The sequence below is a fragment of the Athalia rosae genome, chromosome 7, assembly GCF_917208135.1.
Source record: "Athalia rosae chromosome 7, iyAthRosa1.1, whole genome shotgun sequence".
Classification (NCBI taxonomy): domain Eukaryota; kingdom Metazoa; phylum Arthropoda; class Insecta; order Hymenoptera; family Athaliidae; genus Athalia; species Athalia rosae.
The window spans coordinates 7,452,537-7,983,455 of record NC_064032.1 but is presented as its reverse complement, the minus strand read 5'-3'; the positions used below and the strand labels follow the sequence as shown (position 1 = coordinate 7,983,455).

Below are 530,919 nucleotides of genomic sequence, written 5' to 3'. Positions count from 1 at the left end.
ATAGGAGGCACAGGAAGAAAAATATCCGTTTTTTTTTGGGCAACCCCAATCCATATATGATAGGCTTATCGATTGGTGATTGAAAAAAAATATGTCTGAAAATTTCAGCCTTTGAACCCAGAAATACGATATGAGTTGAAAAAGTACGTTTTCCAGTATTAATTTCATCACAGATATATTATTGATCTGAGTTTTTTTTTTTCTATCACGTTGTACTCGAATAATGTAAAAGAGTTAACTAGACCACAAGTACAAAAATGAAGAAAACATGTTGCAATCAATATATCTTGTAACCGGATTTTTATTATAGTCGGAATCTTCTAATCCGTTACCCTACGGCGTCCCCGTGATCCTTCTCCGACGAACGGATTGAATGCGTCGTTTCTAAGTAATCCTCACTTACTCAAAAAAAACTCAAGATATCGATTGAACTTTTTTTTCAATCGTGACAAACAAAATCAAACTAAATCGCAGATAATCGAATAACTCAGATATACGAGAACCGAGGGACGACGGACTCAAACTCGGCTAGCTCAATTGAACCGAGAAAATAGTAGAGGGGCTGGGTTGTGAGGTGCTCAATTTCGAGGTTCGTATGCGGGCGAAAATGATTAACTCCAGACAACAGAAAACTCCTTCGATGAGATTTCTCCCGTGTATTACAAAAGCGGCAGATAAAGTTGACAGTGGGATCAACAACAATTAGAGATCGAGCAGTACAATTATCAGCAAAGCATTACAGTCATGGATAGCGATAAGCGGTGAGCGGTAACAGATTTTAGGCGATAATTGAAGCGGTAATGCAACGATAGGCAGTATTCTCAGGAGAGGGCTGAGATGCGTAACTGATGGCGATATTCGTCGCAGAATTCACAGCGGTAATCAAATATTTTGCGGAAAGCCTGAAGATATCGTAATTCTAACTTATTCTAATGCAACTGCGTTCAGCCAAAACGATATTAACCCCTGGGAGTTCAAACGTGACACTTTCTAAGATATACTATTCTACCATGCACAGCGATACAGTTAATAAATTCGTCTGATAATCAGTGCATCATTCAATATGAGAACTACTATAACATGCAGTGAGGTTCTGGTCAAATCGGCGAAAAGGTACGAAGATGAGCAAAGATAATCAAATAATATTGGAAATAAATAGAATAGCGGAAATAGATCACAAATGAATATTTTGTCAGAAAATCACGAAGTCACTCCCCAGAGTAAAAGATAAATGAACCAAATCACGGGCCCTCAATCGGCCCGCTACACAGCAAAATACTCCTTTAGAGAGGCTTCGGATTTCGTAGCACCAGAGAAATAGACCTTATCTTAAATGCAGAGATAGACGAGTAGAACAAAGGAAAAAGTACGAAAGAAAAGCAGATAGATCACAGATATGTAACTTAAGCGATAGCGGTAACTCGGCGGTAAAGGAAAAACGTCCGACGTTAATGGTAGCTGAACACAGAAGAAGGAATCGATCTTGATCTTGATCCTAGCAGAAGGTGGTTCTTCTCTTCCTTGTCCTTCGGTATGGTGGGGGAGAACAATTAGGCAATACCATTGGTCATCCATCACACGTGATTTTGGCTGTAAGATTCGGGGCGAATCGTCAGCCGTCGGGAACTTAGGTGTTCACGGAGAGTAGCGAGACGTATGCACTATGCTGCTCTCTTTTTTTCTCGTGCAGCAAACGCGGAACTCAGTGCGGTAATCGTAATATTCGCAGGCGAGAACTTGCTGCGTATGTAATGCGGTATCGGTGCGTTATTTGGGATTCTCCCTGGCACGGTAGTTTTTCGACCTTCCGACCCTACCTAGAAGAACACCACAGGTAGAAGGTCCACCAGAAACCAACAATCAGCTGTAGCACAGGGAGGCCTGAGAATGTTGCGCTCATCCTGATCCTCCTCCGGACATCGTGGGGTGCTTTACTCACCCATCGACACGACGGTTACTTCCCTTTGGGCTGCAATACTATCGTAGGCCTTTCTGAGGGCCAATATGACTTTGGAACCGGAAACGAGAACACTAGGTGGTGTAGCTGATTTTTACCTCGAGAAAACTTCGTTTTTTCCTTCGGGATTTGACCGCAGCGGGACCCTGTTACCGTAGCGAGTGGCCCCATTTCTCACGCTGCTTTGGGAATCTGTCAGCTTGTGATATAGCGAGAACCAGTGGTAGTGGGTCGTATGCGGATCCTTTCACTTCATCTGATTTTGATTCAGAAATAATCAACAGCCCTCTCATATATGGGATGCTACTCTCGGATGCCTTCGCAACGTAGCAATCCGGAACTGCACATCCGCGAGGTTCGCCATAGCGGTAGATATCAGTGGCTTGAAACATAGAAGGAAGTCATGGTGCAGTACTGAGAGAATCACGGGTGTGGTAGAGATGCCTTCATGGTGCGGTGTAGATGTCTTCGGGATGCAGTAAGGATGTCTTCGTTCAGTCGTAGTTACCGAGTTATGCAAACATAAATTACAAAGCGTATTAAAACTACGTTAACCTGCCTAATGAGTGTCATTCTGATTTCTCCCAGGGTTTTGTCGGTATTTCGGACGTCTTTTCGCCGTAATTTCGCTACCTGCTTCAGTGAGGCAGCTACTGGGACGTTGAATCTCAAATGCAACGTCACAATCTATACTGCAATATTTTTCAAACTCCTTATAACACCGTACCTTGAAATTTTATCAAATACCATCGAAATTGAAATTATACATCTGCCTCCTCTCGAAGATACCTCATATTTCAAAGGTGTACAGTTTATTGTTAGTAGTAACATAGAGATATTGAACACATCTATAACGGTAGTGGAACATAATACACGGCCCATGAGAAGGTTCGGTTCAGTATATATATGTGCCCACATAGATAATATATCTATGGTTCTAACGTCCGGACAAGGTTTCTATTTCTATCATTCAATAGGTGATACAAATGAGTGCCCCTGAAGAGAAAAATCTGTGAATCAAGAGTGAACCCCCTTAACAATCGAAATCACCGCACTACATCTGTGACCTTACTGACAGTTGCTCAATGAAATCGCCGACCAAAATTACAAGTTTTTTCCTTCACAATTATGTTCTTCAAAAACTGACAATAAGGTGATCTTCCAAAAGCGCGAACTCACAAATTGCAACGGAATTATAAATAGCTCAAACTACTAACGTTCACTACTATTCACAACAAGACAACGATGGGAATTCATAATTCAGACATTAGATGCATTAGAACTACTGTCGCACTATCTTTGTGGTGGAAGGAAAATAACTAATACAAGCAGTATATTTTTTTAAAAGATATTCATTTTTTTGTTGATATTTTCATGTTGTTTGAGGGCAGCGTCGCCGGCCCGCCATCTACCAATATTGCTAATGGTAGTAATATTGGTAGATGGCGGGTGCCCGATTGCCCCCTCTGCGGCGGCGGTTATTCTGCCGCTTTCTCGGCTTCGCCCGTGCCGGTTCGAGCTGAGCCTCGGGCTGAGCCTCCGGCTAGACCCCCGTCTTTGCGTCGTCTGCAGCGACAGCGGCAGCGGGCTGCGGTGGCTGCTGCCGCTGCAGCTCTGCCACTGCAGCTCTCAGCGCCACCAGCTCTTGCATAACGTCTCCCGGGGTGATCTGTGAATCATAATGATTATAAGCTGAAATTTGATGTAGAGATAGCACTAAAATCAGAAACGTACGATCGGGCTCCGTAAGAAGATTTCTGAGAAATTGAAATTGAACATTTTGCCGAAAATTGTGAAAAATTCGGCCCAGGATCCGAATGGTCACAAAAATTCAGACTTGGTGGAAAGATTCATTGAGATTTTTTCTAAAGCACTCAAAAATGCCATACTTTACGAAAATTCAGTTTTTTGAATTCTTAAAACTGACTTCGCAAAATTCGTAGACAATCGATAAAATATACATCGACAAGTAGTGTTCAAAACAAACAAATCGACCTTGTATCAAAGTCCGATACCATTTACAGATCTAGATATAATAGGCCGGTGTACATATAGTTGCACGCTACAATTTTTTGTTTTCCAAAAACCGGTAAAGGAATTCGGGTGTTTGTTACGTCTAACGCCTCCTCTTTTTCTTTTTCTTTTTCTTCTCTTACGATTGAACTATCCCACGATCAACCCGACTCTCTACATCCTCTTCTCCTATTTCTTCACCGCATCACTCTGCAGACTGTTGCTAGCTGCAACGACATGCAAACTCAGCTAAAAACCCCACCTAATTCCGAACCTTTCTTCTTTCCGGTATTCCTCAAAAACTCAGACTCTCCACTATCATCCGGCTAAGCAACAATAATCCTCTTCATCAAATAGGGCTTCTTACGTATTAATAAATGAGTAATCACGAGAACACCAATCGTCGAACCTTTATCATTCCAAACCTTCCAGCAAGGGGCGAACCCTTCATAGTTGTTGACGCGCCCAAAGTCGCACGTTACAACTGGTGGCAGCGGTACTCTTGCTAGAAAGTGTTATCTAATAGTGAGTTTGAAAGGTTAATTGTGAAAAAAATAACTCTGCACAAACTTTCACCGGTCGCAATACTTGCCAACCGTCATAGATAGCACCTCGTACATACGAACAGCTAGTTTCGTGATAACGGAATCCCCGTTAGTGAAATTGTCGTGCAAAGTAAAAGTGACAAATAAGTGTGACAAAAATCATCAACAACAAAAGAATCTACGAAATCATTCTGGAAAAAAAAAATCCACAGAATAGCCCTACAACAAGTGTACGACTAATTTACGAAGTATCAAGCAACCAACCCACGAAACTCGATAAATTCTTGAGTAAGAATTTTCAACAATCAACAAACAAATCTGCTATCCTTGGGACAAACGCCAAGAAAGAACCAAATACAGAAGATACATCAACGATCCTCAAAGGTGCCTTGCCCCACAAAGACTCAGCTGAGTTCAACGATCAGCTTTCCTGCTGCGACGAGGCCCTCATTTGCCAGCCGAGACAACTCTACTACCCTACACGAACCACCGAATCAACCCAGCTAGAACTTCAACGGATCTACTCAAAGGAATGCGGCTCATCTCAGCGATAATTGTAACTTTCACCGCACATTCAGTCTTAAGATATTATATTGTATAAATTCAGAATTAGAACCGACAAAATGCAAGGCGAAGAAGACATCGCCACGGTAGTCAACCCCCATCCGTATCTGCCACTGCAAGCAGCAATAAATTGATTACCAACTTTCAACGGCACCAATATGCCAGTGAACTCATTTATTCGGAAAATAGAAAACAGAAAAAATTCCATTTACCTACACGAATTGCCACTTTTTTTAAACCTTGTATCAGTGAAAATCGAAGGTGATGCAGAGAAATATGTTCGACAAAGTCATTCTAACACATTAGAAAGCATATTAGGGGACTTCAAACGTGCGTATCAAGCCCAAAGAGCTTTTACCGGACATTCAAGCCTAAATTACGCGAGCAGTGCAGAAATGGGATGGAAGTGTTCTAGAATCCGGTTTAAGAATAGAAAAACTCGTCGAGATGGCATCGGAAACTACCGACAATCTGACCGATTCGGAACGAAGAAAAAAAATAACAAATACATTCATAAAAGATTTAGCTGGCCGATCGTTTATAAGAGGTCTGAGGGATGAAATTGAATTTAGAGTATTCACTGAGAAACGGAGAACCTTACGCGATGCAATAGATCCAGCGATTAAAGTCGAGAAATTCTTAAACGAAAGGAAGATTTTGAGGCCATCTCGTGAGGACACCTTGACGAGTCAGATACTAGCAAGGCATACCAATCATGATAACATAATGATACCATAACTGACAATAAAAATAGGAGCTATCCTAAAAATAATCATAGATCCGAGGCTGGAATCAGACTTCACTGTAACTATTGTAAGAAATCAGGCCATACCATTGATGTTTGCATGTCAAGAGAACGTGACAATAAGTACTGCACGTTCTGTGGAATGAACGGACACGCGTACAGCGAGTGCCGTGCGCGGAATTTTCAGAACCAGCAGGATCTTCGACACTATCCTTCCAATCGTAACTCCCGAGATACTCAATATTATCAACACGACGGGCGACGCGATCAACCTAACCACGCATCTGATGTCGCACGATCAAATGACCACCCGAGAGTCAGTGGTCAATCGAATCAACCCACTGGCAGAACCGATAATCGAATCTATAACCGGTCAAATGTCAGACATATTACACCGAATCGTCAGCAGTACAATAGTAACTTCCAAAATCAGCCGGGCCACAGCCAATCAAATCACCAACACGGTAAATACGCGCGCGTGAGCACCGCACTGTATAACGAAATAGAACAAAATTGCTATCCCGAAGATTTAAACGAATCACGGGATCGTCTCGTGACGGCCCCAACCGAGGAGGAGCGTCCGAACTCGACAGGAGAATATTTTTCGACTCACCAATAATTACCATAGAGTCCGAACAAGTTCGTGGAAAATTCGCGAAATTACTAATAGATAGAGGCGCGAATATAAATGTGATTGAAGTCGAATTAATCACCCCAGATACTCGTTTCACACCAACAGATACATGCCTCATCAGAGAAATAAGCGAAGGTTCCGTAGGAACACTAGGAAGCATAGACTCAGAATTTGCGGGAACTCGACACGAATTTCACCTAGTACATAATCAATTCCCAATTATGAAAGACGGAATCTCAAGCGCGGATTTCTTACGCTCCGAGAATGCAACTGTCTGTTTTAAAAGAATTCAAATCTTCTCACAAAACACGGGCACAATCCCACTCAACAACCGATTTTAGAATGCCAATATCAATACTTATCGCATTTCAACAACATCTTTGATATGTATTCCAAAGGTTCAGATAGCAGCACCACAGCTCAGAAACGATACCAATACACTCTTGCTTGATACCGAAGCCGACACAAACGTCATCAAGCTCGGTATGGCAAACACTGACGCATATATGCGACCAGATACGGTAACAATAACAGGTATAACACCCGAAACCATACATACGTTGGGAACTTTAGAAATCGAAGACGGTAAATCAACATATGAGTTCCATTTAGTAAATGACTCGTTTCCAATCAAAGAGGCCGGTATAGTGAGCACGAAATTACTACGGAACGCCAACACCGCAATTTCGTTCCTGATGAACAAAGTAACATTAGACAACAATCAGACACTAAAAATTCTAAACGAAGAAACTATATCGATTCCCCCGCGATCCGCGATTGTGATACCGTTAAAAGTGGCAAAATCGTCACCAAAAACGGGAATTATCAACAAATTAGACCTTAACCCTGATATTTTTTTAGGTAATGCAATCGTATCAAGTAGGCAAGGTTTTGCGTACGCTTGTGCGATGAACTCGAGCAAAACAGCTGTTGAGATAAGAAGGCCTACGGTAACTGTAGAAGAGGTACACGAACGCAACACAAGCAACTCACCGACACAAAATCGCGGTGGCATACACACTGACAAACCCCATATACTACAATTCGCACCTAACTATGATGCGAAGCGTCTCGACATCCTCAAGCAAAATGTTAGATTGGATCACCTGAATGAGGGAGAGAGGCAGTCTGTAATTGATCTCACTTCCAAATATAATCATTTGTTTTTTTTGCCGGGCGATAAGCTGGGCTCGACGAAGCTCGTTCAACACACCATACCAACAACCGACAACATACCCATAAACACGAACAATACCGTTACCCCAAACAACACAAAGCTGAAATCGATAAACAAATAACCAAACTCATAAAACAAGATATAATTAGGCACTCATCCTCGCCTTACAACTCGCCCGTGTGAGTCGTCCCTAAAAAGGTCGACGCAAGTGGCGAAAAGAAGTGGCGAATGGTAATAGATTTTCGTAAGCTTAACGAGAAAACAATCGGCAATGCGTACCCACTTCCAAACATCGTCGACATTTTAGATCAGTTAGGTTCGGCAAAATACTTCTCTACATTCGATCTGGCATCGGGCTTCCACCAAATCCCCATGCATCCTACTGACAGTGCGAAAACCGCCTTCTCTACACCCCATGGACATTATGAATACAACCGAATGCCATTTGGGCTAAAAAACGCGCCCTCCACCTTCCAAAGACTAATGGACCAAGTCCTTCTAGGATTACAAGGATATGAAATGTTCGTTTATTTGAACGATATCGTTATTTATGCTAGATCAATAGAGGAACATGAAATCGAATTCAAAAAACTGATGAGTCGACTAGAAAAAGCTGGACTTACTCTACAACCCGATAAGTGCGTGTGCTTGCGAAAAAAAGTCGCATATTTAGGGCACATAATAACACAAGACGATGTCAAACCCAATCCAGATAAGATAGTGACTGTGAAACATTACCCAACTCCTAAGAACCCGAAACAAATCAAGCAATTTTCAGGCCTGATCGGCTACTACCGTAAATTCATTCCTAATATATCCAAAATAGCAAGACCCATTACCAACCTTCTGAAGAAGAATATTCCATTTCTCTGGACCTCAGAGCATCAACGAGCCTTCCAAAAACTACGTGCTACCATAGATATATTTCTATGGTGATACATTATGCATCGAACCCATATTACAATACCCAAACTTTGATAAGCCTTTCGTATTGACAACTGATGCTTCAAACTATGCAATAGGCGCTTTGTTAGTCAAGAAAAAATCGGAGGAGATTTACCAATAGCTTACGCATGCAGAGCGTTACAACCCGCAGAAATCAATTACTCAACAACAGACAAGGAACTCCTACCAATTATTTTTGCAGTGAAACATTTCAGGCCGTACCTGTACGGACGGCAATTCACCTTAATTACCGATCATAGACCACTTGTCTGGCTAAATAACGTTAAAGACCCCACCGGGTCCGGTTATTGCGCTGGCGCTTGACACTCGATGAATACACTTACAATATGGTATACAAAAAGAGCACGGCAAACTCAAATGCGGATGCACTCTTCCGAAATCTTCCGCAAGACTTCACCCAAATTTTTCCTATGGACGGTAAACGTCTCCGGTCAGAAACAAGCACCGCGGCGGATGAAAGAAATAAGCAACAAAAAATATCACACCAATATCCGCGTCATCCTCGACAGACCTCTGACGACTCTACAAATCCAGCACCAACTAAACAGCCAAGACTCAAAAACACGTCCGCTAACTCTTTGCCATCAAATGTAATAAGCTTAGAATCTCCCGCATCAGGTGATTCAAATATCGAAATAACCGCGAAACACCCTAACGTCGATAAATACTATGGAACAATCAAGCGTTTTCCGAAACCTCGTACGGCACAACTCTCGAGCAATTCAAACCCGCGAAATGAATTTCCGACAATAACCAAACCTTCAAAACGCTCTCGAAACACAGAATCTTCAAATAGCCCAGTTCCGAAGAAGAAATTTACAAAGTGACTACACTCTTTGGACTCAACGGACGAGTCTGAAACGGTTTCGGCTCCGAAAACCACCAGAAATTACAAGCGCTTCCGAGGTACGGAATCATCGAATAATCCGACACCGCGAAAGAAAAATGTGAGACCACCAGATCTTGCCGACACTGCAAACGACTCCGACTCAGAAATGTTCCCAGTTAAAACAGCACCCCTTCATCGAAAACGATTTATAAAATCCTCGAATAATTCAAAACAAATGAAACCAATAAACAGCAACGACGAACCTAACCAAAGATTATTCTGGCAATACCTCATCAATTTCGATGTACACGCGAAAAATAACGTACAGAAAATTGTCCACCTCAAGCAGCGAACCTCAAACAGGCACATCTCGGAATAAGAATCCAGTATCCACACACCCGTACACTTAATTCCTCATAAATTTAGATTTCCTTCCACTAACTGAGAGTAAATACATCAAAGAACTACATGCGAACTTATTGAAACAAAAAGATGATATAGCCCATTGCATTTCAGCCAATTGCAAGGCATCACAAGGTGTCGCAGACCAAATGGTAAAACGCGGACTCATACAACGAAAAAGATTGCGGTCAATGAACCCCGAAGTAACGGATATCATCAAAGTCCAATACGTTCGACGTGCAATATATAACCTGAAAACTAAAAACCGGCATTTCGATAAACCAACAAACGAAGTTATGTATAACACCTTATCCAAATCAAAGACGGGGTAAAATCAATATCAATACCAAGGTCAGGCTGCGGACTGGACAAACTTAATTGGAACATGGTAAACCGTATGATCCATTATGTATTTAAAGATACAGACATCAAAATTATAATTTGCAAGCATACTCCTGAATTAAGCCAGGAGAAACCAGATACGAAAACCCAAACCCGCACACCTACCGTACCCCCTCCACAGGCAATGTCAGATAATCCCTCAGCCGTCCTTACGTCATCAGATGACGATTCCAACACGCCAATTCAAGAATTCAAGCGCCCTTCCGTCTCACACAAACAAAAAAATCTTCATCTACCAACACCAAAGCAGGCACATAGTACTACTGACTTGAAAACGACTTCAGAGCGTATGCGCGCAAGAATAGAGTTACAAGAACCTATGCAAGACACAATGTCTCCGTACGATACCGATAGCACTGCGACTACAGAGAATGAAGTCACACCCAGCACCAGCGAACGCGATAGGTATAGTGACGTACGTAAAATCACCAAAAACAAACAATGCCCCCAAAGAACCTCGGAAGCACTACCAGCGAACAACAATTATACTCCGACCTTCGATGCATTTATGGATAATTCAGACAACATAACACCAACAACTAACATTACAGAATCTAAAGATGGAATATTCACGAAAAACACAAACATCGTACACTGCGTACCAGCGGAAGAACCGTGGAATGACGATCTAGCCAGACAATTAATAAATGGAGAAATGTTGCGGAAAGAAACCTTTACAATTAATAAACCCGAAACGCGCGGAATAGCTCTGAAGAAGCTCGAAAATAAAAACATCATAACCCTCGTTATCAGAGACAAACGCTCCGATAAAATTGATCTGGAAGACCTCTTTCATACCTTGACAAGATCGAAACACTTAATAAATCTCCGTAAGATTGATAAATTTTCGTTCCCAAAAACAAACCCTGGATTAGAATATCTCCAGTGGACCATCGTCAAAAAATTGTTCTATTTGTTACGCGCAGACGTGGATCTCTAGCTACGTCTGCGGGACTGTCTTCTTTACTGGGCCCCTCCGAGCGGTAAGAGGGAACCAGCACTGGGGATTCGTTGCTTGAATAAAATGCTAATGCATACCAGTGATTATCACCGTGGATAGGAAGCCGTGTATTAAGGATGACTATTCATTAATACAGGGAAAACCCCAAACTAAGATAATTTACACAAATTCTATACAAAATTGCTATGTTTATACGTAAGACTAATACCAGATATAATTGAGAGAGATCAACTATCAGGAATACAAAATGACGGGGGGAAAAGGTAAGAATGGAAGGAAAAATGGAAAACTGATTAATTATGAGCCAGGGGACTATGACCGTAGGAAGAAGGACCGTGACTTTAAGAGCCTACCCCCAGGAGTTGCCAAGCTGCGAAGAGTCCGCCGTTGCCCCGTTCCGTTTCGGGAGATGGTGCCCGGTGTGCCACAAAAAACCAGGCTAGGTCAGTTTAAACCGTTGATTGTGCCTGCTGTGGTTTCTTTCCTTCTCCTCCAGCCCGTTGGGGTGTCGGTGCAGACGTCGTCAGTAGGATCTCTTCCTGGCTAGTAAGGCGCACTGCCGTCGTTCCCTCCTCGGTGTGTAGTCGCGATGGTGCACTTGTCCCCCTGAAGATTTTGACCTCCTACCGAGGGTTCCGTTGTTCGTAACGAAACCTCGGTTTGCTGTTGATGTGGGGGGTTGGTTGCCCAATTTTGGTGGATTTCTGCAACCCGCTGATGTTGTATTTTCCGCCTGGCTCGCGGTGGCCGCGCAAGGAATGCGCTGACTCTGACTTTGCCCTCATTGGGACCGCCGACTGCGAGCGTCAGCGGTCCACGGAAGGTCCGATCGTAACATATTACATTTTCGGGAAAACAAATGTGAAAATTACGCTTTGCACTGATGAAACGATCATACCTGACGTATCGCTACGCGAAGAAATAATTAAAGAATATCACTAATCATTGTTAGGTGGCCACCAAGGCGTCACAAAAATATACAACAGGATTAGAGAAAATTACTATTGGCCCAACATGGAAGCACACATTCAGAATTTCATTAAAACCTGCGACAGCTGCCAAAAAAAGAAATTAGTCCGAATTAAAACGAAACTACCGATGATAATCACAGACACTCCGGCAGACGCTTCCGATAAAGTCGCACTCGATATAATAGGTCCTCTTACCGTCACAGAATCTAATAATCAATATCTATTAACAATACAATGTAACCTAAGAAAATTTTTAGAAGCCATACCTCTTCCTAACGCGACTGCCCAAACAATAGGTACTGCATTTACGAAGGAATACATGTAAGTTTGAAGGAACCGCCAAACGAGGTGGTTAGGCTTGGTCAATAACACGACAGGTGACTTGACCAAGCAGAGGAGAAAAGCCATGTGGGAGAATTAGAGTGTGATGACTCAGCGAGTATTACTAAGCGTAAAATAAGGCTACCAACAATTGTATTGAATCAGGTAGGCTAATTATGATTAAAGCTTTGTATGTTAGAATGGTATTGTAAATCTAAGCTCATCTGTAAATATGTTTGTTTATTATAGTTGTATCTGACTGCATCAATGCTTGTTTGATTACCTAACCTCCAAAACCTCAAACTTGAAATAAGTCCCTGATTTCGAGACTTACATACATTACGCGGTACGGAGCGCCACGAGTAATACTGACGGATCAAGGGCAAAATTTCATGAGTACAACAATTAAACAAATTTTGCAAACTTTTCAAAATCAAACAAGTAAAAACCACAGCATATCGACGACAATCAAACGGGTCCTTAGAACGCAGCCATTCAGTCCTTATCGAACATATCAATCACTACATTAAAACCGGCAAGGATTGGGATAAATATTGCAACGTGGCTTTTTTTAAACAGATCACCCTTTTTAGTGGCCCCACATTGGGCACCACCTGCGACGTAGAAGGTTTTCTATTTTTCCCCCAGGCGGGTTGGACCCGGGAAAAACCCACGTGCCTTCGGCGCGATCTGTACGAAACCGAAAACGGAAAACGGAACGGAAAACGGAAAACGGAACGAAAAGAGTGTTGGGCGCCAGACGCGTGTCGCGTCACTTAACGAAATAACAAAAACTTACGGAAGAAACGAATACAGATCCGGCGGAGTGGCTGGCTAGGCACAGGCTGTTCAACAGCGAAATAAATGGTAGAGTGGCGTGGATCCACAACAACAATTCGGGCACAAATAAAAAACGATAACGTAACGTAATTTCGGGAGACTGTATTTTAACAAATTCGGTAGGCAATACAGAATCGGTAGATTTACAATAGGTCGGGAGTAACAAAATATAATTCGTTTAACGGTAGCGGGAGGTCATTTACGGGAGTACAGAATTATACTTTCGATATTCGAAAGGCCTACGGGAGTTTACTGATTCTTTTATAAATTATCCGAATGAGCGATAATTACGAACGGGAGAAAAGGCGCGGTTTTACACGGAGCGCTTTTCCGTGGCTACTCTACGGTAACAGACGATAGATTTCCAAATAGATCGGGACCGTAACGTAACGCAAGATTTACCGTAGGGGTAACAGATTACCCAAAAAATGACAAATTAGATACGGGAGAAAATATTACATAAATTATAACAAAATACCATACAGCATCACCAAATATCACCAAGGCTTTCCTTAACGTATTACTTAGAGTTACTTAATAACTCAACGTACTAAATGATACCCCGTGCAGCAAATGCACGGGAGAAACGGTAGAAGACCAAATAAATGCTCCGAGAGCGAAAATACAAAAACGTACGGTAACGGAATTCAGCCACGAGGCAAACCGGGAGGAATTACAAAATTGCCCAAAAACCGAAAAACGTAACGGACCGGACCGTACCAAATTGCGGTGGGGCGCGTTCCCACCGACTTATCAAATACTGGATGCAGTGGGTCTTTCACCACTGACTTACACTCTTAAATAAACTGGATGCAGTGGGTCTTTCACCACTGACTTACACTCTAAATAACGGATGCAGTGGGTCTTTCACCACTGACTTACACTCTAAATAACGGATGCAGTGGGTCTTTCACCACTGACTTACACTCTGACAATAAAACAAAATACGAAATATTCTAGGCAATTTGCAATTCCCCACGTGGCTACTTCGTGCCTCTCTCTGAAGGTGGAAAACCTTACCTTAACGGAAGGAGTTCGGCACCCACTGGCTCTAACTTAATACAATGGTTTTACTGACTCTAGTTTTAATTAGACTGTAGCTAAGGGGCGGATGGGAGTGAATCTAAATAACAACGGTAGCGGTAGTATTGGGTGAAAACGGTAGCGGTAGACGGTAGATTTGGGAAACGGCAAAGGAAGATCTGAATAGGTGGGGAAGGATCTAACCAAAACGTCCTGTCTGTTGGACGGTATCTCGCAGAGTAGGACGAGTTGAGCGCCGGTGTCCAGGATCTTCTTACTCGGAAATCGTCCGGATTGGCGATTCCCTCTCCTAATTAGGCCACAGGTGTAGGGCGCAATTCTTTGGGTGACAATTGAATTTGCCTATTCGGCGCCTCTCCTCTCCTCTGACGTCATCATCCATGCTTCCTCATCGGCCGCGCTCGCTTTTGAGTACTGACCGGCTGGCTGTCTGCGTTCAGAAGGCCATCCAAGGCTGCGTCGACTCAGGCACTTGGAGTCCTCATCCTAAGAGCAACATCTCTATCCTATGTCGTCTCGGGAGTCGGAATGTAGTCCTGGGCTCACTTGTGCCTCGGCCCCTACATGTCTTCCTAGGCAGAACGTCATCTCGGGAGGTTACCAAGTTTTACCCGGTGACGGGATCAGTTCCGGAACGGTAGATGTTATTTTGGTCTGGCTCCTGGCCAGTAAGTTACGGGACGGGAGGTGACACTACTCAGTTCATGCCACCCTATACGCCGCCTTCCGTAGCATCCATTCGTCGATAGCAGAGCGTCTTACGCACCTATCGTCTAGCGGGAGATCGTAGACGAGTCGTCTTGCGGTCCTATACGCCGGTAGCGATTCGGTAGATCGGGAGGCGGGAGATGTTTGCGATGCTGTCTTCAGCTGGTGGTCCGGTCCACCACGGGAGAGTGCACATCGGTAGTCTGATTGGCACGGATGACGTCAGAGTTGTACCCTTGGAGGAAAGGGCCCGGGAGGTCCTCGTAGGTCGTCCTGGCTCAACTCGTCGGTATTTTCCCAGATCACATAGGAGAATATTCGGAACAACAACGAAAATTAGCTTAACATACGGAATATCTCTTATTTCAATTTAGCCTTGGTGATTCGTTTCGGTGTGCTGCAGTTTTCTAGATTATTGACGTAAAACGGGAGGAAATTCCGGGAGATTTGGGTGCCGTAGTAACGGGGCTGAAAACGCCACGTTACAATATATACGCTTCGCGATATTTTGTTATAATACCGCAAAACACGAAGGAACAAATTTTACACCACACCAACTGATCTTCGGCAAAGAAGCTCAAATACCGTCGAATACGAGAGCCACAACCGCGATGACCAACACGTACGATGCCTTTATGCCCGACCTAATGGCAAACCTGACCGATATTTGGAAACAAGCGACACAAAACTTGAAGGACGCGAAACAAAGATCGGAAGGCTACTACGACAGGAAGATCAATACGCTCGTCTTCGAAGCCGGACAAAAAGTATTCCTAATGAATGAATCACGCTCTAAATTCGATGACCACTATAAAGGCCCGTACGTAATCAAACGTATAATCGACGGAATAAACGCCGAAATTTACATTACAAACAATAAAACTAAAATAGTACACTTGAATAAACTAAAATTAGCTCATATACGGACTGAATACCAATCACCCCCTTAGAAATATCGCAGGCAACCACAATAGTCAGATGTGGCACAAAAAAACATCGATTATAACATCTTCACCTCGACACAATCAGCTACAATATAACACGCGATACACGCCCGAAGGCACTCCCACCACCTCCGCCCACCGTAGAACCCGAAATAAGGAAACCTAAATACCCGAAAGTACAATCACCAACCTTTACTAGAGTCGGAAAACACCCTCTAGAACTCCGGGAAATCACGGCAGATTATTGAATGCATTCATGTAAAAATCAATGGTATCGCCTTAGAGATTAGGATAGTCATAAGCTCATAAATATCATGAATGTATTGTATTATATCTATGTGAATATCAACTATTATTACCCATATGGTTGCTAAAAAATCGATTAAAAATCTAATTCTTTTCTTTCATCTTCACAAGTCTCAAGATTAGTATATAAGTAATAGGATAACATGTTTACGTACGTTACCCAGAGAACACAGATTTGTAAAATTCATGTAGCAATTACGGATCTTCTGATCCGTCCAATGTAATAGTTGTGTCACTGGTTCAGTTGATGTACAGTTCTTGAACTGCGATATGTCCGGATCGCGGCTTCGTGCAAGTTATTGAGCTGTTACAAAACCTTTTGTCGTCACCGCTACAAAGCACTGTAGCATTATTGTGTGATCCAAATCAGAGGACAGCGTACATAACGTTGACGTCAGCATGACTGAACAATGTATATGATTGTGACATTTCTAGTAAAGAACAGGCATAGAAGTTAGTTATGCGACCGTTATGAAACGTATATGTATAGCAGTAATAGATGAATTACTACAGATCAGTTATATTGACGTGTTATGGAGGTGTGATGTCACTGGGATATAACTGATGTGACTTAAGCTACTATAGCAATGGGAAAATATTGGAAAATATTGAAAAAATGCGTGAATAATATAATAATTAAAAATTATACAACAACACTATTAGCATGAGATCAGTTGTATTTTTCATCTACTATAATATATCATCATTCAATACTATGTAATACGAGTATAATTGATGATTCTAATATTCGTTCATACAATATTATGATAGCCCAATTTATAACATTTCGAAAGTTTTACCACATAAATAAATTGAGGATGAGTAAGACTTTCATAGGACTATACTGAAAGTATACAGAGCGGACAACGTGAAATTGCGCACCCAGATTTTGTGCGCAAGCGTGAATCAAAACGACAGTCGAATTCATCATCTGCTAGCGTGTTGTACCAACAGCCTCAGATTTCAGCTGTAGCTGTCAAATTGTCGATCACCAATACAGCTGAGATCGCCGTATTCAAATATGACTGAAGTATGTTGTGTCAGGTGAATAATGCGACACAAAACCAAACACAGATAAGTAGGGTGGCATAGCATCAAATAAAATCGATCAATTGAATGAGAGATTAATTAAATGTCGACGGAAATACACTCATCGGAAAGTTCAGGTTAGGTCCTTGTATTTGACAGCTAAATCTGAAAGCGGAGTGTTGTTGGACATTCTGCGAAACAAATGCCGACGATCGCGCATGTGCAAATGGGGTGCGCAATTTCACGTTGTCCGCTCTGTATGATTACGTATGTACAGTAGAACCTCGATTATCCGGGTGCGGATCAACCGGGCTGCGGTTTAACCGTGCCGAGCTTTCGTCGGTATTTATTTCTTAGTTTTCAAGCGAATCATGGCGCATTGACGCGGTTCGTCTTGGCGATCTCAGAGAAATATATGCGCACAAACATATATGCAAAAATGATCGGTAATTGTTATAGCAAGAGCGCAATATTTTTTTACTGCTTTCAGGCTCCTATGGAAACGAGTATGCATTTATTTAATAACATTTCAGTAATCAAGCGTTGGGCAGTCTCGAGTTTGCGTGCGTGTTATATTGTAATTTGCATTGTAAATTGGTGTATTCACCTGTAACTATGAGTTCACCAGCTACTACTGAACGTGAACGCAATGTTTTTGCAATTGAATCCAAGTTGGACATTCTTAAACAGCATGACAAAGGTGCGTCAGTGTCAGTTTTGGCGAGACAAAATAATGTAGGAGAACAGACTGTGAGAGATCTGATAAAAAAATCGAGTCAAGATCGAAAATTTTGTCGCAGAAGCGGATAGTTCGTCGAATGTATTGGCTCGGAAAACGGTTGAAGGTTCGTCGTTTCAATCGCTTAATGACTCGATGGCCAAATGGTTTTTGCAAAAACGCGCGGAGGACATACCCATATTAGGGCCGATGTGTATGCTTCAAGCTCAACGGTTTCATGAATTGCTCAATCTCCCAAATAGATTCAACGCTTCAAGTGGTTGGTTACCCCGATTTAAAAACAGGCTTGAAATACGGAAGCTTGCTGATTAAGGGGAAAAATTAAGCGCCGACACGACTGCCGTAGTTGATTTCTGTGCAACATTTGAAGCTTTCATTGAGGAGCACAATTTACAACCTTGTCAAATATATAATGCAGATGAGACTTGGTTGTATTGGAAAGTTATGCCCTCAAGAACCCTTGCAGCTGCTAATGAGATCAGTGCTCCTGGTTATGAAGCAAACATCGACCGCATCACCGTCTTATGCTGTGCTAATACATCTGGAGAACATAAACTCAAGTTGGCTGTCGTCGGAAAATCAAAAAATCCTAGAGCTTTCAAACACCTGAACACTCTTTTACTGCCGGTCGATTATTACCACCAAAGGTCAGCTTGGATGTCGCGCTTGATTTTCGAAAATTGGTTCACCCAAAGATTTGTACCTTTAGTTCGAGATTTTGCTTACGGCGAAGAATATGCCTCAAAAAGCTCTTCTCTTTCTGGATAATGCTCCTTCGAATCCCGATGAGAAGGTGCTTGAATCTGAAGATAGTAATATTTGTGTAATGTTTTTTCCACCAAATGTGACCTCCATCGCCCAAAGTATGTATCAAGGGGTGATTGAAACTATGAAACGATTTCACAGAAGGAATCTAATGACCAATTTGATCGATGTCTCTGATTTGCTGTCATTCTGGGAATCGTTTGATATAAAAGAAGCAATTTATGCAGTCGCTCGCGCATGGAATGGAGTGAAAAGTCAAACCATCGAACGCGCGTTTCAAAAAATAATGCCAGCAACAGACGACATCGAGGTCCAGAATTATACGTCGGAAATATCTGAGAATACTCTTTCGCCTAAAGCTTTTGCAGCAGTTTTCCGAGAAGTTGACGGATAAGCAGATATCGAAAAAACCGAAATCCACTCGTGGTTACAATGCGATAAGAGTGTTTCGAAACATTAAGTTTCCACAGACGAAGAGCTGGCACGAGAAGCTCTGCAACAATTAGATTCAACCTCTACGGAATCAGCGGCAGAAGATGGATCCGAGCGTGGAGAAAGTTTGCCCACAATTACGCCAATCACTCACAGAGGAGCTGGAGAGACGAAGCGTATCGTTTTAGATTATTTTGAGCAGCAGACAAACGCGACAACTGTCGATGTCTTGAATCTCAGAAGAATGAGACAAGTTATAGCATCAAACCGGAGTAAGAGTCGGAAGCAGACGAAACTGACACAATTTCTCCAGAAGCAGGACTAGGGTGGGTGATAACTAGAATAGGTATAATGTATGTATGGTATTCACCAAAGTTTTGAACGAATAATGTAAATGCTCACATGGGTTGAGCGTATGTATCAAGTTTTCATTTTCTTCTACCCAATGAAATCTCGTTACGAATTGTTGATTCCGAATATCCGTAGTTTTCGATTATCCGTGAAGTCTTCGATCCCTTCAACCCCGGGTAATCGAGGTTTTACTGTATTGACTGGTACATATTATCTATATATTATAATTAACGTTTTTCTTTTCAATATCTACTGCGACAGTGGATATTTTTACCCCGTGCGGGTTGGACCGGGAAACACCCACGTGCCTTCGGCGCAATCTGTATGAAACGGAAAACGAAAAACGGAACGGAAAACGGAACGAAAAGATTGTTGGGCGCCAGACGAGTTGTCGCGTCACTTAACAAATCAACGAAACTTACAGAATAAACGAATGCAGATCCGGCGGAGTGGCTGGCTAGGCACAGGCTGCCCAACAGCGAAATAAATGGTAGAGTGGCGTGGATTCACAACAACAATTCGGGCACAAATAAAATAACGATAACGCAAAACCAAATTCGTAATTACGGGATACTGTATTTGAACAAATTCGGCAAGGAATACAGAATCGGTAGATTTACAACAGGTCGAGAGTAACAAAATATAATTCGTTTGACGGTAGCGGGAAATCATTTACGGTAGTACGGAATTTTAATTTCGATATTCGAAAGGAATACGAGAGTTTACTGATCCTTTTACGAATTATCCGAATGTGTGATAATTACGAACGGGAGAAAAGGCGCGGTTTTACACGGAGCGCTTTTCCGTAGCTACCCTACGGTAACAGACAAATAGATTTTCCAAAATGATCGGGAACGTAACGGAACGAAATATTTAACGTATGGCTAACAAATTACCCAAAGAAATTACAAATTCATACGAGAGAACATATTACATAAATCATAGCAAAATACCATACAGCATTACTAAATATCTCCAAGGCTTACTTAACGTATTACTTAAATTTTACCTAATTACGGAACGTACTAAATGATGCCACGTGCAGCAAATGCACGGAAGAAACGGTCGAAGACCAAACTAAAGACTCAGATGAATATAATTTCCAAAACGAACGGTAACTCAATTCGGCCACGAGGTGCGCCGGGAGGAATTGCAGAAGTGCTTAAAACCCAAATACGTAAATGGACCGGACCGTACCAAATTGCAGTGGAGCTCGTACCCACCGACTTACAAAATATAACGGGATGCAGTGGGGCTCGTACTCACCGACTTACACAAAATAAACTGCGGTGGGGCTAGAACCCACCGACTTACGAAACAATATAACAAAAATACGTAATACTTTAAGGCAATTCTCAATCCTCACGTGGCTACGTCGTGCCTCTTTCAGAAGGTGGAAAACCTTACTTTATTGAAGGAGTTCGGCACCCACTGATTTTACTGATTTTACTTACTCACGTTCAACTAATGACTCTAGATTTGAATAGACTTTTGAAGCTAAAGGGCGGATAGGAATGAATCTAAATTCAACGGTAGCGGTAGACCTGAGGTGAAAAACGGTAGAGATACGGTAGATAAAGGAAATCGGAAAAAGGAAGATCTTAACTGGTGCGGAAGGATCTAACTAAAAACGTCCTGTCGGTCCAATGGTGTGTCGTAGAGTAGGACGAGTCGAGCGCCGATGTCCAGGAATCTTCTTTCTTGGAACTCGTCCGGATTGTGCGATTCCCTCTCCTAATTGGGCCACATTGGTGTAGGGCGCAATTCTTCGGATGACAATGGAATTTGCCTATTCGGCGCCTCTCCTCTTCTCTGACGTCATCATCCATGCTTCCTCGTTGGCCGCGCTCGCTTTTGAATACTGACCGGCTGGCTGTCTGCGTTTGGAAGGCCATCCAAGGCTGCATCGACTCAGGCACTTGGAGTCCTCATCTTCAAGAGCTACATCTCTATCCTATGTCGTCTCGGGAGTTGGAATGTAGGCCTGGCCTCACCTGTGCCTCGGCTCCTACATGTCATCCTAGGCAGAACGTCACCTCGGGAGGTTACCAAGTCTTACCCGGTGACGGGATCGTTTCCGGAACGGTAGATGTTAGTTTGGTCTGGCTCCTAGCCAGTGAGTTACGGGACGGGAGGTGACACTACTCGATCCCTGCCACCCTATACGCCGTCTCCGTAGCATCCATTCGTCGGTAGCAGAGCGTCTTACGCACCCATCGTCTAGCGGGAGATCGGGAGGCGGGAGATGTTGGCGATGCTGTCATCAGCTGATGGTCCGGTCCACCGCGGGAGAGTGCACATCGATATTTTGATTGGCACGGATGACGTCAGAGTTGTATCCTTGGAGAAAAGGGCCCGGGAGGTCGTCGTAGGTCGTCCTTGGCTCAACTCGTCGGTATTTTCCCAGGTCACATAAGAGAATATTCGGAACAACAACGAAAATCAGCTTAATATACGGAATATCCCTCATTTCAATTCTGGCTTGGTGATTCGTTTCGGTGTGCTGCAGTTTCCTATATTATTAACGAAAAACGGGAGCAAATTCTGGGAGATTTGAGTGCCGTAGTAAAGGGGCTGAAAACGCCACGTTACACTCCCTAACAGTCTTTCGTAGGTTGCTATGAACTTATCGTTAGCTTTATCACATTTAAAATATTTATCATATAAAACTATATTTCGGAGTACGAGGAACTATCAACTTTCCATAAGGTAACTCCCAATACTCTGGTTCATAGTATTTGATTGGTTGACTAGTCCACATTCCATATATATTATTGCAGCCTTGTAATTTTTGATTTTATAATCATCCAGTATTCATATTTCATACCTGCATCTTCTTTTTTTCTCTTGCACATCGTTGCTTGGCGACACGGAACCACTGAGCCACTATATCATCGAATTCATGTTCAGTGTTTTTGAACGATGTGGAAACTGCCGCTGTAACATCAACTTTGGTAAATTGACCGGACAACACACTAGTTCACATTAGGCTTGATCAGGTTGGATTGGGGTTGCATATTATCTTATACGTTCGGTAACTTTATTATGGCATTAGTTAAAACAAATTTTGCACAATGAATCATACGTGGCACATATAACATTATATAACTTTTAATGTTCTCCCAAAGAAACAACTATTCATTTTTCAAATCGCATACTAAACAGTATTCCAAGAATGATGAATATCACATGAACCATAGAATAAAATGTGATGATCTACGAATTGAGTTTTTAATTATCGATTTATACATGTTGTTCGTTACCTCTGATTATCGGTATAAATTTCAAGTTACTGATCTTAGAATTGTCTCGTTTTCCGCACCAGGTACATGCTTTGGCAATGTTATTTGTAAACATTTTCTTCAATATTCGGGTGATGTTATCACGTAGTCCGTTGCCACCGATTCCGATTAAATACACATGTTGTAATTATGTATGCGACATCAAGTACTATGTATTCGAAAAAAGAGCCAGTTTTTGAGATCAACCATTTGGAACATGCGCCAAATTGACAATCTGTAGGTACCTTGGCGACCATATAGATCTGAGTAATCATTTTTGGTCACAACTTAAGAACTCTATTTATACAGGCTACTATAAGTTGTGCTCTTATTTCAAAAAGCAGCATGCACTGAGTGATTATGATTTGATGTTGAGGTACTCACAAGTTTAGTCGCCAATTTTTCATCTAATTCTAATCTCTCATTAAAAGCTTTGATGGATTGAATGTCACTAAGGGGCAAAACTTCAATAATTTCTTTCATTGAACTTTCGTTATTTCTCACAGATAGATTGTCAGCTCCACCGCATGTTCCTTCAATTCTTCTTGTGCTAGTCTTCCTTGATGTCTTTTCTAAATACCACAAAAATCTTTCCGCACTTTAGGCATCTTCAATATCAACAGTATTTGATTATATCTAATCTCAAAAATTCACTCCTATTACTAATGATTGTATTTACAACGTAAAAGAGTTCAATTATGTGTAACCTCGAAATCACAGAACAACGACAACAACGAATCAGAAACTGCAATAATTTATCCCGATGATTTGTATTACGTTCACTGTTACGAAATACTTATATTTGTGACATAAATTTCAAAGAATACCTCATAAATTCAGGTGACGCAACGCTGACAAATTCATGTAGTATCACAAATCGATCAATTAAATGAAACATGGAATAATAAAACTTTGTGACGTAAATTTCACACATTCCATATGCTTTATGGGTAACAGAACAAATTCATATCGTTGTTATGTCACAATGACGTTGCTTTTTAGTACAGCAAAAGAATGAAACTCGGCGACATGAATTTTACATGAGACTTGTTTCATATCTATGATGTATCACTTGCTATAGAACCATTACATCCCTGGAATAGGAAGTTGGTCCGTGATGTCGATGTTACGTAAATGTTACAGAATCCAATATATGTGATAGTGATTTGAGGCTGTGATCAAACTGTGACACGCATAATCCATATGTGTTCACTAGGTAGTTGAACAAATGTACTTCCGGACCTAATAAAGGATTATCTTATGCTTACTTGGTCCACCTATCAGACAACCTACCTAATGAATAAGAACACAGTATATCTAGTATTGAATATCATATATACATTCAGAACTTTACATTTACCATTTGTATCGATATCGATTAATTAGCACTAAGAATTTTGTGAAAACACATCCATACATATCAATACCTACGCCCTAACTACACCTCTGTATCAGGAACATACCCTTTGTCTCACAACCTATGTTCCCTCTAACGGGGGGCAGGGGGGAGGGGGGGGGGGGGAGGGTGTTACGTCTAGAGCCTCCTCTTCTTCTTTTTCTTCTCTTACGATTGAACTATCCCACGATCAACCCGACCCTCTACATCCTCTTCTCCTATTTCTTCACCGCATCACTCTGCAGACTGTTGCTAGCTGCAACGACATGCAAACTCAGCTAAAAACCCCACCTAATTCCGAACCTTCCTTCTTCTCGGTATTCCTCAAAAACTCAGACTCTCCACTATCATCCGGCTAACAATAAGCAACAATAATCTATTCCATCAAAAAGGGCTTCTTACGTATTAATAAATAAGTAATCACGAGAACAGCAATCGTCGAACCTTTATCATTCCAAACCTTCCAGCAAGGGGCGAACCCTTTATAATTGTTGACGCGCCCAAAGTCGCACGTTACAAGTTCGGAAAATTATGAACAATTTTTTTTTACCTATCCTGGGTTAGTTGAATGTCAGAAAAAAGGATAAATCGGAACAAAAATGGTAAGGGACGAAGGCTTGTCGATTTTGCGCGGAATTCCCCTCACGAATATATTTATGACGCTACCACGCCACCATAATGACGGAAGACAGTTCACAACATATTTCACACGATAATCTGTGTCATTATCGGTTGAATTTCGTACAGTATGTTTTCATCAATAGAGCAGAAAAATTATCCCTTCAAAGTAACCCATTACGAAATTTCAGAAAATGAATTGCAAATGTGAGCACCGATTTTACAATTTTTTAACTATCCCGGTTAGGGTTTACGTATGTGTTATTTCTGTATTTATATCCCAAACAAGACATGACATATGATTACACTGTATTTCTGACCGTCACATGTTACATACCTGGTGTAATAATGAAAATTTAAGTCGGATGTGTGGCAAACAAAATGTAAGTTAAATAAGCACTACTTACCGGCCATGATGATCGTTTTTGAAAAACTGATTAAATTGGTTGTTTGATGCATTGCGTCGGTGGCGTGATCCGATCAGCGTAGTGCTACCACTATGCAGCGCCAATCACGGCCGATTTCAATTCTGTGCATGCGCGAGCTTTACCGCGTTCCTGCTTTACGGAATCGCGACCTCATCTTTCTCACTTGGAAAAAAGGGATGAAGAATTCACATATTTGATATAGCTTTTCAAAAATTTATGTCGCAGTTTTTTTATATGCTACGCTGGACATTACACTGCGCTATTTTCAAATTCATGCATATTTACTGCAAATTTTGATTCCCCGTTATTGATGTGTGTAGTACGTATATCCGTCCTCACCACGGTGAGAATTCAATTTTGTTTGTGACTTACGTCTCTTCAATTGTAACGAATTAGCTACTGTTCAGTCTTCCATTGATATCGCGGAGCCTGTGGTTGTCCAGTGCAAAATAGACCGAACAAAAAATCCACGAGTGAGAAAGTGAAAACGTCATGACGACCCTCACCAGCGATGTGTGTTTTTATGAAAACTGCACATCGACCCGAGATAAAGAGGGCATAACGCTATTCTGCTTCCCGAATACCAAGGATCCGAGATACGTCAACTGAATCCGGAATGCAGGTAGGTACCTATAAATTTATTCTATTTTTGGTATACAATCCGCAAACGTACAAAACGGATTACATATCGTGATAATTAAACCACGACAGTTATCACTTCGAGTACCACTCGTGCAGCGGTAAATCGTCACTATTTTTTACATATTTCACGTTTTTATCAAAGATAAGCTAGCGTTGCAAGAAACAAGTGCGCCCTAACATTCATTTATCCCTTCGTCGATCGTTGTGAACAACGTTGTGAAAATCATAGGAGTTGGCTTGTGAGTGAGATCTCTTGGATTTGTATTTACTGTGCAAAAAATGTCAAAGCTGGTCAAGAATATGAAAGAAACATCAATACGTGAGGTCCAATGATTCTAAGATTCTGCCGTCGTAGTCGGCTCTTGGAATTCCGGAGAGAATATTTCTGCATTCCGCATCAAATTTTAAATATATTGACATGGTTTCTAAACATCACGAAGCGTTCGTAGACTCCATTTTTCTTAATCGCATAAGTCGCTCTGCGGCACTCGACGCGTTCTTCTTCTTGTAATCCTTCCTACGGGGCACCTCCACTCTACTTTTATGGACGAAGAGAGAGGCACGGCGGCACAAAACTCGAGCCGTGGTCGGGACGTCTCGCAGTAATAATAGTCCAGTCGAATTAAGCAGAAAATGACGTCTCTATTAATGTGGAAGAACATAGGCTGGTCGATTTATTTAACTTTCATTTAGACCAGTAGAAAGCTACTCTGAAAAGTCTGACATTTTTTTCAAACGAATTTGGCCTCAAAGAATTCTTAAAAAATGAAAAACCCATATTTTGCAATATAACTTTTTTTCGGTAAGTAAGTCGGTGAAAGTGTATGTGTAAAAGTTGTTCGTCGTGAAAAGACCTACATTATGAGCCTGATTTAGAAATTTTATGATAATTAGTTTACCTGTGAATTGCAAGCAGACACGGAAAAAAAATTTCCCGATTTTTTCGAATAACTTGATGAATGATCAACTTGTGGTATTGTAATTGATGGAGCAGTAACATCAATCCCTTTCCCAGAGAATAGTCGAGGATTCGCTCACCTAGTTTCATAGTTGAGCAACAATACGCGACGAGGCAGAATCCGCGGATTGCCCATACTTTCGCACGAACGATGGTCACATGGTGCCACAAAATCGTGAAGGTAGTCTTCCATGAGTACTTTCTAGATACAGAAAAAAAAAAACTTTCATTCACAAAAACCGACTTTATTCGCGATTTTATAATTTTTGCTCATAAACGAATAGGGATATCTCTGACAATATAATCCAAATTCGAAAGGATCTCAACAGATTTTTATTGCTCTTTTTTCACTGAGTATTAAAAAAAAAAAAAACCTGAGTTTGTAAATTAGAATCGCAGATAACAGTATCTTAGATTTTGGGTAATATTTATTGCTGTATTTGATATTAAAAAAAGAAAAAAAAAAAAATTTGTCAAATACTCCGAGGAATGACCATGATTTTTTTCAATATCGTGAAGGTAGTTAAAAATAATGAGAAAAATTATTGAACAGCGTTGAACGCTTCGAGCCGTGCTCGATCGGTGAAAATGCATGGTGGGGGGTGCCGAGTCGCGTGGTGGAAGGGCCAAGCGACGCGGGCTGACTGATTACTTTGACAAATAAATATATCCGTTAATAATTGTCGTGGATAAGACATTTTTTTTTAAATTTACTTGTTTTTTTCTAAACTTTTCGAAATTCCACTTGTATCTTCGATCCGACCTATATCAAGTCCTTTCCAAAAAAATTCATATGTATTCATTCGAAATATTGCTATAAATTATTCGAAAATCATATTCAATGTAGTTTGAAGAATAAATAAACATTTTCACTTTTTCACTACCAATTTACGTAGTCAAACAGTTGAAAACTCAAACCATTCATATGAAAGAAGTTTTTTTCCCGAATATTTTCATTGATCCATTTTTTATCATCGGAAGCTACGTGAGATCGATTGTTTTTAATTGTGATCTCGCGTTGTTTAAAAAATTGTTATAAACAAATGCGTTGTTAACGAGATAAATGAAAATTTTGTTTTGGAAACCAAATCTGTGATGCAAACGATGATTTGTGAAAGAAAACTCGTTCCTTGAAAAAATTTATTTACAATTCAAAAACGGATTTGGTGATTAACAATTTCTTCATACTATCCATGAATAATATTCAAGAACCGTTTTTTTTTAGGTCATGATTTGCCTTGATCTTCGATATTCGTCGAAAAAAAAGTTTGTTTCATTCAATTTATCATTGTTTATCGAACAAATAATTTGTTATAATTGAATAAATTTTGAATTTTCACTTTTCTCATTGTTTTACCAAACAGAAAAGAATCTGTATTTTTTGATATTTTTTTCCCAATTTTGTTATTAAATTACTTGGGTACTCTATCATTTATTTTTGGTGAGAAATTAGTCTTCAATGGCAATAACAATACTTTCGCGATAAAATTCATTTAGGTATGTAAAAAATATCTTTCCATATTGCATAGGACGTGAAAAAGAGGCTACGCAATATGTCAGCCTGAAACGCCACCGACTGTGCTCGCTCCATTTTTCGTTGGACGGCTTTCTGACACCAAAGCGAGACAAGTTGACTAGGCGAGCAATTCCAATCGACCATCGTGACGCAGAGATCCATAGCGAAATGGAGAGTTCCGATAATAGTCGAGTTGTGAGGACTTACGGTATCACCCCACAGATACCTCTAGCTGACCTGGTGCCGGATAATTATTATCCGTATGGGTCTTCCCGAGCTGCAAGTCCGACGGCTTCGAGCGCTCATTCTAACGGAGATGAAACTGAACGCCTACGATCCGAAAATGAGAGGTTGCGCAGCATCATTCGAAAAATGGAAGGACGAATGAGTCAACTTGCCACCAGCACTTCAAACCCCCACCAATCGCAACTAAAAGTTCCGGGTGATCCGGTGGATTCGAACGAGCCAAGGCCCTCCACTTCCATCGACATCAGCGGGGTGAAATCTGAAGTCAGTCGCACGATGATTGACAAGCAGTTGCGCCCCGAAAACACCACCAAGGCCTTCCCTGAGAATCAGCGAGATCTCGCCATGAAGATGAACTATTATTCCGCATCGGGGTACGAGTAGTTGCGTCAAATGGGACTGAAGTTGCCAGCGGAGAGGACGGTTTGCAGATGGATTGCAGAAACCGAAGTCAACGTGGGGTTCTGTGAGCACGTATTCACAGCGTTGAAGCAGGCCATGCTAGACATCCCTCCCGAACAGAGGTGTTGTGCGCTAAAGTGGGATGAAATGTCCCTGATGGAACGGGAGGAGTACGACGTGAAGACCAACGTCATCGAAAGCTTTGAAGACCTTTGACCTCTGGGTAGAACTGAGCGACGCGCTCATAACGCCTTCGTGCTCTGCTTGAACGGACTGCATGCGGGCAACCAATGGCGAACGATGTTGGCGTATTTTCTGCCATGCAACAACGTGTCGGGCTCAGACATTGTTCGTTTGGTGAGGCAATGCATCGGCAAAATCAATGACGCCGGAGCTGACCTCAAGATGACAGTCTGTGACCGAAGAACGAGTAACGGCAGAGCTTATTCCAGATTGGGAGTGAGCGAAGACCGGCCTTACTTCTTCCACGAAGGGAAAAAAATCATCGCGCTTTTCGACTCACCGCACGCGGTAAAGAACGTTCTAGGATTGGTTGGTGAGTGGGGTAAGATCACTGCAGCAGATAAGGTTGCTGTTCATTCCAATTTCACTAATACATTCCGTTGCGATTTTGGATGCGCAACGTCTTATCTTTGAGGTCATATTACGGAAGCTCACATGTGGCCTAACGCTTCCGAACGTATAGATGTCTTTCGAGCTTTTCAGGTTTTCAGCAAGCGGTTCGCTTCTGCGATGGAATTGGCGCATCATTCGGAAGCTGTGAGATTAAAAACAATTTCTGATTCCGCAAGATTTTGCCAAAGTATGGACGAAATCATAGATGCTTGCAACAGTCCGAGCATCTTCGATGAGACCCCGCAAAGAGACCTTTGAGCGAGGCGAACCCGCAGGTGTAGGATATACTCGTAGATTTTCTATCTTGGGCGCTGTACATGAAAGTGTGCATTGAGGGCAGATGAAAGCGACTTGTATCATCCGTAGAAATAGTGCAAACAGTTCGCGGTATTCTCATGCTTCATCGCCGGCTGCGAGAGCAGTTCCCAGGATACAAGTTACGTACAGCATTATGTAACCAAGATTCGGTGGAACAACTCTTCTCCAGATTCCGAGAACGTGGTGGCTTCAATCCAAACCCAACGTGCAGAATGTTCCGACCCACCGCACGTCACTTGATATCGGTCCGCAACATTATTTCCTCGAAGCGGGGTAATGTCATCTGCGCTGACCTGCCATACTTGGCTGTTGCAATTTCGACCCATGAACCGCAGCTCGCTGGTGATCTTACGGATCAGCAATACGAAGCCGGTGTAAGTGCCGTCGAATTCTCCGAAGATGGGGAATTTGCACCAGTTGTTGACGACGAAAACGACGAACCTCTCGATGCACGGAGCGAAAGCGACAGTGACAGCGACGTTGAGGACGATGACGACCTCGACTTGGCGACGCAGTTACGCATGTTCCAACCCACCGCAGCTCCTGTAAGACCAGGATCGTACAAGGCTAACGCTATAGCCTTCTTCGCCGGCTATACGGTAAACAAGTTGTCCAAGGTGCACCCCTGTGACCGCTGTCGAGATATGATGGCCAAAAAGGTATCCGATACGGTCAATTCTAATGAAAGGTATACGGTATGCCGAGAATACGTGAGTGACAACACGTATCTAGTTACGTCATTAAAAAGACCAACTGACAGGTATCATAATTGACCAAAATTGACCCGCAGTGGTTCGACGAATCTGATCCGTGCAACGGCCATAGGATCTTCGCTGTACGGTTTATGTTAAGGGTAAAACTTCAACATCATTGTCAGCTTGACAACCGGGCTGCTGAATTGAAAAGCCTAGAAAACCGTCGTGCAACTGTGGCGAAACAAAATGCCCACAAGCCAGCCAGAAAGATGCAAAATATCCTCTAGACCTAAGGTTGACACGATTTCTTATCACTGTTGTCAAGTACACGTAGTCGATGGCAGTACGTACTTGTGATACAGATACTTGTTACGTGATTCAAATAACTCTGTCGATTACGGCTTGTTCATCGTGATCAGCATTGTCGTTTTTGATGTTCACGTTGTAAATATTGTAATATTGACGGGCAGAGTAAATATATCCACACAACATTACCATAGCATCACTTGGAGAACCATAATGAGTACAAAGTGCCGATGGGTTTTCTGGGTATTGTGAGATAAACGTGTTCCAAAAAAGTACCGTGGAGTTGCCATTTTTTCGAAATTGATTACGTGATATCGGTATATCATTAATCTGCACTTATCCTAATATTATTATTATCACATAATTTCATATCAATACGAAGATATTAATAACTTACTACTATTACATAATTATATGTATGTGAAAAGGGAACGTTGAATTCATAGCCGTCCCGATGCTACCGAGAGTTCAGGGTGAGCTGCTCGTGCAGTTATATTGCAGGGATTAATATCCATGTGTAAAACAGAGCTGTGAATTCGGCAGAAGTTCTCGAGTGACTTCGCGGTATAAAAAAGTCGGTCGACTTACACTTTCCTAATAAGAAAGCATTTAGTGTGATAACGATCCATTCGGAGTTATTCAAATTCCGAACTTCTTGTGGTATGGCTATTTTGTTAGAAATAGTTCTTCTTGTTCTCTCAGGTAGGATTGGGACATTGTTGACCGACGCACGTTCATCTCATGTTATGTGATCGGTTTATTACACCGTTCACTGTAACAATGGTTCTCAGTATTTGGTTGGTCTGCCGTCATCTTGCAACTCGAAGACTTTTTGCACGTCGCAAGCGAAAAAACCAGGGAAGACCGGAAAAAGTGGACTCCATTTTACTCGAGTTTCACACATGAAATTCCTGGTACAATTTTTCATGTTTTTTACCTACGAATTAGTATACAGATTGTGCGTGCAATCGACTTGCGTTTGCCTTTGATCTGGGGATAATCATGAAGTGTCAGGCAATCGTAAATGTGTATCGAGTGTAGCGTACCGCTTACTATTCAATCTAGGATTTAATGGGATACAAAGTGTTCCGATGGATGCAAATTCCAGTCTTACGGCAGGACTTCGTTTTCTAATATCGATGCAATGATTATGAAACATGCGATTATTACTAATTCAAAGTTATGACTTCCAGATTCGGCAAACTGGCGTTTATCGTCCCTGCCGCATGAAATTGATGGACCCCATTGTATTATACCGACAAGTAGAATCTCTCATTAATCGAGATATCACTCATTGTCTGTATTCATACTTCAGGATCCGCTGCTTCAATAGAATAAGTTTGTATCTCAAAAGAGATTTGTGGCCTTTTTGTATTCAACCTCGACTGAATTTTATTTATTAAACGTACCCTGAATTCTACTTGGACCTTCCATCACTTTCGAACCTGTAGACTTATCAAAAAATGATGGATACCTTTCTTTTAAGGTCATGAAAGGCGTCAATTCCCCACAAAAATATGTCTGAGATCTATGCTGAAGAGCCATTTCTAGCAATATCATATATTTCTGCTTATAGGATCACTTCCATGTTCGTCTGTCCGTCACAGATGGAACATTTTTTTCGGTAGGCATGTATGTAGAGTTGGATGACCCATTTATAAACGTATAGCTCGAATAAGCGAATTCCGCTTCTGGGGAATCAAGTTAGAGAGGTCAGTTGCAAAATAGAAAATTTTGGTTTTTTCAGATGCATTATGTGGCACAACAGATAAACGTCACATAAATTTCCGCATCCGAATAATTCCAGTGGTTCGGAAATGTTGTTAATAATTTGGACTCAATCTTTCCTGCGAATGTGAATGCAACCTTTGCGACGCTTGGACTATTTGTTTGCTGGATTCAAAAGCGAGAGCAAATGCTCCGCGAGGTGCCAGCAGCTGCTTCAGGGGTCCTGGCAAGATCCCAATTTTCAGATTTTTCGCACGCTCCTAACTGCTGATACCAACGGAGGTTCACGCACGTGAAAAATTCGTGTGTTGGTAAGCGCAAGATAAGTTGTCGCTAGTCAGGCGTATGGAGTGGCCACTTTCGTATGGAACTCTTGGTATGTAAGGGAAATACATTCCTTTAATTTGATCTGATCGGTCGATAAATACTCGACCCGATAGATAAGTGGATACATAGCGACTCGAGAAATAAGTAGGGCACGAATAGAGAGCACGTGCAAAATTCATAGAAAGTAAATGTGATAGAAGGGAGATAGGATTAATTGAATACCTAGCAGGAATTGACTTTTATTGTCGTTTCTTTGTTTTTCAGATTAACACATAACCTCTAATTACCTGCATTCACATCCCCAGAATTAACTATTACAAAACGACAGTCTTGTCACACAAAAACAGGATAGATACTAAGTTGCAATTCGAGTTTGTCGCTAAACCGTCATCAGATGGAAAATCTAACACGCTATGTGTAAACTCGATCACTACAGAAAATAACCAAACTTTTAGCGTCCCAGGAGAACTACAAACTATAGCTTTACACAAATAGATAATGAAGACAGCAGTATTTGCAAAGATAAAGAATTCTTTCAAGAAAAGGCACCAAAAAAGAACAGCGTGGATAACGCTAAACGACGAAATAAGAAATGCATACATAGATGATGATGGAAATATGTACTTCACTGTCACCATCCTTGAAGAAGTAGAGAAGACCCCTCATGAACTCACTGCTGATGATGCTACACTGACTCAGATTCTGCAGAAACTGATTGAAAAAGATTCTAGTCAACAAAACTTGAAGAAGTTATCAGAAAAATTTTGTATTGAACAATACACAAGTAAGAATCCAAATGCTAGTCAGTGGATAGAGTCATTTGAAAAAGAATGTGAACAGTTCAAAATCACAGAGGACAAAAAAATTATAGAAATGCTCAGATACCTTCTCGATAAGAGTGGATTAGACTGGTACACCTCCATAACATTGAAAAACACAGTTGGAGATGACTGGAATTTATGGAAAAGAAAATTTTGTGAAACATTTGTCAATAGAGGATGGAATTCAGTCACATATGCATTCGCCTTTAAATATATAGACGGTAGTTTATTAGATTACGCTATAAAGAAGGAAAATCTTTTGTTAGAGATAAGAAATTCCATGGATACAGGAACGATTATTAATCTCATTGGAGTAGGCTTACCAAACCACATACTTAATAGGATTGGAAGAGAAAGTGTTTTGTATGTGTTAGCACGAGTAGGTTCTCCTGAATCGCTTGTATTTTCTCAGTGTGTGGATACAATCAAGAATTTGATTGACAAAGTAATTTATTTAAATCTGATCACATATGCTTACAAAGGTAAAAATGAAGCGAGTATACAACGATACAAGTGGATCGAGTGTATTGATTAAGAGGTACAAGTAGACCTATTAACCGAATGATATAAGAATTTGAATGATTTAAACCAAGCAAAGTAACTCAATCAAATATTATTGTATAAAAAAGTATAAGTGTACTTAGTGAATCGCGTCATTACCCGGGTGTACGTTTACCTCAGCGGATACTCGACGAAGACGACTGGTCAAAAGTGTCCTTTTTTGACCTATGCTAAGGTTATGTCTTGGACCGAACCCAGAGGGTGGGAGGCAATGCCAGACACCTCCATGCGCAGTTCCCTGAGGGGCAGAAGACCCGCCCTTGCGCGGCACACGTATGGAACCCTTAGCGATCAGCCAAGGGACCGATGCGTCTGGCCACCACTTGAAGTTCTTAACATTGGGACGTTAGAAAGTCCCAAATGCGTGAACAATCAAGTGACGCAGAACACATCCTAGCCTGGGGTTTTTCGCTAGCTTTTCCAGGCATGGTTATTGTCACTAACAACTAAAGTGGGTTTATGACCGCACTGGAAATTCCGAAGGGTCAGACTTGGCCTGGGATTGCCTCCCCTCAAGAAATGAAACATTCCATGAGTCAGTCCGACATTTAAAAAATAATTATATTTATGAGTATATACAGGGTGGGGCAATAACTATTATCACCTCAAATATCTTCGAAACTAAATGTTGAAACGGAAAATTCTTTCCATAAAAGTTATTCAGTATTGAGGGGGACGTTGTATAGAGACACCGATGTTTTTGTAAGTGGAGGCGCTCAGGAGATATCAAGGTCATCTCCACTTTTTTAAATGGACTCGTATGTTTTTGGTCCCATAGCGTGATAGCGGCTTCTGGGCCGAATTCAACGACCTATAACACAAGGTCGTTCAAGGTCGTACAAAATCATCCATTCATCATTCTCACCCTAGGAATGAAACAAATAATGCGTAGATACTTGGCAGCCATGGCGCTATTCGTACTACAATGTTTACCACCACAGTACATTGCGTTGTATGCGTACCATTATTGTGAAGTCATAAACATACCCGAAAAGTAGTTTGTAATTTCTATGAATACACAAAATAGACCAGTATCGTTGAAACAGTTGCTTATGCACAATGTATCCGTTTGAAGAGATGGTTGATATGATTCTCATTTATGGAGAATGTAATAAAAATTCCTTAAGAGCTAAAGCAGTGTACGCTGAACGATATCCGCATCGTTTACACCCTACGCGTAAGATATTCGATAATCTATGTAATAAGTTGAGGCAAACTGGAAGTTTACAAGCCTGTTGAACAGAACGCCGTAAGAGAGCAACGAACAAAGAACATGAAATCGGTGTACTTGCGGCTGTAGCTCGAAATCCTCACATCGGTTCTCGTCAAATTGAACGTGAATCTGGTATAAGTAGGAGAAGCGTACTTCGTATTCTTCATAGGCACAAGTTCCATCCGTACCATCTCAGTCTGCACCAAGAATTACATGGTGCAGACTTTGCAAATCGCGTTGAATTTTGTCAATGGGCTCAGCGTCAGATTGCGGATAACGATTTGTTTTTTCACTCCGTATTATTCACTGATGAAGCAACATTTACGAATCACGGGAATGTTATTTTGCACAACATGCATTACTGATCACCAGAGAATCCACATTGGTTACGGCAAATCGAACACCAGAGACAATGGTCTCTGAACGTATGGTGTGGCATTATAGGAAATAAAATAATTGGCCCTTACTTCATCGACGGAAATCTTAATGACAATGTCTACTCCGCTTTCATCAGAGATACATTAGGCCCTTTGCTGGAAGAGTTACCTTTACGTACACGACAATCAATGTGGTATCAACACGATGGATGTCCAGCGCATTATTCATTGATCGCCAGAAACGAGCTGCATAGAAGATTTACAAATCGTTGTATTGGACGTGGAGAACCTGTACAGTGGCCAGCTCGTTCCCCAGATCTGACATCTCTTGACTTTTTTTTGTGGGGGTACTTGAAAAATATTGTTTATAAAGAAGTACCAACTACGCGTGAAAATATGGAACAACAAATTATTGCAGCATGTGCCGCAATAAATGCAGACATTATAAGAAGTGCGACCGAGTCAGCAATTAGAAGGCTACAATATTGCATGGACGCTAATGGCCATCATTTTGAGCATATCTTGTAAGGTAAGACTGATGGACTAACGATCTCGTACGACCTTAAACGACCTTGTGTTATAGGTCGTTGAATTCGTCCCAAAAGCCGCTATCACGCTATGGGACCAAAAACATATGAGTCCATTTAAAAAAGTGGAGATGACCTTGATATCTCCTGAGCGCCTCCACTTACGAAAAAATCGGTGTCTCTATACAACGTCCCCCTCAATACTGAATAACTTTTATGGGAAGAATTTTCCGCTTCAACTTTTAGTTTCGAAGATATTTGAGGTGGTAATAGTTATTGCCCCACCCTGTATACTACAGCTATCCCATGTGGGACCGAACAGAAAGTCTAAAAGAAACCGAAGATTTGTTTAATGAATTGAGCAAATACGAATCGCTGACTAAGAAGACAAATTTCAAGAAAGTAAAAACTGTGATTTCTGACCAAAAAGGAAGAGAGAAGATAAAACAACCATGTAATATTTGTAAGACACTGCAGAAAGGAGAACGGTATCATCCTGTAGATGCGAGTTGGTTTGCAAAAAAAGAAGAGGTAACAGAAAAAACATACTTTAATAAAAGATTAAATAATTCAATAATAGAAACTGATCTAGTAGACGAAGATCCAAAAAACGAATACATCATTATACATCATTAATCAAAGTAAACCTACTTATAAATGATTCATTGAAAGTTTCCGGAATATATGATTCTGGTTCAAATGTTTCACTTATTAACTCAAAAGTAATAAAAATTAAAAACAATGATCTGAATGAAAAAAAGCGCATTGGATTGAAAACGATTAATGGTGTGAAAAAGATAAAAGGATTAATAAACATTAAAATGAAAATACTAGAAATGGAAGAAAATGTTGATATACACCTTATCGACGAAGAAAATTTAGAATATGATGTCCTAATAGGACTAGATTTAATAAAACAATTTGGTCTAACTCAAGAGGAAGACCTAACAATAACTCAGAAAAGAGTCAACCCAGAAAGAAAAAAAGGATCTTGTGCTATCAATCCTACACACACAAGTATGTCAGTTAACTTTAATGAACATATCGAAGAAAAAAACTTCCAAGCAAAGGTTGATCATTTACACGATCCACAGAGAGATGAAATAATGGCACTAATGGATGAATATAAAGAGATATTTGCGAAACATAAATATGTCGTGTGTAAGGTAAAAAAGTATGAAGCACGTATTGATTTATCAGTTGATAAGTACTGTAGCAAGAGACCTTATAAATGCAACATAGAAGATCGAAGAGAAATAGAAGAACAAGTAGCAAAACTACTACAAATGGAATTGATAGAAGAATCATACAGCCCGTTCGCAGCCCCAGTGACTCTGGCTTATAAAAAAGATGAAAATCGAAAATCACGTCTTTGTATAGATTTCCGGGACCTAAACAAGATAGTCATACCTCAAGCTCAACCCTTCCCGTTAATTGAAGACTTGGTAATGAAAACGCGAAATTGTAAGTATTTTTCTACATTAGATATAAACTCAGCTTTTTGGTCTATTCTATTGAGAATTGGAGACAGATTTAAGAACGGATTTGTAACACAGGAAGGACACTATCAATGGACGTGTCTCCCATTCGGACTAAAAACCTCCCCAGCAATTTTCCAAAGAATACTTAGTAATATAATTCGAAAATATAACTTGAAAAAATTTCGTGGTCAACTACATAGATGACATTCTAGTGTTTTCGAAAACTTTTTCCGAACACATTAAACATCTAACACTATTATTTGAAGCAATAAAGAAAGAAGGTTTCAGACGAAAGTTCACAAAATGCACATTCGCCGCAAATGAAGTAAAATACTGAGGTCACTCAATACGAAATGATAACACAGTCAGACCAGTTAATGATAATTTGATTGCAATAAACAAATTCCCGGTTCCAGTAACACAAAAGAATATCAGACAATTCTTGGGAAAAATAAATTTTTACAATGAATATATACCAAAACGTACAATCATACTTGAACCATTACATAATTTACTGAGGAAAAATCAAAATTTCACCTGGACCCGAGAATGCGAGGCATCATTTGAAGAAATAAAAAAGATACTATGCACTCAACCAGCTCTAGCAATATTCGACCCAAATCTGAAAATGAACATCTACACAGACGCATCGTTACAAGGTTATGCGGCTGTACTCAAACAAGTACAACCCGACGGAACGGAAAAAACGGCAGCCTACTTTTCAAAAAAATTGAGCGAAGCGGATCAGAAGAAAAAAGCAACATATATAGAATGTAAAGCAATAAAAGAGGCTGTTAAATACTGGCAATACTGGCTCACCGGAATACCGTTTACTGTGTACACTGACCATAAACCTCTAGAAAACTTAAATATCAAAGCAAGGACAGATGAAGAACTAGGAGATTTAAGTTACTATTTATCACTATATGATTTTCAGATTATATATGCACCAGGTAAAACAAACTTGGAAGCAGATTGTCTCAGCAGAAATCCAGTACTAGAAGCGACCGCAAATGAAGAGGGAATTCTAAAAACAGTGAATATGATAAAATTGGAGGATATAATACTAGATCGAGAGGAAAATGAAACATTACAACGGAAGAAAGACACTCTGGTAAAGAAAAACAATGTATTCTACAAAAGAATCAGAGATAGAGATAAAATTATTTTATCAGAAGAATTTAGCAAGAAATTTATCAGGAAAGTACATATGGAAATGCGACACATAGGAATAAATCAAACGCAGAAAAAAATTAACTCATTTTACACAGCAAAGAATCTATCAAAAAACATAGCAGAGATCTGTAAAAATTGCTCAATATGCATCAAAAACAAGTCTAAAGGACAGAATAAAATAGGACTACTATCACACCTAGGCCCGGCCACGGAGAGTTTTGAGATAATGTCCTTGGACACAATCGGAGAATTTGGTGGCTCACGTTCAACTGAAAAATATTTACACCTCCTGGTAGACCACTTCACTAGATACGCATATATCCTAACATCGAAAAGCCAGAATGCAAATGATTTTATAAAACTCGTGTCACAAGTGCCATCACTGCAAAAAATCGGTATGATCCTTGCAGATCAATACCCAGGAATCAATTCTAGAGAATTTAAGAATTTTTTGGACGAAAAAAATATACAAATGGTTTTTACAGCGGTAGATACACCATTTTTAAATGGTCTTAATGAAAGGTTGAACCAGACTCTGGTCAATACAATCCGGTGTAAATTGAATGAAACAAAAAACAAAAAAGCCTGGACCTCTAGAGCACAAGAATGTGTAAAAAGATATAACGAGACAGAACATACAGTTACAAGTTTTTCCCCAAAGTACCTACTAGATGGATCAGACGTCTCAGTATTACCTAGCGAATTAAAGTATACAAAGAAAAAAGAATCAGACTGGTTGAGAGATAAAGCTATCGCATTAGAAAACACTGTCAAATCACATAACTACAACAAACTTATGTTTGATAAAAACAGAAAACAATCAGAAATCAGCGTGGGAGATATGGTTTACGTACAAAATGGTAACAAGCTCAACGGAAGAAAACTGGACGAAATACGAATTGGACCCTACGAAGTCCTAGAGAGACTATCAAATACGATGTAAAGGAAATACATTCCTTTAATTTGAACTGATCGGTCGATAAATACTCGACCCGATAGATAAGTGGATACATAGCGACTCGAGAAATAAGTAGGGCACGAATAGAGAGCACGTGCAAAATTTATAGAAAGTAAATGTGATAGAAAGGAGATAGGATTAATTGAATACCTAGCAGGAATTGACTTTTATTGTCGTTTTTTTGTTTTTCAGAGCAACACATAACCTCTAATTACCTGCATTCACATCCCTAGAATTAACTATTACATATATTTCATCATGATCATGGAATATATATGGTTTGGAAGAAATCGAAAAAACTATAATTCCATGATTTCACGAAAAACGAAATAGATGCAGAATCCGTCCCACGCGAGTTTGGCTCGCATTTTTTTCTAATCTGCCGAACGAATACATCAATCTACAGCTATTTCTTTTCTTAGATTCTGGCGGTCAAATTTTCATGAAAAACGAAAATAACGCGAACACTACCTATATTTATGCAACGCGATCAAATATCATAGAAATATGATGGGAATACCCTAGGAATACCATAGATGAGTTACCATAAACTACTATTCTTCCAAAGACTGTCAGCTGACTAATTACATTAAATACTCAATGAACAATTTCGCCTACATATAATCACGCATGCAAATGTATCTGTGATGATATCTGATATCATATTCAATATATCCATAATATCGATATGATCGATTTGTGCTCAAATCATTCAAGTGGTACGAGCAGCTCGTCGGGTGATTGCACTTCATCTTAGATCGTCCGAGTGGATTACATTTTATATTGCGTCACCGTGTATATACGTAATTTGGCCACGTGATATTTTCGTCCGGTGAATGAATTTGATGATCATACCTACACATTGGTCATGCAGTTGGCCGCCAATTCTCACGTTACCGATCAAGACCCTGTTTTACTATAAAATGCAGATGGTGCCCTAGGCTGGCGCTTTTATTTTGTCACATACAACCGTATGACTCTGACTTTTCGCAACTTGTCCGATCTAGTTCAAGATATCTATGATGACAGCATCAGTGAAAATAGAAATTAGGATTTCAAACCGAAAAGAACGAACGTCAGCCGTCCACAAACTGGAAATGCTCAAAAAGTTCATTTCCACTCACAAAAAAACCCCGAGTTGCGTTGTAAGTTCAGCTTCGCTGTGGATAAATGTAATGACCTTGACCAAATCAAACATTCATTTGCTATTATGTTCTGATTTCATACTGAATGTTTACTCGACAGCAGTTTTCTCTGATCGGTTCCACGATAAAAATTCCTCTGCTACCCGTGGTATTGAAGATAGTTGGCTTGATGGCCTCAATGATTCATCATTCAGTGAAGAAGGGACCGTTCGACCAAAACCCAAAGGAAAGACGACACCTCAATTCAAGCGATGAAAAAAGTTGACGAAAAACTCGGTAAGTGGACGAGAAATGGAAGCATCAATTTTTTTATAGTTGGTTATATCGAATGATCTTGAATTTTACCGATGAATCACGATGCCGTTAGGAATTTCGAGGAGCATTTTGAGATACTTTAGTACAACATAAAGCGAAGGTAGTATCGCGAAGAAAGAGAAATCGCATTCAAACTGTTCAGAAACTTTGTGCAAACTGATATTTATCCATCGCTGTAAAATATTCAGAATATCTGCCATGATTATCCAAGCTTGGCGAAGCACTCACCATCAGTTATGAAAATATGAATGTTGGATTTCGAAAGTACGGGAAAATAGAAATATCGATAATTGAACTCATTATTCTCAAACATTACCAAAATATGATTTTGGGTCTTCAATGGTCAACATCATCATCGCTGATATACTATTGTTTCATAATTATATCATTTATTCTTTCCCTCCATAGATACGATCATTTCCGGTGTTCTGACATTTCAAATCAAAATGTGATATTGTCGGATTGTCCCACAGAATAATTTGTTGTCGGTGAGCTATTGCTTTGAGCAAATCATATACTGCGAAGAGCCCGGCTCGACCCGGACTAACCGCAACAAAACGAATGAAGACTTGCCAATAATTGAGTCGATAAATTTACAAACCAAATATTCTGGTGAAGCTAAATACTGACATACATGGAAAGCTTGTAAGTTTAATTCTTTCTCATATACTAACTTGTAACGAAGCCACGCTTTGTCTCAGCACCGGCCAGTACCACAAACGCCGCTAGAGGGCCAAGGTACCGGCCGGCTCCCACTATCGAAACATCGCGCGTAAGACTTGAGGTCGACACCCCGACTACACACAAATTGCTGTCTGGTTAGCCTTTGCTGCGACCACCGCGCCTTGTTCGGCGGTGCAATACACCAGTTCCGGCAGTTGCAACATTCAGCAGCGCTCCCGTATGAACATCGTGCCGTAAAAATATTGCTGTATGATTGACAGCTTGATTGTCTGTCTTCCTCTCACAAGCAGTCGAACGTTGTATTCGGCATCCTATTCTCACATCATGCCTACATAATGTCACGTATAATTTTCCTCGTTGACAAGTAACGGCAGAGCTCGACAGACTCGTCGCTACTACACGGTGCCGTCTCTCTTGGTATTCGACACGATAAACTAGATTATAACGAATTCGCTCGGTTTGAGCGCCAGACGCTGGTGAGTCACACTACAGTTAACAAGACGAAATTGAGACCAAGGACCGATTTTGAAGAGATCTTTTCGACGGGCGTCAACTAAATTAGCTCGGTACGATATGGTTGGGCAGAGGGGCTGAGTTTACCGTACATCATGGAACAATAATTCCTTTCACTGGGCGTTGGCCCGTATATTCAATTCACAAAATGGGTCGCGCGATAATACATGGAATTTTGATCAATCAGGTGATTGCAATAATCGAGAATGTGGTGTCGGAATCGGCACTCTGATAAATTTCACAAAACGGTACAGCTTTGTATTTCACCGGCACCGGGTGAAATACAATATTTTTTGATCAAGCGCTCTATTTCGGAGCGGTCGTGAACACTGACAATCAATTGTCGGGAATTGTGTCACTTGTGTTTGGTCCAGGCTAGACTTTAAATTCCCTGATTTCAAGACAAGATGTTGAAGTTGGCCCAAATTAGAAATGCAACATTGCTACACTACTGAAATGGAAGTGAGTTAAATATTATGAGTTGGTAATCTTGGTAGTTTCGACAACTAATAGCAGCAGCTAGCTCAAATATCTGACGGGATAAATGTTAAAAAACATAAGTGCACGCGATGAATCCATAACGCCGGTATTCTTCCATATCATACAAATATATGGTCATTGGTTGGCACGTAAAACTGAAAAAAAAACATTCTTCGACATAAAAGACTGATAATCGAGCAAGGGAGGATTGTAAACCGAAATATTCTCGCCATAATCTCACGGCGACGTTGACGTCGACGACGATTATTTCATCAATGTTGTTGGGTTGGGTAATCGATGATTGAAAAGACCAGGTCACAGACGATATTGGGAATTAGCGGTTCTTCCTTATACAGGTTAATTTTTCGGTGTATTGTGCAATCATATCTAACATCTCTGCAGCAATAGCTAACAAAGGTACGTACGTAACTACTGGACTGCGTTCCGAATAGATTCATTACGCCCGGGTGACGACGCACGGAGATAATGACGTCATGTTTTAGCGACTGGCGTCATTCCGAACGGTTCGGCGATCGTATGAGAATCGTATGAAAATTGTATGTTAATACAACTACACGTTAAGCTCAACCTAACCCTAATAAATTCTAGTGAGATACTGGTTTTTTCATTATCGGTCGTTGTTGATTTTTCATATTAGCAATTCATTATTGATAGACAAGCTTTGCTGAGTATGGCTGGGTGAAATTAATAAACGAAGTTGTTTTGGGTGCCAACTTTAGTGATAATGAAGATGAAAATGATCTCGTTCATGCATACATCAACCGTTTGAGAGTGAATGTGAACAATGTGCGCAACATTTCGACTAAAATTCGTGATTTCATAGAAATAACAATTGGAAATTCAAATGACAAAGAATTTCAAAGCCATTCTCGTCTAACACGAAGAGCTTCCGACTGACTACTCAGGCAAGTGGGTCCAAGTTTTCAAAGTGATTGTTTAGGTGGTCGACAACCTGTTGGTCCTAAAAGCAGTCGCTAGCAGTTCTATGGCTTCTCGCGACTCCTGACAGGTACAGGTAAGTTGGGTCACTGAAATGATATTTGATTATAACAGAAGACACAAAAGAAGAATCGTATTTTGTACACAATAGTCATAGCGAGATGATGAGCTAAACATCTTCAGAAAATTATATTCCGAGTATTTTTAGGTCTATTGCGAACCGTCTCAATATTGCGCTACCCTCCTACCGTTGAGCTTAGACTTTTTTATCTTATATGTTGGGCGCCAAATCGTTTTAACGATTGATAAAATTCAATGGAATAGAAACTCTGGATCTCAGGGCGTTTGGAAATACATCCTGGGTGAACTGAATAAATTAGGAACCAGAAACACGTAGGAAGAAAGGATTGAACAACGATATTTATTTTCATCAAGGAAAAATAATCAAGTTTTGAACAGTATAACTAAATTTGATGAGGACTATTCTTTGAAGGAACGAGAATATTTTGGATATAATATTTGGATTAATTTCCTAGGATTTATCAATCTAGGTGTGGGGGAAGAACTAGACAGGCAGAGAGGCCGAAGCTCTGTTCGCGATGCTGTTAATCACCCTTATTTGTGGCTATACCCCTTTTTACCGATTGAGGGATTTTTTATCAAACCTCTTGATCGCAACTATTAACTCGAAGTTAAGGACTTTATTTATGTGGATCTACTCAGAAATATGAATCGTGTAAGCTGGACAGGCAGAAAGACCGAGGTACGATCCGCGATGCCGGAGACAGACAAAATCCAGAAAATACAAACAAGTAAAATGGGAGGCCGAGACAGGCAGAAGGATCGAAGTATCAATCGCCCATTTGGTTCTGTCTGGTGTCACAATCTTCGCAGCTGTTTTCCAGTCCATCGTTCCGCGCCCGGCACGAGTTGGGCCCGCCCTTATGGGCAGTCCCCCGCCGGTCGGCAGCGACCCGGGTAAGTGGGTTTCCAGCATGTGGCTTAGGATTTCTGTCTGGTTTTCGGCTGTTCTGCCATTTGGCAGGGTTAGCCCGTCCAGCTTGATTGGCGGGCCGGAGGTGAATACCTTGCGAAGCCTAGCTACCAGTGACAGGTTCTCGGTCTCCCTGCAGAAATCCTTCTAGTCCTCCTCCTTTGACTTTTGATTCTTTTTCTTGTACGTCTTCTAAGTAGCTTTGTAAGCTTCCCAGTCCAAGTCTGTATCTGTCTTCAGGGCCCTGTTAAGTGGTTTTCGGGATCTGGTCCTTAGTTGACCCAGCTCCTTATTCCACCAGGTCACCTTTCTGCTGCATTTCTGCTGCATTTCCGCTGCCTTGTTGGGCACGCTGCTTCGTAAGCCTGGTTAATGGCGGTCTGTAGGGTACCTACTGCGCCCTCAACCATGCCTATCGTTCTTATTTTGCAGCAAGGGCCCCCGAGTCCCTTTGCTAGCTCCACCCTGTAGGAGGTCCAGTCGGTTGCCCTGGAGTTCCTGTACATTACCGTCGGTTCCCATGCCGCGTCCCCGTCTATGTAGAAGGAGATTCGTCTATGGTCGGAAAGAGTGTCTTCTTCCCTTACCCTCCAGTTTTTGGTCATGTGTACCACCTTACTGGTGCACAGAGTTAGGTCAATCACCTCCCTCCTAAGGGAGTTGATGAATGTGGGCTTCGATCCCCTGTTGAGAATTTCCAGCCGCTCCAGGGTGAGGTACTCCAATAGAACTACTCCCCTCCTGTTTGTATTAGAGCTGCCCCATACCGTGTGGTGCGAGTTTGCGTCGCACCCCACCAGCAGTTCGAGCCCTTCGCTTGTGCAGTACCTTACCAGCGCCTTGAGTTCCACCGTAGGTGGTGGATCCTTCAAGGCATAGGGCAGGTATGCTGATGCCACCACCATGTCGGTGGTCCCTTCCCGGGCAAGCTTTAGCTTGGTAATGCTATCACCAGGTCTCTGTTGCAGAACTGGTTCAATTTAAGTGCCTGGTGTCTACTATTAATATAAATAGCCGCCCTGGGGCCCGGATCGCCTGGCCCCCCTATTCTGCACAAAATTGCTCCGTTCCTTGATTCCAACCCCTTTACAAGCCCTTTGTATACCCATGGTTCTTGTATGAGTGATATGTCTGTGGTCCCTGCTATGTACAGCTGCAAGGTCCCTGCTATGTACAGCTGAGGCCACTTTGCAGTGTTGCGAGTTAATCTGCGCGACGTTAATCCTGCCTGCGGTCATAGGACTGCCTGCCATTCGGATGTACTTTCACTGTGGGTGGGGGAAAAAGTGAGTCCCTGTTTACAGAGCCTCGCCTGCCCCCCCGGTGCCCTGGGCCCCCGCGTCAGGTGTTACCCCGGGTGCTGTGTCTGCAGAACCTACTGCAGCGACAGCAAGAGTCTTTTGGACCCCCGCTGCCACGTCAGCCAGCTCTGCCTATCTCGCAGGCCCTAGTCGGGCGCCCCTTAGGCCTGCTCGATCCCCCTTCTACTTTTTTGTAGGGCGGTACCCCTCGGTTCGTGTGCCCTGGTCTGAGGACCTGAGTCCACGAGCTTTTGAGGTCCTTCCCTCCCCCGCTACTTGCTTTTGCGGCGGACGTGGCCTCGCTCCCGGGGTCTCTAGCCGCAGATATCGGCGGACTTGGTCCCCCGGTCTGCTTGGTCCCGGCCACCGCAACACCCTGGCCAGTGGGCGCTGAGACCCCCTGTCCCTCGCCGGTACTCGGTCGGGTTTCCTTGAAGGTCACCCTTCCGAGTCCATAGTGGGCCATGAGGCCAGCCCCCCTCAACCAGTCCCTGGACTTTGCGTCCACGCCCAGCATTAGAAGGACGGATTTTGGTCCGTCCTTCCTGTCCCAGACCCGCCGGAGGTCAGTCTAAAGACCGGCGTTGAGGCGCCTCAGCCTAGTCAGGATGACTTCAGTCTTATCCGGCAAGCCAAATATGACCGTCGTCATCTTGTTTAGCCTTGGGAGTTGGCCCCTCTCCAGAAACATAACAATTTTCAAGCTTTAGATGGCTTTCGCCATCCACCGCGTATGATGCATGGCACCAGGCCGCTTAAAAATGAATGTTTCTCCTGATCAGCTGTTGAGAAAAGCTAGTGATAATAGTAACAATTCTCGATAATCGTCTCGTGGTTGAGATATCTGAAATAAAATTCAATAAATTACTTATGTTGAATGAATAAGTTTCGTCAATAAGTTTTACCTGTAAGCAATTGTTAATGAATGTGACTGTTTCGGCACGTTCATTCGTTAAGATATCCGCGACAGCTTCATCTTCCATCCCATTTTTGTACTTTGACTGATCGAGTTTGTCCTAAGAATTTTTGAAACGACCAAATATCGGTACATTAGGACCAGATGTCGTACTCCAGTATATTTCGAAGACTCCTCGCAAAACAATTTCCATTACGTGATGGCGGCATGGGAGCCATACTAACTCCCTTTTCAACTCTTTTTCAATCAAAACACATGTGCCTTTGTGAAAACCTACAAGTGAAGAAAAAATTCAAATCAATAAATAAGATTAAATATAAAAATTTTAGAGTAATTTATTAATTGCATAAACTTTACCAGTATTGACAGCTGGCGTGTCAAAACACATTGCTTTTACGTATGGAGCTACATTCCAGTGATTTAAAGTTGAAATAACAGCTGAAGCTTGTTGATGAGCTGTTCCACCGTCAGCTTTTGGAACTCCAAGAAGCTGATTAACTCCATTAACCGATAGAAGAATCGCAATGCGATCTACAGATTTTTTTTCAGAAATATCGCACAGAACTTGACCATCCCAATGCACAACATAACGGTCGTCTGTGCGAAATTCTTTTTTCAAATCTTCAACGATGTTCGTACGAAACTTATTACGGCCACGATAAAGTGTACTATAACTAAGATTGAGGGTGGAAATATCAATCCCTACGCTCTTATACGCAGCAGCTAATATGAAAAGAGCGTTCCGATTACTAATTTTTCCTCAATAAAGTGCTCCAGCAAGTTCAGGCGTCATTATGTCAATCTTCGTAGGTTGGCTCGCCGGCATTTCAAAGTCACATACTGGAATTGATGTTTGACTAGACGTGGTCGCTGATAAATCAGATTGAATAATCCCAGATTTTTGTGCGGTTAATAGCATATTAATTTCAACCTCGCCTATATCTAAAAATATGAATATTAATTCAAATTAAACAAATAATCATTTCAATTTGAAATAGCTATCAAAAATGTTATAAACGTATCAGCACAATCAACAATCATATCTTCATCGATTTCTTCCGGTTTTGAAGCATTATCGATTAATCCGAATCGACTTTTTGATCTTTGGCCAGCCAAAAATAATTTTTAATCGTCATTGATAAATCTTTCGACATTGAATTGAGCAATGTCGAATAAATTTTGTAATTTATGACCAAAATTTGACTCTTTCTACTTGTGTGTCTTTGACCGTCTACGCTTGGAACTTTTTTGTAAGTTTTTCACTTGATCTGAGAGGCCAGAAAGTTTTTTTATTGCATATTCTGTTCCACAAGTTGGAATTCCTGCTTGTGACCACTTTTCTTTCACTTTATTAATAGTAATCAAAAGACATTCTCTCCGTTGTGCTTTCAAATTTTTCTGATGATAAAGATATAATGACATAACCTCGTGTACGGAAGGAAGTTTACGTTTATCAAAATCTTCAATTAGATTGTTACCAATAACACCACTTAAATAATCCATGGTTAATGGATTGCTCTTATTGAACAAAAATAAGATTAAAAGTCAAATTAACCAAATAACTATCAATATCTGATGGAACCAATACTTCAACAAAACAATACACGGAGAAAAACAAACATAAATTTTTACCAGTATCAACAAACTAAACTATTTTATCCACTACTCTATTTATAACAGAGAAATAAATATGTTACCGACGAAACGTCAAAATTTTTTTTTCTGATCGGTCAATCAATAATGAAATCATTTTTCACCCATAATTTTGGGAATTTAAATGAGCTACATCAATTTTTAAAACATTTACAGACTATTGGATGAACAGAAAAACAATTTAACATGATTTTTATTTTCATTAAAAAAATTTACAATAAATCTTTGAACTATTCGATTTTTCTTTGGATAACTACCGAGAATTATTAGCAATAATTGTCTAAGAAACTAAATTTAAGATAAACATGAATTTTTTGAGTAATTTGTTCCAATAAAACCATCAAATTCGCTGGAATTCATCAAAAACCTTAAAATTTTCGATAAATTTAACTTCGGCCTTAAAGAACTTGTAAACTATCAGGTTTCTCAAAAAATTATAGGAAACCTTTTTTGTAGAGCGTTCGATTCCCTACAAAAAAAAGTAAAAGTCTCTTTTTTATAATACATGACAGACTAGCAATAAAATTCAAAAAGTGCAGAGATTAATTTTTCCATGTTATTCCCACGGGAAATAGAAAAACGCGATGCGGACAGTCTTAATATTAATATTAAGGGCTCAACTTTTAACTGGCATCTTTTTACATTGAATTGAAACTTTTAAGCTTGTTTGCAAGCAAAAAAAAATTTTTTTTCTCTTAATCACCCTAGTGGACACCCATCGCATTCTTCTCACGTAAGTCGTCTAAAACAGCGAAAAGGTACAGCACGTACGATCGAGAACTATTAGCAGTTTTCGCGGGAATCAAGCACTTCCAACATCGCCTGGAATGTCGACAATTTTCGGTAAAAACCGATCACAAACCGCTGACCTATGCCTTCACACAACGATCTGAAAAAGCATCGCCTCGCCAATTACGACAACTCGGTTTCATCTTTCAATTCGCAACGGAGATAATTCACGTGCAAGGAGAAGAAAACAATGTAGTTGACGCTCTGTCCAGAATAAACACTATAAACATGCCAACAGTACTCTCGAGTCAAGAAATCGCCGACGCACAGGAGGGAGACGACGAATTGAGACAACTCATCGAGGGAACCTCATCGTTGAAACTACAGCGACTCAAAATCGACGAAAAAGAGATCTACTGCGACATTGCGAAAGGAACAGTCAGACCGTACATCCCAAAGGCCTTGAGAAAAACAGCGTTCAACTCGATACACGGACTCTCACACCCGAGTATCCGGAACACGGGGAAAAAGATCAGGGAAAAGTACATTTGGCCTGGAATCAAAAAAGACGCTTTGCAATGGGCCAAAGAGTGTTTGGAGTGCCAACGAGCGAAGATCCACGGACACAACAGAAGCATCCGGAACAAGATTGACGTGGCGGACGCCAGATTCAATCACATCAACATTGACATCATTATGATGCCCAACGTCGACGGATTTAAATACTGCCTAACGATCATAGATCGATTTTCACACTGGCCGATGGCAATTCCACTCAAAGACATAAACACGAAAACAATCATTACAGCACTCTTTGATAACTGGATCAGCCAGTACGGGACACCACTCAAGATCACGACCGACCAAGGATCACAATTCGAATCTGCGCTATTCCGCGGACTGACCCAATTCATCGGGGCAAATCGAACCAGGACGTCTCCGTACCATCCAGCGTCGAATGAAATGGTCGACAGGTGGCACCAGACGCTAAAGACTTCGCTAATGTGCAAGCCGGAAATCCCATGGACTCTTCTTCTACCATCGGTGCTGCTCAGCCTCAGGACTTCGTACAAAGACGATATCAAAGCGTCGCCGGCCGAAATGCTCTACGGAACGACCTTGAGAGTCCCGGGAGAATTTTTCACGTACCATGAAAAATCCGTGGATCCGGAATAGTTCCTAGAAAAGCATCGTGAGGTAATGAAAAAAAAATGAAAAAAGCTGGGGTGCACCTATTCGTGGACGTTGAGCACGTTTACGATCCTCAATTACGGCGAGCTTTAGGCGAAGATAGCGTTGAGAAGACATTATCTCTCGATGATGTGCCGGCTGCAATAAACATAGACGTAGATCTATACACGCTGCAAGGTATTGTGGTGTTCAAGCCGCCTAAAATTCAAAACGCTATCGATCACTACAGTGCTGTTTATCGAAGGGTGACAGGAGCTTGGAAAGAGCACGATAGCATAAAACAAAGGTTGAAAGTTCTTGAAGGCACCACCGCCAGACAAATCAGAGAGCAATTGAGTATGATGATTTTCATACAACAATAAAATATGATTTTGAAATACTCAGAATAAAGAGATGAGAAGAGGAAACAAAAAAAAAAATTTCAAATCAAAAATCAATAAAAAAGAAAGAAAAATTAGAAAAATACAAAAAAAGGGCAAAAAAGAAATGAAAGAAACGAAAAACAATGTCTCAGAGACTCTGAGTCCTCAATACAACTAACAATTTATTGGGTTCGTTGTCGAATTCCGAACTTGGGGGGCTGGTATCAAATGATAATTTGATCGATACCGGCGATTGTGTGCTTGTGCAAACGAAAATTCCGGTTGTGCCAACGATGTGCAAACAATTGCGAAAAAAAAAAAAAAAAATTCTAAACTTGGAAGGCTGCCGAGAAATTGGCCCCCCTAAATTCATTTTTGAAATTCCGATCATTTCGTGCTTGTGCAAACGAAAATTTTGGTTATGCAAACATGTGCAAACGATTCCAAAGAAAAAAATTTCCAATTTCCAAACTTGGGGGGCTGACTTCATATGGGTCGAATAAGTCCGCCCAACTAAACTACCCACCATCACGTGAGTCTGGGATACAGCTTTGTTCGGGTGGATAGCCAGGTGGCGACCATACTTTCATTGTTGTATCTTCATCTTGTTTTTAAACCTCCTGTTTATGACTATATGTATCAGTGAACAATTATACTTATATACTGTATTCAGATATTCATCATTATGCGTAAACATCTGGCGCACGCATGATGAGAGCTCTAAGAGCACCAACTTCATCGTGATCCGGTACTTGAAGCATATCCTCGTCATCAGCAATAGACCTTGTTCGGGCTCCTTCATAATCTGCCACCAATCTATCTACTACTGACTGATTCTGGGCCCTAGACGTCCATCTTCCGTATCGTCATAGGGACGCTTCTCCGTTGATCTTAATTTGGAGCTCCTTAGCAACGTAACTCAAGTTCTTATATTTGGTACTTACAACCGGTCCTAGATTCTCTCTAAATCCGTATCATACGTTATTTCCGATTGCAGCTACAGCCATGGAGAAGTTTGTCCACTCATCTGGATACAGCCTATATATTCTGGCCCAATTGAAATCGCTCTTCCTGTGACAGATAGGACTTTAAGACCACTCCCAACAGACTGAAATATATATAGTCAATCTTAACCGAAGTGCAGTCTCAGGCATCAGTCCTGTCCAATGACTGGTAACTTCTCTCATCGTAGTGTCATCTATGTTCCCTCCAATTATCGCGAAAAATATGCGACATGCCTCAGCGTTTATCCTCATGTTTGGGATTTGAAGATCCGTAGAGAGACCTTGTACGATCTTGTCCATAAAGCTCTCAGATATTGTACCTCTCTTTGGAACAGAGATACACATGGACTATCATGCCCACACCTTCAATCCTGAAGGCGGGACCAGCTTCAATTGCAAGATGTTTGAGGATTTTCATGGCTATATGTGCATTCTCAGCATTTGGAAAAGTTTCCTTGATAAGGGTTCAATGCTCTCCGGTATGCTCACCTCCAAGGGCAACGTACGACTGCATGGTAGCATTCCTTATAATTCCCACATTATTGTCTTGAATGAGAGCCTGAACACCCTGAACCAGTGCGAGCCTGGCCCGGTCTAGTCCTACAATCTTGGCCCGATCAACCATAGGCCCGGATGAGTCCGCCCAACTACCCACCATCACGTTAGTCTGGGACACAGCTTTGTTCGGGTGGATAGCCAGGTGGCGACCATACCACGCTAGATAGGACATAGTTGGTATCATCTCATCCGTTCGGGTATTGATAAACGGATAGACATCTACACCAAACATGAAAACATGGTCAAACATTACAACAGTCTTGAACAATTTTCTGTAGAAGTCAAGGTTGTCCCCTGGCTGAAAGTTTCGTCTGAAATGCATGATGTGAATTGTTGAAAGAACCCGAATCACAAATTGAAAACCGATCAATGGACGATTTTAATACAATAGATGGATTCCTCTTGTATCTCCATCGACTTCCGAAAATCAGATTAATATTCTGGCTCCCCAATGGAGAGCGTATCAGATATTAGGCTGATAAGAACAGATAAAGACGTTTCTTTCTTTCAAAAAATGTTCCCCTGAGCGTACACTGCATGCCCGGGGGTGTCAGTACAATTCATGTCGCCTTTTTGGCGAGGGCTATTTCTTAAATAATTTAGTATTTTCGGGGGCCAGATCCGGTTGGGTAAGTTTGCTTGTAAAGCGCGTTGGTTAAATTTGTCAAATAATAAAAAAAACCGGGTCTGGACCCTCGCCTAATTTGAAAAATCTCTAAAATAATAGTGTAGGGCCGCAATGGCCCTAGGTCAGAGATTTAAAATAGGTTTTCAAAATAAATAGATAAATAAAAAGATAAAAATATATATAAGCTTTGTACATGTACACGCATGTGTGTGTCTTGAATGATTAGACGTTTGAGAGGTGGCGCCACAAGATAGACAGGAAAAGGATTAGTGATAAAGGACAGAAGAATCGAGAATTAGAAAAAGATATCTTTATCGAGAGACGAATTGAGAGAAGAGCTGAAACTCAGGTGATTGATTAATCTCCACCTGTGGTGAAGATTTGGAGTGTGGGATCAAACCTCGAATTATAAATCGAGATTTGATCAACAAGCTGACAACAAATAGGAGCATGAACATTTAATTGTTGATTCTCTTATTTTAGGTTAGTAAGCCACGTGCAATTTGTAGTCTAATTCATTTCATAATTTAAATAAACTCTTATTTTAGACGAATCAAGGTGTGTTTATTGCTTCGATAGAACTCTCCACATATTATAAATCAACAATTATTACGTTTGTGGACAAAAATAAACGATATGGCTAAGCTACAATTTGAATGCGAAATGACCGCTGATGAAGACCCGAAGTCGAACACCATTATAATCAAATCCATAACCGATGAAACAGGAAAAAAATTCCACATTCCACAATGTTATCAGTCATATAAACAACATCCAGAACTTGTACAACTGCCGGAATTCAAGAAAATTGCAAATACATTGGAAAAACGTGGTCAATGCAGAAATGTATGGGTAAATCTAAGTGCTGAAATCCTATCACTCTATATGGATGAAAGTGGCAATATGGTATTCAAAAACTTTTTGCTAGCAGATATTTCTGCCACAGAACAAATTGAATCAAGCACTTCCACAAAGCAAATAGATGAAACCTTGACAAAACTTCTTGAAAAACTATGTGAAAGAGAAAAACTTGCAAAGGAGAGCAAAAATTTAAAAAAACTTTGCGAGAAATTTGTGCTCGATAAATTTGAGGGAAAAAAAGTGAGTGCAAATCAATGGTTACAGACATATGAAAGTGAATGCGATCGACTAAATATTGAAAGTGATATTGAGAAAATTGAGGCTCTGAGATTGTTCTTGGATGATACAGTAAAGGATTGGTTTAACTCAATGTTAATAAAATATACACTAAACTCTGAGTGGAATACGTGGAAAGAAAACTTTTTACAGACTTTTGCTGATAAAGGTTGGTCATCTGTCACGTATGCAATAAATTACAAATACTTCACCGGCTCAATTCTGGAATATGCACTAAAAAAAGAACATTTATTACTTGATTCCAACAAAAATATGGATAACAGAACTTTAGTAGATCTAATTGCTGATGGACTACCAACATTTGTTAGAAAAAAAATTGACAGGCAAGATACAACAACTCCAGTTAAATTATTCAGTGAGTTAAGGAAATACGAAAATATGGGAAAAAAATCAAACAAGATAATTGAAGACAAACCTAAAACCATGAAAACAGAAGCAAGATCGAATCTGAAACATCCATGTAAAATTTGTGAGAGCAAAGGAAATAAAAACCGATATCACCCCGAAGATTCGTGCTGGTTTAAAGAAGACAAATACAAAAGCATTGAAAAAAATAGAATAACTAATACTATATTAGAAATTGACAACACAAAAGATCCAAAAAACTAGATTTCCCCCCACTAATTGTTGTTAAGGTGATATTGAACGAAAACACTGAATGCAGGGGTATTTATGACCCCGGTTCGAATATCACACTAATAAACTCCAAACTGGTAAAAATAAAAAATTTAATGAAAGAAAACTTTAGTAGCACAATAAAAACAATTAGTGGTAGGGGTAAAACTAACGGCTTGATAACGCTAAATGCAAATATACTGAATATTAAGGATAAAATTAATGCATTTGTGTACAACAATGATGAATTTAGTTATGATATGATTTTAGGACTAGATACTATAAAAAGATTTGGGTTGACCCATGATGGGAATTTAAATATCCAACTACAAGAAGGGATGAAGTCCAAATCAGATAATGACAGTACATCAAAAGATAAATTATACATTGGAATCAAATTCAATAACAAAAATAAGATACATAATAAAGAAGAAATTGAAATGAAAAATACATTTAATCAATTTCAAGTAAATTTCAATGAAGGTATTAACATAAATGAATTCAATATAGATACTGAACATTTAGATACTAACCAAAGATGTAAGATAAATACCCTATTAGACAATTATAATAGTATTTTCGCAAAGAACAAATAAAATGTGGGTAAAGTAAATAATTATGGAGCTTTTATAGACCTACAAGTGGACAAATACTGCCACAAAAGACCATATAGATGTTCGTTAGATGATAAAGCGGAAATTGAAGAACAGATAGCTCAATTATTGAAACACAATCTAATTGAAGAATCTCATAGCCCATTCGCAGCACCAGTCACATTGGCTTATAAAAGAGATGAAGGAAAGAAAACCAGACTGTGCATTGATTTTAGGGATTTGAATAAGCTAATAGTTCCTCAATCGCAACCATTCCCTTTAATTGAGGATTTAATGGTTAAAACTATGGATTGCAAGTTTTTCACAACGCTTGACATAAATTCAGCTTTCTGGTCCATACCGTTGAGAATTAGCGATAGACAAAACTGGTTTTGTAACCCAAGAAGGTCATTATCAATGGACCTGTCTACCTTTTGAACTAAAAACATCCCCAGCAATATTTCAAAGGATTTTGGTAAATATAATTAGAAAATACAAATTATCAAATTTTGTTGTAAACTATATAGACGATATAATGATTTTCTCAAAAACGTTCAAAGAACATTTAGACCACTTAAAACAATTACTAGATGCAATTGTGAAAGAAGGATTCCGCCTAAAACTCACAAAATGTAGATTTGCGGCTAACTCAGTCAAATATTTGGGACACATTATTACAGAAAATACTATAACCCCTTTGAAAGATAATCTGAAATCTATAATGAACTTCCCGACACCGCAAAACAAGAAACAAATACGACAATTCCTAGGCAAAGTGAACTTCTATCGAAAATATATCCCCAACGTTTCAATACTGCTAGATCCTCTCCACAACCTCCTAAGAAAGGATGTTAGATTTGATTGGTCAAATAATTGTAAAATTGCCTTCGATAAAGTGAAAGAATATCTATGCTCGTAACCAATTCTGGCAATCTATAACCACAAGGCTCAAACTATTATTTATACAGATGCGAGCATCAAAGGTATCGGAGCTATCTTAAAACAAACACAAAAGGACGGTACGCTGAAACCCGTAGCCTATTTCTCAAAGAAATTGAGTGATTCACAAAAAAAGAAGAAGGCAATTTTCTTAGAATGTCTAGCTATAAAAGAAAGCTTGAAATTTGGGCAACATTGGTTAATAGGTAACGAATTCATTGTCTACACAGACCACAAACCTTTGGAAAATTTAAATATAAAAAACAGAACAGATGATGAATTAGGTGACATGACACTATATCTATCTCAATACAATTTCAAAATTACATACAATCCAGGAAAGAAAAACACTGAAGCCGATTGTCTTAGTAGAAATCCTGTTTACGAACACTACGAAAATGAGGAAGACAAATTAAAAACAGTGAATTTTATAAGCATAAAAGATATCGAAAATGACCAAAAACATAACACAAGTTTGAAAAATAAAAAATACCGTATTATGGAAAACAACATCTATTACAAACAAAATAAAAAGAAAAGGAAAAAAAATAGTCTTAAGTGAGAATTATAGTAAATTACTAATAAAGAAAATCCATGAAGAGTTCTGCCATATTGGGATTAATCAATTAGAAACAGAAACGAAATCATATTATACAGCTCCGAATTTGTCAGACAACATAAGAAGAATTTGCAAAAGTTGTGATATTTGTATAAAAAACAAGACAAGACTAAACAAAAAATTCGGATTGATGTCACATCTAGGCCCAGCAAAAAAACCATTCCAAATAATGTCCTTGGATACAATTGGTGGATTTGGAGGACAGAGATCGACTAAGAGATACCTACATTTACTAGTAGACCATTTTACTAGATTTGCTTACATCTTATGCTCGAAAAACCAATTGGCTCAGGACTTCATAAAGCTAATAGACAAAGTTCCGAAGGAAAATGCGATTGTAGTACTACTCGCTGATCAATATCCTGCTATCAATTCAATAGAATTTAAAAATCACCTTAAAGCAAGAAACATTGAACTAATTCTTACAGCAGTAGATGCCCCCTTTTCGAACGGACTGAACGAGAGACTAAACCAAACTTTAGTCAACAAAATAAGATGTATGCTCAATAACGATAGTAAAAAGAAAGCTTGGTCGAAGATCGCAGAAACATGTGCAAATGCATACAACAGAACAGTCCATACTGTTACAGGATTCTCACCTATATACTTGATGAATGGCGAATCCACGGACCTACTGCCACCGGAACTTAAAATTTTAAACGACTGCTCTAAAAATCTAGAACAAGACCGAAAGATAGCACTGTTTAGATCAAACAAATCACACGAATACAACAAAACCTTATTCGATAAAAACAGAATAAAGCATGACCTCCACATAGGTGATATGGTCTATATAATGAACGGCAATAGGCTCAATAGAAAAAAATTGGACGAAATGAGAATTGGCCCTTTTGCAATAGAAGATAAAATCTCAGACTCAATTTTCAAAATAAACACTGGGAATAGTAGAAAATCTATGGGCCTATACCATATCACAAAACTCATACCCATGGCTGAATAATACTCATATTTTCTACGCTTCAATTCATATTACAAATGAATTAAGCATCTTCGGGGGGGGGAGATATAAGCTTTGTACATGTACACGCATGTGTGTGTCTTAAATGATTAGACGTTTGAGAGGTGGCGCCACAAGATAGACAGGAAAAGGATTAGTGATAAAGGACAGAAGAATCGAGAATTAGAAAAAGATATCTTTATCGAGAGACGAATTGAGAGAAGAGCTGAAACTCAGGTGATTGATTAATCTCCACCTGTGGTGAAGATTTGGAGTGTGCGATCAAACCTCGAATTATAATTCGAGATTTGATCAACAAGCTGACAACAAATAGGAGCATGAACATTTAATTGTTGATTCTCTTATTTTAGGTTAGTAAGCCACGTGCAATTTGTAGTCTAATTCATTTCATAATTTAAATAAACTCTTATTTTAGACGAATCAAGGTGTGTTTATTGCTTCGATAGAACTCTCCACATATTATATATAGATAAAAAGAATGAATAAGTAAATATACAAACAACACGTTAAAATTATGCCGAGGGAGGCTGCTCAGGTGCGTTTGCAGGGGCTTCGTCATTAGTTCTATACTGTCGCACACCTGAAACGTGTTCTACGTATATATCGCGGCTCCACTTGATGGTTTCCGACACGATTAGCCGCCTCATTAATCCCGCATATTTCTTTCCAATTCTCAGCATATTCAGCACCGGCTCATTTTTGGGGTCCCACGAGCCGAGAGCGCCGACGACGATCGCAGAGACCGCCACCTTGTAGCCGTCACCGTGCAGGGCGTCGGCGAGGGGCTTATACTTTTCAATCTTTCTGCCCCTCGCCTCTTCAAATGCCGAATAGGTGTTTTCAAATGGCACGGTGACGTCTACGATGACGATGCTCTTTGAGGGCTCGTGCCTGACCACAATGTCAGGGCGGAGAGCCCCCAGATCGCCGTCGACCCCCTCGACTCTCTTGTTTACCCTTATAGTCCCTGGGAGACGGCAAGCCTTAGCTACTCGTTCGACAACGGCATCGTGTCTAAGTTGCCAAGCCGCCGAGTGCGGCTGGCAGTGGCAAAGGACATGAGAAAGGGATTCCAGGCCCCCCCCGCAGCGCCGGCTACGCTTATCACCGTCCCCCCAGCGTCTCGCCCCGTTAAGGGGGAGAACGTCCAGGCGGGCGCGGTGGATGAAGCGCCAATCGGCGAAGCGGGTAAAGTTGCCGCCGCGAAGAAAGTGGTTTGACACATTCGTCAGCGACGACACCCGGAATACCTTCCCCTGGTCAGGTTTACGTTTTAATTTCAATGTATAATATTCGACCGCTGCCAGCCGAAATCGGCGGATGACTTGGTCTCTAGAATCCGGAGATACTTTTGTCCCCCAGATCGGCAAGCGGGAGAAGCCCACATCCCCCCCGGCTGGAAGGGAGGAAGACAATCTCCGCGCTCGCCCTCTGGGGTAGGTGCATCCATTTTTCAGCTAGTTTTTTAATTAGCCTATCCGCCTCCTTGAGCGGTCCCTTCTCAACGTGCGCTCCCCTTAGCAGAAAGCCCAGTCGCAGCAACAAGAACGTCGCGACTGTTTCGGCCTTCTGCCAAGGGGTGAGAAGGGACTCGTCGACGGCCCGGAGATCCCAGACGAGCTCGTCGATCGTCAAGATTGAATTTGTTTTATTTGGAAGCCGGTGGGGACTGCAAGGTGCTTGCAGAGTTGAAAGTGGAGCCCCATGCCGTTCGCTGCTGATTCCACTCGTCTCAGTAATTCCTCCATTACTTCAGCAGCGTTGGCTATGAGAACGAGGTCGTCAGCATGGGCTATCATATTGTGCCGATGACCCTGCAGCGTGTAACCCGCATCACTGGACGCGGCCGCCCGAAGGACCGGTTCCTCTGCAAGGTTGAACTCTACAGGGCTCATCGGACACCCTTGCTTTACCTCCGCATTCATAATTATAGGGTCGGTGAGGCCATCGACGGTGCGCACCCGAGTGGAGCAGCCATCTTACATGCTCTCCACTATGTTGCGTATAATGAGCCGGGAGCCCGGCCTCCTCCAGAGCACGGTGGATGAATGCGTGGGGTACTAAACCAAACGCGTTGGTCAGGTCCAACCACGCCACCACCACCTGACGGCCCCTCCTGCGAGCGTCGTTCAGGACCTCCTGCAGCACGAAGTTGTGTTCAAAACACCCCTCACATGGCAGGAAGCCCTTCTGAGCCGTGCTAAGACGCTTGTTGCGGATTGTCCACTTGAGTAGACGGTCAGCAAGAACAGCGGCAAAGAGTTTCGGCGTCGTGTCACCTAGGGCCAGCGGACGCCAGTTCGAGAGATCGTCCCGATCGCCTTTCTTATGTATCAGGACCGTGTTGGACGACTTCCAGTTATCCGGGATCGCCTCTAGATGTCTACAAGCGTTAAATAGAGAGATGAGCAACCGACAGTCTGGGTCAGCCCCTCTCAGATCACGGTAGGTCAAACCGTCCGGCCCCGGCGCAGTGTTGGACATGCGCCTGAGCCGGAGGTCGACCTCCATCACCGAGAACAGCTGAAGCAGACTGCCGGTGCTACCCTCGTCTGGAGCCCCGTAACGGGGTGGCGGAGGTCGCACTCCCAGGTTCCCCGCCGGACTGTACATTACCACGAAGTGCTCCATGATCCGTCCCTTCGACACTTGACAGTGCTGGGACGGACCCCGAAGCACCTCCTGGACCGCAAGCCGGCGGTTCCCCCCGTAGAGTTTCTGCAATCTTGCCGCCTTCGCCACGCGATCCCGTATATCCAGAAGAGTCCTCTCCGGTCCCTCTTGTTGTAGCTGTTGTTGTTGCTCGTTTTGTTGCGGCTGGCGATCGGGGCGATCCCCTGAACCACGCCCGAGTCCGGCTCCACGACCCCTACGCCCTCCACCGCTATTCCCACCTCCCAATCTACCCCCCTCACCGCGCACCCGTTCTGCTCCAAGGCCTTGGAGGAAAGCTGCAGCTTGCACTGCAGCCTCCTCCAGTTCTTCGATGCAAACAACCGCCTCCGCCATCCCGATCAGTAGCTTCCGCTCGTCCGGCAGCATTTCCGTAGTTTGCCGAGTGACAGGCTGTCGGCGGCGGGACTGATCGGCAGGCGTCAGCGGTTGTTGCCTTGGGGTCGGTGAACGGCGAGAGAGAGCAGACGATCCGTGACTACGCGCAGGTCGGGTCGCCCGCTCCGTGGAGGCAAGACTTCCACCCCCCACAGCTTGTCCGGGTGCGCCCCGTCGATGCCCTCGACCTTCCCTAGTTCCCTTCCCCCGCAAGTTGAAAAACCCTCCCCTTGAATTGTTCCTGTTTCCCCCGGATAATGAATGACAACCTCGTTCTCCCATACCACGCTTCAGGCAGATCTGAAATTACATTATCTGAATTTAGCGTGTCGTCTAGAGTGAAAATGCTATATATATTGTTATTTTCAATTAAACTATTGTTATTATCATCATTATCTTTACTATTGTTACTATTTTGGCAGTTGTCATTGAATAAAAATCGGCTCCCTGCAAACCGCCCTGAGCTTCGCCGCGACGTCGTGGGAGACTCTCTACTTGTATTTTGGCTTCTCCGGAGCGCCCGGGCGGTGTCGGGAGACAGTCGAGGCCTCGCTGGTGCTTGAGGAGGTGGCGGCGGCGTCCCCTCGTCTTCCGAGTCCTCGGCCGGCGACGCGGGCCTGCTGGGATGTCGTCTGCGGACCCGCCCGTTGACTTCCTGCCACGGTGTGCTGCTGTTCTGCTGTTGTTGCTGCTGAGGAGGGACCGCCCTGGATGGCCCCGCTACGCCGACGACCGCCGGAGGGGGGAGGACTCGCGCCGCTGGTGGTGATGGTGGTGGTGACGCGGCGCTCCTCTCGTTGCCTCCCCCCTGGACCCTGGAGGTGGTAATGGGTCCCTTCGATGTTGTTGTCGTGACGGTCGTCGTTGTGAGGGTCACAGGCAAAGTTGGGGCATAGATATATTGAACTAGATCGGACAAGTTGCTGGCAAATCGTAGTGTCGCGACATGAATGTAGTCGGCGCGCTCGGCGAAAATATCTTTTTTGAGGATTTCGCTTCAGGACGCTGTTTTACCTACAGAACGACCTGATACGCTATAAGTCACATGATTTCGCAAATCATTTTCTAGACCGATCGATATAATAATTCGACGTAGATGTTCAACTTGACCGACAGATATGTGATCGAGAAAGATTAGCCATGTTATACACGGTATCCATAAATTTCTAACGTTAGATACAGGCTATGATGCAAATAACCTGTAAAACCTGAGGATTCTTTTGGAGAATGTGTGGAACAAAAGTTGCAGAATCATGAAAGGAAAATTCAATAACACATGATAATACATCTATGATAATACCATAGATATATCGAACCTAATTTAGTTGAAAAATTTTGGGAAATTTTTTAATGCTTGATCTTCACTTTCATCATAGATATTTATCTATCTTTCTATTCTTTTATATATCAACCTCAAGAGTTGAAAGTTCGTTAATATTTAGATTCAAAGGTCGCTCGAAAACATCTTAAGTACTTTACCTTGGAGGATAAAAAATTTTAAGTGACTTTTAAAAATCAAAGTATCTACTGGATATTTGTGGTATCTTTATCGTTTATAACATAGAATGCAATAGACGATTGAGAAAAGAAACCGAAAAAAATTTAATTCTGCACGATTTTGTAAATTGTGTTAAAATCTTGAGTGACCCCTAAAAATCATCTGTTTGAGCTGATCTTCGGAGGAGGCTCTCAAAACATGTGTGATACATTTCCATAGGAGACGCAGGAAGAGAAATATCAGTTTTTCTTCGGGGCAACCCTGATCCATTTATGATAGGCTTATCGATTCGTAATCGAGAAAAAATATGTCTGAAAATTTCAGCCATTAAACCCAGAAATACGATATAAGTTGAAAAAGCACATTTTCCAGTATTAATTTCATCACAGATATATTATTGATCTAAGTCAGGGTTGCCCAATCTTTTTTTGTCCGTGGGCCGGATTCATCATGACATACGATTTCGCGGGCCGGATTCTTTATAATTACATATCTTAGTAACATCTTTGAAAAAAATTCAACATTTTAAATGAATTCACGAATATGTTTGTGGTGAATCATTTTTTTTTAAATATTTATAAATTTTATGAAAATTTTGCGTTTTTTAATTTATTTTTAGAATTTAATGTAAATCATAAAAGGTTAAAATTTCAAAAGAACAAAATCTGTACTCACGATTTATTAATGTGAAGTCTGATGTTGTTTTTCAGAAACTAATTTTTTAATATTTGGTTCAAGTTGAGTGACGTTCATCCTTAATATGGAATGAAGGTGATCATCTGAAAGTCGAGCGCGAGACGCTGGTTTGGCTCTTTTTAAAGTTGAAAATGTTTGTTCACAAATGTACGTGCTTGCAAACGCCGTTGTCATTTTCATTCCAAGGTTTCTCAAATTCGGATAAGAATCTAACGCTGCATAAAAATCTATTAAGGACTTCTCGCGAAAAAGATCCTGTAATGGTGTTCGGCATTGCAATTCAATTAATTCTAATTGCAAATCACCTGGCGCTGTAGAAACATCCACTGTAAAAGGATTTTCAAACAAGTGTATTTCATTTTTAATCCGGTGAAAATCTGCAAATCTATCTTCGAAACTTTTGCTGAGTAATTGCAGCATCTTGGTAATTTTTTCACTTGGAAAATGATCATTTTTCCTTTCTTTACGTAAAGCAGTGCAAGTCGGAAAGTGCGTCAACTGTCCTTTTTCCGTTTGCTGTATGAAAAGCTTTAATTTTGTTTGAAACGCACATAAATCAGCATATACATGGGAAATAAGTTTGTCTTTGCATTGCAATTTGAGATTAAGTTCATTTACATACGCAGTTAAATCACAGAGTATAGCTAAATCCCACAGCCACACAGGGTTACTTAGTTCGTGGAGCTGAGTTGATTTTTCAATAAAGAATATATTAATTTCATGTCTCAAATCAAAAAATCTCTGTAGTACCCTACCGCGGCTCAGCCAGCGGATTTCGCTATGATAAACCACATCACCATATTCGGCTTCAATTTGTAAAAGAAATTCTTTGAATATTCTGTGATTCGTAGAATATGATCTTATTAAATTTACGCATTTAGTAACTACCTTCATAACATGATCTAAATTTAAAATTTTTCCACAAAGATTTTGTTGGTGAATGATACAATGTATATCCAACGGCGGTGATCCATTTGATTCCAGCACTTTTTTCCTTAATCTGGCTACTAGCCCATTGTGCCGACCAACCATAGATGGAGCGCCATCTGTAGTTATGGCCGTTAATTTATTCCAGTCAAGGTTAAGATCATCAAAAATTTCGGATACTTCCTTAAATAAATCTTCACCCGTAGTAGTTGTTTTAATGCTTTTCATTGCAGCAAGTTCCTCCGTAACTTCAAAACTATTGTTTATTCCACGAATGAATACAAGCAATTGCGCAATATCAGTTACGTCCGTAGATTCATCTGTAGCAATGGAAAACATTTTGAACTGACTTGCTTTTGATTTTAATTGTACCATAAGATCACTTCCTAAATCTTCTATTCTTCGTGTCATTGTCATACGTGATAAACTCACAGATTCGAATGCACTTTTTTTTTCCGGGCACACTTCTTCCACTACCGCCATTAAGCACCTTTTAACAAATTCCCCATCTGAAAATGGATGAACTTCTTTGCCTATTATTTGACCTACTCGATAGCTAGCTCGCACAATCGACTCATTAATATTTTTTGCGTTGTTAAATAGTTTGGTTAATCCGCCAATTTCACTTTGTAAATTTGTAATTTCATTTTCGCGGCACACACCGACGTATTTGTCATATGTCTGCTTATGTTTGGAATCGTAATGTCGTTTGATGTTATGTTCTTTAAATACAGATAAACTTTCCTTGCAAATAAGGCATAAGCATTTTTCCCCTTGCGCCACAAAAAAGTACATGTTTGTCCATTTCTTTTGAAAAACGCGGCACTCACTATCCACTTTACGCTTTTTCGTCGACATTATTTGGGGTAAAAATATTCAATATTACAAAATTTTTACAAAATTGAATTTATAACTATCGGCCACTCGCGGCAGCACTAGTCGACATCGGCATGATGTGTCATGCCGATGTCATGTACAAATACAAATTATTCAATCAAAATACATATAACAATATCAGAAATATTGTAATTAATAAAATTCACAGAAAATACTTTAATAAATTTAAAAAATACGCGGTATTTGGGCAATAATTTACGAATATACGACTAGGAGCTCGCGGGCCGGATTGAGCTTCTTCGCGGGCCGGATCCGGCCCGCGGGCCGTAGGTTGGGCACCGCTGATCTAAGTTTTCTCTCTTCTAAAACGTTGTACTCGAATAATGTAAAAGAGTTTACCAGACCCCCAGTATAAAAATTATAAAAATATCTGCATCCTCTCGAAGATACCTCATATTTCAAGGGTATACAGCTTATTGTTAGTAGTAACATAGATATATTGAACACATCTATGACGGTAGTGGAACATAATACACGGCCCATGAGAAGGTTCTGTTCAGTATATATATGTTTCTACATAGATACTATATCTATGGTTTTAACGTCCGGACAAGGTTTCTTTTTCTATCATTCAATAGGTGATACAAATGAGCGCCCCTGCGAGAGACAAATCTGTGAACCATCAAGAGTGAACCCCCTTATCAATCGAAATCACCGCACTACATCTGTGACCTTAATGACAGTTGCTCAATGAAATCGGTGACCAAAATTACAAGTTCTTTCCTCTACAATTATGTACTTGAAAAACTGACAATAAGATGATCTTTCGAAAGCGCGAACTCACAAATTGCAACGGAATTATAAATGGCTTAAACTACTAACGTTCACTACTATTCACAACGAGACAACGATGGGAATTCATAATTGAGACATCAGATGCATTAGAACTACTGTCGCACTATATTTGTGGTGGAAGGAAAAGAACCAATGCAAGCAGTATATTTTTTTAAATATATTTATTTATTAATAGGGGGCAGCGTCGCCGGCCCGCCATCTACCAATATTACTAACGGTAGTAATAGTGGTAGATGGCGGGCGCCCGATTTCCCCCCCGGCGGCGGCGGTTTCGACGGTTCTTCTGCGGCCGCGCCGGCTCGCCGGGGTCCGCTGCCTGCACCTGCGCCGGCTGGGCCGCCTCCGCCGCCTGGGCCGCCTGGGTCGCCTCCGCCGCCTGGGCCTCCTCCGCCGGGGCCGCGTTCGCGGCGGGCTGCGGCGACTGCGGCTGCTGCTGCCGTTGCAGCTGGGCCACCGCAGCCCTCAGCGCGACTAACTCCTGCATTACATCCTCCTGTCGTTGACTGATGATAACTAAAGACAGTCAGCCCTGGGCAAAAGTTTGACGCCATTAGGCGGGTTTGGCGGGTTTGGCGTCATATCAGTTCCCTGATTTACCAGCCGAATCTGCCAGATTTCGGCAAGGCGTATCCGAGATGGTCGGTAAATTCGGCCTAACCACTCATGACGCTAAACCCGCAGAAAAATTTTCTTCTTATCGATGGAAAGTTGTCAAAAGCACTTATCGACTTCTTTCAAATATTTGTAGAAAATCATTTAAAAATTCAAAATGTTTTTCTTCTATGAATAAATGAATGTATTTTTCCTCAAGAGATTTTTTTGTTATGATAAAGTTGGTGATTCTTGTGAATATAAAAAATATTCAGAATCCAAATCAGTTCTACAATACCAAGTTTAATTACCGCGGTACACAGTACTCTTAGTGGACAATAAAATTAGCTCTGAAAAATAATTCGAATAATTTTCTTGCGCTTCCCATCTCTTTCATCGCCAAATAATTATCGCGATGCGTATTATTCTTGTAAACAAATAACATCAGCTCCGAAAAACAATTTGATTGATTCTTTCGCGGTTCCTATATTTTTCAACGCCAAATAATTATCGCGGTGCGTTTTTTTCTTCGAAGAAATTAAGGATCTTTTTCGGTAGTTCGCAGACCGAAATGATGTGGTTTTTTTTCATGAATCTATGAAAATCGTTGAAATTTATTTTAATTATTCAGAAATAGGTTGGAGGAAAGTATTTACTGAGACATGAAAAAAAAAATTGAAAAGATATAAGTGAATTTGACAATGTTAAATAGTGAGTGTATTGAATTATCGAAAGAAAATAGCAATATTCGAAGTTTCATGCTTAGAAATATATACTTAATCAATCTTTTATAATTTAAAATCAAGATTTACTAAAAAAAACAAAGAAAATATTTTCGTTAATTAAATTGAAAATTATCTTCGTTTTATTTATATGTATGTTTACATATCTGAAAAATTCGTTATGTAAAGGTGTATAAACATGAAAATTCGGGTTCGCGAATATCCTTCCAGGAAGGAATTGTAATTAATAATAAAGCCTACGTGAAGACATCGGATATCAAACTAGGTGCGCCCGGCGAGATTCATCATGACCCTCCTTGTGGCCACGCTTTTTGGGCCAACTCGGAGAACGCTCAGAGCAGTTTCGGTCACCGGGGACGAAGCTGCCTTGGAGGCTGGCCGTGATAGTTAAAATCGTCTGCTAGCGTGGTCTCCTTGCTATGATTGGAGCAAAGCAAGGTAGCAGACGATTTAGCGATCACGAGGAGCGGACCAGAGAAGGCGAAGTAGCTTGTCACCGAAGATCGAGGGGACTCAGCAGCGACAGCAGAAGCTTGTCCAATTCAACTCGACGCGCGTGGCCACAAGGGGGGTCATAATCAATCTCGCCGGGCATATTTTCATTTCTATTCATTTGATAAATAGCATGTGCTGGGGTGATCTTCATCATAGAAACAGGGGAGGCAGTAATTGTGTTTGCATCTTACACACTTTATAAACGCTGCATTTTTACAGTCACATGGTGTTTTCAAAATATCTATATAAAAACAAACTCTGTTGACGTTCATAAAAGATTCTCTGTCATCGGAAAGTTTGGCTGCGAACAACGCGTAGCACGTGTTGAAAATTGGCGAAGATAGCTGATGATGTACGATGAAATACATTTTTATACATCCTTCTCGGGATGTGATTTCTCTTTCTCTTCCGATAAGATAAGAGCAGTACTGAATTTTTTAAATCAAGTTTTTCACTTGACGGTAAAAATCACCATCGCACGGTTGCACAAGCGGTGTACATTTTGGGGGGATCACCTTGATAGTGCATGCATATTAGACATCATTTTATTTTATTTGCGACGTAAATAACGTAAACATTGAAAAAAAAAAAAACTCCACGCCTGCAGAATCGAACGCACGATCCTTGTTCCATGAATAGGAACGCTTGCTGCTGCGCTAACCGCCACTGTGTCTTTACAAACATAAATATGACTGAGGTATGTTGTGTCAGGTGAATAATGCGACACAAGACCGGACACAGATAAGTAGGGTGGCATAGCATCAAATAAAATTGATCAATTGAATGAGAGATTAATTAAATGTCGACAGAAATACACTCATCGAAAAGTTCAGGTTAGGTCCTTGTATCTGACAGCTAAATCTGAAAGCGGAGTGTTGTTGGACATTCTGCGAAACAAATGCCGACGATCGCGCATGTGCAAATGGGGTGCGCAATTTCACGTTGTCCGCTCTGTATACTGTGAACTTGGTCGAAATCGGTGATGACGAGTTCCCAGCCTCCCTTGTAAACGAACGATACCGTGGAGCTCCACCCATTCTTACACGTGTGTGCGACAAAGAACCGCCTCTCACCATGCGAGTGTGGGACGGCAGCGTTGGCGCAGAGGGTACAAGGGAAAAAATTGAAACAACTGACTGGAATGAGAAATTCGCTTATCTTTCTGCAATTCTTTCTTCCCCCTCCAACTTCGTGTCGACCGTGTCCACGTGTTAACCACAAATCAGTCTTGGCTACATTTCAGAGGTTTTCGGAACCAGTGGAGAACGTGTTACCGTTGGTATTCGAACTAATTATATTTTATTATACTACGTTCTCTATTTCAGTGACTTAGAAACCTGTGCCATCATTTATTTTGGATATATATACTGTATCCATTCTACTGGTTGGTAAGCGATCCCAGATCTACTATTTTTCTTTGCCGTCAACCGCAATGGCCGGGCGCAATAACTTGGTAGCTAGTTGCGTTTGCGCGTATTTGGGTTGTGCTGCACGCAGCAGGGATAACATTCCGGGGGTGCGGTTTCATCGATTACCTTCGAGCGTAGATCCCGCGTTGGCGTTAGAATGGCTCGTTAACAGCGGCAATGCTGATCTGGCCGAAGCGTCTGCCGAGCAATTAGACCGCGTTAGAATTTGCAATCGGCATTTTCCCCGAGATGCGTTCTTTCCTAGTGGCCGCTTGCGTCGTGGAGCCGTTCCCAACCCTTGCGGACCGCGAGCGGTGCGAGCCGAATTACTTCCTGCACGTGCCGGTGATCGCGACGCGTGGCGAGGACAGAGGAGATATTTGAGACGCCAGATCGCGATTAGGGACGAACATATCGTCAAATTGAAGCATCGTAATGCTGCGCTGCGGAATAGTTTGCAAGTATGCCGAAGGTCGTTGATACGTCAATCCGCGAAGATGCTGGCGGGTGATACCTTGTCAGTTGCGAACCTAGCTCATGCACTCTACCGACGAGTGAAAGGTTTTGTGTTCACCTTCATGTGCATGCAACTCTTTCATAAGCAGAATGCACAATTCTCCCCCGACGAGAAAGATTTGGCGATGGCTATGCACTATGCATCGCCCAGCCTCTACAGCAAACTGCGAGATCGGTTCGGATTCGTACTACCTTCCATTTCTGTCTTGAAATTATGGTTCGGTCGTATCAAGCTCTGGCCAGGCGTTTGTCACTCGATTTTTGAATGCTTATCGAAAAAAGTCGCTTGTATGGAACCGGACGAACGGAAATGCGTGCTTCTCTTTGATGAAATAAAGATCAAGAAAGGATTCGAATATAACGAAGCACGTCAGAAGGTTGAGGGCTTCCAGGACTTAGGTAGCTTAGGAAATTCCGATGGAGTAGCCACGAGTGCTCTCGTTTTCATGGTCCGGGGCTTGCTGCACAATTGGAAGCAACCTATCGGATATTTCTTGACAGGGAGTTCGATTCCCAACGAGACTCTGTCGGTTGTCATTGATAGGATGCTGGACGAGGTCAAGGCAACCGGGTTGGATGTTCGAGCCATAGTCTGCGATCAGGGTCCCAATAATCAGAGCGTTATTGGCGGGCGGATATCATCTATAGATCAGCCGTACTTTACACGCAGTGGTAAAAAAGTATATGCCCTGTTCGATGTGCCCCACCTCTTTAAGAACTTCCGCAATCAGCTCTTGGTCCATGATATCGTATTCGACGAAGGCCGAAAAGCTTCTTGGGGGGACGTGCGGAAGTTGTGGGATCTTGAAAAAAATCAAGCGACCAGAGCGGCGGTGAAATTGTCCGAGAGACACGTCAATCCGTCAATCTTCCAGAGGATGAACTGTCGTCTCGCATTACAAATATTTAGCCACCGGGTATCCGCGGCTATGCAGACCGCCGCAGCGATGCGATGCATCGACACTCCCACCGTTATGAATACGGCGGCATTTCTAGGGATTCTTAACGATACCTTTGACCTCCTCAATAGTCGAGTTCCGAACGACGCTAATCCCAACCGCTGTGCGTTATCTGAGCGACGACCCGAAATTCAGGAACGTTTGGAAAACGTACTCGTTGAATCCGCGAAATGGCGAACGCTCACAAACAATGGCCCCAAAATCCCCCCATGCTTCAACGGCTTTAGGCAAACCGTAAAGGGGATACTTTTGCTCTGGGAAGACTTGAAAATTGAGAACGTCAAATTCTTGATGACGGTGAGACTCAATCAGGATCCGTTGGAGAACATGTTCTCGATGGTGCGTTGCCACGGAGGAACGTACAATCAAAATCCGACGGCGCAGCAGTTTCGACTTATCGTTCAGAAAAACATCGTTCTGAACTTGATGAAACCAGCGCAATCTGCGAATTGCTTGGACGACGAGGACGATACACTGCTGAATGTCGAGGAGCAAACAACTGTGTCTAACCGGACGAGGAAAGATACCGATTCTAACCTCGCATGCGGTGTTGTGGGAGAGATGAATGTCGAACCGGACGCAGACGAAAATACAGATGACGATGTCCACCGAATCGTCGCGCGTGCCAACGACATATTCAAGGCAGATCAAGCATCGCTCACCGAATGCGCAGTTGAGTTTTTTGCCGGGTACATCGCCAAAAAGTCTATCGATAAGACAAACTGCGAACGGTGTCGTGAAGAACTCATCAATCCCGACCCGACGCTTGCCGCTACCAGGCAAATATTGACGTACTTCAGGGCTTACGAAACCAAAGATGAGAAGGAATTTGGACATTTGTGCGTGGCAACACCCAGATTTTCCTTGATCTTTGATGTCATGACTGCGGTCTTCGACAACTGGTATCCACGCTACAGAGCCCAGTACGGAATCCAAGACAAGATCTTTGATTTGATTCAGCGCGCCGTGAATATCAGCGACCATGGTTGGTTCCAAGACGAAGTGTGCGGACAGCATCGGCGTGACTTGGCCTACAACTTCATGTGCGTGAAAATTAACAAAGATGTCAAATGGTTAGGAGACCAATGCCGAACACAAAATACCCGAAATACGGGTCAAAGGCCTCCGCAGAAACTGAGAAATCTGCATGGTACGTGAACCATCAACGTGAGGTGTGTTCGGGGCAATTCGGGGTTGTTACGTACACGTCGCGGCTCGCACCTCTTCAGGACCTAGAGGTGTTTGAGTCGTCCGACGCGGATACCCTGTTCGTGGCAATTCGGGGTTGTTACGTACACGTCGCGGCTCGCACCTCTTCAGGACCTAGAGGTGTTTGAGTCGTCCGACGCGGGAGACTTTGTCAATAGCCTCCTCGTGGCGTCTCCTGGAAATGCTCTTCATGAGTAGCTAATAATTGACAAATATAATTTTCGGTGGCGTCATTGATTCCCATTGTCATTTTTTGGCAAATTCCATACTTGAGATCATGCGAGAAATTCACATGCAGTGTGTTCGATGCAGGTAATGGCAAACGTTTCAATTCGCTTTTGGATGTCAATGTGCACAGTCATAAATTTGTAAATTGACCGCTTCTTCAATGCGCTAATTATTAAGGATCTATATAAGTATGGTATCATGTAGAAGGCTTGGAATTACACGGCGAAAACTTTTCACATCTAAGCGTATTTTATTTATAACACCATCAGCATACCGAATTATTGATGATTTACAGCTATTGTGTGAACTTACGTTGAGAAGCAGAGATAAAACCGATACGGATACGGTACATATTCCCCCATCCTACGTTCCCCCGCCACGACCGCCACGAGCTGCGACGGTCGCCGCCGCGCTCACCTCGATTCAATCGTTTTTGACGGCAAATAAGATGACCGTACGTACTTCAAAAAATTCACGTTTATCCCTCAAGATTTGTAGCATTCATAATTGTTTTCCCCATTGAAATACTAATTACAAGAGCGATTGTGTGGACATAAACAGTGCAAAAACCGAACTCGGCATCACCAGACTATTGCTGGGCCGGCAAGATGTTTGGTTTTACTTAGCGTTTGGCACCGGACAGGTAAAATCGGTTGCTGAAACGAGTGTACACGAAAATAAGAGAACAAGACATTTTAATAACGCCATCGACAGAATACAAAGACACGAGTGGACGACGTGTAACTCGTATGCGAACATAACGACGATACGTAATACGAATACCGGTGAACCTTGAACAACCGACCAAAACCTGCGAATTGATGAAAGACAATTCTAAATAACAATGTTTAACAATTTTTTGAAGCCCAACCCGGGCCTAGTCTCAAAAGACGACTTAGGGGTGTGTTCGTGGGGGTGAAATGAGCTTGTGAAAAAATCGCCCAACCTATCTCCCACCGAAGCAAAGCGGATTGCTAATATGACTGGACTATAACCATCCGGCGCTGCAAGAAAATAATTATAGGTGCAGGTTGTTGAATTAAGACGTACGCAGGGCTAATTTTTAATTTTTTTATTTTTTTGGGAGCACATAAAAAAAACCTGCGCCCCCCCCGCGCTCCAGCAACGCTATAAAATTGGGGTCGGGCTGACCCCCCCCGCCGCCGCTGCCTTTCGCGCCCTTGGCGCCTTTCGCGCCCTTGGCGCCTTTCGCGCCTTTGGGGTCTTTGGCGCCTTTCGCGCCATCCCTTTTCTTGTCTCCGCCGCGGCGGTTTTTGGACCATCGATATCTAGTAAACAATTAAACAACACCCTTGTTAAATCGCGTCATGCATGCATCCTCTCAATCATGTATTACACATAATATCTGCACCTAAAGAAAATGACTCATGCAATGAACTAGAAGAATCGGAACTCACGATCACGACAATCTCGACAATTATTACATCGGAGGTCAAGCGATAAGTGATATGCACTTATAGTTATAAAAAAACATACTCAGTGTATGCCATTGAAAAGAATACATTGCTGTAACGAGAACAACAATAATATATAATAATAATGATCGAGAGAATGTCCCTTTTTGGAAAAAGAATTTAATATAGGGGAAGGCGGGGCAAAACAGGATAGAAATCAGGATAGGACAGGAGCAAGATGAGTCATCACGAAACAAAATTTTGATTTGTTTAGAAATGATCGAAAAAGACTTGGAACATCGTTCTTGATCAAATTAGTTTTTCTCTCATGCTCTCCCGAAGTACCCAGTTTTGCCCGACCTACCCATAGTGCGACTAAAAAAAAAGAAGACAAGCATATTATTTAGTAGGTTCACTCTAATGTTGTAATCGAGTACATGTACTTTTCTGTAACTCCAGTCTTTTTCTTGTCATTTGTCGAATTCTTTTCGTTAGATCATTGATGACAAAACTGTTCAATTATTGCATTATTCAAAACTTACTTTTCACCTCTTTCTTCTCTCGCGTCTGCTCGCGACATTTTCTCCCTCTCTCCTTTTTTTTTTCTCTCCTCTTCCTGTTGTCTCTTCTCCATTTCATCTCGCTCCTTATGCCGGAGCTCACGCGCCACCCGCCTCCTCTCCACCTCCGCTTCCCTTTCTTTGGATGTCTCTCGCTTGTTCTCCATAGTTCTTTTCATAGAAAATTCATAAAACAAAGCTTTAACCTAGCTTGTACAGAGAGCGAGTTGGAATAATTTTTTTTTCATGAATCACGACTCGAGTTTTCGATAAAAATTAAAAATCGAAACGCAATCGAGTATATCCACTAGGGTGTCCGTTAATAAACGATTTTTTTTTAGCCTCCCCTAGATTTTTAGTTTATCGTCTAACGAAAAATATAAGACCATCCTACTATGCCCGTTCTGAATTTTATTACTTTTATTGCAAAATTATTATTATTCAGACGGAACTTTGTTGTTGATTTGTAGAACATTCAATCTTCTATGAGAATATGTAGGGGAACGCGGGGCAAAAGGGGGTACTGCAGCTACGCCCGAACATTGTGAGACTTGAATACGATGAAACTTCTGTATTTATTCGTATTTGAACTAAAAAACAAAGATTTTCAGTTGCCATGAAAAAAAAGTAATAATTCCATTGGATATGAAAAGTAAAATTATATTAACATTTGGAGTTATCGACATCAATAACTTTGTTCAACTTGGTTATAAAATAAAACAAATTTCTAAAACCAGGAATTATGTTAGAAGACCTTTTTGATCATTTCAAAAAAAGATTTTTACAAAATTTTTGAGGTACTCTATTTTGCCCTAGTACCTCGGTTTGCCCCGACTTTCCCTACATCTCATTGCTGTAATATTGAGTATAAAAAGTGGCAAAATCTCATGTAATTGAAAACGAAGATTTATCGTCTTTAGGGCAAGAGTTTATATAAATGTTGAGAATTTTTATTTTTATTACTTCATACGAACAAAAATAACGTGTTACTTACCGTATTAGCTCTTTGGCGTTTTCTGAAATGTTCTTGCGATGCAAGTTCAACAGAAACTGGCGTTTTTCATCTCATATACGCGAATGATTGTGTGGGTAACAATAGGAGCACCATTATTGCCTCGGCGGCGATCGCTCATTGGTAGCGATGCAGCGTTGTAACTACTTCCAGTCAAATTTAATATTTATATGATCGTGGCCAAACACAAAGTAGTCGATTTTTCTATGAGTTCATTAGACCTCCGGAAACATATCAATGAAAGTTTGACAAATTTTTGAACAGGTTTAGTGTCAAAACTTTGTTAGAAAATAAAAAACCGATATTTCGCAACGTGTCAACGTTCAGCGGAATAACTTTACTCCGGTAGGTTTTCCGGAACAAGTGTTGACATAAAAGTTGTTTATTATGATATTATGTAAAAGATTAGCTGCAGCACGAAATTTTATCAAAATTAGTTAACTTGAAAATTGCAGAAGACCCCGTAAATAGATTCTTTCTATAGCCAAAAATCGCGTGGACCCTGCTCAAAACTCGAAAATGTTTATTTCACCCATTACATTTTTGTCTAATCACTTCATTTGTTATATACTTTAAAATAATGAATATTTCGAAAACACGTGCATAACAACGGCCCTTTTTCTCGCATGTAGAGTGGATCGGAAATTGATTATTGATAGCGTGGACTTCACGCAGGGCGAAAATGGATATTACTTCGCTAGGGGGTCGATGAACTCTTTTTCAACATTTCCAACATTGTTCGAAATTTCAGTTTAAAAATTTCAGAAATGTTATAGATTTCGAAAATTTTAGAAATTCAAAATCACGGTTTTTAGGATTTCCAGACGCTTCCGACCAATTTTCAGAATATTAAAATACCTGCAATTGTTGTAAAAAGCACGGTGTGCATCAAGGGAGGAAGGCTATTTCTCCCCCTTGTAGCACTATGTACTATTTGCAACTTAAAAAAATGAGAACATGAAAATTTCTATTAAAAACATCTGAAATACGATTTTCTGGTATTCAAAACTTGCAAAAACTATTAGGAATGTCTAATAAAATTAAAGTAAAACAATAGTAAGTGGAAAAAATTCTGAATTTGGCGATTTCTTATAGCTAAACATAGGGTGGACCCCACTTTCAAACGATGACTAAATTAGTAATAATCACAAAATATGATATTAATTTCTCGCAAAATGAGTAATTTTTAGGAAAAGAAAACTTAATCTCACAAAGAATTCGTATTAGGTGCAAAATACGTTGATAATTTTCAAAACAAAGGACTATTCTTCGAAGATTTTCATTCTAGGCATTTAAAAAAAAAAAAAAAAATGACGATAATAAACTTAACGTAAGAGGAACGTTTTCCCGAGAATGAATAATTTTGCGTAAATAAAATGCTAATTTTCGAAAAAGTTATTAATTGCTACGTTTAATATACCAACAATTAAAAAATGTATTTCAGGAAGAAACCGACCTATTATTTAATTTTGGACAAATGACCACCTATCGCAACATTAAATAACAATTTTCGAAGGAGTGAGATAAAATACTCAGGTACCATCCATCAGGGACCGTTAACCGCCGTATGTATTCCTAGGCGATTTTCATGAAATATCCATTATTGTTTAACTTCGAATCATGAAAAATTTAGTAATTAGTTTTTGTGAAAGATAGAAATAGTTATTAAAAAATAAATAATCAATAATTTTATTCGAAGTCAACATTCCTTTTCAGGAACTTGAGAATTTTATTAAGAGCAATCGTTCTTTTTTATGACAATTGTTGATTCCATTAAATAAAATTATTTACCGTCGTTAAAATTGTTATTTTTATTCGAAAAAAATCATTGATTTTTTGAATAATCGTTAATTTCATTCAAGGATATTATAAAGAATATAACCTATAGTTTTTGAAAAGATTATTATTTATTCTTACAACCAGAGATAATTAATGTGTTTAGAAATCGTTAATTACTTAAATAAAAATCAGCGATGTTTGAAGAATTCTGAGGATTTTTTCATTTTTATGTTAATCTACAATTAACTAATACGAGAAAAATGAAAAATCACGGCAATATAAAACGTTGACATAATTGAAGATGAACGCAAAAACTAAATTCAACAGTTGTCGGTACACACGCCGGTGGTGCAGAGCGAGCGAGCAGATTCAATGCGTTTGGTAAACGCATTGCAACGTTGATTTTAATCTGAATAGTTTTCGCGACTCGCCGCCGCGTCTAGTGAGAGGGCGGGAGCTCGCGAGGATTAGTATCGACATTACAGCGCGGTCAAGCGTCCCATAAGCGTTGACTGTCTTTAGTAATCTTCAGTCAACGCTCCTGTGAATGATAATGATTATAAGCTATAATTTGATGTAGAGATAGCACTGAAATCAGACACTTTCATTCGCACTGTATCTTTACAATTTTGATAGTTCTATTGACTTGGACTAGTTTTTCTAATGGAATGCTTGTTGTGATATATGAGATATGTGAAATATGGGTCAGGACTCTTCGTACCACATTTAGTTTGTTGATACGCTTGATCATGTATATAGGGGAAGGCGGGGCAATACGGGGTACTTAACGAAAGCCCGAGCTTTCTGAAACTCAAGTATGACGAAAATTCTTTCGCTAATTTGTATTTGAAGTAAGCGAGGACAATCTTCATTTACCATTAGAAAGAGAAAATTAAGAATTATTCTATTGTACCATAATAATAAGAATTATACTAACATTTAAAGTAATCACCATTTATATTCCTTTAAAATCGGTTATGGAGAACAACTGATTTTGAAATCGACAGTGATGGTTAAAGTCTCGACCGATCATTTAACAAAAAAATGGCTCACCTTCTCATTTACATAAATTAGTGTCAAGTTCGAGTGATAAGAAATAGCAAAACTTTTCATGCAAAAAATCAGATTCAAGAAAGGATTCTATTGGTGTGGATATAACTGCTCCTCCGAAAATAGATAAATTTTATGTGTGGTCATAGATATATATTGTGTGGTGATCAAACCGACAAGTTGTCTGTGATAGAAATCATCATAGGGAGAATTGCAACAATATTTCAGAAAAAAAATGCAGCATCTTTTCAAAAACGAATTCATGATTGAAGTGTTGATTTGGATTCGGTATGAAACTATAATGTCTGTGTGAACATTGAAGATCTGTTACGTACGTTTTGCCGTGCCGGCTCCCGTGACGGGCCGCCACCCCGCCCGCCGCCTCCGCATAAGAACGGCGTGGCGACTCGTCTCTGTTTGTTTCGTTATCTTTGGAAACAATAAAATATCACATTAGTGCAAAAATTATTTATTTGGAAGGTATACAGTGCGTGTAGTATATGCAGAATATATGGGGAATTCCACGCAAACTCGACAAGCCTCCGTCCCTCACCATTTCTGTTCCGATCCATCCTTTTTTTTGACATTCAATTAACCCAGGATAGGTGGAAAAAAAAATTATTTATGATTTTTCGAACGCCCGAATTCCGTCACCGGCTTTTAAGAAACAAAAAAATGTTGCACGCGACTATATGTTCGAAAAATTATGAATAATTTTTTTTTCTCACCTATCCTGGGTTAATTGAATGTCAAAAAAAAGGATGGATCGGAACAGAAATGGTGAGGGACGGAGGCTTGTCGAGTTTGCGTGGAATTCCCGTCCTGAATATATTTATGACGCTACCAAGCCACCATAATGGCGGAAGACAGTTCACAACATATTTTACACGATAATCTGTGTCATTATCGGTTGAATTTCGTACAATATGTTTTCATCAATAGAGCAGAAAAATTATCCCATTAAAGTAACCCATTAGAAAATTTCAGAAAATGAATTGCAAATACGAGCACCGATTTTACAATCTTTCAACTATCCCGGTTAGGATTTACGTGTGTTTTATTTCTGTATTTATATCCCAAATAAGACTTTAAATATGATCACACTGTATTTCTGACCGTCACATGTTACATATCTGGTGTAATAACGAGAATTTAAGTCGGATGTGTGGCAAACAGAATGTAAGTTAAATAAGCACTACTTACCGGCCATGACGATCGTTTTTGAAAAACTGATGAAATTGGTTGTTTGATGCATTGCGTCGGCGGCGTGATCCGATCAGCGTAGTGCTACCACAATATATCTATGCTACCACTATGCAGCGCCGATCACGGCCGATTTCAATTCTGTGCATGCGCGAGCTTTACCGCGTTCCTGCTTCACGGAATCGCGACCTCATCTTTCTCATTTGGAAAGAAGGGATGAAGAATTCACATATTCAATATAGCTTTTCAAAAATTTATGTCGCAGTTTTTTCATATGCTACGCTGGACATTACACTGCGCCATTTTTAAATTTATGCATATTTACTGCAAATCTTGATTCCCCGTTATTGATGTGTGTAGTACGTACATCCGTCCTCACCATGGTGAGAATTCAATTTTGTTTGTGACTTACGTCTATTTAATTGTAACGAATTAGCTACTGTTCAGTCTTTCATTGATATCGCGGAGCCTGTGCTTGTCCAGTGCAAAATAGACCGAACAAAAAATCCACGAGTGAGAAAGTGAAAACGTCATGACGACCCTCACCAGCGATGTGTGTTTTTATAAAAACTGCACATCGACCCGAGATACAGAGGGCATAACGCTATTCTGCTTCCCGAATACCAAGGATCCGAGATACGTAAACTGGGTCCGGAATGCAGGTAGGTACCCATAAATTTATTCTATTTCTGGTATACAATCTGCAAACTTACAGAACGGATTGCATATCGTTATAATTGAACCACGACAGTTATCACTTCGAGTACCACTCGTGCAGCGGTAAATCGTCACTATTTTCTACATATTCCACGTTTTCATCAAAGATGAGCTAGCGTTGCAAAAAACAAGTGCCCCCTAACATTCATTTATCCCTTCGTCGATCGTTGTGAACAACGTTGTGAAAATCATAGGAGTCGGCTTGTGAGTGAGATCTCTTGGATTTGTATTTACTGTGCAAAAAATGTCGAAGCTGGTCAAGAATATGAAAGAAACATCAATACGTGAGGTCCAATGATTCTAAGATTCTGCCGTAGTAGTCGGCTCCTGGTAATAATAGTCCAGTCGAATTAAGCAGAAAATGACGTCTCTATTAATGTGGAAGAACATAGGCTGGTCGATTTATTTAAATCTCATTTGGACCAGTAGAAAGCTACTCTAAAAAATCTAACATTTTTTTCAAGCGGATTTGGCCGCAAAAAATTCTGAAAAAATGAAAAACCCATATTTTGCAATATAACTTTTTTTCGGTAAGTAAGTCGGTAAAAGTGTATGTGGAAGAGTTGTTCGTCGTGAAAAGATCTACATTATGAGCCCAATTTAGAAATTCTATGAAAATTAGTTTACTTGTGAATTGCAAGCAGACACGGAAGAAAAATTTCCCGATTTTTTCGAATAACTTGATGAATAATCAACTTGTGGTATTGTAATTGATGGAGCAGTAACTTCAATCCCTTTCCCAGAGAATAGTCGAAGATTCGCTCACCTAGTTTCATAGTTGAGCAACAATACGCGACGAGGCAGAATCCGCGGATTGCCCATACTTTCGCACGAACGATGGTCACATGGTGCCACAAAATCGTGAAGGTAGTCTTCCATGAGTACTTTCTAGATACAGAAAAAAAAAAAATTTCATTCACAAAAACCGACTTTATCCGCGATTTGATAATTTTTGCTCATAAACAAATAGGGATATCTCTGACAATTTAATCCAAATTCGAATGGATCTCAACAGATTCTTATTGCTCTTTCTTCACTGAGTATTAAAAAAAAAAAAACCTGAGTTTGTTAATTAGAACCGCAGATAACAGTATCTTAGAGTTTGGCTAATATTTATTGCTGTATTTGATATTAAGAAACGAAAAAAAAAAAAAAATTTGTCAAATACTCCGAGGAATGACCATGATTTTTTTCAACATCGTGAAGGTAGTTAAAAATAATGAAAAAAATTATTGAGCAGCGTTGAACGCTTCGAGCCGTGCTCGATCGGTGAAAATGCATAGTGGGGGGTGCTGAGTCGCGTGGTGGGAGGGCCGAGCGACGCGGGCTGACCGATCACTTTGACAAATAAATATCTCCGTTAATAATTGTGGATAAGAAATTTTTTTTTAAATCTGCTTGTCTTTTTTCTAAACTTTTCGAAATTCCACTTGTATCTTCGATCCGACCTATATTAAGTCCTTTCCAAAAAAATTCATATGTATTCATTCGAAATATTGCTATAAATTATTCGAAAATCATATTCAATGTAGTTTGAAGAATAAATAAACATTTTCACTTTTTCATTAACAATTTACGTAGTCAAAAAGTAAAAAACTCAAATTAATCATATAAAAAAAGTTTTTTTCCCGAATATTTTCATTGATCCATTTTTTATCATCGAAAGCTACGTGAGATCGATTGTTTTTAATTGTGATCTCGCGTTGTTTGAAAAATTGTTATAAACAAATGCGTTGTTAACGAGATAAATGAAAATTTTGTTTTGGAAACCAAATCTGTGATGCAAACGATGATTTGTGAAAGAAAAATCGTTCCTTGAAAAAATTTATTTACAATTTAAAAACGGATTTGGTGATTAACAATTTCTTCATACTATTTATAAATAATATTATAGAACCGTTTTTTTTTAAGTCATGATTCGCCTTGATCTTCGATATTTGGCAAAAAAAAGTTTGTTTCATTTAATTTATCATTGTTTATTCAACAAACAATTTGTTATAATTGAATAAATTTTGAATTTATACTTTTTTCATTGTTTTACTAAACAAAAAAAAAACTGTATTTTTTAATATTTATTTCTCAATTTTGTTATTAAATTACTTGGGTACTCTACCATTTATTTTTGGTGAGAAATTAGTCTTCAATGGCAATAACAATACTTTCGCGATAAAATTCATTTAGGTATGTAAAAAATATCTTTCCATATTGCATAGGACGTGAAAAAGAGGCTACGCAATATGTCAGCCTGAAACACCACCGAATGTGCTCGCTCCATTTTTCATCGGACGGCTTCCTGACACCAAAGCGAGACAAGTTGACTAGGCGAGCAATTCCAATCGACTATCGTGACGCAGAGATCCATAGCGAAATGGAGAGTTTCGATAATAGTCGAGTTGTGAGGACTTACGGTATCACCCCACAGATACCTCTAGCTGATCTGGTGCCGGATAATTATTATCCGTATGGGTCTTCCCGAGCTGCAAGTCCGACGGCTTCGAGCGCTCATTCTAACGAAGATGAAACTGAGCGCCTACGATCCGAAGATGAGAGGTTGCGCAGCATCATTCGAAAAATGGAAGGACGAATGAGTCAACTTGCCACCAGCACTTCAAACCCCCACCAATCGCAACTAAAAGTTCCGGGTGATCCGGTGGATTCGAACGAGCCAAGGCCCTCCACTTCCATCGACATCAGCGGGGTGAAGTCTGAAGTCAGTCGCACGATGATTGACATGCAGTTGCGCCCCGAAAACACCACCAAGGCCTTCCCTGAGAATCAGCGAGATCTCGCCATGAAGATGCACTATTATTCCGCATCGGGGTACGAGAAGTTGCGTCAAATGGGACTGAAGTTGCCAGCGGAGAGGACGGTTCGCAGATGGATTGCAGAAACCGAAATCAACGTGGGGTTCTGTGAGCACGTATTCACAGCGTTGAAGCAGGCCATGCTAGACATCCCTCCCGAACAGAGGTGTTGTGCGCTAAAGTGGGATGAAATGTCCCTGATGGAACGGGAGGAGTATGACGTGAAGACCGACGTCATCGAAGGCTTTGAAGACCTTGGACCTCTGGGTAGAACTGAGCGACGCGCTAATCACGCCTTCGTGCTCTGCTTGAACGGACTGCATGCGGGCAACCAATGGCGAACGATGTTGGCGTATTTTCTGCCATGCAACAACGTGTCGGGCTCAGACATTGTTCGTTTGGTGAGGCAATGCATCGGCAAAATCAATGACGCCGGAGCTGACCTCAAGATGACAGTCTGTGACCAGAGAACGAGTAACGGCAGAGCTTATTCCGAATTGGGAGTAAGCGAAGACCGGCCTTACTTCTTTCACGGAGGGAAAAAAATCATCGCGCTCTTCGACTTTCCGCACGCGGTAAAAAACGTTCTAGGATTGTTCCGTAAGTGGGGTAAGATCACTGCAGCAGATAAGGTTGCTGTTTATTCGGATTTCACTTATACATTCCGTAGCGATCTTGGATGCGCAACGTCTAATCTTTTAGGTCATATCACGGAAGCTCACATGTGGCCTAACGCTTTCGAACGGATGAATGTCTCCCGAGCTTTTCAGGTTTTCAGCAAGCAGTTCGCTTCTGCGATGGAATTGGCGCGTCATTCGGAAGCTGTGAAATCGGAAACGATTCCTGACTCCGCGAGATTTTGCCGAAGTATGGACAAAATCATAGATGCTTGCAACAGTTCGAGCATCTTCAATGAGAACCCCGCAAAGAGACCTCTAAGCGAAGAGAACCCACAGGTGAAGGAAGTCCTTGTAGATTTTCTATCTTGGGCGCCGCACATGAAAGTGTGCGCTAAGGGTAGATGGAAGCGACCGGTATCATTCGTAGGAATAGTGCAAACAGTTCGCGGTATCCTTATGCTCTATCGCCAGCTGCGAGAGCAGTTCCCAGGATACAAGTTATGTACAGCATTATGTAACCAAGATTCGGTGGAACAACTCTTTTCCAGATTCCGAGGACGTGGTGGCTTCAATCCAAACCCAACGTGAAGAATGTTCCGACTCACCGCACGTCACTTGATATCGGTCCGCAACATTATTTCCTCGAAGCGGGGTAATGTCATCTGCGCTGACCTGCCATACTTGGCTGTTGCAATTCCGACCGAAGAACCGCAGCTCGCCGGTGATCTTACGGATCGGCAATACGAAGCCGGTGTAAGTGCCGTCGAATTCTTCGAAGATGGGGAATTTGCACCAGTTGTTGACGACGAAAACGACGAACCTCTATATGCACGGAGCGAAAGCGACAGTGACAGCGACGTTGAGGACGATGACGACCTCGACTTGGCGACGCAGTTACGCATGTTCCAACCCACCGCAGCTCCTGTAAGACCAGGATCGTACGAGGCTAACGCTATAGCCTTCTTCGCCGGCTATACGGTAAACAAGTTGTCCACGGTGCACCCTTGTGACCGCTGTCGAGATATGATGGCCAAAAAGGTATCCGATACGGTCAATTCTAATGAAAGGTATACGGTATGCCGAGAATACGTAAGTGACGACACGTACCTAGTTACGTCGTTAAAAAGACCAACTGACAGGTATTATAAGATTGTGGAAGCTCAGCTTCAGTCTTTTCTTCCAGTGTTCATCCAGCACAAGCACGAGGGTGGCATACTGAGGAAGCTCGTTGTTCACGCAATTGATGCAACGACCAAAATTGACCCGCAGTGGTTCGACGAGTCTAATCCGTGCAACAGCCATAGGATCATCGCCGTGCGGTTCATGTTGAGGGTGAAACTTCAACGTTATTGCCAGCTCGACAACCGGGCTGCCAAATCGAAGAGCCAAGAGAAGCGTCGTGCAGCTGCGGCGAAACGAAATGCTCTCAAGCCAGCCAGGAAGATGCGAAACATCCTCCATACCTAAGGTTGACACGTACACTTGGCACTTTTGTCGAGTACACGTAGCCGATGGCAGTACGTACATGTGATACAGATACTTGTTACGTAATTCAAATAACTCTGTTGATTACAGCTTGTTCAGACGAACATGTCTCATCGTGATCAGCATTGACGTTTTTGATATTCCCGTTGCAAATGATAAAATATTGACGAGCGGAGTAAATATTTTCACACAATATTACCATAACATTACTTGGAGAACCATGATGAATAGAAAGTGCCTCCGGGTTTTCTAGATGTTTTGAGATGAATGTGTTCCAAAAAAGTATCGTGGAGTCGCCATTTTTTTGCAATTGATTATGTGATGTCGGTATATTATTAATATGAACGTATTGATATATTATTATTATTATGACATGATTATATATTAATACCAACATATTAATATCTTACTATTGTCACACAATTATATGTGAAAAGGAAACGTTGGATTCATAGCCGTCCCGATCCTACCGAGAGTTCAGGGTGAGCTGCTCGTGCGGTTATATTGCAGGGATTAATACCCATGTGTAAAACAGAGCTGTGAATTCGGCAGAAGTTCTTGAGCGACTCCGCGGTATGAAAAAGTCGGTCGACTTACACTTTCCTAATAAGAAAGCATTTAGTGTGATAATGATCCGTTTGGAGCAATCCAAATGTGAGCTCCCTGTAGTATGGCAATTCTGTTAGGAATAGTTCTCCCTGTTCTCTCAGGTAGGATTGGGACATTGTTGACCGACGCACGTTCATCTCATGTTCTTGTGATCGGTTTATTAGACCGTTCACTGTAACAATGGCTCTCGGTATTTTGTTGGTCTGCCGTCATCTTGCAACTCGAAGACTTTTTGCACGTCGAAAGCGAAAAGACGGGGGAAGACCGGGAAAAGTGGACTCCATTTTACTCCGGTCTCCTCCATGAAATTTGTGATACAATTGTTCATGTTTTTTTCCTTCGAATTAGTATACAGATTGTGCGTGCAATCGATTCGTGTTTGCCTTTGATCTGGCGATACTTATAAAGTGTCAGACAATCGTAAATGTGTATCGAGTGTAGCGTACCGCTTACTATCCAATCTAGGATTCAATGGGATACAGAGTGCTTCGATGGATGCAAATCCCAGTCTGACGGCAGAACTTCGTTCCCTAATATCGATACAATGATTATGAAACATGCGATTATTACTTATTCAAAATTGCGACTTTCAGATTCGGCAAACTGGCGTTCATCGTCCCTGCCGGACGAAATCGATGGACCCTATTGTATTATACCTACAAAAAGAATCTCTTATTAATCGAAATATCACTCATTGTCTGTATTTATATTTTAGGATTTGTGGCTTCAATAAAATAATTTTGGATTTTAAAATTGATTTGTGGCCTTTTTGTATCCAACTCCGACTTAATTTCTATCATTAAATGTGCCCTGAATTCTACTTTGACCTTCAATCGCTTTCAAACCTTTAGACTTCTCAAAGAATGATGGATACCTTTTGCTAGGGCCATATTCAATTCCCTACAAAAATATGTCTGGGATCTATGCGGATGCGGAATCCGTCCCACGCGAGTTCGGCTTGCATTTTTTTTTAATACGTCGAACAAATCCATTAATCCACAGCTATTTTTTTTATTAGATTCTGGCGGTTGAATTGTTATTAAAAACGAAAACAGCGCGAACACTACCTAGATTTATGCAACGCTAGGAAATATTATAGAAATATGATGGAAATACCATAGAAATACCATAAAAGAGATACCATAAAGTACTATTTTCCCAAAGACCGTCAGCCGGCCAATTACATTAAATATTTCGCCAACATATAATCACGCATGCAGTCATATCTGTGATTATATCTGATATCAATATATCTATGATATCATAGATATATTGAACTAGATCGGACAAGATCATGGCGGATTCTAGTGTATGGGTTTAAATGTAGGCGGCGCGCTCGGCGAAAAAACCCAAATTGAGGATTTAGCTTCAGGCCACTGTTTTACTCACAGAATTACCTAAAACCCCATGATTTGCTTAACAGGTCGATATGATAATTTTATGAAACTGTTCGACTTGACCGACAGATATGTGACCAAGCGACATGAGCCATGTTATACACGGTATCCATAAATTTTTAACGTGATATATTAGATACAGTTATACATGGCTGTTTTACCCGTGATAAATTATTGCAGTAATGTCTCAACAAGCAGAACACAAAATCCAAAAATGCACGAATGCACGACATAGTGGATTGTACCCTCCATATAAACAGGATATATTTTTCAAAGTGTTACAAGGTGTTTTCTCAAAAACTGAGGATTATTTTGGAAAATTTTTGAAACAAAAATTGCAGAATCATAGAAGGAAAATTCAATAATACCATAGATATTGAAATTTAGCTGGATTGTATGGGGGTTTTGAGGGTCACTTGGTTTTCCGAGCGGAAATCCATATTTTGTATTGCAGATTCGTAATTTACAAGAAAAGCTAAGCAGCATTCGTACAAAACATTTTTTTCATAATCATCATTTTGCAATTATAATATACAAAATTAATTTTACACGCAAAAACTAAAACTTCTGAAGAAAAATCGCAGAAGACAAAGAGAAGATATTAGAAAGTTTAGAATTCTATAAATTTCTGAACGAGAAATTTTGGCACTTGAAATGACCGAGAGGGTCATTTTAAAGGCCATGGAAAGTCAAAATCAATTTTTTCAAAAAGTACGGAAAATTTGGTAAAAAAAAAGGTGTATCGAGATTTTTTTTCATTGTTCCGAAATATGACATCCTTGGCTATCTTTTAACTGCTGAAATTAGAATCAATAATTTTCAAAAATCTAAAATTTTTACACAAATCTCAGATGAATATTCTCACAAGGTTCAGAGAAATTTTTTTTTGCCACATACGTACCCATATGTATTCTGTATTGCCTATGTATACAGCTTATGATGCATTGTACACCGAGGATGATTGTAAGATCTAATATCTGATCATAGTGTATCAATCTTAGAACACTGAAACAAAACCTGTGATTTGGCAATGTTGCACCGAGTATATATAATATATATTTATATAAAAATATAATTCCTACTTTTGATTCTACAATATACTCGAGATAACTTTATGCGCAGCGTTGCCGGATCACCATTGACCACGAAAATAACGTGTTGGAATTAAAAAGAGAATGATATTTCAAATTATCGTATCGCATCCACAAAAACGGTGAAGTGCTTTTTTTTTTTTTTTCTTCAAATTTGTTTAAAGAACTTTTTTTTTTACTCTCATAAATTTGTTCAAAAAATTATCTCAGAAAAATTATTTTTACATTTCACATCAGATTCTACCTGGTAAGAAATAATTTCATTCTGTATAGAGCTTTTGTGGAATCTATTTTGTTTCAATTGGTGATACGACTCTGTAACGAAGCGTTCCTCTTTATCAAGTTTTTATTAACCCGCTTTCTTGTCCATCTGTTTGTCTGTTCAGTAAAAATTTTGCAATCGATTTTAAACCAACTTCCCAATGAGCTAGATATTTGAAACTTCAAACACTCCTCATAACTGGATGACAATACAATATGAACTTCTTTTCGTAAAAAAAGAAATAAAAAAAAAAACGGATCGATAATCAATGAGATTTATAATAATGAAATTTAACAAAATATAGTTATTGACACGATTAAAAGCAAATAGCTTGTTCTTCGAATAAATTTTGTTCCAATATACCACGTTTGGTTTTTTGCAGATATCTCGGAAACTATTGCAGATATCCCAAATTTGAAAGAAGGTTCATGAAGAGCAGAAAACATACTAAAAAAAAGTCCAACCTTCCTGAACTGTACCGCGAATATTCATAACTTTAATTGAGCTATGAGAAAATGACCGATGACGCCTGATTCGGCTCCCGCGCGCGATGATTGTTTCAGAGGCATATGCGAAAAAAATGTATCCAACAGTCTATATATGAATATTAAGGAATGAAAAAATTCAAGTACGTACTGGATACTAGTGAACAATAATCAGTTGGAAAAAAAAATTTATTCATCATTTTTCAATGTACTATGCTTTTGTAAATTGAAAACTCTTTCTCAATAGGCAAATAACAAAAAAACTCGGATAATTAACAAACCGAAAGTTTCAAATTCCTTCCACTTCGTTGAAGCTATGGAGAAAAACTAAAAATATAAAAAAAGGAGTGACATTTTTTTTTTAAGAAAACATTTTCTTGTTTAAATCATAATTTCAATTGTTATTTGACATTCTAAAGGAAAAAAATTTCTCAATTATTTTCAAATTGTTTTTCGCATTACAATTTGTTATAAACAAATGAATTTTCGAGCGAGATTTTTTTTTATTACTAAATATGATACAATAACAACTGTGTGTGGGTTTTTGAACAAAAAAAATTCTAGTTTTTTTTTGATTTAAAAAATTTATGGATCTTGAATTTTTTCGTTCTCTTCGAGTTTCTTACCTTTGTTACCAAAATTACTACTATCGTATTATTACTTGCCGTATCAACAGTTAATGAGTAATTCTGGTTCTAATTTTTTTCCAACTGATTATTGTTTATTAAAGTTTCCAGCAAGTACCTAAATTTTTTTATCCCTCAATATTCATATATAAACTGTTGAATAAATTTTTTTTTTGCTCATGTCTCCCAAACGAGCATCGCGCGTGGGAGCCGAATCAGGCGTCATCGGTCATTTTTTCATAGCTCAATTAAAATCATAAATATTCGTGGTGCAGTTCAGGGAGGTTGGACTTTTTTTTAGTGTGTTTTCTTCCCCTTTTGAATTTTTTTCAGATCAAATTTCAGATAGCCGCAATAGTTTTCGAGATATCCGCAAAAAACCGAACCCTACTTTTTTTCCATTAAATTGTTTATTACTTTTGTAATTTTTTCAACCGCGTTGTCATGCGATTTCTGAAGTTTCTCGAGCTCATTCTGGATCCAAAAATCACCTTTACATTGAATTCGGCGAAGGCTAACTCAAATTTGACCAAAAGGCACTTGTTGACTAGACTATAGGACTAGAAGGACGAAAAAAGAGCGAGGTGCAAAAGTGATAATTTGCTGGGAAGCGAGTGTCGTCGCTTTGATGCGCGGCGAGCTAAAGCCTGGTTGCTGGTGCGAGTGAGGTTAGTTTGGACAGAAATCGTTTAGACAGAATCCGTTTCTACGGAGAAAATTTGCCCAGGGTTCGTTTGGACATAAGAAATTTCGACTTAGGTTCGTTTGGATACAAATGCAAACGACCCTAAGTCGGTCGGTAGAAAATAAACTAACTAAAGAAAATGAATCGAAGGAAATGACAACACGTTAATGATAGCATTAAGTTCCAGTGAAAATTAATTGAACAATCTAATTTCTTTGAAAAACTTGTTACAAGTTTTCTTCTCACTTAGAAATCATTATTTCCCAATTGATTTTCAATTAATTCTCCTTTCCTCGGCATCTTTGGATTTTGATTTTGGTTTTGTTTTTCTAAATTTTTTCTGTACTCGAAAATCTTTCCATCGTGACATATTAACAAGTTCACAAAAAGCTGAACAACGAACAAACTCCTACTCGCAAGCCCCAACAAGAATAACAGTTATATTCAGTTTTTTTTTTTTTTTTCGACCGATAGTTTGTGTTAGCGAACATGAAATACTACTTTCTTCCAAAGCCGTAATATTGCGAACTATACTGAAATTTTTTTCAACCGAACAAGAATAATTCTCCTTACAGAAAATATTGTATTTCAGATTTTTGTATTCAAATGTGAACAAATTATCATAATATCCATTTGCACTGAAATCATCCTAGTGATGAGAGAAGCTCATCTGCTGCACCGTAATACCGATAGTCCGGACGAGCGTGTTATATTTGTCGCGCGTCACCGTCTATAAGGATGAATTTGAAGATTGGATCTACAGATCGTTCGTGCGGTTGACCGATAATCTCTCAGAGGTCGATGAAGGGTCTGTTTTACCATGAAACGCAGAGGGCGCTCTGGGCTGGCACTCTTATTTTGCGACTTACTACCCTATGACTCTCACTTTTCGCAACTTGTCCGATCTAGTTCAATATATCTATGATGATATCATGTTCAATATATCTATGATATTGATATGATCAATTGGTGCTCAAGTCATTCGAGTGGTACGAGCATCTCGTCGGATTGCTGCGCTCCATTTTGGATCGTCCGAATGGATTATATTTTATATTGCGTCACCGCGTATATGCCACGTGATATTTTCAGTCGGCGAATGAATTTGTTGATCATACCTACGTATCGGTCATGCGGTTGGCCGCCAATTTTCACGTTATCGATCAAGACCCTGTTTTACCATAAAATGCAGATGGCGCCCTAGGCTGGAGCTCTTATTTTGTAACATACTACCGTATGACTCCGACTTTTCGCAACTTGTCCGATCTAGTTCAATATATCTATGGTTGGGAATCCGAGCAGTCCGCTCGCCGGGGCCCTCGGCTCTTCGCTGATGGTCAACAGGAGGGCTGGGCCCCGGCTCTCGTAGGAGGGCTGTGGGGGCCTCCCGCCATCCCCGGCGGAAGCGACGCTGCTCTCAATGCCGGCCACAGCCCTCTGCGTGCTGCTGCGGCATCCCCGTCGGCCTGCGACGGCCTCGTGGCACCCATCGTGACGGCGGCATAGGATGGTGGGGCCGCCGTCTCTTCTGACCCCGGCACTAGTCCCCTGGTGGTATTGGTGGGTGTTGTCGTCTTCGGTGCCGGGGTCTCCCTCGCTGATGCGGAGCCAGGCGTTGGCACCGCTGTCCCTCTGCTGCTCGCTGCCCGGCGGGTGGTCGGCCAGGCATCCACCGGCACGCTGCTGGCGCGTCTCGATCTCGTCATGGGGCCCTCGTAGGTGTCGTTTGGGCCCTTCGCCTGCGTGGGGGCGGCCCTCCTGGGCCGTGGCAGAAGTTCCTCCGTCGCTGGGGGTGATGGTTGCGACGAAGTTGTCGCCGGTGTCGTCGTTGGGGTCCTTGTTGTTGGCGCGGAGCTCGAAGTGGTGGTCGCCCGCGCCTGGCTGCTGCTGTAGATGGTAGTAGTGGGGCAGCAGCCCTTCTCCTGGTAACCGCCGCCCCTGATGCGCTGGTGGTCGGCTGCTCTCTCGACCTCGACTGTTCCTCGACCCCGCCCCTGCGTCGCGGCTTCATTACTTGTATTTCTAGAATTAATATAATTATCGAGCCTCCCTCGGCCTGAAGTATTAGAACCAGCTACAGTAGCCCCCGTTGTTCTCCTCGCACTCAGACCTGTTCCCGGGGCGCATGGAGGATTATTTTTATTATTTTCATGCGCGGCGGCGTGATGTGCCTTCACCGCCTTCAGAGGATATCTTCCATCGCCGGTGAAGCCACACACGCCGCACTGGTGTTCAACTGTATGCCCCAGGTGGTGTTTCTTTGCGTGTTTTAGCAGGTCCGAGTGCGATTTGAACACTCCACCCGTCCTTCTCCCTTTATTATTCTCGAAACATTCCGGGCACTTAAATTCCTGCGGGAATGGGAATTTTATTATAATTTCAATCGTCATTTTGTCTTGTTTGTTTTTGTCAGTGACTAACTGAGCTGGTTTTGATGACCTAGTCTAAATTATTGAATGAATTGATCAATAAATGTATGAATACCTAACACTAAAGGGTGTAAAAAGCCCTGCAATTATCAATAAATGAAAATAAGGGTGTAAAATGCCCAGTCAATTAATTACCTAAATCTACGCCTTATATACTCAAATAGATAGTGAAATAGGGTGTAGAAAGCTCAGTCAAATATCAATTGATAAGAAGAGAGGTGTATAAAGCCTACTAAATTATCAGTCAATAAAACTTACTAACTAAACAATGAAGGTACGTAACAGGATAATAAATAAACGAATAAATAAATAAATAAATAGAATCAATCGAATAAATATCACAATAAAGCTGTCGAGACTGGCATCGAATCAGCATATGGTGAGTAGCGCATTAGTAGAAGTAAGAAAATGAAAATTTGAAAAATAGCGGAGACAGATGTAGTGGGCATTTAAAGCGGGCATTTAAAAAAGAGAGAGAAAATAGAGAAGAGAGACAGCGATAGTAGGTGTCACCTCTGTCGCCTTCGGGCGACGACAGAGGGGGCGGAGGGCTCGCGGACTGCCGCACCTCGGCTCGCAACTCGCGCCACTTGCTTCGGCCGCAGCCCGCGAGGGGGCGCATCGAGTCCGCCGCTCCGGACGGCTGATTTGCACGCAGATGCTTTTCAACCGCCTTCGCGAGCGGACGCGCTGACGGAAGGATCCCGCGACATCAGGTATAATAAATTATCCTTCAGACCGCGGGACTTACGCTCCCCCAGTTCACGCGGCTTTACAAATCCTCAAGGTCACGCGTTCGGGATGGGAGAACGTGGCCATATTTTCAGACCACGCTGCGACGTCGGCGGCGTCGGGTGGCGGGGGGGGCGAGGGGGGGGGGGGGTGCATGCCTTTTCTTCGACAGGTAGCCACGTGACGCCTCCGAAAGAAGATGGCGACGACACGCTAGCGGCACCTGTCGCCGTGGGTGACAGCGCTAGGTGAAGAAAGAAAGATGGCGTTGACTCACCGCTTCATCTCCGCACAGTCTCCTATCCTGTTACCAGTCAGTAAGTCCCTCTGTCGGTAATTGTGGGGGTCTCATAAGTGTGGCTGGGCGTCGGTATCAGAATCGCTCCTCGGTCCGTAATTCTCGTTTTGTCGCGTCGGTCGGTCAAATTTCTGATCTTCGGAAGTTTCGGGTCGTCTCGACTGGAAAAATAAAAATAAATAAAAACAAATAAAAGAATTGTTCGTGTTTCATTTCGATAATTGAGCCGTACACGGCGGCACTGCAATGCCGAGACATTCCGTGACAGAGCCGGAGCAAGCCCCCGACACTCCGTCGACTTCCAAAAATCAGATTAATATTCTGGCTCCCCAATGGGGAGCGTATCAGATATTAGGCTGATAAGAACAAATAAAAGGCGTTGATTTTCTCAACAAATGTTCCCCCGGGCGTGCAGTGTACACTGCACGCCCGGGGGTATCAGTACAATACTTGTCGCCTTTTTGGCGAGGGCTAATATATATATAATAAATAATATATATAATATATAATAATATATTCTGAGGTATTTTCGGGGGCCAGATCCGGTTGGGTAATTTTTATCTTGAATCGTCTCGTTCAAAATTGTCAAATTATAAAAAAAACGGATCTGGACCCTCGCCTAGTTTGAATATTCGCTAAAATAATATTGTAGGGCCGTAATTGCCCTGAGTCGAGAGTTCAAAATAGGTTTCAAAGTAAATCAATAATAAATAGATAAAAATATGAATAATAAGATGAATAAATAAACAAATATACATAAAACACGTTAAAATATTGCCGAGGGAGGCTGCTCAGGTGCGTTTGCAGGGGCTTCGTCACGAGTTTTATATTGCCGCACACCTGAAACGTGTTCTACGTAGTGTTACTTTTTTCGAAGTGTCAGTGTCTCGAAAGTTAAGTAAGTGTGAGTTGTTTACTCAAATGATTTTATTTCGAGCTTCTTAGGAGTTTTGAGGCTAATTGTTAGGGTGTAGTTGCTATTTGAATTGTTATTACGGATTCGGGACAGGTTTTTACGCTGCCAGAGCCGTCTCCTGAGTCGAAAGTGAGGGATGCCTATGCTCCAGACGTGGGTTTTACTTGTCGCTCTGTCCTTGGACTCGGGTAGGAATCTCACTATCAGAGCCATACACTAGAGGGGTTTGTTCCGCCGAAGCTGTCTCTATCCTACCCTAGTCATATGGAGGAGAGAAATAGTGAAAAAATGTTTAACAGATTCTAATGTAACAATGGTGTGTAATTCAAAATAATACTTCTGGTCTCAAATGACAATATTGCTGACAAGGATAACGTAAAATTAAATACAAACTAAATTTGAGACGACCTAATAGCAGAGATTCTTTATTATATTTTACATTTTATTTTTAGGCATATTCTATTTGAAATTGACTCTAAGTTTACTGGTCTGGTAGATATGTAACTGTTTCTCTAGTCCTCGGTGATATAAGATCTCGTTTCTAACGGTGTATCGTGGATTATTCACTACTTTGTTTGATTCGAACAGCTCCCTGATCCTTTGATCCTCTTTCTGAATTTGTGTGAATGATTTGAGTTTCTCTTCTAAGTCCTCACTAATTTCTTTTGCTAACGGAGCAGCTATATTTACGTGGTTCATTAATCTGATCTGTATTTCTTTTTCTTCGGGAGGGTATCGGCTGAGTATATCCGCGACGATGTTATGACAACCTTTTATGTACTCGATGTCAAACTCATATGTCTGAATGAAGAGCACCCACCTTGCTAACCGGGAACTGACTAATTTACATGATAACATAAATCTCAATGCCTTGTGGTCCGTCCGGATGGTTAGTTTCGCGGCTACAATGGATGTCCTGAATTTTTCAAGCGCGAACACTATGGCTAAGAGTTCGTTCTCAGACGTGAAGTAGTTTAGTTCCGCCCCCCTCATGATTCGACTAGCAAACCCCACGATTAATTCTTCATTTTTTTCGTTAGGCTGGTAAAGTACCGCTCCTATTGCATGATTGCTTGCGTCGCATTGTAAGTAATATCTTTGACTGGGATCCGGGTGGTGGATTATCATGTAGTCACAGAAAAGTTCCTTTACTTTATTAGACTGTTTATTTACCTCGTCCGTCCATTCCCATTTGACCCCTTTACGAATTAGCCGTAATAATGGATATGTTACTTCTGAATACTTGTCGGTAAATTTGCTATAGTAATTTGTAAGCCCCAGAAATCCTTTCAGCTGCTTGACTTTTTTTGGTACCGGAAACCGGTTTATGGCCTCAACCTTCTCGGTTTGTGGTTTGATGCCGTTTTTTGTTATACAGTGTCCTAAGAAGTTAATTTTCTCTCGAAAGAACTCTGATTTCTTAAAGTTTATTGTCATGTTATGTCTCTTGAATACCTGAAATAGTCGTGTCTCTAAATTGTTAAGATGTGTCTCTATGTTGTCTGACAGACATAGTATATCGTCGACGGAATTGATGGTGAAGCTATCTGTTTCGCGTAATACCAGATCCAGTGCCCTGATCAGACTTGCAAAGCTAGTGCTTAACCCATATGGTGTGACTGTAAATTGATAGGTTCTTCCTTCATGCATGAAGGCTGTGTATTTTCTTGACTCTACTTGTAAGGGAATTTGCCAAAAACTTGCCGTTAGGTCTAAGCTGGACATGACATATGCCTTCCCGCACTTCTGGAACAAGACCTCAGTAGATTGAGCACAATCATGGTCAGGTACTATTAGCTTGTTCATGAACCTGGCGTCTAACACTAACCGTATCTCACCATTTTTCTTCGTGACGACCACTAATGGGTTGATGTACTCACTATATTATCGTTCAATTACTCCCATTTCTAACATTTTTTCTATTTCGGCTTCAACTTTGCCACGATGCATGATCAGGATTGGATATGATCTCTTGACAAAAGGTCTATCATTGTATATTTTGATCTGGTGTTCGTAAACTGTAATTCGACCCGGTCGTTTCTTGAATACGTCTCGATATTTTTTAATTACGTCTGTAAAGGATTTTACTTGCTGACTATTTAGTACCTGAAACTCTGAAAGTTTCTCTTTTATCTCATCATCGGTCGGTTCATACTGTGTGTTTGGACTAAGAGTGCCCCCGGTGGCTGACTGGATTTCAGAAATTTTAAGCCGGTCCTTGTCCAGAGGTTCTTGGTAATGATACCTTTCTAAGTTAATGCTCTCTTTTCTCGTATTGACTTGAATGTGCAAGGTGTTCGATTCAATGTCCACATCACTTTGCCACCGGCGTAGTGTGTCGATCCCTACTATGACGTCGTGCCTGATTTTGGGGATTATGAGACAAAGCTGATCAGTTATTTCCCCTATCCTAATTGACACAAATATCTGTTCTTTTATTTTTATTGCCTTACTGTCTGTCAAACGTGTTTCGATGTTTTAGAAAGAACTCTTCGGAAATTCCCGTGACCTGGCTCCCTGTGTCGACTAGTGCTAAGGTTACTGTTTCCTCTATTGTAATAAATACCCATGGGCAGTAATTGGTTTTTTCTTCTGGTTCCCCGGGTTCCTTAATTAGGTACTCCCTGGGATCCTCAAATATGTCTAAATCAGTCGCGGAAATTTGTAAGTTGCGCCCTGTGTTTGATTCTAGCGACTTGATCCGCAGGGCGCCATCTCGTTTTCCGGTATCGATTCTGTTTCATCGATCGCATTATCGACGGTTTCTTCTACAAGACTACCGACTCTAGTATTCGTCCAATTTCGTTTGTTTTGGTTTCCGTCATATGGCAATGTCCTACGTCTAATGTCTATTGGGTCGGGTGTGCTGTTTACAGGTTTGCCCGTGACTGGTTTGGGACCGCTCCCTGTAGTTTGGCTTAGTGCACCCGGGTTTCGCCAAGTCTGTTTTGGTCTGTCATCAGTTATACGTGGCGTGTTTTGAACCATGCGATTATATGACGGTATACCTGGAATCTTAGGTGCGTTCGATCTCCCTCCTGTTTGCATTTCATCCAGGAAAGCTAAAAACTGATCTATATCCCTGATGTTTCGGCATGTAGCTGCCCCGACAACGGTGTCTTCAAAATGGCGGATGAGGTTTCTGACGATTTCGTCTTCTGACATCGGCGGATCTAGTCCCGACGCGGACGCAATTTTTTTCCCGGCATATTCGGACCAAGTAAGTTTGGAATCCGTAGAGTAATACCCAAATTCTAATTCCGTCCGAATTTCTCGTTGGATTTCTTCTCCCCAGAACCGGTTCAAAAATCTGATTTTTAATGTTTCAATTGTTGTGATACTATCGCGTCGCGCTATCCACCAATACTTTGCTTCGTTATTTAAGCTAGAGTTAATGAGCGTGAAGCATATTTTGTCCTCGACATCTAACAATCTAAAGTATTCCTCCAGCTCCCTAATGTAATTCATTGGTTTTTCCCAGTGCTTTCCTGAATACGTAGGTAATTTGATCTGTTTAGCGATTAGCCTTTCTGTATGATTATCGCTCCCTTGTCCTACCGGTCTATTCTTAAGTCGCCTAACCTCTGCTTCTATTCCTATTTTGAAACTACTTTGCATATGTTCAACTCGGCTGATTTTGTCATGTGTGACTTTATCATTTTCGTGGATCTTACTTGTTCGATTTAAAAAATCATTTAGGCAATGTATCATTTTTTGTATTTTTGCGTTTGCTGTATGTTATCATTTTTTGTATTTTTGCGTTTTGTATTTCGTATTTTTTGTATGGTTTATTTGTTTTTTGTTTCTCTGTACGTTCCCACAATTGAGCGCTACGTGACAGTCTCACCAGGTGGCGTGCATGCAGCCGTAGCTAGTAGCGTTGACTGAAGATATTTAAAGACAGCCAGCGAAATAGGGTTTATTGAAGCTCGAGATTTTCACTGTCGCCGAACGCCCTCTTAGTGACCTCGAACAGTTCGGACTCAACTACAATGCTCGGCATCGGCAATACGGGAAACACAGGTCGCTAAACAGTAATTACCGGTCGCGCCACGAGTTCTGTTATATCGACAAAACAGGTCATTCCCGGGAATTTTAATCTCATTAGGATAATCTGGTCAGCGAGCCGACTTTTTGCGATTACCAGATAGCCCTAATTTTTGTGTTTATTGAGTAATTTGAATTTTCGCGTGTTTTCGATTTTATATTCCAAAAACATCTAAGAACTGCCGAATAGGACCGCTTCCAACATGAGAATATGTGAAATTGTATGAATACTATTTTTTAAAAAATTTCTCAAACAAAAAAAGGTTGTTTTTGTTTTTTCTTTTTTGCAGAATATAAAATATATAGTGCGATGGTACGGATGATATTTGTTTACAACGAATTGTTCATTTAGCTAACAATGATATTTGTTTACAACGAATTGTTCATTTAGCTAACAAATGAAGAATGAACATTTTTTTTTGGTCACATGTGAAAAAGTACCACATACCTATAATGATTTTTAAAATCAAAAGGGTACCTTAATGCGACCTTGATGTTTTTATTCAGCAGCAAAAAGAAATTGTACATTAAAAAATGCATTTTCCAATATTATAATTTTGTTTATAACAAACGATTTTTTTCTCAAAAATCATTGTTATATTTTTCTGGAAAAGAAATTTTTCATAACGTCATGAATAATTAATTTGCATTTGAAAATTTTTTCAACAACAGTAAAAAAAAATTGAAAAAAGTATTAATGAAAACATCTGGAAATAAATTGTTTTCTGATAAATATTTGATTTATCCCACAAAAGGCACCTACGGTGCAAAAAAGTTCGCCAAGTACATCAAATGTTCAACAGTAACTACCATCAAAATATATTTACTGATTATTCAGAAGAATTCATGAATAATAGGAAAAAAAGAATCCAAATCAATCACTGTGCCAAGTACATGGAACTTTGAATTGAAAGATGACGAAATTGGAAAGCAATTGATAAAAATCAATTCGATGAATCAAAAAACAATAAAGATTGAGAAAATAAATTAAATTAAAAAAAAAAAAAAAAAAAGAAAAATTGGAGTACGTAGTTCTTGGCGGGCTGATGTTATATTGCCCCGCAAGAATTCTGAATTTTTTCCCCTAAATAGCCCGCCAAGTCCTACTACCTCCAATTTTTTTTTTTTTTTTTTTTTTTTTAATTTAATTTATTTTCTCAATCTTTATTGTTTTTTGATTTATCGAATTGATTTTTATCAATTGCTTTCCAATTTCGTCATCTTTCAATTAATTATTAGGGTTGTTTTATTTTTATTCCAATCTTCTCTAGAATTTCTATTTGTGTAGCAAAGTTCCATGTACTTGGCACAGTAATTGATTTGGATTCTTTTTTTTCTATTATTCATGAATTCTTCTGAATAATCAGTAAATATATTTTGATGGTAGTGACTGTTGAACATTTGATGTACTTGGCGAACTTTTTTGCACCGTAGGTGCCTTTTGTGGGATTTCATAACTTTTTGTATTTTGTCAGGCTTGAATGAAAGCTCGCCCCCAGTAGCGATAAAATTCCGCATTTGCTGTCATATTGTTGATATGTGTGTTGTTCAATAAAACGCGAATCCTTATTGCGCTTTCGAGCACTCGGTAGAGCGCCCGCTCGTTTGAATGTACCTTGCGCTAAACTTTACCGAGTCTCTTAATTAAGTGATCATCACACTTGTGATTTACGGTTATCAAATGATTATGTAGCTCTACGAATTGCTGCGACAGTTAACAATTTCGTCAGTCGATTTTATATAACTCATGTAATAGGTCCTATGTCAGAAATGCATTGGCAACTGCTAAACTATAACAGAATCCATAGTTTTTCAGTTCGCTGTTCGTGTTTGTGGAATTATATTCTTGGCACTAGGTGCAGTGTTCTCCGATTATTATTTTACCCGTATGAATGTTAAACTCTTATCTGCGGCTCATTAGGGGTGCTCCATCATCATGGTTTCAAAAACTGCGTCTTTGATCGGAGAATCGCGTCTGAAAAGCATTAAAAACTCGAAGCTGTAGATCCTTATGAAATAGTCGAATAACTTCCGTTGATTCGTGGATTTACAAATTGATGATATAATTAAGGATGCATAACTTGTAAGTATCAGCTGCTCCATCCTTTATAGATACCCCCCCCCCACATCGTGTGCAACTATAACCCTGCATGCAGCCCTCCTCCTTTCTCATCCGGGCTTGGGACCGGCAATGGCGGAGTTACTGACATGCAGGCGTTATAGTTGCATTCATGTTATATCGTTTTTTCTATTACATAAACCTATTCTATTGCGAGTACTCTTCGCTTGTCTCATCTCTTATGCGATAGGTAGAAAACTTTGATTATATACGAAGAGTAATATTTGGATTGTTGGGCTATCAATCGGCTCATCTACTATTTGCTGGCAGTTTTGCATCTATTGATTTCCTTAGACGATTAAGGGTACCCTGCGTGTCTTTGAAGAGGACGAGTATTGCACTTCGGTCTGCCAGCTATATTTGTGCAACCATAAACCCTGCTTGCAGCTTACCTCCTTTCTCACCCGGGCCTGTGACCGGCGATGGTAGAGTTACTGATATGCAGGGATTGTAGTTGCGTTTCTATGGCATTTGCCTAATTCGTTTCTTATATTTATTTTTATATTTTATCGACATGTCTTACGCCGCATTTAAATTTGTCGCAAGAAGAATATGTATCCGTCCTTTGCATTTCTTGGCCAGGTTTGCTTCCTGATATTCTCGTTATTAGCGTTCACCCAGGCGAACGTCCCTTCTCGTAGCATGCTTGTATAATGTCCTTCCGTTATGTTGCGGCCATGGTGGAAAATTGCACTATCTACTTTATAACTTTTAGCGCAGATCATAATTTTCTCCGTGGGTACTGCTTTTATGCTGTAATTGTTCGATTTCATAACTTCTCCGTTTTTTATCGAAAATAGCATCAGCTGAATAATTAAACAGCTGTTTAATGATAATATTTCAGTTTTCGCGCACATTTCTTCCGATTTGCAAGTACCGCACGATCCTTTTACCGTTTTCCAGTGCGATAGATTATCGTTGAATATGTCCGATAACCTTGGTGTTTTTTTGCAAAGTTTAGGCAGTGCCAATGACAATATTGTACTGCGTTCGATTAAGGTATTAGTGTAACCGCAATTTTTGCAGAGTAGTTTTATCGTCAGCTGATGCTCAACAATCGTGCTAAGGTCATTGTGATTAGAAATTAGACCGGTTAAAAATTCGGACGCGTCTTGCCGCTTATTCGCAGTAAACTGTTCACCCGCAAGTCTTCTAGCGGTGTATACATTCACCGGGTCTTCTGAGTTAGCATAATCATTAATTAACGTTCTCAAGACATCATCTATTTCATTCTGACGCAATAAATGGTCTCTCAGTGTTTTGCAGTGTAAGATACACTGGATTGTTGCGTTAGCGTAACAAGAGACGTGATCAGCATTTTGTAAGCCTTTTATTCGCCACAAATTGGCTGCAGTTTCTTCGGCTGGTGCCTGACATGTGACGACATCTTTCGGTATCGACCATCTGCAGTCAGGTATCTTCTTTGCTCTCATCGACGTGAGAGTCATCGGCATCAGATCTGGACGATACATTTTCCTCATTCTATTATATTCTGAAATGGCTGATCCATTCGCTAATACAGAGTGAGGATCGTAATTGATCAGATGTAGACCTTCTAGTGTGGTTACTCGCGAAAGAGCAACGTAAACTTGTCCACGCGCAAATACGGTATTGCCTGCGTCAATTACGGCGTTCTTTAAACTCAGGCCCTGACTTTTATGAATTGTCATACCGTAACTGAGGCAAATAGGAAAATGTTTTCGGATAACGTAAGCGCCTTCCATCACCTCAAGTTTCACATCAACGCGCTCCAGAGCATGTACGACGCCTGTAGCTAAGACAATCTGCACTGTTTCTACGTCACCGGTATCAGCAGCTCGGGATATTGCTGTTATTGTACCAATAGTGCCGTTTACGAGGCCTAACGTAACATCAATGTTCCGTCTGATCATTATTTTCGAGCCAATTTTTACAATAATCATTCTTGATAGACCCGCAGTTCGTGAACTGTCTTCGTCATCCGTGTTCAACATTTTCTGAACGTTTTTTTTTAAGTACGGTGGACAATCAACCGTATCATGAGCCAATAATTGTATCTCGTCGGTCTGAATCTCGCTCAACATTGCTTCATTGAGAACATCACACATGCGACACGTGGGAAGTAAACAGACTGTGTCAATAGGTAAATTGTTTATATAATTGCAAAGTTCTCGTATTCTGTCTCTGAACTCATTTGCTTCGAATTTGATTTTCCTCGATGACAATATTCTCGTGTCCGAATCAGTAACGATCCCAAGGCGTATTCTTGCGAGTATCTCGCGATACGTCTGATCTTTCTTTTGTCTCATATTGATAGTGAGTTCATCGTATGTGAATAAATTACGCCACAGATCCACACTACCCATTGCGCCTATGAGTTTTTCTACATCGGTGTTCGATAATTTTGTGAACGAGGGTCCCTCGTGAACAGGTGGGAGTTGTAGCAAATCTCCGAAAAGGAGGATGTGCTTATTACCAAACCAGCCGTCTCTACAGTCTGCGGTATTGAAGATTTCGACTAATCTAAGATGTATGTACATGAACGTAACGTTAGAAATCATCGAAACTTCGTCTATCACTATCAGGGCAACGTTTCTCAGTTGGTCCCGTATGGTTTTGAGGACCACGTCTGACAACGGTTTGTATTTTGGAGTACGGCCGTGTTCAACTGGCAATTGAAATAGCCTATGAACAGTCAAGCCGTCAACATTGAATGCTGCTATTCCGGTTGGAGCTGTTATCGCAGTATCTTTACTAGCATGCTGCTTGATCCAACATCTGATAGTTTTTATGAGAAAGCTTTTACCAGTTCCACCTTCTCCACTGACGAAAAGTCGTAAGATTTGGTTCGAACTCACCGCTTTGATAACCTGATCAAAAACTCGTTTCTGATCCATATTCAGCCTGCTTATCATTTCTGAAACGTCTACGGTTTCGACTTTTTTAGCTGCGTCTTTGAATTCCTTCATCGCACCTTCAGCCTCGATAGGTACGCAGCCGAGTGGTACAGTATCGCTATTTTGTGAATTATCATTGTCGTTTGCATTATCTGCGATTTTTTTTTCAATCATTTCCTTTGCATATTCCATACCTTTTTGTATTTCGGTTATGCGTTCGTGATATTCCAATGCTTGTGCAAGTTCTGATTGCATTGATTGAAATGACTCAGCATAAGTGTCGTATCCGTTACGGAGTTCGTCTACTTCTCTCCATGGTTGGAAGAGTAGCAGCAAGGCGTAAAAATAACGTTCCGGTTGAATATTGACGTTATTTTTATAGTGATTTACAAGGCATGGACGCTTACGCTTCTTCAAGTATAGCGACTTGCCCATTGAATAATATTCTACATCTTTACTTGTTGGTTTTACCTTCGTTGTATCGTACCATTGTACGAAGTCGTATAAATTGGTAGATTCCAATTCCTGTGGTCGTGCGGGATAATGCGTATCGACTAACGAATCGCAAAATATTTCAGTGGAATCGGCCTCCAAGGCTTCGATTTCCTTGCGAGATTTTACTTTTCTATTTCTGATCATTTGCACGTCTATCCACCTGATGGTAGTTTCCGGATCTGTGCCGTACAATGGGATCCCCAGTAGAGTATCTGCGGCTTCAAGAGCTCCACATTCTCTATGATTCAACATGCGCGAGGCAAAATTCCATAAACGACTACACAAAGATTTCGTGGAATTTACGTCTGCGAAACTTGTGTCTGAGTTGCTTTTTTCGGGCTTAGCGACGTATTTAGTGACATACCGATTCAGGAGTGTGGTTTTTTCTCCGATGAACTGAATGTCCATATTCCCTTCCCAGGCCGTAAGAATTGCCGGGTTGTAGTCGTTAATATTGCCTTCCTTTTCGGTGCGGGGCAGGTCGTACAATCTGCTTTTAGACTTAAGCGTTCGCCTACCAGCGATCGAAATGGCCACATCTCGCATAACGAAATTATTCGTGATTGGTCAAGAAAACCCGAAACGACAGACTTTTCCAGATTTCCCATTTTTGTTCGCTTTACTTCGCAAACAATAGGAATTATGGGTATGCCGTTGATGCGTATTAACACGACGATAGAGGTTTGGTGAAACATCTTTAGATGGTATTCTGCAAGTAGCATATTTAAGAATAAAGTTTGCTATCTCTTGATTGAAAGATGTTCTAAGAATCGGACCATCTTTGATCCAGATCAATAAATAAAAATGCTGCGTTCCTCTACCTTGGTATTCTCGCCTCCAAAAGAAATGCGTTAATTTCCCAATGGGGTTATCTGGAGAAGATATGAAATCGAGCATTCACTCCACTTCACGGCGGAGGAACCTCCGACTTCGCGTGGATATTCTGTCATATCCGATCACAACCATTCGCTTGGACTCAATGTGAGGAACCATGTCACCGGTCCGTAATTATATATCATACAGGATACGTCATTTCTTGGCCGACTCCAATATTGCTCCGTATTACGGAGTCTTGCAAATATAGCATTTAAATTTCCCTCCAACTCTTCCTTGAAAAGTTTACTTAAATAACTTGCCGCAGTAAATCGCTCCCTTGGATTAATAATATTCAATTTGTAATAAATACCACCGTTTATTTGTCTGTTGTTAGCATCGTTTAATAGATAGAAGAGGTATTGTTGATCGGTTCTGAATTGTGGATGCTTTGACATAAGTCTCGATTTGATGAATTCGAAATGAGTTATGCTTTTGGGTCTATCTTCGTGCTGTCCGTTACAACCGTGAGGATACAAATGCGGAAAACATTGCAGATCTAGTGTTTTTTCACGGTTGTCTAATGGCACGTCGTGTATTTTCAACATTTGATAGAGGTTGGTCGCCGTTTCATTTTCTTTTTTTTCGTACATCGGATATATGGTATATTGTTCGTACAGCGCATCCGATGCCGCAGCCTGAGTAAGTAATGCTGCGCGCTCATCAGCTTTTTCATCATCGTGAATCTCGTTTTGTTCGACTAAAGGATCGTCTTCGTGATCATAAACTGATTCTGTATCTTGGTTGTCTTGTATTTGGAATTCTACGTCTTTTATGTGAGCCAGCAAAAGATCGGCTGATGCATTCAGCTCGATCTTTAAATATTGTGGATTATTTTTTTTGAGCCAGACTAACGCTTCCCACACTTTATTCATATCGACTAGTTGTTCCCACACCAATTTTGATTTTGTTGGGATACCACGAACTAGAATGTAGAATTCATGGTCTAGATTAATTGGATCCGTTTCACGGCAGACTTTTTTCAAAGTTTCTTCAAGGGGAAGGGGCAAATGAAATGTTCTGCCCTTGACTTTTTGCACCGTCTCTCTATGGGGTAGATGTTTTTTTGCAACGGTGCCCATTCTTTGAATAGTTTGGAATGCCTTTGCTCTTTGAATCAAGATTCGCTCGTAATCATTCAAGCGCGATATAACTTCGGGTACCGACTCGGTAGCAAGTTTATTCAGTACGCATTTTGGTGGCATAATGTCTTGACGAAGCTTCGGGAGACAGTAATTACAAACATAATCGCAATCGTTACCTCGAGCTGCGACGTGTTGCATCAGTTCTGCCCATAGTAGACTAGTCATAGGTTTCCTGAATTTCTGAACGTTCGTGACCTCTCTTTGGAAACAAAGTTTTTCACAGGATACACATACGTACCGTGGAGTATCCATAGATCGCTTTGTTAATGTTCTAAACGCGATCACGTGCTTAGATATTATATTTTCTTCGTTGAGATCTATTTCTTGCGTAACATTGCTAGCGAGAGTATTTGCTTTGTGTTGGGCAAGTTCTGATGTTTCTTTCAATTTCGTTATGTCGCCATCTTCTAGAGCTTTGTCTATAGTGAGTATTTTTTCAAAACAGTTCACTGTCTTGCATACTAACCGCTGTATGTATCGCACCGAAGGAAAATGTGGTGCTAATATCTGGACGGGTAAAAAAATTGATTTGCAGCTGGCATTATCCATGTAACACACTTGTGAATGACCTAGCTTGACGTCTATGTGTTTTACGTTACAATCCAATCGCTCAATGAATTTATTCATATTTTTCAATGAGCAATTCGATGTGATTTGTAGAAAACTGAGGTATTTATTCAGCTGATGTATGTCTTCGGTTTTACACATGTTACCGCAGAGCCAACTTTTATTCATGCCTTTTGATTTTTTCGTTGGCTCAGCCAATGGCAAGATGTTTACTGCTTGCCCCGTTCGGTTGATTATGATCGCGTCTGATAAGTGAACACTCTTGTATGCGGCTTCTGCAAAATAGGGTTCACCGGAAGCAATGTGTTTAGATGGACCACATAATGCACCTAGCTTATCCTCAATACTGTAATCGTGACATTCGGCAGCTTTTGTTGACAATATTTGTGCCTGCTTCTTAACGGCCATTAATTTTTTTTTTAACGCTATGATGTTACATTCTCTTTCATGGAGACACCATTTTACTATAGATTCTGCTTTTAATCTGCTCTCAGTTTTGCGTTTTTCACTGATTTTTGGTAATATCTTTGTCACATATTTCTCTTTACATTGCCTCACTGCCATGGAATTAGCCGCACGGATAAGTCGATATTTTGTAATGATTCTGCTGGCGGCACTTATTTTTTGTCGTACGTCATCATTCCTCTTGGTTCGTATGTCATTAAATTCATTGTACTGCATCTGCGGACGCTGTGGATCGCAACGTCGTGAATAATTGGCTCGCAATCGCGCGCGTTCTCTGTCTATTTGGGCAGCATACCGCTTACGATGCCGTTCACGTTCTTTTTCTATATAGGACAAATGTCGTTTACGTTTCAGAGTTCGCTGATTATCATTGTCAAGCAGATATCTATATGTTTTTCGGGCACGGCGTGTTTCTTTATTAAAGAGATAAAGTTCTCGTTGTCGAGCTCTTCGCTTCATGACATTGAGGGCATAACGTTCTCTCTGCCGAGCCCGCTGCGCTTCGATATTCGTATGATAACATTTTTTGTTTTGTTCTCTACGTTTTCCAACATCTGAGATACGCGCGGAAACGATGGTTTGTTCATTACGATCATGTAACCGATCATCCATGACCGACAATGTACGTCCGGATGTGTTGCTGTCACGTGGTTCCACTGGGGGCTTTTCTGAGGTTATATCTTTCTGAATCGATTCCCATGACTTGTCATCATCTTTTTTGATATTATTGTCATCATTATTATTATTCATATCCTTGTGCGGTGGATGCGACATTTTCGTTAACAGAGGGTTATTTCTGACTTGTGCTACCTTGTCCAACGTATTTCTCTTTTTATTTTGTTGTGTACGTTGTCCCGCGACAACTTCGCCAGGTGCCTGACGTTTTCTGGAAGAACCAGTATTTTTCGAAGCGGTGGTCTTTTGCTTGTTAACGCATGGAAAGTTTTCTATGACGTTGCTTTCTAATATTTTTATCAGATGTGTTCGCATCTGAGAGATATCGTAATTTTTTTGTGATGGGTTGTGACCGTTGATAAGCGATATTGCGAATGCAATAGCAAAGACTCCACAGTCGGACCCATTACTTTGCTGTTGAACTTGTGGGAATTTGATACGTTGGCTCTGGAACTGATAGAAAGGAAGCAGTTTTCTCAAGTATATCTCATGGTGCTCATGAAGAGTCTTCCTATTTAATGAGTCGTATATGCATAGCGATTTACCGTCGAAATAACTGCATACCCAGTGCCCGTCTAGTCCTGTATTACCGCTATGCAGTATTTGAACATGCTTTTCATTCGATGAAACCGGCTTAATTGTGTTTGGCATTTGAACTCGCCACGTTTCTTGAGGCGAAAATGTTGAATATTTTTCAATTAAGTGATTCAAGTGATCCATATGTACGTCAGTCAACCACCCACCAGATGTTATTATATCTTTGGACGTAGCATCCAACTTCGGTGTAAGACGAAACACGCTTTTTCGATTTTCAAGTGCTATCTTCTCTCTATTTTTATTAACAGATGAAACTTGAGTTGTGAGACAAATCTTATCACTAACTAGCTGATTGTCGTCACGATTAGACAAGGGAAGAACAGTTACCGATACCGATTCAGTGCGGTTGCTGACTTTTTTTGCTGCTTGTTTTGAAACTTCAGCACGTCCTTTTATTGTGCCGCTTCGCGAATTTGTCCGCAGGTTTGTGGTTTGGCTAACCTCATTCGTCAACCGTTTGATAGATGAGGTGTGATACATTCTTATTTGTGGAGTTGAATTTTTATCTGGTATTTTTTCAGATGGAATTTGAGGCTTAGGAGAAGAGATGCCTTTGACTGCTGAAACGCTATTCGTTCCGTCCGTACATGGAAACGGTTGGATTTCATTATTTTAGAATAATTTTAGCAAATGTGCCCGCATAAGGGTTGCATGATATGTTACCTGGTCAGGTTTTTCCCCATTTAGAATGGAAATAGCAAAAGCGATCGCAAATACTCCACAATCAGACCCATTGTGCTGCCGCTGAACTGTAGGAAATTGTACAGGATTCTGTGAGAAGTTGTAGAAGGGAAACAACGCCCTCAAGTATGTTTCATGATCCTTGTGGAGCACCTTTGAATTCAAAGAATCGTATATGAATATCGATTTTGTATCGTAGTAGCTACAAACCCAGTGTTCAGCTCCTTGCGTACCACTATGCAAAATTTGCACGTGCTTGACGCCTGGCGAAACAGGTTCTATTGTATCAGGCATCTGTACCCGCCATGTCTCCTGAGGTGCATATTCTGAACATTTTTTCAGAAGCAATGAGAAATGATCTATGTGATCATCATAAAGCCATTCGCCAGATTGGATTACGTTTAGTAACATGTCATTAACAATTGGTATCTGCAGACTGCTCATGATTGCGAGTTGACCAATAGTTGAATTAGTTTGAAGTCCTCTATCTCTTTGTTATGCGCGTAAAGCAGCAATGTGTTGTGCGAAAAGCAACAACTAATCTGATTACGTAAAGCAGCAGATTATGGCGCTTAGAGCAGCCTAATTTCGAAATCGTGAGATTTCTGGAGATAGATGACGTTCTGTCCTACCTAACCTATCTATCCTAACTCACCTAATTGCCTATATATCCACTGGACCTAGCCTAGCTATTCCCTCACTAATGCAGATGCACTTTTCACAATATAAAGCTTGTGGATTATTCTTTTACGACTCCGTCTTCGAAAGTTATTGAGATTTCACAAAGATCAACGTAACCTAAAAGTGCACGCTGCAACCTCAGCTACGAATTTAGATCTATCAGCGAGTGGACTATGATATATTGAATTACGATAGAGCGGATCTAATTCCTAGCTGGACCAGCAATCGACCTCTTGTCATTGGACGGTCTTATTTGGGGTTTTTAGGTGGCGCTAGGGTGTATCGGTTATGGCATTTGCTTAAGAGCAGGTCGAGCTCGACTTGACGAAGACCGTCTTATTTGACCACGGTCTTAAGACCGGACTATGAATACCGCCCTAAGGACCGAACTATGAATACCGCCCGTGGGCCGTGCGGCCAATTCCTCCTACGGTGTCTTCAGAGGTGAGTCAACGGGGGAGTTGCAATAAGTGAAGTCTCAGCATAACATTGTAGGACAGGCAGACTTTCGAATACAGTAATTCGTTTTCGCTTGATAAAGATAATGTCATGAAACTGATGATGGTGATGTACAGACCCTGATGAGCTTTGCTTCGTCTTTTTTTTTTTCTTCCTCCGTTTTTTAGGACTATTCCTTAGCTGTAATTGTTGTCGGTCATTACAGGACTTAGAAGAACTTAGATCAACTGTCGCTAGACTTCGCGTTTGCTTTACACTGACAAAATAAGCATCAGGTAATATTATATCAATTCGAACTGTGTAGCTTACTATGGCCCAGTAGGTTTTATTCTTTCGCTAGATTCGCGGCGGCCTGAAAGTGGTTGTCCTCGAAGAATTTTGAAGCAGCTATCTGTTGCTGATCATTAATCGTGTATAGATAGGCTTTAAATGCTCCCTAATCAGTGATGATTGATGGGTATGTAAGGCAAGTATTCTTGTAATGCTTGTATGCATTCACGTTTTTATCAATATTGAATTGCCGGCTCTTGTTTGTATCGAGTTGAGTTCGGTATGGAAATATGCTACAGAGGGTGAAAGCTGGTTATAAGCTGTTGAAGTGCGACATCAGAACTGAAACTAACATTGATGGTGTCTTTTGTTTCGAATACCCATTTATTACCATTCACTGCGACGTCGAATAGATCAGTCATTCTAATGCTTATCATGTACAGCAATTACTTTGGGACGCAGTACTCCGCTCACATGACACGCTTATATCGTGCGTTTCACGTGAAAGTGGCCGCGATCAGAGCATGCGTCGAAATATTCGAATTTCTCAGTCTCCGGGCGAGCCCGAGCCTTGTTATTGCTAGAGTCAGCGTAGCCACCGGCGTAGGCATAGTGTTGTGAGATGTCACCTATAAGGGCTGATCTACTGCCAAATCTGCTGCCGAATCAGCCCTCGCGGGTGACATCCCACAACAAGACGCCTACGCCGGTGACTACGGTATCTCCGGCGAGGCTCGTGCTCGCTCGTGGACTGCGAAATTCGAATATTTTGACGCAAGCGTAGATCGCGGCCACTTTCACGAGACGCGCACGGTGATCGTCGACATTGGCTAGTGGTGGATGTTGTTTTTTATTGTCGTTAACATGAATTACGTAAACAAACGCTTCCGCACGAATTTCACACTTTTCTTTCGATACCCTTCGTCACAACGTTAATCGATGCGCCGGTTGTTGCCTGAGGCATCGGCATGCATGCTCATTTGTTCAAGTGCGTCGGCATCTGTGTAAAATGCTCGCGAGTCGATAAAATAGGTTCCCTAGGTGACTACAAGACAGCGTCTAGCCATCGTTGATGTATCGTTAATTCAATGGATCTTCAACCATTTCGTTCAGCAACAGCTTTGATCAGCGCATACGTTTGCGGCAGAGCTGGTGTTGTTGGAAGGGCTAGGGAAAAGACCGTCTTTTTCCGGGTGGCGTGAGGTAGACTCTGTATTTTACGGCGGCCCTTTGTTTGAGTGTACAGTAACTTTTGATTTGCTGGTATCGGGACGGGAACCGATTTTTCCATCGTTATCGTTATGCTTGGAAGAGAGAGGATGGTGTTAGGCATTACGGATTCGTACAGGTAGGTATAGGCGATAGGTTTGGTAACGTAGAATGTAGGAAGGTGATACGTTATGGAAATTAATAAATAAATGTTGAGGTACGTATATATTTTTTTTTTTTTTTTATCTTTTATTCTATGATCTTAGTCTATATTAGCTTGCGTTCGCTTCACTCTGCCCCCCGCCGCCTTGTCCTCCGCGGCCACCGCGTCGCCCCTTCTTGTTGTGGCCCTGGCCACCCTTATATGGATGAGTCAGTTTTACGTAATTCATAATCATTCGGGTGGCCAGGCCCTCCCGTTTTCGGGACTGCGACCACTGCCCGCCCCGCTTGCCCCTTGGTGGTTTCTGGTTGTCTTCTACAAAATATTTGATGATATTAGCTCTATATATGTTGACGTTGATCAAACGAATCGAATAACACATGTGATGGAGTGACCCACCTGCTGCTCCCGGGGCGGGCACTGCGCCACCAACCGCTTGGGGAGCCGCCTCTTCTCCAGGGGGTGCCACCTCGTTTGCGGGGGGTGCCACCTCGTTTGCAGGGGGTGCCTCTGGCCTTTGCGCTGGCTGCGCTTGCTCTATTGAATTGAAAAATTATTTTACCGTAGTCATATAATTAACATTAGATATTAGCCGTCTTTATCAACGTATAAATAATTCAAAATTCGATCGCATCCGCAGCTACGTGAAAAGGTCACACCGAAGTGGGTGCTATTTTTCTGTAACGAATCCGATATGTCATGAGGTAATGCACGATGCGGAATGACATGTACTTGGCACAATAGTTGATTCACATCCTTTTTATCCGATTCTCAGTTAGTTTTTGTCTTCCTCGAAGATACTCAGAGAGTAGTTAACACTTGATGTACTTTGCAAACTTTTTTGCACCGTAGGTGCCTTTTGGGTGGCATCCATTATGCCATGAAGTAGTGCGCGAACACATGCGAATCGAGTGAATGACAATAATTGCCGACTGTTATACGTTTAGGACACTTAATTGAACGTAACAAATGAAATACATACCTTGGACTGGTTGAGCATCGCCTGGACATGGCCGACCCTCGTCGACTAAATGAAGGCCGGTCATATCCAGTAATTCCCCGTCATCCGGCCACTCTATCTCTTCTCTTTCTTCGTTCATCTTAAAATTAACAATACACGTTAGCTTTTCTTCAAATTATTGGAGACGAGGTGATGGATTGCTTTTTAGAAAATCGATAAATGAACTCACGCTCTCTACTACGTCTCTTTCCCTCGTTGCCATTTCGGTAAAATGGTTGCATGCTATGCGATTGATAACTTCCGCCTTCTTTGATTCCGCAGCCTTTTGTTTGCTACAAAAGCCTCGCACTTCCGGTTTGCTGAGACACTAACTGTATTAGTTTGGTCTTGATTTCGACGAAATAATAATATGATGCTCGTTGTAAAATATCTTTTGAAATAAAAAGAATTCTTCTCTAGCAAATAGACATCTCTGCGTTTGTTAGATATTTCTGCACGAGATGCAACTGAAATTATGTTGATCTTTGGTGCATTTTGTCTAATCCTGCCGTTGGAGCTCGCTTTCTCATAATTTTATTTTTCATGACTGATATTCTATCCAATCTCCATTCACTCTCTGGACAGATTGGTTAATCTAAATTCTCGGTAGCGGACCGATTGCTTTCGGAAATTCGGCATTGACTTTCTTCATGGTTGTCCATCCGATTCGATGGTCCATGGTGCGATTCAAAATAAACTTCTTCATTTGCATACTGGATGTACGAATTCGATTGCCCTCCACTAAACCCCAAATATCCATTTTTCACGTTATTTTATATCTAACGGTTCGGCCTGTTCTTGTTCGATGGTCCCTTGCAGCTAAATCTATCCAGCCGAAATTTACTTCGAACAGGTTCGAAAGTAGAGAACGTGTCACAGACTTTTGCGGTCTGTTTTATGTGTCGAGTCAATCGTAATTGTGCCGGTATTATTAATTTGATGCGTTAAAGATGTTGTTGTACTTATGGACAATGTTTGATTTTCACATTTGGCGCTGCGAGAATAAGATGAACGTCTTACATATGATCCTCCTCGTCAAAAATTTTGACATTGCCGGACGATGCTCGTTTTATTTATATCCGCCTACTGAACTTACCCCCGAATTATATTCGGTTATTGACTGAAGATCTTTGTTTCGTAAACAACGATAGTCAGTCTTAAGCCTGACTTTTGACTATGGACGGTGTTCGTGGAGGATATAAAGCGATATTTGCCCTTGTATTTTGTTTCGATGCGTTTATTTGATTAAGCCTGACATTTATTCGAACGACGATTTCGATTTCTGATTGCCAATTATTATAACATCGAAGTTGGCCTGTCAACGGTACGTTATTTTGCCCCGTCGCTATATGGAAGCCCGCTTCGATTTTCCTTTGACATTTGGATAGCGCTCCAACCGTCCTTGACCATCAGATGACTACAATACAGCAATTACAATGCAACGCCAGAACTGAAACTAACATTGATGGTGTCTTTTGTTTCGAATACCCATTTATTACCATTCACTGCGACGTCGAATAGATCAGTCATTCTAATGCTTATCATGTACAGCAATTACTTTGGGACGCAGTACTCCGCTCACATGACACGCTTATATCGTGCGTTTCACGTGAAAGTGGCCGCGATCAGAGCATGCGTCGAAATATTCGAATTTCTCAGTCTCCGGGCGAGCCCGAGCCTTGTTATTGCTAGAGTCAGCGTAGCCACCGGCGTAGGCACAGTGTTGTGAGATGTCACCTATAAGGGCTGATCTACTGCCAAATCTGCTGCCGAATCAGCCCTCGCGGGTGACATCCCACAACAAGACGCCTACGCCGGTGACTACGGTATCTCCGGCGAGGCTCGTGCTCGCTCGTGGACTGCGAAATTCGAATATTTTGACGCAAGCGTAGATCGCGGCCACTTTCACGAGACGCGCACGGTGATCGTCGACATTGGCTAGTGGTGGATGTTGTTTTTTATTGTCGTTAACATGAATTACGTAAACAAACGCTTCCGCACGAATTTCACACTTTTCTTTCGATACCCTTCGTCACAACGTTAATCGATGCGCCGGTTGTTGCCTGAGGCATCGGCATGCATGCTCATTTGTTCAAGTGCGTCGGCATCTGTGTAAAATGCTCGCGAGTCGATAAAATGGGTTCCCTAGGTGACTACAAGACAGCGTCTAGCCATCGTTGATGTATCGTTAATTCAATGGATCTTCAACCATTTCGTTCAGCAACAGCTTTGATCAGCGCATACGTTTGCGGCAGAGCTGGTGTTGTTGGAAGGGCTAGGGAAAAGACCGTCTTTTTCCGGGTGGCGTGAGGTAGACTCTGTATTTTACGGCGGCCCTTTGTTTGAGTGTACAGTAACTTTTGATTTGCTGGTATCGGGACGGGAACCGATTTTTCCATCGTTTTCGGTATGCTAGGAAGAGAGAGGATGGTGTTAGGCATTACGGATTCGTACGGCGAGTTTAAAGAGTGATAATGAATATCGTACTTGAATTACGAGAAATCGTTGGTCCGATGGCCTGGACTCGATTTCGCTAGATTTATCCGAAATAGATCTACGTTTAGAAGGTTCGTTCACCTTTTGATTGTCTACCGTTCTCGTTGCCGGGTAGAATCGCGCTGAGAAAGGTGTTTTTCGTGGGTGATGTGCCAGGAGAGAAATTGGTTTCCTTCAGGTGAGGTGAAAGTAAGCTCCGGATTTTTCAGCATCAGTTCGCTCGGAATTGGTCTTTGGGAAAAGGCTCTTGGTTTGTTGCAATGGATCAGGTTCTGACGAATCGTTCTACATCTGTACGCTATTGGGAAAAAGGAAGGTGTTGGTTATGATATGAACTATAAGGAAAAGTGTTAATAATACGACTGACTCGTGAACACTTGTTGGATTCTTTGACATTGATGTGCTGATAGGAAATGGTCACATTGTATTTGTGATGAATCGATGCAGTAAGTACTAATGAAAGACAAAGGTCGTAGTTGGCTTACCGACAACTCCCTAGTGCATGGTCGGGATTTTACCTTGCGGCGGACCTTGTTGAATGTAGACTTTCTTTGTTTTGCATAGTCTTCCGCCGTTCCGGGTTCTTGGATCTTTGTTGAGCGGGTGGGATTGAAGAGGAGCTTTGCGTTCGTTACGTTTTTGGAGAGGTACCTTCTTTCACGGATTTGCATAGGTAGTGTCGATGAATTTGTGGGTGTCGGTACATCTATGGAAGTAGGATCCTTTGGTATGCTTGGGGTTGGAAGGAGGTGTTAATCGTGTTGATACAGTACAGCAGGTACGTCATAGAAGCATCAATTATGGTTGACTTACGATGAACTCCAGGGGAGATAGGTTGAGTTTTGCAGACTGCGATGTGTAACGACGAGAAGCATCGGCGGAAGGCTTCCGTGTTGGCGAGTCTTTCTGCCTCTGATTCTGTTACAGCTTTCAGAACCGAGTAGGATTGGGAAGGAACACTCAAGTTTGTGGCGTGCCAGGAGGAAAAGCGTCCTTTTGTAATATCCAGGCGGTGGTGTTGGATCATTCGACGTTGGTTTTTGCCCGTGGGATTAGGAACCCTCGATTTGTAACACCGGAATGTGAGCTGCTGTATTTTTCGATATCGATGTGCTTGGGAATTGGGGGAAGATGTTAGTTGTTCTGATTCGATACAGTGGGTACGTTAGAAATGCAAAGTTTGTGATCGTCTCGCACCCGTGCTGTTTGTTACTCACGTGATTGCTTTGCGGATACGACGACCTTGAACGCCCTGCTTATTGAATTCAATACGTCTGCGTTGCGATGCATTGGAAACTTTATTACGCGTTCACTGCCGGTGACGATTACCGTTTACTTACGAGCTGTCGCCTCGTAACCTTACAAGTAGTCGACCGTCTGACGAGTGAACTCCCGACGTTTTAATTATCGATAAGGTGGATAAACGTGCTGCGCTTATTTAGGTTCATTTGCAAAACTGAAAGGTCTGTCACGGGGCCATGTGCCGTACAACCATACGTCCAACGTTCCAGCGATCACGAATCTATCACTGTCACGTTACGGCCGCCATGATAGCCTTGCCAACAGACGACGGACATCTGACCTCCGCTAGTTCTGTATATCCCTCACGCACCCAGCGCGGTGATCGGTATCCAATCAAAACGCTGTCTTTCTGGGGGTTAACGAATAGGATTCGCTGTGTAATTGCAAACTCGGTCCGCTGACACTACCTGCCGGACGGCAGAAAGTAGAACCTTTCTCAGCCGCGACAGTCACTACTTTACAGTTTCCCTTATAGATGACATTTATGTGAAATGGTTTCTTATTCGCAGAGATGTACGTGGATGTACGATGATGACGACGTTGGTGAATCTGATGAAATGAGTCTGCCGGTGATCGAAGATTATCAGATCTCAACTCTCCAACCACCAATTCCGTTGAATTCAGGCTCAAATGAAAGTTTCACTCCGAATTATATCGCGAAAGTGTATCCAAATTTGCCAGAAAGCTAATAATTTGGGAGATACCTAATAAAACAGTCGGCCCTACAGCGCTTTTCCTATCTCCTAGCGGTATAGATACTCGGTAGTCCGCCCGTTCTTTTGAATGTACTTGGCGCGAGACTCTACCGAGTCTCTTGATCAATTTGTGCATCTCTTAAAAAGTGATAAAAAAGTGAAAAATGAGAATTAAAACATATTATAGGCGGTATCTATTTCCTGTTGATTACAAATCTTTTTTCAAATTTGCAAGATCTACAGTAGTTTTGAAGATGTGCGCAAAAAACGAAATCCTCTCTCTTTTTTGTCACTGAATTGTTGATAACTTCCGCAAGTCTTGGCAACGCAACTTAAATTTCTCCAAAAAGTTTCCGGATGCCATTTCGAATCGAATGATACCTCAACCAGGCGATTTGGAATTCGTAGGACGTCGACTTGCTGACTAGACTACGAGAAAGACGAAATCGAGGGATTTTTCGCTTCCTGAAATTGCAAATTACTTCCGGAACTGGTAACAGTGATAACACCTGGAAGAAAATATTCATGATACCACACTACGAAAAGAAAGGTTAGTCACAAAAATTTTCCTCTTAAATTTTCGTGAAATACCCGACGTCGGATTATTCCTAGTTTTAACAAGAAACACACGTTTAAAAAAAAAGGAGATAATCATTTCTAATATTACGGGAAGTATTTCGTAAATTTTGAACACTTGGTCGTTGATTCTTTAGCCGAAGTTTTGGAGGACTTCGTTTTCAGGAAGCACCGCGAGAAGGTAAATCAACATGGCTTCCCATACTGTCGCTTGACCCGAAGACCCGTGCAGACAGAGAAGGACTGTCGCTTGACCCGAAGACCCGTGCAGACAGAGAAGGACTGTCGCTTGACCCGAAGACCCGTGCAGACAGAAGAGGACTGTCGCTTGATCCGAAGACCCGTGCAGACAGAGAAGGACTGTCGCTTGATCCGAAGACCCGTGCAGACAGAGAAGGACTGTCGCTTGATCCGAAGACCCGCGCAGACAGAAAGGTTAGGTTAGGTTAGGTTATCGTTACAACAGAAGATTCGTACAGACAATAAAATCGCAAGTTTTGTGCACAAATTCTATGCACTCTGTAGATTCTTCAATTTTTGCGATGGTTTTGTACGGTAGTTCTGGTTATTGCGAAGACGCTCGCCCAACCAGACAAGATCCTTACGTATCTTCACTTTCATCAGCCTAAATGCCATGGAAAATTCATCGCTGGGCACGCAAAGGTGACCGAGATCCAAATTGTCTCTAGTTTCGTACGCACGGAAAAACGTGAGAAGTTGCCGATCGTGCTGTAAGCTCTGACTAGGATTGATCATCAGCAAGGCGCACATCTGGCACTCGCTTATCGCGATGCACTTCTTCAATACGTACCCCGCAAAGTACTCAATCGCGCTCGACTCTAATGAGGGCTCGCGATCGGTGACGTCGATCACGAGCCTTTCTACGTCTAATGGCGGTTCTTCATCAGGGCAAGCGAGCACGTTGCTCGACGATACGCCGGGGGAAACTGCAAAATCGTGTTCTTCATCGCACGCGTTATACTTATCATTTCTGATGAGCGTGTCGTCTTCGTCATCCAGACAGTTCGCAGATTGCGCGGGTCGATTTAGATTCATCACGGCGTTTTTCTGCAAAATTAGTCGGAACATTTTCGCACTTGGGTTCTGATTATAAGTACCCCCATACATGCGACCTATAGAAAAAAGATTTTCTATCGCGTCTTGGTTCAAACGTTCCGTCATCAGGAACTTGATTCCTTCGAGCTTCAGATCACTCCAAAGTTGTAAAATCGCGGTCAACGTCAATACAAGCCCCTCGAAACAGGGTGGTATTTTAAGGCCCTGCCGAGTTATCGTACGCCACGAACGACACGCTTCTAATTGATTTCGCAGATTTGCTTCCACGTTGGGGTGGACGTCGGAAATCGCGCACCGGTTCGGATTCTTATCATTCGCGCAACGACTATTCAAGTTATCGAACAGATCGTTCAAGGTCAGGAAAAAATTTGCTGTAGCAGTAACCGTGTCTCTCTGTATACCACCGGTAGAGGAGGCGGTAAACAATGCGGCTGAAACGCGACGGCTAAAAACTTGCAGTGCAAGCCGACACTTCATCCGCTCGAAGTTGCTGGGATATACATGTTTTTCCGTAAGCTTACAGGCTGCTCTGGTACCCTTACCACTTTCGAGATTCCACAAAGACTTGACGTCAATGCAGGAAGCTCTCGCGTTATCATTAACCTGGATATCGTGCAGCAACAACTGGTTCCTGATACTTTTGAATAGATGAGGGACATCGAATAAGCAAAATACCTTGAAGCCCCTATGCGAAAAGTTTGGACGATCCGCCGTTACTCGACTGGATAAAGCGCTTCGATTGTTTGTGCCCTGATCACATACGATTGCACGAACGCACAAGCCGGCCTCGAAAAGAGCGTCAAGAACAGCATCGATCAGATTGTTCAACATTCCAGAAGTTACGGCACCAGCGCTCAAGAAATAGGCAACTGGTTGCTTCCAATTGAACAACAAACCTCGTACCATGAAGACCAACGCGTTGGTAGCAACCCCCGACGAGCAGCCGAAGGAACCGAAATCCTCGAAGCCTTCAATTTTCTGCTTCCCGTCGTGGAGATCGAACGCTTTCCTGATTTTCATCTCGTCGAACAGTAAAACGCAGTTACGTTCCTCGGAGCGCATACAAGAAACCTTAGTCTTCAACGCACGAAACACTTCGCAACTAATACCTGGCCAGAGTTTTATTCTACCGAACCACTCCTTAATCGAACTTTGCGACGGCAGCACGAAACCGAAATCTTCCCGCATTTTTGCGTACAAGCTCGGGGACGTGTAGTGCTTTTCAAGAGCTAATTGCTTCTCGTCTTCTGTAAACGTGCCGTAATTTTTGTGAAACAATTGCATCATTATAAAAGTTAACAAAAACCCCTGCACTTTTCGCGCAACCGCCTTCGCAAGCGCTGCGTTCGCAATTACACCCTGCTGCAACCGGTTAGTTAGGCGACAAATTGTTTGCGCCTTGGATTTCACGATACCGCGAAGATCGCTATTTTCTCGCTTGAGCTTCACTATTCTTGTTTTTTGACGAGCTATCCTAGCCAGAAGCGAGAGACGCTCGATTTCCCACTGCTTGGGCTCAGCATCATTTTCCTGCATGTCCTCGTCCGAATCAGGGATTGGATACAAAGTCGGAACAGCATGATTTTTTAACCTACCGCACGGAAGCAGATCAAGATGGGAGAAGTGTAGCCCACAGATTTTAATTTTTTTCAATTCCGAGTCAGATAGCTCGGCATGATCATCTAGACCACTATTCACTAGCCAGGTGATACAACGGTCCCTGTTACTCACTGGCAAGGAAAAGAACTTGAGACCCGGGACGCCGTCTCTGCTGCAGGAGCCACAACCCGTGTACGCACACCGGCTGTAGTGCGTCGATTTCGTTGATGCACCCTGGTCCATCATTTGGTCAACGAAAAAAAGTTGCACTAATTACCACTCAAAGTGATCGAAGGCCGTTGGATAGTGGGACCGATGATGAAACAAAAAACCAACCGTATCTTATCGACAGAGGACGAAGAAACAAACGCGATGGAATGCGAAGCTTTATAAGGGTGAAAGCTACGATAACCCTTGATGGAGGAAAGGCTACACGAGGAGAGAATTAATTAACAATATAAGCTATTGTTAATAGGCCGTGCAACCAGTGCTCTTATTCTAGCTCTCGAAAATTCCACGCGCCCGCAACGATTTTCTACTTACCGAATAAGCCGTTGCGATCCTCAAAAGTAAAGTCCTTCCGTTGACTTATAAAGGATCGTTAGTCAATGGTCTTTCTCGCCGAAACATTCACATATAAAATATGAGAGGAGAACACTCGGTGAATTGTACTTACACGCACCCTTACGTAGAAATTAATACACCAAACAAAGTACCTCCGGAGAAGCGAGAAATAGACTGTATGCGATTTCGTTAAAAATTCGCTACAATGAAAAGTCTCCGCCCGTCCCCACCATACATGCCGCTGGTGCGGACCACGCGGTGAGGGCAGTGCTACCATTCTGTTGACGTGATGTACTCAATCAGAAAAGGTTTACGTCTATTACTATTTTTTGCTGAAATGTTTTAAGATATCGTTGTATATGTATCGAACGCATTCTCAAAAAATATTTTCGTTCTGAGCGCAATTATTGATGTAATGATTGCCATAATAGACTAGTCAACAAGTGCCATTTGGACCAACTTTTTTCAGCAGTCTCCGAAAATTATGAATGAGGTGTCATTCGATTCGGAATGGCATCTAGATGATTTTGAAAAAAATGAAGTTCCGCTTTGCGTGCGATCGCACCGCGCGCGACTCGTAGCGTAGTGCCTCCACCACTTCGGAACCATTTGCTGAGGGAGAAATATGATGGGATCGGGCCTGATGCGACGCAGCAACCGATAAATAATTCAATAAAAAATAGACTCCATCAAACCTCCATGAAAAAAAAAAAAATTTCTCTATTCAGAATTAAATGAGGTATCTGGACATATTTTTTTCAGAATTTTGAAAATGGCTCTTTCCATAGGAAAAAATCATTGAACATCTCATTTGTTAATAACAATTATAATTTGCAATGATTTCCGGGTGAATAAAATTTTTTATGGAAGCTTATTCTTTCACCTTTAAAATGCGCTATCGATCATCTTCTTACGACAAATAGAACCGGAGATATTAATTCTTGAAGCTTACCGTGCGCTCATTTGGCATCAAAATTGGATATGTTGTAACTTTTGAAAAAAAAATATTTCGGACGAATGCTGAAACACGTATCGGCTCTTTTTGCGTATATGATACGCGAAAAAAGTTCCGTTCGATTCAAAAGATAGGCGGTCATATTTTGTCCGGTCTGACGTGGAATGTCCCATACTCACTTTAGAGGCAGTCCGCGCACGCCGTGCGGTCGCGCGGATCCGTAGTTTCAGCGTTAAACTATAATTATAAATAATGGGCATAGAGTTAAGGGAGTCGGGACTATTTAATTGGGAATTTCCTCCTCTTTAAGGATCTTTTCGAAAATTTCTCAACTATTAATGGTTTCTGAATTATTCGCAAAAAACTAAATGCCTTCTTTTTTCGTCTTACTGTTTACCAACGGGTTAGAAAGAGATGGGGAGAAACGATCTCTCGCTCTTTGTCGTTCTTGGTTGCTGCCTTGTCGGCTACTGTGCTCCGCCCTCGATACACCGGTGCTCCGTAAAATGTTTACAATGTATGCTCAACGCAGAAACGGCTTGTTAGAAATAAATAGTCTAACAATAAGCAACAAGTGCCTTTCGGGTCAACATTTTTGAGCAGTCTCCGAAAAACATGAATGAGGTGCTATTCTATTCGGGACAGCGGGTAGAATTTTTTTGAGAAAAATCAAGTCCCGCTCGTAGAAAATTACAAAAGTTATAACCAATTTTGGGAAAAAACGGGGGTTTGTTTTTTTGCAAATATCTCAAAAACTATTTTAGATTTTTTAAATTCTTATCGCGATTTTTGGATTAGTCATCCTTTAGTTAGGTAACAAGTTTCTGCTGCACGAACATGAACATTGCAAGTGCGATAATTATTAAGCAGTGAATCTCAATTATTTTTTCTTTCTTGGAGCTATTCTTGAAAGGCTTTAGAATAGATCCCCGTTCAAACAATTTAAAAATGTTCATTTTTCACTTTTTCATTAACAATTTACGTAGTTGAGAAATGACAAACTCGAATTAACCATACAAAAATTTTTTTTTTAAATTTTGATTGATCCAGGTTTTTATCATCAAAAGCTACATGATAGTGTTTTTCTTTCAATTTTCATCTGTTACTGTTTAATAAAATTGTTAGAAACAAATGCGTTGTTAACGAGATAGTTAAAATTTTTCTTTATCAACTGAATCTTTGATGCAAACGATGATTTGTAAAAGGAAAATCGTTTTTCTAACAAGTTTTTGTATTGCTTAAACACGGATTTGTTAATTCACACTTATTTTTATTCCACTTATAATTAATATTAAGGAACGGTTTTTTTTAAATCATTTGCAATACACGTACATTAATTTTTTTTCCAAATTTGTCATCTCTACACGATGAATCGAAGAAATAAAGAGCGACTACGACGAATGAATATTTCATTATTTTTCGTCATGAAAATTTGTATGACAAAATTTTTATTTACGCAAGCGCTGACTGAAGCATGAAAAAATTGGACACAATTTCTTTTTTGTAATAACCAACGTAATTTTCGTATGGGACCCAAGAAAAAGAAAACGTCTATTTGGCACACTCTAAATTATCTATAAATTTATGGATGTTGACCTCTATTTTTGACGATAATTTTTTCAATAGATACTTATTTCGGGTTGGGAAGGAAACAAAACATTCAAAATAATCAAGTCTGTTTGTCTTTACGTTAATTTTATCACTAATATTACCTTATTACTATTATTATAAATTTTGTTTGTCTAATATATATTAAAAATAAAATTGTGGCGGCTCTTCGCGAAGCCGCCGCCGCCGCCGCCGGTACCCCCGCCCCTTCCTCCTCGTCCGCCGCGGCCGCCTCCGTGCTTTCTGGCACCGGCGGCGGTGCCGCGTGTTTTTTTGCGTTTCTTGCTGTAATGAAAAAAAAAGTTGAGGCTTTTGTCAGACGACACGAAATTAAGATTAACAAGAAATTCCAAATTTGCATGTTTGTGTGATTTCAACGCGCTAGAAAGCTGCTGTTAAACTTCGCTAACATCATGCTACTTCATAATACTTCTTAATTTGTATTCTGAATATTCAATATGGTAAAAAGGTACACAGGGAAAAATTTTTATCCCAAGTGATACCAAACAAATCTGGTCAAAACTCACTTTTTCTCGTCGTTGCCTTTCTTTTCCGGTACACCTTGTACCGGAGGTTCGCTCCCCGTAGCTTCCTCCGGTACACCTTGTGTTTCCGTTATCTTCTTTTCCGTCGTCTTCTCCGGTACATCTTGTACCGGAGAGTTTGATTCGCCGGCCTCGCCGCTGGTCTCCGGTACAAGATGTACCGGAGATGGCAACGTCTGATTATTCTTTTCTGTAAAAATTGTAGAGTCAATTTATCATACAATGTTGCTAATGTGAGGGGATAGGGCATGTAATACACTTTACGACCGTTATATTTCACAAATTCATTTCGCATACGAGTTCGAAGATATCGATGAAGAATGAAATATTCGATCTAGATATATAGCTATCGTAATCATCAGATCGTATTCGAAAAAGTAATCGTAATTCATTATTAGAATGAGCCAGAAATTTGAATACTTACGTGCTTCCTCCTCCATGGCTGGTGTTTGAATGAGCTCGCGTGCAGTTTATAGCAAAAACCGAGGCACATTCCGCGGATAATACAGGACATTTTCTGTGCTACGGTAACAGCATACTATCGTTCCTTTTTTACCGATACAACCGATAATGCAGAACTACACGGTTAGCGCCGTGCCCCTCGTGCCCTTTTGCTTGCTTCACATCGTTACCCATGGCTGGCTGTCTTTAAATATCTTCAGTCAACGCTAGTAGTCAGTCGGCTTCGATGTGTCGAGTAGAATCGTCGACCGGTCGCAAAAATTGTTTTTCATAGTTTTGTTGTAAGTTAATAAAGAGATTATCAATCCTAAACATGGTCCTTCGAGCCGGATGGTAAAAACAAGTTGTGAACGATAGTGCCAGTATCAATACTGAGGGCTATAAGTTTACGTGACAAATTTCTCATGAAATTCAGCGAGATCGAAACATCGAGAACGCCAAGATGGAGGCTGCCTTAACCGCGATTCGCAAGGAACGCGGGCGCGTCAAGGGCAAGGTTAGCCGCATAGAGAACGTGTTAGTTCAGATTCAAGATGGTTCCAAGACAATAACAGTCGAAGAAATAGACGAGCGTCTAGTACAATTGCAAGAAGCCAAAAAGGCATTCAACAAGCGAGGCAGAAAACTTGTCCGAGCGAGATCAAGACGAAGACGACGAATTCGACGAGAGAATAGTTCGAGTTACGGCCGCATGGAGAGCGCTACAGTACAACATGGCGCCACTGCTGCCCTCACATATGGAGTAATACATATATGTGCCCTCAGGGACACCAGACCCAGTTCAAAACAACGACGTGAACAGTGGTTCGCAACGCAACCGCGGCGAGACCACACCCTCGACGAGCGGAGGACAAGAACAGCCGAGCGGCGTAAACGCGGAACTGGTACAAATTCTGCAACAACAGGCTGAATTACTCAGACATTTATCCGCTAATCGAAATGTAGGTGGACAACGAGAATCACAGCAGGTAAAACTCCCAGTTATACAATTGCCAACGTTCGACGGAAAAATCGAAGAATGGAAACGATATTTCGAGACTTTCAAAGCGTTAGTGCATAATCGAACCGAGTTGTCAAATATCCAGAAATATCAGTATCTAACTTCATCATTAACGGGCACCGCAGCCAAATTGATCGAATCGATTGACATTTCAAACGCAAATTACGAAGTAGCGTGGGGATTATTGAATAAACGATACGATGATCCTCGCTCTATAAAGAAAAAACATATTCATTGTTTATTCGAAATGCCGAGAGTCGAACGTGAGTCTGCGAGTGCGATACGCGAACTTGTTGACCACACACAAAAACATCTCCGAGTGTTAAAGGCGATGCAACTCCCTACTGACGCTTGGGACGAATTAATACTCTACATGATCGAAGTAAAACTCGACAACACGACACGACGAGAATGGGAACGTCAAGCCGAGGCGGACGATGCGCCGACTGTCGAAAAAATAATGGATTTTCTGCAAAAACACAGCAACGAAGTCTGACAAGGAGACTTCGAATGGTTCGAGCTCGACCAAGCCGGACAGCAACAAACGAAATAGACCGACAAGCAGCGACGTTACGTCACGCGCTACGGAACAAACGGAAAACAAATAAGGGAAATACTATCTGTGCAGTGGTTCGCACTTCATTTACTTTTGCCCGAAGTTTCTAGGCTTGACGATTGAAGAACGGATCAATGAGGCTCGCAGACTCAAACTTTGTCTCAACTGTTTGAGAAGTGACCATTTCGTCCAAACGTGCAAGGGGGGATCTTGCCGCGAGTGTTCTGGACGACACAACACTCTCTGTCACTTACCACGAGACAAGGCAGATTCGTCCGAAGCAGCAAATTCGAACACGCCAACGACGTCTGAAACCTCGAGCGCAGCAAACAAAGAAGAAACATCAAGCAATAACGTAACGACGATGCATCAATCGTTGAATCGACTCAAGCGCGTTCTCATGTCTACGGCGCTGGTAAATGCCAACCATGCGAACGGAACGCCGGTTTCGATACGAGTTGTACTAGATAGCGCGAGCGAAGCAAATTTTATAACTGTCGCGGCGTGCAATAGCCTCGGATTACGAACCGGAAAAATTAACGAGCCCATCGTGGGGCTGAACGAAATGAAAAGTAAGGTAACTCAAGATTGTAACGTTGTTGTCATGTCGAGACATTCGACTTTGAGAATCAATGTTCATTGCTTGGTCGTACCGCGAATTACAAACGAATTACCGTCTTTCAAGTTCGATTCCAGCGAATTGTCAATACCGAACACGATTAAACTCGCCGATCCGTTTTATCACGAGCCAAGCAAGGTCGAAATGCTGATAGGCGCCGAGTTTTTCCAAAGCCTTCTCGAGACGGGGAAAATCAAGTTGGGCGAAGACAAGCCCACGCTTCAAAACACAGCTCTTGGTTGGGTATTGGCCGGGCCAATGCCAACACAATCGCGTCGTTTTCCAGACATTTCAGTCTTAGTGTGCTCTCGCAATAGCATTTCGAGTCTCAACGAAAACGTCACGAGATTTTGGAACATTGAGGAAATTAAGTCAGAAAGATCAACGCAAAAGGTATCAGAAAACGAGAGTAAATGTGAGACAATGTTCGAGACCGCAACACGCGACGAGTCTGGACGTTTCATTGTGCGTTTACCGAGTCGCGAGTCAATAAACGAATTGGAGGAATCGCGACAAATCGCGGAAAAAAGATTGTTAGCGCTCGAGCGACGATTCAAAGGCAACGACATTTTGCGACAACGTTATACCGAATTCATGCGAGAATATGTCGAGTTAGGACACATGTCTGCGGTGTCTCCGACAAAAAATGCAAGCGAACTGCCTGTCGTGTATTTGCCGCACCACGAAGTAATTCGCGAAACGAGCACAACGACCAAATTACGAGTTGTATTCGATGCTTCGGCTAAGTCAAGTTCCGGAAAATCGTTAAACGATGTTTTGTTAGTCGGTCCAACGGTGCAGGACAATCTCCTAGACATTTTACTCACATTTCGATTGCACAAAATAGCTTTCACCGCAGACATACAAAAAATGTATCGCCAGATTTTGGTCGACCCTCGCGATCGATATTTTCAAAGAATACTTTGGCGTTTTTCGGTAGACGAGCCCATTCAAGAATACCGTTTAAACACGGTCACTTACGGTCAAGCGTGCGCTCCGTATTTAGCGATTAGAGCGATTCGAAAGCTAGCTCAAGACGAGAAGAAAGAATTTCCCATAGCCGCAAACATCGTGCTTCGAGATTTTTACGTTGACGACGTTTTATCAGGCGCGAACAGTATCGACGAAGCCAAGACCCTTTGCAAGCAACTACAACAATTATTGCTGCGAGGAGGATTTGAGTTACACAAATGGAGTTCAAACATCGACGAAATTGTCACAAATATGCGAGGATCGACTCAAGAAATTTCTCCGTCAACGAATATCGACGACGGTGACTCAGTGAAAACCTTAGGTCTGCAATGGTCGCCTGCTAACGAAAAATTCCAGTTTTCTATCAATATCGATATCGGAGCAAAGACAAAGCGAGAAATATTGTCTGCGATATCAAAACTCTTAGACCCTCTCGGTGTCATAGGGCCGATTATTGTACGAGCTAAATTAATCATGCAAGCATCTTGGTCGCACGATGTAGCGTGGGATGCAGATTTGCCACAGGAACTTTTGAACGAGTGGAACGACTACGTCGACGACATACAAAATGTAGGGACGATTCAAGTACCACGACGAGTTATCCAACACGAGGAGTCGTCACGGTTGAGCCTTCACGGATTTTGCGATGCTTCCGAAAGAGCCTACGGCGCGTGTTTGTATATCCAGTCGGAAGATGGAGATGGTCACAAAACGTCCTCACTACTATGCTCAAAATCCCGTGTCGCCCCGATGAAGAAGATAACGCTGCCGCGATTGGAACTGTATGGCGCGGTTCTTCTCACAAGATTGGTGCAAGCTGTAAACGAAACGCTAAGGATCGAGTTCGGCGATGTTCGATTATGGACGGATTCTACGATCGTTTTAGCATGGATTGCCAAGGAATCCTCTCACTGGCAAACTTTCGTCGCAAACCGCGTAAGCGAAATCCAAGCATCATCGTCGTACAGCCAGTGGGGTCACGTGAGTGGCAAAGAGAATCCAGCGGACTTGGTCTCTCGCGGAGTAAGTTGTGACAAACTCGAGAACAACGCGCTATGGTGGGCGGGACCATCATGGTTACAGAGTCGCGAAGATACTCATTCATCGCCTGAAGAATTGAATCACTCCGACGAAGTTCAAGGAATCATCAACGCAGAAGCAAAACGAAAAAGGGCGATAATTGTTAACGTGGCAAGATGTCAGATGAACCAATTCTTCGAAGACTTCACAAGGGTGTATTCATCGATATCGAAAATGGAGCGATTGCTAGCATACTGTCAACGCTTCATCAAAAATTGTCACAAAAAACCAGAAGAACGAGAAACGGGAAGCTTGAGTCCGGGAGAACTAAATAGCGCTACGGAGTTACTTCTCAAGCACGTCCAAGCAAGTGCATTCACAGACGAAATCGAAAAGCTTCGCAAGGGAGAAGTCATCAGGTCTTCAAGCAAGTTATTATCTCTCGATCCTTTTCTCGACAAAAACGGACTTATCAGGGTGGGCGGCAGACTACAAAGGGCAAAGGTCGGTTTCCAGCAACAACATCAGATTGTTTTACCCGATACCCATCGACTCACGAATTTATTGGTTGAACGAGAACATCTTCGACTTCTCCACGTCGGGCCTCAAGCATTATTAGCAGCAGTTCGCACTCGATATTGGCCTCTAAATGGACGCAATCTCGCTCGACGAATATTTCACAAATGCATCGTTTGCTACAAGGCAAATCCAACTCCAGTGTCGCAAATTATGGGTTCACTTCCGACAGCTCGAGTGCAGCCTAGCAGGCCATTCTTCGTAACGGGTGTCGATTTTGCCGGACCTATAGTGACGCTCGTTAACAAGGGACGAGGACGAAAAACAACCAAATCATACGTAGCATTATTCGTGTGCTTTGCAACTAAGGCAATACACCTTGAAGCAGTGAGCGAGCTCACAACTGCAGCATTTTTGGCCACTCTTCGAAGATTTGTCGCACGAAGAGGCTGTCCTCAACAAATTCACAGTGACAACGGGACAAATTTCGTCGGTGCGAATCGCGAACTCAAGGAGGTGTTTGGGTTCATTCGAAAGGAAGTCGAACATTCAAAATTTCAACAATTCGTTTCCGAAAACAACATTCAATGGAGTTTCATTCCACCGCGTTCCCTGCACATGGGAGGCTTATGGGAAGCCGGCATCAAGTCGTGCAAATTTCATTTGAAAAGGATTATTGGACAATTAATGTTTACCTTCGAAGAATTCACCACGGTGCTTGCTCAAGTCGAGGCAATTTTAAATTCAAGGCCATTAACACCCATGTCTTCGGATCCCGCTGATTATCAACCGCTTACACCAGGAAATTTTTCAGTTGGGGAACCACTCACAAGCGTCCCTGATCTCGACATCACCGACGTTAAATTAAATCGTCTCGATTGGCAATTAATTCAACGCAACGTTCAAGAATTTTGGAAAAGATGGTCGTCAGAATATCTGCCCAATCTTCAGGAAAAACCAAATGGAAGAGGAATCAAGAAAATTTGTCCATCGACGACTTGGTCATGATACATGATGACGCTTTGCCGCCCACGAAATGGATGGTCGGTAGAGTGATTGAGTTACATCCGAGTCACGATCAAAAGGTTCGGGTTGTAACAATAAAAACTCCGAACGGAATAACAAAACGAGCGATTTCAAAGTTGTGTAAACTAGCGGTCGAAACGTAAAGCGATTGCTGTCAGAAATTGATACTCAATTTGGTGGGCGGGATGTTCGATTTAAAAAATCATTTAGGCAATGTATCATTTTTTGTATTTTTGCGTTTGCTGTATGTTATCATTTTTTGTATTTCTGCGTTTTGTATTTCGTATTTTTTGTATGGTTTATTTGCTTTTTGTTTCTCTGTACGTTCCCACAATTGAGCGCTACGCGACAGTCTCACCAGGTGGCGTGCGTGCAGCCGTAGCTAGTAGTCAGTCGGCTTCGATGTGTCGAGTAGAACCGTCGACCGGTCGCAAAAATTGTTTTTCATAGTTTTGTTGTAAGTTAATAAAGAGATTATCAATCCTAAACATTACTTCTTAAGGCTTCATACATATTTGCCTGTTCCTGTCTCAGAGTACTCTCACTTGTTAAAAGTCTATCCTGACAATGCGTAATGTCTTCACCTAATTTCTCTACGGCGTTCTGGGTCTGAGCCCCTAAATGATCTATCTCCTGCCGGCTGCTGATGGCCAGTTCATGGATTTTGTGAGTAACTCTTTTTTCTAGCTTAGTTCTTTCCTCAATGTTATGGACTTGAAATTGACTGGTTGTATTTTCCATAGTGGCAACCCTGCTGTCAAGTTTCCGCTCAAGGCGGTCTAAAAATGGCAGTATTCGTGATATTGGATCATCTACTTTGTCCTGAGGACTATCAATTGTTCCTAGAAGGCTAGTTTCTAGTGGCTGTGAGATGGTTCTGTCGTGAAACTCAGTGTCCTGCTCTATGGTACACTCTTGCGGGTCGAATGATACGTTCTTATTTCTACCTATCTCCTTGTCGGCCATTTTGTCAACCAAAGGGATTTTACTAGTTTTATTTATCTAAATCTTTTTTTTTCTTTTGACTGTATAGAAATAGAGGCAGCTGCACGGGTTCTTGCCCTGACTTTGCGGCTGTTTATACCAAATGAACAAGTAATTTTAATTTGATTTTATGAAGTGACTGCTACCTATAACTGAATTCGATTTTAAATTTTACTACTCTCTCTTTCTAGAGAGCCCCACGTTGGGCGCCAAATGTTACTTTTTTCGAAGTGTGAGTGTCTCGAAAGTTAAGTAAGTTTGAGTCGTTTACTCAAATGATTTTATTTTGAGCTCTCTAGGAGTTTCGAGGCTAATTGTTAGGGTGTAGTTGCTATTTGAATTGTTATTACGGACTCGGGACAGGTTTTTACGCTGCCAGAGCCGTCTCCTGAGTCTAAAGTGAGGGATGCCTATGCTCCAGACGTGGGTTTCACTAGCCGCTCAGTCCTTGGACTCGGATAGATATTTCGCTATCAGAGCCATACACTAGAGGGGTTTGTTTCGCCGAAGCTGTCTCTATCCTACACTAGTCATATGGAGGAGAGAGATAGTGAAAAAATGTTTCACAGATTCTAATGTAACAATGGTGTGTAATTCAAAATAATACTTTTGGTCTCAAATGACAATATTGCTGACAAGGATAACGTAAAATTAAATACAAACTAAATATAAACTAAATTTGAGCTGACTTAATAGCAGAGATTCTCTATTATATTTTATATTTTATTTTTAGGCATATTCTATTTGAAATTGACTCTGAGTTCACTGGTCTACCCAAGACGGATAGCCAATGTTAATAATATACGGTATTGGCGCTCTGTCTGAGCTATATTGATTGCTTTGATTTATATGATTTTGTGGTTAGTAGGCCCCTATGGCACAACTACCTAGCTTTTGAGTATATGCTTCTAAATTCACTGGACTGCCCAAGACGGACAGCCAGCGTGCAATGAGTCAGTAGGCGCTCTGCCAAATACTGCTGTCAAACCGATCGTGTGCTGGTCTTATATACCGTATGTGATTCACCGCGCAGTCGCGTTGGCGTTACTGCTCGAGCATCTTTTGGCAGCCTGATGCCGAGTTGGCTGGATACGTCACATTGCTCCCTTCTTCCAGCAACCTTTCAGTTTTGGTGGATGTTTTTACCAAAAACTGGATGTCTGTCGGGAGACCACTGGCTCTCCCTGATTCTTCTTTTCGTTCTTACGTCTTGTGTTCCCTTCAGGGCTTGCCCAGTCCGAGCGGGTTAGTGGGATCGAACCGGGTGATGTGTGCCGATGGTGTCGGCGGATCTGGGATCGTTGTGATCAGATCCGGTAATGGTGGCCCCAGCATTTGTTCCAGCTCATCTTATTGTAGTTAATGAATAGTGTTGATTTATATTTAATAAAAGACTTTTTATTAAATTTCTCTTTGGTACAAAACTCTGTTGTTCGCCATCTTGTTACGAACTCTACTTATAACAACTTCATATTAACACTATGACGTCCGCACGTCTAATCTAGATTTTTTCGTGTCGTGCCGGTGGAACTGACTTACATCATTTCGCTTATCGCCGGCGTTTTTTTGAGGTTCTTGTTTACTAATCTTATTGTTAGTTTCTATGTTATAATTCTGTCCCTCGATTTTCTCGAAATTGTGATGGAATACATATGTAAATAAGTACTAGATTTTTTTGTATTACATGTTTATATATTTATTTATATTTTGTTGGGTACACTTAGTATTTATTTTTCAAATGAAATGAAGCAAAACAATCTCCGAGGTGGAGCGCAACTCCGCAAGTCTTACACATTAAGTTAGTTCTCTTAATTTTTTTATTCTTATAACAGACATGACATCTTCTGCGTTTTCGGTTGTTAGTTTCCGAAATACGTATCAGCTGGTGTTCCTTTACGTGGCCGGAAAGTCTGTTGATTGATCCACGACTGGAAGCACGCGATGTACTAGGAACCTCCAAGTTCTCTTCACCAACAGGTGAATGATCTTTTATCCAAGATTCGGATATTTTCAGTAAAAAATCATAAAAGTGGAGTTTCTTAGAATCTGTACTATAATATTGTTGCACTACGAACGCGTTATATAAAGCGCAATTGAAAAGATATAATGCCACTTTTTTTGACCATTTTATAGTTTTCCGGTATATAGGATAATAGCACAAGAATTGATCAGCTCGGTCTACTCCCTTCATATATTTATTATAATCCAAAATGGATGCGGGTTTTTTAATCGTGCTATTGGTTTTTCTGTATTTTTTTGTTGTGTCAACCAAACCGCCATTGTGTATGGTAGAAATTATTCTTATCATTTTCGCCTTCGTTGGTTTCCATATTTGCGCCAGTACTGCTCCTCTTCGTTGATATTTGGTTTCGAACAGATTTAGTTTGCAGTTTTTCAACTTTGCCGGTAATCCCCTATTCTGCCGAAGTGTTCCACAAACGCGAATTTTTTTTATAAGCAGATCTTCCGCAAGGTCCACGCTGTTATAATAATTGTCCATGTACAAGTGATGCCATTTTCCACTAACATTTTTCAATAATTTTGTCACTGTATCCTTTGAAGGTATTTTACTGCCAGAGTATATTTGAAAACGGGAAATATATCCCGTCATGGAATCACACAGCATCCGGATAAGTATACCGTACTTAGTAATTTTGGAGGGGTTATAAACTTTAAAACTTAGTCGCCCACGCCACGGTATCATGCCTTCATCTATTGAAATATTTTGACCAAGATTGAAATTTTCTTCAAACTTTTTTGTAAAATAATCAATTACTCCTTGTACTTTGAACAATCGATCGGCATTGTCAGGTATATTGCTATTATCGCAGAAATGTAAAAACGTTAACATTTGACGAAATCTGTTGCGGGACATAGTTTTGCCAAATATTGGTGTTTCCAAAAGCGGATTTGTTGACCAATAATCGTCAATCTTTGGTTTTTTAATGATTCCCATAAGAATTACTAGCCCAAACCATTTTTTTAATTCGACTGGCGTAACATTGAAGAATTTTCTACTTTCTTTATCGGGCTTCCTCTTGGTAGAATTTTGGTCGTAGTACCTGTTCGTTTCGGTGCAAATAAATTCAAATAAGTCGTTCCCAATAAATAGTTCCACGACATCCTCGATATTGGTTGCATCTCTGGAAAGTATGTTGGGGCCGAAAGATCCTTCGAAATCATTATTGTTCCGTGGTAAATCAAGATCTGACCAATCTATACCGTTATCTTCGTCTGATTCTTCTGTATCACTTGGTAACGGCATTGGTTGCCGAATTTTCCGTCTACATATTTCAGATTCATCCGAAGAAGTTGCCTCATTTTCCTTTTCTGAAGACGCAATGTCTTCTACCTCCTTAAAATCTTCAAATTCGGATGGAACATCAGACAAGATGTCCACACACTCGTCACGTATAACTGTGTCTTCCTTTTCGCTTGCCATTGTCGAAGCGAAGGGCAAGGTTTTTCAAAAAACACAAAGTTTCTATATTTGTAATTTATTGTTAATTAAACAAAACAAGCAACAATAACTATCGTTCTACAGATTTGAATACCACAATACAGCCTTCGGCGCATGCGCAATAATTTCCGAATGGCACCAAAGTGGAGCCACCGGCACTTACCCAATAGTTTTTGCATGGCACCAACGTGGAGCCACCGGCACTTACCCGATAGTTTTTGCATGGCACCAACGTGGAGCCACCGGACGTCATAGTGTTAACTATAAATTGGCATTCTGCTGTACCGACTTTAACACTTTCCTTCGAAAATTCAAAGTTAATATCTTTGGAATTTATAACAACTTTTATCTCTTACTGAAGTCCCATTTTATCACACAAAATCCTCAAGCGTGTCCTTGGCAATGGCTTTGTCATGATGTCTGCGGTCTGTGCTTCTGTAGGCACATACTGGACTCCTAGTTTTCCTGCTAATACTCGTTCTCTTATAGCAAAATGTTTCATAGCAATGTGCTTAGTCCGACGATGAAACTCAGGATTTTGAGCCAGTCTTATTGCTGCAGAATTATCTATCTGAAGTACTGGAACTTCTTTCAACTTTGAAATCCCTCTGAATAATCTGCTCAACCAGATAATCTCTTTACTTGCTTCATTAGCAGCCACAATTTCAGCTTCGGTTGTTGACCCGGCTACTATTGCTTGTCTTTGGCTTAGCCACGAAATCACACCACCTGCATGAATGACTACTACTCCTGATGTAGATCTACCAATCTTTGAGCAACCTCCATAGTCTGCATCACTGTAGCATTCGAGAATCCCTTTGTTTATATTGCACTTGTACAATATCCCTTGATCTATAGTACCTGCAATGTAACGAAAGACTCTAGTCACATCTTCTCTTGATGGGTTCTCAAGCGTCCTTGACAAAACTCCTACGCTGTAGGCTAAGTCTGGTCTTGTACCTAGCATTAAGTACATTAATGCCCCAACTGCCTGCCTGTACGGAAATTTCTCTTCCTCAAGATTATCTTCCCTTGATTCTGAAATTTCTGAACTTTTGAGCATTAGTCTAGAAATCGGTTTGCAGCTAGAAAAATTGAAGCGTTCAAGAATCCTCCTCGCATACGCCTCCTGATGAATTTTAACTCTGCCTTGTCCTTGCTCAATTTCTATACCCAAGAAATGCTCTGCTGGTTTGGAAACAATCTTGAATTCGGTCTCCAGTTCCCTGAGAAACTTTTCAAGTTCTTGAAAATCAGTTGCTGCAACTAACCCATCATCCAGATACAACACTAGTATGAATTTTGTATCATTCCTCTCTCGAATATACAAACACGGATCTGCTACATCGACCTTGAACCCCCTTTTTACCAGAAAGCCTCCAAAACGTTTGTTCCAACACCTTGGAGCCTGCTTCAGCCCATATAAACTTCTCTTGAGCTTACAGACGTTACCAGTGCCATCTTCATACCATTCAGGCTGTTTCATGTATATTGTTTCTTCAAGTTCACCATAGAGAAAAGCTGTAGATACATCAAACTGAGCAATTTGCATCTTCTCACTAGCCGCAATACTTAACACGGAGCGTATTGTCCCCATTCTCGCTACTGGACTGAATGTCTGACTATAATCGATTCCTTGACGTTGACTGAAACCTTTTGCCACTAACCTTGCTTTGAACTTGTCAACACTACCATCTGGATTTATCTTCAAGCGATAGACCCATTTGCAGGAGATCGCCTTGGCACCTTCTGGCAATACCTCATTTTCCCAAGTCTGATTTTCATCTAAAGAATCCATTTCCCTGTCCATGGATTTCTTCCATTCAGCCCTGTGTTTACTTTTTTTACTTTTTGAAGCTTCCTCATATGTCTCCGGCGTCTCTTCCTCAGTAACAAAAGCCTCTGCCGCTGTGACATAGTCTTCAAGGTATTGTGGTTTTCTCAGTGCTGAACGATCTCTGAGATGTTTTCCTTCTGGTGTTTTAAAAATTTCTTCTTCTTCCTCAGAATCTGAACCACCTTTACCTACTTGATCAAAAACTTTCTCTTTTTCTTCCTCAAGTTCTTGATCTGATTGTGGTTGTTTAGCTTCCTCCTCTTCTCGGTTCTCAGTCCTCACATTTCTGAGAGGTACGCTGACTCTCTCCACACAGTCTCTGGGATTTTCTTGAAATATCACATCTCTTGACAGAACTACTTTGTGCTGTTTAGCTAGATAAACTCTGTATCTCTCTTCTCCATCGTATCCTACGAGGAACCCTTTGGTAGCCTTTACATCCATTTTTCTCCTTCTCTGAACTGGAACATGTATGTAACAAGTAGAACCAACTATTCTCAGATGCTTTATTCTGGGCTTTCGACCCATCCAGAGTTCGTAGGGACCGACTCCTTCTACCGATGATTTCCCAGTTCTATTTAGGATGTAAATAGCAGTACTTACAAGCTCTGCCCAAATAGCTTCTGGAAATTTGACTTCTTCGTTCGAGTACTTAAACGTTCTAGCCATCAGCATTTTCACGTTCAGTACCACCATTTTGTTCTGGTGTGTATGGTGCTGTCAGTCTCTGCGTGATGCCGTAGTCTTGAAGAATCTCCTTAACATCTGCGTTGTCGAATTCTCCATCATTATCACTTAGAAACTCCTTGATTGAATGCCCTTGAGCTCTTGCATTCGCAATCATGTGTTTCAGTACCTTTTTAACTTCTGATCTCTCTTTGACGACGTATCCGTAGCGAAACTTCGTGTAGCTGTCTCTGAACACGACCAAGTAGCGCTTCCTCGTAAAGGATTCATCAAAGGGCCCACACACATCACCTGACATTAGTTCTCCAGGCTTTTCTGTCTGTATCCTGGTACCAAAAGGTAATCGGTGTGCCTTTCCATAGACGCATGGCTCGCAGATTTCTTTATCCAGTTTTACTCTAATGCCTTCCTGTGTCTCCAGCATTTTCTTCACATGTCGTTTATCTTGATGTCCCCATCTTTCATGGTACAATTGCAACATTGAAGTCTTCGCAGAAGCAAAATGTATTTCTGCATTTTGCTGTGGAGTAACTGGATTGATTAGTGCCTTGTACAGCGTGCCGTTTTCTTCACGCACTCCACACAGCACCTTGCTGCCATCCACTTCAAGCCAGCACCTCGTTACTGTAGACTCAAACCTACTGTTTGTTTTTGTATCTTGTGCAGCCAGAACAGAGAACAAATTCTTTGAAATTTGTGGTACATACCATACATTTGGTAAAGTCAACTTTTGTATTCTATTATCAACCTTTGACAAAAACTCTACTGTCCCTTGTCCAAGGGCCTCCAGTGTCTCTGTTCCAGCAGCTTTTATACCACCAGGAGTTTTGAATTCTCTGAACTCCACAAAAAATTCAGAACGATTCGTGACATGTCTCGTTGCTCCATTGTCAATCCACCAGTCTGCTCAATTTGTCTCGAGTTCACAGACATCATTGCCAATTGAAAAAAGAGCTACATTGGTATCAAGTGCATTGCTTTGAACATCATTATTTGACTTATTCCTCGGTGGACGTCCAGCTGCTATCCACTTAGGACACTTGCTTACCCAATGGCCTTTTTGTTTACAATAATTACACTGATCTTCCTTATCTGGACCTTTGTTTCTTGATTTATTTTTGCCCTTTCTTGATCTGTTCTCAGTACCAATGCTTCTGGCTTGCATTTTGCACTGTTGTCACCTTTTTTCAATTTTCTTTCGAACGTACATAACTGCGATGTCAACTCATCAAACGTCCTCTGCTCGTTTTTTGTAAGTAACATCCAGCTCGACTCGAATGATTCAAAAGCAGTTGGTAGAACGTTTCAACTTTTACACACCAAGAGCAACTCTGGCAGAGCACTTTCTCCTCTAGCTTTAAGTCCATTATTCAACTCATTCCACAGACTCTTTAACTTGGCGATGTGAGTGGAGACATCTTCCTCGTTATTCCACTCAAAAGAGAAGAAATCTGAACATATCTGGAATACTTGGTCTTTATCTGTGGCTTCGAACTCTCTCTTCAAAGCCGACCAGGCTTCACAGGCTGTTTCTGTGTCCATGATTTTTTGATAAAAATCCTCAGTGACTGTACTTGCTAGCATCGACTTGGCATAGCTGTTTGCCTTACGATATGAGTCACTGGTTTCTTTATGCTTTCTAACCTCTTCAGCAGTTGCTCCTCCGCTGAGAGCTTCTGGCTTGTGTAACTTATCATCAATGACGTCCAATGCACCCTCATGATAATCAAGAAGATCTCTAATCTTCCTTTTCCAAACAGGCCATTCGGCCCTACTCGACAACGGCTTTATGTGCTTCGCCAAATCCATCTTTCTTCTGGCATTTCAGCAATACTCCGGAGTAAACTCCCGTAATTAACACAATCCCAAAAAACTGAGAGCACACTTTTCAACGTGTCTGGGCCCATAACCTATTGTAGTTAATGAATAGTGTTGATTTATATTTGATAAAAGACTTTTTATTAAATTTCTCTTTGGTACAAAACTCTGTTGTTCGCCATCTTGTTACGAACTCTACTTATAACAATTTCATATTAACTATAAATTGGCATTCGGCTTTACCGACTTTAACATATCTGACCTGAACAAAATGAATCTCCGTAGCCTTCGCTGTTGGTCCGCGTATTTTTCGTTGCCCGTATTGATGATGGTGTCGTTTGATTTCCCATGGAATTTCCGGGTTGACGCATACTGTACCGGGTGGCTTTTCATTTTCGGCGATGGTCACTGGTTCGGCTCTTTCTTGGCACTTCTTTGTCTGGCATGCTCTTCCCGCCTGGTACCTTCCAACTCCTGGCTTGAATCCTCCGGTGGATTTGAGGATTCGTTCGGTGTTGCCGTTCACATCTCTCCCGATGGCTGTCTTTTCCGGCGTAGTTTGGGTTTCCTTATCTTAGACACTCGTGTAGGCCGCGAAGAAAGTGGTTTGACACATTCGTCAGCGACCACACCCTAAATACCTTTCCCTGGTCCGGCTTTCGTTTTAATTTTAATTAATAATATTCGACCGCTGCCAGCCTCAATCGGCGGATGACTTGGTCGCGTGAGTCCGGAGATACCGTTGTCTCCCTTTCGCGCGAGCCCCTCATCGTCACCACCAGCTCTTGTCGAGTTTCTAAAAATTTCCATTTCACGGCGAGCTTGTCCTCGGATCGCCGCGCCGCGTTTCTCGCTCTTGACCAGAGCGAGGCGATGTCCCCCCCGTCTCTGGCGAACTCTCCCTCCAGCGAACCGGAGAGATAGGTCGCCAGATCCGCGGCGGAAGGGTTTCGCCCGATCTTCCTGGCGACCGCCGCCTCCAGGGAAGACCAGGCTAGACCCCGCACCACCTCGTCCTCTACGGTCAGGAGGCGGAAGGCGTGCCCTATCGTTAGTATATCCCCCAGATCGGCGAGCGGGAGAAGCCCACATCCCCCCCGGCTGGGAGGGAGGAAGACAATCTCCGCGCTCGCCCTCTGGGGTAGGTGCATCCATTTTTTCGCGAGTTTCTTAATCAGCCTATCCGCCTCCTTGAGCGGTCCCTTCTCAACGTGTGCTCCCCTCAGCAGAAAGCCCAGTCGCGGCAACAAGAATGTCGCGACTGTTTCGGCTTTCTGCCAAGGGGTGAGAAGGGACTCGTCGACGGCCCGGAGATCCCGGACAAGCTCGTCGATCGTCAAAAGCGGTGTTTGTTTAATTTGGAAGCCGGTGGGGACTCCGAGGTGCTGATAAGACTCACCGGCTGCCAGGGCTCTTATTTCTGTATTCTGTATTCTAAATCGTGTCGGAACCACCTTGCGCGTTCCCCTGCAATCCTGGTGTAAACTGGCGCATTTTGCAGGGTTGAAGTGGAGCCCGATGCCGTTCGCTGCTGATTCCACTCGTCTCAAAAGCTCTTCCATTCCCTCAGCAGCGTCGGCTATGAGAACGAGGTCGTCGGCGTAAGCTAATATATTGTGCCGATGGCCCTGCAGTGTATAACCCGCATCACTGGAAGCGGCCGCCCGAAGGACCGGTTCCTCCGCAAGGTTAAACACTACAGGGCTCATCGGACACCCTTGCTTAACCCCCGCATTCATTGTTATAGGGTCGGTGAGGCCATCGACGGTGCGCACCCGGGTGGAGCAGCCATCGTACATGCTCTCCACTATGTTGCGTATGGCGAGCGGGAGCCCGGCCTCCTCCAGAGCACGGTGGATGGACGCGTGGGGGACCGAACCAAACGCGTTGGTCAGGTCCAACCACGCCACCACCACCTGACGGCCCCTCCTGCGAGCGTCGTTCAGGACTTCCTGCAGCACGAAGTTGTGTTCAAAACACCCCTCACATGGCAGGAAGCCCTTCTGAGCCGTGCTAAGACGCTTATTGCGGATCGTCCACTTGAGCAGACGGTCGGCAAGAACAGCGGCAAAGAGTTTCGGCGTCGTGTCACCTAGGGCCAACGGACGCCAGTTCGAGAGATCGTCCCGATCGCCTTTCTTATGAATCAGGACCGTGTTGGACGACTTCCAGATATCCGGGATCGCCTCCAGACGTCTACAGGCGTTGAATAGAGAGGTGAGCAACCGACAGTCTGGGTCAGCCCCTCTCAGATCGCGGTAGGTCAAACCGTCCGGCCCCGGCGCAGTGTTGGACATGCGCCTGAGCCGGAGGTCGACCTCCATCACCGAGAACGGCTGAAGCAGACTGCCGGTGCTACCTTCGTCTGGAGCCCCGTAACGGGGAGGCGGAGGTCGCACTCCCAGGTTTCCCCGCCGGACTGTACATTGCCACGAAGTGCTCCATGATCCGTCCCTTCGACACTTGGCAGTGCTGGGACGGACCCTGAAGCACCTCCTGGACTGCACGCCGGCGGTTCCCCCTGTAGAGTTTTTGAATTCTAGCGGCCTCCGCCACGCGATCCCGTATATCCGGAAGAGTCCTCTCCGGTCCCTCTTGTTGCGGTAGTTGTTGTTCCCTATTTTGTTGTTGCTGGCGATCGGGGCGATCCCTCGAACCACGCCCGGGTCCAGCTCCACGACCCCTACGCTCTCCACCGCCACTCCCACCTCCCGATCTACCCCCCTCACCGCGCACCCGTTCCGCCCCAAGGCCTTGGAGGAAAGCTGCAGCTTGCGCCGCAGCCTCCTCCAGCTCTTCAATACAAACAACCGCCTCCGCCATACCAATCAGTAACTCCCGCTCGTCCGGCAGCACTTCCGTAGTTTGCCGGGTGGCAGGCTGCCGGCGGCGGGACTGATCGGCAGGCGTCAGCGGTTGTTGCCTTGGGGTCGGTGAACGGCGAGAGACAGCAGACGATCCGTGACTACTCACAGGTTGGGTCGCCCGCTCCGTGGAGGCAAGACTCCCACCCCCCACAGCTTGTCCGGGTGCGCCCCGTCGATGCCCTCGACCTCCCCTAGTTCCCTTCCCTCGCAAGTTGAAAAACCCTCCCCTTGAGTTACTCTTGTTTCCCCCGGATGATGATCGACGACCTCGTTCTCCCGTAGAGCACGCTTCAGGCGGATCTGAAATTGCATTGTCTAAGTTAAGCGTGCCGTCAAGAGTTAAAATACTAAATCTATTATTATTTTCAATTAAACTACTATTATTATTGTTTATACTATCGTTACTCAGGCAGTTGTCATTAAATAAAAATCGGCTCCCTGCAAACCGCCCTGAGCTTCGCCGCGACGTCGTGGGAGACTCTCTGCTCGTGTTGTTACTCCTCCGGAGCGCCCGGGCGGTGTCGGGAGACAGTCGAGGCCTCGCTGGTGCTTGAGGAGGTGGCGGCGGCGTCCCCTCGTCTTCCGAGTCCTCGGCCGGCGACGCGGGCCCGCTGGGATGTCGTCTGCGGACCCGCCCGTTGACCTCCTGCCACGGCGTGCTGCTGTTGGTGTTGCTGCTGTTGTTGCCCTGTTGCTGTTGTTGAGGAGGGACCGCCCTGGATGGCCCCGCTACGCCGACGACCGCCGGTGGGGGGAGGACTCGCGCCGCTGGTGGTGATGGTGGTGGTGACGCGGCGCTCCTCTCGTTGCCTCCCCCCTGGACCCTGGAGGTGGTAATGGGTCCCCGTGATGTCGTAGTCGTGACGGTCGTCGTTGTGAGGGTCACAGGCAAAGTTGGGGATCCGAGCAGTCCGCTCGCCGGGGCCCTCAGCTCTTCGCTGATGGTTAACAGGATGGCTGGGCCCCGGCTTTCCCTCGTAGGAGGGCTGTGGGGGCCTCCCGCCATCCCCGGCGGGAGCGACGTAGCTCTTAATGCCGGCCACAGCCCTCTGCGTGCTGCTGCGGCATCCCCGTCGGCCTGCGACGGCCTCGTGGCACCCATCGTGACGGCGGCATAGGATGGTGGGGCCGCCGTCTCTTCTGACCCCGGCACTAGTCCCCTGGTGGTGTTGGTGGGTGTTGTCGTTTTCGGTGCCGGGGTCTCCCTCGCTGAAGTGGAGCCAGGCGTTGGCACCGCTGTCCCTCTGCTAATCGCTGCCCGGCGGGTGGTCGGCCGGGCATCCACCGGCACGCTGCTGGCGCGTCTGCTCCTCGTCATGGGGCCCTCGTAGATGTTGTTTGGGCCCCTCGCCGGTGGATCGGGGTTCCTCTCCGCGGTGCTCGTCGGCCCGGCTGCTGAGGTGGTGATGGTGGGTGCCACCGTAGCGGGTGCTGCTGATGTTGTTGCTGCTGTCTGCGTGGGGGCGGCCCTCCTGGGCCGTGGCAGAAGTTCCTCCGTCGCTGGGGGTGTTGGTTGCGACGGAGTTGTCGCCGGCGTCGTCGTCGGGGTCCTTGTTGGCGCGGAGCTTGAGGTGTTGGTCGCTCCGCGCCTGGCTGCTGCTGTCGGTGGTGGTGGTATTGTGGCAGCAGCCCTTCTCCTGGTAACCGCCGCCCCTGTTGCGCTGGTGGTCGGCTGCTCTCTCTGGGCCTCGACTGTTCCTCGACCCCGTCCCTGCGTCGCGGCTTCATTACTCGTTACTCTGGAATTAATAAAATTATCGAGCCTCCCTCGGCCCGAAGTATTAGCACCAGCCACACTTGCCCCCGTTCTCCTCGCACCCAGACCTGTTCCCGGGGCGCATGGAGGGTTATTATTATTATCATGCGCGGCGGCGTGATGTGCCTTCACCGCCTTCAGAGGATACCTCCCGTCGCCGGTGAAGCCACACACGCCGCACTGGTGTTCGACTGTGTGCCCCGGGTGATGTTTCTTCGCATGTTTTAGCAGGTCCGAGTGCGATTTGAACACTCCGCCCGTCCTTCTCCCTTGATTATTTTCAAAACATTCTGGGCACCTGAATTCCTGTGGAAATGGGAATTTAATTATTATTTGAATCGTCATTTTGTCTGTTTTCGTTTTTTGTCAGGGACTTACTGAGCTGGTCTAATTACCTAGTCTAAATTAATAAATAAAATAATAAATAAATAAATAAATACCTAACACTAAAGGGTGTAAAAAGCCCTGCAATTATCAATAAATAAAAATGAGGGTGTAAAATGCCCAGTCAGTTAAATACCTAAATCTACGCCTTATATACTAAAGTAAATAGTAAAATAGGGTGTAGAAAGCCCAGTCAACAATATAAATTAATTAAAATAAAAAAGAGAGGTGTAAAAAGCCTACTAAATTAAATTATCAGTCAATTAAAACTTACTAACTAAACAATGAAGGTAACGTAACAGGATTTTAAATAAACGAATAAATAAATAAATAAATAGAATCAGTCAAATAAATATCACAATAAAGCTGTCGAGACTGGCATCGAATCAGCATGTGGTGAGCAGCGCATTAGTAGAAGTAAGAAAATGAAAATTTGAAAAATAGCGGAGACAGCTGTAGTGGGCATTTAAAGCGGGCATTTAAAAAAGAGAGAGAAGATAGAGAAGAAAGACAGCGATAGTAGGTGTCACCTCTGCCGCCTTCGGGCGACGACAGAGGGGGCGGAGGGCTCGCGGACTGCCGCACCTCGGCTCGCAACTCGCGTCACTTGCTTCGGCCGCAGCCCGCGAGGGGGCGCATCGAGTCCGCCGCTCCGGACGGCTGATTTGCACGCAGATGCTTTTCAACCGCCTTCGCGAGCGGACGCGCTGACGGAGGGATCCCGCGACATCAGGTATAATAAATTATCCTTCAGACCGCGGGACTTACGCTCCCCCAGCTCATCGATCCACCGCGCTATGTAGAGCGGCTCCCCCCAATCAACGAATTGATTGGCGAGAGTCGCTCCGGTTCACGCGGTTTCACAAATCCTCAAGGTCACGCGTTCGGGATGGGAAAACGTGGCCATAATTTCAGACCACGCTGCTACGGGGGGGGGGTGCATGCTTTTCCTTTGACAGGTGACCACGTGACGCCTCCGAAAGAAGATGGCGACGACACGCTAACGGGCACCTGTCGCCGGGGGTGACAGCGCTAGGTGAAGAAAGAAAGATGGCGCTGACTCACCGCTTCATCTCCGCACAGTCTCCTATCCTGTTACCAGTCAGTAAGTCCCTCTGTCAGTAATTGTTGTGGGGGTCTCGTTAGTGTGGCTGGGCGTCGGTATTAAAATCGCTCCCCGGTCCGTAATTTTCTCGTTTTGCGTCGGTCGGTAAAATGTCTGATTTTTGGAAGTTTCGGGTCGTCCCGGCTGCAAAAATAAAAAAAAAGAAAATACAATAAAAGTGTTGCTTGTGTTTATTTAGAGCTTATTGGGCCGTACACGGCGGCACTGCAATGCCGAGACAACCCGTGACAGAGCCGGAGCAAGCCCCCGACACTCCGTCGACTTCCAAAAATCAGATTAATATTCTGGCTCCCCAATGGGGAGCGTATCAGATATTAAGCTGATAAGAACAGATAAAAGGCGTTTATTTTCTCCAACAAATGTTCCCCCGGGCGTACACTGCATGCCCGGGGGTATCGGTACAATACTTGTCGCCTTTTCGGCGAGGGCTAATTAGTCTATAAAAAAGATATTTTCGGGGGCCAGATCCGGTTGGGTACTTTTGCTTTCGAAGCGTCATTTTTTAAATTATCAAATAATAAAAAACCGGATCTGGACCCTCGCCTAAATTGAATAATTTCTAAAAATAATAGTGTAGGGCCGCAATGGCCCTAGGTCAAAGAATTTAAAATAAGTTTCAAAATAAATAAGTAAATATATAGATAAAAATATAGATAAAAATATAGATAAAAAGATGAATAAAAAGATGAATAAATGAACAAATATACATAAAACACGTTAAAATATTGCCGAGGGAGGCTGCTCAGGTGCGTTTGCAGGGGCTTCGTCACGGGTTTTATACTGCCGCACACCTGAAACGTGTTCTACGTATATATCGCGGCTCCACTTGATGGTTTCCGACACGATTAGCCTTCTCATCAATCCTGCATATCTCTTTCCTATCCTCAACATATTTAAAACCGACTCATTTTTAGGATCCCACGAGCCGAGAGCGCCGACGACGATCGCAGAGACCGCCACCTTGTAGCCGTCACCGTGCAGGGCGTCGGCGAGGGGCTTATATTTTTCAATTTTCCTGCCCCTCGCCTCTTCAAATGCCTGATAGGTGTTTTCAAATGGCACGGTGACGTCTACGATGACGATGCTCTTTGAGGGCTCGTGCCTGACCACTATGTCAGGGCGGAGAGCCCCCAGATCGCCGTCGACCCCCTCGACTCTCTTGTTTATCCTCATGGTCCCTGGGAGACGGCAAGCCTTAGCTACTCGTTCGACAACGGCATCGTGTCTCAGTTGCCAAGCCGCCGAGTGCGGCTGGCAGTGGCAAAGGACATGAGGAAGGGATTCCAGGCCCCCCCCGCAGCGCCGGCAACGCTTATCACCGTCCCCCCAGCGTCTCGCCCCGTTAAGGGGGAGAACGTCCAGGCGGGCGCGGTGGACGAAGCGCCAATCAGCGAAGCGGGTAAAGTTGCCGCCGCGAAGAAAGTGATTTGACACATTCGTCAGCGACGACACCCGGAATACCTTCCCCTGGTCCGGTTTACGTTTAAGTTTTAGTGTATAATATTCGACCGCTGCCAGCCGCAATCGGCGGATGACCTGATCTCTCGAGTCCGGAGATACCGTTGTCTCCCTTTCGCGCGAGCCCCTCATCGTCACCACCAGCTCTTGTCGAGTGTCTAAAAATTTCCATTTCACGGCGAGCTTGTCCTCGGACCGCCGCGCCGCGTTTCTCGCTCTTGACCAGAGCGAGGCGATGTCCCCCCCGTCTCTGGCGAACTCTCCCTCCAGCGAACCGGAGAGATAGGTCGCCAGATCCGCGGCGGAAGGGTTTCGCCCGATCTTCCTGGCGACCGCCGCCTCCAGGGAAGACCAGGCTAGACCCCGCACCACCTCGTCCTCTACGGTCAGGAGGCGGAAGGCGTGCCCTATCGTTAATATATCCCCCAGATCGGCGAGCGGGAGAAGCCCACATCCCCCCCGGCTGGGAGGGAGGAAGACAATCTCCGCGCTCGCCCCCTGGGGTAGGTGCATCCACTTTTTTGCTAGTTTTTTAATTAGCCTATCCGCCTCCTTGAGCGGTCCCTTCTCAACGTGTGCTCCCCTCAGCAGAAAGCCCAGTCGCGGCAACAAGAACGTTGCGACTGTTTCGGCTTTCTGCCAAGGGGTGAGAAGGGACTCGTCGACGGCCCGGAGATCTCGGACAAGCTCGCCGATCGTCAATATCGGTGTTTGTTTTACTTGGAAGCCGGTGGGGACTCCGAGGTGCTGATAAGACTCACCGGCTGCCAGGGCTCTTATTTCTGTATTCTGTATTCTAAATCGTGTCGGAACCACCTTGCGCGTTCCCCTGCAATCCTGGTGTAGTGTCGCGCATTTTGCAGGGTTGAAGTGGAGCCCGATGCCGTTCGCTGCTGATTCCACTCGTCTCAAAAGTTCTTCCATTCCCTCAGCAGCGTCGGCTATGAGAACGAGGTCGTCAGCATAGGCTAATATATTGTGCCGATGGCCCTGCAGTGTATAACCCGCATCACTGGAAGCGGCCGCCCGAAGGACCGGTTCCTCCGCAAGGTTAAACACTACAGGGCTCATCGGACACCCTTGCTTGACCCCCGCATTCATTGTTATAGGGTCGGTGAGGCCATCGGCGGTGCGCACCCGGGTGGAGCAGCCATCGTACATGCTCTCCACTATGTTGCGTATGGCGAGTGGGAGCCCGGCCTCCTCCAGAGCACGGTGGATGGATGCGTGGGGGACCGAACCAAACGCGTTGGTCAGGTCCAACCACGCCACCACCACCTGACGGCCCCTCCTGCGAGCGTCGTTCAGGACTTCCTGCAGCACGAAGTTGTGTTCAAAACACCCCTCACATGGCAGGAAGCCCTTCTGAGCCGTACTAAGACGCTTATTGCGGATCGTCCACTTGAGCAGACGGTCAGCAAGAACAGCGGCAAAGAGTTTCGGAGTCGTGTCACCTAGGGCCAGCGGACGCCAGTTCGAGAGATCGTCCCGATCGCCTTTCTTATGAATCAGGACCGTGTTGGACGACTTCCAGATATCCGGGATCGCCTCCAGACGTCTACAGGCGTTGAATAGAGAGGTGAGCAACCGACAGTCTGGGTCAGCCCCCCTCAGATCACGGTAGGTCAAACCGTCCGGCCCCGGCGCAGTGTTGGACATGCGCCTGAGCCGGAGGTCGACCTCCATCACCGAGAACGGCTGAAGCAGACTGCCGGTGCTACCCTCGTCTGGAGCCCCGTAACGGGGAGGCGGAGGTCGCACTCCCAGGTTCCCCGCCGGACTGTACATTGCCACGAAGTGCTCCATGATCCGTCCCTTCGACACTTGACAGTGCTGGGACGGACCCTGAAGCACCTCCTGGACTGCACGCCGGCGGTTCCCCCTGTAGAGTTTTTGAATTCTAGCGGCCTCCGCCACGCGATCCCGTATATCCGGAAGAGTCCTCTCCGGTCCCTCTTGTTGCGGTAGTTGTTGTTGCCTATTTTGTTGTTGCTGGCGATCGGGGCGATCCCTCGAACCACGCCCGGGTCCAGCTCCACGACCCCTACGCTCTCCACCGCCACTCCCACCTCCCGATCTACCCCCCTCACCGCGCACCCGTTCCGCCCCAAGGCCTTGGAGGAAAGCTGCAGCTTGCGCCGCAGCCTCCTCCAGCTCTTCGATACAAACAACCGCCTCCGCCATACCAATCAGTAACTCCCGCTCGTCCGGCAGCACTTCCGTAGTTTGCCGGGTGGCAGGCTGCCGGCGGCGGGACTGATCGGCAGGCGTCAGCGGTTGTTGCCTTGGGGTCGGTGAACGGCGAGAGACAGCAGACGATCCGTGACTACTCGCAGGCTGGGTCGCCCGCTCCGTGGAGGCAAGACTCCCACCCCCCACAGCTTGTCCGGGTGCGCCCCGTCGGTGCCCTCGACCTCCCCTAGTTCCCTTCCCTCGCAAGTTGAAAAACCCTCCCCTTGAATTACTCCTGTTTTCCCCGGATGATGATCGACGACCTCGTTCTCCCGTAGAGCACGCTTCAGGCGGATCTGAAATTGCGTTGTCTAAGTTAAGCGTGCCGTCAAGAGTTAAAATACTAAATCTATTGTTATTTTCAATCAAGCTACTATTATTATTATTGTTTATACTATCGTTACTCAGGCAGTTGTCATTGAATAAAAATCGGCTCCCTGCAAACCGCCCTGAGCTTCGCCGCGACGTCGTGGGAGACTCTCTGCTCGTGTTGTTGCTTCTCCGGAGCGCCCGGGCGGTGTCGGGAGACAGTCGAGGCCTCGCTGGTGCTTGAGGAGGTGGCGGCGGCGTCCCCTCGTCTTCCGAGTCCTCGGCCGGCGACGCGGGCCCGCTGGGATGTCGTCTGCGGACCCGCCCGTTAACTTCCTGCCACGGCGTGCTGCTGTTGGTGTTGCTGCTGTTGTTGTGCTGTTGTTGCTGTTGAGGAGGGGCCGCCCTGGATGGCCCCGCTACGCCGACGACCGCCGGAGGGGGGAGGACTCGCGCCGCTGGTGGTGGTGGTGGTGGTGACGCGGCGCTCCTCTCGTTGCCTCCCCCCTGGACCCTGGAGGTGGTGATGGGTCCCTTGGATGTTGTTGTCGTGACGGTCGTCGTTGTGAGGGTCACAGGCAAAGTTGGGGATCCGAGCAGTCCGCTCGCCGGGGCCCTCAGCTCTTCGCTGATGGTTAGCAGGATGGCTGGGCCCCGGCTTTCCCTCGTAGGAGGGCTGTGGGGGCCTCCCGCCATCCCCGGCGGGAGCGACGTCGCTCTTAATGCCGGCCACAGCCCTCTGCGTGCTGCTGCGGCATCCCCGTCGGCCTGCGACGGCCTCGTGGCACCCATCGTGACGGCGGCATAGGATGGTGGGGCCGCCGTCTCTTCTGACCCCGGCACTAGTCCCCTGGTGGTGTTGGTGGGTGTAGTCGTCTTCGGTGCCGGGGTCTCCCTCGCTGAAGTGGAGCCAGGCATTGGCACCGCTGCCCCTCTGCTGCTCGCTGCCCGGCGGGTGGTCGGCCGGGCATCCACCGGCACGCTGCTGGCGCGTCTACTCCTAGTCATGGGGCCCTCATAGATGTTGTTTGGGCCCCTCGCCGGTGGATCGGGGTTCCTCTCCGCGGTGCTCGTCGGCCCGGCTGCTGAGGTGGTGATGGTGGGTGCCACCGTAGCGGGCGCTGCTGATGTCGTTGCTGCTGCCTGCGTAGGGGCGGCCCTCCTGGGCCGTGGCAGAAGTTCCTCCGTCGCTGGGGGTGTTGGTTGCGACGGAGTTGTCGCCGGCGTCGTCGTCGGGGTTCTGGTTGTTGGCGCGGAGCTTGAGGTGGTGGTCGCTCCGCGCCTGGCTGCTGCTGTCGATGACGGTGGTATTGTGGCAGCAGCCCTTCTCCTGGTAGCCGCCGCCCCTGATGCGCTGGTGGTCGGCTGCTCTCTCTGGGCCTCGACTGTTCCTCGACCCCGTCCCTGCGTCGCGGCTTCGTTACTCGTAGTTCTAGAATTAATAAAATTATCGAGCCTCCCTCGGCCCGAAGTATTAGATCCAGCCACACTAGCCCCCGTTGTTCTCCTCGCACCCAGACCTGTTCCCGGGGCGCATGGAGGATTATTATTATTTTCATGCACGGCGGCGTGATGTGCCTTCACCGCCTTCAGAGGATATCTCCCATCGCCGGTGAAGCCACACACGCCGCACTGGTGTTCAACAGTATGCCCCGGGTGATGTTTCTTCGCATGTTTTAATAGGTCCGAGTGCGATTTGAATACACCGCCCGTCCTTCTACCTTGATTATTTGCGTAACACTCCGGGCACCTAAATTCTTGTGGAAACGGGAATTGAATTATAATTTGAATAGTCATTTTGTCTGTTATTTTTGTCAGGGACTTACTGAACTGGTCTAATTACCTAGTCTAAATCAATAAATAAAATAATAAATAAATAAATAAATACCTAACACTAAAGGGTGTAAAAAGCCCTGCAATTATCAATAAATAAAAAAGAGGGTGTAAAATGCCCAGTCAGTCAAATACCTAAATCTACGCCTTATATACTAAAGTAAATAGTAAAATAGGGTGTAGAAAGCCCAGTCAAAAATCAATTAATTAAAAAAGTGAGGTGTAAAAAGCCTACTAAATTATCAGTCAATTAAAACTTACTAACTAAACAATGAAGGTAACGTAACAGGATTTTAAATAAACGAATAAATAAATAAATAAATAGAATCAGTTAAATAAATATCACAATGAAAACTGTCGAGACTGGCATCGAATCAGCATGTGGTGAGCAGCGCATTAGTAGAAGTAAGAAAATGAAAATTTGAAAAATAGCGGAGACAGCTGTAGTGGGCATTTAAAGCGGGCATTTAAAAAAGAGAGAGAAGATAGAGAAGAAAGACAGCGATAGTAGGTGTCGCCTCTGCCGCCTTCGGGCGACGACAGAGGGGGCGGAGGGCTCGCGGACTGCCGCACCTCGGCTCGCAACTCGCGTCACTTGCTTCGGCCGCAGCCCGCGAGGGGGCGCATCGAGTCCGCCGCTCCGGACGGCTGATTTGCACGCAGATGCTTTTCAACCGCCTTCGCGAGCGGACGCGCTGACGGAAGGATCCCGCGACATCAGGTATAATAAATTATCCTTCAGACCGCGGGACTTACGCTCCCCCAGCTCATCGATCCACCGCGCTATGTAGAGCGGCTCCCCCCAATCAACGAATTGATTGGCGAGAGTCGCTCCGGTTCACGCGGCTTCACAAATCCTCAAGGTCACGCGTTCGGGATGGGAAAACGTGGCCATAATTTCAGACCACGCTGCTACGGGGGGGGGGGGGTGCATGCTTTTCCTTTGACAGGTGACCACGTGACGCCTCCGAAAGAAGATGGCGACGCCACGCTAACGGGCACCTGTCGCCGGGGGTGACAGCGCTAGGTGAAGAAAGAAAGATGGCGCTGACTCACCGCTTCATCTCCGCACAGTCTCCTATCCTGTTACCAGTCAGTAAGTCCCTCTGTCAGTAATTGTTGTGGGGGTCTCGTTAGTGTGGCTGGGCGTCGGTAATAAAATCACTCCTCGGTCCGTTTTCGTCGTTTTTTCGTCGGTCGGTAAAATGTCTGATTTTGGAAGATCGGGTCGTCTCGGCTAGAAAAATATTAAAAAAAGAAAATAAATAAATGTTGTATTGTGTTTAGTTAAAGATTATTGGGCCGTACACGGCGGCACTGCAATGCCGAGACAACCCGTGACAGAGCCGGAGCAAGCCCCCGACACTCCGTCGACTTCCAAAAATCAGATTAATATTCTGGCTCCCCAATGGGGAGCGTATCAGATATTAAGCTGATAAGAACAGATAAAAGGCGTTTATTTTCTACAACAAATGTTCCCCCGGGCGTACACTGCATGCCCGGGGGTATCAGTACAATACATGTCGCCTTTTTGGCGAGGGCTAATTAGTCTATAAAAAAGATATTTTCGGGGGCCAGGTCCGGTTGGGTACTTTTGCTTTCGAAGCGTCTTGTTTAGAATTGTCAAATAATAAAAAACCGGATCTGGACCCTCGCCTAAATTGAATAGTTTCTAAAATTAATAGTGTAGGGCCGCAATGGCCCTAGGTCAAAGAATTTAAAATAGGTTTCAAAATAAATAAGTAAATATATAGATAAAAATATAGATAAAAGTATAGATAAAAAGATGAATAAAAAGATGAATAAATAAACAAATATACATAAAACACGTTAAGATAATGCCGAGGGAGGCTGCTCAGGTGCGTTTGCAGGGGCTTCGTCTCTAGTTTTGTATTGCCGCACACCTGAAACGTGTTCTACGTATATATCGCGGCTCCACTTGATGGTTTCCGACACGATTAGCCTTCTCATCATCCCCGCGTATTTTTTCCCTATCCTCAACATATTTATCACTTGCTCGTTCTTTGGGTCCCACGAGCCGAGAGCGCCGACGACGATCGCAGAGACCGCCACCTTGTAGCCGTCACCGTGCAGGGCGTCGGCGAGGGGCTTATATTTTTCAATTTTCCTGCCCCTCGCCTCTTCGAATGCCTTATAGGTGTTTTCAAATGGCACGGTGACGTCTACGATGACGATACTCTTTGAGGGCTCGTGCCTGACCACAATGTCAGGGCGGAGAGCCCCCAGATCGCCGTCGACCCCCTCGACTCTCTTGTTAATCCTCATAGTCCCTGGGAGACGGCAAGCCTTAGCTACTCGTTCGACAACGGCATCGTGTCTCAGTTGCCAAGCCGCCGAGTGCGGCTGGCAGTGGCAAAGGACATGAGGAAGGGATTCCAGGCCCCCCCCGCAGCGCCGGCAACGCTTATCACCGTCCCCCCAGCGTCTCGCCCCGTTAAGGGGGAGAACGTCCAGGCGGGCGCGGTGGATGAAGCGCCAATCAGCGAAGCGGGTAAAGTTGCCGCCGCGAAGAAAGTGATTTGACACATTCGTCAGCGACGACACCCGGAATACCTTCCCCTGGTCCGGTTTTCGTTTTAGTTTTAATTGATAATATTCGACCGCTGCCAGCCGCAATCGGCGGATGACCTGGTCACGTGAGTCCGGAGATACCGTTGTCTCCCTTTCGCGCGAGCCCCTCATCGTCACCACCAGCTCTTGTCGGGTTTCTAAAAATTTCCATTTCACGGCGAGCTTGTCCTCGGACCGCCGCGCCGCGTTTCTCGCTCTTGACCAGAGCGAGGCGATGTCCCCCCCGTCTCTGGCGAACTCTCCCTCCAGCGAACCGGAGAGATAGGTCGCCAGATCCGCGGCGGAAGGGTTTCGCCCGATCTTCCTGGCGACAGCCGCCTCCAGGGAAGACCAGGCTAGACCCCGCACCACCCCGTCCTCTACGGTCAGGAGGCGGAAGGCGTGCCCTATCGTTAATATATCCCCCAGATCGGCGAGCGGGAGAAGCCCACATCCCCCCCGGCTGGGAGGGAGGAAGACAATCTCCGCGCTCGCCCTCTGGGGTAGGTGCATCCACTTTTTTGCTAGTTTTTTAATAAGCCTATCCGCCTCCTTGAGCGGTCCCTTCTCAACGTGTGCTCCCCTCAGCAGAAAGCCCAGTCGCGGCAACAGAAACGTTGCGACTGTTTCGGCTTTCTGCCAAGGGGTGAGAAGGGACTCGTCGACGGCCCGGAGATCTCGGACAAGCTCGCCGATCGTCAATATCGGTGTTTGTTTTACTTGGAAGCCGGTGGGGACTCCGAGGTGCTGATAAGACTCACCGGCTGCCAGGGCTCTTATCTCTGTGTCTTGTATTCTGAATCGTGTCGGAACCACCCTGCGCGTTCCCCTGCAATCTTGGTGTAATGTCGCGCATTTTGCAGGGTTGAAGTGGAGCCCGATGCCGTTCGCTGCTGATTCCACTCGTCTCAAAAGTTCTTCCATTCCCTCAGCAGCGTCGGCTATGAGAACGAGGTCGTCAGCATAGGCTAATATATTGTGCCGATGGCCCTGCAGTGTATAACCCGCATCACTGGAAGCGGCCGCCCGAAGGACCGGTTCCTCCGCAAGGTTAAACACTACAGGGCTCATCGGACACCCTTGCTTGACCCCCGCATTCATTATTATAGGGTCGGTGAGGCCATCGGCGGTGCGCACCCGGGTGGAGCAGCCATCGTACATGCTCTCCACTATGTTGCGTATGGCGAGTGGGAGCCCGGCCTCCTCCAGAGCACGGTGGATGGATGCGTGGGGGACCGAACCAAACGCGTTGGTCAGGTCCAACCACGCCACCACCACCTGACGGCCCCTCCTGCGAGCGTCGTTCAGGACTTCCTGCAGCACGAAGTTGTGTTCAAAACACCCCTCACATGGCAGGAAGCCCTTCTGAGCCGTGCTAAGACGCTTATTGCGGATCGTCCACTTGAGCAGACGGTCAGCAAGAACAGCGGCAAAGAGTTTCGGAGTCGTGTCACCTAGGGCCAACGGACGCCAGTTCGAGAGATCGTCCCGATCGCCTTTCTTATGAATCAGGACCGTGTTGGACGACTTCCAGATATCCGGGATCGCCTCCAGACGTCTACAGGCGTTGAATAGAGAGGTGAGCAACCGACAGTCTGGGTCAGCCCCTCTCAGATCGCGGTAGGTCAAACCGTCCGGCCCCGGCGCAGTGTTGGACATGCGCCTGAGCCGGAGGTCGACCTCCATCACCGAGAACGGCTGAAGCAGACTGCCGGTGCTACCTTCGTCTGGAGCCCCGTAACGGGGAGGCGGAGGTCGCACTCCCAAGTTCCCCGCCGGACTGTACATTGCCACGAAGTGCTCCATGATCCGTCCCTTCGACACTTGACAGTGCTGGGACGGACCCTGAAGCACCTCCTGGACTGCACGCCGGCGGTTCCCCCTGTAGAGTTTTTGCAGTCTTGCGGCCTCCGCCACGCGATCCCGTATATCCGGAAGAGCCCTCCCCGGTCCCTCTTGTTGCGGTAGTTGTTGTTCCCTATTTTGTTGTTGCTGGCGATCGGGGCGATCCCTCGAACCACGCCCGGGTCCAGCTCCACGACCCCTACGCTCTCCACCGCCACTCCCACCTCCCGATCTACCCCCCTCACCGCGCACCCGTTCTGCCCCAAGGCCTTGGAGGAAAGCTGCAGCTTGCGCTGCAGCCTCCTCCAGCTCTTCGATACAAACAACCGCCTCCGCCATACCAATCAGTAACTCCCGCTCGTCCGGCAGCACTTCCGTAGTTTGCCGGGTGGCAGGCTGCCGGCGGCGGGACTGATCGGCAGGCGTCAGCGGTTGTTGCCTTGGGGTCGGTGAACGGCGAGAGACAGCAGACGATCCGTGACTACTCACAGGTTGGGTCGCCCGCTCCGTGGAGGCAAGACTCCCACCCCCCACAGCTTGTCCGGGTGCGCCCCGTCGATGCCCTCGACCTCCCCTAATTCCCTTCCCTCGCAAGTTGAAAAACCCTCCCCTTGAATTACTCCTGTTTCCCCCGGATGATGATCGACGACCTCGTTCTCCCGTAGAACACGCTTCAGGCGGATCTGAAATTGCGTTGTCCGAATTTAGCGTGCCGTCTAATGTTAAAATACTAAATCTATTATTATTTTCAATTATACTACTATTATTATTGTTTATACTATCGTTACTCAGGCAGTTGTCATTAAATAAAAATCGGCTCCCTGCAAACCGCCCTGAGCTTCGCCGCGACGTCGTGGGAGACTCTCTGCTCGTGTTGTTACTTCTCCGGAGCGCCCGGGCGGTGTCGGGAGACAGTCGAGGCCTCGCTGGTGCTTGTGGAGGAGGCGGCGGCGTCCCCTCGTCTTCCGAGTCCTCGGCCGGCGACGCGGGCCCGCTGGGATGTCGTCTGCGGACCCGCCCGTTGACCTCCTGCCACGGCGTGCTGCTGTTGGTGTTGCTGCTGCTGTTGTGATGCTGTTGCTGAGGAGGGACCGCCCTGGATGGCCCCGCTACGCCGACGACCGCCGGAGGGGGGAGGACTCGCGCCGCTGGTGGTGATGGTGGTGGTGACGCGGCGCTCCTCTCGTTGCCTCCCCCCTGGACCCTGGAGGTGGTGATGGGTCCCTTCGATGTCGTTGTTGTGACGGTCGTCGTTGTGAGGGTCACAGGCAAAGTTGGGGATCCGAGCAGTCCGCTCGCCGGGGCCCTCAGCTCTTCGCTGATGGTTAACAGGATGGCTGGGCCCCGGCTTTCCCTCGTAGGAGGGCTGTGGGGGCCTCCCGCCATCCCCGGCGGGAGCGACGTAGCTCTTAATGCCGGCCACAGCCCTCTGCGTGCTGCTGCGGCATCCCCGTCGGCCTGCGACGGCCTCGTGGCACCCATCGTGACGGCGGCGTAGGATGGTGGGGCCGCCGTCTCTTCTGACCCCGGCACTAGTCCCCGGATGGTGTTGGTGGGTGATGTCGTCTTCGGTGCCGGGGTCTCCCTCGCTGATGTGGAGCCAGGCGTTGGCACCGCTGCCCCTCTGCTAATCGCTGCCCGGCGGGTGGTCGGCCGGGCATCCACCGGCACGCTGCTGGCGCGTCTACTCCTAGTCATGGGGCCCTCGTAGATGTTGTTTGGGCCCCTCGCCGGTGGATCGGGGTTCCTCTCCGCGGTGCTCGTCGGCCCGGCTGCTGAGGTGGTGATGGTGGGTGCCACCGTAGCGGGCGCTGCTGATGTTGTTGCTGCTGCTTGTGAAGGGGCGGCCCTCCTAGGCCGTGGCAGAAGTTCCTCCGTCGCTGGAGGTGTTGGTTGCGACGGAGTTGTCGCCGGCGTCGTCGTCGGGGTCCTGGTTGTTGGCGCGGAGCTTGAGGTGGTGGTCGCTCCGCGCCTGGCTGCTGCTGTCGGTGGTGGTGGTAATGTAGCAGCAGCCCTCCTCCTGGTAACCGCCGCCCCTGTTGCGCTGATGGTCGGCTGCTCTCTCTGGGCCTCGACTGTTCCTCGACCCCGTCCCTGCGTCGCGGCTTCGTCTCTTGTCTCTCTAGAATTAATAAAATTATCGAGCCTCCCTCGGCCCGAAGCATTAGACCCAGCCACACTTGCCCCCGTTCTCCTCGCACTCAGACCTGTTCCCGGGGCGCATGGAGGATTATTATTATTGTTTGCATGCGCGGCGGCGTGATGTGTCTTCACCGCCTTCAGAGGATACCTCCCGTCGCCGGTGAAGCCACACACGCCGCACTGGTGTTCGACTGTGTGCCCCGGGTGATGTTTCTTCGCGTGTTTTAATAGGTCCGAGTGCGATTTGAACACTCCGCCCGTCCTTCTACCTTGATTATTTGCGAAGCATTCCGGGCACTTAAAATCCTGCGGAAATGGGAATTGAATTATAATTTGAATAGTCATTTTGTCTGTTGTTTTTGTCAGGGACTCACTGAGCTGGTCTAATTACCTAGTCTAAATTAATAAATAAATAAATAAATAAATAAATACCTAACACTAAAGGGTGTAAAAAGCCCTGCAATTATCAATAAATAAAAATGAGGGTGTAAAATGCCCAGTCAGTCAATTACCTAAATCTACGCCTTATATACTAAAGTAAATAGTAAAATAGGGTGTAGAAAGCCCAGTCAACAATATAAATTAATTAAAATAAAAAAGAGAGGTGTAAAAAGCCTACTAAATTAAATTATCAGTCAATTAAAACTTACTAACTAAACAATGAAGGTAACGTAACAGGATTTTAAATAAACGAATAAATAAATAAATAAATAGAATCAGTTAAATAAATATCACAATAAAGCTGTCGAGACTGGCATCGAATCAGCATATGGTGAGCAGCGCATTAGTAGAAGTATGAAAATGAAAGTTTGAAAAATAGCGGAGACAGCTGTAGTGGGCATTTAAAGCGGGCATTTAGAAAAGAGAGAGAAGATAGAGAAGAGAGACAGCGATAGTAGGTGTCACCTCTGTCGCCTTCGGGCGACGACAGAGGGGGCGGAGGGCTCGCGGACTGCCGCACCTCGGCTCGCAACTCGCGTCACTTGCTTCGGCCGCAGCCCGCGAGGGGGCGCATCGAGTCCGCCGCTCCGGACGGCTGATTTGCACGCAGATGCTTTTCAACCGCCTTCGCGAACGGACGCGCTGACGGATGGATCCCGCGACATCAGGTATAATAAATTATCCTTCAGACCGCGGGACTTACGCTCCCCCAGCTCATCGATCCACCGCGCTATGTAGAGCGGCTCCCCCCAATCAACGAATTGATTGGCGAGAGTCGCTCCGGTTCACGCGGCTTCACAAATCCTCAAGGTCACGCGTTCGGGATGGGAAAACGTGGCCATAATTTCAGACCACGCTGCTACGGGGGGGGGGTGCATGCTTTTCCTTTGACAGGTGACCACGTGACGCCTCCGAAAGAAGATGGCGACGACACGCTAACGGGCACCTGTCGCCGGGGGTGACAGCGCTAGGTGAAGAAAGAAAGATGGCGCTGACTCACCGCTTCATCTCCGCACAGTCTCCTATCCTGTTACCAGTCAGTAAGTCCCTCTGTCAGTAATTGTTGTGGGGGTCTCGTAAGTGTGGCTGGGCGTCGGTAATAAAATCGCTCCTCGGTCCGTAATTTCTCGTTTTGCGTCGGTCGGTAAAAGTCTGATTTTTGGAAGATCGGGTCGTCTCGGCTGGAAAAATATAAAAAAAAGAAAAATAAATAAAAGTGTTTCTTGTGTTTAATTAGAGATTATTGGGCCGTACACGGCGGCACTGCAATGCCGAGACAACCCGTGACAGAGCCGGAGCAAGCCCCCGACACTCCGTCGACTTCCAAAAATCAGATTAATATTCTGGCTCCCCAATGGGGAGCGTATCAGATATTAAGCTGATAAGAACAGATACTACACTTTGATCTTAGCCAAAAGGCCGAGAAGCGATACTGGATGCCCGATCAGGCCCTGTACTTAAGGTTCTAAAAACGTCATTTCAACTGCGAGAAACATGTACCGCTTAGCGGTGAAAGTTGGAACTTTTTTTTAGTACGCGCGCGCCTCTGGCAGCATGTGGCGTATTTTTCACTACTGCAGCGTCCTCATCAGCTGTTGTGCAGTAGAGTAGTTCCTCCACTATCAGGTGTGTACCGAGTTCTACTCTCAAAATATGCCATCTTGTACTTATGGCATACGATGTGAAGTGAATATGATCAATATAGTGGTGCTTGAAATGGTGGTTTCCATTTGACAAAAACAATTACAATACTCTCACCTGATTCTCTCGGTCTGTAAATATCTACAACCAATCATTTATTGCCTGATTCAACCATTGGATACTTGCTTCCAATAAATTAAATTCCTCTCAAAATGTGCTCCGATAGATTAATCTCATTCGCTCAAATATTTGTGATAAATATGATGGTTTCACTGGAACAGTGAAAAATTAATCAAAGATGGTCAGATTCGACCTTGAAGGACTTTGGAACCATTAAGGATACAGTTATCAACATTCGAGATGATTTTGTGGAGTATTGGCCGTATCGCGATGACACAAAGAACTGAACACGCCACGATTGCGAAATCAAAAGTAACAAATGTAATTGACAATAAAAATGCAATTCTTCACTATTTGTCAACAAATATGTGCTCAAATACCGCAGTAATGCACGATTACTTTAAATTATTCCAATAAATCTGAATATTCCATGAACAAAATAAGAAAGAGATTGGAATTTTTTTTTTCCTACTCAATACCTACAAAATTAATTGTGATCATATTTGTCGTAACTTCATCAGTTCATAAGTTTCAAGCATTGTAAGAAGTCGATTACAAAAATTCTTATAAACAAACGCGAGAATGAACCGGAAACTATGATAAATACAGACATATCGTTCGTGAAAAGTTTTTTTCAAAATTCCAGCTAATGCTCTGCAAAATATGAACCAGAACAAACATTATTTGGGAAAAAATTTTATCTTAAAATTTCTCTTCGGAACAAAATGTCAAGAAAAAATTCACAAGGTCAATGCCATTACCACTCAACCAGTCCGTTTGTTCATTAGAAATTTATGAACTAATGACTAGAAAATTTTGAGTTCCTTCATTTTAAATTTCGGGTTCTCGTTAAAATGAATTCCGTGAGGGGTGAATCCTGTGCTATGATGTGTTGTTACGTTTAATATTTGTTCGATTATTTTAACATACTGAGCCCAATTCGAATTTTGGATTGAGCAGTATGTTCTAAAAAAGCCTGTGTTATCTGAGAGGATTACTTATGGTGTTCCCATCTTCGGAAAATAATCTTTTATCAGTTTTATTAAGGGGTTAGGGGTACTCAGACACACGAAAAAATGAGAATTTTCAGTATTTTTTTTTTGGTATTAAATCATGTTATTTCACATAAGTGACAATATGACATTTTTACACAATGTTTTGACTTCAAGTCACGAAAATTTGAAAAAAAAAATTCATAATTTCTAAAGTTATAGCTGTTTGTGTTGACCCAGTTCCAACAAACGATCCTTGCGGTGACCATCAGAAGTCCTTGGAGATTCATCTAAAATCAATCGGATGAGAAAAATTAGTTTTATAAATAGATAATCCTGGACCTGATCGAAGCTTTTTTTTTTCAAAAATTAACAGAATGGCGGTCTCAGGAAATTTTTTTCTAGATTTTTGGGAAAAAATCAACAGTTAATTGGTCTTAAAAAATCTAAATTTTTGAAAAAAAAAAGAATCCTCCGATCAGGCCCGAGTTTATTATGTATTCGAGAAGCTGTATAAATTTCATTAAAATCGACCGAGCGGTTTTCGAGTTAGAGTTGTCACCGATTCAAAAAACATAGTTTTGAGAAAAACGTGTTTAAAGTTTCATACTAGATTTACGTACAGAAATACGAGTTATTTAATTACTTACACCGAATCATCTATTCCTGGGCCATATAATAGTTCTTCAGCCATTGTGGAAGTTTCCAAAACATCAATTGGCTGTTGTCTACAGAGCATTCTGCTTTTCCGAGCGTTGTCATTGGCGCGCTGATCTACCACTTTTACACGTACAGCATCCTTTTTTTCGGCATACCGATGGGAATTAGACCCACATTTAATTTACAGGGTATCCATAATCATTAATAATGATTTTATACCTTCATTAAATATACAAGTAGCTATGTATGCAGCAATTTGTACAATAGTAGAACTCGTATTCAGGGTTTTTGGGCATATTTTCCACACTAGTTGGTTGAAACTCTCATTATAGTCCAGTAGATAAGGCCCTGAAAAGACAATTTCGTCGAACAGCCCACAAAGCTCACACAATACGTTTTTGGACCTTCTAAATCGATCTACGCATGAATTTTAACTATTAACCCCCGGCGTCAGGGTGTAATTAATTATTTAAGGGTTGAAACGCGCATATCACGCGAACGAATGAGAAATCGAGAAAAAGTTTCAAACAAATGTTAAAGTTCGCAAAATTTCACGTAAAAAACATTTGAACTTTTTTTTCCTATCATTCATAGATACTGAGCTAGATAAGTTCAAAGTTTCGCTACCTCTAAAAATGACAAAAACGCGCAGAGCACCACTGGAGCGCCGAGAGAGATAGCAGCTATGCTATCCTACTTCCACTCACAGCCGCGTTTCCATGGCTCTGCGCATGCTCCATCGACGGCGGTCAGTGAGTGTAAGTGAGAGCGAGCATGTTGCATTTTGTTCGCCTCGACGTTTGAGGAAGTATTTGTCTTTTCGACTCTTAATACAGTATTTTTGTCCAAATAAATTTTTTTCAATTATACATAGTATTTTTTTACAATTCTTCAAATTGCAAATGTGTTTCCGTATCATGAAAATCATTATTGTCATCGAGTGTTTCATAGTCTTCATTAATCGTATCAGCCTTTTGGTCCTGACTTATTTCATTCTGAGCAATAGGAAATTCGTTAGGAGCAGGGTCATCTACGTCATTTTCTTCCAAGGCAGGTCGCCTTATGATGGAAGGATTTGCACAACTGATACCATTGCAATTTTTGCATAATTCAGAACATCTCATTCCAGCTTTTGCGCACCCGCAGCGAGATGTGACACAGTGTGTTGTGCAGCCGCAGGAAATCTGTCGACAAAAGAATTAGAAATCAATGATATTAACCGTTAATTACATTGTCAATAAACATGTTATATTTTTTTTACATGGAATAATAATCTTACCATTTTCAAAAGCTCATGAGGAGCTGGACTTGCAGTTGACATGATTGGATACAGAAGAGATGAGTGCCTTTTCCACCCCCAATTGTCGAGCGGTAACGTGTTGCCCAGTCACGATTGAACTTGCAGGTACACACGCTTTGCATGTTCATGCAATGCGGCTGTAGTTGGCGGTAATTTAGCCAGGCGAATCGCACTTGTACCCGTAGCTGCCGACAACACGAATTTTTTATATCGTGCCTCACCAAGCGACATTTTCTTATGTTTGTCGTCTTTATTAATACAGCCATACAAATGGAGAACGAATGTTTCTGCTGCACTGCATGATGCATCAATTTTACTTTGACGGTCGTAGAAGATCTTGGCCAGATTTCGAAGCTCTTCGTTCTTCTGCAGGAGAATCAACAGGGTCTTCTTACCATTCATGTACATCGCACTCGTTGTATCGCATCCAACGAATGCGTGTGCAAATAGTATGAATTCCTTGAATTCATCCTGATCTGCTGCGGCGTACAAATCCTTTGCTTTGCCAGGAACAATTTTATATAGATAAATATCCTTTCTCCTGTTATCGTTCAAAGCGATGAGAAGCACTAATAAATCGGTATCATTCTCAACGACTGCAACAGGACCTTCGATTGAGTTGTTCACCTGGATCACTGTTTTCACTATTAAAGTATCCGCGTCTTCTGCTGCTATGTTAACTCGAACGTTATTGTCTCGTAAATACTTAGATAACAGTTTAAGAAATCTAGATTGGTTTCCGATGTTGGACAAAAACTTCTTCTGAGTGAGTGTGACGAGCCTGTCTTCAGTGAAATCAATATTTGCTGTTACATTCGTTTCGCCTCGTCGATATCTTTCATACGATTTCATGCCGATAGAGTCATTGTCGTAACCATCAAACACTACGTAGGCATTGCCACGATAATTATGTGTAATGTTAGTCCGGTATTTCCGGAAAATATCGCGATAAGTTACGCCGTGTGGCCAAGATACGCTCTGCAATAAAAAGCCCCCATCAAGTACAAAGACGAAGCTCTCTAGAAATATCTCTGTTGGAATGTTAGACTTGTGTTTTTCAAATATCTTGTATAAATTGGCCTTGGAAGTTTTCCGCATGTATCCTTTTTCGTCAAACAATGTGAGCGGATATGGCGCAAGTTCATAATCAAACGCGTTTCGCGTTTCTACTGGGTCACTTTTAAATACGACTGAAATGCGTTGGAATAACAATGTGGAGTCGCCTGCAAGGTGTGGAGTGTTAGCTAAGTGAATGCTTGCTTTCAGTGAATCTAAATTCTTCACTTTGTTTAACATTGACAGCGAGATATTTTTAGCATTCTGTCCTAACATGCTCAACATTGCTTTTCTCCCTTTAGCTATTGCCAAATGACAGTCGATTTCAGTAGAATACAATCCTGTCGATAAGGACATGCAAGTAGCTCGTGGTTGAAATGGTTGGTGGCTGTCGATCCAAGACAGAAACTTGTTTAAATCATCTTCGTCTCTCTTTTGGCGCGAAACACCCAGATCTTTGTGCTGTTCACTTGATACCGTGTGTATGTTGAAAAACTCCTCTACACATTCCATAACATTGAAGGTTGAAGGCATGGCTAGTAGATATCGTGAAATCACTCCTGCTGTTATTCCTCTTCCGTGTATAAGATCAGTTCCAAAGTATCGATTCAGCGTCTGTTCAATCGTCATATCACTCCACACGCCGGACCAAGGCTTGTCTGATCGCCTTATTGTGAAAAAGCCTTGTCTCGTAAATTTATCGAACTCGTCAGGATCCATCTTAGATTCCAACGCTGCCATATCCTGCAAATATATTTGTGCACTCTTTGCATATGGCAAGTGACCTACCGCATGAAATACCGGAAGCATTTGCTTCACACATTGCACATGTAAATTCCAGTCTCCTAATCGCTCAGCTTCAACGAATTGCAATGCAGTAGTGACCATCTCAAAGTATTGAAGCCAAAGCTGAGCAGTTGGGCCGTTGTTCTTCAGACGATTTACTCCCTATGTTGAAATATTTATAATAAATAATTGTAGGTTTTCCTCTTTCTTGACGAATATAAATAGATTTCCCATATTTCTTGTCTAACTTGGCATAGAGAGTCCTTCTGTCAAGGCAGTTTGATTTCATTACGTTTTGTAATTCTGTCAGGGTAAATTCAAATTTACCGCTTTTTTCAATGTATGTACAAACACTTTGAAATGACTTTTCGTTTAAAGCAGACGCAGGTGATGGAGTACGTGCGGTTTGGATCGTAAAAAAATTCCCGTAACATTTTCTGCAATATCTTGCTTTCACATCAACTAAGGAGGAAATTCCATCGAGCCTGTGTACGACTGTTGCCGCCAAATTATCCTCTCGATTAGTAGCTGCATCTAATACTTTATCCAGAAAAAAAGTTTGATTCACTGTGCTCCATTTGTTTCGACCTCGTTTTGTACTGCATTCGCCACCACAAAAAAAAAACAAAATTTGACGAAATCAAAATCACTGACATCTTCAAGTGTGACTGGTGGCTTAGTTGACAGATTTATATCGACATGCAAGCTAGAGGACTTCAGCACTGATGCTGGAATTTGTGTTGCAGTTGAGGAAGCCGTTTAAACGTCAGGTGTGTGAGATTTCCCCGGAGAGGATGTTGTGTAGTCATCTGTAGGGATTTTTGGTTTAGCTACAGATGAGGTCAAATACCGCAATCGACAAGAAGTATGACAGCCAATTCAACTAAGTCAGCCCACTGTCTCCATTTGTCATCACTCTTCGATTGACTTTTTTGAATTAGCGTTGCTAAACCTTTTTTTTAACGATTACTTTATCCCCTTTGTTACTGACAGGAGCATTGCAGAAAGGACACGATTGATGCGATTGAAGTGGATCCATATCTAGCAAAAAAAAAAAAAGATTACAAATTATATTTGAAAAAATAATTAAAAAAAAGAAAATTAAAAAAAAAAGACGTTTAAAAAAAAAAATAAAAAATACCGCCACTAGACGATCGAAAGCTGCAGGAGCAACCCTAGTAGAATTTTGCTCTCAGACGAATCGTTCCGGAGTTACGTGGTGCCAAAATTTTATTCAATGGAAAATCGGAGTTTGCGCGGGTCTAAAAAAAAAAACAAACAAAAAAACACCGCCACTAGATAATCGAAAGACGAAAAGAAAATCCTTGTAGAATTTTGCTCTCACAATCAGACGAATCGTTCCGGAGTTATGTAATGCCAAAGTACTAATCGATGAAAAATCGGGGTTTGCGTTGATCTTAAAAAAAACTAGAAAATACCGCCAGTAGATAATCGAACAAGGAAGAAAAAATCCTAGTAGAACTTTGCTCTCGGATGGATCGTTTGGAAGCTACAGCTTGCCAAAGTTCATTTTTGCAGATGCAGAAATCTTGAAGATCATTAAAATGATTGTCTTTGATCGAAGAATTTTTGAGAATTTTAAAAAAATTTTCAAAAATGTCGTTCTGTGTTGACTTTGAGGACTTATAACGGAAAAAAAGTTAGATATAAAACTTTTAAATAATTCGGAAGCTCTATTGAGAGTTAGGAGAATCGTATAACGAATCAAGAATCGAATCAAAAATGGTGAGGGAAAATTGTCGGTCAATTTTGCGTGGAATGATCCATATACTAAAACAACGATCACGTATTTCAAATTTATGTATTGCAATCGCAAACAAAGCATCAAACACTTACCTATACATGAATATAGCTCCAATTGAAATTAACAATCATTCCGAAAATCGGGTCTTGCACATTAATATATACAATTCGAACTTTGAACCGCTAAGAACGCACTGAAAAACCAAGAATAACGAACTTTAAACTTTGACGCTGTAACGCTCGAAAACCCGAATACCGAATCTAACACTGGCAGCTGCGCGCAGAGAGAGAAAATCGATGTTTGCTAGGCTCGCTCTCACTTGCACTCACTGACCGCCGTCGATGGAGCATGCGCAGAGCCATGGAAAAGCGGCTGTGAGTGGAAGTAGGATAGCATAGCTGCTATCTCTCTCGGCGCTCCAGTGGTGCTCTGCGCGTTTTTGTCATTTTTAGAGGTAGCGAAACTTTGAACTTATCTAGCTCAGTATCTATGAATGATAGAAAAAAAAAGTTCAAATGTTTTTTACGTGAAATTTTGCGAACTTTAACATTTGTTTGAAACTTTTTCTCGATTTCTCATTCGTTCGCGTGATATGCGCGTTTCAACCCTTAAATAATTAATTACACCCTGACGCCGGGGGTTAATAGTTAAAATTCATGCGTAGATCGATTCAGAATGGCCAAAAACGTATTGTGTGAGCTTTGTGGGCTGTTCGACGAAATTGTCTTTTTAGGGCCATATCTACTGGACTATTATTATTTTAATTGAATCCACCTACACATCTTGAAAGTGAATTATCATTACTGAGATCGTCGTAAATCGGTTTAATAGCTTCTAAAACATCAGGAGGTAAGGGAGAATAATCATAAGTATAAGTATCAAGCTCTCCACTTGCTTCAGCGCGCTGGTAAGAGCACCAAGAATCTTCGCCTTTTGGACACATATCATGATTCGGATTTTCATCAGCCGAAGCGTAGTGGTAAAAAGTTGCCATAATAGCAGATTTCATATCTTCCATAGAATCGCAATGACGACGTATTGATAAACCATAGTACACAGTTAATTTGTCTATTACTTTTCCTGTGAGCTTACCTCTACCACCAAGACCCTTTTGTTTAGTTTTCAGAGTACGCAGTCGAGTCCCCATCCGCTTTTGAACATGGCCTATACATTCCTTTTTATTTATAGTTGTATTTTTGTAAGGATCTGCTTTTATAATTCCAGAATAGGTTTTCGAATCACCATCGCCAATGTAGTTTGTATATTTAATTTAGCTGCCGCCAGCTACCTCCTCCCGAGCGTTTTGGAGTGCCCGCCCCCTCTTTGTTACTTGTCGAATAACTCGAAAAGTAATTATCGGATCAACTTCAAATTTTCAGAGAATATTTTTAAGATATTACACTTAACGAAAATGCAAAAAAAAAAAAATTGATTTTTTGAAAATCCTGAGTAGGTACCCCTAACCCCTTAAGCTAATTCTGGTAGTTGCAGACTGGATAGAGATAGAGAGAGACATGTTTTGAAAACGCGTCCATAATAACTAATAGGTATTGGACGCCGCCAATTGATGTTGGGAGTGGTCCATAAAAATCTAAAGTTACTAATTCTAGTGGTTAGGTTAGGTATAATATTTTGGTATTCGCCCTCCATGCATACGTTGTTGTATTTCACGCGTTGACATAGGTCACAATTTTTAATTATCTTTTTTCAACGAGTCGGTTACTAGTTTAAATTTTGATTCTGTGATTGATTGTAATAATGCGTGTTTACGTTCCGATATGGATGAAAGTTAGGTGGTGGTATTGACGTGTTTGGCGCTACGAAATTTGTGTTGTTGTTTTGATTCCTGCTACTATTATAGTTTGAGCTTGTTTGTTGGTTTGTATACTGATTCGAGTTATATTTCGCGTTTATTTGCTGTACATTATATAAATTTTAAGAGTTGTGTTGGCTGTTTTTTTTTCTAGTTCTTTTTCTTTCCGTATTGAATCTAAATTTGATAATATTTTTAATATATTTTCCGCTTCTTTAGTTCCCGCTAATTTTTGTCTTACGTGATTTGGTAACTGACTAACAATAATTGAGTTCATCTCCGACTCTCCTGCATGTTTCATGATTTCTTTTGCTTGGGTGGTTTTTTGTTTTTTTTTTTAATATATTCGTAGCGCACCATCCTGATAAGTATATTTACTATTGCTCCACTTTCACCTTATTTTTATTTGTCGGTCTATCGAATGAAATTGAGTTCTAAATTCGTTTTCAAAACTTTCGAAATTTGTGAACTAATATCTCGAATTTTCAAAGCATATTTTAGCACGACCCTTCAACGCAGTTCTGCTAATGGATAATTTTAACTCGTCCGGAACAAATTTGAGCCTAAAATATTCTCTAATGTCGCGTAAAAAATTAAATGGGTTATCATCTTTTTCTTCTTGAAAAATTGAAACCTTAACGTCAATAGCAAAGTTGTTACTCAAAATTTGTATTGGTCTATTCCCAAATGCATTACTTGTGTGATCCGTTGATAGTGTCCTCTCCATATGGGCTGTTAAGTCTGGTATTTTTCTATTCATGTCCAGTATTCATGTCAGTTGCTTTTTCAAATTTTGTACATCATCCTCCTTGTCTTGTGACATTTCTGTCTTTCTTTTAGCTACACCCGTGACGGTACGTTTTTTTGCAATCACGCTGGTTTGCTTATTGTTAGTCGTATCGGCTTTTGACCTGGTGAACATCAACTTACAATTAGTTTAAAATGCTATCTATTTGTCTATATAATATATGTACATCTATTTTGTGATATCGTCTCTTATTATTGTATAAAGGTTTCTAAATTTATTAAAGTAGAATATTATATGTATAAATACTTATTGTTAGTATTTACATTAATCAAATTTTTTATTCTATTTTCTTTTGTTCGGGCGCGATTTGTGATAATTTATTATTTATTTAGAACATATCGGTTACAATAAAATGGAAATGCTAAAATAAACTCAGCCTCCCCTGTTTTTTAACGTTTATTAGAATGTATTGCATATACCTATATATGTCGAGGCGACGGAGCCACTTCTTTTATTCAAACGATTACGCCTCATGGGCGACATAGGTATTGCCGGTTTGGTATTGTAATAATAGTAATTTTAATATCAATTAATTGATGTATTATTCACAAAAGGGTTTCCTCTAATAACAGAACAAATAATATTTGAATGCAAGGGATGATAAACGAATTCACGATTGCTGTCAATTCAAGCTTCTTCAAAAGTGTTCTGATTCCAAAATGCCAAACGTTGCTGTGCAAAACAAGTTCATAAGACACTGGAATTTTGAAGATCGTGACTACGTTCGAATGATGTAATCATCCATCGTCCCAGGCATGAAAGTATAAATCACCGACATATATATATCAGGTAACTTATCTTGTTAGACGTCTGCTCGTCACGAGGGCCTAGGGAGAAGAGAGAGCTTTTGGTCGTCCGTTGGATCCGCAATTATCGGTCTTACCCGATAATCCGTCGGTTACGGTGAACTATGATTGCGTAGTATCGTAATCCATAAAGGACTCCCTCTCGTTCGTTAATTTTGCTATATTTTACAACGAAAAACTGAGATCCTTTACGCAGTTGTATAGAAGTTGCAATCACTGCATGACGGTGGTCAACTCAACGGTAATTGTTATTGTCACTACCACAATAAGTTGTGAATGATTTCTATTACCATCGCATAACGTGTCAATTTCACCACATCGCCATTCCCACCATTCCAACGGAGTGTTAACCATCGGGACCAGTTCTCCCTATACTAACCGGCGATTGTGATTCAGGATACCCGAATTTTAGTTATTGCGACCATTTTTTTCTCTCTGTGTTATAAGAGGCGTGATTTTATCGTAGAAAGAAAAACAAGAACCAAATTGTAGGTATAATCGAAATGTTTCACCCATCGTAGTACACCAGTACCCTGCGTTCGCGAGGAAGCTTTTATTTCTAGGTATAAGAGAATCAATCGGTTGAAGTGAGAAAAGTTTTGGCTATTTGAACTATCCTTCTCTACTTTCGGTCCAGGTACCTGGGCCGAGCTGGCCGCAGGTGAGATGTCCTGAACCTATTGCGAGGGTTCGTATACCCGAGTGCATTGTTTTTTGGCTAAAATGCTGCGTGGACAAAATTTGAGTCATAAAAATTAGTAAAGAATTGCCGGATGCGTGATTTTTTAAATCATATTACCCAGTCGTATCGAAATGATATAAAGATGGTTCGTCGACTTTGAATAATTTCAATGCTTCAAAATTTGAAAATCGCATCAGTTGATTCAATAATGTGAGGAGGGAATAATATTTGTATTTCTACGCACTCAAGTGGCATCCAATGATAAGAACATCGTTTGAATGATAGATGTATGATTGTCACTGTTGTTCGATTGGTTATTTACATGGCGATTCGAACGCCTGATAATTGTGACTAGTATTCAAGACATTGACAACGTAACGATATTCATGTAGAGAGAGAGAGAGAGAGAGAGAGAGAGAGAAGTGAGAGAAAAAAAAGAAGAAAAGAGCGACAGAGAGAAAATTTTTATCTGATAATCGAGGTACTGGACGTGCTGATGCCAAAGCGAAGAAGAAAAAAGTAAGGATCGCTGGACAATTTTTACCGTAAATAAACCATTACGAAACAAACAGCCCACAAAGTAGCAGCCATTATTTCAACTGATTTCGAAAAGTTCAGTCGCGCAATCATCCTCTCTCTCTCATTTCATTGACGGCAACCTATACGTGTTACTTATATTATTCATCTTTTTCATCTGTTTACATAATCAGTAATTGTTATATGTTTAGTTTATTCTTTAAACGTCCATACGTGTCATCAAACATTGATTTTATTTATACAGTTTTACTTATACCATACTTATACTGACTTTTTAATTTTATGTCTGTATCGTTTATAATTTTTCAACTCTGGACTTATTGTTCGACTTAAATTTAACTTGTCTATGTATTGTGACGTTGCATTTTCGATGCAACGTCCCAGTAGGGTCAGTTCAATGAAAAAACTGTCAGCTAGCGAAAGAAATACGTCGGAAATACCGCGAAAACCCTGGGAGAAATCAAAGTGACACTAAATAGGCAGGTGAGCTTGGTTTTAATAAGCTTTTTTAATTATTATTTGCATAACTCTGTATCTACGACTGGACGAAGACATCTCTACCGCCTCGTGACGACATCTCTACCGCTCCCGGCGATATCTCTTTCTCTATCACACCATAAAGGCATCTCTATCGCACCACCGTGATTTCCTCAGTACCGCACCTGGGATTTCTGCTAATTGTAAGTTTTAATGCCGCTGTTAACAACCTCTATGTCAAACCTCCCGGATGTGCAGCCCAGATTGCTACGTTGCGAAGGCGTCCGAGGGTAGCATCCCATATACGAGAGGGCTGTTGTTATTTGTGGATCAAAGTCAGATGGAGTGGAAGGATTCGCATACGACCCACTACCGCTAATTCTCGCTATATCGCAAGTCGACTGATTCCCGAAGTAGCGTCGGAAATAGGGCTAAAAGCTACGGCATAAGAGTCCCGCTACAACTGAATCCCCGAGCGAAGGAACATACGCCTTCCCGATGTTACATCGGCTACACCGTCTAGTCGTTGACTGAAGATTGCTATCGTCATCCTAGTTATCATCAGTCAACGGTCTAGTGTTCTCGCTTCTGGTTTCGACGTGATATTGGCCCAGAAGGCCTATGATAGTATCGCAGCCCAGAGGGAAGTAACCGTCGTGATGATGGGTGAGTGTAGCACACCGCGACGTCTGGATGAGGAACAGGATGAGCGCACATCCTCAGGCCTCCCCGTGCCACAGCTGATCGTTAGTTTCAGGTGAACCTTCCACCTGTGGTGTTCTTCGAACTCAGGGCCAGAAGGCCGAGGGGCTGCCGCATCAGGGAGAGGTCCAAATAACGCACCTTAGCGCATCAGATCAGCAGGAAATTCCCGCCCGCGAACGAAATAATTACCGTACTGACAATGAGTCACAGATTTCCCGCATAGGAGGAAAGGACAGTACAATACCGCATACGTCCCGCTGCTCTCCGCCAACACCTAAGCTCCCGATGGCTGACGAGTCGTCCCGAATCTTACAATGACGCAAAAATCACGTGTGATGGATGACCAATGGTATTGCCTAATTGTTCGCCCCACCATAACGGAGGACGAGGTAGAGAAGAGCCACCGACTACGAGGACGAAGATCGTCTCCTTCTTCTGCGTTCAGCCGCCTACGAAGATCAACGTATTTCTCTGCCACCACTCTAATTACCGCTGTAGTCTATCGCTAAAGTTTATCGTTTGCATGGAATCCGAAGTCTCTCTGAAACAGTATTTTTTTGTGTAGCGGGCCGATAAAGGGCCCGTGATTTGGTTCATTCATCTTTGACTCTGAGGAGCGACTTTGTGATTGCTTGAGCTTATTTTTCTGCTTATTTTGTTGCATATCTTTGCAGTATCTTTTGATTATCTTTTATATTTCCGCTATTTTGGGATAGAGCCTTACCGTGTATCGAAAGTATGAAATGTATTTAAATAAGACGCGCGTTGTCACGTTGGTCAAATGTGAGCTATAGATTTAGATATGACTCTAGCGGTTTAAGGTAATCCTTGACCGGATGAGGACAAGTAAAGATACTCTGGGGAAGACAATTGATCGGTAAGGACGTAAGTGCGCTCGTTCTCCATTTTATTGAAATATCGTACAACACGAGGCAGTAAATCCAGTGTGATCCATTAAACGGGGCTGAAATATAAGAAAACAATATAAAAATGACCATCAGTGACGATCAGCTGTAATCAATCACATAATATTTTATAAATTAAACACGGACTTACAACAATTTTTGAAAAGAAAACTCACCACATCGCCAGTACTGAGAACGAGCATCGACGCCACAGCCTCCATCATGAATCACTTAACGTACCTGCAAATAAAGAATAAGCCAATCGAATAAATGGAAATTTCAAGATATCATAATCGTATCTGCCGAGGACGTGGTTTTTCCTCATTTCACGGCTAACTTTGGTCTCACCTGCAAAGAAGAAATCATTGATAAGATAAGTGAAATTTCACCAAAGAAACGACTAACTAAAATTGATCCTACCATGCTAGTCCAGTGAATCTCCCCAGAGAACAATTTTACTATAACTATTTTATTTATACAATTATACACCGATTTTGAGATTATTTATGTGGGATTCTCGCGATTAAATAAAACCGATTCACACTGTTGAGAAATAATTTTAATTGTTTTGGAAAATAATGGTAATACAGTATTTGGTTTTGGTACAGTGCACGATACGTGCCGGTCGCTTGGACGTCGTTTTACTTTCTAACCCTCTTTTTTTCTTTTTTTGCTCGCTCCGCGCTTCTCTCACGGCCCTCGCGCAAAACTTTTCAGTTGCCGGGCACCTACGCTACCTACCTACCTATCGACTAATTATTTGCCCTCGTCAGATGGCGGCCCTACATTTATATATAGATATAACTTGTTTTATACTTACCTACAACGATTTTACGTTATATATGTACATGTGTGAATGAGGCGTGAATGTTCAGGGTTGACTCAATATTGTCGCTTTCAAATATATCGCAATAAATTGGCGTTTTCTGCAGAATAAAATCATTACCGCTGTTATAATTATTATTTATCAAAATGATGCCTCTCGAACAATTATTATAATTTTACAACCACATGCTTCAGTAGAGTCCAGTAGGGACTGATGTATTGGTTGCTAGACGAATTATTACTTGTATCGCTTTACCTGATGGAGCATTATATGAGAGAATGTCACGATTAAACCTACCAGGGGTAATACCGATGCGGCTGAACGCAGTCGCATTAGAATAATTTAGAAATAATATACCGCTGTTCCTTCCGCTCCCGCCGGATTATCGCTATCACCTACGTTCATGGTCAGTTAGTTAATCCAGCCTTCCGCTGAGAAAACCCAAAGATCATTGCATTGTAACGAATCATCAAATGATCGATAGAATGTAGGAAGGGGAATTGAGGATCAGAGAGCGAAGAGTGGGAGTAATAAGAGGTACAAGGCAAGAAGGAACATAATTTAAAAGCACTTCCTCGAGATCGGTGATCACCTCAATATACATAATTCTGTACCTCATTCTTCGATACCCATCAAACATACACAGCATACATTCGTCATCTTTACATTTATTTCTAAAAATAAAAGCTGAATACTTCGAGCATGTTTGCTACCTGGAGCCTGCATTTTAATATCATGGACTAAACGAACCTATATAATACCTGAAGGCTTGGAAAAGGAGGAAGATCTTAGATGATGAATTAGCTGAGGATTGACAACGCCATTTTAAAACGGTCACGATATCATCACTTTTTCGAAATTCTACTAATCATTTTCATTTTCATTCTTTCATCTCATTCTTGTGTTGTCTTTTAGTTATTTTACATGTATTTATTATTCTTTTATAGGCTCATTATTTTGATCTTTGTTTTGTTATATAAATTCGTACGCATACTTATTCTTTTATTTTGATATTTTCATGTCACTCTTTATACGCCCTATTGGCATCGTCGAATTTCTAATTGTTTGACAATGAGTACAGTCATATTTATTATTTTTGTTAATTTTCATATTTTTATTTTATACACGTCATACAATTCATGTTGATTCATTCATTATTTTATATTTTTTTTATCACGATTTATTAATAAACTTTTAATTTATACATTTTCTCAAACAATTTTATCTATACACAATTTTTTGTTATTTATTCATATTATCAATGTTACAGCATGTAATTAATTATCGCATTTCCTGTATCGCTTGATTTGTTTCGTTCTAAGTTGGCACCGTATTATATTTTGTCAATACCGCTGTAATATACCGCCGCGTCGCGGCACGCTACGTCCCGCTGTCCCGCAAGGACGTCCATTGTTGTGATTCAGCCTGCCGCAAAAATAGCTCCGCCAACGAGTAAATTCGAACATCTGTAACGATCTAAACTGAGTCTAAATCCTGAGCTAAATGCTGTTATCAATTACCGCTTACCACTGCTAATCATTGTAATGCTCGACCACTAATCGTTGTTGATCCCGCTGTAAAACTAAACTACCGCTACTGTAATACACGGAAGAGATCTCACCGAAGGAATCCTCCGGTTTAAGTTATTTATTTGAATTCACATGTGGACCTGAGAACATTTAGCACCTCACCGCCCATCCCCTCTACCACTCTCTCGGTGCATCTGAGTTAGCCGAGTTAGTTCCGTCGTCCTCTGGTTCTCCCGTATTTCAGTAATTCGATTCATCTTTGATTTGGTATCTTTGATTTTGTTAGTTCGTGCAGTTTATTTGTTTGATCGAAGTATCTGTGAAACGACGCACCGCGTCTGGCGCCCAACACCGTTCGCACGTCCGGGGAGGACCGCGGGGAGGGCGTAGGGTAACGAGTATCCCACGATTCCACAAAATTACTCGTTGTATAGGTAGGTATGTACACCGACCGTGTTCATAAGTGAAATATGTAAACACGACGCTATCTGATTTAGGTTCTCGCAAACTCTCCCTACTAGTAGTCGAATTTACAGAAGCCCCACAGCAGAGGTCGGGGGATCCGGCGCCGCTCGACTCGCATCGACCGGCCACGATCTGTTATGATCCACGGCGTGTTAACCTCACGAAACCGACACAGCCATTCAACGATGATTTAACGATAAACGAGACGCGTTAGCAGCCTGAAGCAGTTAGCAGTTAGAAGTTAGCATGCAGTTATCCTTAATGCGTCTCGTTTATTGTCCTTTTCTTACAACACTCATTTCGAATGCAGCAATGGCAAGTGTTTACTCTGTCATCGACGGAGATCATCCTATCCTATTCAATTCACCATATCATTCCTCTGACCAAAATAACAACATCGGTCGTGGTTTCTACGATATTATCGACCGATAGATTCTAATATTTCCGGTAAACACGCCGTGGATCATAACAGATCGTGGCCGGTCGATGCGACCCCCCCACCTCTGCTGTGGCGCTGCTGTAAATTCGACTAGGGATATTTTGCGAGAACCTAAATCAGATAGCTTCGTGTTTACATATTTCACTTATGAACACGGTCGGTGTACATATGGTGCAACTAATCGTAGGTTCTGACTTAAATAGCGACATTTTCTTTCACAAGGAAAAAAAGTATGTAAAAACGACATTTGTATAATGAATCAGACCCCAAAAAACATTGCATCCAACTGATTTTAACATACATAAGTGTATAAATTGTGTGTGAATGTAACCTTCCTGTTTGATTTGTATGTACACATATTTGAACAAGATACTCTTCACACATGTGAATTTTAGTCAGCTTGTTCTATTTTAATTTCACGGTAAAAATTCTTGTTTCCTGTGAACGAGAATGAAACAAATACTAGAACAATGTTACAATACATAGCAAAAGAGGCACCAGCTCGGCCCAGTAACCTCGACGGAAAGTAGAGAAGGACAATCCGATACCAAAGATATATTAAACGTGGCCAAAATCCAGCTCATTAATTCTCCTATTACATGGAAACCGTCCTCGCGAACGCAGGTTAATTCACGAGAAAGAAAAAAAACCGCCAAAAATTAGTATGCCAACCTAATAATTATTGCCTTTGTCGTTTTATATCTGAAAGTGTCACGAAATACAGAACACAAAAAAAAGGAGCAAAAAGTCATGGAGCTACAAATTTGGTACCTGGACGGGGTACAGGGGGATCTCAATCTGAAGGTTGATCTTTTCTAAGCCTCTCCTACGCTGGAAGCGGACCTAATCCAGTTACGAGGGTTTATAACCGAGTGCATTGTTATTTTGATAGGCTCTCAGTTTCATTATGAAAAACAAATATTTACGATTTTTTCGGGAAATTTTGATATTGAATCTCATCGGCTCGAGGAGCTCATGAACAGAATTTGAATCGTGAAAACCTTATGAATAATAAGTATTACATAAGTATTGGGGTAATTTTTTTCGAATATTTTATTTTTTTCAGTCCTCACCTGAAATTTTGTTTGATACGCCAAGAAAAAAAATCCTTAAAAATTCCAGCCCTTATCATTAATTCGAAATACTTACCTAGAGGGTGGAAAAATTTTTCAGTCAAAATACACGAAATTAAAAGTTTCTTTTTTCAAAATTCTATAACCACGAAATTCATGATATATTGGCTTTGGTTGAAATTTATGCAGAATTAAACGATGTTCTCAGATGTCATGATAAGTGCAACTTACACCGGTGAGATAGTATGAATCATTAAAGTTGATTTTTACCCGAAATTCTCGGTTTTTCGCTGTTATCTCCGAAATGGTCAACTTTATCGAAGTTTTCGTAATAAACTAGGCCCGGATTTTTTTTTTTTTAAATCGTAACAATTTGCAAATCCCGCATTTTGAAACAAACTTTTTTCCTGTGGGTTTTTTGGAAAAAATGTTCCTGCCCAAATTGTTCGCCTCACTGTTTTGTGACTTTCAAGATCTTTTGCACTCCTCTTTCTTTATTAATTAACTTGCAAGTAACAAAAAACAAAAAGAAATCTTGTTTTTTACTTTTTCAAGTAATTCTTTGGCTAATTGACTCACGACTTCGACATTGATAGTACATGTAGTCCAAACGCTCTCTCATAGATCAGTGCAAAATCGCTTGCTCTTACAATTAGTTACATGGTTGAGCAACAATACGCGACACCGCAAAATCCGGGGATCGCTTCTCTAATTTGAGCGGCCAGGGTCATACCGGTCAAAAAAATCATGAGGGTGGTGCTCTATACGTAGATTCAGAAACAAGAAAAACAAATTTTTTTCATAAAAATATCGTATTTTTTGGCAAAATTAAATTTTTGCTCATAAACAAATGAACATATCTCATTCTCAATCGTTTCACCGGTTATGAACTACGTCGACATATATCTTTATTCGTCTATTCATGCCACGGATTTGAAGAAAAAAATTGCGAAAAACCCGATTAGAACCGAAGATATCCATATTTTACCTAATTACATATATCTATCATTGTAATTAATATTAAGGTAGTTGTTGCAAGATATCGACGTTCAAAAGTATAGCTCAGCGACTTACAAGCATAACGTAGTTGAAGCGTTAGCCGACTATCGCCTATTAAAAAAACTTTTGTCAAAGTACCGTCGTACTTTTCAGACACACATCTTAATAGTATTTATACGTGTATTTACACATACATCTATAACACTCGAGAAATGATCGTGGCAACAACGTTGAATGTTACTGCGCATCTTTCTCGCGTTTAGTATTTATTATTATTATTATTATAGTCGTAAGACATAACCAAACAAAAATTTCAAAGTATACAACACGTTATTAATTAATAAATAAATCAATTGAAATGTCAGACTGTTTACGTCATAAAGGTAAATTTGCAAAAAAAAAAGTATTAGATAATAATGCAAAGAAAGTGATAATTATGAAACGAGGAAAAAAAGAACGTAATAAAATAGCCAATCCTCATGTTACGTCCCCACAACCATGCAACAGCGCTCTCTTTCAGATCAATCAGACAACGACATGTAATTACTATCATGACTTTATAATTCTTTTATTCATATAATTTCATCTATATTACGAATATGTTAGAATATTTTAGCATATACAAAAATCCTCAGGTAGTTCGAAGTTCCCAAATCTCTATAACATATACAATTCCCATAGTCCAGCGCAGACCAGTCCCGATAATATAAACATTAAAATCGAAGGCGTGCAGACGAGACTGCACGTGCAACCACTTGAAATGATAGTTACGCCTAAAATACTAAGAAAAGCTATTAAAAAGCACACCCTAAATCCTGAAGAAACTCTGAACGAAAATTAGGTCCACAGAACGGAAAACAACGAACACCCGCATCCTAGACAACTCCCGCCAACGCTCGGACTTGATGGACCAACCCTCAGCCCTCGCGTTATCCCAATCACAGCATCCAAATCATAGAGCATCTTTTACAAAAACCTAGATCAACCAATAGTAGAAAACCGCGCCCACGCGGTTATCTAAAATCAACCCCTCCAGAAAACCTCTCTAAATACATTCGTATAAAACCCACCATCACGCTCAAATCACCCTCATTCTCATTCGATTCTCATCTTCACCAGATCCTTATTACTAGCTTATTACCAGCTCAGTAATGGATCCTCATTTCGAACCTTACTACAAAACCCATAATCGAACTCAGTTCTACTTAGAAATCTTTGAACGACGAAATCTTAGTTTCCACTTCGATATTATATCTCAACCAACGAGAAATTACATCATCAAAGAAAACTCGGTTTAAATCTGTTTGATATAAACCTGATTCATATTTTGTTGTAAAACGTTATCAATCATTTTCATGATTGATAAACCTCATCTTCCAATATTGAAGAATAGATACTGTTTTGTTTAACATTGATAACATCCTCTTTTATTTCAACTGTGCATAGCAGTGGCTGGTAAGAACCCTAACTTACTACGGTAACGTGGTAAATCGGTAGTGTGTTGACGTATCGACCAGGCAAATCGGCTATCCAAGACTCACAAGGTGAAAAGGGCAGAAATTCTGTCAACGTTTTCACGTCCGAACTCGGTCGATAACCCGGTTAACATAGAAATAACCTCAAGACGTAACACTCATTCCAAAGTTGATGAAATTTGTCCTGGTAGACGTATTGTTGAGTTGCCGATTCTTGCAAGAAATTTGAAATGCAACAATTGTCAAGAATTACTGTCATTAAACAATATTGTCAACGAAAAACGTGTTGGACTTAACTCCATCCTAACAATTCTTTGTGACAAATGCTCTATCAATACGTTAGTCCCAACAGGGAAAATGCGCTCTTCAAATTCTAGAAAAAATAAATCGGACGTAAATACTAATGCTATTTTGGGTAAGTAATTTAGATATTTACAATTAAAATAATTTCATCAATTCCATAATTGTTTCAAAATGTGATTATTTTGATTTTTTTTCTAGGTACTGTACATGCTGGAATGGGATGCACAGCATTAAATAAATTATTGGCTTGTTTAAATATTCCAACAATTTCATCAACATTATTCAAAAGATATGAGAGAGAAATTGGCCCAGCCCTGGAAGAAAGAGCTAAAGAAAGTTGTAAACAGGCTGCTGAAGAAGAACGTCAATTAGTTATAGATAATATTACAAATTTAAGTAAAGAACTGTAAGGAGTAATTTTTATTTTTTTTAATATTTTTTTTTATCGACTATTACTCATGATAATAACGAAAATCATTGCTATTTTTTTCATTAAGTATGCATACGAAGGTGAAATTTTCAGTTATTATTAGATAAGAGTAGCCCAGCACTTACAAATCTTGAATAACTTTAAAAATTCATTCATCTTATTGGTTGAATTGTAAATAAGGCAAAGTATATAAAAATTTTTTGTCAATTATTTGTTCCTTCTAAACTCATACTTTATTTTTCTTTTTTCTTTCAGCCCTCTAGAAAAAGTGCAAGAAATTTATCCTTTTATGACTGATCTTCAATCTTCAAACAATGAAAATATATCGTCATTAGACTCTAATAATAATACCACGAGTCATAATTCAGCGAAATTCGATTCAGCTGTAGGGCAAATAGTTAATATTATCCTCTCATATGATATGGGATGGAGCAAGCGTGGAACCGGTAGACGCTACGATAGCCTTAATGGTTATGCAAACTGTTATAGGGTTTTTGTCCAAAAAAATTGTAGACTTTTCGTCTCGCAATTGCAAGTGTTGACTATGTGATTTGGGTCATAAAAAAGATGACCATGACTGTTGGAAAAATTTTGAAGGTAGTGCAAAAGCAATGGAGCCAGATGTTGGTGCTCAATTACTCAATAATAGTACTATCCTTCAAAATGCTTATAGGGGATGAAGATAGCTCAACTATAGCAAATGTACGTAGAAATAGGAGAGAAAAAATTTTCACACTGGCAGATAAGAATCATTTAAACAAAAATTTTCTAAATGAATTGTATTGATTACAAAAACAATTTACGGAAATGAAACAAAAAAAAAACAATTCCGCATCTCAAAAAATGCTTTGGTTATGCTGTGAGTCAAAATAAAGGTAATGCTGCTCAACTAGCTGATGCCTTACGTCAAATTCCGGATCATGCGTTCGGTAATCACGAAAACTGCGGTCAATGGTGTAGTCGAAAGTCGAATGATGATAAAAAACAGACAATTTTATTAAAAGATGAAGGGTTGTACAATAAGTTGAAACAGATATTTATAAAATATGCAAACAATGCAGCTAAATTTTCGATTGCTGCTTCAAGCCAAGCAAACGAAAGTATCAATAATATAATAGCTCACAAAGCACCGAAAAACCGCTGTTACAGCCTCAGTGAGTCTGCTGATTTTCGGTTGGCTAGTACAGTTTGTACAAAAAATGATGGTGATCGTCATCTATTAGATGTAATGTTAAAGCTGAATGTTTCCCCAGGTAAATATACAGAATCATTTACAGTAAAAGCTGACAAAATTAAATCTCAAAGGGTAGAAAAATCAAAATTACCACAATTTAAAACTCGACGAAACATATCAAAACAAGAAAGAGAAAATTTGCGGAAAAAAAAGAAAATACCGAAGGGATAAATTATCAGTCCAATTGCGGTTTTGATATTGACTCAGAAAAAACGAATTTTGCTTTGGAACCTCAATTTTCGCCAACGTTGCAATCTACTCAGCAAAATCTCGTTAATCAAGAACACTTCAATATCGTTTATTTTGATTTAGAAACTTCAGGTTTTGAGAAAAATGCTGACAAATTACAGATTGCAGCCAAATTCAAAGATTATTCTTTCAGTGTTTACGCGATGCCGACAAAAAAAATTAATCCATCAGCATCTAAAGTAACGGGTCTTCATCAAGATTGTGGGACGCTTCATTTACGTGATAAAGAAGTTGAAGCGATAACCTTAAAAGATGCTCTGCTTTCCTTTCAAGAGCTCTTAAATATTTCTTGTAAGCCATGTTTATTAGTTGCTCATAACGCTGCATTTGATACTGGACATTTGATTCGGGCTATCATTCAAAATTGAATGGTTGAAACATTTAAGAACGTCGTTGGCTTCTCTGACACGTTATCAATATTGTGGTGTTTGTTAAATAAATAATTTGTCTATAAGGTTCCCAAGATTTATTTTATTTTAACATGGACAGGTATGGACGTCGTTCGGCAGTCAACTGACCATCGGGTCATACGCTGAGGATTAGCGATCCTCGACATACACTTACATTACACTTACATTACACTTACATTACACTTACGATAGGGATTAATTCTATATTTATCCTACAGTTCGGCCATCCTGGTCGGACATATGTCCTCAGATGTCATCATTGTCTGACCAATCATCGTCACTATAATTTATTAGCCAGGGTTTCATGTATTCGGCCATCGTCGTCGTCTTGCGCGGACCGTCTTGCTCTCCTACTTTTTCAACAATGTAGCGATCGCCTCTTAACATTTTAATTACACGATAAGGTCCAAAAAACTTAATTGCTAGTTTAATTCCGGCTTTCATCTGTGTCCGTTTGATTGCTACCAGTTCCCCAATGGAATAAACCCTTGCTGTTTTTCGTTTTTTATCAAAATTTTTCTTATTCTCCTGTTGCACTTTCTTTGTACATTCTTTTGCACGCATTCTCAGTTCATCGCGATTTTCACTAAACATTTTGACTATTTCTCGCTCGATTATTTCTCTGACTTCAGGGCGGCTTTTGAGTCTCATTTCTACCCCAAATAACAATTTAAATGGAGACGTATTTATACTTCGATTTATCGTTGCCATAGATATATTGAACTAGATCGGACAAGATCATGGCGGATTCTAGTGTATGGGTTTAAATGTAGGCGGCGCGCTCGGCGAAAAAACCCAAATTGAGGATTTAGCTTCAGGCCACTGTTTTACTCACAGAATTACCTAAAACCCCATGATTTGCTTAACAGGTCGATATGATAATTTTATGAAACTGTTCGACTTGACCGACAGATATGTGACCAAGCGACATGAGCCATGTTATACACGGTATCCATAAATTTTTAACGTGATATATTAGATACAGGTATACATGGCTGTTTTACCCGTGATAAATTATTGCAGTAATGTCTCAACAAGCAGAACACAAAATCCAAAAATGCACGAATGCACGGCATAGTGGATTGTACCCTCCATGTAAACAGGATATATTTTTCAAAGTGTTACAAGGTGTTTTCTCAAAAACTGAGGATTATTTTGGAAAATTTTTGAAACAATAATTGCAGAATCATAGAAGGAAAATTCAATAATACCATAGATATTGAAATTTAGCTGGATTGTATGGGGGTTTTGAGGGTCACTTGGTTTTCCGAGCGGAAATCCATATTTTGTATTGCAGATTCGTAATTTACAAGAAAAGCTAAGCAGCATTCGTACAAAACATTTTTTTCATAATCATCATTTTGCAATTATAATATACAAAATTAATTTTACACGCAAAAACTAAAACTTCTGAAGAAAAATCGCAGAAGACAAAGAGAAGATATTAGAAAGTTTAGAATTCTATAAATTTCTGAACGAGGAATTTTGGCACTTGAAATGACCGAGAGGGTCATTTTAAAGGCCATGGAAAGTCAAAATCAATTTTTTCAAAAAGTACGGAAAATTTGGTAAAAAAAAAGGTGTATCGAGATTTTTTTTCATTGTTCCGAAATATGACATCCTTGGCTATCTTTGAACTGCTGAAATTAGAATCAATAATTTTCAAAAATCTAAAATTTTTACACAAATCTCAGATGAATATTCTCACAAGGTTCAGAGAAATTTTTTTTTGCCACGTACGTACCCATATGTATTCTGTATTGCCTATGTATACAGCTTACGATGCATTGTACACCGAGGATGATTGTAAGATCTAATATCTGATCATAGTGTATCAATCTTAGAACACTGAAACAAAACCTGTGATTTGGCAATGTTGCACCGAGTATATATAATATATATTTATATATATATATAATTCCTACTTTTGATTCTACAATATACTCGAGATAACTTTATGCGCAGCGTTGCCGGATCACCATTGACCACGAAAATAACGTGTTGGAATTAAAAAGAGAATGATATTTCAAATTATCGTATCGCATCCACAAAAACGGTGAAGTGCTTTTTTTTTTTTTTTTCTTTAAATTTGTTTAAAGAACTTTTTTTTTTACTCTCATAAATTTGTTCAAAAAATTATCTCAGAAAAATTATTTTTACATTTCACATCAGATTCTACCTGGTAAGAAATAATTTCATTCTGTATAGAGCTTTTGTGGAATCTATTTTGTTTCAATTGGTGATACGACTCTGTAACGAAGCGTTCCTCTTTATCAAGTTTTTATTAACCCGCTTTCTTGTCCATCTGTTTGTCTGTTCAGTAAAAATTTTGCAATCGATTTTAAACCAACTTCCCAATGAGCTAGATATTTGAAACTTCAAACACTCCTCATAACTGGATGACAATACAATATGAACTTCTTTTCGTAAAAAAAGAAATAAAAAAAAAAACGGATCGATAATCAATGAGATTTATAATAATGAAATTTAACAAAATATAGTTATTGACACGATTAAAAGCAAATAGCTTGTTCTTCGAATAAATTTTGTTCCAATATACCACGTTTGGTTTTTTGCAGATATCTCGGAAACTATTGCAGATATCCCAAATTTGAAAGAAGGTTCATGAAGAGCAGAAAACATACTAAAAAAAAGTCCAACCTTCCTGAACTGTACCGCGAATATTCATAACTTTAATTGAGCTATGAGAAAATGACCGATGACGCCTGATTCGGCTCCCGCGCGCGATGATTGTTTCAGAGGCATATGCGAAAAAAATGTATCCAACAGTCTATATATGAATATTAAGGAATGAAAAAATTCAAGTACGTACTGGACACTCTAGTAAACAATAATCAGTTGGAAAAAAAATTTATTCATCATTTTTCAATGTACTATGCTTTTGTAAATTGAAAACTCTTTCTCAATAGGCAAATAACAAAAAAACTCGGATAATTAACAAACCGAAAGTTTCAAATTCCTTCCACTTCGTTGAAGCTATGGAGAAAAATTAAAAATATAAAAAAAGGAGTGACATTTTTTTTTTAGGAAAACATTTTCTTGTTTAAATCATAATTTCAATTGTTATTTGACATTCTAAAGGAAAAAAATTTCTCAATTATTTTCAAATTGTTTTTCGCATTACAATTTGTTATAAACAAATGAATTTTCGAGCGAGATTTTTTTTTATTACTAAATATGATACAATAACAACTGTGTGTGGGTTTTTGAACAAAAAAAATTCTAGTTTTTTTTTAATTTAAAAAATTTATGGATCTTGAATTTTTTCGTTCTCTTCGAGTTTCTTACCTTTGTTACCAAAATTACTACTATCGTATTATTACTTGCCGTATCAACAGTTAATGAGTAATTCTGGTTCTAATTTTTTTCCAACTGATTATTGTTTATTAAAGTGTCCAGCAAGTACCTAAATTTTTTTATCCCTCAATATTCATATATAAACTGTTGAATAAATTTTTTTTTTGCTCATGTCTCCCAAACGAGCATCGCGCGTGGGAGCCGAATCAGGCGTCATCGGTCATTTTTTCATAGCTCAATTAAAATCATAAATATTCGTGGTGCAGTTCAGGGAGGTTGGACTTTTTTTTAGTGTGTTTTCTTCCCCTTTTGAATTTTTTTCAGATCAAATTTCAGATAGCCGCAATAGTTTTCGAGATATCCGCAAAAAACCGAACCCTACTTTTTTTCCATTAAATTGTTTATTACTTTTGTAATTTTTTCAACCGCGTTGTCATGCGATTTCTGAAGTTTCTCGAGCTCATTCTGGATCCAAAAATCACCTTTACATTGAATTCGGCGAAGGCTAACTCAAATTTGACCAAAAGGCACTTGTTGACTAGACTATAGGACTAGAAGGACGAAAAAAGAGCGAGGTGCAAAAGTGATAATTTGCTGGGAAGCGAGTGTCGTCGCTTTGATGCGCGGCGAGCTAAAGCCTGGTTGCTGGTGCGAGTGAGGTTAGTTTGGACAGAAATCGTTTAGACAGAATCCGTTTCTACGGAGAAAGTTTGCCCAGGGTTCGTTTGGACATAAGAAATTTCGACTTAGGTTCGTTTGGATACAAATGCAAACGACCCTAAGTCGGTCGGTAGAAAATAAACTAACTAAAGAAAATGAATCGAAGAAAATGACAACACGTTAATGATAGAATTAAGTTCCAGTGAAAATTAATTGAACAATCTAATTTCTTTGAAAAACTTGTTACAAGTTTTCTTCTCACTTAGAAATCATTATTTCCCAATTGATTTTCAATTAATTCTCCTTTCCTCGGCATCTTTGGATTTTGATTTTGGTTTTGTTTTTCTAAATTTTTTCTGTACTCGAAAATCTTTCCATCGTGACATATTAACAAGTTCACAAAAAGCTGAACAACGAACAAACTCCTACTCGCAAGCCCCAACAAGAATAACAGTTATATTCAGTTTTTTTTTTTTTTTCGACCGATAGTTTGTGTTAGCGAACATGAAATACTACTTTTTTCCAAAGCCGTAATATTGCGAACTATACTGAAATTTTTTTCAACCGAACAAGAATAATTCTCCTTACAGAAAATATTGTATTTCAGATTTTTGTATTCAAATGTGAACAAATTATCATAATATCCATTTGCACTGAAATCATCCTAGTGATGAGAGAAGCTCATCTGCTGCACCGTAATACCGATAGTCCGGACGAGCGTGTTATATTTGTCGCGCGTCACCGTCTATAAGGATGAATTTGAAGATTGGATCTACAGATCGTTCGTGCGGTTGACCGATAATCTCTCAGAGGTCGATGAAGGGTCTGTTTTACCATGAAACGCAGAGGGCGCTCTGGGCTGGCACTCTTATTTTGCGACTTAATACCCTATGACTCTCACTTTTCGCAACTTGTCCGATCTAGTTCAATATATCTATGTCGTTGCATTAAGATACATTTGTGCAAGATCTAGATATTTATACCATTCACCAGGCTTTGGGCTAGACAGTTTTGTAAGTAGCGGTATCAGTGTACGATTGACTCGCTCGACTTGCCCGTTTGATCTTGGAACGCCTGTAGTGATTAAAACGTGTTCTATATTTTCATCTTTACAATAATCAGCGAATTCGTGAGAGGTGAAAGCCGACCCTCGATCTGAGATAATTCGCCGGGGATTACCAAATATAGCTGCTTGCTTCTTAAGTCTATTCAAAGCCTCTGTGGCGTTCGTCGTTTTCGTTGCATACAGCCATACAAATTTGCTAAATGCGTCAATAACTACAAAAATGTGCTGATAACTTTTTTTCGTCGATGACAATGGTCCTAAATGGTCTATATGGTATACGTCTAGAGGTATTTCCCCTTTGTCAATACGGTGTAAAAACCCTTCTGCCTTCCCACACTTCTTTCTGCTAAAATACAATTTATGCAATTTCGAATAACTTTTTCAATTTTTGGTCGCATCTCTCCAAACCAGTAATCACGCTTTAACAGCGACTCGGTCTTGCCAACACCGAAGTGCCCGATCTCGTGCACCTGTCTAATTATTTGAGACTGCATCGACTTAGGCACAACAATGCATACGTTATCGCCATCACACTCTTTGAATAGTAAGCCATTTTTTAGAACAAAGCCATCGACTCGATGTTGATCTTCGAAATCTATAAATTTTTTCAACTGGCTATCGTCATTTTGTGCCTGTTTTAATCGTGCTACGAGACTATCTTGCTCTTCGTGTGCAAGCAAGCACGAAGGAAGCGGGTTACGGCTTACAATTAGAGCGTCTACGTGTTGCATACGGCTACCTGCACGGTGCTCTATGGTATATGCAAATTCCTCAAGCAATAAGGCCCATCTGGCCACTCGACACACAAGTCTTTTTTATTCATAGTCATGACGAACGCTTGGCAGTCCGTTACAATCTTAAAAGGAATCCCTAGAAGGTAGACCCTAAACTTTTTTAATGCCTTAATGACTGCCAAAACTTCGAGCTCGTAGCTTGTGTATCGTTCCTCTGCACTCGAAGTCTTACCGCTCGCATAATATATCGCATGAAAACTACCTGTCTCACTGTCACGCTGCATTAAAATTGCTCCATACCCATACATACATGCATCGGTGTGCAGCTCGGTGTCAGCTTTTACGTTATATAACTTCAAGATCGGCTTACTACACAATATGTTTTTCAATTCTTCAAACGCCCGCTTTTGGTTCTCTCCGAACTCGAATTGTACGTTCGCACGCAGGAGGTTCGTCAATGGCCTTGCTATCAACGAGTATCTAGGTATGAATTTGCGAAAATAGCCCGTCAACCCCAAGAAACTTTGAGTTTGTTTTATATTGCTAGGTTGTGGAAATTTCATTACTGCTGTTGTTTTCGACTGGGAGGGTTGCACGCCTCCGGCTCCCACAATATGACCGAGGTATTCTACGCTTCCCTGCAGAAAACGACACTTTTCCCAATTGATTATCAACCCAAATTGACTGGCAACTACTAACACCGTCTCAAGATTCTTCAGCCCACTTGCATGATCGACAGCAGGGAGGATTAGATCATCCATGTACGTCATAACAACTTTTGCTGCAATTAGATCTTTAAAAATTGCATCTATGAATCTTTGAAATACTGAGGGTGAGTTACATAGCCCGAATGGCACTTTTAAAAATTCATATTGCCCGTCTGGCACTACAAGTGCAGTATATTTTCTGCTGTCTTCGTACAAGTCGACATGAAAAAATCCATTCTTTAAGTCCAGTGTACTAAAAACATTTGCTCCTCGCAATGAATCAAGTTGGTCCTCGATCAAGGGAAGCGGATAACGATCTTTAACTATTTTTTTATTCAGCTCCCGATAATCCACAAATAATCGCGTTAACCCATTCTTTTTTCTGACTAAAACAATTGGGCTGGCATACTCCGATAATGAAGGTCGTACGATACCATCACGTATCCACTCGTCGATTTGAGAATTTACCGACTCCCGTTCTATAGCCGATAAACGTCTTGGTCTTTGATACACAGGTATAGAATCTTTTAAAACTAAGCTCATCTTCACACCAACCTCCTGCGTCTTAACGGGTTTGTATTTACTAACAATATCCTCTATTTTCGCTTTATGCTCGTCATTTGAAATATACGATAAGTCAATTCTATTTATTTCTTGTACGTCGTCGATCAAAAATATTTCTGGCAGGCGATTATCCATCGAATTACAGTGTTCAACTTTCGCGATAGAAATTCGCCCTTCGCGCATATTAACCTCTACGGTACTTAGAAAATCTGCGCCAATTAACAAATCGTGTGACAAAAGCTTGTCGGACACTACATGAATTTCTATCGGATAGGAGTACCCGTCAATAGCAATATCCTCGCAAAATTTGCCTAACGTTTTGTTGTTATCGGAACCAAGTCCGCGAAATTGAATTTCTACGCCTTGCAAGGCAGGTGCACCAATCTTAACGTATCCTTCAGCACTCATCAAACATAAGTCACTTCCGGTATCAATCAAAGCGGCAACGTCCCGTCCGCAAATTCTAACGTCTTTTAAACACTTACCCCTTGGCGGTCGTGTATGTATACGAGTATCTTTAAGGGTATTCACTTCTTTCGATGCTCCATGACTTTTGGGACATTTGATTGATATGTGACCGAACTCACTACACCTAAAACACTTAGCACCCTTATTTTTTGATGGACAAGCTACGCTCAGGTGACCACTTTGACCACAGTTGTAGCTACGGATTTCGCTGCGCATCGTCTCCTTCTCTCCGTTCCGAGGAGGTTTCCAGCTCCTGTCATCGCGTCGTATGCTGGTTGCTGGTATCGGCTGCTGTACTTTATGTCGGACAGTAATCCTTTTGAAAGCCTCTAATAATGAAGCTGCTCCCTGAAATCTTTGCATTCGCGCCTGATCCTGTAGTGCTAGATCTGGGATTCCTTCAATCACATATTCGACCATTTCGTCCTCAGCAATGGGAACACGATTAGCTAGAATAGTCTTTTCATGAAAATATTCGCTGAACGTTTCACCTTTTTTCCATACTCGCTCTTCAAACTCCTTCCTGACAGCAACTTTGTCCGTTCGACACGAAAACATTGATTCGATTCGAACAAGAAGATCGTTGACAGGTAGCTCGATGTGCTCAGGCTTTGAATGGAACCAGTCCAGAGCACGTCCTTTCAAACGTGAGCCAATCAGCACCTTCGTTATATCGTCGTTTAGTCGGTATGTTGTTTGTAGCAGTTTGACCTGCCGTCCCCAATTTTCGTAAACGTTAGCGTTTCCATCGAAATGATTCAATAATTCTGCAATCGCGTTCACATTAACTTTAGATTGCAAATTTTGAGTCGTCTGTGTTCGTCGTCCTGAAATGCCGTCACTGTCATTCACATTTTGTCTCAACAGCTCTAGTTCGCGCCGCGTCAGTTCCAATTCCCTTTCGGCCAATTCTTTTTCTCTGCGGTATAATTCCATTTCGCGTCGTAGAGACGCCTCGTCACTGGACACACTAGATCCTTCCATCGTCGCCAAACCTACTTCCCTGTTGGCCATGTTTAATGTAGGGCCAGAAGCACGCTCAGCGTCGCCATATTGGTTTTCGTCGTTGGGTGTTACTTGCATCCAGTTACAGTCCGGATCAATTTCCATCAATCTTGCAATTAACTCACTTTTTGTGCCTACGTCGTTATGTCCCATGGACCTCAAAATCTCTTTAAGTTCAGGCACCTTCAACTCATTCGCCTTTTTCGTCGTATAACTCATCTTTACGTCTTACAATCGTCACTCGTCGTCGCTTCGTCTTCACGTCGTTTTCAAATTTTTCGTCGTTAACGTACACTTTCACGTCTTAATCATTAACTACCCATACACTGCACACATGTTTGGCTTATTGCACTCGGATCGCGGATTGAGCCCCCATATTTGTGGTGTTTGTTAAATAAATAATTTGTCTATAAGGTTCCCAAGATTTATTTTATTTTAACATGGACAGGTATGGACGTCGTTCGGCAGTCAACTGACCATCGGGTCATACGCTGAGGATTAGCGATCCTCGACATACACTTACATTACACTTACATTACACTTACATTGCACTTACATTACACTTACGATAGGGATTAATTCTATATTTATCCTACAATATTGAAAAGGATATATCCTGAAAGACGAGGTCCTGGACTTTTTAAGCTAAGCAAGCTTGCTGAAGATTTATTACAGCAGAATGGAGATTTCCATGAAGCCTTGTATGATGTACAAGTACTGCAACAGCTGTCTTCAAAATTTATTGGGTCGGAGAAATTGATTAATTCTCGAAAATCATACGTAGAATGCTTAGCAAATGAAGCTTAAAGTCAAAAAGCTGAAACGTTAATGCCATCTTTGAAAATTTTGAAAGGAATCGTGTCCGATAATATGCTGAAAAAAATTGCAAACGCAGGAATAGATTTTAATATGATGTTAGCAGCAAGTAAGGACAAAGAAAACCAAAGATTAGTGCAATTACTCTCTGAGCTTAATGATTTGAATGAACCAAGGGTTACCAGAGATAAAAAAATCCTGAAAAAAATTAATGATTTTCTTGAAAACTATCAAGAATGCAATACTAAAATAAGTATTAATTGATATTTAAAATATTGTTCCATGATTAAATATATAAAATTCTATTATTTATCTACCTAATTTGCGATAATTCGTAAAAAATGAAAACTCAACTTTCATACTTTTTATTTTCAGTTAAAGTTAAAAATTAAAGTTTTATTATTAAATTTTATTGTGAAACTAAAATTATTATAAATTTCAATTAAATTGTTATGAATGAAATTTTATCTAACAATAATAAAATAATGTAATAATTTCCTTTTGTAATTACACTTTTATACCACTTGTTTGTTTGGATGTTCGCGCGCTTATGTTGTGACAATATAAAAGCGTTGTTGCCAAGTCACTACAAAACTTTAACTCATCGCGTTAATTTATGAAAATTTTCAGATTTTTATCAAGTATATTTCAGTAACGGCACGGTCAATAATTCTAATTTTTTTTAATATGGTTTATTACTTTGGATTTTATAACATATAAAATTTCCATCTAATTCCTTTGACACGTTCTAATTTTATTGGAAAAAAATCGTATGAATATGTCGACTTTCCATAAGAGCCAGTGTTAAAAGTACAAAACTTTGAAATCGTTTTTCTCAAAATTGGGACGGTCAATTTTGGTCGGGATAGGCTCGTTTTATTGATATTTAATTGAATAAATATCTAGAGAAGTTTCATAAAAATCCTTTGAAAAAGCGTTTCACGCAACAACTACCTTAAGAGAAAAAAAATGTCTCGTTGTGTTAAAAACTTTGCAGAATGACCATAAATTTTCGAATAACTCCATCAGCGTCAATTATTCTGAAATAAATTAATGAAAATCGCTGCGCTCGACGAGTCGCGCGAGGCAGCCCAGTCGGTGTGGAGGGGGTAGCACCGAAACTTCTCCCAACACGCGGTCCGTTGCTTATAGAGTAAGAGCCCGTGAACCCGAGACCTTCGTTATTTTATATAGGTTGACAGAGGGTCAGCGAATGCTCCCAATACAGGTAAGAACAATGGACTATTATGAAATTTGGGTCGCCCTGGCTTTGGCAGGTAAACGGTACTAAAGGTGTGTAAAATACCGATCTAATTTCGTCAGATAATAAAGTGCGATTTTTTGGTATTATCTTCAGAATATTATTAAAAATCACATTATCCATTGCCAGACACCTAACATCCTAGCAACCCTTTGCCAGACACACCCTTAATGTTCATGAAATTATAATTTTACTTAAGTTATAGTATAAAAGCTGATTTTTATATATAATACTTGAGTAATAAGTAAATGATGTTTCCTCATTTGCCAGACATTTTTGATACTTCTAACCCCTTGCCAGACAAGCATGTAGGGTAGCTGTAGGAGCGAGCGCGAGGCAGTATACATCATATATGTACATACTACTCCTATATTGCCAGCACCGCTACGGTAGTCGCGAAAACATCACGGTGCAAACGTATAGCAGCCTTTCACTCACACAATTCGTGTACTCGGGTGTTTATGCGCATGCGTTGGTAATTTCTTCTGTTATGATAACATATATCTAGTGAGACCTAACCTTAGCGGCTCAAGTGTCCAAATCAAATATTTGGTTCAATTCAAACGGTTCAAATATGCCGAGGTCTTGCTATTTGTGTGGAAGCAAGAATATATCTTTGCATAGGTAAGCGTCACACAGTTAACATAACTACGCATAATAAGTAAGCGATAATATGAACTTCATTTATTCATTGTTTGTAAATACTTCAAGATTTCCAAAAAACCCACAAATTTTGACAAGATGGATCAAAGCATGTGGCTTGAGTAATGTAGATGACGTATCACGTATTTATATTTGCTCACGTCACTTTCGTGATAACGATATCGAGAGTGTGTTGAGTCACAAGTCGTCCAAAGGACTACACCGTCTGATTCCTGGATCAGTGCCTACGATTGATGTACCGAATCCAACTAATAATGAATCATCATCACCAATGTTAGTTGATGTACAACAACCGACAAGTTCTGCTGCTACTAAAGAAATTGATCCATCATTAATGCCAGAAGCAGAAGTCAATAATTCTGAAAATGACAAATTTCAAGAAAACGTGGAAGTAATGTCGACGTCAGAAAACGCTGTCCATAATGTGCTCCCTGATCAGCCAACGCTAGAAGTTGATCATGACCAAACTGCAAGTAAGAAGTTACAAATGTCAATCTAGATTTTTATGATACACGATTCACTCTCCAGGGATTATATATTTTCTCTCTCCAGGTATTGATGTAAAACCGATGAAGACTCCGAAAAAACGTAAATTTGCAGAGCCACGGTATGTCTCTGAAATTTCACCATCTGACGTCGCCACTCCCAATAGAGCCCGAAAAGTAATAAATTTTGTAAAAAAGAACGACGAGAAAAAGGCCAGACAAATAAAGTTGTTGCAGGATAAGAATCGGAGACTCGTCAAGCGTATCACATCTTTACAAGAGATGATGTCACACCTACGGAATAAAGGACTAATGTCTGAGGAAGCTGGTGATACCTTAATGGTGCAGTATATCTTAGATTAGGACAGTCTAAATTTTCGTCGCAATTGTACGGAGCAAGCTATATGTATAGTTAATGTTACTGGTTATTTGGAAAATTACGAATACGCGTCGCCCAAGATCGAATGACACTAATATGTTATGAGTTTTTTAACTTTCAAATCAACTTCGTGGATGTAAGTAATTTTCAAGATTTCTTTTTTCAAACTTCGGGGACAAATTAGTTTTTACTAGAAATTCTACGGTATCATAAAGTAGAGTGAACCGCTCCATCAGGACTGGAAACTTTTTCTTCATCATTATCACTTTTCCTGCATCTCTGTTGAATATTTGTTACAATTTTTCCCTTGGGTATTAATGATTTGCTTTTTTTGCTTATGTTTTGCCTCACGTAGAGTATGATGCCAGAGAAAATAAAAGAAATTGTGGAGAGAAACCTGAAGGGAAAAGGACGTTATGCACCAGGAATTCGCAGTTTTGCACTCACTCTACATTTTTATTCGCCAAAAGCCTATAACTATGTGAGGAAAACCTGGAACAATCTGCTGCCAAGCTCTTCGACTATCAGGCAATGGTATCAGGCTATCGACGGATCTCCAGGTTTTACAAAAGAGGCATTAGAAGCTATCAATCTGCGTACCAAAGGATCTAGACCCGTTGTTGTAAACCTTGTGCTAGACGAAATGGCTATAAGAGAACAGATAATATATGATAAAAAGAAGTTTTATGGCGGTGTAGATTATGGTACGTCGGATGATGGTAATAATGACAACGACTGTATAATTCCTGCTAAAAATGCCCTTACCTTCATGGCAGTATCTCTCAATGAAAGTTGGAAAGTTCCAATTGGGTATTTCCTGATTAGTTCATTAAATGGCACGGAACGGGCAAATTTATTGACGCTTGCACTTCAGAAATTACATGACTGTAACTGTAAAGTTTACTCCATCACTTTTGATGGTGCAGCAACAAACATAGCTATGTGCAATGCTTTGGGAGCAAACTTTCAGTATGGATCTCAATTCAAACCATTTTTTACGAATCCAGCGACGTCCGAGAAATGCTTCGTATTCTTTGATTTCTGTCACATGATAAAATTGATCAGGAATACATTAGGGGACAAAAAAATAATCAAAACTGCAAATGGTGAAAACATTGAATGGGATCACATAGTCAAGCTACACGACTTTCAACAGAAACATGGTTTAAGAGCAGCAAATAAGCTGACTAAAAAGCATGTACAGTACGAAAATAACAGAATGAACGTCAAACTGGCCGTACAAACTCTAAGTCTGAGTGTTTACAATTCATTCCTTTTTTTGAAGAATCTACCTGATGATGAAGTAAATGTTCAGTTTAGGGATTGTTCGGAAACTGCGCAGTTTTGCCGGAATTTTAATGATGCAGGTGACATGTTGAACTGTAAAAATAAGTTTTCTAGACTTCAGTATAATAAGCCTTTAACCGAGGAAAACTTTGAAGAAATGCAAGCATATGCTACTAACTTTGAAAATTACATAAATACGTTGTGCGATGAGAAAGGCATTCCTATTCTAAAAACTAATCGTAAAACTGGTTTTATAGGGATAATTATATGTCTAAGGAATATGTTTCCGTTATTTCGACAATTGCAAACCTTAGGACTAACGTACTTATTAACGTACAAATTATCCCAAGATTACTTGGAAACTTTCTTCAGTGCGATACGAAGTCGAAGAGGATTTAACAACAACCCAAATGCTTTGCAAATCAAGAGTGCCTATAAACGTTTACTCATAAGGCATGAAATAAAAGAATTTGACAACGGTAATTGTCTCTTTGATGGTATAGACATTTTGCACGTTTCTTCGAGACCTAAACAAATTAAGTGTCCCATTGGGAATCCAGAGCTATTGGTCAACACAACAAGTTTTGATCATGATTATGTCAGAACGTGTTGGGATCTGACGCCATTCGTGGAAAACATTGCACGGTATATCGCCGGGTATACAGGGTGAATCCTTCAACTCTGTCAACCCGTCAGGGGTATGTTGGGGCTGCTCAGACAAGCATTTTGAGGTAACTTACTTATGGTCGGAAACTCCTCCTAACGGCTGTGGAGGGCTTTGGAGTTTTGTTTTTTAAATTTTAAAAAAAATTTTTTTTTGTTTTTAATTTTTTCTTTATGGTACCCAGTTTCCCTCGCGTGACGATTAACTGCAGAGAAAACTTGCCTGTGGGGAAAAGGTCGGTTTGGGAACCGTTCACGATACCAGCGTTGCGCAGCGAGTGAATTCGAATCATTGGCGCGGTACGCATAATGCACATCTGTTAGCTCGACCCAAGTAAGGCGGTTCATAATTACTCGACTTGTCATTGTACCGATGAGACACTAAGAAGTACGTTTTTTAGCGCAGAACAAACCATTACGTTCGAATCCGAGCGAAAGTAGGAGCAACCCCTGGGTACCAGAAAAAAAAAATAAATGAATAAATAAATTTTAAAAAAATCTTCAAAGCCCTCCACAGCCGTTAGAAGGAGTTTCCGACCATAAGTGTGTTACCTCAAAATGCTTGTCTGAGCAGCCCCAACATACCCCTGACGGGTTGACAGAGTTGAAGGATTCACCCTGTATATCATATAAATTATATGATACAATTAATTGCAATATATGCAAAGGCTAACTAATAGGCGACGAAATGCCATTGTTATCTGCGATCAAAAATCGAGGACCTTATTTGAAGCCATCAGTTGATGTGTCAATGATTTGCCAGATAAGCGAAAAAATTATCCGGCAATACTCAATTCATTTTACACAAAATAATACGCGACAGTTTTTATTAAATAAGATCATGAACGCTATTGGTATTCCGTTCTCGAACGAAATTATGTCGGAACACATTTTATCTCAGGATGTGCTGGATAATCATCGAAGCCAGCTTTGTAAATATATTATAGAACGGTATATTAATATTAGATTATTCCACGAGGCCAAAAAGATGTCAGAGAAAGGTGCTTTTCTCCGCAGTAAATTTACTAAGTTAATATTATTTCACCACCAATAATTTACAAATCAAGTCATTTGGTGATGGTCTATTTTCATTTTTGTCATATACGTCATATACGATTTTTGTGTGTTCAATGTTATGGTTTTTAACGCGCATTGTTGATTAATACATCATTTTTCATAAAAAACATAATTTCATTGTCATCCTTCCTTTTATATCCTTCATGCATACTGTTGACTGATACTAATCTTCAGTCAACGTGCATACTACTAATACGATGCATGGCGTAAGCCGCCTTCGCAATCATTCGAATATACCGCTGCTGCGCTTGCGCTGATCCGTTAAAGTACACCAGTGTGTTATATATGGGCCATTCCACATGAACCGGATCAGTCACCTCTCAGATATTTTTTTAATTTAGTATGTCGATTGTCCATGAGGAGTTAGATTTTCGTGCCAAAGGATTTTTGAATTAGTGCAAATTTCGATTTATTATTAATAATCGAAAAATTGAGCAGCGGTTTCTTCAAAAAATCATAACTTCGTCAAAAATGATGTTGGATTATATTTTTTTTCAGCATTTACGCGAATAAAGCCATAGATTTAGAAGAAAAATAGATGGTGCCGAAAGAATTTGTAGTAGTTTATATTTTATCACAAGTTTTACTGGTTGAGTGATGGTGACAATAATATTTAGTATAATGATAATAACAAGATTTATGGTGTAAACTATTATTCAGGTACTTTTACTTCTCACTGTGAACTTTTTCGATTCTTTGTTTTATATAAATAACATAAAAAAAAAGGCGCGAAACATTCATCCATCACACATCTTCACAGATACAGACAACACAACAAGTCGTAGGTAAGTTGTATATAGTAATTACATATAAATATATAGTCAGTACTAGATTAAAATTGTATAAATAAAATGGTTGTGGTAAAATGTTCTCTGGGGAATATTGTTATGAGCATTATCGCTATGTTTAATTTCTTATAGGCTTAATGTTTGGTTTAAACTTAGCTTTATCATTTCGTTTCTTTTCCAGGGTGATAAGCGGAGCAGGACATGGATGGCCAAAATGCGTCCTTCGTACTTAGGTAATTTGTTTCCCCGAATCTCCTTTGGTCAATTATTGCTGGTAGTTTCAATTTCAGGTCCTCCAAGGAATTAGAATTTCATCCTGAGACGTCGATGGTTCAAATGGCGATATGCTGTTGTGTGATTTGATGAGTTTACTCTCTAAGTTTTTATATATTCTTTTGTCGTTGAAAATATTGTTGTATTCGTGAAATTTAATGTTTTTAGATAACTGCTTTGTATATTAATAAGTCTTATTTTTATTATAGTTAGCGGATCGCACTGGATTTAGTTTAGAAACACGTTTTATCAAAATTTTAATAAAGACAGGAAAAATACCAGTCACGTCCTTTCCTGTTAACTGTCTTCCCCAGAGTGTCATCCTTTCGTTCCTTCGGATATTTTCAAAGGTGAGTCGTTATTTTGACTGATCATTAGCTGACTCAGGCGTCGCTATACCTACAGCGGTAATTTCAAATCTAATATCGTTACATTATCCCCCTTTTATCTTTCATTAGGGTTGTCAGACAATTATTAAAGATAAACATTCATTCTCGCATACATTACAATATAGCGCATTATTAGTTTATCGTTCACAGGTGATATCGTCATACTTATACTTATTACTTAAAACTTATGTCTGTATATAATAAATGTAGCGGCGAGGCGGTGGTAGAGCAATGAAGCAGCAGGTTCGTCGTATTAACTTAAAACTACTCTGAAAACGTTTGTTCAACAGCAACCTGATAATATTTTTTTAAATTTACCCTATTATATGCACCTTTTATATTAGTTGGATCGTTGACTTCGGATAACCTATATGTATTTACCCCGATGATCTTAGTTATTATGTATGGGCCTTGATAAAGATGGAAAAACTTTTTAGTAACTTTGTCTAGCGCGCTTGACTGCATAGGCACTCTTATCAAGACCAGGTCTCCGATTGAAAGTTTTATTTTAGAAATTGCCTTCTGTTGTACGCAACGCTTATGAAATTTTCTTTTTATTCGGTCTTTTGCTATGCATATTTTAGTTTCGATGGGTGTCTCGGTTGATTGTGGAAATTTTATTATTTTCATTATCTGATCGATAGGACTAACACCGAATTGCAATTCATACGGCGTATAGCCTGTGGTGGAATGAGTGGTGATGTTAAGGATCTCTTCTATCTGAGTTATATGTTTTGCCCACTTCGTATGCTTATCACTACAATAAATTCTAAAAAATTTTCCGAGTTCCCGCATTATTCTTTCGGTTGGGTTAGATTGCGGGTGACGAATGGACGAGAAACATACTTTAATACCAAGTTTTTCCAATGTTATTTTCCAAGCGCTCGATGTAAATTGAGTCCCGTTGTCTGATAGAATCCTGTTAGGCTTTCCGTGTCTAGGTATATAATTATCGATAATTTTCTTCAATGATATTTGAGTAGTGGCACGTTTAATTGGATACAGCGTTACATATTTGGAGAACGCATCTAATACTACGAATATATATGACACACCGCCCAGGGATCGTGGCAAGGGTCCGTAAAAATCAATCGTTATTAAATCATTTGGTTTATCTGCTTCTACCAATTTATATTCGCCTTCCATGCTATATGTGAGGTGTTTTACTCGCTGGCATAAATCGCAATTTAAAACGAACTTTTTAATGTAGTCATTCATTTTTCTCCAATAATAATAGGTTTTCATATGTTGTATGGTTTTATATACTCCTGGATGTCCTAATTTACTATGCACTGCATCGATGAGTTTCTGAATCAAGTTTTCGGGAACTACGACCTTCCAATGATCATCAATACCATTACTGGTAAATAACACGTCATGATTAATTTGATATCTATTGTCAATTATTCCTTTTTCAAGTTCGTCTAACTTAAGTTTAATTGTGGGGTCGTCCTTTTGCCATGTTCCCAACTCTTTAAATTCGGGAGGTAATGCTAAATTGACTGTTACATGATTAATGGATTTCGTTGATATTTTAGATTTGTGCTTATGGTTCGATAAATTACGAATTGCCTTTAGCTCAGATATTATTATGTTTTCGTCATTTTGCTCGTAAAATTTTGAATCGGGATTGCGACTAAAGAAGTCAGCCACTAAATTATCTCGTCCAACACAATAAGTAACTTTGAAATCATATTGTTGGAGCAATAAACTCCACCGTATAAGCCTGGCATTCTGATACGGCGTGCTATTCAAAAAACAAAGACCCTTGTGGTCAGTAATTATTTGGAATTCGTTACCAATTAAGTGACATCTAAATTTGGTTATTGTATATACAATGGCGAGTAGCTCTTTTTCGGTCGTTGTATAATTTATTTCTGCCTGAGTTAAACAACGGCTAACCAATCCTATCAAATAATTATTTCCATCTATACAGGTTTGAAATAAAAGTCCGGAAATCCCCCTATCACTGGCATCGGTTTGTATTTTATACGGTGCGTTTGGAATGATATGATTCAATGTTATGGTTCTAAGAAACTTGTCCTTTAAATCTTGGAAGGCTTTTATGTGTTTTTCCTCCCACAACCACGCAGTGTTTTTCTTTAAGAGTTCCCTAAATGGGTCGATATAATTAGAATATTGCATGCAAAATTGACGGTAGTAATTACAGATACCTAGGAATTGTTGTAACTGTCGCTTATTGCTAGGGTCTTGAAATTCAGTGATTATCTTAAGTTTCTTAGGATCAGGACAAACTCCGGTCCGAGATATAATGAATCCTAAAAATGGGATGGTTTCCTGGATAAATAGCGATTTACTCAGTCTTAATGTGAATTTATATTTTTCCAGGCGGGTGAAAATTAAATCGAGATGTTGCAAATGATCCTTAGAGTTATGTGAAGTAATTAACAAATCGTCGATATATGGCGTCAGGAAATCCGAAAATTCATTGTTGAAGGCTAGATTGAGTGCCCGAATGAAACCATTACCCGCGGTTTTGAGGCCAAAGGGTACTCTGCAAAATTGGTATAATTTTGAATTATAAAGAAATGCCGTATATCGTCGGGATTCGCTATGTAGCGGTATTTGCCAATATCCATTGGTTAAATCTACGGTACTAAAATATTGCGTTCCATGGTATTTCTGTAAGATTTCGTTTATAATAGGTGGTGATTCGTTGTCAGACTCAATAATATCATTCAGATAACGGGCATCAAGGCAAACTCGAACTCGCCCATTTTTTTTCGAAACTATCCTTAAGGGATTGCAAAATGGACTAATCGACGGCTCAATTATTCCCGCATGGAGCATTTCGTTGATTTCTTGGTCAACAGATTTTCTCAGCGATAGTGGTATTGGATACGATCTGCGAGTAAATGCTCTATTGCTATTAATTTGAATGCGATGTTCATATAGTGTGGCACAACCTGGCTTGTCAGAGAATAAGTTTTTATGTTTAATAATTAATTCAAAGAGGGGTTCGGTAAATCGAACGTCCTGTATCATAAGTTTTGACGCGATCATCCGAAATTCTTGGAAGAAACTGTAGTCTTCTATTTCGTTATAATTTTTGCTGTTTTGTGAATAATGGTAGTGGTTTTCGTCAGATGTTACTTGTTGAATACATCGATCATTACGTAAAGATTGTTCATCTAAATTTTCCATAAATTTATTGTCAAAAGCTCGTCCAGGATCACTGACGATCTCAGTTATTTCTAAATTATCACTATTTACCATATTCGAGTAATTCACATTATTTCTATCATTTCTATCTGTTTGATTGAAAAAATTATCACAATTTAATGATTCAGCATTAATATTAGCGATATCCTCTTCAATAGGCATATCTTCTGTTGCATTGTATAATTCATTATCAATATTTATCTCCTCTGAGTTTCTACAATTCTTATCTATGTTATCAACTTTACTATAATTCATTTCAACATTTTCTATATTGCTCTCATTAAAATCGGTTATTCCAACTCCTTTGGTACAGTTTTTTTCAATGAATGAGTTAATGTGGCAAAGATTATTATCTTGATATTCTACCCTTGAATAATGTGATTCTTCTACGTTGGTGGACTTATTTAAGTAATTTTTTATCGTTTGACGATCAATAATTTGAATGTATGTTATGTTATCATTAATAGAAGACTCCAATCTATTCACAGACTCTCGGCTGTACGACACAAATTCGTTAGCCATTACCGTTCCGTGAATTTCTATGGATTCTGTAGAATAATTTAATACTACTTGATTAACTGACAACCAGTCATCCCCCAATATGACATCTACAGACAATTTAGGTACAATTAAAAAGGCATAGGTCATTCTCCGCTGATCTATATACAAGTCTATCAATATTTGTTGCTTCACGCTCACCGCCTTTTTTCCAATTGCTGGATATACCTTGATGTTCGTTACTGGTAGTACTGCAAACCGACAACTAGCCATAATTCGATTATAAAAACTTTCAGAAATACAAGTTATTTGACTCCCTGTATCGAGTAGCGCATAGGTGGTAATATCTGCTATTTTAACCAATAGATGTGGACATTTCAGACCCTTTTCTTTTGCAGCGTCTTTATTTTGACAACTAGGTTCTATATCCGCCGATAGATCCTCGATAAATTCGTTTGACCATCGGTACGATAACGGATCTCTGTTTATCGCACCCGAATTTAGTTTAAATTAGTTGCAGGATTATTAAATTGGCATAAGTTAGGATTACTAGCTACTTGATTATCGTAATTTGTTGGTCTTACTAGCACCGGAGGTGGATATCTTGTGTTTGGCAATATAAACTGTTGCGGCACTGTATCATAATACGTACGGTGTCCAGTGGGATTCATATAGGATGAACCATAATTATTACTGTTATTATAATTATTATTAGGGCGTGATTGAAAACGAGATTGTCGACTATAATTATTTGATATCACCCCCTGTATTTGATTCCTGTTCCCAGGTAGAAATTTAATCTTGGCAGAAGCTAACCGCGATCTAGTTATGCTAGTTCTTATCTTGGTGCGGCATAGCTTAACTATACTGCTGCAAGCTCGGTTTGTAACGCTCATTTTAGCTAGCAGCAGGTTGAATTACTTATCTTGGGCCAACCTTCGTAATTTAGCTAGTACCAATATGATCAATTCAGGTTGTAGCAGGCTTCGGGATTTTTAGAGGTAAACGTGAAATAAATTGCAGTATTAACAATCCACTATACAGTTATCATTTATGTTATTAACGTTTATTATCAAAATATACTGAAGAATATTATGGTGGAGTAACAAGTAATAAATTATGGGTATTATATAACTGCAATAAACTTTTAAACTGTGAAGAAAATGTCTTATTCGCTTATATCACTTTTTTCGTCAATCTTCTCTTTTCTGGTCCGATTTATTCTGTAACCTTCCCAATCTTTTGAATTGGTAAAGACTGTTCCTAGTGCGGCATAGACTTTCGATTCGACTGCATTTATCCGGGATGTTAAAGTTTCTGCAGGTCAAAGTAAAATTGTTTAAAGTTTATAGACACTTTCAAAAGCGAAATATCTAAAGAAAAGACATAACGCAGAAGTTGTATCAATTACAGTTACTTTGTAAAAATGAAAATATTACAATAATTACAAAAACATTTAAGAAAGAACCACATGGAAAAATGAATCAGACCGGTCGGAAATCATTGAACTTAACCTCTAAATTATTGTTACGAATTACAAGTCAAGAATAATGAACTATCAAACTTTTCTCCACTAGTAATTATAACAGAGTGAATATTATTTTTACTTACCAGTTTAAATTTGGTCGTTAATCACGTTCAACGAAGAATATCCACAATATAAATATGAATATGAAGTAAACAAACACAGAAAACGTGCGTAACATACCCATCGCTTGCGCATTCGCTTCGCGCAAATTAGCATAGCATAGATACACACCGTATATAACAATGGAAAATTTATAATTGCGATATAATTGTATGGTTCATATAGAAGATCTATACGTGTATGACGGTATTAACCAATACCGTCCTAACCAACAAAAATACAAATTTGAGTCTTTAACGTTATTTTATCATTTTAACATTCACTGGATACGTTCATCATATAATAATTCGATTTTTTTCAAAATGTTGGCTAAGACGTTATTGCTTAGTATCATCCATATACCTTTATAAATCGAATCATATAAAATAAAATTGAAAAAGATAAATACGTGAGATGCGTACGTATACTACTTTTATCGATGAACCACGTGTGTACTGAACATTTTAAACATATACATATATGTCACTGTAAGCCTAACCCCACTTTTCGCAAAAGTAAAGCTATCACGTATACTTAGGTCGCGGCTAGGTACAATGCAAAGGTAATAACCAAGCAACATATCTCGAAATCCTGAACTGCAATTGTACCTAGCAGCAACCTATAGCCAATGTCGCAGTACGAACCTCGCAAGCCAATATTAAATGAGGCTAGCGGCTAGGCTGAAACTTATTCTGCCAAGATAACTTTCTACCTGGGTTCTGATTTGGTCTATTAAAATTTTGAGTTTTGTCTCTATCAAATTCTCTGCCTTCTTGGGATATGTCTAGATTAGATAACGATTGCATTATTAATTCACTATTGTTAAAATCTATGGTTGCTAATAAATCTCGAATCCTTGCTGGTAGTTGTTGTACTACAGCATAATTTATTTCATACGTAGACAACGCGGGCTCAAAATATTTCGCTTCTTTAGATTGTCGACGAAAGTAACTGCGCAATTCCCCATCTTGTGATTTATAACGACGAGACGACCATCGATTCTTAGCTTTAACTTGGTATTGAACGGAATAAAACTCCCGTTTAAAATGCTTCCTGAAATTTTCATAAGTGTTGCATACTTCTTTATTTGCTTCGTACCATATTTTGGCTCGACCTTCTAATATACTCCCGAGAACCCAATCCTGTTTTGCGTCGTTAACGTTATGAACGTTGAAATATCTCTCCAAATCTCGTAAAAATTCAATGGGATTACTTTTATCTTCGTCAGAAAATTTTGGTGCTTTAATGTCTAACTGGAGATGTTGAAAATGATTTATCAGGCCACCTAACAAACGATTGGTAGTATTATTTGAGTCATTTGATACCTCTATATTGTTACTTGACGAAGCTCGATCTCGTTGATCTTTTTCACGTTGCAACATCTTAACTTGATCAGCTAATTCCTGACAAGTTGCAAATTGTGTCATGCGTAATTCAAGATCCGCTTTTTGCTTCTCCATATTTTCTCTCTCTCTCCTGAGCTGCTTCATTTGCTCATCCACCGTCTGGCTCGTTCCGTGCGCCATTTTAAGACGATAGGTTGTTCCAGTCCTTGACGACAATGTTTTGTTTTGAGATTTGGACCTAGTTACAACCGGACTATGAATAATCTTACCCATAGGCAAATACAAAACAAACAATTACTTTTACACACACATTTGTACCTAAAACTTTGACCTTGGGCTCAAGGCCTGCACGGTGGGCGCCAATGTAGTAGTTTATATTTTATCACAAGTTTTACTGGTTGAGTGATGGTGACAATAATATTTAGTATAATGATAATAACAAGATTTATGGTGTAAACTATTATTCAGGTACTTTTACTTCTCACTGTGAACTTTTTCGATTCTTTGTTTTATATAAATAACATAAAAAAAAAGGCGCGAAACATTCATCCATCACACATCTTCACAGATACAGACAACACAACAAGTCGTAGGTAAGTTGTATATAGTAATTACATATAAATATATAGTCAGTACTAGATTAAAATTGTATAAATAAAATGGTTGTGGTAAAATGTTCTCTGGGGAATATTGTTATGAGCATTATCGCTATGTTTAATTTCTTATAGGCTTAATGTTTGGTTTAAACTTAGCTTTATCATTTCGTTTCTTTTCCAGGGTGATAAGCGGAGCAGGACATGGATGGCCAAAATGCGTCCTTCGTACTTAGGTAATTTGTTTCCCCGAATCTCCTTTGGTCAATTATTGCTGGTAGTTTCAATTTCAGGTCCTCCAAGGAATTAGAATTTCATCCTGAGACGTCGATGGTTCAAATGGCGATATGCTGTTGTGTGATTTGATGAGTTTACTCTCTAAGTTTTTATATATTCTTTTGTCGTTGAAAATATTGTTGTATTCGTGAAATTTAATGTTTTTAGATAACTGCTTTGTATATTAATAAGTCTTATTTTTATTATAGTTAGCGGATCGCACTGGATTTAGTTTAGAAACACGTTTTATCAAAATTTTAATAAAGACAGGAAAAATACCAGTCACGTCCTTTCCTGTTAACTGTCTTCCCCAGAGTGTCATCCTTTCGTTCCTTCGGATATTTTCAAAGGTGAGTCGTTATTTTGACTGATCATTAGCTGACTCAGGCGTCGCTATACCTACAGCGGTAATTTCAAATCTAATATCGTTACAAATTCATTTATCATTTGTTTATTTAACAATTAATTTTTGAATGATTTTTAAAACACTGACGGATAGCCCCGAAAAATTGAAAAAAATGATGACATATACTTTGAACTATACTACAGCCTGTGAATTAATTTCAGAGATGCGTTCGGCTTCGTTTTCGAGTAAAAAATCATCAAAGTTGGCTGCGCGCGTAAATTCGAGCTGGTCGACGCCTATGCGCGTAATGACGCGCGTCGAGCGACAGAGAACACCCTGTCTACTCTCCATGGTCGCTACTTGGTGGACGCTCCGCGGCGGCATTCACGAGTCATTTTCGCGATGATCGACACCGTTAAAAAATCTGAAAAAAATACCAAAGCTTCCCCATGACACGGCAAAGCGATAAGAGTCAAATTCCAGAAATGTGTTATTTCTCGTTTTTCAGATATTATTGTGTCTTAATATGTTCTAATATCTCAAAAACGAGAGGTAACACATTTCTGGAACTTGACACCGACGCGGCGACGTTACGTAACGTACAAACATACAAAAGAGCTCTCTCTCTCTCGCATGCAATCCTCTATAGGAGATGAATAGTTCATAAGAGTATCTAATGGACAGACGAATTGACTTTAAAGGCAATAAAGAAAAAAGCTATAGAAATTATTTCCTTATATCAATCCATCCATAATTCTTACAGTTGCCGGCGACGCGCTCACTTGGCCGATCCGTCACAGTACGAACCAGCGTTTACCGGAAAGGATCGGGAAACGGTAATCCTTCAACTGTTCTGCGCATGTAATGTGTCTCAATCATGTGATTTATTAAGATTATATTTATAGACGATGAATAGAACGTATAGGAACTACGAAGCGGATGATCTGAATGTCAAAAACTACGAAGCGTATGACCTGGACGTCTCAAAATTACAAAAAATCTATACGCTTGACACTGCGGCCAATGGAACCTGTGTAGTCCAGTCGAATCAAGCAGGAAATAGCGTCTATATTAATGTGGAAGAACATAGGCTGGCCGATTTTTCAAATTTTCTTCAGACCAGTAGGAAGCTACTCTGAAAAGTCTAACATTTTTTTCGAACGGGTTTGGCCGCAAAAAATTCTTGAAATTTTAAAAACCCATATTTCGCAATGTAACTTTTTTTCTGTAAACTTTTCGGAAAAAGTTTTCGCACAAAAGTTGTTCGTCGTAACAAGATCTAAATTATAAGTCCGATTTCAAAATTTTCTAAAATTCAGTGTACTTGTGAATTGCACGCAAACAAGGAATTCTTTTTTTTTCGATTTTTTCGAATAACTTGATGAATGATCAACTTGTGGTATTGTAATCGATGGAGCAGTAACTTCAATCCTTTCCCCAGAGAATGGTCGAATATTCGCTCACCTATGTTTCGTAGTTAAGCAACAATACGCGACGAGGTGAAATCCGCGGATTGCCCATACTTTCGCACGAACGATCGTCACATGGTGCCAAAAAATCATGAAGGTAGTCTTCCATGAGTACTTTCTAGATACAGAAAAAAAAAAAATTTCCATCGATAAAAACTGACCTTTTCGGCGATTTTGAAATTTTTGCTCTCAAACAAGTAGAGATATCTCTGATACTTGAATCCAAGTTCGAATTGATCTTAACAGATTCTTATTGTTCTTGCTTCACTGAGTATTTTAAAAAAAAATAAACCCGAATTTGTAAAGTAGAACCGGAGGTAACAGTATCTTATATTTTGGGTGACATTTATTGCTGTAATTAATATTGAGAAACGGAAAAAATATCAAAATTCGTCAAATACTCCAAGGAATAACCATGAATTTTTTCAACGTCGTCAATGTAGTTTAAAATAATGAAAAAAATTATTGAACAGCGTTGAACGCTTCGAGCCGTGCTCGATCGGTTGAAGTGCGTGGTGGGGGCTGCCGAGTCGCGTGGTGGGAGGGCCGAGCGACGCGGGCTGACCGATTACTCAACAAATAACCATCTCCGTTAATAATTGTCGTGGATAGGAATTTTTTTTCTAAACCTGCTTGCTTTTTTTCTCAACTTTCTGATTGCGAAAGAAAACCGCCGCATATTAGGTCTTAAATGTTGTAACGTACGATTTTCCCCGTGGAAAATTAACGGCAGCGATTGACCGATTCGTCGTTACCCTACGGCGCGTCTCTCTTATCACTTGGCACGATAAACTCTAAAATAACTAATTTGCTCGGTTAGGGCGCCAGACGCTGGTGCGTCACGTAAACTCGACAACGAAATTGAGATCAAGATTCGATTTTTGAAGAGATCTGCGACGGGCGGCAAGTCGACTAGTTCAGACACGATATGGTAAGATAGAGGGGCTGGGTTTGCCGTGAATCACGAAACAATAATTTCCGTCACTGGGCTTTGGCCCGTATATTCGATTCACAAGATTGGTCGTGAAATAATACATGAAATTTAAATCAGTCAAAGGATTACGTTAATCAAGAATGTGGCGGCGGGATCGGTAGTTTGCTGAATTTAATAAAAACGGTACGGCTTCGCGCCGGGCGCGATACAATATTTTCAATTCGAGCGCTCCTTCTCGTAGCGGTCGTAAACACTGAAGATCAGCTGTCGGGAATTGTGTCACTTGAACAGGCGAGAATATGTCACAATAGACAGGCGAAAATATTCGTAATCGGGAATCAATTGTCCCGGCGAAACACAAGAAAAGACAATTATTACGCTGCGTCAGGCAGCGGGCGTAAAGATTCGTTGGGCGGATTAACGTGGGGTTTTGAAGCACCAACCGAAAATAGATAGTTCTTTAAATTACGGGTGCTATTCCCACGGCTACAACTACGGCGAGTCTCCAAGAACGGTGGCAAAACAGTGAAGTAGTAATAACAGAAATATGAACAAAATTGCAGGTAACCTAGTGAAAGCGGGATAATACGATAGGGCGTAAGCGGGCGATAGCGATAGGCAAAATAGCGACAGTTTGATGATAATCCTCCGAATATCAAAGAATCGGCCCTCGGATAATTCAGATCGGCGCGATACGATACGGAAATCCGGGGAGCGATCCCTTGATCCAACACTCCGGCCGATAAACCGAATAAATTTTGCCTCGCTGAATTATCGTTGGCTTCACATAAAATATATGGGTTTCTTACCTTGCTGGTGGTAACGAGATGCACTACACAAATAGCGCTAAACTATAAGCAGTGTTCGAAAATGAATGCACGAAAAAGCAAAAAGGCACCAAAAAAAAGGAAAATAACAGAAAAGAAAACTTAGTGAAACTAAGGAAAACGGCTAAATACCGGACTGGATAAAAATTGAGATAAGCGTCAGGTCACAACGACTGTCGGCGTAGAAGAAGATCGAGATCCTTGCTGGTTCCGGGGATCAGGCGATGATTTCGGCGTGCGATAATGGGGATTGACCTCGTGATCCATAATTTCGGCAATTATTGGTTATTGGTTCCTCACTCTCGGTAGATCTTTTTTGGCGTGCACGAAACGCGTGCCGCGGTACGGGATGACTGGTGGGAGCAATTGGTGATGCGTGGTGTCACCTGGAGTTAACCGATGGCGATATGACGCGTGATGGGGGTCAGCATTTGACTGGCCTATCGCTGGCTTCAGTACTCCTGGTCCTGTTGCCATCTCCGAAGACTTCTCCGGGTCCTTCCGCGGGCAAACAATGCACCGGAGGAGCGGGATCGTGATGCGCCACACCGGGACTTGCATTCACGTCCTTCCTTGCAGTCCTCTTCGATGGATCAGCTCCAGGCTGATGAGTCGTTCGATAACGGGAGAGTCCGGCAGATTGGCGTTGACCCTGTACGCCGTTAACGTGGCATCCAGATACAGTTTCACACTTCCCTCTCATCAAAGCGTCAGGTTCGATATCACGGCGGTACTTCGGCGATTAATCGGTCACAAAGGTCCAGATGCTCTCGATATTCGGGAGGTTCTTGATGATCTCGATGGTCTCGATGAGTATAGGCGGAAGGGGTTACGAAACAATCACGAGAAAATGGCGATAAATTGGAATGACTAAAAATGGCTAAGCATAGACCGTTTTTTGGAGATGGCGATACAACGGATGTTATCCGGGCGATACGGGACGTAAACGGTATTTTCCGGACAAAAGTGACGGCGGAAAAAATGCAACGTTACAATGTAAATACAAATTAGGACTTATTTGTCTTAATAAATGAGTCCTGATTTACGGGGATAATATTTAGTTTCATCGTCTGGGAAAAGGATTGAAGTTACTGCTCCATCAACCACAATACCACAAGTTGATTATTCATCAAGTTATTCGGAAAAATCGAAAAAATTTTGTCCTTGTTTGCTTGTAAACAAGTAAACTAATTTTTATGAAATTTTGACATTGGGCTCATAATTCAGATCTTTTCACGACGAACAACTTTTGTACGAATACTTTTTTCGCAAAGTTTACAGAAAAAAAGTTATAATGCGAAATATGGGTTTTTCATTTTTTAATGATTTTTTGCGGCCGAGTCCGTTCGAACAAAATATTCGACTTTTTAGAGTAGCTTTCTTCTGGTCTAAAGAAAATTTGAAAAAATCGGCCAGCCTATGTTCTTCCACATTAATAAAAAACCTAATTCGACTGGTCCAGTGAGCTGAAAACAATGAAGCGAAGAACGTAGACGTCAAAAATTATGGGGCGGGTGACCTGGATGTCAAAAACTATGGAGAGAACGTCCGGGACGTCGAAAACCATAGAGAGGAGGTCCGGGACGGCGAAGACTACTCAGCGAACGACCTGCAACCAGGACGGCGAAAACTATAGAGGGGACGACTTGGGTGTTGAAAACTAGGAGCGGAAGTGGAAAAGAGAAAAATGTTATAATTATTTCTGTCTTCGCTCATTTCATCGTCTTCACTCACAGGATTTTTTTCACCCTTGGACGCATGAAGTACGTTGCTTTTTTCAAACGTAAAAGGTTGAAACATTTGAAAGGTGCAGCTCTTACGGAGTGGCTCGTTTCACGTCAAAGTCATGTTTTTGTTTTCTCGTCGTATGCGCCAGACATTGCAGCTTTTACTGATTTTTTATCGGATTGAAAAACATATTGTTCGCGATGGGAGAGATTACGCGTTGTTGTAAATTATTCTGCTTCGATACGGTGCACCTCCAACGGTGACGTCTGCAGGTTTCTGTTATATTCCGGTCGCGATAGAGACTTATAAACTTACCGCCGAACATCATTCATCGAAAGAGAAACGAGAAATAATAACATCTGGAAAGAAGAAATTCTTAGACTAGGTTTTGGCAATTGGAGATAGTCGAGAACACGATCGCTGCCAAGTGGTGCAAATATGAGCGCGGCAAAACGACCACGCGTCGCGTCATCCACGAGTTACAACCGTCAACCGAATCTAAGGAGAACTCAAACGTTGGACACGCTGCCTCCGGAAGTCCTCGAAATGGTGCTACGATTGCTGCCACTTTGCGAGGTCGCCCAATCGGTCAGGTTGGTCTCTCAAAGGTGCTTAATTGTCTCCACATCCGTTTTAAACGCGGCCTTTTTAACCACTGGTGTCCGCCTAGAAGAAACGATGAGTTACGTCGAGGCCAACATGCCTCGTGTTACGACAGAGTCAGAACTACTAGCCTGTAGCAGGGCCTTCAACGCCCTTGAATTAGTTCGAGCCCAATATCGAATGCTACGTGCGGTAACGTGGCGCTACACGCATCCCCCACGACGTGAAAACCCCCCGAAACTTTGTTTCTACGCAGGAACTCTTCTAGATGAGTTGGATCGTCTGCTGAGAGTCGCCAGAGCTCGACCATTAGCTCTCGGAGGAATGGGTCAAAATTCAGAATTCGGAGTCGGTCGCTTCGTCTCACTCTGCAAACGTTTTATGAACTATTTCGAAAAAGTCTCTGAGCGGCGCGTCAACAAATCGGCCTTGGTCTCGGGCTGTAAGGCCGTCGATGTCTTGGACTGTCTAGCCGAAGGACGCCATGTTCTAGCATTTCGTATTTCTTCGGAACGTGGAGGTTACGGTGGTAGTGCCGTTTGTATGCGTTTGAGGTACGTCATGCGTCGTGCGTGGTTCACTTGTTTAGAGGTTCCGACCGCTCCCGACGAGAATAGTTGGCGTGACGAGCAACGTTTTATGTATCTTCGACTCCGTCGGTTGGTGGGAAGTGTCAACGATCATCTTTTTGAAAAATCGCACTACGACAGGGAAAGACTTCTGCGTTCACCTGCACTTCCTTCTCCGAGGGCACCACCTGCATCGACTTATTCCGGATATGGCGAATACGGTGGCCAGTTTTTTTACTACGGTAATATGAACAAATACGCGTTCGAAAGCAAATTCAAAACTTCAGCTACCGGTGACTGGGAGGATCCTGAAAATCCTGAGGACCCTGAAAATCTCGATGACGCAGACGATCTAGACGACGAACGAGGAGGAGGCAGCCCTTGCTTCGATCTTGTCGTTGGAGTTGAACTGCGATGTTCACCGGAACTCGCACCCTTAGCAGTAAGAGCGGCCCTCAGACTAGATGACCTTGAAAATTCAACCGCCGCAAACTCAAAGCAGGAACTTTACCTGAGACTTAACGTTGTCTGTCCAGCCTCCGTAACAAACAGATTACCAGGAAATTTCACGTGGGAGTTGAAAGCGCCTCGTCGAGGCCGAATGCGTTCTAGTTAGCATATTTGGTTGGAGGCGCTGGAGTTTTATGAGTATTGTTGACTATTTTGTTTTCGCACTTTTTTTATCGGTCATCTTCTTGTCCGCGTCTATATGTATATCGATTTTAATATTACTGTTGTTGAAAATTTACAAGACTGTTTATTGACAAAAAGAGATACGATAAGAATGATAATAAAAAGGTTATGTGGATGTTTTAAGATTATCCCTCAACAGATTTGATAAATAAGTACTCATTTTTCCATACCTGTAACGGTAAAAAACAAACAACAACACCAATCGACATAATAATATTTATCGTCTGCTTGAAGTGTCTGTATATTTCGGATACAGATTTTGTAGATATCATATACCATGGGGCAGTTCAGTGAAAACGACCATTTTTGAACCTGACCCCTTTCGATTTACAATTAGCTGTAACTTCATTTTTTCCCACCCCACTAAAGACTTTTTGGAGAATTGTTTCAATTTTTCCCCCCAACTCAAAAAAGTTGAAAAAATGCCTTTTATTCAAATAGCCACAACTTTTTGAAAAATTGACTAATCAGGGTCGACGTTTTTTTCAAAATTTTGGTTTCTGAACGTACTTTTTTAACACAAATACGAAAAAAAAGTCGGATGTAAAAATAAATGAAATTTTGCACTTTTGTGAGAAAAATGATCGAATTTTTGAAATCGGACACTTATCATTTTTCTTCTACTCCCCAAAAAGAACTTCGGTTCATTTTGCGAATTTTCCCGCGTCACACATAGTAGGTACAATTTCGGTTCTTTTTTTTTCAATTAAAAAATAAGGGTTTTGGAGTTTTCCTCAATCTTCAACTTTTACTATCACAAGAACTTTGGTTTTGCCATGCAAATGACTTATTCAGATTAATTAAATAATAAAAAACAAAGTTTTTACGATGAGAAGATTGAAGATTGAGGACAACCCAAAAACCCTTTTTTTCTTCGGAAAAAAATAGAAGCAAAATTCGGCACATACTGATACTCATAAAATTCACCGAATGAATCGATGTTTTTTTTCGAAAAAAAATTAAAAGTGTCAGATTCAAAATAATCGATGATTCTTAGAAAATTGAAAAATTCCCATTTCACATTTGTTTTTTTTTTTTTTTTATTCCCCGTTGAAATTAGATTAGACAATTTGTGAAGAAGTTATGGCTATTCATAAAAAAAGGTATTTCTGTGAAATTTTTTGGGTCAGGTGAAAAAATTTGAAAAAATTTGAAAAAACGTCTTTAGTAGAGTGGGAAAAAAATAAACAAGTTTCAACAAAATTAACAGGGGTCGGGTCTAAAAGTGGTCGATTTCGCATGGAATTAACCATACATATTAATATGTTAAAACCTTTTCTTCATCTCTGTGAAGAGGCTCAAAAGTTTCATTTGCGCTTAAAAAATTCCTGTTAAAATCTTAGCTCTCAATATCAATATTTACGTCCCTCATCGCACTTTTTTATTTTCCATAAAATTAACATTATTGGTTGCTTTCGACTCGCTAACAAATTAGTGTACAGATTTGAGGGAGATATATGTTTGTAGGGAATCGAACACTCTACAGAATGCGTCTACTACCATAGTTTGATAAGGCTGCAGGTTCGGAAGTTATTAAAGGTCGAATTTGAATTAATGCGAAATTTCACCATTTTTTTACATTTCGGACTTGAGACCGAATATATGTATATTTAGTCGATAATATGTGTTCGTATTACTGTGAATTATTACATACGATTCAAGTATATCTGTCTATTAACCGCTAAATATACTATGAGAATCATACATTATTATGCTACGGTGCACCGAGACTGGTTGGAATTGCGATGTGTGGAATACTAGATATTTTCAGATAATGACAGTTTGTTGTTGACGGAAAATTTTCGACATTTTCGAATTTTCGAGGATTAAATAGTCTTCAAAATTAATCATTACTCCTATTTTGAAGCACGCAATACTTTTGCTACAGATATCGAAAAATGATGAAGTTCAGCGTGAATTCAAATTTGAACTTGAACAACTTACGAACCTGCAGACTTGTCAAAAAATGATAATAGACCTGTTGTGTAGAGCGATCGATTCCCTACAAAAATATATCTCGGTCAAATCTGTACACTAATTTGTTGGTGAGTGATGAAATTCGAACGCAACAAAGAATATTTTTCCTATGATCGTTTTATTAAAAATAGACAAGTGCAGTAAGGGGCATGTAAATATTAATGTTAAAAGCTGAGCGATCGAGACGCATTTTCTTAACGCAAATAAAACTTTTGAACCTCCTTCTAAAAAACAAGAGGAATCAGTTTTCTCTGGAACACTCCAATATACATAAATACATGTTGGTATGTATGTACGTACGTATGTACTTATAGGTATGTAAATTTGTGTATAGATACATGTAGCTTTATGTGTGTATATATTCATATGTTGATTGTTCTTAACTAATTTTTATTAGTGAAAAAGCTTAGATGAATTAATTTATTACATTCAGTTTTATCATGGAAACACAAATAGAAGAAATGTGGTATAATTATAATTATATCATGTCAATTTCTTGGCGACTATGCATAATTTATTTGAGAAAAAATGCACGCTATAATTTTTCTTATTTTGTTTTGTTTCTTCAAATACTGCATATCCTACCATGATTATGTAAATAAACTTTTTATTTCTTATTATCTTTTATTTTTTCCTCTATTTTTCAGTGGCGATAAATTATGATACATAATATAATAACAAGAAAATATTTGATACATATACATGGACATATATATATTAATTCGTTGCGCGATAATTATGTAGTCGAAATAAAAATTACAAATGGAAAAAATTTGATATCTGAATAAAAATTTGAACCAACGAAGCTCGTGACGAATTTTAATTTTTCATGGACAACAATAATGGATAAATACATATCGTAATAGCATTGCTGGAAAAAACAAAAAAAAAAAAAAAAAATAGGTGAACAATGAAAATACAATACATTTAAATATACATAAGTATATTATGTATACGAAGCATATACTGTATGTCCGGGGAATTCAGGTCATTTCGACAAACGAAAAAAGTCACCCTCTTTGATCTTCCCGGCGATGTTTTTTATAATAGTTCTTAGATCAAAACAATTCTCGATTTTTTCAAATTCTTTTTCCAGCTATTTTTGAGTTTTGAATTTTCGATAAGTGAAAAACTCAAAACAGCGCCATAATCGATTTTTTTTTTTTCTAAATTCTCAAAAATGCTATGGCCAACCATAATCATTTTTTGCTTATAACAAAAGTGGACAGATTCTTTTTTCAATTTTTTTTCAACATTACAAACACACTTTCTTTCAACACAGCAATTGTTGGCTTATTTTGGAAAAAAATTGAAAAATATGGAAGAAAAATTGAAAATAAGTTCGGGAAAATCAAAAAAAAAAATTTAAAAGACAGAAGAAAAAAAAACAAAAAAATCTGTCCACTTCTTTTCAAAAGCAAAACATGTTCGTCGTTAGTCATAGTATTTCTGAGAATTTTTTTCAAAAAAATCGGTTCCGGCACTGTTTTGAGTTTGAAAAAATTCGTAACTTGAAAACGGTCATACTCAAAAATTTGGAAAACAAAATTACAAAAGAGTTTCAAACCGAAAGCTATCATAAAAGAATCGCTAGAAAAATCGAATGGGGTGAGTTTTTCGTTTCTTGAAATCATACATCGTGTATCGTCTATTATAGTGTCGAGGAAGTTATTTATTCCTTTTGTATGTTCGTAGGTTGATAGAATTCGTATATAATTCTAAACCATTCAAATAATCACTGTTTTTGTTTATTTTAAAAAAATTTTCTAACTTTTCCCTTTCATCTTGGTTATTATGACTGCATAAAAAATTGGTTACGTTTTTTTTTTTATATCATTCATATTTTTTGTTTTTATAGGTATAGTTATATTTTCGTAAAATGTTTTGCAGTTTCATAATTTCATAATTGACTAACGTTTATGTCATGTATTACTGAAGAGGCTTGAATACGTACGTTTATGTATAATCCCTAGAATATCTATATCCCATTTTTATTTATTCAGTATTTACTTGATTTTCTCACCACATATAGAGCTGCATATATTTACAAAATTTGTCGTATGTACGGCAATGATTTTTATGTTTTTCTGTTTTTCACAATTTCACCACCTAAAATTAATGTTTCGTAAAAAAAAAAAAATTTTGTCAGTCACCCGGTGGATGTAAGTACCTACATACTTGAGTCATATCACGTCAAGTTACGTGATGTAAAAAAAATTAGAGTGAAATTTTACTTGTGTTCCAAAATGGGTACATACATATCGAGCATAGAAGAAACTGAACCATTTGTGCTTGTGCTGAAAGAATCTGGATTTTCATATCCAGAGTTGCACCACCACGAAAATTTGGATCGAATTCAGCTTACGCTCGTTACGAAGTTAATAAAACAATCCGTCGACCCGGATGTGGTTTATCATATTCTCCCAATCGCTCGAGTTTGTTCGCTCAATTTCGACCTTCGAATGCACCTCCTCCTTCACCTCCGACTCACCAGTCTAGAATTCGGAAAAATAGCATCTTATCCGGCGGCAAATCAAGAATGACACCTGAAGTCCGCAGAGTGGAGAAACAATGGACCGTCTGTCAAAGAGAAGTGAATTGACGAAACGATTTGCGTCGGGGCTTGGGGACTCGTGCGTTTCAAGACAGCATTGCGGCACAGCGCTCACCGTGCGGAGCCCTATTGTCGACATTCAACGAAAGGTATTAACATATACCTATGGTATTAACAATCGACGGAACAAGGTTCCGGGAGTCGTCATTTTTTTCGAAATTTCCTCTTCCTCACGAATCTCTCCTTCAAATTTCTCCAACGTCGATAGTTTTCGAGTGATGAGCGAAAACTGGAGACCTGTTTTTGGGAAACTTTATCTCTTCATAACTCTTGTACATTTTTCCAGACCGCGTCATTACGAATTCGAGGAACTCTCGCTCGTATTTGAATTTGCAATTTAAAGGATTTTCACGTGTGCGAACTTGGCTAACGATCTGTAGCGCTGTGCGCGTTCTGTTCTCGGAATTTTTCTTCAATCGGCTTCGCGTCGGCAGACAGTCCGTCGTTTCTCATTTCTGGAAATTTCAGGGATCGTTAAAAATTTGACCCAAAATACGACGTTGTTTTTCGGAATTTTAGACCGGTGAGTCGGGAGTGAAAGGTGCATTTGAAGGTTGAAATTGAGCAAAAAAAATCAAGTGATTGGAAAAATATGACAAATCGCATACGAACTGACAGATTATTTCATAACTACCTTCGAAACGAGCGCAAGCTGAACTCGATCTGAAAAATAGATCCGGAGTTAGTCATTTGAAGGACTCCGCGCGTGGCGATTTTGTATTTTTTTTTAAGTTTTCGAGGCTGTGTAACTGAATCTGAGAATTCAGATTTTTTCTTGCAAAAACAGGTGACCCATTAACTTCGATGCTCGATACATTCTATATTAATTTTGGAATAGAATTAAAATATCGCCCTGAATTTTTTCATAAAATTGTGTAACTTGACGTGGAATTACTCACCTCTATACGTAGATATATAAACAAATTAAAAAAAAAAACAAACAGTTTCGTCCGCATTATTGTTGTTTTTTTGTTTTGTTTTGTTTCTTCTTTTCATACAGTTTTCCTACATCACGAATAATTACTTATGATATTACAACAACAGTTTAATTACCTAATTTTTTCATACCTTGAATTACTCGTTAAATTAAGTGAAACAACTTCTCGTGACTCGTCTACATGGACGCATCGCCGTTCGACCCATTCGACAATGGGACGTGTTATTTCTTTTTTTTTTAAATTCATCTCATTACATTGATACTTTTCCGTTTTGTCTACATATTTCCAATTAGGTGAAAATAACGAATTCTCTCATTCTCAATTTAATCATATTATAGACTTTCAGTGTTTTTAATGGAAAACATTCGGAACCGCATTGAAGCAAGCCTAACTAACTAAACGATTTAATCAACATTTTCTACGACGTAAAATTTTTTCAAATTCAAATTGACGCGAGTTCTATAATTTTTGAATACCGCACAAGTATATGTATAGTAAGGACTCATTATTTCAGCGTTTCATATGCGGGCGCAAATGACATCGTGATATTTATAAAATCTAAAATAATTGTCAGCGTGCGTCTTTTACAACGTTTCTTTTATTCACTTTTTTTTATTAACACACATATATACCCGCTGCAAAAATTCGTCGAATTTTTCAAATGCACTCTTCATTTTTGCATTTGCACAACTGACAAGGTACAATATATCCTCGTTTTTTTTCACTGTGTTAATTGTCTGGAAACTTTCATGTACATGGGCATCCATATAAACTGGATCAACCTTCGACACTCGCATTTCAAATTTTTTTTCTACAGAGTTGACGTGACAGTTTCTTTTTCCTGCGTAATTGTATTAATTTCGCAAAAGTCTTCAAAGGTTTCTTTCGACCATTTTGTCGAATCTGAAATACCTTGTATACCTATAGTACGAATTTCAATAATCCTATGTCCGATTAAAAAAATTCAAGCCTTATGATTCAAAAAGTCAGCTGCTTACTATCACTTTTTTCTTATCATTACTTCTGTTCTTACCCTTTTTCGAATTTAAATTTCATTGAAACAAACAGTTACTCATGCAGAAATAGGCCGGCGCTTGAAAATTTTTATACGTGACACCCGAAATATATTACGAATATTTTTCAACTTTGAAAGATTGGTTTTATTTCTACATACATATATCTCCGGTCCTTGAAAAGTCATAGAATATACACGGGGCATACACGGGGCATTCCATGCCAACTCGTCAAGCTTTCGACCCTGACATTTTTTATTTTGGAATTTATTTATTTTTTATAAACGCTTACCTAACCTACGGAGGTCGATTTCGAACAGTCAAAAACAAATGACAAACATTGGTTTTACGTCAGTATTGTTTCGGAAATGACTCCCATTTATCCGCAATTTTTTTTTTTCACGGGTCATATTCAGACCTAATGTGAATGGGTTCGAACTTTGGGACCATGCTCAATCCTTGAAACAAATTTCATAGATTTTCACCCAGTTTATCGAAAATCTCTTTCCGAGTCTACAAGAAATATTTCTACGGAAATGAAAATATCCTCCAGAAGGTCAAGACGAACAAAATGATCCAGATTTAAATTGCTATACTTTATACGGGTCCGGATATGGTCCGTTGCTATAATAGTCGCATCAGTATAGAACGGGATATTTTTAAAAAAATCATCAACATAAATCGAGTGCTGTCTAAAATTTTGTAGAAATATTATTTTCTTTAGTTTTCTCAGATCGACTCAGTCTTTCAAAACAAGAGACAAACCTTCGATCGAAAAAAGAAACAAGTAAAACAAGCACACGGTATAGAGGGTCAAAAGCTTTTCGGTTTGATATGGACATGGAATGCCACAAATATTTATTATACATACCTAATTGTAAATAATAATCTCCAACAGCTACTTTGAGACTAAAAGTGCAAAATAGACCTAGATTCTCGCGATGCAATTTGTTAACGTGTCAACAAAGTTCGTTTGCAATTAAAGTGAATTTTAAAAAAGGCAGCAGGGTTGACTTGCCTGCCCTTGATTATTCTTTCGATAAGCCTAGAAATGGGTCGTGTTTGTGTACATATGTGTATGTATTACACCTGTTCAGGATGATGGGGGTTGAAAATCGATTGTTGATCACTAAAAAGACGTGTCCCACAAAATTGAGTAAAATAAAAAGAAAAATTATTGATACAATAATCGTGTAAATGATATATGAAACGGAAAACTACAGTTTTAAGATATTTCAATGTTTAAACTTTTATATTTTCACACGCTTCTGGCAGATGGGACTTCGCTTCATTTTCATGTAAGTTAGATTTTACATGCGCTATAAAAAAAAAAAAAAAAAAAAAAAAAAAAAAAAAAAAAAAAAAAAAAAAAAAAAACATGAAACGCGAGATGTTTAAACAAACTATTTTATCGCATCTCGGATAATATTTTATATATTCACAGCCTTTAGTTGGAATGAGTTTTTTATTTTGTTCACTTTTGTGGGATAGGCCGTTATTGTTTCCTTGAGCAAGATGAAAATTCGAAAGTGGTAAGACTTAACTGTAGGTACGTATGAACATCGTAAAAATCGAAATCATTTTGCGAACGAAGTAACTGTTAGAGATTTTATTGTTAGTGGACTACCGATATACCCATACGTGTATGTAACATACAAAGAACAAATTAATTTCATGTTGATTGACTTATAAAATGTAAAAAGCATCGTTATACATCTAGTATAGTTCGAGCGGTGATTCAATAATCGTAAAATAAATAATTATAATATTTGTTTACCTATTATATTCTGCATTTATAATATTATTTCCCTATTTATCACTGGCACGCGCACACGCACCGACGGTACACATACCGTGCTCTCACGTGGAAGATCCCAACAGGTGCTAGAATGAAAGAACATACTTACAATTAGCCGTCGAAATGACATCGGACTGTCTCTCTCCTACTTTCGGCCTAGGTATTCGGGCAGGTCTATGTGTTTAGTCCCATTACGAGGGTTCATCATACCCAAGTGTATTATTTTGTCTCAAGGTTATTCCTCTGAAACCTTAGTGTTGTTATGAACCAGCAATTCCGAATTCTCAATGAAAAATTGCGAAGCCAGATGAAACAAGTTTGAATGATCAAAACCGGAGTATTATTTAGATACGGCTAGGTAATATGATTTCGGAAATCACAAATCCTGCAAAATCATACACATCAATTTTACACATCAAAATTATCGTGTGGTTTTGTTGATTCAACTTTTGTTCACAAACCTTCGCAATTTTACATCACGATTTTCCAACAAATTGTGAAAAATGTTTTTTTCATACCGACACAGAGTTTCAGTGGCAAAACCTCGGAAAAAACAATAAACTATATGTATACGCTGTAAGAGTTGCCCAGATACCTATAGTCCAGTCGAATTAGGTTTAATATTAATGTGGAAGAACATAGGCTGGCCGATTTTTTTCAAATTTTCTTCAGACCAGTAGGAAGCTACTCTCAGAAGTCCAACATTTTTTTCGAACGAGTTTGGCCGTAAAAATTAAAAAAAATGAAGAACCCATACTTGGCAATAGAACTTTTTTTCTGTAAACTTTTCGGAAAAAGTGTTCGTACAAAAGTTGTCTCATAAAAACGTTGAATATGATTTTCAGATAATTTATAGCAATATTTCGAATGAATACGTATGAATTTTTTTGAAAAGGGCTCAATATAGGTCGGATCGAAGATACAAGTGGGTCATCGAAAAGTTGAGAAAAAAAGCAAGCAGGTTTAGAAAAAAAATTCCTATCCACGACAATTATTAACGGAGATGGTTATTTGTTGAGTAATCGGTCAGCCCGCGTCGCTCGGCCCTCCCACCACGCGACTCGGCACCCCCCACCACGCACTTCAACCGATCGAGCACGGCTCGAAGCGTTCAACGCTGTTTAATAATTTTTTTCATTATTTTAAACTACCTTGACGACGTTGAAAAAATTCATGGTTATTCCTTGGAGTATTTGACGAATTTTGATATTTTTTCCGTTTCTCAATATTAATTACAGCAATAAATGTCACCCAAAATAGAAGATACTGTTACCTCCGGTTCTACTTTACAAATTCGGGTTTATTTTTTTTGAAAATACTCAGTGAAGCAAGAACAATAAGAATCTGTTAAGATCAATTCGAACTTGGATTCAAGTATCAGAGATATCTCTACTTGTTTGAGAGCAAAAATTTCAAAATCGCCGAAAAGGTCAGTTTTTATCGATGGAAAATTTTTTTTTTCTGTATCTAGAAAGTACTCATGGAAGACTACCTTCATGATTTTTTGGCACCATATGACGATCGTTCGTGCGAAAGTATGGGCAATCCGCGGATTTCGCCTCGTCGCGTATTGTTGCTTAACTACGAAACATAGGTGAGCGAATATTCGACCATTCTCTGGGGAAAGGATTGAAGTTACTGCTCCATCGATTACAATACCACAAGTTGATCATTCATCAAGTTATTCGAAAAAATCGAAAAAAAAGAATTCCTTGTTTGCGTGCAATTCACAAGTAAACTGAATTTTAGAAAATTTTGAAATCGGACTTATAATTTAGATCTTGTTACGACGAACAACTTGTGTGCGAAAACTTTTTCCGAAAAGTTTACAGAAAAAAAGTTACATTGCGAAATATGGGTTTTTCAAATTTCAAGAATTTTTTGCGGCCAAACACGTTCGAAAAAAATGTTAGACTTTTCAGAGTAGCTTCCTACTGGTCTGAAGAAAATTTGAAAAAATCGGCCAGCCTATGTTCTTCCACATTAATATAGACGCCATTTTCTGCTTATTCCGACTGGACTACTAGGCCAATAGCAGAGGACAGCCCGATGTAATATATTCAAACGTCCCGAAATAGTCCCGCTATGAGGACCTTCCACACAGCCAACTCTCGACTATATAGAACACCCTTTAGAATTAAATTTAAACTAACTAAATTACGAGTCAATTTGAAGTCTACACCTGATCTACATTACGTTTGCTCTAAATCTCCACTAAAAGCAATAATTATAATCACAACATTAAATAACATTCGTGTATCGTAATAACCTATGAAGTTCTATCATTTCTTGATTTATTTCGTGAGTGTTAATAAACTCGTTATTATTATGATTAACGGACAAACATATAACTGATGCTGTGTATAATGCTCAACATTTCCATGTATTTCACGTACTAACTGTTCCCGCCCGTTTCATAAAAAGGTGATGAATAAAGGTATTGCATGTATAAAGGTATTGCACAAATCGAAAATAATAATTATACTTGGCGATGATGGATGATGATGATGATGGTGGTGGTGATAATAGCCAATTCTATTATAGTACGAATTTATATAACTGCATTACATCATAATGATCATCACAGCAAGAAAACCAAAATATATTCATAACATATTACAAGCGTTGGCCAAATAAAATAATAGTACATACTATCATGTACTATTATTGATATTATTATTAATATTCAATCTACACGCGTGCAATATTAGCGAGAATTACATCAACCCTTTGAGTGCCAACCTTTTTTGAACTTTGATTTGGAAGAAAAAGAAATAACAGCCACTTCTCGTGTAGCTATGATCATGTTTTATGATTCTATACGTTAGAGTATCAGTTTTTCGTGAAAAAAAAACTCAAGTGAGATTACTGAAACTGCCCTCAGCGAGTTATCGTATAACATCCAACCCATAGTATCTCACTTACTTAAAGAAACAATTTTGCTGAAAATTTCAGTTCTCTGGCTCAATCATTTTTCGAGAAATTGGAAAAATTTGGATTTTCAGTTTGTATTTTTTTCCAATTTGGATATTCACGACGGACTCTGGTGAATTTTTTGTGATTACTTGTAGACAAAACACGTCAATGAAATAGCCTTTCAAATATCTTAGAGTTAAACTTGAATCTTTACAAAGAAAAGTACTCTATGAAAGCTTACACTTACATTAAATGGTTTGTAACTGCGTACGTGCAAGGGAAATAATCATCAGAAATGATGTTGTGGTTGCAAAAGCATGTGATAAAGTATACAAATTAAAGATTATGTGGTAATGATACTAGTACATACGTAAGCTTGGCATGATCATAACTGAAATAGTTAGACACTACGCGATATGATTTAGATTGGCGCAAAATATCCCTAGCGGAATTTACGTACGATGGATGCGGGTCGAGCGGCGCCAGATCCCCGCCTCTGCCGTTGCGCTGCTGTAAATTCCCCTGCGGGTAATTTGCGCCAACCTAAATCATATCGCGTAACGTCTAACTATTTCAGTTATGGTCCCGCCAAGCTTACATCTGAACGATTTATTAGTGGCATTAAAATCGTTGGAAGCTTTGAAGAAAACTAACAATAAATACGTATGAACTATGAAAGATTTTTTAAATAAGAGACTTGGGTGTTGTTGGTGGGATTCTAAGAGTGAACATTGGACGGACAGGTATCACTAGTTCTATAAAAATTCTACAAGAAAGATACATCAAGACTCTGATAGAAAAACTTGGAATGTCTTGAGTAACTCTATATCTATGTTTATGGATACAAGTATAAACTTTTATCAAGACTTGAAGCTATGAAGCCAGTAACGACCATAGAAAAAAACAATCGGAAAATGTACCCTATCCGGAACTAGTAGCATGGATCTATGCTAGGAAGGAGTTTAATCTACCCGGTTAATTCTACAAGACCAGTTTTGACAGACTCTGCTCGTGTTTTGAGCAGATTTAATGATAATCCTAGTGCACAACACTGGAAAGCTGCAAAACATGTATTGCGATATCTGAAGTAGCATGATAAATACTCAATCATCTATGAAAAGACAGGGGAAAGGCAAAAAGACTTCGTAAATTTAAATTGGGCACATGATATTGATGATAAATAATCATGCTCTGGAGGCATAATACTGCATTCGGGAGGGCCAATAAGCTGGTAGTCTGGAAAACAAAAGTCAGTGACTTTGTTGACAATGGAAGCTGAATATATGGCTACGTTGGACGTAACAAAAGAGGCCATGTACATACAAGGAGACTCTTGGAAAGTATGAACTCCTAAATTCATGTGAATGAACTAACCAAAACTTATTGCGAGAATCAAAGTGCAATATTAATCGCCCAAGAAAATATGTTTCATAAGAAGAGTAAGAATATCGACACACAGTATCACTTCTCTCAAGAGACTCAAATAACCGGAAGGAAATTATTGTGGACTACGGTACATCAATTCAAAACATTACGCTTTTGTTACCCAAGCCTTAAAGAGAAACATTTGAATTGTGTCACTTTATTGAATTTAAATAAGTAGCTAATTGATGTTAAAGTGTGCAATGATAGAGAGGGTGTTAAGAATGAAAAAGATCGTTGCACTCTGTATAAAATGGTCTTTTACAATAAGATAAACTGATTGCATCTATATCATTTGCTCATCTGATATATGGTGATCACTACGTGTTAATCAAGATACAATGATTACAAATATCCAAGTTCAGAAAAAATAAAAACTAAAGTGCCCATTTTTTTCAATTGTTCGTATAATTTGAGTTAAAGTTGAAATTTTCAGAAAAATTGTTTCTTCAAGTAAAGATACAGTTCTACTTATTTCACTCCGTTATATCCTTTGGTGGTGAACAATTTGAATGAAATATGGAAATTGAATCAAAGATATACACGGTCAATCACCAAAAGTATCGGAGTCATATCGACCCGTATGCACTCGAAGACTTAAAACTAATTAAGTTAGATAACAATCTAGGTATAAAGAAAATCTGGAATAAAAATATCGCTCATGAACATAAGTTGTTTTACACCAACGCTGTTTATGGGACATTCGACCTAAAATCTACCTGGTCGTAAATATCACAAATTTTCTTTTGTTTTGTTTGTCAAGTGAGTTATAGGTTGAACTAGAGGATGCTGATGATCTTCTCAGATTGGTTTTTTCTTTGATTATAGGTTCTGCCGTTATAAATGTAAGGATGATGGAGTAAAAAATGAAACAAAAGGCCGTTTATGGATTTGGTTGAAATGTGCAAGAAAATTTCTACAAGAATTGGGGTCAAACGAGGGGTCAAATTTAATTTTGTAAATATTGAAATCCATCATCGACTCCGTATTTTACTCTCTAAAAACGTATGATACTTTGTTTTCAATCCTTCCTCTTAATTTTTTTTTTTTTTTAATTTTTGCAAATTAAAAAATTGATGGATTTCAAAATTTATTCAATCAAATTTTCACTTAATTTGGGTGGGGAGCCAAAATCACAAATCTCAGGTGATTTGATTACGGTTTTTTTTTTCAATTTTTGCCATATGATAAAATTGACAACAGCTAAACCAATGGTGATAGAAAAACATATTTGACGGGGTTTTTGGAGTTTCTTATTGCTGGTGACAATCTGTAACATATTTACCGGAAATTTTTTTCAAAATAGTGAAGTTCACGTCTAGGTCGACTTGACACGGAATACCCCATATGTGTACCCTATACACTAAATAAGGTATCTAGTAATGAATCATCTTGGTTTAATTCGTTTAGCCTGCAACATGACTACCGCTAGACCATTTTCAGTTCAATGATTACCATCTCGAAAATTTCAGTCGCATATACATAATACAGTTGAAGCTTTGGATTCTACGATACATGCACATTTATTTTTTTCAATCGTTATCTTGTTTTTTCTTAATTCTCTCACTTTTCATTCAAATTCCTAGATGACCTTGACTACAATTTTCTGTATTAATGGCACCAAAATAATCATCATGTATGTGATGTGCTGTACATTGCATGTATCATCATAAAGACTGAATATAGAATATTCAATTCGTATTACATACGAAAAGAAATAGAAAAATTGTAAGATACTTATAAAAACGAGGGCTCAGAACTAGAAGAGCGTGACACTCACTTTTTTGACTTTCAACCAGTTTTCAGAGTCAGATGAAATATGCAAAAAACAAATTCTTTGAAATTTTCCGATTCAAATTATTGTTCGGCGTTTGACGTCCTTCCGGCAGCATCCGTGAGTTTTTTCTAAGCTACATCTTTCTCATTCTGAGCTCTCGACCTGGATGTATATAAATCGTAAACAACACGCGACTGTTAAAACATTGCGACAGACATCGTCTATCATTTTTGTGTCTCGATTTCTGATATTGTGATTTAATTTATTTTTCTTTTAATTAGTACAGTCAAAATTGAATATGATCTGAATTTCATTGTTATTTTCAATATACTTGAACAATTATTTAGCGATAGTAACACCTCCGAAACAACCCTAGATCATTTTCAACAGTTTGTGATTTACAATTATTCGAAGTTCTAAAAAATCTACACATTTGAAAATTTTGAAAATAATTCACATTTTTCATTCTAACAATAAGATAAGATCAGATATGGGACCATTTTTTTGAGACTTTAAAATTCTTCAAATATCCCGACGTTGATGATTGATGATAAAAAATTATCGACGTGCCAAAAAAATTACGAAAAAAAATTTAATGGGAAAAAATGGTTTTATGATAAAATGGTCAACTGACTATCTTAAATATTAATATTGAAATGAAACATACGATAGAAAATTTTTCTAGAAATTTTAACGGATCAAGTTTCTTTGGTACTTTGAACGATCATAACTTGCAAACTATTCGTAACAGAAAAATAATGGAAATAGGGATGTTTAAATGGTGCTACTTATACCACCGAAAACTTTTTCGACCGAATTAGAAATGGCGAAGGGTTAGACCCAACTAAAATTCCGTTAGATTTATGTGTATATGGGTATATGCTTATTATTATTCTCATTGTTGTTGTCGTTGTTGTTGTTGTTGTTGTGTTGTTGTTGTTGTTGTTGTGTTGTTGTTGTTGACGGTGCTGTTGTTGTTATAGTCATGATCGTAATTTTCTAAGAAAATCTCAACTCAATTCGATAAAGACTGACGATAATTTGATCGCAATCGGATTATTATTTATGATAAGTGATGCCGCGGAACTTCATTGATTTTTTAGCTTGTATCGATACCATACTGAAGTACCCTGATTTCTCATATGTTTTTGCAAGATCATTTTCTATCTTTTTCCTTTTTTACATTAGTTTACTTTCAATACATTTTATTGAACGCTGGTATCCCTTGCCACCTGTACATGTAATCCTTTCAATTATTACGCTATTTCATATTTATATATGTGTAATGTATAAACTATTTGTTTTTCATGTATCGTCGAACATCTGCTATCTGCTCTATGGTCCCAAGCTCCGCTCGCGTGACTTTCTAGCAAACCATTTGAAAATTTAACCGGTAAACGATCTGATGGCGCACATGCGATCGGTGATCGGATTAGTTTCTTCGTGATTTTTATTACTGTATCAATAAATAATAAAAGCTGATATTAGCATGACTATTTATCATTTTTACTCATATTATTGTTATTGAAAATTATCATTATAAATAACATTATCGGTATGATTATTATTTCTATTTTTTCTGTTTCTGTTTCTCCTTCTCCTCCTTAATGTTATTATTATTATTAGTGACTATTATTATTATTATAAATGTTATCTTGATTATTATTATTATTGTTGTTTTATTATTACATATAGTGCGACTATTTCGTAATTTATTTTCATTATCATTTGAAACACTAATATTTCGTCCATATTATTCGCTTCCGTTCACTTCGTCGTAGTGAGAAAATTTCAAAAATACTTGTTCCAAAGTGGTCTGGCTGAAGCTGTACTCCTCGATATCCAATTCGATTTTTGCTATTGCATGAAATTAATCCAAGTTTCAGTTAAAATTGGGAATGATCGTTAGCAAATGAGAAAATGAGAACTAGAATCGCTGAATATGAACGATAAGTTTAAATAGAAGATTCTGTTGAAACGACACTGGACAAGCTAACCAGATGAACTATTTTTAATGCCGATGCATGAGTGATTCATAGTTGGGTGGAATCTCGTTGTTTGCATTTGATTTGAATGAATGTTGAAACAACTTTGTAAGACTGAACAAAATTTATAAATTGTTATCGAATATTTTCTCACCTTTTTCTAGTTGAGTAAAGCATTCGGCCAAAGATCGAACAGCGTGTTGTGGAACGCCGAATACAAGTCGGTCTGCGAAACTTTCTTCAAGAGTAGCATCGGGGAAGAGATCGGCAACAAAATCTTTGAGTCCTGAAATACGGTCACCAGAAGGAGTGGTTGGTGTGCAATCACCTCCGAGGAGTTTCATCTCCAAGGTGTAACCAGCGCCGTAGAGATTTTTTAGGTGCTGCGTCGATCCTATGCAACGAAGTTCACCCTTCACCATTATACCCACTCGAGAGCATAAGGCGTCCGCCTCTTCCATCGAGTGGGTAGTCAGAATCGCCCCTCTACCACCCTGTGCAACCGAAAGCCACAATTCTCGTTGTACGCTTTAAATACAAAGACATATTTGAAATTTGATTTCTATATCAACCTGGAAGCTTGCTAGGATTGTGTCCCAGAGAAACCTCTTCGAACGTGGATCCATTCCTGTACTTGGTTCGTCCATTAGGACAACCTTTGGACCACCAACCATAGCCATTGCAAAACTCAACTTTCTTCTTGTACCACCCGAACACTCCTGTGACTGTTTATCAGCGTGCTCGTGGATTTGAAGACCCGACAGGTAGAGATCCACAATTCTGCACGAAAGACACGTTTTTAGTACGCTGCAATTTCATGTATCAAAAAAATAAATAAATCTGTGGCCACCTGACGACTTACCTGCCGATGTCGCTAGACGGTACTCCACGTATCGCAGCGTAACATTCGAGGTGTTCTCTGACAGTGATGTTCTTCCATTGGGCATCATGTTGCGGACAATAACCCATTTGTCGGAAGGCCTCTGTCATTTGTGACGTTATATTACTACCTCCTATTTGAACCCGTCCTCTGCTCGCCGCTTCTTCAGCGATGATTATTTTCATCGTAGTCGTTTTACCGGCACCATTGTGTCCGAGTAAACCGAATACTTCGCCGGGCTCAACAGCCAATGAAAGATTGCGTACCGCCACCTTTCTTTTTGGTGCTGGCTGCTCTTCCTCCCTTTTCGTACAGCAGTTACACGAACCAACTCCACGGTTTCGGTACTCTTTGCGCAAATTCTGAAAAAATTGATAGAGTGATGCGAACACAAGTGGTAGTAGGTCACCTGAATCAGCAGCATCCAGAATCTGACCATTTCCAGCTGTAAAATCAACTCACCTGGACCATTACGACGGGTGGCTCTTGGACGGAAGAAGCCATCAAGTTGAAGACTCTTTGCCTTTCCATTTTCACGTCAGCATCTTCGTGTTCACCGACGTCCGAGTTCTCCATTATTTCCTCACCTATCGATCCCCCGTTACGCTACAGAAAATAATTTCGAGTAATGCAATTTAGCTGACGGCGAAGACTTGCGAATGATTAAACAAAGAGTAGGACTGACCAGAAAGTATTTGAGGGCGTCACCAACGTTTCCACCGGTCTTTTTGACGTCCAATAAAATTAAAACGATGAACCAAATCGGTATGTGGAGTATGACACCGACGGCCATCAGTATGATTTCCGTCGTAAAATAATCTGACATGGTTAGGTGATGACACGCTGCGTTTATCGAACACATCAGGTGGACACGATCCACATAATAAACAGCCGCGTACGGAACGTACATCGTGTTCAGGAGAGATAGAACAACGTGCAAAGCGAAAGCCGCTGTTCCACCTTTGGAAATAATTAACATAAATATGAAATCATACAGAAACCACAAGAGAAAAAAGCATTCAGCCTCTTCGACAGCAGCGTTTAAAAAGATTCAGCAAGACTCACCCAGCCCCAACATGTCGAGTCCCATGACAAGAAGGAAAGGTACCATTCCGAGGATCGTCACTATATTCGGTAGAATACTTTGAGCGGAATCCATTTTATCGAAAATATAACTTAGGCATGAGGAGAAAAGAATGGAGGAGGGGCAGTAAAGCATTAACAAAACAGCTAAGGTTATTAGCGCAGGTGGTTCCTGAAGAGACGGGACATTGAATATAAATATTATTCCTAGGATGCAGAGACTGATGAACGCCATCAATCCCACGAGGACAATGAAGTACGTTAGAAAGTACATCGAGAAAGAAAGCCCGTTTACCCGGAGCTGATTCTTTGCCTTTATCTGGAATTCAAGAAAACGGGGCTTACTTTGAGGACGTAGGTGGGGTTTCGGCTCACGAAGGAAAATTCATGTAAACAGACAAAACAGTTCTCATAAATAAATAAATCATCTAAATTTGCCGCGTAATATTTTGGATTTTTATCACATACGTTGAGATCGAGATGAATTGTGAATTTCAAAATTCTGTACCCACCTCTCTATCGTACACCATATCAACGGCAAGTATTATGGGTATCAGCACAAATATCATTCCGATAAAGAGGGCCGAACTTCCAGTGCCTATGTTGAACTCTTGAGGTTGAGAAGTTTGTTGAAACGGATGTGTCTTGACCTCAATGGGTCGAGGGTCGTTGTCGTTGGTGAACAATCTAATTGAAAATACAAATTTTTGATTAGATTTATTCAATAACAGACAAAGTTCTCGACAGTGATGAGAGGGGGCAAAGTTAGTAGCTGAGAATTGTAATAGACACTACTTGTAAGTAGGACTGAGACATCCCGAATCAGCTCAGCTTGTGTCCCAAAGATTTGTGATTCGCTAAACTATCACTGTTTTAACGAACAGTCTTGTTCAATAGGCTTACGAAGATTCCCGTGTTTCCCGCTGGAACATTGTTCAAGGGTTCGGAAAAGGAAATAACAGCATTCAAAATCGTGCGAGACGTACAAAGTGGACAATCAAGAACAAAAAAAAAAAACACCAAAAGCTTCTATACATATTATGAAAAGTACAATATGAAAAGAATGAGGTCAGATCCATTACTTTTCGACCAAAGTGTGCGGGCGTGGTTCGGCGATTTGGTTGTCAATTCGAAAATAGGTTCCGAAAGAAGGTGATCCTCCAAGTATCAGCTCGATTTGACGAAATTCAGTAGCTGTAGAATCGTTTGAACTTTCAGAGAAGTCGATTTTCGAGTAATTTTAAAGTCATCTCGGCTCTCATATAATTCAGAGATTTGCAGGATGCGGCATTTCCCTCTGCCAACTTCGTATTTCCAAGAAAAAAATAAATCAATATTCCACACCCGAATCCGCCTTGGCTGCGAGTTTTTAACTGAACCACTGTTTTAGCGAAATTTTGACTATTTTTGAAACGCTCCCGGATCTACAGTTTTCGAGGTAAAGAATGTTGATTTATTTTTCTCTTCGAAATACGAAGTTGGCAGAGGGAAATGCCGCATCCTGCAAATCTCTGAGTTATAGGGGAGCCGAGATATTTAATTTGAAAATTACTCGAAAATTGACTTCTTTGACACTTCAAACTATTGCACAGCTAGTGGATTTCGTCGAAACGAGCTGAAATTCGAATGAGCTGAAGGATCACCTTCTTTCGGAACCTACTTTCAAAGAGAAAATCGGCAACCAAATCGCTGAACCACGCCCGCGCACTTTGATTGAAAAGTAATGGATTTGCCCATAACGATTGAGTGAGTACGTATTTTTATGGACATTCAACGAGTAGATGTGGGCCTCCCCACGCGGAATCGGACAGTATCAAGGTCTTCATTTATTGATTTTTTCAGTTTTCTGATATTTATCAGTACCCATCGGGAACCCTTTCTTGGAAAATTTTGAGATTTTTTTGATCAGACGCTAACGATCGAAGGTAATACAATTTTGAACAACCTATAAGTATAAAGATATCGTAAGAATGCAAATCTTGACGGATAAAACATTATATAAATCCGCGTCATTATGAACGTTACCTGGTCTGATAGTGGAAATTTCAAATTACGAAAATAAAATTACAGACGACGGATGGAATTTCATGCTATGCGAGCGGGCGGAACTCGTGGAATAGAGAGAGGAAGAGAAAGAAACGGAGGTGAAAGTGGAGGTGAAGAAAGAAATAGAGGAAGAAGGAAAAGAAAAAAATAAGAAGAGAAGAAAGAATGAAAAATATAAGAAATGAAGGAAAATGGAGAGCAGAAAAATATAAAAAGAAGAAAGAATAAGAAATAAAAGAAAATAATGTTCACTTATAAATTATCAAAGAAGATAAATAAATAAAAAAATTAGAAAAATATGTAGTAAAAATAATTAGGATTAAACTCATAACGGTTATGTACTGCATTATTCACAATTTCAAAAATAACATATGAAAGATCAGTAATATTCAAAATTTGCCTTTTGATTGATCGATCTGAACTATGCGAACATCAAATGTTGCTTCAAATTTCGAGACTGCCAGAGCAAACATAGGTTTGCTCTTGCATAAGAAATCTTCTTCAAAAAGAAATGGAATTCATTACGACAAAGCGAGCGCGAAACCCGAGCATGAGGCGCGAAGCGCCGAGCGGGGTTGGCGCGCGCGCAGGGGCGAAGCCCCTAGTTATACGTAAAAAAGTGTGGAAATACACACAAATAAAAAAGTGTGGAGAAGTGTGTGATTATAAATACCTATGAATGGGTATCCATAACAACTTATGAACAAGAAATTTACATAAATTTCTACAGATTGTCATAGATACCAATTCTTAGTTACCTGAGTCTACTTCCACATTTCTCTATGTCTAATAGAGAGGTGAAATCAACAATTATTTATTATTTATTTTTTTTTTTCTTTAATTCAAAAAAGTCGGAAAAAATCGAAAAAAGCACAAAAAACAGCAATTATGGAATTCCCACGAACGGACTGGTCTCTAAAATTGTTAAAATAAGAGAACTTTGTAATAAAAAATTTTCAAACAAAATAAAAATAGGCATTGAAACTCGCATTGAAAAACAAGATTTAATGTGTAAAACTCAAAAACCACATATAAAAAACTTCGAATAATTTTTTTTGTATTCTTTTCTGAAAAGTACATGGAAAACCGAAGATTTTGCAAAAACAAAGATCGATTTGGAAAATTATTAGCGAAGTTATGGGCAAAAAACCCATATATTTGAAAAATTTTATATTTTTGGAACCAGTAATCAAAAAAACCCTAAAAATTTGCCAAACATGGTCTCCCGATGGGTAATAAAAAATATAAAAAAATTGAGGGAATCAAAATAGTACAGCTATTACACACCCAGGGCAGCCCATGGTGTTTATACAATTTTTCTCCTCAACGGAGGTGAAAAGCGGCAACTTAGTTTCGCGCAGCGGGACGAAAAATGCCGCTTTCCGCCCGGTGGGAAGAAAAATCAAGTTTTCGAAACCGTCAGATTTCGCGTAGAAAGCTGCATGTATGTATGTATGTACGTACGTACGTACGTACGTACGTACGTACGTACATTGGAACAAGATTAATCAGAAGGTAGATATCGCTGCGAACTGTTATTTCGTATACGGCTACTTCTAAACGCAATTAGAATAAACTCTCGGGTTGTATTACAGTCGAGTACTCGTCATAGGCGGCCCAGCCTAAAGGCTGAAGAAGAATTGTTCCTAGGAATTTTAGCATCCCCTCTCCCGCGAGGTTAGTTTTCTCGCTCGGCCCCCCGTATAAACATGTTACATTACATTACATTTCAACGCTGTATTTGCGTTGTCAAACGTTTTTGTAATTCGTTCACACATGCAATGGTGAAATAAATTTTCAACAAGAGATCAATCGTTCAATGGCGAGTAAAAAAATCTTTGAGACGAAGTTTATTTAATCATAATTTCTTATTCTCGATAGTCACATAGGGACTGTAAATTGCTAGTTATAATGATGATAAATTTCATCTCATCGCATAATTCTATGGGATATTGGCAGTTTGCTTGTGTATATCTGAATAATTATAGTTACATGTCAACACTTTTGACGGAAGCTTACACGGGGTGGTCCAGCACGAAGCAAAAAAGAGTCGTTGAGCGGGGGAAGTTGTTAGTTATTGCTGAATGAGGAGAAGAGGCTTATTGGGGGACACTTACGACGGGTACTCGACTGGATCCGGTAAATTTGTCATGTAATTTCAATATGGGGAAACATACAAGTTCTTCGTTTTAAGCTTACTACTCGTGAAAAATACTTCGTAATTACGATACATCGGATCCTGCTCACCTGTACATTGCTTTAGAAATTAGGTTAACCAAAATGGGGAGCGAATGTTGCATCGTGTCGTTGTACATCATCGTGAGATTAAGATTTGTAAAGTTGTACGCATTTACATTGAAGGCTGCCATACTTGGTGCAGCGTGTAGCAGCTCAACAAAATTCCCATCATACTCGTTGACCTCTACTGCGTCCCGCGTATTTATGTAATTCATTAGGGAAGAAATGTTAACGTCGGTATTGTTTGTGTAAAGAATCCTCGTTTCCTCACCGTACGTTTCTGTAGAAAAAAAATACACCGGTTAGCAGTTCGATAAATTATCGGAAATCACTGAATCCAAATACTTCTCTTACCGGGATTCAGCTGAAGAGACTGCATCTTAATATCAACCGTTTGGATACTGTTGATGTAAAGGGCGAGCGCAACGAGAGCCAGCGGAGCAACAATTGTAAAGTAAAGAAGCTGGATATTTCGGAACAACCTGAGTAGCCTCAATCGCAGCATTGCTTTTAATATCTGACAAAAGTTTGGCCGAGTCTTGATGGGATCTAATCCTAATCCCAGTATAACTGGATTTTTATCGTTATGCACTCTGTCGGGAAGGTCGCCTGCAGCTGAAAGAAAAACCAGTCACGAACGAGGCTCAGAAAGATAACAGGCAAGAAAAAGTAAAAAAAAAAGGCTGATCCAGACCTTTGACCTGGCCATCAGCTTGAATGGTTGCTCCCTCATTTTGTAAACTTTGGTATGAAGTGCTTTTCGACTGTAGCGACAGAGACCTGCTCAAAGCTCGATTCCGGACCATTTTTTTCGACAAGTTATCCATCGTGCATTCGGTTTCTTCGTCCTTTTCTAAGTGAAGGAAAACCTCTTCTAACGTCGTCATCGAAACGCCATAACTGCTGATTCCAAGTCTGCTACTCTTCGTTTTAATTTCCTGCTCAATGGCTGAAAATAATGGAGCGAAGTTCTCAACAGAATTATGAGGAAGTATGAAGCTAAGCTCGCGGCCATGGCGTCGCGCTTTTTCCGCTTTGGATACGTGGGATGACACGAGACGTGTTATTGCATGCTCCCGAGGATTTCCCTCTAGTACTAGCCTGAAACGTTAAAATAATGGCAAACGCATGACGAAGAAAGCTAAAATTAATCACAACCCGAACCAAACTCACGTCAGATGATATCCGATCCCGAATTTATTCTTCAGGAAGAGTGAACTTCCGCAGCATCGCAACTTTCCCTTGCTAATGACGGCTTTCCTGTCCGCCAGAATGTCAGCTTCGTCCATAAAATGTGTGGTCAGCAGGATCACCTTACCATGGCGTCTCGACTGGAGGAAGGACCACATTTGACGTCGCGAGTAGGGATCGACTCCCGCCGTAGGTTCGTCTAGAATTATTATCTTCGGATCGCCTATAATGGCGATCCCTACGGATAACTTGCGCTTTTGTCCACCACTCAGGTATTTGGCAAAAGCGTCCGCCTTCTCAGTCAAGTCGATGTCTTTGAGCGTCTTATTCACCTGAAAACCAGAATCTCTTGCTTACGCGCACGAAGCATGAGGTATTCGAAAATCTTTCCGAGAGAATGAAATTCTCACCCACCTCAACATCGATCATCGCCCGTGGTATCCCTCGTACAGCTGCGAAGAACTCCAAATGTTCCCTCGGCGTCAATAGGTCGAAAAGAATGTCATGCTGCGGACAGACTCCGGTCATACTTCGAATCATCTGCATGTCGTTGTGATCCCTCACGTCATAGCCAAAGATCAATGCTGTGCCACCGGACGGCGCGGTCAACCCGGTCAGAATGTTGAACAGCGTCGTCTTACCTGCACCGTTGTGACCTAAGATAGCCGTGATCTGACCCTCGTAGATCGTCAAGTTTATTCCGTTCACAGCCTTTACCTCAGGCTTCCGACATTTTTGGTAGGACTTGTAGAGGTCAACTATTCTGATAGCCTCCCTTCCTTTCATCTCCCGTACCACGGGTTCTACGTCACGATTCGTTTCTTCTCCGGGAATAAAGGAATTTGACTCTCCGTTCGACGAGGGCACCTTTTAACATCAAACACATCCATCGTTCATCCAGCATCAATTTTGTGATTTCCGATATTATGCCCGTGTCCGATATTTTCACTTACCCGTTGCACCTTCCTTCGGCACCAAAATCCAGGAGTGAAGCAGAAGAGAGGCGTTCTTTTGACCCCATACTCACCTGCGCGGTCGAACAAATTGTACATGATTCTACGTTTCATCAGGATTGACAACCATGTGGTTAGGGATAAAGAGTTTATACGCACTGGGGACAACCGAGTCAAGATAATAGGCCAGCAAACTGTAGAGAAATATATCCAGCGTCATCATAATAAGACTTCCACCGAATGGTATACCTGGACCAGACCAAAGGTTGTCAAAGTTCACACCTTGCCCTTGAAGATCCAAGACGAGCGCCTATAAAGCAAAGCAGGAAATGCGATAATGCCAATTTTTGTTCACAGGGTTCAGTTTGGAAACGTGGAAATTGATCGCTCACCTTGTCCATGGCTAAAGCAACCCCAGAAGGACTGATCAACGAAGCCACCCAAAACGCTATTGAGCTTGAGTCGTCCACGAATACTTGTATGAAATACATGAGACTCAATATCGTCACTGCAAAATTACCAAGTACTCCAGCGGTCTGAAAAGTTGAAAATACTGTGAAATACCATCGACAGTAATGACCTGATTAGCTACTAGACTCGTTGAAAGATGTCAATTCGAGTGATTCGTTATATGCGCCAGGTTAACTTACCCTTGACTTGTCGAAGAATGGCGTAATCATAAACCCGAACATAATTACGGAAAAACTGTATAAAACCACCAGAAGAAATATCGGTAAAAAATGTGTGTGCTGAAACATCTGCAATGTGAATAACAGGACGACAGCAACTGCGGAAAGTAACAAAACAAACACTGCGTAGATGATGAACCACGAAAGCCTAGAAAAAATGTGAAAACACAAGTTTTCTATCACCGTGTCGTCTATCAAGTAGGTAAAATATCAGATGTCGAAAATTTTACCAAAAGACGGAGTCCTTCAAACCCATTATCTTCATTCCTTCTTTGATTTTGTTTTCCTTCTCACCGACAATTAATATCAACAGGTAAGTGATGAATTGCGACAGGGCCAGAACCATATAGAGCGGAATGACAACCCTGAAGTAAAGGATCCAGTCTGTATGGAAAGAATAAGAATAAAAATCAAAGTTTTCATTCATTCAAGCCCATTCCATTTACGTCATTCAATTATCACCCAACGACTTACTTGCGGTGTACGCCTCCTTTGGAAACATCTCTAGCTTTATCGTAGGTATTGTGATGTCGTTTCTTTCACTTCTGAGCTGAAATTTTTTTTCCTGTAATTAGCGGGAAAACGACGAAGAAGCGGAAATAAACAAAAATTTGTTATTTCAAAACATAAAAAGCATTCTCACCCTTATCTTTGTAACGTCGAGGAGCATTTGGAGAGCAATAAATCCGGAATAATAATAATTGGTAACTGGGCACGAGCCTCCGGTTTCTATAGACAAAACTCCGCCCATCCAATGGTTAGTATCTTTCCGGCAGGTCACAGGTGATGAGTACATCTCGGTTGGCGAAGGTGTCGATAGGTACGAAGGATTTGTTCTTATTTCGTACCTAAAAATTTCTTGACTTTTGAATCATCCAATTCAACGCTAGTACTATAGATACATATGTATATGCTAGTACGTACTGTATACAAGCTAAATGAAGAATTTTTTAAATCAAATCTTGAAAGGATTCAAAATTTTGTGTCGATCCGGGGATAAGGGAACCGCTGGTATACAGCCGATGATAAAATGCAAAGAGATAACGTTTTCAATTTTTATTAAGATATTCGTTGTTTGTGTTATTGCAAAAAAAAAAGAATAGATATATTGATATGTTATGACCAGCATATTTTCCTCGTCGGGCAAATTAATGGCAGGGACTGTCGAATCGTACCTATTAGCGAATATACCTATGGCGCATATTTGTTTCACTCAAATGCGACACTCTGAAGACTCAAATACTCGGTTGGGTGCCAGTCGCGAATGCGTTACGAAATAGGGGAGACCGGGGCAAGTTGGAGACGTTAAGCTTCAAGTGCGGTTTTTTATTCGATTGTAAGCGAATTTCAAAATCTGTTGGTATTTTTCGAAAGTATGAGATGTTAGCTATTAAAAAAAAAATTGACATTGAATTCGATCATTCACAAACTATGTAATTTCCATTTTTCCGAAATTCTGCAAATTCGTCATCTTGCCCCGACCACGGGGCAAGATGACGAACCTATCGGGGCAAGTTGACGAATATTAGATTTTGATTTAATGGGCCTAAAAAAATACTTTTTTCGTCAAAATATACTTCAGTTCATTTAAATCCATAAAAGATATGAAAATACAAATACGCATAGTTTATGTAGTTTAGCTTAGATATACATATAGTGATAATTAACACTGGTCGCAAACAAACTGAGCTGCTCCTTCGACATTAGAACATGCCAACATTGAATCGTGAATAAATTTATTCATTTATTTATTTATCGAATTATTCAATGAGCTGCACAATCGTATGTAGCCTAAATATCAATTAACTGAACAACATGCAAAGATCTCGATAAGGACGATCCGTCAACTTGCCCCCACCATCTTGCCCCATTTGCCACTATTTGCAAAAAAAGAACCCCACAAAAAGTACATTGGTGAAAATTCGGAGATTCTATGATCTCTAGGATCTATATGCGTGTAGAAATAAAGTATTAATTCACAAGTCCGATCTTGCTTATCTGCAGTTGTATACAACTATTTTCTTGAGCTCCAGATATTACTTCGCACACGTCTGAAACCACAATGCCTCCGTAAAAAAGCCGGATGACCTTGCCACGCTAGCTACATCGCAAATATTATTGCGTAGAAGAGTGTTTAACACTTTTTGATAACTTACCCGGCGCTATCTGTCAAAATATTCTAAAAACAATTAATTCGTCATCTTGCCCCAGCCTCCAACTTGCCCCGGTTTCCCCTACTTCAAAAACCCAGAATGTACGAGGTGACGATAAAGAGATCTGCGACGGTTTGTCCACGGTTAGCTCACAATCAGAGACGAGACGTTAAGGTAGAGCGGCGGGGTTTGCGTTAATTGCGATATGACAGAACTATTCCCCTGGACTGACGATGAGCCGGTATATTCCGTAAATGCTAACGCTAATGAATTATTCCGCGATATGGTAGCCAGCAATAGCGGCTTGTCGATATGCGGTAATTATGGGTCCTGATGGACCGCGAGATGACCAATTGTGCGCTTTTGAAGTGGTCAATTGTAACGGATAAGTCTGGGAATAACGGCGATAGCCCAACAACACGTCTCGTAACACGGCGATAAAATATCTGCCCAACGAAATCACAGCGATTGCAACTTTTCAAATGTCAAGTCTCGGAGAATTGCGAGGATATGGCGATATTCTGATTTGTAAGGCAGGTATTTTCAGCACGCATCTGGCGAAGTGATATTAACGACGGGCGAAATTTGCTGCGCCTGATGCATCTGACGAGTTGTGCTCCAAAGAAGATGGCGATAATTAACGATAACACTGGTTGGTATAGTCCGCGAATAGTCGAATTACGTGTGGCTTTTACAGGAGAGAAATATAGCGGACGAAATGATAATATTCAGCGGCAACGGACGATGATACGGAACCCTAGCCCTGAGATAATTTGGTGCAAGACGATACGCTATTAATGGGAGCAAAACCGTCCCAATAACTATACAACAACACTCAAAATAAAACCAAAAACACGAAATTATCCCCCAACATTATAGTAACTAAAAGTATTAACTGGCTAAAGAATTAGGTACGACGCTGGAAATAAGCACACCGATAGTCCGCGATTATTACGCTGAACTATGCAGCGAACTGTTGGTAGTCTGGTCGAATCAAGCAGAAAATAGCGTCTATATTAATGTGGAAGAACATAAGTTAGCCGATTTTTTCACGAGTTCGTTAGACCGGTAGAAAGATACCCTCAAAAGTTTTACACTTTTTTCGAACACAATTTTGAGCCCGATTTCAAAATTCTCTAACAATTAATTTACTTGTAAATTGCGAGCAAACACGGAATTTTTTTCTTCGATTTTTTCCAATAACTTGATGAATGATCAACTTGTGGTATTGTAATCGATGGAGCAGTAACTTCAATCCTTTCCCCAGAGAATGGTCGAATATTCGCTCACCTATGTTCCGTAGTTAAGCATGACCTTTTCGGCGATTTTGAAATTTTTGCTCTCAAACAAGTAGAGATATCTCTGATACTTGAATCCAAGTTCGAATTGATCTTAACAGATTCTTATTGTTCTTGCTTCACTGAGTATTTTCAAAAAAAATAAACCCGAATTTGTAAAGTAGAACCGGAGGTAACAGTATCTTCTATTTTGGGTGACATTTATTGCTGTAATTAATATTGAGAAACGGAAAAAATATCAAAATTCGTCAAATACTCCAAGGAATAACCATGAATTTTTTCAACGTCGTCAAGGTAGTTTAAAATAATGAAAAAAATTATTGAACAGCGTTGAACGCTTCGAGCCGTGCTCGATCGGTTGAAGTGCGTGGTGGGGGGTGCCGAGTCGCGTGGTGGGAGGGCCGAGCGACGCGGGCTGACCGATTACTCAACAAATAACCATCTCCGTTAATAATTGTCGTGGATAGGAATTTTTTTTCTAAACCTGCTTGCTTTTTTTCTCAACTTTTCGATGACCCACTTGTATCTTCGATCCGACCTATATTGAGCCCTTTTCAAAAAAATTCATACGTATTCATTCGAAATATTGCTATAAATTATCTGAAAATCATATTCAACGTTTTTATGAGACAACTTTTGTACGAACACTTTTTCCGAAAAGTTTACAGAAAAAAAGTTCTATTGCCAAATATGGGTTTTTCCTTTTTTTTTAATTTTTACGGCCAAACTCGTTCGAAAGAAATGTTGGACTTCTGAGAGTAGCTTTCTACTGGTCTGAAAAAAATTTGAAGAAAATCGACCAGCCTATGTTCTTCCACATTAATATAAAACCTAATTCGACTGGACTAAATACTTAGAAAAAAGGTTAATAAGGAGAAAAAGAGGACGACAGGATAGAAAGAGAAGGAGAGAGAGACTAAACACCAGGTATGGAGACGAACGAGACAAATTGTTCTCTTCTGTGAGGGTCGACAAGGTGGACAGACGTGTCCAGCACATAATAATCAATCGACGAAAGCGCAGTACGAAGAGGCGAATATTCAGGAGGCACCTAATCAAGACGGCATCAAACCAGATCACCTGGAGTCAGAAATCACAGCCCAAAAGGAGGAACAACGTCAACGACGGAAATCCCCGACAGAGAAGTAGCCACAAAATCATCGCCGAAGAAGACAAAAATTACTTGCGCAAAATTAACTATTCCATTCTCTCGCCATTAAAAATGCTAGCCTTGGTCTTAATTATACAATTTTAATTCATCTCATTGGCCTGTTTTTCATTTGTTCGTTAATGAAACGCCTATAATTTTATTTATACAATAATTGTTGTTTCTTCTGTTAGTCGCTATAGCTCCATTTTCATTCAAACCAACTTTTTTAACGACCGCCTTCATTTGAATATGGTCTACCTATATCAATTGTTAATTCACTTCGTTTATGACACCGGCCGTTCAAGTGGGGGAGGATAAAAACGAACCATAACCATAAGCAGAAATTGATGATTTAATAGAATAAATAATGATTAATAATCAAAAATAATACACTAAGCTATCAAGGAGAATGCGTGATTTTCGCCGAGTGCGAGGTGAAAATCCGCTCCTTCCGTACGTGACATATACTATTTTTTACCTGACTGTTTTCAAAATAACCATATTTTCATGCCTGTAATCTCATCTGTAACGGAACAATACTAAAATATACAGGTGTAGGTTATGAAAGGTATTAATTCTAACAGCCCAAATACGATATTGTTGAATAGACTATACAAATAAAAGGGTTCAGGGAGCAGCCATGGTGGGTTCAGAAAAAACTTGATCAAATTTAAAGACAAAGTTGAAAATAAAAAAAAAATTAGATCAAATTTGGGAAAAAATAGAATAAAAAATTGGAGGTAGTGGGACCTGGCGGGCTTTTTAGAAAAAAAATCCAAAATACTTGTATGGTGATATTACATAAGCGCGCTATAAGGACCATCTATTTTTTATTTTATTTTTTCCCAAATTTGATCTAATTTCTTTTTTATTTTCAACTTCGTCAATGAATTTAATTGAGTTTTTTTTTCCATTTCCTTTTAGATTTTATATTCATTGATTTGATGATTCCAGTCTTCTCTGGTACTTCTATGCATGATGTAAACTAACATACAGGTATGTACGTACCTGGCACAATAATTGATTTGGATTCTTTATTTTCCAAAGAATTTAATTCCTGGTTATTCTTGAAAAACGACTATTTGGTGTCGGTTGATTTTAAAGAATTAATGATGTTCATTTACGAAACTGAAAATAGTCTAGTCAACACGTACCATTTTTACGATTTTCTGTTCACCTTCTCAGAAAATTGTGATCCAGGTATCATTCGATTCGGAATGACACCTAGAAACTTTTTCAAAAACTTCAAGTGCCGGAACAACAAATTGCCAAAGTTATTGAGAATTTGGAAAAAAAAAATGGGGGTTTGGTTTTTGCCGAATATCTCAAAAACTATTGCAGATATAGGAAATCGAAAAAAAGGTTCTCACAGTTCCTTCTTTCTGTGTTACATTTTCTTCGTCTTCTAGATACCCTTCCAATGTTTCGGCATATTGAGGTATATTTAATAGCGCGGAGCTATCGAGATGATCTTCTTTAGGATACATATATGATAATAATAGCAAAAACTATGTAAATTATTAAGGTAGAGCTTCGGCTGAAAGCTCATTTAATTCCTTATCTTACAAAGAATGAAAAAGACCGGAAGTGTTGTAGACGTATGTTGAATAGTTTATAAGTCATTCGAATAAGAATGTTGGGAAATTCGAAGAAAATACAGACTTAAGGGTGAGAAAATATTAAAAAATTCATAAAAAAAAGGCAAAAATTTCTTGCATCAGCTAACGATGCATGGCTCGTTTTTTTCAATTTTTTCATATTCAAAAAAAACTATGACACAAAATTATATTTGTTTACAACAAATTGTTGATCAGATAAACAATTAAGAAATAGACTAACAAATTTTTTTCCTTCGAAATATCAAAGTACGTTAGAAACCATGATTTTCAAATCCAAAACGGTGTCTTAATATTAATATTTAACGTAAGAAAAAAATTGTTAATCAACTAATGCGATTTTCAGCAAGGAATAATTTTTTTTTAAAAACGATTTTCCGCCTCAAAATCATTGTTTTTATCAATGATTCGATGTAAAAAAAAAAAATCAAAAATATCATGTAAACAATGCATTTGTTTATAACAATTTTTTAAACAACGTTAGTGAAAAATTGAAAAAAACAATTTCGTGTAGATTTAGGTAATAACAATACGAAGCAGTCGTAATATTTGACAAAAAAGAATTTTTCATCTGCTTTATCTACGATTGGAATTTTTTCATGTCTTAGATTGTTGATAAAAAAGTGAAAAATCAAAATATTCCACTTTTTCCAGCGGGGATCTCTTCTTAACCCTTTGAAACATAGCTCCAGGCATTGAAAAAAATCTCAGCTTCCTAGTTCAATAATTATCTGGATCTTTATGTTCAGTTGTGTCTTGTCAAGAAAACTTGATTAACAAAAAGATATCTGATTGGGAAATTGGGGAAAGAATTTTTTTTTTGACGGATTATTGTTCATTCAAGTATCCAAAAAGTATGTTAATTTTTTCATTTTTTAATTTTAATATTTGATGGGTGAAACTGATTCTTGTAGTTCAAGTTGCAGAATCGGTCGGCGCGCGCGGAACGCACTACACCCGTTTTTAGCCCTATTTTCGGCTCCAAATTAAAATTATGAATAATGGCGGTGGAGTTCCGGGAGGCAGGACTCTCGTTGGAAATTTCCCGTTCTTTAAGAACCTTTTTTTCGATTTCCTATATCTGCAATAGTTTTTGAGATATTCGGCAAAAACCAAACCCCCATTTTTTTTTTCTAAATTGTCAATAACTTTGGCAATTAGTTGTTCCGGCACTTGAAGTTTTTGAAAAAGTTTCTAGGTGTCATTCCGAATCGAATGACACCTGGATCACAATTTTCGGAGAAGGTGAACAGAAAATCGTAAAAATGGTACATGTTGACTAGACTAGAAGGCTGTTACAAGGGCATGCGTCGTACAACCCACATTTCAGCAATGACGAGCCCGCCAATTTCATGGTGTCTCATTGTCAGCCATGTTGGACTTTCCAGCAGACGACACGCAGTGAGCGCTGCTTTCGTGAGGGTCAATGAAAAGGAATCGCTGTGCAGAAGCAAACTCTGTGAAAAATATGCAGTGACCACACCGGGCTCTCTCGTCTAATTGTAAGTAAATACCATTTGTGTGAAAAGGTTTCTTATTCGGAGGCGATGGTTGACCACGTTGGTGAATTCTGACGATGAAACGAGTCTGCCGATGATCAAATCTCAACTCTCCGACCACCAATTCCGTTGATATCAGGCTCAAATGAAAGTTTCCTTCCGAATTATATTGCGAAAGTACATCCAAATTTGCTAATTTAAGAGGCAATGATTTCGGCGATACCTAATAAAACAGTCGGCCCTACAGCGCTTTCCCGCTCCATTTGCGGTAAATATACTCGGTAGTCCACCCGTTCTTTCGAATGTACGTACTTGGCGCGAGACGCTACCGAGTCTTTTGATACCTATACGTGGATTTCCTTGCCATAGTCTGGATAGCTTGGAAATTCATTCAACAATATGCACCGGTTTAGACGGATGCGTCACGTGCGATGACATGTGTGCGAAAATGCCAAGAATAGCTTTGATGCCGTCGCACGCGCTAATCTGACAGAAAACTCTCAACAAAGTGAGCCAGATCTCGGAAGGCCTTGACCCTTCTTTTCACGCCCCTTAACGTCGTACGAGGTTTTATCTTCGTTCTATTCGATCATTCGTTGATTTTTCATGAGCTTCTTCTACCGCTCAGATATTGCTATCGCCTCGTTTTTGAGCGAGCTATTTTTTTCTATCTCGAACTCTTAATTTTCAGGGTGACTTATGCAAATACCTTAATTCGGAAGACGTTAGACGGAAGACGTGCAAGTAACGTAAATCATAGATATATGCAGCTGTTAGTGTGACAAAATGTTGATGATACACAGATCGCTTACTCGAGACGTTCCGATATCGGCGAGGGATTCTCGAATATCACAGCGAGCGGCACACTATAAGGATCCCGCCAATAAGCCGCCTGCAGATCATCTTTCGTGTCGAAGACCATGAAATTTAAGGGTAGCTTCGACGGGGTATCCCACATCGACAGCCACAGCGTATTCATCGCATGCAGAAAATTCTGAAACGGAATATATGATCGACTTTTGTTTCTTAGGGACAAGTTACGGATCATTGTAAATTAGGCGAGGAAGTGGGAGATAATTGAATCCCGGGGATCGCTCCACCGGTCATATCAGCTGTTAAAATAAGTTGGTGAGAATATAGAAAATAGGGTTAGGTTAGGTAGGCTTCGAGCCAACCAGCCAAGCGACCAAGAAGATGCAACTTGTTATTGATCTTTCGACTGATAACTTACCAGAGTCTCGGTAGAGTTGGGCACCACTGCTATCGTGTGGTTTCGCATCGGGTTGAAGTACTCCAACACATCACCGTTCTCCCTCGGCGTCGTCATCGCAGGATAATTTGGATTTGGTATCAAGACTTTCACGATTATAAGAATTCCGAGGGTGTAGAGCGGCAATATGATCTCCTGTCGATAAACAATGAAAAATGAAAACATCATGACGAGGAATATTCAAGTTGAAATTGAGAGCACCTAATTATAACTCTGAAAATCAATTGTACGCTCGGTTTCCCGTCGCGACACATGACGTTGCTATGGCAGTCAACAAGCGGTATATTTCGATCCTTCCGACTCTGATAACCCGTTCCTTCTTTTCAGACTACCTTCCGACGCCTCGTACTCCAGACATCGAGGAGGCGCCGTGTTCTTGCATACTTTGTGCCCTCGGGGTGCTCGTGTCTGCCGGTTCTCGTTGGGGGTCGAATAATCAGTGGATGACACGTTGAAGTTGACGGATCATGTCGTTTTTTGTAGACATAGTGACAGAGGATTCGTTCTACGAAAATCTTACACTTGGAATAATCAAAATCCTGGAGGGCACGCCCTGTGTTAAAAACGTTCAAGTTGAAAGGCGCCTGGGGTGCGACAGAAGCGCCCTTGCAACCTGGGAACAGAGACACTGTTGCGTATTCCCCGACGATCTCAGAAACTTTTACGCCTCTGTCGACGGATTCCTGCTGACTTGGTCCTTCGAAATATCAGGTGGTATATTCCGGCAATGACTCAGCTTTCGATAACAGTAGACTCTGTATTATAAACTTTGTGTAAAGTTACACGCGATTGCTGAATCCTTCGTTTTGTTGTTCTTCTTCCGAAATAGGGGAGGAGTTTCCGCTGGGACGTTTGGAAGTCGGCGCTTTAGCGGAGCTCAAGCGATTCGTTGGAACAAAGGAACAACAATCCGAGGCGGAGGCCAGTCTTCCACAGAATTCCGACGTCCCTTCACTCAGTTCGAAATGCAAGCTCTTCGAACTCGGCCAGTGCGGGCCCAGCAAGGTCTATCTTGCCTACACTGGTTCGGAATCAGATCCCGGAATTTGGCTTCACGACGAAAAGTCCGCGCGGTGGTTCCAACTCGCGGATAATTTCACCAAGTACTTTCGGATGCTACTCGTACATCTCGGACTGCCATTCTGGCAATATTGCGCAGTCGGATTGCCCACACCCACCTGGGTAGAGCAGGTTTATCTGCTCGTCGGACCGCATCTTCTTCCAACAACGGTTAAACCCTTGCAGTCCGTTTCTACGACACTCTGGAACGAAGGTCCGTTGAACTCTGTCGACCCTGCTATTTTCAAGAGCAAAGAGAACAAGCAGAGGAACACCAGGAAGAAGTGAATTTTTTATTCGACACGTAAGATGAAATTCAGACAACAAATCTCGCGTTTACGATACAAGGGCTGACAATGAATCCTTTTTTCTCCTTTCTTTCTATTTGTTAGTCGAGTCCGTTCATACCTCGTCATGGTTTATTTCACTCGAGTCGTGGTCCTACGTCCTCTTCCATTCAGAACGAACCAAGTACGTACGTACAGTACAGTTGTATTGCCATACTGCTGCACGCTGGTCGATCTGGCCTTTCGATATTTCTTCCCCGAATTGACTGTTTGGTCTGATTGGCACGGGATTTTGCGTAAAAACTTGGCATATAAATTGACAGATTGCGCAGTAGGTACTTGCGGCCTGGCGGGCATGGCGTCTTCTCTATAAGGATTTATCTTTTGGTATTATTCCGCGTGAGTTTTTCTTTCATTTTATGAAGATTCAACCGCTCATAACAAAACAAAAGAACTATCCGCGGTACCTCGTGATCGGCGGTAAGATAGATACAACGACTAGCGTTGTAACGTTTTCCCCTGGATCGGAGCCTGTGGGGAAGTGTGGTTACAATGGGAATTTAGGACCTTCTGAATGGTTTCATGTTTCATCTGTAACTCGGATGTCGGGGGGGGGGGGGGGGGGGGGGGGGCATCAGAAACGCCTACCCTTTCGCCGAACCGGGTAATCGCATGGCCATAACCCAGGCCGGCTATACCGGATTCGGGAGTTGCACTGGGTTCAGCGCACGGACGTGGGCTGTAATCACAGCTCATTGTCAGCCGACGCCGCCACCGCGTCTAACCCCAGCGCAACAGCGTTGCTGCAGCTATCAAAAGCAGAGTGGAAACGGAAAGCAGGGTGGACGGACAGTTGGCGAAGTAAACGAAATAGTGGTGAATAAAGTCAAACGTTTAAGCGTATTCCGCCGCTGCAGGGCAAAAATAAACGAGTTCCAAAACAAAACGCTAATTGGTGGTTGGTCGGTAAGTCTTATCCGATATTACAATTTCTTTGAACTGATATCTTGACCTGAGCGATACCGGCTCGATCGGTTTTAATCTGGTTTTCTCTGAGGCCGAATATACTGGCTAATAATTATGGGCCCTATGGCGTATGTTATACGTCAGTGTCTCTGTGATTCTGTAATACCATATAATGCCAATGCTTTTAACAACAAGTTACATTCGCAGTTAAAAGGGATCTCTTAAAAAGGACAATTATCAATCGCAAGTTCTAAGCCCTGTGATAAATACGTCAGATACGTCAGATGTTCATTGATCACAGCCGAACGGCTTTAGACCGATTACCGCCAAGTATATGGCTCATTTCACGCGGGCAAAAGTCGATCGGCCCGTGGCAACAAATGAATCGATATTAAACTGATCCTAATCATGATTGGAAAGAGGTTACAAGTATAGAAACATGGAAATAGTTATTCTGCAATCTACCAACATTCACGGTTCAAAGGTCGAGAGAATAATGGATATGTTTTTTATGCATACCGCCGTTGTCTTCCGCTTGTCTCGTTTTTTCAGGAGAAGATTTCGTGTGAGCATGGCCCGCAACTGGGACATGTACACGCCGAAGGACCCCATCGTCAGACTGTCCCTTTTTTCTTGATTTCTGTAGCAAAATTTAGAAAAATTTCGGAGTTATCGATGGGTAGATATAGAACTCACAAGAGTGGAATATACAACCTGCCGCTGCGTAATAAAATTCTTACTAGCACACCGGGTGTGACAATTCATACATAAAAATACAGCGTCGGTATATGTATATCCGCCAATTCATAACGACTTTGTATTCCTGCAGGGCTCAAAATGATGACTAGAAGTGCACTCTCTTGCATACATTTTTACGCAATCGTCGTCAGATCCATGAGTTGATGAACGTGTGTATCGCAGCATAGTGTATATGTATAGTTGCTATACGTTGAAGGATCGATCGTTCAATGTCAGTTTATGGTGTATTATTGGTTCTCGTCTTGGTGAAAAATTAGAAGCTGCTTGAATTACGAATCTAAATTTTTCTCACCAGCAATAAGATCTGATGTTTATCTTATTCGTGGCATGGATCAACGAGGAATCCAAATTATTATTAGATAGGAAACTATTCGATCCAAGATTCCGTCAATCAAAAGGTGACGCTACAGCAGACCTCGGAGACAATCAAACTATGAGAGTTATAATTTGAAATTTTTAAATTAGCCAAGTTTTTCCAAAAATAAGCTATCCTTGCCGGACATGAAACTGATCAAAAGTTACGGCTGCCGCGACAAACTATTAGAAAACACCATTACTTCATTACTCGCTTTTACCCCACTCTCTCAAAATTTTTTCTAATTATTTCGCCTGACCAGAGAAAAAGTTATGAATTTTTCAAAAATCGACTTACCGAGAGGGTTTCTTCTTCAAATTTTTTTTAGTTTTTAATGTACTTTCCGAAAAAAAAAAAAATAGAAAAAAAGTTACAATTTGAACCATTTTTGGCCGATCCATAGGTCTTTTGAATTTTGTAAATGGCTAATTTAGGACCGAATGCGTATACCAGGTTTTAATTTCGTTACAACAGCCAAATAACTTTTTTTATTTCAGACTGATATTATTCTTTTACGTTGATTACAAATACAATTCATGAACTATTTTTTCATTTTACTTGTTTTCGAATGTAGTTTGCGAATAAAATATGAAAAATTATTCAGGACTTTTGTATTTTTTATTCTACCTTTTCGAAGAAAAATTGAGTATTATCGATGATTACCACTGTCGATTGAAATCCTTTTTTTTCTCCGAATTTCCAGGTTTTCCGTGTATCTCATGAAATTTTCAGAGTGGCATTTTGAGAAATGAGTTAAGTTGAAAAAAAAAAAATTTCAAATGAAAATAAAGAATAGAAAACGGAAAAATGCCACTCTGATAATTTTGTAAAATTTTAAGGAAATGTCAAATATTAGAAAAAAATAAAAAAAAATGGTAATCATCGAGAAATTTTTCAGTTTTTCCCGACAATCTGAAAATAAGCGTTGAAGATAAGGTGAAATATTTTTTTTTCTATTTATTCGGAAAGTAAATTTATGAACCAAAGATTAAAATAAAATTCTCGGTAGGTCAATTTTTGATAAAGTTGTGGCATAATGAAGATGAAGTGATATTTTTCGAAAATTCATCAATTTTTTTCTGGTTGGGTGAAAAAATTTGAAAAAATTCTGAGATGTTTCTGAGTGGGGTAGAAGAAAGTAAAAAAATTTTCGCCGGATCGAAAGGGGTTGGGTTCGAAAGTGGTCAATTTTGCGTGGAATGGCCCATATCAATCTATTGTATAGAAATAGACATACAATGTATAATATGTATGTACATACGTACACCGACCGTGTTCATAAGTAAAATATGTAAACACGACGCTATCTGATTTAGGTTCTCGCAAAATATCCCTAGTCGAATTTACAGCAGCGCCACAGCAGAGGTAGGGGGATCGCATCGACCGGCCACGATCTGTTATGATCCACGGCGTGTTAACCTCACGAAACCGACACAGCCATTCAACGATGATTTAACGATAAACGAGACGCGTTAGCAGCCTGAAGCAGTTAGCAGTTAGAAGTTAGCATGCAGTTATCCTTAATGCGTCTCGTTTATTGTCCTTTTCTTACAACACTCATTTCGAATGCAGCAATGGCAAGTGTTTACTCTGTCATCGACGGAGATCATCCTATCCTACTCAATTCACCATATCATTCCTCTGACCAAAATAACAACATCGGTCGTGGTTTCTACGATATTATCGACCGATAGATTCTAATATTTCCGGTAAACACGCCGTGGATCATAACAGATCGTGGCCGGTCGATGCGACCCCCCCACCTCTGCTGTGGCGCTGCTGTAAATTCGACTAGGGATATTTTGCGCGAACCTAAATCGAATCGCGCAATGTTTACATGCTCCACTTATGAACACGGTTTGTGTACATTTGCCTCAACACCTGCCATACATGGTTATATCGGCCAATATCGGCGCACGTACTCGTCATATTAGTAGGTACACGAACCTCAATTATAATTGAAGTAGTTGGACACTACGCGATATGATTTGGCTTGGTGCAAAATATCCCTGTTGGACTTTACGTACGATGGATGTGGGTCGAGCCAGACTACACGTCTTCGGCCCTTTTTTCACCCTTCTGGAAAAACTGTAAATAACGGTCCTACAGTTCCGGGAGTCGAGACTTTTTCTAGAAAATTTCCTCCTCTTTTTGAATCTGGTTGAAAATTTCAAAACTCTCATCAGTTTTTGAGATATTTGCAAAAAACCCAACCCCCGTTTTTTTTTTAACTCACAATCAATTGTTTATAACTTTTGCAATTTTCGTAAGCGGACCTAGATTTTTTTCAAAAATCATCTACGTGTTGTTCCGAATCGAATGATACCTCGCTCATATTTTTTCGAGACTGCTAAAAAATGTTGACGCAAAAATAAAGCACTTGTCGACCAGGCCTGCTGAAAATTTCGATTGGTACCAACCTATTTCTCCTCACGTTCTGTCTAACTACTTCAGTTATGAATGAGGCTTGTGTACATACGAAAATATATAACAGCGAACGTGAATGTTGTATCAAAAACAGCTGCTGTGACATCTGGATATTATCACGACGTTCGATAATTCATACATACTATATGATCGAACGCAGTTGAACGCATGCGGGGGCGTAGTTCGCACGCGTATACGCGCGTCACGTAGTTCGCGTGAGCTTGCGTTACGTGTACGCACGTATGACATAATGATGAGACGTATTTCCGAAAGGGGAAACGAATTCTCCCTTCAGCGGACATTTTCTAACGTCATATTTGTTTTACCACGCCTGCAATAAACTATTATTGGTTTTATACGTATGCGGGGGGGAGGTCGTACGAATTTTGTAATGTAACATACCAGAATTGCGAGAGAAAAGTAAAAGTGATGTTCAGAAAAACGTTGATTCATGTTAACAACAGAATCACATTTGTGTAGTTTGTTTGTGTTTGGTCACAGGTATCCATTAACGTTTACGGGAAATTGCAAGCTGGAAAAAAGTTTTGACGAGACAATAGAAATTTACAACTCAACCGGCCCCTGCACTAAACATACCTAGGTGAAACATGAAAATTCGATGCTTTGGGATAATATATTCGCCGTGATTTGCACAATTGCACTACAACTCCATAGCGCTTTGGATTTATCGCTAATTCTTCGGCTACGGCGGCAAGAAAACCCGTTACTCCTAGCACAATTTTTACGATCAAAGTGGACGACTTCAAAGTTGCATCCTCCGAATTTGCAGTAACATGACTCGATCTATTCTAACTCAACTAACTTGAGGAGATTTCCACTTTCATATTCGTCCGATCGGCTTTTGAAAGCGTTTGAAAAATCTGATTGCTTCGAGTTTGAATATAGTCAGCAATTGAACAGTTGAAAAAATTCCGACGATAAGTTGTCAAGTCTTTCAGCCGAGAGCGATAATTCTTTGTCACCAACTACCGTCGCGTTATAAAAAAACAACACTATGCAGATATGCATAGGTCACTTTTGTTTGATAGAAAATTTTTACTTCCACATCCACCGCATACATGCACACAAATATGTACTCACATACACTATATTCGCGAATAATGAAGATACGGCTTCCTATTGCGGCGCGCAGAAAACGGCTTTGCTCTTAGTTTTTACGAACCATAGTTGCAGGTATTTCTGCTGGTGTTACTATACCGTTGAACTTTCCGGGATCATTCAAACTATATTCAAGTTGTACCGATTACTATACATACATGTATGTACTTACATATGTATATGCTGCAGCGAGGTATTTCCTCGCTTATCCCTTAGAGTACCGCCCGAAATTGGAAACACTGAAAATCCACTGGAAACTTGAAAAAACTCATACATGTCTTACAGTACTGCCCCGCCAAAGTCCCTCACACCGACGGGGCCACTCTCGGGGCCACTACAGTGGCTTTCCGGCCCGGAACGGTTAGGAAAAATTCGAAAAATTCGAAAATTCAAAGTTTTCACCCAATACATAATTTCCGACATATTTTAAGGCGCTGAATACGATACCATTGACAAAATTTACTCACAAACCTCCGAAATCATTTTAATTGCTCATTTCGAGTGAAAAAAAAATGAGTGAAATTTGACTTTTTCTCATCGTCAGGTTTGTTCAAACACATTATTTCCGACGTATTTGGATGAGCTGAACACAATGCCGTTGGCCAAATTTTTTCGTGACCCTCCAATTTCTAATAAAATACTCATTTCGTCTATTTTCTCAAGGGTTTCAGTACTTGCATGTCATGAGCGAAGACTAATTTGTAGTTAGGTATACCTATAGCTTTTACATTGCTTCAAAAATTAAAAATTGTTCAAGCGACTTTAGTAGCTTCTCGGTACTCTAAAGGTTGCGGTGTTTTGAACCTGCTTATATACCAACATAGATGCAATTCTTCTCGAAAATCAAATAACACCTCCCAAATGTATCGAATCTCCCTGAGCTTGTGTTTTGATTTTTCTTTTAGTGTCTAGAATTCTGGTTCTGGTGGAGCAAGACATAAATAGCTGGTAAGGAAATTAACAATGACATTATTTTTGCGAGTATTCGTCATTCCATCGACCACAGACATACCGACGAAGTGGAAATATTCACTTTTCGACGTTTTACTTTCTCAAAGTAGCTGCACAAAGCGCGTTGCTCATATCATAACAAGGAATACTCCCGAACTACGAACTACGAACTACGAAACTACGAAGTAGGAACTACGAAAATCCTGAATGATTAGATATGATTTCCCAGAAGTTTTATTTTCACGATGCGCCGTGACGATTCATGTGTGACCCGCGTCCACTCAGGTACCGACTATTGGCCAGCGGTGAACCAGCCAGGGGTTTACTTTTTACTCTCAACACACCTCAAAGTGTTCACGTTCCTTTATCCTCACATTCAGAGGTATCGTTTGAACGCATCTACGATCTTTTCTAGTCGGTCTGAAAGCCCTGTCAGCCAAAAAAAAAGGAGTAAAAGAAAAAAAAATGGAAACAAAAACTGATCCATGCACTCTATAGCTGCCCGAAGAATGAGGCAGTAATAACGTTATCCTCATGCAGCTGCGGTCGATACATTCGGCAGGTAGTTCGATTGTTCGATCGACTCACGAGAGCGCATATCTAACTACGTATTAGTGCAAGTTAACTTCTGTCTACCTGGCCCCACTATCTACCCCCACTACCAACAAATTGACAAACAATGTATCGGAAATTGTGAGTTATTTATGAGCTTTCAGGAAAACTAATTGTGAGTCTCGATTTTCACCGAGCGGGAATCAGCGACTGTGAGTGGAGGATTGCTGAGAGAGTAAGTAGTCCGTCCCCCACCCCTCAAGACGAATGAGAAAAATTCGAAAGAAATGTAATGGGGGATTGTGAGCTACTTATGAGCTGCCGAATAGTAACATTGTTTCGATTGTTGAGCTGTCACTACTGCCCACCCACCCATCCAACCTAACCTGTACAGTACAGAGAAAAAGTAGGGGAGACCGGGGCAAGTTGGAGACGTTAAGCTTCAAGTGCGGTTTTTTAATCGATTGTAAGCGAATTTCAAAATCTTTTGGTATTTTTCAAAAGTATAAGATGTTGGCTATTAAAAAAAAAATTGACATTGAATTCGGTCATTCACAAACTACGTAATTTCCATTTTTCCGAGATTCTGCAAATTCGTCAACTTGCCCCGACCACGGGGCAAGATGGCGAACCTATCGGGGCAAGTTGACGAATATTAGATTTTGGTTTAATGGGCCTAAAAAAATACTTTTTTCGTCAAAATATACTTCAGTTTATTCAAATCCATAAAAGATATGAAAATACAAATACGCATAGTTTATGTAGTTTAGCTTAGATATACGTATACTGATAATTAACACTGGTCGCAAACGAACTGAGCTGCTCCTTCGACATTAGAACATGCCAACAATGAATCGTGAATAAATTTATTCATTTATTTATTTATCGAATTATTCAATGAGCTGCACAATCGTATGTAGCCTAAATATCAATTAACTGAACAACATGCAAAGATCTCGATAAGGACGATCCGTCAACTTGCCCCCACCATCTTGCCCCATTTGCCACTATTTGCAAAAAAAGAACCCCACAAAAAGTACATTGGTGAAAATTCGGAGATTCTATGATCTCTAGGATCTATATGCGTGTAGAAATAAAGTATTAATTCACAAGTCCGATCTTGCTTATCTGCAGTTGTATACAACTATTTTCTTGAGCTCCAGATATTACTTCGCACACGTCTGAAACCACAATGCCTCCGTAAAAAAGCCGGATGACCTTGCCACGCTAGCTACATCGCAAATATTATTGCGTAGAAGAGTGTTCAACACTTTTTGATAACTTACCCGGCGCTATCGGTCAAAATATTCTAAAAACAATCAATTCGTCATCTTGCCCCAGCCTCCAACTTGCCCCGGTCTCCCCTACCCTCGCCGTTGGACGAATCGGAAACTTTATACCGTAGATTCACGTGAAAATGGAAGCGAATGAAACATGCATTCACGTTCATTTGAATATTTCGACGCATGCGAATTTGGATTTTTCGAACACAATTTTGAGCCCGATTTCAAAATTCTCTAAAAATTAATTTACTTGTAAATTGCGAGCAAACCCGGAATTTTTTTCTTCGATTTTTTCGAATAACTTGATGAATGATCAACTTGTGGTATTGTAATCGATGGAGCAGTAACTTCAATCCTTTCCCCAGAGAATGGTCGAATATTCGCTCACCTATGTTCCGTAGTTAAGCAACAATACGCGACGAGGTGAAATCCGCGGATTGCCCATACTTTCGCACGAACGATCGTCACATGGTGCCAAAAAATCGTGAAGGTAGTCTTCCATGAGTACTTTCTAGATACAGAAAAAAAAAATTTTCCATCGATAAAAACTGACCTTTTCGGCGATTTTGAAATTTTTGCTCTCAAACAAGTAGAGATATCTCTGATACTTGAATCCAAGTTCGAATTGATCTTAACAGATTCTTATTGTTCTTGCTTCACTGAGTATTTTCAAAAAAAATAAACCCGAATTTGTAAAGTAGAACCGGAGGTAACAGTATCTTCTATTTTGGGTGACATTTATTGCTGTAATTAATATTGAGAAACGGAAAAAATATCAAAATTCGTCAAATACTCCAAGGAATAACCATGAATTTTTTCAACGTCGTCAATGTAGTTTAAAATAATGAAAAAAATTATTGAACAGCGTTGAACGCTTCGAGCCGTGCTCGATCGGTTGAAGTGCGTGGTGGGGGCTGCCGAGTCGCGTGGTGGGAGGGCCGAGCGACGCGGGCTGACCGATTACTCAACAAATAACCATCTCCGTTAATAATTGTCGTGGATAGGAATTTTTTTTCTAAACCTGCTTGCTTTTTTTCTCAACTTTTCGATAACCCACTTGTATCTTCGATCCGACCTATATTGAGCCCTTTTCAAAAAAATTCACATGGATTTGTTAGAAATATTGCTATAAATTATCTGAAAATCATATTCAATGTTTTCATAGAAATGAAATTGAATATTATTCCCGTGCAATAAGTCTCCTAGCAGATTACAGAGGAGGATTGCGAAAGAAAACCGCCGCAAATTAGGTCTTACAATTAATTGTAAATACAAATTAGAACTTAATTGTCCTAATATTCATATACATATATATGTATACATATTTGTCCTCATAAATGAGACCTAATTTATGGGGATAATATTTCGTTTTATTTTCATAAAAACATTGAATATGGTACACTCATGGAAGACTACCTTTAAGATTTTTTGGCACCATGTGACGACCGTTCGTGCGAAAGTATGGGCAATCCGCGGATTTTGCCTAGTCGCGTATTGTTGCTCAACTACGGAACATAGGTAAGCGAATTTTCGACTATTCTCTGGGGAAAGGATTGAAGTTACTGCTCCATCGATTACAATACCACAAGTTGATCATTCATCAAGTTATTCGAAAAAATCGAAACAAAAAAATTCCGTGTTTGCTCGCAATTTACAAGTAAACTAATTTTTATAAAATTTTGCAATTGGGCTCATAATTTAGATCTTTTCACGACGAACAACTTTTGTATCGCGAAATATGGGTTTTGCATTTTTTAATAATTTTTAATCGTAATTCGACTGGACTGAGAAGCTTCAAGTCACGGAGCCGTATCGTACTACGAGTGGAAAAATATTGTACGTTTTCGAGTCCATCGCCATCCCCGCCGGTCACTGCAGCGGTTAAAAAATTTCAATACCGGCAAATAGAAGATAATTATGACGTCGATTTTTGATAAGCTTTTGGTGATTTTTCTAATTGAAAATGAGCTTTCAAGCCAGCTATCGACTGCTGTTGTTGATATTGATATTATTTAGTGAGGTCATAGCGGTTTGAAAAACCACTCTGATTGTGAGTAAAAGAAACTTGAGGTTTGAGAAACTGGTGGTTGTCTTGTTTTATTCTGAAAGTACTAAGAAATTGAAGAGAATGGAAAAATTGCGAGCAACGATCGATCCAAACTTCGACTAGCTAAAAATTATTCCAAATTTGTTTCTGAATTCCCATAAAGAAGCCCACAGTGCACTTTGGACGCTAAAGTGGTCCCAGTTAACAATTGGTTGGAAATTTAGTAGGTTGCGGTTCAGGTGATACTGGACCAAATTTTTTTTCCAGCCCAAAGAGGCAGAAGTCGCGGAAAATTAATAGGTCTCCAGTGATTATTTGATCGAAACGTAGGATTTTGGGCAGATTGTGAGAAGCACGCTACGGTGACTTGGACAACTTTCAGGTATGTTTAACTGCATATCTTCAGGCATGCGATACAGGTATAGGTAACACATAAAGGGAGTTATATACTCGCAGATTATCTCAAATACATTTCTAGACAGTGAGAATACGAGGAAAGTGGTGACTCCAGCACCCGCGTGCAGGCAACCCAAACGATAATTACTCATGGCGTGTATTCTCCAATTCTGAATATGATGAAGGTATACTTATACGTATAAAAACGAATTATGTCTTTTGAGAATTTCCGCACCCCTCGATAAAGCATTTCTTTTTTCGCTCAACTTGTTAAAAATCGTTATTCTAAGTAATAGCTGATAACATTTCGTTACTTAAATGGAGAAACATTTGCAAGAGAACGAAAATTTTTGTCCTGAAAAGGATTCAATCAATTTAATTCAATGGAAATTTTATTTAATGACTTGATTTTAATATCTCTTCGTCCCGATTCATTGAATTTAAGTAGATTTTTTCAATTCATTGATTCAAAATTCATTTCAGAAATTTATCCGATGTATTTGATTGTGGTTTGAATGTGATTTTTTATTTATTCGTGTACATTTTTTCTTTCGTCGACACGAATTTCGCGGGTCTGCAAAAGTGCCACGAATACGTCGCATAAGGGTTTTCAAAATGAAGAACAAATATAAACGTAATTATAAAGTACTGAGAGCAGCTTACTTTCTAGTTTAAGTTGAAGTAACGGGGTTGCAGTGGGCGGGTGCAAAGCACCTCTAAATAGCTGACGATGAGCTGCTGCCGGCTGTGGTTGGCGCTAATTAATCATAACTACGCGTTTAAACTGCTGCCACTGTTGTTACCGCTGCTGCACGTTGGTTCACTCACGATGTCACAAAAATTGTTCGCACTACTATAAGAAATTAGGCTCTTGGAGCGGCCGTTCGATGCAGTTGCTGCTATATTATTGTTATTCATTGCCATCCTCAGTTGCGTTACAGCGACGTGGTTTGTGTCGAATATTCTTTGGTTTGGTTTGTTTTACTTTTTTTTTTCTTTCACTCTCCTCCCTGTGAAGAATCAAAAAAAAAAAAAAAAAGAAAAAAAACACACGATAAATCCAATTCATTCATACTCTGCCATCCGGCTGCAGCTTCCATCTTCAAAAAATCCTCGATACGAACATTTTATTCTACCCGAGTACCGAATTCATCAAATTAACCATCTGCCTTCGCATCGTCAGCGGATTTTATCCCACGTCATATATCCGCATTCAAATAGAAGCTCGTCGAAATCGCAAAACGGACGAAATTCGGGGTGTAATGGACGTTCGTACGTTTGCTAGAGCAACACGATCCGATCGTTTATCCCTGTGGACCCCGCTAAACGGTCTCGGTCGTGCATCGCTAGAACATCAGCACGAGTAATACATTGGTGTACGTATGGTACATGTAGGCTGCATGCTACGGGAATGTATGATATTTCGTCTCCCGGAATCGCGAGACAATCTGTTGGGTAATTTACAAGGGGAAAAATTTGCGACGATCGATCCACTGTACGATGCGATTTCGAGCTCTGTCGTATTCGTGCAGCATATCTCGTGAAATGTCTGCAAGCCGAGCTGTCAGGAGAATACGTTGGGTTCCCGGCTCTTCGCGAAAGAGGAAAGTGAAGGGTGACGTGGAGCCGGGGGGAGCGGAGGTGATTCTTCGCGTTAATTATTTTTATTTTTTATCGTGATCATCAGCGGGTCGGCGTGTGACGGGGGCGCGCCGTTGTCATCGTCGTTGGCGTGTGATTTTCATGGTTTAGCGTACAGTCCTTTAAGAACGGTACAGGTAGTACAGGTCAGGGAATTATCGTAGTCGTCGATGTCGACGTCGTACCAGTTGTTAAGCCGTCGACTAAGTTTTGTCGTTACGTGCCGTGCGCCGTACGACGGTATCGACCGACCGAACGATGCCCGTGCCTCGGCCCACGGCACCAAACCACGCCGCCCTCTCGTTCTTCCCATGCACCCCCCGTAGACCCCGACGCCCACGCGGACCGCTCGGCTCACGCCGCGACGTGACGAACACTCGACGCGGTCTACCGGCAGCCAGGTAGACTTTCAGGGATCCCAGGTGTCCTCGGAATCGATCCTACGTCCACGTGATCGCGAGTCGCAGACCGTCGTAATTGAAATTCTACCGTTTCAGCTGTGATTCTGATTGTGAGTCGCGAATTCGCGCTCGAATATGCTAAAAAAAAATCATTGAGGTTTTCCGGGGATCCCCCCTGCTTCGGGGTCGCGTACCATGACTGCGAAACGAGACAGAATGGCTGAATTCGGCGGGTCTCCGTTCGCTCCGCGGCTGACTTTAACGAAATTCGAGGAAAACGCAATTTTTGGATCGCTTACGCCCGCCCCGACGGCCCCCTCGCCGTCGCACTATCGGGCAAAACGAAGGCATTCGAGTATCCGAATAATTATCAAAGCGAATGAAGAAAACCAAGTACGAAAGGTTCGGACCGTTGACCGACTTTTTTCATTGGAAAATTGAGTGAAGGTTTCGCGTTGATTCGGAAAAAATATTATGATCAAGGAAAGCTGAACCCCCGTAGTCGCCACCGACAACGAGACAGTTGGTAGTGGATTTAAATATGCAAAATAATTACCCGCAACTTTTGTTCGACGAGAGACGGGGAGAAATAAGTGTTGAAATTTTTTGAAAACTCGAAAAAACAAAGCCTCGCCAAAGTGGCCCACTGTAATTTTCGGCCGATAGCGCGAGCAGATCGAACGGCCGAACGACCTTCACCCCTCCTCCCTCCCGCCCCTTCTCGTCGTCCGTCACGGGATCATTACTTCTCGTGGACTTGGTGATCGATAAATTGACCATTTTGGGGAAAAATTGGTTCGATTTCATTCGGTACTGTGTTATTATCGGCAATTGGTGAAACGACGAAGGCTGTCCATCCAAAGGTCGGATCTGGGGATATCAGATTTTTGAGCCGGCGGAAGTTTGACGAAATTTACGCGTCCCGACATCAGGGTCGATATTCACCTGTATCCCGTCTTTAACCCGTGGAACGGCCGAGGTGGGATAAGCGCGTGTAGGGAGGTGGATGAAAAACATAATCTGCAATGTTATACACCATTAGGGTTATTTAAACAAACCTCGTCAAGCCTTGTTCCGCGCACACCACTTGGCCGCCATATTTGCGCAGCGTCGAACGCGGTCACTTCCGGAACCCGGCAAAAAGCAAACAAACGAAAACCGCACCCCCCCCCGACGACGGCGGAAACCTGCGATGCGACACGCTCACGTCGACCAGCAACGCTACACTGCGAACTCGACGAAGACGAACGTCGGTCTGCGTTTGCGTCTGCGTTGGCCGCCGAGTGTCGCGTCGGCACTCCCCACCGCCCTCACCGACAAACCCAATCTACAACCCCGACGCTCGATTTTCCCCCCAACCTACCCCCACATCGCACACCCCCGCAATCCAAAATGGGGCCTCGTTTTCGCTGCTGCAACGCAAGGTGTCAGTCAATGACCGTGTAGACGAGCACTTGGATCACCGGTCAGTTTTGCTCCTTGGAAGACATGTGGCCACGTAGCTGAGTCAGTAACTTATTTCTAATCTATTCGAAGTTCGAATTGAACCGATTACTCGTAATGCTCGAATTTTCATACAACCAACACCGTTGAACAGACGATAGACCGACGAGAGGAAAAAATGCCTATGAATGTTCGTCCCTACCAAGTTTTGAACGAACGATGAAGGTTCGTATCGATGAATATAGTAAAGCAGTTTAACGAACGGGTAAACGTAACGATTACCTGTTGTTGCAATCGGACAAAAAATCCAGCCGAATATGAAATGGAAGAAATCAATAATATAGCCAATTGGTGTACGTAATACGTACGTACGTACGTATACGTGTAGGTATGCAGGGATACGAATGTGAGATCCAATAAAGCGACATCACGCAGCAGTAAAAGTCTTCACTTCGTCGAGAGTTCAGCAGCATGACGGGATGGGGGGGGGGGTAGGGTGAATTACCCCAGGCCATCATTGCCGTGTCCCCTACATATTGTTAGTACCGTTACGTGCTGCGTTTACGCTCAACTAGATATCGGAAACAATTTCAAATTGCGGAACGGTATTACATTCTAGACAATTCTGAAACGAGAATCACCGCAGATTTACGAATGATGGAAATCGAATTCAATTCTACAATTCGGAATATTATCAATTTTGAACGTAAGACCTCATTTTTTAAAACACACCTTTGGCAGAAGGGTATGGAATATATGTACATCCAAAGTCCACATCACGTGATTAAACTTTGACGAATCCATTCCGAAAACATGAAGGGAGAGAATTTTTTCTCCCTAATAACGACCGAGTAAACTGTTACGAGTACAATAAATGCTCCCCATAATTTACAAATCATACGCTCGTATTTGGTAAAAAAAGAAGAAATTCAACATGTGTGCATGAAGAATGAGTTGCTGCAATGTACGCGCAAGCTTCGCCTCATGCGACGAGGAAAAAGATACGTAAATACTCATCTCCAAAAAGATAGCAGTCGAAGGTGAGCAGAGTCGAACGAATTTTGCATAAGAATTAGTTGCCTAAATCAAAACAATGAGCAAAAATGTAGGCGAAACTCAAAGCTTGTAGCTCAATTGTTGGTGCTTCACCAAATCTTCGAGTTTTTCCATTTAAATAACATACGGTTTTTGAGACTTGACGGTCAATTTCTTGCTTCCATTGGCGTGTTGCTCCGAAAAATATGAAATTTGCCAAATCTCTTATTCACGGTAGCAACTATTTGATGTAAATGTCAGAGATTTTTCATTATTTAATTGTCTAAGCAATAGATATGCATATGATGAATGTCAATTATACGTCAAAAGACGGCATTTTGTGCAGAACGACCCGACAATTATTTGATGCAAAAAATCCATCATATTTTCGAAAATTATCTGCTAATTGAGATAAGGAATTTGGCATTGCTCAGATTTCTTGGAGCAGTACAGTAATGGAAACGAAAAAATGACCGTCAAGTCTCAAAAATCATGTTATTCAAATGGAAATTCGAAGATTACAGGGGATCACAAAAAATCGAGCCTTGGCTTTCGCGTATATATTTTTTTTTTTGTTAATTAGGAGTTGTGTCAGCCATGGGAAGCCAAAAAACTGAAAAATGATCGGAATAGGAACCACCCTGATGTTGGTACTAATAAAATAAGTCGTTCCTACAAGTTTCAGATCTCTAACTCAATTGGTTGTCAAGAAAAAAAAGTATGTGCAAAGCGGTAGAACAAAAAATTTCTCAGGATCGACTGGTCCGATTGATCTGAAAATAAAATATGTTTTGGGGGCTTACAATGACTCTTACAAAAACAATCAAGAGCTGTACCGAGAGCGTACAGCTTCATAAGATTCTTAAGGAAAAAATTGATACAATCTTGGTACAATTGAGAAACTATTTTTTTTTTTTTTTAAGCCTCCTATACTGCCCAGAAACATTTTTTTTTTCTTATTCTTAAAAAGGGAACGACACAGGGAAATAAAATCAATACCGATTTTCTTAAATATAAATCGATTAACTTTTATGTTCATATTTACGAAACAACGGAACTTATTTGATTACTTTAAAAGACTCAATATTTGAAAATATTCAAAACAACAATATGGAAACAATTTTTCTTGCTAAATATTAAACTACCCGAACATTATTTATGAATTAGGGGAACGCGGGGCAATATGAGGTATCGGGGTAAAATGGGTACCCGAAAAATTTTGTGAAAAATTTATTTTTCAAACTTTTTTTTAAGAGAATCCAAAAGGACTTCAGATGTCATTCTGGATTGAAGAAAAAAAAAAAATTTAATCTCAAATAAATATTCACGGTAACCATTTATTATCTAATTGAACGAATTAACCAAAAATATTTACAATTGAAAATTAAAACTGGAATATAGTTTTTGAGTGAACGCTAACGACAGACAATTACGTTCAATTGAAATATAATAAATTACATATAAACTTTAATTACTTAAATTTTAAGAATTTTTTCCCTCACTTCTGGACTTGACAACTATGCATATGGAAAGAAAATTTTTTGACTCAAATAACTCGTATAGAAATTCCATTTCATCAACTTGTTTTTGTTTGTGGAATTTTTTTTTTTTTCGTTACTTCGTTGGGAGGTTCCCCTATTTGCCCCCGAAATTTTGTTCATTCGAAATTAAAATTGAATTCTAATTTTTTGCATCCCTACGTCGGAGGCATTGTATTTTGGCTATGACTGTGGCCAGAATCCAACTTTGATTTCTGGATACCTAGAATTGAAAATTTTCTACAACTCTTTTAAATTACTGAGCACTAGGCGTTTCTGAACTTTGATATTGGAGTAGATAAGAAGCAATAAGTAAAAAAAAAATAATTATAATATTGGGATTTTATACCCTGTAAAACAATTTAAGTAAATAAAATATTGAAAATTGACGAAAATAATTTAATTATCATTAATAATTTTTGTTCTCATTTTCTGTGTGATATTTTGTCAGCCAAAAAAGTAGAATCCAAGATGAATTGATCTTGAAAATGGACATTTTTTTCTCAAACTTCGAAAAAACATAGACATAATTGCAACCACAAGTATTGCTTCGGCTCAAAAGCTGCAAGATTTAATTTCCAATACTGGGAAAATTTTACAAAAAATCGAAAGTCTCGGACTATTCGAAAATGTCGATTATCATCTTAAAATGCTAATAACTCAGTGTTAATGAAATGACTTTCATTGATTTTCTCATATTTGTTTTTTGCAACTACATTTGAACACGATAAAAATGATCCCCAATTTGTTATTGATATCGATATTTATCATCAATTTATCGGCTGTTGAAAATTTTTTGCCGAAAACTTTGAGAAATCGATAACTCAACAACGGTTTGGAATCAAGAATTAAAAATTGGTGTGGAGAGTGCTTTCAATACGCACCAAAAGATATCAAAAAATGGGCGAAATAAAAGAGGGTCGGGTGTAAGACTCGATGATTTGGTCTGGAATACCCTTTATGTACTTGGCACAATAACTGATTTGCATCCCTTTTTCTCCGGGGAATTTAATTTTACGGTTAATTTTAAGGTCCAACTTCTTGGTGACGATCAATGGCGATATTTTCTGCACCTGAGGTGCTTTTTTGGGATTTAGTTTATAATTAAGTTTTGGATATTTTAATATCTTAACGAAAAAAATTGTTTCCAGATTGTTGTTTTGGATATTTTTGATTATTTAGACTTTTAAATGAATCAAATAAGTTCTGTTGTTTCGTATCAAAGTATAAACATGTAAATAAATTTAATTTCATATTAAAAACAATCGGTTTTCATTTAGTTCCAATATGACGTACATTTTTTGAAAATCTTAGAAAATACATATGTTTATACATATGTATGTGTATTAATGTGTAATATATATGAGGCTTCAAAATAAAAATAGTTTCATTATCGTACCAAAATTGTATCATGGTTCAAAGAAAAAATTTATATAAAAGTAGTTTCTTCTCAAGAATCTTATGAAGCTGTACAGCTCCTAATTTTTTTTTCTAAGAGTCATTAAAAGCCCCCAAAACATATTTCATTTCCAGATCAATCGGACCAATCAATCCTGAGAAATTTATTTTTTACTGTTTTTTACATCCTTTTTTTTCTTGACAACCAATTGAGTTAGAGATCTGAAACTTGTAGGATCGACTTATCTTATGGGACTTGTAGGACCCACATATCCTCAAAAGATGACTCATGCTTATCGTCCTACGGCCTTTAAGATACATTTTGATACAGCCTTGGCCAAAAGCATTATACAGCCTTCTAATTTTGCCCATAGAAGAATTGCTGACGTCGTACGGGCTTAAGGGGGTCAACGCAATATTAATTATAATTTTTGACAATGGGAACAATTGGAACCAATTTTGAAAATTTGGACGAAAAAATTGAAAAAAAAATATCACCGGCACACAAAAAAAAAAAAGTGTTCTGTTCTTTTGACTGGACCCATCTATCTCTATGTATTTTGACCCGCTGAATCCGAATCTGAGGTCAGTTTGGCCAATACACCTCCAAAATTTCGAGAAAACTTTAAAAAACCGAAAAAAATGACGAAAATCGGCAATTTTGGTGACAGAAAAAATTTTAAGGACCTAAACCAAGCATGATTTTTATGTGTTTCGATCCGTTGAATATGAATCTAAAGTTAACTTGGACCATAAGCCCATTAATATATAAGTAAATTCCAAAAAACCCTCAAAAATTGCTGAAAATTGCGATTTTTTTGAAGAAAAAAAATTTTTTCGAAATCTTTCAAGATTTTCATGTATTTCGATCCGCTGAATACGAATCTCGAGCATATTTAGCCCATACATACTTAAAAACGTACGTAAACAGCAAAAAATTTCGAAAAATTGGAGTTTTTATGATGAAAGAAATAGAAATTATTCATGATTTTTATTTATTTTGATCGACTGAATCTCAATCTCGAGCGTAGCAATTGGACGTAATAGTCCTGGAATGGAAATCTAAATTTAAGGTCCATTGAGAATTCCTTTTTCTAATTTACCATCACTTGTAGCAGGAAACTTTTCGCCTGAGTATTGAAAACATTTGCCATCTTTTTCCAAAGATTTCACAAAGTGCTTCATAAGGCCAAGCTTAATAAGTAGTGGCGGTAACAAATATTTACAAGGATTAGTCAATGGTGCTAATCGTATCACATTCTGAGAAATAGGATCCAAATTCGCAATTTTCAGATCATCACAATCTTTCCATTTATGTGAATGCTTGTGCCTGTAACCAGGGCAATCAATTAATGGTGCTCGTATAACATTGTGAGAACCAGGATTCAAATTCACTCTCGTTGGCCACTCTTTTTTGATGTAGTGATTGTTTCGGTCTCGACTATCCCACAAACATAAAAAGCAGGGATATTTTGTAAATCCTGATTGTTGACCTAACAGTAGTGTTGCAATTTTTAGATCACCACAAATTTTCCATTGATGTTCCGAGTACTTTATTTTATCTAATACAATCTGTAAGTTGTCATAAGTCTCTTTCAGTTTGGTCGAATGTGCTATTGGAATCGGTGCATATGTGTTTCCATTATGAAGTAGCACAGCTTTAAGACTTCTCTTAGAAGAATCAATAAAAAGCCTCCATTCATCGTCTTTGTATGTGTTTGGTTTCAATTCATCTATTAAACTTTTCACATCTGAGCAGTACACTAATGAATTTTCGCTATCATTTTCAAAAAATTTTCGGAACTCTTTTTCCCTATCGCGATAAACATATGCTGACGTTCCTTTAGCTAATAAATTCTTTTTTTTTAACGCAGACGCTAAATGTTCAGCTTCTACTTTCGATAGTCCTAAATCTCGCACAAGGTCATTTAATTCGAGTTGGTTGAAGGTTTCAGGGGTTTTACTTTCATCAACACCATCAGGCAAGTATTCTTCGTCCTCAGAATTGATTTCTTCGAAGTCATCGTCAACTTGCATCGCTTCATCCTCATTCATCGGTTCAGGAGTTTCAGGAGGTGCAGCTTCTTTTACAATCGAAATTATTTCTGGTTTTACGATTGATGTTACGTTGGCATATTGAATCTTATGTTTGGTTAACAACGTAAAACCAGTAATGTCAGTCATACAAAAGTAGCAGTTCTTTTGATGTGTTGGTGCAGACCAAATCGTGGGTGATGAAAATTTAACGCATTTTTGATTTCTCGTCTGCTCCCAACGAATGAGCATCGTGTGACACCGACTGCAAACGCTATGTGGTACCCAAGTTGCTTTCCAGTTGGTAATTTGGATACCGAAGCAATCTTCATATACCTTTTTCATTTTGTTCGAAAAAGATCTACGGTTCTTCACTACTTCAAATTCTCCACATATGTAACAAAACAAATCAGGACTTTTATTACATAAGTGAGAAACATTTCTTGTAATACTAAACTCTTCAGAAGCCAAGTCATCCACTAATGAAGAGTTGCAGTCGCTTGATGACGACGCCTGCGAGCCTGCTTTCTCACTCTGACCAGACGCCGATACTGGGATTCCGATTCCCTGCATCGTAAAACACTTATCACTTGTGCCTGCCATGACGGCATACATGCCCTTAACCCAGGGACTCTGCCAGACGGTTCTGTTGCCCGCCGTCACCACGTGGAGGTGCCCTGGTTACAGGCACAAGCATTCACATAAATGGAAAGATTGTGATGATCTGAAAATTGCGAATTTGGATCCTATTTCTCAGAATGTGATACGATTAGCACCATTGACTAATCCTTGTAAATATTTGTTACCGCCACTACTTATTAAGCTTGGCCTTATGAAGCACTTTGTGAAATCTTTGGAAAAAGATGGCAAATGTTTTCAATACTCAGGCGAAAAGTTTCCTGCTACAAGTGATGGTAAATTAGAAAAAGGAATTCTCAATGGACCTTAAATTTAGATTTCCATTCCAGGACTATTACGTCCAATTGCTACGCTCGAGATTGAGATTCAGTCGATCAAAATAAATAAAAATCATGAATAATTTCTATTTCTTTCATCATAAAAACTCCAATTTTTCGAAATTTTTTGCTGTTTACGTACGTTTTTAAGTATGTATGGGCTAAATATGCTCGAGATTCGTATTCAGCGGATCGAAATACATGAAAATCTTGAAAGATTTCGAAAAAATTTTTTTTCTTCAAAAAAATCGCAATTTTCAGCAATTTTTGAGGGTTTTTTGGAATTTACTTATATATTAATGGGCTTATGGTCCAAGTTAACTTTAGATTCATATTCAACGGATCGAAACACATAAAAATCATGCTTGGTTTAGGTCCTTAAAATTTTTTCTGTCACCAAAATTGCCGATTTTCGTCATTTTTTTCGGTTTTTTAAAGTTTTCTCGAAATTTTGGAGGTGTATTGGCCAAACTGACCTCAGATTCGGATTCAGCGGGTCAAAATACATAGAGATAGATGGGTCCAGTCAAAAGAACAGAACACTTTTTTTTTTTTGTGTGCCGGTGTATCCAACAAAAAATCTGAAGAACGTGTTCCTCGGCGGGCCGATTGATGAATATGCTGATTGATTGATATGACGAATTAACACATAGCATCTGATCCGTCCGGAAAGCACGCCACATCCCAGGACCACCAAATTTTGTTGAGATATTTTGTTATTAACTTTTTTGATCATAATTATTCGAATTTATTCGCAATTTTTATTCTTCCAGTACGGCTAGGCATCATGCATTTCATGTACTTGGCACAATAATTGTTTTGGAATTTTTTTTTTTCCCCAAGAATTAAGTTCACGTTTATCCGTGAGGAACGACTCTTTAGTGACGAACGTACTTGGCGATGTTTTTTGCAGCTGAGGCGTTCGTTTGGGATTTCACTACTCTCTGGAAGTCATCGACGAATAATGGGAATGCGTAGGAGTGATTATTATGAAATATACCGAAATACGCGATCACTCAATGTGAATCATTTTCATTCAGTTACATGAAGAAATAGACACTTTGACACGCAAGTAAAATCGTATTATAATTATTAAATACACAGTTACAATAGTTCCGTTGCAAATCGACCTGATGAGAGTCAAGGTTCTGGTACATCTTTGGCTAACGGTCATATGGTTGGCTCGCACTTTTATTATTTCTACCCATCAATAATCCTCCTTTCTCGATAACAGATATCACCACTTGCAGCAGATGAAGCGAGGTGTCATATATTGGTCTAGATGACAACTATTGGAATACACATGGCTTATTTGAAACACATGACTATAGTTATAACACGGACAAGAGCTCACCCTTCAAGGCTCTCGAATTTGACATCAAGGTACGAAGCCACATCGTCTACACGATCAACCAAATCTGAAGTCTAAACGATGAAATGGAATGCATCTATTGTCCCTGAAATCAGAGCTATGCCTATCTTGCGTCAGATATTAATCATTGATTCTCATCATTGTCATATTTTTTTCCACAATATGCTGAAACGAGTGACTTTTGTAGAAACAAGTGCACATGCATCGCAACCACAGATGGCGTCTTTCGGATGGGAAATTCCAACTTCGAAAAGCTGAACCGTCTAGCCTGCCGATTGAATGGTCATTATTGGAACACTTGACCCGATATTTCTGGTCCGCACTGAACGGAGAAACGGATTTTCTCAGCTAGCTTGCGTTGCACTTAATTATCGGAATGTCTTCGACCGAACTCCATGTCGCACAATCCATAATTCATCCGATCAAAAATTATTGTCAACAACACAAACATCGCTCCTGTATTATTTTTCAATCTGCGAACTGCACTAAAAATGGAATAATTGATTTATTCGGAACGCCAACACGGATTGTACTTGCCTGATCGATATACCATAGGGACGACGATTAGCAATGGTCGCGCCCACATCTCTGCAGTTCGCACCCCTGCGTTCTACTGCATCTAAAGCATCCGGAAACGATGACAGTGAAAATATTTGACGATAAAACGTCCTCAAGCATTTTTAACTATTATGAAATCGCATCCTTCTGAACATCAATATGATCGAAATCGGGCTCAAATGAAAGCCTCGCTCTAATTCAAATAACGAAAGTGCATCCAAATTTTCGGAAATGCTAATGATTATTTAAAAGATATCCAATGGAACAGTTGGCCCTACAGCGCTTTTCCGGTCTCTGAACTGTATCGGTACTCGGTGATTTCAGATACAACCAGATACTCTACAGAGCCTCTTGATAAGTATCTACGACGCCCAGCAGCTTCATATAGCTTATTATTTGCCGACACATACGACGCCCACGGAGTATTCCATTGGATATGAGAGATTTATGTGCCTGCGTGTTTTCTACAATTTCGGATAAAAAAGGTCACCTGAAAAGTCATGGACGCGTCTAGCTGCGTTGGCTGAAAATTAGTACCGTCAGTCAACGCTAGCTGTGGTTTGATAGAATTGTGATGAAATATGGGTCAAAATAGCAATGAGGAAAGGCTATGGAGGGGGAAAAAATAAAAAATCGACAGCAAAAGCAGGATAGTCCCGCGAAAAAGAAAAAACAAGGCACTCGCGCGTGCCGTCGATAAAGGTGAATACCCATCTAAGGTATTATATTATAATATGGGGCATTCCTCTACAAATCGATTTGATTTTTACCTTCATCGAATCGAAAGTTTCAATCCAGTAGACAAAAACATGGAACCTACTTTTGCTCGAAAAATCTGTAGACGAGTTTGATCTTTTTTTTTTGTGTTACTTACTTGAAATTTCTTTCTTCGTAAGTGAGCCAGGTTATCGTCGGATTGGTTATCGGTGTAGAGTGCCCCATAGCAAAGTATTCCTAATAGATATAGCTCCTAGACCAGCCGTAGGGCAAACGAGACGAGCCTTCATGCATAGCCGGAGATGAATCAGAATGAAACACGCCCATACCAATTGAATTTTTTTTTTTTTTTTTTCTCCAGTTCATCTTCCTGTCGAACCTTAAAGGCTAATCCATTACCGTACCTAGATAGTCCTAGCAGGACTTCTAACACACAGATAATCATTGACGAAAAAATAGTGACGGGACATGTTAGGATGGATCCTCCGCTGAACTTAACTTACCTACTCACAAAATTCCGAATTCGAACCGACAAAGAAAAAATTGATACGACTTTTTGAGCAACTAAAATATTTCTTATGTGCATTTTTTTTAAGGCTGTAACTAACGTGCAAAAAAGATGTTCTTCATTTGTTCATTTGAATGAACATTGATTCTATTATGGAATTGCTTAATGTTTATGTATGATATTACCATATATTTCTATTTGTTAACTCTAATCTTTTTTCTCGGGGAAGCAAAATAAGTGGACAAAAGTCAACTAACTACATAGCGATCATAAAACCTACACATTCGCATAAAGTATTAAATTATTGCCAAGCATTGTATTTTTTGTTTTTTTCAATTCTTCTGAGAATTTCTCCGTGACCCTCCGCGCGCTATCTCTTTCAGGACTTCCATCTTTACGACCTATCGAATTCATACTGAAAAACCTCGCGGATAGTTGCGCAATTTTTAATAGATGTCAATTAAAAAAAAATTTGAGATTTTTTGGATTTTTTAATTATTTTGGCTACATTTCCGAACTTCTCCTATCGAAACTCGCTTTAAAATTTGTGGTTACTTCTTTCGATGCGCCAAGTACCTTGAAAGTATAGAACAGTCAAGTGTTTGATATATCTCAAAGTACCAGAGAATTGGTGGAATCTGCAGGAGAAGATTCTGACGAAAACTAACTTTTGCAAAATAAGAAACATTCAACAGAAGTGAAAACATAAATAAGATGCAAAAAAATGAAATGTGTAAATGAACTAAGAAAAGTAAACGGGAAAAAAGGGAAGACAAATTCAAAAAGTACAAAATGCATTTCAAAGTTCCCCCAAACCTGCCCCACCAAATCTCCTCGTTGGTGAAACGCGTGAGTAGATTTTTTTGATCGAAACTAATTAACAATAAGTGTGGGAAAATCAAAGTATAAAAAATGCCAACAATACCAAGTTTGAAATCAAAAGTCCAGATTTTTGATGGTTTGACTTTGAAATGACCTTGAAGGATATATATATGCGAGACTAGACACTATCTTTTTCCTATGAAAAAAACAAAAAACGGGTATACCAATTTTTGCACAACGTTTTTGATTATTGCGTTCTTGGCCAGATGTGCGGGTAATTCGGCCTACTGTGCATGTGAAAAATGGCACGCGATATCTTTCGTGCTCGATGATTTTTTCTCACCTGCCCGATGAGTCGTGAAAATAAAACTCTGGAAATTGATGAATATATTCTGAACTTCGAAATTGGTATTAATGGCGGCGCTTATTCAAACGACCGAGAAAATTGCCAATGATTTGATTAACAAAGAATAATCAATAATTCCGGAGACCCTCCAGCTACGAAGAGAAATCGCATGCATAGATGCTATGTAGGGGTAATCGCGTTTTGTTGACGTAATTATTTTTGTGGGTTAAACGAGCAGATCGTGTTCGTTTTTTTTTTCAGGTTTTTTTGAATAAGAACGTAATATTTGAGCATATTATTGGCTTTATCGTAAAATATTTGTTTTCCATCTTCTCTTACTACAAGGAACTTGTCAAGAGCAGGTATCCCATGAACCGAGAGAACCAGAAAAAAACTCAAGGTCTTCAAGCACGGGCCAATTTACTCACAACATGAGCATTTTGGTAACTTGACAACTGCGGAGATGAGTCGAACAATGGCAGAAATATTACAAATTTCACAACATGTCGACAATTACCAAACGTGAAATCCTTCCGCCAGTATTTGTAATGAAATCAAAAAAAATTATGGCAAGCACGCATGTCGTTGAGTTGGACTTCGTTGTTTCGTGTCCCCTGTGGCGAAAAATCATTTCAACAGATCCATACTTGGCGAGTGTATATTTACCGGTCGTTCTCATGTGTTTACCTCGGTAGAATTTTGCGCCTAGTACATTCAAAAAAACTACCGAGTATCTTCACCGCGACGGAAGCTCAAAAACGGAGTTGGGTTCGTGTTTTATCAAATGGCTTTCATCGCAGATATATTATAAATATTACAGCAAATGTGCAATCGCTTTTGTTGTAACTATTTAATAATTACCATGCGGTTTTTTTCACGAACAAAAATGACTATTTCGATATGTTGATATAAAAATGAATTACATTGAGGCTGTCCCAGCGACCCCACCACCGCTTGATTTTCCATGGTTGTGTGTCATCCGTGTGAACGCAGTCGTATATAATTACAGCTCACTCCTCGGTAAAACAACAGATCACTCAGCTACAAACGAATAAAATCAGTTCCAATTAGTAAGTGATTTATTTCTGCGAGGCTGCAAACCAGCTGTCACTGATACCAACTCCAACTCCAATCATGCGAAACATGCACAATTTACAAAGGCACCGAATAACGGACCAGAGCCCCCTGAAGCGGACTTTTCGAAAAACAAAATCTAGAATACTTGTTTAGCAATACAACATTAGCCCCTCAAGGACCTCTTACTCCACTTGTTTATTTTATTTTTTTCCAAATTTGATCTAATTTTCTTTGTCTTTTTATTTTTATTTTCAAATTTAATTCTATTTATTTTTTCATTTTCTTTCAAATTTTATATTCATTAAATTGATAATTCTAGTCTTCTTTAGTAATTCTATGTACGATGCATAGTAACGTATGCTTAGTATGTACTTGGCACAATGATTGATTTGGATCCTTTTTTCTCCGAAGAGTTTGATTTTACGAACATTCTCGGGGAATGACTTTTCGGTGGCAATTGATTTGGAAAAGTTAATGTACTTGGCGATGAGTTTTGTTTTCGGGTCAAAATATGCTAGAAACATGCCGTGTATTATAAATGCTGGAATATAGTCGAGTCCACTTGTACCATTTTGGTGAATTCTAGTTCCATTCGATTCCGCATGGCGTTTAGAAACTTTTTGAAAAATTTGTAGTAGCGGACGAAAAAATTGCAAAAGTTATTAACAATTTAGTCAATTATTTGGTTTTGTGCGAATATTTCAAAAACTATTGCAGTTGTCGAAAATCCGACGAACAATTTTCAACGAGCAGGAATTTTCCTCTACAAAACAAGTTTCGTCTCCCGCAACTCAGCTACAAGTATTTATGATTTTTATTCCAAGATGAAAATAAAGTGAAGTGAGTTTTGCGCGTGCTGACCGATTCAGACACTTGAACCAGAAAAAAAATATTTTAACCTATTTATTATGGAAATTAAGAGATGAAAAAATTTATATACCTTCTGGGTACTGTAGTAAATTTATAGGTATATTATTATTCGAATATTATCATTATTATTTATTACAATTTCTTTTTCTTTTAAACTATAATTCTTTCCAAATAAAAATGAAAAATTATTCGAACAGTTTTGGATTTGTATAATAAAGAAATTGAGTGCCTAATTCCTAACTGATGAAATCACTCAAAACGCACTAATATTCGCACACATCCACTAAAATCGGTTAACCGTCTTTTGTGTCCGTAAACTTGAAAAGGGGCCGTTATTTTATCATTTATAGACGAAAATATGCCCTCATTTGATAGTCAGTCAATTTTAAATATATATGTATGTAGACCAGTAAAATTAGTCTGGCAAAGAACAGAAATTAAAAACGAATCATTAACGTTTCGGACATATAAATAAATAAATAATGTGTAAAAATAAAATAGTATAAATAAAATCGGTGCTTAACGACATACGTACATTTAGAATAAATTAAACATGACAGTTATAGATAATATATATATATATATAAAAAGATCAAAGATATGTTTAAAAGACGTCAATTTTATAGTAAAATGAGAGAGAGAGAGAGATATATTGCGCGACTTATCTTTCGTGAGCGACGTAAATGGTGGCTGCTTCCCTGTGGGTGATGTTACTTGGTAATTTTTTGGCTGCAGTTGCTGGGATTCTTTGCTTTCATTTTCCCATGGATGACTCCATATGTTAATTAATTTCTTCTATGCCAATTATCAATTCAACGACCTTGTCTTTGGCACGTCTGACTTCCACGACGTTCCACAGAGAAGAAGACGATTTCGCTTTGCGAACCTTGGATTAGCGGAGATAATCCTTTCTTATTTCTTTTCCTTTTCTCTTTCTCTCTGTCTTTCTCTTTCTCTCTTCCTTTCACTTTCAATCTCTCTCTCTCTCTCTCTATAAATATCGTTACAGTACCTTAGCAAACAATAATCCATAGGAAAAAAACTTTCCCCGAATTTTTCAACTAGATATTGAATTAGAATTTCAATTAGGGTACTTGGCGGCGATTCGCTCCGGCAAATTTTGACGCGTATATTAAGACTTTTCATCATCACAGAGCTGAAATTATAAAATTTCTCCAACACGTAACAGCTGGTGAGTATATCCAAGTATAATTCCCTACGAACCAAGAAGGCTCTTTTGAACCTCTAAATAGTGAACCTCCGGTATGTGAACCTTGAATTATGGGCTTTGAATTTAATAAATCGGGGTGACATCATCGTCTAACCTTTTCCCCACATTGAAGGTCACGGGACGACTAAGGTTACTCTAATGATTCACAAACCTTCGTACGAAACTGGAAGCAAACGACCAAATCAGGTTGCACCGGCTCTAACAATAATGTACTAAACATGTCCCCCACCCCCACCCCCCAGCCAAGGTCGTTGCTCTGCATCGCATGACCTTGCCACGATAAGACCGGCGTTACAGCGGACAAAATCACTTACATTATCACATGACTCTTTCAAAGTATGAATTTCAAATCTGCAAAAAATTGTCAGAGTGATGGACGGATTATGGGTTGGTTTTCGTATGTGGCGTATCTACATTTTTAGAGGCAATGCATTTCTCCATTATCTAAAATTCTTAATTAAATCTAAGCGACGCAAACGATGTAAATTAATGACTGAAAGAAGTGTTACTGCGGTAATTAGATTGTAGTATTTGCTATATAAATACTTAGATATAGATAATAGCTTTTGCAAATGATTTGATATCCCTTCGATAGCTCAGTTGGTAGAGCGGTGGACTGTAGTTGGAAATGATCGAGATTCCCCGGAGAAATCCATAGGTCGCTGGTTCAAATCCGGCTCGAAGGAAAATTTTTATATTTCCAACTTATACGAATTCTATATTTTTCCACTGATGATTTATTTTATGGTTCTCCCGGGCTTATTGACAAGAATAACACGATGTAACGAGAAACGAACGAAGGTATTTTTTGTTCCTCAATTCTAGATCGAAACTATCGCACAGTGCGGATTATAAACCGCGACAAAATAATGTAAGCACCTGTAATAGATGTACATGTACATGTATAGATGAGGTGTAGAGTGGGAGGCGAGTCCTAAAGTCGAGTAAAATTGATGATTGCCGAAAAATCAGGATTGCGAGTGACGAGTCCTAGACTCGCTCTCTTTGATTTTATTGTAATGGCACCGCTCTCGTTGCTGATAAAATTAAACTATAATGCAAGTGCGGCACTAGACCTTCACGTGTCAGCAACGATTCATTCATCCGAGCACGTTTTGTTCTCATGGTGATCCTTCCCTTACATTTATGTATTTGTATACATATTTTCACATGATCTATTTCTATGTGCTGAGTGATATATTAAGGTGAGATAAATCGTAGAAAGCATCACGGAAAAATGAGTGATTCGAAGGAGAATTATTTCTACACAACCAATATTTTTAAGTTGCAGAGAGAGACCGAAGATTACTAATCCAGCCGAAAGTAAAAAAGAAATGTGCAACGTTTTTCAAACGCCACGCTGATTCGCGCTCATTGTTAGATGCACGCAGAAGAAGAAAGGGCTCGGAGTATATTTTTTGTGGCCGCGAATTTTTCAATTGCACATAGTATCTACATACACTCATTGTCATTAACAAAATTAGCTCGTTACTCTCTACCAGAATACCCATATTGGTAATACTCTTTCCATTCATAAAAAAGTGGGAAAAATAAATCATTTCGCAAAGCATATTAAAGGTGAATTTTAATTTTCGAGACGAAGTCTTGAAATTTCTTTCACGGGCATGCCTGATTTCGTGGCATCGACTCGTAATTTCGGGTACAGAGTCGAAAAACGGATAGAAAACCAAGTTCTTCAAATTTCCCTGTGGAACATGGACAAAATCGCAGAGAATTTTCGAAATAACCATTTTTGGCCTCAAATATTTTTTTCGAAAAAAGTTTGTACGTTTTTGTCACGGAGTTCTCTAACTTTGAATCAAGCATGCGTATAAGTAGGATTTATGACTAGTTTTGGACCGATTTGGCATTATACGGATTGCAGCACGTGGAGCTATTAGGGTCTTCCTTGCGCATCGTTTGAATTCGAAGGTCCGTTCCGAAGAAGAGGTTTGTAGGCCCGTACTAGACGGTGTACCTACTCTTATTAAATCTCCCTCTTCAATTACCTATTTACTGCGACTATGATCGGAGATAGCCGAGTAAAACCGAGGTATATCATAGGCAGGAAGGACAAGATTCTCTTCTCCCTGGGCCGTTGTGACGACTAGACAGATTTTAAGATAAGTAGCTCACCACTATAATATTAATAGTCCAGTCGAATTAAGCAGAAAGTGGCGTCTATGTTAATGTGAAAGAACATAGGCTGGCCGATTTTTTCAAATTCTCTTTGGACCAGGAGAAAGCTACTCTCCAAAGTCTAACATTTTTTTCGAACGTGTTTGGCCGCAAAAAATTCTTGAAAATTGAAAAACCCATATTTCGAGATGTAACTTTTTTCTGTAAACTTTTCGGAAAAAAAGTTCGTAAAAAAGTTGTTCGTCGTGAAAAGATCTAAATTATGAGCCCAATTGCAAAATTTTATAAAAATTAGTTTACTTGTAAATTGCGAGCAAACACGGAATTTTTTTGTTTCGATTTTTTCGAATAACTTGATGAATGATCAACTTGTGGTATTGTAATCGATGGAGCAGTAACTTCAATCCTTTCCCCAGAGAATAGTCGAAAATTCGCTTACCTATGTTCCGTAGTTGAGCAACAATACGCGACTAGGCAAAATCCGCGGATTGCCCATACTTTCGCACGAACGGTCGTCACATGGTGCCAAAAAATCTTAAAGGTAGTCTTCCATGAGTGTACCATATTCAATGTTTTTATGAAAATAAAACGAAATATTATCCCCATAAATTAGGTCTCATTTATGAGGACAAATATGTATACATATATATGTATATGAATATTAGGACAATTAAGTTCTAATTTGTATTTACAATTAATTGTAAGACCTAATTTGCGGCGGTTTTCTTTCGCAATCCTCCTCTGTAATCTGCTAGGAGACTTATTGCACGGGAATAATATTCAATTTCATTTCTATGAAAACATTGAATATGATTTTCAGATAATTTATAGCAATATTTCTAACAAATCCATGTGAATTTTTTTGAAAAGGGCTCAATATAGGTCGGATCGAAGATACAAGTGGGTTATCGAAAAGTTGAGAAAAAAAGCAAGCAGGTTTAGAAAAAAAATTCCTATCCACGACAATTATTAACGGAGATGGTTATTTGTTGAGTAATCGGTCAGCCCGCGTCGCTCGGCCCTCCCACCACGCGACTCGGCAGCCCCCACCACGCACTTCAACCGATCGAGCACGGCTCGAAGCGTTCAACGCTGTTCAATAATTTTTTTCATTATTTTAAACTACCTTGACGACGTTGAAAAAATTCATGGTTATTCCTTGGAGTATTTGACGAATTTTGATATTTTTTCCGTTTCTCAATATTAATTACAGCAATAAATGTCACCCAAAATATAAGATACTGTTACCTCCGGTTCTACTTTACAAATTCGGGTTTATTTTTTTTTAAAATACTCAGTGAAGCAAGAACAATAAGAATCTGTTAAGATCAATTCGAACTTGGATTCAAGTATCAGAGATATCTCTACTTGTTTGAGAGCAAAAATTTCAAAATCGCCGAAAAGGTCAGTTTTTATCGATGGAAAATTTTTTTTTTCTGTATCTAGAAAGTACTCATGGAAGACTACCTTCACGATTTTTTGGCACCATGTGACGATCGTTCGTGCGAAAGTATGGGCAATCCGCGGATTTCACCTCGTCGCGTATTGTTGCTTAACTACGGAACATAGGTGAGCGAATATTCGACCATTCTCTGGGGAAAGGATTGAAGTTACTGCTCCATCGATTACAATACCACAAGTTGATCATTCATCAAGTTATTCGAAAAAATCGAAGAAAAAAATTCCGGGTTTGCTCGCAATTTACAAGTAAATTAATTTTTAGAAAATTTTGAAATCGAACTTATAATTTAGATCTTGTTACGACGAACAACTTTTGTACGAATACTTTTTCCGAAAAGTTTACAGAAAAAAAGTTACATCGCGAAATATGGGTTTTTCAATTTTCAAGAATTTTTTGCGGCCAAACACGTTCGAAAAAAATGTTAGACTTTTTAGAGTAGCTTTCTCCTGGTCCAAAGAGAATTTGAAAAAATTGGCCAGCCTATGTTCTTTCACATTAATATCAAACCTAATTCGACTGGACTATAACAAGTCATACGCCGGGAGATCGAGCTCATTTTATCATTTTTCATTATACCCGCGCCCCGTTATTATTGTAATTACGCTCGTTAGTTTTGTAAGAATATTGTGGTTATTTCGTGTGATGCTCTAGTTTATTCATACATTGTCCGTATTATTTATTCTTTTTATTTGATTTTTCTGGCGTCTCACTATTTTTAATCTATCCTGACATGACTGTTAAGCAAGCGGACAGGCTATAAGACAGGCAACAAGAAAGACTGCGCAGAGAACTTTCAAGAACTTGCTATTCTTACAGCTTCGTTTTGCAACGCCGCTCTCGAACCTACGCCGGGAGGCAGGAACGCGACCGTATCAGGAAATCCAAAAAATCCCCTTTTTTTTCATTGGGTCAGGGTATTCAAAATATTGGCATTTTGTCACGGAACACCAAGTGCTCCGTTAATTTGGTATCGTAAATGAGGAAATCTGATTCCGAATTCATAATTCAAACGATCTGCAGCGGTAATTGAATCCTTGTAGCAATGAAGTTCGTACGCCTGCAGCAGTCCTGGTATAATATATCGGAAATTGAGTCGCCCCTCGCGAGGAAGTGCAGTTGCGTTCATGATACATTTGGTATAAGATATGTATATATGTGTGGATACTGCATTATTAACTCGTTTCAGTCTCCCCCTATATAATTGTATATTATACATATACAATTGGCGAGGTTCTGCCACTTATGGTTATACTCATACACCATGAAGTACGCGCTACAACGTGCAGCCATGGAATGGAATGGAAGCAGTGGGGAATTCATGAATTACGTATACAGGTAAGTATACAATATATGCCTGTAGTTGCTTATCCAGGAGCCAGGTGTATCACGCATCAGGCATCACGTGTCATACGCGTGCATATACATATGAGTCTACCGCAAATAAATCCATAACGAGTAACTCCACGTCGAGTTGCACGATATTGTGAGGGTGACACCATAGATATATCGAACGTTCAATATATCTATGGTGAAATTTTACTTGTGTTCCAAAATGGGTACATACATATCGAGCATAGAAGAAACTGAACCATTTGTGCTTGTGCTGAAAGAATCTGGATTTTCATATCCAGAGTTGCACCACCACGAAAATTTGGATCGAATTCAGCTTACGCTCGTTACGAAGTTAATAAAACAATCCGTCGACCCGGATGTGGTTTATCATATTCTCCCAATCGCTCGAGTTTGTTCGCTCAATTTCGACCTTCGAATGCACCTCCTCCTTCACCTCCGACTCACCAGTCTAGAATTCGGAAAAATAGCATCTTATCCGGCGGCAAATCAAGAATGACACCTGAAGTCCGCAGAGTGGAGAAACAATGGACCGTCTGTCAAAGAGAAGTGAATTGACGAAACGATTTGCGTCGGGGCTTGGGGACTCGTGCGTTTCAAGACAGCATTGCGGCACAGCGCTCACCGTGCGGAGCCCTATTGTCGACATTCAACGAAAGGTATTAACATATACCTATGGTATTAACAATCGACGGAACAAGGTTCCGGGAGTCGTCATTTTTTTCGAAATTTCCTCTTCCTCACGAATCTCTCATTCAAATTTCTCCAACGTCGATAGTTTTCGAGTGATGAGCGAAAACTGGAGACCTGTTTTTGGGAAACTTTATCTCTTCATAACTCTTGTACATTTTTCCAGACATCGCACAGTGGGACCAAATTCCCAAATCGTGGCCAAAACCCCGAAAAATAAATTTTCGATTTTCAGAATTTTAACAGGAAGGTTGGGTAGAGAAAGGATTGGCGCATTTATTCCTCAAAGGACGAGTCCCTACCTCCAATACTTGTCGAGTTATTTCATTTCAAAGTTAACCTTTATTCAGAGCGCACGCATCGCTCGTGATTGTCAGTAGATTTACGCTGTATTCAAAAGTGAAGAACTTTATAGTTAAGTGATTAATTTCAATTCTACAAAATGGAAACGATTGCTACAAGTATGTAGAAAACATTCATGCAATAATAAACCCCCAAATATTATGATTATCCTGTTTAAATTATGCCTTGTTCGATGCTTGTACAAAAATAGCAGAATTTCTGAACTTGCATTTTCAACTAGAACAAAAGTAGCATATGCCGCCAAAATTCGATATCCAGATTATAGATTGATCAATTATCTTATGATATCGACAAGAATCAGCTGCCTAAATCTGCCTATTCTCTTGTATAACGATTTTTGTCCGAGCTCGTGCATCCGAAATAGCGTATCACAATATGGTGGCGGCCGGCGCGCGGCATTCAGAATTCTGTTTCTCGTACAAGACGCTCACGTTATTTGGTCATTCTTTTACAGCTATTTTTTTTTTTTTTCATTATAAATAATGTTTGCACGTAAGATACAACTATATATTGTAACGGCGCGAGCGGTAAAATAGTAAATGATTAGTAAATTGAAGCGGGTTTTTGAATAGCGCTGGGAAAATCTGATCCGTAAAGTCGGATCTCAAAATAAAGAGAAGCAATTCAACTTGCTGAACGATTAAATGCGAACCCGAACAAAATAAAGCAAGACCTTTCACTTCAAATAAATGCATGCGAGGTCAATGAATCCAAAGGAATAAAATGCTGGGAAATTGTATTTGAAAATATGCTGTGGTCAGTCAGAAGTCAGGCTTAAGACTGGTGAACATCGCTGTTTACAAAAAGACTCTTGTACCACGAACAAAACTGTGTCAAATAACTGAAATTTGGGGGTAGGTTTAGGAGGCTGATATAAATCGAAGGGCATAGCCCGGCAAATATGTATAACAATATATAATATATGCTAGGTTTTTATGAATAAAATATGTTCTTCATGCTCAAATAATATTTCTTATGCAGGGTCTCATGATGAAGTCGTGAAATTTACTCGACTACTAGCTGTAAGATCAATACAAATATTTTTTATTTCATTTATCGATATTTTTGATCCATTATTCTTTTAATTATATGACGTGTGAATTTGATCGTATTAGGATCATAGGTAAGAATAATTATTCTTCAATTGAAGGATCCTTGTCATCATCGTCATTGCCATTATTATTATTATTATTGTTATTGTTATTGTTATTGTTATTGTTATTGTTATTGTTATTATTATTATTATTATATGGTATAATATAAAAATCATGTTCCAAGTGGGTTAATGTTGTAAATATTTGTCTTTAAATTCTTATCTTTCAAAATATCAAATTAGGCCAGATTTTCATGTCTCTCATCGCCATGTTAGATCCGCCATTTTGTTGGGATAATTTTTGACTTCAAATTCGTAATCAGCGACCTCGAAAACCCCCGGACAAGGTTTTAGTCAAATTTAACGTCGTTTTGAGGTTGTTGTAGTCGTATGTTGAACAGTTTAAAGTTATTCGAATAAAAATGATGGGAAACTCGAAGAAAATACAGACTTAAACATGAGAAAATATTCAAAAATTCATAAAAAAAAAGGCAAAAATTTCTTGCATCAGCTAACGATGCATGGCTGGTTTTGTTTGATTTTTTCATATTAAAAAAATTTAACACAGAATTATATTTGTTTATAACAAATTGCTTATCAGATAAACAATTGAGAAATAGACTAACAAAGTTTTTTTCTTCAGAATATCAAAGTACAATAGTAACCATGATTTTTAAAACCAAAACGGTTTCTTAATATTGATATTTAACGTAAGAAAAAAATTGTTAATCAACTAATGCGATTTTCAGCAAGGAATAATTTTTTTTTAAAAACGATTTTCCGCCTCAAAATCATTGTTTTTATCAATGATTCGATGTAAAAAAAAAAAATCAAAAATATCATGTAAACAATGCATTTGTTTATAACAATTTTTTAAACAACGTTAGTGAAAAATTGAAAAAAACAATTCCGTGTAGATTTAGGTAATAACAATACGAAACAGTCGTAATATTTGACAAAAAAGAATTTTTCATCTGCTTTATCTACGATTGGAATTTTTTCATGTCTTAGATTGTTGATAAAAAAGTGAAAAATCAAAATATTCCACTTTTTCCAGCGGGGATCTCTTCTTAACCCTTTGAAACATAGCTCCAGGCATTGAAAAAAATCTCAGCTTCCTAGTTCAATAATTATCTGGATCTTTATGTTCAGTTGTGTCTTGTCAAGAAAACTTGATTAACAAAAAGATATCTGATTGGGAAATTGGGGAAAGAATTTTTTTTTGACGGATTATTGTTCATTCAAGTATCCAAAAAGTATGTTAATTTTTTCATTTTTTAATTTTAATATTTGAAGGGTGAAACTGATTTTTGTAGTTCAAGTTGCAGAATCGGTCGGCGCGCGCGGACCGCACTACACCCGTTTTTAGCCTTATTTTCGGCTCCAAATTAAAATTATGAATAATGGCGATGGAGTTCCGGGAGGCGGGACTTTTTCGTAGGAAATTTCCCGCTCTTTAAGAAGGTTTTTTTCGATATCAGTGATAATTTTTTTGATATTCGCAAAAAACCAAAACCGCTGTTTTTATTTTCACCAAATTGTTCATAACTTTTGCAATTTGTTATTCCGCCACTTGAAATTTTCCAAGAAGTTTCTAGGTGTCATTTCGAATCGAAGGACACCTGGATCATAATTTTCGGAGAAGGTGAACAGAAAATCGTAAAAATGGTACATGTTGACTAGACTATAACTATGAAACAGGAGGCCGCAAATATTGGTATAGTTCTAGGGTTTTCTTTCGATGGTGATACTCGTCCAATGAAAACTATGAGAAACTTTTCAAAATTCCAGTATGCGAGTGGAAAACCAAACTGGGAACGGTTTTCGATAAGCTTGATTGTAAGTGAAGGAGATATATGTATGTGCTTAAGGCACGTTGCATGTAGCAACAAAAATGCGACCAGGCTACTAATTGTAAATAAAACGGTAACGTGACAGCTCGGAGCTCACGGAGCATCTATTACCCATCTAGAGGACGTAATCAATGAATCTTCCAAAGATGAGCATTTTGTTAATAATCTCTGATTTTAAACTGGATGATTAAATGAACTTCAGGGCCGCGGAAAAAATAGTTGGTTAAGAAAGCCTTGGTATGGATCTGGTTGAAAATCCGGCCGGATCAGCTGCATTTTTGAAATTAACTCGATTAATATTACAAGCTTTTCTAAGCAAAAAAGGAACTTCATATAATAAGATTCACGGCATGTGGTACTGTATATTCTTCTTACGTATGTGGCGGAACCAGTTGCAGGAAAGTCCTGACCTCTCCATAACTAAAAATGTTATTAGCCTGAATCGTTACCTTTGTTTCGAAGTGAACGCGCATGCGATTATAAAATTAGTACGTCTTTACAGAGATATGCCAGAATTATCAGAAAATTGCATTAAAAAAAACAACATCTTGGGTGCAAAAAACATCGCCAAGTACTTAAATCTGAAAGAGTATATTTCGCAAAAATCTTTTCATTGTTATGATTGATAGGCTCATAGTAGATTCGAAGCGGAGAAGAAACGCTTACTATGCAGGTTTGATCGTAAATTTGGTTTTTTGTTAAAACTACAAGTATCAAAAATTAGTATTGCAATATGATGTCAATCCATACTTTCATTGTCTGGTCTTCCCGATGATATACATACATGTGAAAAATCATCTTGGCATTCAATGCAATTACAAAAAAAATTTCCAATATTTATTTCGAGATCGCGAAATGGCTCTGCGCATAATCTTATCTACAGCGGTGAATAATAAATGTAGCGGCGAACGATCAGTTTACGAACGATTCGAGATCTATTTACGATCAACCGCGAATGGAAAACGACGACAGTCTTAGGCATTGATGAATATAATGTATATTATAAAAGTGGGTTTGTGCTGAGCATAAGACTCTAGCGACGTCATAGATAAACCTTGTAGAATTGAAAGTTTGGAAAAAACAACTCACATAGATAACAAGAGTGTACAAATATCTTTTTAACAGTATAATTATTGTTTCGTTATAAGTTCCAGTATTTTGATCGCATTTTTCCGCAATAAGATTGAGATTTTTGACAAACAATAAAAATATTTCACCGAGGTAAAATTTTCGGCTGTTTTTTTTCCCGTATTTCTGAGGGTTGATTTAACCTCACCCTACAACCAGAGTCCCCAGAGAGCCAACCACTCGTCCATTGGCGCTGACATTGACTGAAGATCTATAGGCGTCAAAGATGTATAAAAATACTACACATTGTATTTGAGTAGTATATAATAATTGTGTTCGAATGGTAACAGAATTATTGTGATTTATTTATTTTTTTCAATTCGTGAAATTGAGATGATAACCAAGAATTGGGAATCCTACAAGCAAGGAGAACAAATCGCAGTCTATAGACCGCCGTTTTTTATAAAACAAACGGCAATCGATATATTCTGTATAATTCTTTCGAATCTGTTCACTTGTGATTATCACTGTTTCAACTTCTTGACATATCGCGACATCGGAAAACAATTTCGCGTCCACATTTACCTTTCATGAGTTCAATGTGTTTTAATGAATCATGTTAGACTACTCTCAACGGTTCGACACCGACAAACGGGTTGCTTATTTAAGCAATATTTTCCATCTGTTGAGGGGTTGAGAAAGCTCTCATGTTAGCCTCAAAACTACCTTACCAAGGCGATGGCAGTATTTCTTTTTTATTAATTTTTTTCATTTACATTTTGTTTTTTTTTTTTTCCCCTTGCTCATATCAAAATGCTTAATGTGACTTGGAAATTTTCCACGTCATCATTTTACTCGAATTCTACCGAGGATTCTCCTTAAGATCTCGAATCACCTTTTATTCAACGCATGGCTGATTAAAACCTTGAACGGCTGTTTATTGACCGGTGAGATATAATGAATGAAAAACCGGGATGGATTTCTATTTTTTCCACCAGCGTGACATGATAAAGCCATTTCATCGTCAGTGCCGCAATGTAACGCTGGATTGATGAATCCTTTCGCCAGAACTTTCGATGAACGTGCTCTGCATTATCCTAAGAACGAGCAAAACCTTTACATTAAATGTTTTCCAAACAAGTAGTATGGTAAATGCTGTGAATTGTTATTTTACCTAAATTCTAATATAGTAATATCCACATATTTGCACCGTGTTGCAAAACAGCCATGAGACTTTGCTTCGCAGATTATAATAATTGGCTAAAATCAAACGATTGTTGAATAAAATGTAGTGCATAGCATGTGGACCGTGATATTCCTTATGCGGCTAGTACGTACATACAGGGTGTATAAAGATTATGGTTGCCGGTTCACCGGGTGATTCTCCAGCTCGAGATCGCTGGAGATCCATTCTCCGTTCTACTTCTCTTGAAAAACTCAAGTCTCTGAGGGGCTATGGGTAAAAAATGCGATTTTCTTGGTAAAACAACAGCTCAAAAAATAAATAAATCCTAAAAATCTTTCCCCAAATCATAAAAATTGTTATCCCCTCACAGGGCGGAAAGTGGTAAGTTTCACAAGTTTTGACGGATCTCCAGGGATCACCCGGTGAAGCGGCCACACATAATCTTTGTACACCCTCTAAACTGTACAATTACTTTTTCTACCACACATCGTCCGAAAGGCCGCTTATGCTTCCTCTAGCGATGGAAGAAAAAGTCGTTTTGCGTCTCCAGGTAGGAAACGCGCCGCGTGGCGCATGGCGTATGAGAGCCGACGGCTTGCCTCGTTTCTTCCCCCTTCCACCTCGGGAGCCAAGATACAACTCATTGTCAGGAGCGCAAGTCGGCTCGGGCAGCAGGCTCCGCGATACTCTTGCGCTCTGTCGTGAGCAAGAACTTCGTTTCCCCTTTTGATGCGCAATGTACACGAGTCGTAGGGATACATGTGAATTATATCCGTGGAATACATGCACGTTTCGAAGCATGTGCCCTTACGTACTTATATATACTAAAATAATGCGCGTTCCGCATCAGAACTGTCATGGTCTAGCCTAGCCATGCGATAAACCATCATTATGCATATGACCTATTCGAATCAATTTTTAAATATGATTATTGCTCGAATATCCAATTGTTGAGTTCTGATTCAGATCGTTCTCGCGTTTTAGTTTAGATTAATGACAGTTTTGTATAAATACCGGCACTGTGACTTTCATCGCATCGGACCGTGTGGCCTAATGGATAAGGCGTCGGACTTCGGATCCGAAGATTGCAGGTTCGAGTCCTGTCACGGTCGACGTGAAATTTTTTTCAACCTTCGTATGTTCGACAGCTGGTCTTATTTCAATCGCCTCAATATCTAGAAAACTTTACATCGTATTGAAAAGTGGCACTTACATTGAACAATTAATGATTCTCTAGAAATTTCGAAAACTTCATTAGTAATAAATAATTTCCGGAGAATAAAGTTATTCACAAAAAAGATCCTATAACATTTTGTGATAAATTTGATAGTTTCATTGAAAAAGTGAGGAAATATTCAAAGTGATTATCGAGATTCGATAAGAATTATTGGCATACTATATGTTTTCAAGATAACTGTGCGGAGAAAAAATGCAGGATATAATGAGCATGGGTAGTTATGTAGTTATATTTTGCAAATTGGTATTTAGTCCAGTCAAAATAGACGAATTTCGGGTCTAATGACGGAATAATTCACAGTAAGCTAAATTTTGGTGTAGATCCTTATCGAATGCCCCGAAACAACATGCGAAGTGTACCCTTCATTTGACCTTGAGCCGCGCGAGTTATAGGGCGCAGAAGGGAGAAAAGTCAATTTTTTCGCTTGTATCTTCTTTTACAGCTGTAGAAGACAATAAAACAAACATACCAAAGGTACTGGTTTTGAGAAATTCATCGACATTTGGTTAATAATAATGCTTCAAGTACCCGTCATGCTCCGACTTTTCCTTGACAAGATGAGCAGGCTCCAAACGCACAACATCCAATGAAAATAAAAATCAGCGAGATACTCATAATCATGAGAATATTGAGGTCATATCAATGTTGTGAGTGGTCACAATGTTAGTAATAATAAGGATTACAAACACGCAGGAAGTATGATAACTATAATGATATATGACAATAATAAGAAAACCTTTAATGATGAAATAGTATATTCCATAGTCAGGATACTAATTGTAAGTTGGCGAGAACAATGTTTTAAGCACGAGTCATAGGGTCACGCGACACGGGCCTGCGGCCCTTCACGAACAATCATAGAGCGTGTGCTAAAAGAATTGCGCTCGTCGGATAGGGACTGTCTAATTATAAGTAGACTACTATGCACTATATTTTATTTAACGATTGCCCGATTTTTTCTATTTATGATAATCTGCGATGCGAATTCTTACAATTCGACCATTTATCGACACGGCGCAACACACAAAGCTTTGAAAAAAATGAAATAAAATGATACTTTTGGGAAATCACCCATCATTCACTTTGAAAAAAATAATTTTTCAAAATGAAACATTCATTATTATTTTATTTTAAGCAAAAATTAATTTACGAATTATAATTCAAAAGTCGATTAAACTGCTGCTGTAAATTCGACTGGGGATATTTTGCGAGAACCTAAATCAAATCGCGCAATGTTTACATGCTCCACTTATGGTCACGGTTTGCGTACGTACTTGGCGAAGTTTTCCACACCCGAGGAGCTTTTTTGGGATGTCATCATAAGATGTAACGCAAAGTTCGTCCGATTTGATACGCCGTGCCGGTGGACACCGATGGGATCTACTTCATTTTCGTTACCTACTAAGCGCCGGTCGATAATCAGCCATTTAGGCTTTACATGGAAGATTCATTGATTACGTCCTCTAGATGGGTAATAGATGCTCCGTGAGCTCCGAGCTGTCACGTTACCGTTTTATTTACAATTAGTAGCCTGGTCGCATTTTTGTTGCTACATGCAACGTGCCTTAAGCACATACATATATCTCCTTCACTTACAATCAAGCTTATCGAAAACCGTTCCCAGTTTGGTTTTCCACTCGCATACTGGAATTTTGAAAAGTTTCTCATAGTTTTCATTGGACGAGTATCACCATCGAAAGAAAACCCTAGAACTATACCAATATTTGCGGCCTCCTGTTTCATAGTTATAGTCTAGTCAACATGTACCATTTTTACGATTTTCTGTTCACCTTCTCCGAAAATTATGATCCAGGTGTCCTTCGATTCGAAATGACACCTAGAAACTTCTTGGAAAATTTCAAGTGGCGGAATAACAAATTGCAAAAGTTATGAACAATTTGGTGAAAATAAAAACAGCGGTTTTGGTTTTTTGCGAATATCAAAAAAATTATCACTGATATCGAAAAAAACCTTCTTAAAGAGCGGGAAATTTCCTACGAAAAAGTCCCGCCTCCCGGAACTCCATCGCCATTATTCATAATTTTAATTTGGAGCCGAAAATAAGGCTAAAAACGGGTGTAGTGCGGTCCGCGCGCGCCGACCGATTCTGCAACTTGAACTACAAAAATCAGTTTCACCCTTCAAATATTAAAATTAAAAAATGAAAAAATTAACATACTTTTTGGATACTTGAATGAACAATAATCCGTCAAAAAAAAATTCTTTCCCCAATTTCCCAATCAGATATCTTTTTGTTAATCAAGTTTTCTTGACAAGACACAACTGAACATAAAGATCCAGATAATTATTGAACTAGGAAGCTGAGATTTTTTTCAATGCCTGGAGCTATGTTTCAAAGGGTTAAGAAGAGATCCCCGCTGGAAAAAGTGGAATATTTTGATTTTTCACTTTTTTATCAACAATCTAAGACATGAAAAAATTCCAATCGTAGATAAAGCAGATGAAAAATTCTTTTTTGTCAAATATTACGACTGTTTCGTATTGTTATTACCTAAATCTACACGGAATTGTTTTTTTCAATTTTTCACTAACGTTGTTTAAAAAATTGTTATAAACAAATGCATTGTTTACATGATATTTTTGATTTTTTTTTTTTACATCGAATCATTGATAAAAACAATGATTTTGAGGCGGAAAATCGTTTTTAAAAAAAAATTATTCCTTGCTGAAAATCGCATTAGTTGATTAACAATTTTTTTCTTACGTTAAATATCAATATTAAGAAACCGTTTTGGTTTTAAAAATCATGGTTACTATTGTACTTTGATATTCTGAAGAAAAAAACTTTGTTAGTCTATTTCTTAATTGTTTATCTGATAAGCAATTTGTTATAAACAAATATAATTTTGTGGTATGTTCGTCCCTGTGGTTGGAGTATGTCCGCTTGTGTCACACGCATATCTACTTTCTGAACCACATACTTCGGTCGGGAATATGCATCGTTATCGTCAAACCCAGTATTTATGAAATTTGTTGATCATAGAAATAGATTGTACATTTCATTATACTCATGTCTACAAATGGATTTTCGGTAATTAGGTATTCACAAGTAAGGTCCATGCTATTTTTAGCCATAAAAAATCGAAAAATTAACATTGCATCATATCGTGTTGTGAAGCGCATTCTCGTACCACTTCCTCAGTAAATTTGGCAATCTTTTTTTTAAATGAACTTCAGAGTTCAGTGTTTGCATGAGTGTTGAACGACATTTTTCCCTCTGACAGTCAATGTTTTTATGGAAGATAGTCCCTATATATTAGACAAGTGCGTCCGACCCCAACTACAACTATCTATCTCTCACCGTAGGTCGCTACACGAAAAATAGGCTGCGCGCGTTCCAGTACAGTATAGAGTTCACAATCAGTGGATGCGGGTGCTTCATCCGCCTCATACGCTGCGTCAATTTTCGAGATATGCTTTACAACCTTTGACTATGCATGACTCAATAGAGTTATACCTTCTGGAATTAAAAAAAACCTTCGACTATTTTACAACGCTTTCGTCGCATGAAGAAATTCGAGTGTGATTCACTTTTTTTTCAAATAAGATAGACCAAGTCGAATGAATGCAAATCAGAATGAAAGTAGGTAAAATTACATCAGTTCAGTTAAATTGGAAATGAGATGCGGTTATTTTGGCAGAAATGGGAGAAAATTTCAATTAGTGTAAATTACGTAACAAAAAAAAAATTGAGTACAAAGTAAAATATATTTTCATAATGAAATACATTTCTTTTTTAAATCAAATATATAGTCACATATGAATTTCAATATTTTATTAATTAAATTGCACCTACATTTCAAATCAATGACGGCTTTTTTTCTATTCGCCTTCGCGGAGATGAAGTTGAGAATGGTAAGTGAGATGGAAAGACTTGGAGCAGAAAATACTTGACGTGTAAAATTAAAAATAGGAGGGGTGGCAGCCGGATCGATTTGTGTGTAGCACCCTATAATTGATGAGTCAAAAGAGAAGAAAAAAAAAAAACAACCCTTGCATATTATTTATCGACAACTGAGAATATCGATGCTATCTCGGAGGCGTATGCAGTTATATAAAATGATTTCTTCACGAAGCTGACTGGCAAGGCGCTGATGGATCTTTTGCCATTCCTTATGTTCCAATTTGTCAATGAGAGATTGGAAACTATTTGGCAGTGTTTATAGCAAGGAATAAAAAAACGTAACGAACTTGTTTTCCTCTGACGTCATATGAGGACTGAAACCTATTATCAGGGAAATTCAGTGATTTAATAACTTCAAAAACAAGAAAACAATTATTATCACTGTGGCTTCAAAACACATCATTTGGATGAAACATATTTTAAATTGAGCATTGTTGTCAATACATAATATCGCGCCCAACCGTACTGTCAAAAATTAAAATCGAGATCGAACATAATTCAACCAAATATTTTTGATCCATCAAAAAAAACGAGATACTCAAAGTGACGTTATTCTTATATCACAATTTCACATCAGCTCGCTTAGCATCTGCCGGTTTTCCTATTATCGTTTCGTTTCATTCATTTTTTCAATCCGATGCTAATTTAATCTCGGAAAAGTTCGACATAGAATTACCAAAATCACATTTCCAAGCATTCCAGTCATCGCGCATCGTCTATCACCTCTATGATTACTGAAATGATATGCTTGCGATTTTGCTGAAATTAAAAATTCAAGAAATTCCGAATTCAGAAACAATATCGGCGACCTTGAAATCTTTCCGAAACATGAATTCAACGGATTCGAATTTTTTTTCAAAATTTCACTTTTGTCTAGGGCTGCTAGGTACCCTAAATATTTGCTTATTTTCGGAGAATTTCGCTTATTTTGTATTGCAGTACATGAGTTTTCAATGATCAACTGAACTCGTTTTTTTCGGCGAAAAATTGACAATTCCGCGAAGAAATCCTGTACGCCTGCGTGTCGTTCACTGTTTTGTTTCACCGCCTCGATCTCGTGCTCAGCTTTTTCGTCCATTAGACCATAATTGGAATACGCGACGGGTGTTTTTGAAGCGAATACAACAACCGTTGAGTTAACGAAAGTCAACTCAATTTCAATTCACTATTGTTATTTGTATACTAGCAATCCGCGTCGTTATTATAATAGTGATACCGCAAGTGCGAAGCTGTTCCAGTTCCGCGAAGAACGCGATCTCCGCGATTCAGGAGCCTCCGAAAATAGCGGCCGGCATCCGAATCGGATAACGTGGTTTAAAACGCTTCGCGACACGTCACACCGAGAGTATCGGAGCGACACCCGTTACCCACCCCATGATCCCTCCTGCGATCCCGCCGTCGCTCTTCACCCCTCGAAATAACGTGCGCCGTGTCCCCGTGGCGCCGCGCGCTTCTTCGACGTATTTCACCCCTAGCAACGTATGCGTCACGAAGCTCCTCAGCGGACACCGTTCGGCGCTGACTGCTGAAATTCGGACGCCACAGTCGAGCGCGAACCGCCGTACAGTCGAGACTTTGGCGACGAGTGAATACGAAATATTTTAATGGCAGCGTGCGGCGCGGTCAGCACCGTCAATGAGCCGGCGAAGACGAGGCCAACGAACTGGCAGCAAAGGGTGTTCGGACGTCAGCTCGTAAAATGTAACCAGGCAAACTCTACCGCGACGGATTCCGGTAGACTTCGTGACGTGGGAAAGCTACTCGCCTCAGAAAACGGAGAGCCTCTTTGCGAGACGATCGGCGTGTACTTTAGTTTCATCAATCCAGGGGCAACTTGCGACGATTTCACTAAACAGTTGACAGAGCTTTACGGGAGTGTTAACGGTGCAGTTTGCAAAGATGATGATAAAGATTGTGCGTCTGAGGGTGAAAGAATACAGATGAAAAAACGCTTCGAAGTTGTGCACGTTGTGCTTTGGAGCAATGTTGCCGATGTTCTTGATTTTGAAGAAAGTTTTCAAGGACACGTGGCTGAATTGCCTTGGATGGCTGTACCCAACGACGACTACGAGAGGAAGGTATACTGACACCGACGTAATCGGAACCCCGAGTTTTACGATAGCATGAAATTTTTTTTTCCGTTCGTCGTTTACGGGACTCCCAACTAATCGCGGTAACTCGTAACCACGTGTTGTGCTGCCGTTGACAATGAGCGATAACGCATGGGGTTGTAAACCTGTCCCCGGAAATGATTGCCCGGCGGGTCAGAAGCTGGGTCCGAAATGTCTAATTAATTCGACCGACAATCGAAATCCGAAATCTAAAATACCGCGCCGCGTCTGGTTTGCATGCACTGTGGATATTTATATATTTAATGTGAAAACGCTCCCTCCGTTCAATGTCATGTAACATGTCGGTACACGTATACGTAACGGTATATTTAGGTAAAGTTCAAACACGTACGTACGTTGCACGCCCTACGGCGGGCGTATGTTTGACGTACAATGCAGGGACAATAAATAAAAACCCGTCTACATTCACAGTTGCTCGTCACGTGTTGTGCTTGCACGCCATCTTGAATGCGATCGCGATCGCGTGCATATGTATATTTATACGGCTAACGAGCCTGCAGGCGGTGAGTTTTATTTGTGAATAAATTCCACTTTCGACGATAGTAAAATATTTCTAATTCCAATTATAGTGGAGAGCGCGAACAATTTACATGAAAAATTCTCGCTCCCTAATATTGCGGGGTGAAGGGAAAAAAATACAAAAAAATCCGCTCATGACTCATGAATTATAGTTTAATGTACGGGATATTTCGAAAGTATGCGTTGCCGTTTTACCAGATGATTCTCCAACTCGAGATCGGCGAAAATCTCCTTTGAACGTGGCCCCGCAAAATTGGAGACCTTTGACCCGGAAATCGGAGTCGAAATTTTTTATTGCGCTCAAAGATTCCGTTCGTCAAGTAGGCGAAAAATCTCTGATTGTGAGGAATACCGTGGCGCAAAGGGATTTTCTCCATCAAAAAATGGCTTCGAATTTGTAAAAATTTATTGAAAATGATGAAATGATGATGAATGGAATTGCGAGGGCAGAGCCACATTTGCTGCGTACGTACATACGTCTCTTCTATCTAAACCCGCCGGGCGTCCCAACGTTCGTTCGATTTGAGATTTTCGCAACTAACAATGGTTCGCAATTCAATAATTATTTCGTCTGTAGCAGCATTGTAGCGGTGAAATTTGAAAGTATTTCAAAAGTTTTGAGGAAAGAAAAGCTTACGTCAAGTCGTTGCCAAAATAATGTGCAGAAATTCCTCCTAAAGTTTTATATATCGAGTGGTGAATGATTGGCCAAGATTTCATGCCTTTAAGAGGTGAGGTGTTACGAAAAACTTAGCCGACAGCTGCAATTATGACTGATTGTACAAATGGATGTTTGTCAAATCTCAGCTCGCATTATAAATTGTTTTTGTAAAGAGTTTGATAATAAAAGCAATGAAGCTGTTATTTTCTTTGTAATAAACCTATACGTAGAAGATACAAAAACTATTTGAAACTGTCAACTTGACAAGATTTTATCGCAAGACCTTCTTATTGTTAGTAGAGAATTGAATTTCCGATCAGAATAATTTCAGTTTTTTTTTTTTTTTTTTTTTTTTTTTTAATACTCCTTCAAACTTTGACGGAATTTGACGAGCCAAAGATATCGAACCATCATCGTCGAACCAAATTTGTTTTCTCTTTCGCGACAAATTTGTTTTTTCCATAACGAACAATATTTTCGGTATTAATAATAACGATTCTAGAAAAAGGGGGTTTTCAGCCCACCCTAGTGTATAAGTATGTAACCGCGATGAGAGTTGACCTTAATTAAAATTATAAGTACATACATACGTATACGATCTGGACTGTAGTGCATACATATACCTATGTATTTACGCGTAACCGTATAATGGTAGCCCCAACGGTATGCATGAGCCCGTGTCACGTGCAGACATTGAATATATCATATGCAATTTATTGCACTCGAAATTCAATTAGGGTTGCTGGGCGATCGTTGTCGACGCTTTTTGCCGGGCGACCTTATAACCGAGTGATTTATAAAACCATAGATATACGAACAGTTCGCCTCACGAAATTTTACCGCGTCTATTCTACTTTCCGGTTCGGAAATGCTTGAGATAACGCCTCTGAATCACCCTACCGTTGTCGAAGCGTTCCCAGTTTCGTTCACGTTTCTTGCATCGATGCTGCCATGATTCGATGTTCATTCCGATGTAAATAAGTGGCGCAAAGACATGCGCCTACTACCTTCGATTTTTTCGTATTTTTTGACCCGCGGAACGTTCGAGTACGCATCTTTTTTTATCATTATAACGTCGGATAAAGCTTCCGGATCATTACAGATGTTTTCATGAGAAAACAGCCCCACTTATAGCCGCGATCGATGCTTGGTATTGAAAAGTGGTTTCAAAGGAAAAAAAAAGATTCAGGAGTATAATATTTTTTTTCGAGCGCCGAACCGCTTTTCCCTTTACACGCACTTTATCGATGTAAGTACAATCCCCTTGTTTGTCGGCTCAGCAGCTGTTATGAACGGTATTCGAATGTCGTTCCAATTGGGTTCTTCTTCATTTATACGCTTATTGTTGGAAGCAACCAGGATGATGATTTAGTTTCGAAGTGAGACAATGATGTTCAATGGTTATATTTATGAACTGTTCTCTTTATTTGATGTATATTTAGGTAGTTGAACGTATGGAGCCTTTAGTTAGTTTAGTCAGTTGAGTGGTCTGGCGATAGGCTTCTATAAGTATGATAAATGTTTGAAATAAGAAGGAGAACTATGGTGCGAGTTGAGGTACTCGAGAGAAGCAAACAAGATCAGCTACGGAGAATCTGCACATCGTCAATAGTTTTAACCCTCCTTGGTGACCATGGGTAAATTTTACCCATACCTATTTTTGTATCGATGTATTTTTTGACGAGTTTACCTATATACGATTTTTTTCTTCGACTTATTGTAACTCAAATTTTGACATACCGAGTTTTGATACATGTTCGACAATGTTCAAAGTATTTTCTAGCATTCTTTCAATCGCGACCCGACTGAAAGTATTCACACAGCGACCATTTGAACTTGGCTGGATGAATGTGATCCAGTGTGACTACTAATACATCTTATCTATAACCACGGAGGGTTAGAAGAGGTAAAACAAGTGTGAAATTAGGAAGGACGTAAGACAGCCATTTAATTTTTAAGTTTATACGCCGATGTTGATCTATGTGCATAAAGTTGGCCCCGCCTTTTTCGATAAAATCAAAAACGATGATTGTGCTGCATTGTGCTCGACGTGTGCTACGTCAATTACTCAAAATTGACTTCAGCTCATGTCAGATTAGAAGATTGTACATTCACTATGCCATTGGAATAATAATTCAGTTACATTAATGGTTGAAATGATTTTGAGAAACATGAAATACGCAAATTAAGCAAAATTATAAGTTTATTATAATAAAAATGATTTTCATAATTACAAAGTATAAATGCACATGTGTGCATGGATTTTGGCAGTATCATTCACGATCGATGACTTTCCTGCCTTGGAGTCACCGTCAAACTTTATCCATCTTTCGAATATTTTGATATAACTAGTATAATGACCGATGGACCCGATCGTAAACTTACCTTGATACGCGATTACACCCGCTAGTGCATATTTTTTTAATTAAGGGCCTAATAATTTGATTTCAAGAGGCACGTCTTTCAACTGGTTCGTCAGCCGTCGATCTCCACAATCAGTATCGATCATCAGCGTTGGGCCGTATTGCCGAATTATACTCCTCAGTTGGTTGCAGCATAGATTTTTGGGTTTAAAATAACCTCCTTCGATCGATTCGCTGACAATGAGATATGGAAAACCGTGCTTTTGTAGGACGTCATGATTAACATCAATCACAGCAGAATTGGTTAGATGTTCTTCATTACATTTGACGCATTTATATGTTGTTACGCAACTAGGAGTTTCAAAAAATAATTCTCTCATAAGATTCGAAATATTTGCTACGGCATTTATTTTAATAATCGAAAGAGAAAGATCAGCCTTGTATATACGTGATTCTGCAAGAAATCGTGCTCTTTCACTATCAAATTTAACTTTAAATCCATCGTCAATCAACGTTCGAGCACATGCATAAAGTTGATTATGTACCTCTGCAACCGCTTGTTCATAGACGACATTGTTTCGTATACTCGTAGCTATTATCTGACATGCACTGTCAAAGGCACATGTATTTTTTATTATGAAAATTTTGTCATCGCGACGAACATTTGAACAAGAATGACCATTTATGATAGTGGGCAGCACGGATTTACCAGGGAGTGTTGGGTCGAATTGCGGAAATGGATCGCCGTATCTGTGGGAACTCTTGGTACGATTTTTATTACGCCAGTTAAGTTCTAATTTTAATTCTGATAATTCATCGAGGAATTCGCTTGTATCCAATTTCTTTCTCTTGGCACCTTTACTACTTTCGGTCATCGTTGATTGTTGTTCAGAATCATAGTTTTCTTTTTGTTTATTATTTGCATCCACGTCGGAGTCCAGATCTGCATCAAACACTGAACGTTTTTTGAAAGTGGTTCCGAAGTCTTCATTGACAGATTTCACTTCTGTGTCACTGGCTTTATCATTCTTCGCTGACAATGAGTCCGTGTCTAGATTTTTATATTTGTCACTAGCTACAGCAAGTTTCAATTTGCCAGATAGGCTGGATAAATGCCGGGATACAAAATAATCTGCTCGCATAGGTTTATGTTCATCCTTGAGCACGCGTTGTTACAAATCATTAAATTCAAAACTTTTGAGCCTGTTTCATCCGAATTTGAACATTAATCAAATAGGAAAAGCGCTGTGCCCCCAACTGTTTCATTAGGCATCTCCTAAATTATTAGCGTTTTGGAAAATATAGATGTACTTCCGTTATATGGATCTGAGTAAAGCTTTTAGTTAAGCCTCATTTCAATCACAACGACGTTCGGAGAGATGAATCAAGAGATTCGGTAGCGTCTCGCGCCAAGTACGTACATTCGAAAGGACGGGTGGACTACCGAGTATATTTACCGCAAATGTAGCGGGAAAGCGCTGTAGGGCCGACTGTTTTATTAGGTATCGCCGAAATCATTACCTCTCAAATTAGCAAATTTGGATGAACTTTCGCAATATAATTCGGAAGGAAACTTTCATTTGAGCCTGATATCAACGGAATTGGTGGTCGGAGAGTTGAGATTTGATCATCGGCAGACTCGTTTCATCGTCAGAATTCACCAACGTGGTCAACCACCGCCTCCGAATAAGAAACCTTTTCACACAAATGGCATTTACTTACAATTAGACGAGAGAGCCCGGTGTGGTCACTGCATATTTTTCACAGAGTTTGCTACTGCACAGCGATTCCTTTTCATTGACCCTCACGAAAGCAGCGCTCACTGCGTGTCGTCTGCTGGAAAGTCCAACATGGCTGACAATGAGACACTATGAAATTGGCGGGCTCGTCATTGCTGAAATGTGGGTTGTACGTACGACGCATGCCTTTGCAACAGCCTTCTCATTCTCATTGTCAGTTCCGTAAATGAACATCTCAAAAAATGCACCTCAGGTGTAAAAAACACCAACAAGTACATTAATGTTTCAAAATCAACCGACACCAAATAGTCGTTTTTCAAGAATAACCGGGAATTAAATTCTTTGGAAAATGAAGAATCCAAATCAATCATTTGCAGTATGCCGAGTACACGAAATACGTGACACCTAGCTGTACTGGAAAAATAAAAAATTCAAATAAATTCTAAAGATTTGCATGAAAATTTTTTTTTTTTCTCTTTGATTTTAACAAAATTCGAAGGTAGCGGTAATATTTACTGCTATGCATTACTGTAATTGAGGGGAAAAAACTTCCTTCAGAAAATTGTGAAATCCCCAAAAAGGACCTCGGGTGCAATAAACTTCGCCAAGTACATTAATTTATCCCAATAAAAAAGTTGTTCCCCAAGAATAACCGCAAACCATGAATTCAAATTCTTGGGAAAATAAAGGATCCAAATCAATTATTGTGCCAAGTACATACCTGTATGGTAATTTACTTCATGCATAGAAGTACTAGAGAAGACTGGAATTACCAAATGAATGAATATAATATCTGAAAGAAAATGGAAAAATATAACTTAATCAAATTTGACGACAAAATTCGGAATAAAAAGAGAAATTAGGTCAAATTTGGAAACAAATAAAATAAAAAATGGGAAGTAGTGAGACTTGGCGGGCTTTTTATAAGAAAACATTCAGAATACTCGTATGGTGATATTACATTATCCCGCTATTAGGACCACGTACTCCAAATTTTCATTTTATTTTTGTCCAAATTTTATCTAATTGCTTTTTTCTTTTTAAGTTCGTCTCTAGATTTGACTAATTGTAAGTTATATTTTTCCATTTTCTTTCAGATATTATATTCATTCATTTGGTAATTCCAGTCTTCTCTAGTACTCCTACGCATGATGTAAAGTAACATACAGGCATGTACTTGGCACAATAATTGATTTGGATCCTTTTTTCTCCGAAAATTTTCATTTCACGGTTATTCTTAAGGAACGACTTTTCGATGGCGATTGATTCCGATGAATTAATGTACTTGGCGAAGTTTTTTACACCCGAGGTGCTTTTTTGGAATAACATTATACCCGACTCTTTTTCTGCTTATTGTTAGCTTTATTTCCATGCGACGCATAGATCCAGTTTGTTTGCTGACGGAAAAACTGTAGGCATGTGGGCGAGACCATCGCTATCGTCGTCTACTGTATCACAAAAGTCCAGCCGTTCAGCATCCCACACGTTGTTACGCAGGGCTTTGGGATTTGAATGTTTATTTAATTGTATGATATCATAAATACGGTTAGCTTTTGAAAAACGAGTCTTAGTAGAAAGTGTTTGTGCACTTCAAGATAATCGAAATAAACAAATTCTGATTCCTGAATTTGTTTGCTGACAGACGAAAGTTATACTTGTAGACTCGATGGCTTCGCGGTGACGGTTATGTGAGGGGATGCGTGATATACGTATACGAATAACGACAAAGTGGTGATAGGTATCACCGTTTGACGCGACGGTGACTGAGGCAATTTGATCAGGTAAATCGGGTGAACAGGTAACAGGCAGATGTTTCCTCAAAATTCATTCGATTCAGCTATGTCGCGGAAAAAAAATGTTACAATGATGAGAATCAATGATTAGTATTCTGGTACGAGGTAGGCATTGAGGAGTGAGACTAGCTGCGATTTCAGTGACGATAGGTGTACTCCATTGTATCGATGACACTGTTCAGAAATCAGGTTTGGTTGACTGTGCCTACATCGTAATTCTATAGACGATGTGGCTTTGTATCTTAACTATAGACATAATTGCCAAGTCATAATCATAGTTTCGCATAAGTTACGTATATTTGAGTATATGAGAACTTGCTCGACGAGAGGCGAAAAAGAAAGATCATTGACAGACAGAAATACTACACCTATAACTGCAGCCACCCATATAACCGTTACCCTGCAAACTTCTACCCAGAACCTTGAGCTCCATCAAGTAGCATTGAAACTGAATAACTGAATAACTGAATGGAAGAAAACGTATCGAACGTTTTGTAACTACTCAATAACTACAATACAATTCTACTCAAGAACAAAAGTGACTTTTTATGTAATAAGATAAAAATGAATTACATTAAGTCCTCGCGTGTTTCGATATGTACTCCTACGCATTCCTCCGACTAGTAGATGGTATTCTGACAAGTAGTGGAATCCCGAGAAAGTACCTCAGGTCCAAAAAATATCGCCAAGTACATCAATTTTTCCAAAACAATCTCCACCAAAAAGTTATTCCTAAAGAATAAACGTGAATAGCATTTTTGGAGAGAAAAGGATCCATTTCAATCATTGTATCTGCAAGCACATGAAATACATGACGTCTAGCCATACTGGAAAAATAATAGATTTGAAAAATTAGGATCAATTTTCTTTTTCAAATTTCGAAAAATTCGGAGGTAGCCGGGCTTTCTGGACAAAAAATACCAGATACCACTCGTGTCTACGAACAGCTATTTTTGAGGAACGACTTTTTGATGGCGATCGATTTAGAACACTTGATGTACTTGGCGATGATTTTTACACTCGAGCTGCTTTTTCGGGATATAGTTTACCTTGTCGGTCGCAGCATTTAATCCAATTTCCCGCAGTTAAAATTTCCGGTGTTGCCAAAATTTGGACGGACCGACGGAAGGAATCTTCATTGATATACGCCGCAGTCAGAATTAGGTTTGTTTTAAGCATCAATATTTTCGGTAGAAAATTGTGTATTATCGTTCAAATTGAAGATGAACTTTAATATAATGTAATTTTTTATACTTCGATGCATAGAGTACACCAAATTTATTGTTGATTCCTCTTTTAATCCATTCTACTATATAAGCCACACTTATTAAAAAAGCACGTTCTCTTCACAAGATTGTCGAATAAACAGCACACAATTTAAATAACACGACTCAAAACTAACTAAACTGCCAGTCCCGATAAACTTCTCAAGTACAAATAATTAGGAATCAAAATTATTAACTCGAACATCGCAATGTTCTCGTCCTTTTTTATGTAATTTTTTGCTTTTTTATCAGGTGTTATTATGATGTTGAATTTTATTTGGCATTGTCGCCGGTTGCACGTAAGTCGTACGTCCAACTAACGTAACTCAGCTGCGGATCGGAGACTGAATTTTGGCAACTCGCTATGAAGAGGCTTAGGCTAATCTAGTCATGATACAATCACAATAGTTACCACTGAGATTTCCCACTGTCGACGCTAGTGTCAAATGCGAAAGCAAGAATTAATGATGCTACATTCACGATTTTTCAATTTCTACTCGCAAACTATTAAATTTCAGACCCGCACGTGATACAGGACGTGCCATGGATATTTGCGAAACTTCATCCAGTAGGGTACAAGTAAAGATACCGTACTTTTTGAGAAAATAATTTTTCAGGTTTCACTCTGATTCATATGTGTTTCACGGTATAACCAATAAAAAATATATTCAATCAAAATTTAATGAAAACTTAACCTTTTATTTTGCGAGTGAAAAGTATAAAGTATCCTTCTTTTGCTTTACATATGAAAAATAAAGTGAAAGCAAACTACGTAGCGCAGTTGCATATTCGTTATCGCAAATTCCGATGAAACAATAACTCTCAGCGTGGGCAATATTTAACATGAAAACAAGTAGAAGAGAAATAATTTTCTCAAGAATTTTATTCGGTACGATACGAATCATGTCAGGCCAACTTTTTAGCGGGATATAAATGAGACTGCCAGATACCGTGACTTTCGAATTAATATATGACTACGACTTGTCAAACTGATTATCAACTCTAGACAGAAGTTAGCGACCGAACACATCAATAGCCGATTCATATTTCGAGCTTTAGGTCTATCAAATTATGCAATTATATCATTGGCAGAACTCTTACAACTAATACTCTCTTGCTACATAATTTTCGAAAAATTAAAAAATCACAATCTTTCCTGATTAGAGGGTCAATGAAATCACTCCAAAGTTGTATAACCAAAAATGACAAGTTTAAATACGCGGATTTATTTTCCTCAGCAATTTTTCTGCGAACGGAACAGAGCCTATGTATTTTATCGACACGTACACTTATCATCCCTTTGTTGCGTCAACCACGATAACTACAAAAATAAAATTTTGCGGAAACCAAAAGGAACACATATCATCACAGAAAATCGTAGGACTGAAGAACAATTGAATTATTACGGCTAATTGCAGTTGAATAATTCATTGAGATGCTGCCAGTAGTGGGAAACTTGGACAATTTCAAAAATCGACAAAACATTAGACACTTGATTTTTGTACATATTGCATGCGATACATGTACATACAAGAAGAATGATGAGTCTTTTAAAAAATTTCTATTGGCGATATTGATGTTCGAAATCAGGTTATGCATTAAAAAATTACTTTACAAAATTTCTAGCTAATAATCTCAATTTCAAAAAAAAAAAAAAAGGGGGACGTTATATGCATATGAGGTATATTCCACGTCAAACCAAGGGGTCGTCGGCCTAACCCCTGGAATTTCGATTTCCAATAGATTTTCTGGTTTGTCTTGGTCAAAACTGATACCTCTATATTTATTTTTTTTTTATTACAGTTTTTGAAAAAAAAAACTATTCAATTTATTTGGCATGGTGGTTCCGTATAGTGAAAAATAGAATGAAAAGAAACTTTGTCTTGGTGAAATACGATTTGATTCTTTTTTAATTCAAGAATAAAATAAAGTAAATGAAGCTCAGTCGAAAAAAAAATATAATAAAAACTGAATCAACAGAGCAACCTGATCGAATAAAATACATCATTTATTAAGGCAAATTACGATTGCAAAGGAGCTTTATGATTGGGCGAGCGATGTCAAAAATTTCCCAAGCATTGTTGTTGAATATTCAGTGTCTCTTTATTTATTATTTACTATAAAAAATTACCATTTAAAATAAATGATACTTTTTCCAATGGTAAAAAAAATACATTTATAATCATGAAAAAAAATATGTGTTTCCGAGCCCCAATCTCAAGGAAAACATTTATCGGGTTTGAAAATATCGATCTTCATGCCAAAGATATTTGAGGTCCCGTTGGTTTGACGTTGCCTATACAAAATGGGAGAAGAATTGAAAAAAACCAAAGGTACCATTTTGTACCGAAACAAACCAAAAAATCCATTAGACATCAAAATCCAAGGGGTTAGGGTTAAGCCGATGACCCGTTGCTTTGACGTGGAATGCCCCATATGCACGCAGTTTCTGGGTTGCTCCAACTTAACGCCCTCCTGGACAAGCCAACAAGAATTGTACACGCGTGTAAAGTATATTTATAAAAGTGGATGTAAAAACAAGCGCGTATCCCACGAAGCGGATATAAACAATGCAGCTGACCTAACCTGACAAAGCTTGAGTCTCGGCTCATGAATATCAGTCGACTTCTGGGGGTAGCCAAATACGTAGGGGAGACCGGGGCAAGTTGGAGACGTTAAGCTTCAAGTGCGGTTTTTTAATCGATTGTAAGCGAATTTCAAAATCTGTTGGTATTTTTCGAAAGTATGAGATGTTAGCTATTAAAAAAAAAATTGACATTGAATTCGATCATTCACAAACTATGTAATTTCCATTTTTCCGAAATTCTGCAAATTCGTCAACTTGCCCCGACCACGGGGCAAGATGGCGAACCTATCGGGGCAAGTTGACGAATATTAGATTTTGGTTTAATGGGCCTAAAAAAATACTTTTTTCGTCAAAATATACTTCAGTTTATTCAAATCCATAAAAGATATGAAAATACAAATACGCATAGTTTATGTAGTTTAGCTTAGATATACGTATACTGATAATTAACACTGGTCGCAAACAAACTGAGCTGCTCCTTCGACATTAGAACATGCCAACATTGAATGGTGAATAAATTTATTCATTTATTTATTTATCAATTTATTCAATGAGCTGCACAATCGTATGTAGCCTAAATATCGATTAACTGAACAACATGCAAAGATCTCGATAAGGACGATCCGTCAACTTGCCCCCACCATCTTGCCCCATTTGCCACTATTTGCAAAAAAAGAACCCCACAAAAAGTACATTGGTGAAAATTCGGAGATTCTATGATCTCTAGGATCTATATGCGTGTAGAAATAAAGTATTAATTCACAAGTCCGATCTTGCTTATCTGCAGTTGTATACAACTATTTTCTTGAGCTCCAGATATTACTTCGCACACGTCTGAAACCACAATGCCTCCGTAAAAAAGCCGGATGACCTTGCCACGCTAGCTACATCGCAAATATTATTGCGTAGAAGAGTGTTTAACACTTTTTGATAACTTACCCGGCGCTATCTGTCAAAATATTCTAAAAACAATTAATTCGTCATCTTGCCCCAGCCTCCAACTTGCCCCGGTTTCCCCTATACGTGGTACGTCGGTAAGGTTTTATCGTTAAATACGTACGGAGGCGGAACTGTTTCTTGAAAATGATAGACGGCGTAAACCAGAGAGAAGTTTTCATGCTCATCTCAACTTGACTCTACTCAACTGAAACCAGCTCATTGTCAGCTCAGGCCCGCTCACAATCGGCCCCGAGCTCAGCTCCATCGTCGGCTGGGCTACTTGGCTGCCAAAGGGAGAGCTGGCGTGCAGATGCCTACGATGATGAAGGAAGGTTCTTCTCTCAACGCCAACGGGTAAAAGCCTGAGCTCCGAAAGGCCAACTGTATAGATGAAAGACTCGAGAGTGTTTGACATTATGCCCATTCCTTCATTGCAACCTGGCTAAAAAATGATATTTGAGTTATGAAAATTTAAAAAGACGTTAGCTGCTGTGAGACACTTTTTCAGGTGTGGCATCCGTTTCACGTGTTCCATTTATATGGAGTATACCTATAGCACCATTTCGTGCGAAGACCGGCTACTTCAGTATCAGCTCAAACGGTTCGCGCCACAGGCTTTGATGTAGCCTTGTGGGTGAATAGGCGTGTGGAGCAGCAAATCCCAGTTTGCAGCACAAAATTCGAGCCATACTTAAGATCGTTTCATCTCTAGGCAAACAGAGAAATCGAAATAGTTCGGCACAGCGATATCCGTGTGGAACGTATGTAACCTACATTCCGATGAATGGCTTTCTTTTTTTTATTGTTTATTTTGATCGGAACAGCAAGCTGTAATTCAGAGCTCGAGGAAGGGGCCATTCCGGATGGCGTACATTATATACTTTTCTGTCATTCAAATCAAAATAACAAAGTCGAGACACGATGATTCTTAGCTTTTTTGCACATGATTGTCTTCAGAATGAAATTCTCCACATCATTTTATCTAGTATTTTATTCAGGATTTAGAAAAAACACGCTTCTTCGAGGAACCAAAGGCATCTTCAAACCGTTGCAAAATTCGAGTTGCGATAAATTAGTGTGGTAAAAATTCAACAACAAATTGAAGAAAAAATCAAAAAATGCACACCTCTCACACTCATGTTATGTAAGATACTTAACATGAGGACGATACCCAACATCTACAAAAATACATTTACATATTTTGAAATTTCAACATTTGTTTAAGTATAAGTGCGTTATACGCCATTGTCAGATAATCGGTGGTTTTGTTGATGAGTGTCCTTCACAAGCTTGTACATTTATTAGGTTGTGGTCATTTTACTTTTTTAATTTTTTGATTATTCGATTGATTAGTCTTTTTTTCTCTCTTACTCCGATTCGGACTTAGATATTAAATATTAATTTTAAGTTTTATTTTTATTTTCATTGAAGGCTTCTTTTCCAGGCGTGGTAAACCCAGGAAATCTCATGCATACGTGCCCAAACAAAACGGTAGGATCGTAAATCGGGGGTTTATGTTGAACGCCAGACTCGTAATTATGTCACTTACGGAATCTTAACAAACCCTACTAATTGTAAGCTGGGCGACCGCACGTCATAGTAAAGTGGCGTGGATTCACTACAATAAATCAAGCCACAAATAACATAAGAGCACAACGCGAAACGAAGTCGTGATTAAAGGAGACTGTATTTTCAAAAGTTCAACGGTGAATACATAGACCCGAATAGGTTATCTAGTGTTCAGAAGTAACAAATAAACTCATTATCATATATGATATTTATTTTGATACCACATGAATTTCTCACATTTGAAAGAATCAAAGTTGGGATTGTCAGGCGTGCATAGTTCCTTGAATAATTTCGTGGCATTCGTGAGGAATTTTTAAAATTTTTTATTTACCGATGCAATGTCGGGTCTATTCAACCAAATTTTCAAATGTTTTAGTTTCACAGAAACGGTAAAAAGCCTGTTTGGTTTTTTTTACCAATTTTGACTTACGTGTGGTTTTTGCTGATAGGTGTTTATAATCAACGAAAGCATCTAAAGTACATCTGAATGCCAAGGAAAAAATAAAATGATGGCTGTGTAAAAAAAAAGAAGTCTAATTTACGTTTTTTTTACCTTTTTCCCCATGACGAATACTTTTTTCAATTTGCTGGTGAATTACGGTAAAATACATCAAAACAAACAAGCCGCACTAAGTATTTAAGAAAATTGTCGACCGGATGCAAAGAATAACTCAGCGCAGTTTGAAGAAATACTATTTCCATACAAAACAAGTTTAAAGTTTTTTTACAATTTACTTTTATAATATTTTTACCGGTATACCGAAGACGCATACGCGCTCAACTACTATAACTTTCTTATTTTCTCGACTTTAACTATGGAATTTCGAGAGGTGATTTCTGAAAGTAAAACGATTCGAAGAATGTGAAAAAATTGATTTTTTGGAAATTATAACCGGTACTACTCCTTTAAAATCTCTAGTACTCATACCGAATCCGAGATCCAGTGAAAATTTGTTTTAAAAATGTTTTTATTCACGTTGGGGCATTTTCGAGGAAGCCCCGAACCCGAACCCAAACCCACACCTAAATTGATATTTATGTTAATCATGTCGAATGTGTGATTTGTAATGCATGATGTTTAATCATAGATATTTAATACATACATATATATCTACGGTATAATATACGACCATAGATATATTGACGACATACATTTCGCGATGATTTTTTAGGGTTTCAAGGGGGTTCGATGGGTTTTCGCAGATCCTGAAGACCTTCCCCCATGATGGATTAATGTAATTGAGTCATTTCAAATAAGATTGAACGAAAAAAATTTGCATAGCAAATTTTCACTGGAGCCCGGATTTGTAAAAATTACCAAATCTCCCATGCACCAGTAAAAGTGAATAAAATTTATTCACGATATTGTTTATGAAAGATATTTAGATATCTGTTAATTTATAATTCTCCGTTGGGGTTTTGCAACAAGCGGCGATAAGAAATTCTCAGGAATCGGTTCGAAAGAAAATAGCATACAATTCAATACCATCCAATCTTGTTTCAGAGTTGATATGATCATAAAACTATGTCTCCTGACAAAAGACGCAATACCTCCATGTTGTTCATCTTATCGATCATATCTGCAAGAGTGAAAGTTATTTCAGCTGATTGTGAATGATTTATGTCGTTTGAACGAGCCATGTTTCTATTGCAATAATCATGTCGGATTCATCACATTTTTCATTTAATTCGAATTTGTTACTAATTATCTTACAGTTCTATCGAACGACTCTTGAAAAATTATCTATATTTGAGTGATAGAATTAAAATTGAATAAATAGGAAAGATTTAAATAACTCAATATCCTAGTATGGACTCCATAACTTGTTTGGTTGAGCCGTTTCTAGGAGTATTACCTAGTATTCCTGTATAAACTTGAGTCCACTTTGTAGTGCTTGATTATCTTCCGAATATCCAAATCTCCACTTGTGCCGGTGTAGTTCTCCGTTCCCGACACCCGCAACGATGGTCACGTCTACTTGTAGATAATACATACATCTACTCGAGATGGGCCGTCTTCTTTGCTTACATTGATATATTCCAATATGTTCCAATTCATCGAAAAACTAGGTAGAGTTTTGCGCCGAGTACGTCGAAGAGAACGCGACTTCACGGGATATCTATACCGTTCAAAGATAGGAAAAGGGCTTTAGGACCAACTGTTTGTATAAATATCTCCCGAATCATCAGCATTTCGGGAAATTTGGATGCCCTTTCGTTACATACAGTCCGTGTTCCTTCCGAGGAAATAAATCGTTTCATTCAACGCAGTGCGTAGATTGGAAAATACTACAGAAGCCCCGTAGAATTGGATTGTGCGACGTGGAATTCGGTCAAAGAAATGGTACAAGCATGGATATATACAATATATCTATGGTACAAGCAAGTGAAACGCAAGCTTGCTGAGAAAATTCGTTACTTCGTCCAGTGGGGACCAAACTAATATCGGGTCAAGTGGTTCATAATAATGACCATTCAATCAGCAGGCGAAACAGTTGAGTGCAGTTGTTCCCACAAAAGTCACTCGTTTCAGCAATGTTGCGGAAAAAGTGCATCAAAAATGAAAATCAATGATTAGTATTCTGGTACGAGTTAGGCATTGAGAGTGAGACTAGCTGTGATTCCAGTGACCATTGGTGTATTTCGTTTCAACGATGACACTGTTCACAGTTCAGATTTGGTGATTGCGCAGTAGACGATGTGGCTTTGTAGAGTTCTTGCACTGCAACACGGCATCCTGTCGATTGAATCCAGGTCTCCACCCGATTCGTAAATGAGAGGAATTATATGGCGAAAAATCTTTAAAAATAACAATAACAATAACAATAAACAACCGAATGGATAAATAAGTCTCAGATGAGTCGTGTATATATTCCAATAGTTGTCATGCAATCGAATATCTGGGAGCTCGCTTCATCTGCTACAAGTGATGATATTTGTTACCATCACAACCAAACGTGTGAAATAACCTTAACTTTTATCAGGTCGTTTTCTAACGAATCTTTTGTAATACAATACAATTTTACTCAAGAACAAAAGTGGCCATTTCTATATAATAGAATAAAAATGAATGACTTTGGGTTATCGCCTGTTTCGATTTATTTTGTGATATGTATGGGAGTGGTTCGTTTGGACAGAAATCGTTTGGACAGAATTCGTTTCTACAGAGAAAATTTGCCCATGGTTCGTTTGGACAGAGGAAATTTCGACTTAGGTTCGTTTGGACAGAATCCATTTTCGCTGTAGAAATGAGTTTCTGTCCAAACGAACCGACTTAGGTTCGTTTGGACAGAATATGATTTGGGTAGCAAAAATGAATTCTGTCCAAACGAACCGACTTAGGTACGTTTGGACAGAATATGATTTGGGCAGCGAAAACGAATTCTGCCCAAATACACTGACATGAGTTAGATTAGTTTATTTTCTGCCGGTCGAATTAGGTTCGTTTTGACAGAATCTGATTTTTCTATACGAATGCAACGAAAACGGATTCTGCCCATATACGCTGACATGGGTTAGATTAGTTTATTTTCTACCGATCGAATTACGTTCGTTTGAACAGAATCCGTTTTCGCTGCATTTGTACAGAAAGATCATATTCTGTCCAAACGTACCTAAGTCGGTTCGTTTGGACAGAAACTCATTTCTACAGCGAAAATGGATTCTGTCCAAACGAACCTAAGTCGAAATTTCCTCTGTCCAAACGAACCATGGGCAAATTTTCTCTGTAGAAACGAATTCTGTCCAAACGATTTCTGTCTAAACGTACCTCACTCGATATGTATATAGGGTGAGTTTTTTTATAGTGATCACCGCGATTATCTTCAAAAAGTTGTATGATACCAGAAAATGTTTCGGACAAAATTTGTTGAACACGAAAGGGGGCATCATATGTGCACATAAGCTTTTGGGTCTGGGCCCCTGCTGGGCTAGGTAAAGCCCAAATTTAGTTTTTTTTTTTTTTTTTCAAAGAACTCCTCAGTTTTTGTTGCATTATCTTATTCTTTGTTAAAAAATGAGTGAGCCTTACTTGGGGTCATTATTTGTTCCTCGTCCGAACAGGCCCAAAACTTAATTCCAAGTTTTCGCGTGAAAAGAGTGCATGAATTTTCGGGAACAAATACCTCAATTGAGAAGTGAACACAGGCACAATAACTTTGTATGATACTTTGGGCCTGTTCGAAGTCGAAAAACAAAAAAACGATCATATCAGTAAGTAAAATTTGCTCATTTTTTAACGAAGAGTAGAAAAATGCAATAAATAATATGGAGTGTAATTAAAAGAATGAAAGCAAAAGTCCCCGACCCGGAAACTAATATGCTCGTGTGATGTCACTTTTCATGTGTCACAACTCTTGTCCGAAACATTTTTTATCATCCACCATTTCGGAAATAATCGCGATGGACCCCTATGCATTCCTATGTTTTTCAAATTAAATTCGAGATAGCATAGTTTGCCAAAGAAGTGTCGATTTAAACTTTATAGAATGCTCAAAGTTAGTTAGCTCCATCCTTATTTTTATACACGATCGATGTTGGTATTTTCCGTTGTGTTTGCACGGTCCCTATGTTCACTATTTTGACCTCATTACTACCGTATAGTAGCGAACGAAATTATCAACACAACATTATGAAATCAAATTACATCAGGGGCCAAGAACCAGAATGGCGTCATCCTCGCTTTTTTGACTCGCAATCAATTGGTTGGGATACCACGAAATCAAGTAGAAAAAAATGGTAATCCTGGTTCTTCGAATGAAGTGGCATCCGAAAAACTTTTTTTTGGTATTTATGCAATTGAATTTATTTCCGATCTTTCGTTGATACGTGAATTCTACGTTTTGTACAAACATGTAACGTGTTCTATCAGAAGGCTGTAACGGAAAAAAAGTTTCGGCACTTTCTTAAAAAACCGAGAATGAGTTGGCCAATTTTTGACGTGCAAGTCCTTTTCTTGTGTCATTTTATTCAGAATCGTTCGCAGTTGTTCGTAGGAAACGAATTTTGGTTTCTCAGGTAATCAGAAAGAAAGTTACGCAACTTTTTTCAAATTTCAAAATGTCAAAAACCTCGTATCCGCGCAAAAATGGTAAAATCGCCGTAATTTTTTTTCTTGAACCTCAAGCCAAAATTCGTTCACTACAAACTATTACAAACGTTTTGCAACTTTGTTCGGTTGTTTGTTATGTTTTTCGGATGTCTGCTTTACATCCATGACTTTGATAATTTTCTTCGTGTTTCTCGCTTACTATCGTGGATTAGGCCCTTGTGACATCATCCATAGGTTTCCGTAGGTTACGTCCTTCTCCGGTCCTCAGCCCCCAAATCCAAGATTCGCTACTGGCCATATTTATTGGAATCGCAAGAAATTGGAACACCAGCTGTCGTCTGGCTTATATTTCTCACTTCGTTAGAGCTGCATTTCCCTATACATATGTATAGACTGTCTATGAGCTGTCTGTATGTCGTACATACGTGCACAGTATAAATACACGTATTGAATACGCCGGCGCAATGTTCCCCGGTGAAAATTATACTCCGTTGCTTTCAGCGAATGAGACGTAAATCCTACACATGCAAAATATAAAATCTACGATATACCGTCAGGTGGGATGCAGTTCCGCGAAAATACCAGCCATACTCACTGCAATTCTCGGCGAGAGATTTTAACGTTCACATCCATAACGATACACATATCCCCGGTCCTCTCGGGTATTCTCTGTGACGTAAGCTATTGCCGGTTGCTCCATTACTGCTGAAAATCAGGCAATTTGCCCCGACACCGTTCTACTGCACTGACGAGTTTTGGCGAGAGAACTACAGCTGTGCGGTAACGAGAAGCAATTCGCCGCGGTCAGGGTTCTAAACTGCACGAGTTATTTCTCCTCTACATATTTCTCTGAACCTCGGTACAGTCGACTGTAATACGAAATTCGTGAATCTATCGTAAATGAGAATTGGATTATCTTCTCATCAATTCTTCTCTTTGTATTTTTCATTTTTCGGCTTATGCGATTCGTTGCTCCCTTTTTTTTTTTTTTTACCTCCTCTCCCATTTCCAATAATTTTCTGCTGAAAATTGAAAATCAGCCGCTGATATCAGGGTCGATTGTCGCCCATTTCCTTGGGAAGAAAAGTTCGAAGTTTCGAGCATGATTATCATTGGACATGGTGAAAAACTCGCACTTTGTACGGACTGTGTATGGAAATGTTCCGGAGGGAGCGCGTGTGTCTATAAAGGCCGCACTCTCTCGCACTCGCGAACGGGAGTCCCGCTGCAGGCGGGTCACCTCACGACCCCATCCTGCCGCGGGACTCCAGGACTCTAGGACTCGGAACTCGGGACACGCGGGAGTGCAGAAGGGCCGTGCACGTGCAGGGAGAAATGTATAGTATATAGTGTTTTTTCCGCGTGTATGTATACAGAGGTTCGCGGGGAAGCCGTTCGACGGCGGTTCTGTGGGGGGCGGTCGATACCGTTCTCCCTATCTCCTCTCCTCTCCTCTCCTCTCCTCTCCTCTCCTCTCTACTCCTCTCCTCATTTCCCCGGTCGCTGTACAGAGAGCCTCTCCCGTACGGTCCCTTGGCTCTTTCCCGGCAGGCGGCTAGGCTATTGCTATTTGCCACGAGACGCCCTAGCTGCACGACTCTCGTCAACGCTCGCCAGGCACAACCTCGAACACCCTCGTAACGCCCGGGGGACTCTCCCTCCTTCCCAACCTCCCTCTCCCCCTCTCTCGCTCTCACTCAGGACCGACGAACCCTTTACTTTTTCCCTTCACCCGCGCCCAGCACTTCGTTTTACTCTCCTTCGCCGCCCTTTCTCTTGCATTTCTCTTCTTTCGAATGCTGCGACGTGTACGTGAAGGGGTGCGGAGGGGGCGGGGGGGCGTAGCGACGCGAAGCGTTCGTACATGTGTACCGACACCTCTCTTGCCTAGTGTATTTTCTGACGACTGTTTCACCCTGCAGGCGCCCTGTAGTTCTACATCGGTATGTGTAGCGTCTTTATCCGAATATGGGACATGCCCTGTTAACTATCGGTCTCCCGATTCCTTCGTGTGTAAAAAAATTTCGAACCGACGACCTTGCGTACGACGAATTTGCGCAAATTTCATCCCAAATTCCGACCCCCTAACATCATTACTTCAATGGAGAGATAATCGATGTTGAGAATGAATTCTTGGAAAATCCGTATCTTCTACACGGTGCCAGGGCTCCGGACTTGCGGTGTGACGAAGAGAGCAACGAACTGCCGGGTAGATTCACTGCCGAGTATCTATGCTGCGACGGGAGCTCGAAAGCGGAGTTGGATCCGCGTCTCATCAAATATCTCTCATATTTATATATATTCATTACAGCAGACGTGGAATCACTTTTCCTATATAAATCGGCGACAAGCTTTTATTCAAGCCTAATTTCAATGGAATCGGTCGTCGGACAGCTGAGATATGATAATCTCTGATCACCGATGATGGGCTCGTTTCACGATTAAGCACCGCCATTGTCGGACTCTGTAGATATACGTACGTATGTACATAGGTACATACACACGCTTCTTTAGTAGTAGGTAGTATGTACATACGTACACGTACGTACGTACATACATGCAGTTATGCATTGACAATGAGTTGCGTCAAGCGAGAAACGAACCTAAATAATAACGCCGGTGAACATCGTACCGACGTAGCAGTCTTATGGAATAAAGTATCAATTGAAAGTCACAAATGGAAATAATCGGAAATCGTCGAAATCATGAATCTGTGATCGGATAAAATATTTTTTATTCTCAAACATTTCGGTTTTATTATTGTTGTCCTTCAAATATTTTACATGAGTGATTCATATATGATTGGGCTGCTACCAACCAACTAAACCAACTAATTTGCCAAACGTCGAAGTCAAGGGGTGAATTTCCGAAAAGCCCCCACCTCCGACGAGCTGAAATTTCGTTAATATCTTTATTTTAGCGTCACAAAAAAAAAAAACCTCAAGGGATTTTTGACGCATCAAAGTAGTTTTCGAGATATTGATTTTTGCAATTGTGAAAAAAACATTTTCTTTTGTTGATATCTCAAGAAACAGTGTTTTTTTGGAGGAATCACAAGAGTAACTTCTTATTTGTAATAAGATTTCCTATCGGAAGTGATAAAAAAAGCACCGAAACCCAAACAAACTCAAACAAAAATTGCAATTTACAATTGCAAGGTGGTGATCGGATAGCAAAGACCATTAGGTATATTAAGTTATAGCCCGGTTTTGCCCTTGGTTGTTACTATGTTTATTTATACGGTTCACACCCTACATATACATATTAGGGTGTTTAAAAAAAAAATTTTTTTTGGTTCTCTTGATGGTATCGAAAAGTTGAAAGTACATTTAAAAACAAAAATTTTGGCGCCTATTAGAGCCCTCAATGTATTAATATTAAGGTTTGCCTCAATCCATTTGTAATTTTTCCATTTAAATAACACGGGAAAATTTCTTTCTCATTTTTGAATTTGAATCACTTCGGAATAGCTTGTTTACGCAATATCCCAGTGAGAGGATTTATAAGAAATTTTACGCTCTACAAAAAACGTCCGAAGGTCAAAGTTCCTCTTATCAACCTTTTCAAAGATATCTGCGATCAAAAATAACGTCAATCAAAAATTTCAAATATTTTCCAATAAAATTGCAAAAAAAATTAATACTTTTTTTTTTTTTTCTAAACACCTTCATACATATATACATTCAAAGTTTACTCTAACAATAAGTTTACATACAAAAAGTTAGTCTTGCAATTTTTCCAAAGACCCACTATTTTTTTTAGATATCTAAAGAAATTTTTTTTTTATCTCAGAATTTAAAAAATCGATATCTCGAAAACTACTTTGACGCGCCAAAAATCCCTTGAGGGGTTTTTTTTTCGACACTGAAATGAAGATCTCCACAAAATTTCAGCTTAATCGGAGGTAGGGGATTTTCGGAACTTTATCCAAGTCAAGTTCTCAACAATTGAAGATTATGAAAAAGCAGCCGACGCTCTCAATATTCAATATTCAAAGGCCAAAACTATACCGGCACTCAGAAATTTCATCGCGTTAACTCAAACATAGATGGATCTCAACGATGAGATTGATTTCTAGCTCTAACGAGAAACACTCATTCGAGCATTTGAAAAAAAGCGTGTGAAATTTTGAAAAATTCATAACCAGGGAACTTATGACCGAACTCTCGCCGACAAACGCACACGGTTGGTTCGTATCAGGAGAAAATATATGAATAAGGCGACACGTTCGTACACTGCGCAATATGGGGATACGTCTCTTATCAGAAAAATTACAAGCAACCGTCCTCGTTTGCTTACAAGAGTCCACCCTGCTCATTCGGACCGAAGGAGAAGAAATCAGTTGATGAGTTGGTATGCACGCAAATACAAAAACGTTGAGACGACGTCTCTCCGGAACCCGGAACACCCACGAGAGCATTGTACGTACATACGTACAAGGAGTTTCTGACCGTCCTCTTGGAGCCTACGTAACAGAGGAACAATTTCTTTTGCTCATCGATTCATAGGGAGGGCAAATGAATCCGGGTTTGTACCTCGAGACTTCAAGATGGAGAGGGTCTGCCAACGTGCAGTATTGAACTAATTACTCCGAAATGTACTTCGCCGATGCAGCCTTGCGATGTTTATTTCTACAGATAGATATAGTTGATGGAAAATTTGAAAAATCCCACGTTCATCATCGAACATGTTAGAGAGATTAACTCCCGAGAATATTGTATGAAAATACAATCAATTATCCACCATCAATTGTCGGCACCAATATCCGATGATATGGTTCGTTATTCGTGCGACGCCGCAAAATTATCCGACGATCTGGATACATTAGGCCCGTGTCATCAAAACACATAGATTTAACACGTATGCATATGAAAAATTTTGATTAATATAAATAAAATAACGCTATTCGATTGAAAAATTTTCGTGCATACCGTTTTTATTCCCAATCTTCTTCGGAAATTTTTTCTCTCACAATCAGCTAGGATAAAAATTGTAAGAGTAACAAATTATTCGTTATATGTATATTAATCAATTGCACAATCATAATAAATTTTTTGTTAGAGGTATATTCCAGTCGATTCAAGATTCATATTAATGTGAAAGAACATAAGCTAGCCAATTTTTTTACGAGTTCGTTGGACCAGTGGAAGGATAACCCTCAAAAGTCTAACATTTCTTTCGAATGGGTTTGGCCGCAAAAAATTATTAAAAAATAAAAAACCCATATTTCACGATGTAACTTTTTTTCTATAAACTTTTCGGAAAAACTGTTCGTACAAAAGTTGTTTGTCGTAAAAAGTTCAAAATTATGAGCCCGATTTCGAAATTTTATGAAAATTAGTTTACTTGTAAATTGCGAGCAAACACGGAATTTTTTTCTTCGATTTTTTCGAATAACTTGATGAATGATCAACTTGTGGTATTGTAATCGATGGAGCAGTAACTTCAATCCTTTCCCCAGAGAATGGTCGAATATTCGCTCACCTATGTTCCGTAGTTAAGCAACAATACGCGACGAGGTGAAATCCGCGGATTGCCCATACTTTCGCACGAACGATCGTCACATGGTGCCAAAAAATCGTGAAGGTAGTCTTCCATGAGTACTTTCTAGATACAGAAAAAAAAAATTTCCATCGATAAAAACTGACCTTTTCGGCGATTTTGAAATTTTTGCTCTCAAACAAATAGAGATATCTCTGATACTTGAATCCAAGTTCGAATGGATCCTCACAGATTCTTATTGTTCTTTCTTCACTTGTGAGTATCGAAAAATCGAAAAAATTTATTTCCGTAGTTGCTTGAAATTTACAAGTGAACTAATTTTTCTAAAATTCTGTAATTGGGCTCATAATTTAGATCTCACGACGAACAACTTTTGTACGAACACTGTTCCCGAAAAGTTTGCAGAGAAAAAGTTACATCGCGAATTATGGGTTTTTCATTTTTTAATAATTTTTCGCGATTAAACCCGTTCGAAAAATACGTCAGACTTTTCAGAGTAGCCTTCTACTGGTCTAACGAACTTGTGAAAAAACCGACTAGCCCATGTTATACATGAGAATGAAAAATAGCATCAATGGCGAGATTCGATCTGGCGACTTTACCTATACGTTTGCTGAACTAACAATAAGCGCTTATCCGCTCGGCTGCGGGCTGCTCAAGGTCGTACAAATTCGCAAACTGAATTCCTCCGAGAAGTTAAGAGTTGCGTCTTCTTGTTTAATATGTTGACGTCCTAACCATGTCCTACACATCCTATTAATATGAATCGAATCGATGAGAGAAAGTTCGTTTACAACAGACTAAAGACGTCGGGTTCGGATGGTTAATTTCCAAAGATCCGACGCAAATGTAGGGACTATTGAGTATGTATTTTAATATTTGGCGTCACCCGCGGGACGTAACACACTTGTAGGTGACTTCGAAAAGATCGACAAGGCAGAAAATTTGATGTCACATTGTTTTTTCCTCTGTTCGATTCATTAAACTTTTATTTTCAAGTGTGGAACATTTCTTGTAACTGCCGCTTTGTTTACAGATTATCTGCAAGTACCAAGTCGCAGAAGTGTTCACGTTGGATCTGTAGAATAGCTGCGGCAGAGGTCACGCTATATGCATAGTGCCCGAGGGCTAGGCACCCTCCTGAGGGCCATACTCGATTTTTGTGTCTAGGTAGGGCGATGGTGAAAGTGGAGGCCAAGAGGGTCGCTGAATAAAATCCAAATTGGAATTGGCGCAGTCACTTCATCGCGGGGTTGATGCCGACTCTGCGATTTCATGTCGAAAAGGATTCGGAATCTATACGTACGTCGAATTTCCTGCTATCCGAGATGGGTGGGTTTGTAGCTGTGCTTCAAATTGAACGATACACGAGTAGCTGCTGATAACGTCATACCATTCATATCAAACAATACTCTAGTTTTTTTGATTATGGAGAGGCTTACCTGGTTTTACTATTTTGCCCGGAGATGTTATTTGGTCACTCATAGCATTGAAAAGTTCATGAAGATGTTTTGTTGCGTGAACAAAAAAAAATTTGTCAATAACTTTTTATGAAAACACGTTTGATTGGTGAAACTTCACCAACCAGATCAGAAAAATCTTCTGTCTTCGGTAGGATTTTTAAATGATTTCGGAATAATATTGAGACGATTGAAACGCTCGTGCATTGGTTCGAACCGAATACAAGCGTAGTAGATTAACACGGATTTTTTAGCGCAGGTGCGCACACGAGCGAAACGTAGAACACGCCCCTCAACGAGAAAGAAAATGGAGATATTAGCAGATAATTGAATTAATTTAAAGAAACTATGAAGTACAAAACCTAGCACGCTAACTTTCCACGTTATAAACGAAAATTCAAAAGGAAATATCAATCTTTGAGCACTTCTGGACACCAAGGAAACGCATAGAACCTTTCATTTTAACTAATAATTATTGAAATTGGAAATTTTGAACAGGCGAAAGAAAAGATCATTGACAAAGGAACTTATTCCCTGAATGGAATTATTTGCTAAAATCAAGAATGAAAAAAAAAAAAAGACATTATAAACGGTAATAGAACATTAGGCATTAGCCGCCCAACCGTACAAAAAAGCGGCCGTTCAGCAAACATTTTGTGTCAAATTATGATGTTCAGTCGAAATTTTTCCGACCTGCTCTCTGCACTTTTCACATAGTCATTATAATAACCGCAAAAACATTGGAAATGTAAAAATAAGCCGCCAAGTACCAAATTCAAATTTATTTCGCTGATATTTGTAGTAGAATAACATAATAATGCCGAACACTACCAACTCCCGGCAAACATACGTCGTGAAGTCGGACTTCGCTGTTTCGTGTACTGGATATCGAACAATCATTTCAAGAGCTGCATACTTGGCGGGCGCATTAGATTATCATTTGTTCGGCCCAGAATAATATTTTACGAGTGTATTTGCATCATTTTATTTTAAACGGTTTTATTTAGCTTGACTTGTACGGAATTTATTTGTTTATTTGGGTCAAAATCAGAAATTGAAATTTAAGCACCTTCCCGTTGTCAGATTGATCTGAAACTTGGTACACACATTTAATTTAGATGACGATACAATATAATAAAATTAATAACATTATAAATCTAAGATGGCCGCCGATACAAAATGGCGGATTACATATTTTTCCTTAACCCCCTGAATGTGGGTATCAAATGAAAGGGCTACACTAGTAAAACACGATGATTATGTCAAAATTAAAAAATTCAAGATGGACGCCGTTCCAATATGGCGGACTAAGTACATATTTTTTCACAACCACCACAATATGGGTATCAAATAATAGGACTACACTGCAGAATACTGTCATTATGTCAAAATTTCAAACTCAAGATGGACGCTGTTACAAAATGGCGTATTAGGTGGGGGCATGATTAGTCGTGTCGAGAACAGTTGCGTAAAAGATTGTGTGACGTTAGAGGGGCAGATAAAAAAAAATAGGTAATCAGATACCTCGTGAGTAAGCGGTAGCTATACCACCCAAGTTAAGGTAATAGGTTCAAACGTGCCGAGGACTGTATGGCATTAGGGTGGATAAAAATGTAATGTCGTAAGCGCTTCCCCCTCAAGATTGGGCGCATCTTGTTGTATATTAAGCCTAAGGAATATTCGCTAGACAATTTCACTAAATACTTAAAACAAGAAAATAAAAATCGGTAAAAAAACCTTTAAGTTAAACGGTTTTATTTTATGTGCACTGAAAACTACAAAATAAATAAATCGTTACTTACCTATCAACCTACGTAGGTGATCTCGGTCATTAATATCTCTGATGGTAGTGGTTGTCATAACATGAACCATGTCAGCGGCCGAAAGGCAGTTCATGAAAGAACACTAACACCAGGGTTTGCTTGGTAGGTAAACTAAGCAGCCCACACTATAACAAGTAGGTATTTTGACCTTCTAGTTCAGGAATATTTTAGTACTAGGCAGAATAGCTTTTAGACATATTAGACTAAAATAAAAACGTGGGGCCCCTCTGAAATCATACCTATGGCAGAGCATATCTTATACTTTGGTAGATCGTGAGCTCGGCGTTCGCTGGTGAAGCCGTAACGGCTGGTTATTGATGGTCAAAACCTCCAGTTACGATTATAGTAAGTCGATTCAGCGGACCCTGGACTCCGGAGCTATGAGGTTTCGGATGCGACCGGGATAAACCGCTAGGATGATGATGATGACGATTATAATAAGTCGATGCAATCCACACTTGTTAGTATAGTAGAAAGTAATACAGAATTAGTTAATGGGCCCCACGTTTTTATTTTAGTCTAATATGCCTAAAAGCTATTCTGCCTAGTACTAAAATATTTCTGAACTAGAAGGTCAAAATATCTACTTGTTATAGTGTGGGCTGCTTAGTTTACCTACCAAGCAAACCCTGGTGTTAGTGTTCTTTCATGAACTGCCTTTCGGCCGCTGACATGGTTCATGTTATGACAACCAATACCATCAGAGATATTAATGACCGAGATCACCTACGTAGGTTGATACGTAAGTAACGATTTATGTATTTTGTAGTTTTCAGTGCACATAAAATAAAACCGTTTAACTTAAAAGTTTTTTTACCGATTTTTATTTCTTTCAAATTATTTTTTGGATCACGGATAGAGTTTGAAATGAAGAATGGGCCAACCTGCAGCTATATTGTTGCGTACATATCAGGCTGAGTCATTCACTATTTGACGAATGGGATTGGCCTATACTCCGGGTATTCTATTTTTCCATCTCTACAAGGTAATTTCTATTTCATCATTAATCGAGGTAATATAATCGAAAGTAAAAATGAATAGATATAGGAATTATCCTTTTGTACAGGCAAACAGAATGTTATGGACCAATTGCAACTATGCAGATTTTCTAATTCAATTCCCACAGTCCGTTTTAGATATGAATATAGTTTTCATCGGCTACGATAATTTAATCGCGGAATTTATCGTTATCAATTGAACAACCATTCATCTTCGAGTATATTTTTCAACGGAATAAGAGTAACGTTTCAAATATTTGTATTAAGAAAAAACATGTGAGATTTTACTGAAGTATCAGTAATTGGAACCTTTACCTCATTTAACAAACTTACTTATTTTTAATTGTGCTATGTCGATTGTCAGATAAATATTGTTACGTCCGATCGGTTTAGTTTTGTTTGGGATGGATCTTACGTGAACAGGAGAGGGTGTGTCTCGATTTTTTGGGTCCAAGTGCTAGCACTTTTCACCTGGGACTCGAGACCAGTGCAAAGTTGGAAATAGCGGTGGTTAATAATAACACGGGAAATTTGAGGGTGATGTTTTACTCGAAGAGGGATTTGGTTTTATATGCTTGTCTCCTCGGATCTGATTTATTGACTTGCTTATAATCGGGAGAATTAGGTTTAAACTCTACTGGAATTTTATATAAAAATCGAATTTACTCGTAAGAATCACTTGGTTCTTGAGATAACTACAGCCGGGTTAAGCGAGTTTCTCAATAGCCGCCTGATTCATAAGGAAAATCTAGAGGAAAACGAACATCAGCCGGTTAAAGCGAGTCCGTTTTGACACAGACTTTTCCTTTTGAATAAATTTGAAATTGGTAAAATTGAAGAATTAGTGATTGGAAACAAGGGTGAATTTTGAATGAATACGTGGTTATATTTCCAGAATAAAATATAAAATACAAAATTTATAACATAAAAATACTAACTAACAGTTGATCAAAGGAAAAAACTCAAGTTAGAATCGGGAGTGGAATGAATTGGGGAAGTAAGAATTTTGGAAAGAGTGGAGAATGTATGAGAATAACACCTTGCTCGAATTGGTTTGGAATTGAAGAAGATGGTGCGAACTGCACTGGTGGACTTCCGATTCAACTTTTAGAAAACTAGACTGAAGTTAAGTTTTTGGTGGATGAGTTAAGTGGGTGAGTTTTGTCTGATACTTTTTAGTCTGTGACTGCAACTGTATTACTGAGACTGGAACTGAGACTGGTACTGAGACTGGAACTGAGACTATGTACTGAACTGGGCTGACTTATGCTGTCTATTCTGTGATTTTTTAGTTGAGTTCCAGTTTTTATACCAAGATTTTGAGGGCGGTGTTTTGTAAATTCCTACAATTGGTTGGAATTTTCTTTTGGGGGTTCTTCCAATCGTGTGTGTTTATCTATTTTGTTCAAAATGTGTAAAATATCCCATTGGTTGAGTTTTTCTCCCACTTGGGCCTGGTTATGCTGGGGTAGTTTTCTGGGGTACAAACACTTGAGTTTTATGACTATCTTCGAGAAATTGTTCGGTTTTTGAAAGTTTACTATTATTTAATGAACAAACTGGATTTTTACCAACTCCGAAATGGAAAATTCTTAGTGAATTTGAATCATTGATTTCTGTTTTTGAACGAAGGTTCTATCATGTTTTTTACGGATTTTGTATTATAAGATTGAAATTTGACTGAATTCTTTTAATTTAACAAGTGTAATGAGTGTCTGATAATGTTTTATTAACGCGGAGACGGTTTAAAATTGTTCATTAGTAAATGTTAAAAATTGGTTCTTAATAATTGAAGCAATATATGAAGCTAATGGAATATTTCGAACTCGGAGTGGTTTACAATATCAAGAAAAGGGTCTTGGCCTGAAAATGTGCGTGCGGACCAGGGATTTGTTTAGACTATTCTAGGGTTTTACGACCGACTCTCCAGATTCCACATCTGCAAGATCTCAGGTTCGAATGGTCATCTCTGGGACCTTTGTTTAGTTAAAACCTAGGGGATATTGAAAATTTTGAATTTAGGAGTCCCGTGGGACGTAACAATATAAAAGTGTCAAAGATTCATGTATACCGGATGAGGACTGTTTTGATATCTTACATGTTATATTTTGATCACTTTCTGTTGGCTTATCAATGTTTTTTGTTCCGTGAAAGTATTTGGGCTGTCTGTTCTTTTTTATTTTTAGACTGTCCATTATACATATAGTTTCGTGAATTCGATTTTTTTTGCTCCATTATGCATCAGTTATTAATGAAATTATAACTTATTCTTGCTTTTCACTCCAAATTATAGCGTTTCTAATGTATCAGAATGTATTCCTTGAAATTATAATATAAAAACATGAAAGCGTTTGTAAAAAATGCGCCCGCCAAGTATGCAGCTCTTGAAATGATTGTTCGATATCCAGTACACGAAACAGCGAAGTCCGACTTCACGACGTATGTTTGCCGGGAGTTTGTAGTGTTCGGCATTATTATTTTATTCTACTACAAATATCAGCGAAATAATTTTGAATTTGGTACTCGGCGGCTTATTTTTACATTTCTAATGATTTTTTGTGAGTACCAGAGATTTTACGAGTTAACTGCACTCATTGTCAGTGCTTCACGCTCGCTTTATTTAGCGAACGTGTCAACCCTCTACCCCCGACGTCTCGCGCGTTCTCTTATCGTTGATCAATGACATGATATGACGTATCCTAATTTGTTCCAACATTGCGATTCGAGCGGAAAACACATGGAACTCAAACTTGTTTTTACATTAGGGTTAATATCCGATTGGTAATGCAAAACGTTACGTTTGCATATGTTATTGGTACCAATTTACCATGCACATAAATAGAAGTGCATCGAAATATTACATACTACGAAGCAGCTGGACGTCGAAAATTACAAAGCGTCTGAACATACAATTGTTATTCGGCAGTACTTTGAAGTGTATCCTATACTTACTATTCAATTTTAACACATATAAAAATGTTATAAATTTCTGTACCTCTTCCGTCTCTTTTCTTTTCTGTCCATAAGTTGCTACATCAACATACGATTATTATCCGTCATTTCACGCAATGTTTAGTTATAGTCGAATCAAGAGACCGTTGATTTATATTTGGATCATCATACGTTCGAATTCTAGAGTGAAAAATTTCTTCATAGTTATAACTTATGTTTGGTAATATTATCATTGTTTTTCTCAATTACATTAATTTGAAAGTTGAGGATCTACCGATAGCTTAATTTGTTATATTTCTGCAAATTAAATATTGTTAGGCCTGATTCATAGTGCATCTCTCATACCACAAGATGCTTCCTACATATTCAATAATTGTCTGAGCTGATTTCAAGAGTATTTCAAATTCATCAATATCCAAATTGAAGTCATTATACCAGTTCATAAGTTCGAGTTACTGGGGGTTGTGGAACCCATCTCAGGGCCTCTTCGTCGAGGCGAAAAGATTGTGCAGGGAAATCGAAAACAGTGATCCCTTGTGATCAAGCAGTCGTTGTCGAGTTCAAAGTCAGATCCTATGGGTGCTGGTACGGTTTGTGGAATCCAAAGTCCAAAGTCCTCGCCTCTAGAATGAATTTCATGTCAACAAGTCCTCTGACTTTGTGCCTAGGGCGATTTTGGACAACTATAGACAAGGCCTTGATTATAACACCTCAAGTGATGAACCCAGCGAATGTGCATATCCATAAAATCGTAGGAATAATTGGGAAGAAACCAAACTGAGGATTGGAATATAGAGGTTCACACCTAACTGATGAATAATGATCGGATGTAGGAATGTAGATAACACCTCTTACCGTTTTTGAGAGATATCACTAGAAATGTGTAAAAGAAGCTAGAGGAATAAAGCCGTCAATATGAAGTAGCAATCGTTGTTGCTACTCTGAACTTTGATTTGTTTCTTCGTTGATAACTTTTCCTGCTGATGGTCCTCATCAACTAAGCGATGAGGATTATTTGGCAAAGAAGGAGTGGAGGTGATTCTGATGGAGAAAGTCTAAGAAAGCCATAACTGGATTTGACTTGGACAACCACGGGCCAATTCTTCCTAGAGATGAGGTATGATGCTCGTTCATCATCACAGTTGATGTTGCTTGTAGAGGGTTTTACGGCAAGTGGTGTTCACACCGTCGAGTACTTGTGGCTGTCCTTGTGCGAATTAAATATCTGCTTTTTGTCACATCTGCACATAGAGGGATGAAATATAGGAGCCCCGTGTGAAGAGGAAATCAACACTGATTCAACGTCTTCTTTCGCACTAAGCACATTATGTAGCTCATTGGTCTCCTCGTTTATTGGAAAAAAGTCTCTTCTAATCTAAGCTAGCTTTCGACCCGGCCTGACTGTGACTGCTCTACCTCGGCAGCAAAATGTATAACCAATTTGTCGACATCATTGACTGATCGTAGTCAAGCAGCAATAAATAAACTGTCCCTTTATGTTATGCCTTTTTTATTCCTTGTTTTTGGAACGCTGTTGCGGTTACCATGTACTTGCGGTACTGTCAGTATATTTCGAAAACGGAATGCAGCCGTAGTCAACCACGGGTGGGTTTCTTACGTGCGAAGTTTGCGAGTACGATAATTATACATTCTCTTCTGCCATATGAGCAGCTGTTATTACCATCATCCATATCCATGCATATACATTGTGAACATATTGATATTGTTTTATTATAATGAATATTTATTAATATGTGGAGTGTATGTGGAGCGCATCCCTTATTATTTTATATATTACTATACATATGTATAGCAATGCTCACATGAGTGTGAATATGTGATCATCAGCAAAAAAATCTATCGGGAAATAAGGGGTCCAGGAAATTCAACAAATTTGTAATGAAATAATTTTATCAAAAAAATTGCAAAAACATGTATGTATACATAAGCATTATGCACGAAAATAAAGCGAATAAGGTCATTGCGGATCACTCTGTGGACAAATTTGGCTCAAAAACAATAGGGAATTTCGTCGTGCTACCACGAATGTATATTTCAAAAATCAACTCGATCCATGTAGCCGATCGACTGATATCGTGGTCAATGCCTGCGACGAGAAAGAAGAAGAAGAATGTGATTTTCAGCAACTTTAACCCTTAAGAACTCAGCAACTACAAAACCGATTTGGCCCAATTTTCGCGAGTGGAGTCCTTTGGCGAGGATCTCTCGATGGTGTTAAAGGCGTTGAAAAATATCGAGTGGTTCAAAAGTTATGACATGCTGTATGCAGGTATAACTGGGTCAGCTGGGTAAAGGATTCTCGGCTAGCGCCCGCCGCTAACATCTCAGGTTAGAGGGAAAAAAAATATAAAAGAATCGATAAAAAATCGGGGAAAATCAGAAGAATCAGGGGTTCATAAATTCATCGCAAACAAAGAAAAAAAAATGTTGAAAGAAGGGGGGAAAAAAAAATATTACAAAAAAAGCGAAAAAGTAATAAGAGGGGAGCCCACGGGTACTTGGCGGCGATTCGCTACCGCGAATCTTGACACGCAAAGTTCGTCCGTTTCGACACGGCGGTGGAGAACGATGGGATCTACTTTGATTTTCGTTACCTACTAGGCGCCGGTCGATAAACAGCCATTTGGGGTTCGGTTCGCAGCTTTTATAAAAAGCTCAAACACGCCTGCGTTCTATGATATGTAGTATATTACACTACGAGGGAGGAAAGTGGGTGATTTTTGCCGTGTGCGAGGTTTGCTGCACGAGCTCAAGGTGATAATCCGCTCCTCTCGTGCGGCATATACTATTTTTCACCTGACCAGTTTGAAATAACCATATTTTTATGCCTGCGATGGTACGTACGTACGTACGTACAACGCCACAATACACAGGTGGAATCCAATCAAATTGGACAAATTTAGGGTTAGACGACGGAATAATTCAAAGTGAGCTGAATTTTGGTGTACACTTTTACCGACAATGAGTGTCCTGAACCAACATCCGAAGTGTACTCTTCATTTGACCTTGAGCCTCGCGAGTTATCGGACGCAGAAGGGAGAAAAATCAGGTTTTTCGCTTATATCTTACTTTCTATCGACTTTAGGAGAGAAAAAATTGAAGTGCACAAAATTTTGTACAATCAAGTGTTCTTGTAGTTTTTCCGTAGGATTGACCGTTTCAGCGTAATATAGGCATTAAAAGTGTGAGTCCGATACGGAGTATCCTAATTCACGATCTTTGGTGCAATTACAGAAAATTATGATAAAAAGCACATTTTTTTGATTAATCTACCAAATGTGAAAAAGCGACCGTGTTTTTTTTTTCATTTTGTTCTTTGTTTTGTTATTTTCATAAATTTCGTTCTCCTCAAACAACAAATTCAAAACAAACTCGATCGGGGTACTTTTTTTCAGCAAATATCCCGTCCCTTCCAGAAAAATCTTGATCTTGACCTTTCATGACCTTCAAGATACCTTCGTGGCCATTATAAGTGCCAAAATTGGCGGAAATTGTGTAGCGCTTTTTTTTTCTTTTGAAATGGATTCCTCGTTCACAAATCTGAAAGATGCCCAATTTCCAGAGTGGGAAAGTAAAATCTACCAAAAAATCACAATTTTTTTTCAATTGCTTGAACCACCAGCTACATTTTAATCGAAACAATTCAACTCAATTATACTAAATATGAAATATCGCGAAAGTCTACGTGAACAATGAATAAATAATACAGAAGACTTTAATATGTTTGTTGTTTGATCTCGTTTTCGAAATATCAAGTAAACCCATGTGCCGGTAAGTACATTATTTTTATATTACTTGATGAAGTGAAACTAAATTGTTTATAGTTCAATACATCTATGTTAATAGTATGAATAAAGTGAGGCATTTCAATTGTAGAATGCCTAGAAATAGAACTCGGAAAACATTTTCTCAAAGATTGGAGAATATTTTTTGTTATTGCCATGTACATACGTTTCAAGTGGACGTACCCGTATGAGAAAAGTAATTTCAAATTTGCCGTAACATTAATCTCATCGAGAAATTCTCTCTTCGCCTTCAAGCCGCTAGGTCACCCGTTCTTTCGAATTTATTACTCTCTTGATTTAAAAAAAAAAAATCTAAAAGGTCACCGATCTGCTTCACGCCAAATATCTGTTAGCCATTTACAAACTTCAATTAACATTGTATAATAGTCCGCACACCAGCGATATGGAGGGTGACGTCAGGAGAAGGGGAAACTGAAATGCAGAGTCAGAGTTAGGTGGGTTTGTACTGTTGAGATAGGGCTTATCAGGAGAGCGCGTCATTAGATTACAGGGGGAATAAAATTGTGTATCGGTAAGTGAAGGGTGCGGCGTTGAGGGTTTGAAATTTAGGTTTGGCGAACAGATCCTGCCCCGTAAAATCTAGGTTTAGTCTCTACATATCATGAGATCTGTTTGCTACTTCTGGAAGCCAACTGTGGTCAATTCCCAGGGAGAGATTCTCTCATCGATCGAAGGACATGAGGAATTTGAGCCTCATTTTATGGCTTGGTTGTCATCAGTTGTTCAAAGTCAATAAGACACAGGACGTACGCATGTATACGTGCCTGCTCGGACTATTATAGGAATAATTTTGTACAAGCTGCACAGGTTAGTCCTTGAAATGCCATTTTTGAATTGATGGCCAAAGCAGCGTCAAGATTCGAAAATAATCACGTTTAGGAACTACCCTACTTGTACATACCGTACAATCTAATCTTGTCATAAGTACGAAAGTGCCACCATCCTGCACATTCATAATTACGTGTATATTTATAAGTCTCTTATCTTCGCTCACTCTCAATTTCCACAGTCCCGAGGGCTGTTATTTTTCTATCCTTGTTTTCCCTCAGGCTGAATCTGGCGCAGTCTGAGTGGATTATTTTTTCCCAACTGTTCACGCTCTGAACCTATTCAAGCGTGCTACGCGCAACCTGTAAAAAAGCACATGTATACGTGTGCGCAGCCAATTCAACCGCAATAAACGTATGTATGTATTGTAACGTGGCGTTTTCAGCCCCGTTACTACGGCACCCAAATCTCGCAAAACTTCCTCCCGCTTTTCGTTAATATTATGGAAAACTACAGAACACCGAAAAGAATCACCAAGGCTCAATTGAAATAAGAGATATTCCGTATGTTAAGCTGATTTTCGTGATTGTTCCGAATATTCTCTTATGTGATCTGGGAAAATACCGACGAGTTGAGACAAGGACGATCTACGACGACCTCCCGGGCCCTTTCCTCCAAGGATACAACTCTGACGTCATCCGTGCCAATCAAAATACCGATGTGCACTCTTCCGCGGTGGACCGGACCACCAGCTGATGACAGCATCGCCAACATCTCCCGCCTCCCGATCTACCGAATCGCTACCGGCGTATAGGACCGCAAGACGACCCGTCCACGATCTCCCGCTAGACGATAGGTGCGTAAGACGCTCTGCTACCGACGAATGGATGCTACGGAGACGGCGTATAGGGTGGCATGGATCGAGTAGTGTCACCTCCCGTCCCGTAACTTACTGGCCAGGAGCCAGACCAAACTAACATCTACCGTTCCGGAACTGATCCCGTCACCGGGTAAAACTTGGTAACCTCCCGAGATGACGTTCTGCCTAGGAAGACATGTAGGAGCCGAGGCACAAGTGAGCCCAGGACTACATTCCGACTCCCGAGACGACATAGGATAGAGATGTTGTTCTGGAAGACGAGGACTCCAAGTGCCTGAGTCGACGCAGCCTTGGATGGCCTTCCGAACGCAGACAGCCAACCGGTCAGTATTCGAAAGCGAGCGCGGCCAACGAGGAAGCATGTGCGGCATATCGTTGGACAGACAGGACGTCTAGTTAGATCCTTCCATACCAATTAAGATCTTCCTTTTCCCTCATCTACCGTATCGCTATCGTTTTTCACCTTATCGTTGTGACTTAGATTTACTCCAATCCCTCCTTTAGCTTCAACAGTTTATTTAAATTCCGAGTCACTAGTTAAAATTTAGTAGTTAAAATCCGTAAAATCAGTGGATGCCGAACTCCTGCAGTGAGGTAAGGTTCTCCACCTTCTGAGAGGGTCACAAAGTCGCCACGTGAGAGTTGGGGATTGCATGGCATTATTGCGTATTTTGTTATAGTTTTCGTAAGTCGGTGGATACGAGCCCCACTGCAATTTGGTACGGTCCGATCCGTTTTGAGTATGTGTTAAATTAGGCAATTCTGCGACTTCTCCCGGCCCACCTTGTGGCCGATTACGATATCGTTCAGTCTGTAAAATAATAATTGATCTGATTGTGAGTCTGTAATTTGGTCTTCTACCGTTTCTCCCGTGCATTTGCTGCACGTGGCTTGAGTCTGCCATTTTGTAATTAAGTAATACGTTAAGTAAGCCTTGGTGATGTCTGGTGATGCTGTATGGTATTTTGATTATAATTTGATGACTTATGTAATATGTTCTACCGTATGGATTTGTAATTTCTTTGGGTAATTTGTTACCCCTACGTTGAATATTTTGTTTCGTTACGTTCTCGCTCGGTTTGTAAAATCTATTTGCCTGTTACCGTAGGGTAGCCACGGAAAAGCGCTCCGTGTAAAACCGCGCCTTTCTCCCGTTCGTAATTATCGCACATTTGGTTAATTCGTGAAAAGTATCGGTAATCCTCCGTTAGGCCTTCCGAATATCGAAATTATAATTCTGTACTACCGTAAATGATTTTCCGCTACCGTTGAACGAATTATATTTCGTTACTCCCGCACTTTTGTAGAGCTACAGATTCTGTACGTCTTGCCAGATTTGTTAAAATACAGTATCCCGTAATGACGAATTTGGTTTCGCGTTATCGTTATTTTCTTCGTGCCCGAATTGTTGTTGTGGATCCACGCCACTCTAGCATTTGTTTCGCTGTTGGACAGCCTGTGCCCACTGAAATAGAGATATACCTATTTCAGTGCCTGTGCCTAGCCAGCCACTCCGCCGGATCTGCATTCGTTTATTCGGTAATTTTTGTTAATTCGTCGAGTGACGCGATAACGCGTCTGGCGCCCAACAATCTTTTCGTTCCGTTTTCCGTTTCGAGTTTCGTACAGATCGCGCCGAAGGCACGTGCGTGTTTCCCGGGTCCAACCCGCTCGGGGTAAAATATACCGCGTCGCAGTATGTGTTTATGTATCTGTGACAAGTATGGCAAGCGGTATTTCCGTTAAAAACCAAGGGTTGTTTTCTAGGTGGCATCACGCGTGTGCCACCGTGTGCCACGGAGGACTTACCATATGCGACTCGACCATTTCACGGAGTCAGCGTAATATGCAAATTATTGCTACTGCACACCAGACTCAAGGCGCACGCTCATACACCCTGGTTAGCAACCGCAATCTCTCAACACAGCCAGGGGTGAACTCCAACGATAAGAGGAGTTGCTGCAGGCTGTAGGGTTTAAGGGTGTGCGGGACGCTGTGATTACACGTAGGTTTTATACGCTACTGCAACTACCCGCAACTCGTATTTGCACTGCCGTATTGCATGGGTCGGGGATAGGAAAATAAAAAATAGGCCGACGCGGTTCCACTTGTATCGACGAATTAATGCAGGCACCAGACGATGTGACCCTATTTCGTTATGAATCATTAGAATTATGCAGGCGTACGTATTGTTCCTGCGCATACGGAAGGTCGGAATGATCATCCATACAAATGAATGCTTTGAAATTAACTCTCCATGAGACGAATCTTTTTCTGACAATGTATTATAAAATAGTATATTGCATAGTTAGGGTCGAGGGGTGAATAACAAACGAAATCTGGTGTACGAAGTGCTGGAAATATCGGGAGATCTTGGGAAATTTCGAGAGATATCGGGGAATATGTCAGGAAAAATTGAAAAATGTTGGAAGATATTGCGGGATATGTCGAGAGATACAGCAGGAAAGTACTAGTTTCTGGAAGCTTTGACTGAGAGATGTCGGTAAGTTATTCAAGTAACCGGCAGAGCGACAATTGTTTTCACTTCGGTCCCTACTTTGACTCTCGTGAACGAACGCTCCAATTTGTGTTGACTACCAACATCCTTCATATTTAAACAATTCCCAAGCCCATGTAATTCCATTGCACGAAAGTCGGTAATATCCGAGGGCGGGCCATTTTCCGTTCCGTCATCTGGGTCCGCAATGAAACTTCGACTTCGAAAAACTGAAGTCGTTCTTCTGCTGCAGTACTAACATAATCAACACACCCCCACAGATAGTAACACTCGTTTCTTTCTCATTGGAGTCTTCGTAATCGTCGTTAATAATGAGTTTTTGAGTTTATAATTAGCTTTACAGACTGTTATAGAATGATCTGTAATGTAAAAATCTTCTGTTGGTGAGATTCATCGTGTTTTATGGTGATTTTGAATAATCAATGATATTTGTAAAAATTGCGCAATTAGCATATATATGTGTGTCCTTCTCACACCCATTCGCAGGGTGTTGAATGCGCGAAAGGTTCTGTTGTGCCGACTTGGTGAAAATTATAGCAGACCCTATTTATCGATATCATAGATTAAGCAGCATTGTTAATTTACCGACTTCTTTCTTTTATCGACCCCTTAGCTTTAGATCGCATTGTTATTTGATCATACCGATTTAGTCTTTTTAATTTCAACTGTCGTAGAAGTAAGTTCTGTCATGATCGATGGTTGTTTCTTTGCTTTGTGATATTCTATTATTATGGTACCGAGACTGTCCTTACATTTAGTGTTAATATTCATTTTGGACATTGATTCTTCAGGCTATTGTTAATATTCTATATCTTAATTGAGTTCGTTTTTGAATACTACGTTTGTTACAAAATTTGTTACAAAATAAAACAAAGTTTTGTTATCTCGAGTTGAATAATATTGTCGTTTCGGTTTTATTTTTATTTTATATTTTCATCTCAAGGATATCAGACCCCGCGCCTCTTCGATTGAGTTAGTTGACACATCGGTTTGAAGAATTTTTAATTTGATCAGGATTGTTTGTTGTGATTTTTTCAGTCGTTATTCGAGTACAACGGTATCAAGACACCTGGTGCCCAACGCGATTTTCGATTTCGGATATTTTGAATTCTGGCAGATAATTTTGAGAAATTTCGTTGTGAGTCATCGTTTGAACGTGTGCGGCCTCGTTCGGGTCAGGATCTTGTGTCGGCTTGGCGTCGCCGTTACAACCTTCGAATCGCTGTAACTTCTAAACAAATCATCGCACACTGATCCAAGGTGTTGCATTTTCTTCAAATCTTTATGTTCAGTAACGTTGTTGAAGTCGCAACAAATTTGCTGATTTTTTTAATCTTTCATTCCACTGTTACGTCGGTAAACGCTGCCACCAATTTGTTACGTGGGTAAAAGGTTCACCGGCGTTATTATTTAGGTTCGTTCTCGTTTCATGCAACTAAATGCAACTGCAGGAAAGGATTCGAAGTGATGAAGGTGATCGAGAGTTTGTAGATGATTATGATGCGAAGTATATTCATTTGCCAAGCTCGGGGAGGCTTACAGGCGTAATCAGACGTGTTTAAGTCTCGAAGAGTAATGATTATTATTGACCAGGCTCGGTGAGGCTTACAGGTGTGTTTGATGAATATTTGTAGAGTGACCGATCGAGGATTTCGGTGTGTGACTGAGGAACTATGTCCTGGAAAACCGTACTGTTTGGTTCTAAGTTCAGAAGTGATTTTGATATAAAGATTAGGAATAAGGTAAACTCGGTTTATTGAAAGAGGGGGTAGGTGGAGTGGAAATGCACGTGTAGCTGACAGGGTGCAAATCGGGAAGTCATTGCACTTGCATGTCATGCTGATGCAAGGTCGAGCAATGACCGATGGCAATTGTAATAGTCAGGCAGGAAAAAGGATATCGGGTTGCATCCGGTAGAATTGGTGGTAATAATTGATATGTATTGGGAATTGGTGAGAATGGTTGGGCGAGACGTTTGGACCATGGTCCGGACGTAACACCACTTTGAATACAGGAAAACGTACCGGTTTACTTTCCGAAAATTAGGGCGGACATGAAACAACCGTCCAAAATTTCTGCGAGAGTGTTTGAAAATTCAAAACGATTTCGTGTTTCGGAGAGCTCCATCTTTCCTTTTCGAATCACTTTCTCGCAGTAGAATATGCGGTTCCAAAATTTCTTTTTTATAATGATTTGAATTCAAACTTACGGGGAAACAGCTACCAATTGACTTGGTCAATACCACGAAATCGCACACCACGTTATAATCGATCATTGACAGAGCAGTTGTCCGAAAAACGTTCTCCAGGTCGACGCTATACGCGAACGCGTCGTGACGGCTGATTCATTTGAGGATTATTACCCAGCGGAGGGTGATAATAATTGAAAAAACTGAGCTGACAATGAGTCTATGATATTTATTGCACATACATACGTCGAATGATAAACAGAGACTGCTCGTTTACAATTTATTATCCCGTTGTCATCTATTCGTCGGGACATTGGTACCTTCTGCATTCAATTCATTATATTACATCTCCTACGCATTGAATTAATCCATGAGCTTTTCATAAATTGAAACGGTCGACTGGCTTACAATTAGAAAACCGTTTCGATTTTTCATTCACCTCTTCCTCTAACGTCTGCTTCGGATCTCCCCATTTCACCTGTCAATTCATTGGAAATATTTCTACCTTGGCCAATGCCATCGTATTTATACTCACTAATATTAGTCTTATCATATCCCAAAAAAGCACCTCGGTGCAAAAAAACTTCCCTAAGTACAGTAATTTATCCAAACCAATTGCCATCAAAAAGTAATTCCACAAGAATAACCATAAAATTCTTCAGATAAAAAAGGATCCAAATCAATCATTGTGTCAAGAACATGTGATTTTGCATCATGCACAGAAATTATACCGATGAAAATTGGAATACACACGCACAACAAACGAAATTATCAGTTGGAAGAATACAGAGTTGTGAAAAATTTCGAGGTAGTGGGACCTTGCGGGCTTTTTATAAGAAAAAATCCAGAACACTCGTATGGTGATATTACATTATCCCGCTATAAGAACCACGTACTCCAAATTTTCATTTTATTTTTTTCCAAATTTTATCTAATTGCTTTTTTCTTTTTAAGTTCGTCTCTAGATTTGATTAAGTTATATTTTTAAATTTTCTTTCAGATATTATATTCATTCATTTGGTAATTCCAGTCTTCTCTAGTACTCCTACGCATGATGTAAAGTAACATACAGGCATGTACTTGGCACAATAATTGATTTGGATCCTTTTTTCTCCGAAGATTTTCATTTCACGGTTATTCTTGAGGAACGACTTTTCGATGGCGATTGATTCCGATGAATTAATGTACACAAACCATGTTCATAAGTGGAGCATGTAAACATTGCGCGAATTTGATTTAGGTTCGCGCAAAATATCCTTACAATTAGTCGAATTTACAGCAGCGCCACAGCAGAGGTCGGGGGATCCGGCGCCGCTCGACTCGCATCGACCGGCCGCGATCTGTTATGATCCACGATCACATAGTTGTGAGCAACTATGCGGATGTGACGTACACCGGTGAAAGTCGACATTATCCAGATTTCGGTGTTTTACAGTAACATACATACCTATGGGGGATTCCATGCGAAATCACCGAGGTTTTGACCCGACCCCCTTCGATTCCGCTGAAACTTTTTGAAACACTTTCTACCCGACCAAAAACATTTTTCTGAATTTTTTTGGATTTTTTTACCCAACCCAAAAAAAGTTACGAATTTTTGAAAAAAACCGCCCTTTTTTTTTAAATTGCAATAACTTTTTAAAAAATTGACGTTTCGGCTCGTTTTTTTTACACAATTTTTGTTTTTGAATGTAGATTTCAAAAAAAAAAAAATACAAAAAATTTTTCGGAAGTCACTACATATGAAATATTTCAGTTTTTTCAAGAAAATTTTTATTTTTTCGAATTTCGACCCCTTCGATTTTCAATTTTTTTGTCTCCAAAAAAAACTTCAACCAAGACAGTATTCAACCCCGCTGATTTCATTTTGTGCCGACTTTCCATTCTTTTTTTTTTATTGAAAATAAAACAAATATCTAAATGTGGCTTATTTTTTATGACTTTGCGCTGAAGTTTTTTTTGGATTGCGTTTGAAAGCTTAGAAGTTGAATAAAATTGGATAAAAACAACGATCTATGCATATATTGAACATACATATACTATATGCTAATATAGAATAAATATGAAGGAATCGTGAAATATGAAACGCGAGCATCCAATCCACCCGCAAGACATTCCAACAAACGAAAATCCTATCCAAAAAACAAGTCCAAGCAAATAAATAAAAATCCCACACAAAAAAAAAATTCCCCTAGAGGAACGATGAACCGAATAATTCAAAACACCGAGTTAACATTGGCTTTGCATGAAATATTGGCAATTACTTCATATTACGAAAATCGAGAGCGCGTACCACTCACTCACAATTACGAAAACCCAAAAGACATTAATGATGCTGCACTCGAAAAGAACGCGACAATAATAAAACGATATTTTACAAGTAGCGAAAATGGGGTGCTGGCGAAGGCACTATACTGGTTATTCGAACGGTCGGAGTAGAAGTAAATCGAATCGACGTTCCGGGGATCAAGCGATGATTTCGGTATCCGGCGCTTCGATAGTCCTCGTGATCGGGATGATTTCCAATAATTGGTCAGCTTTTCATGCTTTTCGTCGTCAGAGTGGTAGGCCGTTACTCGGTAGTCAGTTTCAGGATAGAGGATCTCGATGGTCTCGCTGGTCTCGAAGAGTGCCAGGCGAAAAGGAGGTTCACCAAAATACCAATAAAAGTTACGTGAAAGATGAATAACTAAAAATCCTAAAGATAGACCGTTCCTTGGAGATGGCGATGAAGTGCGGGATTTTATTCAGGCGATATTTGATTTGTTTGGAATTTTCGAGATGCAGCGACGGCCGCAGAAAGACAACGTTACAAGATTTATGAAAAGTTTCGGGAAAAATAGAAAAAAACTTCTCTCCGTTGTTATTCAATAATACGTGACATAAAGAGCCGTTTAGATTAAAATGTTTTTTCCTCATTTCTATACCTATGCTTGAATACTTTGCTTCGCCTCTGCATGAGAACGGTTTCATACCTATACAGTATAAGTTTCCATCGTTTTGAAAATCCCAACTTTCAATGCGGCAAGAAACAAACGCCCCTGTTATTCGTCAGATGTCTGCGAGCTTGCAGAGCTATAACTTTGTGCATATGCACTATCACGGAAACAAAATGCTGCGGAAAGGGAAAACCGCGTAAGCCCCGGAGGAATGCAGCGCCTGGTAAGACAACAAAATCGTGCTTTGCCACGAACACTCATTGTTTGATAATAATTGCTCTTCCCTCTTCCCTACGACTTTCCCCGCGAACTTCTCGACCGAGACGAATGAACACTTGTATTCGCCTCAACCGCAAAAGCAGCGATAATTCCGACAGCGAATGTTTATTTTTAGACCTATATTGTATACATACGTATACTGTGAATCCTACCTTGCTTCGCGAAGCCGTGATCGTTGTTGTCAGAAAAGCGGTTGACAATAATGTATCTCGGGAATCCATGGCTTTTTACGCCGTTGGTGAATTTTTTATTTTGGATTTTCGCCGGTGGAACTAGCTCCGCTTATAATTTTTCCGATGACATTTTTTTTCAGTAGGTTTCATTCCACAGTTCGTCACACCTGCACCGAGTCGGTCCAGCGAACTAACTATACTTCGCCTTTCCCCGATTTATCGTCTCGCTCTTGTTTTCTAACTTTACAGGTCAAAACGAATGTGTTCGTTACAGTATCGGGGTCATAGCCTAAAGTCAAACTATGAACTTCTTGAAAAGTTATAGTTGAGTAGATGATGGTAGAAGGATCTTCGCGACCACTATGACAGACTACAAACACGTGATTTTTCTAATATAATTGTAAGGACACGAGTTTCAAAGGAAAAGATGGGCAGAATATGATAAAATTAGAGGGAGGAAGTGAGTAAACGAAACCATGAGACAACATTCAAATTGTACATCGGAAATCCGGTTTTCTGACATAGGTATGTGGTTTTTCAATTCAAAAGCACTTGGAGAAAAAATGAAACCAAAAAGAAAAAAAAAAAAAAAAACAGGTTTAAAGGAAAACGATGAAAAAATGAACGAAAATTAATAAGATTAGATTCATAAATCTCGCGATCGGCCTATAGAAGAATGCTCAAAGCCGAAATTTGCAAATTCCGTAACTATGTTGAAATAATTGAGATCAAAGCTGAGGAAAATATTCTATACACGGGGAGTATAGGTAGAGAGTTGGTGAGTATTTATTTACATCACAGTGACTAAATACGAGGGTTAATTTATTTGCCCGCCCTTACGATGATCGTAATCAACGAATTTAGACGACTACGATCCATGCCCTTCTTCCATACCGAGTATGTCGATTCAACGGGAAGTTCCTGTTCCGACGCCACGAACCTAGAGAACTTGCTCCGTCAAAGAAATCAAACTTTCACCTCTTCATACATACATAGGTTTCCCGAATAAATTCGATTTTGTGGGAAATGTGATTCCCCACAACCCTGGTTACCATCATTTTCACTGCGAAGTTGGAAATGTAGGAGTTATTTGAAAACTAAGAAATCACCCTTCAAATCAAGATGGACTGGATAACTAATCATGTTTTTATAACACAAGCACGATTTTCGCGTTTTTTCTTACCTGTTAGGTGGGCCTAGTGATCGTTCATAAAATAGCGGACGATAAAAACTGGAAAGCGGTCGCCAAAAAATTGTTGAAAATTTTCTGAAAAATCATCAATAATGATGACAAAAATGTGTTCGATGCGGTAGGCGTAAAATGCTTATTCAAATGTTGATTTTGTAATTATTACAGTTTATAACCAGTTACATACATATTTCATACCTTTTAAATCTATCATTATGTAGTGTGTAGGAAGGGAGCTCCCCCCCAACCCCCCGATGTCGGCTTCGCCCCTGTGCCCCCACCAGGGACTTTGGCCCTTGGACCCCAATCTGCATATTCGTGAGCACCGCTTCATATGCATAAAAAACGCGGAAATCTGTACTTGCCTTACAGAAAATACGGTGTGCACCGCGGGTCAAGTGGGATGTTTTAGACCGAGTGTGGAGTTGGCAGTACGAGTCGAAGACGAGTCCACAAACTCTGCAAACTCCACACTCGGTCTAAAACATCCCACTTTGCGCCCTTGACACGCAATATACCGTTACTTTTGCCGTGATGTTCGAAATATGGGAGATATTTGACGAAACGCGAACCCAACTCCGCGTTTGAGCTCCCGTTGCAGCAACGATACTCGGTAGTGAATCTACTTGGCGCGAGACTCTACAGAGTCTCTTGATTAACAAGATTGTTCACGTCTGACTATGAGTCTCAAAAATATCTACGATCAACTGCAATTTATTTGAAAATTGAGTTACTGAGCGAACTCGAAACGGGGACTAAAAAACGAATGAATAACTGCAGCTTCGTTCGAAAATATTCGTTGTAAAAATCGAATGATGCCGCATAAAGCGAACATCAAAAGATGAGAAGTGGTGTGAATGGGTCAAATATATTCAAATAAAATCTACTCGGTAACAATATCAAAAAGTGATTAGAACATTTTCATTGTATCTTTCGAATAGATTATCAACATTTACTTGCAACTGTTTATCATCTCGTTTAACTTAAAAAAGAAAAAACAGTTCAAGCGATCGAAGTGCGGATGCGTTGAGCCGTTCGGACAACTCCTCGGCAAATAACAGCGAGAAAGAGATAATCTCGTGCGGGTTATTCCTGTACTTTTTTCATCACCGTTCGTATGGAAACCTCCGTCCGTCGATGAGCTAACGTCGAATAATGCAGGGCTCCGTCGAATCTGATGAGGTACTCATATATATATATATATTTCGCGGTTTCTCCGGGTTTCCACCCCCGTAGCATCTTTCCAGGGGGTGACAAACGATCCGACTCCCAGATCGCGTTCCGGGATGAATTCCGAACCACTCTACGGAGTTTCGTCGTTTGCCCGCAATCGGGAGGACGGCTACGACGAGTACCGTTTAGTTGTAACATGTTCATGTTTCCACCTGTTGTACGTATTTCGAGCAATGGTCTTAGGAAAACCGAGCATTTCACGGAAATAGAATGATGTGGCAAACATAGCCATACGAAAAAATTGGTTCGAACAAAAATCCGATATTTTCGGGTCAGGGGACCAGCCTCACCAAATTTTGAAAATGATTAATCCTAGAACGGCGATTGAGCCATGGTGGGGCGAACAAAAATTAAAAATAGCAATCAAAGGCAAACGAAGGACGATCGCTTCCATTTTTTCAAAACCTTTCTCCCAATGGTAAAGGGGGGGGGGGGGGGGGGGGGGGGAGGGGGGCAACTTTCTGGTCCCCTGCAAAACACGATGTGAGCACCTCGAGCGATCGGTGTTTTAGGCAGAGTGAACAGTCTGAGCGAATCGGATCAATGACCATCAGCAAAACGCGCAGTGGAAGGTGAACAAGACATTTCATTTGCACGGTACGGCTTACAACGCACCCGCTGCAGACATCGCGACGCCAATAACCGTGAAAACTCCGAACAGAACCATCCCCTAGCTACTTACGCTTCGTTATATCCACCCTCGAACGAAGGAAAAAGTCTCCGGAAAATATAATGAGCGAGGGAAATGAAAAGAATGGAAATAAATAGGGGGCACAATATACAGGAGACCCGCATTTTATTCACCATTCCTCTTACGAATTTTTTTCTTCAAGACTGCATTTAGTTGCCTCGTATCTCGTTTATATCGTCAATACTCGATCTCGGTAACGCAAGCCATGTATCTTTGCGTTCTTTACAACTCTCCCTATGTGTATATTATACTATAGCTGTATCCCAAAAAAGCACCTCGGGTACAATGAACTTCGCCAAGTACATTAATTCATCGGAATCAATCGCCATCGAAAAGTCGTTCCTTAAGAATAACCGTGAAATGAAAATTTTCGGAGAAAAAAGGATCCAAATCAATTATTGTGCCAAGTACATGCCTGTATGTTACTTTACATCATGCGTAGGAGTACTAGAGAAGACTGGAATTACCAAATAAATGAATATAATATCTGAAAGAAAATTGAAAAATATTTACTGAACTGACAATGAGAATGAGAAGGCTGTTGCAAGGGCATGCGTCGTACGTACAACCCACATTTCAGCAATGACGAGCCCGCCAATTTCATGGTGTCTCATTGTCAGCCATGTTGGACTTTCCAGCAGACGACACGCAGTGAGCGCTGCTTTCGTGAGGGTCAATGAAAAGGAATCGCTGTGCAGAAGCAAACTCTGTGAAAAATATGCAGTGACCACACCGGGCTCTCTCGTCTAATTGTAAGTAAATACCATTTGTGTGAAAAGGTTTCTTATTCGGAGGCGATGGTTGACCACGTTGGTGAATTCTGACGATGAAACGAGTCTGCCGGTGATCACAGATTGTCAGATCTCGAAATGTTCAATATAAATAAAATAATATGAACTAAATTTTTAACCCTTACTTTTCGTAGCGAGTAATTTCTCGCTTTGTAACGAAGCACTTGCTATAATCTCGTTTCTGACTGAATGAGAATTCTTGTAGTACCGAACCATAGTTTCTTCCCGTCGCCGATCACTTGAAAATATCGTATCCTGTGCGAATTCTGCTTTGTCGAAGTATTACTGGCGACCAATCGAACACGTAAGTTATTTCTGAGTTTTAATTTTTGAGTAAAACGAGTACGTTCCGTACGGTAACTACGACTCGGTCATCCCTGTCGTCGTGCATTAATTTTCCCGGAGGAGGAATCGCGCGTTACAATCTGTGCAATGCCGAATGCGAATACAATATCCTCAAAGGGCTTTTTCATAGATCGAAAAAATTGTCGAATACTATATTGGATTTCCGAGTTCGATCGAACGTTTCGATTGCCTCGATGGAGTTGATGCCTTGGGCGCAAAGCCCGCTCCGCGTGTTCTCGCCGTATTCGTTTTCCCCGCGACTATCAACCACCGCAAGTACTTTTATTTCTGAAGAATCGTGGGGTTGAGTGCTGCTGCGAACGCCGGGGTTGCGTTCATCTCATACGTTTGTCTGCCTCTTCTTTGTGTACGTACGTACATACGTACGCATCGAAATTGTGTAACCTACACTGAAAAACGTTGCAAACGAGGAATAAATCAGACCGACAGCGTGATTCTTGCACGCATAGACAGACGGGAGAGTATACGGGGAGGAAAAAAATAGAAAGGGAGAAAAATTGTCACGTATGTTGACAGCTTCGAACGTTAATATCCTATGACGGTGTTTCCCCCTTCACAGCATGTGAATATGAAATTTTATTGGGGCAAAAAACACTATGGAGAATACGCAAGGTATTAAAAAGTCACGTGACGTGTCAGTTTTCGTATACGTATGTAGCTGTAAGGGTTATATAATTACGATTAATTGTAAGAGCGCTTATAACTGCAGGATGTCACCGAAAGCTTCTCTTTTATACTTTTTCGAATTTTCGAATTTTTTTTTTTTCTCATATGTACTGCATATTGGAATTCAAATGGGAATATCTTCGGAATGGTTCGAGTAATCGAAAAAGTATAGGAGACCATTCTTGTAGAGCGTCCAATTTCCTACAAGAATCAATGTAGCTCATTCGATAATAATTATTACTCAGTCGGTAACAAAATTCAGAAAGAAAAAGTGATTTTTCTTTAAATTCTTCAATTTTTAACCTTGAATATCTTTGAAGTGGTAAGATTTATCGAAAAAGTATAAGAGGCCATTTTTGTAGAGCATTCAATTTCCTACAGATATTGACCATAGTACGGGCTTAACAAGCTATTGGTGATAAAACATGACTTTTTGGATATCAAACTGAATTGAAAACAGAAATCGGTGATGAGGAGGATGTTCCCATCAATATTAAGAGCCCATACTGGGTGTGTCCTTTCTAGAGGTGCCTAGCAACAAGTTTTTGTGTGTGAGATTAAAAAAAAAAAAAGTTTTTTTTTACCCACCCTACTGGACACATTCACAAGCTGAGCCTCGAAACGTGGCGTGTTTCCTCTGACTTGTGTCCAATTTACCGACAATTGGCGGGAAAAAACGCGCCTCATCCCGCCGCGCCGAGCTTCAGCGCGCTAGCCCATTCTCATGTCGCGTCGTGCGCCCAGTCGCGAGCAAAGCTCGCCGAGCCACGCGCCGTGTAACAGCGCCTTCATTGTACCAGCATTGCACGCGCGCGCGAAGCGCGCGCCGCATTCCATTTTGTTCATCGTATTAATTTTTTACCCGTATTTTTGTCTCAATCTCATATCATTACACTTCACACACAGGTTTTTTTCTATCAGTCTACATTATTGTTATCATAATTGACGTGATCATCAGCATCATTCAATTTCTTATCATTAATACAACATCTGTTATAGATTCAGAAAATTCGACTTCATCAGATAAATTTCACATATTTTGCGTTTATTTGAACTTTTTAAATTATTTACATAGATTACTAAATTTAATCCATAGGTTAATTGTTTCATTACGTGTACCTCTCACTTTTATTGGTAATAGTTGTCTGAAATAGCCACCCATTATCCAAATCTTCCCACCGAATGGTATATCATCGTTCCTTATTTCGCGTAATGTTTTATCAATTACTTCTAACGAGTACCTGTGTGGTATGCGAGCTTCATCTCAGACAATAATTTTTTTTCTCAAATATTCTTCTTGTTTAGATTTAACTTTTATGCAAATGTTGAGTCTGAATAGAGGGGAACACGTTATCCTAACGTCTTATGAACTGTTCTACCCTCTGGTAACCATTTTGCTGCAATTCCCTTGAATGCCATTGTAATCACATTTTTTCTTTTGCTTTTAATAAATGCTATATAGTTTTGTAAATGTAAGTTTTACCAGAGCCACCTTGGCCATCGATGTAGAAGCAAGCGCCGCCGGTGTATTCGGCTGTATTAATCGAATCCAATACGGCGTTAACAATTTCTTTTCCTTCAAAATTTAATTTCTCATACTGTCGCACTCCGATTTTAGATGATTCCTCAAGTAATTCATTGTTCAATTCCAAAGTAATTATTCTTTGTTCCATTTCCGAAAAATCAGCAAGACTCCAACCCTCTGCATTCAATATTTCAATGATTTGTGCATAGGCTCGTGCTCGGTCACGCGACAACCCCTCCCTGCGTGAATAATTCTCAGCCATTTCATCTTTGAATTCTTCCCAAATGTTTTTTGGGCGAACTGTTCGACAGTGGATAAGTATTCTAACGAACAGCCTTCTAATTGTAAGTCTTCGTGGCATCATCCAGGTTGTAGCTTCGTCCATCGTGCGTTTTCACTCTTCGTCATCTTCGATTAAACCTCGAGCTAAACACGTTGCTGTGAATGTCCGACCAACATTTCCATTAAACGTTCCGAAACTAATACAATTTTTTGTACCTTTGACTATCAGTAGCAGTAATATTAGATAAAATGTTCTCATTTGCGTGATAGTTGACGTCAATATGGCACAACGTACTGATTTTTTACCACAAATCTACCAGGTCGTTCAAAAGATCGCCCCGTGTCTTGTCGGCGATAGTAGGGATAACCATTTTTATCTATTATTGTTTCTTCTCTGCACCCTTTCCGAAAATTTTACATACATTTACCGTTTTCCATCCACCAGTCTCCACATGGCCCATGTATCAGATGTATCGTCGCGATATCGTCTAAATTTTTGTTCTCGTTTTTATCTTGAATTTCCGCATAAATGTATTTGTCTATCGCTCCTTCGTCGTTATTTCATTATCTTGTGCCAACGTTATTAAAATATTGATTTGCGGCATGCCTCATTTTTTAAATTCAATTACATGAACGTATGCTGCAACGTTTCTAACAAATTTCTGGCGGACAATCACATCTATTAAATCATTTTTTTATTTCGACCTGATCTGATTCCATCTCCGTCATTCAAATCGTGGTCTTCCACATTCGATTTACTGAGTTTCGCTTTTTTATTATATCTCTTACATTATATACTTTGATTTTGTTGCATTTTATTGCTTTTTTTGCTTTGCTTTTCTGTGATACGATATTCATCATCTGTAAATCTACATCTCTTTTTTTTTTTGGTTATCAAATAATCAATTTCTAATCAACCACTTTATCTGTTGAAAATGTCGATCATTTGTGAATGTCATTCAAATTCCAACTTCATGCCTTCAAATTTTGTTCTGTTTTATTCTTATTATATATTGTGTATCATTAAGATTGCAGTATAACTTTTTGTTATCTATTAATTATGATTTTTTCTCTATTTGAATTCTATTTTACCATCACAATTTTTTTCGCACGTATACATTTTCGTCAAGTGTATACCGATGCCTCAAATTAATTTTCAAATTGTTCACATAATTTATCATCTTTTTTATATAATGTATAATTTAATCACACATCCAACCAGCAAAAGAATCAAATGTCATCAATGTAGAGCGGCACAATTCACTCATTTCGCAATGATTCGACACTTGTCCCTGTTTTCCACAACTTTGGATTCATTTCTATTCAATTTTACGATGAATAATCATAAAAAATGCGGGCTGGCTTTTACAGTAGAAGTTTGAGCTATTTTTATTTTGAGAAACGCATTAAGTTGAAGCGATTTATAATTAAAAAAATATTTTCTAACTAATTTTGATTATAAAATTTTTTTGATTGTAGTTTACCATATTATCGTGATTCATTGTCAGCCAAAACTTAAAATATTATTATTTTTGAAAAGTAGTGCACTCTCAAATTTCTTCTGCTTCCGGTACACAATTCAATGTAAGCATAACGACCTTGGCTTCCAGTTTGTACGTAACGCATTACTTGACAATTCTTCTTCATTTAACTTAATTTTGGACAGCTTAAGATTTGAATTACATTTTGCATTCAAGTACGAATTTTCTGAAGTACAACATACGGTTGACCAACTGCATCAGGCTCATTTTGAAAATCATGGTTCTCGTCATTTTCAGCTTCCATGTTCACAAGTTTATAATTTATAATTTCGAAATGGTATTTTTATTATATATAATATATCCAAGCTTTTCCTTTTTTTGAAAATCAAATGTTAAGTTTTCACAGAATTGTCGCTCAGAGACAATCAAACAGACTACTGCTTCAGGCTCACCTTGGAAGTGATATTTTTTTACATTTTCTGCTTCCATTTTCTTAAATTGATCATTTATATACTCAAAATGTGATTTTTATTGTAATATCATATTGTTATTCACGCAGACGCGTGTCTCATTTTGTAAATCAAATGTGAATCGATAATCTTGGTTATCGTAAACATCATATTCATATTTATTCGCTTCGTTATAACGAATTTTCAAGTTTGAACGCAGCCAATCAGCAAACGAATGAAAACTCAGCTGCGTTCAGTGGCACAATTCACTCATTTCGCTAACAATAAGTCAAATCGGTCCACACGCAAAATGCAACGGCACCAGTCGGTACTCGCTCATTTCGCAGCGTGAATTTAGAAAAACGAGGCTCATCTCGAATTTCGATTTTTAATCTCGTATTTCGATTTTCGATTGGTCATCAACTTTTTAAAATAGGACTGGAACTCGCGCGAGCCTATGTTTCGTGTAGCGACGTACGGTGAGAGAGAGATGGTTGTAGTTGGGGTCGGACGCACTTGTATTATACTAATGTATAGGGACTATCTCGCATAAAAACATTGACTGTCAGAGCAGAAAATGGCGTTTAACACTCACGTAAACACTGAACTCAGTGAGTGAACAGTGAGTTTAATTAAAGAAAATTGATTGCCAAATTTACTGAGAGAGTGTTACGAGAATGCTTCACTGACACAATGAATGAATGATACAATGTTGATTTGTCGATTTTTTACGGCTAAAATAGCGCGGACCCCACTCGTAAATAATTACCGAAAATCTATTTGTAGTATGTACATACATGAGTATAATGAAATGTACAATCTATTTCTATGATCACTAAATTTCATAAATACTGGGGTTAACGATAACGATGCATATTCCCGACGGAAGTTTTTGATTCAGAAAGTAGATATGCGTGTGACACAAGCGGACATACCTCGACCACAGCTATCTCTTTCTTACTGCCCCCACTCTTATCGCGCGCGTTCCAGGATAGTATAGAGTTCAGTGTTTGCCGCACTGACTGCGTGTCGTCTGTTGAAAAATCCAACACGGTGGAGACACCATAAAATTGGCGGGCTCGTCATTACTGGAATGTGGGTTGTGCGACGCATGCCCTTGTAACAGTTTTCTCAGTTTCTCAAATGAATATTCCAAAAAAGCACGTCAGGTGCAGGAAACATCGCCCAGTATATTAACTTTTACAAATCAATGGTCACGATAAATAGTCATTTCGCAAGAATAACCGTAAATTAAATTCTTTGAAAAGTAAAGGATCCAAATCAATCATTTGTAGCATACCAAGTACACGAAATGCGTGACGCCTAGCAGTCGAGTCGAATTAAGCAGAAAATGGCGTCTATATTAATGTGGAAGAACATAGGCTGGCCGATTTTTTCAAATTTGCTTCCGACCAGTAGAAAGCTACTCTGAAAAGTCTAATATTTTTTTCGAACGGGTTTGGCCGCAAAGAAATTCTTGAAATTTGAAAAACCCATATTTCGCAATGTAACTTGTTTTCTGTAAACTTTTCGGAAAAAGTTTTCGCACAAAAGTTGTTCGTCGTAACAAGATCTAAATTATAAGTCCAATTTCAAAATTTTCTAAAATTTAGTTTACTTGTGAATTGCACGCGAACACGGATTTTTTTTTTTTTTTTCGAATAACTTGATGAATAATCAACTTGTGCTATTGTAATTGATGGAGCAGTAATTTCAATCCTTTCCCCAGAGAATGGTCGAATATTCGCTCACCTATGTTCCGTAGTTAAGCAACAATACGCGACGAGGCAAAATCCGCGGATTGTCCATACTTTCTCACAAACGATCGTCACATGGTGCGAAAAAATCATGAAGGTAGTAGTCTATGAGTACTTTCTAGATACAAAAAAAAAATTTTTTCATCCATAAAAACTGACCTTTTCTGCGATTTTAAACTTTTTGCCCTTAAACAAATAGAGATATCTCTGATAATTAAATCCAAGTCTGAATGGATTTTAACAGATTCTTATTGTTCTTTGTTCACTGAGTATTTAAAAAAAAACAAACCTGAATTTGTAAAGTAGAACCGGAGATAACAGTATCTTAGATTTTGGGTGATATTCATTGCTGTAATTAATATTAAGAAGCTAAAAAAATATCAAAATTCGTCAAATACTCCAAGGAATAACCATGAATTTTTTCAACGTCGTCAAGGTAGTTTAAAATAATGAAAAAAATTATTGAACAGCGTCGAACGCTTTGAGGCCGTGCTCGATCGGTTAAAATGCATGGTGGGGGGTGCCGAGTCGCGTGGTGGGAGGGCCGAGCGACGCGGGCTGACAGATTACTTGACAAATGACCATCTCCGTTAATAATTGTCGTGGATAAAATTTTTTTTTCTAAACCTACTTGTTTTTTTTCTCAACTTCTCGAAAATCCACTTGTATCTTCGATCCGACCTATATTGAGCCTGTTCCAAAAAAATTCACATGGATTTGTTAGAAATATTGCTATAAATTATCTGAAAATCATATTCAATGTTTTTATAAACGTTCATTCATTCGATGATTCCAGTCCTCTCTAGTGCTTCTACGCATGATGCAAAGTAACAAACAGTTATGTAGTACTTGGCACAATAATTGATTTGGATCCTTTTTTCTCCGAAGATTTTCATTTCACGGTTATTCTCGAGGAACAGTGACTTTTCGATGACGATTGATTTGGATGAATTAATGTACTTGGCGAGGTTTTTCGCACCCGAGGTGCTTTTTTGGGATAGACTGTACGTTGATCGTATACTCGTTGCAGATGCGTTTGACGAGGAGGTACCGGATCAAAGCGGGAGTCCCTACGCTGATCCTCCTTGAGGGTGGTACTGGATCGGTCGTGACTCGCGGAGGCGTCGAACGCACCCTGGCCGATCCCACGGGCGCCAACTTTCCGTGGAGGCCACCCCATCCTAAGGCCACCCTAGTCGATGGACCCCTTCTGCCGTGCGGGGGGCGAAACAATAACGAACCGATGCTCCACGAAGAACTTCGGCACTGCGTCAAGGGTGTATACTTCAGCGCCCACTGGGTAAGTCAGGGGCAAAACATCGCGCGTTTTTTTTCTTGGATTCGCGGGGCGATGGGGAGAAAAAGTAGACGTCTCCAAGCGCGACATCATTCGTCTGCGGCTGATGTCCATTGGCTATGTTCGCGGGATTTGCACTTTGAACCACGTCCGCGCTCGTGTTTGGGCAAATCACGCTTTTCAAGTTATATTCTCAATTCCCCAAATCGGTTTAGATCGGACCGGTCTCCATGGCATATGTGTTTCGAAGATCTCATAGAGAGAGGACAAAATCAGCTTCATTCAATGCCACCTGCAGATTTATCTAGTTTCACGTACGAATAAGCGAATACGAATAAATAAATCTCGTAGCATACTCCGGAATTCGAATACATCGCATCGATGCACTAGCAGCCCACTTGCCAGTGGGAAAATTTTTTGTCCGTCTTTATCGTGACCGGGTGATTAGATACAGCCGTCGTTTATTCGCTTACAGGTATAGGAAATAGTGGTTATTGCATACTTTGAATTCTGTTAATTTTCAGTGCCCCCCGTGTAAAGCCTTCACACCACAGCTGGTAGATACGTATCAGAGGATCCGAGAAAGGGGACACAATTTTGAAGTCATCTTCGTCAGCTCTGATCGGTAAATATGGAGCCTAATTTTTATAAACATACGATTTTGTCTCGTACGGAAGAACTACTTTATGAACTTTCATTTTTTTTTACGAGGGAGTGCCGAAATCCGCAAATTTCGACAGAAAAGTTTGAATTGTCGGCCTGTTGCATAATCGCGAATTTTTCCCAAATTTGACTCATTTAGCTAATCACACTACGCTAAACAATAGAGGGATCATTCGAGTTTTTTCATGTAGAGAAAGATCCATTTTCAAACGCGTATAACTCCGTCAAAAGCAAACGGATTGCAACGGAAAGGATGGAATTTTGAAGCTTTGACTTCTGAACTGCTATCTCGACTGTTTTTTGTCAACTTTTCATTATACTGTACAGCTTTGGAGCAATGACCGCCTCATGGTGCAATCATTTTATTTCATTTTTTTTTTACAATGTATACCGTGTGCCGAAAAAGTTGCACAAAGATGGCGTCGCAAAAGTTTAACTTGAAACTTCCTCTTTAAAGCGCTTTCTCTTTCACTACCGTACGATTGTTATTTACTGAATTATTTATGTCCAAACCGTTGACTGTACGCAAGTCAACGTTGCGTGTTGCAAGACGGATGAGTGTGTGGATGATCGTCTTACAATTAGAATTGGCGTCACCCAGGATTGAGGATCCACCAACGGAGATTGTGTATGACTGTGACGTTGTACCTTGGTGTTCGAAAAGATATTGGGACCCCGTCGCGAAAGCGAAGTCAGAAAGCAGTTTTGAAATCAAAGCTTCAAGCTTCAAAAATCAATTCCTTTCATGCGAACTTTTAATTTTTGACGTAGTGTTGACACTTACGGTTAGTTGGGAAAAGGTTTTTTTCACGGCAAAATTCAAGTGATCCCTTGACTGTTTTGCGCAGTGTATTCATTCATTCGTAATTTCAGTTTAATCCACAATATGTGAGTTTGTTCTTGGGGCTTGATAGAAGTTTTAGAAAGTCAGCAGACACGTGGATGTATTAAAAACTAACCTGTTTTAGTTTTGCATATGTCCCTTTACTTAACAAACTTTTGATTTTCGTTTTATTCTAGCAAAATTCATATAAAAATCCGAAAACATTCACACTACAATGACCGTGGATTTGTACCTTCAATTAGCGTACACTATATGCGCCTGACAATGAGCCGTTAGGAAAAATTCGGAAACATTTCCAAAATCCTCTCTCGTCACTAGATACTTGTGTTTTAAAATTTGTCGAAAGAACGTTAAAAATGATGAAGTTAACGATTGTCATTTCTAAACCAGAAGTCAGATTGAGTTGAAAAGCTTATTACCTCATCCACTCCATGTACACACGTACAGTGGTCCAAGTGGAAATTTGCTTACAAGAAATTCTAGGTTTACAGAAACATCTACATCCGACTTTAACAATCGTGCTTCAAAATGACTGTCAATCGGCATGTAAGTTCTCTTAAAAATGTACATCCAATTTGATTAAAGCCATCGTATCTGGATATATGTATATAAAAATTCAGACGTTCCACGAGGCAAAGAAGCATTGAGCGAATAAATCGCCATTCGAGTTCTTTGAATCACGAAATTTGATAGTAGTGCATACGAAAACGTGGAAAATACAGCGGGAACATATTGAATCCTGGCAAAGGGAGGGTAAATATATTTTTATTCGGAGTCACGGTAAAGATAAACTAAACATATACCATTTGGGTACGTACGTACGTACGTACATGGGTGCGTCAGCGTAAAGGCACACGGTGGGTCGAGAAGCGGTGGCCGAATGATAGTTCATTGATTTCCCATAAAAACGGATGTACGGAAAGATAGGAGATTCGGTATACTTGGCGGCTTCTACTCCCGTTCTGTCTAGCGCTACGCACACACTTGACGTAATACCGACGACCCCTCGAATATAGCGAAGGGCGAACGTATCTAGACGATGAACTGCTACCACAGCGCACGCTGACGATCAATATTTCTTCGCTTGATGCGGCTCTTCTTCGTCCTTCCACTCATTACCATCTAAAGATACAACCGCATAAGGAATGTTCGAAAAATTGTTCGCCGCTCGTTCATCTTTTTTTCGTCTTCACCCTGCAGCTGCCCCGTAACCGTTCCGTAACTCATAATTCATCGAATTGAATCTTCACTATTTGTAGACACCATAGATGTGAGAATCCCTTGAGCTTGTCCCGTAATATATCGATTTCCATTTTATCGTTGCTATTTTATTTAGATTCTTTTTTCTTTGTATCAGGAGTGAGGAATCCTACAACACTTACACTGAGACGATGCCTTGGCTCAGGATACCTTTCTCTCAAGAAGAACGACGGCGAAAACTCGCCCACGCTTTAGACGTTCAAGCGATACCCACCCTCGTAATTCTAGATCCACGTGACAACATCATTACCTTGGAAGGGCGCGCTGAACTCCTCGAAGATCCGGAGGGTTTGGTAAGAGTGTAAGACAGAATTGCAATCCTTACCCAAATCCAACCAAATCATACATCCCGTTGATGTGCAGTAAACACCTTACACCATTATTTAGAATAATAATAACAACGACAACAACAAATCGAAAAAATCTATTATTTGCGTTCCAGAATTTTCCATGGGCAAGCAGACTTGTGAACATTTTGACGGAAAAGTATGCGACGACCCTCCACGATGCTCCAGCAATAATCTTATTCGTTGGCAAGTTTCGTTGTTACGTTACTAATTGTCCGTTCAGAGGGCCAAAAGAGAAAACAAACGCAATATTCGATATAAATTCGATCGATAGACGTTGCCTAATGCCGTGCGGTTAGTGTGTGCATAGTGCTCACCCTCGGCACTAGATTCGATTTGTTTCAACCATTTTTCAAGACAGTGGCGTTCTCCTTTTTGGTTTGAAATCGAAGTGGGAGGATACGTCCATGTTTTATTACAAGGACAGAACAACGAAATTGGTTCTTTTTTGAATGCTCAGAGTCCTAATTTTACAAATCTCGATTCTTTTCCATCTTTAAATTTTTGAAATCAAGAATTAAATCATCGAACGAAGCACTAAAACAAGTAGATTTCTGTCGGGTATCATGTCAGGCGCCTGTTGTCCTGTGCGCTTTTGACGTCGATGCTTGTCTACACCCTATTCTACACCGCCTCTCTCCATTTCTTTTTCTTTCTCTCTCTCTCTCTCTCTCTCTCGGTATTGTTAGTACGAAACGTTGCGAAGCCCACATAACCCCTGAGGGATTGCAAACCCAACGAAACATCTTCTAATGTATTTTGGCTTGTTTACTTTGATTTTCAGAGGGCGATGATTGCGAAATACAATTTGGAGAAAGCGTTTTAGTTCCAGCAGCAGAAGCTTACCGACGTGACCGTCCGGACTACGACCCAACCTACGATGACTTGGACAGCCACCTACAATTCTTCATTGCGTTAGACGTAAGTGTCATTAATTGATAGCAGGCGCTTTTACCGATAAGTATAACGGCTGTTTTCTGAGGATGTACATTAATCTTATTGTATTACGTAATCGTATTCCTGATTGTAGTGCGAAACCTCGGATATTCTAAGAGAGTTCGTTGGCCTGGAAGATGCGGTTCCCTTGTTGACTGCTATTGACATTCCACGGGGTATTTATGCCGTGATGGAAGATGGAGCAGAAATTACGGTAGATTCGGTACAACAGTTTGTTGATGGATTTATAAACGATAAACTGTTGACAAACAAAATCGCCGCCGTCCACAAGTCTGTCACCGAAACTGAGCAGACTGCAGTTAGTGCGAAGTGATGGTATTATCGGGTAAATTTAGTGGTGAATCTAGAATACGGTGAATCTCACGAGATGCACCGCCTTGTCTTGAAATGCCTGCAAATTTTTTGGTTACCTTTTTTTCATATCAATTGTCCAATTGAAAACCTAATTACCGGTCTCAAACTGAAACCTTTTTCATCCCGAATGTCAATTTCATGTCGAATGAAAATGACAAATATCAAATAGTAGAGGCCAGAAATGTGAGGCAACCTAGAAGGTCATCTAGTCTATTTCTTGTGCATTTCATAAAAATGCGAAAGAACAAGAATTTAATGTTGTCAGGGTCAAATGATCTGTGAGTTTTTCGAAGATTTAACCTTGTCAACCTCCTAACCGAGCAGATTATTAGATTCTGAGCATGAAATCTAGAACAAAAAGAAATTAAATGAAAGAGTAAGATAAATTATTTGTTGTGAATGTTGAAATTTTGTACCAACGCAATAATACCAGAATAATACTAAACATACGAAGAGCAAACTAAAAATTACATTTGAAAGAATATACCCATCATTGTAATTATGTTTGCGCATCTGGGGATAATCATTCAATTTGAACCTTTTTCCATCTTTATAATGTAATATGAATTTGACCTGTTCATGACGATTTATCAAAAATCTACAGTGGATTACAGTAATCTTCGTATGAAAAATCATTCATGTGCTGAAAAGAAGTGAAATGGCAAACGTCATTTAGTAAAAATATCTCATTTTGTGAAAAGTGTTCATTACCGAAAACAAAGAACACACATCGAAAGATTTCAGTTGCAAAAATCTACCCTCGATTTTACCATGAAAAGGAAATGATTTTACAGGTCACTGTTCTTATTGTTAGGACGAAGAATACAATCAAATACTACTTCCACGAGGGGAATAGTCTTCTGCGTTTTGTTTCGCCATGTGATCATACGTGATGTGTTGTATACATGTTATGAGTATGTTCGTATAACACGGGTATCTATAAACTTCGCTGACTTGAAATATCCGGTATTGGCGAACGAATACTATATGATAGGGATATTCAACACATCAGCTCATTGTCAGCCTGGTTGCTCTTCCTGGAAAAAAAAAAATTGATTTCGTAATTTCATAAATCGTCAGTCTTCACAACCCTTCGAACTGATTTGTTTTCAAATAAACATTAAAAATTATATAATTACGATTTGTAAACGTCTACTCAGCTTCCGCGTTCTACGTTCATGATAAAATAACGTTGAAATTTGGAAATCCAAACCGAGAAAATAATATTTCTACTTGATGGATCTGCAGGATAACTTGTCAAATGAGAAAACGTTTTGAACGAAAAAGTTGCTTTCGTCTTATCATTTCAGGACAAACAATAAGTTACAGTGTGGGCCTTTGAACATAAATAGATAATACATAACCCTGGAGTTATACCTACACTATGTGTACATTTTGAATGGCTAAATCAGCTCACGAAGTGTTTGTTGAACCGGAGCATTTTTTGAATGTTGGAGGTTCCCTTTTCGAGTTTACAGAACATCCGACACTATCGAGTGTTGCGTTATCCAGTTTCTCAGTATCTGCGGTTATGCGAACTTCTGCAATTCCGAGTAAATATGACGTTAAAATAAAAGATTACCAAGATGTCTTACGTTTTCTAACATTACCAAATTTTCCTGGTTCAACCCTTCTAGCCTGAACAATCGTTGTTCTCACTTCGTGTTCGACCGATAACGCAAATTCGTTTAGCTGAAAAAAATCGAGAATGATACTTTAAGTTCAAGTTTCAGTTGGAGAAACTTTGAAAGCATTTTATATAGGGCATGCTCTTCTGACTCAGTTAAGATATTTTGAATAGTATGAGAAATTTTAGCAATATTGATTTTGCAATTGATAGCCAACTTTTGAGTAACGGGACATAAAAGTGCTCGTCATAGACTTACTTCTGCAATCTTTTTTTCATCCGTCACATCTTTACATTTTTTGAATTCCTCGTTTATTTTCATTCTTGTAACTGAAGACATTCAAAAATAGATATAATACGATACCTGAATTGCAATGCTTACAAGTAATGAGTAAACTGCCATCAGAATATTACCTTCTAAAGCAGCAACGTCGTCCTGAAATGTTTTCAATCTTGTACGATGAAGTTTCTTGAATGTACTTAGCACCTAAAACAAGTAGTGTCATGTATCTACGAACAAACGGTCATCAAGAATTTAAGGACCAGTTTGACATTTCGGTGATACATAATACAGAATGTACAGAATATTATTTCATATTCCTAGTGTTCGATCCCAAAGATTTCACCCAATGTCATCTATTTATACGCTTTTAAGAGCAATTATTTTATTTTCACGTAGGTTATTTGAAAATGCACACAGACATAATTACAACCGTTTGATTAAAGCCAGTGGAAATATTTGTGGACCAAGAAAAATGGAAAACGAAAGCCTTGGTACTTTTTTTTCCGAAGGTATAACTTTATTGGGTTATGTTCCGAAAAGCCTTGGTAGACTTGGTACAATTACCTGATTTCGAAGATAACCACTCATCCTTCTAACGGAATTAACCTCTTCACCTTTAACTAATAATCAAAATCCTTCACACTCTTTGACTATTCCGTTGACGACTATACCCTAACTAGAATGGGACGACTATGAATCGAAGCGCCATCTTAAGACTGCGAATAAGACCGTTCTATTTGAGCTCGGTCTTGAGACCGGACTATGAATACCACCCAATACCGTTGAGTGTAGCGTTGAGTGTAGATAAGAATCTATACCACCCTGATGTAAACCTCGATGTAGCGTTGCTACATCGTATGCAAGCCAAAGCCAGTGCCAAAGCCATCATCAGCCATCATCGACTTGTGACTTTCAAAGTTCCATCAGCGCCGCTAAATATCCACCACGGAACTAACCAAGTATTCACTGCGTGTGCCCGAACTGTTTGTTTGTTTGTTTTCATCTTGTCCATAAACATCAGTTAACCTTGCAGACTTGCGGTTCTTCCGTGCGAAGAATCTTCAATCATTAGCCAGTGCACATTTTGCCATAAACATCAAAGGCAATGGAAGAATTTATCGTTCCATCGGTAAGTAGCAATGTTTTTGGGACATGACTCATTAGAGTTATACCTGCTGGAAAAAAAAAAAAAGTAGCAATGTCTCGTATGCTAGAAATGTAAAATAATAATCGACACTTGCATGCCTTTAATGGTGATTTCAGATTTCCAAGTGATCAAAATTCGGCGTTATGGGTTAAGAATATGGGGTTGAGAAATTGGTGTCCCGGAAGATATAGTGTGTTCTGCTCTGAACACTTCACTGAAGATTGTTTTTCTTAAATGAGACTTCAGAACTCAACTTCAAAAAGGGAGTATGCCATCACTATTCAGTATGCCAACCACTAAGCTAAGTCATTGAGGTATAGGTGTTAGCAATATATAGAGTTTCATTTTAGTACTTATTTGTACTGCTAATACAGAAATGAATTTATGTTTAGGTGTTCAGACAACCAGCTTCCTATCGATGCGATTGTAGATAAACCAATGAGTGACACGAATACTGATACTGGTAACTTTCAGAATCACTGGCCTTCAGTAAAAACTCTGCAGCATGTAAACTGAAACTCTTTCTGTGTAGAAATCATCACTCCTGCAATGGGACTTGGGAATAATTTTCCTCCGTCTTGCCACTTAAATGATGTTGGATCCTCGAGTCCAGGTATAGTAAATAAACAATAGGGTGGTTCTTATATGGGATATTTTTGAATTTGTATGCTTTCCCTGGCTCAAATGGTTCAAAAGAATTTACAAAAAATCTTACCCAAGTTTTGGGTCTCTATCTTAATTTAACCCTTGCTGCTTAATTTTTCAATTTTTCATTTTTTATTACGGCCAAAATAATTATTCAAAAAAGTTGAAACTCTGCAGACCTTCATCTTCGTAATAGTAGCTGCCCCTCAGAATTCCTCCAGATTTTTAGATGTTATAGTAATACTGAAGTTACAGCTAGAGATGGTTTGTTAATTTTCTTATCACGGCTGAAATAATAGTTCGAAAAATTTTAGTCTTGGCAGATATCCTCCATCCTTTTGAGGATACAGCTTAAAGATTTTGAGCTGTAATAATTTTTAGTTTGCAACTGGGTGATAATTTTATTTTTCAATATATTTTTGATCTTTTAATTTATTACTAATTATATCATTTGTTAATTTTAGCAGTGTTGCCATCAACTCACATTCAGAATATTTCACCTATCTGTACTCCCAAAACTCATTACCGACAACACGCAACATTGCACGATCATGGATACATATTATCTCTCTCCTCGTAGTTTGGAAATAAGACTTCAACATACGCAAAAATTCTTGCGTTCAGTCAGAGCTAGCAATAAATTTTTGAAGCAAAAAGTGAAGCGGCTGAAGACAACCGGACATCTCTGTGGTCTGTTAATTAAAGTTTGAAGAATTTACAACTTATTTCCAATGAGGGCTTCTACTGCTTGTCTCCTTTCGAAGATGCTCCACTTGATCTCTTCAATTGCATGCTTAAAAATAAACAAAAGGGGAAAACTTAGTCGTAATCGATATCCCCCAAAGTTGCGTAGTTTTGCCTTCACTCTTCACTTTTATTCTTCCAAAGCATATGCTTATGTCAGAAAAACTTTTCGACTTACACGCCCACATCCTAGTGTACTTGGAGCATAGTATTGATGCAGAGCCTGGGTTTGTCACTGAATGCTTCACTACTCTGGAAATGAAAGTGGCAGAAGCAAAAAAACATAACAAAGAAATATTGTGCTGGTTGATGTTTAATAGAATGAGTATCAAAAAAGGATGCCAGAGGGGTGGAGATGGAAAAATGCGTGGACACATAGGACATCGGGATAGGTAGTGACGGTGGTAGTGACGTTGCAGAAGCAACTCAGGGTCTTGTTATGATGGTAGTTAATCTCGATTCTAATTGGAAATTACTAATTGCGTATTTTTTGATAAAAAGTTTGACCTGGTAATAGAAACGCTCATACGATTGCAGAAAACAGGTTTCAAAATTGTGTCCCTGATTATGAATGGCCCAATCGAACACTTTGCAATGATTCCGTTGTTCGGAGCAGACATGTCCATGTGAGAAGACGCCAGACCATTTTTTTCACATCCTATAGTAGATTAACCAGAAATTAACGTAATTTCTGACGCATGTCACATGCTAAGAATCATAAGAAATTGTTTGGGGGAGTACAAAGTTTTACTTGATGAGAATAACGAAAAAATCGAGTGGCGTTTCATTGAGAATCTGGCCAAAGTACAACAGAAAGAAGGTCTTTGTTTAGGGAACAAGCTTCGAGAACGTCACGTGGATTATAAAAAAAATAAGTACAGGAATTTCAATTGATACGTCTCAACCTCTATCTTTTTTTCGACCAACAGTATGTATAATCAATTTTTATTAACTACTTGAAGATACTAAAGTTAACATATAACAATTTTGTATCTTTTATAATAATTGTCAAAAAAGTTTATCAAAAAATTGTTTTAACTTCTTCGAATGAAGAGCGAAAATCATGGCTTCAAAGCATCGATGCCATTCTAGAAGGTACTAAACCGCAAGTTCTTCGATAGATGAGGACTACGATTATAATAAAGCTGTAACCAGTGATACGGTGCAGTCATATATTGCTGGTTACATAACTCGCAAAATGCATAAAATTGTAAAATGTTCGGATTGCTTAACAACTATACGTATGAATGCAATAGATGGTCAATGACTACAAAGAAATGACGTAATCAATAAAATGAATTTATATGGTGAATTCATACATATATCCTAGCTACGAGTTGTTCGAATTGACCAAGGAATTAGAAAAGTGTATTTTGAGAGCTGTAGGCAAAGCTTTAACAAACGTTGAAATCCTAAGTCAAATAACACGCGAACTTAACGAGGAAACTCTCATTAAAGTTGGGTGCTTTCAGCATGAAAGAGAGCTAACTGTTCAGATAATTGATGTTTATATCGTGATACGGGCTCATATTTTAGCGAAGTCAGAGAATAACCGCTATGACGGAGCTGAGACAAAAACAAAAATGTGCCGAAAAATGCCAAATTACATACATGAACGCTGTTTAAAAAAACTGTATCATATATTGTTAAAAATATAAACTTTCATTCATTTATTGATATTTTAATATATTGTATTATTGTAATATAATATTGTAAGACCCGCTTCGGTGACTTCTACATTTGGATAATAATTATGAAACCTCTTTATCATTTTTTCACCGCGCCTCATGCTCGGGTTTCGCGCTCGCTTTGTCGTAATGAATTCTATTTCTGTTTGAAGAAGATTTCTTATGCAAGAGCAAACCTATGTTTGCTCTGTCAGTCTCGAAATTTGAAGCAACATTTGATGTTCGCATAGTTCAGATCGATCAATCAAGGGCAAATTTTGAGTATTACTGATCTTTCATATGTTATTTATAAAATTGTGAATAATGCAGCACATAACCGTTATGAATTTAATCGTAATTGTTTTTATTACATTCTAATTTTTTTTATTTATTTATCTTCTTTGATAATTTATAAGTGAACATTATTTTCTTTTATTTCTTATTCTTTCTTCTTTTTATATTTTTCTGCTCTCCATTTTCCTTCATTTCTTATATTTTTTATTCTTTCTTCTCTTCTTATTTTTTTCCTTTCCTTCTTCCTCTATTTCTTTCTTCACCTTCACTCTCACCTCCGTTTCTTTCTCTTCCTCTCTCTTTTCCACGAGTTCCGCCCGCTCGCATAGGATGAAATCCCATCCGTCGTCTGTAATTTTATTTTCGTAATTTGAAATTTCCACCATCAGACCAGGTAACGTTCATAATGACGCGGATTTATATAAATTTTGATCCGTCAAGATTTGCATTCTTACGATATCTTTATACTCATAGGTTGTTCAAAATTGTATTACCTTCTTCATAAAATTGTATTATGTCAACATCTATCCATTTTCCTCAATATTGATGAATTATCTCAATGATTAATTAGAATCAACTTACTTTTTCAGCTCATACTGATGTATGCAGGTTACACGAACTTGCTTCTTCATAATTTGTTGTAGAATGAATTTATTTCTAATAAACTTTCATTTTTTCATTTTGTTCTTTGTTTATTACTATGGTATTACAACCAAATTTTTACCCAATGGCTGTAGTACATTTTGATTAACTTTGATTGGTTGTTGAAAACTGTTTACCAACAAAAATGCGGTACAATTCTCATAACTTTAATAGAATCTGTCCGACAAAAAAATGCATTCTGTTTTTTCGTTATTATTATAATTATAGTTTCAGAATATTATGATTATTTGTCTCAAGACTTTTTTATTATATAGAGAGAAGAAATTTGCTTGTTACAATTTTAATAATTTTTTTTTTTAATTTTGGTTATTATTTAGTACTATTTTCTATTTGCTAATTACGACTAGTTGGGGTACTTAAAAATACTGTATAATTTTATTTCATATTCATGTTTGTCTGCGTGTTATAATAATTAAAAAAAATGCGCTGCAACAAAGCGGAAATTTTTCTATCCTTTTTTAGTTTAGTATGCCACTCTAATAATTTGTGGCGCTCCTTTTAAAATTCTTCCACTTGCTACTACAGGGCCACCTTAATTTACTCACTTTTAACGGACACTTTTTAACACATTGAGATAGTCCTCCTTACTTCTACCCTCCATAGATATAACGACAGTTATTTTACATTTGCCGTCATATCAGCAGCGTGGAAGCTTATTGATAAAACGCGAATCCCCATTCCATTTCTGACAATGAGCTCCCGTCGCAGTAAACATACTCGGTAGGGCGCCCGTCCTTTTGAATGCAGTTGGGGCGAGACTGATGCGCGGCATCGGCATCGGCCAACATTGCGCAGCCTTGACTGAGCAATTGTTACCACTTAAATAAACCCCGAAATGGGGCCGCGTGGAGTGTTACCACAGATTAAAGACTGCCCTATTCTGTGGTTTTACTCCGTTACTGACGAGATACTGAGCGTAGTGCCGGAATAACCTGCACTACAGTCTTTTATTATTAATAAACCATCGCTGTTCTTACTGTTCATCACCTATCAACAACGTGTGGGAATTATTTTCACCTCTGGCACGGTCCACTTTACCTTATCCCCGAACGACGATACAACATAAAATTAATTACATGTACTTGGCCAATGATTGATTTGGATTCTTTTCATCTCTCGAGAACTCCATTTTAAGGTTATTCTCTTGACGAACGACTTCTTGGTGGCGATTGATTTGGAAAAGTTAATGTACTCGGCGATGCTTTTTTGCACCTGAGGTTATCGACTTTGTTTTAGAACTCATCGCGAGTCGGTTATTGACTGATCGCTTTGAAAAATGCATATGAACTGAAGAACTGCCGTACATCGGAACTTTAGTTCGTTGCACCGGCAAGCCGCGATGGACGATTAATCATAACGTAGATTGAACCATTTAGAGCAGAATGCCCCCCGTCCCTTTGCTCCGCTTTTTTACACTAAATTCTGGCTTTGGAATTGTATCGAATTATACCGTGTATCGACCTGTATCAACCTGATCGACCATATTCTGGCCGTATATGTATAATATAAGGGCTAACAGCCCAATGAGAGGTAATTTTTTTTCAGTAAATTAGAGGAGAGCGGGGCTAGTTCGACAGCGCGCTGGATTTCGAAAACTAATTGTAAGCGCTGAGTGACCGCAATTCTCAACGGTTTTATTCGTAGTCTTTCCCCCTCTCTGTCACGGGAGTAATGTTTGATTTGCAGGTAGCTTTTCGAAGCTGTAAATGTTTTTATTGAGAAACGTCGATTTTTTTGCATAAGTAAAATTTTTAATCTCCGTTAGTCGTTTTTTTCAGGCGTATAAATGATAAAATTGTAGGGTGTGTAACGAATACATTCAAGAGATACCCTTTCTCTAACGATTTGGTTACCCACTTGTTTTTCGGGGCGAGTTCACCGGTCAAAACAATTTCAAAATATGTTTTATAGTCGCTTATTTCGTGTTTTAATCGATTGAAATGTACTTTTGATACGGTTTGCACATACATTGGTCCGTACTGACAAGTTGCTTTTAGGATTAATAGTATCCAACTACTTAATTTTTTTTTATTCATGAATTTCGTACAAGACAAAAATCTAGATAAACACTTTTAGAGCTAAGAGCGAGTTGTAAATGTTTCTAGTAGTCGTTTTCTTATAGTTTCCAACCTGCACAATGGACTACTAGAAATATTTATAATATGGATCAAATCAGTAAGGCTATACCTATATTGACACTATGAAAAACGGAATGTCCATTCAACGGGCAGCAGAACAATATTAAATATCTATGATTAAACGACGAACTTTAGGCGATTATTAACGTGAACATGAAAATATCATCAATCCTAATAATATTATCACTGTCTTGCTTTCGAAGCTCGTATTTTATTTATTACCATTTATTGCGTGAAAATAAAGAGTGGCGAACCTGTGTAGATAATTTGGAAAAGTAATAGAAATAACTATACAAGCAATTTAAAAAAAATATGGCGAACTAACTCCGGTCTGCTCTGTGAAAGTATGACTCTGAAAATATTGATCCTAGCAGAGATATATATCCAAGAGTGAAAATAGTAACAATCAAAGTTTCGTGAAATAGAATTTCCTACTTGATTATTGATTACCATTTTTGCGATGAAATTGATACTAGGCGAGATAATTGAAGAAAAACGTTTTTTCCACCGTTAGCAGTCAAACTCTGGAAATATTGATCCTATAAAAGGTAAAAATGATAACCACCAAACTTGTGAGGAATTACATTTTCGGCAACTTTGATCATCATTTTCACTCTACAGTTGGAACTAAGCGAGTTATCTACGAGAGAGTGTTACGAGAATGCTTCACTGACACAATGAATGAATGATACAATGTGGATTTTTCGATTTTTTACGGCTAAAATAGCGCGGACCCCACTCGTAAATAATTACCGAAAATCTATTTGTAGTACATACATGAGTATAATGAAATGTACAATCTATTTCTATGATCACTAAATTTCATAAATACTGGGTTTAACGAAAAACAATGGAACACCCTTAAAATCAAGATGGCGGCGAACGCAATGGGAGGAATTGACCCGAAAGTCACGGTTTGCGCCTTCCCCTCGCCCAAGCTCCTTAAGTTTAGAAAAAGAAAATCGCACTCCCTAATTTTTACATAGGTCAACTGCTATTTTGAATAGACTAAATTCCCTATACATATATCGAAATTGAAACTTCGCGCAGACTTGGCAACTTCACGACACGCTGAAAATTGTAATTTCTGTTGAAACGAAACAAAAAATTTACTTTGTATGGTAACTGTTCGGAAGTGGGGTCCACCCTATTTCTAGCCATGCAAAATCGAAAAATTCACATTTTTTAATTTTTTCAAATTGTGAATTTCTACGGCGTATTGATGACAGAGAACTGAAATTTTCAAAATTGGATGTTTGACTTAATTATTAGTTATAGGTAGATGGCCAGAGTGTCGATTGGCCATGCAGCTTCTTTCATTTCACAATCAGTGCGGTTCCAGGTACAAACGAAAGCAGTACGACGGACCGTAGCGAACCCTCCTTGATTCGTCCTCAAGTCGTATCCCTGATGCAAATCGGCAGGTTACAAACGATCAATTTGAACTTTGCTCTACCGTGATTCGTGCTATTGAAATTATACAGGGTAGCATATTATTAATCACATCCCGATTGAAGTGCAGAGTTTGTTATGCATTGCATAATCCTGATTGGTTTCTTGTGGTTTTTTTTCCTGCAAAACATCTGCATCAATCGATATCCCAAGCTGATAATTATAAACTTGACTCCTCAAGACTCTTGACCAAGTGAGATTATATATATTTTCTTGTTTTTCATGAATCCAGAATTTTCATATGTTTGAAACAAATCCTCCATATATCTTAGATTTTCAGTAAAACCTGCGCGTCCCGCGTCGATTTACAGGGTTGACCGGATTTCTGAAAAAACCAACGGCTCATACTTTCTTATTTCTTATTTTCAGTAAAGTTTTGTTTGAAAAGGGCGTATCTCAGAATAGAGACACTACCTTTGTATCGGTGGCTAAATTCGAAATAATTATAACAGTTGAATTTTTGCATACAATTGAAAGTATTGTTTTTGTGGAAATTCATTTCTCCGAAATTTGGATTGATATTAAAAAAAAGTTGCTTCTCCAAGCTTTTTGATTAAGACTTGGCTGGTAAATAATATTTTTTCAATTCTATTCAAATGTCCCTTTGGCGCAGAGGATAGCGCGTTGGACTTCTAATCCAAAGGTCGTGGGTTCGATCCCCACAAGGGATGGACATAATTTTTTCACTCACATTCCAGTAAATAGAAAAAGCGATCGTTTCTTGGTTATTATGATGAAATATTTGACGGTGTCTGCACTTTATTCATATTTAGGCGCGATCGAACAAATTATTGTCGAAATATTTGGTGTACAATCGGATAATTGGTTATTACACACAAAACTGTGGTGCTACATCCGATCGCTTTGACCTTTGCATGTGTTGTCAAAAACATTGTTCTGAGCAACCTCCAAGAAGTTTTAGTTAACGGTGGTTGTTTATTGAAAAGTTACAAACAAAAAACGTTACAAAAGTAAAACGTTTAATGAACGAATAATTTCACATATTGCGACGAGCCCGCCAAACCGCACAGAGGATCACGACCCGAAGGGTCCGTACAAACACGAAACAAAGACACATAAAAACCTGAAGGGCCAAAAACCAATATTTGGGGTTGGGCGCCAGGTATGCCATGATATCGTGTTGCAATACGAAGAATTATAAACACACCGAAACCCACGAAGACCAAGCTCCAATGAACCAACCGACTAATTTTCAGTGGAAGTGTCGTGCGGTACCTCCGTGAAGTTGGCCCCCTCTTTTTACAAAATTTGAATTTTCTCGACTGTTCTAAATTGTTGTAGATTTGTTCTACATTGATTCAGAAAATCAATGTCCTAGTCTCAACTGGAATCCGAAAGATGGAAAAAACGTTTTTTGACATAGTCCCCCCTTTTTCGAGAACAAACATATCAGTCCTAAAGCACATTGTCCACTACGCCTTTGGAACCATGTTTCGAACCACTAGAACAACCTGGAAAAATTGATGAAATTCAAATTCTCGAAAAAGGGGGGACTAGGTGAAAATACGTTTTTTCGATCTTTTGTATTCCAGTTGACACTAGGATATTGATTTTCTGAAACAATGTAGAACAGATCTAGAACAATTTGGAACAGTCGAGAAAATTCAAATTTTTGAAAAAGGGGGGCCAACTTCACAGAGTTACTATACTTCCACCTCTGCGTTCCGCGATCTTTTGGTAAGTACTAATTGGTCAAGAAAGGGACAAGGATGAGAATTGCACAAGGGAAAGCAGGAGAAAGCTAAGGGTTTCTCTCCATGGTCCGGACTGGCACCATAAAAAAACGTGCACAGAGGCATCTAAGTTTTTCCCCATGAAGTTCCGCTACAATTATTCTTGTCATCCACAACGAATTTTCAAATTTGAGGTCAGCAGTTGGTAGTTATGTTTTTTTAATACAGTTAGAAAGTTAGACGTTTGAGGAGTATTTTCACTACTTTCGTAATTTTTTTTTGTTTTGGCCTCTTAATCAGTAATGATTGAAAAAAACTGATATGCCCTCTTGGCTTTAAGAATTTCTTTTCTTAAAGCCAAAGGGGCGTATCCGAAAAGAATTTTTTTTTTCGTTTTTCCTACAGACTTATGTATTTCACTCATATTTAAGTTGATTGGAGAATTTTTTTTTTTGATACCACCCTTCGCCACTAGTAACGCCTGTTGTTCGAAGCGTATGGAGCATGAGGGGTGGTTACCCTAATATCACTCATTTTGAATGAGAAACTTAACAAGCCGAGAGGCACGGAATGAAATTGGGATACACACTTATGATTTGCGGCGTTTTTTTTTTTTCTTGTTCGTTTCGAAACTTTTAAATTACTGAAAGCAACAAAATGCGAAAATATTCAATATGAGGACCACCCTTGTAAACATGAACATAAAGTATGGCGACGGCGCATTGTTTATATTTATGGACCCACTGAACTCTAGACTATACTGGAACGCGCGCGAGCCTATGTTTCGTGTAGCGACGTACGGTGAGAGAGAGATGGTTGTAGTTGGGGTCGGACGCACTTGTATTATACTAATGTATAGGGACTATCTCGCATAAAAACATTGACTGTCAGAGCAGAAAATGGCGTTTAACACTCACGTAAACACTGAACTCAGTGAGTGAACAGTGAGTTTAATTAAAGAAAATTGATTGCCAAATTTACTGAGAGAGTGTTACGAGAATGCTTCACTGACACAATGAATGAATGATACAATGTTGATTTGTCGATTTTTTACGGCTAAAATAGCGCGGACCCCACTCGTAAATAATTACCGAAAATCTATTTGTAGTATGTACATACATGAGTATAATGAAATGTACAATCTATTTCTATGATCACTAAATTTCATAAATACTGGGGTTAACGATAACGATGCATATTCCCGACGGAAGTTTTTGATTCAGAAAGTAGATATGCGTGTGACACAAGCGGACATACCTCGACCACAGCTATCTCTTTCTTACTGCCCCCACTCTTATCGCGCGCGTTCCAGGATAGTATAGAGTTCACAATCAGTGTATGTGACCGGTGTAAATATTCATACCTAGGGAACTCATTGTCAGCTCACGCCGCGGCTGAATTGTTGAATTTTCCGCTGCACCTAATTCCGCGTATCTGTTCGAAAAAAACCGTTTACTTTGATTTCACCTCGAAACAGTTGACTGAAAATTCGATATCACTCATTTTTCTGCCTCTGAATCCCCAACAGTTATAAGGGTATAACATATCTATGGTAAAACTTTTGATTCTTCCGAGCAATAAATTAAAAAAATGGGACACCCTGTGTTGCACCTTCAATAAGTATTTGCTGCGGTTGAGTAATGGAGATGAAATTCTTTCCATTTCACCGCATAATGTCGAGCCCAATAGGTTAGAATAGTGTCGAATGGAATTCCGATTCGAACGGAGGGATGAAGTAATTCTATTTGATTTTCAAATTTCCTGAGACTTACCACAGTATACAATCGAACTGTCTTCTCACAACGGTAATATGCGAGCGTTTTAGACGCATAAAAAGAAGCACACAGAAAGGAAAACGAATGACAATATTATTTACAGGATTTCTTTTATCGTCAATGGCATTCACGTTCCTTTTCTCGTTTAATAAACTCACCTACCGCATGGCTCTTCCTTTCTTGTATGCACCGATTCTCACGGATGTGGTTTCACTTTTAGCGCAGGATCAATGCGATCACATATAGCTTGTTACTCCCTGCTTCGGATTTATTGCTTTCTTTTCTCCGAGCCTTTCAATTGATAGTACCTTGAAGCTGAGGCTACCAATACTGCGGGAACATCAGTCAGTGTAAGAAATAGGTCAGAGAATGATGGACACTACTGACATGAGGAACTAGATTGCGGTTCGTACCTGAAATAATGCAATATAAGTGTGATATTTTCGGAATCTCAATTTTCCCAATTCTTCAAGACTTGACCATGACCGTAACCATGACCATGACCATGACCATGACCATGAGACGTGAATAATTTGTTTGAATCGACAAAAAAAAAAAAAAAAACACACCGAAGGACATAAAATGGATAAAGAGATGAAAGCAGCATCTATTTTTTGCTTTTGGAAATGCCGATCAGGATCAGATGGGAATATCACTTTGGTTTCGTCGATGTGGAATGAATAGCTTATAACTTGTTGATTCCATGAACCTACGAGTGAAATGGCCATGCGTAAGTAGTGAACATTTGAGTGGATATAAGTTTTTTTACGATTGATGGAATAGCGTCGTTAGTATTAACAATAAGAGAGGTACATGCGCGGCTCTAGACGTTCACCCGTGGTAACGCGATCGAAATGTGACCGTTCATCTTCGTATCCGATCAGAATGAATTACACCGTCGTGGCGAAACTACTGCAAGGCTGCCGAGTCTCTGAATTGCATAAAGAGGGCTTTCTCCTGCGATATAAGGTCGATTTATGTTTATATATTACTGCGATCCCCAGCCTTTCCCTATTTTCACTGACCAAGTGCATCTCTGTAACGAATTGTCTATACGGGGTATTCGTGCTCAACTGGGACAAGTTTCTGCTCATCCGTCACTGATTTCGGTGCGATTCGAGATTTCGGTTTTGAACCTACCACCCGAGATATATGCTACTACCGACAGCTAATCCAGACCCATATGACCTAATATAAAATGGTTACGAAGTTATCCGATCATCGATTAACAAAATGCTTACGAATCGAATGATTTGGCAAATATAAGGAATGATATGCTCTTCTGAGAATTTCAAGGTTTTTGTGGTACGTCAAGTATTTTATGAAAGAAAAATTTGAACGTTGTCTTTATTTTTCGATTTTCAGATCTAACAATAAGAATATGCAGGACACCCGAGGAGTGTCCGATGTACAGATAAACTGATTTTTTCATTGTTTGAGAATCAAATGACTTCGAATAGATTAGTTTTTGGGGTTTGGTGAATAATCAGAATTTCGGGTGGCGCTAAAATCGGAGGTCCACGAACAAAAACTTGGTCCGATTGAGCGAAAATACCCCATATCATCGAAAACGAGCGGTCGATATTTGTAAATAACTTCCGACAAAATCGCGTATATCTTTCAATTTTCTCCCCTCTTAACTTGCGTTTAATAGGTGTCTGTGGACTTGTGGAAAAAATTATTGGATCACTTTACCATTTCAAATCTGAAGAGGCGCGGCTACAAGCAGACGTTACAAGATGTAAGCCTGCTACCTCTCTATTGAGTAAACAGAAAAACTAGAGCAACGGAAATTACTACGCTCTGGCGTCGAATAGGGTTAAACGTGTGATGAACCGAACCAACAAAAAACTAGGCTGCACGCGCAGTGAAAACTCTGGCTTACTCTCCAATGGTACGTATAGCGAGGGAAAATTAAAAGTATATACAGGGTGTCTAGGAATTACGCATGGACGCTTCGCAAGGTGATCCCCCAGCTCGAGATCGATGACAGTTCACAAACACATAGCCTCGCAAAATATATTTTGACCTCGTAGAAAGTCAATGTGAAGATATGTCATCAGCGACTCTTGGAAGTTCCCTCGAAACTTTCGTTCGTTTTAACGAGTGGGATTTTCAGAGTCGATGTGAACTATGGCGTTAAGAGTTCGAAGGTGAAGGTCAATCTTATGACTTCGAAGATATTCGCCGATCTATGACTGGAAAATCGTCTGAAAAAGGGAAGATGTACAGGCTCCTTCGGGTGAACTTTACTATATTCACGGTGCTCGCGAATTGAAGCTGCTTGATACGAGAGGCTCTTCCATTGTTCAAACTACTATATCGAGATCCTTACGGACCATCATCAGCTGATCTTGTCCTCGTCGGACAGCGCAATCAAGTTAAAGAGAGGGGGCGCCCTCAAAGGCATCATTCTATCACGGTGGTTCAGGTCACAGGTTTCACTGTTTCGTTTCCCTACCAATAATCAGGGCTGATTTCTGATTTCGAGATTTCACGGATAAGCCCCCTCCTAGATCGGCGAAGCACTCTCTTTGAGCGTTACTCGCCTTCTGCAGCACTAAAGTTCTGCAAACGTTGCGGATTACTACACTACCGTAGGCCTAGTCTAGTTCGTTACCAGTTGCTATCGCTAAGGCCTCGTCGGCGGTGCTCCCGGACTATTTATCGGCGGTTTATTCGGGTACGGAAAACTTTCGTCGATAGTTTTCAAGAACTTGCGGTAACTTGAAACGGATTTCATAAGAATTATTATCAATCGCGTCTGGTCATCGTAATTCTGGTGACCAATGTATAGCATGGGTGGGTGGCAAGAACCGGTTCCCTATCTTCTAGTTCTTGGCTCTAAGCTTTGCAGACTTTGAGAAAAGTTTTGAACATTTGTAAGGGATGAATTTAGAAAAAGTTTTGGCGGTGGTTTTCCTCGTTATACTTAGTCAGAAAAGCTCGGCCATGATGAAGATAGAGCGGGATGATCAAAGAAGTGAGTATCGCGAGTATCGCCGGTGGTTCCTCTTCCTGCCGTTCTGTGTTCCCTTATAGAATGAATATCTCCACCCGTATCAGGCGCTGACTTTGAACCATACAACCTCATCAGCTGGAATTGATCTCTTCAAATTGTTCAGAATGTGGTCGTCCAGCTGCTACTCAGAGGCAACCTCGTACACCGAGCGATATCACCCTTACGACTTCTACGACGGGGAGGATTTTCAACGGTAAACCAAGCCAGAGAGGTGCCTGGCCCTGGCAAGTTTCCCTGCAACTCCTTCACCCCAAAATGGGCTTCATCGGACACTGGTGTGGAGGTGTCCTGGTCGACCCTGTGTGGGTTTTAACCGCAGCTCACTGCATTCACAAGTAAGCCCGACACGAACTGCACGTACTACGTCAGATTGAATTCAGAGTGACGTTGATACTGTTTTTTTTCTGAAACGCTGCGTAAGCGTATGATACGCAAATGAAAAAGATGGGATGTAATATCATGTGAAATAAATCCACGACAATATATCTATGTCCACGATGATCTTGAATACATTGAGAATTTGTAATTGCTTGACTTGGAGTTTTCTGAAAGTTGAGGGACTTCGGAATGTAGCGTGATGGTGTCAAAAAGTAGACCGAAGGAGCATTCTCCATTGATTCGCGATACCCAGCTATTTTGAGTTACTTTGTAATGGCTTTTTTGGTGAATATTTGTTATCACTTCGCTCGGGAGTTTGTAAGGAGATTTCTCCGAATACCATCCCCTGTCCTTTTTTTTTCAGGGTTCAAAAACAAACGCGAAACTATGTCACTCGTCACTAAGAAACTAAGTCCGTTGTCAAACTTTTCATCTTATAAGCTCGTTATAATCTATTGAAATTATGAAAACACGAACTCACGAATGCATCAAATGAAGAGATTGCGATTTCTAATATTAATTACCAGTTCGCAATTTAATTTAGAACTCTCCTCTCTAATCTCTATTTGCTTTTTCTCTTATCTCTCCCTCTCTCTTCGTCTTTCTGTTATACGTGTCACGGCCTGTACCTCTTGCCAGCGCAAGGTTTCGCTTGAGCGAAAATGAAATGAAACAAATTGAACTAAATTTCATTTTCACCGGTTGCAAACAGTTCAATTTAATAGTCCGTTAACTTAACCACCAACGGTAACGAGAGTGCCACTTTTACCACGGACCTTGGCCATCTGCGTAATTCTCTCTTTTACGTATGTATCGATATTTACGTTCCCGGAGTCTTCCGTTCATGCGTGGTGAAATTTTCTGCAAATTGTCGAACTAATTCTTAAGATTGGAATGAAAAAGTCCGAACCTATTTTCAAATTTCATGACATGAGAAAATTTTTAACGTCTTCAAAACGACTCAAGCAATAACAATATCATCCGTTGAGATTTTAGCATTACTCGTTTTAGCAAATCAACAAAAATAGTAATAGTAACTTTCCCGCAATTTCCATTCTCTGTGACACTCGTTACTAATTTTTTATTTTTCTACTGAGGAAACATGTTGGTTCAGTTTACGATTTCGCTAAAATACAAAGCTCAAAATGTGACGTTTCACTGAATTTTACGGATTTTGAATTTAATTTCCTTTCACACGTACATACAACTGCTGCAGCGTCAACTGTTTTGCAATCTGAATGAACAAATTGGGTGATGGGTCTCGGGCGATTCCTAAGAACGATTGAGTCTATTTTGTAGATTCATCCCCCTATTTTGATAATTCTAATTGAAAATGTTTTCAGTATTCATTTATACTTTTGCTTTCTGATATTCAATTTTTTCAAATCAACCATTGCTATCCCTGAACTGAACTGAAGAACTGAAAGTTTTCCCTTGTTCATCGGATCGTATTTTGAAGGAAACAATTTCGTTATTTTTGGATGAATCCGGTGGACTTAGATTCGAGGAAGCCATCGGTGAATTCAGCAGAATTTATTTAACACGAGATTCTCTGCATCATAGAAATGTGGGCATTCCGTGAAAATGTGCACAAGTTAATCACAATAGGAGATACAAAAAAATAATTTCACGCCGATGTTATTTGAGACTGGTGCAGATGAGATCAATTTCCGTTGTCTGCATTTAGCGAAAATACTCAGGTTGAAGACGAATGGAAACATGACAAAACGAGCAACAAGTGGCCACCCAAAAGTGACCGCGCAGACGAAAATATTTTGAATCTTTTTTTAGAATCCATACGACTCAAGTCCTTATTCGAATTTTCCGAACAATTTTTGTTCGCTCGCAGCAACAATATTCGCGATTGCAGCAATTTTTACAGCCCGTTTTTTGCTCCTTTCTTCAAGCGAACTCTTCAATTTGCCGGTCGGAGCCTTGTGGACTGCGGTGGTGGGTGAATGGGAATTAGATTCCGGGCTACGAGGATCAGCTCGACTTCCGGTTGAACGCGTCATCCAACACGAGCGCTTCAATAACTACGTACATGATATCGGTGGGTGAAAAATAATTATACGAGTGGGACACACCACTTTTCAGACTTCCTTCATAATGAGTCACAAAAATTTTTGTAATTCACGTTATCTACAGGGTGTATAAAAATTACGAGGCACATTTTTGCCAGGTGGTTCTTCAACTGGGACCGGTGAAGTTCTATGAAAATTTACCACCGCAAAATTTACCTTGTTCTTATTCAGAATTGAGGATCAACATTCTTTATTGCGACAAATAGTTTCTTCCATCATAAAGAATAAAAATGTCAATGAGAGACAATAGGTTGCCAATGGATCGTTAGGGTCCTGTTCATTTTTGAGCCATGGTCTCTTTGAGACTTTTGGTTCTGTTATTGTAAGCAGATGTTTTTTAGCTGTAGAAAAATTCTGGCCTTCAATTACCTCGAGGTCAAGATTAATTTTGCAACTTATAGGTTTTCACAGATTTTTACCAGTCTTGAGGCGTAAGAATCACCGCCGGGCAAAGTGGTGACACGTAAATTTCATACACCCTGTACACCGACCGTGATCATAAGTGAAATATGTGAACACGACGCTATCTGATTTAGGTTCTCGCAAAATATCCCTAGTCGAATTCACAGAAACGCCACAGCAGAGGTGGGGGGATCGCATCGACCGGCCACGATCTGTTATGATCCACGGCGTGTTAACCTCACGAAACCGACACAGCCATTCAACGATGATTTAACGATGAACGAGACGCGTTAGCAGTCTGAAGCAGTTAGCAGTTAGAAGTTAGCATGCAGTTATCCTTAATGCGTCTCGTTTATTGTCCTTTTCTTACAACACTCATTTCGAATGCATCAATGGCAAGTGTTTACTCTGTCATCGACGGAGATCATCCTATCCTACTCAATTCACCGTATCATTCCTCTGACCAAAATAACAACATCGGTCGTGGTTTCTACGATATTATCGACAGATAGATTCTAATATTTCCGGTAAACACGCCGTGGATCATAACAGATCGTGGCCGGTCGATGCGATCCCCCCACCTCTGCTGTGGCGTTTCTGTGAATTCGACTGGGGATATTTTGCGAGAACCTGAATCAGATAGCGTCGTGTTCACATATTTCACTTATGATCACGGTCGGTGTATATTGTCGTTAGTGAATTCAAAGTAACTCATACACGTCTACCTTGATTGACCTTGGAACAGCTTTACTGAAGTTGGGCAGACCAGCACCATTGTCGTCAATGGTCAGAACGATTTGTCTACCCGATGCAGAAGTTGAACCGAAAAAAGCAGCTAGTTGCGTGGCTTCCGGCTGGGGCAGATCAGGCCCTTCGCCATCGCTGTCGACGGCGCTTTTGGAAGCGAGTGTTCCTCTTCTGGACGTGGAAGAGTGCGAAGTGGCGTACGGGCAATCCGTTCCGATTCGCAGTGGTCATTTATGCGCCGGACACACGGATGGTTCGACCGGAAGTTGCGTGGTAATTGAATTTTTTATTTTATTGGGTTTCTTTTTTTTCATATCGGATACAGTTGGAATGGAAGAGAAAATTTATTCATACTTTAGTCCATCTAGAATGCATGCTGATCTTAACATTTCCATCCTTATTTTTAATCCTTTTTGATCCACATGGGCATACATACAATACATATACGAGGTTTGGCGCTGCTTTCAACTCTTATTTGAAGCGATGAAAAACAAAGGGGTGACGGAGGTGTCTGGATTCATTGTCAGTCGAATCATTACAGCTATGTGTTTTGTAATAAGCGGGAACGTCTGAGTCAACAGAAAAATGTGTTTCTTCCAATTGTTGGGAAAATGTGAATCTTTTCGAAAGTGTTAGTTATAACGTTTTTTTCTTATCAGCTTTTATGTCTGGAAAACTGTATTGGTATGAGAAAATTTTAATCGCAAAATTACTGTGGTTTCAAATGGCCATGAAAAGATAAAATTAGAGTCAACTTTTCTTTCAGTAAAAAACTATATTTCAATTTTGAAACCAGATGGATCGGAAAATTACATTTGATGAATATTTCGACATTTTTGACCTCGCGAATCTGTAGTTGCGATGATAAGGTCTGTGCGAATGGCATATAATTTGGAACTATATTCAGCATTTTCAAAATAGTATTTCATATTCAATTTTGTAATATTCTAGAAATTATTGAAGTTTAATAATTTTTCCAAATTCTCTACAGCCGTTGAGCGACAAAAGAATTGTTTTCGCCAGTCAAAACTGAAATATACTCTGATTTTGGTCAATTGAGAAACTTTTGTCGTCCTCGTCTATTTTTAGATGGTACCATGTAGAACAGCCTTTGTTTTCGCACCTATGGATTTCATTACAAGGTCAACAAATTTGTATAACAACAATGAATAACGGCATTCTTCGTACGGAACACTTTTTTGTGCGTTTTGTCTATGGACTTCAAAACACTTTTGTGATCTTTCACAAATTTTTTCTTCCGGCCGTCTTTGAGTTTTGAATTTTCGTAAACCAATAATTTAAAACATCACCGTGATCGCTTTGTTTGATAAAATTCTCAAAAATTCTATAGCCAGCAACGAACATTTTGTGCATTGAAAAAGAATGGAGAGCTGTTTTTTCTATTTTTTGGATTTTTTGAAACTATTTTTTTAATTTTTCAGCTTTTTTACAAATTTTTTTTACATCACAAACATTCTTTCATCGAACACGCCAGTTGTGCAATTATTTCCAAAAGAGAACGGGAAAAAATTGAAAAAAAATCGAGGTAGTTAGATCATTTTAAAGGGTTTATTACAGAAAAATTACCTGGTCAATGCTCTTACTCTTCATAATAAAATGTGTTCTTTTTAAAGAGGTATTGTTCAAAATTTTTGAAACAAATCTGTCAAAAATCGAATAGCCTTCAAAATGAATCAATTTTTATATTTAAGCTTAGTAGTTTTGCCACAAAAATCCAATAATTATGAAATTTACCGTAACTTCATAAAAAAATGTGTTCTTTTTAAAGAGGTATTGTTCAAAATTTTTGAAACAAATCTGTCAAAAATCGAATAGCCTTCAAAATGAATCAATTTTTATATTTAAGCTTAGTAGTTTTGCCACAAAAATCCAATAATTATGAAATTTACCGTAAGTTCAAGTTCGACCTCGAATAACTTTCGAACTTGTGGACTTATCAAAAAATGATAAAATACCCTTTTTGTAGAGCGTTCGACTTTCTAAAAAAACATGTCTTTATCGAATCTGTGCAGTCATTTGTTGGCGAGTATCGAAATGCGGATGCAATAAACAACATTTTTTCTATGTTAATCTTATGAAAAATAAACAAGTGCGATGACGTACATGTAAATAGGGCTGCAATTTTAATTGGCATCTTTTTGTGCCCTTACGAAACTTTTGAGCCTGTTTCCAAACAAAGAAAAAGACAGTTTCTTCTGAAACACCCTAATACATTATGTATTATTGTATGTGAGAGCATTTCATGCCAGGTCGGCTAGTTATTGCCCCTGACCCATTTTAGGTTAGAAGTAGTCCATTAGTCGAGTATTTTTTCTTATCCGCGGCTGCTTTCAAATTACAAAATTTTTAAATGCTCATATTTTCACCCGTTTTTGATACCGTTCAAGAGCTTATATTTAAATTTCCGATTTCCAATCCACCCAGCCAAAGTAGTTTTCACAAAACATCCTTCGGAAATACGGTAGATTACTCTTTACTACGGTTTTCTCGAAATTTTCCATCAGACTCATACGGTAAGAGTCGAGGTATAAAATCGAACAAATTCGAAATCCATGTAAAAGAATAATGATTTTACAATATGGGTCCGAGCTCAAAATTCTTGGGTTTGAGGGGAAAATTTGTTTGAAGTTTTTAATCGAAACATTCCCGATGAAACTAGAATTATCGGCCTTCAAACCGGAACTCAAAAGCTACTGCAAATTGCAAAAAAAAAGACTAGCCGACTATTTCCCACCTAACAAATGTTGCAGGAAAAAGAACAGGAAAAAAAAATTCAAATGAATGAGGGTCAATCATTGGTCGACTTGGCATGGAATGTCCCATATAAGTAGTTTCCAAGATACATCGCGATGTTTCGATTAAAACCAGCCACCTTTTGTATACATACAAAATCAGCTTTACCCGTGAGTCCTATTGATTATGCACGCGCAACTCAGCTAACAATAAGAAAATTAGCTTGGAGATTTCCATGACAATTCACATTCGTTTGAACATGTTTTTACCGGTCGATTACGTCCACATACATTACCATCGGAAAGGTCTTTATTGGCCCCAAATATATGTATACTCATCGCTTGCGCAAAATCAGATCCGACTACTCGGTGGAAGACTAGCTAGCTCGGAAACTCTGCGATTTCTTTGATGCTCCACAGAGAACTTTGAACAACCGTTTTTCTTATCGTGTCGCAGACCTATGCTTGATTCTAAACCACGAGGTCAGAAATGGAAAATTTATAAAAAAAAAAAATGTTGAAGATAAAATTTGAACCTGTAAAATGCTTTCTAGAATGATTTCATTCGCCGTTTCTCGATCGAGTTATAGCATTTTGAAGATATAATAGTTTTTTTCCGGAGTACCGAGTGCACCATTGGTTAGGTTGCTCACATCAGTGTACACACATGGATAGTTGGCGAGACCATAGATATATTGAACACCAAACAAATCAGCAAGCTATCACACTTCACTTAACTGGATTACGACGGAGTGGTCGTGGTATCTCGGGAGGGATGCACTTACGTGTACCTCGTATAATCAACTTTCGATTGGAAGTCGTTCACTACTGCACTTGCTCATCACTCACCTGAAATTGAATACACTTAAGAATGGAAATGTCCGCTGTAGTGTAGCGAGGCAGCTTCACAGCACCGCACTGCTATTGCTCTTATATTGCGGTCCATAGGCATGTGAAACACACGTCATTGACCCATTAATGCCAAATTACTCCGAAGTTCCATGACGCGCAGGTGCAAAAAAAACTTTATTCTTAAATGACAACCATGTAGTCGAAGATGGCCAGAAGAAGTTAACATGGTGCGACCCAAAGCTTTTGCGGAGTGCGAGTCGATCGACATCAACTATGAGTGAATATTCGGTTGAGTCAATTAAATCTTGTATGCAGTTCATGTCGTTGTAACTGATTGTACATACATACATAGGATGGTCCTTGCGAACGTCATTATGAAATTTTTACGCTGTCGGGAGGCTCCATTGTTTGGAATACTAGAAAAAACATTGTGAGCTATAAATTAGAAAAAATTATTTCACTCAATTGTCAGTATGCTAGTCGAAACAAAATATTTTTGATTATACACGATTGCCTTTCTCTGTACAAATTCTGTTCTGAAATTGCGTACAAATTTTTTCGCGATGTACTTAAATTTGGTTCTTTTGAAGAACTTTTTTTTTTTTTTGTTCGAATGGAAAATCTACGAAGCCATGGGGAGAAAGTTGAGATTTGAATTATGGACTCTTTTTTACTCAGACTTTTTCAATCAACATTCCTAACAATTAAAAACTGCAAGGACTTTGAAATTCAAAAATTGCCTTTCCAACGACGGATCCCAATACATGCATTTATTACGAGTGAAATCTTCTCCAATTATCAGATATGTATGTAGATATGATTCGAGGTGAAATTTGAAACAAAAAATCAAAGAACGGTAATCTGAATGAACAAATTTGGATGAAAGTATAGTGACTCATTGTTCTTATCACCGTAAGTGAAAATTAAATGATCTAACGTATTCGAAAATAATAATATAGCAGATATTCATTTTTGTAGAAGGTTATGTAAGGAAGACATCAAAATTAACTGAAAATGGTCAATGTATCTAGGTATAATTAGACACTTTCGGCCAAAACTAATATTTTTTTCGTACTCGCCGACTTGAGAATCATAAAGGTCAAAAGGATGGATTGATGAAAATTGAAAATTATTGGCGACCCCCAAAAATCAAAGATATCGTTGATAAGAAGTTCTTCGTGCAAGGATTTGATTTTTGAATTCGATTAGAGGGCGCGCGGGACGCTCAATAACGCCATTTTTAGCATTCAATTCTCTATATCGCTCATAAACGGAAGCAAATGATTCCAAAAATTCTGAAATTTCCAAGTAAAGTGTCCAGATGTGTGCTCTTTCGAACCCACATCCAATCAATATTAACAAATGGTTCATATTTTCGAGAAAAATCTCGGTGTCAGTCGAAACTTCTTATGAGCGATATCTTTGATTTTTGGGGGTCGCCAACAATATTTCGTTTTTTGATCCGCCCTAATAGATGTACGCCCGGTTGGGTTGATTGTGTATACAACTTGTGAATACAACTTTTTGACTTTGTTTCACGTTGTTTTGAGATAAAGTTGAGAAATTTTCAACTCAAAATATAGAAAATTAGGTTTGCGGCAGCGGTGAGAAACGATGCGTCCGAAAAACAAGTTAGGTTGCGGTAGACAGCATAACTCCGGATTCGTTTATCTGGAATTGAAGAACCAAAAAAATTTTGTTAGTGGATCTGAACGAGGGAATTAAAAAAATACTCATTTTTGAATATTTGGCGAAGGTTTGAACAAAAAACTTCGCTTTTTTGATTTTTTTTTTTTTTTTGAATTTTTGACTTGAAAAACAATCTGTAATTGAACGAAAACAAAATACTTCATTCAGATTCAAGATGAACTCATCCACTAACAAAATCTTTTTGGTTTCTCAATTTCAGAGATAAACTAATCCGGAGTTATGTTGTCTGTCTACCGCAACCTAACTTGTTTTTTGAGTGGCTCGCTTATCACCGCTGCCGCATACTCAATTTCTATATTTTGAGTTGAAAATTTATCAAACTTTTCTCAAAACAACGTGAAACAAAGTCAAAAAGTTGTCGAAATATTCATCAACAAGCTTCTCTGAAAAAATATCACAAAATTATGAGTGTTTTAAGGACCTGAGACCCCCCCACCCCGTCCCCACAATACTGTGAGAACATAAACGTAGGGTAAGGCGGGGAAAAACCCGAGGAGGAAAGCCCGAACTAGAATACAATGGAACTTCTCTATCTTATTTGTATTCGAAGTGAATAAAAAAGTTTTCAGTTCACATGAGATGAAAAAATGAACGAAAAATAAAAATTAAATCATCATTGAAAGTTATTACCATGAAAATTTCTTCGAAATGAGTTGTCAAAAAAACAAATCCAGAATGATGTTTGAGGTTTTTGACGATCATTCTTTTTCTTTTAATTCACAAAATTTTTGTGGTCCCCGTACTGCTCTGCTACTCCATTTTGCCTTACCTTGCCCTATATATTTGAAGTTTCAATATATATCTTTTGGGAATGATGATTCGTACGTGAATTGTACGAATTTTATTTAGGTTCTACTCTTCGAATAAATTGGAAGTTGGTCTGAAGGGACTGATCCAGAAAATAAACACGCATCTGTAACCGGTCCTGCTTTTATTGTTAGTTGAGAGTAGAGATGTAAGTCCACACAAGGATCCCAACTCACCTCATATCTCGGTTTACCGATCATTGTATGGTGTGCTCCTTGGAAAAATCTCCTGACGCGTGGATTCTGGCCCAAATCTTCATTCCTATCGAAGAAATAGCCGAACAAAAGGAGTTCGAAGAGCCATACAAAAAGCCCCAACCAAATCGATGGCCGGCATATCGAATTTCTTCACAATTATTTTGAACGCAAAAACATTCAGTTCCCATTCTGTTACGTTATATGTAGAAGACCCTCGATTCTAGATCCGGTTCAAAATTATATGATGTGTGGATGCATATATGCGAATCCCACAATATTTCTGTTTTTGCACCACCGCCATAATCTTTTGGCTATCTGACTGACAACGGCTTATGAACACTGCGTCCCAGATATGGAGGATTCCATGCGAAATCACCGAGGTTTTGACCAGACCCCCTTCGATTTCGCTGAAACTTTTTTAACATTTTCTATCCTACCAAAGACATTTTTCTGAATTTTTTCTGATTTTTTTACCCGACCCAAAAAAAGTCACAAATTTTTGAAAAAAAAACCCCTTTTTTTTAAATTGCAATAACTTTTTCAAAAATTGACCTTTCGGCTCGTTTTTTTTGTACAATTTTTGTTTTTGGATGTAGATTTAAAAAAAAAAAAAATACAAAAATTTTTTCGGAAGTCACCATACATGGAATATTTCAGTTTTTTCAATAAAATTGTCATTTTTTCGAATCTCGACCCCTTCGATTTTCAATTTTTTCGTTTCTAAAAAAAACTTCAACTAAGACAGTATTTAACCCCGCTAATTTCATTTTGTGCCGACTTTCCATTCTATTTTTTTTTATTGAAAATTAAGCGATTGTTGTCTTTGATTCGCAATCGTATAATGTTGTGTCGTTTTATCCGACGAAGAAAAAGACTTAATTTTCACCACAGAATTTAAAAATGGTGTAATTTGATGAATTTCTTGTATCGCAGGTATTGGTTTAGCACTATTGAAGCGTTTCTCCAATTTCTCTTTCAGTAATTTATACTCTTCAGTGTTCGAAAACCTAACATTAATATTTGGTAAATTTTTTTTATCAACAATATGAACAGTTGGCAAAAAATTCCTTAGTTAGAAATTCGATATTTCAAACCCACCGTCACGCGGGAAAAACAAAACTAAAAAACTTGAGAGAAATCAATGATACTACACGTTAATAAAATATTTTGAGCCGTCAAAAATAAAGTAAATACCAAGTAATACAATTCACGGTTGTTTTTATCCAATTTTATTCAACTTCTAAGCTTTTAAAAGCAATCCAAAAAAACTTCAGCGCAAAGTCATAAAAAATAAGCTACATTTAGATATTTGTTTTATTTTCAATAAAAAAAAATAGCATGGAAAGTCGGCACAAAATGAAATTAGCGGGGTCAAATACTATCTTAGTTGAAGTTTTTTTTAGAAACGAAAAAATTGAAAATCGAAGGGGTCGAAATTCGAAAAAATTAAAATTTTATTGAAAAAACTGGAATATTTCATATATGGTGACTTCCGAAAAAAATTTTGTATTTTTTTTTTTTTAGATCTACATTTAAAAACAAAAATTGGACAAAAAAAAACGAGCCGAAAGGTCAATTTTTGACAAAGTTACTGCAATTTAAAAAAAATAGGGTGGTTTTTTTTCAAAAATTCGTAACTTTTTTTGGGTTGGGTAAAAAAATCTGAAAAAATTCAGAAAAATGTCTTTGGTAAAATAGAAAATGTTAAAAAATTTCCAGCGACATCAAAGGGGGTCGGATCAAAACCTCGGTGATTTCGCATGGAATCCCCCATGTACAATTGAAGTGCGGAACTGCTATGGTATTATTCATCCTTTGAACAAGATCACAATTTGACTCATTGGCAGCAAAACACGTTAGCGCGAAAAATGCTAATGCTAACCCTGATAACTAGGTGTGTATTAATATATTTTTATTTTCTGAATTACCCACCCACCACCAAATTAACCACTTAGATACTGATTTCCCCCTGGTCAAGATCCTTTCTAAAATAGGAAGGAATTATCATTGGGCGATCCCAATGCCCCCGGTGATGATCTAGTGCTGATAATTTAACTTTATCGAAAGATTTTGTGTATGCCCAAACGTAGCTGGTTAACGCTGGACATGCTGCTGTGATTTTCTCAAAATTTTTGTCAAACTCTCTAGTTCCACAGTGTTCGGTAATAGCGAACTTTTCGATTCATTCGAACGGATCGGGGCTTTTATCTGGGGTGATGCCAATAGTGATATCAATGGAGTTGGACGGAAAAGCTAGAAATTTTATACCGTGAGACGGAATCGGCTGACTCTTCTCTTCGTTAATTGGAAAACCTAGTAGCGAAGCTACAGTCTGAGACACATTGTCTTGACAAGACTGATAAGAATCTATCAACAAAAATTCATCCATGTACGCGACTGACATATGCGTTTCTTTTTCCTTAACTCATTCTGAACCGGTTTGAAAATCTTTGTAAACACATAGGCATTTGTACAAAGACTGGAAGGCAAGCACGTAAATTCATGAATCTGTTGATTTAAACGAAACGCATTATCAACTGTAAAAGTGGCGGCACGTAGCCGATAAAATGGGAAACTATCTGGTGATCTAGAGATGATGTAATCAAGGATTCATAGTGTCGTCACTGAAAATTCAGGTTTGGGATCGGTTTTCGAGGCCCGTGATGAGCTATACTCTCTCTAAGCTTCCAGTTCAATTTCCAATTTTGCAATATTTTCATAGGATTTTGTTCCTCTGGTTAAAAAATTTTAACGAAACGACTGCACTGATCATAGTGCTTATCCAATCGATTATTGTCATTCTACCGTTATTTTTCTATCTTTCATAAATTTTCAAATATTCCAGCCCCAAGTTTATACTGTCAAAGTATATTCCATCTGGTTAGCGTCTTCTACGCCTGAACAAATAGCCTCCGTTACTACAATACGAAACATCATCTCGTAGGTACAGAGTAAAACTATGTACAAGTATGAATGACAACCTGGTTAAATATTTGGTTCCAGAACTAAGGGTGCGATAAGTTTCGAAAATCAAAAACAAAAAAACCGGCCTCAATGACCGTAACTCGAAGTTTCACCGCACGAAAATTCGACCACAATGGCCTTACCATAGATATATTGACATATCTATGACCTTACGACCGATGATTTTTTCACCGATTGTGAGAATATTTCGTGGCGTCAGTTAATCGAGTCGCGAACCATCGAGATGTGCTGTTTCTTCAATAAATCTGATTACTTTATTTGCAGGGCGATTCTGGGGGGCCTTTGCAGTGTCGTCGAGAAAACGGAGAATGGGAATTGGCCGGAGTCACGTCCTTCGGCTCAGGGTGTGCGCGACCTGGGTATCCGGACGTCTACACTCGTGTTAGGCATTATCTCACATGGATCAGAGACACTATGAAGGCCGATGCGAACTCATGATTCCGGTGTTTTTCTTTCCCCACTAGAATAATAGTGAATTGAATTGTTTAATTATTGAAACTATACAATTATGGTGCAGTGAGTCCAGCGACAAAAGTATAGAGTACGTCGAACGTCAATGCGAGCAAAAATCGTTTCGATAAACCTCCGTGATACTAACTGTTGCAAATATTGTAAATGAAGATAAAATTTTTGAATCAGGCTCGACGACCAAAAGCCACGCTACAATTCCAAGTACAAGACCGTATGAGGCTGATTTTTCGGTGCCGTGAATCGTGAAAAACTCGGCGGCAATCTGTTTCGCTATGAAGCGGTGAAGCACAACAGATATTATATTGACTCGCGTAGCGATAGCCAATCTCCGATCTCTCTACGTGATAACTACAGAGCTAGTATCGCAGCCTACTTTGTGCCTCGATGAAGATTAAGCGTGTTTCGATAATTCACGGGTAAATATTATCAGCGTATGTATACCTATAAAGGGAAAGCGATTCTTTCCGAGCATCGCGCATTGCCACGAAACTAATATCAAACCGTAGGAGGAATATTGGTAGAACAAGGAGAAATAAGTGTTGGCATATGAAATCAAGACGATTTCGACTGGTGTACATACATTTATTAAATAGATTCGACAATAAAGCAAATTTTGCCCTTGTCATAGCGAACGCAGGATTGAGTTTTCAGTCTTTCTCGATCGCTCTTCATCCGGTGGATTTTCTGTAATAGTTAAATTTATTGGGAAAGTATGAGGGTTGATTGGGGGGGTTTTCGAGCTTGAAAATGAGAAAAATATCAAGTTGATCGAGCATAAAATTGTTGCATTCAATTATTTCAGAAGATATTTATTCCAAGTTTTCATCAATGTTATTTAGATTAACGATAGATAAATTTACAATTTAGAAAAACAATAGAACATCCTTTAAATCGAGATGGCGGCGAACGCAATGGGAGGGATTGTCCCGATAATCAAGATTTACTTGGAGTGTAAAAAATGAAAGTCGCACCCCATACCTTAAATGCCACTTCGACTGGACCAGATTCCCCATATTGGAATCGAAACTTTGAGCGGAATCGTCAACTTTACGCCGCGATAGAAGTTGTCATTTTTATCTAAAGAGCAGAATAAAAAAAATCACATTGTAGGTATTGGTATGTTATACAAGCTGGATAATGGATATTTTTTCGATACACGCATCACGAGAAAGGAGAAAACAGTAAAAGACGAGTTTCAATCTCTTAATTTTTGAGTTATCCATTCGATATGTTAACAACGATCAACTGTAGGTGAAAAATTTGTAGGATTCAAAATGTACAACGTAAGCAAAACAACAAAAAAGTATTCAACCGCATCTTCGTTTCATCACGGAGAGCCGAGTTATCGCAAATAAAAAAATTACCCCCCTCTCCGAGATGGCGGCGAAAACTCATGGGAAATCTTCATCGAAAATTCAATCCCCCCCCCCCCCCCCCCCCCTACATTATGTTCAAAAATTAGCCTCATCTTTTCATTTGCATTTATTCACCTTTTTCCCACATTGTCATATATTGTCGTAGATATACATATGTATGGTATCATAACGACTGGACTCTAAGTTTTTCGTGAATTTGTGCCGCGGCGACAAATGCAATTACTTCAGATAAATCAGAATACATCGACACCCAATACTAACAATAAGTAATTGTGATTACTGCCATGTCTAATTGTGAATGTCGAGATTTGTTCATGACGCTACTATTTCTCACTGATCGAATCTGATTGATCGTGAGACGAATCCATCCGATCAGACTCAATTCAAATTACACTTTTTTTATATTAACTATACTTTAAGTCTATTTTCATTTGTACAATAATCTATATCTCATTGTCAGACAATATTACGTATGTTATAATTTAGAGCATTTGTACTGAAATTTTTTAGTAATATGTTTCATCTTTTGTTAATAGCAATCCAACTATTCATATACAATGGAACAGAAATTTGAAATTTTCCAGGGCTGAAAACCCCTCGTGGACTCTCATCCTTTTTCCTCTCGTGTACACTTCCACCCGATTCTTCTGTTTCCTAAACCAGAATGCACGGTAATTTTGGTTTTTATATTTGACATGATCGTGATTATTCTATCAGTAATTATTGAGTGGCAGGTTTCTTGGTCAGTATGTGAAGAACGTATTTTTTTTAGCCTCACACGGTGGGGAATCGGAAATACATCAGAGTTTGGTCAGAAATTTGCTATACATTCTGAACTGTAACCAAATTTTTGCTACCTATGGATTAATGTTATACTGTCGAAGATCGTGCTGGTATTGCTGGGCATATTTCCGATTGCTACTTGCATTTCTATTCGTTGTGAATAATAATCGATTAGCTTTGAATCGATTTGATTGAGGCATTTGTCAACAATTTGTAAAAGGTTCGAGCCTCGCTGAAAGGATATAGTGAGGAAGGTGTAAAAGTTTTGGTTGAACGAATAAGATGTTTTCTTATTTACTTATTTATTGGTATAATTAGCGTACATTATACTTGGTTGTCGATTAGGAAGAAGGTAGATGTTGCTGACTCGAAGGTTGGGAGTATAGAGCTAGTAGCTAGTAGAGAGTAGTTGGCTAGAGGCATAGATATATTGAACCCTAGAATTTTCCCTAGAATTGAATTCAATGAGTTCTAAAAAATTTTGATTCAGGAAGAACAAAAAAAAGAGAGAAAATGAAACGAAGAAAATGACAACACGTTAATGATAGAATTAAGTTCCAGTGAAAATAAATTGAACAATCTAATTTCTTTGGAAAACTTGTTACAAGTTTTCTTCTCACTCAGAAATCATTATTTCCCAATTGATTTTCAATTAATTCTTCTTTCCTCGGCATCTTTGGATTTTGATTTTGGTTTTTTTTTTTCTAAATTTTTTCTGTACTCGAAAATCTTTCCAACGTGACATTCTTAGCATTTTCAAAATATTCCGTGCTCCTGATACAATATTACCCACTTTTCCGAAGCAAAACTCATTTTTTTATTATATATTTTCTTCTCCATCAAAAGTCCTCATTTCACTGTAAACTTCTCATCTTGAACTGTATCTCTGGTTCAAATTTTTTTTCAATCAGACCGTCACATAGAAATATCGTTTCCTCAAATATCAAACCTTTGAAAGATACTTCGCACTGGACGATCAATTAAAAATTTGCATAACATATTAACAAGTTCACAAAAAGCTAAACAACGAACAAACTCCTACTCGCAAGCCCCAACAAGAATAACAGTTATATTCAGTTATTTTTTTTTTTTTTTTTTTGACCGGTAGTTTGTGTTAGCGAACATGAAATACTACTTTTTTCCAAACCCGTAACGTTGCGAACTATACTGAAATTTTTTTCAACCGAACAAGAATAATTCTCCTTACAGAAAATATTGTATTTCAGATTTTTGTATTCAAATGTGAACAAATTATCATAATATCCATTTGCACCGAAATCATCCTAGCGATGAGAGAAGCTCATCTGCTGCACCGTAATACCGATAGTCCGGACGAGCGTGTTATATTTGTCGCGCGTCACCGTCTATAAGGATGAATTTGAAGATTGGATCTACAGATCGCTCGTGCGGTTGACCGATAATTTCTCAGAGGTCGATGAAGGGTTTGTTTTACCACGAAACGCAGAGGGCGCTCTGGGTTGGCACTCTCATTTTGCGACTTAATACCCTATGACTCTGACTTTTCGCATCTTGTTCGATCTAGTTCAATATATCTATGCTAGAGGAATTTTGAAGAAGGAAGGCTCGGTATTAGGAGGGGTTTTTAGCTGACAATGAGTTACATAAGTTGGTGCCGTATGCAAGTGGTAGAGTTTCCAGAGTTGCAGAATTATGATGCAGTGGTGAATAGGAGATGAGGATGTGGGCGATCGGGTTTAGCGAGGGAAAGTTGAGATGAGGAGAGGCGTTAGACGTAGCACGATTAGAAATATAAGATCAAAAGAAGTAAATGAATAAAGAAATAAACTGATGAATTCCGATAAAAGTTACTACGACTAATTGAAATTTGTTTTAGGGCGCTTGTTTTGAATCTGAAGTCAGATTCCAAAAATTCCAAACGTTGAATCCGAAATGGCGGTTTGAAATCTAAAAATAGTCAAGTGATTAGGAAAGTAATTGAAAAATTCCAAATATATCAAAGACTCAGAAGCCGACTTGTTTCAATACACAATAGATTGAAATCACGATTGAAAATTATTAAAGATGATTCGGTACTAATTGTAAGACGCTGTGCGGTTTACACCGCCAACTTGAATTGAATAGTCCAAAAAAAGCATCTCGGGTGCAAAAAACATCATCAAGTATCTAATTATGTTTCCCAAGTCAATCGCCACCGAGAAGTCATTCGTCAAGAATGACCGTAAAATTAAATTCTTTGGAACAAAAGGATCTTAATCGATCATGGTGCCAATATAGTAACTTCGCATCATGCACAGAAGTACTAGAGAAGAGTGGAATGATCAATTGAATGGATTTATAATTGTAAAGGCAATTCCAAAAAAAAAAACTTGAATTGAATTTGAAAACAAAATTGAAAAGAAATTATATCGAATTAAAAAAAAAAATCAGTACGTTGAAAAATTGGAGGTAGTGGGACTAGGCGGACATTCTAGAAAAAAACAACAGAGTACTCGTATAGTAATATAACATTAGCCCGCCAAAAATAACGTAGTCCAATTTTTTGTTAACTTTATTTTTAAATTGATCCAATTTTTTCCCCATTGAATTTTTGTTTTAAAATTCAATTCAATTTATTTTGTACTTTTATTTTTTTTTGTTTCCAATTCCATATTCACTAAATTGATAATCCCAGTCTTCTTCGGTACTTCTATGCGTGATGAAAGAAACTATATTGGCACAATGATGGATGCGGATCCTCTTTTCTCCAGAAAATTCAATTTTACGGTTATTCTCGAGCAACTCGGTTATTCGGTGGCGATTGATTTGAGAAAGTTAATGTACGTACCTGCTTGTATTTGAGGTCTTGTGTTAAATTGACTATTAATTGAGTGTTTCATCGCCACAATATCCTTACTATCAAGAATCGCTATAGGAAATGTGCGATTATTTTTTTTACATGTGAACCAAAATACGTGCGTATCACGAATCAAGTCATGAATCAGATCATAGATATATTGCACTCTATGTTCAGATCTACCGTTAGATTATTGATTTTTATTTCGTTCTTTCGAACAGAATACGGTAATTGTTGGATGCGAAGTTATTTACCAATAGTCATTATGCGCACTCGTTGGACAATTTCCTACCAATGTTCGACGTTGGTATTGAACGTCGCGTTGGTGCGACACCAAAGTCGAAGGTGTTCGCGTCCTTTTCTCGTTTCTGTGGGGTGGAATTTCTTTGTTTGGTAATTGGATATTCGGAATAGAGCTCAGCTATGTTCTTTCATTCAAAGAAACTTTGCTCCACCTCCCTCTTGATATTCGAGTGACATAGTTTCGTGTGTAATGCGTAGCGCGTTGGCGTCATCTTACGGGTCGGTGGAACCTGCTCGGGACATCGTAAGTCCAGATCTTTCACGACCGATTCTATCCATACTCATGCTGTGGTTGTCAGGAGCAAGGAGATCAAAATGAACAGTTTCTGGAGCAGCATCGAACATTAGCCCCTGAGGCGACGATGGTATCGCACGAATCAGTTATTCATCGAGTCGCAGCTAGACGGAACTTTGAAAGAAATCCCATCTTCTCCGGCGCGAAAAGCAGCCCACCTCTCAACAACACGGGCAGGTGCCGCCCTAGCACAACTATATGCTTGAACAGAATCAATTTCGAAGCCTATCTCCACTCCGTATCATTCAACAAATCTGCAGAACATCTGCGTTTGCATAACATTCCATTCGTTCCTCTCTACGGTTTCCATTGTTACGTAACCATACACGCGCCTCTCGCGGTATATGCGTACAATCTGTAACAACGTACACACATATCCAACCCCTAGGTACCGACAAACTCGCTCAACCTGTCGATGTTGAGACACGCAGTGCGTGCAGCCTGGATACTACTTGGTAATATTATGGGATATCGATTCCTCGTTGCAATTGACACAGGACCACGGCAACCCCCTACACGTCTACGTTGTCGATACGTCACACGTGTTCTATGACCTATGTGCACACACATACGAACACGCTCCAACTGAAGTTTCTACGATGCTGTCGTACGTTAATTGACTTCGCTATATATACCGCCTCCACTTAACGGAGAAGCCTATCGTCTGTTGCCAGTCCTCGATATTTTCGTACCTCCAAGATATCTCGCTATAAGTATTCACCTGCTGAGTACCAACCAGACAAACACGAAGGGTGGTTCTTACTAGGTTGGTTCTTAAATTTCATCACTTTCATGAACGAAATATCTCCGAATAAATGGAAAAAAAAATCACACAAAACTTCAGACTTATAGCTTAATTAGGTTCCCTGGAGAAAAAAAGAATCCAAATCAATCATTGTGCCAAGTATATGTAATTTCGCATCATGCGCAGAAGTACCGATGAAGACTGGAATAAACACGCAGAACAAACCGAATTATCAATTTGAAGAATATAAAATTGTGAAAAAAATTTGAACAAAAAAATTAAATTGACTTGAAAAGAATAAAACAAAAAATTGGAGGTAGTGGGACTTTCGGGCTTTTTGGAGAAAATCCAGAATTTTCGCATGGCAATGTAACTTCAGCGTAACCTATAAACCTAACCTAAGTACGCTTATAGGGCCCAGTATAGCGTGAATCGAAATTTAAACTGGATACATTATTTTTATCTTCAAGTTTTAATCTGATGAGGAATTTTTCATTTTGAACCTTTGTGAGGCCCAATATGATCCCTGCATCTCCTCCCAGAGCCCAATACAAAATTCAAATTCACAATTTATCAGTAGAGTAAATTTTTAATATGAAACTGAAGTACTTACTTTAAATTAAAAGAATCACCGTACAGGACTCTTTGTTAGATATTTTGAGGGACCCAAGAAAGGGCTCAAATGTAAAATTCCTCACAATGGAGCAAATATCGCAGGTAAAGATCGATTCACGCCGTACTGGGCCTTGTCAACCTATTTAGGCGCCCCATACGGGGGGCCTACGGTTTTGAAAGTTTCGAAGACGTATCTTCACGTAAAATTTTTCGCAGAATCCAAATATGAAATACGGAAGTAGGGTTCCCATTTAAAAGTCCAAAGTTGGGCCCTTTGGGACCCTTCTAGGGCCACAAGGTCCACAATCTGATTTGACCGTTCGATTTCCCGGGAAAAATCACAAACGGAGCCTGTTCAAAATTTTCAGTTTTTTTCCACTGTTTCGAATTTATTGAGCCGTTTCCAGACATTTGGGACACCCTATAGATGCATCAGAGCGTGCTAAACAACGTACTCGAAAAATTCAATATCTCGATAAATATTGCGAGTAAAATTTGATGTCGAAATTCGATTTGCGACTTTCTGAAATTTATCCGTATTTTCTGATGTAAATTTGCCATCTCACTTATCCTCCTTGAAATTTTACATCTGGCTAATGAAAACAATGGCCTTTCCCGGGGGCAATTTAGAACACATATGTATGTACGACATGTATGTCCGTATAGGTATTGCAGCTATGGCTTCAGTTTCTCCGGGCGGGTGGAACAATTCCTTCAATCAGGTAATGGTGCGTATCGCGCGTTGGATATAAACGCGTAACTGGAGAGCTTAAAATACAGTACACGCATCAGAGGAGCGCTAATTAAATAGAAACGCTTCATCCACGACGTTTAACTCTCAAGGATTTTTTCGAACTCTTTTGGACGCTACATTGTAGTCCAATTGTCGCAAATTCGTGCGAAAGTAGAAAAGTTCTGCTTGAACGGTTCCGATTCTCGATTAATTCGACGATTCAAGTGTTTTTTGATTAAATTCAATCAATCAATGATATTCAAGTAGAAAAAGTAAAATAAAACTGCGATTGCATGATTCCTTAATTAGTATTCATCCTGTATTCCAACCTAACTGTAAGTGTTATTGCACGCTATATGCACAATCAAGTATGTACACACTCGTTGTCAGCAGCAAAATTAACGGCGTACTCGGTATTGCGCGAAAAATTACTCATCTTCAGAATGCTTCGACCCAATTAAACAAAGTTGAAAAAAATTGTTGCAAAAACCATTTTTAAGATTTAACTTTCATCTTTCAGATGGTTTTTTGACATTTTTTTCCAGTCATTTCTGACTTCATGGCGTAGGTTGGAGCACCAAGTTGCAAAACGTAGAACAAAAACTACAATTTATTATAACTTGTTTATTGTTTGTTATGATTGTAAATTCGTATTATGTATTATTAATTTCCAGGTTAGTTGCAATGCGACATGGAAAATATCCAATCGACTTAATTGCCGTATAATTAACTGTCTCGAAATGTTTCAGTATCTGATATACATGTATGTATGTATTTTAATTTCCGCACAGTATTTTCGTGCTGTTACCATGCAAGCTTCTACATATGTATGCGCTTACGTATTTCTACAGTTATGAGTAAGCTGGTGTACGCAGTTAGTTGAGGGCGTGTAACACGTGTGCAATACCATGATGCCGGTTTATAAAGTAATTACTAATCAGAAGTTATGATCGTCACCCCGAGACCTGGTCACTGAAGCTCAGAGCTAACTTGCTAATTAAATTAACTTCGCCAATCTACTTCCCACTTACCGGTTTTAATTTCATAGTTCAATGTGTGGAGCTCGAGGTAATGTCGGATCCCAGCTGTACGCGAAGGATATTACGTACATTTTCAAATTACTCAATTCCGTCATCTGCACAAGTATTGTAAACTAACCACGTAACTATGAAGAAAAACTATCGCATGTTTATAATGATAATCGTTCTTTTTTTTTTTTACTTTTCCCCAACCTGTGCAGTTGACGTTCATACATATAAATTTAGTACAGATATAGATTAGGGTGGACCATCCTGTTTGGTTTATTCGCGAATTTTGTTACTCCAACTACTCAAATATTTCTGAATGTCTTGAAAAAAAGTACGAAAAAGCCCAAACTCATAAATCTTGATTCTACAAAAATTATATTTCCAACTCAAGCAGTGGTTTCCTACTTCATTGGCTACATGTCAACACTTATGAAGTTGATGATGCACAATATAAACAATTCGTATGCTACATCTGCGGTAGCGTGGGCTGCTGACTTCCTTTTTTTTTGGTGCGTACAGTCTATCCTTATCTAGCGGATTCCAGTTTTTCTTCGAAAATTGTCGTCGAGGTGTAATTCAATTTGGAATAGCGTCTAAACACTTTTTGAAAAATTTGAAGTGGCGGACGAAATAATTGCATAAGTTATGAACAATTTAATTTAGTGAAAAAAAAGGGGTTTGGTTTTCTGCGAATATCCCAAAAACTATTGCAGGTATCGAAAATCCGAAAAAGATCCGTAAAGAGCAGGAAATTTCCTGAACAAAATTCCCACCTCCTGGAACTCTACCGCCATTGTTTGTGATTTCAATTTTGAGGTGAAAATGGGGCTAAAAACGGGTGAAATGAGTTCCGCGTACGCCGACCCATTTAGAAACTTAAACACAAAAAATTATTTTACTCACTAATTGTAAGTATGGAAATTGGGAAATGAAAAAATTTACATACATTTTGGATACTCGAGTAAACAATAATCCTTCGGAAACAAATTTTCCCTAATTTTTCAAGTAGATATGCTTTCGGTAATTAAATTTTTCTTACAATTTTTAAATAACAGAAAAACCCTAATAATTGTTGAGCTAAAAGCCTGAGATTTTTTTCACAGCCTGGAGCTATTTTTTAAAGGCTTCAGAAAAGATCTCCGTTGAAAAAGTTGAGAAATTTTTATTCTTCGCTGTATTGTTAACCATTGAGAAATGAAAATAGTAAACCGAACAAATGTTTAATTTTTTTTTTTCTCAAGTGTTACGACTATTTCGTTTTCTTATGATCAATATCTACATGAAAATAATTTTTTTCAAATTTTTACTCAATGTCCGAAAATCTTTTATAAACAAATGCGTTGTTTATGAGATAATTGCAAATTTTTCTTCGGCAATCTAATCATTGATGAAAATAATAATTTGTAAGTGTTACATCCGATCGATTAATTGGGAGGAATCGTTCGTGAACAGGAGTTTTTTGCAGGCGCTTTTCACCTAGGACTCGAGACCAGTACAAAGATTAGAAATAGATGTGGTTAATAATACGGTAGATTTAAGGGAGATTTAAGAAGGGGTTTTATTGAAAAAGCGATTTAATTTTGCATGCCCGTCTCCTCGGATCCGATTAATCGATTTTATTGTAGTCGGGATAATTTAGTTTGAACTCTATTGGAATGATTGGAATGAGTTGGGAATTGCGGGGGCGTCGGAAAAAGAAGGCAAGGTTTCTGTGTTTCCATAATATTCTCAAATCAACTTTGGTACTTCGTTTCCACGAAGTACAATCAGTTGTTGAAGTTGATTTCGGAGGCGACGAAGCTGGACCCTACGTCCTGCTCTTCTCCTCATTAGAATTTGAAATATAGATATTTTACAAAAATGATATTGTTGGGCAAGGAAAATGACCAAATCATTCCATTGCTCATACGAATCACTTGATCATTGAGATAACTACAGTATAGGTGAACGAGTTTCTCAACGGTCGTATGATTCAAAAGAGAAGTCAGCGGCGAGAAACACAACCGAGAACACAATTGCAGCTGATCAGCAAGTTTGCCTCGACACAGGCTTTCCCTTTTTAAGAGTTTGAAATAGCGCCAAAGGCCAAAGAATTGAACAGATCGAGTATTTTAACTTTAAGATGTAAAATTACTAATTAACAAATGATTAGAAGAACCCGAGTTAAAACCAGAAAACTTGTAGCTTGAAGAAAAATGAGTTTGGTATGAATACATATACGTGAAACAACTCCTTGTTGGACTTAAGTTTGAATTTCGAATTTGAAATACAGAGTCGCAAACTGAACGGCAACGAAGAACAAACTGGACCAAAACCAATAACTAATAACTGCAACTCAATAACTGTACAAAAATTGAAATTTCTCGTTGAATCCCGGCTTTTGAAGCAAAATTCTGGGGCAGTGTTTTGAAAATCTCTACTATTGGTTGGAATAATTCTTGTGGGGTCCTTCCGATCATGCATGTTTTTCTACTTTCTAAAAATGTTTAAAATATCTAATTGGTTGGGTTTCTCTCCCACTTGAAGCCTGGTTATGCTAGGGTAGTTTTCTGGGGTACGGACACTTGAGTTTTATGGCTATCTTGGAAAATTATTCGGCTTTTGGAATTTTACTATTTTTTAACGAACAAACTGAATTTCGACAAACTCCGAAATGGAAAATTCTTATTGAATCCGTATCATTGATTTGTGTTTTTGAATGAAGTTTCTATCATGTTTTTTTATGGGTCTTTTTTTTAAGATTGAAATTTGGCTAACAATGAATCATTTCGGCTTGAAAGATGCAATGGGGGTATTATATAGTTTTATCGACGCACCCACGGTTGAAATTATTCAATAATTCATGGACGTTGAAAGTCCTTGCATATCGTGATGCTGATAATTGTTTAAGGTAAGGGAATATTTCAAGGGGTTTCACATCTGGAAGATATCGAGTTCGGTTGGTCGTCCTTGAGAGAATGAGTACCGTCAAATAGTGTCTAGTAGAAATTTCTAGAGTTACCCGTAGGACGTAACAGTAAGGAAAAGATCGTCACTTAGAAAAATTTATTCACTGCCCTAAATCGCATCTGTAAATTAATATTTTTTTTTTCACGTCAACTATTAATATTGAGGAACCTTTCGTTTTCTAAAAATCATTATTTCCATCATTGTTTCATATTCAGGACAAAAATTTTCACTTGATCATTTTTCATTTGTTAATTTAATGAACTTTTTCATTATATTTTTTTTAAATGCGAAAAAATTAAACAAAAACAATTATGCATCGGTTCGCTGATGAAAAAAAATTTTTCAGTTATTTATGACTTTTCTGAATATTTTCTTACCTTTAAGTTCGTAGGTTTATTCGAATTTTTTATCATTATTATTCAAATAACTTAGAAGCCATTGAATATATGACTACAATACTTCAAGCCTTTTTTAGTCGTCTTTAAATAACGAATGAAACAACCTTTTAATCGAAGCTCTACATGATTTATTACTTACTTTTTGCTATTATTTAAAAAATTATCAGGGAAAGAATTTGTTTCAAGACTTTCCAATGTAAATATCTTATTGAATATACTATTGAAGATACAGTAAAAATACTTATTGACCAAAGGTGTAACTCAATAATTTATCAAGTTAGAATTAAAAATAAATGAAGAAAAATGTTTCTGATTTTAAAATCTTTCATTAAAATATAATCGAATGGCAATTATTATAACACTCTTAATAATATAATTGATAATATTAATAATAATAATAATAGTTATAATCACAACAACTTTTATTTTCATGAAACTAATAATAGTACATGGTACGTACACAAACCGTGACCATAAGTGAAGCATGTAAACATTGCGCGATTTGATTTAGGTTCGCGCAAAATATCCTTACAATTAGTCGAATTTACAGCAGCGCCACAACAGAGGTCGGGGGATCCGGCGCCGCTCGACTCGCATCGACCGGCCGCGATCTGTTATGATCCACGGCGTTGTCACCTCACAAAACTGACACAGCCATTCAACGATGATTTAACGATAAACGAGACGTGTCAGCAGTCTGAAGCAGTTAGCAGTTAGAAGTTAGCATGCAATTGCGTCTCGTTTATTGTCCTTTTCTTACAACACTCATTTCGAATGCATCAATGGCAAGTGTTTACTCTGTCATCGACGGAGATCATCCTGTCCTACTTAACTCACCATATCATTCTTCTGACCAGAATAACAACATCAGTCGTGGCTTCTGCGATATTATCGACAGATGGAGTCTAATATTTCCGGTAAACACGCCGTGGATCACAACAGATCGTGGCCGGTCGATGCGACCCCCCCCCCCCCCCCCCCCCCCCACCTGTGCTGTGGCGTTTCTGTGAATTCGACTAGTGATATTTTGCGCGAACCTAAATCGAATCGCGCAACGTTTACATGCTCCACTTATGAACACGGTTTGTGTACATTTGCCTCAACACCTGCCATACATGGTTATATCGGCCAATATCGGCGCACGTACTCGTCATATTAGTAGGTACACGAACCTCATTTATAATTGAAGTAGTTGGACACTACGCGATATGATTTGGGTTGGTGCAAAATATCCCTGTAAGGATATTTTGTATCCTTGTATCCTTGTATCCTTGTAAGGATATTTTGCGAGAAACTAAATCAAATCGCGCAATGTTTACGCGTTCCACTTATGGTCACGGTTTGTCTACACACACGATGGCTGGACTTGTAAGTAGTAGCCTCACGCCACGAGTATGAGAACTAAAGAAGAACTTTTTAAGTTGAACCGATCATGTCACGAAATCGTTTTCGTATAGTGATTCAGAAGTAATCCAGTCAAAATAGCCCGAAAAAAGGGCGAACCTGTGCAAAATAAGGGGGTGCGATTTTATTCATTGGGATGGGGCAGGGGAAGGAGGGTGTTTTGCAAATCTTCATTCTTGGGACAATTCCCCCCATTGCGTGATGTGAGTTCTGGGTAGCGTTACCAGAGTTTTACAGATAATTTCTCTGACATTTTTCGATCTCAACAAAATTGAAAAAATTATCGCCTGTTTTCAGTTTCCCGAAGTTCAGTTGAATTTTCATTATTCAAGTCATTGTTATAAACGGTTTTAGAAAAGGTCCCGACTGGCCAGGACCGTTCCGAAGCTGTTGTCATTCAAATCGGGTATTGGGTATCTACCTGGATGTCGACCTGGATGACGGTGATTTGGGATCGAAATGGTATGATGACTTTGAATGATTACATTTATGAATAGTTGCTCTTTATTTGATATAGATTTAGGTCGTATTCGTATTTAGCTTTCAGCTGCTTTCAGTTGAAAGGTTGGAAGATGAATGAATCGAACGATGAAACAATGAATTTGGATATAGGCGTCTATACAGGGATAACATGTGGAGACTGGCATACATATATCCCACATATTGTCCATCTATAATAAATGTTTGTCGTAAGAAGAGGAACTATGGTGCGGAGGCAGGTACTTGAGAGGAGTAAACAAGATCAGCTACGGCGAATCCGTGCATCGTAAATAGGTTTAAGAAAGGTAATCGGTAATAAGTAATTATCGAAATACTTTTTCAATTCGATTCCTTTCAATTCCTTTCAATTCCTATTATTTTTTTGATCTTCGATGTGGAAATTACTTTACTACTTCCTCTAATTTCAACTATAAATTCATCCAATCCGGATAATTGATGTAAAGAAGCGCGCACAACACAAGTGCGAAATCGTACAGCACGTACCATCGTTTCGAAAGTTTCGGGAATTAATTGAAAAATTAAACAAAAAAAGTATAATCAAAAGAAAAATCTTGATCATGATTGCGCTTACAACTGTCTGTTTTTTGGACAGCCTAACCATAGATATATTGAACTAGATCGGACAAGTTGCTGGCAAATTGTAGTGTCGCGACATGAATGTAGTCGGCGCACTCGGCGAAAATATCTTTTTTGAAGATTTCGCTTCAGGACGCTGTTTTACTCACAGAATTACCTAAAACCCCATGATTTGCTTAACAGGTCGATATGATAATTTTATGAAACTGTTCGACTTGACCGACAGATATGTGACCAAGCGACATGAGCCATGTTATACACGGTATCCATAAATTTTTAACGTGATATATTAGATATAGTTATACATGGCTGTTTTACCCGTGATAAATTATTGCAGTAATGTCTCAACAAGCAGAACACAAAATCCAAAAATGCACGAATGCACGGCATAGTGGATTGTACCCTCCATATAAACAGGATATATTTTTCAAAGTGTTACAAGGTGTTTTCTCAAAAACTGAGGATTATTTTGGAAAATTTTTGAAACAAAAATTGCAGAATCATAGAAAGAAAATTCAATAATACCATGGATATTGAAATTTAGCTGGATTGTATGGGGGTTTTGAGGGTCACTTGGTTTTCCGAGCGGAAATCCATATTTTGTATTGCAGATTCGTAATCTACAAGAAAAGCTAAGCAGCATTCGTACAAAACATTTTTTTCATAATCATCATTTTGCAATTATAATATACAAAATTAATTTTACACGCAAAAACTAAAACTTCTGAAGAAAAATCGCAGAAGACAAAGAGAAGATATTAGAAAGTTTAGAATTCTATAAATTTCTGAACGAGGAATTTTGGCACTTGAAATGACCGAGAGGTCATTTTAAAGGCCATGGAAAGTCAAAATCAATTTTTTCAAAAAGTACGGAAAATTTGGTAAAAAAAAAAGGTGTATCGAGATTTTTTTTCATTGTTCCGAAATATGACATCCTTGCCTATCTTTGAACTGCTGAAATTAGAATCAATAATTTTCAAAAATCTAAAATTTTTACACAAATCTCAGATGAATATTCTCACAAGGTTCAGAGAAATTTTTTTTTGCCACATACGTACCCATATGTATTCTGTATTGCCTATGTATACAGCTTACGATGCATTGTACACCGAGGATGATTGTAAGATCTAATATCTGATCATAGTGTATCAATCTTAGAACACTGAAACAAAACCTGTGATCTGGCAATGTTGCACCGAGTATATATAATATATACTTATATATATATATAATTCCTACTTTTGATTCTACAATATACTCGAGATAACTTTATGCGCAGCGTTGCCGGATCACCATTGACCACGAAAATAACGTGTTGGAATTAAAAAGAGAATGATATTTCAAATTATCGTATCGCATCCACAAAAACGGTGAAGTACTTTTTTTTTTTTCTTTAAATTTGTTTAAAGAACTTTTTTTTTTACTCTCATAAATTTGTTCAAAAAATTATCTCAGAAAAATTATTTTTACATTTCACATCAGATTCTACCTGGTAAGAAATAATTTCATTCTGTATAGAGCTTTTGTGGAATCTATTTTGTTTCAATTGGTGATACAACTCTGTAACGAAGCGTTCCTCTTTATCACGTTTTTATTAACCCGCTTTCTTGTCTATCTGTTTGTCTGTTCAGTAAAAATTTTGCAATCGATTTTAAACCAACTTCCCAATGAGCTAGATATTTGAAACTTCAAACACTCCTCATAACTGGATGACAATACAATATGAACTTCTTTTCGTGAAAAAAGAAATAAAAAAAAAAACGGATCGATAATCAATGAGATTTATAATAATGAAATTTAACAAAATATAGTTATTGACACGATTAAAAGCAAATAGCTTGTTCTTCGAATAAATTTTGTTCCAATATACCACGTTTGGTTTTTTGCGGATATCTCGGAAACTATTGCAGATATCCCAAATTTGAAAGAAGGTTCATGAAGAGCAGAAAACATACTAAAAAAAAGTCCAACCTTCCTGAACTGTACCGCGAATATTCATAACTTTAATTGAGCTATGAGAAAATGACCGATGACGCCTGATTCGGCTCCCGCGCGCGATGATTGTTTCAGAGGCATATGCGAAAAAAATGTATCCAACAGTTTATATATGAATATTAAGGAATGAAAAAATTCGAGTACGTACTGGACACTCTAGTAAACAATAATCAGTTGGAAAAAAAATTTATTCATCATTTTTCAATGTAATATGCTTTTGTAAATTGAAAACTCTCTCAATAGGCAAATAACAAAAAAACTCGGATAATTAACAAACCGAAAGTTTCAAATTCCTTCCACTTCTTGAAGCTATGGAGAAAAATTAAAAATATAAAAAAAGGAGTGACATTTTTTTTTTAAGAAAACATTTTCTTGTTTAAATCATAATTTCAATTGTTATTTGACATTCTAAAGGAAAAAAATTTCTCAGTTATTTTCAAAATGTTTTTCGCATAAACAATTTGTTATAAACAAATGAATTTTCGAGCGAGATTTTTTTTTATTACTAAATATGATACAATAACAACTGTGTGTGGGTTTCTGAACAAAAAAAATTCCAGTTTTTTTTTAATTTAAAAAATTTATGGATCTTGAATTTTTTCGTTCTCTTCGAGTTTCTTACCTTTGTTACCAAAATTACTACTATCGTATTATTACTTGCCGTATCAACAGTTAATGAGTAATTCTGGTTCTAATTTTTTTCCAACTGATTATTGTTTATTAAAGTGTCCAGCAAGTACCTAAATTTTTTTATCCCTCAATATTCATATATAAACTGTTGAATAAATTTTTTTTTTGCTCATGTCTCCCAAACGAGCATCGCGCGTGGGAGCCGAATCAGACGTCATCGGTCACTTTTTCATAGCTCAATTAAAATCATAAATATTCGTGGTGCAGTTCAGGGAGGTTGGACTTTTTTTTAGTGTTTTCTGCTCTTTTTGAATCTTTTTCAGATCAAATTTCAGATAGCCGCAATAGTTTTCGAGATATCCGCAAAAAACCGAACCCTACTTTTTTTTCCATTAAATTGTTTATTACTTTTGTAATTTTTTCAACCGCGTTGTCATGCGATTTCTGAAGTTTCTCGAGCTCATTCTGGATCCAAAAATCACCTCAACATTGAATTCGGCGAAGGCTAACTCAAATTTGACCAAAAGGCACTTGTTGACTAGACTATAGGACTAGAAGGACGAAAAAAGAGCGAGGTGCAAAAGTGATAATTTGCTGGGAAGCGAGTGTCGTCGCTTTGATGCGCGGCGAGCTAAAGCCTGGTTACTGGTGTGAGTGAGGTTAGTTTGGACAGAAATCGTTTAGACAGAATCCGTTTCTACGGAGAAAATTTGCCCAGGGTTCGTTTGGACATAAGAAATTTCGACTTAGGTTCGTTTGGATACAAATGCAAACGACCCTAAGTCGGTCGGTAGAAAATAAACTAACTAAAGAAAATGAATCGAAGAAAATGACAACACGTTAATGATAGAATTAAGTTCCAGTGAAAATTAATTGAACAATCTAATTTCTTTGAAAAACTTGTTACAAGTTTTCTTCTCACTTAGAAATCATTATTTCCCAATTGATTTTCAATTCATTCTCCTTTCCTCGGCATCTTTGGATTTTGATTTTGGTTTTTTGTTTCTAAATTTTTTCTGTACTCGAAAATCTTTCCATCGTGACATATTAACAAGTTCACAAAAAGCTAAACAACGAACAAACTCCTACTCGCAAGCCCCAACAAAAATAACAGTTAAATTCAGTTTTTTTTTTTTTTTGACCGATAGTTTGTGTTAGCGAACATGAAATACTACTTTTTTCCAAAGCCGTAATATTGCGAACTATACTGAAATTTTTTTCAACCGAACAAGAATAATTCTCCTTACAGAAAATATTGTATTTCAGATTTTTGTAGTCAAATGTGAACAAATTATCATAATATCCATTTGCACCGAAATCATCCTAGTGATGAGAGAAGCTCATCTGCTGCACCGTAATACCGATAGTCCGGACGAGCGTGGTATATTTGTCGCGCGTCACCGTCTATAAGGATGAATTTGAAGATTGGATCTACAGATCGTTCGTGCGGTTGACCGATAATCTCTCAGAGGTCGATGAAGGGTCTGTTTTACCATGAAACGCAGAGGGCGCTCTGGGCTGGCACTCTCATTTTGCGACTTAATACCCTATGACTCTCACTTTTCGCAACTTGTCCGATCTAGTTCAATATATCTATGGCCTAACTCTACTTGATAAATTTTTTTTTTTTTTCAATTTCTTTTCAATTCTTGTTACGTCCGGACCTCGGTCCAGACGTCTCACCCAACCATTCTCGCCCATTCCAATTCCTATCAGTTATTATTATATTAATTGTATGGTGATGTGTTTCTATTACATTTTATTAATTGTCACTGATTTGAGATACGTCAGGTCTGCCGTGTCGTTCACGAATCACCGGCATCGTCTTTGCTAGCTCAAGAGCGGATTAGCCCCTCTCCCTAACCCTAATCTAACTCATATTCCTATCATTAGCAATAATCTAAGCGAATGCTACCTAATATCTTTTTTTCTGTCTTCCTATTTCAAACGGCATCGGTCATTGCTCGGCCTTGCATCAGCATGACCCATAAGTCCCAATTTCCACCTCGTCAGCTTCACGTGCACTCCCACTTTATCACCTACCCCTTTCTTCAACGACCCGAGTTCACTTTATTCCTAACAACCATATCTGAATCACTTCCGAAATTATTGTTAGAACCAAACTGTACGGTTTTACAGGACAGAGTTCCTTAGTCGCACGCCGAACTCCTGGATCGGTCATTCTACAATCTTTGTGTTGATCGTGAGGCAAGAATTTTTGTTTGTAATACGATCTACCGGCGTAATATTAAAATGATCTGTTGCACTAGTGCGCGTACTTGATGAATTTTCGGTTGGCGTTGAATTACCATCAACTTTGTCCTTATAAAAATGGTTCATATTCTCATTATCGTCGTTATCAATGTACAAACTGTTAATTTCAACACATGTATCATTGGTATCAAGAGGCGAACTAACATCTGTTTTGTTATACATTTGTGCTTGGAGGCCACTTGGAATGCTATCGGAGGACCGATGAGATTCCTTATAATTGGAGTTGATATTCTTCCCTGCGTAGGCTAGAAGTGATTTACCATCGAGGTGATCAAGATGCTTCATTACAAATTTATCCACCCTCATAAGTAAACTGCCTTTGAATGCCCGATTCTTATAATCAGAAAAAGCGCCTCTACTGCAGATGAAGCAGCTATCTCATCGCCGATTCTTAAGTACGAACGCATGATCCCAGTCCATAGAGGTAGATGTGCCATCATGCAGCTTCTCCAATTCTTCGGCTACGGGGGGGTTGTAAAAATCACCCAAGATATCGCCATTTCCGCCATTGCCGCCAAATCTTTAGCTTTTTGCAGAATTGCGTTAGTCCAATGTAGCCATGACTCAGATACATCATCTGTTTCCAAGTCTGGAAGATCATCACAGTCATATTTCATTATTTCATCTTATACGACCACTTATGAGATTTAAATACGTCATTCGCATGCCTCAAGTAGGTTTTCGACGGCAAAAGTCCACCATTTTCTTCGCGACCAATTTCCTCGCTCGAAGCGACTGCCATGATCTATTGTAAAAGTTTAGATAACTCTGACAACGACTGCCGTTTGTAGGCTTGTGCAACGCAGCGTATATAAAATTGGCATACCTTAGGAGTCTTATGGCAGACATTCCTACCTTGCTACAATCGCGATTAAGTGAGTCACATCGAGTCCTAGAAAACAAGGAGGGACCACGATTTCCGTGCGCCTAATAGCAAATTTGGAGATAGGATTTCAAATCGGAGCAGTTCGCAAAAGCTCTACTCACTGCCACTAGAACTGCTCGCTCGAAGTCGAAAAATGACATTTCTAAGGAATAGGTGCATCGGCCTTTTGGATTTCCAGTTATGGAAATGAGATGTCAAAGCAGCATCCTGCTTTGCTGATGTCATCTGGAAAATGGGTTAGGTTCTTTCACCGTTCATCCCTACGCACTGATACAATAAGAGATCGGGTGACAAGGATTCATTAGGCAGAATTAATTTTTCAGCAGAACCTCCACTAGTGTCCATAACAAAACAACTGTTAACCTTGCGCTGCTCAATTTTGAACAGTTCCAACTGTTCTTTGGACCCACACATGTAATAGAATGGCTCCAGTCCTCTTGAATATTGCATTAGCGCGTTTGTTGTACTACGTACTTGACATGATATAAATTTTAAAACAAATTATCTCCAATTAAGCTGGTCTGCTTCTTCTTGTTTTGCTGTACGAAGAACTTTGGTATTATAAAGAATCAATAGAACCACGGAACTTACTTCCGTTGATCTTTTACCTCCTTCGATTGCTTCCTCTTTCTCGTTTACCAATTGACTACTGTCGGCGTGTAAAGTGTAGAGTCCTCAGTTTGGAGGTTTATACTACGAAAAATAAGATGATAAGGCAGAAATTTGAAAAAGGCTCGAAGGCTGCGAATATTCTGTGTCCGATGACTCATTTTAGAATTTTGAAAAAAAAAAACACACTAATAGTTATGACCACTGAAAGGTCGAAAAATGTGGTTTTTTCGGAGTCGACCGAAGTAGGGGAACTTTGAAGCGTCACCACTCCTTAGAAAAGTATTCGAAAAATTCAAAAGAATTCAGAGATGTTCCTGGAAAATTTCTCAGAAGGATCCTGTTGGAGAATTTCGAAAATATTGGAAAACATGGCGCCCAGGGTCACCGAAATCCCAAGGAGGCGATCTCGGGAACGGTTTAAGTAAAACGGATCTACGCGGGCTGAAAATTTGCATAAAAGTGTACACTTCCTCATGCCGTAACAGACAATTGCTCGTATTGCTGAATTTCCGGCAATCGTCATGAAAGTTTTAGGAAATTAAAGGCGTTGAGCGGGCGACCCAGCCGCTACAGCGTCGCTGCACACATCACCCCGCACGAGCGTCACTACAATGCAGTGAATGTCTTTTATAAAACCGCAGATGTTTATCAAAAAAGCGGCGACGCTTGTAGCTGAATTATAGGAGAATGATTATTTTCCCTGAAATTCCCAAACCTGTTTTCTAATCTGGTATAGCAGCCGCTCCACACACTATTTTAAGTTCACCGTTTTGTTCTCCCGAATTTCGATAATAGATTCGTAATCAGCGAGCAAAAACGTCAGTATCTCAAATTTAAAAAAATTTGAGATGAACCCCTGGATAATGGCCACGTTTTCATTAAAATTTGCCACTACAGTGCACCGATATTCTCATGACTATCAGTATGAACACGTATGACTAATTTCATTAGTTTATAAGTTTTCAACGGACGCATATGGGCCATTCCACGTGAACCGGATCAGTCACCTCTCAGATATTTTTTTAATTTGGCATGTCGATTGTCCATGGGGAGTTGGATTTTTGTGCCAAAGGATTTTTGAATTAGTGCAAATTTCGATTTATTATGAACAATCGAAAAATTGAGAGGCGGTTTCTTTAAAAAATCATAACTTCGTCAAAAATGATGTTAGATTCGATTTTTTTTTTTGAATTTACGCGGATGTGGCTATAGATTTATGGAAAAAATAAATGGTGCCGAAAAAGTTTATTTATCATTTGTTTATTTGACAATGAATTTTTAAATGATTTTTAAAACACTGATGGATAGCACCGAAAAATTAAAAAAAAATTCTGACATATACTTTGAACTATACTACAGCCTGTGAATTAATTTCAGAGATGCGTTCGGCTTTGTTTTCGAGTAAAAAATCATCGAAGTTGGCGGCGCGCATGAATTCGAGCTCGTCGACGCCTATGCGCGTGATGACGCGCGTCGAGCGACAGAGACCCTATCCACTCTCTACGGACGCTACTTGGTGTACGCTCGACCGCGGTATTCACGAGTCGTTTTCGCGATGATCGACACCGTTTAAAAATCTGAAAAAAATTCCATAGCTTCCCCATAACACGGCAAAGCGATAGAGCTAATTCCAGAGATGTATTATTTCTCGTTTTCAAGATATCCGGACGCATTGGGACTCCGCGCTCGCTACTTGGACATATTAAGACACAATAATATCTCGAAAACGAGAAATAACACATCCCTGGAATTTACTCTATGGCTTTGCCGTGTTATGGGGAAGCTATGGAATTTTTTTCAGATTTTTAAACGGTGTCGATCATCGCGAAAATGACTCGTGAATTCCGCCGCCGAGTGTCTACCAAGTAGCGAGCGCGGAGTGCCATATGCGTCTCTATATCTCGAAAACGAGAAATAACACATCTCTGGAATTTACTCTATGGCTTTGCCGTGTTATGGGGAAGCTATGGGATTTTTTTCAGATTTTTAAACGGTGTCGATCATCGCGAAAATGACTCGTGAATTCCGCCGCCGAGTGTCTACCAAGTAGCGAGCGCGGAGTGCCATATGCGTCTCTATATCTCGAAAACGAGAAATAACACATCCCTGGAATTTACTCTATGGCTTTGCCGTGTTATGGGGAAGCTATGGGATTTTTTTCAGATTTTTAAACGGTGTCGATCATCGCGAAAATGACTCGTGAATACCGCCGCCGAGTGTTTACCAAGTAGCGAGCATGGAAAGTCCCAATGCGTCCGGATATCTCGAAAACGAGAAATAACACATCTCTGGAATTTACTCTATGGCTTTGCCGTGTTATGGGGAAGCTATGGGATTTTTTTCAGATTTTTAAACGGTGTCGATCATCGCGAAAATGACTCGTGAATTCCGCCGCCGAGTGTCTACCAAGTAGCGAGCGCGGAGTGCCATATGCGTCTCTATATCTCGAAAACGAGAAATAACACATCCCTGGAATTTACTCTATGGCTTTGCCGTGTTATGGGGAAGCTATGGAATTTTTTTCAGATTTTTAAACGGTGTCGATCATCGCGAAAATGACTCGTGAATACCGCGGTCGAGCGTACACCAAGTAGCGTCCGTACAGAGTGGATAGGGTCTCTGTCGCTCGACGCGCGTCATCACGCGCATAGGCGTCGACGAGCTCGAATTCATGCGCGCCGCCAACTTCGATGATTTTTTACTCGAAAACCAAGCCGAACGCATCTCTGAAATTAATTCACAGGCTGTAGTATAGTTCAAAGTATATGTCAGCATTTTTTTTTAATTTTTCGGTGCTATCCATCAGTGTTTTAAAAATCATTTAAAAATTTATTGTCAAATAAACAAATGATGAATAAACTTTTTTGGCACCATTTATTTTTTTCATAAATCTATAGCCTCATCCGCGTAAATTCAAAAAAAAAAATCGAATCTAACATCATTTTTGACGAAGTTATGATTTTTTAAAGAAACCGCCTCTCAATTTTTCGATTGTTCATAATAAATCGAAATTTGCACTAATTCAAAAATCCTTTGGCACAAAAATCCAACTCCCCATGGACAATCGACATGCCAAATTAAAAAAATATCTGAGAGGTGACTGATCCGGTTCACGTGGAATGGCCCATATTCAATAATCAGTCAACAAAAATTTAAAGACCCATACTATATCGATGATTCCGATTTGTAATCTCTGCATGATGAACAAGTTCATCGTCACTGGTACATCATCCTTAGAGCCATCAGATTGGAGAGAAGACCATCATCTTTAATGCATGTTACTTCCTTCAATTTACACAGCTGCGCATGCTTGAACTAATCAAATTTAGTAAAATAGTTATAACTTTTGAATGCGATATCCGATTTGGATAAAATTTGAAAGGCAAACGGGGGTCGTTAATACAAAGGAACTCTGTTAATTTCAACTTTTTTGACACATCGGTTTTTAAAATACTGAGAACAGAAAAATTGTCTAAAATTCGTCTGCAATGAAGAAGAAGATTGTGACTGTCGCCAATTTTGAACCCCCATGACTCCGGAACCGCTAGCCCGATTTCGTTCTAGCTTTTCATGGAATTTCGTGCCGTGATAGAGAAAATTTTCGCTCAATAGTTAGTTTTCTATAAGTTTTTGCCGTCGATAAATGAAAAATACAATTAAATACCGATCATTTGCTCGTAAAATTCGGGACTCTGTAACGAAATGTTAATTGCAGTAAATCGGCATCGAATAAAAATATGTGTCTTGAACAATCAATTTAAGCGAAGGGCTGATTGCCGCAAAGAGCTTCTCAATTTATCAAACGAAGAACGTATTGAAGGTGAAACCAATTCAGAGAAAGGAATGTTGTGAATAACTATTGCTGAAACCGAAAAATTGTGCGTCATGGTATTCATATTTACCTTGGATTAGGATCATGTGATGTGCGTTCTATGATATTTTAAATGAGTTATCAAAGATTTGATCTTCAAATTTTGTTCACAATAATCAATGCATCATAGATTACTCATAAAAGTAACTTGATTTTACTACGTCGTCTCGTCCTCCAGATCATAGTTGTAATAGCGGTGCCCTGCGCGGTTCTATCACACAGTTTATAATTTCGTATACGCTGGGAAAACAAAACACCATATCCTCTGCCTCCTGCATACTCTCCGCTCTACGATCCTCATTGTATTTCTTTGTGAGGTTCAAACAACGTGTAAAAAAGCTACGGAATGAAAAAATCAGAGTCAAGGAGCAGACTGAGGAGCAGATCGCCGAGGGTATATCGACGTAAAAGAATAAGCAGATCCTCCAGGGGAGAAATCTGGAGGAAAATACGGGATTTGCAGAAGAGATTCAAGAAAAAATACGGAAAAAAGCGGTTGCATTCTCGAGACCGGTTAGACAGGAATGAACGTTATCCAAAAGATACGTCTTCCTGTGACTGGTATGTTCCAGTTCTACTGAACATTTTTTGGTTTTTAGAAGGTTTCGATAGCTGTCTGCGAGGCACGACGAATCTTGAGCAACCAAAAAATGAAAAAAAAGTTTTTTATCCTGTTTTGGGTATTTAATATACTTATTGTTAAGAGTGGCAGAGAGTCGAATCGTTCGAGTAGGCCGAGAGCTTGTCGCCAACGATACACGGATTTGGTAAAAACATGCAGTTCAACTAGATCGAATAGTTGCAGCTCCACAAATTCGGAGAAGGCTCCGTTTTTCGAAAAGAAATAATCTGGTCGAGAGACAGGTCGATCCAGCGGTGATTCAAATCGATCAGGGAGCCGCATTTCATTAGCGAGCTGTGAACACTGTAACGATATAGGATTTAAAAGTAGCGCTATAGATAGAGTGACACCTGTGTCACGTAATAACTGGCCAAATGTGAACTATAGATTGAGATATGACTCTGGCGGTTTAAGGTAATCCTTAACCGGATAAGGACAAGTAAAGTTACTCTGGGGAAAATAAGCGGCAAGACAGGACGTAATTGTGCTGGTTCTCGATTTTATTAAAATATCACATAACACGAGGCAGTAAATCCAGTGTAATCCATTAAACTGTAGCTGAAAGAAAAGAAACCAATATTAAAATAATCATCAGTGACTGTCAGCTTTAATTAATAAGATAATATTTTACAAAGTGAACAAGGACTTATAAATAATTTTAAAACAAAACTTACCTCATCGCCTGTTCTGAGTACGAGCATCGATACCGCTGGAGCATCCATTTTTAATTATCGACGTACCTGCAAAGGACCAATTTACAAATTCAAGAAATGGAAATAAAAGGACACACTAATCGTAATTGAAACGTAATCACCTCCATCGACGTCCAACTTGATCAGCACCTGCAAATAAGAAATGTGAAAAAGATAAGTGAACAATTGGAACTAAAGCATATAAAGAAAAAGTTAATCTTATCATTTTACTTATGTTCACATCCCCAGAGACCAATTTTTATCACCACCATTTTATTTATACACGTTTTACATTGATTCTTCGTTTTGTATATGTACAGCGTCTTTATACTTACCTGTAGCAATTTATGTTATTTATTACATGTATGAATGCGGTGTAAAGGTTTTTGGATCGACTCAATAGTTGCGCATTTTTGGAAATATATTTATAAAAATAAAATGTCACAACACAGTCTTCGGCCTACCAACAGATGTTCTGTAGAACAAAATAGGTCGACATGTCGGGCTGTAAAGGTCGCTTCTCTGGCACCCACTAGTGCAAATTTCTGTGGTTTTACATCAAGTAATTTCATTACATTCAGAATGGCCTTTTTACCATCATTAGAAGTTGCAGCAGCGATGTAAGCAGCAGCTTGAACAGTTTTTGCGCCCCTGAATCCCGTTTGCGGACACATTTTCCAAATTACGTTGTTTAAATTTTCATTTACGTTCTGAGTCTTTCCTCCTATACATCTTTCCAACAAATGCTCCTTCGTCGAGTCCGCAAAAATTGGTTTTATAGCATCCATGATTGGTTCGGGAAGAGAGTTCGCGTGACAAGCATTGTCAGGGATTCTTGTGGCTGGTAAGTTTTGCCATTTACACCAACTGTTGGGCCCAGGCGGACACAGGTAATGAGAGGGATTTTCATCTGAAGAGCGACGGTGATACCAAATCGCCCAAATTGCGTCTTTCATTTTTTCTACCGAATTTTCGTGAGCTCTAATCGCATTGCCATAAAAACTCGTAATTTGACTTATGCAGGCATCTGTAAGTCTACCTTTTCCAGTCCAGCTTTTTCCATCAGAGAGTTTTGTACCAGTCATTTGTTTTTTTAACCTACGCAGCCTTGTCCCCATACGTTTCTGTACGTGGCCCGTACACTCGAGTTCCTTTACTGCCTTGATGCCGTATGGATTGGCATTGACAATTGACTGATACGTTTTTGCGTCCCCATCTCCAATATAACCGACATAACGTACACAATAATTTTCTTCGGATCTTTGAAAAATACGCACCATCCCGACGGGTTCAATTCTTTCCGCACTACCTTTATAATTCGCATTACAGACGGGCTCATGTGCAACTTTCCACTGTTGATATTCCTCTGTATCAGATGTTTTGGCCCAAGTTTCACAAGCTTCGCAATATGATGACAACACTTCAATATTTATCACCTTTCCACTCTCGGCTCCAACTTCGATGCATACCCCGTAGAGAGAAGAGAAACCCCTCGTCCTCCAGCTACCATCCCAGAAACAACCAAATTTGGTAGCGCAGCATCATCATCTTCATTATTCTTAGTCAGCACTATCTCTTCTTTCACTGCATCACTCATTGATTTCATACCTACCGTCTGACTCACCTCTGAAATTTTGCTTGTTATCAAGTCAAACGTCGATTGTTTAACGGGAGGTGGCATATCCATCACTGTACAAAATGATTGCAAGCCAGCTCGACCCTGACCGATAACTCTCATAGCTAAGGCAGATCTGCGATTTACTTCATAAACATTCTTCCGTGGACCCGCCGTACAGCAGCTGTTTATTGTCCCCAATACACCACACATAGAACAATTGATTCGAAATTTCGATCCAAGGCCTCTGATATCTATTTCACTTATCGCGAGTGTCCCCTCGCACTTGGGTTCGTTGATAATATCCAGAAATTGGCCAAACATCAAATCGATCTCGATACAACGGTAGCCGCTAGCCTGTTTGTCGACGTTATTTTCATCGATTGTTTCAATTTTTATTAATGATGCACTTCTTGGCCTGGGCACTTCTTCATCTTGACTTACATTTGTGAAATGGTTTCCATAAAACTTACGGGTCTTACGTCGAAAACAATACTCTTTGTCTTGTGTACAACTACGTTTTCTATTCATTTCACCGCGCGCAATGTCGAAGTAACAATTGATCTCAATCTGATGAATGACCGACGGCTGGACAAAACAAAGCGCGAAACATCCGCGAGCGTACGCGAACAGTGCGATAGCGCGCTGTTCCAATGTTTCAGCTGCCATAGACGCAATTTTCAAAATATTTTCAATCGAAAGGTCGTGAAATATACCAAAAAAATTACGCTACAAGATTAAAAACTAAAAAAAAAATGTATGTAGTATGTGAGTCCTTAATTTACGAATATAATGACTAAGTTTAATGATTAATACAGTTAATATCCAATGATTTCACAAAAACAATACAAAAAATTATTTATTAATTTTTTCTCTGGCGTTTCAATATTTTACAAATTCTGTGTTCATTAGAGTTGGAAAATTTTCGAACATACAAACAACTAATTTTGTCCGGAATTATACAATGTAGTTGTTGAGTTCCTACAATTGGTTTCGTTTTCAAATATCTGTCATTTAAATAAATTAATGCTGTATTATAACCAATTCCATCACACGGACCCTTGCCATGGGCAGTCGCAGAAAAATGCCATTCAGCAGAAATATCAAAATCGTCTTCAGCATAATATAAATTTACAAAATTTTTTAAGTTTTTGAACTGTTGAGGAGCCCCATCAGGAAATTGATAAATCATTTTTTGTATTGTTTTGGTGAAATCATTGGATATTAACTGTATTAATCATCAAATTAGTCATTATATTCGTAAATTAAGTCTATAAATTGAAAATATTAGATCATAAAATCGTTAAATTATATTTATTTTATGATAGAAATAAAGTTTACGGAAACAAAAAAAGTTCCATTTGCGAAAATTTGACAATTTTTTTTTTAATAAGAAAAAAATATAAAATCAGATCGGCCCACTCCGGGATCAACAGGGATAGTTGTCAAATTAATTGAATTTTCTTTTGAGGAAAAAAAAATAGCGAAATTCGAAAAAATTACGATTTTACTAAAAAAAAAATGATTACATATTTTATATAATTGATTATGTTACATGTTTTTCGTGTATTTTTTCGAAAAGTTCATTCAAAAACAAAGATTTTTAAAGAAAAAAGGTACCCAAAAGTCAATTTCTAAAAAAGTTATGGCTATCTGAAAATAAAAAAGCCATTTTTTTTTTAAATTCATAACTTTTTTGAGGTTGGACAAAAAATTTATAAAAAATTCTCAAAAATGTTTTTTAAAGAGTAGAAAAGGATGGAAAAGTGTCAGCAAAATCTAAAGGGATCGGGTTCAAAAGGGGTCGATTTAGTATGGATTACCCCATATACCTATATACATATATGGTCATGATACTTACCTACAAATTTTATTCTAATTCTTGGTGTGCATGATGCGTGAATGATGTGTGATTCATATATTTCAATAAAAGCAAACAGAGCCGAAATCTCATATCAATATAATAATTCTTCTATATTCGCAAAATATCCTACAAATTCTTATCTAAAAAGCAAAAATAAAAAGAATTTCATTACAGGTGGTTCCATGCTGTGCAAGTTGGATAATAGTCCAGTCATATTAGACCGAATTTGAAGAAAGTATTGCTTCGGCGGAACATGGGTTGGCCGATTTTTTCACAAGCTCATTTCACCCCCTAGAACACACCCCTAAGTTGTCTTTTAAAACTAGGACCGGGTTTGGTGGCAAAAAATTGTTAAATATTTGAAAACCCACTTTGCGCCATACATCTTTTGTGAAATGAGTCTTACGACAAAATGCTTCGGATAAAAGTTGTTCGTCTCGTCGCCCTCTAAAAATTAAGTTCTTCTAACAATTTATGTATTTTCGTTAATTTTGTCGTTAAACGAAAAAAACCGCGAGTTTTTTTTTTCGTCTTTTGCAAGCAACTCTCCGAATTTTCCACTTACGGTTGCAAGATTGAAACCACATCTTGTATGGAGTTTCCCTGAGAGTAGCCGCAAACTCGACTGGGGTAGGTATAATACTTTTGCCGCAATAACCGTTCTCCGAAAATCCGTAGATTCGTTATAACATTAAGCAATACAGGGTCACATGATGCAAAAAAATCGGAGCCATAGTTCTTCATACCCCCTTTCTACATTCTCCCCTTTCCATATTCGTTTTAGCAAAGCGAATTGCTAATATGACTGGCCTATAATAAATATTTTGTCGATGTGTATGACGATAAAGGAAAAATCAGTAAAGAAGTTTTTTATCCTAATTTTGCACTTTCTCGTTCGATATCTCAATGACGATCAACCATGGGTGAAAATTTTATAGGGCGTCAATTGTAGAGCGCAAAAGAAACAACAGAAAAATATGCAATCCCAATTTTCGCATCATGACGAAGAGCCGAGTTATCGCAAAAAAAGAATTAACTACTTTTTCAAGATGGTGGAGGAAGCTCATGGAGAATCTTGATCGATAATTTCAAATTAAGCTTCTCTAAGCCCCTCGTATATCATATCCAAGAATCAGCCTTCACGGTTCTGCTGCATTTGTATATGCTGTTTTTTTATATAATGACCGTATGTACCGAGGTTTATACCGTAATACCTACACCCGGTTAAGTTGATTGGATGCGGTAGCCGTTGCGTTGGACATGCGCCACACAGTGTAGGACTGTATGGTTAATTTACCGGGATGAATTTAGGAAGTAGCATCATTCTTTTACAGAAAGCAAGAATAATTTTCAATCACCAATCGTCCAACTCAACGCTAAAAATAAGAGATCGACGCGTTTTTGCGCTACTTCTACTCGAGTAGATAATTGCATTTGAATTATGACGAGTTTTGCCGACACTTGCGTCAGTAACAGAAAAGCGAGGTAAGCTGCTGATTATATTTGAATAATAAGTCTCGAAGTCTAATTTCCTACGCCTACGTCCCTGCGAATGATTCTGGCTGCATGAGTGCATGAGCGAATCGACTGGTATTGGTGTTTTCACAGTAGCACTGTGGGTAACATATAGCTAACCATAAGTGAGCGACTGCGCACGGCGGCATAGCAGGATACTTTCTTCGTGTCATGGAAAATGAGTGTGCAGTATCTGTCCGTGAGCGACAGACCGATTAGGAATCTAGCCGAAATACGAAGCATCCCGCGTCCCAGCATCTCAATACCGTTACACCGAGCAATCACGTCCAAGTGAATGAACTGTTTTTGTCGCGTGGTTTCGTATCGTCTGAAATTTTATCGGCTTCCCCTCGCCACTTCTAATACGCTACAACTTCAGGACCATAAGTAACGTCGAGGCGGAGACGACGTGAGAATTGGTGAGTCATTTGCACACACATTTATTCATGTTAGAGTAGGTGTTGCCTGCATGCAGTTAGATGCTTCAACTACGCACAGCCGAGTGCTGCGAAGATCTCACTGTTAGATTACTATTTGGTGGACAAATGTGACAATATCGTGACGCTTACTTTAGATCACACGTTTACCCAAAAAGCTAACAGCAATGACAGCTATACTCTCGTTCATATCTCAATGGTATCTAGAGCAACTACAAAGTTTATCTACATGTTTCGCGTAAGCCGACGTCTCGGAGACATTGGAAAATTTTGAACGATAAATTTCAACCCCTATCGGTTGAAATAGCATGTGAAAATAGTGGAAATTAAAGGGGACTTCCACTGACAAACTAGAAAAAATGCCAAACATCGATTTTTGGATTTAAAAATGACTGAAATAGGTTGAATACAAGAACGCTTGCTACAATACGTAGATTATAGTACAGAGAATGTTGGTGTGGAATTTTGAAAAATGCCTGCAATAGATTTCTGTCGCATACTATTCTATTCCAGAAGTTTGAAATTTTTTTTCCAAATATACTGTTTACTATAATCCAAACATAATGGAATGAGTTTTTTTGATATGACTGGTTTTTTTACGATCTGAAAAACCAAAACTAATTCTTGTCATCACTTCAGTAGAGTCCTTCCTTGAATCAATCGAAGTTGTTTTGTCATCATTTCTGTTCACGAAATTATATCACACGTCTAACCACAAAGTGACATTGCATATAAATTGTGTCATCATTTTTTCTCATCCCAGTTGCACTGTACGTCATATTCCACTTCCATTTTCACTTTTATCTTTAAATGGCCGTTCCTCACACACACCTCCTTTCATACCGAAGCTAAAATGCCGGCATGGCTTAAAAAGTTTATTTCGCACCCTTGGAGACGTTAAGTCTTAGAGTATAAAAAAACTATTGATGAAAATAACTTGTCCATTATTTCTTTTTCGTCTAAGTGCACAACAAACAAAATGGCATCGAGTATAATCTCAGGAACGATGAAACTGGGCAGCTCTTCGGCCATCCATGTAGGACCCATCGTTACTAGTGGATCCAACGAGATTATCTCTATTGTAATTCCATTGTCGGCTCAGATGGCAACAATGACACCAGGTCAGGTTGTTGTGAAAGACGCTTACAACGATTGTAGAAAAGACTTTTCACCGACCACTTCGCCTCCAGAGCAGACTTGCGCCGCCAACAATGCTAAAGGATGTCCTTTTCCTAAGTGCAGCCGTTACGGCAGGGCCTTTTCCAGGGCCCACGACCTAAAACGGCACATGGCGAGGCACGAGGCTAAAAAGGAAAGACTCTCGGCTACGATGAATGAAGAAAAGCATCATTGCTTGATATGTGGTGAGCACTTCTTGAGCGAAGCTGTACTCAAGAAACACAGTCAAATTCACGAGAGAACGAACAACCAGCAAGTTTTATTATGCTACATATGCAAAAATAAATATGAAAATGAGAAGAAACTTAAGGCGCACCTGGCTACGCATGATAAGGTAGTTTGAAGTACAATTAGAAATGTCACTCGCATAGATGTGTTTTCGAAGTTTCAGAAACAATTAATCAAATTGCAATGAAGCTGAAAAATAAGACTACATAATGAGACCGGTTAGAAACATCCGTTATCCCGATTATGATCTTTCGAGCATCATTGTCACTTCCCCTGCGGGCTGAAAATATTGTGAAAGAGAAGAGAAAGAACGAAAAGAAAAAAAAAAAACAACCAACCCAGAATATAAAATTTGTAATGGTGGGTTCCGATGTCTTTCCTTCATTTCACGGTTGATGGGAAAGCGGTACACTTGTAGAGATAGTTCCATGTGACTTTGGCAACTAAATACAGGAGGCACATATCGGCCATCAATCTTTTCTTCTCATATACGGCCGATGACGTATACCTTGCAATATTATGCGTATGATTTTGACCCAGGGTGTCCTAATGGCTCGAGCCATTTGAAAATGGGGAATTTCACACCAACTCGGACACCATTTAGCTTGTGCACTTCCGATTTTTTCCATAATTTTTTATCTCTCAGTATCTATTAAGAAATACCTCCATTCCAATTTTCAGCTTATTTTGTCCAGCTATTTGTGAAATATGATTTTTGAAAAAAAAATTGATACTTTTGTTGAATGCCCATAACTTTGGCCAAAATAAACTGATTGAATTCCTTTTTTTTCAATTTTCGGTCTTTAACGCACTTACAGAAAAAAATATCTACAAAATTATCAAGACTGTATTTCCATAAGATTTTCGAGCTGTAAATATTGAAGGTTGATTTTTGAAAAACAGGTAGCGATCGATTTTTTCGAAATTTTCCTAGAAAAAACTGTCACTCACCCAACTTTTGGGTCACAAAAAATTCGCCAAAAAGGCACACACGGTACCAAAGAGTTCGCCAAATATGTTGAATGTTTAACAATAAGTGCTATCCAATTGGTTTTGTTGGAAAAATCGAAATAAGTCATCAATAATGGAAAAAAAAATCCTAATCTATTGTTGTGCCAAGTATGAACGTATATGCTATGGTATATGGAACTTTGCTTTACGAGTAGACCAGAGAAGATTAGGATAAACATACAACAATTTCAATGATTAATCGAAAGAATACGAAATTGGAAGAAAATCAATAAAAATAAATCCGAAGAAGCAAAAAACAATAAAAAAAAAAGGAGAAATAATTTAATTAACTTAAAAAAATGGGAGATCGTGGGATTTGGCGGGCTTTTTTAGTGAAAGAATTCAGAATCCTTGCAAGGGAACATAAAATTAGCCCGCCAAGAACTACGTACTCCAACATTTTTCATTTAATAAAATTTTGTTTTTCAATCTAGTTTAATCTTTTATTTTTCATTGATTTTTGATTTTCTTCCAATTTCGTATTCTTTCAATTGATCATTAAAATTGTTGTATGTTTATCCCAATCTTCTCTCGTCGTCCCATCACCCAACCAGGCTCAAAAGTTGCGTAATGAGTGACCTCTATTTCAAAAATCAACATTGATTATTTATTCATATTTATTTATTTATAGCTCGAGAATCGTATGGAAATACAGCTTTGATAATTTTGTAGACATGCTTTTTTGGAAGTGCGTTGAAAACCGAAAATTGAAAAAAAAAAAAAAAAAATCCAATCGGTTTATTTTTCGCAAAGTTATGGGCAATCAAAAAAGTTTCAATTTTTTTTCAAAGATCATATTCCGAAAATAGCTGAATAAAATAAGCTGAAAATTCGTGTGGAGGTATCTCTTAATGAATACCGAGAGACAAAAAATGATGAAGAAAATTGTAGATGCCCAAGCTAAATGGTGTCTGATTGCGAGTTGGCGTGGAATTCCCCAAATACATATAAGTCAAATCGCGATAAATTTAGTTTCAAACTTCTCTCCGAGTATTCCGATCTTCTAATTTCTCCAGAGGTAGTACGTAGAAGGACAGTCATTAGTGATTATACACATTCGATTTGATTGTTCAATAATCCTTCGAGCAACTAAATCAATTGCGATCATCTTAAGCCGTTCGGAATTAAATAATATTTTACCTGGGCAGTATCATTCCATGCATGTGGAAAATTCCAACTTGACTCGCCCAGACTCCATGTTTCATGAGTTCCCATATTTAGTATTTTCTTTCATACGTCAAGTGAGTTGAAGTATCTAGCCCGAAATAGGTTTTTCATTTTTTTTTCAGATGAATCTGTCGTAGTTATGAATTTATTATGATGTAGTTTTTACTAAAGTTTCGTTCTCTTTTCAACAACCGTGTCTCTACATTGATCATCGTATCGAAAATTATTATGACAAAAAAAGGAAGGTATTATGAAATCCTTATAATAATACTATAGATATATTGAACATAAACAAATAAAATATATTGATACGATAAAAACAAAAAGATATGTTTCTAATTACATTTTTTACAATATGTGTGGCAAATTGATATAGCCCATTCATTCAAATTTGAATTCGAATATCAAGTGAACCGATAAAGTTAACGAAAAATCATAAGAGACCTTTTTTGTAGAACGTTAAATTTCCTACAAGAAACTATAGAGTCTAAAATTTTAAGTATATATGTTAACGACTTACAAAATTGCAAAGAACGAGATGACATTTCCACATGTTATTTACATTCAAAACTTTGACTGTCGAGGGGCACGGGTTAATGTTGAGATTGAGGGTTGAAATCTGGCAGGCATTTTTTTTTATATATTTCGAACCAATTTAGGACTATCGTCAAAAGAAATTCAAACATATCCAAAATAAGGACCACCCTAATGAGTATCATATTTCCGATAGAATTGGTTTCAATTAGCCGCAAGAACACAACCGTTAGTAGTCTACGTGTTCTTAAATAATTCGTCGTTTATTCGCCATCGATACACCCTACAGATGACTTCACATTTGATCTTCGTTTCACAATCCACGTAAAATAGTTTTTATTCATTTTAGAACTTGTTTCCTGTCATTCAATCGCTGTAGTTCTAACAACAAGGGCGAAAAAATAGCTTCTGTTCAACTTCAATACGACTAGAAGGCAAAGTTTGGGTTGTTCGAACTTTGAATTGAGTTTCTTTGGTATCTATGGCAGATTCGCACCTTCGTTTCAGACATGACTTCTTCGAGTAAAGGCACAGTTTCCTGAAAACCTTTTTCAGAGCCTTCTTCCGAAAGCATATGAACCTCACAGATTCGGACTCTGGAGTATATTTTATCGTTTCACCAAGCATCGGACAGTTTCCCGTATGAAATCTCAAGATAAACGTGCAGTCTATAATGTCCACTTTTGGTGAGAGAAGTCGATCTGATGAACGGAGTTGCCCACAGAGTGTGAAGTCAAATATTCGATGGCTCGAGAGGATAACGACTATATTTCAGTAGCGAAAACATTTAGAACTTCCATCTCATCGGAAAAATATGTGCGTGTAATCCGCATGGCGTCGCGCGTCACTTGTGAATAATGATTTGCATACAGTGATTGCAATTTAAATTTTATTCTAATTTCTCCACACGTTTCATTAAATATGATTGGATGATTCTCTCTAGATCATGCCGGCTCATTGCGAATCGGGTATAGTTAAATAAATACATACTAATAACAGTTTGAATATGAAACAAATTCACCATTAGCAATTTGTGGCGTGACGGGATTTTCGTTAGACATCGCCGTGATGTATATGTACGGCCGAGTACGACCCAAGAATCGATTTGGAAATGTCATGAATGAGGAGGATCAAGAGACTCGGCGATAGTCTCGCGCCGAGTACACAAATTCGAAAGAACGGGCGCGGGAGTATCTTTACTGCGACGGGAGCTCAGAAGCGGAGTTGGGTTCGCGTTTCATCAAATAGCTCCCATATTTATACATATAACATTACAGCAAATGTGGACTCACTTTCACTGTATAAATCGGTAACAAGCTTTCGTCTAAGCCTAATTTCAATGAAATCGGTCGTCGGTGAACTGAGATATGATATCTGATCACCGATAGGCTCGTTTCACGATTCGCACCGCCGTGGTCGTCGCCGGACGCTAGCTATAATGTCGTATGAAATCTCCAAGCAAAACCATTTCACGTAAATGCTATAGACGGGAGGTATGGTTACTGTTACCGGTTACGGTTGCCGTTACGGATCGCACCATATTTCTATCGAGTGGCAAAATGGTTATCATTCCCGCTAATACTAATAGGTAGCGTTAGTATATTCGGTCTACGGTACACGTCTCATTTCTTACTGACAATGAGTTTGCCGCTCCGCACGCCGATTTTTTTTCATGACCCTCAAAATAGTGGCGCTCTTTTGCCACGCTGACTGCGTGTCGTCTGTTGGAAAATCCAACATGGTGGAGCAACCATAAAAATGGCGGGTTCGTCATTACTGAATTGTGGGTTGTGCGACGCGTGCCCTTGTAACAGTTTTCTCAGTTTCTCAAATGAATATTCCAAAAAAGCACGTCATGTGCACAAAACATCGCCAAGTACATTTATTTTTCCAAATCGATCGCCACGATAAATAGTCGATTCTCAAGAATAACCGTAAGTTTAATTTTTGGAAGAATTAAGGATCCAAATCAATTATTTGTAGTAAACGAAGTATGTATGTACAAGAAATGCGTAACGCCTAGCTGTACTGAACAAAATGAAAAATTCAAATAAATTTGAAAGTTTTGCATGAAAAAATTTTTTTTGCTAAATTTCAAATAAAATTTGGAAATAGCGGTAATATTTACTCCTATGCATTCCTACGATGAGGAAGTAAAAAAATTCTTTCAAAAAGTCATGAAATCCCCAAAAAACACCTCGGGTGCAAAAAACTTCGCCAAGTACATTAATTTATCCAAATCAATTGCCATCGAAAAGTCATTCCTCAAAAATAACCGTAACATGAAATTCTTCAGAAAAAATAGGATTGAAATCAATTATTATGCCAAGTACATACCTGTATGTTACATTGCATCATGCATAAAAGTACTATAGAGAAGACTAGAATTATCAAATGAATGAATGTAAAATCCGAAAGAAAATGGAAAAAAAATAAATCAATTTAATTCGAAGACAAACTTCAGAAGAAAAAAAGAAATTAGATCAAATTTGAAAAAAAAAAACGAGTAGCGGGGCTTGGCAGGTTATTCAGAAACAAAGAATCCAGAATATTTGTATAGTAATATTATACCAGCCTGCTAAGTCCCACGACCTCCGATTTTTTATTTTATTTCATTTTTTCTCTTGCCGACGCCTACAAAGTTCGATTTTAGACCCGCACACGCCGGAGAAAAGTTCCACTTTTATTTCCTCGCAGTTCGCACGCCACGTGTGCGCACTTGTCAACTATGAGGGAACAAAGTGGAACTTTTGTCCCTTGTTTGCGGTTCTAAAATCGAACTTTTTAGGCGTCAGTTGGAGAAAAAACAGTATGTGCTCCACGGGAGAAAAGTAGGACCTCTATTCCCGCGTATTTACCAATTTATGCACAGGAGTGAATGTCCTACTTTTCTCTTTCGGGGCAGAATATATTTCAATATCTTTCAAAATATCTTTCAATTCAATTTAATTTCCTTTTTGAATTGTTTTTACAATCTCATATTCTTCCAATTGATAATTTGGCTTGTTGTCCGCATTCATTCCACTCTTCTATAGTATACCGGTGGATTATTAAATTGCAGTGGATTCGGCCCATATTCACCAGTCCACTTTTAACTAATAGTACATTATGCAACAAGTGAATAAAGCTACAGTTCATTCCCGCGGACGACTCTACTGCCCGAGCAAAATTCCTGAAGGTGAGTTTAAGTATTCACCCGAAGGGAATTTTCGGGAGAACAGTAAGTCCGAGGGAATGAACTATAGCTTTATTCCTGCGTTGCATATAGGACTTCATTCCCGACTCACAATCAATTGAAAAGACCACTTTTCAACCCGTTAATTTACTTTTTGTCCCGCAAATTGACTTTTCGTCGCAAAATGCGGGAGAAAAGTATACTACGGAATCAGATTCAACTTTAGTCCCGCCTTTCAGGTAAAAAAAGTTGTCTCCACGGTTGAGTCGGAAATAAAAGCGCTTATAGCCATAAATAATATTGTTGAATTCGGTCTCGTCGCATTAGTTTTATATTATTTTAAGTTCACTAGAATTAATTTCGGAAGGTTATTATTATTCCACGAAATTGATTTTGAATGGTAAATATTAATTCCTAGTTAGGGAGAAAGTAAATTTCCAGGCATCTCGATTGCATTAAGTACTCTTTTACCTTCTACAATGGAAGCATGCTATATATTTCCGAATGAGATTTTCGAATTCTATCGGCTAGTGATTTTTATTTCCCGTCATCGCTACGCCACTTGTTGAAAAAGATCGGAGAGGCGTGTAAAGAAATTGCTCCTTCTATTATTCAGTCTTGGTACAGAAATCATTGTGATGGTGGAACCATCACAATTTCGCATGGGGTCATCATGCATTTATGCCAATTGTACTTATACACGTGCTGCTGTACGGCCTGATTTTACTTTAATTGCTTTCAGAAATCGATGTCTACGATGTGTGCTCTTTGTGGATTACGATTCGATGAAAACGGTGAGCTCCAGGTTCACATGAGAGAACACACAAGTAGTATCGTCGAGGGGCAATCAACTTTAGCTGACCTCAGGTCGTTGTCACAATTGGAGTACGTTGATGAAGAATTCTTCACTGGGGACCAGAGCCAGGAAAAGATCAATGAAAACGCAAGTGTAGCGGCGAAAACTACTAAAAACGTGAACAAAAACGCAAATGATACTACATCGGGTAAAATCCGCTGTGACTATTGTTGGAAAACCTTCAAATCAAAATGGACTCTCAACTCGCACGTGGCAGCCCATGAGGGCCGATTTCAGTACAATTGCGATCAGTGCGGAAAAAAGTTCGTCCGTAAAAGCCACTTCGAGGGTCACGTACGCTCGCATGAAGCAACCAGACCCTACGCATGCGACGTATGCGGAAGCACCTTCAAACAGGCGAAGCATCGTCGCGAACATTTTAAAAGGAAGCATCCAGGGACGCAGAATGCGGTACAGAATCTCTTAAACAGCATTAGTGCGTGCGTCTCAGAAGAATCGTCGGTCGATCAGCCGAAGTTTACCCTTCTCGTTCCGGTTGAGTTCAATGCATGAACCTTAAATTTGTCTGCATTTCGTTATCGAAAGCCGAAAGTCAAAGACTGCAAAAGAATTACCGGGTACTTTCGTTGTAGTAATTGTCTAGATACTTATCAGACGAAACACGCCAAACTGACTATTTCTTTGGCAGTATTCTTCGAATTGGCTGAAACCTTAACAGCGTTTCGGGAAACCCCAAGAAGCATGTTAGGGCCAGCCACGCAACGTCAAAAGTTCGAATTTCGAGAATTGGGTAGGATTGTTTGTGAAAATTCATAATTCCAACGCTGTTGCCTGCGTTTATATTTCTTGTTCAGTTGAACGGAATGACAAAAATTTCATTAATTGTTTAACGGACCCGGAAAAAGTAGTCCGCTTAGCGTGTTCGGCGCGAATACGCTAGTCATCTTATTGTGAGTACATCTATTCTGTAATTTCAACCTCTTCGTAGAATATGGCACAAAAATGGCGTCTAGATTTTTATGCCAATGAATTACTAAAATCTAGGCGATTTTTCCAGTCATTGATTTAAAAGAGTTTTATACCGGTCATTCAAGACCGGTTCCGAAACGGCGTATATCTCTATGAGTTTGTCGGCCGTATCCATGACGTTACGTTGCAGTGAAAAACTTTGATATCTCAGTCACGATCTCAGACTGTATGGTTTGCTCCAAAGCTATCGAATTTTCTCATTTGAATAACATAGGATATTAAGCACTTCCAGGCTGATGGTTCTTTTCAATCACATACTTGTTTGAAAAGACTGAAAACTTGGTGGAATTCTTACCTCTTCTTACTTGGTATTGTATAAATATGTTATAGATTAATATTGTTAGCGAAATAATTTTCGAACTACTATCTGTTTTGTTATAGGTACGAATTTAGCTTGGTTTCAGATTCTTAGGAGCAAGAATGTATTCGGAAAAAAATATTAACCCAGAAGTGCTAAAATTCTAGTGTTATTTTAATGAGAAAATCCGATGGCTTTAGGTCAGTCCTCGGTATCGAAACAAAAACCTGGGTGTTTTGCTGGATTTTTTTTTTAAATTTATTCGGAGATATTATAGCCCACACGGGAGCATTAAAATTTGGAAGACCATTTGGAAGACTATGCTAATGTGCCTGAGAATCAGAAAAGAAATTGTATCAATGTTGATATTTCTTCATAATTAATTACTCTATTGGGCGAAGGTATCAGATTTCGCATCATTCACAGTCTGCTCAAATGCAAAATTGAAATCGACGAGCCACGAAACACTGCGATTATTCGGACACTTGAAAGCGTAGGAATATATGTATAAATAATTGTGTTTTTGTATAAGTGATATTGTATACGTATGTTTCCAAGATTCTGTAATGGAAATGGAATTAACTCCAGGCAACGTAGAGCCATCACTAAAACTTAAATCATGTCAGTTTTTGAAGTCGTCTACTGCTTTGTTTTCGAAATATGAAAATATTGTCATCTGCAACACTTGTGCTCTGAAATGTGATTATAATGTTATTCAATAAGCGTTTGCCGTAAATCAGGAACAAATTTCTGAGTTATGTATTTATGAAAGAAGATATTATGTATTTGACAAATGTCCGAGTAAACGGTCAATCTTTTATCAAATGTTGTGAACGTGACGAATAAAACAATAGGTGTTTTACACTATGAATTTCGAATATTCAACTTGAACACAAATACAATAATAAACTGCCGCTTTGTCATAATTCTAATTAGCTGACGAATATCACCCGGTAAAATTACTCAAATAGAATTATTTCTAAATGATTATCCGTAGATTTGACGGGGTCAAAGTTTTTCCAAAGATCTATCACTTCCCACGGTTTCTGAATGGACTTTTCATTTGTTTTAAAAATAACTTCAAATGGAATCCTATTTGCAAAAAGGATATATCCAGAGAATTAAACGTCCCAATCAAATATTTCGCAAACCAAAGTTTCCAACCGAAGTAATATGATATTGAAAGTGATGAATAATGGCCGAATTATTTTTTCTACGAAATACTGAAACTTCTTTCATGTGACCACAGTATTTATTCATTTTTATTTTTTTTCCATGAAAATCGATCTTCTGATGAAAGTTGTTTTATAGGGTAAACAATTCGTTGGTAAAACCAGGTAAAACGTGGATAAAACATAACTATATAAGATTTTTGACATGATATATTATGTATGCACCCCTCAACCTCTCGCAGCGCGATGTCCTTCAGTGAGGACGTTATACGTTTTTATTTCTCAAGCCCCCTTTCCATTTTATTGTTTTGTAGGGAAAACCTGTTGCTCAATGCTTGGGGGGCTGATTACGAGTCTGATACAAAAATTTGATAAAAGCAGAAATCCAAAATGGCCGTTTAAAGATGGAGGTTTGATAAAAATCAAATACGAAAAATTGACCATTTCTTCGTATATTAGTAGCTTCTAAAGTCTCTGATTTGATCAAATGTATTATCAAAATTTATCGTAAACAAAATCGAAGGTCATGAATGAAACGATAGCTTTGCATCTGCCAAATTGTTCCCCTGCGTACTTAGCGGTTGTTCTTTTGAAATTTTGGAGTACAATTGAAAAAATTTCAATTGTAGCCCTTGTCGAACTTTGACATCAGGATCGGAATCAGCGACTTCGAGAACCCATGGTTAACAAGTTTTGCTCCAAAAATAATATAGTAAAAAATATACGTCTCAGAATTAATTTCGACATTGTTGGATTTTTTTGTTTAATTTGTGCACATTTTTTGCATGTGTCCGCTCACAATTTGTCAGTTAAAATTTTCATCTGCACAGAAGCCCGTTACTGAGGAACAATCCGAAACAAAATTTGAGGGGGCCAAATTCATGGTAACGCTCTAGTTCACGAATTGTCGATTTTTTCCTCTTGACATCGTCCGCGCATTATTGGCACAATATATCTAGGCGGTAATTTTCACTCGCATGAGTACGCACACGATATTTTAAATTGATTGATTTTGACTTAGAATGACCAACTCATAAAGGAAAGTAGGGATCATTGTATGTGCGCTGCTGAAAATTTCCATTGATGCCGACCTTTTTCTCATCGCGTTGTTCTGTCCATCTCTGCCACTTATGATCTCGCCAAGCGCACGTTTCACAGGGTTACGTTAGGTTAGGTAATTGTGTTGTGCGTCCGTGGGCCACGAGTTGGTCCAGTGTCAGCTGATTTGCAGCCTCGCAGAAATGAATCGATTACTAATTCAAAGCAATTTCGTTCGTTTGTAGCTGACCCCCTACGCCACACTTCAATGAATTTTCCCAAGCAGTTTCAGAGTGATGTGTTTTACCAAGGGGCAAGGAGTGAGGGTAATCATAGAGCTTATGTGGTAATATGCAATTTCGTTCACACGGACGCCACACAACCATAGAAAAATGAGCGATGGTCGGGGGTCGCTAACAAGGAAACCTTGCCAAGTGCCACCCACCGATTTTGACGAAACTTCGCAGGATGAAAGAATAGCAAAAAAAAAACGGATGCGTGTTTCGGCTTATCCGTAGACACTCAACCGTTTTCGAGAAAATTACGGTTAAAACACGAAAAAATCGAACACGAACACGTTGCTTCATGAGTCTGGCCGCGCGCCACCTGTGTAAGCAGATCAGTGGCGCAGCGGCTAGCGTGACAGCTTCTAGAATTGATGCTCCGGGTTCGAGTCCGGTCAGAAATGTTTTTTTTTTTTATTCAAATTCTTCGTCAAAGTATGCTGCGCGAACGTTCCTCATTTTATTGGGAAATACAAGGACCCTTTATTGAAATTATAATTCATCATTTCGAATAAACTGTCCGTTATTCCGAATTATGCTACGGGGTAGGTTTTCAGGTAGGCTCGCTAGCCGTAGCCAACCGGATATTCAATGAATAATAGTTTAATTAAAAAAAAATAACATTAAGCAACACTATGTATTTTATTAAATTCACGAAACACGAGGCATCTGTGTAGAGATTCACAAGCATACTGAAAACATCTGACAAAAACCGTTAGGTTGGGATTATAATAGAGCCATCTCAGGTATAAACCCTAAATTATTTAAGTGGTAGTAGCTATAAAAGAAAATACTATAAGCTGGAATGAGTAGAATAGTAATACATAGGAGAAAGAAAAAAGAAAACTATATGCAGTGTATGCATACATCTGACCGGGTAGTAGTAAAGATTATGTTATCTACTGAGGAGTGTACTCAATAAAAACGTCTGCCGTTATTAATATAAGTTTTTAAGACTACAATGAATAATATATCTCAATGGCAGATCTGGTCAAATACTTTCAAAATTTTATATTTTTGAGCATCTTCAAAACTGTCTGCCATAATGTTAACCGCACGCTAATGGTCTGCCATTATTATTTTTCGATAATAATAATAATATATTTTAAGATTTCAAAACGGCAGACGTGGTCAAATACATTTAAAATCCGCGAAAAATCAATACCTGTCTCACCTGCGCAGTACCTGGGTCCACCGCTTTGGGCTTAGTGGGTCCCCACCTCATGTATGGTAGGTATAGGGGCCTCAATGTACAAAAACCCAGGTCTGGTCAAATACATGCAGGTAGCCGCCCACTGGCTCTTAGACTATCACGGACCGTCCGCTCCACTACCTGGTGCGTTGCAGTCGGTCACTTACACGCATACGGGTCCCGCGTGAATTATATTGCACGCACACAATCGATTCTCACTGGCGCGCGGTGCACAGTGCGACCAAATCCCCAAATCGTGGCCAAAACCTCAAAACTACGTTAAATTCGACTAAAATCTCTACGCGGGGGTTTTCGAGGTCGCTGATTACGGATTTGAAGTCAAAAATTATCCTACCAAAATGGCGGATCTAACATGGCGATGAGAGACATTAAAATTTTTCCTAATTTTGATAAAACAGTATGTAAAGGATTTGAAGCAAATATTTACAACACTAACCCACTTAGAACATGATTTTTATATTATATAATAATAATAATAATGATGATGATGATGATGATGATGATGATGATAACAAGGATCCTTCAATTAAAGAAATTTATTCTTACCTATGATCTTAATACGATCAAATTTACTTGTCATGTAATTGAAAGAATAATGGATCCAAAATATTGATAAATGGAATGAAAAATATTTGTATTGATCCTACAGCTAATAATCATCGGAATCATCGTTTTCGGAATCTTCAGATTCAGAACCGACATCCGAATCGACTTCCATGTTGTTACCAGAGGTCATTGAAATTTGAGGCGGGAGTAATAGCTCTATTGCTTCCTTCGACAAACTCTTTAGTTTTTTTGTTAGAAGTTTTCTGATACTCGGAATGTATGGATCAGAAGTTACCAGAAGCCGATGAAAAACATCCTCTATTGTCTTTACTCGTGAACACTTTTTAGAAAAGCTTTCACGATACCGTTTTATATCTTCGTTTCGTGTGTTACGTCCGATCGGTTTAGTTTTGTTTGGGATGGATCTTACGTGAACAGGAGAGTGTGTGTCTCGATTTTTTGGGTCCAAGTGCTAGCACTTTTCACCTGGGACTCGAGACCAGTGCAAAGTTGGAAATAGCGGTGGTTAATAATAACACGGGAAATTTGAGGATGATGTTTTACTCGAAGAGGGATTTGGTTTTATATGGTTGTCTCCTCGGATTTGATTTATTGATTTGCTTATAATCGGGAAAATTAGGTTTAAACTCTACTGGAATTTTATATAAAAATCGAATTTACTCGTAAGAATCACTTGGTTCTTGAGATAACTACAGCCGGGTTAAGCGAGTTTCTCAATAGCCGCCTGATTCATAAGGAAAATCTAGAGGAAAACGAACATCAGCCGGTTGAAGCGAGTTCGTTTTGACACAGACTTTTCCTTTTGAATAAATTTGAAATTGATAAAATTGAAGAATTAATTATTGGAAACAAGGGTGAATTTTGAATGAATACGTGGTTATATTTCCAGAATAAAATATAAAATACAAAATTTATAACATAAAAATACTAACTAACAGTTGATCAAAAAAAAAACTCAAGTTAGAATCGGGAGTGGAATGAATTGGGGAAGTAAGAATTTTGGAAAGAGTGGAGAATGTATGAGAATAACACCTTGCTCGAATTGATTTGGAATTGGAGAAGATGGTGCGAACTGCACTGGTGGACTTCCGATTCAACTTTTTAGAAAACTGGACTGAAGTTAAGTTTTTGGTGGATGAGTTAAGTGAGTGAGTTTTGTCTGATACTTTTTGGTCTGTGACTGAGTCTTGTGTTGTTTCTTGTGACTGCAACTGTATTACTGAGACTGGAACTGAGACTGGAACTGTGTGACTATGAACTGAGACTGGAACTAGAACTGTATATCTGTCTGGAACTGTGATTTTTGTTGCGAGTCTTGTAACTGTTTGTCCGGAACTGTGTAACTATGAACTGTGAACTGAGATTTTTTAGTTGAGTTCCAGTTTTTATACCAAGATTTTGAGGGCGGTGTTTTGTAAATCTCTACAATTGGTTAGAATTTTCTTTTGGGGGTTCTTCCAATCGTATGTGTTTATCTGTTTTGTTCAAAATGTGTAAAATATCCCATTGGTTGAGTTTTTCTCCCACTTGGGCCTGGTTATGCTGGGGTAGTTTTCTGGGGTACAAACACTTGAGTTTTATTACTATCTTCGAGAAATTGTTCGGTTTTTTAAAGTTTACTATTATTTAATGAACAAACTGGATTTTTACCAACTCCGGAATGGAAAATTCTTAGTGAATTTGAATCATTGATTTCTGTTTTTGAACGAAGGTTCTATCATGTTTTTTAAGGATTTTGTATTATAAGATTGAAATTTGACTGAATTCTTTCAATTTAACAAATGTAACGAGTGTGTGATAATGTTTTATTAACGCGGAGACGGTTTAAAATTGTTCATTAGTAAATGTTGAAAATTGGTTCTTAATAATTGAAGCAATATATGAAGCTAATGGAATATTTCGAGCTCGGAGTGGTTTACAATATGAAGAAAAGGGTCTTGGCTTGAAAATGTGCGCGCGGACCAGGGATTTGTTTAGACTATTCTAGGGTTTTACGACCGACTCTCCAGATTCCACATCTGCAAGATCTCAGGTTCAAATGGTCATCTCTGGGACCTTTGTTTAGTTAAAACCTAGGGGATATTAAAAATTTTGAATTTAGGAGTCCCGTGGGACGTAACACGTGCTTCTTGTGCTTCTTCGGACAATTGACCGATTGGTAGCAAGGCATGATCTATTATCTGTGGACTATGAATCAATAGCTTATGCACCGAAGTGGGCATATAATACCATGGATATAGTTCAACGAATTTTCTCATAGTTTCTAGCGTATAATTGTGAAACTTCTCATCATTGATTTCACGTCCACTCGAAACAACTTGTAAATTAACGTGAAAACGTTCAATCAAATTCACGTCCACTGATGTTATGAGAGCAGATGTCTTCGAATTTTCAAAAAAGCGTCGAGCTGTATTTCCATCGTTTGTGCTTCCGTATTCAGGCTTCGGACGATCAACAGTAAGTCCCAATTTTGAGCATACTTTGCCATCGATCATCGTGAAAGCCAGTTTGTACATAACCGATATTTCTTTCCCATGCATTATATTTTCAAAGGAATGAGTGACTTTTCTGTTCTTCAATATGTTGTACTTCATTGACCGTAGATTCTGTGCTATCATGCAAAAGCTGTGGTCTCAATGGTCTACAAAATCGGGAAGACGATGGTCTGGGGTTCTTCCAAATAACGATTTCTGTCTTTGATTCTGGATCCGTATAAATGAGTTGTAAAGGCACTACAGAAGTAAAAAACACATTTGCATCTGATGTGCTGTCATTCTCAAATGTTTGTTTATATTCACTCTGTCCAGAACTTCCATCTCAACCCCATTTGAAAATAAATTGCATGTGAATATTCGCTTGAGCCAAGCTGCGAATAACATCCTCTTCGAACAATAAAATACGGTCTGTTGTGTAATCCAATCAAGCTTGTAGCTGAACTTCAGCAGTATTTTCTGTGATGGTGATAGCAGTATTAGGCGGATAGCAACGTTTTTCAGCTTCTGCCAATATCTTGTAAGAAGGATACAGTTTACAGTCATTCCCCTTACTCAACGTTCTCAATCCTAGATATTGACTTTTTGAATATTTATTTTCCACGTAAAATGAAAGTGCGGCTTCGCCAGACAATGTTTTTTCAGGTTTCGATTCAAAAGCCTTTCGATACTTATAAGCTCTTGCTGGACTTGTCATTGTTGTCTCATAAACAATCTAAGAAGCATTCAATTAACCTGCAGATCGCAGGCCTTTGGCGTCGAAGTTTCACGAACTTCTTGGGTCCTTCTGCGCTTACATAGATCTCGCGCTTAACTTGATGACAATTTAAATCGGTAATAGATGCCGGAAAGAATGCGGGTGAATTGAGCCATTCCTTGTTTCGATTGAAAAAGGGATCCTCTGTTCTATTAGCCTTTTGCCACTTTGTTCGCATTTTAGCGAACAATGATGAAAGAGGTGCCTTCATGTCCTCCCGTACCTGCAACGGTCGTCTACTTTTCTCAGAAAGTTGGCCTTCTAGGTAAGGAATTATTTCAGCTAATCTAGCCTTGAAACGGTCTTTCACGATTACGAATATCTCCTTCCGAGTAAATTTCACGACTTCATCATGAGAGCCTGTATAAGAAATATTATTTCAACATAAAAAACATATTTTATTCATAAAAACCTAGAATATATATATATATATGATATATAGTTGTATCTTACGTGCAAACATTATTTATAATGAAAAAAAAAAAAAATAGCTGTAAAAGAATGATCAAATAACGTGAGCGTCTTGCACGAGAAACAGAATTCTGAATGCCGCGCGCCGGCCGCCACCATATTGTGATACGCTATTTCGGATGCACGAGCTCGGACAAAAATCGTTATACAAGAGAATAGGCAGATTTAGGCAGCTGATTCTTGTCGATATCATAAGATAATTGATCAATCTATAATCTGGATATCGAATTTTGGCGGCATATGCTACTTTTGTTCTAGTTGAAAATGCAAGTTCAGAAATTCTGCTATTTTTGTACAAGCATCGAACAAGGCATAATTTAAACAGGATAATCATAATATTTGGGGGTTTATTATTGCATGAATGTTTTCTACATACTTGTAGCAATCGTTTCCATTTTGTAGAATTGAAATTAATCACTTAACTATAAAGTTCTTCACTTTTGAATACAGCGTAAATCTACTGACAATCACGAGCGATGCGTGCGCTCTGAATAAAGGTTAACTTTGAAATGAAATAACTCGACAAGTATTGGAGGTAGGGACTCGTCCTTTGAGGAATAAATGCGCCAATCCTTTCTCTACCCAACCTTCCTGTTAAAATTCTGAGAATCGAAAATTTATTTTTCGGGGTTTTGGCCACGATTTGGGAATTTGGTCCCACTGTGCGGCGGTGCGAATCGTGAAACGAGCCCATCGGTGATCAGATATCATATCTCAGTTCACCGACGACCGATTTCATTGAAATTAGGCTTAGACGAAAGCTTGTTACCGATTTATGCAGTGAAAGTGAGTCCACATTTGCTGTAATGTTATATGTATAAATATGTGAGCTATTTGATGAAACGCGAACCCAACTCCGCTTTTGAGCTCCCGTCGCAGTAAAGATACTCCCGCGCCCGTTCTTTCGAATTTGTGAACTCGGCGCGAGACTCTGCCGAGTCTCATTGATTCGTCAGCGATCGACATTTTTTTTTCGCATCATTCAAATTTTTCGTCCCGACCTCGCTGGACGATTTGAGATGGGACCGGACCTAATTGTAAGTCATTTGAAACCCACTTTAGAAGGACAAAAGCAGTCACGGAATTGATTTCCCAATTATAAAAAAGTATCCTTTGACTTCATAAAGCCTAATATTTCCACACCGTTGACTGGAAGCATCTGAAAAGTGGGATAGAACACTCAGCTAATATGGGAATGACGAACAAAATAGTACTGGATGGCGGGATAAAATACATCAATTGAATTCATGTTTGTGACGCACCATAATGATTACAGAATGACAATGTGACATATTTCACATTATTTTCTACCAAAGTTTTCAAATAATGTTCATCGAGTTTACAAATAAAGAATTTTACCGACAAATATCGGCTATATGCAGCGTACAACTACTATTTATCTATTGATTGGTATAAATATGACTTATGAATGCTAATCGTAATTCTAGGCTCCTATGACTCCTCTAGAACTCGAAAAAGCGTGCTGTACTTGGGGCCGCGCAGCGCGGTGTGGTGCAGCGCCCGCCAGCGTACAAGTATCTATGGTACACCAGTGAGACAGCGGCCCCACGTGTAAGCATGCTTTTTCGACCGGCTCTACCCAATTACTCATCAACTTTAGGTCATAGGCCATATGTGTGTAGATACTTTTTGGCGCAAAATTTGATGCTCTTTCAGATTCCGACGAAAAAAATGTGTCATTCTGTTTGAAAAAACCGAGTCGACCTTAATTTGACCTTTAAAAGGTCACTTGAGGAAAAATTGGATGGCGTCAAGTTTTTTCCCCTGTTGAACCCTAAATATTTTACACCAAACTTCTTCTCGTATCATGCTTAGTTTCAAAAACATCGGCCGGGATAGATTAAAATGAGACACTCAGTATAGTTGGCATAGGTATCTTATAAGGGCTTGAGTACCACGAAAAGTAGAACTCTTTTGCACATTATTTCAACGATGTAGAGCACTGACAATCGACGCCAAATAATAACTATTTAGGTGAACCTTAGCAGGATTCTACACCTTGACCCAATCCAGTCCACCTGTCTGGAACCGGTAAAAAATAACGATGCATTGCTGCTATAAATCTTTCTCGATACTCTTCCGGTGATACTATTGTGGGTAATTTTCCTTGGCCTCCCAAAATACCAGACTTTTTAACCATTGTTTCGAGTTTTTTGTCCCATGTGAAAGTTCTTATGTAATCTGAACGAGAAGAAATAATTATTAAAATTTACTAATGACCGCTGAACAGTATTATGTATGTCGCATAAGAATGACTCGTTTTGCTGAGACTCAGAAATTCGCCCACCCACCTCTAGCCAACTAAATTGTGAACTACATGAAAATGAACAGTGCAAAAAATATCCATGAACTCTGAATGCCTTCGATGAACTATCAAATTTCCCACAGAAAAAGTTAGAGCTTGAACTTCCTCAATAAAATTATCAATAAACTTACCAATAATTCCTAGCACAAGTTCATCGGTGCTTGGTTCCAAACCTACCAACAATGAATAATCCATAACTGAATTGTCGGACAAAAATTTTGTATCCATTTCTATAGCTTTATTTAATACTGCCTTAGCGTGAGGTCTTATATATAATGGAGAATCACAGCTCACTGAAAAAAATCAGGTATTTAAAAAAACTATAAACATACCGGCAATAATATTCCTCAGAAATTTCACTACTCTAGTCCAAGAAAAACAATCTGAGCTAACATGGCTGAAAAATGCATACAGTATTTGCTGGCTGGTGGCAAAAAAAGTACAGACTACATCGGAGCATGAAATTGATGGGGATCTCTGAAGATTTGTAGTTATCGAATTGATGCTAACCTTGAAACTCAGTCATAGATTTTTACAGGTTCAACAAATTCTACTTTTTGAGAAAAAAAAAGTTTTGGTGGGATCGTGGTTGGCAAATGAACCGTCATTTGAGACTTGCCTTATTTTCAAGATTTTTTTAACTCATTGTCAGTGATTTTTAGTCATAAGTTGAAGAGTTCGTTTGAAACCCACAGTCTCTGTAAGAGTTATGCTACTCTCGATTATTAGAATTTCGTGTGAAGAAAAATGTTGACCTTGACTTTTGTCAAAGTCGAAATGAATTCGAGGGAGCATATTTGTGAAGATCTTCACCGATTTCATGCTGAATAGTCACCTGGTAAAACAGCGTCACAATGTTTAGAACAATAGTATAATCCTTCCATCCATTTCACCTAGTCGGCGTGGATCATAGACTCCGATGTTTCTGTCACTTTTTTTTTAGATTGTGCTGACAAGAAAAGTGACTACCTGTTCAGTCGTTTTTCGATTACGCAAATTCTATGTCCTCACATTTTCGGAAACATTCATTCTTCAACTGGCTCCAATCACAAAAGCATTGATATTACTAAAAAATGGTTGTCACAAGAAATGTTTGATAAGCTTTGTACTTTCGAAAAAAATCTTTCCAAAGTTTTGTTTTTTTTGTGTACAAAGTTCGAGATTTTGTCACTCGAGTACCTTTTCTTGCATACACAGCGCGCACGCACGCTCATACTTCACAGGTGTACACAGGCAGGAGAGGGTCATTTGGAGTCGGTAAATTCCTTGGAAATGACGTACCGGCGGGATGCTGATCTCTTTTCGAACACCGATACAAAAAATCGAGACAGCCTACTCGTAGGGTGCAAAGATCATACCTCGTCAACGTGCATTTAGGGCGATCTACACGCACTGAACGACTTGCAAAAGTGCGTATTTGTGCGCACTTAAAAATGAGTAAAACTTAACTTTTTTTTTAACTATTTTTCTGGTGGTATCAACATTTTAGCAGTTAGAGCCAGTTAAAAAGTGCATGTTTCCGAAAATGTGGGGCTACACAATAGTTTGCGAACCGGATGAGGTTGGCGTAATCGAAAAACGACTGAACCGTGGTCACTTTTTTCGTTAGTAGAAACTAGTAGAAAAATTCATAAACATATCGGACTCATATAAATTCTTGAAACGCATTTTAAGTTTCATTTAGTACTTACTATTCAATAAGTTTTCATCCAGCAAAACGATTTCTCCCTCATGATCGGTCTCTTCCCGGTTTACCAATCTATTTCGCATAGAACCCTTCAAGTCGAATTTATCTTTAATAATTCTGTTATAAAACAAGTTCTCCATTACTAATAGGCTGGTTCTTAGCGCAGCATTGGTCGTAACATTTTTGAACGACACTCTGTACACGCCAATAATTTTTCCGAGTAATGTGGGCTGCTTTGTCTGTTGACACTTGTCTAAGTAAGAAAAATAGTTGGGTGCAAAATCCAAAAATATTTGCATTTCGAGACGAGACATTTCCTTCAATATGAACCTGTCATCTGAAATATGAATAGATACAAATGAGTGAATTTTAGAAATCTATCTACATATTACAATGATAGAGGATAATTCGTCATCAAAATTAATGAGAAAAATTGCTAACCTCTAGTCTTACAAAAAGAGCTCCCGCTTTTACCACCTTTAGCGACCCATTGGACACTTCGGCTTAGACTTCTAGTAAAGCCATCTTCCCCACAAGGTAAAACATTTTCTCGCAAGGCAGCAAATTGTGGGGCAAAATAAATTCTACAAAAAAAATTTGTAGTGTCGTCGTTGAACTGCACTTCGATATAATTTTGCTGCTTGGCAGCTTTTTTATCTTCCTCTGAATCAAGTGCATTCACAGAATTTTGTTGTGGGATATCCACTGATATCAGATGTTTTTCAGATTCAACAGGACTGGGAAAGTTGGGACTACCACCTCGTAGAAAAAAAAGAACCGACGGCCGTTTCGATTCCATTGATTGAGCCAAGTCAGATGTACTTTCTTTGTTATCAGAGAATTTTCGTCTATTCAAGGGACTAGGATTCGATTCTGAGCCTTTAGTAGAGCGTAATAATTCTTGCAGCTTGTGCTTGTAGTCGAGAGAATCTAGTGCGTACGCAATTATGGATGAAGGTTCTGATTCATAAACAACGATTGGTACCACAGACCTGTAAACATCAATAAAATTCAATAAATATACATTGTATAATACCATCGCTATTCACACCTGTAACTCACGAATATTCAAATAGTTCCACAGATCAAAGAAATACTGTAAATTTTACTATACGCCGAATTTGTAAATACTTTGACAAAATGATCAGATCGACAAAATAGTATCACGCTACTAGGCCTCTGTGGGAGCAGATTAGCCGGATATACACGTAGACCATGTGAAGGCATGAAAACCGCATATTGGAAAAAAATGAGTACAAATGAGAAAATTGTAAGCACATTGAAAGAGCAGAGTACTACCGTTTTCTACATTTGGTGAAGGGGTATCTTCCAGGCTAAGCACAAATAAAAGAATCCAATCCATTCGAATTACTGGTATACAGAGACCTAGTCAGTAAGAAATGAAAAACGCTGTCCCATTGATGGGCACTTTTTAACCGGGGGTTAAAAGACAGCCTCGTACAATTTGAGTAGGCAAAAGTTTTTCCACTTGCACTCATTTTACTTCGAATTTACAGTTTCTATCTGTCTTTGTCATATATCGTACATACCCCAATGAGAGCGAATGATGTTCAAGTGCATTTAGCGGACAATTTATCGGGTTGTTAATGGGTACAGATGGCAACAACTGTGACAGTATTGTTTTTCTCTTTCTTTTTTTGTCTGGAACATCATCGGAGGCCAGCGGTAGCACGTCAGAATATGACCTGTGATGGTTCTTGGGTGATCCTTGGATCACTACAATCTCCTCTGGATTGTTACTATCTAGAGTTTCGCTTTCAGAGTATTCCACCGAATCACCATGTAAGTCGGCATGTGCTGCCGATGTCGCATCAATAGCAACGTAGTCAGTTAACACCGGGCTTTCTACGTGGGAGTCGGCGGGTATGTCCTCAGTTATGTAGCTATCGGTATCGATGAAGCTGCTGTTTCCAGTTGTCATGGATCGCTCCGTTAACCTTCTATGTTTGTCGTCTTTTTTTTTTGTGGTAACTTCGAGTATTCGGTTATTCCATCCAAAAACTGCCTCCGATATTAGTCTCTTCAAAATGACAATGCCATCTTCGATCCTAGACATTAATGATTGAACGATTTTTTCGGAATTCTTGCCCTCCAACTTTTTGTTTTCCAATGTCGGCGAGGTGAGCTTCAATTGAATTTCTTCAATTTTGTTTTTGAAGTATTGCTGGTCTTTGAAAAGCTGTTGTTTCATGGTATTCAAAATTTCTGTATCAATAGATAACGTCACCAATTTATCTCGAATGTTAGAGAAGACTTCATCTCCCTTCAATGCCACATTTTTCACTTCTTCGATCACGTCATTGTGCTGTTTTGGATCATAGTTAATTGTTATCAGTGGAGGAGGCAAGGAAATTTCCCATTGAGATATACGGGTATACCTGAAAATGGCTACCATATTTTTCCTGCTGAAGTACTGACAGTGATCATGGTGAAGCGAATGTTTACAGGAATCGGTTCCCCGCCTAGTATAAATGCCACCATGAAATCGAAGTTCTAAATACTTTGCAAACGACAGCGACCATGTATCATCTGACATTGGAACAACTGGTGATACGCCTTTACATTTGCTACATTTGCTCCACATCAAGATTCTGTCAGTATTTTTCTGATTGAATGATTGACTGCCCAATTTACTGAGGCCAATGTGTACGCAGCCACCGTCGTGAGCAAATCTTCGCGCATGTTGAGAAATTTGTGCTCTGCACGCTTGTGCTGGGCACTTGTATTCGGTCGTTAGACAGTACCGTTCGAGAAAAAGACCGAGAGCAATATCGTTCCTCCCATATAAATCCATGTTTACTACAGAGGGATTCACACAAAATGCGGGTGCATTGTTGCTGCTGTGAGAAAAACTACAGAATAAAACAGACAGTCGTTGATGTGTTAAGGGATTCAAGCAATCAAGATGTCTTGTAGGCTGATCGGTTCCCTCATTCTGTGTGACTGTGAGTGGAGTTGATTCCAACAGGACATTGTTGGTTGCGTAGATTCGACTTCCACATGCTCTAAAATTAGCCAGAAGTGCTTGAATACCACGACTGTCGGCGCAAGTTGTAATTTTTGTCCCAACGAAATCATGCCGCGGTTTCAAGTTTAGATTCGACATTCGGTCGTCTTGACGACCACTTTCTGTGGAAATACTGTTTGACCTGACTCCTTCAACCTTGTCTGAGAATTGAGAAGAGTGGTATATTTCTTTGGAGAAAAATTTTCGTAATACACAATTCCGTCCGGGTTCTGTTTCTAAGTAGGGTATCGAAAATGTTAAATATGGAGATACACTGAGTATTGTATCATCTAATGCCTTCTTGAATTTGTTCGACAAGGGTAAATCAGTTACGCTTAATTGTTGAACCAACGAATTAGTTTCCTCAAACAGATCATTGCCCCCTTCCAAATATTGGTGTAATGGATCGCTACGATCGCTGATTGATTTACTGCACGTACGTCTTTCTTCATGGATGCCTTTATCTCGCAAGTTCACACCACAGTTGTTTTTGTCATCAATTTTCGAGTACGCAAAATCCATAACTCCATCATTCTCATTATTTCCCATCAAATTTGTTTCACTCAGTTTGTCAGTTGTAAGTTCAATTTCCAATGTATTAGATAGCTGGTTTTGTTCGATGTTCAAATCACACTCTTCAAATTGATTTATTTCTGGTGTCGCATTAACATGCCCATGTAGATTTGAAGTAAGATCATGTTTGCCCCTTGTCGTTGTTGGGTTTGATTTGAATAATTTCAATGTATCGTATGGATCTGAATACTCATTCAACATCCTGGAAACTTGTTTCAAAGTATGCGGGCTAAACAATGATTTCTCTCTATCTTGAATCTTCGCTTTATTGCCATGTTCAATTATATCGATAGATAAAATGTCTTCTTTGTATGGTATTGGTTGTTCTTTCGAGAGTACTAATTTATTGCTGTACTGTTTGCATATTTGCAACGATGCAGCATCAGTGTCCTTTAATGACATTGTAATCACTTCATTATCGTTCTTTGTGTCTGCATTCAGTATTAGCGCTTTTGCATCATCCTTATCTATTGAATATTTTTGAGGGTTTTCATCCAAGAAAGAATCAGATTTTGGAGATGGAGGGATCGCAAATTCATCCATGAGAAAAGAATGCTCCATTCGCCACGAGTACGCAGCAAATATCATCATTAAGGTTACCTTTTTCACTTTTCTCAACTCGTTCAGTGATCCGCCACGCAATAGTATTGTTGAACCAAGGTGGGGGTTGGCACAACCCTCAAAATACATCAATGTTTTCACTCCAACTGACAAATTGCAATGAATCTTGTTAGAAAGATACTCGAACCATTGAAATTAAGTTAGTATAACAAATACAAGTCTTACTTACTTGTGTCGTTTGGGAAATTTCTAAGGTAGAACTTTTTACACGTGCCAAGACGACATCGACCAGTTATGTGGGCATCAACGCTGTTGACAATATTCGCTCTGGTACATCTTGCCACTCTTTCAAGCACGCTCAACTTCACATTCAGAACGAGAGTGACACCACATTCTCTGAGTCTATCTTGAGCTAAACGAGACACAGAGCGATGAACCAGCACTACATCTGGACCAAGTGCTGTTATTCGAGCTACAGTATGACCTAAGTATTCATTTTCCTGTAATCAAGAATTGGAAACTTTGTTGAACACCATTAATACTTTTATGAATCTCATTCCTCATGTTTAATGGTCAACTAGCACTCAAAGACAAATAATAGAGCAAGTACAAGCAGCTCGTCTAAGTTTTACCCCTAAATGTTGCACTGTGTTATAAAAACTTTATACACCGAGAGGATTTGAATGTTTAGAGCAAGGGTAAATAATTTTGTCACAAACCTGCATCATGACAGGTTCCAAACTTAGTAATTTGCCTTCTACGCGTTGGTACATAAGACCGCATTGAAGTAATAAAATCTTGGGATGAGCCAACATTGCGTTCATGCCTCGATGTGCAACATTTTTGCTACAAATAAGGCCGGATATAATGCTGCACTCGTTCCTGCTACCACCAGGTACTTTTTTTATTTGCACATACTGTCTGATATCCATATCATCTGCGTCATGGTTCAAATTTGGCTTAACTTGGTCGACAATTTGATGTGCTAAGGGTAGAATCATCTCTGACCAGCTTTGAGATAAGCCTTCTTTATTCAGAAGTTGTTTTACTAAGGAATCTTCATGTTGACTGTAGGCAATTCTGTGAGCAAAAAATTGAAACCTAAGATTATAACTGGTTAAATGCAAGCTCAAGACTAACAGTATTTCATGAGGACGAACACATTATCACCCAAAGTCACAGGATGATTATGACAGAGTAGCTGATAGTAGTGCGACACTGAGGCTGAACTGTACTTCAAATATTGTTACATGAATTTCTCATGAAAAAATGAATTTAAACATTTTTTTCGTAGCCTTAAAATGGTGATTTCGTACTTGGTGGCGAAAGAATTGAATCAGGTCACACGGTTACACTATATGCAAAAAATTTGTGGAAGGTACACATTATTAAGTCTCTACATATGTAACATATAGGTAAATGTTTGCGGTCCGATATGGATCTGCTTATATTTGGGTCTAACGATTCAAGTTGAGTACTAAATACTCGTGAATTCAATCAATTGAGCTCCGCTCAGAGGATTTTTTCGAGTCATAAAATAAGATTTGATGGCGCAAAAGCTCAAAAATAGAAATAAAGCCTCTTGCAAGACACCAGAGTGCACATGAATCAATACGAGTTTCTGCATCATTGCACAGTGATCCATCTAATTTTTCGAGCTATTAACACTTTGATTAAATGAAATAATTTGCATCACTCACGTTAATCTACTATAAGCGTTGCTTTCTCCCAGAACAGTTTTCAAGTTGTTTGGTTTGTGCCACACATTTTGTTCCTGATTATCTTGGACGTCCAATGTATCGCTTAATAGTTCATCACTAACGCCAGAATTACACTCGTGGGTCGTGAATTTGACTTCTTTTCTCTCTATTGTGTTGTCACTGCTACCATCAAGTGAAAGCACACTAAGTTCTTCTGAAGTAGGACGTTTCAACATCACCGTTGAGGCTTCGAGATTCAAATCCAGGTAAAAACTAGAACTGGATGAAGGTAATCGACCAACTGTAGGTAGTGCTGAACTTGGCTGTTTAGTTTCACTTTCAGAATCTATAAAGAGCGCCTTAAGCAATTGGAAAGCTATTCAGGCAATCAACAAAAGATTCACAAAGTTACATTCTACCTGTTGTAGAATCATGCTGAGGAATGGTTTTCACCCACGCAGGCTCTTGGGCATCACAGATTGTTCGTGTCTCTCCTAAAAACTCAGAATCTACTTGTACTCGTGTTGGTTTCAATGGTTTATAAATGGCCTGGCTATCTGTAAACGCATTATCTGCAAGGACGCTTTCTATGAATCCTGCCTCGAGCATGGCTTGACCAATTGCTGTTGCTTGGACACTGCAAAAATTGAGATACCGAATGGTAGGAAGAATAGCTACTGAGGGGTACAGAAAGAGGCTAATGTGATTCGATTCAATCTTACCGAGTTGCAGCTTTATTTTGAGAAATCATCCAATCCACTAATTCGCTACCTAGGAAGCAATTGGAATAACTGCGTAAGCGAAGTCTGTGAGTCTGTAATGAAATAGCTTGGCTAGATCGGAATATCTCTTCATAAATCATCCTTAGAGACGCTGAATTCCGTAAAACTGCCGCTCGTTCTTCGGATGATAAGTAGCAGTTCGAAGAACTGTGAAATCGACAACATCAGAAGAAATTGGTGATCATTTCAACAAAGTTAGTGAAAATTTATGCATATTGCCTCTACAAAAGAGTAGGTTGGGTTACACTTATTTCAGCATATCAAACGGAGATAATATCTCATAGTTGAAAATTTTGAGATGTCACATACCGTCCTGAAGCATACTTTTCTTCCATATAACCCACACTAGTTTTCCTCCTAGTTTGTATTTCAGGGTCTGCATCATTGTTGATACGTCTTTGGGTGACAGGTGTTGTGTCACTGCCATACTTGACTTGTAAATCTTCTTGCAGTGCTCTGAGATCTGCTGTTAAATCTGCCCCCATATCGGAAGATTGTAAGTAAGACAAGACAACTTTACAACAATACGTGCACACCCGCAAATCTCCTGTAACACATGTAATTTATTTATGTTTTATGGAATGTCCGATAAACTATGTCTGGTTGTCGAATAAATTCATCACAGTCAGAAAACACAACGATGTTAAATAATGACTTGATGGATCGATCCGACTGTTTTACTAACCGGTGCAGCCCATAATCTTGCCAGGAATCACCTCGGAGCAACATCTTGAACAAAAAATCTGACCACAAACACGGCAGTGATGCCTCCTACGAAAAGTAGTGAAACGTTCACCACACTCATAACATTGTTTACTAACACTATCGGGCATCCAATAACTTCTGAGTTGTGTATCTTTGTAAGATTGTAAGTTCTGAAATACAAAAATGCATACTATAATTCATGCATTGGAATTCACAATTAGTTACAATATATCATATGATCCATATGATTAGAAGTCTCACAGATCCGAGAAATTCACTGATGCATTTACTATTTGTGGGCAGAGTTTTCTCATCATATGAAATATAATGTTTAGACTGTGCTAGAGTGGGGCATATTTCAAGAAAAGATTCATCGGTCCGAAATGCACACCGATTGCAAAAGGTTACTTTACAGTATTTCAAGGCAAATCAACCTAAAATTTCTTTGTGTAACCCTGTATTGTTTCTCTGTATTATCTCGGATTTCAAATTGAAAGCATCGAATCAGCAATAACTTGACATGGGCAATGCCAACAGAAGATACAAGATCTCAAATTTAATTATTTTGTTGTTCAAATGGTCAGATCTTTCAAATTTAGTAAACCCTGAGATATCAACCTTCTTAGTGTGTAATTTAACTTTGGAAAGAGTTCTCAGAAAAGTTGTTGTTGCGAACACTTTAACATCACTAAACAATGAATTCCAATGTCTAGATAACTGATGCATTCAACGATTTCTCTAGAGAGGAGACAACAAAAAATTCTAATACTTACATTGCTTTTCAGGGCAACGATATTGCTGATACGTTTCAAGACATTTGGCAAGCTACGTCCTTCAGCAGCATCCATCGTCAAATTCAGGATACCTAAGCTGTCGTCTTCAGGAGCTTCTTCCGTACTGTTCGATTGCTTCCAAGACTTAGATTCACCCGACAAACTCTGTTCATCGTTATTGGGTAAAGTCAATGACTCATCGTTAACTGTTGATCCTAGTAAGCAAAGTTGCGATGAAGCTAATTGTGCAGGTAAATGAGGAGCAGGTATTATTCAAATACACCAGAGCATCCAGATAATTTGAAACATTTGTAACCTCTCGTAAGAATCATTTGCAAGATTAGAATTACGTTAGCATTGAATAATTGATAGTAATTAAAATGACACGATGTTGATTACCTCTGGTGAAATTGAAAAACTTGGAAAATAACGACGCGACGCCTGGCTGACTTTCTTCTGGGCTTAGTGGAGCGAACTCTGTCAAGTTCGAAGTAGTGTTTGTATTCTTATTCATTTTTGCTGTTTGCACTATAGATTTCACTGTCGTTATCTTATAAGGGTAATCATCTTTTTGGTGTATATTAATCCCACATCGTTCTTCGTGGCCATGTATTCCGCATGAACGTGTGTTATTTTTGTACCGAGTTTCTAGTAATGCACAGACAACGATTAGAACATTCAGACTGTGGGCATTTTTTCGCGAGCTTCTGGTACAGCAACCGCGGTTGTCAGTGGATGGGCGGAGCTTTAAGCGTTGAGTGTAGTCAGAGTGGTGTACCACAGAGTGCGTAAAATAGAGTGGAGCAAAGCTAAAAATATCCGCCATTTGAGCCGCGGTAAAATTAAAATTATTTTTTACTATATTAATGTTTTAGTGTTTTTCATTAGGATGTTACGTCCCAATAGCAGCATATATATATATATATATATATATATATATACAATAGCCAGCTCTCTCTTAGATTAATCAAACACGACATGTAATTACTATCAAAATCTTATAAACCTTCCATACGTATAATTTTTTAACCATTTCTTAACTATATCACGAATACTCTAGAATAATGTAGTATAAGTAAAACCTAGCAGGTAGTCTGGAAAACCATAAAACCTATAACATAGACATTTCCCAGGCTCCAGCACAGCCTCCCTTAGATTTGAGCATGTGGCCAAGCGGATAGCAAAGCTATGCAGCTGCACGTGCAACCACTTGACATAGCCGTTACGCTAGGATACCAAGAAAAGCGATAAAAATGAACACCCAAAATCCTGAAGAACCATTTAACGAAAATCAAGTCCTAAAAAAAAACGGAAAACACCCAACACCCACATCCCAGAAAAATCTCGCCAACGCTCGGACTTGAGGGCCCAACCCTCAGCCCTCGCATTGTTCTAATCACAGCATCCCTACAGCACGACATCTTTTCTAAAGGTCCAGATCCACCAATGATATATTTTCGCGCCCACGCGGGTATCCAAAATTCAACCCCTCCAAAAAACTCCCCTAAATCACTCATATAAAAACCCGATCTCAACAGAACTCCCTCTCATTCGATCCTCATTTTTCGACGCTCTCATACGTAAACTCATTATTAGTTCAGTATTAGACTCTCATCATTAGACGCATTTTTCGTAATTGTTCTAACTCCAAAACTCACGGAATACCAGATGTTCCAACAAATCTCAGACTAAAATCCAGAATTAATAAATATCGTAAAACTGAGTTAAAATCCTCATTACTATTAAGTTTCATTTAAATTTGTATTTCAATTAAATCGAAACAAACCTACAACATTAAACCTGATTAAATATATTTTGCATTATCAATTATTTCATAATTGATAATATTTGTGTGTGAAACCAAATAAACACTGTTTGAATAATAACCTTTACCATCATCATTTATTTCAACTGCGCTTAGCAGTGGCTGGTAAAACCCTAAGTAACTACGGTAACGTGGTGAATCGGTAGTGTGTTGACGCATCGACCAGGCAAATTGACGATCAAAGACTCACTAGGTGAAAGAGGAAAATACCTTTTCCAGAATTTCACGTCCGAACGCAGTCGGTAAACCCGGTCATCTTATTAATAACCCTCAAGACGTAACAAGGATTAGGGTTTAGATTTTCTCTATTTGCAACCTATAAAAATATATTTTTCCTTTTTTATATTTTTAATTTAGTGTTACGTCGGTAAACGCTGTCACCAATTTGTTACGTGGGTAAAACGTTCGCCGGCGTTATTATTTAGGTTCGTTCTCGTTTTATGCAACTAAATGCAACTGCAGGAAAGGATTCGAAGTGATGAAGGTGATCGAGAGTTTGTAGATGATTATGATGCGAAGTATATTCATTTGCCAGGCTCGGTGAGGCTTACAGGTGTGTTTGATGAATATTTGTAGAGTGACCGATCGAGGATTTCGGTGTGTGACTAAGGAACTATGTCCTGGAAAACCGTACTGTTTGGTTCTTAGATCAGAAGTGATTTTGATATAAAGATTAGGAATAAGGTAAACTCGGTTTATTGAAAGAGGGGGTAGGTGGAGTGGGAGTGCACGTGTAGCTGACAGGGTGCAAATCGAGAAGTCATTGCACTTGCATGTCATGCTGATGCAAGGTCGAGCAATGACCGATGGCAATTGTAATAGTCAGGCAGGAAAAAGGATATCGGGTTGCATCCGGTAGAATTGGTGGTAATAATTGATATGTATTGGGAATTGGTAAGAATGGTTGGGCGAGACGTTTGGACGATGGTCCGGACGTAACATTAGTTTGAAAAATACTAGGGAAAAAATAGAATACGAAAAATGTAAACAAAGAAAATAGAATCAATGGTATTAATATAATAATTCGAAAACTGATAGTAAATATTAAATTTCTGAAGGTAATAAAATTTAAATAAGTAAATGAATGAATAAATAGGGTTAATTTATAATATTGAAAATACATTACTTGTATAATTTACAAATATTTTTTTCCTAAATTACAATGTATGTACTTTCAATTCTTCATTGAATTGTTGTTGCGTGTTATTTTTTTTCTTAATATTATAAAATTTTGATATAATCATGATTCATATTTTTTTAAATTATAAAAACTACTCATTGTCAGTCTAAATTTAACAAAACAATTCATTTGTAAGAATACTTACCATCGTTAATAATACCTAATGAAATATTTAACTTTTATTTTACATCTCTTATAATTTCTATTCTTGATTATCATAAAATGTATATAACTTATTGTAAAAGTATAAAATAATAAAATAATAGATGCTATGTACAATTTAAAAACAGCTTAATTTTTGAGACCTTCAGTATCTTACATTCCCAGCTTGCAATGCCCAGTTTCTGAAAAAATACAAAACACTTTATTTTATTGTATGAATTATTTTATTTCTTCAATATTTATTTGCTTATTAGGAAACCTAAGAAGTAAATTATGCAAATCACAAAGTGCGTATAAAAATTAAAATTAAATTAAAATGAACGATTAAATTCTTTTTCCACACACAAGCAATTTTCACAGCACATATTAAAGAAACAATAGCCTCATGCTTCATAAAAGATATTTTAAATAGGCAAAGCAAAACAGCTTAATTATAAACTCTTTAAAATCTTTAAAGCATAAGCAGTGTCAGGAAAAAAAAAATAAATACCGAGAAGTATCTTCAGGATATATACATTTATGTTGGATTTTGGAAAATCTGGAAGCTGATATACCAAACATTGTCCATAAGGTTTGGTCAAGTGAGCCCATATCAGAAACGACTCCATGCACATATGATTCAATATTTTCTGCTTTTTTAATGATTTCCTTATAAACAACGTCATAATAACGTGTTCCACTGGTAGATTTGTAGTGTAATAGTATGCAACGGGTTATTTCCATCTGTGCCAAATACCAGCAAGCAGAACTACCAGGCCATGATCTGCTAAATTTGTGGAATTTTGTTTATTGCCTAGCGTTGTAAAACCTCCATAAGATTTTAAAGAGCAGTCAAAGACCCTTCCTGGTGTTAAACCTACTTCATCAATTACTAAAATACAGTCTTTAAACATGTCATTACTAAATAAAGGTATTTTAATTTTTAATAAATCAAACGATTCATTTATGATCCCACTTCTAAATTCCCACCCTTGCAAATAGTCATTTGAAATACGGATCGATGGCAGAGGAATACCGGGCTTCTTAAGTTCTCGATAACCAGAACTGCCACATGCAAACTAATTTTAAAGCTTTCACCAAAGTTTCGTCACACCATTTAGGTCATTTTTTGTATTGACCTTTAATAATTTTAGTGTGGTGTTCGTTGAAAATTTTAGTCTCTTCTTTCCTGTTTTGAAGTCTATTTATTTTCTTTTTCCAAATTCTGTACTTTTGGTGGTATCTTTTTTTCATGATAGATCTTAAATGCTCTAATCTCAAATAAATTTTTTCATATGGTACACATTTTTTTCAGCTGACAACTGGGTTCCTAGATAAATCATTTTTTAAAGATTGTAATTCATCCTCCGCGTCTGGCATTGAAAAAGGATCATCAGTGATTGTAGATCTTAAGCTGCTAGGGACAGCTAGATCAGTATCTAATTTATCTGATGTTTCTTTTTGACCAACAATAATTACTTCTTGTAGATCTAAAAGTAAAAAAAAATTAGACATTTGTTATTAAAGGCATTTATAATCTTTTTTTTATTTAATGTTTATTTTTTTTAAACTCCTTTCATAATATTCTGCTACTTGAATAAAAAAAAAAAACAATAATTTCTTCTTATGTAATTGATGGAAAATGAAAAATTCTTTTCAATTAATATTCATTTCTCGTTTGCGAAATATTAGGACGCATTGGGACATGACATATTTTGAGATATTAGGACATATTAAGAGACAATAATATCTCGGAAACGAGAAATAACACATTTCTGGAACTTACTCTATCGCTTTGCCGTATCATGGGGAAGCTTTGGTATTTTTTTCAGATTTTTTAACGGTGTCGATCATCGCGAAAATGACTCGTGAATGCCGCCGCGGAGCGTCCACCAAGTAGCGACCATGGAGAGTAGACAGGGTATTCTCTGTCGCTCGACGCGCGTCATTACGCGCATAGGCGTCGACGAGCTCGAATTTACGCGCGCAGCCAACTTTGATGATTTTTTACTCGAAAACGAAGCCGAACGCATCTCTGAAATTAATTCACAGGCTGTAGTATAGTTCAAAGTATATGTCATCATTTTTTTTCAATTTTTCGGGGCTATCCGTCAGTGTTTTAAAAATCATTCAAAAATTAATTGTTAAATAAACAAATGATAAATGAATTCTTTCGGCACCATTTATTTTTCTTCTAAATCTATGGCTTTATTCGCGTAAATGCTGAAAAAAAATATAATCCAACATCATTTTTGACGAAGTTATGATTTTTTGAAGAAACCGCTGCTCAATTTTTCGATTATTAATAATAAATCGAAATTTGCACTAATTCAAAAATCCTTTGGCACGAAAATCTAACTCCTCATGGACAATCGACATACTAAATTAAAAAAATATCTGAGAGGTGACTGATCCGGTTCACGTGGAATGGCCCTTACACCATCATGAATGGTACTCAATTTTACTGGTAAATTTCTTTTACTTTATAAAACTTAAAAAATTATTAAAATAAAAATAAAAATTTAGTAAATAATTAATTTCTCATTTCTAACAATTGTAACGTGCGACTTTGGGCGCGTCAACAATTATAAAGGGTTCGCCCCTTGCTGGAAGGTTTGGAATGATAAAGGTTCGACGATTGGTGTTCTCGTGATTTTATTTATTAATACATAAGAAGCCCTATTTGATGAAGAGGATTGATGTTGCTCAGCCGGATGGTAGTGGAGAGTCTGAGTTTTGAAGGAATAGCGAGGAGAAGGAAGGCTCGGAATTAGGTGGGGTTTTTAGCTGAGTTTGAATGCCGTTGCAGTTAGCAACAGTCTGCAGAGTGATGCGGTGGAGAAATAGGAGAAGAGGATGTAGAGGGTCGGGTTGAGATAGTTTGATTGTAAGAGAAGGAGAAGAAGAAGAGGAGGCGTTAGACGTAACACAATGTTAATAACAAATTAATAAATTGGTGAGGTCGCGGGTTCTAATAACGGATTTAAGAGGATCAATCAGCAAAAATTATCACTTGTGCTCCACTCTATTATACGCCCTCTGGTATACCAGCTTATACGTATCCACCGGTGCGCCACGCCAAAACCACTGAAATGTACGTAAGTAGCCTGTATACATTTCATGACAGTGGCCAAAACGCACTGGTCGTCAGAAACAGGTGGAAAAGTACAAAGTACAACTTTCTGAGAATGCCTGTGGCTATCAGCTATCCCGAGTTGCTTTCTAAAAAATGGATTTGAAAGGGACTTGTGTGTTGTTCAGGAATTTCTTTGATTAAACACTTGATGACGACAATAATGTGTATATATAAATTCAATAACTTTGTGGAAGCGTCGGAGGAATAGAAATATTTTGTTTCTCATTAATAGTATACGAGAATCGCACGCTTGACCCGATCAGTATTCGGAATACTGGGTACCGTTGTATAAAGATTATGATTTCTCCCTACATTCTCGAATGCAGAGAGAAACCTTTCAAAATTTGCTGAATCGAACAAATCGTGAAATCGTGAATCGAACTTATCCAAAGTACGTACTTTTTCTCTGTATCCGTACAGAATTAACATGGACATGGATGCGTGGCGTGTAGACAGGAATGGACGGGAGGATTCAAATATATCATGGGGGACACATTGTTTGGATTTGACGCAAGAATATTTATCTTTTCCAGATATATCGTGATTGTGGTGGGTTTCACCCACCGAAACCTAACAAAATTCAACATATAAGTCTGTAGTACTTACAATTAGCTTTTCAAATGCCATTGTGGTGTTTTGTTAAAAACAAGCATAGTTTGTAGGTTCTCAAGATTTATTCAAATCGTGACATGGACAGGTGTATACATAGGTTTCACAGCATTCCACGATCAACTGCCATCGGGTCACAAGCTGAGGATTAGCGACCCTCGTCATACACTTACATTACACACACTTACAATAAAGATTAAGTCTATATTTATCCTACAATTCTTATATCTTTTTTTTCATTTTATCTACGTCATATAATTTATGTCAATTTATCCATGATTAATTTTTTTTTTCACAATTCATTAATGAACTTTTCATGTATACAATTTTCCTAAACAGTTTTATTTTTTTTCTTCCAAATTCGCTCTTAAAATATATAATAAACGTGTCAAACATTGTACATCGAAAGCTATTAGAAATTTTAGTAATTTTTCCCTGTTATGAATTTTCTTGCCATCACTGTGGCATAAATTAATACAAAATATAATTAATACGAGTGCATGAATAAGTAGGATCGGGGATCGGAGGGGTATATATTTGTTCGGTGATATATTCAATTACATTTTATTAGTCCATTTGGTCTTACATACGTCAGGTATGCCGTCGTCCCCGAATTCTGCTCCCGTCATCAACGTCTTCCCTCGCTCAAAAGCGGATTAGCCCCTCTCTATGACTTATGTTCCTACAAATATTTCAAGTTTCGTTCTACGGGTTTTTGCAACGGAAATTTCCTAGAGCAGGTATAAACCAGCCCTCGTCTTTGCTCCTTTCATGACAGTCCAAAGATAGGCCTCCTCGACTCCCCGCTCGAAATAAAGGAGCACGGACTGCAAGGTCAGTGTGCTTGTAGCAGTTCGTTGGGTTACACGTAGTTGCATCACGATTTTTAGCCAATGATAAAAATTCGAACAGGCTTCGTTTAGAGTTAAGCAGGCCGAAGAAGATGCGGATGTCTTGATTGACGAGACAGCAATTTCCTTGTGTTCTTCATTCGACGCTGTTTTTGTCATAGGTGAAGACGTCGATCTTTTGATTCTACTGACAGCCTTGGCATTATCTAAAAGTAACATCTACCTCCGCAAACCGGGGGGAGGCAAAACTGCTGAAAGACTATATTCTGCATATATGTTGAAACAGAAAAGAGCAGCCGAAAACATTCTGTTTCTACATGCATTTAATGGCTGTGACACGACATCGTCCCTCTTCAACCAAGAAAAACCAAAATTTCGCTCGCTTGTCCAAAACACTGTAGGATGTAGACAAATAGAGGGATTGAGACAAAGACAGATAGAGAGAGAAGGAAAAGAAAAGAAAAAGAAAGAGAGAGAGAGAGAAAAAAGAAAACAAAAATCATGGACACGAGTGGGGAAGAAAAGGACGAGCTAGGAGTCAGCACCCAGTGGTGGCCGGAGAAGGTGTGATAAGCGCGGCTCTGAATTATACCGCGATCGTATACTGGGCATTGAGTGCTGCAAGGTTTTTACATAAAATTCGTACAAAACATTATTACAAAAAATATTTTACTTAACCAATACACGTGCACACAAACAGAATTCGACGCAAACCAGATACACGATAATCGTTCAACACACAGACACCAACACGAACACGAAAGTACATAAAGAATAACGAACCAACACGCCGCATCGACACCATCACACAGACACACATTCGTAGAAATCAAGCACACCACATCGTCATCGACGTCGACATTCATATACACTAACTGATGAACTAACGATCTCGTACGACCTTAAACGACCTTGTGTTATAGGTCGTTGAATTCGTCCCAAAAGCCGCTATCACGCTATGGGACCAAAAACATATGAGTCCATTTAAAAAAGTGGAGATGACCTTGATATCTCCTGAGCGCCTCCACTTACGAAAAAATCGGTGTCTCTATACAACGTCCCCCTCAATACTAAATAACTTTTATGGGAAGAATTTTCCGCTTCAACTTTTAGTTTCGAAGATATTCGAGGTGGTAATAGTTATTGCCCCACCCTGTATGTTGTTAATTTTGCAAAAAATGAATCGATGCCATTAATGTCGTTCCTTCAAGAAGAATTTTAGCTGGAAATCAACAACAATTCGAGAGAATCTACTACACGATATGGAATAACAATTGATGCCGTATTTATTAGATATCTTGATAATGTGATGTCTAATACTTTTGTAACATATTTCAGTTATCATCGACCGATTGTCACAGTAATACCGTCAGAGACAACTTCGACTGTAACTATTACGGAAGTCATAGACGAAAATAATTGAGATGCCGCGATTTTAAACAAATTTTTGAATCGAAACTTTGTATATAAGGAAAATGAATGAAAAAAATACATAAAATTGCATTCTTTCATTATAACATACTTAGTTTCTCTCATAATCTTGTGAGGTTCGAATATACGCGCCTGACGACAAAGAGTCGGGAGGTGGTAACGACGTTCGAAATTCGAGTATGAGGATGTCCCCGCGGCGGAAGGTGTGCAAGACTCTGGGGAAGACAATTGATAAGTCAGGACGTAAGTGCGTTCGTTCGCTAGTTTTATTGAAATATCATACAACACGAGGCAGTAAATCCAGTGCAATCCATTAAACAGCAGCTGAAATAAGAGAAAACAATATAAAAATAATCATCAGTGACGATCAGCTGTAATTAATCAGATAATATTTTGTGAATTGAACAAGGACTTACGACAATTTTGAAAGGAAAACTCAACACATCGCCTGTACTGAGTACGAGCATCGACACCTCGGCCTCCATCATAAATCACTTCATGTACCTGCAAATAAAGACCCGACGAATCAAATAAATGGAAATTCCAAAATATCACAATCGTACCTGCTGAGGACATGGTTTTTCCTCATTTCACGGCTAACTTAGGGCTCACCTGCAAAGAAGAAATCATTGATAAGATAAGTGGAATTTTACCGAAGAAACGATTAGGGAAAATTGTTCCTACCAATTTAGTCCAGTGAATCTCTCCAGAGGACAATTTTACTATAACTATTTTATTCATACAATTATACACCGACTCTTAATTCATTTATATATTATATACAGCGCATAATACTTACCTGCAACGATTTTACGTTATTTAGGTACATGTGTGAAAGGGATGTGTGAATGTTTTATATTCTCGTTATTTATATTGAATCGTTGTTGCCGTAATAAAGAAATATTATAACAATCATCACATTGGCGCCCAACGTTTTAAAGGCTCACAATCAATTGTCAGTATTCCACGGTTTTATGACTAGATAATAAGTATATTACGTAGCATTAATGCCGAAGAAAATTATTCATTCACCTATTCAAACCAGGTCTAAAATTGTAACAACGGATCAAGGTGATAAACAACAAAAATCGTAAGAGGCGATTCAAAAAACGCCAAAGAATTTGAATCCCAAGTATTATAACAGTCAAAAGATGGAGGAGGAGAGGAAACGATTAGAGGAGGAGAGAAAGAAAATAGATGAGGAACCTATGGAGTTAGAGAGAATTAGACGAAATCAACAGGCTTCTGACGAACTAAACGCCTATGTAAACAGAATACGAATCGAAAACGAAGAACAAAAGCGTTTAGTAGAGAGAACTCAAACTCAACACGGAACACAACATCAGGGTGACGTAGAGCGTAGATTTGTTAGTGAGTTGATAAATCGTTTAAAAAATTTCAATATTGATATAAAACTAGCTAAGTTTTTTGGAGAAAATAGTACAAATCCACGTGACTTTTTGAATGACTTGGAAAAATATTTTATGATGAAAAATGTACCTGAAAATCAAAGAATGTGGATTATGAACAGTGCGTTAGAAGGTAAACCAAAGATTTGGATTGATGGTTGAAGAAGTAGAATTAATAATATTATGATGATTTTAGAATAGCGTTTATTCAAGAATTTCACTCATTCGCAATTCAAATCAGAGAGTAAAATAGAAGGTTGCAACGTAGATTTAAACAAAGTGATGGTAGTTTGCGAAATTATTATCTTAAAGAAGTGAAAGATGCACAGTACTTTGAACCAAAGATGTCAGATTATGAAGTGAATTATAGTATCGTACAGCAATTGCCATATAGTGTAAAAGGATCAATGACTACACTAGATTTTTCAAAAACAGCCTTAATTGAATCAGCCTTATCACAATTAGATGTAATTCAAGAAGAAAAAGACAATGATCAGAGAAGGAGAATGTTTGCGAGTAATAGCATAGATATATTGAACAGAGATAATTATTATTCGAATCAGCAGGAATATAACACTCGACAACAAACATCAAACAATTACCAATATCCTAATAATTATCAAGGCAGCGCTAGTAATTCGTCTAATTTTAATTTTCCAAATATCAATGACCCACCACCTTCGTATAACTACAGGAACAATGATAATGGAAATTCGCAAAGTAATCAAAATAGCCGGAATTCACAACCATCAAGTGGTAATTCTTCACAACGATCAAGTAATACACGAAATAGTTCTTAAAACTGAATATCGGTGCGATGAGAACAGGTCTGACACCGCATCGTGGATCATTTGATTTTATTGAAGACCTGGCTAGTGATTAAAATTCTGACAAAAACGTGAATGACTCAGATTCAAAAATTTCAACTCCTATGTGTCCACATCTTGCATTAACCGTCATGGGAAATTGTTTCCAAGCATTAATAGACACTGGAAGTTAAGTAACAGCAATTTCAGAAGAATTATTCAATCAATTAGAAGCAAAAGGTAAATTGTATTATAAAAAATTTTAATATAAATATTTTTATTTTAAATCATTTACCATTATTATTGATGCTTTTTTTTTTATATAATCTTTTCCATACAAAATATATAACTAGTTATGAAGTTTTCGATTTGTGAAATAAATAAATTTAATACTTAATTCCCAGCTAATAACGTCACATAACATACACTAACATTCACACACGTCAAATAAAATCGGTTAACCGTCTTGAATGTCCATGAAATTTAAAAAGGGGCCGTTATTTCGTTATTTGCATGAGAAATATATATATGCCTTCGTTGGAGTCAATGATAAAATATATGTATATAGACAAGTAAAATTAGTCTAAGTCAAAAATTAAAAAGAAATCAAAAACGTTTCGGACATATAATAAATAAATAATGTATATAGGTAAAATTGTATAAATAAAATCGGTGATTAACGACACATGGACATTTAGAATAAATTAAACACGACGATTACAGATAATATATCTGAATAGATAAAAAGATCGGGAGTATATTAAAAAGACGTCAGTTGTATAATAAAATGAGAGAGAGAGGGTTGTAGTTGCGCGACTTATCTTTTGTTTGCGATGTTAAAATGCTGGCTACTTCTCTGTGGGTGCTGTTCTTGGATGATTTCCTATGCTGAAGTTGCTAATGATCCTTTACTTTTTGATTAGATTTTCGTTTGGGAGGCTCCATATGTCAATTTGTGTTATCAGTCCCAATTTTCAGATATATGTCCTTATTCTGGTACGTCCAACTCCCACGATGTCCCACAGAGGAGAGGGCGATTTCGCTTCTCGAATCTAAGATTAGCAGAGCTAATCCTTTCTTATTTCTATTCCTTTTCTTTTCCTCTTCTCTCTCTCTCTTTCTCCTTCTCTCTCTCTCTCTTTCTCTTTCTACATAAATATCGTTACAGTATACGTTGCCAGTGAGTAATGTGATAGTCACTCCAGCTATACAAAAGAAAGCAACTACAGTCAAAAAATAAGTTCTTTTGGAGATGGTAATAGATGATCAGAAATTGGATTACCCTTGTTTGGTTATACCTCGTTTATCAAATTAAATTATACTAGGTAACAATTGGATGTTGAATAATAATGTGATAATTAATTATAAAAATCGTTCGATCGAAGTGAATTGTATTGAAGTTTGTAGGTCGGAAGTGTCGTTCGCATGGGAAACTTTGAATAAGGGGTTACATGGGTTTCGTCGGGTAAAAAAAGGCCTATTTTCAATATTTTTTTTTTCTAGGTGAAAAATTATTTATTTAATTCAAACTTTTTTCTGTCTTATAGATACATATTCTCGGGTCACCAAACTCCTGACGGGGGAAGAGCGGGGGGTCGCCAAGCTCCGGAAGGGGCGAGGGGACTCTGAGCCCTGAGCTCCGCAGGGAGGGCGGGGACGCGGTTGAGCGCCAACCGAGCGCCAACCGAGCGCGTCTCCGGGTGGCGGATAGGAGAACGGCCAGGCCAAAAGCAGGGATGCGTGGTCTCGGGAACCAGGGTGTCGAAAGGCAACTGGAACCCGGGACAGCAGAACTGTGGATGACCTGGTTAGTCATCCTGGTTAGTTATAGGAAACCCGGCTGGAGTAAAAACCAGCCGAGGGGGACCAAGGCCCCGGCCGCGGACCAACTCCCCAAGCCAAGGTGGGAGCTATCGTGCCGAGGGCTGAATGGCACTGGGGCACACAAGTGTCGCAAACGATGCCCTTGGGGTACCAGGCGCCCCCCCCCCCCCCCCCCCCCCCGCCCCATTGTATCTAGCCTTACGGACCACCCCTTCCTGCATACTCGTGGGAACAGGTATGGAACCACTAATTACTATCAACAAAACTGACAGCTCCAGCAGCGATAGTCTGTTCGCAGATTCGGTGTCGGAGCTACCAAGAACCGAAGAGGCTGCCACACAGGGGGACTCGAGGACCTCGGAGAAAGAAACCGCTGGCGTGGTAGGGGAAATCGACGCACCAGCCTCGAGGGCCCGCACCTGCCTAACGGTTTCGGACCAGCAGGGTGCAGCGGAGGGCCCGACCTCGGTTGGGACCGCCGCGAGTACCCAGAAGATAAATAGGGAGAAGCCCAAAAACAGATCTGGGGCGGTGAAGAAGAGGGCGCGCAGGGCCAGGCTGGCTGCCGTGACCTCTTCGGACGTCACTCAGTCTACGAGTACGGCAACATCCCTACCAGCGCACTCCGCCAAGGGAGGCTCAGCAAGTGGGCAACCTGAAAGCGGAGTGCGATAGAACAAGAGGCCAAGGCCTCTTGACAGCACTTCGCCTGAGGCCTACTCGGCTCCCAAGAGGGGCAGGGAAGTCCTCAAGCCGAGGAGCTATGGGGAGGCAGCCAAGGGCGGAAGGAGGGTGGCGATTACACTCTCGGACTACCCTGCTGCCACCCTAAGCTCAGGCGAAGCTGACGTGGTGGCGCAGGCGCTCTGCGGGGCGATGGACTCGACCCGGAAGGGGAGGAGATTCCTCGCTTCGACGAGTACCGGTGCGACCAAGAGATGCTCTGGATCACCGGCTCCAACGAAGGGGCCGGGGAATGGCTCAGGCGGGTGGTGCCTAAAATAAAGCCCTGGGAGGGGGCCTTACTCCAGCTTCTGGAGAGGGGACAACTCCCAAGGCTAACAAGATGACGACGGTCATATTTGGCTTGCCGGATAAGACTGAAGTCATCCTGACTAGGCTGAAGCGCCTCAACGCCGGTCTTCAGACTCACCTCTGGCGGATCTGGGACAGGAAGGAGGGACCAAAATCCGTCCTTCTGGTGCTGGGCGTGGACGCAAAGTCCAGGGACTGGTTGAGGGGGGCTGGCCTCATGGCCCACTATGGACTCGGAAGGGTGACCTTCAAGGAAACCCGACCGAGTACCGGCGAGGGACAGGGGGTCTCAGCGCCCACTGGCCAGGGTGTTGCGGTGGCCGGGACCAAGCAGACCGGGGGACCAAGTCCGCCGATATCTGCGGCTAGGGACCCCGGGAGCGAGGCCACGTCCGCCGCAAAAGCAAGTAGCGGGAGAGGGAAGGACCTCAAAAGCTCGTGGACTCAGGTCCTCAGACCAGGGCACACGAACCGAGGGGTACCGCCCTACAAAAAAGTAGAAGGGGGATCGAGCAGGCCTAAGGGGCGCCCGACTAGGGCCTGCGAGATAGGCAGAGCTGGCTGACGTGGCAGCGGGGGTCCAAAAGACTCTTGCTGTCGCTGCAGTAGGTTCTGCAGACACAGCACCCGGGGTAACACCTGACGCGGGGGCCCAGGGCACCGGGGGGGCAGGCGAGGCTCTGTAAACAGGGACACACTTTTTCCCCCACCCACAGCGAAAGTACATCCGAATGGCAGGCAGTCCTATGACCGCAGGCAGGATTAACGTCGCGCAGATTAACTCGCAACACTGCAAAGCGGCCTCAGCTGTACATAGCAGGGACCTTGCAGTGGAGCACACAGACATATCACTCATACAAGAACCATGGGTATTCAAGGGGCTTGTAACGGGGTTGGAATCAAGGAACGGAGCAATTTTGTGCAGAATAGGGGGGCCAGACGATCCGGGCCCCAGGGCGGCTATTTATATTAATAGTAGACACCAGGCACTTAAATTGAACCAGTTCTGCAACAGAGACCTGGTGGCAGCATTAGTGAGACTAAAGCTTGCCCGGGGAGGGACCACCGACATGGTGGTGGCATCAGCATACCTGCCCTACGACTCGAAGGATCCACCACCTACGGAGGAACTCAAGGCGCTGGTAAGGTACTGCACAAGCGAAGGGCTCGAACTGCTGGTGGGGTGCGACGCAAACTCGCACCACACGGTATGGGGCAGCTCTAACACAAACAGGAGGGGAGTAGTTCTATTGGAGTACCTCAGCCTGGAGCGGCTGGAAATTCTCAACAGGGGATCGAAGCCCACATTCATCAACTCCCTTAGGAGGGAGGTGATTGACCTAACTCTGTGCACCAGTAAGGTGGTACACATGACCAAAAACTGGAGGGTAAGGGAAGAGGACACTTTTTTCGACCATAGACGAATCTCCTTCTACATAGACGGGGACGCGGCATGGGAACCGACGGTAATGTACAGGAACCCCAGGGCAACCGACTGGACCTCCTACAGGGAGGAGCTAGCAAAGGGACTCAGGGGCCCCTGCTGCAAAATAAGAACGATAGGCATGGTTGAGGGCGCAGTAGGTACCCTACAGACTGCCATCATAGATATATTGAACTAGATCGGACAAGATGCTAGCAAATTGTAGTGCCGCGACATGAATGTAGTCAGCGCGCTCGGCGAAAATATCTTTTTTGAGGATTTCGCTTCAGGACGCTGTTTTACTCACAGAATTACCTAAAACCCCATGATTTGCTCAACAGGTCGATATGATAATTTTATAAAACTGTTCGACTTGACCGACAGATATGTGACCAAGCGACATTAGCCATGTTATACACGGTATCCATAAATTTTCAACGTGATATATTAGATACAGTTATACATGGCTGTTTTACCCGTGATAAATTATTGCAGTAATGTCTCAACAAGCAGAACACAAAATCCAAAAATGTACGAATGCACGGCATAGTGGATTGTACCCTCCATATATACAGGATATATTTTTCAAAGTGTTACAAGGTGTTTTCTCAAAAACTGAGGATTATTTTGGAAAATTTTTGAAACAAAAATTGCAGAATCATAGAAGGAAAATTCAATAATACCATAGATATTGAAATTGAGCTGGATTGTATGGGGGTTTTGAGGGTCACTTGGTTTTCCGAGCGGATATCCATATTTTGTATTGCAGATTCGTAATCTACAAGAAAAGCTAAGCAGCATTCGTACAAAACATTTTTTTCATAATCATCATTTTGCAATTATAATATACAAAATTAACTTTACACGCAAAAACTAAAACTTCTGAAGAAAAATCGCAGAAGACAAAGAGAAGATATTAGAAAGTTTAGAATTCTATAAATTTCTGAACGAGGAATTTTGGGACTTGAAATGACCGAGAGGGTCATTTTAAAGGCCATGGAAAGTCAAAATCAATTTTTTCAAAAAGTACGGGAAATTTGGTAAAAAAAAAGGTGTATCGAGATTTTTTTTCATTGTTCCGAAATATGACATCCTTGGCTATCTTTGAACTGCTGAAATTAGAATCGATAATTTTCAAAAATCTAAACTTTTTACACAAATCTCAGATGAATATTCTCACAAGGTTCAGAGACATTTTTTTTTGCCACATACGTACCCATATGTATTCTGTATTGCCTATGTATACAGCTTACGATGCATTATACACCGAGGATGATTGTAAGATCTAATATCTGATCATAGTGTATCAATCTTATTGTTAGAACACTGAAACAAAACCTGTGATCTGGCAATGTTGCACCGTTTTTATATAATATATATTTATATATATATATAATTCCTACTCTTCATTCTACAATATACCCGAGATAACTTTATGCGCAGCGTTGCCGGATCACCATTGACCACGAAAATAACGTGTTGGAATTAAAAAGAGAATGATATTTCAAATTATCGTATCGCATCCACAAAAACGGTGAAGTGCTTTTTTTTTTTTCTTTAAATTTGTTTAAAGAACTTTTTTTTTTACTCTCATAAATTTGTTCAAAAATTTATCTCAGAAAAATTATTTTTACATTTCACATCAGATTCTACCTGGTAAGAAATAATTCCATTCTGTATAGAGCTTTTGTGGAATCTATTTTGTTTCAATTGGTGATACGACTCTGTAACGAAGCGTTCCTCTTTATCACGTTTTTATTAACCCGCTTTCTTGTCTATCTGTTTGTCTGTTCAGTAAAAATTTTGCAATCGATTTTAAACCAACTTCCCAATGAGCTAGATATTTGAAACTTCAAACACACCTCATAACTGGATGACAATACAATATGAACTTCTTTTTGTAAAAAAAGAAATAAGAAAAAAAACGGATCGATAATCAATGAGATTTATAATAATGAAATTTAACAAAATATAGTTATTGACACGATTAAAAGCAAATAGCTTGTTCTTCGAATAAATTTTGTTCCAATATACCACGTTTGGTTTTTTGCGGATATCTCGAAAACTATTGCAGATATCCCAAATTTGAAAGAAGGTTCATGAAGAGCAGAAAACATACTAAAAAAAGTCCAACCTTCCTGAACTGTACCGCGAATATTCATAACTTTGATTGAGCTATGAAAAAATGACCGATGACGCCTGATTCGGCTCCCGCGCGCGATGATTGTTTCAGAGGCATATGCGAAAAAAATGCATCCAACAGTTTATATATGAATATTAAGGAATGAAAAAATTTAAGTACTTACTGGACACTCTAGTAAACAATAATCAGTTGGAAAAAAAATGTAATCATCATTTTTCAATGTACTATGCTTTTGTAAATTTAAAACTCTTTCTCAATACGCAAATAACAAAAAAACTCGGATAATTAACAAACCGAAAGTTTCAAATTCCTTCCAATTTTTGAAGCTATGGACAAAAATTAAAAATATAAAAAAAGGAGTGACATTTTTTTTTTAAGAAAACATTTTCTTGTTTAAATCATAATTTCAATTGTTATTTGACATTCCAAGGGCAAAATATTTCTCAATTATTTTCAAATTGTTTTTCGCATAAACAATTTGTTATAAACAAATGAATTTTCGAGCGAGATTTTTTTTTATTAGTAAATGTGATACAATAACAACTGTGTGTGGGTTTTTGAACAAAAAAAATTCTATTTTTTTTTTAATTTAAAAAATTTATGGATCTTGAATTTTTTCGTTCTCTTCGAGTTTCTTGCCTTTGTTACCAAAATTACTACTATCGTATTATTACTTGCCGTATCAACAGTTAATGAGTAATTCTGGTTCTAATTTTTTTCCAACTCATTATTGTTTATAACAGTTATATTCAGTTTTTTTTTTTTTTTTTTTGACCGGTAGTTTGTGTTAGCGAACATGAAATACTACTTTTTTCCAAAGCCGTAACATTGCGAACTATACTGAAATTTTTTTCAACCGAACAAGAATAATTCTCCTTACAGAAAATATTGTATTTCAGATTTTTGTATTCAAATGTGAACAAATTATCATAATATCCATTTGCACTGGAATCATCCTAGCGATGAGAGAAGCTCATCTGCTGCACCGTAATACCGATAGTCCGGACGAGCGTGTTATATTTGTCGCGCGTCACCGTCTATAAGGATGAATTTGAATTTCACTTTTCGCAACTTGTCCGATCTAGTTCAATATATCTTTGCTGCCATCAACCAGGCTTACGAAGCAGCGTGCCCAACAAGGCAGCGGAAATGCAGCAAAAAGGTGACCTGGTGGAATAAGGAGCTGGGCCAACTAAGGACCAGATCCCGAAAACTACTTAACAGGGCCCTTAAGACAGGTACAGACTCGAACTGGGAAGCTTACAAAGCTACTCAGAAGACGTACAAGAAAAAGATCAAAAAGTCGAAGGAGGAGGGCTGGAGGGATTTCTGCAGCGAGACCGAGAACCTGTCACTGGTAGCTAGGCTTCGCAAGGTATTCACCTCCGGCCCGCCAATCAAGCTGGACGGGCTAACCCTGCCTAATGGCAGAACAGCCGACAACCAGACAGAAACCCTAACCCACATGCTGGAAACCCACTTCCCCGGGTCGTTGCCGGCCGGCGGGGGACTGCCCATAAGGGCGGGCCCAACCCGTGCCGGGCGCGGAACGATGGACTGGAAAACAGCTGCGGAGATTGTGACACCAGACAGAACCAAATGGGCGATTGATACCTTCGATAAGTTCAAAAGCCCAGGAGCTGACGGGATCTTTCCTGCACTCTTGCAGGAGGGCGGGAAGGACCTAGCCATCAGGCTGAGCATCATCCTCAGGTCCTGTCTGGCAATGAGATACGTCCCCACGGCGTGGCGGGACGTCAAGGTAGTCTTCATCCCCAAGCCGGGAAAGGGACACTACGACGTGGCCAAGTCCTGGAGACCAATCAGCCTAACGTCTTTCCTACTTAAAACGCTGGAGAGGCTGGTGGACAGATACATAAGAGACAGGGCATTGGTAGAAAGACCAATCGCACACACACAGTACGCGTATCAAGCAGGCAAATCCACGGAGACGGCTCTTCACTCCCTCATAAGGGAATTGGAGGGGCCACTCTCCCGGAAAGGGGCTGCAGCTTTATGCGTGTTCATGGACGTGGAGGGAGCTTTCGATAACACATCCTCCAACGCTATATGTGAAGCAGCATCCAGGTTCAAAATCAACAGCATGGTTGTTGAGTGGATCAGGAACATGCTGCAGATAAGGACGGTCACTGCCAGTCTCGGTGGGACCGGGGTTAGAGCTCAGGTCGACAGGGGCTGCCCGCAGGGGGGAGTACTCTCCCCCCTCCTGTGAACCCTGGTCGTGGATGGGCTTCTGACGGGGCTCAGCGAGATCGGAGTGACGGAAGTGGGCTACGCCGACGATATAGCTCTGGTCGTCACAGGCGATCACCCACAACGTATGACGAATAGGATGCAAAAAGCACTCGACCTCGTACAAGATTGGTGCACATTGCAGTCGCTCAGGATCAACCCGGGCAAGACCGAGATGGTACTGTTCACGAGGAAGCGACGTTTCGACTTAGGACCGATCAGGATCTTCGGAGCGGAACTGACTCGTTCCACGGAGGTACGTTACTTAGGGGTGACCCTGGATAACAAACTGACATAGAAGGCTCACGTCCTGAAACAGGCCCAGAAGGCCACAGCTACATTCTGGGCCTGCAAAAGGATGATAGGCCAGACATGGGGGCTGAGGCCGAGAACGGTGAAGTGGATTTACACGGCAATCTTACTTCCACAGATCACATACGCTGCGGTGATATGGTGGCCTGCTACAGGCAGAGCCAACAACCATAAGGCTCTAGAAAGGGTCTACAGACTAGCGACCTTGGGGATAACGTTTGCCATGAGAACCACCCCTACACTCGCCATGGGGGCTCTCCTCAACTTGACGCCTCCACACATAGCGGTGGAGACGGAGGCATGGAGAGCGGCCCTTCGACTCAGATTCTCTGGGTTATGGCGAGGCTCGGGCAGGGGGCACACGTCTATACTCCGACTGATGGAGGAGTTGATGGGACCCCCCCCCCCCCAGGGGGAGGCGACAGATGCCCCAATCTCTACCAATTTGCAAGGCCCTACGAGGTACAGATCAAAGAAGACATATCCTGGAAGGAGGATAAACTTGCGCTCCTTCACACAAAAGGGCTCGTCTGGTTCACAGACGGGTCAAAGAAAAGAGGAGGAGCGGCAACTGGAATCTGGTCCGGAGGACCCAGGCTAAGCATGTCGCTGGCACTAGGCAACACCGCTACAGTATTTCAGGCAGAGGTGTTCGCTATACTCTCCCGCGTCAGGAAAATCCTGACGCTGGGATACAGGGGCAAGCACATCTACATCTGCAGTGACGGCAGAGCAGCGCTTAGATCGATCGACGCATGCGTGGTGAGATCTAAGCTCGTGCAGGAATGCACAGTTCTGCTGAGGCAACTAGCGCAATCAAACCGCGTGAAACTGCTCTGGGTGCCGGCGCACAAAGGCATCAAGGGTAACATCGAAGCAGACCGACTAGCTAAGAGGGGAGCTTCACGACATGGCCCGGACAGGGGCTGCCAAATCGGGGTCCCTACGGAACATATTAGAAAACTAGCAAAGAGGATTGCTAGGGATAAGTTCGCAGAGCTTTGGGGCAATGCACCGGGCATGCTACACACGAGGGGCCTGTTTAAAGGACCCTCGAGCGGGCTCGGTGAGGAGCTGATCAAACTAAGCAGAACCGAACTGAGAAGCGTAACAGGGTTTATCACGGGCCACTGGTACACAGGCAAAAACCTCGTCCACCTTGGACTCAGGGAAGAGGCGAGCTGTCCCAGGTGTGGCGAAGAAGCGGAAACACCACATCATCTCTTAGTGCGGTGAAGGGGTCTAGTGGGCCCCCGTACGGAGGCCTTCGGACCCAACTTCACCGGCGAAGTGGGTATAGAGGGAATAGGAGTTGGTAGGCTTCTGCTCTTTGCCAGGGCTGCCAACCTAACTACCTTCCCCATAGTGTAGGTTGCCCGTAAGGGCTCGGGCACAATGGTCCTCGAAGACTGAGCGCCCGGATATATCTAAATAATACAATACAATACAATAGATACATATTTAAAGAATAATTTCTGAAATTTTCAAAATAAAAAAATTAAAACTTCTCCATTGTGACGTCATTTCCGGTGAACCCTCGGAAAAAAGGTGCGTCCGCGTTGTCAGCATAACTCCCGACAAAATCATCTAAAATGAGAAAACAAAAATAAGTGGTTTAGTTAAGACCATAAACTCGTGCTTGAACGAAGGAAAAAAAAAAGTAAAAATTGGAATTTTGGCAGACATTTTTTAAAAAAAAATGAAAATTTCGGTCAAATTTGCTTGACGTTTTGTTTTTTAAAATAGTTGTAATTGAAAAAAAAAAATCCTTCGTCCAAGCACGAGTAAATTGTATCTCTAATACCTGTGTAAAATTTCATCAAGATCGGTTGTGTAGTTTTCGAGAACATTTGACAACCGACTTTGAAAACACGGTTCCGAGAAAAACGCGTTTAAAGTTTTGAGTAACAATAAAAGGAAAAAAAAAATGTTGTTTGTAACTTACAGTGAATCGTCGATTCCTGGGCCATAAAGTAAAGATCCTGCAGCAGTTGCAATATTCAGAGCATCCTTTTGCTCCTATCGATGGCGGATTCTGGCTTCGCGAGTCTCGCTCGTAGATTTTTTTTCGGCTGCGCACACACGGTTTTCATCCGAAATTCGGGCATATTCGTGGGAGTTTCGGCCTAATTTTAAATCCATACCGTGCATAATCAATAAAACAGCTGATGTTCCTTCATTGAAGATACAAGCAGCGACCAATTCCGCAATATTAACAATCTTTGAACCAGCAGGAAGTATTTTTGAAGTAATTTTCCAGATCAACTGGTTGAAGCTCTCGTTGTTATTTTGTGTGAAACCACCAACACACCGTTCGAGAAGCTCATTCTTACTGAGATCATCATATATTGGTTTCATAGCAATCAAAACTTCATTTGGTAATGGAGTATACTCATGTTTAAATGATGAAAGAGTATTTGTAGCTGATGCCCGTTGCCAAGCGCACCAAGAGTCTGGACCTTTTGGGCAGTTATCGTGCTGAGGTTTTGTATCTGTAGAGCTATAGTGATAATAGGTAGCCCATATAGCGTCTTTCATTTTTTATACTGATTCACAGTTTCTCCTTATCGCCAAACCATAGTACACAGTTAATTTGTCTATAAGTTTACTGGTCAGTTTATCTTTGCCAGACACAGTTTTTTTATGTATTTTTTTACCTTTTACTATTTTTTCCTCAGTTGTTTTCTTTACTAACTCACGCAAACGGGTCCCCATTCTTTTTTGCACGTGTCCAACGCATTCTTTTTTATTGATAACAAAATCGTCACCGTAAGGTTGGGCTTTGAGAAGACCAGAGTAGGTTTTTGAGTCCCCATCTCCTATATAATTTACGTACCTCAGTCCATATTTGATAATCGAGCGTTCAAAAATTTCAATAATCGATGAGACTTCCATGTTTTCTGATGCTCCAGTGTGATTGACGGTGCATTGATTTGTTTCAATGTGTTCTTTCCATTCTTCATATTCTGCAGTATCTAATTTTTTTTTTCAGCTTTCACATAACTTACAATAAGAAGATTTCACCAACACATCCAACACTCTTCCCGAATAATATCCGATTAGTGAACTCACACCATATAGTGAGGAGAAACCACGTTTCTTCCAGGTACCGTCACCGGAAACACTCACATCTGTCGTATCTTGTAAATCGTTTTCAATATTTGTAAATTGTTTTTCTTTTTCAGCAGCAGATGAGAATAGAGTCTGAGTAACTGTTTCAACACACTCATGTATTTTATCAATATAAAAATCGTATGTAGACTGGTTTAAAAATGAACTGCTTATGTCCATCAAACCGCAGAATTTCTTGCATTCGGCGAGCCCTAAGCCCAATATTCTCATAACAAAAATGAACCGGCGATTTAGTTCATACATTGTGACAGTAAAACTGAACGTCACAGTGCGATACCACTACAACGAAATGTTGACACCTTCATAATTCGGACACGAACTCATCAGCAATAAAAGTAAATATAGCGGTCTCTCACCTTGCGTACCGACTGTCTCTTTTCATATGCGTCGGAGGATCGACACCAAAATCCGGCGGTACGCATGCGTGAAAAATTACGAACATGATCGAGGGATCGAGGAGACAGTAAGAATTCAGGGACGAGTCGAAAAGGACCGAAAGGATTTATAGTGACCCTGAAGAAGATATACTTCCGTTGCCCTACCGTCGGCGAACGATCTGAATAAGGAGGACGAGTGAATTAGAATCTAAGGAAGCACGATTGCCGTTCTTTTTTCGTCTAATCTTCACGCACCCGGTGGCTTGTCCGGAGGGTGATGTGAAGGATTAGAGAGGAGAAGCTGAAGTCCTCGTCACCGTCATCATCGCCGTCAACGTCATCGTCTTCGTCTTCGTCTCCGTCTTACCGCATTGCACACGTCCTGCTGCACGTCAACGTCTTGTAAAATCGGTCTTTGGACCCGATTCCTCCCGACGATAGTGGAATAACGTAAGTGTCCGTGTTGTGTCCGAGAATTGTTCCAACGTTTCAGAACCCGTCACATTTTTGTATTAAATTCGCCAAAACTTTGTATTACGTCCATTCTCATCACCGATAACGTCGCTTAAAATAAAGTATTCGCTTATAGTTTCTATCGTGGAAAGACGGCTAATTTGTTAATTTCTTTTCCAATACCTGGCCCAGGTACGTCGCATGTCTGACCTGATCATTTCACGTAGAACTCAGCACTCAGGATTGTGAGGGTCCAGTACCCAGCAAGGACCAACTCCCTGTGCGTTTTTTTAGTTTCACCTCTCGTATTCTCGTCGCACTACTGGCTAGTCGGATAGCAGACTAAGAGCTGCATATCATTTTCTCTTACGTGGCGCCCATTTTCAGGGGCTAGGTTTCGACACGAGCTGCCGTAATCAGCCTCAATAAGTTATACAGTTTTTGAAGATCGGGAGTCATTGTGAGCGACGTCGCGGATAGTTCCTCCGAGGTGACCCTCACCAAAAGTCTCTCGGAACGAGCGGTTCGGGGCAGTCGACTTTTACAACATTCTTCCGATTTTTTGACAAGATAAAATATATTTTGGATCACATCGTTCACATTCTACTACGATTTTATATCCCAGACCAAATTTCGAACATTGCTTAAATTGTACTTTACCATTACACAATTGATCTTCATCTTCATCGTCAATAATGTTAGAACACCGCACAAACGATGAGAGAGTTGATAAAACCAAGGCAAAATCTATGATTGAATATTGGAGCGTATCCTCTTCTGGCACGTGCTCTTTATCATCACCTTTTAATTTTTTTGCTGAGGTGCTCGTGAAGGAACTATCATCAGTTTCCGGATCTTTAGGATTAAAGGACTGTCTCCTTTTTCTCGGTCTATCTTTTCTACGAGCTCCAAGGGTTAACTGTTTTCTTGAAATTTTATGCATTGTGTATCAACTTCACAAATGACACTAGATAACCACAAATAATACCACGTTATTAATAAATTATATGATAGAAACTTGGGATAACTTCAAATGAACCTCGTGCTTCAAGAAGTAATCACCAAATAAAATATTTCAAACTAGTTTTCCTTAGGCAGTGAAAGTAATATACAACACTGACAGACAAACAATAGACGCGCTGACCCTTCTATACCTGACTTGGAGCGCACACCTTCCAAAGACTGTATCTCCAAAACTATTATTCGGATCGACTTGAAAATTCAGGACAATATTCTTGAGATGTTGTAGAAAGTAATAAGCCAAAAAAAAAAAAATCGATTTTTTGAACCCACGAAACCCATGTAACCCCATAAGTTGGTATCCTCAACTAGTAATAACATGATGGTTTTACAAATAATTAAAACAAAATTTAGTAATCTGTTGTAGGCGTCTCGCGACGCTCATGTACATGACACATGAAATAGGGATTTACCCCACCAGGGAACAGTAGAGTACCTGGTGGGCAAGATTTAGTCAGTTGACCAAGCGATACGAATATCGAAAGACCTATTGTAAACCGCAAAATAAAAGAGTATTAAAGATAATAAATGCGAGTATCTAGTCCGCCCGCCAAACATCCCGACAAACACAAAATCCTAAAAATTAAATAAAAACTCCCCTCCCTACCACACTGTGTATTGAAAATGATATCGTTAAAAATTTGAAAGAAACCAGTAATTTAAATAATTTGAAAATTTGTAACAAAGCAAGAAATAACTCAGAGAATCAAACAACGCATTCGGAGATGATAAATGATGTATTAGGTCAAAATATAATAACTAAAATTATTTTCGATAATTCAGTACCAGATGTCGAAAATATTGAATTTGAAGAAAATCATCCAGACGATTTTAATACACAAAAAAGTTCCGAAGTCGTTTCAGAAGAGTCAATAAATATTGAAAAACGTGTTCAAATTGATTTTTCTGAATTAATTGTTGATCCGTCTAAAATTGATAACATTGCTCAAACTCAAGATCTTTCTGTTAATGAACTAAATCCAACGTCTGAAGAAATCAAAGAAATAGATGATCGGGGAGAGGATCATAACTTTTTCAAAGAACTTCCATCGGTCGCGGATAATCTAACGACACTAGATGATCTGCAATCTCAATCAATGTTAGCGTTACTTAAAGAATACAAAGCATTATTTTCCAATAAACCAGGGTGTGGTGACGTGTACGAACATAAAATTAGGTTGACAAAACAAAATCCACATCTCAGAAAATCTTATCCAGTGCCAATCGCGTTAAGAGAAGTTGTTAATAAAGAAATTGAATACATGCTTGACTTGGGTATAATCGAACGATCAATAAGCCCATGTTGCAATCCATTAAGAATTGTAAGGAAAAAGAAAAATCAAATACGTATATGTCGGGATGCTAGATTTTTAAACGATGTAGTCGAAGGTGACAATGAATCGCCACCAAGTATACCAGACTTATTACAAAAACATCATGGTGTGAAATATATGTCAACAATCGACTTGACTCACGGGTATTGGCAAATATCATTATCACCAGAATCTCGACAATTAACAGCATTTTTGCATGGATCAAGTCTGTATCAATTCTGTAGAGTTCCGGTTGGCTTGAAAACAGCAGGGAGTGCCTTTATAAGAGCTTTGAATTTAGCATTGGGAAATGACTATTCGACATTTCTAACTTGTTACGTAGACGATTTATTAGTAACATCGCCAGATTTTGAAACACATCTTTTACATTTAGAGCTTGTATTCAAAAGATTACTTGAACATAATTTCACATTACGGTTAGAAAAGTCTAAATTTTGTAAGGAATCGGTCATCTTTTTAAGATTATTATTAACACCACAAGGAATTACACCTGATCCAGAAAAACTCGCTATAATTAAGAATTTTCAAGAACCCGAGAATCAATTAGATTTACAGCGCATTCTTGGAATTTGTAATTTCTATAGACAGTTTAGTATTCAACATTCAAATTATCTAGACCCTTTTAGAGAATTGTTAAAAAAAGACGCAGTTTGGAATTGGACAGATGAACATTCTAAAGCATATAAATTATTGAAAGAAAATTTCATGAAAAGTGTAACGTTGTGTCATATTATACCGAATTATCCCTTTAAAGCCCAAACTGATGCAAGCAATAAAGGGATTTGTGGAATCCTTTATCAAACGGATAACGGAGGAGATAATTACTTAATAGCGATTGTAAGCAGATGTTTAACAGCAGCAGAAATGAATTCCACTACAACCGAAAAAGAATTGCTTGCAATTATGTATGCTGTTCAGAAATTTAGAATGTTTTCTTCCTACCCTGCTCGAAAGTGCGTGTTTCGTCCCTGCTTTCGGGGACGCAAGTGCTACTTTTTCTCCCTACTACCACGCCATCACTTGTTAGCAGGGAGCAAATATTAATTTGCCGGGACGTACGTTGTTAATTTGGCGAAGATAAAAACTTTTTCCTAACCCGGGCTCGAACCTCGAACGTCTGATTGTGAGTAAACATCCGCAACGCTACTCGCTAGTCTAGCCGACACTCATAATCATTAAGTTCAATTTCTCAATATTGTGGGCAACCATGGGAGGAATAACCCATGCGGCTACTTCCTCCAAAGCCAATCAATCAAATTCAATATTGAAATGCGATGATTTTGATAATGATTTGGATAAAAATCAAAAAGAGGATTTTGGGAATTCAGAGCCATCTATTTCCAGTAATCGAATCCTTTTTCCAAACTTTGTAACGGCCGGTGAAATTGCTCTGAATCGGAAACGGAGTTTCATGGACAAGCCTCCAGTAAAAGTTTTTCAAAATCTGAAAAACGCTGAAACACCAGCAAAGAAAACGAAGACCTTATTGTTAGACCATGACCGACGATCTGAGACCATAACCTCAGAGACCTTCAATAATCTACATTCCAATATTGATCGGATTTCATCTTTTGTAAATTGTACTTTTAGTAATTGTGTTTTTAATATTACACCTTGCTCGTGTAATAAAAATGACCGTTCCTAAATGAAAAAAATATAGATTAAAATGTTCTTACTTTTCTTGATGATCTGGGGATGCCTGCCGTCGGCCAGCAACCCTCGCTTCGCTCGGGTCGCAAATGCCGGCGCACATTCCCGATAGACATGAACATGCGATGGCAATAATTACGTGCGAACGCACTTTCGAGCAGGGTAGGAAGAAAAATAGTATACACACTACGGCACGTAAGTCTCACTACCGTTCCTGCTCCTCACGGTCCCTCGCTTCGCTCGGGGCCAAACACGCAGGGACGTAAGTGAAACTTTCGTCCCTAGTTGTGTAATGTAATATTATTGCAAAGACTCAATTCAAAATAATTACCGATCACAAGAGTTTAACTTTTCTTAGAAATAGTACTTTTCATGATGGAAGATTGATACGATGGTGTTTGTTGTTGAATGAATATTCATTTGACGTAGAGTATTGTCGAGGTGCAGATAATAAAGTGGCTGATTTTTTTAGTAGGAATCCTGAGGGAAAATTTGAAATTACTCACGAACAGAAGCCATTCATAATATCAAAAATTGAATCGTTTATTAAAGTACCAAATAAAACAAGTTGTTCGCGAATCGCAAACTTGATACTTACAAGTTGTTAGTTCAGTCATGGATAAAGATTTAAAAGATCAATTCAAAAAGTTGAATGAATTACAGCAAAATGATGATACAATAATCAAACAAAAAGAACGAGTAATTAACAGTAAGGAAGAGAATCCTTGTTTTCAAATCTATAACATTTTATTTCATCAAGATTATACAACGAAATTATGGCGAATTGTAGTACCCATTTGTTTAAAAGACTCTTTAGTTCAGTTTGCGCATTCAAAACTAGGTCATTCAGGACAGTATAAAACATTGCAATATCTAAAGTCCAACTATTATTGGAAAGGAATAGCAAGAGATGTTAAAAAATTTGTAACTAATTGTGATCTGTGCCAAAGAGTCAAATATTTATCTATAAACATGGAAGGAGAATATGATATGGTAAAAGCTAACGAGCCAGGGGAATTAGTAACTGTTGATTTTTATGGTCCGCTACCGAAATCAGTTGGGGGGGTACAACATATTTTTGTAATGATGGATGCATTTTCTAAGTACGTCAGTTTGTACCCAATGAAAAAAGCCACAACGTGTGTCAGTTTAAGAAAGATTTTAGAGTTGTACATTCCGAAATTTGGCAAACCGAAAAAAATATTATCGGATCACGGAACACAGTTCACAGCTCATGATTGGAAAAATACTTTGCAAAAAGAAGGTATCAATGTTTGTTATTCAAGTATTCGTCATCCATAATCCAACCCAACTGCAAAGGTTATGCGAGAACTTGGTAGACTATTTCGGACATTTTGCGCAGATCAACATACTAACAAGTGGGCTAAGTTCATACCTAAGATAGAAACTCTTTCGAATATTACTACGCATTTGAGTACTGGATACACACCACACGAGCTACATTTTAACGAAAGGCCCACGGATCAGATAAGAAACATAATTAAATATCCGGACGCTATACAAATTGACCACCAAACCAAAATCTTATTAGCACGAGAAAATCTGAAACGAAATGTTCAAAAACGCAAAAATAATCAAAAGATCAAACGAATAGTTGAATTAAAAGTAGTTGATTTAGTATTATCAAAAGTTCCTATGCTATCTAACGCGCAAGACAAAGTAACCCATAAATTTTTCCATATATAACAAGGACCGTATAGAATAATAACAGTAATTGGACGAAACGCATTTGTACTGTCTGATCCAAACGATTTAGAGAATATCAAAGGTACATATAATAGAACTAATCTCAGGAAATACCAACGCACTTAAAATCTGCTGTCGCGGTACGAACCATAATTATTTTGAATTATCTATTTATACAATTCTTCAATTTAGTGGTTTCCACTCCTCGTTTCCTTGGCACAAAGGTTAAACGGAAAAAGAAAAGTTGAGTTAATGCTGTTAACATTTTTTTTTTTTGCGTATTCAGATTTATTGGAATAATTTAAAGTAATCGTGCATTACTGCGGTATTTGAGCACATATTTGTTGACAAATAGTGAAGAATTGCATTTTTATTGTCAATTACATTTGTTACTTTTGATTTCGCAATCGTGGCGTGTTCAGTTCTTTGTGTCATCGCGATACGGCCAATACTCCACAAAATCATCTCGAATGTTGATAACTGTATCCTTAATGGTTCCAAAGTCCTTCAAGGTCGAATCTGACCATCTTTGATTAATTTTTCACTGTTCCAGTGAAACCATCATATTTATCACAAATATTTGAGCGAATGAGATTAATCTATCGGAGCACATTTTGAGAGGAATTTAATTTATTGGAAGCAAGTATCCAATGGTTGAATCAGGCAATAAATGATTGGTTGTAGATATTTACAGACCGAGAGAATCAGGTGAGAGTATTGTAATTGTTTTTGTCAAATGGAAACCACCATTTCAAGCACCACTATATTGATCATATTCACTTCACATCGTATGCCATAAGTACAAGATGGCATATTTTGAGAGTAGAACTCGGTACACACCTGATAGTGGAGGAACTACTCTACTGCACAACAGCTGATGAGGACGCTGCAGTAGTGAAAAATACGCCACATGCTGCCAGAGGCGCGCGCGTACTAAAAAAAAGTTCCAACTTTCACCGCTAAGCGGTACATGTTTCTCGCAGTTGAAATGACGTTTTTAGAACCTTAAGTACAGGGCCTGATCGGGCATCCAGTATCGCTTCTCGGCCTTTTGGCTAAGATCAAAGTGTAGTATCTGTTCTTATCAGCTTAATATCTGATACGCTCCCCATTGGGGAGCCAGAATATTAATCTGATTTTTGGAAGTCGACGGAGTGTCGGGGGCTTGCTCCGGCTCTGTCACGGGTTGTCTCGGCATTGCAGTGCCGCCGTGTACGGCCCAATAATCTCTAATTAAACATAATCAAACACTTTTATTTATTTTCTTTTTTTTTATTTTTCTAGCCGAGACGACCCGATCTTCCAAAAATCAGACATTTTACCGACCGACGAAAAACGACGAAAACGGACCGAGGAGCGATTTTATTACCGACGCCCAGCCACACTCACGAGACCCCCACAACAATTACTGACAGAGGGACTTACTGACTGGTAACAGGATAGGAGACTGTGCGGAGATGAAGCGGTGAGTCAGCGCCATCTTTCTTTCTTCACCTAGCGCTGTCACCCCCGGCGACAGGTGCCCGTCAGCGTGTCGTCGCCATCTTCTTTCGGAGGCGTCACGTGGTCACCTGTCAAAGGAAAAGCATGCACCCCCCCCGTAGCAGCGTGGTCTGAAATTATGGCCACGTTTACCCATCCCGAACGCGTGACCTTGAGGATTTGTGAAGCCGCGTGAACCGGAGCGACTCTCGCCAATCAATTCGTTGATTGGGGGGAGCCGCTCTACATAGCGCGGTGGATCGATGAGCTGGGGGAGCGTAAGTCCCGCGGTCTGAAGGATAATTTATTATACCTGATGTCGCGGGATCCCTCCGTCAGCGCGTCCGCTCGCGAAGGCGGTTGAAAAGCATCTGCGTGCAAATCAGCCGTCCGGAGCGGCGGACTCGATGCGCCCCCTCGCGGGCTGCGGCCGAAGCAAGTGACGCGAGTTGCGAGCCGAGGTGCGGCAGTCCGCGAGCCCTCCGCCCCCTCTGTCGTCGCCCGAAGGCGGCAGAGGTGACACCTGCTATCGCTATCTCTCTTCTCTATCTTCTCCCTCTTTTTTAAATGCCCGCTTTAAATGCCCACTACAGCTGTCTCCGCTATTTTTCAAATTTTCAATTTCATACTTCTACTAATGCGCTGCTCACCATATGCTGATTCGATGCCAGTCTCGACAGCTTTATTGTGATATTTATTCGATTGATTCTATTTATTTATTTATTTATTCGTTTATTTATTTATTATCCTGTTACGTTACCTTCATTGTTTAGTTAGTAAGTTTTAATTGACTGATAATTTAGTAGGCTTTTTACACCTCACTTTTTAATTAATTGATATTGTTGACTGGGCTTTCTACACCCTATTTTACTATTTACTTTAGTATATAAGGCGTAGATTTAGGTAATTGACTGACTGGGCATTTTACACCCTTATTTTTATTTATTGATAATTGCAGGGCTTTTTACACCCTTTAGTGTTAGGTATTTATTTATTTATTTATTATTTTATTTATTAATTTAGACTAGGTAATTAGACCAGTTCAGTAAGTCCCTGACAAAAAACAACAGACAAAATGACAATTCAAATAATCATTAAATTTCCGTTCCCGCAAGAATTTAGATGCCCAGAATGCTTTGAAAATAATCAAGGGAGAAGGACGGGCGGAGTATTCAAATCGCACTCGGACCTGCTAAAACACGCTAAGAAACATCACCCGGGGCACACTGTTGAACACCAGTGCGGCGTGTGTGGCTTCACCGGCGACGGGAGGTATCCTCTGAAGGCGGTGAAGGCACATCACGCCGCCGCGCATGATAATAATAATAACCCTCCATGCGCCCCGGGAACAGGTCTGGGTGCGAGGAGAACGGGGGCAAGTGTGGCTGGGTCTAATACTTCGGGCCGAGGGAGGCTCGATAATTTTATTAATTCTAGAGTAACGACCAATGAAGCCGCGACGCAGGGACGGGGTCGAGGAACAGTCGAGGCCCAGAGAGAGCAGCCGACCACCAGCGCATCAGGGGCGGCGGCTACCAGGAGAAGGGCTGCTGCCACAATACCACCGTCATCAACAGCAGCAGCCAGGCGCGGAGCGACCAACACCTCAAGCTCCGCGCCAACAAGGACCCCGACGACGACGCCGGCGACAACTCCGTCGCAACCAACACCCCCAGCGACGGAGGAACTTCTGCCACGGCCCAGGAGGGCCGCCCCCACGCAGACAGCAGCAACAACATCAGCAGCACCCGCTACGGTGGCACCCACCATCACCACCTCAGCAGCCGGGCCGACGAGCACCGCGGAGAGGAACCCCGATCCACCGGCGAGGGGCCCAAATAACATCTACGAGGGCCCCATGACGAGGAGCAGACGCGCCAGCAGCGTGCCGGTGGATGCCCGGCCGACCACCCGCCGGGCAGCGATTAGCAGAGGGACAGCGGTGCCAACGCCTGGCTCCACTTCAGCGAGGGAGACCCCGGCACCGAAAACGACAACACCCACCAACACCACCAGGGGACTAGTGCCGGGGTCAGAAGAGACGGCGGCCCCACCATCCTACGCCGCCGTCACGATGGGTGCCACGAGGCCGTCGCAGGCCGACGGGGATGCCGCAGCAGCACGCAGAGGGCTGTGGCCGGCATTAAGAGCGACGTCGCTCCCGCCGGGGATGGCGGGAGGCCCCCACAGCCCTCCTACGAGGGAAAGCCGGGGCCCAGCCATCCTGCTAACCATCAGCGAAGAGCTGAGGGCCCCGGCGAGCGGACTGCTCGGATCCCCAACTTTGCCTGTGACCCTCACAACGACGACCGTCACGACAACGACATCGAAGGGACCCATCACCACCTCCAGGGTCCAGGGGGGAGGCAACGAGAGGAGCGCCGCGCCACCACCATCACCACCAGCGGCGCGAGTCCTCCCCCCTCCGGCGGTCGTCGGCGTAGCGGGGCCATCCAGGGCGGCCCCTCCTCAACAACAGCAACAGCGCAACAACAGCAGCAACACCAACAGCAGCACGCCGTGGCAGGAGGTCAACGGGCGGGTCCGCAGACGACATCCCAGCGGGCCCGCGTCGCCGGCCGAGGACTCGGAAGACGAGGGGACGCCGCCGCCGCCTCCTCAAGCACCAGCGAGGCCTCGACTGTCTCCCGACACCGCCCGGGCGCTCCGGAGAAGTAACAACATTAGCAGAGAATCTCCCACGACGTCGCGGCGAAGCTCAGGGCGGTTTGCAGGGAGCCGATTTTTATTTAATGACAACTGCCTGAGTAATAATAGTATCGATAGTAATAATAGTAATAGTAGTTTAACTGAAAATAATAATAGATTTAGTATTTTAACTCTAGACGGCACGCTAAATTCGGACAATGCAATTTCAGATCCGCCTGAAGCGTGTTCTACGGGAGAACGAGGTCGTCGATCATCATCCGGGGGAAATAAGAGCAATTCAAGGGGAGGGTTTTTTAACTTGCGAGGGAAGGGAACTAGGGGAGGTCGAGGGCATCGACGGGGCGCACCCGGACAAGCTGTGGGGGGTGGGAGTCTTGCCTCCACGGAGCGGGCGACCCAACCTGCGAGTAGTCACGGATCGTCTGCTGTCTCTCGCCGTTCACCGACCCCAAGGCAACAACCGCTGACGCCTGCCGATCAGTCCCGCCGCCGGCAGCCTGCCACCCGGCAAACTACGGAAGTGCTGCCGGACGAGCGGGAGTTACTGATTGGTATGGCGGAGGCGGTTGTTTGTATCGAAGAGCTGGAGGAGGCTGCGGCGCAAGCTGCAGCTTTCCTCCAAGGCCTTGGGGCAGAACGGGTGCGCGGTGGGGGGGGTAGATCGGGAGGTGGGAGTGGCGGTGGAGAGCGTAGGGGTCGTGGAGCTGGACCCGGGCGTGGTTCGAGGGATCGCCCCGATCGCCAGCAACAACAAAATCAGCAACAACAACAGCAACAACAAGAGGGACCGGAGAGGACTCTTCCGGATATACGGGATCGCGTGGCGGAGGCCGCAAGACTGCAAAAACTCTATAGGGGGAACCGCCGGCGTGCAGTCCAGGAGGTGCTTCAGGGTCCGTCCCAGCACTGTCAAGTGTCGAAGGGACGGATCATGGAGCACTTCGTGGCAATGTACAGTCCGGCGGGGAACCTGGGAGTGCGACCTCCGCCTCCCCGTTACGGGGCTCCAGACGAGGGTAGCACCGGCAGTCTGCTTCAGCCGTTCTCAGTGATGGAGGTCGACCTCCGGCTCAGGCGCATGTCCAACACTGCGCCGGGGCCGGACGGTTTGACCTACCGTGATCTGAGAGGGGCTGACCCAGACTGTCGGTTGCTCACCTCTCTATTCAACGCCTGTAGACGTCTGGAGGCGATCCCGGATATCTGGAAGTCGTCCAACACGGTCCTGATTCATAAGAAAGGCGATCGGGACGATCTCTCGAACTGGCGTCCGTTGGCCCTAGGTGACACGACTCCGAAACTCTTTGCCGCTGTTCTTGCTGACCGTCTGCTCAAGTGGACGATCCGCAATAAGCGTCTTAGCACGGCTCAGAAGGGCTTCCTGCCGTGTGAGGGGTGTTTTGAACACAACTTCGTGCTGCAGGAAGTCCTGAACGACGCTCGCAGGAGGGGCCGTCAGGTGGTGGTGGCGTGGTTGGACCTGACCAACGCGTTTGGTTCGGTCCCCCACGCATCCATCCACCGTGCTCTGGAGGAGGCTGGGCTCCCACTCGCCATACGCAACATAGTGGAGAGCATGTACGATGGCTGCTCCACCCGGGTGCGCACCGTCGATGGCCTCACCGAACCTATAATTATGAATGCGGGGGTCAAGCAAGGGTGTCCGATGAGCCCTGTAGTGTTTAACCTTGCGGAGGAACCGGTCCTTCGGGCGGCCGCTTCCAGTGATGCGGGTTATACACTGCAGGGCCATCGGCACAACATATTAGCTTACGCCGACGACCTCGTTCTCATTGCCGACGCTGCTGAGGGAATGGAAGAACTTTTGAGACGAGTGGAATCAGCAGCGAACGGCATCGGGCTCCACTTCAACCCTGCAAAATGCGCAAGTTTACATCAAGATTGCAGGGGGACGCGCAGGGTGGTTCCGACACGATTCAAGATACAAGACACGGAGATAAGAGCCCTGGCAGCCGGTGAGTCTTATCAGCACCTCGGAGTCCCCACCGGCTTCCAAGTAAAACAAACACCTATATTGACGATCGGCGAGCTTGTCCGAGATCTCCGGGCCGTCGACGAGTCCCTTCTCACCCCTTGGCAGAAGGCCGAAACAGTCGCGACGTTCCTGCTGCCGCGACTGGGCTTTCTGCTGAGGGGAGCACACGTTGAGAAGGGACCGCTCAAGGAGGCGGATAGGCTTATTAAGAAATTAGCAAAGAAATGGATGCACCTACCCCAGAGGGCGAGCGCGGAGATTGTCTTCCTCCCTCCCAGCCGGGGGGGATGTGGGCTTCTCCCGCTCGCCGATCTGGGGGATATATTAACGATAGGGCACGCCTTCCGCCTCCTGACCGTAGAGGACGAGGTGGTGCGGGGTCTAGCCTGGTCTTCCCTGGAGGCGGCGGTCGCCAGGAAGATCGGGCGAAACCCTTCCGCCGCGGATCTGGCGACCTATCTCTCCGGTTCGCTGGAGGGAGAGTTCGCCAGAGACGGGGGGGACATCGCCTCGCTCTGGTCAAGAGCGAGAAACGCGGCGCGGCGGTCCGAGGACAAGCTCGCCGTGAAATGGAAATTTTTAGAAACCCGACAAGAGCTGGTGGTGACGATGAGGGGCTCGCGCGAAAGGGAGACAACGGTATCTCCGGACTCACGTGACCAGGTCATCCGCCGATTGCGGCTGGCAGCGGTCGAATATTATACACTAAAACTTAAACGAAAGCCGGACCAGGGGAAGGTATTCCGGGTGTCGTCGCTGACGAATGTGTCAAACCACTTTCTTCGCGGCGGCAACTTTACCCGCTTCGCCGATTGGCGCTTCATCCACCGCGCCCGCCTGGACGTTCTCCCCCTTAACGGGGCGAGACGCTGGGGGGACGGTGATAAGCGTTGCCGGCGCTGCGGGGGGGGCCTGGAATCCCTTCCTCATGTCCTTTGCCACTGCCAGCCGCACTCGGCGGCTTGGCAACTGAGACATGATGCCGTTGTCGAACGAGTAGCTAAGGCTTGCCGTCTCCCAGGGACCATGAGGATAAACAAGAGAGTCGAGGGGGTCGACGGCGATCTGGGGGCTCTCCGCCCTGACATAGTGGTCAGGCACGAGCCCTCAAAGAGTATCGTCATCGTAGACGTCACCGTGCCATTCGAGAACACCTACGCGGCATTTGAAGAGGCGAGGGGCAGGAAGATTGAAAAATATAAGCCCCTCGCCGACGCCCTGCACGGTGACGGCTACAAGGTGGCGGTCTCTGCGATCGTCGTCGGCGCTCTCGGCTCGTGGGATCCAAAAAATGAGCAAGTAATAAATATGTTAAGAATCGGGAAAAAATATGCGGGATTGATGAGAAGGCTAATCGTGTCGGAAACCATCAAGTGGAGCCGCGATATATACGTAGAACACGTTTCAGGTGTGCGGCAGTATAAAACTCGTGACGAAGCCCCTGCAAACGCACCTGAGCAGCCTCCCTCGGCATAATTTTAACGTGTTTTATGTATATATGTCTATTTATCCATCTTTATTTATATTTTTTTTTATTTATTTATTCATCTATTTACTTTTAAACCTATTTTAAATTCTTTGACCTAGGGCCATTGCGGCCCTACACTATTATTTTTAGAAATTATTCAATTTAGGCGAGGGTCCAGATCCGGTTTTTTATTATTTGACAATTTTAAAAATGACGCTTCGAAAGCAAAAGTACCCAACCGGATCTGGCCCCCGAAAATATCTTTTTATAGACTAATTAGCCCTCGCCAAAAAGGCGACATGTATTGTACTGATACCCCCGGGCATGCAGTGTACGCCCGGGGGAACATTTGTTGTAGAAAATAAACGCCTTTTATCTGTTCTTATCAGCTTAATATCTGATACGCTCCCCATTGGGGAGCCAGAATATTAATCTGATTTTTGGAAGTCGACGGAGTGTCGGGGGCTTGCTCCGGCTCTGTCACGGGTTGTCTCGGCATTGCAGTGCCGCCGTGTACGGCCCAATAATCTCTAATTAAACACAAGAAACACTTTTATTTATTTTTCTTTTTTTTATATTTTTCCAGCCGAGACGACCCGATCTTCCAAAAATCAGACTTTTACCGACCGACGCAAAACGAGAAATTACGGACCGAGGAGCGATTTTATTACCGACGCCCAGCCACACTTACGAGACCCCCACAACAATTACTGACAGAGGGACTTACTGACTGGTAACAGGATAGGAGACTGTGCGGAGATGAAGCGGTGAGTCAGCGCCATCTTTCTTTCTTCACCTAGCGCTGTCACCCCCGGCGACAGGTGCCCGTTAGCGTGTCGTCGCCATCTTCTTTCGGAGGCGTCACGTGGTCACCTGTCAAAGGAAAAGCATGCACCCCCCCCCCGTAGCAGCGTGGTCTGAAATTATGGCCACGTTTTCCCATCCCGAACGCGTGACCTTGAGGATTTGTGAAGCCGCGTGAACCGGAGCGACTCTCGCCAATCAATTCGTTGATTGGGGGGAGCCGCTCTACATAGCGCGGTGGATCGATGAGCTGGGGGAGCGTAAGTCCCGCGGTCTGAAGGATAATTTATTATACCTGATGTCGCGGGATCCATCCGTCAGCGCGTCCGTTCGCGAAGGCGGTTGAAAAGCATCTGCGTGCAAATCAGCCGTCCGGAGCGGCGGACTCGATGCGCCCCCTCGCGGGCTGCGGCCGAAGCAAGTGACGCGAGTTGCGAGCCGAGGTGCGGCAGTCCGCGAGCCCTCCGCCCCCTCTGTCGTCGCCCGAAGGCGACAGAGGTGACACCTACTATCGCTGTCTCTCTTCTCTATCTTCTCTCTCTTTTCTAAATGCCCGCTTTAAATGCCCACTACAGCTGTCTCCGCTATTTTTCAAACTTTCATTTTCATACTTCTACTAATGCGCTGCTCACCATATGCTGATTCGATGCCAGTCTCGACAGCTTTATTGTGATATTTATTTAACTGATTCTATTTATTTATTTATTTATTCGTTTATTTAAAATCCTGTTACGTTACCTTCATTGTTTAGTTAGTAAGTTTTAATTGACTGATAATTTAATTTAGTAGGCTTTTTACACCTCTCTTTTTTATTTTAATTAATTTATATTGTTGACTGGGCTTTCTACACCCTATTTTACTATTTACTTTAGTATATAAGGCGTAGATTTAGGTAATTGACTGACTGGGCATTTTACACCCTCATTTTTATTTATTGATAATTGCAGGGCTTTTTACACCCTTTAGTGTTAGGTATTTATTTATTTATTTATTTATTTATTAATTTAGACTAGGTAATTAGACCAGCTCAGTGAGTCCCTGACAAAAACAACAGACAAAATGACTATTCAAATTATAATTCAATTCCCATTTCCGCAGGATTTTAAGTGCCCGGAATGCTTCGCAAATAATCAAGGTAGAAGGACGGGCGGAGTGTTCAAATCGCACTCGGACCTATTAAAACACGCGAAGAAACATCACCCGGGGCACACAGTCGAACACCAGTGCGGCGTGTGTGGCTTCACCGGCGACGGGAGGTATCCTCTGAAGGCGGTGAAGACACATCACGCCGCCGCGCATGCAAACAATAATAATAATCCTCCATGCGCCCCGGGAACAGGTCTGAGTGCGAGGAGAACGGGGGCAAGTGTGGCTGGGTCTAATGCTTCGGGCCGAGGGAGGCTCGATAATTTTATTAATTCTAGAGAGACAAGAGACGAAGCCGCGACGCAGGGACGGGGTCGAGGAACAGTCGAGGCCCAGAGAGAGCAGCCGACCATCAGCGCAACAGGGGCGGCGGTTACCAGGAGGAGGGCTGCTGCTACATTACCACCACCACCGACAGCAGCAGCCAGGCGCGGAGCGACCACCACCTCAAGCTCCGCGCCAACAACCAGGACCCCGACGACGACGCCGGCGACAACTCCGTCGCAACCAACACCTCCAGCGACGGAGGAACTTCTGCCACGGCCTAGGAGGGCCGCCCCTTCACAAGCAGCAGCAACAACATCAGCAGCGCCCGCTACGGTGGCACCCACCATCACCACCTCAGCAGCCGGGCCGACGAGCACCGCGGAGAGGAACCCCGATCCACCGGCGAGGGGCCCAAACAACATCTACGAGGGCCCCATGACTAGGAGTAGACGCGCCAGCAGCGTGCCGGTGGATGCCCGGCCGACCACCCGCCGGGCAGCGATTAGCAGAGGGGCAGCGGTGCCAACGCCTGGCTCCACATCAGCGAGGGAGACCCCGGCACCGAAGACGACATCACCCACCAACACCATCCGGGGACTAGTGCCGGGGTCAGAAGAGACGGCGGCCCCACCATCCTACGCCGCCGTCACGATGGGTGCCACGAGGCCGTCGCAGGCCGACGGGGATGCCGCAGCAGCACGCAGAGGGCTGTGGCCGGCATTAAGAGCTACGTCGCTCCCGCCGGGGATGGCGGGAGGCCCCCACAGCCCTCCTACGAGGGAAAGCCGGGGCCCAGCCATCCTGTTAACCATCAGCGAAGAGCTGAGGGCCCCGGCGAGCGGACTGCTCGGATCCCCAACTTTGCCTGTGACCCTCACAACGACGACCGTCACAACAACGACATCGAAGGGACCCATCACCACCTCCAGGGTCCAGGGGGGAGGCAACGAGAGGAGCGCCGCGTCACCACCACCATCACCACCAGCGGCGCGAGTCCTCCCCCCTCCGGCGGTCGTCGGCGTAGCGGGGCCATCCAGGGCGGTCCCTCCTCAGCAACAGCATCACAACAGCAGCAGCAACACCAACAGCAGCACGCCGTGGCAGGAGGTCAACGGGCGGGTCCGCAGACGACATCCCAGCGGGCCCGCGTCGCCGGCCGAGGACTCGGAAGACGAGGGGACGCCGCCGCCTCCTCCACAAGCACCAGCGAGGCCTCGACTGTCTCCCGACACCGCCCGGGCGCTCCGGAGAAGTAACAACACGAGCAGAGAGTCTCCCACGACGTCGCGGCGAAGCTCAGGGCGGTTTGCAGGGAGCCGATTTTTATTTAATGACAACTGCCTGAGTAACGATAGTATAAACAATAATAATAGTAGTATAATTGAAAATAATAATAGATTTAGTATTTTAACATTAGACGGCACGCTAAATTCGGACAACGCAATTTCAGATCCGCCTGAAGCGTGTTCTACGGGAGAACGAGGTCGTCGATCATCATCCGGGGGAAACAGGAGTAATTCAAGGGGAGGGTTTTTCAACTTGCGAGGGAAGGGAATTAGGGGAGGTCGAGGGCATCGACGGGGCGCACCCGGACAAGCTGTGGGGGGTGGGAGTCTTGCCTCCACGGAGCGGGCGACCCAACCTGTGAGTAGTCACGGATCGTCTGCTGTCTCTCGCCGTTCACCGACCCCAAGGCAACAACCGCTGACGCCTGCCGATCAGTCCCGCCGCCGGCAGCCTGCCACCCGGCAAACTACGGAAGTGCTGCCGGACGAGCGGGAGTTACTGATTGGTATGGCGGAGGCGGTTGTTTGTATCGAAGAGCTGGAGGAGGCTGCAGCGCAAGCTGCAGCTTTCCTCCAAGGCCTTGGGGCAGAACGGGTGCGCGGTGAGGGGGGTAGATCGGGAGGTGGGAGTGGCGGTGGAGAGCGTAGGGGTCGTGGAGCTGGACCCGGGCGTGGTTCGAGGGATCGCCCCGATCGCCAGCAACAACAAAATAGGGAACAACAACTACCGCAACAAGAGGGACCGGGGAGGGCTCTTCCGGATATACGGGATCGCGTGGCGGAGGCCGCAAGACTGCAAAAACTCTACAGGGGGAACCGCCGGCGTGCAGTCCAGGAGGTGCTTCAGGGTCCGTCCCAGCACTGTCAAGTGTCGAAGGGACGGATCATGGAGCACTTCGTGGCAATGTACAGTCCGGCGGGGAACTTGGGAGTGCGACCTCCGCCTCCCCGTTACGGGGCTCCAGACGAAGGTAGCACCGGCAGTCTGCTTCAGCCGTTCTCGGTGATGGAGGTCGACCTCCGGCTCAGGCGCATGTCCAACACTGCGCCGGGGCCGGACGGTTTGACCTACCGCGATCTGAGAGGGGCTGACCCAGACTGTCGGTTGCTCACCTCTCTATTCAACGCCTGTAGACGTCTGGAGGCGATCCCGGATATCTGGAAGTCGTCCAACACGGTCCTGATTCATAAGAAAGGCGATCGGGACGATCTCTCGAACTGGCGTCCGTTGGCCCTAGGTGACACGACTCCGAAACTCTTTGCCGCTGTTCTTGCTGACCGTCTGCTCAAGTGGACGATCCGCAATAAGCGTCTTAGCACGGCTCAGAAGGGCTTCCTGCCATGTGAGGGGTGTTTTGAACACAACTTCGTGCTGCAGGAAGTCCTGAACGACGCTCGCAGGAGGGGCCGTCAGGTGGTGGTGGCGTGGTTGGACCTGACCAACGCGTTTGGTTCGGTCCCCCACGCATCCATCCACCGTGCTCTGGAGGAGGCCGGGCTCCCACTCGCCATACGCAACATAGTGGAGAGCATGTACGATGGCTGCTCCACCCGGGTGCGCACCGCCGATGGCCTCACCGACCCTATAATAATGAATGCGGGGGTCAAGCAAGGGTGTCCGATGAGCCCTGTAGTGTTTAACCTTGCGGAGGAACCGGTCCTTCGGGCGGCCGCTTCCAGTGATGCGGGTTATACACTGCAGGGCCATCGGCACAATATATTAGCCTATGCTGACGACCTCGTTCTCATAGCCGACGCTGCTGAGGGAATGGAAGAACTTTTGAGACGAGTGGAATCAGCAGCGAACGGCATCGGGCTCCACTTCAACCCTGCAAAATGCGCGACATTACACCAAGATTGCAGGGGAACGCGCAGGGTGGTTCCGACACGATTCAGAATACAAGACACAGAGATAAGAGCCCTGGCAGCCGGTGAGTCTTATCAGCACCTCGGAGTCCCCACCGGCTTCCAAGTAAAACAAACACCGATATTGACGATCGGCGAGCTTGTCCGAGATCTCCGGGCCGTCGACGAGTCCCTTCTCACCCCTTGGCAGAAAGCCGAAACAGTCGCAACGTTTCTGTTGCCGCGACTGGGCTTTCTGCTGAGGGGAGCACACGTTGAGAAGGGACCGCTCAAGGAGGCGGATAGGCTTATTAAAAAACTAGCAAAAAAGTGGATGCACCTACCCCAGAGGGCGAGCGCGGAGATTGTCTTCCTCCCTCCCAGCCGGGGGGGATGTGGGCTTCTCCCGCTCGCCGATCTGGGGGATATATTAACGATAGGGCACGCCTTCCGCCTCCTGACCGTAGAGGACGGGGTGGTGCGGGGTCTAGCCTGGTCTTCCCTGGAGGCGGCTGTCGCCAGGAAGATCGGGCGAAACCCTTCCGCCGCGGATCTGGCGACCTATCTCTCCGGTTCGCTGGAGGGAGAGTTCGCCAGAGACGGGGGGGACATCGCCTCGCTCTGGTCAAGAGCGAGAAACGCGGCGCGGCGGTCCGAGGACAAGCTCGCCGTGAAATGGAAATTTTTAGAAACCCGACAAGAGCTGGTGGTGACGATGAGGGGCTCGCGCGAAAGGGAGACAACGGTATCTCCGGACTCACGTGACCAGGTCATCCGCCGATTGCGGCTGGCAGCGGTCGAATATTATCAATTAAAACTAAAACGAAAACCGGACCAGGGGAAGGTATTCCGGGTGTCGTCGCTGACGAATGTGTCAAATCACTTTCTTCGCGGCGGCAACTTTACCCGCTTCGCTGATTGGCGCTTCATCCACCGCGCCCGCCTGGACGTTCTCCCCCTTAACGGGGCGAGACGCTGGGGGGACGGTGATAAGCGTTGCCGGCGCTGCGGGGGGGGCCTGGAATCCCTTCCTCATGTCCTTTGCCACTGCCAGCCGCACTCGGCGGCTTGGCAACTGAGACACGATGCCGTTGTCGAACGAGTAGCTAAGGCTTGCCGTCTCCCAGGGACTATGAGGATTAACAAGAGAGTCGAGGGGGTCGACGGCGATCTGGGGGCTCTCCGCCCTGACATTGTGGTCAGGCACGAGCCCTCAAAGAGTATCGTCATCGTAGACGTCACCGTGCCATTTGAAAACACCTATAAGGCATTCGAAGAGGCGAGGGGCAGGAAAATTGAAAAATATAAGCCCCTCGCCGACGCCCTGCACGGTGACGGCTACAAGGTGGCGGTCTCTGCGATCGTCGTCGGCGCTCTCGGCTCGTGGGACCCAAAGAACGAGCAAGTGATAAATATGTTGAGGATAGGGAAAAAATACGCGGGGATGATGAGAAGGCTAATCGTGTCGGAAACCATCAAGTGGAGCCGCGATATATACGTAGAACACGTTTCAGGTGTGCGGCAATACAAAACTAGAGACGAAGCCCCTGCAAACGCACCTGAGCAGCCTCCCTCGGCATTATCTTAACGTGTTTTATGTATATTTGTTTATTTATTCATCTTTTTATTCATCTTTTTATCTATACTTTTATCTATATTTTTATCTATATATTTACTTATTTATTTTGAAACCTATTTTAAATTCTTTGACCTAGGGCCATTGCGGCCCTACACTATTAATTTTAGAAACTATTCAATTTAGGCGAGGGTCCAGATCCGGTTTTTTATTATTTGACAATTCTAAACAAGACGCTTCGAAAGCAAAAGTACCCAACCGGATCTGGCCCCCGAAAATATCTTTTTTATAGACTAATTAGCCCTCGCCAAAAAGGCGACATGTATTGTACTGATACCCCCGGGCATGCAGTGTACGCCCGGGGGAACATTTGTTGTAGAAAATAAACGCCTTTTATCTGTTCTTATCAGCTTAATATCTGATACGCTCCCCATTGGGGAGCCAGAATATTAATCTGATTTTTGGAAGTCGACGGAGTGTCGGGGGCTTGCTCCGGCTCTGTCACGGGTTGTCTCGGCATTGCAGTGCCGCCGTGTACGGCCCAATAATCTCTAATTAAACACAAGAAACACATTTATTTATTTTTCTTTTTTTTATATTCTTGCAGCCGAGGCGACCCGAAACTTCCAAAAATCAGACATTTTACCGACCGACGAAAAACGACGAAAACGGACCGAGGAGCGATTTTATTACCGACGCCCAGCCACACTAACGAGACCCCCACAACAATCACTGACAGAGGGACTTACTGACTGGTAACAGGATAGGAGACTGTGCGGAGATGAAGCGGTGAGTCAGCGCCATCTTTCTTTCTTCACCTAGCGCTGTCACCCCCGGCGACAGGTGCCGTCAGCGTGTCGTCGCCATCTTCTTTCGGAGTCGTCACGTGGTCACCTGTCAAAGGAAAAGCATGCACCCCCCCCCCCGTAGCAGCGTGGTCTGAAATTATGGCCACGTTTTCCCATCCCGAACGCGTGACCTTGAGGATTTGTGAAGCCGCGTGAACCGGAGCGACTCTCGCCAATCAATTCGTTGATTGGGGGGAGCCGCTCTACATAGCGCGGTGGATCGATGAGCTGGGGGAGCGTAAGTCCCGCGGTCTGAAGGATAATTTATTATACCTGATGTCGCGGGATCCTTCCGTCAGCGCGTCCGCTCGCGAAGGCGGTTGAAAAGCATCTGCGTGCAAATCAGCCGTCCGGAGCGGCGGACTCGATGCGCCCCCTCGCGGGCTGCGGCCGAAGCAAGTGACGCGAGTTGCGAGCCGAGGTGCGGCAGTCCGCGAGCCCTCCGCCCCCTCTGTCGGCGCCCGAAGGCGGCAGAGGTGGCACCTACTATCGCTGTCTCTCTTCTCTATCTTCTCTCTCTTTTTTAAATGCCCGCTTTAAATGCCCACTACATCTGTCTCCGCTATTTTTCAAATTTTCATTTTCTTACTTCTGCTAATGCGCTGCTCACCACATGCTGATTCGATGCCAGTCTCGACAGCTTTATTGTGATATTTATTCGATTGATCCTATTTATTTATTTATTTATTCGTTTATTCAAAATCCTGTTACGTACCTTCATTGTTTAGTTAGTAAGTTTTAATTGACTGATAATTTAATTTAGTAGGCTTTTTACACCTCACTTTTTTAATTAATTTATATTGTTGACTGGGCTTTCTACACCCTATTTTACTATTTACTTTAGTATATAAGGCGTAGATTTAGGTAATTGACTGACTGGGCATTTTACACCCTTATTTTTATTTATTGATAATTACAGGGCTTTTTACACCCTTTAGTGTTAGGTATTTATTTATTTATTTATTATCTTATTTATTCATTTAGACTAGGTAATTAGACCAGTTCAGTAAGTCCCTGACAAAAACAACAGACAAAATGACTATTCAAATTATAATTCAATTCCCGTTTCCACAAGAATTTAGGTGCCCGGAGTGTTACGCAAATAATCAAGGTAGAAGGACGGGCGGTGTATTCAAATCGCACTCGGACCTATTAAAACATGCGAAGAAACATCACCCGGGGCATACTGTTGAACACCAGTGCGGCGTGTGTGGCTTCACCGGCGATGGGAGATATCCTCTGAAGGCGGTGAAGGCACATCACGCCGCCGTGCATGAAAATAATAATAATCCTCCATGCGCCCCGGGAACAGGTCTGGGTGCGAGGAGAACAACGGGGGCTAGTGTGGCTGGATCTAATACTTCGGGCCGAGGGAGGCTCGATAATTTTATTAATTCTAGAACTACGAGTAACGAAGCCGCGACGCAGGGACGGGGTCGAGGAACAGTCGAGGCCCAGAGAGAGCAGCCGACCACCAGCGCAACAGGGGCGGCGGTTACCAGGAGAAGGGCTGCTGCCACAATACCACCGTCATCAACAGCAGCAGCCAGGCGCGGAGCGACCACCACCTCAAGCTCCGCGCCAACAACCAGGACCCCGACGACGACGCCGGCGACAACTCCGTCGCAACCAACACCCCCAGCGACGGAGGAACTTCTGCCACGGCCCAGGAGGGCCGCCCCTACACAGGCAGCAGCAGCAACATCAGCAGCGCCCGCTACGGTGGCACCCACCATCACCACCTCAGCAGCCGGGCCGACGAGCACCGCGGAGAGGAACCCCGATCCACCGGCGAGGGGCCCAAACAACATCTACGAGGGCCCCATGACTAGGAGTAGACGCGCCAGCAGCGTGCCGGTGGATGCCCGGCCGACCACCCGCCGGGCAGCGATTAGCAGAGGGACAGCGGTGCCAACGCCTGGCTCCACTTCAGCGAGGGAGACCCCGGCACCGAAGACGACAACACCCACCAACACCATCCGGGGACTAGTGCCGGGGTCAGAAGAGACGGCGGCCCCACCATCCTACGCCGCCGTCACGATGGGTGCCACGAGGCCGTCGCAGGCCGACGGGGATGCCGCAGCAGCACGCAGAGGGCTGTGGCCGGCATTAAGAGCTACGTCGCTCCCGCCGGGGATGGCGGGAGGCCCCCACAGCCCTCCTACGAGGGAAAGCCGGGGCCCAGCCATCCTGTTAACCATCAGCGAAGAGCTGAGGGCCCCGGCGAGCGGACTGCTCGGATCCCCAACTTTGCCTGTGACCCTCACAACGACGACCGTCACGACAACGACATCGAAGGGACCCATTACCACCTCCAGGGTCCAGGGGGGAGGCAACGAGAGGAGCGCCGCATCTGTAACACCACCATCACCACCAGCGGCGCGAGTCCTCCCCCCTCCGGCGGTCGTCGGCGTAGCGGGGCCATCCAGGGCGGTCCCTCCTCAGCGACAGCATCACAACAGCAGCAGCAACACCAACAGCAGCACGCCGTGGCAGGAAGTTAACGGGCGGGTCCGCAGACGACATCCCAGCGGGCCCGCGTCGCCGGCCGAGGACTCGGAAGACGAGGGGACGCCGCCGCCGCCTCCTCAAGCACCAGCGAGGCCTCGACTGTCTCCCGACACCGCCCGGGCGCTCCGGAGAAGTAACAACATTAGCAGAGAATCTCCCACGACGTCGCGGCGAAGCTCAGGGCGGTTTGCAGGGAGCCGATTTTTATTTAATGACAACTGCCTGAGTAATAATAATAGTATCGATAGTAATAATAGTAATAGTAGTTTAACTGAAAATAATAATAGATTTAGTATTTTAACTCTAGACGGCACGCTAAATTCGGACAATGCAATTTCAGATCCGCCTGAAGCGTGTTCTACGGGAGAACGAGGTCGTCGATCATCATCCGGGGGAAATAAGAGCAATTCAAGGGGAGGGTTTTTCAACTTGCGAGGGAAGGGAACTAGGGGAGGTCGAGGGCATCGACGGGGCGCACCCGGACAAGCTGTGGGGGGTGGGAGTCTTGCCTCCACGGAGCGGGCGACCCAACCTGCGAGTAGTCACGGATCGTCTGCTGTCTCTCGCCGTTCACCGACCCCAAGGCAACAACCGCTGACGCCTGCCGATCGGTCCCGCCGCCGGCAGCCTGCCACCCGGCAAAATACGGAAGTGCTGCCGGACGAGCGGGAGTTACTGATTGGTATGGCTGAGGCGGTTGTTTGTATCGAAGAGCTGGAGGAGGCTGCAGCGCAAGCTGCAGCTTTCCTCCAAGGCCTTGGGGCAGAACGGGTGCGCGGTGAGGGGGGTAGATCGGGAGGTGGGAGTGGCGGTGGAGGGCGTAGGGGTCGTGGAGCTGGACCCGGGCGTGGTTCGAGGGATCGCCCCGATCGCCAGCAACAACAAAACCAGCAACAACAACAGCAACAACAAGAGGGACCGGAGAGGACTCTTCCGGATATACGGGATCGCGTGGCGGAGGCCGCAAGACTGCAAAAACTCTATAGGGGGAACCGCCGGCGTGCAGTCCAGGAGGTGCTTCAGGGTCCGTCCCAGCACTGTCAAGTGTCGAAGGGGCGGATCATGGAGCACTTCGTGGCAATGTACAGTCCGGCGGGGAACCTGGGAGTGCGACCTCCGCCTCCCCGTTACGGGGCTCCAGACGAGGGTAGCACCGGCGGTCTGCTTCAGCCGTTCTCAGTGATGGAGGTCGACCTCCGGCTCAGGCGCATGTCCAACACTGCGCCGGGGCCGGACGGTTTGACCTACCGTGATCTGAGAGGGGCTGACCCAGACTGTCGGTTGCTCACCTCTCTATTCAACGCCTGTAGACGTCTGGAGGCGATCCCGGATATCTGGAAGTCGTCCAACACGGTCCTGATACATAAGAAAGGCGATCGGGACGATCTCTCGAACTGGCGTCCGCTGGCCCTAGGTGACACGACTCCGAAACTCTTTGCCGCTGTTCTTGCTGACCGTCTGCTCAAGTGGACGATCCGCAATAAGCGTCTTAGTACGGCTCAGAAGGGCTTCCTGCCATGTGAGGGGTGTTTTGAACACAACTTCGTGCTGCAGGAGGTCCTGAACGACGCTCGCAGGAGGGGCCGTCAGGTGGTGGTGGCGTGGTTGGACCTGACCAACGCGTTTGGTTCGGTCCCCCACGCGTCCATCCACCGTGCTCTGGAGGAGGCCGGGCTCCCACTCGCCATACGCAACATAGTGGAGAGCATGTACGATGGCTGCTCCACCCGGGTGCGCACCGTCGATGGCCTCACCGACCCTATAACTATGAATGCGGGGGTTAAGCAAGGGTGTCCGATGAGCCCTGTAGTGTTTAACCTTGCGGAGGAACCGGTCCTTCGGGCGGCCGCTTCCAGTGATGCAGGTTATACACTGCAGGGCCATCGGCACAACATATTAGCTTACGCCGACGACCTCGTTCTCATTGCCGACGCTGCTGAAGGAATGGAAGAGCTTTTGAGACGAGTGGAATCAGCAGCGAACGGCATCGGGCTCCACTTCAACCCTGCAAAATGCGCCAGTTTACACCAAGATTGCAGGGGAACGCGCAGGGTGGTTCCGACACGATTCAAGATACAAGACACGGAGATAAGAGCCCTGGCAGCCGGTGAGTCTTATCAGCGCCTCGGAGTCCCCACCGGCTTCCAAATTAAACAAACACCGATATTGACGATCGGCGAGCTTGTCCGGGATCTCCGGGCCGTCGACGAGTCCCTTCTCACCCCTTGGCAGAAAGCCGAAACAGTCGCAACGTTTCTGTTGCCGCGACTGGGCTTTCTGCTGAGGGGAGCACACGTTGAGAAGGGACCGCTCAAGGAGGCGGATAGGCTAATTAAGAAACTCGCAAAGAAATGGATGCACCTACCCCAGAGGGCGAGCGCGGAGATTGTCTTCCTCCCTCCCAGCCGGGGGGGATGTGGGCTTCTCCCGCTCGCCGATCTGGGGGATATATTAACGATAGGGCACGCCTTCCGCCTCCTGACCGTAGAGGACGAGGTGGTGCGGGGTCTAGCCTGGTCTTCCCTGGAGGCGGCGGTCGCCAGGAAGATCGGGCGAAACCCTTCCGCCGCGGATCTGGCGACCTATCTCTCCGGTTCGCTGGAGGGAGAGTTCGCCAGAGACGGGGGGGACATCGCCTCGCTCTGGTCAAGAGCTAGAAACGCGGCGCGGCGGTCCGAGGACAAGCTCGCCGTGAAATGGAAATTTTTAGAAACCCGACAAGAGCTGGTGGTGACGATGAGGGGCTCGCGCGAAAGGGAGACAACGGTATCTCCGGACTCGAGAGATCAGGTCATCCGCCGATTGCGGCTGGCAGCGGTCGAATATTATCAATTAAAACTCAAACGAAAGCCGGACCAGGGGAAGGTATTCCGGGTGTCGTCGCTGACGAATGTGTCAAACCACTTTCTTCGCGGCGGCAACTTTACCCGCTTCGCCGATTGGCGCTTCATCCACCGCGCCCGCCTGGACGTTCTCCCCCTTAACGGGGCGAGACGCTGGGGGGACGGTGATAAGCGTTGCCGGCGCTGCGGGGGGGGCCTGGAATCCCTTCCTCATGTCCTTTGCCACTGCCAGCCGCACTCGGCGGCTTGGCAACTGAGACACGATGCCGTTGTCGAACGAGTAGCTAAGGCTTGCCGTCTCCCAGGGACCATGAGGATAAACAAGAGAGTCGAGGGGGTCGACGGCGATCTGGGGGCTCTCCGCCCTGACATTGTGGTCAGGCACGAGCCCTCAAAGAGTATCGTCATCGTAGACGTCACCGTGCCATTCGAGAACACCTACGCGGCATTTGAAGAGGCGAGGGGCAGGAAGATTGAAAAATATAAGCCCCTCGCCGACGCCCTGCACGGTGACGGCTACAAGGTGGCGGTCTCTGCGATCGTCGTCGGCGCTCTCGGCTCGTGGGATCCAAAAAATGAGCAGGTGATAAATATGTTAAGAATAGGGAAAAAATATGCTGGACTGATGAGAAGATTAATCGTGTCGGAAACCATCAAGTGGAGCCGCGATATATACGTAGAACACGTTTCAGGTGTGCGGCAGTATAAAACTCGTGACGAAGCCCCTGCAAACGCACCTGAGCAGCCTCCCTCGGCAATATTTTAACGTGTTTTATGTATATTTGTCTATTTACTTATCTTTCTATCTATATTTTTAGCTATTTATTTATCTATTTATTTTAAAAAACCTATTTTAAACTCTTTGACCTAGGGCCATTGCGGCCCTACACTACTATTTTTAGAAATTATTCAATTTAGGCGAGGGTCCAGATCCGGTTCTTTTATTATTTGACAATCTTGAAAAAGACGCTTTAAAAGCACAAGTACCTAACCGGATCTGGCCCCCGAAATGACTAAATTATTTGAAAATTAGCCCTCGCCAAAAAGGCGACAAGTATTGTACTGATACCCCCGGGCATGCAGTGTACGCCCGGGGGAACATTTGCTGTAGAAAATAAACGCCTTTTATCTGTTCTTATCAGCTTAATATCTGATACGCTCCCCATTGGGGAGCCAGAATATTAATCTGATTTTTGGAAGTCGACGGAGTGTCGGGGGCTTGCTCCGGCTCTGTCACGGGTTGTCTCGGCATTGCAGTGCCGCCGTGTACGGCCCAATAATCTTTAATTAAACATAATACGACTTTTATTTATTTTTCTTTTTTTTATATTTTTCCAGCCGAGACGACCCGAAACTTCCGAAAATCAGAAATTTTGACCGACCGACGCATAACGAGAAAATTACGGACCGAGGAGCGATTTTATTGCCAACGCCCAGCCACACTTACGAGACCCCCACAACAATTACTGACAGAGGGACTTACTGACTGGTAACAGGATAGGAGACTGTGCGGAGATGAAGCGGTGAGTCAGCGCCATCTTTCTTTCTTCACCTAGCGCTGTCACCCCCGGCGACAGGTGCCCGTTAGCGTGTCGTCGCCATCTTCTTTCGGAGGCGTCACGTGGTCACCTGTCAAAGGAAAAGCATGCACCCCCCCCCGTAGCAGCGTGGTCTGAAATTATGGCCACGTTTTCCCATCCCGAACGCGTGACCTTGAGGATTTGTGAAGCCGCGTGAACCGGAGCGACTCTCGCCAATCAATTCGTTGATTGGGGGGAGCCGCTCTACATAGCGCGGTGGATCGATGAGCTGGGGGAGCGTAAGTCCCGCGGTCTGAAGGATAATTTATTATACCTGATGTCGCGGGATCCTTCCGTCAGCGCGTCCGTTCGCGAAGGCGGTTGAAAAGCATCTGCGTGCAAATCAGCCGTCCGGAGCGGCGGACTCGATGCGCCCCCTCGCGGGCTGCGGCCGAAGCAAGTGGCGCGAGTTGCGAGCCGAGGTGCGGCAGTCCGCGAGCCATCCGCCCCCTCTGTCGGCGCCCGAAGGCGACAGAGGTGACACCTGCTATCGCTGTCTCTCTTCTCTATCTTCTCTCTCTTTTTTAAATGCCCGCTTTAAATGCCCACTACAGCTGTCTCCGCTATTTTTCAAATTTTCATTTTCTTACTTCGGCTAATGCGCTGCTCACCACATGCTGATTCGATGCCAGTCTCGACAGCTTTATTGTGATATTTATTTAACTGATTCTATTTATTTATTTATTTATTCGCTTATTCAAAATCCTGTTACGTACCTTCATTGTTTAGTTAGTAAGTTTTAATTGACTGATAATTTAGTAGGCTCTTTACACCTCACTTTTTAATTAATTTATATTGTTGACTGGGCTTTCTACACCCTATTTTACTATTTACTTTAGTATATAAGGCGTAGATTTAGGTATTTGACTGACTGGGCATTTTACACCCTCTTTTTTATTTATTGATAATTGCAGGGCTTTTTACACCCTTTAGTGTTAGGTATTTATTTATTTATTTATTATTTTATTTATTAATTTAGACTAGGTAATTAGACCAGCTCAGTAAGTCCCTGACAAAAAACTACAGACAAAATGACGATTCAAATAATAATTAAATTCCCATTTCCACAGGAATTCAGGTGCCCAGAATGTTTTGAGAATAATCGAGGTAGAAGGACGGGCGGAGTGTTCAAATCGCACTCGGACCTATTAAAACATGCGAAGAAACATCACCCGGGGCACACAGTCGAACACCAGTGCGGCGTGTGTGGCTTCACCGGCGATGGGAGGTATCCTCTGAAGGCGGTGAAGGCACATCACGCCGCCGCGCATGAAAATAATAATAATCCTCCATGCGCCCCGGGAACAGGTCTGGGTGCGAGGAGAACGGGGGCAAGTGTGGCTGGTGCTAATACTTCGGGCCGAGGGAGGCTCGATAATTTTATTAATTCCAGAAACACAAATAACGAAGCCGCGACGCAGGGACGGGGTCGAGGAACAGTCGAGGCCCAGAGAGAGCAGCCGACCATCAGCGCATCAGGGGCGGCGGTTACCAGGAGGAGGGCTGCTGCTACATTACCACCACCACCGACAGCAGCAGCCAGGCGCGGAGCGACCAACACCTCAAGCTCCGCGCCAACAACCAGGACCCCGACGACGACGCCGGCGACAACTCCGTCGCAAACAACACCCCCAGCGACGGAGGAACTTCTGCCACGGCCCAGGAGGGCCGCCCCTACACAGGCAGCAGCAACGACATCAGCAGCACCCGCTACGGTGGCACCCACCATCACCACCTCAGCAGCCGGGCCGACGAGCACCGCGGAGAGGAACCCCGATCCACCGGCGAGGGGCCCAAATAACATCTACGAGGGCCCCATGACGAGGAGCAGACGCGCCAGCAGCGTGCCGGTGGATGCCCGGCCGACCACCCGCCGGGCAGCGAGCAGCAGAGGGACAGCGGTGCCAAAGCCTGGCTCCACATCAGCGAGGGAGACCCCGGCACCGAAGACGACACCACCCACCAACACCACCAGGGGACTAGTGCCGGGGTCAGAAGAGACGGCGGCCCCACCATCTTATGCCGCCGTCACGATGGGTGCCACGAGGCCGTCGCAGGCCGACGGGGATGCCGCAGCAGCACGCAGAGGGCTGTGGTCGGCATTAAGAGCTACGTCGCTCCCGCCGGGGATGGCGGGAGGCCCCCACAGCCCTCCTACGAGGGAAAGCCGGGGCCCAGCCATCCTGTTAACCATCAGCGAAGAGCTGAGGGCCCCGGCGAGCGGACTGCTCGGATCCCCAACTTTGCCTGTGACCCTCACAACGACGACCGTCACGACAACGACATCACGGGGACCCATTACCACCTCCAGGGTCCAGGGGGGAGGCAACGAGAGGAGCGCCGCGTCACCACCACCATCACCACCAGCGGCGCGAGTCCTCCCCCCTCCGGCGGTCGTCGGCGTAGCGGGGCCATCCAGGGCGGCCCCTCCTCAACAGCAACAACAGCACAACAACAGCAGCAACACCAACAGCAGCACGCCGTGGCAGGAAGTCAACGGGCGGGTCCGCAGACGACATCCCAGCGGGCCCGCGTCGCCGGCCGAGGACTCGGAAGACGAGGGGACGCCGCCGCCACCTCCTCAAGCACCAGCGAGGCCTCGACTGTCTCCCGACACCGCCCGGGCGCTCCGGAGAAGCAATAACACGAGCAGAGAGTCTCCCACGACGTCGCGGCGAAGCTCAGGGCGGTTTGCAGGGAGCCGATTTTTATTTAATGACAACTGCCTGAGTAACGATAGTATAAACAATAATAATAGTAGTTTAATTGAAAATAATAATAGATTTAGTATTTTAACTCTTGACGGCACGCTTAACTTAGACAATGCAATTTCAGATCCGCCTGAAGCGTGTTCTACGGGAGAACGAGGTCGTCGATCATCATCCGGGGGAAACAGGAGTAATTCAAGGGGAGGGTTTTTCAACTTGCGAGGGAAGGGAATTAGGGGAGGTCGAGGGCGTCGACGGGGCGCACCCGGACAAGCTGTGGGGGGTGGGAGTCTTGCCTCCACGGAGCGGGCGACCCAACCTGTGAGTAGTCACGGATCGTCTGCTGTCTCTCGCCGTTCACCGACCCCAAGGCAACAACCGCTGACGCCTGCCGATCAGTCCCGCCGCCGGCAGCCTGCCACCCGGCAAACTACGGAAGTGCTGCCGGACGAGCGGGAGTTACTGATTGGTATGGCGGAGGCGGTTGTTTGTATCGAAGAGCTGGAGGAGGCTGCAGCGCAAGCTGCAGCTTTCCTCCAAGGCCTTGGGGCGGAACGGGTGCGCGGTGAGGGGGGTAGATCGGGAGGTGGGAGTGGCGGTGGAGAGCGTAGGGGTCGTGGAGCTGGACCCGGGCGTGGTTCGAGGGATCGCCCCGATCGCCAGCAACAACAAAACAGGGAACAACAACTACCGCAACAAGAGGGACCGGGAAGGGCTCTTCCGGATATACGGGATCGCGTGGCGGAGGCCGCAAGACTGCAAAAACTCTATAGGGGGAACCGCCGGCGTGCAGTCCAGGAGGTGCTTCAGGGTCCGTCCCAGCACTGTCAAGTGTCGAAGGGGCGGATCATGGAGCACTTCGTGGCAATGTACAGTCCGGCGGGGAACCTGGGAGTGCGACCTCCGCCTCCCCGTTACGGGGCTCCAGACGAGGGTAGCACCGGCAGTCTGCTTCAGCCGTTCTCAGTGATGGAGGTCGACCTCCGGCTCAGGCGCATGTCCAACACTGCGCCGGGGCCGGACGGTTTGACCTACCGTGATCTGAGAGGGGCTGACCCAGACTGTCGGTTGCTCACCTCTCTATTCAACGCCTGTAGACGTCTGGAGGCGATCCCGGATATCTGGAAGTCGTCCAACACGGTCCTGATACATAAGAAAGGCGATCGGGACGATCTCTCGAACTGGCGTCCGCTGGCCCTAGGTGACACGACTCCGAAACTCTTTGCCGCTGTTCTTGCTGACCGTCTGCTCAAGTGGACGATCCGCAATAAGCGTCTTAGTACGGCTCAGAAGGGCTTCCTGCCATGTGAGGGGTGTTTTGAACACAACTTCGTGCTGCAGGAAGTCCTGAACGACGCTCGCAGGAGGGGCCGTCAGGTGGTGGTGGCGTGGTTGGACCTGACCAACGCGTTTGGTTCGGTCCCCCACGCATCCATCCACCGTGCTCTGGAGGAGGCCGGGCTCCCACTCGCCATACGCAACATAGTGGAGAGCATGTACGATGGCTGCTCCACCCGGGTGCGCACCGCCGATGGCCTCACCGACCCTATAATTATGAATGCGGGGGTTAAGCAAGGGTGTCCGATGAGCCCTGTAGTGTTTAACCTTGCGGAGGAACCGGTCCTTCGGGCGGCCGCTTCCAGTGATGCAGGTTATACACTGCAGGGCCATCGGCACAACATATTAGCTTACGCCGACGACCTCGTTCTCATTGCCGACGCTGCTGAGGGAATGGAAGAACTTTTGAGACGAGTGGAATCAGCAGCGAACGGCATCGGGCTCCACTTCAACCCTGCAAAATGCGCCAGTTTACACCAAGATTGCAGGGGAACGCGCAGGGTGGTTCCGACACGATTCAAGATACAAGACACGGAGATAAGAGCCCTGGCAGCCGGTGAGTCTTATCAGCACCTCGGAGTCCCCACCGGCTTCCAAGTAAAACAAACACCGATATTGACGATCGGCGAGCTTGTCCGAGACCTCCGGGCCGTCGACGAGTCCCTTCTCACCCCTTGGCAGAAAGCCGAAACAGTCGCAACGTTTCTGTTGCCGCGACTGGGCTTTCTGCTGAGGGGAGCACACGTTGAGAAGGGACCGCTCAAGGAGGCGGATAGGCTGATTAAGAAATTAGCAAAAAAGTGGTTGCACCTACCCCAGAGGGCGAGCGCGGAGATTGTCTTCCTCCCTCCCAGCCGGGGGGGATGTGGGCTTCTCCCGCTCGCCGATCTGGGGGATATACTAACAATAGGGCACGCCTTCCGCCTCCTGACCGTAGAGGACGAGGTGGTGCGGGGTCTAGCCTGGTCTTCCCTGGAGGCGGCGGTCGCCAGGAAGATCGGGCGAAACCCTTCCGCCGCGGATCTGGCGACCTATCTCTCCGGTTCGCTGGAGGGAGAGTTCGCCAGAGACGGGGGGGACATCGCCTCGCTCTGGTCAAGAGCGAGAAACGCGGCGCGGCGGTCCGAGGACAAGCTCGCCGTGAAATGGAAATTTTTAGAAACTCGACAAGAGCTGGTGGTGACGATGAGGGGCTCACGCGAAAGGGAGACAACGGTATCTCCGGACTCTAGAGATCAGGTCATCCGCCGATTGCGGCTGGCAGCGGTCGAATATTATCAATTAAAACTAAAAAGAAAGCCGGACCAGGGGAAGGTATTCCGGGTGTCGTCGCTGACGAATGTGTCAAACCACTTTCTTCGCGGCGGCAACTTTACCCGCTTCGCTGATTGGCGCTTCATCCACCGCGCCCGCCTGGACGTTCTCCCCCTTAACGGGGCGAGACGCTGGGGGGACGGTGATAAGCGTTGCCGGCGCTGCGGGGGGGGCCTGGAATCCCTTCCTCATGTCCTTTGCCACTGCCAGCCGCACTCGGCGGCTTGGCAACTGAGACATGATGCCGTTGTCGAACGAGTAGCTAAGGCTTGCCGTCTCCCAGGGACTATGAGGATTAACAAGAGAGTCGAGGGGGTCGACGGCGATCTGGGGGCTCTCCGCCCTGACATTGTGGTCAGGCACGAGCCCTCAAAGAGTATCGTCATCGTAGACGTCACCGTGCCATTCGAGAACACCTATTCGGCATTTGAAGAGGCGAGGGGCAGGAAAATCGAAAAATATAAGCCCCTCGCCGACGCCCTGCACGGTGACGGCTACAAGGTGGCGGTCTCTGCGATCGTCGTCGGCGCTCTCGGCTCGTGGGACCCTAAAAACGAGCAGGTAATCAATATGTTAAGAATCGGGAAAAAATATGCGGGATTGATGAGAAGGCTAATCGTGTCGGAAACCATCAAGTGGAGCCGCGATATATACGTAGAACACGTTTCAGGTGTGCGGCAATACAAAACTAGAGACGAAGCCCCTGCAAACGCACCTGAGCAGCCTCCCTCGGCATTATTTTAACGTGTTCTGTGTATATTTGTTTATTTATTCATCTTTTTATCTATATTTTTATCTATATTTTTATCTATATATTTACTTATTTATTTTGAAACTTATTTTAAATTCTTCGACCTAGGGCCATTGCGGCCCTACACTATTATTTTAGAAAATATTCAATCTAGGCGAGGGTCCAGATCCGGTTTTTTATTATTTGATAATTCTAAACAAGACGCTTCAAAAGCAAAATTACCCAACCGGATCTGGCCCCCGAAACTATCTTTTTATATAGACTAATTAGCCCTCGCCAAAAAGGCGACATGTATTGTACTGATACCCCCGGGCATGCAGTGTACGCCCGGGGGAACATTTGTTGTAGAAAATAAACGCCTTTTATCTGTTCTTATCAGCTTAATATCTGATACGCTCCCCATTGGGGAGCCAGAATATTAATCTGATTTTTGGAAGTCGACGGAGTGTCGGGGGCTTGCTCCGGCTCTGTCACGGGTTGTCTCGGCATTGCAGTGCCGCCGTGTACGGCCCAATAATCTGAATTAAACACAATACAACATTTATTTATTTTTCTTTTTTTTATATTTTTGCAGCCGAGGCGACCCGAAACTTCCAAAAATTAGACATTTTACCGACCGACGACGCAAAACGAGAAAATTACGGACCGAGGAGCGATTTTATTACCGACGCCCAGCCACACTTACGAGACCCCCACAACAATTACTGACAGAGGGACTTACTGACTGGTAACAGGATAGGAGACTGTGCGGAGATGAAGCGGTGAGTCAGCGCCATCTTTCTTTCTTCACCTAGCGCTGTCACCCCCGGCGACAGGTGCCCGTTAGCGTGTCGTCGCCATCTTCTTTCGGAGGCGTCACGTGGTCACCTGTCAAAGGAAAAGCATGCACCCCCCCCCGTAGCAGCGTGGTCTGAAATATGGCCACGTTTTCCCATCCCGAACGCGTGACCTTGAGGATTTGTGAAGCCGCGTGAACCGGAGCGACTCTCGCCAATCAATTCGTTGATTGGGGGGAGCCGCTCTACATAGCGCGGTGGATCGATGAGCTGGGGGAGCGTAAGTCCCGCGGTCTGAAGGATAATTTATTATACCTGATGTCGCGGGATCCTTCCGTCAGCGCGTCCGTTCGCGAAGGCGGTTGAAAAGCATCTGCGTGCAAATCAGCCGTCCGGAGCGGCGGACTCGATGCGCCCCCTCGCGGGCTGCGGCCGAAGCAAGTGGCGCGAGTTGCGAGCCGAGGTGCGGCAGTCCGCGAGCCCTCCGCCCCCTCTGTCGGCGCCTGAAGGCGACAGAGGTGACACCTGCTATCGCTGTCTCTCTTCTCTATCTTCTCTCTCTTTTTTAAATGCCCGCTTTAAATGCCCACTACATCTGTCTCCGCTATTTTTCAAATTTTCATTTTCTTACTTCTGCTAATGCGCTGCTCACCACATGCTGATTCGATGCCAGTCTCGACAGTTTCTATTGTGATATTTATTTAACTGATTCTATTTATTTATTTATTTATTCGTTTATTCAAAATCCTGTTACGTACCTTCATTGTTTAGTTAGTAAGTTTTAATTGACTGATAATTTAGTAGGCTTTTTACACCTCACTTTTTTCTTTCTATTTAATTAATTGATATTGTTGACTGGGCTTTCTACACCCTATTTTACTATATAAGGCGTAGATTTAGGTATTTGACTGACTGGGCATTTTACACCCTTATTTTTATTTATTGATAATTGCAGGGCTTTTTACACCCTTTAGTGTTAGGTATTTATTTATTTATTTATTATTTTATTTATTAATTTAGACTAGGTAATTAGACCAGTTCAGTAAGTCCCTGACAAAAAACAACCAAGACACAATGACTATTCAAATAATAATTAAATTCCCATTCCCGCAGGAATTCAGGTGCCCAGAATGTTTTGAGAATAATCAAGGTAGAAGGACGGGCGGAGTGTTCAAATCGCACTCGGACCTATTAAAACACGCGAAGAAACATCACCCGGGGCACACAGTCGAACACCAGTGCGGCGTGTGTGGCTTCACCGGCGACGGGAGGTATCCTCTGAAGGCGGTGAAGGCACATCACGCCGCCGCGCATGAAAATAATAATAACCCTCCATGCGCCCCGGGAACAGGTCTGGGTGCGAGGAGAACGGGGGCAAGTGTGGCTGGTGCTAATACTTCGGGCCGAGGGAGGCTCGATAATTTTATTAATTCTAGAAACACAAATAACGAAGCCGCGACGCAGGGACGGGGTCGAGGAACAGTCGAGGCCCAGAGAGAGCAGCCGACCACCAGCGCAACAGGGGCGGCGGCTACCAGGAGAAGGGCTGCTGCCACAATACCACCGTCATCGACAGCAGCAGCCAGGCGCGGAGCGACCACCACCTCAAGCTCCGCGCCAACAACCAGGACCCCGACGACGACGCCGGCGACAACTCCGTCGCAACCAACACCCCCAGCGACGGAGGAACTTCTGCCACGGCCCAGGAGGGCCGCCCCTACACAGGCAGCAGCAACAACATCAGCAGCACCCGCTACGGTGGCACCCACCATCACCACCTCAGCAGCCGGGCCGACGAGCACCGCGGAGAGGAACCCCGATCCACCGGCGAGGGGCCCAAATAACATCTACGAGGGCCCCATGACGAGGAGCAGACGCGCCAGCAGCGTGCCGGTGGATGCCCGGCCGACCACCCGCCGGGCAGCGAGCAGCAGAGGGACAGCGGTGCCAACGCCTGGCTCCACTTCAGCGAGGGAGACCCCGGCACCGAAGACGACAACACCCACCAACACCACCAGGGGACTAGTGCCGGGGTCAGAAGAGACGGCGGCCCCACCATCCTACGCCGCCGTCACGATGGGTGCCACGAGGCCGTCGCAGGCCGACGGGGATGCCGCAGCAGCACGCAGAGGGCTGTGGCCGGCATTAAGAGCTACGTCGCTCCCGCCGGGGATGGCGGGAGGCCCCCACAGCCCTCCTACGAGGGAAAGCCGGGGCCCAGCCATCCTGTTAACCATCAGCGAAGAGCTGAGGGCCCCGGCGAGCGGACTGCTCGGATCCCCAACTTTGCCTGTGACCCTCACAACGACGACCGTCACGACTACAACATCACGGGGACCCATTACCACCTCCAGGGTCCAGGGGGGAGGCCACGAGAGGAGCGCCGCGTCACCACCACCATCACCACCAGCGGCGCGAGTCCTCCCCCCTCCGGCGGTCGTCGGCGTAGCGGGGCCATCCAGGGCGGCCCCTCCTCAGCAACAACAACAGCAGAACAGCAGCAGCAACACCAACAGCAGCACGCCGTGGCAGGAAGTTAACGGGCGGGTCCGCAGACGACATCCCAGCGGGCCCGCGTCGCCGGCCGAGGACTCGGAAGACGAGGGGACGCCGCCGCCGCCTCCTCAAGCACCAGCGAGGCCTCGACTGTCTCCCGACACCGCCCGGGCGCTCCGGAGAAGTAACAACATTAGCAGAGAATCTCCCACGACGTCGCGGCGAAGCTCAGGGCGGTTTGCAGGGAGCCGATTTTTATTTAATGACAACTGCCTGAGTAATAATAGTATCGATAGTAATAATAGTAATAGTAGTTTAACTGAAAATAATAATAGATTTAGTATTTTAACTCTAGACGGCACGCTAAATTCGGACAATGCAATTTCAGATCCGCCTGAAGCGTGTTCTACGGGAGAACGAGGTCGTCGATCATCATCCGGGGGAAATAAGAGCAATTCAAGGGGAGGGTTTTTTAACTTGCGAGGGAAGGGAACTAGGGGAGGTCGAGGGCATCGACGGGGCGCACCCGGACAAGCTGTGGGGGGTGGGAGTCTTGCCTCCACGGAGCGGGCGACCCAACCTGTGAGTAGTCACGGATCGTCTGCTGTCTCTCGCCGTTCACCGACCCCAAGGCAACAACCGCTGACGCCTGCCGATCGGTCCCGCCGCCGGCAGCCTGCCACCCGGCAAACTACGGAAGTGCTGCCGGACGAGCGGGAGTTACTGATTGGTATGGCGGAGGCGGTTGTTTGTATCGAAGAGCTGGAGGAGGCTGCAGCGCAAGCTGCAGCTTTCCTCCAAGGCCTTGGGGCAGAACGGGTGCGCGGTGAGGGGGGTAGATCGGGAGGTGGGAGTGGCGGTGGAGAGCGTAGGGGTCGTGGAGCTGGACCCGGGCGTGGTTCGAGGGATCGCCCCGATCGCCAGCAACAACATCAAAGGCAACAACAACTACCGCAACAAGAGGGACCGGAGAGGACTCTTCCGGATATACGGGATCGCGTGGCGGAGGCCGCAAGACTGCAAAAACTCTACAGGGGGAACCGCCGGCGTGCAGTCCAGGAGGTGCTTCAGGGTCCGTCCCAGCACTGTCAAGTGTCGAAGGGACGGATCATGGAGCACTTCGTGGCAATGTACAGTCCGGCGGGGAACCTGGGAGTGCGACCTCCGCCTCCCCGTTACGGGGCTCCAGACGAAGGTAGCACCGGCAGTCTGCTTCAGCCGTTCTCGGTGATGGAGGTCGACCTCCGGCTCAGGCGCATGTCCAACACTGCGCCGGGGCCGGACGGTTTGACCTACCGCGATCTGAGAGGGGCTGACCCAGACTGTCGGTTGCTCACCTCTCTATTCAACGCCTGTAGACGTCTGGAGGCGATCCCGGATATCTGGAAGTCGTCCAACACGGTCCTGATTCATAAGAAAGGCGATCGGGACGATCTCTCGAACTGGCGTCCGTTGGCCCTAGGTGACACGACTCCGAAACTCTTTGCCGCTGTTCTTGCTGACCGTCTGCTCAAGTGGACGATCCGCAATAAGCGTCTTAGCACGGCTCAGAAGGGCTTCCTGCCATGTGAGGGGTGTTTTGAACACAACTTCGTGCTGCAGGAGGTCCTGAACGACGCTCGCAGGAGGGGCCGTCAGGTGGTGGTGGCGTGGTTGGACCTGACCAACGCGTTTGGTTCGGTCCCCCACGCATCCATCCACCGTGCTCTGGAGGAGGCCGGGCTCCCACTCGCCATACGCAACATAGTGGAGAGCATGTACGATGGCTGCTCCACCCGGGTGCGCACCGTCGATGGCCTCACCGAACCTATAATTATGAATGCGGGGGTCAAGCAAGGGTGTCCGATGAGCCCTGTAGTGTTTAACCTTGCGGAGGAACCGGTCCTTCGGGCGGCCGCTTCCAGTGATGCGGGTTATACACTGCAGGGCCATCGGCACAATATATTAGCCTATGCTGACGACCTCGTTCTCATAGCCGACGCTGCTGAGGGAATGGAAGAACTTTTGAGACGAGTGGAATCAGCAGCGAACGGCATCGGGCTCCACTTCAACCCTGCAAAATGCGCGACACTACACCAGGATTGCAGGGGAACGCGCAAGGTGGTTCCGACACGATTTAGAATACAGAATACAGAAATAAGAGCCCTGGCAGCCGGTGAGTCTTATCAGCACCTCGGAGTCCCCACCGGCTTCCAAGTAAAACAAACACCGATATTGACGATCGGCGAGCTTGTCCGAGATCTCCGGGCCGTCGACGAGTCCCTTCTCACCCCTTGGCAGAAAGCCGAAACAGTCGCAACGTTCCTGCTGCCGCGACTGGGCTTTCTGCTGAGGGGAGCACACGTTGAGAAGGGACCGCTCAAGGAGGCGGATAGGCTTATTAAGAAATTAGCAAAGAAATGGATGCACCTACCCCAGAGGGCGAGCGCGGAGATTGTCTTCCTCCCTCCCAGCCGGGGGGGATGTGGGCTTCTCCCGCTCGCCGATCTGGGGGATATACTAACAATAGGGCACGCCTTCCGCCTCCTGACCGTAGAGGACGAGGTGGTGCGGGGTCTAGCCTGGTCTTCCCTGGAGGCGGCGGTCGCCAGGAGGATCGGGCGAAACCCTTCCGCCGCGGATCTGGCGACCTATCTCTCCGGTTCGCTGGAGGGAGAGTTCGCCAGAGACGGGGGGGACATCGCCTCGCTCTGGTCAAGAGCGAGAAACGCGGCGCGGCGGTCCGAGGACAAGCTCGCCGTGAAATGGAAATTTTTAGACACTCGACAAGAGCTGGTGGTGACGATGAGGGGCTCGCGCGAAAGGGAGACAACGGTATCTCCGGACTCGAGAGATCAGGTCATCCGCCGATTGCGGCTGGCAGCGGTCGAATATTATACACTAAAACTTAAACGTAAACCGGACCAGGGGAAGGTATTCCGGGTGTCGTCGCTGACGAATGTGTCAAATCACTTTCTTCGCGGCGGCAACTTTACCCGCTTTGCTGATTGGCGCTTCATCCACCGCGCCCGCCTGGACGTTCTCCCCCTTAACGGGGCGAGACGCTGGGGGGACGGTGATAAGCGTTGCCGGCGCTGCGGGGGGGGCCTGGAATCCCTTCCTCATGTCCTTTGCCACTGCCAGCCGCACTCGGCGGCTTGGCAACTGAGACACGATGCCGTTGTCGAACGAGTAGCTAAGGCTTGCCGTCTCCCAGGGACCATAAGGATTAACAAGAGAGTCGAGGGGGTCGACGGCGATCTGGGGGCTCTCCGCCCTGACATTGTGGTCAGGCACGAGCCCTCAAAGAGTATCGTCATCGTAGACGTCACCGTGCCATTTGAAAACACCTATAAGGCATTCGAAGAGGCGAGGGGCAGGAAAATTGAAAAATATAAGCCCCTCGCCGACGCCCTGCACGGTGACGGCTACAAGGTGGCGGTCTCTGCGATCGTCGTCGGCGCTCTCGGCTCGTGGGACCCAAAGAACGAGCAAGTGATAAATATGTTGAGGATAGGGAAAAAATACGCGGGGATGATGAGAAGGCTAATCGTGTCGGAAACCATCAAGTGGAGCCGCGATATATACGTAGAACACGTTTCAGGTGTGCGGCAATACAAAACTAGAGACGAAGCCCCTGCAAACGCACCTGAGCAGCCTCCCTCGGCATTATTTTAACGTGTTCTGTGTATATTTGTTTATTTATTCATCTTTTTATCTATATTTTTATCTATATTTTTATCTATATATTTACTTATTTATTTTGAAACTTATTTTAAATTCTTTGACCTAGGGCCATTGCGGCCCTACACTATTATTTTAGAAAATATTCAATCTAGGCGAGGGTCCAGATCCGGTTTTTTATTATTTGATAATTCTAAACAAGACGCTTCAAAAGCAAAATTACCCAACCGGATCTGGCCCCCGAAACTATCTTTTTATATAGACTAATTAGCCCTCGCCAAAAAGGCGACATGTATTGTACTGATACCCCCGGGCATGCAGTGTACGCCCGGGGGAACATTTGTTGGAAAAAATAAACGCCTTTTATCTGTTCTTATCAGCTTAATATCTGATACGCTCCCCATTGGGGAGCCAGAATATTAATCTGATTTTTGGAAGTCGACGGAGTGTCGGGGGCTTGCTCCGGCTCTGTCACGGGTTGTCTCGGCATTGCAGTGCCGCCGTGTACGGCCCAATAATCTGAATTAAACACAATACGACATGTATTTATTTTTCTTTATTTTATATTTTTCCAGCCGAGACGACCCGATCTTCCAAAAATCAGACTTTTACCGACCGACGCAAAACGAGAAATTACGGACCGAGGAGCGATTTTATTACCGACGCCCAGCCACACTTACGAGACCCCCACAACAATTACTGACAGAGGGACTTACTGACTGGTAACAGGATAGGAGACTGTGCGGAGATGAAGCGGTGAGTCAGCGCCATCTTTCTTTCTTCACCTAGCGCTGTCACCCCCGGCGACAGGTGCCCGTCAGCGTGTCGTCGCCATCTTCTTTCGGAGACGTCACGTGGTCACCTGTCAAAGGAAAAGCATGCACCCCCCCCGTAGCAGCGTGGTCTGAAATATGGCCACGTTTTCCCATCCCGAACGCGTGACCTTGAGGATTTGTGAAGCCGCGTGAACCGGAGCGACTCTCGCCAATCAATTCGTTGATTGGGGGGAGCCGCTCTACATAGCGCGGTGGATCGATGAGCTGGGGGAGCGTAAGTCCCGCGGTCTGAAGGATAATTTATTATACCTGATGTCGCGGGATCCTTCCGTCAGCGCGTCCGCTCGCGAAGGCGGTTGAAAAGCATCTGCGTGCAAATCAGCCGTCCGGAGCGGCGGACTCGATGCGCCCCCTCGCGGGCTGCGGCCGAAGCAAGTGGCGCGAGTTGCGAGCCGAGGTGCGGCAGTCCGCGAGCCCTCCGCCCCCTCTGTCGTCGCCCGAAGGCGGCAGAGGTGACACCTGCTATCGCTGTCTCTCTTCTCTATCTTCTCTCTCTTTTTTAAATGCCCGCTTTAAATGCCCACTACATCTGTCTCCGCTATTTTTCAAATTTTCATTTTCATACTTCTACTAATGCGCTGCTCACCATATGCTGATTCGATGCCAGTCTCGACAGTTTTCATTGTGATATTTATTTGACTAGTACTATTTATTTATTTATTTATTCGTTTATTCAAAATCCTGTTACGTACCTTCATTGTTTAGTTAGTAAGTTTTAATTGACTGATAATTTAGTAGGCTTTTTACACCTCACTTTTTAATTAATTGATATTGTTGACTGGGCTTTCTACACCCTATTTTACTATTTACTTTAGTATATAAGGCGTAGACTTAGGTAATTGACTGACTGGGCATTTTACACCCTTATTTTTATTTATTGATAATTACAGGGCCTTTTACACCCTTTAGTGTTAGGTACTTATTTATTTATTTATTATCTTATTTATTCATTTAGACTAGGTAATTAGACCAGTTCAGTAAGTCCCTGACAAAAATAACAGACAAAATGACTATTCAAATTATAATTCAATTCCCGTTTCCACAAGAATTTAGGTGCCCGGAGTGTTACGCAAATAATCAAGGTAGAAGGACGGGCGGTGTATTCAAATCGCACTCGGACCTATTAAAACATGCGAAGAAACATCACCCGGGGCATACTGTTGAACACCAGTGCGGCGTGTGTGGCTTCACCGGCGATGGGAGATATCCTCTGAAGGCGGTGAAGGCACATCACGCCGCCGTGCATGAAAATAATAATAATCCTCCATGCGCCCCGGGAACAGGTCTGGGTGCGAGGAGAACAACGGGGGCTAGTGTGGCTGGATCTAATACTTCGGGCCGAGGGAGGCTCGATAATTTTATTAATTCTAGAACTACGAGTAACGAAGCCGCGACGCAGGGACGGGGTCGAGGAACAGTCGAGGCCCAGAGAGAGCAGCCGACCACCAGCGCATCAGGGGCGGCGGTTACCAGGAGAAGGGCTGCTGCTACATTACCACCGTCATCGACAGCAGCAGCCAGGCGCGGAGCGACCACCACCTCAAGCTCCGCGCCAACAATCAGGACCCCGACGACGACGCCGGCGACAACTCCGTCGCAACCAACACCCCCAGCGACGGAGGAACTTCTGCCACGGCCCAGGAGGGCCGCCCCTACACAGGCAGCAGCAACGACATCAGCAGCACCCGCTACGGTGGCACCCACCATCACCACCTCAGCAGCCGGGCCGACGAGCACCGCGGAGAGGAACCCCGATCCACCGGCGAGGGGCCCAAACAACATCTATGAGGGCCCCATGACGAGAAGCAGACGCGCCAGCAGCGTGCCGGTGGATGCCCGGCCGACCACCCGCCGGGCAGCGATTAGCAGAGGGACAGCGGTGCCAACGCCTGGCTCCACTTCAGCGAGGGAGACCCCGGCACCGAAGACGACAACACCCACCAACACCACCAGGGGACTAGTGCCGGGGTCAGAAGAGACGGCGGCCCCACCATCCTATGCCGCCGTCACGATGGGTGCCACGAGGCCGTCGCAGGCCGACGGGGATGCCGCAGCAGCACGCAGAGGGCTGTGGCCGGCATTAAGAGCGACGTCGCTCCCGCCGGGGATGGCGGGAGGCCCCCACAGCCCTCCTACGAGGGAAAGCCGGGGCCCAGCCATCCTGTTGACCATCAGCGAAGAGCTGAGGGCCCCGGCGAGCGGACTGCTCGGATCCCCAACTTTGCCTGTGACCCTCACAACGACGACCGTCACGACAACGACATCGAAGGGACCCATCACCACCTCCAGGGTCCAGGGGGGAGGCAACGAGAGGAGCGCCGCATCACCACCACCACCATCACCACCAGCGGCGCGAGTCCTCCCCCCTCCGGCGGTCGTCGGCGTAGCGGGGCCATCCAGGGCGGTCCCTCCTCAACAACAGCAACAGCGCAACAACAGCAGCAACACCAACAGCAGCACGCCGTGGCAGGAAGTTAACGGGCGGGTCCGCAGACGACATCCCAGCGGGCCCGCGTCGCCGGCCGAGGACTCGGAAGACGAGGGGACGCCGCCGCCACCTCCTCAAGCACCAGCGAGGCCTCGACTGTCTCCCGACACCGCCCGGGCACTCCGGAGGAGTAATAACACGAGTAGGGAGTCCCCCACGACGTCGCGGCGAAGCTCAGGGCGGTTTGCAGGGAGCCGATTTTTATTTAATGACAACTGCCTGAGTAACGATAGTATAAACGATAATAATAATAGTAGCTTGATTGAAAATAACAATAGATTTAGTATTTTAACTCTTGACGGCACGCTTAACTTAGACAATGCAATTTCAGATCCGCCTGAAGCGTGCTCTACGGGAGAACGAGGTCGTCGATCATCATCCGGGGGAAATAAGAGTAATTCAAGGGGAGGGTTTTTCAACTTGCGAGGGAAGGGAATTAGGGGAGGTCGAGGGCATCGACGGGGCGCACCCGGACAAGCTGTGGGGGGTGGGAGTCTTGCCTCCACGGAGCGGGCGACCCAACCTGTGAGTAGTCACGGATCGTCTGCTGTCTCTCGCCGTTCACCGACCCCAAGGCGACAACCGCTGACGCCTGCCGATCAGTCCCGCCGCCGGCAGCCTGCCACCCGGCAAACTACGGAAGTGCTGCCGGACGAGCGGGAGTTACTGATTGGTATGGCGGAGGCGGTTGTTTGTATCGAAGAGCTGGAGGAGGCTGCGGCGCAAGCTGCAGCTTTCCTCCAAGGCCTTGGGGCGGAACGGGTGCGCGGTGAGGGGGGTAGATCGGGAGGTGGGAGTGGCGGTGGAGAGCGTAGGGGTCGTGGAGCTGGACCCGGGCGTGGTTCGAGGGATCGCCCCGATCGCCAGCAACAACAAAATCAGCAACAACAACAGCAACAACAAGAGGGACCGGAGAGGACTCTTCCGGATATACGGGATCGCGTGGCGGAGGCCGCTAGAATTCAAAAACTCTACAGGGGGAACCGCCGGCGTGCAGTCCAGGAGGTGCTTCAGGGTCCGTCCCAGCACTGTCAAGTGTCGAAGGGGCGGATCATGGAGCACTTCGTGGCAATGTACAGTCCGGCGGGGAACCTGGGAGTGCGACCTCCGCCTCCCCGTTACGGGGCTCCAGACGAGGGTAGCACCGGCAGTCTGCTTCAGCCGTTCTCGGTGATGGAGGTCGACCTCCGGCTCAGGCGCATGTCCAACACTGCGCCGGGGCCGGACGGTTTGACCTACCGCGATCTGAGAGGGGCTGACCCAGACTGTCGGTTGCTCACCTCTCTATTCAACGCCTGTAGACGTCTGGAGGCGATCCCGGATATCTGGAAGTCGTCCAACACGGTCCTGATACATAAGAAAGGCGATCGGGACGATCTCTCGAACTGGCGTCCGTTGGCCCTAGGTGACACGACGCCGAAACTCTTTGCCGCTGTTCTTGCTGACCGTCTGCTCAAGTGGACGATCCGCAATAAGCGTCTTAGTACGGCTCAGAAGGGCTTCCTGCCATGTGAGGGGTGTTTCGAACACAACTTCGTGCTGCAGGAAGTCCTGAACGACGCTCGCAGGAGGGGCCGTCAGGTGGTGGTGGCGTGGTTGGACCTGACCAACGCGTTTGGTTCGGTCCCCCACGCATCCATCCACCGTGCTCTGGAGGAGGCTGGGCTCCCACTCGCCATACGCAACATAGTGGAGAGCATGTACGATGGCTGCTCCACCCGGGTGCGCACCGTCGATGGCCTCACCGACCCTATAATTATGAATGCGGGGGTCAAGCAAGGGTGTCCGATGAGCCCTGTAGTGTTTAACCTTGCGGAGGAACCGGTCCTTCGGGCGGCCGCTTCCAGTGATGCAGGTTACACACTGCAGGGCCATCGGCACAACATATTAGCCTATGCTGACGACCTCGTTCTCATAGCCGACGCTGCTGAGGGAATGGAAGAACTTTTGAGACGAGTGGAATCAGCAGCGAACGGCATCGGGCTCCACTTCAACCCTGCAAAATGCGCCAGTTTACACCAGGATTGCAGGGGAACGCGCAAGGTGGTTCCGACACGATTTAGAATACAAGGAACGGAGATAAGAGCCCTGGCAGCCGGTGAGTCTTATCAGCACCTCGGAGTCCCCACCGGCTTCCAAATTAAACAAACACCTATATTGACGATCGACGAGCTTGTCCGAGATCTCCGGGCCGTCGACGAGTCCCTTCTCACCCCTTGGCAGAAAGCCGAAACAGTCGCAACGTTCCTGTTGCCGCGACTGGGCTTTCTGCTGAGGGGAGCACACGTTGAGAAGGGACCGCTCAAGGAGGCGGATAGGCTTATTAAAAAATTAGCGAAAAAATGGTTGCACCTACCCCAGAGGGCGAGCGCGGAGATTGTCTTCCTCCCTCCCAGCCGGGGGGGATGTGGGCTTCTCCCGCTCGCCGATCTGGGGGATATATTAACGATAGGGCACGCCTTCCGCCTCCTGACCGTAGAGGACGAGGTGGTGCGGGGTCTAGCCTGGTCTTCCCTGGAGGCGGCTGTCGCCAGGAGGATCGGGCGAAACCCTTCCGCCGCGGATCTGGCGACCTATCTCTCCGGTTCGCTGGAGGGAGAGTTCGCCAGAGACGGGGGGGACATCGCCTCGCTCTGGTCAAGAGCTAGAAACGCGGCGCGGCGGTCCGAGGACAAGCTCGCCGTGAAATGGAAATTTTTAGAAACCCGACAAGAGCTGGTGGTGACGATGAGGGGCTCGCGCGAAAGGGAGACAACGGTATCTCCGGACTCGAGAGATCAGGTCATCCGCCGATTGCGGCTGGCAGCGGTCGAATATTATCAACTAAAACTAAAACGAAAACCGGACCAGGGGAAGGTATTCCGGGTGTCGTCGCTGACGAATGTGTCAAACCACTTTCTTCGCGGCGGCAACTTTACCCGCTTCGCCGATTGGCGCTTCATCCACCGCGCCCGCCTGGACGTTCTCCCCCTTAACGGGGCGAGACGCTGGGGGGACGGTGATAAGCGTTGCCGGCGCTGCGGGGGGGGCCTGGAATCCCTTCCTCATGTCCTTTGCCACTGCCAGCCGCACTCGGCGGCTTGGCAACTGAGACACGATGCCGTTGTCGAACGAGTAGCTAAGGCTTGCCGTCTCCCAGGGACTATGAGGATTAACAAGAGAGTCGAGGGGGTCGACGGCGATCTGGGGGCTCTCCGCCCTGACATTGTGGTCAGGCACGAGCCCTCAAAGAGTATCGTCATCGTAGACGTCACCGTGCCATTCGAGAACACCTACGCGGCATTTGAAGAGGCGAGGGGCAGGAAGATCGAAAAATATAAGCCCCTCGCCGACGCCCTGCACGGTGACGGCTACAAGGTGGCGGTCTCTGCGATCGTCGTCGGCGCTCTCGGCTCGTGGGACCCGAAGAACGAGATGGTTTTAAACATGCTTAGAATAGGGAAAAAATACGCGGGGATGATGAGAAGGCTAATCGTGTCGGAAACCATCAAGTGGAGCCGCGATATATACGTAGAACACGTTTCAGGTGTGCGGCAATACAAAACTAGAGACGAAGCCCCTGCAAACGCACCTGAGCAGCCTCCCTCGGCATTATTTTAACGTGTTTTATGTATATTTGTTTATTTATTTATCTTTTTATTCATCTTTTTATCTATATTTTTATCTATATTTTTATCTATATTTTTATCTATATATTTACTTATTTATTTTGAAACCTATTTTAAATTCTTTGACCTAGGGCCATTGCGGCCCTACACTATTATTTTTAGAAACTATTCAATCTAGGCGAGGGTCCAGATCCGGTTTTTTTATTATTTGACAATTCTAAACAAGACGCTTTAAAAGCAAAATTACCCAACCGGATCTGGCCCCCGAAATGACTAAATTATTTGAAAATTAGCCCTCGCCAAAAAGGCGACAAGTATTGTACTGATACCCCCGGGCATGCAGTGTACGCCCGGGGGAACATTTGTTGTAGAAAATAAACGCCTTTTATCTGTTCTTATCAGCTTAATATCTGATACGCTCCCTATTGGGGAGCCAGAATATTAATCTGATTTTTGGAAGTCGACGGAGTGTCGGGGGCTTGCTCCGGCTCTGTCACGGGTTGTCTCGGCATTGCAGTGCCGCCGTGTACGGCCCAATAATCTCTAATTAAACACAAACATCACTTTTATTTATTTTTCTTTTTTTTATATTTTTGCAGCCGAGGCGACCCGATCTTCCAAAAATCAGATATTTGACCGACCGACGCAAAACGAGAAAATTACGGACCGAGGAGCGATTTTATTACCGACGCCCAGCCACACTTACGAGACCCCCACAACAATTACTGACAGAGGGACTTACTGACTGGTAACAGGATAGGAGACTGTGCGGAGATGAAGCGGTGAGTCAGCGCCATCTTTCTTTCTTCACCTAGCGCTGTCACCCCCGGCGACAGGTGCCGTTAGCGTGTCGTCGACATCTTCTTTCGGAGGCGTCACGTGGTCACCTGTCAAAGGAAAAGCATGCACCCCCCCCCCCGTAGCAGCGTGGTCTGAAATTATGGCCACGTTTTCCCATCCCGAACGCGTGACCTTGAGGATTTGTGAAGCCGCGTGAACCGGAGCGACTCTCGCCAATCAATTCGTTGATTGGGGGGAGCCGCTCTACATAGCGCGGTGGATCGATGAGCTGGGGGAGCGTAAGTCCCGCGGTCTGAAGGATAATTTATTATACCCGATGTCGCGGGATCCTTCCGTCAGCGCGTCCGCTCGCAAAGGCGGTTGAAAAGCATCTGCGTGCAAATCAGCCGTCCGGAGCGGCGGACTCGATGCGCCCCCTCGCGGGCTGCGGCCGAAGCAAGTGACGCGAGTTGCGAGCCGAGGTGCGGCAGTCCGCGAGCCCTCCGCCCCCTCTGTCGTCGCCCGAAGGCGGCAGAGGTGACACCTGCTATCGCTATCTCTCTTCTCTATCTTCTCTCTCTTTTTTAAATGCCCGCTTTAAATGCCCACTACAGCTGTCTCCGCTATTTTTCAAATTTTCAATTTCATACTTCTGCTAATGCGCTGCTCACCATATGCTGATTCGATGCCAGTCTCGACAGTTTTTATTGTGATATTTATTCGACTTATTCTATTTATTTATTTATTTATTCGTTTATGTATTATCCTGTTACGTTACCTTCATTGTTTAGTTAGTAAGTTTTAATTGACTGATAATTTAGTAGGCTTTTTTTACACCTCACTTTTTAATTAATTGATATTGTTGACTGGGCTTTCTACACCCTATTTTACTATTTACTTTAGTATATAAGGCGTAGATTTAGGTATTCGACTGACTGGGCATTTTACACCCTCATTTTTATTTATTGATAATTGCAGGGCTTTTTACACCCTTTAGTGTTAGGTATTTATTTATTTATTTATTAATTTATTTATTGATTTAGACTAGGTAATTAGACCAGCTCAGTAAGTCCCTGACAAAAAAACAACAGACAAAATGACAATTCAAATAATAATTAAATTTCCGTTCCCGCAAGAATTTAGATGCCCAGAATGCTTTGAAAATAATCAAGGGCGAAGGACGGGCGGAGTGTTCAAATCGCACTCGGACCTGCTAAAACACGCTAAGAAACATCACCCGGGGCACACAGTTGAACACCAGTGCGGCGTGTGTGGCTTCACCGGCGATGGGAGGTATCCTCTGAAGGCGGTGAAGGCACATCACGCCGCCGCGCATGATAATAACAATAACCCTCCATGCGCCCCGGGGACAGGTCTGGGTGCGAGGAGAACGGGGGCAAGTGTGGCTGGTGCTAATACTTCGGGCCGAGGGAGGCTCGATAATTTTATTAATTCTAGAGAGACAAGAGACGAAGCCGCGACGCAGGGGCGGGGTCGAGGAATAGTCGAGGTCGGGAGAGAGCAGCCGACCACCAGCGCAACAGGGGCGGCGGCTACCAGGAGAAGGGCTGCTGCCACAATACCACCACCATCGACAGCAGCAGCCAGGCGCGGAGCGACCACCACCTCAAGCTCCGCGCCAACAACCAGGACCCCGACGACGACGCCGGCGACAACTCCGTCGCAACCAACACCCCCAGCGACGGAGGAACTTCTGCCACGGCCCAGGAGGGCCGCCCCCACGCAGACAGCAGCAACAACATCAGCAGCACCCGCTACGGTGGCACCCACCATCACCACCTCAGCAGCCGGGCCGACGAGCACCGCGGAGAGGAACCCCGATCCACCGGCGAGGGGCCCAAACAACATCTATGAGGGCCCCATGACGAGAAGCAGACGCGCCAGCAGCGTGCCGGTGGATGCCCGGCCGACCACCCGCCGGGCAGCAAGCAGCAGAGGGGCAGCGGTGCCAACGCCTGGCTCCACTTCAGCGAGGGAGACCCCGGCACCGAAGACGACTACACCCACCAACACCACCAGGGGACTAGTGCCGGGGTCAGAAGAGACGGCGGCCCCACCATCCTATGCCGCCGTCACGATGGGTGCCACGAGGCCGTCGCAGGCCGACGGGGATGCCGCAGCAGCACGCAGAGGGCTGTGGCCGGCATTAAGAGCAGCGTCGCTCCCGCCGGGGATGGCGGGAGGCCCCCACAGCCCTCCTACGAGGGAAAGCCGGGGCCCAGCCATCCTGTTAACCATCAGCGAAGAGCTGAGGGCCCCGGCGAGCGGACTGCTCGGATCCCCAACTTTGCCTGTGACCCTCACAACGACGACCGTCACGACTACAACATCACGGGGACCCATTACCACCTCCAGGGTCCAGGGGGGAGGCCACGAGAGGAGCGCCGCGTCACCACCATCACCACCAGCGGCGCGAGTCCTCCCCCCTCCGGCGGTCGTCGGCGTAGCGGGGCCATCCAGGGCGGTCCCTCCTCAGCAACAGCAACAGCGCAACAACAGCAGCAACACCAACAGCAGCACGCCGTGGCAGGAAGTTAACGGGCGGGTCCGCAGACGACATCCCAGCGGGCCCGCGTCGCCGGCCGAGGACTCGGAAGACGAGGGGACGCCGCCGCCACCTCCTCAAGCACCAGCGAGGCCTCGACTGTCTCCCGACACCGCCCGGGCGCTCCGGAGGAGTAACAACACGAGTAGAGAGTCCCCCACGACGTCGCGGCGAAGCTCAGGGCGGTTTGCAGGGAGCCGATTTTTATTTAATGACAACTGCCTGAGTAACAATAGTATAGACAATAATAATAGTAGCATAATTGAAAATAATAGATTTAGTATTTTAACTCTTGACGGCACGCTTAACTTAGACAACGCAATTTCAGATCCGCCTGAAGCGTGTTCTACGGGAGAACGAGGTCGTCGATCATCATCCGGGGGAAATAAGAGCAATTCAAGGGGAGGGTTTTTCAACTTGCGAGGGAAGGGAATTAGGGGAGGTCGAGGGCATCGACGGGGCGCGCCCGGACAAGCTGTGGGGGGTGGGAGTCTTGCCTCCACGGAGCGGGCGACCCAACCTGTGAGTAGTCACGGATCGTCTGCTGTCTCTCGCCGTTCACCGACCCCAAGGCAACAACCGCTGACGCCTGCCGATCAGTCCCGCCGCCGTCAGCCTGCCACCCGGCAAAATACGGAAGTGCTGCCGGACGAGCGGGAGTTACTGATTGGTATGGCTGAGGCGGTTGTTTGTATCGAAGAGCTGGAGGAGGCTGCAGCGCAAGCTGCAGCTTTCCTCCAAGGCCTTGGGGCAGAACGGGTGCGCGGTGAGGGGGGTAGATCGGGAGGTGGGAGTGGCGGTGGAGAGCGTAGGGGTCGTGGAGCTGGACCCGGGCGTGGTTCGAGGGATCGCCCCGATCGCCAGCAACAACAAAATAGGCAACAACAACTACCGCAACAAGAGGGACCGGAGAGGACTCTTCCGGATATACGGGATCGCGTGGCGGAGGCCGCTAGAATTCAAAAACTCTACAGGGGGAACCGCCGGCGTGCAGTCCAGGAGGTGCTTCAGGGTCCGTCCCAGCACTGTCAAGTGTCGAAGGGACGGATCATGGAGCACTTCGTGGCAATGTACAGTCCGGCGGGGAACCTGGGAGTGCGACCTCCGCCTCCCCGTTACGGGGCTCCAGACGAGGGTAGCACCGGCAGTCTGCTTCAGCCGTTCTCGGTGATGGAGGTCGACCTCCGGCTCAGGCGCATGTCCAACACTGCGCCGGGGCCGGACGGTTTGACCTACCGGGATCTGAGAGGGGCTGACCCAGACTGTCGGTTGCTCACCTCTCTATTCAACGCCTGTAGACGTCTGGAGGCGATCCCGGATATCTGGAAGTCGTCCAACACGGTCCTGATACATAAGAAAGGCGATCGGGACGATCTCTCGAACTGGCGTCCGTTGGCCCTAGGTGACACGACGCCGAAACTCTTTGCCGCTGTTCTTGCTGACCGTCTGCTCAAGTGGACGATCCGCAATAAGCGTCTTAGCACGGCTCAGAAGGGCTTCCTGCCATGTGAGGGGTGTTTTGAACACAACTTCGTGCTGCAGGAGGTCCTGAACGACGCTCGCAGGAGGGGCCGTCAGGTGGTGGTGGCGTGGTTGGACCTGACCAACGCGTTCGGTTCGGTCCCCCACGCATCCATCCACCGTGCTCTGGAGGAGGCCGGGCTCCCACTCGCCATACGCAACATAGTGGAGAGCATGTATGATGGCTGCTCCACCCGGGTGCGCACCGCCGATGGCCTCACCGACCCTATAATAATGAATGCGGGGGTCAAGCAAGGGTGTCCGATGAGCCCTGTAGTGTTTAACCTTGCGGAGGAACCGGTCCTTCGGGCGGCCGCTTCCAGTGATGCAGGTTATACACTGCAGGGCCATCGGCACAACATATTAGCCTATGCTGACGACCTCGTTCTCATAGCCGACGCTGCTGAGGGAATGGAAGAACTTTTGAGACGAGTGGAATCAGCAGCGAACGGCATCGGGCTCCACTTCAACCCTGCAAAATGCGCCAGTTTACACCAGGATTGCAGGGGAACGCGCAAGGTGGTTCCGACACGATTTAGAATACAAGGAACGGAGATAAGAGCCCTGGCAGCCGGTGAGTCTTATCAGCACCTCGGAGTCCCCACCGGCTTCCAAATTAAACAAACACCGCTTTTGACGATCGGCGAGCTTGTCCGAGATCTCCGGGCCGTCGACGAGTCCCTTCTCACCCCTTGGCAGAAAGCCGAAACAGTCGCGACATTCTTGTTGCCGCGACTGGGCTTTCTGCTGAGGGGAGCACACGTTGAGAAGGGACCGCTCAAGGAGGCGGATAGGCTTATTAAAAGATTAGCAAAAAAATGGATGCACCTACCCCAGAGGGCGAGCGCGGAGATTGTCTTCCTCCCTCCCAGCCGGGGGGGATGTGGGCTTCTCCCGCTCGCCGATCTGGGGGATATACTAACGATAGGGCACGCCTTCCGCCTCCTGACCGTAGAGGACGAGGTGGTGCGGGGTCTAGCCTGGTCTTCCCTGGAGGCGGCTGTCGCCAGGAAGATCGGGCGAAACCCTTCCGCCGCGGATCTGGCGACCTATCTCTCCGGTTCGCTGGAGGGAGAGTTCGCCAGAGACGGGGGGGACATCGCCTCGCTCTGGTCAAGAGCGAGAAACGCGGCGCGGCGGTCCGAGGACAGGCTCGCCGTGAAATGGAAATTTTTAGAAACCCGACAAGAGCTGGTGGTGACGATGAGGGGCTCGCGCGAAAGGGAGACAACGGTATCTCCGGACTCACGTGACCAGGTCATCCGCCGATTGCGGCTGGCAGCGGTCGAATATTATACATTAAAACTTAAACGAAAGCCGGACCAGGGGAAGGTATTCCGGGTGTCGTCGCTGACGAATGTGTCAAATCACTTTCTTCGCGGCGGCAACTTTACCCGCTTCGCCGATTGGCGCTTCATCCACCGCGCCCGCCTGGACGTTCTCCCCCTTAACGGGGCGAGACGCTGGGGGGACGGTGATAAGCGTTGCCGGCGCTGCGGGGGGGGCCTGGAATCCCTTCCTCATGTCCTTTGCCACTGCCAGCCGCACTCGGCGGCTTGGCAACTGAGACATGATGCCGTTGTCGAACGAGTAGCTAAGGCTTGCCGTCTCCCAGGGACCATAAGGGTAAATAAGAGAGTCGAGGGGGTCGACGGCGATCTGGGGGCTCTCCGCCCTGACATTGTGGTCAGGCACGAGCCCTCAAAGAGTATCGTCATCGTAGACGTCACCGTGCCATTTGAAAATACATACAAAGCATTCGAGGAGGCGAGGGGCAGAAAGATCGAGAAGTATAAGCCCCTCGCCGACGCCCTGCACGGTGACGGCTACAGGGTGGCGGTCTCTGCGATCGTCGTCGGCGCTCTCGGCTCGTGGGACCCAAAGAACGAGATGGTTTTAAACATGCTTAGGATAGGGAAAAAATATGCTGGACTAATGAGAAGATTAATCGTGTCGGAAACCATCAAGTGGAGCCGCGATATATACGTAGAACACGTTTCAGGTGTGCGGCAGTACAAAACTAGAGACGAAGCCCCTGCAAACGCACCTGAGCAGCCTCCCTCGGCATTATTTTAACGTGTTCTGTGTATATTTGTCTATTTATCCATCTTTTTATTTATATTTTTATTTATTTATCTATTTATTTACTTTTAAACCTATTTTAAACTTTCGACTTAGGGCCATTGCGGCCCTACACTACTATTTTTAAAAACTATTCAATTTAGGCGAGGGTCCAGATCCGGTTTTTTATTATTTGACAATTTGAAACATGACGCTTCGAAAGCAAAAGTACCCAACCGGATCTGGCCCCCGAAACTATCTTTTTATATAGACTAATTAGCCCTCGCCAAAAAGGCGACAAGTATTGTACCGATACCCCCGGGCATGCAGTGTACGCCCGGGGGAACATTTGTTGGAAAAAATAAACGCCTTTTATCTGTTCTTATCAGCTTAATATCTGATACGCTCCCCATTGGGGAGCCAGAATATTAATCTGATTTTTGGAAGTCGACGGAGTGTCGGGGGCTTGCTCCGGCTCTGTCACGGGTTGTCTCGGCATTGCAGTGCCGCCGTGTACGGCCCAATAATCTCTAATTAAACACAATACATCATTTATTTATTTCTCTTTTTTTTATATTTTTCCAGCCGAGACGACCCGATCTTCCAAAAATCAGACTTTTACCGACCGACGACGAAATTGACGAGAAAACGGACCGAGGAGCAATTTTAATACCGACGCCCAGCCACACTTACGAGACCCCCACAACAATTACTGACAGAGGGACTTACTGACTGGTAACAGGATAGGAGACTGTGCGGAGATGAAGCGGTGAGTCAGCGCCATCTTTCTTTCTTCACCTAGCGCTGTCACCCCCGGCGACAGGTGCCGTCAGCGTGTCGTCGCCATCTTCTTTCGGAGGCGTCACGTGGTCACCTGTCAAAGGAAAAGCATGCACCCCCCCCCGTAGCAGCGTGGTCTGAAATTATGGCCACGTTTTCCCATCCCGAACGCGTGACCTTGAGGATTTGTGAAGCCGCGTGAACCGGAGCGACTCTCGCCAATCAATTCGTTGATTGGGGGGAGCCGCTCTACATAGCGCGGTGGATCGATGAGCTGGGGGAGCGTAAGTCCCGCGGTCTGAAGGATAATTTATTATACCTGATGTCGCGGGATCCTTCCGTCAGCGCGTCCGCTCGCGAAGGCGGTTGAAAGGCATCTGCGTGCAAATCAGCCGTCCGGAGCGGCGGACTCGATGCGCCCCCTCGCGGGCTGCGGCCGAAGCAAGTGGCGCGAGTTGCGAGCCGAGGTGCGGCAGTCCGCGAGCCCTCCGCCCCCTCTGTCGGCGCCCGAAGGCGACAGAGGTGACACCTACTATCGCTGTCTCTCTTCTCTATCTTCTCTCTCTTTTTTAAATGCCCGCTTTAAATGCCCACTACAGCTGTCTCCGCTATTTTTCAAATTTTCATTTTCTTACTTCTGCTAATGCGCTACTCACCACATGCTGATTCGATGCCAGTCTCGACAGTTTTTATTGTGATATTTATTTGACTAGTACTATTTATTTATTTATTTATTCGTTTATCTATTATCCTGTTACGTTACCTTCATTGTTTAGTTAGTAAGTTTTAATTGACTGATAATTTAGTAGGCTTTTTACACCTCACTTTTTAATTAATTTATATTGTTGACTGGGCTTTCTACACCCTATTTTCTATTTACTTTAGTATATAAGGCGTAGATTTAGGTA

At 41.0% G+C, this 530,919-nt stretch overlaps 19 protein-coding genes, 4 long non-coding RNA genes, 14 other non-coding genes and 2 pseudogenes across 59 annotated transcripts; 20 read left to right on the top strand and 19 right to left on the bottom strand.

Moving 5' to 3' along the window:
• Positions 1 to 53,404: 53,404 nt before the first annotated feature.
• LOC112694872 lies at positions 53,405 to 53,579 on the bottom strand (annotated as a pseudogene).
• A 9,965-nt stretch (positions 53,580 to 63,544) lies between these two features.
• On the bottom strand, positions 63,545 to 65,944 carry LOC125501631 (general transcription factor II-I repeat domain-containing protein 2-like). The gene has a single exon (XM_048657875.1). It carries the CDS (start codon positions 65,620 to 65,622, stop codon positions 63,823 to 63,825), a length of 1,800 nt encoding a protein of 599 aa, XP_048513832.1. The 5' UTR covers positions 65,623 to 65,944; the 3' UTR covers positions 63,545 to 63,822.
• Positions 65,945 to 94,078: 28,134 nt separating this feature from the next.
• Positions 94,079 to 94,261, bottom strand: LOC125501979 (annotated as a pseudogene).
• A 17,948-nt stretch (positions 94,262 to 112,209) lies between these two features.
• On the bottom strand, positions 112,210 to 113,366 carry LOC125501759. The gene is made up of 4 exons (XM_048658410.1): positions 113,291 to 113,366; positions 113,083 to 113,200; positions 112,500 to 112,637; positions 112,210 to 112,415 (listed from the first exon to the last, which is right to left on the bottom strand). The coding sequence occupies exons 1-4, from the start codon at positions 113,321 to 113,323 to the stop codon at positions 112,210 to 112,212; spliced, it is 495 nt and encodes a 164-aa protein (XP_048514367.1). The 5' UTR covers positions 113,324 to 113,366.
• Positions 113,367 to 124,072: 10,706 nt separating this feature from the next.
• On the bottom strand, positions 124,073 to 125,743 carry LOC125501679 (homeobox protein Hox-B3-like). The gene is made up of 3 exons (XM_048658035.1): positions 124,942 to 125,743; positions 124,500 to 124,707; positions 124,073 to 124,257 (listed from the first exon to the last, which is right to left on the bottom strand). The coding sequence occupies exons 1-3, from the start codon at positions 124,955 to 124,957 to the stop codon at positions 124,107 to 124,109; spliced, it is 375 nt and encodes a 124-aa protein (XP_048513992.1). The 5' UTR covers positions 124,958 to 125,743; the 3' UTR covers positions 124,073 to 124,106.
• Positions 125,422 to 133,170, top strand: LOC125501757. Its single transcript, XM_048658400.1, has 4 exons — positions 125,422 to 125,596; positions 125,745 to 126,027; positions 126,608 to 131,354; positions 131,432 to 133,170. Exons 1-3 carry the CDS (start codon positions 125,422 to 125,424, stop codon positions 130,668 to 130,670), a joined length of 4,521 nt encoding a protein of 1,506 aa, XP_048514357.1. The 3' UTR covers positions 130,671 to 131,354; positions 131,432 to 133,170.
• LOC125501756 (piggyBac transposable element-derived protein 4-like) lies at positions 132,894 to 135,114 on the bottom strand. The gene is made up of 2 exons (XM_048658399.1): positions 133,464 to 135,114; positions 132,894 to 133,021 (listed from the first exon to the last, which is right to left on the bottom strand). Exons 1-2 carry the CDS (start codon positions 135,112 to 135,114, stop codon positions 132,894 to 132,896), a joined length of 1,779 nt encoding a protein of 592 aa, XP_048514356.1.
• Positions 135,115 to 145,786: 10,672 nt separating this feature from the next.
• LOC125501978 lies at positions 145,787 to 145,970 on the bottom strand. Its single transcript, XR_007279725.1, has one exon. It is a non-coding gene; the product is annotated as a U2 spliceosomal RNA (small nuclear RNA).
• A 6,761-nt stretch (positions 145,971 to 152,731) lies between these two features.
• Positions 152,732 to 152,915, bottom strand: LOC125501970. The gene has a single exon (XR_007279717.1). It is a non-coding gene; the product is annotated as a U2 spliceosomal RNA (small nuclear RNA).
• A 6,186-nt stretch (positions 152,916 to 159,101) lies between these two features.
• LOC125501688 lies at positions 159,102 to 160,639 on the top strand. The gene is made up of 2 exons (XR_007279297.1): positions 159,102 to 159,478; positions 159,972 to 160,639. It is a non-coding gene; the product is annotated as an uncharacterized LOC125501688 (long non-coding RNA).
• LOC125501968 lies at positions 159,677 to 159,869 on the bottom strand. Its single transcript, XR_007279715.1, has one exon. It is a non-coding gene; the product is annotated as a U2 spliceosomal RNA (small nuclear RNA).
• A 557-nt stretch (positions 160,640 to 161,196) lies between the features above and the next one.
• Positions 161,197 to 175,996, bottom strand: LOC105693971. Of its 7 annotated transcripts, none has more exons than XM_048658079.1 (7): positions 175,845 to 175,996; positions 173,912 to 175,783; positions 173,668 to 173,839; positions 166,851 to 173,550; positions 163,131 to 166,034; positions 161,842 to 163,035; positions 161,197 to 161,481 (listed from the first exon to the last, which is right to left on the bottom strand). In XM_048658079.1, exon 5 carries the CDS (start codon positions 165,093 to 165,095, stop codon positions 163,239 to 163,241), a length of 1,857 nt encoding a protein of 618 aa, XP_048514036.1. In that variant the 5' UTR covers positions 165,096 to 166,034; positions 166,851 to 173,550; positions 173,668 to 173,839; positions 173,912 to 175,783; positions 175,845 to 175,996; the 3' UTR covers positions 161,197 to 161,481; positions 161,842 to 163,035; positions 163,131 to 163,238. The 7 variants fall into 7 exon arrangements, with proteins under 7 accessions (XP_048514036.1, XP_048514033.1, XP_048514034.1 ...); XM_048658076.1 differs by having other exon boundaries at positions 161,842 to 161,990; positions 162,071 to 163,035; positions 166,851 to 173,731; XM_048658077.1 differs by having other exon boundaries at positions 173,668 to 173,731.
• A 29,283-nt stretch (positions 175,997 to 205,279) lies between these two features.
• LOC125501687 lies at positions 205,280 to 206,621 on the bottom strand. Of its 2 annotated transcripts, none has more exons than XM_048658081.1 (2): positions 206,491 to 206,621; positions 205,280 to 206,418 (listed from the first exon to the last, which is right to left on the bottom strand). In XM_048658081.1, coding segments are annotated over exons 1-2 (918 nt in total). In that variant the 5' UTR covers positions 206,493 to 206,621; the 3' UTR covers positions 205,280 to 205,502. The 2 variants fall into 2 exon arrangements, with proteins under 2 accessions (XP_048514038.1, XP_048514039.1); XM_048658082.1 differs by lacking the exon at positions 206,491 to 206,621 and having other exon boundaries at positions 205,280 to 206,087; positions 206,160 to 206,453.
• A 5,329-nt stretch (positions 206,622 to 211,950) lies between these two features.
• Positions 211,951 to 214,736, top strand: LOC105693970. Its single transcript, XM_012414252.3, has one exon. The coding sequence runs from the start codon at positions 212,792 to 212,794 to the stop codon at positions 214,139 to 214,141; it is 1,350 nt and encodes a 449-aa protein (XP_012269675.3). The 5' UTR covers positions 211,951 to 212,791; the 3' UTR covers positions 214,142 to 214,736.
• Positions 214,737 to 230,277: 15,541 nt separating this feature from the next.
• Positions 230,278 to 306,196, bottom strand: LOC105693976 (cholesterol transporter ABCA5-like). 9 transcript variants are annotated; one of them, XM_048658061.1, is made up of 26 exons: positions 305,495 to 306,196; positions 302,636 to 303,066; positions 276,618 to 276,735; positions 251,556 to 251,676; positions 248,686 to 248,859; positions 248,267 to 248,448; positions 240,382 to 240,586; positions 240,213 to 240,288; positions 239,969 to 240,122; positions 239,700 to 239,886; positions 239,442 to 239,585; positions 239,209 to 239,359; positions 239,050 to 239,123; positions 238,511 to 238,963; positions 238,079 to 238,428; positions 237,600 to 238,006; positions 237,260 to 237,520; positions 236,915 to 237,185; positions 233,134 to 233,308; positions 232,604 to 232,940; positions 232,224 to 232,498; positions 232,001 to 232,144; positions 231,521 to 231,900; positions 231,231 to 231,438; positions 230,813 to 231,167; positions 230,278 to 230,530 (listed from the first exon to the last, which is right to left on the bottom strand). In XM_048658061.1, exons 3-26 carry the CDS (start codon positions 276,671 to 276,673, stop codon positions 230,427 to 230,429), a joined length of 5,244 nt encoding a protein of 1,747 aa, XP_048514018.1. In that variant the 5' UTR covers positions 276,674 to 276,735; positions 302,636 to 303,066; positions 305,495 to 306,196; the 3' UTR covers positions 230,278 to 230,426. The 9 variants fall into 9 exon arrangements, with proteins under 9 accessions (XP_048514018.1, XP_048514020.1, XP_048514019.1 ...); XM_048658063.1 differs by lacking the exons at positions 276,618 to 276,735; positions 302,636 to 303,066; positions 305,495 to 306,196 and adding exons at positions 261,589 to 261,935; positions 262,050 to 262,271; positions 264,026 to 264,217; XM_048658062.1 differs by lacking the exons at positions 276,618 to 276,735; positions 302,636 to 303,066; positions 305,495 to 306,196 and adding exons at positions 261,589 to 261,935; positions 264,026 to 264,217.
• LOC105693978 (tubulin polyglutamylase complex subunit 2) lies at positions 247,111 to 250,673 on the top strand. Of its 2 annotated transcripts, XM_048658072.1 has the most exons (3): positions 247,111 to 247,457; positions 249,052 to 249,435; positions 249,554 to 250,673. In XM_048658072.1, the coding sequence occupies exons 2-3, from the start codon at positions 249,192 to 249,194 to the stop codon at positions 250,069 to 250,071; spliced, it is 762 nt and encodes a 253-aa protein (XP_048514029.1). In that variant the 5' UTR covers positions 247,111 to 247,457; positions 249,052 to 249,191; the 3' UTR covers positions 250,072 to 250,673. The 2 variants fall into 2 exon arrangements, with proteins under 2 accessions (XP_048514029.1, XP_020706197.2); XM_020850538.2 differs by lacking the exon at positions 247,111 to 247,457 and having other exon boundaries at positions 248,814 to 249,435.
• On the top strand, positions 279,458 to 279,558 carry Trnay-gua. Its single transcript has 2 exons — positions 279,458 to 279,494; positions 279,523 to 279,558. It is a non-coding gene; the product is annotated as a tRNA-Tyr (tRNA).
• On the top strand, positions 291,116 to 291,188 carry Trnar-ucg. Its single transcript has one exon. It is a non-coding gene; the product is annotated as a tRNA-Arg (tRNA).
• LOC105693977 (nucleoredoxin-like) lies at positions 296,233 to 358,816 on the top strand. The gene is made up of 7 exons (XM_048658066.1): positions 296,233 to 297,316; positions 353,623 to 353,892; positions 354,414 to 354,514; positions 356,754 to 356,949; positions 357,099 to 357,189; positions 357,788 to 357,924; positions 358,034 to 358,816. The coding sequence occupies exons 1-7, from the start codon at positions 296,843 to 296,845 to the stop codon at positions 358,271 to 358,273; spliced, it is 1,509 nt and encodes a 502-aa protein (XP_048514023.1). The 5' UTR covers positions 296,233 to 296,842; the 3' UTR covers positions 358,274 to 358,816.
• On the bottom strand, positions 309,921 to 321,062 carry LOC125501685. The gene is made up of 4 exons (XR_007279294.1): positions 316,451 to 321,062; positions 316,055 to 316,373; positions 312,662 to 313,604; positions 309,921 to 312,385 (listed from the first exon to the last, which is right to left on the bottom strand). It is a non-coding gene; the product is annotated as an uncharacterized LOC125501685 (long non-coding RNA).
• Positions 358,817 to 359,052: 236 nt separating the features above from the next.
• On the bottom strand, positions 359,053 to 360,961 carry LOC105693979 (complex III assembly factor LYRM7). 2 transcript variants are annotated; one of them, XM_048658073.1, is made up of 6 exons: positions 360,789 to 360,961; positions 360,356 to 360,377; positions 360,201 to 360,271; positions 359,925 to 360,006; positions 359,696 to 359,855; positions 359,053 to 359,351 (listed from the first exon to the last, which is right to left on the bottom strand). In XM_048658073.1, the coding sequence occupies exons 1-5, from the start codon at positions 360,810 to 360,812 to the stop codon at positions 359,728 to 359,730; spliced, it is 327 nt and encodes a 108-aa protein (XP_048514030.1). In that variant the 5' UTR covers positions 360,813 to 360,961; the 3' UTR covers positions 359,053 to 359,351; positions 359,696 to 359,727. The 2 variants fall into 2 exon arrangements, with proteins under 2 accessions (XP_048514030.1, XP_012269688.2); XM_012414265.4 differs by having other exon boundaries at positions 360,356 to 360,428; positions 360,789 to 360,951.
• An 83-nt stretch (positions 360,962 to 361,044) lies between these two features.
• LOC105693972 (chymotrypsin-like elastase family member 2A) lies at positions 361,045 to 389,034 on the top strand. Of its 4 annotated transcripts, XM_048658067.1 has the most exons (9): positions 361,045 to 361,183; positions 361,258 to 361,353; positions 361,488 to 361,637; positions 361,764 to 361,834; positions 361,904 to 361,984; positions 375,569 to 375,800; positions 377,751 to 377,896; positions 379,075 to 379,349; positions 388,645 to 389,034. In XM_048658067.1, exons 3-9 carry the CDS (start codon positions 361,606 to 361,608, stop codon positions 388,816 to 388,818), a joined length of 1,011 nt encoding a protein of 336 aa, XP_048514024.1. In that variant the 5' UTR covers positions 361,045 to 361,183; positions 361,258 to 361,353; positions 361,488 to 361,605; the 3' UTR covers positions 388,819 to 389,034. The 4 variants fall into 4 exon arrangements, with proteins under 4 accessions (XP_048514024.1, XP_048514026.1, XP_048514025.1 ...); XM_048658069.1 differs by lacking the exon at positions 361,045 to 361,183 and having other exon boundaries at positions 361,212 to 361,353; positions 361,488 to 361,633; XM_048658068.1 differs by lacking the exon at positions 361,045 to 361,183 and having other exon boundaries at positions 361,212 to 361,353; positions 361,488 to 361,685.
• On the bottom strand, positions 364,430 to 368,688 carry LOC125501684. The gene is made up of 2 exons (XR_007279293.1): positions 365,304 to 368,688; positions 364,430 to 365,070 (listed from the first exon to the last, which is right to left on the bottom strand). It is a non-coding gene; the product is annotated as an uncharacterized LOC125501684 (long non-coding RNA).
• Positions 369,573 to 369,645, top strand: Trnar-ucu. The gene has a single exon. It is a non-coding gene; the product is annotated as a tRNA-Arg (tRNA).
• Positions 389,035 to 389,415: 381 nt separating the features above from the next.
• LOC125501686 lies at positions 389,416 to 434,590 on the bottom strand. Of its 2 annotated transcripts, none has more exons than XR_007279296.1 (3): positions 433,483 to 434,590; positions 389,830 to 389,928; positions 389,416 to 389,535 (listed from the first exon to the last, which is right to left on the bottom strand). It is a non-coding gene; the product is annotated as an uncharacterized LOC125501686 (long non-coding RNA). The 2 variants fall into 2 exon arrangements; XR_007279295.1 differs by having other exon boundaries at positions 433,492 to 434,590.
• On the bottom strand, positions 412,863 to 416,235 carry LOC125501683. 2 transcript variants are annotated; one of them, XM_048658071.1, is made up of 4 exons: positions 415,550 to 416,235; positions 415,077 to 415,104; positions 414,937 to 415,002; positions 412,863 to 414,820 (listed from the first exon to the last, which is right to left on the bottom strand). In XM_048658071.1, exons 1-3 carry the CDS (start codon positions 416,232 to 416,234, stop codon positions 414,987 to 414,989), a joined length of 729 nt encoding a protein of 242 aa, XP_048514028.1. In that variant the 5' UTR covers position 416,235; the 3' UTR covers positions 412,863 to 414,820; positions 414,937 to 414,986. The 2 variants fall into 2 exon arrangements, with proteins under 2 accessions (XP_048514028.1, XP_048514027.1); XM_048658070.1 differs by having other exon boundaries at positions 412,867 to 414,820; positions 414,937 to 416,235.
• Positions 420,025 to 430,694, top strand: LOC105693975 (zinc finger protein 510-like). The gene is made up of 3 exons (XM_012414256.3): positions 420,025 to 420,367; positions 421,350 to 421,898; positions 428,422 to 430,694. Exons 2-3 carry the CDS (start codon positions 421,365 to 421,367, stop codon positions 429,046 to 429,048), a joined length of 1,161 nt encoding a protein of 386 aa, XP_012269679.2. The 5' UTR covers positions 420,025 to 420,367; positions 421,350 to 421,364; the 3' UTR covers positions 429,049 to 430,694.
• A 4,438-nt stretch (positions 434,591 to 439,028) lies between the features above and the next one.
• LOC105693974 (1-phosphatidylinositol 3-phosphate 5-kinase) lies at positions 439,029 to 450,763 on the bottom strand. The gene is made up of 14 exons (XM_012414255.3): positions 450,352 to 450,763; positions 449,953 to 450,167; positions 449,160 to 449,349; positions 448,784 to 449,021; positions 448,415 to 448,621; positions 448,112 to 448,329; positions 447,693 to 448,038; positions 446,712 to 447,072; positions 446,222 to 446,492; positions 443,381 to 446,138; positions 442,272 to 442,822; positions 441,835 to 442,167; positions 440,275 to 440,436; positions 439,029 to 440,019 (listed from the first exon to the last, which is right to left on the bottom strand). Exons 1-14 carry the CDS (start codon positions 450,464 to 450,466, stop codon positions 439,820 to 439,822), a joined length of 6,165 nt encoding a protein of 2,054 aa, XP_012269678.2. The 5' UTR covers positions 450,467 to 450,763; the 3' UTR covers positions 439,029 to 439,819.
• Positions 450,764 to 464,930: 14,167 nt separating this feature from the next.
• On the top strand, positions 464,931 to 465,821 carry LOC125501755. The gene has a single exon (XM_048658397.1). It carries the CDS (start codon positions 464,931 to 464,933, stop codon positions 465,819 to 465,821), a length of 891 nt encoding a protein of 296 aa, XP_048514354.1.
• A 5,151-nt stretch (positions 465,822 to 470,972) lies between these two features.
• Positions 470,973 to 473,856, bottom strand: LOC125501932. The gene has a single exon (XM_048659108.1). It carries the CDS (start codon positions 472,866 to 472,868, stop codon positions 472,350 to 472,352), a length of 519 nt encoding a protein of 172 aa, XP_048515065.1. The 5' UTR covers positions 472,869 to 473,856; the 3' UTR covers positions 470,973 to 472,349.
• Positions 473,857 to 481,038: 7,182 nt separating this feature from the next.
• On the top strand, positions 481,039 to 481,231 carry LOC125501967. The gene has a single exon (XR_007279714.1). It is a non-coding gene; the product is annotated as a U2 spliceosomal RNA (small nuclear RNA).
• A 6,733-nt stretch (positions 481,232 to 487,964) lies between these two features.
• Positions 487,965 to 488,148, top strand: LOC125501969. The gene has a single exon (XR_007279716.1). It is a non-coding gene; the product is annotated as a U2 spliceosomal RNA (small nuclear RNA).
• Positions 488,149 to 494,909: 6,761 nt separating this feature from the next.
• Positions 494,910 to 495,093, top strand: LOC125501972. Its single transcript, XR_007279719.1, has one exon. It is a non-coding gene; the product is annotated as a U2 spliceosomal RNA (small nuclear RNA).
• A 6,750-nt stretch (positions 495,094 to 501,843) lies between these two features.
• Positions 501,844 to 502,027, top strand: LOC125501976. Its single transcript, XR_007279723.1, has one exon. It is a non-coding gene; the product is annotated as a U2 spliceosomal RNA (small nuclear RNA).
• A 965-nt stretch (positions 502,028 to 502,992) lies between these two features.
• Positions 502,993 to 508,531, top strand: LOC125501691. The gene has a single exon (XM_048658085.1). It carries the CDS (start codon positions 503,357 to 503,359, stop codon positions 508,427 to 508,429), a length of 5,073 nt encoding a protein of 1,690 aa, XP_048514042.1. The 5' UTR covers positions 502,993 to 503,356; the 3' UTR covers positions 508,430 to 508,531.
• A 240-nt stretch (positions 508,532 to 508,771) lies between these two features.
• LOC125501971 lies at positions 508,772 to 508,955 on the top strand. The gene has a single exon (XR_007279718.1). It is a non-coding gene; the product is annotated as a U2 spliceosomal RNA (small nuclear RNA).
• A 6,752-nt stretch (positions 508,956 to 515,707) lies between these two features.
• On the top strand, positions 515,708 to 515,891 carry LOC125501975. The gene has a single exon (XR_007279722.1). It is a non-coding gene; the product is annotated as a U2 spliceosomal RNA (small nuclear RNA).
• A 6,770-nt stretch (positions 515,892 to 522,661) lies between these two features.
• Positions 522,662 to 522,845, top strand: LOC112694856. Its single transcript, XR_003150223.2, has one exon. It is a non-coding gene; the product is annotated as a U2 spliceosomal RNA (small nuclear RNA).
• A 6,731-nt stretch (positions 522,846 to 529,576) lies between these two features.
• On the top strand, positions 529,577 to 529,760 carry LOC125501973. Its single transcript, XR_007279720.1, has one exon. It is a non-coding gene; the product is annotated as a U2 spliceosomal RNA (small nuclear RNA).
• The last annotated feature ends 1,159 nt before the right edge of the window (positions 529,761 to 530,919 follow it).

Bases quoted from the DNA above. Each gene is read 5' to 3' on its own strand.
- LOC105693970 (XM_012414252.3), top strand. From the start codon at position 212,792: ATGAGCGCGGCAAAACGACCACGCGTCGCGTCATCCACGAGTTACAAC.
- LOC105693976 (XM_048658057.1), bottom strand. From the start codon at position 255,972: ATGTATGAGTTTTTTCAAGTTTCCAGTGGATTTTCAGTGTTTCCAATT. The intron at 248,449-248,685 runs GTAAGTTATCAG...ATTCCGTTTCAG, and splicing joins CCAACTCTACCGAGACTCTG to AATTTTCTGCATGCGATGAA. The intron at 237,186-237,259 runs GTAAGAGAAGTA...TTTTTTCTACAG, and splicing joins GTCTCTTCAGCTGAATCCCG to AAACGTACGGTGAGGAAACG.
- LOC125501757 (XM_048658400.1), top strand. From the start codon at position 125,422: ATGGAGGCTGCCTTAACCGCGATTCGCAAGGAACGCGGGCGCGTCAAG. The intron at 125,597-125,744 runs GCAGAAAACTTG...ATGTGCCCTCAG, and splicing joins AAAGGCATTCAACAAGCGAG to GGACACCAGACCCAGTTCAA. The intron at 126,028-126,607 runs GTTAGTGCATAA...CTATCTGTGCAG, and splicing joins TATTTCGAGACTTTCAAAGC to TGGTTCGCACTTCATTTACT.
- LOC125501631 (XM_048657875.1), bottom strand. From the start codon at position 65,622: ATGTCGACGAAAAAGCGTAAAGTGGATAGTGAGTGCCGCGTTTTTCAA.
- LOC105693971 (XM_048658079.1), bottom strand. From the start codon at position 165,095: ATGGTCACTACTGCATTGCAATTCGTTGAAGCTGAGCGATTAGGAGAC.
- LOC125501679 (XM_048658035.1), bottom strand. The intron at 124,258-124,499 runs GTGAGTTTTGAC...TTTTCATTACAG, and splicing joins AAAGGCAACGACGAGAAAAA to CAAGAAACGCAAAAAAACAC.
- LOC125501683 (XM_048658070.1), bottom strand. From the start codon at position 416,234: ATGGTGCGTATTTTTCAAAGATCCGAAGAAAATTATTGTGTACGTTAT.
- LOC105693972 (XM_048658067.1), top strand. From the start codon at position 361,606: ATGAGACTTCAGAACTCAACTTCAAAAAGGGA. The intron at 361,638-361,763 runs GTATGCCATCAC...ATTTATGTTTAG, and splicing joins AACTCAACTTCAAAAAGGGA to GTGTTCAGACAACCAGCTTC. The intron at 375,801-377,750 runs GTAAGCCCGACA...CCTTTCTTCAAG, and splicing joins GCAGCTCACTGCATTCACAA to CGAACTCTTCAATTTGCCGG.
- LOC105693974 (XM_012414255.3), bottom strand. From the start codon at position 450,466: ATGAATAAGAATACAAACACTACTTCGAACTTGACAGAGTTCGCTCCA. The intron at 449,350-449,952 runs GTAAGTATTAGA...TTTGTATTTCAG, and splicing joins TCGTTGCCCTGAAAAGCAAT to AACTTACAATCTTACAAAGA. The intron at 448,622-448,783 runs GTATGTGACATC...TCGATTTCACAG, and splicing joins GAAAAGTATGCTTCAGGACG to TTCTTCGAACTGCTACTTAT.
- LOC105693978 (XM_048658072.1), top strand. From the start codon at position 249,192: ATGTCGTTTTTTGTAGACATAGTGACAGAGGATTCGTTCTACGAAAAT. The intron at 249,436-249,553 runs GTGGTATATTCC...CTTCCGAAATAG, and splicing joins TTGGTCCTTCGAAATATCAG to GGGAGGAGTTTCCGCTGGGA.
- LOC125501755 (XM_048658397.1), top strand. From the start codon at position 464,931: ATGGCAGGCAGTCCTATGACCGCAGGCAGGATTAACGTCGCGCAGATT.
- LOC125501932 (XM_048659108.1), bottom strand. From the start codon at position 472,868: ATGAAAGACGCTATATGGGCTACCTATTATCACTATAGCTCTACAGAT.
- LOC105693975 (XM_012414256.3), top strand. From the start codon at position 421,365: ATGGCATCGAGTATAATCTCAGGAACGATGAAACTGGGCAGCTCTTCG. The intron at 421,899-428,421 runs GTAGTTTGAAGT...AATTGCTTTCAG, and splicing joins ACCTGGCTACGCATGATAAG to AAATCGATGTCTACGATGTG.
- LOC105693979 (XM_012414265.4), bottom strand. From the start codon at position 360,812: ATGAGTGGTTATCTTCGAAATCAG. The intron at 360,272-360,355 runs GTAATATTCTGA...GAATGTCTTCAG, and splicing joins CGACGTTGCTGCTTTAGAAG to TTACAAGAATGAAAATAAAC. The intron at 359,856-359,924 runs GTAATGTTAGAA...TCGGAATTGCAG, and splicing joins GGTTGAACCAGGAAAATTTG to AAGTTCGCATAACCGCAGAT.
- LOC125501759 (XM_048658410.1), bottom strand. From the start codon at position 113,323: ATGGCAACGAGGGAAAGAGACGTAGTAGAGAGC. The intron at 113,201-113,290 runs GTGAGTTCATTT...GTTAATTTTAAG, and splicing joins AAAGAGACGTAGTAGAGAGC to ATGAACGAAGAAAGAGAAGA. The intron at 112,638-113,082 runs GTATGTATTTCA...TCAATTCAATAG, and splicing joins CGATGCTCAACCAGTCCAAG to AGCAAGCGCAGCCAGCGCAA.
- LOC125501756 (XM_048658399.1), bottom strand. From the start codon at position 135,114: ATGGCAAGCGAAAAGGAAGACACAGTTATACGTGACGAGTGTGTGGAC. The intron at 133,022-133,463 runs GTAAGACTTGCG...AACTACAATAAG, and splicing joins TAAGAGAACTAACTTAATGT to ATGAGCTGGAACAAATGCTG.
- LOC125501691 (XM_048658085.1), top strand. From the start codon at position 503,357: ATGACGATTCAAATAATAATTAAATTCCCATTTCCACAGGAATTCAGG.
- LOC105693977 (XM_048658066.1), top strand. From the start codon at position 296,843: ATGGCAGCGTGCGGCGCGGTCAGCACCGTCAATGAGCCGGCGAAGACG. The intron at 354,515-356,753 runs GTAAATATGGAG...TCTTTGTATCAG, and splicing joins ATCTTCGTCAGCTCTGATCG to GAGTGAGGAATCCTACAACA. The intron at 356,950-357,098 runs GTAAGAGTGTAA...TTTGCGTTCCAG, and splicing joins TCGAAGATCCGGAGGGTTTG to AATTTTCCATGGGCAAGCAG.